The following is a 477,106-nucleotide window of genomic DNA, read 5'->3' as shown; positions in this document are numbered from 1 at the left end:
GCTGTGTGGGTTTCGTAAGGTGAAGAGGAAACCCTGCAGTTTCTGATGGTTCTCTGTAGATGTGAATATGCAGAGGACCTTTGGAAGAGCAGCAGTTGCTAGCATTTGTGTTGGAGAAATACTAGAAGTAAAGGGTACCATTAACCACTGCAAATAGCAAGTTGTGGCCCTGGGAAAGAACAGGAAGATACCATAAATTACCCAAAATAAGGGAATACCAAAGTAAGCTCAAGGGAACAGAACTGTTAACTATTTCCATCTGCAACAAAGGCCAAGGAAGAATGCACTTGGACTATGAGTGAACTATCCTAATTAACACATTAAAAACCCCACCCTCTGGTAGGGAGACCCCCCCTGCTAACAAAAGCCCCCTCCTCACGGAGCATGTGTAGTAAAAAGAGAGGATGGTCTGACTTTAAGTAGAGACAAAACACAGCAAGAACCAACACGAATGAGGATGATTAAGCATAACTGTAGGAGATTTAGGAGATTAAGATTAATCCTAAATCCTAAATTAGATTAAGCATAACTGTAGGAAAGTAATGATAACTGTTGCTTAACTGTTGCTCACAACGTGTAAATGCTTTACCGTGTGCTAACTGGGTTGTGCTAGCTTTGTGGATGAACCACCTAGCACCCATCTCTGTGCAGAAATGAAATAAACAAGCATCTCGCCTCTGTGTGTATATCAGCTTCTTGCACACTGGGTTAAAGGAATCCAGCTCTGGGACAATATTTTGGGGAAGAAACAGGGGACATGGCTGTGGATCCCATTCCCACACGTGCCTGTGCTCCTGCGCTGGACAGGAGAGGGGACACAGGCAAATGATTATTCACAGAGATGCCACAAAAATGGGCAATGACCAAGGGAAAAAGGTCCCAGTCCCCTTACAGGCATTGCAGTGAAACCCTGGGGCAATATGCATGCTCTGGTCCCAATTCCCTCCATGACCAGTGAGACTAACACATCAGGATACCGGAAGACAGATAACCTCGCAGACTGTGTCCTAGCGAAATCATGCTGTTAATCCCATCTCCTAGCCACAGAAACTGAGCTCAGAAACGTAAAAGGTGTCTTCTACAGGACGAGGCTCCTTCAGGAGGCACTGGAGGCAGGATCAGAGGCACCTGTAAGCATCAGCCCTACCACTTACAGACACGGACTTCAAAGGGGAAACACCCAGCGCAAGCAGAAACCCAAGAAGGAATGCGAACACACTACTGCTGCTGCCCAACGCCCGGACGGGTGCATTCCCTGCCCCAAAACCACGTCTTGTTTCTTGGGGGTAGTTCTATCCCTACCCCAAGCGCAGGTAAGGAGAAGACATTCATGGGGAGCAAGCTCACGAGTTAGAAGGGACCAGGCCTCCAAAAATTCATGCTGCAGGACTGATGCCATGATGTAGTTCAAGGGACACAAAATATCACTTCTGTCCGAGGGAAGGGACAGGAAAACACCTTCATTTCAGAGCCTGTTCGGGAGTATCAGCTGTCCACAGCCAGAGCGCCCCTCGGCTGGGCCAGGCGGGAAGGCTGGAATGGTTTAAACCGAAGGAAGACTTGGGCAGAAAAGTTCTCCTTTTGGTCTCTCTCCACACGCACACACCCAAAACCTAAAAGAAGCGCAGCCATTTTGCTCTCGCTTCAGACTCACCATCGTAAGAGTTTTTAACCAAAAGCAAAGAAAACAACGGTTTGCCTTTCCCCAGCTCCGAGAAGGGGCCCACAAAAGGCAGAACACAGTCAGTCTGTAAACACCCACCTACCCTGAGCCTCCCCCCTCCCTCTCAGCGGAGGCCACCTCAGGCCAGAGCATCTCCCAGCAGGATCCTCCAGTCCCAGGAGTGCTGGTTTTCCCGAAACAAGCCCTTTTCGGGCAGGCCGGCGCAGGGCCACACACACCCGGGGGCTAGGAGCTACTGAGAGGCGGCTGCTAACCCGCCTAGAACGGCCGTCGCTTGGCTCTCACTGGCTCCTGAAAGCAGCCCCTCTCTAATCAGCCTAGCAACAAGCCATCGCTTGGCTCTCATTGGCTCTTGAAAGCAGCCCCTCTCTAATCTGCCTAGCAACAAGCTGTCGCTTGGCTCTCACTGGCTCCTGAAAGCAGCCCCTCTCTAATCAGCCTAGCAACAAGCCATCGCTTGGCTCTCATTGGCTTTTGAAAGCAGCTCCTCTTTAATCCGCCTAGCAACAAGCCGTCGCTTGGCTCTCATTGGCTCTTGAAAGCAGCCCCTCTCTAATCTGCCTAGCAACAAGCCGTCGCTTGGCTCTCATTGGCTCTTGAAAGCAGCCCCTCTCTAATCTGCCTAGCAACAAGCCGTCGCTTGGCTCTCACTGGCTCTTGAAAGCAGCCCCTCTCTAATCCGCCTAGCAACAGCCGTCGCTTGGCTCTCACTGGCTCTTGAAAGCAGCCCCTCTTTAATCTGCCTAGCAACAAGCCGTCACTTGGCTCTCATTGGCTCTTGAAAGCAGCCCCTCTCTAATCTGCCTAGCAACAGCCGTGGCTTGGCTCTCATTGTCTCTTGGAAATCTTGGGGGTCTCAGACTCGACAAAGCCTTCAGCGCATGCGCCAGCAGAGAACGCGGTCCCGCCTCTCCCCCTCCGCGAGACGCCGCAAGCGCATGCGTACAGGGGCCGCCCGCGCCTTCCAGTTCCGCCCTGTCGCGCGCAAGAGGCGCGCGCCGGCGCAGCTCCCACTGACCCCGCGGCGAGCTGGGCGCGCGCTTGCGCGGGCCCGCCGTACCCCGGAAGCCGTTGCCCGGGCTGGTTCCGGCCACCTCAGCCTGGCCGGCGGGACCATGTCGGGCGCGGCGGGCTCCGGCGCGGGGGCGGCGGGCTCGGTGGGCTCGGTGGTGCGGCGCTTCCTGGCGGAGTACGGCAGCGGCACGCCGAGCCGCCTCAAGGTGCTGGACGCCTACCTGCTCTACGTGCTGCTCACCGGGGCTCTCCAGTTCGGCTACTGCCTCGGCGTCGGCACCTTCCCCTTCAACTCCTTCCTCAGCGGCTTCATCTCCGCCGTCGGCAGCTTCATCCTGGGCGGTCAGTGCCCCGCCGCGCCCGCCCCGGCCCCCCGCGGGTCTCCCTGGCCTCCCCTTCGCAACCGCCCACTCTCCGTAGGCAAAGCCTGAGCCCCGCTCCCCCACCCCCATCCCCCTCCAGCGACCGTGGGACCGCAGCAGCGCCCGGAGGCCCCACGGGAAAGTTGACCTAGAAATAGCCAGATCTCCTGTAGTAATCGCAGGATTCCCCTTGCAGCCGCAGGCGTTCTCCAGCATCCCGAGGGAGTCACCCACAGCAGCCCTCAAACCTACCCCGGCAGCCAGGGCGTCCCCGCAGCAACCTTCAACACCCCCCGCCTTCCCCCGTAACACCCGCTTCTGCTCCCAGAAACTCCCAGGCTCCTGCCCCACAGCAGGGTGCTCCACAGCAGCTGTGGGCCTGCAGGGGTCCTGGCCCTGTGCAGGACAGAGCTCCTCATCAGCCCCAGGGTGCCCTTGTTTCTCCCTGACAGCAAGGAGCCCTGCTTTTTACCATCTTGTATTGGTGTCTTTCTTTAGCAACCATCCCAAACTCTAGCAACTACTGCTTCAGGGTGTTGCTCTCCTATAATACCCCCCAAACACACCTTGTTCCTGTGCAGCCCTCCCCAACACACCCAGTAGAGGACATAGAAATATTCCCATTTCTGTGCGAGTCCCATCCTGTTATAAGCCTGTTCCCGCCAGGCCTCGCTTGGCCATCCCTGATAGTGTAGTGCAATGGGGGAGCTGATTGTATAAAAGCCCTGTGCAAGTCCCCTGACAGCATCCTGCTTGTCTTACAACAAAGACAGTTACCTTTTCTTGTGGTACCCTGCTGGAACCGTGACCCAGACTGGGGTGGGCGGCCCTGGGTAGTCTGTGCTTCCCACCATGACTTCCTTTTGTGATCCCTGATCTCTCATTCTTTCTGTGCCATGCAGTTTGCCTCCGGATCCAGATCAACCCCCAAAACAAAGGCGAGTTCCAAGGCATTTCACCAGAGCGGGCATTTGCCGATTTCCTCTTTGCCAACACCATCCTCCATCTTGTGGTCATCAATTTTGTTGGCTGAGCTTCTAGAAGAGACTGTGAGGTACTGATCCCTGGAGTCACTAAGGGGAGACCACAGCTCACACGGCTTCAGTACTTTTTAGAGTTGGGAGGGAACTTGGAAGATAGTGAATCCAGGAGTCCTAACTCCCATCTTCGTCTTGGACAAGTACAGTTAAGCTGTTGTCTTCTAGGTTGATACAAGGTTAAGATTTACAGCTGTCTGGTTTTGTGCCTGTGCTTTTGGCTTATATTGTTTAAAAGGCAGTTTAATGAGGAGCGTTACAGAAACCTACCCGCATTTCTCTCTTATGAGAGAAATACCCCATTCTTTGCAAGAGGGGTTTTAGGAGCTGGAACTCCTGGGCTCCGTTTGTGAGGGTTGTCCTATCTGGAGGCCGTGGTGTGGCTGGTGTCCAAGCGTTGAGTTTCTCAGCAGGTGAGAGGAGGGAGTTTGGGACAAGGAGAGTTTGGTGCTGGAAAGTGGAGGACATGCCTTGTTATTATTGTCGCAAGGGGCCACAAGATCAATGGAGCTTGTGAGGTATTTCCTCTTCCTTTGCAGAAACGTCGTTCACGTTGCCTTTTCTCCTTCCAGGTCTTGAACCGCTCTTGAGCTCTGATGCCACAGCCTGGCACTGGGAAGTGCTGTTCCTCATCAGACCCTTACCCACTTCCTTGATGGAGGAAGCAGCGCTCAAGATTCTTCCCCACAGACTGTCCTATGGAGGGGTCTGCTGTCCCACAGAGGCATCTGCTGCCTCATTACAGTTACTGTAATCCTTTCTGACAATAAAACCCTTTCTAATACTGCAGTCTTTTCCCTGTTGGTGGCAAATACAGAGGTTCTTCTGACACCCAAGCTCCCTCTCAGGCACTCTGTCCCTGTTTTTACCCTCCTCCCTCCCTTTCTGCCCAGCAGGCGTTTTTTCTCTGCCCCAGTTTCACAGGGAAGCAGGAAACAAGTGATCATGGAAACGCAATTGTCATCCACCCTTTTCATGTCCTTGTTTCCTGCCCCTTTATCTTATGGAAAGTATATTGTCGACGTGCCCCCAGGCTTCAAAGCTGTGGAAAAATTTGGGTTAGGCTGTGGTTAGTGGTCATGAACGGAAGAAAGCAGAGGGGCTCCTCCAGCACATCCCCAGGTGTACTGATCCCCCCCACAGGCCCTCCCGTATCCCTCAAAGGCACGTGGGGCACAGCTGGATGTCCCAGCTGGACTTACAGGCCCACTAAGGCCTGGTAGTGACACAGCCACCTTAGCACAGTGTTGGCTTTTCTTCAGCCTGACGTGCGGATAAACCCAAGGGTGTTGGAAGGGGCTGCCAAGCTGTGTCAGTGCCTCAGACAGAACTGCGCTTGAGCTTGAGTCCATGGAGAAGGTCACCCCTCAGACTTAACCTCATCGAAAATCTTTCCCCCTCTAAAGTGTAGTGAAATGCTTAAACTCAATGGCTTTGTCCCGTGGCTGTTGCCTCCTCAATCCCAAGGTATCTCCTGCATTGAGGCGAAATGTTTCTTTGTCCTGATGGAAAATTAGAGCCCTGTGGTGATCAGATTGTGGAGACAGGATGAGATGTGAACCCCAGCTAGCCCCTCCACACCTTTGGCTGCAGAATGTACCTGCGTTGCCTTCATGCGTGAGGCTCAGCCCATGTACTGGTCCTGCTTCAGGCTCTGCTTTGCTCTGCAGCTGAAACACTGGGTGGGTAAAACGTGAGTTGAGGCGATGTGACAGAAACACTTGTCTACCGGCACGAAGGAGATAAAACATGGGGTCTGATGGCTTCTGTCTCTCAGCATTGGATTATGGCTCCTGTTTACCATCTTTTTCCTTAACAGCATTTCCAGCTGTGCTGCAGCCATTGAGCCCATAAAAGTGTGAAACCTGGGGCTCCAAAGTCCCTTGCCTCTCTGAAGACTGAGGTATGTGGGAGCGGGGTCTTCACTGCCTCTGGGTTTGTTCACGACGGCACCAACTTTGTACAGCTGAGGAGCCGGCGGGGGACTCCACAGCGGCCGGATCGTGAATGAGGCACCGAGCTCTTCCTCCCCGTAAGAAGGGCCCTCTCAGAGCCATGCCCGTGGCAGACAGGGCCGCCATGTTCACGGGGGCAGGAAGAGCTCAGGGTCTCCCCTTTGCCGCTGCAGCTGCTGCCGTTTGCAAGCTGCGGGTGCCCCCCGGTGGGTCCGTGTCGCTCGGTCTCCCCCCCCGGTTCGGCTTCGGAGAGCGCTCCGGGCTGGGACCCTCCTGTGGCCACTTCCAGGAACTGCACGGGAGCCGGTGGGAAAAAGAAAAGCCGTGGGGTTTCTGCCTTTTGTTGTCTTTTAGTTGTTTGGGGTTTGTTGTGGTTTTTTTTGTTTCTTGATTTTTACCAGCTTGAAATGCCTCTAGTTGCCATAAACTCAGCGTTAGGCTTCAGGTCCTGTTAGAGCTACTCCCGCACCTGAATAAGCTTCAACAAGTCTGTAGGCGTCTCCAAGCTCTGCTCCTTACAAAGACCATGCCTGGGTTCACGATGTGGAAGAGGGCAGGAGGAGAGGCTGTTTCGTGTACAGGGACATGTTTAATGAGAGAGGACAAATGTCGAGCAGGGTATTTTCCCCAACAAAATCCCTAGAAAAGATGCAAGTTCATCTCATACCCATAGGTAGGTATTAGGGGGCAGGAGCTGGCATAAAGGAGAGGGTGCTAGAGATGGACCATGGCAACATCTCCTTCCCTGCCAACGTGAGCACTCTCTGGCCTGCTCCATCTTCCTTCTCTTTTGGGTCAGAAGTGAAAGGATTTTTTTGTGCGGATTCATTGCCCGTATAACAGGGTGCAGAGGCCTATCAGCAAATTCAGAAATTTTACACACTTCTAAGATCTCTCCCTGCCACCCACCACACTTTATAATGTATTTTCTCCCCCCCCCTGCTTTCCCCTGCCTACGCTATACATAGCTCAGTCTTTCCTGCAGTACCCAAAACAACTCCCCCCAGACCCAAGAGCAGGCAGTAGTGGTGAGGGGGCAGGAAGGGAGGGTGCCTTAACCTGATTCAGCTTTGGCCTGTGGTCTAACGTCTGCTGTTCTTTTCCACACGCTTCTCGCCCTCCCTGCCACGTGCCACACCAGCCCGACTCCCCTCACCCCCTGTTTTGCGCTCCACTTTCCAGAGGAAGCGGTTTCTGCGGTAGGGTGTAGAAAAGCATCAAAAGGTGACCTAGATCTTGATTATGACATCATGGAACTGGTGGTGCGTCCTCTTCCTGCCCCACCTGTGTCATGAGACCCCCTTCCACGTCCTGTCCTACCATGTTATTTCCTGCCTTTGCTTTGCACTGCGGTTTTTCTTTCTCAAAATAAACAAGAAAGCACAAAGTGGTGATGAGGGGGGCACATTGTGGTGGTGGGAAATTGAAAGCCTAATATGTGAAAACATCATTGAACCAGACCCACAAAGTCAGTATTTTGCAGATCACATGCTAAGAGTCATCTTAGTAAAAATATTTAACTTACTTACTTACACTCATCCCCTCACTCAGCAAATCTTATCACTGGGGTCGTTTAACCTGGAAGAGAAAAGACTGGGATGGATAAACAATGGCAGCATGCTGTTCCTTCTCCTTGACCATACAGCCAGGAGTGGGTTTGAAATGCAACACAAAAAATTTAAGATGGATATTAATTTCAAAAACTCATGCCAAAGGTAAATGGGTGTGGAAACTTTTCTTCCAAGTCCCTGAAGATCTCTGGAATGAGGTTAATCAGTTGGAAATCTGCAAAATGCAGTGACTTGCTTTGTATTTCAAATATGGTTCAGGCAACTTCATCAAGCTGTTTCCCTGTGAGGTGGCAAACCTCATCATGAGTGAAATGTAAAACCTCAAGAGCTGTCTGGAATCTGGCATTTAAAGAGCCGTGGCCTTTCTACAGCTGGAGAGAAATGAGGGTGACTGTTGTGTCAGGGGAGAGACAAGAGAGTGAGTCCCTGAACATCAGTACTATAAAATAATCAGGCCAATAGACCCAGAAAGTTTGAAGTTTTCCTTGGCAGAAGAGGTCAGTCACCCTGTCACCCTGTCACCCTGTGACAGGCCACTTGGTAAATGGCAGCACCACGGCAGAAGACCAGGGTAACTTTGTCATGTTGCTGCTCAGCACTGTGGAGTCGGGTCCTGTGGCAGGGATACTGACATAGTCTTCACATGGGGACCCTCTCCCACATGAAGCAATAGGGGGTTTTGTCTAAATGCATTTGAAGCATGAGTCTTTCCAAAATTGGAGTTCCTGCCAATGGCTGTGAATCCAGCAGGGTAAGAAATAACCCATGAGGGGGAATCACCCCCACCAGTCCGGCAAGGCTTTTCCTGCCACTCCATTTGGGCACCAGCGTGAGGTACGAGCAAGGTTCAAGCTTTTCAGGGAGGGTGTGCTTCTTTCACTGCACCCTTCTCTTTTCTGCCTTCAGAGGAATCTCTGGTGCTTCAGCAGAAGATGGAGAAATTGATGTTACAAAAGGAGAAAATTTCCTTTCCGGTCTTACCAGTGACAGACTGAACCTGGAGACACAGGCCGGTCAGTTGGTGTCATTAATGCAAAGCAGGTACCTTGTTCTCCAGTGACACTTAGGAGTGGGGGACATTTAGAGGCAGGACATTCAGGTTCCTGTATTCCCCATCACAGTAGACACAGACCTTCAAGAACCTGGGAACTTACTTGTCCTGTCTCTGTAGGCAAGCCATATTTTACCATTGTGTCTTCACGTAGCCCAGAGCCTACTCTTAGAGGAGAAGTGCTCTCAGCCGTTCCCCTCCCTCTGAGCCAGCCACACTGCTCTCACCACAACACAGCGAGGGTTTCCTGGAAAGGGACTTGGCAGCTGGTCCCTGCAGTGGGGGATCCAGCCAGTTATTGCCTGGTGGCCACGTCAGGCTGAAGAGGAGAGTCTGGACACCCCTTCCCTCCTTCACCCCAAAGGCCAGGCTCATTCCTAAAGCTCACCTGAAGGGTAAAACAAGTTCCGCAGACAATGGGTACAAAAGACAAACAAGTTTTTTTGTTTTTTTTTATAAGAGTTCTTTAATAGCGGCCAAAGACCTAAAGAAATGCCCATACATCAGTGTGCTTGCCAGCACAATTCAAGAATTAGCAGCGGGTGAATTTCATGTGGATGCACTGTTTCCAAGGAGTGCACATGTGGACAGGTAAATATTTCAGTGTAGTTTTATGCAATGATTATAAAAAGAAATTGGGAAATCTAAGGTTGCTAGAACTAAACAGAAAGAACAAAAGTAGTTTGTATTTTTACTAAACACAGAGCCAAATCGTAAACTGGTTTAAATTCAGAAAATGTTAAGGCAAGATAGACTTTGAAAAATACTAAAATCCATCCTTTCCTTCTGTAAAAATGAAGTGAGAATTTCACTGAATTCAGGACTTCTTGGAGACTTAGCAGCATATCTTTAAGGGGAAAAAAAAAAGATACCTTGCTCTCATCTAGCAAAAGATAACAGGACATGGTGCAAAGCACCCTGAGTAAGTCTCCCTTTGCTATTCGGGGTGTTTTGTTTGCAACTGAAATGGTGTCTGTGGGGGTGCACTCTAAAACGTGCATACCTGAAAGCCAACAAAATACGAAAAATTCACATTCAAGCGATATTTAGCTTGTGGTTTTCAACAAACAACGCTGCCCAAAGCGGAAATTGCGTGTCGTTTTAACACAAGTAATGGTGAATAATGATTAGTGAATAGTTTGGCAATTTATAGTTATAGCAAACTATGCTTCATGCAGAGAGAGGTATTGTCATGCTAAATGAATCAGGCATCTGGGGGAGCAGAATGCTGAAAATTTTAAGCTCATTTTTGAGTAGCTTTATAACAATGCAAATAAAGCATTTAGATTATAATGGCGGAAGTGATGTACAGAAACAGCAAGTGATATCCCTTGCAGCAGGAATGTCTGTGTTCCCTCTTGCACACAATGCCCTGGTAAAGATTCCTCGGCAGATTTTTTTGGTACTTCAGGACTGCAGCATCTGTCTACTTTCATTCCTGTAACAAAAATAAAGGTATGTTAAATCATTATTTGGGATACAGCCACAGCTACACAATTGCAGACCTGAAGCATCTAGGCAATAGAAAGAGGAGAAAGAGACGCTGGACAAAAACTAATATATTAAGTCTGAGGTTTTAAAGTCAATAAGCATCAACTTTCCCAGCTGGACACCTGTCAGGGGACGGATCTGCTGGATGAATGCTGACAAGGGAATGGATGGATGTAGAAATACAAGGGAGAGATGTCTAGAAAGAAGAAAAAAAAATTAATTTGCATGTGGATAAGGAAAAGTAAATAGACTTGAGGCGTGGGTGAAAACAATGATATGGCCAAAGGAGTGGAGGGATTTTTCTGTTGGTAGACAAAAGGTGTATGGATAGACTGCATAAACAGTTATTACAGAGAGAAGGAACATTCATAGCTAATGAACTTGTGCAGATGTTTTCTGTCAGAGGCCTTACCACCCCCATTGCACACTCACTTTTTTTTCCACATAAGCATTGTCATCAGCACATTAAAAATTATTCCTTTCATTAAAATTATTTTCAGGCCCAGCTGTGATAAAGACAGCATGTTCAGCTTTTCATCTGTAAAAGTAACAGAGAATGAAAGTCACAAGAGCTCTGAGACATCCTCGCTTTCAGACAGGCTTAAAAGCACTTCTTAATGAAGCTGTTCCTCTTTGTGTGAGTGAGTCAGCTAGCAGGAGAGTTAATGAGACAATGAGCAGAACTGTCTCATTGAGATTTTCATTGCTTCCAGTTGCTGTTTCAAGGGCTGGGTTTTCTTTCAATAACCACTTAATTATCCAATATGCAAGTCTGCTAACCATCTATTTTATTTTTAAATACAATGTATTTAAAAGGCTGGAGGTGTCCCTCCTTCCTCTTCCTAAAATTTTTTAAGGTGAGCAGGGGGAAACCAAGTTAAATTTTATTCAAAGAACACAAAGTCTGTTTGGATTTTCCATTAATCTTAAATTGAAAACCATTTTCATTTGAAAAAAACATTGATCTATATTGGGGAAGCAGGGAGCTGTCATCAAAAAGTCATTTTACGTTTATCTTTGAAAACCTCTCTCTGAAATGACTGATCACATCAGCCAAGTTTACTGATGAGTATTTTTCTGAAGTGGTGTTTTGGAATCATTTGGCTGACTGGTTTCTTTTCAGCAAGGCTGCATGTTTACGAAAGTACAGCTCTTCCGCAAACAGGGCCAGTGCAGAGGCAGGCTCAGCTCCTCTGAACTAGCAGGAACAGCAACTGCTTGGGTTCCAGCACTGGCTACTGTACTCCCACTGCCATGAGCTGAAGCAAAGCTTGCTCAGATGCAGCAGGTCTTGAGTGCAGCCCTGCTTGTTGAGCACTCCCTGCAGAAACCACCTGCTTATCTTTTGGTTCATCAGGTGTTTGTGCACCCAAAAATAAAAACAACTCTTTTGAAGTGTGAAATGCAGCCAGACATCCAATAAGGCTGACTCATATCAGTACTGTAAATCATTATGTGATGGGGAGCAGTTGTTTGGCTAGTCCTAGCAAGAGCATGTAGGCACTGGCTACACGGGTCACGTTAAATTACCATCTCAGCTCTGGAAGATTACATTAACGCGATGACTTCCAGCCTTGATGTTTAAAACCTGTGGGACCCTTTTGGAAATTTCCAGTCTGAGCTTTTTGCTCCAACAGGAATTCTGCAAACAGGGAACATTAGCAAAAACTTGGGAAGACATTTCCTCTAATCAGGCTGAACTTTACTCTTAAAATGCTGTGTACGTACCTGTCCTGAAGTGCAGAGACACCCCTGTAACACAGACAGCGCTGTCACCTGCAAATAGTAAAAATAAATTTTATTAATAACAGAAATGTACTTCTTCAGGAGTTCATAAAGATATCTCTACTTAGAAGGGCTGGATTAGAGTTTCCGGCCACTAAACCCTCCCATAAACACTCATTTCTGCTGTTTTCAGGGCAAGCATAAAACAAGACCTAATTAAACTTTAGCACCCCATCGGACAAAGAAATTTCAACTTTATAGCCCCCACAGTGTGATGTTAGGATCTCTCTGCTGTGACTATACCAGCCTACTGACCCTTCCACCAAGGAGGAAGGCAAAAGAAAGCAGCGGCAACAAGGCAATATTCCTCTGGAGCGTGGGAGCTTAATTTAGCATTTCTTGTGGGGTTGGGAGATGTGAACAAGTCCTGCTCATACTAATAGTACAGGGACCAGAGTAGCTCTAGACTTGCACACACATCCAACAATGCCATTACCACTTTCAGGATCCTCTCCTTCCAGGTCTCCAAGGTCCTCATAACTTGCACCGCATTGCATTGCATGTTTCTTGTTCCAGTAGGTTGACAGGTAGCTTGCTTCTTGTTTGTTCTCGGATGTTGCCACCTCCACAATAGCATTTGTCTGCTTATCAGCTGACTTAAGAGTAAGCTTTTCAGGGGAGTAATCTGTGATAAGGCACATTTCCAAATCCTCATCATCTTTAGACGTCAGCCTGTAGACTGAAGGAGATGGAGTAATATCTGAAAATGGAGAAGAGAAGAGCCATTAGATGAGAGGACAAAGTCATAGTTCCTTCAATCTTAACATACAGACACTTAGGTATGGAGGTTTTTACATTATTCTAGTGGGAAGTTGCCTGATCATAGGGATCCTGTGCTAGGACACCTTTAGAGAACCAAGGCATCCAGAGCAGATGATGCAGGAACTACATGAGACTTACGTTGACTTAAGTTGTGTGGGAGACACAGAGAATGGCCAGACAGGATCACTAGAGCATCTCAGATGACACTCATGTGGGTATCCACAGCCTGGATGTCCATATCTAACCTAGTCATTCCTCTCTGTAACAGCTCATTTAACTCAACTCTGCAGCCTGGGCTTCCTTTTGGATCTTGGCCCGGATGTGCTCAGGAACGTGTATAACAGGCAGAGAGAGCACTCTCTTCTTACCTCACTGCTATGATGTTTGTCTGAAGAGAATCCTGCCTTTCCTGCAAATGTATACTCAAATCCACTACTGACATTCAAAATCCCACTTCCTCCACCTGTCCTGAGGGACAGTGGGTAAACTATCAGGTCTTAAGTGTGCCCACCAGTCCAGCTAATTTTGTTCCTATAGGAGAAAGCTAGGAAAGCCACTGCAAAGTAGAAACACATGGCTCCATTTAGGGGAAGAAAGATGAAACAAATGTTTCATTATGTTCCACCACCTGGCAGTGCAGTGCAAGATCTTTTTACTTAATTTTACCCTGCAGAAGAGGAGTTTGGGGGACTAAAGGCTGCAGATATAAGACACCTGGGGTTTATTTCTGTGTTTTGCTTCAAATTCTGCTAGCAAGTCAGTTAGACTAGGATTTTCCACACATGTCAAAACACTACCTGTGGTTAAACTCTTTTTTTGCACATTTAGCTTTGTAAACTTGTACTCTGAGCATACATTTCATCTTGTCCAGCTCTTGAAGTCTGATTCTTTGAGAAGGTGCTTTCCTAAATCCTTGTTCATGCGTAATAGTAAATTTTGTTATGGGCATTGCAGTACTGTAATGATAAGCAGATGAAATGTCATTAAAGACATACTGTAGCCAAGATGCAGGTGTGGGGCTCTCAGCAACCCTCTGGCTTCATTTTCCATTGGACTTCACAATCATGGGGTTGAACTGGAGCGTCAGTTCAGATTTATAAACTGACAAATTGTTGTTGTATAGGGTTGAGAGTTTAGATTAATATTTGCATCATCCCTGTTCACACACTGTACTGGTAAATACTGTAGAAATATTAAAGACAGCTAAGCTCCCTGATGAAGAAGTTTTACTTTCTTCCCATGGGGGAATTTTGGACTAAATCTTGGGTTTTAGAAACTGTCTCAAAATCTTATGCAAGTGGAGACCCTAGTTCTGTCACTGAGACAGGTGCTTTTCATCTGTTCAATTACCAGATGTCAGCACCTTAGAGAAATAGCCATACTTCTTGATTAGTATGATCTCAGAAAAAAACCTAACCCACAATGTCTAGCCCTAGTCATTCTCTAGCCCTGGTTTTGAAAAACCTGATGAGACCGTCTTTCCCCACTACACAGAATATAGTCTAATGTATATTCTGACTCTCCCAACCCCACTTCCCACCTCTCAAGCTCCCAGTTACTGTTTTAGAAATAGCTTTCAGTGATTATTTGTTAGGGAGAGGGAGACAGGAGCACATACAAAGCTTGATGGTAGACCCCTGTATAAAATACAGATGAACCAGGGTCCATCATTGTCATGGAGTATGTGGATACAAATGAGCAGAGGAGGAACTGATCAAGCTCTTCTGCTTCTCTCTCATAATGAGTACTATGCTTTCTGAACATCTACATTTACTTCTCCCCAAATTAGGATGTTTTTCTCCCTTTCAATCTGTGCAATGCTTTTATCTTGAGCAGATAAAAAAATAAGGTCTGTCTTTTGCAGGCAGCTTCAGCAGCACTTGTTTTGCAAAATACTCATTTCTTGTTCTTGCTCAGACTGCTGGCTTTGTTCCGGTACTCGAGCCTTTTTCCGTTAAGTTCCTTTGCATATTTGCAAACTGTTACGAAAGTTTGCAGATAGCTGTCTTGGTAAATATCAGCTATTATAACCACAGCACTGTGACCTATGTTTCCTGTTTTTCTGTCTTAGTGAGTTGGTGTATGTGTTGGAGATGCTGTATTGATATTTATGACCTGTATTTGCAGGAAAGATTGAGAAGTAAATCATGATACTCTGAGCTGTCCACCCTGCCTAATTTAATCTTTACTGAAGGATGTCTTCCAAGTGGAAGGAAAGGAGCTGTTGGAATGCTATTTCTGACCAGTCTACAGAGAAAGCAAACTCCAGAGGCATATTTTGGGAAAGCACAGCCTGTTCCAACATCAGACTGAGATCTACGCCTTTTTTTCCAAACAAGCTCCAGTAGAAACCCTCAACTGGTTTAACACACAGCTTGTGTTATACAGACATTTATCTCATTCTCCATTCCCTACAAAGCAAACTTTCTGAATCTCTGGTCAGATTGGAATTGGTGTGACAGAGGTCTGTGATCCTCTTACTATTCCTCAGCCTGTGACGTGATATTCCACAGCTGGAGTTAACCTGGAGCTATCACCCAACCCACATGAAATATATACTTCCTCACACTCTCATACAGGCTAATCTTGACCCCAGAGGGGCAACTCCAGTGACTTAACAAGCACTTTAGTGATGTTTGTTGACTGTCCTCCAAAGGAAGTTCCAAAAGATCTACCAGAGGTCCTTTGTGAAATCTGCCAGCACTACACGGATGCTAGGATGTCTACAGTAAGACTAGATGTCCACATCTAGTACCTGAACCCTTCTCTAGACTTCCAGTGCTCGTGTCTGGAGGCACTCAGATAAAAGAGGCCAGGTCCTAGTCCAGCCTCAGCCAAGTCATCCAAGGTACGAAGACTCTGTGCAGAGATTCAGTATTTGCAAATGTGAAACTCCTTCACTTACAGGGTTCAGGCATAATTCTGGTCTCCATCCCAAAAAATTGTTTGTCATTGCCTCTGTAATTACACTTGGGGAAGTCAAACTACCAAAACCAGACAAGATCTTTCTCACAAACCTTTAAAGGGGAAGATTAACCTTTAAAGGGGAAGATTTCTAGCTGAACCAAAACTAAAACTGAATTAATAGAGGAAGATACCCGGTATGTGAGGAGAAATCAAGTGTCCGATGGACTAAATAGTCCTCTAGTACCAGGATGTGTTCACATTAAGGAAAAGTTGAGATGAAGTTTTCTTAAATTTCATATTGGGAAGCAACACACTATTTGTGTTCATGTGTAGATTCATGCATCACCTAAACTGTGGGAGAGATTTACTATGATCTCTGCTGCTCCTTTCAACAATGTTAAGGGAACATTTTGGGGGGGTCAGAAGGAGCAATTCTGCTTACCTAATCTGCTCTTTAAAGCCCAGGTGAATGAGATGGCTTAACCCATCTGTAACAATTGTCTGGAAACAAAAAGACTTGAAGTGGCTGTTCATGAACCTCCTGAGAACCTCTGTCATTTTCACAAAATGATTTGCGTACTTTTTTCTTCCAAAATCACAGTAAGTTTTAATTGCCAGAACAAGTTTTCAATTTTATATGCCAGAGATTTAGTTTCTAGAAAAAAATGCATTGAATCATAGAATGGGTTGGGTTGGAAGGGACCTTTAAAAGTCATCTAGTCCAACCCTCAATTCAGATAATTTCAACTCAAAAAAAGAGAAACTTTCTCAATTAGAGATTAACTATTTATGTAGCACCAGCCAAAAAAAATCACATTTGTTCAACGAGTAAGAAAAAAAACTATGCAAAAGAATCAACTTAAAATCCCTCTTTAAAAACAGGTGGAAGATCATTTTTGTGTTGATATCAAAAAGTCAAAAGAACTTTTGATTGTACACTTGTGGAATTGCCTCAGATGTAGATGTCTCTTTCACACCAAAATTATATCCTTTCCTGATCAGTCTATTTAATGGGTATATGTAATTAGATAACTTATTTGGGATCATAGTCTTGTGCCATTTCCAGAAATTACTCTCCTAGCTCCAGTATCCCACGCACGCCAGTTTGAATCATTGCAAATACTATACTCTAAGTCATCTGGGAAATTCCTTCACAATGCACTGTGAAACTAAGACTTAAACATGAACCCAGATGTCTCTCTGATTTTTTTTCCACTCAATCTAAGGCAAAACGTTATCATTGTCCGACAGGACTCAGAAGTTAATGTTAATGATATGCCAACATCATTAACCTAAAACACTGATGATGCCATCTCATTTCCACTATTCTCAGTCTCCCTGCTCCATCTTCAGAAGCACCCTCTTGAGAAATAATCCTGGGTTCATTTTCTTTCAGCCTTCACTCCTCCCTCCCCTCTTCATCTAGGGTTTATGTTCATTCTTCATAAAGGTAGACCTATTCAGAAACCCTAACCAGTGGATATTGCTCCCACCTTCATACCTTCATAGCCTGTCCTTCTCCAAATCTTACTCACCTGGGTTGACTTTAAATCTAGTCCCTCTTCCAAACACAAATTTACTGTGTCTTTCAGTTTTCCGCTCAACGAGAAGCCTTTGCAACAAATTCCTGGCTACCAGCTGCATATTCCAATGTCTCCTCATTCAAAATATGTAGGAAAGCTGTCTACCCGAGGATGACAGACAAGATATTTGAAATTTCATTCCATCTTTTCAGGTTCCTAAAGCATTTTAAAATATAACCAAGGAAAGGAAAGGGAGTTACCACGCCTCACAACAAGTTTGGTTCTGCTTCCAAATACAATTTTTGTAGTTCCTGACTGCTCACATTGTAACATCAGCTTTTACAAATATAGAAGGGGACTTTACTTTCAGATTTTAAAACCAAAAAATCATGACATATTCTCTTAGGCTGAGAGTTAGAATATCCAATCTCTAGGCCATTAGTCAGAGTAACCTACAGCTATTATTTTAAAGATGCAAAAATCAAGTCTGAAAACTTTAATAGCCAGAAACTCTATAAAAGTGCTAAACTTTTTATGTAGCGTTCAGCCTTGTGCGAACTGCTTGCAGCACTCTATGTAACTCTATGCACCATGTTGTGACTATTAAACCTGTGTGAACATTACCAGCTTCTCTAGCTGTTCTTTCCTGCAGTGGGTCACTGCCACACCATAGCCAAGCACTCCTTGGATTCCAAGACAGCATCTCTAGTCCAACTGGTTTTTGTCAAGGGAAGCTGAAAAGCAATTGGAACATGCTTCCATGAAAGTCCCTATTCCATCTACCCAAAGAACAAATGATTTGCCAGTCCTGGTGTTAATATGGAACAGAAAGCTCGAACTTACTTGGGGCAACAAGAAGTTGGGTCCCAGTTCCAAATGTGAGTTTCACATATCCCTGATTGGCACACTGGTGTCAACCTCTACAAAAATGTAGACTGGTTGTCCCAATGCACACTGTCAACCAGGTCAACAGACATTCCAGAGCAGGCAATATCTTAAGGAAGCAATGATGATACACACTGATATATCTCACAATCAAAGGAGCAAAGAAATCTCCTAGAAAATTATCAGGGTCAGAAAGAGGGAGATCAAATAAAAAAATGTTCATTCACTCACTCAGTACAGTTGTGTATTACACCTTTTGGGGCAATACTAGGAACAATCTCTGTTTTTCCATCTGTAACATCACCTAAAATTCCATTTCATTGTGTCATGTAATTAGGGCTGTTGCCTTTCAGTCCAAGTTTTCTCCTGAATTTTTGACCGTTTACTGCCTACCTGGCTTGATCACCAGCAAGATTCCTTTTCCTAATGTCAGCTTGTATCCTTCTCCACCTCCCATAGTTCACACGACCCAGGAAACCATTGCAAGAACCCCTTTAACCTTGGTTATCTCCTTACAGGTTTCAGTGTCACATTGTGACCCTGTCTAGATCTTAGAGCTTCACAGGCAGTTGCAAAGGCAATCTCAGCCTTCTAACTCTGTTACTTTAGGATTCATATACTCTCATTTATTTAGATATGTGGTAGCAGAAGTAAGTGTTAAGTATGACCTTGGTGGGATTCTGTTACAAGCAAAGACCAGCTAAAATGATGATAATCACCATAAGTGGGTATTTTCTAAATCATAGAATCATAGCATGGTTTGGGTTGGAACGGACCTTTAAATGTCATCTAGACCAACCACCCCTGTAAAGACCAGAAACGTCTTCAACTAGATCAGGTTGCTCAGAGCCACATCTAACCTGACCTTGAATGTGTCCAGGGATGGGGCATCTAACACCTCTCTGTGAAACCTGTTCCAGTGTTTCACCACCCTCATAGTAAAAACTTTTTTCCCGTGTTTCTAGTCTGAATCTACCCTCTTTTAGAATCATAAGAGAATTTTAGAATCTCCTCATAAGACTTGTGCTCTAGACCCCTCACCAGCTTTGTTGCCCTTCTCTGGACATGCACCAGCACCTTAATGTCTATCTTGTAGTGAGGGGCCCAAAACTGAACACAGTATTCGAGGTGAGGCCTCACCAGTGCCGAGTACAGCAGCACAATCAATTCCCTAGTCCTACTGGGCACACTATCCCCATTTTAGTTTAAAACAATTACCCCTTTTCCTATTGCTACAGGCCCTACTAAAAAATTTGTCTCCAACTTTCGTATTACTCCCCATTAAGTATTGAAAGGCTGCAATAAGGTCTCCCCAGAGCCTTCTCCAGGCTGAACAATGCCAACTCTCTTTGCCTTTCCTCACAGGAGATGTGTTCCATGCTTCTGATGATTTTTGTATCCCTCCTTTGGACCTGCTCTAACAGGTCCATGTCTTTCTTATACTAAGGACTCAAGAGCTGGATGCACTACAGGAGGTGGCGTCTCTCCAGAGCAGAGTAGAGGGACATGATCACCACCCTCGACCTGCTGGCCATGTTTCTTTTGATGCAGCCCAGGATATACTTGGCTTTCTGGGCTGTGAGTGCATGTTGCTGGCTCGTGTCCAGCAATATAAATAGGATAACAATTCTTGTGTTTCAATGCGCTTTCATCAGATTTATATCATCCATGACTTTGCTTGAGGCCAATGGAAGTGGCATGGATTAACCCTCAGAAGAAAACAAATTCACGACTTAGCTTAACAAGAGCAAAAACAGTCTTTGTTGTAGCTTATCACAGGAACGCAACTGATGGAAGAGCACTGAAAGCACATGCCTGCCTGCAGCTGCCTCAAGGCAGACTGCTTGGACAGCTGCTGTGGAATAAATTTGGCTGGTTAAAGTGAGACCTCAGGCTATTATGCCTTTGACAGCTGCCACTTCCCAGATCTTGGTGTTTATCCACAACAAACTTGTAAATCAGCCAAAACATCAGGATAAACGTACCTGGCAAAACCAGAAGTCTTGTCCCAGATCCAAATGTGAGTTTGTAACTACTTCCATAGTCACACAATAGCACAGGCCCCTACAATATCCAGACTGATATTGAATGGAATCTTCAATGGTGAAACACTCCACCAAAAGAAATTGTATTTATCTCTGCAATTAGACAGTTCCATCTATCTAGGACTATTATTTTCTGATTTTCTTTCCATGTGTTGTTTTGCATCTTTCAAACTCCCAGACACTTGTTCCTTAATATTCCCCTCCATCATATTTATCCCATTCTGTCCAGAAGGCTACCTGCATCACAAGTTCTATTCTTCATCTCATTCCGCATTTATTTAGTCTGTCAGTCAGATTCCTCTCTCAAAAATTAGTTTATTTACTGTTACTTCACAGCTTATCTAGTGTTTGATGATGAAGTACAAACTCCATCATACCATTCTCTTGGATTCACCATCTGAATTAGTTAAGAGTGATTCCAGAGCAAATTGGCCATTTAGCTTGTAAGTAGAAAGCACACTTCTTGGTATGAAATTTTTTTTGTGGCAGGGACACCATTGCTTATTCTGTCATTAACCACTGAGGTTTCAATATGCATTCAGGAAGCTCTTAGGTTCTACACTGTGACCAGAGCGAGATCTGAAGCAGTTGCATATAGATATGACTATAATGGTAAATTAGGGCACGTGTAAATGAACTCAGGCAGAGCCTTGATTTATAGCTCATTTAGCTTGTTGATAGCTCCATATAAACTTGAGTTTCTTAATTTTCTCAGATGTTTCTGAACAGCGTCAGGAGGGTCATTTGAAATATGAGGAATTTCCCCAGAGGTTTTCAGAATTAATAGTTTCTTTATATTGCTGTGTTTTTTAACTTTCAGAATAAATTATTTTGAAAGTGTCCTTCCGTTTTAAGAAATGGAAACATTATTTTGCTAGAGTAAATCCAAAGCATTTAGATATTAAATGCTCCTAAAAGTATTATTTTCTTAAGAAATTTGGAAAAAAATTATATATTTACAGAAAAATATTGGTGTTTCAGGATCTGCCTTACTTTCTTTCCCTTTTCAAAAGAGTTTCAGACAAGAGAAGAAGTGTGGGGGCTTGGGGGAATTTTTTTCAGACACTTGTGGCAGCAACTGCCAAAGCACAATGTTTTTCCTGCTTTTTTCTTCAGAGAAAAATATTTTGTGGTCAGGGTCACCTTTCCATCTTTCCACAAAAGTCATTCAGTAATGAACTTTGCTTCTTGACCACTTTCCCCTCTGTCTGGATATCTATTGCACCCTAGCTTTTAAGACTTCTCACACTGTTCTCCAGCAGTTTCAGAACTTCACTTCTAATGTTCTCCAAGCTTCATGTGGATGTTGAAGGTCAAGGTAATTTCACAGTACTCAACTAGTTGGCTGTGAATACAAATTTGGTATCATTCTCAGGAACAAGCTTGCTTCCTAAGCTTCCAGTATTTATATAATGCTTCACAATATTACAGAACCTATCCAGAACAGAATCCACCTATCATTACAGCTTTATTGAGGATCTCCAAAGCAAAGACCCAATATGTGCTTATATTTTGCATCTGCGTAACAAAACTAGGAGTTTTGTTATCTTAAAGTATGAGCATCCACATGCTAGAACAGTCTTTTTTACCTGCTACAGCTTTATGAGACTAGTCTCACCACTCTACATTTTGCTGGCCCATGCTGGCTTTATTTCCCTTTTCTTCTCCTCTACATGAGGATCTTTGATTTAGGATCCCACTTCCTGTTGACTTTCCAAGAAAAATCCTCTTGCACATATGAAACTTCCGCTATGGATAGTTCATCATCAGGAATAGGGAGGGGAAAATATATATGTAGCCATGGAAATCACTTGCTCTTATACGAGCTGAAAATTTATAGTCCTATTCCTAATATATTGTGGAATGATGAAATAGGCAAAATAACTTAAAAAATGAAATTACTTCCAAGATGAACGACGTGAGAATTCAGACGTACCTAGAGAAACTGCCAGTTTGGTTCCAGCTCCGAATGTAAGTTTGCCATAGCTCACAGTGACACTGTGACACTGTGCTTTGCAAAATGGTGCACTGCTCTGCATATACGCTGGATTAAGACTTGAGAACATGGCAATGCAAAATGCTTATTGGAATAATCTAACCAAGGTTATTGGCCTCAGCATGTATGTTGAAATAAACACTTCCTCCAGCCACATTCCTCTGCCTACTTAATCATTCCTGACACTCACTAGTCTAGCTATTGTCCACCACCTAATTAGTCACCTGTTCATTCTTTCCTCTGTCTCCACACAATAGCAGCATCTGTCAATCAGTGTGTGCTTATACAACTTTCCAGACAGTGTTTAGAAGCTTTCTGACTGCTGCCACCAGTCTCACCAGTCTATGTTACCTTTCTGCTCTGTTCTCTTGCCATGATCACCTTCCTTTGCAGGCTGCACTTCGTATTGTATTAATTAATACTTGCTGGGTTTCAGTGTGAGGGGGGGGTTCCACGACCAAACGTGGGCTTGATTCATGCCCTGAAGACTGCACAGTACTTCAGCACACAACAGAAATCTCCCCTCGATCTTCTCCAGAACTAGGTCTTCCATGGCAATTTGGGTTCAGCAGTGATGATCCTACAGCTACACACGCACAAGCAAGCACTCTATAAGCGCAATAGTCAATTTTCCATTATCCAGGGCCACAGAGAACCTGAGTTGCCCTAGATAGCAGAAGGAACTGAATGGCATACTTATTTTGAGAAGGGCTGAAAAGAATAATACAGAAAAATCAAATATCAAAACCCGAATTCAGGCCATGCATTCACAGAAGCTTGGAGCTGGGATAGCAAATAGAAAAACAAGAACAACAACAAAAACTTCACCAAAAAACCACTACAACCAAATCCCAAAAAGAAATCAGTTGGAGCCAAACTGGGGTAATTTAGACAAGAGTGTCCAAATGCACGCTCCCAATTTGCACAACTACCTAGTTTTGCATGATAAAAGCTGATGGAAGCTCTGTAAACCAAGTCATACCTAACCGGAAAAATGCATTCACACACAAAATGAGATCGGGGCACAGTGCATCAAAACCTCACTCACACATTACTGTCAAGCCCAGCGTCCTTCCTTAAAGTCCACCCGTAAAAGAACCCTGTCCCTGAAGAGCTTGTAAAATCTAGGGAGTATAAGATCATAGCTAATTCATTGCTTAATGAGTAAACAAAATCCAAGCACCAGTGACACCTCTCTCCCATTCTTCCTGCAAAACCTAGAGCACAATTCAGTCTGCTCTCCATGCCGAAGAGAAAACGGGATTTAATTTCTGAGAAAGCTGAGAGAACACCTAAGCCACGGGTGAAGCATTTATAATTCCTTTCACTCTCTTCCAATGGGGAAAAAATATTGGTTTGGCAGTCTTCTACGAGAGCTTGACTTTTCTTACCTATTTTTCCTTCTGTGAAAGTCAAAAATATCCTGAAGAATCTACAACTCTGGCTGAACTTGAGATTAATTACTGAACTAGTGAAAAATTTTACTTGAGGTTTCTGATTCCAATGCTCGGGAAAGCTTCTTAGGTGTGAGTATAAACTCACAGTTTTCAAAGGAGGAAAGAACTAATTATTTTTTTTCTTTCCTTCGGGATTGTTGCATTGTATATCTCCAAACCCAAGCAGCTAGCAGGAATTCCCCCCTTGTTTATAGTTAGCGACCAATTTTCTTACCCATAATTTTATTCCAGATGAAGGGAAGAAATAAACTACAGAGTTTTCTGTGACTAGTTTTCAAACCTGAGCGTACCTGAGCTACAGTTAGTCATTTACCTAACTTGCAATGTTCCCGTGCCTGGAGAAAGAAGGTGGTTAGTTCCTACTCCAAACCTGAGGTCATTACACTACTGGAAGGAAAGGTTTTTACATCTTATGTCACAGGAGAGCTCCACAGCTTGTGCAATTTACTTCATTCCTCTGAGGACCATCTTTCCTCTTTTGCAATATCCAGCAGATACTACGGTAACCAAGAGGTCACTGTTATGACTTTTTGGCAACAGCCAGCTTCTGAACCGCATTTTGCGCCTCTCTTAGCAAACATTAACCTTGCGCTTGGGTGGGTTGAATTTTTCCACTGAACAACTCAGTGTCCCAAATCTCAGAAATCTTACTTGCTTTTACCACGAGCCTGGTTCCGTGTCCAAACGTAAATTGGTAGGTATTCATAGACACTGTGTTGTCTGCCAGAGCAAAAACCTCTGCACACTCCTATCCACCACAGACCACCTGGACGACTTTCCTCAAGGAAATCCTTCCATTTCTCCACACAAACGCTTGCAATGCATTACGTCTTACCTACGTGTCCACTGCTTGTTCTTCTTCCTCCCCACAATACAGTCCCATTAATACCACAAGGAAGCCTCACGGGGCTCTTCCCTCCCTTTCCACCTCCATCCTTGACAAATCCAAACTCTCACCACTCACTAAAGACTGTTAGATTCTTTTCCACTTCTCTCTTCTTGGATTTCACTTCCTTCTTTTCACTTTTCACTTGCTCCCTTTCCCCAGGATGGACGCTTTCCTGGTGCACATTGGTTAAATAGGAAGTCTGCCACTTCTTTCCAGGGAATACTAAAACCATCCCAAATTGCTCCACAGAGCCACTACCCTCTTGTTTTTGAAGACAGAGCACAGTGTCATCAGTGTTGCATCTGCCTTGACTCAAAGAAGAGACAGCTCACCTGGGGCAACGAGAAGTCGGGTCCCACTTCCCCATGTGAGTTTTCCCCATCCTCCAGCATTAGCACAGTGTCACAAGTCTTTACAAAATGGGCCTCTTCATTCAGCCGCCTCAGTGCCTCTTGGAGGGCTTGGATACATCCAATCATGGATCTGCCTCTGAGAGAAGCTATAAATACCCACACAGTCCTGCACGACCTCCTCCAGCCTCTCTTTGCCAAAGACCTTCTTCACTGTTCACATGCATGGGAATAACTAGATTTGATTACAGTCACCTCAGGTATGAGAGATGGGAAGAACCTACTCCTGAGTTGGCAGGAAACACTTCCTGATCACTGTTCCAAAGACAGTGATCAGGAATGGCAAAAGGGATGTGAATAACATGAACCCAGTCTAGGGTCAGAGGAATTGATGAAGTCCACCTTCCTATCCAGATTTCCATCTACAGGTGGCTTTTTTACAATGCAAGAACCATTTCAGTATTTAAATCAGTACTATGCATTTCAACGAGACAATCCCTTTTCTTGCCCAGTCACAGCACAGCCTTTGGACATCATTGTCAGAGATGAGATTCCAACACACAGGCATTAACCCACTCACTTGGCCAGACGGTGACTTTAGTCCCTGAGCCAAAGGTGAATTTGAGGCTGCTGTCACAACAGCAGAGCACTTCACAGAAACCCTGAAGTGCTGGCTCCCAACTGGCAACACCTCCACCAGTCCAGCCGTACTGGCAGCCTCTTCCCTTACATCCTGGGAGAGCGGGATGCTCAGTCTGAAGTGAAAACCTGCTGCATTGCTGCAGAGTAGATCAGTGGTGGGCAATTTCACTTGCTTGGCTTTCTTGACGGTCCTTCCACTTCTGCCTGTCACCGCAGCCACCTCACGTTCCTCCTTTCACTGTCCACACCCTAATCAGGCTGAAAGCAAGTGTCATAATGATCTGGTTATGCTCAGAAAGACAATCTACCTACCTAGAGCTATTTCACATGACTCTCAGGAAACCTTTGCACCAAGCAACATCAGAGCCTTGCCCAAGTACCCTGAAAGTCCTAAGGGAAGGAACAGAACTCAACCCCCTTTACGATCCCGCACGGCCTTACAAAGCCATACACAGGTACTGAGCACGAGTTGGTCAAGCTGTCCATCTGTCCTAAACCACCACACTTCTGTTCCTGTTGGCTGGCGGACTATCACCATCCTGGATCACCAAGTCCGTAGCATCTTTCTCTAAATAGCAAAAGTTCAACATCTGGAAATGTTTCTGGGCACAGGACTAAATTGAAATAGCACCTATATTCTACTTCCATTCTATAATGTGACGCAGACACAACAAGTATATCTACAGGGAGGTCCAGTGGACATTCAAGGACTTTCGATAGAAGACACACAGGAAAGCTGCACACTCACTGGGTTGGATGGACAGTCTGGTCCCTGAGCCAAAGGTCAGCTTGCCATAGCCAGTGCCATAATCACACAGCATTTCCTCCCATAACAAAAAGCCCAACAAACCATTTCAGATGCAACACCCCTCCCTAAGCCTTTGGGCAGCCATGCCAAGGTGAGGAGAGGCAGCAGAAGGGTGACAGTTCTTCCCACTTGTAACAGAAACCCCACCACGATGCAGTGGCATAGGACAGCCTCCCCAAGGGACATTTTGGGAGAAGGTGTGTGGTCACTTTGTCCATCCCAGCCAAACTGAGATTAAGAAGGGTTGTTGTGGACCAAGCTGGCACATTCCCTTAAAGTGAAGTCCATCAACATGATATGTTCACACTTAAATGATAAAACAACCAGCCATGTTAGTCTCTGGTTCTCTCAACCACATCAAGAAAGGCCTTGCAGAAAACAGAAAGCATAGGAGCAGTCTTGGACTTACATGGCCTAACAGTGAGTCTTGTTCCAGAGCCGAAGACTGTTTTATATGCACCAGCTCCTGTGGTCACACAGCATTTCCTCTCTCAACAAAAACCTTCCCAAATACTTGGCAACGCTGAGCATCCACAGACCGACTAGGCAGTGCTGAATGTCACTGAAAGTCACCTACAACCTGAAGTGAAGACACCTCCATCTCTCTATGGGATTAAGAGCACCATTGGAACTACAAGTACAAACCATATGCACTGCTGCTTCTGGCAAGTGCCACATGAGTAGGAATCGAATCACAGAATCACAGAATCATAGGGCTGGCAGGGACCTCTGGAGATCATCCTGTCCAACCCCCCTGCCAGAGCAGGCTCACCCAGAGCAGGTGGCACAGGAGCGCATCCAGGTGGGTTTTGAATGTCTCCAGAGACGGAGACTCCACCACCTCTCTGGGCAGCCTATGCCAGGGCTCTGCTACCCTCAAAGGAAAGAAGTTCCTTCTCATGTTTAGGTAGAATTTCCTATGCTCAAGTTTGTGCCCATTACCTCTGGTCCTGTTGCCAGGCACGACTGAAAAGAGCCTGGCCCCATCCTCCTGACACCCACCCTTTAAGTATTGATAAGCGTTGATAAGATTCCCCCTCAGTCACCTTTTTCCCAGACTAAAAAGACCCAAGTCCCTCAGCCTTTCTTCACAAGAGAGGTGTTCCAGTCCCCTAATCATCTCGGTAGCCCTTTGCTGTACCCTCTCCAGCAGTTCCCTGGCCTTCTTGAGCCGGGGAGCCCAGAACTGGACACAGTACTCCAGGTGTGGCATCACCAGGGCAGAGTAGAGGGGGAGGATGACCTCCCTCGACCTGCTGGCCACACTCTTCTTGATGCACCCCAGGATGCCATTGGCTTTCTTGGCCACAAGGGCACATTGCTGGCTCATGGTCATCCTCTTGTCCACCAGGACTCCCAGGTCTCTTTCCATCGAGCTGCTCTCCAGCAGGTCAGCCCCCAACCTGTCCTGGTGCATGGGGTTATTCCTTCCCAGGTGCAGCACCCTACACTTGCCCTTATTGAATTTCATAAGTTTTCTCTCCATCCAACTCTCTGGCCTGTCTAGGTCTCTCTGTATGGCAGCGCAGCCTTCTGCTGTGTCAGCCACCCCTCCCAGCTTTGTGTCATCAGCAAACTTGCTGAGGGTGCTCTCTATCCCTTCAACCAGGTTATTGATGAATATATTGAACAGGACTGGACCCAGTACTGACACCTTTCATGCAAGTTTACCATCTCAGGGACTCCTCTTCATCTTCATTTCTTAAATGAAAGAGCACCTATGTTCTCCTTCCCCTATGAAAGGTGACCTGGGTACAACAAACACATCTACAAGGCACTGCAGTGGACACTCAAGAAATTTTGACAAAGGACACACAGGAAAGCTGTACACTTACTGGGTGTGATGGACAGTCTGGTACCTGAGCCAAAGGTCAGCTTGCCATAGGTGGACTCATAATCACACAGCATTTCCTTCCATAACAAAAAGTCTAAAAAGCCTTTTCAGAAGTGGCATCTCTCTCCAGGCTTTTGTCCAGCAATGTCTAGACTAGGAGGAGCAGCAGAAGGGTGACACGAGGCAGAAGGATCCTAAGGCATGAACGGAGGTTGACAGTCTGCCTGTGAGGGATGAATCCAGGGCTGGGGACAGAAGTAAGGGGCACTCCCCAAACCTCCTCTTCCGCCTATTCCCAGAGTGCCTCCATGCTGTCCCCTATGTTGCTGTTAGAGTGGGAAAACTCTGCCAAAGTGAGAGAAAACCAGTCTGATGGTGGATGTTCCCTGGACCTCAGAGAACTTGAAGAGCACCAGGCACTTCTTCCTTGGTCAGCAAGCACTTACTGGGCATCTCAGAGCCTTGTTTCGCTCCCTTAGGTACCTTTGTGCTAAGCACCGTTGCTTGCACACTGCTTCTCACTGCAACGCAAACCCCGCTGGGACGCAGTGACGTAGGAGAGCCAAAGGACTGTTGGAACAACTTCAGTGGGGATGGGACCAGGACTCCAGAGTTTCCTGAACTGTCAGTTATCTATCACACACATCCATCTACACGCAGAGTGACAAGAGCAATGAGAACAGGCATGTAAAGAAGTTTTGGTGCCATAATAAACCACACAGGAGCTTAAGGCAACAGCACATGCGGGAAAATCAAGTCCAAGGGACACCTGCAGAATTGCAGATGTCCCAAAATTGCAGTTCCCAAAAATGATTCCCCTCAAAACTAGTAAGAGCAAGGCAAAAATGAAGCAATTCCAGTTTCCAGTACAAGTTGCTGCTTACCTGGCATCACTGAAAGCACTGTTCCCTTTCCGAGTGTGACTTTGGCTGAAAAATTCACACTCTGACATATCTCATTACAAAAATGTCTCCATCATCCCTGCACATGATCTCAAACACAAAGCACCTGCCTTCAGGCCACAGGCAAGCTCCCTAACACAACAGGCTTGAGACCAGCGGCGTTACCTTGAACAAGGGAAAATCTATTCTGCAGCTCACTTACAATTTTCAGAGAAACCTTTCCCTTTGCCTTTCCTAATTTTTAAGACCCACGAGTGACAACTCCCACCTATGGTAATTCTTGCCCAGAATCAGGGAGACTCTGCATCTGTAAAGCCTCCTTATCAGCAAGGAACCCCTGGAAATTCATCAGGTTTGAGTGTCTGTGGATTTCAAAGGCTTCTGTGAGATGATCCATCAGTGACCATCAAACGGTGGATGCTTCTTCCACACCAAGACTAGATCCACTTGTTAAGGAAAAGGAGAGTAGGCTGGGAAAGAAGGGACCAAGTCAGGAGAGCCCCTTCACATCCAGGGGAAGCCAGCTTGGATCAGATAAAGGTAAGTGCTCAAGGAGGTGGAAAGGGAGGATTTGGGTACAGAGCACAAGAAACATGGGCAGCAGTTGTACTCACTGGGCTTCACAACAAGGCGCGTCCCCATCCCCAGCACCACTTTGTAGGTCCCTGTGTTCACACAGTCCTTCACACCCTTGCAAAAACCATAACTCTCATGTCAGTTACTCTACAACTCATCTCTCTTTGAAGCCAGGAATAACTGTAGCCTTGATAAGAAATCTCTTGGGAATCTCGTTGACAGGAGGGATGACAAATGGAACTCTGGTGCCAACAAGAGCATCATTAATTTGGCCTTTCCTCAGCAGAGCAAAGGACAGACACCCAGGGCTGTGCTAGACGGAGCCATCAGCAACCCACCCCAACTGTCACAGGTATGGATGGCTATGGCACAAAATATCTGTCCCTGAGCAAGAGGGTTCGGGACACCACCCTGCTTATGTGAAAGGCAGAGAGCAGGAGCTGGCAAGAGTAAGCAGAAGGAGTAAATTCACAGCCTTATTGAATCAAGATCTCTGCTGCTACCAGAGAAAGCAGAGCAAAAAGCCCCACAGATTGAACAAGTCTCCCTCCAAAAGAGCTATGCTTGTTTGTGACCACAGATTTCTGATCATGACTCTCCTTCCAGCCCTTGATAAGCCTTAAAAGCAAAATACTTCTCCTGGGCTTTCCTGCACACAATGCATGCTTTTAAAATGTCTTTCTCAGTTCTGTCTGCTGTATCTCCCCCCTACAGACATACACATAAGCTCCATCCCTGTGCAAACCAGTTTCCAACACGGCCCAGTAGGATTTATCATAGTAAGTGATGTGACTTTCCTGTCCTTGCTCCTTCAGACCAGCTTTATACCTGCTAGGATGCACGACCAGTTGTGTCCCAATTCCAAAGTCAACTTTCCAGGTGGATGCCAAAGTCACACAGTGACAACAGTTAGAAATACCACAGAACTCTACCATGCACGCCTCTGTTCCTGCTCACTGGCGGACCATCGTCAACCAGGAGCATAGGATTCACTAAATAGAAGTCCTCTAGCTAGAAAGTTTTCTAAGCACCACATCATCTTTCAGCAGTGATCACTCATTTGTGTGGAGATTTCATGCAAGTTCACTATCTCAGAGACTCCTCTGGTGGCTTACACTGTTTGCATTAAATGAAACTATGCAAATGGACCCTTAGTATTGAAGCTGCTTAAGATCCTCATTAGAAGAAAAAGGAATCTATTGATTTTACAGTTAGACCTAGCATCACAGGTCCTGCAAAGGTGTTTGCAGACCTGATCCCAAAGCCTTGTTGTGCTGGAATGGCAAAAAGGGATGGGAACAACAGTATGAACATGGTCTAGGGTCAGAGTAGCTGATGAAGTCCAACTTCCAGTTGGTCCAGATTTCCATCTACAGGTGGTTTTTTTCCCATCTTCCAGAATACACCAGATGGGTAGACAATCCAAGAACTATTTCAGTAATTTAAATCAATGCTATACATTTCAGCTAGGCCATTCCTTTTATTACCAAGTCATGGTGCTAAAAAGCCTCTCTGGTCTATATCCACAATAAATGAGGTAAATACATATAAACATGTTTCTTACTTGGTTTCACAAGAAGCTTTGTCCCTTTTCCAAAGAAGACTTTATACGCAGTGTTCACACAGTGAGAAACAAGCCAACAAAAACCATCCTTGAAGTCATCACTCGCACATCCAAAAACACAGGCTGTCTGATCCTATCACTGAAAATTTAACAAAAAATTTTATCACTTTCTTCATGGAAAGATGGGGCTATGGGAATTTAAATGCCTAATCCAACTACTAGTCCTCCATGAGATGCTCTGCAGGCTGGGATTTTCAAAAGAAGATAAAAGCACGGCAGTGTTTCAAGCCTATCTAGAAGTCATTGCACCACAGCGCTGGTCTCATGTAATAATGACCTGAAGTCATTGAAGGATTTAAAAAAAAAAAAAAAAGTAAAAAAAGAGGGTAAATTAGCTAGCTTTTAAAGCAAGGAAACTATATTCAGTTTCCCCTAGGTTTGCCCAATCATTTGCATACATTTAAAGCATAAAGTTTCCTGAAAGTTTTCCAACACACACATACACTACTCTTGAGATTTCATCCCTTTCTAAATGTGTTAGCTAACATTATTTTTTAATTGAATCTCCAAGTCTAAACTTCTGGTCCTTGATTCTGTCAATTTACTACTGCATATCATGTAAAAAATTATTTTATGCCATTTTTTTTCAATAGAGTTAAGACATTTTATCAAATTTTCTCTTGGTTTTATGAAGATATACGGACTTCCCTCCTTATTACTCTCTCTTATCCTTCCCCACCGCATGTTTGAATAATTTATCTGTTCTGCATCTGTAGATTTATGCTGAACACCCACAAAATTCAGCAATAATTTGGCAACTTTCTTTGGACTTGCTTTTAATCAGACATTTTGATTTTTCCCATTTGAATGGGTTACACAGCAATGTTGGTGTGATTCAGAATAAAATAAATCTGAAGCTATTTAAGTCATTGCCAAAGTATAGCCTTTCCTGGTCATTCCAGACTTATATAGGGTCAAATTAAAGGTTTGTTTCTACTTACTAGATAACTTGCAGTTTAGCTCCACTTCCAAAGAACACCTTGTCACCAGAACCTCATACATGATGCAGTAACTGGCCACGTTACCAAACTGCCCCACTTGAATAATCTGGGAGATGTCACTTACAGAAAATATGGGCAAAATAAAATATTTAAGGACAAGGTGATTGCTGGCTTTTACAAGTATAAACTAGATTAGGATGGTGAAAAGCCATACTAGTCTTTTAAATCTGGGGGGTTTTTTCTACCTTCCCCTACACAAAAGACAACAGACCCTTGAACTTTCTCCATGTTGATCAGTAGCAGACCTCTTGAAAACAGAAACTAAAAGTACATTGATAAGAAAGCAAGAAAAAGATGTTGATCTAATTTTTACAGAACCATTGGGTTTACCAGAACATGTTTGGATATATGAAGAGTATAGGCTAAAGATGGAACTCAGTGTCATACATTTTACATATCATGACAAAGAGCCTTCTATATACCAAGCAAAAACTATCTGCATCCCTACCCTTGAATTCGGTAGCACATTTTGTCCTTCAGTCTCATTCATGACCCTCTTTCCCAAAAGACAGCATTGTGCACTTACGGGGTAGCACTGACAACCTCGTTCCAGTCCCAAAGAGAGCCTTTCCTCCAGCACCATACACACAGTGCAACAAACCCTGTCAAAATCTCACTGAGCCCAGATGCAGTCATCCCCTCCACAGCTCCTGAAATTCATCCACAGAGAGGGAGGAAAGACTCTCCTCAATCCCTGACCATTGGTTAAATGTATTTTGCCCCTGAGATGCTCCTACTTGCACCCTGAGACCTAAGCATGCTGTATCATCTGCCGTCAGTTCTCGACTACACCAATACCAAGACTGTACCTCAGAAAAAGTGTACTCACACAGCCAAACAGCCAAATCATGTGGAGACTCGGGATATCTACAGACTGAAGGGCTTGGCTACCAGCTTTGTTTAAGTGCCTTATAGGCTCCTGGAGTGTTGTGGTCAAGTTGGAGCCCGTGGACATTTCCAAACCCTTTGGCATTCTCAGACATATTCGTCCATAGAGCTGAATGCCCAGCTCAGTACTACAGATGTTGACTACCAATCACACTTATCCTAAATATACCATGCCACTCAACAGGTCTCACAGTTAAAATGGTCCCCCTGCCAAACATAACCTTCCCCACACCAGCATTCATACAGGGATCTAGGACACAGCAAAGCTAGCAGCCCTTCCTGCTTTCCCAGTAACTCACTGGGCTCTGGGACAGCAGTCACCATGTTTGTCAACATGATATCCAGTCTAAACCTCCCCTGGTGTAACTTGAGGCTGTTTCCTCTTGTCAGTCTCTGTTTATCCAGAGAGATGGGCAGCAGTGGCTGCAGCAACCTGCAGAAGTAGAATCAAGGATACAAAGGAAATGGGAAATTTCCTTAGCTTCATGGAAAATGGGAAATTTCACAAACTTCCTTGGGAAATGAAGTTTAAAATATTTAGGCATCTAAAACACCAGATGTATTAAGAGAAGGAAAAAAAACTGTAGATCACAACCATTCAATCTAAATGCAGGAAGCTTATTTACTACTTTACAGAAGGCAGATATTGAAGCATCTTTGAGATGCTGCAGAAGTAGGCACCTAGCTCTCCCAGATCTGTTTTGAGAATGCCACCCTATAGCATCACTGCAGCTTCCAGAGCTGTTTAAGCAGAGACACAAGCAGGCTTGTAAATTGATCTGGAGTGTCATCGCCTGCAGCACACCCCTCCATCTAATGACAGAGGAGGAAGAATCCATCATTTACATTAACCCGGACACTGTAAAATACCTGAAAGGAAGCCAAAGCAATGGAACACACCTAGGACAAGACCTTGGGGCTTTTGGAGAATTTCATTGTTCAGTTCCCAAGATTTTCATCACTAAACAGTGAGGAAGAAGAGAAAAATGAGGCAATTCCAGTTTCTAGTGCAATCGGCTGCCTATGGCCTACAACTGAAAGTGCAGTTCCCTTTCCAAAAGTTAATTTCTCTGCACTATAAAAACTCTGACACATTTAATTACAAAAATGTATCTGTCTGCCCTGTGAATGGTCATGTGCAAAAAGCTGTTGCAAAGCTCTCGGATGCTACAGGCTCAAAGGCAGTGCTCAAAGGTCGTGCCCAGGACATGGGAAAATCTGTTCCTGAAACCGTGTTTCAGGTGCAGTCACTCATCCAAGGCCGGGGGGGGGTTGTGCATGTCCACCATCTCAGAAACTCCCCTGATGGTTTACGTCATCTGCTTTAAATGAAGGAGCTTCTATGTCCTTCCCATATGACAAAGATACAACAATTAAATCTACAGGGCACTACACTGGACACTCAAGGACTTTTAACAAAAGCACACACAGGAAAGCTGCACACTCACTGGGTTGGATGGACAGTCTGGTCCCTGAGCTAAAGGTCAGCTTGCCGTAGGTGGAGCCATAATCACACAGCATTTCCTTCCATAACAAAAAGCCCAGCAACCCACTTCAGATGCAGTACCTCTCCCCAAGCCTTTGCCCAGCCATGCAAGGCTGGGGAAACAAATCCTCTCTGTCTTTCTCTTGTACCTCTGACCTCTCTTTATGATTTTAAGCTGCCTAAAAGTGTGAATGCAGCAAGAGGAGACAGCATAAAGTGGAGAAGCAGGAAAAGAAAACATACTTAGAATCATAGAATCATAGAATTGCCTAGGTTGGAAGGGACCTTTCAGATCATCTAGTCCAACCATCAACCTAACTCTGACAAAAACCACCACTAATCTAAACTATATCTCTAAGCACTATGTCTACCTGCCTTTTAAATACCTCCAGGGATGGTGCCTCAACAGCTTCCCTGGGCAGCCTGTTCCAAACGCGTAATAACCCTTTCAGTGAAGAAATTTTTCCTAATATCCAGTCTAAACTTCCCCTGGTGCAACTTGAGGCTGTTTCCTCTTGTCCTATCATCTGTTACTTGGGAAAAGCAACGATCCCCACCTCTCTAAAACCTCCTGAAAACTCGGGGATGACATTCTCAGGCTGCTTGGGGAATACTAGTCATTAACTGGCACTTAGACTTTCCAGGAGAGAATGACAAAATGGTTGGCCTTGCTTTGTTGTGCAAAAGAAGAAAAGCACAAAAATCAGATATCAGAACCCGAATTCAGGCCATGCATTCACAGAAGCTTGGAGCTGGGATAGCAAATAGAAAAACAAGAACAACAACAAAAACTTCACCAAAAAACCACTACAACCAAATCCCAAAAAGAAATCAGTTGGAGCCAAACTGGGGTAATTTAGACAAGAGTGTCCAAATGCACGCTCCCAATTTGCACAACTACCTAGTTTTGCATGATAAAAGCTGATGGAAGCTCTGTAAACCAAGTCATACCTAACCGGAAAAATGCATTCACACACAAAATGAGATCGGGGCACAGTGCATCAAAACCTCACTCACTCATTACTGTCAAGCCCAGCGTCCTTCCTTAAAGTCCACCCGTAAAAGAACCCTGTCCCTGAAGAGCTTGTAAAATCTAGGGAGTATAAGATCATAGCTAATTCATTGCTTAATGAGTAAACAAAATCCAAGCACCAGTGACACCTCTCTCCCATTCTTCCTGCAAAACCTAGAGCACAATTCAGTCTGCTCTCCATGCCGAAGAGAAAACGGGATTTAATTTCTGAGAAAGCTGAGAGAACACCTAAGCCACGGGTGAAGCATTTATAATTCCTTTCACTCTCTTCCAATGGGGAAAAAATATTGGTTTGGCAGTCTTCTACGAGAGCTTGACTTTTCTTACCTATTTTTCCTTCTGTGAAAGTCAAAAATATCCTGAAGAATCTACAACTCTGGCTGAACTTGAGATTAATTACTGAACTAGTGAAAAATTTTACTTGAGGTTTCTGATTCCAATGCTCGGGAAAGCTTCTTAGGTGTGAGTATAAACTCACAGTTTTCAAAGGAGGAAAGAACTAATTATTTTTTTTCTTTCCTTCGGGATTGTTGCATTGTATATCTCCAAACCCAAGCAGCTAGCAGGAATTCCCCCCTTGTTTATAGTTAGCGACCAATTTTCTTACCCATAATTTTATTCCAGATGAAGGGAAGAAATAAACTACAGAGTTTTCTGTGACTAGTTTTCAAACCTGAGCGTACCTGAGCTACAGTTAGTCATTTACCTAACTTGCAATGTTCCCGTGCCTGGAGAAAGAAGGTGGTTAGTTCCTACTCCAAACCTGAGGTCATTACACTACTGGAAGGAAAGGTTTTTACATCTTATGTCACAGGAGAGCTCCACAGCTTGTGCAATTTACTTCATTCCTCTGAGGACCATCTTTCCTCTTTTGCAATATCCAGCAGATACTACGGTAACCAAGAGGTCACTGTTATGACTTTTTGGCAACAGCCAGCTTCTGAACCGCATTTTGCGCCTCTCTTAGCAAACATTAACCTTGCGCTTGGGTGGGTTGAATTTTTCCACTGAACAACTCAGTGTCCCAAATCTCAGAAATCTTACTTGCTTTTACCACGAGCCTGGTTCCGTGTCCAAACGTAAATTGGTAGGTATTCATAGACACTGTGTTGTCTGCCAGAGCAAAAACCTCTGCACACTCCTATCCACCACAGACCACCTGGACGACTTTCCTCAAGGAAATCCTTCCATTTCTCCACACAAACGCTTGCAATGCATTACGTCTTACCTACGTGTCCACTGCTTGTTCTTCTTCCTCCCCACAATACAGTCCCATTAATACCACAAGGAAGCCTCACGGGGCTCTTCCCTCCCTTTCCACCTCCATCCTTGACAAATCCAAACTCTCACCACTCACTAAAGACTGTTAGATTCTTTTCCACTTCTCTCTTCTTGGATTTCACTTCCTTCTTTTCACTTTTCACTTGCTCCCTTTCCCCAGGATGGACGCTTTCCTGGTGCACATTGGTTAAATAGGAAGTCTGCCACTTCTTTCCAGGGAATACTAAAACCATCCCAAATTGCTCCACAGAGCCACTACCCTCTTGTTTTTGAAGACAGAGCACAGTGTCATCAGTGTTGCATCTGCCTTGACTCAAAGAAGAGACAGCTCACCTGGGGCAACGAGAAGTCGGGTCCCACTTCCCCATGTGAGTTTTCCCCATCCTCCAGCATTAGCACAGTGTCACAAGTCTTTACAAAATGGGCCTCTTCATTCAGCCGCCTCAGTGCCTCTTGGAGGGCTTGGATACATCCAATCATGGATCTGCCTCTGAGAGAAGCTATAAATACCCACACAGTCCTGCACGACCTCCTCCAGCCTCTCTTTGCCAAAGACCTTCTTCACTGTTCACATGCATGGGAATAACTAGATTTGATTACAGTCACCTCAGGTATGAGAGATGGGAAGAACCTACTCCTGAGTTGGCAGGAAACACTTCCTGATCACTGTTCCAAAGACAGTGATCAGGAATGGCAAAAGGGATGTGAATAACATGAACCCAGTCTAGGGTCAGAGGAATTGATGAAGTCCACCTTCCTATCCAGATTTCCATCTACAGGTGGCTTTTTTACAATGCAAGAACCATTTCAGTATTTAAATCAGTACTATGCATTTCAACGAGACAATCCCTTTTCTTGCCCAGTCACAGCACAGCCTTTGGACATCATTGTCAGAGATGAGATTCCAACACACAGGCATTAACCCACTCACTTGGCCAGACGGTGACTTTAGTCCCTGAGCCAAAGGTGAATTTGAGGCTGCTGTCACAACAGCAGAGCACTTCACAGAAACCCTGAAGTGCTGGCTCCCAACTGGCAACATCTCCACCAGTCCAGCCGTACTGGCAGCCTCTTCCCTTACATCCTGGGAGAGCGGGATGCTCACTCTGAAGTGAAAACCTGCTGCATTGCTGCAGAGTAGATCAGTGGTGGGCAATTTCACTTGCTTGGCTTTCTTGACGGTCCTTCCACTTCTGCCTGTCACCGCAGCCACCTCACGTTCCTCCTTTCACTGTCCACACCCTAATCAGGCTGAAAGCAAGTGTCATAATGATCTGGTTATGCTCAGAAAGACAATCTACCTACCTAGAGCTATTTCACATGACTCTCAGGAAACCTTTGCACCAAGCAACATCAGAGCCTTGCCCAAGTACCCTGAAAATCCTAAGGGAAGGAATAGAACTCAACCCCCTTTACGATCCCGCACGGCCTTACAAAGCCATACACAGGTACTGAGCACGAGTTGGTCAAGCTGTCCATATGTCCTAAACCACCACACTTCTGTTCCTGTTGGCTGGCGGACTATCACCATCCTGGATCACCATGTCCGTAGCATCTTTCTCTAAATAGCAAAAGTTCAACATCTGGAAATGTTTCTGGGCACAGGACTAAATTGAAATAGCACCTATATTCTACTTCCATTCTATAATGTGACGCAGACACAACAAGTATATCTACAGGGAGGTCCAGTGGACATTCAAGGACTTTCGATAGAAGACACACAGGAAAGCTGCACACTCACTGGGTTGGATGGACAGTCTGGTCCCTGAGCCAAAGGTCAGCTTGCCATAGCCAGTGCCATAATCACACAGCATTTCCTCCCATAACAAAAAGCCCAGCAACCTTCTCCAGAAGCAGCACCTCTCCCCTGTCTTTTGCCCGTCCATGTCTAGACTTGGACGACTAGTGGAAGTGTGACATAAGGCAGGAGGATCCCAGGGCAAGAGTGGAATATGACAACCTGGCTGTGTGGGATGAAGCCATGGATGGGGCCAGAACTAACACACATGACTTCTTCCTCTCCCTTCTGTCCCCACAGTGTCTCCAGGCTCAAGGCCTTGCAGAAAACAGAAAGCATAGGAGCAATCTTGGACTTACATGTCCTAACAGTGAGTCTTGTTCCAGAGCCGAAGACTGTTTTATATGCACCAGCTCCTGTGGTCACACAGCATTTTCTCTCTCAACAAAAACCTTCCCAAATACTTGGCAAAGCTGAGCATCCACAGACTGACTAGACAGTGCTGAATGTCACTGAGAGTCAGCTGCATCCTGAAGTGAAGACCCACCACCATCTGTCTGTGTGATCAAGAGCACCCCTGGACCTATGGATCCAAACCCTGTCTGGGAGGACTGTTCCTTCTGCCCTGAGCCAAAACTTTTCCTGGAGGAAGGCAGGTGGCATGTAACCCCACAGCTGAAGAGCTAGAAGGTCAGGAAGAGAGATGCTGGAAAGCTTGCTGGGCAGTGGGTATCTTTGCCCCACATGGAAGGAGACTACTAGAAAGTGGCAGCACTTACTAGGCAAAATGTGGAGTTGTGTCCCTTTGCCAAGTGTGAGCTTGTTGTAGTTCACACAGTGTTTTTCCCCTCAACAAGAACAGAAGCTCATTTACCTCCTTAGTGAGAAAGGCAATCCCTGCTCTTGCGGAGCCTGAGGTGCTGGCTTTGTTCCCCGTAAAGAGAAAACTTTCAGCAGACATCCAGAAACGCTGTACACTGCAGTAAACCACTATCCACTGGTGCACACTTCTGCCGCAATAGGTCTGGTTCTCTCATTAAGTAAAAGACGGGCCCTGATCCTCCTGCTAAGGGAAAGAAGGGCCCAGTAAAGCACTGCTCAGGAAAGGCTCAGGACTTCCTGGACTCTGTCAGAGCCAGGAATGAGCCTGCTCAGATCAGAAAAAGGTAAGTGCTCAGGGAGTTGGAAAGGGTGGACTGGGATAAAAAAGCACAAGAAATACTCCATCTGGGCAGCATTTGTACTTAATCGGTTTCCCTGTCCCCAGCGTCATTTTGTAGTTCCCTGCATTCACACAGTTCTTTACACCCCAGCAAACACCATCAGCTGTCATGCCAGTTACTGTAGAAAGTAGTGCCAATGTTCTTCTTCCCCTCCCATATGTGTCCCAGATACAACCAGCAAGTCTACAAGCTGCTCCGGTGGACACTCAAGGACCTTTTAAAGGGGAGACATGGGAAAGCTGCACACACACTGGGCTGGATGGAAAGACTAGTCCCTAAGCCAAAGGTCAGTTTGTTGTAGCCAGTGCCATAATCACACAGCATTTCCATCTGAAACAAAAAGCCCAGCAACCCACTTCAGAGGCGGCACCTCTCCCCAAGCCTTTGCCCAAGTCTATGCTTGGGGGATCAGTAGAGGGGTGACATGAGGCAGGAGGATCCCAGGGCAGGAGCAGAGATAGGCAGTCTCTCTTGTGCCAGAATTAAGGGCACAGTTTCAGATAAAGTTGCACTTCAAATTGGGACTTTTTATGCATGTCCACTCTCTCAGAAACTCCCGTGATGGCTTACATACTCTGCATTAAATGAAAAATTGCCTATGATTTCCTTCCCATCTGTAAAGTGACACAGATACAACAGCTAAGACTACAGAGCACTACAGTAGACACTCAAGGGCTTTTAACAAAAAGACACACAAGAAAGCTGCACACTCACTGGGCTGGACGGACAGTCTGGTCCCTGAGCCAAAAGTCAGTTTGCCATAGTTGAAACCAAAATCACACAGCATTTCCTTCCATAACAAAAAGCCCAGCAACCCTCTCCAGAAGCCGTACCTCTCCCCAAGCTGTTGCCCAGCCATGCCTAGGCTAGGAGGGGCAGCAGAAGCGTGACAGTGCTTTCCACTGCAACAGAAACTCCATTGGAATCCAGTGGAGTCGGACAGCCTCACCATGGGGCAGCTGGGACATTCTGGAATAGGCATGTGGTCACTTTGTTCATCCCAGTCAAACTGAGAGTAAGAAGGGTTGTTGTGGACCAAGCTGGCATGTTCCCTTAAAACAAAGTTCATCACTAGATATCATCACACATAAATGGTCAAACCCCCAGCCACACTGCTGCTGTCAACCGCACAAAGAAAAGCCTCAGACAAAACAGAAAGTGGAGGAACACTGTTGGACTTACATGGCCTAACAGTGAGTCTTGTTCCAGAGCCAAAGACAGGTTTATACAGACCAGCTCCTGTGGTCACACAGCATTTCCTCTCTCAACAAAAACCTTCCCTACCCCTTGTCAAAGCTGGGCCCCCTCACCTCGACTAGACAGTGCTGTCATTCACAGTCAGCTGCATGCTGAAGTGATCAAGATCTCTCTGTGGGATCAAGAGCACTGTTGGATCTAAGGGTATGAACCCCATTTTCAGGGACTGCTCTCTCTGCCCCAAGCAATATGAGTGGGGATTTCATGCAATTCACCATCTATGAGACTCCTCTTCACCACCTGCCTTAAATGAAACAGTGCCTAAATTCTCCTTCCGCTATGAAGGGTGACACGGACACAAGAATACCTACAGGGTGCTCTGGTGGACACTGAAAGAGTTTTGTCAAAGACATACAGGAAAGCTGCACACTCACTGGGCTGGACAGAAAGTCTGGTCCCTGAGCCAAAGGTCAGCTTGCTGGAGTCATAATCACACAGCATTTCATTCCATAACAAAAAGCTCAGAAAGCCATTTCAGAAGCAGCATCTCTCCACAAAGTGTTGCCAGCCCTGCCAAACCTGGGAGTGGCAGCAGAAGGGTGACATGAGGCAGGGGGATTGCAGGGCAGGAGCAGAGAGAGGCAGTCTGCCTGTGCCAGAACTAATGGGCATCCCCAAACCTCTGTCACCAGGATGTCTCCAGGCTGTCCCCTGGGTAAGTGCTCATGGAGGTGGAAAGGGGGGATTTGAGTACAGAGCACAAGAAACATGGGCAGCAGTTGTACTCACTGGGCTTCACAATAAGGCGCGTCCCTGTCCCCAGCACCACTTTGTAGGTCCCTGTGTTCACACAGTCCTTCACACCCTTGCAAAAACCATAACTCTGATGTCAGTTACTCTACAACTAATGTCCAGGAGATCAGCTCCTTCCAATCAACGCCAGGCGTTTGAAGCCAGAAATAACTGTAGCCTTGATAAGAAATCTCTTGGGAATCTCGTTGACAGGAGGGATGACAAATGGAACTCTGGTGCCAACAAGAGCATCATTAATTTGGCCTTTCCTCAGCAGAGCAAAGGACAGACACCCAGGGCTGTGCTAGACGGAGCCATCAGCAACCCACCCCAACTGTCACAGGTATGGATGGCTATGGCACAAAATATCTGTCCCTGAGCAAGAGGGTTCGGGACACCACCCTGCTTATGTGAAAGGCAGAGAGCAGGAGCTGGCAAGAGTAAGCAGAAGGAGTAAATTCACAGTCTTGTTGAATCAAGATCTCTGCTGCTACCAGAGAAAGCAGAGCAAAAAGCCCCACAGATTGAACCAGTCTCCCTCCAGTTACACCACCTCACGACCACAAAACAGTTCCACCAAGTGGACCAGGAAAAGGCTTTAAAACTTACTGGGTTTTATCCTTAGCTGAGTTCCACCTCCAAAGACAATTTGGTTGCCATAATTAGTCCCACAGTGTTTGCCTTCACAACAAAAACCCTCTAAGCCACATCTTCCCCGCACTAGCTTATTCCTTCCAAAGCTGTGAGTCACTGGCAGGGCACTTCTTGTAAAACAGCTGCAGCTAGTCATCCCTTTCAGCTCTGACAGAGATAATATCCTTGTCCCAAGTAAAGAAAATGTGCAGGATTATGATCACAATTCCTCACTCAGCCCTAGAAAGTCAGCCCTAAAAGCAAAGATCTTCCCCTGGACTCTCCTCCGCACACTGCACACTTTCAAAAAGTCTTTCTTGGTTCTGGCTGCTGTATCCGTCACACGGACACACACACAAGTTCCATCCCTCTGCAGACCAGTTTCTAAAACAGCTTAGCTGGGGTTATTTTCCAAGTAAGGGATGCGACTTCCCTATCCTTACTCCTTCAGGCTGGGTTTCTACCTACCAGGCTTCACCATCAATTGTGTTCCACTCCCAAAAGCAACTTTCCAGGTGGATGCTGAAGTCACACAATGACACTTCCACTAACAAAAACCACACATGACTTTTACTCCAGAAAACAGTACAAGATTTCCCATAGAGATGAAAGGGGAAAACAGATGTCACCCTTGTCACACGCCTCTGACTCCAAATAGGGATGCCTTTCTAATCACATTCCTCTGACCTATCCAGGTAGAAAAGATCGTGGAATGAATGCAGTGGAAAGTCCAACCACGTGCCCAGGTGGACAGATGAGGAAAGAGTCACCCTCATGGATGGGGATTTTCAGAGCACTTTGTGCCTGTCCTAAAGGTGAGGTTTGCGTTACTTTGCCCATAGTTCACCCAGCAGCCTACAGCTTGAGGGCTTTACAACAACCAAAACCACCAGTGGGGAGCCAGGAAGAGACAGCATGACCTCAGGAATGGTGGCACTGGTGGCTTCCCAGTGACCGCCTGGGAACACACAAAATGCTCCTTTGGGGCATTCACTTGTCTTTCTTCAACATCCCCAGTCCCACGTGAGCGCTGAAGTTAACGGATGTTCCTCTTGCAGCTTGATATTCTCTGTCAGGTAACTCTGAGTGGCAGTGAAGACCCAGCTGCCAGCAAGCCTTTGTATGGGGAGGCAATGACCTCTCAGCAGAGAGAGTTAAAGGACCCTTGCCCCATGCACTGCCCATTCTCTCTACCCACATGGTGCTGCAACCAGGTCCTCCTTCCTCCCCAAGATATCAGCCAACAAGCCAGTCAACACAGAGCTACTTACTGGGTTTCACAGAAAGTCGGCTTCCATGCCCAAAGGTGAGCTTGCTAAGACCTGCCCCTGCAAATTCCCCCAGCCACAGCCAGCTTTACAACAACCCTGCAGCTAGCAGAAAGGAAACACCATCACCTGCAGAAGAGGCTGACATTGGTCATTCCTGACAGCATAAGAAAAAAATGGTGAAAGACAAGGGGAATCACTAATTCCTGAACTACGACAGCATCCTTCCCCATACACCAAGCTAATGCACAGCTGCTTGTCCTCCAGCAGTGCCCTTGCCCACAGGGGTTGCAGCCCTGACTTTGAGCCCCTTCACGAGTGGGTAGCGCTGCTGAAGACATGCCTGTTGAGACATATACATCTCTCTCAATCTCATGGCACCTACATGCCTTTGTAAAGAGCTTTCTCCCCTTCCAAAGACAAACCATCTGCCCTGCCCGCCTCCTCCCACAGCAACTCGCTGCTTTTGCATGCCCAGAGAGAGGGCACAGGGTTGTGCGTGCTCACAGGAAAGCTTCCCAAAATTTACACCCTGACATTATTGCCTTGGACATTTCTACATTGCCCTGCAGGACTAAAAAGCAGCTTTGACAGTACTCACGAGGCTTCACACTTAGCTTTGTCCCAGCTCCAAAGGTGTACCTGTTCCCATTGACACTTACAGCAGCAAAAGCCATTACACAAACACCCTCATCTCCCCAGAGCAAGGAAGCCATTACTCTGGCTGACAAGGACATTCCCAGAAAGGCAGAGGGGACACTTTTTCAAAAATCAGGCAGACCTCAAGTTGAGATTTACCCTGTCCAACCACAACCTCTTTAAAGGCTGTGATGAAGGTGTTCTTGGAGTCTATGATGGCAGAGAAGGCATTTCAGGTGTGTGAAGGTGAAACAAAAAGATAAATCTAAAAACACCCCTATAGCAAGAGAGGCATCTGAAAAACCAATGGATAGCTGCACACTCACTGGGATGGACAGACAGTCTGGTCCCTGAGCCAAAGGTCAGCTTGTTGTAGCTGGAGCCATAATCACACAGCATTTCCTTCCATAACAAAAAGCCCAGCAACCCACTTCAGAAGCAGCATCTCTCCCCAAGGCTTTGCCCAGCTGTGCCAAGGTTAGGGAGAAAACAAATCAAATCCTCCATGTCTTCCAGCTGCGCCTCTCACTTGCTTTTTGATCTTAAGTTGGGCTAAAAGTGGGAATGCAGCAAGAGGAGACAGCATAAAGTGGAGGAGCAGGGGAAGAAAACATACCTGGCAGAACATGTAGCTTTGTCCCTGGCCCGAACTGGAGTTTTCCTGCATCATTGTTGACACAGTGCTACACACCCTAACAAGAACCCCAGTCTCAGCCTGCTCTCTTACCCACTCTGGTCTCCTTGTGTAGGAGAGGGACGAGCCCCTTGAACAAGAGATAGCATTTGCCTTGGGAACAGCAACACAGAGAGGAGGGAAAGATGAACACTCAGGGATGGCTTTCTCAGGCTGCTTGGAGAACACCAGGCACTTTTCAGGAGAGAATGCCAAAATGGTTGGCCTTGCTTTGTTGTGCAAAAGAAGAAAAGCACAAACAACTTCACATATCAGAACCTGAATTCAGGCCATGCATTCACAGAAGCTTGGAGCTGAACTAGTAAACTGAAAAACAAGAACAACAACAAAAACTTCACCAAAAAACCACTACAACCAAATCCCAAAAAGAAATCAGTTGGAGCCAAACTGGGGTAATTTAGACAAGAGTGTCCAAATGCACGCTCCCAATTTGCACAACTACCTAGTTTTGCATGATAAAAGCTGATGGAAGCTCTGTAAACCAAGTCATACCTAACCGGAAAAATGCATTCACACACAAAATGAGATCGGGGCACAGTGCATCAAAACTTCACTCACTCATTACTGTCAAGCCCAGCGTCCTTCCTTAAAGTCCACCCGTAAAAGAACCCTGTCCCTGAAGAGCTTGTAAATTCTATGGAGTAGAACTAGGGACTCGATGATCCCTGCCCCAAATTCTTTTTATTCTAGAATGACAAAAGGGATGTGAATAACATGAACCCAGTCTAGGGCCAGAGGAATTGATGAAGTCCACCTTCCTATCCAGATTTCCATCTACAGGTGGCTTTTTTACAATGCAAGAACCATTTCAGTATTTAAATCAGTACTATGCATTTCAACGAGACAATCCCTTTTCTTGCCCAGTCACAGCACAGCCTTTGGACATCATTGTCAGAGATGAGATTCCAACACACAGGCATTAACCCACTCACTTGGCCAGACGGTGACTTTAGTCCCTGAGCCAAAGGTGAATTTGAGGCTGCTGTCACAACAGCAGAGCACTTCACAGAAACCCTGAAGTGCTGGCTCCCAACTGGCAACATCTCCACCAGTCCAGCCGTACTGGCAGCCTCTTCCCTTACATCCTGGGAGAGCGGGATGCTCACTCTGAAGTGAAAACCTGCTGCATTGCTGCAGAGTAGATCAGTGGTGGGCAATTTCACTTGCTTGGCTTTCTTGACGGTCCTTCCACTTCTGCCTGTCACCGCAGCCACCTCACGTTCCTCCTTTCACTGTCCACACCCTAATCAGGCTGAAAGCAAGTGTCATAATGATCTGGTTATGCTCAGAAAGACAATCTACCTACCTAGAGCTATTTCACATGACTCTCAGGAAACCTTTGCACCAAGCAACATCAGAGCCTTGCCCAAGTACCCTGAAAATCCTAAGGGAAGGAATAGAACTCAACCCCCTTTACGATCCCGCACGGCCTTACAAAGCCATACACAGGTACTGAGCACGAGTTGGTCAAGCTGTCCATATGTCCTAAACCACCACACTTCTGTTCCTGTTGGCTGGCGGACTATCACCATCCTGGATCACCATGTCCGTAGCATCTTTCTCTAAATAGCAAAAGTTCAACATCTGGAAATGTTTCTGGGCACAGGACTAAATTGAAATAGCACCTATATTCTACTTCCATTCTATAATGTGACGCAGACACAACAAGTATATCTACAGGGAGGTCCAGTGGACATTCAAGGACTTTCGATAGAAGACACACAGGAAAGCTGCACACTCACTGGGTTGGATGGACAGTCTGGTCCCTGAGCCAAAGGTCAGCTTGCCATAGCCAGTGCCATAATCACACAGCATTTCCTCCCATAACAAAAAGCCCAGCAACCTTCTCCAGAAGCAGCACCTCTCCCCTGTCTTTTGCCCGTCCATGTCTAGACTTGGACGACTAGTGGAAGTGTGACATAAGGCAGGAGGATCCCAGGGCAAGAGTGGAATATGACAACCTGGCTGTGTGGGATGAAGCCATGGATGGGGCCAGAACTAACACACATGACTTCTTCCTCTCCCTTCTGTCCCCACAGTGTCTCCAGGCTCAAGGCCTTGCAGAAAACAGAAAGCATAGGAGCAATCTTGGACTTACATGTCCTAACAGTGAGTCTTGTTCCAGAGCCGAAGACTGTTTTATATGCACCAGCTCCTGTGGTCACACAGCATTTTCTCTCTCAACAAAAACCTTCCCAAATACTTGGCAAAGCTGAGCATCCACAGACTGACTAGACAGTGCTGAATGTCACTGAGAGTCAGCTGCATCCTGAAGTGAAGACCCACCACCATCTGTCTGTGTGATCAAGAGCACCCCTGGACCTATGGATCCAAACCCTGTCTGGGAGGACTGTTCCTTCTGCCCTGAGCCAAAACTTTTCCTGGAGGAAGGCAGGTGGCATGTAACCCCACAGCTGAAGAGCTAGAAGGTCAGGAAGAGAGATGCTGGAAAGCTTGCTGGGCAGTGGGTATCTTTGCCCCACATGGAAGGAGACTACTAGAAAGTGGCAGCACTTACTAGGCAAAATGTGGAGTTGTGTCCCTTTGCCAAGTGTGAGCTTGTTGTAGTTCACACAGTGTTTTTCCCCTCAACAAGAACAGAAGCTCATTTACCTCCTTAGTGAGAAAGGCAATCCCTGCTCTTGCGGAGCCTGAGGTGCTGGCTTTGTTCCCCGTAAAGAGAAAACTTTCAGCAGACATCCAGAAACGCTGTACACTGCAGTAAACCACTATCCACTGGTGCACACTTCTGCCGCAATAGGTCTGGTTCTCTCATTAAGTAAAAGACGGGCCCTGATCCTCCTGCTAAGGGAAAGAAGGGCCCAGTAAAGCACTGCTCAGGAAAGGCTCAGGACTTCCTGGACTCTGTCAGAGCCAGGAATGAGCCTGCTCAGATCAGAAAAAGGTAAGTGCTCAGGGAGTTGGAAAGGGTGGACTGGGATAAAAAAGCACAAGAAATACTCCATCTGGGCAGCATTTGTACTTAATCGGTTTCCCTGTCCCCAGCGTCATTTTGTAGTTCCCTGCATTCACACAGTTCTTTACACCCCAGCAAACACCATCAGCTGTCATGCCAGTTACTGTAGAAAGTAGTGCCAATGTTCTTCTTCCCCTCCCATATGTGTCCCAGATACAACCAGCAAGTCTACAAGCTGCTCCGGTGGACACTCAAGGACCTTTTAAAGGGGAGACATGGGAAAGCTGCACACACACTGGGCTGGATGGAAAGACTAGTCCCTAAGCCAAAGGTCAGTTTGTTGTAGCCAGTGCCATAATCACACAGCATTTCCATCTGAAACAAAAAGCCCAGCAACCCACTTCAGAGGCGGCACCTCTCCCCAAGCCTTTGCCCAAGTCTATGCTTGGGGGATCAGTAGAGGGGTGACATGAGGCAGGAGGATCCCAGGGCAGGAGCAGAGATAGGCAGTCTCTCTTGTGCCAGAATTAAGGGCACAGTTTCAGATAAAGTTGCACTTCAAATTGGGACTTTTTATGCATGTCCACTCTCTCAGAAACTCCCGTGATGGCTTACATACTCTGCATTAAATGAAAAATTGCCTATGATTTCCTTCCCATCTGTAAAGTGACACAGATACAACAGCTAAGACTACAGAGCACTACAGTAGACACTCAAGGGCTTTTAACAAAAAGACACACAAGAAAGCTGCACACTCACTGGGCTGGACGGACAGTCTGGTCCCTGAGCCAAAAGTCAGTTTGCCATAGTTGAAACCAAAATCACACAGCATTTCCTTCCATAACAAAAAGCCCAGCAACCCTCTCCAGAAGCCGTACCTCTCCCCAAGCTGTTGCCCAGCCATGCCTAGGCTAGGAGGGGCAGCAGAAGCGTGACAGTGCTTTCCACTGCAACAGAAACTCCATTGGAATCCAGTGGAGTCGGACAGCCTCACCATGGGGCAGCTGGGACATTCTGGAATAGGCATGTGGTCACTTTGTTCATCCCAGTCAAACTGAGAGTAAGAAGGGTTGTTGTGGACCAAGCTGGCATGTTCCCTTAAAACAAAGTTCATCACTAGATATCATCACACATAAATGGTCAAACCCCCAGCCACACTGCTGCTGTCAACCGCACAAAGAAAAGCCTCAGACAAAACAGAAAGTGGAGGAACACTGTTGGACTTACATGGCCTAACAGTGAGTCTTGTTCCAGAGCCAAAGACAGGTTTATACAGACCAGCTCCTGTGGTCACACAGCATTTCCTCTCTCAACAAAAACCTTCCCTACCCCTTGTCAAAGCTGGGCCCCCTCACCTCGACTAGACAGTGCTGTCATTCACAGTCAGCTGCATGCTGAAGTGATCAAGATCTCTCTGTGGGATCAAGAGCACTGTTGGATCTAAGGGTATGAACCCCATTTTCAGGGACTGCTCTCTCTGCCCCAAGCAATATGAGTGGGGATTTCATGCAATTCACCATCTATGAGACTCCTCTTCACCACCTGCCTTAAATGAAACAGTGCCTAAATTCTCCTTCCGCTATGAAGGGTGACACGGACACAAGAATACCTACAGGGTGCTCTGGTGGACACTGAAAGAGTTTTGTCAAAGACATACAGGAAAGCTGCACACTCACTGGGCTGGACAGAAAGTCTGGTCCCTGAGCCAAAGGTCAGCTTGCTGGAGTCATAATCACACAGCATTTCATTCCATAACAAAAAGCTCAGAAAGCCATTTCAGAAGCAGCATCTCTCCACAAAGTGTTGCCAGCCCTGCCAAACCTGGGAGTGGCAGCAGAAGGGTGACATGAGGCAGGGGGATTGCAGGGCAGGAGCAGAGAGAGGCAGTCTGCCTGTGCCAGAACTAATGGGCATCCCCAAACCTCTGTCACCAGGATGTCTCCAGGCTGTCCCCTGGGTAAGTGCTCATGGAGGTGGAAAGGGGGGATTTGAGTACAGAGCACAAGAAACATGGGCAGCAGTTGTACTCACTGGGCTTCACAATAAGGCGCGTCCCTGTCCCCAGCACCACTTTGTAGGTCCCTGTGTTCACACTGTCCTTCACACCCTTGCAAAAACCATAACTCTGATGTCAGTTACTCTACAACTAATGTCCAGGAGATCAGCTCCTTCCAATCAACGCCAGGCGTTTGAAGCCAGAAATAACTGTAGCCTTGATAAGAAATCTCTTGGGAATCTCGTTGACAGGAGGGATGACAAATGGAACTCTGGTGCCAACAAGAGCATCATTAATTTGGCCTTTCCTCAGCAGAGCAAAGGACAGACACCCAGGGCTGTGCTAGACGGAGCCATCAGCAACCCACCCCAACTGTCACAGGTATGGATGGCTATGGCACAAAATATCTGTCCCTGAGCAAGAGGGTTCGGGACACCACCCTGCTTATGTGAAAGGCAGAGAGCAGGAGCTGGCAAGAGTAAGCAGAAGGAGTAAATTCACAGTCTTGTTGAATCAAGATCTCTGCTGCTACCAGAGAAAGCAGAGCAAAAAGCCCCACAGATTGAACCAGTCTCCCTCCAGTTACACCACCTCACGACCACAAAACAGTTCCACCAAGTGGACCAGGAAAAGGCTTTAAAACTTACTGGGTTTTATCCTTAGCTGAGTTCCACCTCCAAAGACAATTTGGTTGCCATAATTAGTCCCACAGTGTTTGCCTTCACAACAAAAACCCTCTAAGCCACATCTTCCCCGCACTAGCTTATTCCTTCCAAAGCTGTGAGTCACTGGCAGGGCACTTCTTGTAAAACAGCTGCAGCTAGTCATCCCTTTCAGCTCTGACAGAGATAATATCCTTGTCCCAAGTAAAGAAAATGTGCAGGATTATGATCACAATTCCTCACTCAGCCCTAGAAAGTCAGCCCTAAAAGCAAAGATCTTCCCCTGGACTCTCCTCCGCACACTGCACACTTTCAAAAAGTCTTTCTTGGTTCTGGCTGCTGTATCCGTCACACGGACACACACACAAGTTCCATCCCTCTGCAGACCAGTTTCTAAAACAGCTTAGCTGGGGTTATTTTCCAAGTAAGGGATGCGACTTCCCTATCCTTACTCCTTCAGGCTGGGTTTCTACCTACCAGGCTTCACCATCAATTGTGTTCCACTCCCAAAAGCAACTTTCCAGGTGGATGCTGAAGTCACACAATGACACTTCCACTAACAAAAACCACACATGACTTTTACTCCAGAAAACAGTACAAGATTTCCCATAGAGATGAAAGGGGAAAACAGATGTCACCCTTGTCACACGCCTCTGACTCCAAATAGGGATGCCTTTCTAATCACATTCCTCTGACCTATCCAGGTAGAAAAGATCGTGGAATGAATGCAGTGGAAAGTCCAACCACGTGCCCAGGTGGACAGATGAGGAAAGAGTCACCCTCATGGATGGGGATTTTCAGAGCACTTTGTGCCTGTCCTAAAGGTGAGGTTTGCGTTACTTTGCCCATAGTTCACCCAGCAGCCTACAGCTTGAGGGCTTTACAACAACCAAAACCACCAGTGGGGAGCCAGGAAGAGACAGCATGACCTCAGGAATGGTGGCACTGGTGGCTTCCCAGTGACCGCCTGGGAACACACAAAATGCTCCTTTGGGGCATTCACTTGTCTTTCTTCAACATCCCCAGTCCCACGTGAGCGCTGAAGTTAACGGATGTTCCTCTTGCAGCTTGATATTCTCTGTCAGGTAACTCTGAGTGGCAGTGAAGACCCAGCTGCCAGCAAGCCTTTGTATGGGGAGGCAATGACCTCTCAGCAGAGAGAGTTAAAGGACCCTTGCCCCATGCACTGCCCATTCTCTCTACCCACATGGTGCTGCAACCAGGTCCTCCTTCCTCCCCAAGATATCAGCCAACAAGCCAGTCAACACAGAGCTACTTACTGGGTTTCACAGAAAGTCGGCTTCCATGCCCAAAGGTGAGCTTGCTAAGACCTGCCCCTGCAAATTCCCCCAGCCACAGCCAGCTTTACAACAACCCTGCAGCTAGCAGAAAGGAAACACCATCACCTGCAGAAGAGGCTGACATTGGTCATTCCTGACAGCATAAGAAAAAAATGGTGAAAGACAAGGGGAATCACTAATTCCTGAACTACGACAGCATCCTTCCCCATACACCAAGCTAATGCACAGCTGCTTGTCCTCCAGCAGTGCCCTTGCCCACAGGGGTTGCAGCCCTGACTTTGAGCCCCTTCACGAGTGGGTAGCGCTGCTGAAGACATGCCTGTTGAGACATATACATCTCTCTCAATCTCATGGCACCTACATGCCTTTGTAAAGAGCTTTCTCCCCTTCCAAAGACAAACCATCTGCCCTGCCCGCCTCCTCCCACAGCAACTCGCTGCTTTTGCATGCCCAGAGAGAGGGCACAGGGTTGTGCGTGCTCACAGGAAAGCTTCCCAAAATTTACACCCTGACATTATTGCCTTGGACATTTCTACATTGCCCTGCAGGACTAAAAAGCAGCTTTGACAGTACTCACGAGGCTTCACACTTAGCTTTGTCCCAGCTCCAAAGGTGTACCTGTTCCCATTGACACTTACAGCAGCAAAAGCCATTACACAAACACCCTCATCTCCCCAGAGCAAGGAAGCCATTACTCTGGCTGACAAGGACATTCCCAGAAAGGCAGAGGGGACACTTTTTCAAAAATCAGGCAGACCTCAAGTTGAGATTTACCCTGTCCAACCACAACCTCTTTAAAGGCTGTGATGAAGGTGTTCTTGGAGTCTATGATGGCAGAGAAGGCATTTCAGGTGTGTGAAGGTGAAACAAAAAGATAAATCTAAAAACACCCCTATAGCAAGAGAGGCATCTGAAAAACCAATGGATAGCTGCACACTCACTGGGATGGACAGACAGTCTGGTCCCTGAGCCAAAGGTCAGCTTGTTGTAGCTGGAGCCATAATCACACAGCATTTCCTTCCATAACAAAAAGCCCAGCAACCCACTTCAGAAGCAGCATCTCTCCCCAAGGCTTTGCCCAGCTGTGCCAAGGTTAGGGAGAAAACAAATCAAATCCTCCATGTCTTCCAGCTGCGCCTCTCACTTGCTTTTTGATCTTAAGTTGGGCTAAAAGTGGGAATGCAGCAAGAGGAGACAGCATAAAGTGGAGGAGCAGGGGAAGAAAACATACCTGGCAGAACATGTAGCTTTGTCCCTGGCCCGAACTGGAGTTTTCCTGCATCATTGTTGACACAGTGCTACACACCCTAACAAGAACCCCAGTCTCAGCCTGCTCTCTTACCCACTCTGGTCTCCTTGTGTAGGAGAGGGACGAGCCCCTTGAACAAGAGATAGCATTTGCCTTGGGAACAGCAACACAGAGAGGAGGGAAAGATGAACACTCAGGGATGGCTTTCTCAGGCTGCTTGGAGAACACCAGGCACTTTTCAGGAGAGAATGCCAAAATGGTTGGCCTTGCTTTGTTGTGCAAAAGAAGAAAAGCACAAACAACTTCACATATCAGAACCTGAATTCAGGCCATGCATTCACAGAAGCTTGGAGCTGAACTAGTAAACTGAAAAACAAGAACAACAACAAAAACTTCACCAAAAAACCACTACAACCAAATCCCAAAAAGAAATCAGTTGGAGCCAAACTGGGGTAATTTAGACAAGAGTGTCCAAATGCACGCTCCCAATTTGCACAACTACCTAGTTTTGCATGATAAAAGCTGATGGAAGCTCTGTAAACCAAGTCATACCTAACCGGAAAAATGCATTCACACACAAAATGAGATCGGGGCACAGTGCATCAAAACTTCACTCACTCATTACTGTCAAGCCCAGCGTCCTTCCTTAAAGTCCACCCGTAAAAGAACCCTGTCCCTGAAGAGCTTGTAAATTCTATGGAGTAGAACTAGGGACTCGATGATCCCTGCCCCAAATTCTTTTTATTCTAGAATGACAAAAGGGATGTGAATAACATGAACCCAGTCTAGGGCCAGAGGAATTGATGAAGTCCACCTTCCTATCCAGATTTCCATCTACAGGTGGCTTTTTTACAATGCAAGAACCATTTCAGTATTTAAATCAGTACTATGCATTTCAACGAGACAATCCCTTTTCTTGCCCAGTCACAGCACAGCCTTTGGACATCATTGTCAGAGATGAGATTGCAACACACAGGCATTAACCCACTCACTTGGCCAGACGGTGACTTTAGTCCCTGAGCCAAAGGTGAATTTGAGGCTGCTGTCACAACAGCAGAGCACTTCACAGAAACCCTGAAGTGCTGGCTCCCAACTGGCAACATCTCCACCAGTCCAGCCGTACTGGCAGCCTCTTCCCTTACATCCTGGGAGAGCGGGATGCTCACTCTGAAGTGAAAACCTGCTGCATTGCTGCAGAGTAGATCAGTGGTGGGCAATTTCACTTGCTTGGCTTTCTTGACGGTCCTTCCACTTCTGCCTGTCACCGCAGCCACCTCACGTTCCTCCTTTCACTGTCCACACCCTAATCAGGCTGAAAGCAAGTGTCATAATGATCTGGTTATGCTCAGAAAGACAATCTACCTACCTAGAGCTATTTCACATGACTCTCAGGAAACCTTTGCACCAAGCAACATCAGAGCCTTGCCCAAGTACCCTGAAAATCCTAAGGGAAGGAATAGAACTCAACCCCCTTTACGATCCCGCACGGCCTTACAAAGCCATACACAGGTACTGAGCACGAGTTGGTCAAGCTGTCCATATGTCCTAAACCACCACACTTCTGTTCCTGTTGGCTGGCGGACTATCACCATCCTGGATCACCATGTCCATAGCATCTTTCTCTAAATAGCAGAACCTTCCACCTGGAAACGTTTCTAAGGAGAAGAGCACCTTGAAATAGTTCCTATTTTCTCCTTCCGCTATGAAAGGTGACGCAGATATAACAATTATATCTACAGGGTGCTCCAGTGGACGCTCAAGGACTTGTGACAAAGGACACACAGGAAAGCTGCACACTCACTGGGTGTGACGGACAGTCTGGTCCCTGAGCCAAAGGTCAGCTTGTCGTAGCCAGTACTATAATCACACAGCATTTCCTTCCATAACAAAAAGCCCAGCAACCTTCTCCAGAAGCAGCACCTCTCCCTAAGCCTTTGCCCAGCAATGCCAAAGATAGGAAAAACAAATCCTCCATATCTTCCAGCTGTACCTCTGACTTTTTTGGTCTTAAGTTGGGCTAAAAGTGGGAATGCAGCAAGAGGAGACAGCATAAAGTGGAGAAGCAAGATAAGAAATCTTACCTGGCAAAACACGTAGCTTTGTCCCTGGCCCAAACTGGAGGTCTTTTGCATTGTTGTTAACACAGTGCTACACACCCTAACAAGATCCCCAGTCTCAGCCTGCTCTCTTACCCACTCTGGTCTCCTTGTGTAGGAGAGGGACGAGCCCCTTGAACAAGAGATAGCATTTGCCTTGGGAACAGCAACACAGAGAGGAGGGAAAGATGAACACTCAGGGATGGCTTTCTTGGGATACTTGGAGAATACCAGTCATTCACTGGTATCAGGACTTTTCAGGACAGATTGCCAAAACTCTGATAAATACATGGTCTTGCTTTGTTGTGCAGAATTAAAAACTCACACACTGATCTTCAGTTTTCTAGTTTACCAACAACATAAGATTTCCCTGAGACCTCAGTACACCTTTCATCTCCTCTGTACTTGTCCTGTGTGATTGCTGTAGCACAGCTTTAAGACAAAATCTTTGGTTGAAATTGCAACACGCGGGCGTTAACCCACCTACTTGACCAGATGGCGACTTTAGTCCCTGAGCCAAATGTGAATTTGAGATTCTTGTAACAACAGTAGACCACTTTACAGAAACCCAGAGGATTAGCTCCCAGCTGGTGACACCTCCACTAGTTGAGCTGTACTGGCAGCCCTGGGCAAGTGGATGCTGACTCTGAAGTGAAATCCTTCTGCATTGCTGCAGAGTAGATCAGTGGAGGGAAATTTCACTTCCTTTGCTTCTTTGAGGCTCCTTCCACCTCTGGTTCTCTCCTCAGACACATTTGTTTCCTTTTTCTGTCTACCCCTTATCCAGGCTGAAAGCTGCCTGGAGCACCATGTCCAGAACACATTTCCCTCAATAGCATAAATTCTCCCCCTGGAAAAACTTCTAGGCATGAAAGTATCTTGAAATACCATCCATGTCCTCCTCCCCATCTATAACATGACCCAAAAATAAGAAGTATGTCTACAGGGAGCTCCAGTGGACACTCAAGTACTTTTAACAAAAAGACACACAGGAAAACCATGCACTCACTGGGTTGGATGTAAAGTCTGGTCCCTGAACCAAAAGTCAGTTTGTCATAGTTGGACCCAAAATCACACAGCATTTCCTTCCATAACAAAAAGTCCAGCAACCCTCTCCAGAAGCCGTACCTCTCCCCAAGCTGTTGCCCAGCCATGCCTAGGCTAGGAGGGGCAGCAGAAGCGTGACAGTGCTTTCCACTGCAACAGAAACTCCATTGGAATCCAGTGGAGTCGGACAGCCTCACCATGGGGCAGCTGGGACATTCTGGAATAGGCATGTGGTCACTTTGCTCATCCCAGTCAAACTGAGAGTAAGAAGGGTTGTTGTGGACCAAGCTGTCACATTCTCTTAAAAGCAAAGTCCATCGCTAGATATCGCCACACATAAATGACCAAATAGCAACGATGCTGCTCTCAACCACGCAAGAAACGCCTCACAGACAACAGAAAGTGTAGCAACACTGCTGAACTTACATGGCCTAACAGTGAGTTTTGCTCCAGAGCCGAAGACAGGTTTATATGCACCAGCTCCTGTGGTCACACAGCATTTCCTCTCTCAACAAAAACCTTCCCAAATACTTGGCAAAGCTGAGCATCCACAGACTGACTAGACAGTGCTGAATGTCACCGAGAGTCAGCTACATTCTGAAGTGAAGACCTCCCGCCATCTGTCTGTGTGATCAAGAGCACCCCTGGACCTATGGATACAAACCCCATTTGGGATGACTGTTCCTTCTGCCCTGAGCTGAAGCCTGTCCTGGAAGAAGGCAGGCAACCCCACAGCTGAAGACCCCAGGAAGGGAGATTCTGAAAAGTTTACTGGGCAGTGGGTAGCTTTGCCCCACACAGAAGATGACTACAAGAAGGTAGCAGCACTTACTGGGCAAAACCTGAAGTCGTGTCCCTTTGCCAAGTGTGAGCCTGTCGTAGTTCACACAGTGGTTTTCACCTCAACAAGAACACAAGCTTGTATCCTTAGAGAGAAATGCAACCAGTGCCTGCATGGCCTTGGCACAAAATGCGTGTCCCTGAGCAAATGGGTTCAGGACTCCACACTGCTTATGTCAAGTAGATTACTGACAGAATTGAAAAATTGATTGAAAAATTGAAAAACTAAATACCTTAGTACACATTTCTTCAACTCATTAATATCTTTCTTTTTTGTTTCAATATTGAACAGAAAATGTTTTAGAACTTATTTGATTTCACCTTTAGTTGCACTCTGCTTCCAAAGGTGAATTTGTTTCCATAGCTATTCACACCATATTTGTCTTTAAAGCCAAAACCCTGTTTTCTCCTCCAGTCTTTTATTACTTCCTTCTCGGCATTTCTTTTAATTTAGTCTACCCAAGTAAATTCCTTGGCAACTTTAACTTAGATTTCTTTTAAAGATTATCCTAGTTGATGGTCTTTTTCAGTTTTGACAGAGATGACCACTGACTGCAAGATTTGTCTTTCCTTCATGCAAGGAAATGCTACAAGGATTAACAGAAACATTCCTCTTTCAGCATTATATCAACATTAAAAGTAGAGATCTCCCCCGGACCTTCCTGCACGTAGTGCAAACCTTCAAAATATCTTTCTTGATTCCCCAAACAAACAACATTTGTTCAGATCCCTTTCCAAGACAGCCTAGCTTTTTTTGTCAAGGAATGAAAACCTGGATGGAAACCTGTCTGTAGCCAGAAGCAAAAGCAGCAGAGCAAAAAGTAAGACAGTTTTCGGAGCCGAGACAAGAATTGCAGCTTCTGAGAATTAATGAGGACAAAGTGCTGGGCAATGACATTAAAAGGACAGTGAGCATCCCTGCAGGTCTGTGAGATTTCTGGGAACAAGAAGAAAAGGAGTATTTGGGGTAGGACTCCTCTGTCCAGGTGTAGAAAGCTATAACTGAGTGATTTGCTTATTCTTTTTGGAGAAAAAGAAACATCCAGCATACAGTCCATTGGGATGGTTGCTCTCTATCCATCCTCTCATGTGGACAATTAATGTCAATAGAAGCTGCCCAGAAAATTATTATTATAGCCGTTGCTCCAGAACCTGCATTAAAGCCATTTATAACACAAATGAAATAAAGCACATAGTGACACATACAGGAGAGTCCATTCCTCCAAACAGGTATTTAGCTTTATAATGACTTTTTTTCCCTAATGCAAGGTCAACCTTGACCTCCGATTTCCCACAGAAGGAAAGAACAATGTAATTTTAACAGCTGTTTCACAGAAAGGGGAATTAGGCTTTCCTATCCTTACTCCTTCAGGGTTTCTACCTACCTGATTTCACAATCAATTGTGTCCCACTTCCAAAGGTGACTTTCCAGTTGGATGCTGAATTCACACAGCGATACATCCACTAACAAAAACCACACACTACCTTTGGACCAGACAAGTAAATGCATTTTTCAAAAGAGATGAAGGGAGAAAACAGATGTTACCCTCGTCACATGCCTTTGACTCCAAATTAGGATGTCTTTCTAGTTGCATGCCTCTGATCTTTCTAGAGAAATTAAGATAGAAATAATTCTGAAATGCCTGAAGTCGAAAATCATGCTCATTATCCTGTTAGCATAACACAGTTGATATTCCTTCAACAGTTTTTAAGTAGAACAATTTTTGCCACAGTTAGGAGGACAGGAGAGTCTCAGCCTTGCATTTATAATGTGAAACAATTATTTGTTTTAGGATGTACCTGATTTCAGTATTAGTTTTGTGCCTCCGCCAAGGGCAAGTTTCCAGGAAGACTCAATTGTCCCACAGTAATAAGCCTCTATTCAAAAATTGTAAGGGAGAGAAGCTTCAACCTTTAAAAGCCATAACGTGCTCTTAGACACATCAAAGTGAGATGAAATTTAGACCATTTTTTTCAACAAGTAACATTATTATTTTTAAAATTTCTCATCATCTAAAGAAGGAGTTTAGACAGATCAACCAGCTAGTCAACCTCAGAAGCTAAGCAAGGGACCAGACCCATAACAGAAAGAATCCAAGAAAAAATAAACATAAGAAACGCCAGAGAAAACCAATTTAAGGTCCTAATTTTTCTTGTTTATTCAGTTGGCAATTAATCCAGTAAGGGATCCAAACCTAAATCCCAGAAGCCATTTTCACCTAATCTTATGAGCAAGTAAAGGTTATTCATGAACACTAATCTCAAATATATTCCCCTGCAGGGTTCATCCTGATTAACATGGTGCTTGCACAACACAAAGGTCATTCACTGATTTTATCAGAACAGCAATTCCTGATCTGTTCCACTCACATCAACATGACAGAGACGTTACAAGCAAATTGTTCAGTATGTGCTCTTCCCCCCATACCCTCTTTTGTTCCTATTTTAAAGAAGATTTTCCTTGTGCATTTTAAAGAAGATCTGACAATAGACCTAAAGTACTCAGTCTTTCCTAACCATATTGGTGTAGAAATACCTACTGGGCTTTATGAGTAGCCTTGTTCCTCTTCCGAAGATGAGTCTGGCTGCATTTCCTGAATACACACTGTCGAAAGCTCCCTTACAAAATACCTCATGCTCCTCTCATATTTCAGGTTCCATGGCAGGGGACTCTAGTCATCAAAATAAAACTATACGTGCAAAATTCCTGTTAGATATCTCCACAAAATGAAGGCTGGGTTGTCTCTTCTCTATCTCCAAGCAGGTTTCCTGTCAATACTTGACATGAAATACAAGAAAGATGAAGTGCCCTGAACATGGGATGCTTTGGCATAGCCAAGAATAAACTAAGATCCTCTCTACAGAAATCATACAGTTAACATTTATTTCCAAAATTGTGCCTTGGTTACCAGAAGCACTTCACTCCCTGGTGCTGAACATTTTTTTAGGGGAAGATGTAACTGAGCAGTCAGAATGTCTGGCTAGGACACCTGGTCCTGCATTTAACAGGATGAGAAATTCTGCAAGGTCTTCTACCTCTGTTAATGCGTATTAAATCACTTTATATACAGGGCAGAACCTTCTATCTAAAGAGCCATCTTTTCTCTCTGTTTCTTGCTCACGTAACTCCACACATGGGTAGCCCTTGGGGTACTGTTTAAAAGGGAAAAATGTGAAAAGCACAAGGAAAATCCATTTTTTTTACTGTCTGCAATGATTCTTTCTACAAATACCATGAAGATCAAGCAGCTTGAGAAATGAGACAGCTCTGTAGTTTGGGGAAAGGTTTATGACAGCTCTCTGGCACTCCATGCTGATTTACACTGTTTTAATTTTGCCGGCAATCTAGTCCTTGCTTCCCTTGTGTGTAAGAAGAACTCCTCTCATAACAGCTACTCTCCATAAGCAATTACTGTCAGACTTTACCAAAAACCCCAGACATTTTCTTGCTGCTATCTTTACACTAAATGCTCCAGCCATGCTATCATTTCAGCCCTAGAAGCAGTAGATATGGAAGGAGATTCCCTTCCCAGGATCATTATGTACTACAATTTCAAACATCACGTTCTCCAATACTTCTTAAGATACTTTTGTTTAGATCATGCACTTACTTGGTTTAACACTGAGCCTTGTTCCTTCGCCAAATTGCAACTTGTTATAACCAGTTCCTGAATTCACACATCATTTAATTCCTTTGCAAAAACCTTTCCTGCTCTGCAATTGTACACAAAACAGGGAAATACTTGATCTATGATGATTTCTGGACAGGAATGAACCAAGATGATCCCATCCCAGACTTACTCAACCTGTCAAAAAGAAATCTAGGCATATATTTGAAGTCTCATTAAAACGTTTGCATTCTGTAAACTACCTGGGCAGAAAAATGCTTGCACCCTAACTATAAGCCTTTGTTCTTTGTTCCTTACTAAGAATTCAGATCTTATATGTAGACTAAAATATAAGGGAGAGAGAGAAAGAGAACACGTCCTTGTAGTCAAATAGTTAACCATACTCCTAATGAATTTCTGTGATGGATATGCACATTTCAGCTATTCATTGCCTATACTGTGTGGTCCCAGGTATATTTAAGTGGATGACTTGTTTATGTAAGATTTTTAGAAATGCAATAAAGATGTCATGAATGCAAGCCCACATAGTCCTCCTTTTTATACCTCACCAGGGCATAAATTACTCACCGCGTTTTGAATAGGAACTGGATCCAGTCAAGTCTGTAGATGAATTAACCTACACATTGTGGTGCTCACTTACTAAGAAAACCTTGGGTTTCCTCCTATCATTTTGTACATATCACTTTTCATTACCAGCATCCTCCTGCACGAGTATTTTCTGCCCTTTGGAAAAGCAAAATGCTTGTCACAGAATTCGTCAGAACCACAATTTCTCACCTATGAATCTAAGGCAAAATCTGACAGGAATACCATTCTGATGACAAATCAAGAATCAGAACTTATTAAGATTATTTAGTCTGATCCCTACAAAACACAGTCAGGAAAACTGAATGTAACATTCCTTCAGTATTTGAGATTGTCACAACAGAAGAAGAGTGACACTCTACAGATTGGTATTATTGACCAATAACTGGAGCTGGGTACATTTCCAAAACAGCTTTGGAAAACTTCAAATATTTTTTTTGTTTTAATTCAGAACAAGTTTAACTGGCCCTTCAAACTGTATTTTCATTTCCTTCAGTAAATTTGATCACCTTACCCTATGGACTCTAGGCCTCACAGCCTTTGACCAGCTTCCAGAAGAATACCTTAGGAATTTTTATTTCTTATGTGAAGACATACACCCATTAGAATTAGCTGCTTAATACCACTGAGTATTTGTCTTATGATTTACATTCAGCTTTCAGTTTCTCTTCCCACATTTCCTTTGTCTTCAAAAACAGATAGATCTCCACATCCTGAGGAGCATAAAGAAAACAGGTAAAAAAAGCTGAGTGTCATTAACTAGACTACACTGTTGTCACAACTAACTATGTCCCCTGTCCAAATATCTGCTTTCTTCCTCCTACAGTTGCACTGCCTGAGAGTCTTCTACAAAAATCAACTCTGAAATTTGAACTTAAGAATTTCTTGGCTAAAAGCATTCTGGTGAGTCCCAGGACCTGACTGTAAAGAAAATTTGTGCCTTTCATAGTACAAAATGGAAAAAAAACCCCAATCATATATAGACAAATATTTTGGGGAAATGCTGTCTGGACTGTTTTTCTTCCTTATATCCTCAGATATTTTCTTTAAACTAAAACTGCAAACCGGAAATTTCTTTCCTGTTAATCAAATATTCTTCTGATTTCTTTCTAAGTGAAAAGAAAGTTCATTTTACTTTACTGCTTTCTGTTTCTCAGGTATATCTGCCTCTCAGCAGCAGCACAAATGCCCATTTTATCACAGGTATTCAATAGACAATGAAGTCAAGTAACCTAGTAGAACAAGATAACATTTTAAGTAGCTCGAATATCTAAGCCTAAAAAGGAGGGCCATTAAACTTCCAATTACTTGTGAATTGCTTAGCTTGCACGGACAATCCAGCAGTTTTGACCTAGCATTCCTAAAGTCTCAAAATAGGTAGGAAATTAATAGCTACGTGTCTCACAGCCCCTGAAAAAGTCTAGGCACTTTATCAGAAATTAGCTTGGAAATGAAAACCTGGCGCTGAAGGGCTTGAATACAAACTCCTTTATAGAAGTACATCATTGAAATTGCAAGGGCAGAACAGAATTTAAGAGAAACTTGAAGTTAGCCTGTCCGATTTGTACTGCTGCATGCTTCTAGGAAGAATCTGAATTCATCACTCAATCTGAATCTCTGGGAGAAGATATCTATAACCAAAACACAGGAAAGTTTCTGCATCCAGCTCTGCTGAGGACACAGGAGTGGACTCTCATTAGATCTGGAATGTGCTGAAAGACTATTATCTGAGATCACTATTTTTGCTGGAAACTTACTTGGAAGCACAAACAGATGAGTTCCTCCACCAAAAGTGAACTTTCCATAACCATCAATCACACTGTGACAAGGCACTTTACATAAACGATTATGGGAAGAACTGAACATATTCCTTATCACCACTGAATGACAGAGTTAAATATTGTTTTTCCAAATTCTTTAGAAGCCAGTATGAAGTAAAATGTCTTGCTGTACTGATGACTGTATCCACAGAAATTTACTTTTGTTCGTTAAAATTTTGATAAACCAAATCTTATCACAAATGGCATCAATTAATACTTTACTGACCACATCAGTATATATTTTGTGTCTGTAAAAGCAAACATGTTTTACATTTCACTGTTTTTTCTATCTAAAAGATTTCACATGAAGCATGGATACAAAAAGAGCACAGTTTTGTCATTACAACATTCTCTGCAACCATTATTGTGCCAACATATTAACTTTAAAAGAATAAAAAAATTTTCTGAATCATTCCACACCACTACCCTTGTACACAGTACATTCAGGAAGGCTATGGGGTTGGCATAAGAAAAATCACTGTTGAAATATTTTTCAGTCTTGTGGATACTCACCGGAACAGATGCAAGATTTCCCAAACCATCAAACAAATTAAATGCTTATAAAAAAAGGACTTGGAAGTGTAATTAGTAAAATTGGATTGATATAAGAAGCTGAATCTTGGAAAAGGAAGTTAGGTTGTTAGTGTTCATACATGAAATTCTTCACTTCTCACTTACTTGGTATTACAACAATTCTTGTTCCTTGTCCAAATGTTAATTTCCCAAAGTTTCCTGTACTCACACAGACAGGAAGTGCTTTACAAAAACGATTCAGAGAAAAATATTTGCCTTATTAACTCTTCCTTTCCTGGAAGAAAAGTGAACTAAATGCAATTGGGACTATTCAATGATGATATCTATAGTTTATTACTGAATTAAACTCATGGCTTAAGTAAAGACATTACCCTCAACCTGTTATGTATAATTGTATGTGTCTCTTTTCTTTCCACTTTAAACTGGGAACTGATTTCTTTCACCAAGGAGTAATTATCACTCTATAAATCTCTATAAATCTACTTTCAACCATAAAAACATTTACAAGGCAATTCTTCACTAGGAAAAAAATACCTGATTTTACCACCAGTTTATTTCCATTCCTGAAGGTGAATTACCACTTGGGGAAGAACAATAGTATATGCAGTAACAAAAGCTTTAATGCTCTACTGGTACCTCATTTGCTGGCTAACATATGTCAGCTCTGGCTTAAAGTCCAGAGGTAGCTGCTCCCTGTGAACATTACCAAAACATGCTGCAGCATATTGCCTCTACGTCTGTTTAAGGATCATGTCATATCCAATCACACAGGCAGGAATAGACTTATCTAGAGTACTGAGCTACTGTCGGTGAGAAGAAACCTGCTTTTTGTCTGACTTTTGGAAGTCATCTGGAAATAAATGAAAGTAGGTAATTCTAGAAAACACTTAGGTCTTATCTGCCCCTATCAAAGATCTGATTGTCTGCCTTGGGACAAAAATCCATGCATACTGATAGTTTCTGAACATTAAAGATGCTGGTTGCCAAAACACTAAAAGAAATCATTGTTGGAAACTAAAGACACTCAAAAAAATATTTTTCATCACTAGATTTCAGTGACCAGGGGCCCCAGGCAAGGACTTTGATAAATTCTTAACAACCTTTGATATTCCAGTACTTTTAAAACCTAAGTTATATGTAAATTAAAGGGCAAATTTCTTGGACTATTGAAATGTAAATACTCACATGTCATTGCCCATTCCCATTCTGGAAAGCTAGAATAAACCAGTGACCCAAATCTTCAGTTAAACTCCGTAGGGAACTAGTATTGGACATCTGTGCCCCACCTCTGTAGGCATGCAATCCTCAGAAACACAGACACTTTCCTTCTAAGGAAAGCCTTTAGGCTTACATGGTTTTCCACATTTAAACTCTTGATTGCCACCTCCAAAGTTACACTAAAGCAGAGCTTTACAAAATCCTAGCCATAGAAAGTTTTGATCCATGACAAACTTTCTCCCTGCTTATTAAATGGTCTTTCTAACTGCAAAACTAGTAAAACGCTTCAATTGAAAAGTCTTTTTTCTTTTTTTAGCCTTCACGTGGTGCAAAGAAACTGACACTCTGGACTCTGGTTCAAGGAAATTAGATGTCTTGAGACAGACCAGAAACATATCCTACACATGTGAGTTATCTAAACATAGTACAGATATCCTAGGGTCCCTCTATAATCAGTAGAAAAACACAGGCATTTTTCAAGCACAGTTCTCATCTTGAAGACATTAATTCTAAAAATACACCTCAAAAGCCAGTGATGAAGATAGAAGGAAAATCACCTTGGGCTAGCAGATTTGACCTTGAATGCTTTGTATTAAAGGGAGTAAAACTGGACTTACAAGCCTGACAATTCTGAGATGAATATTTGCTTATTCTTTATCTGAAATGTGACACATCCACTAACTGTGGAAACAGAGATAGTTGGAAAGTTTCTGATTAAGGGAAGAAACTATCTTTAAAACCCTAAATGACAAAGCTCATCACAGCATCATCAAATTCAATTTTTGAGATGTTTATTTCTGGCACTTACTTGGATGAACAGACAGCCTGGTCCCCTTTCCAAAACTCAGCTTTACGTAGGCACCTATGGAGTTTCACTGTGACAAAGAGCTTTATCAAAAATGCTATCAGTAGCTTTTGACTCAAAGGAGTTTTTTAACTTTGATGTGTATACATAGACCTCCCAGGGTGTTTCTTCTCAAGCTTCCTAGATCAAAACCCCAGTAAAAATTCTCATGACAATTCGCTTCTGTGAATCTCACTGCTGTGGGATTTAAATTATAGACTGACGCACTAAAGAGCAATTCAGTCTCACTTTCTGCCTCTATTTTCATACCAATAGATGCACAGAGATTCCTAGAAACTGGCACTGCAGCCCCCAAATTCAGTATTATCTCTTTCTTATCTACACATGACTAGCTATGCATCAGTAAACCTGAAAACTTACATGCAAACATAATAGTGGAATACACTCAGATAATTCTTTATTCCAATGAGTGCTTTCTTCTTCTTCCATTATACTCACTTGGATTTACCTTCAGAAGAGTCCTTGTGCCAAAGCTAAGTGCACTGCTAATTCCAGCATTCCCATTGCTGTGGAAATTATTACCAGACCACTTCAAAATGCCATTCAGAACTCAGATTTAAAAGCCTGTGGAGGCCACCCAATTCCAGGCAACCTTGTACAGCTCAGTAGTTACTCTGGAATGATCAGGTTCTTCAGTGTTCTTCAGACTTACTTGAATTTATTGTTAAGCTGTTGACCAAAGATGTCTTTCTCAAAACTGATATATCGCAACTGTAAGAAATATTACAAAAACCTAAGAAGCTTTACAAAAATCTGAAATTTAAGCTTTCTGAGTTCTCACAATTTAAGCAAGGAGAATTAGTTGTTTCAACCCAGTGCAAACCATGCCCTGTTCTTTAAGGCAAATTCAGAATAATTCAGCCTGGAGAAGAGAAGGCTCCAGGGAGACATTATAGCAGCCTTCCAGTACCTGAAGGGGGCCTACAGGAAAGCTGGAGATGGGCTGTTTTCAAGACCATGTAATGATAGGACAAGGGGCAATGGTTTTAAAGTAAAGCAGGGTAGGTTTAGATTAGACATTAGGAAGAAGTTCTTTACAATGAGGGTGGTGAGAGAGGTGGTGGAGGCCCCATCCCTGGAGACATTCAAGGCCAGGCTGGATGAGGCTCTGAGCAGCCTGATCTAGTTGAAGATGTCCCTGCTGACTGCAGGGGGGTTGGACTAGATGACCTTTAAATGTCCCTTCCAACCCAACACATTCTATGGTTCTATGATTCTGTGATTCTATTAGTTCAAGATGTCAATCTAGAAAAGTTGTTTGAGACAACTACATGCTTCTGCCTCCACCACTTTCTTTCTCAGAATACTCTATTAGACTTCCACTGTAAAACTACAAAAGTACAGAATTTTCTACTATGATGGGCACCCTACAGAGCTGTATGGTCTGCTGTAGTGATGTTAAGAGTTAAAATACTGGAAGTATGTTAAAAGCAGTCTTAGGTGTTCACTTTGAATTAAGAGGATACTGTATCACAGCTGCTGAATTACTGAGAACAAGTACTGATTTGATCCCGTTTGTCTAGTTTAGCTGTAAACCAACAGATTTCATGGGGATGTTTTCCCCCATTTGGACTTACTGCAAAGCACATGCAAATATATCTGCTTCCAGATATGTGTCTTTATATTAACTATTCAATGTTAGGCCACCATGAAAATATTTACAAAACAGCCACCTTGCACGCGATACACTATTTTGACTATTCAGTACTAAGGAAGGTTCCAGGAAATGGTCTAAAATTCTCCTTTGTCAGTTGTGGGACACTATAAATCTATTCTCAAACCTCATCAATTTTTCTAAAGGATCTTCAGATCGATCAGAGGTTCACTGCAATCCTACAGTAAGTGTTTCAGCTTAATATCTTGAAAGCATTACACTTTGACCAAAGTTCGGTGTACACTTTTTTTTTTCTTTCCTATGCAGCTGTGTCTTAATAATAATAGGATTAGGTTCCAAACTGGTTGACATCCATGCCAGATTCTGCACATGACCTGACCACCCTAGCAATGCTTTCAAGCAGCTAGTGTAGTAAATAGCAGGTGAAGGCCATTTCCTAGTACTCAATGATCTTTCTTATTCATTGTGGGTTTTTACTGAAAAATATAGGGAATAACCTCTTTGTGTTGCTAAATAAAAGCTAACATAAACACTCTAGAGATTTCCCCTGCGAGCTCCTTTTATTTGCTCACAAAACTCAGTCACTTCTCTTACAACACCAGTGTAGCATTTACTTTATTTGGGCTCAAGTACTTACAGTCTCATTTCTTTCTAAATAAGGTTTGCATGATTAACTTCCCAGATATTTTACAAACAGTGCTGTCAAAGTCAGTGGCCTAAAATTTATGACTCAGCAACAAATAAAAATCATGTTTTTAAGTAATAGCTTTCAGGGATTTTGCAGGAACTAATTTTATAAGATAACCAAGAAGTAAATAAAAATGTGAGATATAATAAATAAGGATAAAAAAGCCTGAACTAGATAAGAACTCTCTTAGTGTTTCTGGACTACAATATATGGGTATCTGTATAGTTATCTTCAAGTTGCTGTTTGAGTATGCCAGAAAAGATGGATTTGTATTGAGCCTATAGAGTTATGTGTATTTTTCATATTTAAGAAGAAATTACCTATCTTTCAGGCAAAAAAATAAAAACAGGAAAAAAAAGCTCAGAAATTCTTACACTGAGTGGGATTTAGTGTCAAAAATTGACAAAAATTAAGTAGGTATTTACTACTACTGTTTTCACTACTATAGAAAGCTCTACAAAAAGTCATTTGAGTTAAAAAAAATCCAACAACAACAAAATAAAGAAACAAAACCCAGAGCAGACTGAAACATCTAATTATTTTTTTCATTTCATGCACTAATTCCAGTGTTTTCAAGTTGTTGACATACAGAAAAGTGTTATAGGTTTTTATTCACAATTTTTCCTTTCTCAAATACCGCTTCAAATCCTTCCCTGGTGGACAAACCATCCTACACTGTGTTTTTGTCTATAAACAGGCAGTAGCTTTCAGACCCTTTCTAACATAAGACTGGACTGGCAATCACACAGTTTTTCCAGTCAGAAATTGGAAAATTATTTAGTAGCAAAGATCTCAGTTGATACTGGCATTGAAAAATTATACACAGAGAGGGCTAATTTAATTTCATTTTAATTTAAGTTCATTTAAATGCACAGGGAATAATATGATCTGGTTTGCTCATATTCATTTATTTGCAGTGGTTTTTTCCAATCTTTTTTACCTGGCTGCACTTTCTGTTCTGAATGTCACCTCTGGGAAGCTGCTTCATCGCCATATTAAACAGTAGCTTTGAAAGAACCTACTGTTACCTTCCTTTTACTTCACAAAACTGGCTGCTAAAGTTGGCAGGGAAGTGCTTTGTGCTCCTGTCAATGTTTTCATCTCTGGGAATTTTAAATGGGAGCAAGGTCCTTGGAAATACCACCCTCATATTTCTCTAGATGAAAATGAGCAACATACCTGAATGGACTGTTAGATGAATTCCACGCACGAACGTGAACTTCTCCGTGGTTACGCCCACAGCAGCTCAGCCCTTTACAAAAACTTGATTTCCATACTCTCCTGAAATTTAACATGTTTTCGTTGCATTTTATGAATTTGAACAATTCCTTATCACATAGAAGTATTGATAATTTTTATTTTAAAGTGACTTGACAGTTATACACAGGGATTAAATATGCAAAGCAATGAAAAATCTATTAAAATGAACAGCATCTAAAAAACCAGCCACACCTCTTTGGTGAGAAAAGGTAACTGACATAATTGTGATGAAATAAATAATTCTGCAGTAACTCTTCTAAAGTGACTGAATATGTGCAAATTTTCTTTAGTGCAAAAAAGGACATTTATTCTAAAACTTTTACTTTTCTCATGAATGCAATCTTTCCTTCTGTGTCACACATCATAGAGAAGAAAATAATTTTGAATGGATTTTCAGGATCAGCTGAAGAAAAATTCTGAGCATCTTTTCCAGAATAGCTTAGCCAATCAGTTCCACTCCAGTCAAGCAGTCTCAAGCATATTTACATGCAGCAAATGAAAGAATAAAAAAAAATAGAATCAATAGCTGATCAGATTTTTTCTTGGGTAAGAAACACAGCAGGGATTATGTTTTTACTCAGAGTTATAGTGGCTGAATTGAAGAGTATATGTGGTTCCTGTGCAGCAGTAAATTCCCTTCCAACTCCTGGCATCACAGTGTAACACCACTTCACGAAAAAAAAATCCCTTTTTACCACGTCCAGATCAATTTTTATCTGTAAGTCAGCCATAGCACAATTTTTGTTTGTGATTTTTCTTTGAGTGCCATTCCCAGGTTCCAAAAGTACTGCACAAGATGGTGAGGAAGGAGGAAAAGAAGGAGGGAAGGAAGTAAAGGAGGGAGGGAGGAAGGAAGGGAAAGAGGAAGGCATTACTATTGTTCAAATTATAAATTTGGTAGTGGGAAACCTTTGTGTCTGCCCATGCAAAAAAGATTTATATACAAAATTGTTAGCTTTCCAAGATGGTCTGTATGTGTAATCCCTACTAAAGTCAAAGATTTTCAACTAAAAGCTGGCTGAGATGTGGGGAGGAAAAACTTCCCAGTTCGTTATAGGATGGAAAGCAGCAGATCAAATCACTCAACAGGTTTAAACATCTCACCCAGAGTTCCAAATACACAAACTTGTTCAAGAAATGGAAACTCTCCCACTGAGGCTACTAAAAAATATATAAATTAAACAGAATTAAAAGCAAGAACAGACCAGTTCTGTCTTTCTGTTTAGGTCATTCCTTCCTCCTTCAAGTCCCTGTAGCATTTGGGTGTGTAAGAAATTTTAGGGAATTTAATTTCTCTCTCCTATTTCATACACAGTGGACACTAAAGGATAAGTCATTTTACCAGAGTCCTGAAGCAAGTGACCATCTCTAAGGCCAGTCCTTTAACATCTGCCCTCCCCTTGATTGACTGTACCACTAGATCCAATTAGTCTATTCAGGATCACACCCTTCTGTATAGTCTTTATTGCGACTGCAGTATACCTGATGAAGAGAAGGATTCCCATGAATGGCACCCTGAATTCCCAGCGCGATGAAATTAAACAAGTATTACATACACATGTTTGCTGCATGCAAAATTCCTGGCCAACAGCAGACTTACCTGTTTACAGAAACAGCCAGGTCCATAGGCAGAAACTGATGGAACTGACGTGGCTTGGTCCTTCCACAGCGAGAAACCCCTCTGCAGAAAACCTCACAGTTCAGAAGAGCAGAGAGCCTCACCAGAAGAACACAGCTCCTGACTGCATCTCGTCCAGTAGCCCTCTTACATGCAACAGCCTGCCCTACAATTCCTTTATCACAGGGCCTCAGGCACTTTGGCAGTTGTATTCATACATCTTGTTATCAGCCCCTTCATTGCCCAAAGCCAGAAAGTTTGTACTGCATTCCTTGCTGTGTCAGACTTCCTCCTTGTTTAGCAAGACATTCACACCTTTGGAAGAACCTAGCTTGCTTTAGGCATAACAGGCACCAACACACCCCTTAATCCCAGCAAGACATCTTTCCTCCAGCCTAGGACATTCTGATCAACGAGTTTCTTGAATAACTTACAATGTAAAGTTCTCTTAGAAATACTAATGAATTTCAAAACCTACATTTCCTGTAGTCTATTCCATTTCTTCTGTTACAAATCACTTACAACTGTATAACTGTTTTAGCTTGTATCTTTGAATAAAGCTTCTCTGAATCTGAGTTCAGCTATTCGTCTCTTTTCACCTGTGTGTTTCCGGCACTGGACTTTCTAAAGCCTCTATATTACATAGCAAGGGTTTTCATCTGCACCTGCCAGCAAGGCAAGAATGCAAAGGAAGAGCAAAGAGGTTTAATTTGTGGTATGTGCAGAGATAACACTTCTTATGGGGTTTGGGTGCTTGGTTTTTTTGGTTGGGTTTTTTTTCATTTGACCTATTTACTGGATTTCATCAAATCGAAATGTTGTGAGAACAATAAACACTTTGACCAGCAGGTAGCAGGAGAGATCAAGGAAAGAAATTCAGTTTACATCATTATATCTGATTTTATCAGCAACTTTTCAGTATTTTGGAGAAACAGATCAGACAGGACAGATTATGCCCAGCACAGTGCAGGAATACCCTTATTATATTGTACTTTTAATGTTTTATAAGACAGCAAAAGGATTCAGCTGTACAAGAGGCTATTTAATATTCACCATTCTCATACAATTTGGTATTGTTTGAAATAATAACAAGAAAATGATCAGTTTATCTTAAAAAAAAAAATCTATAAAAGGATATATGACCAGAAAGTGAAATAAAGCCTCGTTTACCATCTCAACTATAAAGTTTAAATTGAAAAGAATATACTGATGGAATTTGATAAAAAAAGGGGAGGGGTATTTTTTCACCTCGTTTCATGTATTTTCATTACTTTTACCAATTTTGGGGTTGCTTTGAGTAGCTTTTTTAGTATGTGTGTGCTCTTCATTCCAAATGCAACCCTTGCACAAGAGGACACGTGCACGTGCAGCAATAATCACAGACACAGCTCTTACACCGAGCTGGGTTTTACAGTAGTAAGAAATAAACATCATTAGTCACTTTACATCCAGACCCATTTTAAGAGCAACATACAGCAAACTTCCTTACTGTCCTTTGGCAAGAAAGTACTAAATAAACCCCAAGTCAGGCTGATGTGCTGTGCACATAAGCAGATTAAAGACTTGAGGTTGAGAAGTATTCTAGCCATAGAAGACAGCGGGGCGTTGCCTGAGAAGAAGTTAGAAACAAGGCTTTCTGCAAGTGTAAGACTGAGTCTTTGGCATGTGCATGTTCATGGGGCTGATTTGGAAAGGGGTTCTGATAGCTGTACTGGGATTTTTTTTATTTATGGTTGGAGTAAATATTCATTTGTGTTCTAACACATCCTGGAGGATACTAAGTCCTGTGTATCATTTGAGGCTGCTCTAAGCACTTTTCTCCGTCAGCCTACACACAGAGATGTTGGTACTGTTCCTGAACTTCTCCCTTCCTGTAACATTCTTATAGGCTCTGAGAAAGCCAAGATACTAAAGGAACGAGACTGGGAGTCCTGCCTTGTGCTGCCAGAGCCTTTCAGGATATGAAGCTTTGCCATCTTTTGTGCCTGGTGGGAGGCTGGGCACTGAAATCTTAGAGTTATTTAATCTTGCTTGTAGCATTCCCGTACATTTCTGCAGAAGCAGGAAATGCATAGGCTGAAAGCATGAAGGCTCCTCTCCCCATATATAAATAAATATATGAGAGGAAATGCAAAACATTCTCCCTGCTTTTCAGTTTTCCTTACAGTGTTCCATTTAACATTTTGGAAAGATGTTTATTCACTTAGGGTGCTTTAATGTTCTCTGCCACAAGAGAGAGCTATCACCATTTTGACGATCACCATTTTGTGGCACAGGTGTCAGATAGCATGCTCTGAAAGGCCCACCATGGCCTCACATTAAAAGGAGAAAGGGTGTGAATCAGAAACTTAAATAAGCAAACAAACAAAAAATCCCACAACACAACAGCAATTGCAAAGAAGAGGTGAGGAGATGCTCACAATGAACAACTTCAAGGCATTCAGACCCCTGGTCTGACACATGCATGACCTTCACCTACAAAGGCGAATATTTCTTAGCCCCCTGAGGCAGGTACTTTTGTTGTGTGGCTTAGCCTGACCTAGACCTGCTTGATAGCTCCTTAGGCCCAGAGGTGAGAATGGAGAGGAATCCATCATTGCTAAGAGCCACGAACATGGACAGAAGACAGAAGTCCACAGACTCTGCAGCTTGGATATATGCACTTTCATATGGAGGGAGATGTTCACATGAGCTGTTTACAGGCTCTGACACTGGGTGGGGAGAGAATACTGTTTGGAGGGACTTGAAAGCAAGCTTCTGCTCTGGGTGAATGGATCTCTGGAGGTTGTTCTTATTCTGAAAACCCCAACAGTGTTGGGAGCGGTTTCTTAACCCTAGGCCAGACAAGTTTGAAGAATACTCCCTTAGACAAAAACGGTGTAGTCAGATGGACAAGAGGGAAAGGTCAAACCATAGTCATTACTAGTGATTTTAGAATCATAAAAATGCTCATTTATACCTTTAAACAACTACTGGCCCTAAACTGGACAGATCTTATTTTCCCATATACACATCCATGAGACAATGAAGAGGTTGCTATCGCTGCTATCAAACATCTAACACTTAGCTGCCCACCCAAGCCATCACAGCATTTGTTTGCTGTAGCTTCTCAGTGATTGCTAAAGTACCTTTTCTGCACAGTTCTGCCCTCAGGCTCCTTCCTCCCTCTCCCTCTTTACAGAGATACTGAACACTGTCCTTTTCTGACAAGGCTCCCTGTATGATCTCATCCTGTTGTTCACTTATCTGACCTCAGCTTGGCCTCCTGACAAAAGCAAAAGTAGCTACAAGAGCAATGAAGTTCAGTAGCTCGATAAAGTATTTTTTAAAAAAACACATATTTCAGATCAGAAAATTATTCCCTCTCTTCTTTTTTTTTACTTTTTTATTTTTAAATAAACACTCTGGTGAACTCTGTTTAACTTGAATAGCAGGCCTACCAAACCACTTAAAATCTTCTGCAAGAAGGACAAAAGCAGCAGATACCAAGCTCAGAAAAGGTCCAAGAAAGCAGTATTCAAAAAGAAAGTCTTCTTCAGGCTTAAGGAAGAAAAACCAGACCATGCAAAAAACCAAGCACTCATACTAAGAGCGACTGATGTTGCTGCAGTCTGAAAGCAAATGAGCAGGCAGCTGGGCCATTCCCTGTAGGTGTCACAACAGGGCAAAAGAATTTGCAGTGGAAGGTTTGGGGAGCAGCTGTCACTGAAAGAGACAAATATATTTTAAATGCTTTGTCATTTGTCACAGGATGGATAACAGGTGATATGGTGTAATACAGTGCCCTTGATGTAGTAGTAGCAGTGTTGGTTTTTTGTAATCATGTCAAGATACATTGAAGGCTGAATATTTTTATATGCTTCAAAGGTAGCCCAGCTATTTGTCTATCTAATCATATACTGGTCACCTGACATTGCCTTCAAGAGATTTCAGCTTGTGTTCAGGCTCTGGAAGCTTGAATTGCCATATTAGCTGGATTTCTGCTGTCTGGCTGTAACATTTCCCCTGGGCCTGCTCAGAATGGACTTCATTCAAGAGCTGTGGGATTCCGCTCCCTACAGCCTGCCTCTCACCTGCAACACTGAAACTATTGGCGCTTCAGTTCTCCTCCACTTCTCATTGTGAGGGATGGCAAAGAAAAGTATTCAAGCCTTTGTGCTGTTACTGCCATCACTGTCTTCCCATGTCCCATACTATATTTTTGTCTTTTGTTAAGTATTTCATGACTCATCTTGTGCTTCATTTGACTATGTTAGTGCTCCTGACCACTCTATCTGCAACTAAAGGGCAAGACAAGCTAATTTTTTTTTTCCCTTACTGAATTGCACTGTTAATATGCAATTTATTTCACCTATCCAAATAATTATAATCCTAACCTGGGCTTTCTTCTTTGAAAGGTCTAGGCAAATGTTCTGTGTATGACAAAGATATCACAGAAATACAGAATGATTGAGGTTGGAAGGGACCTCTGGAGGTCATCTGGCCTCCCCTGCTCAAGCAGGACTATCTAGATCTGGTTGTCGAGAACCAGGTCCAGCTGGCTTTTGAATACGTCCAGGGATAGTGACTCCACACCTGGAGATATTCAAAGGCCAACTGAACACAATCAAATAGGGACACAATTAAATCTGTAGCAGAACATTGATAATACTATTAAAATCTTTTGTACTAAAGAGTTCTGCTTATCATCATTGTCAATTATTCTGATATCATCAGATCTCTTACAGGACATTGTGGGTTTTTCCTCTTTAGGGATAATTCTAAATCCCAAGGTGCTGATTTTAACAGAGTATCCTTCCAGTACCTAAAGGGGGCCTTCAGAAAAGCTGGGGAAGGACTCTTTATCAGGGAGTGTAGTGATAGGACGAGGGGTAACAGTTTTAAACTGAAAGAAGGAAGATTTAGATTAAATAATAGGAAGAAATTTTTCACTATGAGGGTGGTGAGACACTGGGCCCCATCCTTGGAAGCTTTCAAGACCAGGCTGAATGGGGCTTTGAGCAACCTGGTCTGGTGGGAGGTGTCCCTGCCCGGGGCAGGGGGGCTGGAACTAGACAATCTTTAAGGTCCCTTCCATTCTATAATTCTATGATACTTTACTGTGGAGCACAATTTCTCTAGAAAAACTGTTCCTTAGCTCATATCAGCTGGGAGAGCTGCAGACTCTTCCCTCTTCCGTGAAATTAGCCACACCAACATAATCTTACTATTGGGATGTACAAAAGCTCCCTGATATGGATTTTCTTCTGCAAACAATGATATTCTCCTGTTTTCTTAAGCTATATGTTCTGCATTGGCTCAAAATTATAGATTTGCAACTGTAAAGTGAAAAGCCACTGCTAGTGGGAGGAAATCAGGAAGTCACAATGACAGAAAATATAACAGAGGGTCTACAGGCTCTTTCCTAACTGAAACTAAAATAATTAGACCTACACAGCTCCTGTCAGGGGAAATGGTTCAGATTAAAAATCCAGCATAATCTGTGTAGAAGTTTAAGAGCTGGAAAGTGGTTGTGTGTCTGCACATGTATCTGCTTCTTCCAGCTGGATCTTGTGGTCTAATATGGTATTGCCTTTCCAATTAATCTCCCTTCTCTTGACAGCGGCTGCCTAGATGTCAAAATTCCTTACTGGGTACAGATACCTCTCTTCTCCCCAAGGGTGTATTTATGCACTTTGTTCCCTCTTCCTCTCTTATCCCCAGTCTAAGCCAGCATAGGTCGCTTCTTGCCTTTCCCTCAAGAAGGCGGCCAGACACAGCCAACCAAATAGTTTTCTCCAAATAAAGTGAGAAAAACAGACTGCACCCTCTTTGGCCACAGTATGAGGATGCCTGGGCTGCCTTCAGTATCCATCCTTGGCATCATGTCTCAGAAATATTATTTTGGCCATCTGTGACAGCCCTCTTATTTCACATAGTCTGACCTGAAATAAAGTCTTAAGGGAGCCACAGGCCTGGCCACCAGGCTAGCCCACTCCAATGGGGATTAATTCTGCTCACTGAGGGTGAGTGAAGACTCAGGTAAGAGAGTGATGGATGGGTATTCCCTCCTCGTGATCCTCAGAGCTGAAGACATTGAAACATTTTCTCAAAGACACCAGTTTCTCTTTTTTTTGACTGAGACCTAGATAACAGTCTTGGGTGACTGGCATTTTAAGGCGTTAGTGAGGGCATAGGTGTTCCCACACTGACTGCTCTCAGTGGTGCACAGGGAGGTCTGAAAACTCTGACCATGGAGGTATCACTCAGGTCATGAATCTCTTTGTGATGGAAATGAGGGCTCTGGTGTCTTAGGCCAATGTCAATAGGTGTTTAAATAGAGACTGATGTCTTCATCTGGCTGATAAATTTCTGAGTATGAGTCAATGCTATCCCTCACTAGTCACACATTTGTAGATATTTCTTTTTGCTTGTGCAGTGTTGCAGGATTTTAATTCTGCCAAAGCTCTCAGGCATGACCAAGGACTACTCAGGAAAATGTCATTCCTTGATTTGCACAGAGACACAGAAATGGTACTCCCCATCTGAGTCTTGCCCGAGAGACTTGGAAAAACTGTAGAATGCAAGATGAAAAGGTTCAGGCTGTCATCAGGATAAAAATACTAGTGGACGGCTCCCCCTGGTTTACATTATGGTGGTAGAATGCAGTAAATAAGCATTTTACTGTTTTCGCATTTGCCATGCAAATTTCACTTATCTTCTGCATAGGGTGAGGGTCTTCCTCTAGGTTTCTGCAGGGTCTGAAGGACTAAGCTGATGAAGCTTAATTAAACAAACTTTACTATGCACTCTGTAGAGGTTGTCTTGAAGCCAGCAGTAACTCAGTCAGTATGTGAAAAACCTTATTTCCTCTTCAGGATGTGGTTAACTTGTTTTTCAAAACACTGGGGAGGTAATCTTGCATGGTGTAACTTAGTCATAAATGTTGACCACAGCATCCTGCCTGTTGCTTGAGAGAGAAAGATGAGTTGGGGAATATATTTGTTGGGGTCTTTTTGACTATTAACCAAGCTGCTATGGAAACTATCACTCCATCAAAGCAGCATACTTTATTTCCTGTTGGCCTCTTCCTGGTATCAATGAGTGGAAAAAACAGCATGTTTTCTTCTCTCCTGATATGTGTATTTTCCTTCCTCATGCTCATATCAAACTGCCTCTAACTGATTTCTCCTTAGACGTGTGTCTTTTATTGCTATGATGCAAATCATCTTTCTGGGGTCTCTTAAAAGTGACCTGAAAGACCAGACCTTATTTGAATCCCCTAAGCCTAAAATTCATGGCTCTACTGAAGCTTTTTAATGTACCGAATAACATCTCCACTTCCCTGCACAGTCTAGAAAAGACAAATTCAGCCAACAGGAAATCTAGGTGTATTTCTAATCTCAGTGGTCATTAGGACAGTTGGATTTCAGCTATCTCCATCCTAAATTCAGAAGAAAAAGCACAGAATAAACCACAGCATTTTGGCTTAGAAAAAAACTTTATTTTCTTCACTACTACAGCAACCTAAAATTCATGTGCCATACACTTTGCAGAGGAAATAGAGGTTTAATAAAGAAATGCTCAACAACATTACCTGATTGAACTGAATTACTTCAGACTCAACACAGGTCTTCTCATCTACACTAGAAAATTATTGTTATTAAAGCTATTTAAGAAACATTAAAGCTATAAATAGCATCTACTATGCCTGAATTCTCTCAGCAGTAATACATCAGTTCTACAGACAGTAATGTAACATGCCTGTAAAACGTGTTTTAAAAGGGTCAAATATCTACAATGAGGATTGAATTTTTCAAAACTATTGAAGCAGGTTGGATGCTTCTATGCAAAGGCTAGAGGAGTGGGGAGATCAATTTCTACTTAGCAGGGGGGTAAGGAAAAATACACTCTCCTCAGGTCACAGAGAAAAAGAAATAGCAAAAGCAGTTACAACTGTTAAAACTAAATAAACAAGCCAGGCAGGATTCAACAGTATAAAATCTCTTAAGGAGAAGGTGCTGGTTGTGTTCTGGATGGTTATTGTCAGCAGAATTGACACCGGCTGTTCAATCCATTGTGCTGCTGGTACACACTCCCTCCTGCTGTTCTTCAGATTTCTGATGCTTTGCTTCTGCACTGTCTGGAAGACCAAAGTGCGTTTTAAACTACATTTAATGCAATTGGGCCTATGTGCCACTGTTGGATAGCTGTCAGATCAAGACAGGTAGACATACAAAACTTAGGCTGGATTATCTTTTGTGCCTCTTTGGATACCTTAATTTAAAAGTCCTCCCCCCTCCTCTTTTTCCTCCCACTACTTCACATGTTTGTGTTTTGGGATTCTTCCTTTTGACTCCTTATTTGTCTTGATTTTTCTCCAGGCTTTGTGCTCTGCCACTTGCAACAGTCAATGAGGTATCTCTTAGTCATTTATGGTAATAACTGAGTTGCTCTGTCAGAGCAAGTTTGCTCCAAAGAAAATTTGGGGTCCAGTCACCAAGATCTGAGCTTTGAATACAGAAGGGGGCCGTTTTATTTGTGGTTTGGGAGAAAGGGGGTTAGTTGTTTTTTGGGGTTGTTTTTTTTTGGTGCAGGTTGTCGTCATTGTTGGGTTTTCCCCCAGAAACCTACGAGAGTTATTTAAAGCAAACAGGAGCAGATGAACAGGTATCATTGCTTGTGGGGTTAGAGATATACTCAACGGCAGACAGTCATTCCTGGCATGTGCTTCCAGGATTTCTACGGATCAAGCTACGTGCTTCCTTACCTCAGAAAAGAAACAACTTGATACTCATCAGTGTATTGAAGGCGATACTTTTTGCCAGCAGGACTCTTAAACCCAACACAGCCATAGACAGCATGTTCGCTTTCTCCACTTTGGTATCTGTTTAATGATAGAGAAAAGACAGGAGAGATCAGTCTAGTTTTGGATATTGTGATATTGGCAGAAAGTGGAAAAAAAAACACAAGAAATAGTTTCAGGGAAAGAAAGAGAAGCAAAGGAAAAGATGATAGAGAAACATGGCAACAACAGGGGAGGAGGAGGTCTGTCTAGATTGGATTTTTCTTCCTGTTACTTGTCTGTTATGAAACTACCTACCCTGACAAAGCAGGTTGTGTTTGATGAATATGTTGTATTCTGATTCCTCTACCCCTGAGAAAATACATTTCCATGCATTTATCCCCAACACAGTAATGTAACTTCACAATCTATTTAGTTAACTAACCTTGTGCAGAGGTGTCTGTGGTGTTGCAAACCTTCTCTGTTACTGGTTCTTCAGCCTCCTTTTCTGTAGCATGGTAAAGAAAAGGCATTATAGACTATATCCAAATTTTAAAAAGGAATAAACAAAATGTTCGTATGACCCTTCCCATAGGGACACTTGGGCAGGACAGTCTGAGGGTCAAATGATTGGTCACTAATTCTAACATTAATTTGAGGAGATGATCACAAAAACAATCCCCCAAAGTATAAAAAGTTGTTTAGAGAAAAAAAACAAACAACCAAACAAAAAACAAAAACACACCACCACTTTAACTTTTTGTTGTTTTTAGAAAGGCTATGTGCTCTAGGAGGTTTGCTGCTATCTGGTTAAGTATTTAGTAATAAGCGAATGTACATTTTAAAAAAAAGGTGGTGTCTTTTGTTTCTTCCCAAAAAAGTAAGTCCAAGTTGTTAAACAGTTAGGATCATTTATTTTAGATGCTTTTAAATATCTGTCATCTCTACCTGCTTAAGTACCAGATGTCTTTCCCATTTTTGCTTGTTATACAGGGCAACGCTTACTTGCAGGAGAAACAGCAAGCACTAGAAGACACTGCCTCCAGAAATAAGTGGCAGCTGTACCACAAAATTGTACCTGACAATGGTGTGTTTTCTGTAATCATGCTGTTGTCGAATTTGGCCGTGCAGGTCACCTCTTTGCCTTTTGTCACATTGACCACCTTAATAGTATCGTACAAACCCTCTGACGTCAAAATGGATGTACTCTGTTCATATACGACCCTATCAGAAGACATCTCCAAGCTGATGTTCTTTGTAGAGAAATTCCTTGCCAAACAAGCTGCTTTCCCAACGCTGCCATCTTTCTGTTTCTTTGATGTCATCACAATGACTTCTGGGTCAGAACTTTTTGTATTGTCTGTAAAAAAAGCATTGTTTGGGCATGATTTGATTTTATTACAAGCATGCCTGACTGCTAAGTCGCCTGAAGTTCATATATACTCCAGCTGTGACTAATTCCTAGCATTATCAATGACTAACTGCGTTTTTTGCCATTATTTCTTGCTGCTGCTTCCAAAAGATCATATCAAAGACAGAAAGGGTGTATGAGAGTAGTTTTTTTTATAGGAGCTTTAATTCCACAGGATTCTAAGCTTCCTTTCCCAAAGATCGTGCCTATACGTGAATTCTTTATTTTATAAGGGACGTCCAAATGAGAAGAGAACTTTTATGCATGCCACTCCGAGAGTTAAATTATTTTCTCAAAAACTTAATTCCTAAAAACAACACTTCTATCAAGGACTGTCTTGCATATTCATGAGACATGAGGGAATAACTGTTTTTCCTTTGCTCTCCCTCCCCTCCCCCAAATCTTCTTCTGATGTGGCTAAGAGTTCTAACCATAGCAAGAGCAGTAGGGCAAAGAGAAGTCAGCTTGCTGCTTCACTGTTGTGCAAGGTTACTGCAATAAATGACATTACTTGCAGAAATTAAGTACTGCTGCTGCAGTGGGGGACAAGGTTGATCTTTTCAATAATGAATGCTCAGATGCAAGAAGGATTTTTGTCTCTGAGATGGGAAAATAGGAGAGAAGCAATCAGGATGTGAATTGCATATCTCCACTTCTCCAGGTGTTTCTCATAAGGTCAAGAACTTTCAATTGTGGGGGAGGTTTTCCCCACTAGACATTGCACATGTTGTAAGACGTTCCAACCCAGTCTGGAGACAATGAAAAGAGAATAGTATTTGTACTCAGTTCAGCAAAAATTCTTGTGCTTGTTCCAAAAAAAAATGTGACGTTTCACATCCATGTGCTGTGCCATATTGTTAGTCCCGCAGTTCAAGGGGCAGTTAATATAGTGCAGTATATTAAACTGATTTGAAGGGAAGAACACCCCAGGGCCTATGAACTTGATGTCCACGGACAAATCTTCTTACAATCTTCCTTAGATTAGTGTAATAACATTCAGTGGTAGTTCTTTAGGGTCAAGATACCAACAAACATTAAGGCATGAAAAACGCGCCCCAGAACGGGAGTTTTGAAAGAACCTGAAAGATGTTGACAAGTTTCCACAGGATTTGGTATCCTTGCTCTCTCATACATCTTTCAGAAGAGTCACTCTGAAACCTTCAGATGTATTTTTTCTGTTTTGAAATAATTTTAGAGTTGAATTCCCAATTCCAGGCAACATATATGAATGAAAAAGGCTTGACAACTGCAAAAGCCTGAATTTCAACTTCTGAGAATTTCTTACAAGACATACAAGTAATGAAGTAAAATTGCTTAAACTTGAAGGGGATGTCTTTAATCAGTTAATAATTTTTCAAAATAATTTTCTCAAAATAATTTAGTAGCCAAGAAATCACTATGATATCATGTTTTTTTTTTAAAAAATATGATATCTTTGCCCTCAGGTGGAGAAACTAGTGTGATTCCACATACCAATGTCAGAATAAGATTAGCAACATGAATTATAATAAAAACACGAAACTGAAGGGAATCCTCTAGTATGCTTCCTTACCAAAAAGGGTTCAGTTTAGGAAAGGCTATGAGACATATCAAAAACATTTACATGTCCAGTTTGACAGGAGCATCCTGATGGGTGTCTTTGCTAAAGAGGTGCATTAGACCTTGAATTTTGCATAGGTTGGTGCTACTAATAAACTTCATGGGTTGACTCTATTAATAAAAGAGACTCAACTCCATGCTTGTCAACACCTGTTTGTCAATACCAAACAGGAATCAAACATCCATTGATTTCATTTGACCTATTCAGTTTAACTCAAAGTCTGAACAATTTAGTAAGATTAAACTAGAACAGAAATATTGCATAAGATCACATTTAATACTTTTGTATATTATCCTTCTCTCCCCTCAGTGCTGTCTTTCGAACTCTGACAGGATAGAAATTCTTAGGAACTTAAATATCAATATCCACAGGAACTTTAGTTCCCTTCAGACTCTCCGAGCACGGCTTTGAAATCTAACAATTACTATTGTTAGTAAGCTTATTAGGATGCCTCAGTAAGTGGATAGGTGTTAGATCCCAAAGAAATTCAGCATGATAGCAGCCAGGACGTGCCTTTGTGGAGCCCAAATTATCTAATCACATACCAAAAGGTTACGCATAGAAAGCCTAAAGTCTAACTAGTAACTTTAAAGCATGGAGGGGTGGCTGCCAGAATTTTAGGAGGAAGAAAGGAAAAAAAGTGAAAATCCAAGCAATAACAACTCTGAAAATGTTAATACATAAATACCTACTTGGCTCCACGGTCAGTTGAGTCCCCTTCCCAAAGACAAGAGCAGCAGTAACACACAGTTAAAAAGTGTAAATCAAAAAAGGCTCATTTTCCTATTCCTTCTACATACATTTCCTTTCCAGGTGCTGTAACATGCTTTTGATGGAGCCCATTAGTCCTGTGCATTCTTTGTTATCTAAGATCTTCGGAGGCTTTTCATGTTTTCTGATCTCCAGCATTTCCAAACAGACAGTATATTATCAAGCTGCATCTCTGACATAACTAATTGGGTAAGATCCTCAACAAGAACACATGTACACTGTGCAATTCTAGTTCATAAAGAAGAATTATTTCTTTATCAAACTCCAGAAGCCCCAACTGAGCCCTACTGTTTTGCATTACCTGAAAATACATCCATGAATTCTTACCACTGCTTGCTTTTGGGAGGGATTTTTAAGTTACACTCTGGCAATAACATTTTATTAGCACAAAAAGTTGTATTTCTTTTTCCCTTTAATCTTACAAAGTCATGGGAAGAGCTATATATTCCATAATGCTATGGGCTTTAGTTTTCTTAATGAAAGTTTTATCTAAAACAAACAAAACCAAACCAACACAAAAAGCTTGTCTGTCCTTAACTGAGCCCTCAAGAGGAGCATATGTGTTGAATATCCTATAGTGACTACTAATGCATGTTTTCTGCATCATTTTGTGTTTGGGGATTCTCAAAAGATTCAGGCAATAAAGTATGTCTCTTATTAACATCTTAAAATGCATATTAGTATCTCCCAAAGAAATACAAATTTTTCAACAAGAGGGTCAGGTTGTGCAAATTCTGGAAATTTTGGCTTCAACTTATTATTTCAACAGACACAGAGTGACTTAGGTGCTTAAGGCCTAAGGCCTATTATGTTTTACCGTCAAACATAATCCTAAAGTCTTTGTGCATCTCTGAAAATGTCATCCTATCCTTAGCTAGAAAAAGAGAAATCATTGAACAGCATGGAAACTTCACTCAACTGAAGTTTCATGTAATATTGCATCAGGATGTCAGAGAGACTAGATAGGCAGGAAAAACAGAGAAAGAATGATTTAAAGCATTTCAGGGTAGAGGAGCGGACGAGGCTAATACCTTTCTCTCGTCAAATGAATTGTTCTCTAACCCAAATTGTGGGAAACTCAGGGAAGTTGTTTTAGAAATTTGAGTAATATACTGTAAAATTTTTCTTAAACTAAGAATATCTTGTTGTGGTCAATGAGCCACATGCTACCTTCAGATGATTAGAAAGAAATCTTTCTTGTCAGCAGAAGAACCAGCATGCTAAACTTTTTTAAAAAAGCATCAGAACCTTTATGTGAAAAACAAGAGTATCATATCAGCATTTCTGTAAATGTCTGAAATGGCAATATCGTTGCTCAGTCTTACACCTGCCAGCTCTTAGACTTTGTTTTGTTCGTTGTTTTTTCTTGCCAAATACTACTATTCTCTATGGGATATTTGACCTCTTTTTTTTTTTTTTTTTTTGACAAATGTCCTCTTCAAATCAACGTAGGCTGATGTTAAAATAATGAAATCTGGCATTTTCTTCTGGTCCTACATTTGCAAGTGAGGATTCACTGGTTGGAAAGAACAGATCTTTCTTCAGAAAAATAACTTTGTATTCCTTTGTCCCTTTGGAATTGGAAGTGGACTTAAATTGTTCCAAAATAGGCATTTATTCCCTCCCATGCAAGATATCCTACAGACCTGGACAGCACCTAAGGGAGCCCCATGACCTTCTGGACTGCGGACAGCATGGTTTAGATATAAAATTGCATTATATAAAATGACAGTTTTGTAGCACTTCAAAGACATGCAGACCTGTTAAAGTATCATAACAAGGTGTAAAGTAGGCACCTGGATGTTTAGGATAACAAAGATCAACCTAACAAACTCGCCTGCTGCCCCAACATTCACACTCCCACAGAAAAGCCTGGGTGACATCCACCTTTTTTGTACATCATGAAATTCCAAATAAAGATAGGAAGAACTAAGGTGTATTATAATCCCTAGTCACCGCACCTGTGTTTTCAAAGCCTGGGCAACTTGGTGGCCAATTTTTGTTCATTCTAAGTGGTCTTGGATATTGAGGCACTTGTGCAACTTTAAGCCCAAGGATATTTAATGTCATTCCTCCTCTGTCTTCATGAGAGTGGAATTATTTATCTGGTGACACTACAGGTGGGGTGCCAGTGTCAAAAATTAACTTCTCATATCAGAGAACTAAAGATCTGTCTCAAAACTTTTCTCCACTGTCAGCTCTTCACTGAGCTGTGCATTCCTGCTGAAGATGAGGCAGTGAAAATCTGCTGGAGGATAGGACACTTCAGTGTAAATTTAGGCCAGAGTGTTATCCAGACTGGGAATAAATTATAATGTGTTAAGTAGTGCACACCAGGTGTTTGGGGATCATGGAGTAATGGTGATATACAGAGGTAGCCCAGCTGTTCCTGGGAAGCCTTCCTAAGCAGATACAAGCTGAGGATTTAGCTTGAAACCCTGGCTGGAGAGAGTGCACTCTAGGGAATATTGTGGCAGAAAATTCTTACAGTGAACCCAAACCATTAGATTCCCTTTCCTCCCTCACCTTAATTTTAACATAATTTTTAGAAATAAAATAGTGGTACTTACGTGGTTCAACTGTGAGAGTGGTCCCACTTCCAAATACAAGCTTATCTGTCCTCACACTGATAATACTTATTCCAATAAATAACTCTTTCCTCATGGTATTCAAAAGTGTTGTAAAAACAGGAGATGAAAACGTAGATATTTGTCCTAATTATCCATGTGTGCAACCCCATGAGGGTATCCAGAGCCACATTGTCTTCCAAAACTGGAAATGGAAAAACAATAATTGAATAGTTCAGTGATTTCAAATAGCTTGATTGAGTAGAGGATTTCCAAGTTCTCCCTTTCTTCTGTCTTTTAGAAAACTTGTGAGGTCTATATTTCCAGGATAACTAGAAGTAAGAAAAGAATGTTCTATTTGTCTCCTTAATCATTTCAGTCACCCATCTCCTTTATTACCCAGAATATATTGCCTTTTTCCCTTCTTTAGGTTTTTGTACAGGAACCTATGTTGTTTATATCATTGTGGTACTCCAGTCCCCAAACACAGTGGTGTATTTCATTACAAAAACTGTCTCTTCCTTCTTTTTCAGTACACAGTGTTCTGGATTATGCAGGCAGTCACATGACTTTTGAAGTGGTTTCTGACCCAAGATACCACATGAAGAAATATGACATGACTTTCAAGGAGAGCATAAAATAATGCCAAAAAGTTTGAATTACAAGTGAAAACTTGGGAATTACATGACACCTCTGAAAACTTCCATGGAGTCAAGCTGGATAAAAAGCAGGAAAAAAAATCAGTACTTTTAGGCCTATCTCAAAGATGGGAAATGGAGGTTCCCATGATGACAAAGGCTGGGAGCTCATGACTTCTGGCACCAAAAGGAAGGGTCTTGCTTCACCTGAAGATTTGCAACTACAGAATAGATTCAGTGCTGTCATAGCAAATGAGGAGCTAGGAGATGTGTCAAACAAAGAGTCTGAGCCCATTGGCCATGAGCCACCAGAAAAAGTGGTGTGTGTTAGTAATGAAAGACTGTTATGGCAAGGAACAGAAGCCCCCTCTGACAGCTGGACCTGTCATCTAGGGAGATTTACTCCTTGCCATGGACTTGGATTAGAGTCATTGTTAAAAGACTTGTAAAACTCATTACACCTTCTGACTATTACCCCCTGCTGCTCTTCCATGTGGTTATTAATGATAATTCCAGGAGAGCCCTATGAAGTAGCAAGCAGGCTCTGGGGGTTATGGTCAAAGGTATGAAGGCCCAAGTGGTTTCTCTTTGATTCTGCTGGTGAGGGAGAGGGTGGTGAGAAGGAGTGGATGGATCCTGCTGGTCAACTGTTGTTTGTACAGTTGGCATTGGCAAAAGGGACTTTGTTTCTATGACCGTGGGACCCTCTCTGAGGATTGAGAATGGTTTGGAAGAGATGGGATACACCTGACTAAATGAGGCAAAAACATCTTTGCCAACAGGCTGGCCAACCTGGTAAGAAGACCTTTAAATTAGAAACAAAAGGGGAGGAAGAGGATGATCAATAATCTAGTGAGAAAGTGATGGGAAGGGTTGATACAGAATGTATGAGAAGTGATATGAACAGGATGGTCTTTATAATAAGAAAAAAAAAAAGTACTGAAAGGGGTGCACTTCAAGTGTGTCTACATAGATAAGGAAGTATCTATGGAGAAAAAGAAGGGAAATTTCTGGGAAATTAGCATGGCTGGGTGCCTCTTTAAACTGCCTGTGCACAAACTCAGGCAGTATGAGGAACAAGCTAGAGAAATTAGAGCTCTGCTAGTAGTTGCAGGGCTATGATCTCATTGCCGACATAGAGAAGTGGTGGGATAGCTCATGTGACCCAAGAGCTTAAATGCACGGTGAAGTGCAGGTTAGTGCATATTGCCTGGGTTCCTTTCCAGTTTTAACTCCATCTCTTGGTTGCAGAGCTATGCGATAATGGAGGTGTGGTGGGGTAGCTTCCAGAAGTACTGTAGTGGATGAAGCCAGGCTGGATTAAGAGCAGTCCTGAGGAGAAGGACTTGGGGATGTTGGTGGATGAGAAGCTCAACATGAGCTGGCAATGTGCACTCACACCCCAGGTGGCTAACTGTATCCCAGGCTGCATCAAGTGTGGCCAGCAGGTCAAGGGAGGTGATTCTGCCTCTCTACTTTGCTCTTGTGAGACCCCATCTGGAGTACTATGTCCAGCTCTGGAACCCCCAACATAAGAAGGACACAGACGTGTTGGAGCAGGTCCAGAGGAGGCCATGAAGATGATCAGAGGGCTGGAGCACCTCTCCTGTGAAGGCAGGCTGAGAGAGTTGGGGTTGTTCAGCCTGGAGAAGGGTCCGGGGAGACCTTATAGCATCCTTCCAGTACCTAAAGGGGGCCTACAGGAAAAATGGGGACTCTTTATTAGGAAGTGTAGCGGTAGGACAAGGTTTTAAACTGAAAGAGGGGGGATTTAGATCAGATATTAGGAAGAAATTCTTATACGCTAAGGGTGGTGACACACTGGAACAGGCTGCCCAGAGAAGCTGTAGCTGCCCCATCCCTGGAGGTGTTCAAGGCCAGGTTGGACAGGGCTTTGAGCAACCTGGTCTGGTGCAAACTGTCCCTGTCCACGGCAGGGGGATTGAAACTAGATGATCTTTAAGATCCCTCCAATTCTAACCATTCTGTGATTCTATGATTCTGTGATTCGTGTGTGAAGGCAAGGAGGAGGAATTGCCCTTTCTGTGAGGGAGTAGCTGGAATACATACTTTGGGATGTGTGATGAGCCAGCTGATAGCATATGGGTCAGGGTTAGACAGCAGATCAGCATGTGTGACACTGTGGTGGGTGACTACTACAGATAACCTGGTCAGGAAGAAGTTGTCTTCAGACAATTGGAAGAAGCTTCGTGTTCACTGGCCTCATGGGAGACTTGGACCATGTCAAATGTCTGTTGGCAGGACAGTGAAGCAGGGCAGAACCAATCAAGAAGTTTTCTGGAGTGTACTGGCGAAAGCTTCCTGACACAAGTGACTGATGAGCTGGCCCTCCTATTTGCAAATGAGGAAGAATTGGTGGTAGGTGTGGAGGTCAGGGGCATCTTTGGCTGCAGTGATGATGTAGTGTTTAAACTCAGGAATCAGAGAGGAGAGAGCAATGCAAAAAGCAGGACAATGCTAAGCTTAAGTGGGAATATCTGAATACAGTAGGTGAATCCCAACTTGCTCAACTTGATCAGAAGTCTAAAATGACGTGCTTGCAAGATCCAAGATCTGATGTTGAATGTTGGGGAAAATGGTCTTGCATGGAAAGGTCTTTCAGCTGTCTGAGTCTTTCTGGGAATCAAATTTGTCTGTGTACATGCAGTTGTCTGAGGAAAAAGAGACTGTGTAGGGCCCCATGTTTGCATCTTTAGGAGAAGTCAGTGAGTGAGACAATTTGTGTGTAGCAGTTCAGTTGTTTTCAATCACTGTGGTACGTAATCCACACAGTGGTAGACAGTTCTACAAAAACATTTGCTTTTTTCAGTGCCAGGTGATGTCTCTTCTTTCATGTCCTTTGAAGAGCTGGATTTTATTTTCCTGTTCCTCTAGACTGTTCTACTTTTGAACAATCTAATACTGTTCCAGAGATGTTGCTATACACTAAAAACAAAATTGTCAGCATTGCTTTTTTTGGCAAATAGAGTAGTATTAATTTATCACTAAAATATTGTCCATAGTTGTCAAAAAGGAATATTGTTACCTTTGAGTTGTTAGAGCTGTTCTCACTTAAAGGACCCAATTACTGTTTGTCTTTAACAAACATCAAGAGAGATAGGGTGAAATATTTTAAAGAATATCTGGGGACCAGTTGCCTCTGGTTTTTCAATTTGGTTTCATCCTACATTTCCTAACTCTCTCTGGACCTTCAAGTATTTATGTTCTCAAAGCCTATTTTCATGCCAAATAACAAATCGGTCTATGTTTACGAATTGTTCAAAAGTTGTTTTGGTTTAGCTGATGGTGGTTTAATGGACTCTGTTTGCCCTGATGTGCTAAAGTTGTTTATTTACTCAGATATTTGATTTTCAATATTTCTTGTTTGAATGCCATTTTTATGAGTCTTGGGAGTTTTTTTCCTGATTATATGCACCACTTTTTCTCAGTTTCTCTTGTGAACTAGATTATTTGACTACTAAGTTGGCTTTTGACTTTTGATTTTTGATTTATTTACATCTGCCTTTGGCTGAGTTTGAGGGTTGGGAAACATCTAGTTATGGTTGACTGAAGTTGGCTTTTGATTTTTTACCTTACTTTAGTGATTTTGATTAATAGTTACCTGGAATTGTGGATCAGTTTCTGAATCCTCAAATCCTCTTCTAAGACACAAAAGAAAATAGCATTATTTCATTCTGTTCACAAATCTGCCTGGTTCCATGCTGTATTACTCAATATGTTTATTTGCGTTATTCTTGTTACCAAGTACAAAGGTGTATTTCTCATTTTTAATCACTGTTTTTAATACCAGTGCTGCTATTTCTTCTGTTTTTAACATGGGCTGTTCAACTACTGTTCCCTTTATTGTGTCAAATTGTTTTCTCCTCATTATTGCCTCGCTCCTACAGGAAAGTTGTCAAGTTGATGTGATACTTTCCGTCTCTTGAACTGATTGTAGGAAAAGGAGGCTGAGGGGAGTCCTTATCGCTCTCTACAACTACTTGAAAGGCTGTTGGAGAGAGGTGGGGGTAAGTCTCTTCTCCCAGGTGACAAACCATAGCACAAGAGTAAATGGCCTCAAGTTGCACCAGAGGAGGTTTAGTTTGGATATTAGGAAAAAACTTCTTCACCAAAAGGGTTATCAAACATTGGAACAGGGAAGCGGTGGAATAGCCATCCCTGGAGGTATTTAAAAGACGGGTAGACGTGGTGCTGAGTGACATGGTTTAGTGGTGGTTTTGGCAGTGTTAGGCTGATGGTTGAACTCGATGGTATTAAAGGTCCCTTTCAACCTAGATGATTCTATGATTCTTTGACAAAGCTCTAAATACCTCCTGCCACAGGCCAGGGTGCATACAGGTGCCTCTCCCACATCCTTCACTTGCTGTAAAATCTTCCCAGAGCAGTGACATCATACCCTGCTTGTCACTGAGATCTCAGATGCAGTTGAACAGCCCTTTTTCATTTGGGTGGCCACAGAAACACACCTGTCTTCACAGCCTCCCATAAACCACATGCTTGCATTTGTTCCATTTAAAAGTTTTCTGCCGCTGTATTTTTTTTCTCTGTCCTTGGTGCATCGCCTCCAAAAAATTGCAGGAGGCGCTCCAGTACTGCCAGTGATGTGTTAGCATGTTTAGGCAGTCTGTGTTCCACGAAGTCATACTGAAGATCACTCCTTGGGTTCTGTTTCAGAGGAAATGAGAAGAGAGGGAGTCCCTCCTTCCTCTAGAAAAGTGTCTTAGGCAGATGAAGATACATTTTAGAAGGGAACTAGCAGGTGGTTTGTGCATGCATGGTTGTTTGGATCCCTTCAGCCCTTGCTGAAAGGTCTACACTGCTTTCCAGAAGAAACTACCCTGGCCCTTCCAGCGCAATTATTCTTAGCCCTCCAAAAATCTCCATTTGTACTTTAACAAAATTTCCTTTATTGGGAATTCTGAGCCTAGCTCCCACCTAACCCGTCTACGTGATTTCATCACACTTTTATAAAAGGTTTTATTGCCTCTTTATTATTTGTTTATTTATTTATTATTTATTATTTATTGCCATGGCTTTATTGTCAAGGAGAGCTGCTTCTAGGATACATCTGTCAAGAAGGTGACTTTTCTTTTAAAGGGTGCAGTGGACATCATGTTCTTCTGTGTACAGAACCATCCTATTCAACCCTTCTATCAAAACAGAAATGTTATTGGTCATGGATTCCCTGGAGACACTATAGTTGTCTTAGGAAAACAGATATTTAAGACTAAACAGTAAGTCACAATTTTCAATATGGAGAGTACAACTAAAAGTACTGATTTAAAAGGAGATCTAGAATATCTGCTTGGGGAAGTCCCTGAGCTTCTGAAACCTACACAAAAGGAGATTAGTGTCCTGGTTTCAGCTAGAACAGAGTTAATTTTCTTTCTAGTAGCTGCTGTGTTTGGGATTTGGTATGAGAAGAATGTTGAGGAATGTTGATACACACATTGTTTTGATTGTTGCTAGCTAATGTTTATATTAGCCAAGGACTTTTTCAGCTTCCATAGAAGCTCAGAGGGAGCAAAGACAGGACAAGCTGACTGGGGGATGTTCCGTACCGTAGACATCATGCTCAGTATACAAATGGGGGTTGGACGGGGGGATGGGAGTTGGGGGGACCCGTGATCCACGATCACTGCTTGAGAAGGGCTGGGCAACTGATCTTCAGGTGGTAAGAACAACTTGTATGATTTTATTTTGTATATTCTTTTACCATTATTATTGTTGTTATTTTCCTCTTCCGTTACTGTTCTATTAAATAGTCTTTATCTCAACCCACGAGGTTTTTTTCCTTTCCCCTCCTTTTCTCCCTCTTCTCCCTACCCTACTAGGGGGGAAGTGAGCGAGCAGCTGCATGGTCCTAGTTGCCAGCTGGGGCTAAACCACGACAGCTAGTAACAGAAGAAATAAAGTAGCATTTGTTTTGTATTTATAGCCTTTGCAAGACATCTGACATTGGCCTTACAGGCAGTCTACTGTGTTGAATGGCTTTTAGATTAATCCACTGCAGCGATTCTTCCATAGGACCAAATGTATTAATCAGGGTAAAGTTTGGGGATAACTGACCTAGTATCTCCAGCTCTTATATAGGAAACTCAGGGTAATGTATGCATGCACACAAGCATACGGATTCATTTGCATATGGAGAACATATATGTAAATGCACTTCCATGAAAATCTACACTTCCAAATACAGAAATGTATGCTTAGTCCTCAGGATAAGAACATGTGTGTTTATTCACATGGCACCAAACCTAGGAGTGCAGAGAAGAAATTTTTCATCATGTCCTAGGAAAAATCTTAGCAATGCAGATCCTGGTGCAGTGCCACTGCAGTGCCACTGTTGTTATGTGCTGCTGCAACATTGCTCTGAAACTCCCTGAACAATATGGGGCATGCAAATGCAATTGAGTTCTGTCTTTCCATGTTAAAATTTTGATTCCTTCAATGTTTGTTGTGCTTCTTCAAAAAAAACCCCAAACCAAACCTCTTTCCCTGTCACTTTCTGCCTGTGGGAAAGATTGAGACAAATGGAAGAAAGTTAGAGTGTGTTCATGGTTTTGTGTGTGTTTGTGAGAGATTCTGCTGCTGTTGCCACAGCACCTCTTTGCCCCTTTCCAGGAAAGTCAGCCCAGGCTAGCCTTGAGAAGCCTGGGAAGAGCCTTGCCTTGCAGCAACCACAACAGACCTGGCTGCATTTAATTTCCCACCTTCCAGTTCTTCCTGGCCCTGCCTGTCTTTCAAGCACTGTGCCCTTTTCCAGCTCTCTGGTACTGAAGAAACAGGTGGCTGTGTCTCAGCTGATGGCGAGAGCACTTCTAGCGACAGCTGGTTCCTGGAGGGGTCTGCAGAGCTGGTGACTTCCTCAAACAATCTTACTTCTGTTATAGTCTCAGATCTGGAAGAGAAGCAGACAAAAAGCACAAAACTTGAACATGGGAGAAAAGAAGGCAGACTGGCTGGAAGGTAGCTTTGCTTTCCAATGCAGAGTCCTACACCTCAGGAGGAATAATTCCACACACCAATACAGGCTGGAGGACTGCTGGCTGGGAAGCAACAGTTCAGGAAACAGCCTGGGGGTTCTGGTGGACACCGAGTTAGCCAGTATGTGCCCTTGTGGAACAGATGACTAATGGTTTCCTGGTTTTCCTCCATTAGGATGAGTGTTGTCAGCTGGTCAAAGGAATAATCCTCTCCCTCTACTCAGCACTGGTGAGGCCACAACTGGAGTACTGGCTCCAGTTCTAGGCTGCCCAGTACAAATGAGACATGGACATGCTGGGGATAATCTGGCATAGGGACACAAAGATGATGAAAGAGACTGGAGCACCTCTCATATGAAAGAAAGCTGAGCGAGCTGGAACTGTTTACCCTCAAGAAAAGAAGGCTCAGGGCGGATCTCATCAATGTATAGAAATATCTGATGGAATGGCGCAAAGACAATGGGACAAGGCTCTTTTCAGTGGTGCCCAGGGACAGACGAAGAGGCAATAGGCACAAACTGAAACACAGGAGGATCTGTCTGAAAATCAGGAAACAGGTTTTCACTCTGACAGTGACTGAGCACTGGCACAGATTGCCCAGAGGTTGTGGAGTCTCCCTCTTTGGGAATATTCAAAAGCCATCTGGACACGGGCCTGGGCCACCAGCTCTAGGTAGCCCTGCTTGAGCAGGTAGGTTGGACCATCCCAATGAATTCCATAAACAGTTTTTTCCAAGAGTGTTGAGGAAAACTCACTTTCCTCTTTTGTGTTCAAGTTTCAATGCTGGAACTCAATAGAGAAGTATACGAGTGATACAAAAGTCATATGGGTGGGTAAAAAAGAAGCACACAAAGGACTCAGGAAAGCTATTCAGCATGGTGGTTTGCTGTATTTATGGTGTGTGGTCCACTGTTAGATCTTATGGCGTGTTCTTTGTTTGTAGTTAAGACACAAGTACATTCTTATGCAATGAGATTGCAAACCACTTACACAAACACAGAGCTTGGCTTTGTAAGGATGGGGAAGTCATTCCCATTTGACTTGTTGACTTCCTGGAGCCTGAGAGGTGTAGTGCTGGCCACAGCTGGTTGCTGGAGGCAGGACTCCTGGAGACAGTGTAGTGGAGGGGAAAAAAATCAATCAGGAAATGATTGTCAGAGGCTCTCATTTTCCCACTCACAGCCACTAAAAGGCCACTGCTGGAGTATGCAGAGTGGCAGTATGTTGGCAGCACATGAAGTCAGGAAGAAGGACTAGAGGTCCTCTAGAGTCAGAAACCCAAGGACACAAGAGTACTCTCAAAGTATTTCCAGACCCCAAAGCTGTCTCTTAAAAGCTCTGTCTGGCCATGAGGCCTGATGTTGTCCTTTCTGTCTCCCCAGAAAGGGTGTTAGAAAGGGGAAGCAGAAGAGGTGCAAGTTTTGCTCACAGGACAGTAGAAGAGTTGAGGCTTAAGGACCTCTGGAAAAGGTCTAGTTTAACCCTCCTGCTTGAAGCAAGGTCAACTAGAGTAGGTGTACTGGGTCGGGCGGGGATGGAGTTAACTTTCTTCATATCTGTCATGTCCCACTCAGAAAAGAAGGAGGGTAAGTGACTCAAATTTGAAAATCCCCATCTGCTCATCTGCTCAGACTAAGGTGAGCCAACTCTCAAGGTCCGCATGCAAACATTTATTAAATTCACACAGTCATTAATACATGTCTTAACTGGGTCCATGATAATTGGTTAGGTATATAACAAATTATGGCAAGCAGTAAAGTACACCTTGCATTACTTAGCAACCTATATACAACAAATTATGGCAAGCGGTACTTAACAACAGCTATACAATGAATTATAGTGAGTGGTAGGGTACACCTTGCATTACTTACTTAACAACTTCAAAATAAAAGGGAAAAGAGAAAAGAAAAAGAAACAGAACCAGAGGGATAGAGGAGGGAGAGAGAAAGAGATCACCGGTCCTTGTTCCAGCATTGGTTCTGCCAACAGGGGTAAGAGCGCTCTTCTGTGTATAATCTCCTCAGGGAAAAAATCTCCTCTCTACAGGCACTTATTTTCCCCTTTTATGTTCGCCGTATCAGTATGACCCACCCAACTAGTTCCAGGCAGTTTCGTCTCAGGGTTCCCAACCCCCCAGGTGACATGTAGCATAATTTGGGTGGAGTGCTATAGTCATATGTTTAGCATGATCTCTATAATCTTTATTAGAATATACAGGGGTGTCAACTTTAATATGCATTTCGTGGATAATGAGGCAGAGCATTATCATCAGGCACAGCAGCCTTTTGAAGAAACAGAGAACTACACAGATTCCTGTTATCTTGTCCTTGCCGGAAAAAAAGCAGGGCTGTCCTGTTTCTGTAAGACTGTGTTCCAGGCACCTCCCACGAATCACACAAGAGATAAGCAGGTGTTAGCTTTATCAGTTCTTTGAGCAGGCTTGGTACTTGCGAAATTTTGAGAGACTCCTCAGGAAGGCTCAGAGGGCCTCCTCCCCCTCCTTCATCTCTCACAATTAGTTTCATGCTTCCCTCAGGCTGCTTCTCTTGTCTGTGTTTAGGGGACATTGCAAGTCGCCTCTTAAAATAGCTGCCTGTATGGGCAGCTGTGATGTTTTGTGACCAAAAATGTGTTGATAACACACCAATGTTTTAGCTATTGAACATTGCTTACACACCATCACGGCCTTCTCTGTTTCTTACATTGCCCCACCAGCCACACAGTCAACAACTGGCCAAAGTGAAATGCCATACGGCAGGATGTCAGCAAATCGGTCACACAGCCGCTCAGTGGGATGGCGGGGAGAACGGGAAGGATAAAAGTGAGAAAACTTGTGGGTTGAGATAAAGACAGTTTAATAGGTAAAGCAAAAGTTGCGCATGTAAGGAAAGCAAAATAAGGAATTCATTAGCTATTTCTCATCGGTAGGCAGGCACTCAGCCACCTTCAGGAAAGCAGGGCTCTATCACTCGTAACAGTTACTTGTGAAGACAAAAAGCCATAACTCCAAACATTTCCCAATTCCTTCCTCTTCCCCCAGCTTTTTATTGCTGAACATGATGTCATATGGTATGGAATATCCATTTGGTCAGTTGGGGTCAGCTGTTCCAGCTGTGACCCCTGCCAACTTCTTGGGCACCCCCAGCCTACTCACTAGTGGGGCGATGTGAGGAGCAGAAAAGGCCTTGACGCAGTGTAAGCACTGCTCAGCCATAACAAAAACATCGATATATTATCAACAATGTTTTCAGCACAAATCCAAAACATAGCCCCATACTAGCTACTATGAAGAAAATTAACTTTATCTCAGCCAAAATCAGCACAAAAGCAATAAAAGCTTAGGGAAAGAAGGAGGAAAGGGGGATATTAGGAGTTGTGGCATTTGCCTTCCTAAGTAACCACATGTGGTGAAGCCTTCCTTTCTTGGAAATAGCTAAACATCTTCCTGCTAGTGAGAAATGGGAACTATTTCCCTTGATTTGAGCATGCAGCTTTTGCCGTAGTTATTATACTGCCTTTATCTAACTTACAAGTTTTCTTGCTTCTACCCTTCCAATTGTCTCTATTACCCCACTGCAGGTGAGTGAGCGGCTTCGTGGGGCTTAGATGCCAGCTGGGGTGGAGCCACCACACGAGGCTGTCCAGAACCTTGCCCAGTTCAACTTTGAGTATCTCCAAGAATGGAGACTACACAGCCTCTCTGCACAACCTGTTCCAGTCTTAAATCACCCCAACAGAAAAAAAATACCAGAGGCCTTAATGGATAAACAAGGCTAGGGAAAATTCAAGCCCACTGGTGAATGGTGAGAGGATCTGGTGACATAGGACATGGAAAACGGCTGATATACTGAATGCCTTATTCACCTCAGTCTTTAAGCAAAGCTGTCCTTCAGGAATCCCAGGTCCAAGAGTCAAGGGAGAAGAACCCCACGCACACGGACCTCTCACAGGCAAGTGGGGCTTGGATCCTATGCTGACATCCTCAACATGCTCTTTGCAAGGACAAAGCATTAGGCCCAAGGATGGGGGTGTACCAGGTAGATTCCCTGCCTGTTCCCACACTGCGGAGCAGCCACACTGGATGGAGGTGCCTAAATCACAGCTAGAAGAGGAGGAACTCATCTCCCACTGTGCTCTGCAGGGATCGGTGGGGAGGTAGAGGCGGGGTGCAGGTCAGGCTGCAAGTGGTTAGCACAGCTCTGTGGCGAGCAGAGCACAGGAGCATGCTCAGTTCCTGGGAGGCATCACCCCTTCCTCTTCCTTTTGCTTACCTATGACCGGAAAGAACCCCACACACAGGGCAGTCCACACGGCCAGGCCCCACTCTGCCTCAAATCTCTGTAGCTTGTCTCCGCTGGCAGAACAGCTCTGCCCACATCTGCCCTGTCTGTGCCTCTGTCACTGCAGTCAGTCCTAGTCCCTCCTGGTCCCTCCCTCGGTCTATGACAACAGCGAAGGCGAGAGGTGGGGGCTGGAGGAGCAGAAGAACCTGAAGCTGTTGGTGAACTCTCGGGTGTCTCTCATCCTGCAAGCTGCAATACCAGAGAGCTCGCTTGGCAGGAAAACCTCTAGTGGGCAAAAGGTGGCATGTTGCTGTAGAGCCACCCTCGACCTTCCTCTGAGGAAGGACTGCAGTGTTTCTGCTGGGATTTTGGAGCTGGCCCGGCGGGCGGCAAGTTGTCCTCCCAGGGCACCCTGGCTCCTTGCTGCTTGTGAGCTGCTGCTCCTGGATGGGAGCCACTGACCCCTCTACTCTTGTGGACAGGGCGCTCCATGGCAGACGTGCTCCTCCCCCTGCTCTTGCTCAGCACCCTACTCCTCCACTCGCTCCCTCGTGCTGACATTTCTCCAGCAGCCTCTTCCCACCAAAGCCTTCCCAGATGCCCCCAAGCAGCAAAGGCAGCAAAGGGCAGGGGAGATCCAGGATTTGCTGTGCACTGAAGCTCTGGGGTACATGTGCAGGTTCAAGGCCCCCAGCTCATCCCCCAAAACTCATGTGCACAGGACTGAGCAGGGACCAGGCTGTTGGGGCTCCTCAGCAGAGCAGGGACACTCCCTTCTCCATTCTTACCCTACTCAGCAGGAACACAGAGCTCCCCCTAGGACCTTTGTAGCCACAGGAGAGGACACCTGCTGAGCCCTACAGTGTCACCATTTTGACTGGTACTACCATTTTGGGATGCCCAAATTCCATGCTGCCCCTCTGCAGACTCTCTGAGTCTTTCCCCTCCTCTTCCTCTTCATGTGTGCTCCAATCTGGCCCCTTAGGGAAGCGATCCAAGACGGTGGAACGGCGAGTTGCAAGATGGTAGAGGAACCCATTGAACCTGGAGGTGGCCTAAGGTGCCCTGAGACACTTGGAGCTGCCACAGCATGGTACGGATACCGCAGGTTCCCCACAGCCCTCAGATCATATCTTCCTTGTTGGGAGTCCTTCCACAAAATTCTATGCTGGACCTCATGAATATACATGAATATATATGCTGTACCTCATGTACACACATGAATATATATACACAGAGTGCCAACACTTCATGCACAAGGGAAAAGGTGCCCTGCAGCTCAGCTCCTGCTGTTTGCGTGTTCTGGGGCTCCCTGATCAACATGAGCTTTAAAAGCTCAATTCAGCTGTGGTTTGCCATAATCAAATCTTAGTTCTTCAATGCTTGTTGTGCTGCTTCTTAAACAAACTGCTTTCTCTGTTGCTTTCTTCTGGGAAAGACTGAGAAGAATGGAAGAAGGTGATCAACTTGTTCATGGTTTTGTGTGTGCTTGTGAGATACTCTGCTGCTGCTGCTGCTGCCACAGCACCTCTGTGCCCCTTTCCAGGAAAGCCAGCCCAGGCTACTCCTCAAAAGCCTTTTTGCAGCCAACCAGGAAAGACCTGGCTGAATTTAACACCCCTCCTTATTTTCTGCCCCGGCTTTGCCTGTCGTTCAAGCACTGTGCCCTTTTTCCAGCTCTCTGGTGCTGCAGAAATATATGGCCGTGTCTGCAGCTGATGGCGAGAGCACTTCCAGCAACAGCTGGTTCCTGGAGGGGTCTGCAGAGCTGGTGACTCGTGTCTGGAAGAACGAAGCAATGTGCTGAAGTCCCGTGAAAGGATACAGCAACGCTATGTGCTGCAGGTCTCTGCCAGGAGTCTGACGGATCCAGTCCCAAGCGTAGCTGCTATCAGTGACGGGTACACCAGAGATGCGGCAGGCGAGCGTGAGTGACTCTGAGACCTTCCCTACCACGGGGCCAGAGGCCTCTATCTCCACCTGAGAAAGGGCACCTGCAACCCCAGGAGACAAGGATAAACAGGCAGGAACAGTTCAAGCAATATCTTCATCTATTCCACCACTTCCCTGGGCTTCTGCCTGTGATCTCTGGGATCCAGCAGCTCCAAACACACATGTTCACAAGCTCTTGTTCCTGTTAGAATCTCAGATCTGGGAGACCTCCCCATTCTCCCAGTGGGCTCCCAAATGACCCTCTGTACTTTCTGTATTTCCTCTCCTAGCTACTTAGTGAGTGAATAGTGACAACCGGACTGAGCGGACCTGAGCCGTGCCCAAAACCTGAGCACAGCTATTACCACACCTCAACAGTCAGCCGTGACAGGGTACACACGATGGAAACAGCAAAACTTGTTTCCAAAGGTGAAGCAGTTTCAGAGTGTGACAGGAGTGAGGACTGGCATGAGACATGGGAAGAAGGCAAGCAGAAGGGGTAATGCTTTGCAGACAGACTCAGATAAAACAGATAAAACGTCCCCATTAGGACCAAGCACCAATGTAGTTACATCATATGATGTAACTACACAACTCTCCGAGAGCAGCCCTGAAGCACTGTGGGATTCAACTCCATTCCAGCTTCAGACCCAGAGCTGGGACCCTGGCAGGACGTTTGTGTTAAAGCTCAGCTGGTTTTCCTGTCTCTGTGCAAACGGCACAGAAGTAGCGGGCAGAGTCCCTGGGCTGCAGGGCACTCAGGGACAGATATGCCTCAGAACGGGAATTGTCCTGGGACGCCATGGCTCAACCGTGCATCGCTGCTCCATAATATGGTTTACTTCAGGCCCAGCAGATGGACACCAAGTCGAATGTGCCACCTGGTGCCTGACAGTACCACCAAACATCATGAAGCTCAAAGCTGTTTAGCAGGCACTGAAATGAGACTGAGAGGCCTGTAATTACCAGGCTTTACCTTCTTTCCCTTCTGGAAAACCGGGATAACATTTGCCAGATTCCAGTTGTCTGGGGCCTCTCCAGACTCCCTAGGCCATGGAAAAAAAACAGAGAGAGGTCCTGTGATAACATTGGCCAGCTCTTTCATATCCGGGCATGAATGCCAGAGGGACCCATAGATTTAGGTGCCGAAACAATGCAGAAGAAATACTACAAACTGACCCCAAGCCCCATTTCCAATTGGCCCCTGTGCATCCTGGGGAGAGGAAGGGAATGCAAGAGTGAAGCTGAGCCTGGGAAGAAGGATGGCAGAGAGGGAGGACAGTTTTTTTAGGGATGGGGTAATTTTCTATACTCTCCATTGCACTGTATTTTAATTGGCAATCAAATTTCTGCAGTGTGCAGGACAGGCCACAAACACCTGCCATGCGCAGTGATAAGCCCTCACTGCTGGAAACAGCCACAGGTGACCTCACACACATCGCAACACTCCCCTGGCCCATTGCTCTTGCACCTGGGCTGGGCCCCAGCAGGTTTCTGTTAAAGCTCAGCTGGATTTCCTCTCTCTGGGTGAACAGCACAGAAGTAGCGGGCAGAGTCCTGGGGCTGCAGGGCACTCAGGGACAGAGAGGACTCGGACTGGGAATTGTCACGGGACACCGTGGCTCGACCCTGCACAGACTGCCCGAACTGAGTAACTGAGGAATCAGAGCTGATGACAGACACCCACTCGAGACCACCACCGGGGGCCTCACGGTACCAATATACGTAGTAATACTTGAAGTCAAAGCCGGATCCGCGGCAGGAGAGGCGCACGGAGTCCCCGGGAGCTCTCAGCCCTCCGCCGGCCTCCACCAGCCTCAGCTGCGCCCACACCCCTGCGGACGGAGAGCGCAGGCAGCCGGGCAGCGCGCCACCACGGCCCCACGACGTTCCCCCGCCGCCCCGGCGCCCCCCGCCCCGCCCCGGCACAGCCACAGCCGCCACCCGCCTCTCTCCCGGCAAAGCCCCGCGCCCGGGGCAATGCCCCGCCTGCCCCCCTCGGGGCTCAGCCGCGCCCGCTCCCACACTGCGGCCCGACCCGCCGCCCCAAAGCCTCCCCCGGCCCCGGCCCCGGCCTCTCCCTCGCCCGCCCACCCCACCCCGCCCGCTCCCCGCCCAAGGCGAGCGCCAGCCGACAGCGCGCCCGGCGCGGGAGCAGCCGCAGCCCCGGGGCCCCGGCACGGGCAGCGCCGCCCGCGAGCAGCCGAAGCCCCGGGCCCGGCCTCGCCGCCCTCCCCGCCCGGTTCTCACCTGCCGGCCCCGAGGCCAAGGCCAAGGCCAGGAGCCACGGCCCCAACCCGGCCGCCATCGTGCCCTGCCGCGCCGGGGACGGACGGGGACCGAGGGCCCGGCGGGAGCCGCACAGGAGCCGAGCGGAGCCGCGCTCGGGACCGCTCCTGCCCGCCCGCTGGCGAGGGGGTAGAGCCAATGCCACTGCCCGCCCCCAGCACCGCCGCCCCGGCCCGGCCCCCCGCTGCCGCGTCCGCTTTGGGGCAGGAGAAGGGCGGGCGCGGGCAGGGCCACGGGCAGAGGAGGAGCGCGGCGCCCCGGCACACCGAGGCTCCTGGCCCGGGGCTGCCAGCGCGGCTCCGCTGCTCTCCCGCCTCGTCGCCCTGCCGAGCCCTGTGCAAAGGCGTCGGCACCTCGACCGCCCGCAGCCGGGGCCGGCCCCGGCCCCAGCCCCAGCGGCAGGGTCGGGCCGTCGGCCCGCAGCGTCCCCTCGCAGGACCCTCCCCGTGCCCCGCACCCCCAGCCCGCCCTGGCCTCACTCCCAGCCCCTGCCCGCGGAGACCAGACACACAGAGGGCTGTGCTGCCATCCACAGGGACCTCGACAGGCTGGAGAAGTGGGCTGACAAGACCTCTCTCCCCATCTTGCTATAAGCCACCTTTCTATATGGAAAGGCTGCAATAAGCTGTCCCCAGAGTTTCCTCTTCTCCAGGCTGAGCAACCTCAACTTTCTCAGCCTGTCCTCAAAGGAGAGGTGTTCCACCCCTCTGATCATTTTTGTGACCCTCCTCTGGAGCTGCTCCAGCCACGTCCATGTCTTTCCTGTGCTGAGGACTCCAGAGCTGGATGCAGTACCCACAAGTCCTTCTCTCCAGCACTGCTCGCAATCCCTTCATCCCCCAGCCTCGATGGATACCAGGGGTTGCCCCAACCCAGGTGCAGGACCTTACACTTGGCCTTGTTGAACCTCATGAGGTACACATGGGACCACTTCTTGAGCTTGTCCAGGTCCTTCTGGATGGCATCCCATCCCTCAGGCATGTCAACCACACCACTGAGCTTGGTGTCATCTGCAGATACCCTGAGGCTGCACTCAATCCCACTATGTCATTGATGGAGACATTAAGCAGTACCGGACCCAATATGGACCCCTGAGGGACACCACTCGTCACTGGACCCCATCTGGACTTTGAGGCATGTTGTGGTTTAGCCTCAGAGGGCAACAGAGAACCATGTGGCTGCTCTCTCAAACTCCCCTCCCCACAATGGGGAAGAATCAGAAGAAAAAGGAAAAACATGTGGGATAAGACAAAGGCAGTTTAACAGAACAGCAAAGGGAACAAGAAAACAACTGTAACACAGATAGAGGAATGTAGAAACATGATTACAGTAGCACCGCTCACTGAATGGACCCAGGACACCCCAGCCCGCTCCCAGTGGCGACTTCCTGCTCCCTTCCCAGCCAGCTACAGACTAAGCATGGCTCACATGGGATGGAACACCTGTGTCCCTACTACTTTCCCCTGTCTTATGTGTGTATATATATACACATACATATATTTTCATGCAGATATAATGCCCTTAGTCCGTGGGCCATCCCTCTAAAATGTCCGTTGAGTTGATTTTATCTATGACTTTGGGCTCCATCTGTTAGAACAGTCTCTCAGGGCAGGGGGGATGGTGTGTGGTGCTGCACTGTTGCATGCTGTATTTTCGGAGTTTGTGGCTGGTGCACCCGCTTTTCAAGTTGCCACACAAGAAGTCATTTCTGGAGGTCAAAGGGAGAGAAATAAATTCCGAGGTAGTGAATTTCTCGTGAAAAAGGAACCAGGAAGGACAAAATGGGCCTTCCAATCTGCATGAGATGTTTTGACTTTTAGAGTCCTCACAGACATTGAGGGAGGATTGAAGAGGCGTCTTACAAAAGGTCTGAGATTTCAGTATTTTCCCCTTGGTCTCGTCTGGCTCACACATGTCTGAACGCTTTCTCTTGTTCTGGGTTGTTTGGTTTTGCGCGGCTGGAGCTGAACTTAGCAAGGGATGCTAAGAATAACAAGAAGGGCTTCTACAGGTACGTCAAACAGAAAAGGTCAAAAGGTCAAAGAAAGTGTACCCTCCCTGATGACCAAGAATGGCAAACTGGTAACAACAGACGAGGAGAAGGCTGAGGTTCTGAACAATATTTTTGCCTCAGTCTTCACTGACAGCCTCTCTCCTCATGCCTCCCAGGTTGAAGGACCGCAAGACGGGGACCTGTGAGTCACAGGACCTCCCACTGTAAGTGAAGACAAGGTTTGTGACCACCTGAGGAACCTGAACATATACAAGTCTATGGGACCTGATGAGATGCATCCCAGAGTCCTGAGGGGACTGGCTGATGTAGTTGCCAAGCCATTCTCCATGATATTTGAAAAGTCTTGACAGTCAGGTGAAGTCCCTGGTGACTGGAAAAAGGGAAATATTGCACACATTGTTAAAAAGGGTAGAAAGGAGCACCCTGGGAACTACCGCCCTGTCAGTCTCACCTCTGTGCCTGGGAAGATCATGGAACAGATCCTCCTAGAAGCTATGCTAAGGCATATGGAGGACAGGGAGGTGATTCGAGACAGCCAGAACAGCTTCACCAGGGGCAAGTCCTGTCTGACCAACCTGGTGGCTTTCTACAATGGAGGGACTGCATCAGTGGACAAGGGAAGAGCTACAGATACCATCTCTCTGGACTTCTGCAAGGCCTTTGACATGGTCCCCCACAACATTCTTCTCTCTGAGTTGGAGAGATATGGATTAGATGGGTGGACTCTTTGGTGGATAGGGAACTGGCTGGATGGTCGCATCCAGAGGGTGGTGGTCAATGGCTCGATGTCCAGATGGAGAGGGGTGACAAGTGGTGTCCCTCAGGGATCCGTATTGGGACCAGTGCTGTTGGATATCTTCATCAATGATTTAGACAGTGGGATCAAGTGCACCCTCAGCAAATTTGCCATTGACACCAAGCTGAGTGGTGCAGTCGAGAGGCCAGAGGGACGGGATGGCATCCAGAGGGACCTGGATGAGCTAGAGAGGTGGGCCCAAGCAAATCTTATGAAGTTCAACAAGGCCAAGTGCAAGTTCTTGCACTTGGGTAGGGACAATTCTGGTTATCAATACAGGCTGGGGGATGATGTGATAGAGAGCAGCCCTGCAGAAAAGGACTTGGGGGTACTGGTGGATGAAAAGCTGGACATGAGCCAACAATGTGTGCTTGCAGCCCAGAAGGCCAATCACATCCTGGGCTGCATCAAAAGAAGCATGGCCAGCAGATCAAGAGAGGTGATTCTCCCCCTCTACTCTGCTGTCCTGAGACCCCACCTGGAGTACTGCGTCCAGCTCTGGCGTCCTCAGCACAAGAAGGACATGGCCCTGCTGGATCAGATCCAGAGGATGGCCACGAAGATGGTCAAAGGGCTGGAGCCCCTCTCCTATGAAGACAGGCTGAGAGAGCTGGCGTTGTTCAGCCTGGAGAAGAGAAGGCTCCAGGGAAACCTTATAGCAGCTCTCCAGTACCTGAAGGGTGCCTACAGGAAAGCTGGGGAGGGGTTGTTTGCGGAGGCATGTAGTGATAGGACGAGGAGCAATGGTTTAAATTAGAGCAGGGTGGGTTTAGATTAGACATTAGGAAGAAGTTCTTTACAATGAGGGTGGTGAGACACTGGAACAGGTTGCCCAGAAAGGTGGTGGAAGACCCATCCCTGGGGACATTCAAGGCCAGACTTCATGAGGCTCTGAGCAACCTGATCTAGGTAAAGATGTCCCTGCTTAGTGCAGGGGGGTTGGACTAGGTGACCTTTAAATGTCCCTTCCAACCCAACACATTCCATGATTATATGATTATGAACCCATAGGTTTTTTCACCTTTGTCCTTCCAATTCTCATTCCCATCCTGCTGAAGAACTAGCGATTGATCTGCTTGTGGGGCTTAGCTGCCTGACAGGGTTAACCCACAGCAAGGAAGAACTCAGCCGGCTAATCATAATGGAAGAGCCTGGAGTCAACCACCACCTGGCAGCAACAATGATGTCATTGGGAGAGCTTTGCCTTTCTTTTCAAGTGAAGCAGCATGCTTTCCCCCTACAACGCTTCTACGAGATTTATGCATAGTCTCTGAAGGCTACAATAGTGGCAAACATCACGAGGGTGGGGGATCGGTGCAATGTGCCATGCAATGTGCCATGAATTGTGGCTCACCTGGTGCGGCATCAGGATGAGGTTCCCAGCATCAGAAGAGATGTAAGATTTTACAACTTCCTTCCACCTTTCTTGGGATGTTCATGAAACAGCTCTCTCTCCTCTACCACCCTGAGCCTTGGGAAAGTGATGGAGCAACTGGGCCTGGAAACCATTTCCGGGAACTTGAAGGACAAGACTGTCACCAGGGTTCACAAGGGGCTAGTCATGCTTGAGCAAGATGATAACTCCCTGCCATGTGGCATCATGATCGACAAGAAAAGCTGGGGCAAAGAGGAAAGCACAGGGGAGACACTGGGATTTATGCCGTTGTCCTCCCGGGTGAGCATTATGTGTGAGGAAGCCCTGCTTTCTTGGAAAGGCCTAAACACCTGCCAGCCCACAGGAAGTAGGAAATGAATTCCTGATTTTTCTTCCCTTGCGCATGCAGCTTCACTTTACCTATTAAAATGTCTTTATATGTAGTCAGAAAGGTGTACTGCTTGTATCATCACCATATCCACAAGGAAGAAAAGGAGGGTTATAGTCACTTGCGCCTCTCTCCTGAGGGAATAGAGGGTCCAGTATGCCGGGCAGACCCTCCACACAGGGATGTCTGTGGTCTTCCTGGAGCCCAGGTTAAGGACATAACTAGGAAAGTCCCTAGTTTGATACAGTCCTCGGACTACTACCCGTTACTGATTTTCCATGTAGGTGGAGATGAAGCTGCGACTCGTAGACCAAGAGCAATCAAGGGGGACTTCAGGGCCTTGGGAAGGTTGGTAAGGGAGTCTGGGGCACAGGTGCTTTTCTCCTCACTCCTTCCAGTTGCAGGCAGTGACACTGGAAGGAACAGGTGCATCCAGTCCATTAACACATGGCTCCGTGGCTGGTGTTGCCGCCACAATTTTGGGTTTTTTGATAATGGGATGGCCTACATGGCACTGGGCTTATTGGCGTCAGATGGGAAACACCTTTCTCAATCTTTCTGCCCAAGAGATTGTGGGGCTGATCGACAGGGCTTTAAACTAGATGTGAAGGGGGAGGGGGATGATAATATTAGGCTTGTCTGTGACAAGCTGTGGGATAACACGTCAGGGTTAGAGGGACGGGGCGCATAGTAAGGACCTGTTTCCCCGAGGCATGCTGGGGACGCTACATCACAGCCCAAGTCTTACGGAGACGAGCCAGGGGCTCCTGAGGTAGTTCGAGTCAACAGGGAAACATGCGTGAAACACCCCAAGGGGTGCTCCTCTAAGAAGGCGTCAGAGCCAACAGCCCGGCTGAAGTGCCTCTACACGAATGCTGGCAGCATGGGCAAGAAACAGGAGGAGTTGGAAGCTACCGTGCTGCTGGAAAGCTATGACAGAGTCGCCATTACTGAAACCTGGTGGGACGAATCCTGTGACTATCGATGGCTACAGGCTGTTCAGAAGGGGCAGGCGAGGAAGGAGGGGCAGAGGTGTTGCCCTCTATGTTAATGAAGGGATAGAGTGTGAAGAGATGTCCCTAAAGAATAGCCAAGGGGAAGTTGAAAGCTTATGGGTAGGAATTAGAGACCAAGGTAACAAGGGGAACCTTTTGGTTGGTGTCTACTACAGGCCTCCTGATCAAGGGGAACCTACTGATGAAGCCTTCTTCTTCCAGCTGCAGGAGGCATTGCGCTCGAAGGCTCTCATCCTGCTGGGGGATTTCAACAACCCCAACATCTGCTGGAAAAGTAACACAGTGAGCTGTAGATGATCCAGGAGGCTCCTGGAGTGCCTTGATGATAACTTCCTAAGACAGGAAACAGCCCTACCCAAGGGGATGCCATACCGGACCTCATAGTTGCCAATGCCAGTGAGCTCATTGGGGATGTCAAGATTGGAGGCAGACTGGGCTGCAGTGACCACACACCGGTGGGAGTTCACGGTCCTGAGGGGTACGTGCCAGATGAGGAGCGTAGTCAGGACCCTGAATTTTAGGAAAGCAAACCTCCAGCTCTTCAAGGAGTTAGTCAAGAGGACCCCCTGGGAAACGGTCCTCAGGGACAAGGGGACAGAACAGAGCTGGCGGATCTTCAAGGATGCTTTCCATAGAGCACAAGAGCTCTCGATCCCCAGGTATAGGAAATCAAGCAAGAAAGGGAAGAGACCAGCATGGCTGAGCTGGGACCTGCTGGTCAAACTAAAGGCAAGAAGGAACTGCACAGGCAGTTCTAGCAGGATCAGATGTGCTGCGAAGAGTATAGGGATGCTGCCTGGTTATAGAATCATAGAATCTGTTGGGTTGGAAGGGACCTTTAAAGGTCACCTAGTCCAACCCCCCTGCAGTAAGCAGGGACATCTTCAACTAGATCAGGTTGCTTAGAGCCTCATCAAGCCTGGCCTTGAATGTCTCCAGGGATGGGGCCTCCACCACCTCTCTGGGCAACCTGGGCCAGTGTCTCACCAACCTCATTGTAAAGAACTTCATCCTAATGAAGGAAGACCCAGGGAACTACAGACTGGTCGGTCTCACCTCTGTGCCTGGCAAGATCATGGAGCAGATCCTCCTGGAAGCTCTGCTAAGGCACACGGATAATAAGGAGGTGATTGGTGACAGCCAACATGGTTTCACCAAAGGCAAATCGTGCCTGACAAATTTGGTAGCCTTCTATGATGTTGCTACAGCATTGGTAGATATGGGGAGAGCAATTGACGTCATCTACCTGGACTTACGCAAAGTGTTCGACACTGTCCACACGAAATCCTGATCTCTAAATTGGCAAAGCATGGATTTGATGGATGGACCACTTGGTGGATAAGGAACAGGCTTGATGGCGGCACTCAAAGGGTTGCAGTCAATGGCTCAATATCCACATGGAATCCGGTGATGAGTGGCATTCCTCAGGGGTCAGTACTGGGACTGGTGCTGTTCAACATCTTTCTTGGCAACACGGACAGTGAGATCGAGTGCACCATCAGCAAGTTTGCCGACGACACCAAGCTGTGTGGCACCGTCGACACACTGGAGGGAAGGGATGCCATCCAGAGGGACCCGGACAGGCTTGAGAGGTTGGCCTGTACGAACCTCATGAAGGTCAACCAGACCAAGTGCAAGGTCCTGCACCTGGGTCATGGCAATCCCAGGCACAAATACAGGTTGGGCGGAGAATGGCTTGAAGGCAGCCTGGAGGAGGACTTAGGGTGCTGGTGGATGAGAAGCTCAACATGAGCAGGCAATGTGCACTTGCACCTGAGAAAGCCAACCACATCCTGGGCTGCATCAAAAGGAGCATGGCCAGCGGGCCGAGGGAGGTGATTCTGCCCCTCTACTCTGCTCTCGTGAGACCACACCTGGATTACTGCATCCAGCTCTGGAGTCCTCACCACAGAAGGACATGGATCTGTTCGAATGGGTCCAGTGGAGGGCCACGAAGATGATCAGAGGGCTGGAGCACCTATGCTATGAGGACAGGCTGAGAGAGTTGGGGTTGTTCAGCCTGGAGAAGGCTCCAAGGAGACCTTATAGTGTCCTTCCAGTACGTAAAGGAGGCGTACAGGAAGGATGGGGAGGGACTCTATATCAGGGAGTGTAATGATAGGACACAGGGTAACGGCCTCAGATTGAAAGAGGGCAGATTTAGCGTGGATATGAGGAAAAAAATTCTTTACTGTAAGGGTAGTGAGGCACTGGAACAGGCTGCTCGGAGAAGCTGTGGGTGCCCCATCCCTGGTGGTGTTCAGGGCCAGGCTGAATGGGGCTTTCAGCAACCTGGTCTGGTGGGAGGTGTCCCTGCCCAGGGCAGTGGGGCTGGAACTAGATGATCTTGAAGGTCCCTTCCAACTCTAACCATTCTGTGATTCTATGTTTCTAACTTCCACGATAGTCTTCTCCATATTTTTACATGGCATAGCCTCTCCAAGAGAGGAAGCAAGTGAAAGAGTGAAGTTGAGCCTGGTAAAAAGGAGGACAGAGAGGGAGGACAGTATCGTTAGGGTTGGATTTTGTTTTTTTATTTTTCGTTCCCTCCATTACACTGTATTTTAATTGCCAATAAATTAAATTCCTGCAGTGTGCAGGACAGGCCACGAACACCTGCCGTGTACAGTGATAAGCCCTCAATGCTGGAAACAGCCCTGAGCACCACCACACACATCGCAACACTCCCCTGGGCCATTGCGCTTGCACCTTGGGCTGAGCCCCAGTAGGATTCTGTGAAAGTTCAGCAGGATTTCCTGTCTCTGGGTGAACGGCACAGAAATAGCGGGCAGAGTCCCAGGGCTGCAGGGCACTCAGGGATAGATATGCCTCAGAATGGGAATTGTCCCAAGATGCCGTGGCTCAACCCTGCACCTCTGCCCCATACTTCTTTGTAGTACCCGAGGGTCCACACATGAAGGAGACCCACTCGAGACCACCACTGGGGGGCCTCACGGTACCACCGAACGTAGTAATCCTTGAAGGTGAAGCCGGATCCGCAGAAGGAGAGGAGCATGGAGTCCCTGGGCGCTCGTAGCCCTCCACCGGCCTCCACCAGCTTCAGCTGCACCCACACCCCTGCAGACGGAGAGCGCAGGCAACGTGCCATGAGTGGTGGCTCATCTGATGCGGCATCAGCATGTGGCATCAGAAGAGATGTAAGATTTTACAACTTCCTTCCACCTTTCTTGGGATGTTCATGAAACAGCTCTCTCTCCTCTACCACCCTGACCACTGGGAAAGTGATGGAGCAAGTAGGCCTGGAAACCATTTCCAGGAACTTGAGGGACAAGAATGTCACCAGGGTTCACAAGGGGCTAGTCATGCCCCTTGTGATAATCTTCTGTGAGGCAATGACTGGTTGTGGAGATGAGGGGAGAGCAGCAGACATTGGTTGCTGTTGATTCAGGAACGCTTTCAACACTGTTTCAGCTAAGGTCCTCCTAGAGAAGCTGACAAAGTACGGGCTGGAGGAGCAGGCAGTGAGGTGGGTCACAGAATCACAGAATGGTAGGGTTGGAAGGGACCTCTGGAGAGCATCTAGTCCAACTCCCCTGCCAGAGCAGGCTCACCCAGAGCAGATGGCACAGGAATGCGTCCAGGCGGGTTTTGAATGTCTCCAGAGACGGAGACTCCACCACCTCTCTGGGCAGCCTGTGCCAGGGCTCTGCCACCCTCACAATAAAGAAGTTTCTCCTTAAGTTTACGTGGAACTTCCTATGCTCAAGTTTGTGCCCATTACCTCTGGTCCTGTTGCTGGGCACCACTGAAAAGAGCCTGGCCCCATCCTTCTGACACCCACCCTTTAAGTATTGATAAGCGTTGATAAGATCCCAGCTCAGTCACCTTTTTTCCAGACTGAAGAGACCCAAATTCTTCAGCCTTTCATTGCAAGAGAGGTGTTCCAATCCCCTAATCATCTTGGTAGCCCTTTGCTGTACCCTCTCCAGCAGTTCCCTGGCCTCCATGAACCTGGGAGCCCAGAACTGGACACAGTACTCCAGGTGTGGCATCACCAGGGCAGAGTAGAGGGGGAGGATGACCTCCTTCGCCCTGCTGGCCACACTCTTCTTGAGGCACCCCAGGATGCCATTGGCCTTCTTGGCCACGAGGCCACATTGCTGGCTCATGGTCATCCTGTTGTCCACCAGGACTCCCAGGTCTCTTTCCATCGAGCTGCTCTCCAGCAGGTCAGCCCCCAGCCTGTACTGGTACTGACACCCAGAACGAGCTGTTCCATCATCTTTCCAGGGATGGAGGTGAGGCTGACCAGCCTGTGTTTCCCCAGGTCCTCCTTCTTGCCATTTTTAAAGACTGGAGCGACATTGGCTTTCCTCCAATCCTCAAGCACCTCGCGTGTTCTCCAGGACCTTTCAAAGATGATGGAGAGCAGCCCAGCAATGACTTACGCCAGTGACTATCTTCTCATGATCACTACAGCCAAGGGTGCCCTCAAACTTAATGTCCTCCACCAGTCCCTCTGACAGTCAAAAACTGTCTGAATGCCTGGCACCAGATGCTGGTGATCAGTGGCACAAAGTCTAGTTGGAGGCCAGCAACTAGCGGTGTATCACAGCGGTCAATACTGGCTCAAATCCAGTTGGACATCTTCATTAATAATCTGGATACTGCACAGAGTGTGCCCTCAGCAATTGTGCAGATGACACCAACCTGGGAGGAGTGGCTGATGCAGCAGGGGGTTGTGCTGCCATCCAGAGGGACCTTGGCAGGCTGGAGAGATGGGCTGACAGGAATCTGAGGCAGTTCAACAAGCAGGAAGGCAAATTGCTGCACCTGGAGAGGAACAACCCTGAGCACCAGGACAGGCTCTGGCCACCCAGCTGGAAAGCAGCTTTGCAGAAAAAGGCCTTGGGGTTGTGGCAGACACCAAGTTGGCCATGAGCCAGCAATGGGCCCTGGCAGCAAAGGTGGCCAAAGGTATCCTGGGTGGCATTAGACAAAGTGTTGCCAGCATGTCATGGGAAGCGATCCTTCCCCTCCCCCATGTGGTGTCAGCCCTGATGCAGGTTCTTATCTTTATTCAGCTCCAGGTGCTGGGTAACTGTTGTGTTGCTGCATTAGCCACCTAATCAAACTGTTGTTACTCCTTCACCTCTCACTCAGCCCAGCAGGATAGCCTGAACCTGGATGTGGAGGAAGGATGAGACACTTCTGGGAGAGATACCTGACTGATGACATAGAGTAGGAACAGGTTTTTCCAGACCCTGCTTAGATTTGGATAAAATTGGGCATGTGGGGCAGTCCACGTAGTCTCCAGAATCAGAGCGCTCGCATCCCATCTGCAGTGCCTGATCCTGCTATGGCTACCGGGAAGTCCCTGAGAAGGAACTGAATATCATCTGTCTTGTGAGTGCAGTGTACGTGCCCTTAATCCCTCCTACACTCCAAACAGTTAAGAACGACAGCTAGCAGTTCCTTCAGAGCACGCAAAACATTGCAAGGAGTGCCCGGAGGGCTACGATTGGGAGGGGGAATTTAACTCTCCCTCTGCACAGTCAAATTCGGAAAGCCCACTCACAACTGTTTAGTGTGCTGGTGGCACAGCACATCCACACATTGGCACCCTCGTCTGTCAGACTGAAGCAGCTGCCTTAGCAGCATTGTCAGTCTGTAGAGCACGGGATGCTGGGAAGGGACAGGATGACACAGCCTCCCTATGCCATGGTATGCAACTGGCTGTTATAAACCAGAAACAGCACACTTTTGAAATGACTGGCCCAACGGTGACAAAAGACTGCTGGGCTGCTAGCTGGCTTCTCTGCTTAGGAGATCGCTCAGGAGCTGTGGGCCATGGGGCCACAGAGACGGCCCCCATGATCTTTGGGGTTTGGCAGCTGCAAACACACATGCTCAGAAGGTCTTGACCCATTATATTCGCAGGCCTGGGAGAGAAGCTCCCAATCAAAACCAAACAACCCAGAACAAGAGAAAGCGTTCAGACATGTGTGAGCCAGACGAGACCAAGGGGGAAATACTGGAAGCTCAGACCTTTTGTAAGATGCCTCTTCAATCCTCCCTCAATGTCTGTGAGGACTCTAAAAGTCAAAACATCTCATGCAGATTGGAAGGCCCATTTTTGGCCTTCCTGGTTAATTTTTCATGACAAATTCACTACCTTGGAGTTTCCTTCTTTCCCTTTGACCTCCAGAAATGACTTCTTGTGTGGGCACCTTGATAAATTCTTGCTTTTCTCTCTGGACTATAAGCTGGAGTTCGAAGGGTAAATCTGCATGGGAACCCAATGTTTATGGGTGCTGAAAAGGCAGCCCCCAGCAGACTGAGCAGTGCTGCTCAGCCAGGTCCATGTGAGGGACTCAGGTGTGCTGCTCTTTGGATAAAAGAGAGAAGACAGAGATGAAGAGATGAGAAGACGATGAGGAGGAGAGATAGCAGAGAAGAGGCAAGGCGTGGCAAGGATGCTGGAGGGAAGGGATGCCATCCACAAGGACTTGGACAGGCTTGATAAGGGGATCCGTGTGAACCTTATGAAGTTCAACAATGCCAAGTGCAAGTCCTCTGTGTGAGATGGGGCAATCCCAAGAACAGTACTGGCTGGGCAGAGAACTGGTGGAGAGCAGCCCTGAGGAGAGGCACTTGGGGGTGTTGGTCAATAAGAAGCTCAACACAACCCAACCATGAGCACTTGCCTTTCTAGCCAACTGCATCCTGGGTTGCATCCCCACAGCATGGCCAGGAGGGCAAGGGAGGGGATTCTACCCCTCTACTCTGCTCTCATGAGACCCACCTGGAGTACTGCATCCAGCTCAGGACCTGGACCTCCTGGAGCGAGTCCAGCAGAGGGCCATGAAGATAATCAGAGGGCTGGAGCACCTGTCTCCTATGAAGACAGGCTGAGAGACATGGGGTTGTTCAGCCTGGAGAAGAGGAGCCTCTTGCGAGACCTTGTAACTGCCTTCCAGTGCCTAAAAGAGGCCTACAGGAAAGATGGGGAGGGACTCTTCATCAGGGAGTGAAGCGATAGGATGAGGGTAATGGTTTCAAACTGAAAGAGAGGAGATTTAGATTAGCTATTAGGAAGAAATTCTTGACTGAGGGGGTAGTGAGACACTGGAACAGGCTGCCCAGAGAAGCTGTGGATGCTCCATCCCTGGAGGTGTTCAACGACAGCTTAGATGGGGCTTCAAGCAACCTGGTCTGGTGGGAGGTGTCCCTGCCCAGGGCAGGGGAGCTGGAACTAGATGATCTTGAAGGTCCCTTCCAACTCTAACCATTCTACTGCTCTGTGATTCTACCTCCCACAATAACCTTCTCCATATTTTTAGCAGGCATTGAAGGGAGACTGAGAAGCCTGTAATTACCAGGCTTTACCTTCTTTCCCTTCTGGAAAACGGGGATAACATTTGCCAGCTTCCAGTTGTCTGGGCCTCTCCAGACTCCCAAGGCCATTGAAAAAGAACAGAGAGAGGTCCTGTCATAACATTGGCCAGCTCTTTCATATCCTGGCATAAATGCCAGAGGGACCCATAGATTTAGGTGCCGAAACAATGCAGAAGAAATACTACAAACTGACCCCAAGCCCCATTTCCAATTGGCCCCTGTGCCTCCTGGGGAGAGGAAGGGAATGCAAGAGTGAAGCTGAGCCTGGGAAGAAGGATGTCAGAGAGGGAGGACGTTTTTTTTAGGGATGGGGTAATTTTCTATACTCTCCATTGCACTGTATTTTAATTGGCAATCAAATTCCTGCAGTGTGCAGGACAGGCCACAAACACCTGCCATGCGCAGTGATAAGCCCTCACTGCTGGAAACAGCCACAGGTGACCTCACACACATCACAGCACTCCCCTGGCCCATTGCTCTTGCACCTGGGCTGGGCCCCAGCAGGTTTCTGTTAAAGCTCAGCTGGATTTCCTCTCTCTGGGTGAACAGCACAGAAGTAGCGGGCAGAGTCCTGGGGCTGCAGGGCACTCAGGGACAGAGAGGACTCGGACTGGGAATCGTCCCGGGACACTGTGGCTCGTCCTTCCACTGTTGGCCCGTACTTCTTTGTAGTACCCGAGAATGCACTGATGTAGGACACCCACTCGAGACCACCACCGGGGGCCTGACGGTACCAATAAACGTAGTAATTCCCGAAGGTGAAGCCGGATCCGCGGCAGGAGAGGCGCACGGAGTCCCCGGGCACTCGCAGCCCTCCGCCGGCCTCCACCAGCCTCAGCTGCGCCCACACCCCTGCGGACGGAGAGCGCAGGCAGCCGGGCAGCGCGCCACCACGGCCCCACGACGTTCCCCCGCCGCCCCGGCGCCCCCCGCCCCGGCACAGCCACAGCCGCCACCCGCCTCTCTCCCGGCAAAGCCCCGCGCCCGGGGCAATGCCCCGCCTGCCCCCCTCGGGGCTCAGCCGCGCCCGCTCCCACACTGCGGCCCGACCCGCCGCCCCAAAGCCTCCCCCGGCCCGGCCTCAGCTTCGGCCTCTTCTTCCCCCGGCCAAGGCGAGCGCCACCAGACACCGCACCCGGCGCGGGAGCAGCCGCAGCCCCGGGGCCCCGGTACGAGCAACGCCGCCGGCTGGCAGCCCCAGCCCCAGGCCCGGCCTCGGTTCTCACCTGCCGGCCCCAAGGCCAATGCCATGCACAGGAGCCACGGCCCCAGTCCGGCCGCCATCGTGCCCAGCCGCGCGGGGGACGGACGGGGCCCGGCGGGAGCCGCACAGGAGCTGAGCAGGAGCCGCGCTCGGGCCCGCTTCTACCCGCCCCGCCGGCTCGGCCCCTCGCCGGGGCAGCGCCCATGCTCTGCCCGCCCCCAGCACGCCCGCCCCGGCCCTGCCCGTCCCGGCCCCGCGCTGCCGCAGCCCCTTCCGTCAGGAGAAGGGCGGGCGCGGGGAGGGCCGCGGGCAGGGCCGTCGGCAGAGGAGGAGTGCGGCGCCCCGGCACACCGAGGCTCCTGAACCGGGGCTGCCAGCGCGGCTCCGCCGCTCTCCCGCCTCGTCGCCCTGCCGAGCCCTGCGCAAGGTCGTGGGCGCCTCGACCGCCCGCAGCCGGGGCCGGCCCCAGCCCCAGCGGCAGGGACGGGCCGTCGGCTCGCAGCGTCCCCTCGCAGGACCCTCCCCGTGCCCCGCACCCCCAGCCCGCCCTGGCCTCACTCCCAGCCCCTGCCCGCGGAGACCAGACACACAGAGGGCTGTGCTGCCATCCACAGGGACTTCGACAGGCTGGAGAAGTGGGCTGACAGGAACCCCCTGCAGCTCAACACGGGCAAGAGCCAAGTCCTGCACCTGGGCAGGAACAACTCCCTGCACCAGGCCAGGCTGGGGGCTGCCCACCAGGGAAGGACGTGCTCAGAGAAGGACCCCAATGGTTCTGGTGGACAACGTGACCATGAGCCAGAAATGGGCCCTTGTGGCAAAGAGGGATAATGGTGTCGAGGGCTGCAGCAGGAGGAGTGTTTGCAGCAGCTCAGGGAGGTGATCCTTCCCCTGTACTCAGCACTGCTGGGGTCACTCCTGGAGTACTAGCTTCTCTTCCTGGAAGCGGAGTACAATAAAGAGCTGGATATACTGGGGAGAGGCCCGTGAAGGGTGACGGAGATGATTATGGGTCTGGAGCACCTCTTAGATGAGGAAAGGCTGAGGGAGCTGGGACCGTTGACCCTGGAGAAGAGAAGGCTTGGAGTGGGGGGAGATTCATCCCATCAATGTATAGAAACATAGAACTTGAGAATCATAGCATCACTTGGGTTGGAAGGGAAGTTTAAAGGTCACCATGTCCAAACTCCCCTCCAATGTGCAGGGGCATCTTCATCTAGATCAGGTTGCTCAGAGCCCTGTCCAGTCCCTGGAAATATTTCCAGGGATGGGACATCTACAGCGTCTCAGGGAAACCCATTCCTGTGTGTCCTTATCCTCATCATAAAACATTTCTTCCTTCTATCTATTCATTTAGTTTAAAGCTATTACCCCTAGTCCTATCACTACAGGCCCTACTAAAACATCTCTCCCCACCTTCCTACAAGCTCCCTTTATATATGAAAAGGCTGCAATAAGGTGTCCCCAGAGTTTTCTCTTCTCCAGGCTAAACAACCCAACTCTCTCAGCCTGTCCTCACAGGAGAGGTGTTCCACCCCTTTGATCATTTTTGTGGCCCTCCTCTGGAGCTGCTCCAGCCACGTCCATGTCTTTCCTGTGCTGAGGACTCCAGAGCTGGATGCAGGACTCCAGGTGGGATCTCAGCAGAGCAGAGAAGAGGGGCACAATCACTTCCCTTGACCTGCTGCCCACGCTTCTTTTGATGCCACCCAGGATACAATTGGATTTCTGGGCTGCGAGCACACCAGTACCCACAAGTCCTTCTCTGCAGCGCTGATCTCAATCCCTTCATCCCACAGCCTCGATGGATACCAGGTGTTGCCCCAATCCGGTGCAGGGCCTTACACTTGGCCTTGTTGAACCTCATGAGGTACACATGGGACCACTTCTTGAGCTTGTCCAGGTCCCTCCGGATGGCATCCTGTCCCTCACGCATGTCAACCACACCACTGAGCTTGGTGTCATCTGCAGAGGCTGCACTCAATCCCACTGTCTATGTCATTGATGAAGACATTAAGTGGTACTGGACCCCATACGGACCCCTGAGGTATACCACTCGTCATTGGACTCCATCTGGACTTTGTTCTGCTGGACAACTTGACCATGAGCCAGAAATGGGCCCTGTGGCAAAGAGGGATAATGGTGTCCTGGGCTGCACCAGGAGGAGAGTTTGCGGCAGCTCAGGGAGGTGGTCCTTCCCCTCTACTCAGCACTGCTGGTGTCACACCTGCAGTATGGGCTCCACTGCTTGGCTCCCCAGGACAAGAGAGAGTTGGGCATACAGGAGAGAGGCCAGTTTAAAGCCAAGAAGGTGATAATGGGACGCGAGTACCCCTTCCATGAAAAAGTCTGAGAGATCGGGGATGCCTTACTCTGGAGAGGAGGAGGTTCAGGGGGATCTCACTGATGTATAGAAACAGAGGAAGGGAGGGGGCAGGGAGGGCAGGGCCAAGCGCTTTTCTCTGGTCCTCAGTGACAGGTCACAAGGCAATGTGCAGCCTTATGTGACACTTTTTCACTGTCAGGGTGACTGTGCACTGGCACAGGTTGCCCAGAAAGGCTGTTGGTTCTCCCTGCTTGGAGATATTCAAAAGCTGTCCGGAGATGGTCCCGGGCAACCGGCTCTAGGAGGCCCTGCTTGAGCAGAGGGTCTGGATGACCTCCTGAGGTGCCCCCCAACTTCAGGATTTCTATGAGTCTGTGAAAGGCTCACGGGCACATTCACGACTTTGTGATATGTGCCAGGGCAGAGGGGAAAAATGAAACTTGGACTTTACTACTCCCCTGATGACTTCCAGGAACAGCTTTTTACAGGACTGTTGAGGAAAACGCACTTTCCTCTTTTGGCTACAAGATTCAAAGCTGGAACTCAGGAGAGTTATACAGGACTCACTCAGGAGTGATACAAAAATGTCATATGGGTGGGTAAAAGAGGAGCACGCAGAGGACTCGGGAGAGGTATTCGGCATGGTTATGTTTGCTGTATTTGTGGTGTTCAGTCTTCTGATAGATCTTATGGTTCTTCTGTAGAGTTGCAGACACAGGTACATGCACATGTGAACAGGTTGTACAACCCCCTGCACAAACCCAGAGCCTGGCTTTGGAAGGATGAGGAATAACATGCATCCCCATTTGACCACTTGACTGGCTGCTTCCTGGAGCCCGAGAAGCGTACTGCTGGCCACAGCTTGTTGCTGGAGGCAGGGCTCCTGGACTGAGCAGAGGGCAGGGAATTCAATGGGGAAATGACTGTTAGAGCCCCTCCATTTCTCCATCAAAACCACCTAACAGTCACTGCTGGAGGGCTGCAGGGCATACATGGCAGCATGCTGGCAGTGCATGAGGTCATGAGGAGAGACTCGAGGTCTTCCCCCCAACCAGGACGCAAGAGTATTCCCAAAGCATTTCCAGACCCACAAACTGTCTCTTAAAAGCTCTGGCTGGCCGTCAGGCCTGATGCTGTCCTTTCATACTCCCCAGGAAGGGCATTAGAAAGTGCAGCAGAAGAGGAGACAGTTTTGCTCCTAAGATGGCAGAAAAGTTGAGGCTGTAAGGGACCTCTGAAAAGGTCTGGTTTAACTCTCCTGCTTGAAGCAGGGTCAGCAAGAGTAGGTGTACTCGATTTGTTTGTGATGGAGTTAATTTTCTTCAGAGAGGCCTGTATGGGCAGCTGCAATTTTTTATGGCAAATACCGTGTTGATAACACATCAAAGTTTTAGCTGTTGCTGAACGGTCTTTACACAGTGTCCCTGCCTTCTTTGTTTCTCGTGTTGCCCATCAGCTGTAGAGCTGACCACTCAGGAGAAGAGCCTGAGGAGTAAAAAGCGGGAGAGAGGAGGTGGTACGAACTGGCCGCAACCCCCATTCCCCATCCCCTATATGCCCCTTGGAGGGAAGAGGTAGAGAAGTTGGGAGTGAAGTTGAACCCGGGAAGAAGCGTGGGATGGCAGAAAGGTGTTTTTAGATTTGTTCTTATTTCTCGCTGTCCGACTCTGATTGGATTGATAATAGATAAAATTTATTTCCTCAAGTCGAGTCTCTTTGGCCTCTGAAGGTAATTGCTGGGTCATCTCCTTGTCCGTTTTTTGACCCATGTGCCTTTCATTGTGTTTTTTCACCCTGTTCAGTAGAGGAGGGGGACTGACATAAGGACATAAGGACATAACTAGGAAAGTCCCTAGTTTGATACAGTCCTCGGGCTACTACCCGTTACTGATTTTCCATGTAGGTGGAGATGAAGCTGCGACTCGTAGACCAAGAGTAATCAAGGGGGACTTCAGGGCCTTGGGAAGTTTGGTAAGGGAGTCTGGGGCACAGGTGCTTTTCTCCTCACTCCTTCCAGTTGCAGGCAGTGACACTGGAAGGAACAGGCGCATCCAGTCCATTAACACATGGCTCCGTGGCTGGTGTTGCCGCCACAATTTTGGGTTTTTTGATAATGGGATGGCCTACATGGCACTGGGCTTATTGGTGTCAGATGGGAAACACCTTTCTCAATCTTTCTGCCCAAGAGATTGTGGGGCTGATCGACAGGGCTTTAAACTAGATGTGAAGGGGGAGGGGGATGATAATATTAGGTTTGTCTGTGACAAGCTGTGGGATAATACATCAGGGTTAGAGGCACGGGGCGCATAGTAAGGACCTTTGACCTGTTTCCCCGAGGCATGCTGGGGACGCTACATCACAGCCAAAGTCTTACAGAGACGAGCCAGGGGCTCCTGAGGTAGTCCGAGTCAACAGGGAAACATGCGTGAAACACCCCAAGGGGTGCTCCTCTAAGAAGGCGTCAGAGCCAACAGCCCGGCTGAAGTGCCTCTACACGAATGCTGGCAGCATGGGCAAGAAACAGGAGGAGTTGGAAGCTACCGTGCTGCTGGAAAGCTATGACAGAATCACCATTACTGAAACCTGGTGGGACGAATCCTGTGACTATCGATGGCTACAGGCTGTTCAGAAGGGGCAGGCGAGGAAGGAGGGGCAGAGGTGTTGCCCTCTATGTTAATGAAGGGATAGAGTGTGAAGAGATGTCCCTAAAGAATAGCCAAAGGGAAGTTGAAAGCTTATGGGTAGGAATTAGAGACCGAGGCAACAAGGGGAACCTTTTGGTTGGTGTCTACTACAGGCCTCCTGATCAAGGGGAACCTACTGATGAAGCCTTCTTCTTCCAGCTGCAGGAGGCATTGCGCTCGAAGGCTCTCATCCTGCTGGGGGATTTCAACAACCCCAACATCTGCTGGAAAAGTAACACAGTGAGCTGTAGATGATCCAGGAGGCTCCTGGAGTGCCTTGACAATAACTTCCTAAGACAGGAAACAGACAGCCCTACCCGAGGGGATGCCATACCGGACCTCATAGTCACCAATGCCAGTGAGCTCATTGGGGATGTCAGAATTGGAGGCAGCCTGGGCTGCAGTGACCACGCACCGGTGGGAGTTCACGGTCCTGAGGGGTACGTGCCAGACGAGGAGCGTAGTCAGGACCCTGAATTTTAGGAAAGCAAACCTCCAGCTCTTCAAGGAGTTAGTCAAGAGGACCCCCTGGGAAACGGTCCTCAGGGACAAGGGGGCAGAACAGAGCTGGCGGATCTTCAAGGATGCTTTCCATAGAGCACAAGAGCTCTCGATCCCCAGGTATAGGAAATCAAGCAAGAAAGGGAAGAGACCAGCATGGCTGAGCTGGGACCTGCTGGTCAAACTAAAGGCAAGAAGGAACTGCACAGGCAGTTCTAGCAGGATCAGATGTGCTGCGAAGAGTATAGGGATGCTGCCTGGTTATAGAATCATAGAATCTGTTGGGTTGGAAGGGACCTTTAAAGGTCACCTAGTCCAACCCCCCTGCACTAAGCAGGGACATCTTCAACTAGATCAGGTTGCTCAGAGCCTCATCAAGCCTGGCCTTGAATGTCTCCAGGGATGGGGCCTCCACCACCTCTCTGGGCAACCTGGGCCAGTGTCTCACCACCCTCATTGTAAAGAACTTCATCCTAATGAAGGAAGACCCAGGGAACTACAGACTGGTCGGTCTCACCTCTGTGCCTGGCAAGATCATGGAACAGATCCTCCTGGAAGCTCTGCTAAGGCACATGGATAATAAGGAGGTGATTGGTGACAGCCAACATGGTTTCACCAAAGGCAAATCGTGCCTGACAAATTTGGTGGCCTTCTATGATGTTGCTACAGCATTGGTAGATATGGGGAGAGCAATTGACGTCATCTACCTGGACTTACGCAAAGCGTTTGACACTTTCCCACACGAAATCCTGGTCTCTAAATTGGCAAAGCATGGATTTGATGGATGGACCACTTGGTGGTTAAGGAACTGGCTTAATGGCGGCACTCAAAGGGTTGCAGTCAATGGCTCTATGTCCACATGGAATCCGGTGATGAGTGGCATTCCTCAGGGGTCAGTACTGGGACTGGTGCTGTTCAACATCATTCTTGGGAACACGGACAGTGAGATCGAGGGCACCCTCGGCAAGTTTGCCGACAACACCAAGCCGTGTGGCACCGTCGACACACTGGAGGGAAGGGATGCCATCCAGAGGGACCTGGACAGGCTTGAGAGGTGGGCCTGTACGAACCTCATGAAGGTCAACCAGACCAAGTGCAAGGTCCTGCACCTGGGTCATGGCAATCCCAGGCACAAATACAGGTTGGGCGGAGAATGGCTTGAAGGCAGCCTGGAGGAGGACTTGGGGTGCTGGTGGACGAGAAGCTCAACATGAGCAGGCAATGTGCACTTGCACCTGAGAAAGCCAACCACATCCTGGGCTGCATCAAAAGGAGCATGGCCAGCGGGCCGAGGGAGGTGATTCTGCCCCTCTACTCTGCTCTCGTGAGACCACACCTGGAGTACTGCATCCAGCTCTGGAGTCCTCACCACAGAAGGACATGGATCTGTTTGAACAGGTCCAGTGGAGGGCCACGAAGATGATCAGAGGGCTGGAGCGCCTATGCTATGAGGACAGGCTGAGAGAGTTGGGGCTGTTCAGCCTGGAGAAGAGAAGGCTCCAAGGAGACCTTATAGTGTCCTTCTAGTCCCTAAAGGGGGCCTACCCCAAGGATGGGGAGGGACTCTATATCAGGGAGTGTAATGATAGGACACAGGGTAACGGCCTCAGATTGAAAGAGGGCAGACTTAGCTTGGATACCAGGAAAAAAATTCTTTACTGTAAGGGTAGTGAGGCACTGGAACAGGTTGCCCAGGGAAGATGTCAATGCCCCATCCCGGGAAGTGTTCAAGGCCAGGCTGGATGAGGCTTTGAGCAGGCTGGTCTAGTGGGAAGTGACCCTGCCCTGGCTGGGGGGTTGGAACTAGATAATCTTTAAGGTCCCTTCCAACGCAAACCATTCTGTGATTCTGTAATGTGTAATCTAAACCTGCCCTGCTCTAGTTTAAAACCATTGCCCCTTGTCCTATCACTACATGCCCTGCAAACAGCCCCTCCCCAGCTTTCTTATAGGCCCCCTTTAGGTACTGGAAGGATACTATAAGGTCTCACTGTAGCCTTCTCTTCTCCAGGCTGAACAACCCCAACTCTCTCAGCCTGTCTTCATAGGAGAGGGGCTTCACCCTTTGACCATCTTTGTGGCCATCCTCTGGACCTGCTCCAACAGGTCCATATCCTTCTTGTGCGCAGTACTCCAGGTGGGGTCTCAGGACAGCAGAGTAGAGGGGGAAAATCACCTCTCTTGGTCTGCTGGCCATGCTTCTTTTGATGCAGCCCAGCATGCGATTGGCCTTGTGGGCTGCAAGCACACATTGTTGGCTCATGTCCGGCTTTTCATCCACCAGTACCCCCAAGTCCTTTTCCACAGGGCTATTTCTCTATTGCATCATCCCCCAGCCTGTATTGATAATGAGGATTGTCCCAACTCAAGTCTAGGACCTTGCACCTGGCCTTGTTGACCTTCATAAGATTTGCTTGGGCCCACCTCTCTAGCTCATCCAGGTCCCTCTGGATGCCATCCCGTCCCTCTGGCCTCTCGACTGCACCACTCAGCTTGGTGTCAATGGCAAGCTTGCTGAGGGTGCACTTGATCCCACTGTCTAAATCATTGATGAAGATATCCAACAGCACTGGTCCCAATACGGATCCCTGAGGGACACCACTTGACACCCCTCTCCATCTGGACATCAAGCCGTTGACCACCACCCTCTGGATGCGACCATCCAGCCAGTTCCCTATCCACCAAAGAGTCCACCCATCTAATCCATATCTCTCCAACTCAGAGAGAAGAATGTTGTGGGGGACCATGTCAAAGGCCTTGCAGAAGTCCAGAGAGATGGTATCTGTAGCTCTTCCCTTGTCCACTGATGCAGTCCCTCCATTGTAGAAAGCCACCAGGTTGGTCAGACAGCACTTGCCCCTGGTGAAGCTGTTCTGGCTGTCTCGAATCACCTCCCTGTCCTCCATGTGCCTTAGCATAGCTTCTAGGAGGATCTGTTCCATGATCTTCCCAGGCACAGAGGTGAGACTGACAGGGCGGTAGTTCCCAGGGTGCTCCTTTCTACCCTTTTTAACAATGTGTGCAATGTTTCCCTTTTTCCAGTCACCAGGGACTTCACCTGACCGCCACGACTTTTCAAATATCATGGAGAATGGCTTGGCAACTACATCAGCCAATCCCCTCAGGACTCTGGGATGCATCTCATCAGGTCCCATAGACTTGTATATGTTCAGGTTCCTCAGGTGGTCACAAACCTTGTCTTCACTTACAGTGGGAGGGACTTTGTCTGGCAGGTCCCTGTCTTGCGGTCCTTCAACCTGGGAGGCATGAGGAGAGAGGCTGTCAGTGAAGACTGAGGCAAAAATATTGTTCAGAACCTCAGCCTTCTCCTCATCTGTTGTTACCAGTTTGCCATTCTTGGTCATCAGGGAGGGTACACTTTCTTTGACCTTTTGACCCTGTTTGACGTACCTGTAGAAGCCCTTCTTGTTATTCTTAGCATCGTTCAGCTCCAGCCACGCAAAACCAAACAACCCAGAACAAGAGAAAGCGTTCAGACATGTGTGAGCCAGACGAGACCAAGGGGAAAATACTGAAATCTCAGACCTTTTGTAAGATGCCTCTTCACAGAATCACGGAATCACAGAATCTTCAGAGTTGGAAGGGATCTCTAGATATCATCTAGTCCAACTCCCTTGCTAAAGCAGGATTGCCTAGAGCACATTACTCAGAACTGCATCCAGGCGGGTCTTGAAAATCTCCAGAGAAGTGGACTCCACAACCTCACTGGGCAGCCTATTCCAGTGCTCTGTCACCCTCACCGTAAAGAAGTTTTTCTGTGTATTTGAACGGAACTTCCTATGTTCTAGCTTGTGCCCATTGCCCCTTGTCCTGTCACTGGGAACCATTGAAAAGAGCCTGGCTCCGTCCTCCTTAAACCCACCCTTTAGATACTTGTAAACATTAATCAGGTCCCCCCTCAAACTCCTCTTCTCCAGGCTAAAGAGTCCCAGCTCTCTCAGCCTTTCCTCATAAGGGAGATGCTCCAGTCCCATAATCATCTTGGTTGCCCTTTCTAGCCAACTGCATCCTGGGCTGCATCCCCACAGCGTGGCCAGGAGGGCGAGGGAGGGGATTCTACCCCTCTACTCTGCTCTCATGAGACCCACCTGGAATACTGCATCCAGCTCAGGACTTGATGGAGTAAGTCCAGTGGAGGGCCATGAAGATAATCAGAGGGCTGGAGCACCTGTCTCCTATGAAGACAGGCTGAGAGACATGGGCTTGTTCTGCCTGGAGAAGCCTCTTGGGAGACCTTACAACAGACTTCCACTAGATAAAGGGGGCCTAGGGGAGAGATGGGGATGGACTCTTCATCAGGGAGTGACGCGACAGCACGAGGGGAACGGTTTTAAACTGAAAGAGGGGAGATTTAGATTAGATATTAGGAAGAAATTCTTGACTGTGGGGGTGGTGAGACACTGGAACAGGCTGCCCAGAGAAGCTGTGGATGCCCCATCCCTGGTGGTGTTCAAGGCCAGGCTGAATGGGGCTTTCAGCAACCTGGTCTGGTGGGAGGTGTCCCTGCCCAGGGCAGTGGGGCTGGATCTAGATGATCTTGAAGGTCCCTTCCAACTCTAACCATTCTGTGATTCTATGTTTCTAACTTCCACGATAGTCTTCTCCATATTTTTACATGGCACAGCCTCTCCAAGAGAGCAAGAAGTGAAAGAGTGAAGTTGAGCCTGGGAAAAAGGAGGACAGAGAGGGAGGACGGTATCGTTAGGGTTGGATTTTGTTTTTTTATTTTTCGTTCCCTCCATTACACTGTATTTTAATTGCCAATAAATTAAATTCCTGCAGTGTGCAGGACAGGCCACAAACACCTGCCGTGCACAGTGATAAGCCCTCAATGCCGGAAACAGCCCTGAGCACCACCACACACATCGCAACACTCCCCTGGCCCATTGCGCTTGCACCTTGGGCTGAGCCCCAGTAGGATTCTGTTAAAGTTCAGCTGGATTTCCTGTCTCTGGGTGAACGGCACAGAAATAGCGGGCAGAGTCCCAGGGCTGCAGGGCACTCAGGGATAGATATGCCTCAGAATGGGAATTGTCCCAGGATGCCGTGGCTCAACCCTGCACCTCTGCCCCATACTTCTTTGTAGTACCCGAGGGTCCACTCATGAAGGAGACCCACTCGAGACCGCCACTGGGGTCCTCACGGTACCACCGAACATAGTAATCCTTGAAGGTGAAGCCGGATCTGCAGAAGGAGAGGAGCATGGAGTCCCCGGGTGCTCGCAGCCCTCCACCGGCCTCCACCAGCTTCAGCTGCACCCACACCCCTGTGGACGGAAGCGCAGGCAACGTGCCATGAGTGGTGGCTCACCTGATGCGGCATCAGCATGTGGCATCAGAAGAGATGTAAGATTTTACAACTTCCTTCCACCTTTCTTGGGATGTTCATGAAACAGCTCTCTCTCCTCTACCACCCTGAGCCCTGGGAAAGTGATGGAGCAAGTAGGCCTGGAAACCATTTCCAGGAACTTGAGGGACAAGAACGTCACCAGGGTTCACAAGGGGCTACTCATGCCCCTTGTGATAATCTTCTGTGAGGCAATGACTGGTTGTGGAGATGAGGGGAGAGCAGCAGACATTGGTTGCTGTTGATTCAGGAACGCTTTCAATACTGTTTCAGCTAAGGTCCTCCTAGAGAAGCTGACAAAGTCTGGGCTGGAGGAGCAGGCAGTGAGGTGGGTCACAGAATCACAGAATGGTAGGGTTGGAAGGGACCTCTGGAGAGCATCTAGTCCAACCCCTCTGCCAGAGCAGGCTCACCCAGAGCAGGTGGCACAGGAATGCGTCCAGGCGGGTTTTGAATGTCTCCAGAGACGGAGACTCCACCACCTCTCTGGGCAGCCTGTGCCAGGGCTCTGCCACCCTCACAGTAAAGAAGCTCCTCCTTAAGTTTACGTGGACCTTCCTACGCTCAAGTTGGTGCCCATTACCTCTGGTCCTGTTGCTGGGCACCACTGAAAAGAGCCTGGCCCCATCCTTCTGACACCCACCCTTTAAGTATTGATAAGCGTTGATAAGATCTCCCCTCAGTCACCTTTTTTCCAGACTGAAGAGACACAAATTCTTCAGCCTTTCATTGCAAGAGAGGTGTTCCAATCCCCTAATCATCTTGGTAGCCCTTTGCTGTACCCTCTCCAGCAGTTCCCTAGCCTTCTTGAACCGGGGAACCCAGAACTGGACACAGTACTCCAGGTGTGGCATCACCAGGGCAGAGTAGAGGGGGAGGATGACCTCCTTCGCCCTGCTGACCACACTCTTCTTGATGCACCCCAGGATGCCATTGGCCTTCTTGGCCACGAGGCCACATTGCTGGCTCATGGTCATCCTGTTGTCCACCAGGACTCCCAGGTCTCTTTCCATAGAGCAGCTCTCCAGCAGGTCAGCCCTCAGCCTGTACTGGTACTGACGCCCAGAACGAGCTGTTCCATCATCTTTCCAGGGATGGAGGTGAGGCTGACCGGCCTGTAGTTCCCCAGGTCCTCCTTCTTGCCCTTTTTGAAGGCTGGAGCAACATTGGTTTTCCTCCAGTCCTCAGGCACCTCGCCTGTTCTCCAGGACCTTTCAAAGATCACAGAGAGCAGCCCAGCAATGACTTCCACCAGTGACTTTCTTCTCATGATCACTACAGCCAAGGGTGCCCCCAAACTTAATGTCCTCCAACAGTCCCTCTGACAGTCAAAAACTGTCTGAATGCCTGGTGCCAGATGGTGGTTATCAGTGGCACAAAGTCTAGTTGGAGGCCAGCAACTAGCGGTGTACCACAGGGGTCAATACTGGCTGCAATCCTGTTGCACATCTTCATTATCGATCTGGAGGACTGCACAGAGTGTGCCCTCTGCAATTAGTGCAGATGACTCCAACCTGGGAGGAGTGGCTGATACAGCAGGGGGTTGTGCTGCCATCCAGAGGGACCTTGGTATACCCCTGAGGTATACCACTCGTCATTGGACTCCATCTGGACTTTGTTCTGCTGGACAACTTGACCATGAACCAGAAATGGGCCCTGTGGCAAAGAGGGATAATGGTGTCCTGGGCTGCACCAGGAGGAGAGTTTGCGTCAGCTCAGGGAGGTGGTCCTTCCCCTCTACTCAGCACTGCTGGTGTCACACCTGCAGTATGGGCTCCACTGCTTGGCTCCCCAGGACAAGAGAGAGTTGGGCATACAGGAGAGAGGCCAGTGAAGGCCAAGAAGGTGATAATGGGACTCGAGCACCCCTTCCATGAAAAAGGCTGAGAGATCGGGGGTGCCTTACCCTGGAGAAGAGAAGGTTCAGGGGGATCTCACTGATGTATAGAAACAGAGGAAGGGAGGGGGCAGGGAGGGCTGGGCTAAGCGCTTTTCCCTGGTCCTCAGTGACAGGTCACGAGGTAATGTGCAGCCTTATGTGACACTTTTTCACTGTCAGGGTGACTGTGCACTGGCACAGGTTGCCCAGAAAGGCTGTTGGTTCTGCCTGCTTGGAGATATTCAAAAGCTGTCCGGAGATGGTCCCAGGCAACCAGCTCTAGGAGGCCCTGCTTGAGCAGAGGGTCTGGATGACCTCCTGAGGTGCCCCCCAACTTCAGGATTTCTGTGAGTCTGTGAAAGGCTCACGGGCCCATTCACGACTTTGTGATATGTGCCAGGGCAGAGGGGAAAAATGAAACTTGGACTTTACTACTCCCCTGATGAACAACTTTTTACAGGACTGTTGAGGAAAACGCACTTTCCTCTTTTGGCTACAAGATTCAAAGCTGGAACTCAGGAGAGTTATACAGGACTCACTCAGGAGTGATACAAAAATGTCATATGGGTGGGTAAAAGAGGAGCACGCGGAGGACTCGGGAGAGGTATTCGGCATGGTTATGTTTGCTGTATTTGTGGTGTTCAGTCTTCTGATAGATCTTATGGTTCTTCTGTAGAGTTGCAGACACAGGTACATGCACATGTGAACAGGTTGTACAACCCCCTGCACAAACCCAGAGCCTGGCTTTGGAAGGATGAGGAATAACATGCATCCCCATTTGACCACTTGACTGGCTGCTTCCTGGAGCCCGAGAAGCGTACTGCTGGCCACAGCTTGTTGCTGGAGGCAGGGCTCCTGGACTGAGCAGAGGGCAGGGAATTCAATGGGGAAATGACTGTTAGAGCCCCTCCATTTCTCCATCAAAACCACCTAACAGTCACTGCTGGAGGGCTGCAGGGCATACATGGCAGCATGCTGGCAGCGCATGAGGTCATGAGGAGAGACTCGAGGTCTTCCCCCCAACCAGGACGCAAGAGTATTCCCAAAGCATTTCCAGACCCACAAACTGTCTCTTAAAAGCTCTGGCTGGCCGTCAGGCCTGATGCTGTCCTTTCATACTCCCCAGGAAGGGCATTAGAAAGTGCAGCAGAAGAGGAGCCAGTTTTGCTCCTAAGATGGCAGAAAAGTTGAGGCTGTAATGGACCTCTGAAAAGGTCTGGTTTAACTCTCCTGCTTGAAGCAGGGTCAGCAAGAGTAGGTGTACTTGATTTGTTTGTGATGGAGTTAATTTTCTTCAGAGGCACCTGTGTGGGCAGCTGCAATTTTTTATGGCAAATACCGTGTTGATAACACATCAAAGTTTAAGCTGTTGCTGAACGGTCTTTACACAGTGTCACTGCCTTCTTTGTTTCTCGTGTTGCCCATCAGCTGTAGAGCTGACCACTCAGGAGAAGAGCCTGAGGAGTAAAAAGTGGCAGAGAGGAGGTGGTATGAACTGGCCGCAACCCCCATTCCCCATCCCCTATATGCCTCTTGGAGGGAAGAGGTAGAGAAGTTGGGAGTGAAGTTAAACCCGGGAAGAAGCGTGGGATGGCAGAAAGGTGTTTTTAGATTTGTTCTTATTTCTCACTGTCCTACTCTGATTGGATTGATAATAGATAAAATTTATTTCCTCAAGTCGAGTCTCTTTGGCCTGTAAAGGTAATTGCTGGGTCATCTCCTTGTCCATTTCTTGACCCATGTGCCTTTCATTGTGTTTTTTTCACCCTGTTCAGTAGAGGAGGGGGACTGACAGAGTCACTTGTTGGGCACCTGGAGGCCAGCCAAGGTCAACCCATCACACCTTGTCTACTTCTTCTTCCCGATCAGGTGATCTGTAGTAGCCACCCACTACAATGTCACCCCTCCATCTACTATGGTACAGGAGTAAGCTACCACACCACCTCTCCATGATCCCACATCTACAAGCAAGCCACAGAGGTAAAACTGGGCCAGGCTGGACAGCAGCCCATATAATGTGTAATAACCAGCACGTCACTAGACAGTCTCTGAAGTTCCCGCAATACATCCTCCTGCATCATAAATACTTATCTTCACTGCTTTTGACTGCAAGCACACCAAAGTTTTGTTTCCTGCACCTGCCAATACGTGACATAAACATCTGGTTAGTGGCTGTTAGAAAGAAATGCTGAGAAGTCTCTACTCCCTATCAGTTGGGTTTTGGCTCCACGCTGCTGCAGAGCTGCTCCAGGCTGAGCCTGGCACCAAGGTAATACACTGCTTCATCCCCTTGCTTTGCTGCCTGGATCTGCAGGGTGAATCTGTTCTGGGAGCTCTCCACTGATCCCTTAACGCGACCCTGGATATCTTCTCCAGAGGCACCACCTTCCCAGTAAATCCATTCCAGAGAGCCACGTGGCCCCAGCTGGTACCAGGACATGTAGTACTTGCTCATACTGTCCCCACTCATGCTGCACTGGAAGGTGACTCCATCTCCCTCTCGCATGGCCAGATCCCCGATGTGTTGCTCCAAGGCCACCTGGCCAGTGACTGCTGCAGTGAGGAAGAACAAGCCATGATCGCTCCAAGATTCAGAAAAGGTCACGGCATTGCTGGTGGGGACACTGTCATAGCACTGGACTAAATTTGTTCTCTTTCAACCCAACTGACAAAGATGAGTAGAGGAACTGAGCTGGTACAAGGAATCAGTGCTTATGAGGAGAGAGACACCACCTTTCCCTCCCTCCTTTTCCCTGTCAGAGAAGAAGGTGTTTTGGATTTTCTGATTTGGTGCAGGAAGGATTTGCACGATGGAGGACAAATCCCTTTGGCTTTGCCAGGCTGTGATGGTGAGGAATTTACTCTCCTGTCCCTGATACTGCTCGGAATGCGCACAAGGACCTCTCACAGGCAAGTGGGGCTTGGATCCTATGCTGACATCCTCAACCTGCTATTTGCAAGGACAAAGCATTAGGCCCAAGGATGGGGGTGTACCAGGTAGATTCCCTGCCTGTTCCCACACTGCGGAGCAGCCAGGCTGGATGGAGGTGCCTAAATCGCAGCTAGAAGAGGAGGAACTCATCTCCCGCTGTGCTCTGCAGGGATTGGTGGGGAGGTAGAGGCGGGGTGCAGGTCAGGCTGCAAGTGGTTAGCACAGCTCTGTGGCGAGCAGAGCACAGGAGCATGCTCAGTTCCTGGGTGGCGTCACCCCTTCCTCTTCCTTTTGCTTACCTATGATGGGTAAGAACCCCACGCACAGGGCAGTCCACACGGCCAGGCCCCACTCTGCCTCGACTCTCTGTAGCTTGTCTCCGCTGGCAGAACAGCTCTGCCCACATCTGCCCTGTCTGTGCCTCTGTCACTGCAGTCAGTCCTAGTCCCTCCTGGTCCCTCCCTTGGTCTATGACAACAGCGAAGGCGAGAGGTGGGGGCTGGAGGAGCAGAAGAACCTGAAGCTGTTGGTGAACTCTCGGGTGTCTCTCATCCTGCAAGCTGCAATACCAGAGAGCTCGCTTGGCAGGAAAACCTCTAGTGGGCAAAAGGTGTCGTGTTGCTGTACAGCTACACTCAACCTTCCTCTGAGGAAGGACTGCAGTGTTTCTGCTGGGATTTTGGAGCTGGCCTGGGGGGCAGCAAGTTGTCCTCCCAGGGCACCCTGGCTCCTTGCTGCTTGTGAGCTGCTGCTCCTGGATGGGAGCCACTGACCCCTCTACTCTTGTGGACAGGGCGCTCCATGGCAGACGTGCTCCTCACCCGCCTCTTGCTCAGCACCCTACTCCTCCACTCGCTCCCTCGTGCTGACATTTCTCCAGCAGCCTCTTCCCACCAAAGCCTTCCCAGATGCCCCCAAGCAGCAAAGGCAGCAAAGGGCAGGGGAGATCCAGGATTCGCTGTGCACTGAAGCTCTGGGGTAGATGTGCAGGTTCAAGGCCCCCAGCTCATCCCCCAAAACTCATGTGCACAGGACTGAGCAGGGACCAGGCTGTTGGGGCTCCTCAGCAGAGCAGGGACACTCCCTTCTCATTCTTACCCTACTGAGCAGGAACACAGAGCTCCCCCTAGGATCTTTGTAGCCACAGGAGAGGACACCTGCTGAGCCCTACAGTGTCACCGTTTTGACTGGTACTACCATTTTGGGATGCCCAAATTCCATGCTGCCCCTCTGCAGACTCTCTGAGTCCTTCCCCTCCTCTTCCTCTTCATGTGTGCTCCAATCTGGCCCCTTAGGGAAGGGATCCAAGACAGGGGTGGTAAGGTGAGTTGCAAGATGGTAGAGGAACCCATTGAACCTGGAGGTGGCCTAAGGTGCCCTGAGACACTTGGAGCTGCCCCAGCATGGTAGGATACCCCAGGTTCCCCACAGCCCTCAGATCATATCTTCCTTGTTGGGAGTCCTTACACAAAATTCTATGCTGGACCTCATGAATATACATGAATATATATGCTGGACCTCACGTACACACATGAATATATATGCACAGAGTGCCAACACTTCATGCACAAGGGAAAAGGTGCCCTGCAGCTCAGCTCCTGCTGTTTGCCTGTTCTGGGGCTCCCTGATCAACATGAGCTTTAAAAGCTCAATTCAGCTGTGGTTTGCCATAATCAAATCTTAGTTCTTCAATGCTTGTTGTGCTGCTTCTTAAACAAACTGCTTTCTCTTTTGCTTTCTTCTTCTGGGAGAGACTGAGAAGAATGGAAGAAGGTGATCAACTTGTTCATGGTTTTGTGTGTGCTTGTGAGATACTCTGCTGCTGCTGCTGCTGCCACAGCACCTCTGTGCCCCTTTCCAGGAAAGCCAGCCCAGGCTACTCCTCAAAAGACTTTTTGCAGCCAACCAGGAAAGACCTGGCTGAATTTAACACCCCTCCTTCCTTTTCTGCCCCAGCTTTGCCTGTCGTTCAAGCACTGTGCCCTTTTCCAGCTCTCTGGTGCTGCAGAAATACGTGGCCGTGTCTGCAGCTGATGGCGAGAGCACTTCCAGCAACAGCTGGTTCCTGGAGGGGTCTGCAGAGCTGGTGACTCGTGTCTGGAAGAACGAAGCAATGTGCTGAAGTCCCGTGAAAGGATACAGCAACGCTATGTGCTGCAGGTCTCTGCCAGGAGTCTGACGGATCCAGTCCCAAGCGTAGCTGCTATCGGTGACGGGTACACCAGAGATGCGGCAGGTAAGCGTGAGTGACTCTGAGACCTTCCCTACCACAGGGCCAGTGGCATCTATCTCCACCTGAGAAAGGGCACCTGCAACCCCAGGAGACAAGGATAAACAGGCAGGAACAGCTCAAGCAATATCTTCATGTACTCCACCACTTCCCTGGGCTTCTGCCTGTGATCTCTGGGATCCAGCAGCTCCAAACACACATGTTCACAAGCTCTTGTTCCTGTTAGAATCTCAGATCTGGGAGACCTCCCCATTCTCCCAGTGGGCTCCCAAATGACCCTCTGTACTTTCTGTATTTCCTCTCCTAGCTACTTAGTGAGTGAATAGTGACAACTGGACTGAGCGGACCTGAGCCGTGCCCAAAACCTGAGCACGGCTATTACCACACCTCAACAGTCAGCCGTGACAGGGTACACACGATGGAAACAGCAAAACTTGTTTCCAAAGGTGAAGCAGTTTCAGAGTGTGACAGGAGTGAGGATTGGCATGAGACATGGGAAGAAGGCAAGCAGAAGGGGTAATGCTTTGCAGACAGACTCAGATAAAACAGATAAAACGTTTCCATCATGACCAAGCACCAATGTAGTTACATCATATGATGTAACTACACAACTCTCCGAGAGCAGCCCTGAACCACTGTGGGATTCAACTCCATTCCAGCTTCAGACCCAGAGCTGGGACCCTGGCAGGACGTTTGTGTTAAAGCTCAGCTGGTTTTCCTGTCTCTGTGCAAACGGCACAGAAGTAGCGGGCAGAGTCCCTGGGCTGCAGGGCACTCAGGGACAGATATGCCTCAGAACGGGAATTGTCCTGGGATGCCGTGGCTCAACCCTGCATCACTGCTCCATAATATGGTTTACTTCAGGCCCAGCAGATGGACACCAAGTCGAATGTGCCACCTGGTGCCTGACAGTACCACCAAACATCATGAAGCTCAAAGCTGTTTAGCAGGCACTGAAATGAGACTGAGAGGCCTGTAATTACCAGGCTTTACCTTCTTTCCCTTCTGGAAAATGGGGATAACATTTGCCAGCTTCCAGTTGTCTGGGGCCTCTCCAGACTCCCAAGGCCATGGAAAAAGAACAGAGAGAGGTTCTGTGATAACATTGGCCAGCTCTTTCATATCCGGGCATGAATGCCAGAGGGACCCATAGATTTAGGTGCCGAAACAATGCAGATGAAATACTACAAACTGACCCCAAGCCCCATTTCCAATTGGCCCCTGTGCCTCCTGGGGAGAGGAAGGGAATGCAAGAGTGAAGCTGAGCCTGGGAAGAAGGATGGCAGAGAGGGAGGATGGTTTCTTTAGGGATGGGGTAATTTTCTATACTCTCCATTGCACTGTATTTTAATTGGCAATCAAATAAATTCCTGCAGTGTGCAGGACAGGCCACAAACACCTGCTGTGCAAAGTGATAACCCTTCACTGCTGGAAACAACCATGGGTGACCCCATGCACATCACAGCACTCCCTTGCCCTATTGCTCTTGCACCTGGGCTGGGCCCCAGCAGGTTTCTGTTAAAGCTCAGCTGGATTTCCTGTCTCTGTGTCAATGGCACAGAAGTAGCGGGCAGAGTCCTGGGGCTGCAGGGCACTCAGGGACAGAGAGGACTCGGACCGGGAATTGTCACGGGACACCGTGGCTCGACCCTGCACAGACTGCCCGAACTGAGTAACTGAGGAATCATAGCTGATGACAGACACCCACTCGAGACCACCACCGGGGGCCTGACGGTACCAATAAACGGGGTAATTCCCGAAGGTGAAGCCGGATCCGCGGCAGGAGAGGCGAACGGAGTCCCCGGGCACTCGCAGCCCTCCGCCGGCCTCCACCAGCCTCAGCTGCGCCCACACCCCTGCGGACGGAGAGCGCAGGCAGCCGGGCAGCGCGCCACCACGGCCCCACGACGTTCCCCCGCCGCCCCGGCGCCCCCCGCCCCGGCACAGCCACAGCCGCCACCCGCCTCTCTCCCGGCAAAGCCCCGCGCCCGGGGCAATGCCCCGCCTGCCCCTCTCGGGGCTCACCCGCGCCCGCTCCCACACTGCGGCCCGACCCGCCGGCCCGGAGCCGGCCCCGGCCTCTCCCTCGCCCGCCCACCCCACCCCACCCCACCTGCTCGCCGCCGAAGGAGAGCGCCAGCCGACAGCGCGCCCGGCGCGGGAGCAGCCGCAGCCCCGGGGCCCCGGCACGGGCAGCGCAGCCCGCGAGCAGCCGAAGCCCCGGGCCCGGCCTCGCCGCCCTCCCCGCCCGGTTCTCACCTGCCGGCCCCGAGGCCAAGGCCAAGGCCAGGAGCCACGGCCCCAGACCGGCCGCCATCGTGCCCTGCCGCGCCGGGGACGGACGGGGACCGAGGGCCCGGCGGGAGCCGCACAGGAGCCGAGCGGAGCCGCGCTCGAACCCGCTCCTGCCCGCCCGCTGGCGAGGGGGCAGAGCCCATGCCTCTGCCCGCCCCCAGCACCCCCGCCCTGGCCCCCCGCTGCCGCGTCCGCTTTGGGGCAGGAGAAGGGCGGGTGCGGGCAGGGCCGCGGGCAGAGGAGGAGCGCGGCGCCCCGGCACACCGAGGCTCCTGGCCCGGGGCTGCCAGCGCGGCTCCGCCGTTCTCCCGTCTCGTCGCCCTGCCGAGCCCTGCGCAAGGGCGTCGGCGCCTCGACCGCCCGCAGCCGGCCCTGGCCGCGGCCCTGGCCCCAGCCCCAGCCCCAGCGGCAGGGACGGGCCGTCGGCCCGCAGCATCCCCTCGCAGGACCCTCCCCGTGCCCCGCACCCCCAGCCCGCCCTGGCCTCACTCCCAGCCCCTGCCCGCGGAGACCAGACACACAGAGGGCTGTGCTGCCATCCACAGGGACCTCCACAGGCTGGAGATCCGGGCTGACAAGACCTCTCTCCCCATCTTGCTATAAGCCACCTTTTTATATGGAAAGGCTGCAATAAGCTGTCCCCAGAGTTTCCTCTTCTCTAGGCTGAGCAACCTCAACTTTCTCAGCCTGTCCTCAAAGGAGAGGTGTTCCACCCCTCTGATCATTTTTGTGACCCTCCTCTGGAGCTGCTCCAGCCACGTCCATGTCTTTCCTGTGCTGAGGACTCCAGAGCTGGATGCAGTATGCACAAGTCCTTCTCTCCAGCACTGCTCTCAATCCCTTCATCCCCCAGCCTCAATTGATACCAGGGGTTGCCCCAACCCAGGTGCAGGACCTTACACTTGGCCTTGTTGAACCTCATGAGGTACACATGGGACCACTTCTTGAGCTTGTCCAGGTCCTTCTGGATGGCATCCCATCCCTCAGGCATGTCAACCACACCACTGAGCTTGGTGTCATCCGCAGATACCCTGAGGCTGCACTCAATCCCACTGTCTATGTCATTGATGGAGACATTAAGCAGTACCGGACCCAATATGGACCCCTGAGGGACACCACTCGTCACTGGACCCCATCTGGACTTTGAGGCATGTTGTGGTTTAGCCTCAGAGGGCAACAGAGAACCATGTGGCTGCTCTCTCAAACTCCCCTCCCCACAATGGGGAAGAATCAGAAGAAAAAGGAAAAACATGTGGGATAAGACCAAGGCAGTTTAACAGAACAGCAAAGGGAACAAGAAAACAACTGTAACACACATAGAGGAATGTAGAAACATGATTACAGTAGCACCGCTCACTGAATGGACCCAGGACGCCCCAGCCCGCTCCCAGTGGCGACTTCCTGCTCCCTTCCCCAGCCAGCTACAGACTAAGCATGGCTCACATGGGATGGAACACCTGTGTCCCTACTACTTTCCCCTGTCTTATGTGCATATATATACACATACATATATTTTCATACAGATATAATGCCCTTAGTCTGTGGGCCATCCGTCTAAAATGTCCGTTGAGTTCATTTAATCTATGACTTTCGGCTCCATCTGTTAGAACAGTCTCTCAGGGCAGGGGGGATGGTGTGTGGTGCTGCACTGTTGCATGCTGTATTTTCGGAGCTTGTGGCTGGTGCACCTGCTTTTCAAGTTGCCACACAAGAAGTCATTTCTGGAGGTCAAAGGGAGAGAAATAAACTCCGAGGTAGTGAATTTCTCGTGAAAAAGGAACCAGGAAGGACAAAGTGGGCCTTCCAATCTGCATGAGATGTTTTGACTTTTAGAGTCCTCAGAGACATTGAGGGAGGATTGAAGAGGCGTCTTACAAAAGGTCTGAGATTTCAGTATTTTCCCCTTGGTCTCGTCTGGCTCACACATGTCTGAACGCTTTCTCTTGTTCTGGGTTGTTTGGTTTTGCGCGGCTGGAGCTGAACTTAGCAAGGGATGCTAAGAATAACAAGAAGGGCTTCTACAGGTACGTCAAACAGAAAAGGAAGGTCAAAGAAAGTGTACCCTCCCTGATGACCAAGAATGGCAAACTGGTAACAACAGACGAGGAGAAGGCTGAGGTTCTGAACAATATTTTTGCCTCAGTCTTCACTGACAGCCTCTCTCCTCATGCCTCCCAGGTTGAAGGACCGCAAGATGGGGACCTGTGAGACAAAGTCCCTCCCACTGTAAGTGAAGACAAGGTTTGTGACCACCTGAGGAACCTGAACATATACAAGTCTATGGGACCTGATGAGATGCATCCCAGAGTCCTGAGGGGACTGGCTGATGTAGTTGCCAAGCCTTTCTCCATGATATTTGAAAAGTCATGACAGTCAGGTGAAGTCCCTGGTGTCTGGAAAAAGGGAAACATTGCACACATTGTTAAAAAGGGTAGAAAGGAGCACCCTGGGAACTACCGCCCTGTCAGTCTCACCTCTGTGCCTGGGAAGATCATGGAACAGATCCTCCTAGAAGCTATGCTAAGGCATATGGAGGGCAGGGAGGTGATTCGAGACAGCCAGAACGGCTTCACCAGGGGCAAGTGCTGTCTGACCAACCTGGTGGCTTTCTACAATGGAGGGACTGCATCAGTGGACAAGGGAAGAGCTACAGATACCATCTCTCTGGACTTCTGCAAGGCCTTTGACATGGTCCCCCACAACATTCTTCTCTCTGAGTTGGAGAGATATGGATTTGATGGGTGGACTGTTTGGTGGATAAGGAACTGGCTGGATGGTCGCATCCAGAGGGTGGTGGTCCATGGCTTGATGTCCAGATGGAGAGGGGTGACAAGTGGTGTCCCTCAGGGATCAGTATTGGGACCAGTGCTGTTGGATATCTTCATCAATGATTTAGACAATGGGATCAAGTGCACCCTCAGCAAATTTGCCATTGACACTAAGCTGAGTGTTGCGGTTGACAGGACAGAGGGATGGGATGTCATCCAGAGGGACCTGGATGAGCTAGAGAGGTGGGCCTGAGCAAACCTTATGAAGTTCAACAAGGCCAAGTGCAAGTTCTTGCACTTGGGTAGGGACAATTCTGGTTATCAATACAGGCTGGGGGATGACGTGATAGAGAGCAGCCCTGCAGAAAAGGACTTGGGGGTACTGGTGGATGAAAAGCCGGACATGAACCAACAATGTGTGCTTGCAGCCCAGAAGGCCAATCACATCCTGGGCTGCATCAAAAGAAGCATGGCCAGCAGATCAAGAGAGGTGATTCTCCCCCTCTACTCTGCTGTCCTGAGACCCCACCTGGAGTACTGCGTCCAGCTCTGGCGTCCTCAGCACAAGAAGGACATGGCCCTGCTGGAGCAGGTCCAGAGGAGGGCCACGAAGATGGTCAAAGGGCTGGAGCCCCTCTCCTATGAAGACAGGCTGAGAGAGCTGGCGTTGTTCAGCCTGGAGAAGAGAAGGCTCCAGGGAGACCTTATAGCAGCCCTCCAGTACCTGAAGGGGGCCTACAGGAAAGCTGGGGAGGGGCTGTTTGCGGAGGCATGTAGTGATAGGACGAGGAGCAATGGTTTAAATTAGAGCAGGGCGGGTTTAGATTAGACATTAGGAAGAAGTTCTTTACAATGAGGGTGGTGAGACACTGGAACAGGTTGCCCAGAAAGGTGGTGGAAGACCCATCCCTGGAGACATTCAAGGCCAGGCTTGATGAGGCTCTGAGCAACCTGATCTAGTTAAAGATGTCCCTGCTTAGTGCAGGGGGGTTGGACTAGGTGACCTTTAAATGTCCCTTCCAACCCAACACATTCCATGATTATATGATTATGAACCCATAGGTTTTTTCACCTTTGTCCTTCCAATTCTCATTCCCATCCTGCTGAAGAACTAGTGATTGATCTGCTTGTGGGGCTTAGCTGCCTGACAGGGTTAACCCACAGCAAGGAAGAACTCAGCCGGCTAATCATAATGGAAGAGCCTGGAGTCAACCACCACCTGGCAGCAACAATGATGTCATTGGGAAAGGCTTTGCCTTTCTTTTCAAGTGAAGCAGCATGCTTTCCCCCTACAACACTTCTACAAGATTTATGCATAGTCTCTGAAGGCTACAATAGTGGCAAACATCACGAGGGTGGGGGATCGGTGCAATGTGCCATGCAATGTGCCATGAGTTGTGGCTCACCTGATGCGGCATCAGCATGAGGTTCCCAGCATCAGAAGAGATGTAAGATTTTACAACTTCCTTCCACCTTTCTTGGGATGTTCATGAAACAGCTCTCTCTCCTCTACCACCCTGAGCCCTGGGAAAGTGATGGAGCAACTGGGCCTGGAAACCGTTTCCGGGAACTTGAAGGACAAGAATGTCACCAGGGTTCACAAGGGGCTAGTCATGCTTGAGCAAGATGATAATTCCCTGCCATGTGGCATCATGATCGACAAGAAAAGCTGGGGCAAAGAGGAAAGCACAGGGGAGACACTGGGATTTATGCCATTGTCCTCCGGGGTGAGCATTATGTGTGAGGAAGCCCTGCTTTCTTGGAAAGGCCTAAACACCTGCCAGCCCACAGGAAGTAGGAAATGAATTCCTGATTTTTCTTCCCTTGCGCATGCAGCTTCACTTTACCTTTTAAATGTCTTTATATGTAGTCAGCAAGGTGTACCGCTTGTATCATCACCACATCCACAAGGAAGAAAAGGAGGGTTATAGTCACTTGCGCCTCTCTCCTGAGGGAATAGAGGGTCCAGTATGCCGGGCAGACCCTCCTCACAGGGATGTCTGCTGTCTTCCTGGAGCCCAGGTTAAGGACATAACTAGGAAAGTCCCTAGTTTGATACAGTCCTCGGACTACTACCCGTTACTGATTTTCCATGTAGGTGGAGATGAAGCTGCGACTCGTAGACCAAGAGCAATCAAGGGGGACTTCAGGGCCTTGGGAAGGTTGGTAAGGGAGTCTGGGGCACAGGTGCTTTTCTCCTCACTCCTTCCAGTTGCAGGCAGTGACACTGGAAGGAACAGGCGCATCCAGTCCATTAACACATGGCTCCGTGGCTGGTGTTGCCGCCACAATTTGGGGTTTTTTGATAATGGGATGGCCTACATGGCACTGGGCTTATTGGCGTCAGATGGGAAACACCTTTCTCAATCTTTCTGCCCAAGAGATTGTGGGGCTGATCGACAGGGCTTTAAACTAGATGTGAAGGGGGAGGGGGATGATAATATTAGGCTTGTCTGTGACAAGCTGTGGGATAACACGTCAGGGTTAGAGGGACGGGGCACATAGTAAGGACCTGTTTCCCCGAGGCATGCTGGGGACGCTACATCACAGCCAAAGTCTTATGGAGACGAGCCAGGGGCTCCTGAGGTAATCCAAGTCAACAGGAAAACACGCGTGAAACACCCCAAGGGGTGTTCCTCTGAGAAGGTGTCAGAGCCAACAGCCCGGCTGAAGTGCCTCTACACGAATGCTGGCAGCATGGGCAAGAAACAGGAGGAGTTGGAAGCTACCGTGCTACTGGAAAGCTATGACAGAGTCGCCATTACTGAAACTTGGTGGGACGAATCCTGTGACTATCGATGGCTACAGGCTGTTCAGAAGGGGCAGGCGAGGAAGGAGGGGCGGAGGTGTTGCCCTCTATGTTAATGAAGGGATAGAGTGTGAAGAGATATCCCTAAAGAATAGCCAAAGGGAAGTTGAAAGTTTATGGGTAGGAATTAGAGACCGAGGCACAAGGGGAACCTTTTGGTTGGTGTCTACTACAGGCCTCCTGATCAAGGGGAACCTACTGATGAAGCCTTCTTCTTCCAGCTGCAGGAGGCATTGCGCTCGAAGGCTCTCATCCTGCTGGGGGATTTCAACAACCCCAACATCTGCTGGAAAAGTAACACGGCGAGCTGTAGATGATCCAGGAGGCTCCTGGAGTGCCTTGACGATAACTTCCTAAGACAGGAAACAGACAGCCCTACCCGAGGGGATGCCATACTGGACCTTATAGTCACCAATGCCAGTGAGCTCATTGGGGATGTCAAGATTGGAGGCAGCCTGGGCTGCAGTGACCACGCACCGGTGGGAGTTCACGGTCCTGAGGGGTACGTGCCAGATGAGGAGCGTAGTCAGGACCCTGAATTTTAGGAAAGCAAACCTCCAGCTCTTCAAGGAGTTAGTCAAGAGGACCCCCTGGGGAACGGTCCTCAGGGACAAGGGGGCAGAACAGAGCTGGCAGATCTTCAAGGATGTTTTCCATAAAGCACTGGAGCTCTCAATCCCCAGGTATGGGAAATCAAGCAAGAAAGGGAAGAGACCAGCATGGCTGAGCTGGGACCTGCTGGTCAAACTAAAGGCAAGAAGGAACTGCACAGGCAGTTCTAGCAGGATCAGATGTGCTGGGAAGAGTATAGGGATGCTGCCTGGTTATAGAATCATAGAATCTGTTGGGTTGGAAGGGACCTTTCAAGGTCACCTAGTCCAACCCCCCTGCACTAAGCAGGGACATCTTCAACTAGATCAGGTTGCTCAGAGCCTCATCAAGCCTGGCCTTGAATGTCTCCAGGGATGGGGCCTCCACCACCTCTCTGGGCAACCTGGGCCAGTGTCTCACCACCCTCATTGTAAAGAACTTCCTCCTAATGAAGGAAGACCCAGGGAACTACAGACTGGTCGGTCTCACCTCTGTGCCTGGCAAGATCATGGAACAGATCCTCCTGGAAGCTCTGCTAAGGCACATGGATAATAAGGAGGTGATTGGTGACAGCCAACATGGTTTCACCAAAGGCAAATCGTGCCTGACAAATTTGGTGGCCTTCTATGATGTTGCTACAGCATTGGTAGATATGGGGAGAGCAAGTGACGTCATCTACCTGGACTTATGCAAAGTGTTTGACACTGTCCCACACGACATCCTGGTCTCTAAATTGGCAAAGCATGGATTTGATGGATGGACCACTTGGTGGATTAGGAACTGGCTTGATGGCGGCACTCAAAGTGTTGCAGTCAATGGCTCAATGTCCACATGGAATCCGGTGATGAGTGGCATTCCTCAGGGGTCAGTACTGGGACCGCTGCTGTTTAACATCTTTCTTGGCAACACGGACAGTGAGATCGAGTGCACCCTCGGCAAGTTTGCCGATGACACCAAGCTGTGTGGCACCGTCGACACACTGGAGGGAAGGGATGCCATCCAGAGGGACCCGGACAGGCTTGAGAGGTTGGCCTGTACGAACCTCATGAAGTTCAACCAGGCCAAGTGCAAGGTCCTGCACCTGGGTCATGGCAATCCTAGGCACAAATACAGGTTGGGCGGAGAATGGCTTGAAAGCAGCCCTGAGGAGGACTTGGGGTTCTGGTGGACGAGAAGCTCAACATGAGCAGGCAATGTGCACTTGCACCCGAGAAGGCCAACCACATCCTGAGAAGAGAAGGCTCCAAGGAGACCTTATAGTGTCCTTCTACTACCTAAAGGGGGCGTACAGGAAGGATGGGGAGGGACTCTATATCAGGGAGTGTAATGATAGGACACAGGGTAACGGCCTCAGATTGAAAGAGGGCAGATTTAGCTTGGATATCAGGAAAAAAATTCTTTATTGTAAGGGTAGTGAGGCACTGGAACAGGTTGCCCAGGGAAGATGTCAATGCCCCATCCCGGGAAGTGTTCAAGGCCAGGCTGGATGAGGCTTTGAGCAGGCTGGTCTAGTGGAAGGTGACCCTGCCCATGGCTGGGGGCTTGGAACTAGATGATCTTTAAGGTCCCTTCCAACGCAAACCATTCTGTGATTCTGTGATGTGAAATCTAAACCTGCCCTGCTCTAGTTTAAAGCCATTGCCCCTTGTCCTATCACTACAGGCCCTGCAAACAGCCCCTCCCCAGCTTTCTTTTAGGCCCCCTTCAGGTACTGGAAGGATACTACAAGGTCTCCCTGGAGCCTTCTCTTCTCCAGGCTGAACAACCCCAACTCTCTCAGCCTATCTTCATAGGAGAGGCGCTCCAGCGCTTTGACCATCTTCGTGGCCATCCTCTGGACCTGCTCCAACAGGTCCACATCCTTCTTGTGCTGAGGGTTCCAAAGCTGGACGCAGTAGTCCAGGTGGGGTCTCAGGACAGCAGAGTAGAGGGGGAGAATCACCTCTCTTGATCTGCTGGCCATGCTTCTTTTGATGCAGCCCAGGATGTGATTGGCCTTCTGGACTGCAAGCACACATTGTTGGCTCATGTCCAGCTTTTCATCCACCAGTACCCCCAAGTCCATTTCCACAGGGCTATTTCTCTATCGCATCATCCCCCAGCCTGTATTGATAATGAGGATTGCCCTCGAACTCACTGTCCGTGTTGCCAAGAAAGATGTTGAACAGCAGCGGTCCCAGTACTGACCCCTGAGGAATGCCACTCATCACCGGATTCCATGTGGACACTGAGCCATTGACTGCAGCACTTTGATTGCTGCCATCAAGCCAGTTCCTTATCCACCGAGTGGTCCATCCATCAAATCCATGCTTTGCGAATTTAGAGACCAGGATGTCGTGTGGGACAGTGTTGAATGCTCTGCGTAAGTCCAGGTAGATGACGTCACTTGCTCTCCCCATATCTACCAATGCTGTAGCAACATCATAGAAGGCCACCAAATTTGTCAGGCACGATTTGCCTTTGGTGAAACCATGTTGGCTGTCACCAATCACCTCCTTATTATCCATGTGCCTTAGCAGAGCTTCCAGGAGGATCTGTTCCATGATCTTGTAAGGCACAGAGGTGAGACCGACCAGTCTGTAGTTCCCTGGGTCTTCCTTCATTAGGATGAAGTTCTTTACAATGAGGGTGGTGAGACACTGGCCCAGGTTGCCCAGAGAGGTGGTGGAGGCCCCATCCCTGGAGACATTCAAGGCCAGGCTTGATGAGGCTCTGAGCAACCTGATCTAGTTGAAGATGTCCCTGCTTAGTGCAGGGGGGTTGGACTAGGTGACCTTGAAAGGTCCCTTCCAACCCAACAGATTCTATGATTCTATAACCAGGCAGCATCCCTATACTCTTCCCAGCACATCTGATCCTGCTAGAACTGCCTGTGCAGTTCCTTCTTGCCTTTAGTTTGACCAGCAGGTCCCAGCTCAGCCATGCTGGTCTGACCCCTGAGAAATGCCACTCATCACCGGATTCCATGTGGACACTGAGCCATTGACTGCAAGACTTTGAGTGCGGCCATTAAGCCAGTTCCTTATCCACCGAGTGGTCCATCCATCAAATCCATGCTTTGCCAATTTAGAGACCAGGATTTCGTGTGGGACAGCGAAAGTGCAGGGGGGTTGGACTAGGTGACCTTTAAAGGTCCCTTCTCCCCTTTCTTGCTTGATTTCCTATACCTGGGGATCGAGAGCTCTTGTGCTCTATGGAAAGCATCCTTGAAGATCCGCCAGCTCTGTTCTGCCCCCTTGTCCCTGAGGACCGTTTCCCTGGGGGTCCTCTTGACTAACTCCTTGAAGAGCTGGAGGTTTGCTTTCCTAAAATTCAGGGTCCTGACTACGCTCCTCATCTGGCACGTACCCCTCAGGACCGTGAACTCCCACCGGTGCGTGGTCACTGCAGCCCAGGCTGCCTCCAATCTTGACATCCCCAATGAGCTCACTGGCATTGGTGACTATGAGGTCCAGTATGGCATCCTCTCGGGTAGGGCTGTCTGTTTCCTGTCTTAGGAAGTTATTGTCAAGGCACTCCAGGAGCCTCCTGGATCATCTACAGCTCGCCGTGTTACTTTTCCAGCAGATGTTGGGGTTCTTGAAATCCCCCAGCAGGATGAGCGCCTTCGAGCGCAATGCCTCCTGCAGCTGGAAGAAGAAGGCTTCATCAGTAGATTCCCCTTGATCAGGTACTAGACACCAACTAAAAGGTTCCCCTTGTTGCCTCGGTCTCTAATTCCTACCCATAAGCTTTCAACTTCCCCTTGGCTATTCTTTAGGGACATCTCTTCACACTCTATCCCTTCATTAACATAGAGGGCAACACCTCCGCCCCTCCTTCCTCGCCTGCCCCTTCTGAACAGCCTGTAGCCATCGATAGTCACAGGATTCGTCCCACCAGGTTTCAGTAATGGCGACTCTGTCATAGCTTTCCAGCAGCACGGTAGCTTCCAACTCCTCCTGTTTCTGGCCCATGCTGCCAGCATTCGTGTAGAGGCACTTCAGCCGGGCTGTTGGCTCTGACGCCTTCTTAGAGGAGCACCCCTTGGGGTGTTTCACGCATGTTTCCCTGTTGACTCGGACTACATCAGGAGCCCCTGCCTCGTCTCCGTAAGATTTTGGCTGTGATGTAGCGTCCCCAGCATGCCTCGGGGAAACAGGTCCTTACTATGCGCCCCGTCCCTCTAACCCTGACGTGTTATCCCACAGCTTGTCACAGACAAACCTAATATCATCCCCCTCCCCCTTCACATCTAGTTTAAAGCCCTGTCGATCAGCCCCACAATCTCTTGGCAGAAAGATTGAGAAAGGTGTTTCCCATCTGACGCCAATAACCTCGGTGCCATGTAGGCCATCCCATTATCAAAAAACCCAAAATTGTGGCGGCAACACCAGCCACGGAGCCATGTGTTAATGGACTGGATGCGCCTGTTCCTTCCAGTGTCACTGCCTGCAACTGGAAGGAGTGAGGAGAAAAGCACCTGTGCCCCAGACTCCCTTACCAACCTTCCCAAGGCCCTGAAGTCCCCCTTGATTGCTCTTGGTCTACGAGTCGCAGCTTCATCTCCACCTACATGGAAAATCTGTAACGGGTAGTAGTCCGAGGACTGTATCAAACTAGGGACTTTCCTAGTTATGTCCTTAACCCGGGCTCCAGGAAGACAGCAGACATCCCTGTGAGGAGGGTCTGCCCGGCATACTGGACCCTCTATTCCCTCAGGAGAGAGGCGCAAGTGACTATAACCCTCCTTTTCTTCCTTGTGGATGTGGTGATGATACAAGCGGTACACCTTGCTGACTACATATAAAGACATTTTAATAGGTAAAGTGAAGCTGCATGCACAAGGGAAGAAAAATCAGGAATTCATTTCCTACTTCCTGTGGGCTGGCAGGTGTTTAGGCCTTTCCAAGAAAGCAGGGCTTCCTCACACATAATGCTCACCCGGGAGGACAACGGCATAAATCCCAGCGTCTCCCCTGTGCTTTCCTCTTTGCCCCAGCTTTTCTTGTCGATCATGATGCCACATGGCAGGGAGTTATCATCTTGCTCAAGCATGACTAGCCCCTTGTGAACCCTGGTGACATTCTTGTCCTTCAAGTTCCCGGAAACGGTTTCCAGGCCCAGTTGCTCCATCACTTTCCCAGGGCTCAGGGTGGTAGAGGAGAGAGAGCTGTTTCATGAACATCCCAAGAAAGGTGGAAGGAAGTTGTAAAATCTTACATCTCTTCTGATGCTGGGAACCTCATGCTGATGCCGCATCAGGTGAGCCACAACTCATGGCACATTGCACCGATCCCCCACCCTCGTGATGTTTGCCACTATTGTAGCCTTCAGAGACTATGCATAAATCTCGTAGAAGTGTTGTAGGGGGAAAGCATGCTGCTTCACTTGAAAAGAAAGGCAAAGCCTTTCCCAATGACATCATTGTTGCTGCCAGGTGGTGGTTGACTCCAGGCTCTTCCATTATGATTAGCCGGCTGAGTTCTTCCTTGCTGTGGGTTAACCCTGTCAGGCAGCTAAGCCCCACAAGCAGATCAATCACTAGTTCTTCAGCAGGATGGGAATGAGAATTGGAAGGACAAAGGTGAAAAAACCTATGGGTTCATAATCATATAATCATGGAATGTGTTGGGTTGGAAGGGACATCTAAAGGTCACCTAGTCCAACCCCCCTGCACTAAGCAGGGACATCTTTAGATCAGGTTGCTCAGAGCCTCATGAAGCCTGGCCTTGAATGTCTCCAGGGATGGGTCTTCCACCACCTTTCTGGGCAACCTGTTCCAGTGTCTCACCACCCTCATTGTAAAGAACTTCTTCCTAATGTCCAATCTAAACCCACCCTGCTCTAGTTTAAAACCATTTCCCCTCGTCCTATCGCTACATGCCTTCGCAAACAACCCCTCCCCAGCTTTCCTGTAGGCCCTCTTCAGGTACTGGAGGGCTGCTATAAGGTCTCCCTGGAGCCTTCTCTTCTCCAGGCTGAACAACCCCAACTCTCTCAGCCTGTCTTCATAGGAGAGGGGCTCCAGCCCTTTGACCATCTTCGTGGCCCTCCTCTGGACCTGCTCCAACAGGGCCATGTCCTTCTTGTGCTGAGGACGCCAGAGCTGGATGCAGTACTCCAGGTGGGGTCTCAAGATAGCACAGTAGAGGGGGAGAATCACCTCTCTTGATCTGCTAGCCATGCTTCTTTTGATGCAGCCCAGGATGCGATTGGCCTTCTGGGCTGCAAGCACACATTGTTGGCTCATGTCCGGCTTTTCATCCACCAGTACCCCCAAGTCCTTTTCTGCAGGGCTATTTCTCTATCACGTCATCCCCCAGCCTGTATTGATGACCAGAATTGTCCCTACCCAAGTGCAAGACCTTGCACTTGGCCTTGTTGAACTTCATAAGATTTGCTTGGGCCCACCTCTCTAGCTCATCCAGGTCCCTCTGGATGCCATCCCGTCCCTCTGGCCTCTCGACTGCACCACTCAGCTTAGTGTCGTCGGCAAGCTTGCTGAGGGTGCACTTGATCCCATTGTCTAAATCATTGATGAAGATATCCAACAGCACTGGAACCAATACGGATCCCTGAGGGACACCACTTGTCACCCCTCTCCATCTGGACATCGAGCCATTGACCACCACCCTCTGGATGCGACCATCCAGCCAGTTCCTTATCCACCACACAGTCCACCCATCAAATCCATATCTCTCCAACTCAGAGAGAAGAATGTTGTGGGGGACCATGTCAAAGGCCTTGCAGAAGTCCAGAGAGATGGTATCTGTAGCTCTTCCCTTGTCCACTGATGCAGTCCCTCCATTGTAGAAAGCCACCAGGTTGGTCAGACAGGACTTGCCCCTGGTGAAGCCGTTCTGGCTGTCTCGAATCACCTCCCTGTCCTCCATATGCCTTAGCATAGCTTCTCGGAGGATCTGTTCCATGATCTTCCCAGGCACAGAGGTGAGACTGACAGGGCGGTAGTTCCCAGGGTGCTCCTTTCTACCCTTTTTAACAATGTGTGCAATGTTTCCCTTTTTCCAGTCACCAGGGACTTCACCTGACCGCCACGACCTTTCAAATATCATGGAGAATGGCTTGGCAACTACATCAGCCAATCCCCTCAGGACTCTGGGATGCATCTCATCAGGTCCCATAGACTTGTATATGTTCAGGTTCCTCAGGTGGTCACAAACCTTGTCTTCACTTACAGTGGGAGGGACTTTGTCTCGCAGGTCCCCGTCTTACGGTCCTTCAACCTGGGAGGCATGAGGAGAGAGGCTGTCAGTGAAGACTGAGGCAAAAATATTGTTCAGAACCTCAGCCTTCTCCTCGTCTGTTGTTACCAGTTTGCCATTCTTGGTCATCAGGGAGGGTACACTTTCTTTGACCTTTTGACCTTTTCTGTTTGACGTACCTGTAGAAGCCCTTCTTGTTATTCTTAGCATCCCTTGCTAAGTTCAGCTCCAGCCGCGCAAAACCAAACAACCCAGAACAAGAGAAAGCGTTCAGACATGTGTGAGCCAGACGAGACCAAGGGGAAAATACTGAAATCTCAGACCTTTTGTAAGATGCCTCTTCAATCCTCCCTTAATGTCTGTGAGGACTCTAAAAGTCAAAACATCTCATGCAGATTGGAAGGACCATTTTTGTCCTTCCTGGTTCATTTTTCATGACAAATTCACTACCTTGGAGTTTCCTTCTTTCCCTTTGACCTCCAGAAATGACTTCTTGTGTGGGCACCTTGATAAATTCTTGCTTTTCTCCAGCTGTCGTGCTGGAGTTTGAAGGGTAAGTCTGCATGGGAACCCAATGTTTATGGGTGCTGAAAAGGCAGCACGCAGCAGACTGAGCAATGCTGCTCAGCCGGGTCCGTATGAGGGACTCAGGTGTGCTGCTCTTTGGGTTAAACAGAGAAGACAGAGATGAAGAGATGAGAAGACGATGAGGAGGAGAGATAGCAGAGAAGAGGCGAGGCGTGGTGAGGATGCTGGAGGGAAGGGATGCCTTCCACAAGGACTTGGACAGGCTTGAGAATGGGATCCGTGTGAACCTCATGAAGTTCAACAAGGACAAGTGCAAGTCCTCCACATGGGCTGGGGCAATCCCAAGAAAAATACTCTGTGGGCGGAGAACTGGTGGAGAGCAGCCCTGAGGAGAAGCACTTGGGGGTGTTGGTCAATAAGGAGCTCAACACAACCTGGCAACGAGCACTTGACTTTCTAGCCAACTGCATCCTGGGCTGCATCCCCACAGCGTGGCCAGGAGGGCAAGGGAGGGGATTCTACCCCTTTACTCTGCTCTCATGAGACCCACCTGGAGTACTGCATCCAGCTCAGGACCTGGACCTCCTGGAGCGAGTCCAGCAGAGGGCCATGAAGATAATCAGAGGGCTGGAGCACCTGTCTCCTATGAAGACAGGCTAAGAGACATGGGGTTGTTCTGCCTGGAGAAGAGGAGCCTCTTGGGAGACCTTGTAACTGCCTTCCAGTACCTAAAAGAGGCCTACAGGAAAGATGGGGAGGGACTCTACATCAGGGAGTGAAGCGATAGGATGAGGGTAATGGTTTCAAACTGAAAGAGAGGAGATTTAGATTAGCTATTAGGACAAAATTCTTGACTGAGGGGGTTGTGAGACACTGGAATAGGCTGCCCAGAGAAGCTGTGGATGCCCCATCCCTGGAGGTGTTCAATGACAGCTTAGATGGGGCTTTGAGCAACCTGGTCTGGTGGGAGGTGTCCCTGCCCAGGGCAGGGGGGCTGGAACTAGATGATCTTGAAGGTCCCTTCCAACTCTAACCATTCTACTGTTCTGTGATTCTACCTCCCACAATAACCTTCTCCATATTTATACCCGGCACCGAAGTGAGACTGAGAAGCCTGTAATATTTTTTTTTTCTTAGAAGGCTTACCACCTCTGCCTTCTGGAAAACGGGGATAACATTTGCCAGCTTCCAGTTGTCTGGGGCCTCTCCAGACTCCCAAGGCCATTGAAAAAGAACAGAGAGAGGTCCTGTCATAACAATGACCAGCACTTTCATACCCTGGCATAAATGCCAGAGAGGCCCATAGATTTAGGTGCCGAAACAATGCAGAAGAAATACTACGAACTGACCCCAAGCCCCATTTCCAGTTGGCCCCTGTGCCTCCTGGGGAGAGGAAGGGAATGCAAGAGTGAAGCTGAGCCTGGGAAGAAGGATGGCAGAGAGGGAGGACGGTTTCTTTAGGGATGGGGTAATTTTCTATACTCTCCATTGGACCGTATTTTAATTGGCAATCAAATAAATTCCTGCAGTGTGCAGGACAGGCCACAAACACCTGCTGTGCAAAGTGATAACCCTTCACTGCTGGGAACAGCCCTGAGCACCACCACACACATCGCAACACTGCTCTGGACCATTGCTCTTGCACCTGGGCTGGGCCCCAGCAGGTTTCTGTTAAAGCTCAGCTGGATTTCCTGTCTCCGTGTCAATGGCACAGAAGTAGCGGGCAGAGTCCTGGGGCTGCAGGGCACTCAGGGACAGATATGCCTCAGAACGGGAATTGTCCCGGGACACTGTGGCTCGACCCTCCACTGCTGGCCCGTACTTTGTAGTACCCGAGGATGCACTGATGTAAGACACCCACTCGAGACCACCACCGGGGGCCTGACGGTACCACCGAATGTAGTAATCCTCGAAGGTGAAGCCGGATCCGCGGCAGGAGAGGCGCACGGAGTCCCCGGGCACTCGCAGCCCTCCGCCGGCCTCCACCAGCCTCAGCTGCGCCCACACCCCTGCGGACGGAGAGCGCAGGCAGCCGGGCAGCGCGCCACCACGGCCCCACGACGTTCCCCCGCCGCCCCGGCGCCCCCCGCCCCGGCACAGCCACAGCCGCCACCCGCCTCTCTCCCGGCAAAGCCCCGCGCCCGGGGCAATGCCCCGCCTGCCCCCCTCGGGGCTCAGCCGCGCCCGCTCCCACACTGCGGCCCGACCCGCCGCCCCAAAGCCTCCCCCGCCCCCGGCCTCAGCTTCGGGCTCTTCCTCGCCCGGCCAAGGCGAGCGGCAGCCGACAGCCCGCCCGGTGCGGGAGCAGCCGCAGGCCCGGGGCCCCGCTACGAGCAGCGCCGCGCGCTGGCAGCACCAGCCCCGGGCCCGATCCCGGCTCTCACCTGCCGGCCCCAGGGCCAAGGCCAGGAGCCACGGCCCCAGACCGGCCACCATCGTGCCGAGGCGACCGAGGGCCCGACGGGAGCCGAGCGGAGCCGCGCTCGGGCCCGCTCCTGCCCGCCCCGCCGGCTCGGCCCCTCGCCGGGGCAGAGCCCATGCTTCTGCCCGCCCCCAGCACGCCCGCCCCGGCCCGACCCCCCGCTGCCGCGGCCCCTTCGGGGCGGGAGAAGGGCCGGCGCGGGCAGCGGCGCGGGCAGGGCCGCGGGGCAGGGCCGTGGGCAGAGGAGGAGCGCGGCGCCCCGGCACAGCAAGGATCATGAACCGGGGCTGCCAGCGCGCCTCCGCTGCTCTCCCGCCTCGTCGCCCTGCCGAGCCCTGTGCAAGGGCGTCGGCACCTCGACCGCCCGCAGCCGGGCCCGGCCCCAGCCCCAGCGGCAGGGACGGGCCGTCGGCCCGCAGCGTCCCCTCGCAGGACCCTCCCCGTGCCCCGCACCCCCAGCCCGCCCTGGCCTCACTCCCAGCCCCTGCCCGCGGGGACCAGACACACAGAGGGCTGTGCTGCCATCCACAGGGACCTCGACAGGCTGGAGATGCGGGCTGACAAGACCTCTCTCCCCATCTTGCTATAAGCCACCTTTCTATATGGAAAGGCTGCAATAAGGTGTCCCCAGAGTTTTCTCTTCTCCAGGCTGAGCAACCCCAACTCCCTCAGCCTGTCCTCATAGGGGAGGTGTTCCACCCCTCTGATCATTTTTGTGACCCTCCTCTGGAGCTGCTCCAGCCACGTCCATGTCTTTCCTGTGCTGAGGACTCCAGAGATGGATGCAGAACTCCAGGTGGGATCTCAGCAGAGCAGAGAAGAGGGGCACAATCACTTCCCTTGACCTGCTGCCCACGCTCCGTTTGATGCCACCCAGGATACAGTTGGCTTTCTGGGCTGCGAGCACACCAGTACCCACAAGTCCTTCTCTCCAGCACTGCTCTCAATCCCTTCATCCCCCAGCCTCGACTGATACCAGGGGTTGCCCCAAACCAGGTGCAGGACCTTACACTTGGCCTTGTTGAACCTCATGAGGTACACATGGGACCACTTCTTGAGCTTGTCCAGGTCCTTCTGGATGGCATCCCATCCCTCAGGCATGTCAACCACACCACGGAGTTTGGTGTCATCCACAGATACCCTGAGACTGCACTCAATCCCACTGTCTATGTCATTGATGGACATATTAAGCAGTACCGGACCCAATATGGACCCCTGAGGGACAGCACTCGTCACTGGACCCCATCTGCACTTCGAGGCCATGTTGTTGTTTAGCCTCAGAGGGCAACAAAGAACCAACCATATGGCTGCTCTCTCAAACTCCCCGCCTAACACAGGGAAGAATCAGAAGAAAAAGGCAAAACTTGTGGGTTGAGACCAAGGCAGTTTAACAGAACAGCAAAGGGAACAAGAAAACAACAACAATAACATGGACAGATGAATGTAGAAACACGATTACAGTAGCACCGCTCACTGAATGGACCCAGGACGCCCCAGCCCGCTCCCAGTGGCGACTTCCTGCTCCCTTCCCCAGCCAGATACAGACTAAGCATGGCTCATATGGGATGGAACACCTGTGTCCCTACTACTTTCCCCTGTCTTATGTGTATATATATACACATACATAGATATTCATACAGATATAATGCCCTTAGTCCATGGGCCATCCCTCTAAAATGTCTGTTGAGTTCATTTAATCTATTACTTTGGGCTCCATCTGTTAGAACAGTCTCTCAGGGCAGGGGGGATGGTGTGTGGTGCTGCACTGTTGCATGCTGTATTTTCGGAGCTTGTAGCTGGTGCACCCGCTTTTCAAGTTGCCACACAAGAAGTCGTTTCTGGAGGACAAAGGGAGAGAAATAAACTCCGAGGTAGTGAATTTCTCATGAAAAAGGAACCAGGAAGGATAAAATGGGCCTTCCAATCTGCATGAGATGTTTTGACTTTTAGAGTCCTCAGAGACATTGAGGGAGGATTGAAGAGGCATCTTACAAAAGGTCTGAGATTTCAGTATTTTCCCCTTGGTCTCGTCTGGCTCACACATGTCTGAACGCTTTCTCTTGTTCTGGGTTGTTTGGTTTTGCGCGGCTGGAGCTGAACTGGCAAGGGATGCTAAGAATAAAAGAAGGGCTTCTACAGGTACGTCAAACAGAAAAGGTCAAAAGGTCAAAGAAAGTGTACCCTCCCTGATGACCAAGAATGGAAAACTGGCAACAACAGATGAGGAGAAGGCTGAGGTTCTGAACAATATTTTTGCCTCAGTCTTCACTGACAGCCTCTCTCCTCATGCCTCCCAGGTTGAAGGACCGCAAGACGGGGACCTGCGAGACAAAGTCCCTCCCACTGTAAGTGAAGACAAGGTTTGTGACCACCTGAGGAACCTGAACATATACAAGGCTATGGGACCTGATGAGATGCATCCCAGAGTCCTGAGGGGACTGGCTGATGTAGTTGCCAAGCCATTCTCCATGATATTTGAAAAGTCGTGGCAGTCAGGTGAAGTCCCTGGTGACTGGAAAAAGGGAAACATTGCACACATTGTTAAAAAGGGTAGAAAGGAGCACCCTGGGAACTACCGCCCTGTCAGTCTCACCTCTGTGCCTGGGAAGATCATGGAACAGATCCTCCGAGAAGCTAAGCTAAGGCATATGGAGGACAGGGAGGTGATTCGAGACAGCGAGAACGGCTTCACCAGGGGCAAGTGCTGTCTGAACAACCTGGTGGCTTTCTACAATGGAGGGACTGCATCAGTGGACAAGGGAAGAGCTACAGATACCATCTCTCTGGACTTCTGCAAGGCCTTTGACATGGTCCCCCACAACATTCTTCTCTCTGAGTTGGAGAGATATGGATTTGATGGGTGGACTGTTTGGTGGATAAGGAACTGGCTGGATGGTCGCATCCAGAGGGTGGTGGTCAATGGCTCGATGTCCAGATGGAGAGGGGTGACAAGTGGTGTCCCTCAGGGATCCACACTGGGACCAGTGCTGTTGGATATCTTCAGAAATGATTTAGATAGTGGGATCAAGTGCACCCTCAGCAAATTTGCCATTGACACCAAGCTGAGTGTTGCGGTTGACAGGCCAGAGGGACGGGATGTCATCCAGAGGGACCTGGATGAGCTAGAGAGGTGGGCCTGAGCAAACCTTATGAAGTTCAACAAGGCCAAGTGCAAGTTCTTGCACTTGGGTAGGGACAATTCTGGTTATCAATACAGGCTGGGGGATGACGTGATAGAGAAATAGCCCTGCAGAAAAGGACTTGGGGGTACTGGTGGATGAAAAGCCAGACATGAGCCAACAATGTGTGCTTGCAGCCCAGAAGGCCAATCGCATCCTGGGCTGCATCAAAAGAAGCATGGCCAGCAGATCAAGAGAGGTGATTCTCCCCCTCTACTCTGCTACCTTGAGACCCCACCTGGACTACTGCGTCCAGCTCTGGCGTCCTCAGCACAAGAAGGACATGGCCCTGCTGGATCAGGTCCAGAGGAGGGCCACGAAGATGGTCAAAGGGCTGGAGCCCCTCTCCTATGAAGACAGGCTGAGAGAGCTGGCGTTGTTCAGCCTGGAGAAGAGAAGGCTCCAGGGAGACCTTATAGCAGCTCTCCAGTACCTGAGGAGGGCCTACAGGAAAGCTGAGGAGGGGCTGTTTGCGAAGGCATGTAGTGATAGGACAAGGGGCAATGGTTTTAAACTAGAGCAGGGTGGGTTTAGATTAGACATTAGGAAGAAGTTCTTTACAATGAGGGTGGTGAGACACTGGAACAGGTTGCCCAGAAAGGTGGTGGATGAGCCATCCCTTGAGACATTCAAGGCCAGACTTCATGAGGCTCTGAGCAACCTGATCTAAAGATGTCCCTGCTTAGTGCAGGGGGGTTGGACTAGGTGACCTTTAAATGTGCCTTCCAACCCAAACATTCCATGATTATATGATTATGAACCCATAGGTTTTTTCACCTTTGTCCTTCCAATTCTCATTCCCATCCTGCTGAAGAACTAGTGATTGATCTGCTTGTGGGGCTTAGCTGCCTGACAGGGTTAACCCACAGGAAGGAAGAACTCAGCCGGCTAATCATAATGGAAGAGCCTGGAGTCAACCACCACCTGGCAGCAACAATGATGTCATTGGGAGAGCTTTGCCTTTCTTTTCAAGTGAAGCAGCATGCTTTCCCCCTACAACACTTCTACGAGATTTATGCACAGTCTCTGAAGGCTACAATAGTGGCAAACATCACGAGGGTGGGGGATCGGTGCAATGTGCCATGCAATGTGCCATGAGTTGTGGCTCACCTGATGCGGCATCAGCATGGGGTTCCCAGCATCAGAAGAGATGTAAGATTTTACAACTTCCTTCCACCTTTCTTGGGATGTTCATGAAACAGCTCTCTCTCCCTGAGCCCTGGGAAAGTGATGGAGCAACTGGCCCTGGAAACCGTTTCCAGGAACTTGAAGGACAAGACTGTCACCAGGGTTCACAAGGGGCTAGTCATGCTTGAGCAAGATGATAACTCCCTGCCATGTGGCATCATGATCGACAAGAAAAGCTGGGGCAAAGAGGAAAGCAGAGGGGAGACACTGGGATTTATGCCGTTGTCCTCCCGGGTGACCATTATATGTGAGGAAGCCCTGCTTTCTTGGAAAGGCCTAAACACCTGCCAGCCCACAGGAAGTAGGAAATGAATTCCTGATTTTTCTTCCCTTGCGCATGCAGCTTCGCTTTACCTATTAAAATGTCTTTATATGTAGTCAGCAAGGTGTACCGCTTGTATCATCACCACATCCACAAGGAAGAAAAGGAGGGTTATAGTCACTTGCGCCTCTCTCCTGAGGGAATAGAGGGTCCAGTATGCCGGTCAGACCCACCTCACAGGGATGTCTGCTGTCTTCCTGGAGCCCGGGTTAAGGACATAACTAGGAAAGTCCCTAGTTTGATACAGTCCTCGGACTACTACCCGTTACTGATTTTCCATGTAGGTGGAGATGAAGCTGCGACTCGTAGACCAAGAGCAATCAAGGGGCACTTCAGGGCCTTGGGAAGGTTGGTAAGGGAGTCTGGGGCACAGGTGCTTTTCTCCTCACTCCTTCCAGTTGCAGGCAGTGACACTGGAAGGAACAGGCGCATCCAGTCCATTAACACATGGCTCCGTGGCTGGTGTTGCCGCCACAATTTTGGATTTTTTGATAATGGGATGGCCTACATGGCACGGGGCTTATTGGCGTCAGATGGGAAACACCTTTCTCAATCTTTCTGCCCAAGAGATTGTGGGGCTGATCGACAGGGCTTTAAACTAGATGTGAAGGGGGAGGGGGATGATAATATTAGGTTTGTCTGTGACAAGCTGTGGGATAACACGTCAGGGTTAGAGGGATGGGGCGCATAGTAAGGACCTTTGACCTGTTTCCCCAAGGCATGCTGGGGATGCTACATCACAGCCAAAGTCTTACAGAGACGAGCCAGGGGCTCCTGAGGTAGTCCGAGTCAACAGGGAAACACTGGGCAACCTGGGCCAGTGTCTCACCACCCTCATTGTAAAGAACTTCATCCTAATGAAGGAAGACCCAGGGAACTACAGACTGGTCGGTCTCACCTCTGTGCCTGGCAAGATCATGGAGCAGATCCTTCTGGAAGCTCTGCTAAGGCACATGGATAATAAGGAGGTGATTGGTGACAGCCAACATGGTTTCACCAAAGGCAAATCGTGCCTGACAAATTTGGTGGCCTTCTATGATGTTGCTACAGCATTGGTAGATATGGGGAGAGCAATTGACGTCATCTACCTGGACTTATGCAAAGTGTTTGACACTGTCTCACACGACATCCTGATCTCTAAATTGGCAAAGCATGGATTTGATGGATGGATATGTGGCATATCAACCACACCACTCAGCTTGGTGTCATCCTCAGATACGGTGCACTCAATCCCTCTGTCTATGTCTTCTATTAAGACATTAAGCAGTACGGAACTCAATATGGACCCCCGCGGGACACCACTCGTCACTGGACTCCATCTGGATATTGAGCCATTGGCCCACTACTCTCTAGATGTGACCATCTGTGGGAAAGCAACGGAAGACTGGCGAGGCAGACTGTAAAGACGCTCAAGTGACTCGCACCTGGGGTATTGGAAAATACATATATCACACTATTTGTTATTCAGTCTCGGGCTCTTACAAGAAAAACACTTGCATTTAGATAACAGAGGTCTGTGATGGACTCAGGGCCACCTTATCTACCCGCTTGAGAATTCTCGCCTGTTGTTGAAGATGTCTGTGCTCTTCCCAGGATACCTGTCCCTGCTTCCACTGCCTTTGCATTTCCTTCTTGCCCTTCAGTTTCACCAACAGGTCTTCACTCAGCTATGCTGGCCTCTTGCCTTCCTATACTGATTTCTTACAAATGGAGATGGAGAGCTCTTGAGCTCTACGGAAAGTGTCCTTAAAGATCTGCCATCTCTGTTCTGCTCCCTTGTCCCTGAGGGCTTCTTCCCTGGGGGTGCCCTTGACTAACTCCTAGAACAGCTGGAGTTTGCTTTCCTAAAATTCAGGGTCCTGACTTGCTCTTCACCTGTCCCATATTGCCCATGCCTGCAAACTCCACCAATGTATGATCACTGCAGCCCAGGCTGCCTCCAATCTTGATGCCTGAAGGAGGCTTCAAAGAAGATGGGGCCAGGCTCTTTCCAGTGGTGCTCAGTCACAGGTCAAGAGGCGACGTGCACAAATTCATATACAGGTGGATCCTCCTGAACATCAGGAAACACTTTTTCACTGTGAGGGTGACTGAGCACAGACACAGGTTGCCCAGAGCGGTTGTTGGGTCTCCATGTATGGAGGTATTCCCAAGCTGTCTGGAGATGGTCCTGGGCAACTGGCTCTAGGTGGCCCTGCTTGAGCAGGGGGCTTGGACAAGATGACCTTCTGAGGTGCCTGTCAAATTCAGCCTTCCTGTCATTCTGTGAAACGCTCACAGGCACATTCACATCTTTGCAGGTGAAATGTGCCAGGGCAAAGGGGAGAACGAAAACTCAGACTTTGCTATGTGAAGTCAGTTCTTTGCCACCCAAGGAGGCAGGCAGGATGCTTAACATAGAATTATCAAGGAAATTCTTTTCTGTTTGAGCTATGCGCATAGCTGTGCACTCCCTGATACAGAGAAAAGCAGAGTCTACATGTGTGGCTGACCAGTGACTGCTGCTCACATGATTGGTATGTACTTGTCCTACGCTGGATCAGTACATGCTTCTCCCGTGCAGGTAGTACAGACCTATGGTCAGTGAGGTAGGAAACATCATTCTGCTAAACCCATGTCCCGTGCAGGTGGGGGGCTTTATCCTGGATTCTGGTCGATTGCACTGCTGGCCATATTTGTATGCCTGTTTTCATGGAAGGGGAAATCTTCTTTTCTTGTCAGCATGGGGTGTTCTGAGCCGGGAAGTGCTGGCTTAGGTTGGGTCTTCAGGTCACATCGACCCTGAGGTAAAAGCTCAGAGTCTCAGGTAGTGTTCATTCTTCTAAGCAAGCGGTATTGCAGCGAGCATCCTGCCTTTCACAGCTTCTCTCCTGATGACTTCCAGAAACAGCTTTTTACAGGAGTATTGAGGAAAACTTGCTTCGCTCTTTTGGCTACAACTTTTAAAGCTGGAACACAAGACAGAAATATGCAAGTGATACAAATGTAATATGGGCAGGTAAAAAAGCAGCACACTGAGAAGTCGGGAGAGCTATTCAGCATGGTTATGCTGTCTGTATTAGTGGTGTCTGCTGTATTTATGGTGTTAGATCTTCTCGTGTCATGTTCTGTAAAGTTGCAGATACAGGTACATACACATGTGAAGAGGTTGTACAAGCACGAACGCAAACCCAGAACCTGGCTTTGGAAGGATGAGGAACAACATGCATCCCCATTTGACAGGTCGACCAGCTGCTTCCTGCAGCCTGAGAAGCCTCCTCCGGGCTTCTCCCTGTCCTTATCTTGAACCATAAGCCTTTCATTGCATTTTTTCCCCTTGTCCATTTTGGCCATGGTGGAAGAACCAACAGGTTAGCTGTAGGTGGGCCCTTGGTAGCCACACGAGGTCAGCCTACCACACCTTGTCTACTTCTTTTTTCCTGAGCAAATGATCCTTAGTAGCCACCTACCACAATGTCACCCACGCTGAGCTGCCCTCTCTGTCTTACTGAAACAACCTGGCCCCATAAACTATGGTACTCCTGTAAGCTACCACACTGCATCTCCATGATCCCACAGCTCTACAACCAAGACACAGAGGAAAAACGGGGCCATGCTGGACAGCAGCACAGGCAATATGCAATGACCAGCACTTCGCTATAAAGTCTCTAGAGTTCCCACAATAGATCCTCCTGCATCATAAATGGTCTCAGCCCTTCAACCACTCTTCCCTTCACCGCTTTTGACTGCAAGCATGCCCAAGGTTTTATTCCTGCACTTGCCAATGCGTGACACCAATATCTGGTTAGCAGCTGCTAGAAAGAAATGCTGAGAAGTCTGTACTCCCTATCAGTTGGGTTTTGGCTCCACGCTGCTGCAGAGCTGCTCCAGGTTGAGCCTGGCACCACAGTAATACACTGCTTCATCCCCTTGCTTTGCTGCCTGGATCTGCAGGGTGAATCTGTTCTGGGAGCTCTCCACTGATCCCTTAACGCGACCCTGGATATCTTCTCCAGAGGCACCACCTTCCCGGTAAATCCATTCCAGAGAGCCACATGGCCCCTGCCGGTACCAGAACATGTAGCAGCTGCTCATACTGCCTCCGCTCATGCTGCACTGGAAGGTGATTCCATCTCCCTCTCGCACGGCCAGTTCCCCAATGTGTTGCTCCAAGGCCACCTGGCCAGTGACTGTTGCAGTGAGGAAGAACAAGCCATGATCGCTCCAAGATTCAGAAAAGGTCACAGCATTGCTGGTGGGGACATTGGGATAGCACTGGACTAAATTTGTTCTCGTTCAACCCAACTGACAAAGATGGGTAGAGGAATCAAGCCGGTACAAGGAATCAGTGCTTATGAGGAGAGAGACACCACCTTTCCCTCCCTCCCTGTCAGACAAGGAGCTTTTTCTGATTTTTCCCATGCAAAGCAGAAAGGTTTTGCACCATGGAAGACAAATCCCTTTGTCTTTGTAGAGCTGTGATGGGGAGGATCCCCCTCTCCTGCCCCAGATACTGCTCAGAATGCGCACAGGAGGGAAAATGACATCTCACAGGCAAGTGGGGCTTGGATCCTATGCTGCCATCTTCAACCTGGTCTTTGCAAGATGGGTTGCAGTGCCCCATGAGCAGAGCCCCAGTGCAAGGGCAAAGCATTGGGCCCAAGGATGGGCGTGTACCAGGTAGATTCCCTGCCTGTTCCCACACTGCAGAGCAGCCAGGCCTGACAAAGGTGCCTAACTCACAGCTAGAAGAGGAGAAGGGCTGTTCCCATTGCGCTCTACAGGGATGGATGAGAAGTTCAAGTTGGGTCACTGGTCAGGCTGCAAGTGGCCTGCACAGCTCCACAGAAGGAGAAAAGGGCAGACTGGAGGGGCAGAAGAAGCTGAAGCTGTTGGTGCACACCTGGGTGTCTCTCACCCTGCAGGGTGCAATACCAGAGCACCTGTTTGGCAGTAAAATCTCTGTTGTGCAAAACGTGATGTGTTGATTTCGGGCCATACCCAACCTTCCTCTGAGGAAGGACAGCAGGGTCTTGCCAGGATTTTTGAGCTGACTGTGGGCATGGCAGGTTGTCTTCCCCATGGCCCCCTGTCCCTTCGTGCTGCTGAGCTTCTCCTCTCAGATGGGAGCCCCTGAGCCCAGCTCCACTTTGTGGACAGGTCACTCCTAGGCAGATGTGCAGCCCCTCCGCTCCCTTGGCTCTGGCCCAGCACACTACTCCTCCCTCATTCCCTCGTGCTGGCACTTCTCTAGCTGCCTCTTCCCTGGCAATGGCTGCTTTGATCCCCTAAAGAGGAAACACCTATAACACAACAAAGATTCTATTCATTATGTCCACAGAAAAAGATGCTCTGCTGCTCCGCTCCTTGCGATGCACTACTCTGGGGCTCCCTGAACAATATCACGTTCCAAAACTTAATTTAATTCTCGCTTTTCATGTTCAAGGTTTACTTCTTCAGTGCTCGCTTTTTCTGAAAACAATCCTTTCTGCCTTGGGGAGAGAGAAAGAGAAGGGAGAAAGGGAGAAAGGGCGGAGGGAAGGAAGTTTAACAACATCACGTTCATGGTTTTTATGTGCGCTCGTGGGAGACTCTGCTGCTGCTGATGCAGCCTGTTTCTGGGAAAAGCCAGCTCAGACTAGTCTTGAGAAGCCTTCTTGCAGCTTTCTTGTTCTTCATCAAGCACAACAGATGTGGCTAGATTTAAAACCCCTCCTTCCAGTTCTGGACTACCACTGACGGTGTTTCAAGCACTGGGCCCTTTTTCAGCTCTCGTGATGCAGAAATACGTGGCCGTGTCTGCAGCTGATGGTGACAGCACTTCCAGTGACAGCACTTCCAGCGACAGCTGTTTCCTGGAGGGGTCTGCAGAGCTGGTGACTCCTCTTTGGAAGGATGAAGCAACATGCTGATGTCCCGTGAAAGGATACAGCAACGCTATGTGCTGCAGGTCTCTGCCAGGAGTCTGACGGATCCAGTCCCAAGCGTAACTGCTGTCGGTGATGGGTACACCAGAGATGTGGCAGGTGAGCGTGGGTGACTCTGAGACCTTCCCTACCACGGGGCCAGAGGCCTCTGTCTCCACCTGAGAAAGGGCACCTGCAACCCCAGGAGACAAGGATGAAGAAGTAAAAAGGCTGTGAGAGGTGGAACAGCTTGCCCTGCAGAAATGAAGTCTTGTAGAGGTGCTCATAAATGTACAGAAATATCTGAACAGGTGGTACAAAGAAGGCTGTGCCAGACTTTTCTCAGTGGTTCACACAGACAGGACAAGGGCCAATGAGCACAAACAAAAAAACAGGTGGGTACCTCTGAACATCAGAAAACACTTTTTCCAATTGAGAATGAGTCAGTGCAGGCACAGGTTACCCAGGCACCTTATGGAGTCTCCATGCTTGGAGATATTCAAAAGCTGTCTGGACATAGGCCTTAGGAACTGGCTCCAGGTGCCCCTGCTTTGACTTCTGAAGGGCTCTTCCAACCTCAACCCTTCTGTGAAAATCAGGCTTTTAAAAGCACGCCAAGTTCTTTGTGGAACATCATATTCCTCCACCCCCCTTATCCATTTAGCTAGGAAAGGCAATGACCTCACGCACATGTAATACCACAAAGGCAGAGCAGCTCCCGCTCACCTCTCCCCAAATCCTCTCCGCCCACTCATCTGCTCTTCAAAGATTTCCCACATCTCTGGACCACTGACAGCACCCAGCCACCATGAGACACCCACCTCTCTGACCCCAGGCACCACCCACTCACTGACTCAACCCTGAGATGCGCTGTGACCCCCGTGAACATGCAGGAGGAGAGAGCAGGAGGGGAGGAAGCTGATGATGTTCAGGCACACCCCAAGTGTCTCTCACTGTGGTCCCTGCAGGGTGCAGTAATAGAGTGCACTGTCCCCCGGCTCCAGCCCCGTGATCATCAGGGTCCCAGAGCTCTTGTCAGCCTGGCAGGAAAACCTCTGGCGGGCAAAAGGGGCTGTGTGGCTGTAGGAGCCTCCTCGGCCCTTGCTCTGCAGCAAGTACTGCAGGGGTCCACCGGGACGCTGCCGATACCAGGCCACGTAAAGATAGGAGGCGTTGGAGCTGTAAGTGCATTGCAAGGTCCCAGTATTCCCTGCTCGCCACCACACTGCAGGCCTCGTTGCTCGGATCTCATCACCCGCAAATGCACCTGAAACAAAAACAGAGCTGTTCCCCCACTGCTCTGCTCTCACTGGCACAAGGAAATGGCTCTTGAGACATTGCTGTTGCTGAAGCCCAAGGGAATGTCCTGGATGCCCCATGGAAGAAGGGGACCAAGGGAAGGCAGAGAGGGGCTACAAGCTGGCAGAGTGGCCAGGCTGGTTGGGTCACAAACACAGTGAAACACCTCCAGAGAATAAAACATTCCATTTGGAACTCAGGAGATGGAAACTGGCAGTGCTGCGAAAGGAGCTCTTGTAAAAGGACAGGTCTACCTACAGTGCACAGTGCTGGCCCCTCTCTCATTGGAAGAGTCCGGAGCTGACCCCGCACTCACCTGCTCTACAGAATGTGTGCCCTGGGCTAGGCATCAGTAGGTTTCTGCTAAAGCTCAGACGGATTTCCTGTCTCCGTGTCAACGGCACAGAAGTAGCGGGCAGAGTCCTGGGGCTGCAGGACACTCAGGGACAGAGAGGACTCGGACCAGAAACTGTCCCGGGACACCGTGGCTCGTCCCTCCACCGCTACACCATACTTCTTTCTACCCCAGTAGCTGACGAAAGACACCCACTCGGGTCTTCCCCTGACTGCCTGACGGTACCACCGAACTGCAGAACTCCCGAAGGTGAAGCCGGATCCGCGGCAGGAGAGGCGCACGGAGTCCCCGGGCACTCGCAGCCCTCCGCCGGCCTCCACCAGCCTCAGCTGCGCCCACACCCCTGCGGACGGAGAGCGCAGGCAGCCGGGCAGCGCGCCACCACGGCCCCACGACGTTCCCCCGCCGCCCCGGCGCCCCCCGCCCCGGCACAGCCACAGCCGCCACCCGCCTCTCTCCCGGCAAAGCCCCGCGCCCGGGGCAATGCCCCGCCTGCCCCCCTCGGGGCTCAGCCGCGCCCGCTCCCACACTGCGGCCCGACCCGCCGCCCCAAAGCCTCCCCCGCCCCCAGCCTCGGCCTCTCCCTCGCCTGCCCACCCCACCCCACCCGCTCCACGCTTCCCGCTTCCCCGCCCAAGCCGACAGCGCGCCCGGCGGGGGAGCAGCCGCAGCCCCGGGACCGGGACCGGCCTCGCCGATCTCCACGCCCAGCTCTCACCTGCGGGCCCCAAGGCCAAGGCCAGGAGCCACGGCCCCAGTCCGGCCGCCATCGATGCCTTGCTGCGCCGGGGACGGACGGCGACCGAGGGCCCGGCGGGAGCCGCACAGGAGCTGAGCAGGAGCCGCGCTCGAACCCGCTTCTGCCCGCCCCTCCGGCTAGGCCCCTCGCCGGGGCAGCGCCCATGCTTCCGCCCGCCCCCAGCACGCCCGCCCCGGCCCAGCCCCCGCTGCCGCGGCCCCTTTGGGGCAGGAGAAGGGCCGGCGCGGGCAGGGCCGCGAGGGCAGGGCCAGGAGGAGCGCGGGGCCCCGGCACACCGAGGCTCCTGGCCCGGGGCTGCCAGCGCGGCTCCGCCGCTCTCCCGCCTCGTCGCCCTGCCGAGCTCTGCGCAAGGGCGTCGGCGCCTTGGCCGCCCGCAGCCGGGCCCGGCCCCAGCCCCAGCGGCAGGCACGGGCCGTCGGCCCGCAGCGTCCCCTCGCAGGACCCTCCCCGTGCCCCGCACCCCCAGCCCGCCCTGGCCTCACTCCCAGCCCCTGCCCGCGGAGACCAGACACACAGAGGGCTGTGCTGCCATCCACAGGGACCTCCACAGGCTGGAGAAGTGGGCTGACAGGAACCCCCTGCAGCTCAACACGGGCAAGAGCCAAGTCCTGCACCTGGGCAGGAACAACTCCCTGCACCAGGCCAGGCTGGGGGCTGCCCACCAGGGAAGGACGTGCTCAGAGAAGGACCCCAATGGTTCTGGTGGACAATGTGACCATGAGCCAGAAATGGGCCCTTGTTTCAAAGAGGGATAATGGTGTCCAGGGCTGCAGCAGGAGGAGTGTTTGCAGCAGCTCAGGGAGGTGATCATTCCCCTGTACTCAGCACTGCTGGGGTCACTCCTGGAGTACTAGCTTCTCTTCCTGGAAGCGGAGTACAATAAAGAGCTGGATATACTGGGGAGAGGCCCGTGAAGGGTGATGGAGATGATTATGGGTCTGGAGCACCTCTTAGATGAGGAAAGGCTGAGAGAGCTGGGACCGTTGACCCTGGAGAAAAGAAGGCTTGGAGTGGGGGGAGATTCATCCCATCAATGTATAGAAACATAGAACTTGAGAATCATAGCATGACTTGGGTTGGAAGGGAAGTTTAAAGGTCACCATGTCCAAACTCCCCTCCAATGTGCAGGGGCATCTTCATCTAGATCAGGTTGCTCAGAGCCCTGTCCAGTCCATGGAAATAATTCCAGGGATGGGATATCTACAGCCTCTCAGGGAAACCCATTCCTGTGTGTCCTTATCCTCATCATAAAACATTTCTTCCTTCTATCTGTTCTTTTAGTCTAAATCCATTACCCCTCATCCTATCACTACAGGCCCTACTAAACCCTCTCTCCCCATCTTCCTATAAGCTCCCTTTCTATATGGAAAGGCTGCAATAAGGTGTCCCCAGAGTTTTCTGTTCTCCAGGCTGAGCAACCCCAACTCTCTCAGCCTGTCCTCACAGGAGAGGTGTTCTACCCCTTTGATCATTTTTGTGACCCTCCTCTGGTGCTGCTCCAGCCACGTCCATGTCTTTCCTGTGCTGAGGACTCCAGAGATGGATGCAGAACTCCAGGTGGGATCTCAGCAGAGCAGAGAAGAGGGGCACAATCACTTCCCTTGACCTGCTGCCCACGCTTCTTTTGATGCCACCCAGGATACAGTTGGCTTTCTGGGCTGCAAGCACACCAGTACCCACAAGTCCTTCTCTGCAGCGCTGATCTCAATCCCTTCATCCCCCAGCCTCGACTGATACCAGGGGTTGCCCCAATCCGGTGCAGGGCCTTACACTTGGCCTTGTTGAACCTCATGAGGTACACATGGGACCACTTCTTGAGCTTGTCCAGGTCCCTCCGGATGGCATCCTGTCCCTCAGGCATGTCAATCACACCACTGAGCTTGGTGTCATCTGCAGATATGCTGAGGCTGCACTCAATCCCACTGTCTATGTCATTGATGAAGACATTAAGTAGTACTGGACCCCATAAGGACGCCTGAGGTATACCACTCGTCATTGGACTCCATCTGGTCTTTGTTCTGCTGGACAACTTGACCATGAGCCAGAAATGGGCCCTGTGGCAAAGTGGGATAAAGGTGTCCTGGGCTGCACCAGGAGGAGAGTTTGCGTCAGCTCAGGGAGGTGGTCCTTCCCCTCTACTCAGCACTGCTGGTGTCACACCTGCAGTATGGGCTCCACTGCTTGGCTCCCCAGGACAAGAGAGAGTTGGGCATACAGGAGAGAGGCCAGTGAAGGCCAAGAAGGTGATAATGGGACTCGAGTACCCCTTCCATGAAAAAGGCTGAGAGATCGGGGATGCCTTACTCTGGAGAGAAGGTTCAGGGGGATCTCACTGATGTATAGAAACAGAGGAAGGGAGGGGGCAGGGAGGGCAGGGCCAAGCACTTTTCTCTGGTGCTCAGTGACAGGTCACGAGGCAATGTGCAGCCTTATGTGACACTTTTTCACTGTCAGGGTGACTGTGCACTGGCACAGGTTGCCCAGAAAGGCTGTTGGTTCTCCCTGCTTGGAGATATTCAAAAGCTGTCCGGAGATGGTCCCCGGCAACTGGCTCTAGGAGGCCCTGCTTGAGCAGAGGGTCTGGATAACCTCCTGAGGTGCCCCCCAACTTCAGGATTTCTATGAGTCTGTGAAAGGCTCACGGGCCCATTCACGACTTTGTGATATGTGCCAGGGCAGAGGGGAAAAATGAAACTTGGACTTTACTACTCCCCTGATGACTTCCAGGAACAGCTTTTTACAGGACTGTTGAGGAAAACGCACTTTCCTCTTTTGGCTACAAGATTTAAAGCTGGAACTCAGGAGAGTTATACAGGACTCACTCAGGAGTGATACAAAAATGTCATATGGGTGGGTAAAAGAGGAGCACGCGGAGGACTCGGGAGAGGTATTCCGCATGGTTATGTTTGCTGTATTTGTGGTGTTCAGTCTTCTGATAGATCTTATGGTTCTTCTGTAGAGTTGCAGACACAGGTACATGCACATGTGAACAGGTTGTACAACCCCCTGCACAAACCCAGAGCCTGGCTTTGGAAGGATGAGGAATAACATGCATCCGCATTTGACCACTTGACTGGCTGCTTCCTGGAGCCCGAGAAGCGTACTGCTGGCCACAGCTTGTTGCTGGAGGCAGGGCTCCTGGACTGAGCAGAGGGCAGGGAATTCAATGGGGAAATGACTGTTAGAGCCCCTCCATTTCTCCATCACAACCACCTAACAGTCACTGCTGGAGGGCTGCAGGGCATACATGGCAGCATGCTGGCAGCGCATGAGGTCATGAGGAGAGACTCGAGGTCTTCCCCCCAACCAGGACGCAAGAGTATTCCCAAAGCATTTCCAGACCCACAAACTGTCTCTTAAAAGCTCGGGCTGGCCGTCAGGCCTGATGCTGTCCTTTCATACTCCCCAGGAAGGGCATTAGAAAGTGCAGCAGAAGAGGAGCCAGTTTTGCTCCTAAGATGGCAGAAAAGTTGAGGCCGTAAGGGACCTCTGAAAAGGTCTGGTTTAACTCTCCTGCTTGAAGCAGGGTCAGCAAGAGTAGGTGTACTCGATTTGTTTGTGATGGAGTTAATTTTCTTCAGAGGCACCTGTCTGGGCAGCTGCAATTTTTTATGGCAAATACCGTGTTGATAACACACCAAAGTTTTAGCTGTTGCTGAACGGTCTTTACACAGTGTCACTGCCTTCTTTGTTTCTCGTGTTGCCCATCAGCTGTAGAGCTGACCACTCAGGAGAAGAGCCTGAGGAGTAAAAAGTGGCAGAGAGGAGGTGGTACGAACTGGCCGCAACCCCCATTCCCCATCCCCTATATGCCTCTTGGAGGGAAGAGGTAGAGAAGTTGGGAGTGAAGTTGAACCCGGGAAGAAGCGTGGGATGGCAGAAAGGTGTTTTTAGATTTGTTCTTATTTCTCACTGTCCTACTCTGATTGGATTGATAACAGATAAAATTTATTTCCTCAAGTTGAGTCTCTTTGGCCTGTGAAGGTAACTGCTGGGTCATCTCCTTGTGTGTTTCTTGACCCATGTGCCTTTCATTGTGTTTTTTTCACCCTGTTCAGTAGAGGAGGGGGACTGACAGAGTCACTTGTTGGGCACCTGGAGGCCAGCCAAGGTCAACCCATCACACCTTGTCTACTTCTTCTTCCCGATCAGGTGATCTGTAGTAGCCACCCACTACAATGTCACCCCTCCATCTACTATGGTACAGGAGTAAGCTACCACACCGCCTCTCCATGATCCAACATCTACAACCAAGCCACAGAGGTAAAACTGGGCCAGGCTGGACAGCAGCCCAGACAATGTGTAATAACCAGCACGTCACTAGACAGTCTCTGAAGTTCCCGCAATACATCCTCCTGCATCATAAATACTTATCTTCACCGCTTTTGACTGCAAGCACGCCAAAGTTTTCTTTCCTGCACCTGCCAATGCGTGACATAAACATCTGGTTAGTGGCTGTTAGAAAGAAATGCTGAGAAGTCTGTACTCCCTATCAGTTGGGTTTTGGCTCCACGCTGCTGCAGAGCTGCTCCAGGCTGAGCCTGGCACCACAGTAATACACTGCTTCATCCCCTTGCTTTGCTGCCTGGATCTGCAGGGTGAATCTGTTCTGGGAGCTCTCCACTGATCCCTTAACGCAACCCTGGATATCTTCTCCAGAGGCATCACCTTCCCGGTAAATCCATTCCAGAGAGCCACGTGGCCCCAGCCGGTACCAGGACATGTAGTACTTGCTCATACTGTCCCCACTCATGCTGCACTGGAAGGTGACTCCATCTCCCTCTCACACGGCCAGTTCCCCAATGTGCTGCTCCAAGGCCACCTGGCCAGTGACTGCTGCAGTGAGGAAGAACAAGCCATGATCGCTCCAAGATTCAGAAAAGGTCACGGCATTGCTGGTGGGGACATTGGGATAGCACTGGACTAAATTTGTTCTCTTTCAACCCAACTGACAAAGATGAGTAGAGGAACTGAGCTGGTACCAGGAATCAGGGCTCATGAGGAGAGAGACACCACCTTTCCCTCCCTCCTTTTCCCTGTCAGACAAGAAGTTGTTTTTGATTTTCCGATTTGGTGCAGGAAGGTTTTGCATGATGGAGGACAAATCCCTTTGTCTTTCCCAGGCTGTGATGGTGAGGAATTTACTCTTCTGTCCCTGATACTGCTCGGAATGTGCACAAGGACCTCTCACAGGCAAGTGGGGCTTGGATCCTATGCTGACATCCTCAACCTGCTCTTTGCAAGGACAAAGCATTAGGCCCAAGGATGGGGGTGTACCAGGTAGTTTCCCTGCCTGTTCCCACACTGCGGAGCAGCCACACTGGATGGAGGTGCCTAAATCGCAGCTAGAAGAGGAGGAACTCATCTCCCGCTGTGCTCTGCAGGGATCAGTGGGGAGGTAGAGGCGGGGTGCAGGTCAGGCTGCAAGTGGTTAGCACAGCTCTGTGGCGAGCAGAGCACAGGAGCATGCTCAGTTCCTGGGAGGCGTCACCCCTTCCTCTTCCTTTTGCTTACCTATGATGGGCAAGAACCCCACGCACAGGGCAGTCCACACGGCCAGGCCCCACTCTGCCTCGACTCTCTGTAGCTTGTCTCCGCTGGCAGAACAGCTCTGCCCACATCTGCCCTGTCTGTGCCTCTGTCACTGCAGTCAGTCCTAGTCCCTCCTGGTCCCTCCCTCGGTCTATGACAACAGCGAAGGCGAGAGGTGGGGGCTGGAGGAGCAGAAGAACCTGAAGCTGTTGGTGAACTCTCGGGTGTCTCTCATCCTGCAAGCTGCAATACCAGAGAGCTCGCTTGGCAGGAAAACCTCTAGTGGGCAAAAGGTGGCATGTTGCTGTAGAGCCACCCTCGACCTTCCTCTGAGGAAGGACTGCAGTGTTTCTGCTGGGATTTTGGAGCTGGCCCGGCGGGCGGCAAGTTGTCCTCCCAGGGCACCCTGGCTCCTTGCTGCTTGTGAGCTGCTGCTCCTGGATGGGAGCCACTGACCCCTCTACTCTTGTGGACAGGGCGCTCCATGGCAGACGTGCTCCTCACCCTGCTCTTGCTCAGCACCCTACTCCTCCACTCGCTCCCTCGTGCTGACATTTCTCCAGCAGCCTCTTCCCACCAAAGCCTTCCCAGATGCCCCCAAGCAGCAAAGGCAGCAAAGGGCAGGGGAGATCCAGGATTTGCTGTGCACTGAAGCTCTGGGGTACATGTGCAGGTTCAAGGCCCCCAGCTCATCCCCCAAAACTCATGTGCACAGGACTGAGCAGGGACCAGGCTGTTGGGGCTCCTCAGCAGAGCAGGGACACTCCCTTCTCCATTCTTACCCTACTCAGCAGGAACCCAGAGCTCCCCCTAGGACCTTTGTAGCCACAGGAGAGGACACCTGCTGAGCCCTACAGTGTCACTGTTTTGACTGGTACTACCATTTTGGGATGCCCAAATTCCATGCTGCCCCTCTGCAGACTCTCTGAGTCTTTCCCCTCCTCTTCCTCTTCATGTGTGCTCCAATCTGGCCCCTTAGGGAAGGGATCCAAGACGGTGGGAAGGCGAGTTGCAAGATGGTAGAGGAACCCATTGAACCTGGAGGTGGTCTAAGGTGCCCTGAGACACTTGGAGCTGCCCCAGCATGGTAGGATACCCCAGGTTCCCCACAGCCCCCAGATCATATCTTCCTTGTTGGGAGTCCTTCCACAAAATTCTATGCTGGACCTCAGTGTACACGCTTGAATATATATGCTGGACCTCACGTACACACATGAATATATATGCACAGAGTGCCAACACTTCATGCACAAGGGAAAAGGTGCCCTGCAGCTCAGCTCCTGCTGTTTGCCTGTTCTGGGGCTCCCTGATCAACATGAGCTTTAAAAGCTCAATTCAGCTGTGGTTTGCCATAATCAAATCTTAGTTCTTCAATGCTTGTTGTGCTGCTTCTTAAACAAACTGCTTTCTCTGTTGCTTTCTTCTGGGAAAGACTGAGAAGAATGGAAGAAGGATATTAACTTGTTCATGGTTTTGTGTGTGCTTGTGAGATACTCTGCTGCTGCTGCCACAGCACCTCTGTGCCCCTTTCCAGGAAAGCCAGCCCAGGCTACTCCTCAAAAGCCTTTTTGCAGCCAACCATGAAAGACCTGGCTGAATTTAACACCCCTCCTTATTTTCTGCCCCGGCTTTGCCTGTCTTTCAAGCACTGTGCCCTTTTTCCAGCTCTCTGGTGCTGCAGAAATACGTGGCCATGTCTGCAGCTGATGGCGAGAGCACTTCCAGCAACAGCTGGTTCCTGGAGGGGTCTGCAGAGCTGGTGACTCGTGTCTGGAAGAACGAAGCAATGTGCTGAAGTCCCGTGAAAGGATACAGCAACGCTATGTGCTGCAGGTCTCTGCCAGGAGTCTGACGGATCCAGTCCCAAGCGTAGCTGCTATCGGTGACGGGTACACCAGAGATGCGGCAGGCGAGCGTGAGTGACTCTGAGACCTTCCCTACCACGGGGCCAGAGGCCTCTATCTCCACCTGAGAAAGGGCACCTGCAACCCCAGGAGACAAGGATAAACAGGCAGGAACAGTTCAAGCAATATCTTCATGTACTCCACCACTTCCCTGGGCTTCTGCCTGTGATCTCTGGGATCCAGAAGCTCCAAACACACATGCTCACAAGCTCTTGTTCCTGTTAGAATCTCAGATCTGGGAGACCTCCCCATTCTCCCAGTGGGCTCCCAAATGACCCTCTGTACTTTCTGTATTTCCTCTCCTAGCTACTTAGTGAGTGAATAGTGACAACTGGACTGAGCGGACCTGAGCCGTGCCCAAAACCTGAGCACGGCTATTACCACACCTCAACAGTCAGCCATGACAGGGTACACACAATGGAAACAGCAAACCTTGTTTCCAAAGATGAAGCAGTTTCAGAGTGTGACAGGAGTGAGGATTGGCATGAGACATGGGAAGAAGGCAAGCAGAAGGGGTAATGCTTTGCAGACAGACCCAGATAAAAGAGATAAAACGTTTCCATCATGACCAAGCACCAATGTAGTTACATCATATGATGTAACTACAGAACTCTCCGACAGCAGCCCTGAACCACTGTGAGATTCGACTCCATACCAGGGGTCAATACTGGCTCCAATCCTGTTGCACATCTTCATTATCGATCTGGAGGACTGCACAGAGTGTGCCCTCAGCAATTGTGCAGATGACACCAACCTGGGAGGAGTGGCTGATACAACAGGGGGTTGTGCTGCCATCCAGAGGGACCTTGGCAGGCTGGAGAGATGGGCTGACAGGAATCTGAGGCAGTTCAACAAGCAGGAAGGCAAATTGCTGCACCTGAAGAGGAACAACCCTGAGCACCAGGACAGGCTCTGGTCACCCAGCTGGAAAGCAGCTTTGCAGAAAAAGGCCTTGGGGTTGTGGCAGACACCAAGTTGGCCATGAGCCAGCAATGGACCCTGGCAGCAAAGGTGGCCAAAGGTATCCTGGGCGGCATCAGACAAAGTGTTGCCAGCATGTCATGGGAAGCGATCCTTCCCCTCCCCCATGTGGTGTCAGCCCTGATGCAGGTTCTTATCTTTATTCAGCTCCAGGTGCTGGGTAACTGTTGTGTTGCTGCATTAACCACCTAATCAAACTGTTGTTACTCCTTCACCTCTCACTCAGCCCAGCAGGATGGCCTGAACCTGGATGTGGAGGAAGGATGAGACACTTCTGGGAGAGATACCTGACTGATGACATAGAGTAGGAACAGGTTTTTCCAGACCCTGCTTAGATTTGGATAATATTGGGCATGTGGGGCAGTCCACGTAGTCTCCAGAATCAGAGCGCTCGCATCCCATCTGCAGTGCCTGATCCTGCTACGGCTACCGGGAAGTCCCTGAGAAGGAACTGAATATCATCTGTCTTGTGAGTGCAGTGTACGTGCCCTTAATCCCTCCTACACTCCAAACAGTTGAGAACGACAGCTAGCAGTTTCTTCAGAGCACGCAAAACATTGCAAGGAGTGCCCGGAGGACTACAATTGGGAGGGGGAATTTGACTCTCCCTCTGCACAGTCAAATTCGGAAAGCCCACTCACAACTGGTCAGTCTGCTGGTGGCACAGCACATCCACACATTGGCATCCTCGTCTGTCAGACTGAAGCAGCTGCCTTAGCAGCATTGTCAGTCTGTAGAGCACGGGATGCTGGGAAGGGACAGGATGACATAGTCTCTCTATGCCATGGTATGCAACTGGCTGTTATAAACCAGAAACAGCACACTTTTGAAATGACTGGCCCAACGGTGACAAAAGACTGCTGGGCTGCTAGCTGGCTTCTCTGCTTAGGAGATCGCTCAGGAGCTGTGGGCCATGGGGCCACAGAGACGGCCCCCATGATCTTTGGGGTTTGGCAGCTGCAAACACACATGCTCAGAAAGTCTTGCCCCATTATATTCGCAGGCCTGGGAGAGAAGCTCCCAGTCAAAACCAAACAACCCAGAACAAGAGAAAGCGTTCAGACAATGTGTGAGCCAGACGAGACCAAGGGGGAAATACTGGAAGCTCAGACCTTTTGTAAGATGCCTCTTCAATCCTCCCTCAATGTCTGTGAGGACTCTAAAAGTCAAAACATCTCATGCAGATTGGAAGGCCCATTTTTGTCCTTCCTGGTTCATTTTTCATGACAAATTCACTACCTTGGAGTTTCCTTCTTTCCCTTTGACCTCCAGAAATGACTTCTTGTGTGGGCACCTTGATAAATTCTTGCTTTTCTCTCTGGACTATGAGCTGGAGTTTGAAAGGTAAATCTGCATGGGAACCCAATGTTTATGGGTGCTGAAAAGGCAGCCCCCAGCAGACTGAGCAGTGCTGCTCAGCCAGGTCCATGTGAGGGACTCAGGTGTGCTGTTCTTTGGGTTAAACAGAGAAGACAGAGATGAAGAGATGAGAAGACGATGAGGAGGAGAGATAGTAGAGAAGAGGCGAGGCGAGGCGAAGCACGGAGAGGATGCTGGAGGGAAGGGAGGCCATCCACAAGGACTTGGACAGGCTTGAGAAGTGGGGTCGTGTGAACCTTATGAAGTTCAAGAAGGCCAAGTGCAAGTCCTCTGTGTGAGATGGGGCAATCCCAAGAACAGTACTGGCTGGGCAGAGAACTGGTGGAGAGCAGCCCTGAGGAGAGGCACTTGGGTGTGTTGGTCAATAAGAAGCTCAACACAACCCAGCAATGAGCACTTGCCTTTCTAGCCAACTGCATCCCGGGCTGCATCCCCACAGCATGGCCAGGAGGGCAAGGGAGGGGATTCTACCCCTCTACTCTGCTCTCATGAGACCCACCTGGAGTACTGCATCCAGCTCAGTGGATGCAGTACTCACCTGGACCTCCTGGAGCGAGTCCAGCAGAGGGCCATGAAGATAATCAGAGGGCTGGAGCACCTGTCTCCTATGAAGACAGGCTGAGAGACATGGGGTTGTTCAGCCTGGAGAAGAGGAGCCTCTTGCGAGACCTTGTAACTGCCTTCCAGTGCCTAAAAGAGGCCTACAGGAAAGATGGGGAGGGACACTTCATCAGGGAGTGAAGCGATAGGATGAGGGTAATGGTTTCAAACTGAAAGAGAGGAGATTTAGATTAGATATTAGGAAGAAATTCTTGACTGAGGTGGCAGTGAGACAGTGGAACAGGCTGCCCAGAGAAGCTGTGGATGCCCCATCCCTGGAGGTGTTCAATGACAGCTCAGATGGGGCTTTGAGCAACCTGGTCTGGTGGAAGGTCTCCCTGCCCAGGGCAGGGGGGCTGGAACTAGATGATCTTGAAGGTGCCTTCCAACTCTAACCATTCTACTGTTCTGTCATTCTACCTCCCACAATAACCTTCTCCATATTTTTAGCAGGCACTGAAGGGAGACTGAGAAGCCTGTAATTACCAGGCTTTACCTTCTTTCCCTTCTGGAAAACGGGGATAACATTTGCCAGCTTCCAGTTGTCTGGGGCCTCTCCAGACTCCCAAGGCCATTGAAAAAGAACAGAGAGAGGTTCTGTGATAACATTGGCCAGCTCTTTCATACCCGGGCATGAATGCCAGAGGGACCCATAGATTTAGGTGCCGAAACAATGCAGATGAAATACTACAAACTGACCCCAAGCCCCATTTCCAATTGGCCCCTGTGCATCCTGGGGAGAGGAAGGGAATGCAAGAGTGAAGCTGAGCCTGGGAAGAAGGATGTCAGAGAGGGAGGACGGTTTTTTTAGGGTTGCGGTAATTTTCTATACTCTCCATTGCACTGTATTGTAATTGGCAATCAAATAAATTCCTGCAGTGTGCAGGACAGGCCACAAACACCTGCCATGCACAGTGATAAGCCCTCACTGCTGGAAACAGCTATGGGTGACCTCACACACATCACAGCACTCCCCTGGCCCATTGCTCTTGCACCTGGGCTGGGCCCCAGCAGGTTTCTATTAAAGCTCAGCTGGATTTCCTGTCTCTGGGTGAACAGCACAGAAGTAGCGGGCAGAGTCCTGGGGCTGCAGGGCATTCAGGGACAGAGAGGACTCGGACCGGGAATTGTCATGGGACACCGTGGCTCGACCTTCCACTGTTGGCCCGTACTTCTTCATAGTACCCGAGGGTCCAGTGATGTAGGACACCCACTCGAGACCACCACCGGGGGCCTCACGGTACCAATAAACGAGGTAATACTTGAAGTCAAAGCCGGATCTGCGGCAGGTGAGGTGCACGGAGTCCCCGGGAGCTCTCAGCCCTCCGCCGGCCTCCACCAGCCTCAGCTGCGCCCACACCCCTGCGGACGGAGAGCGCAGGCAGCCGGGCAGCGCGCCACCACGGCCCCACGACGTTCCCCCGGCGCCCCCCGCCCCGGCACAGCCACAGCCGCCACCCGCCTCTCTCCCGGCAAAGCCCCGCGCCCGGGGCAATGCCCCGCCTGCCCCCCTCGGGGCTCAGCCGCGCCGGCTCCCACACTGCGGCCCGACCCGCCGCCCCAAAGCCTCCCCCTGCCCGGCCTCAGCTTCGGCCTCTTCTTCCCCCGGGCAAGGCGAGCGCCACCAGACACCGCGCCCGGAGCGGGAGCAGCCGCAGCCCAGGGGCCCCGGTACGAGCAGCGCCGCGGGCTGGCAGCCCCAGCCCCGGGCCCGGCCCCGGCTCTCACCTGCCGGCCCCAAGGCCAATGCCATGGACAGGAGCCACGGCCCCAGCCCTGCCGCCATCGTGCCCTGCCGCGTCGGGGCCGGACGGGGCCCGGCGGGAGCCGCACAGGAGCCGAGCGGAGCCGCGCTCGGGCCCGCTCCTGCCCGCCCCGACGGCTCGGCCCCTCGCCGGGGCAACGCCCATGCCTCTGCCCGCCCCCAGCACGCCCGTCCCGGCCCCCCGCTGCCGCGGCCCCTTCCGTCAGGAGAACGGCGGGCGCGGGGCAGGGCCGTGGGCAGAGGAGGAGCGCGGCTCCCCGGCACACCGACGCTCCTGAACCGGGGCTGCCAGCGCGGCTCCGCCGCTCTCCCGCCTCGTCGCCCTGCCGAGCTCTGCGCACGGGCGTCGGCGCCTCGACCGCCCGCAGCCGGGCCCGGCCCCAGCCCCAGCGGCAGGGACGGGCCGTCGGCCCGCAGCGTCCCCTCGCAGGACCCTCCCCGTGCCCCGCACCCCCAGCCCGCCCTGGCCTCACTCCCAGCCCCTGCCCGCGGAGACCAGACACACAGAGGGCTGTGCTGCCATCCACAGGGACCTCGACAGGCTGGAGAAGTGGGCTGACAGGAACCCCCTGCAGCTCAACACGGGCAAGAGCCAAGTCCTGCACCTGGGCAGGAACAACTCCCTGCACCAGGCCAGGCTGGGGGCTGCCCACCAGGGAAGGACGTGCTCAGAGAAGGACCCCAATGGTTCTGGTGGACAATGTGACCATGAGCCAGAAATGGGCCCTTGTGGCAAAGAGGGATAATGGTGTCCAGGGCTGCACCAGGAGGAGTGTTTGCAGCAGCTCAGGGAGGTGGTCCTTCCCCTCTACTCAGCACTGCTGGGGTCACTCCTGGAGTACTAGCTTCTCTTCCTGGAAGCAGAGTACAATAAAGAGCTGGATATACTGGGGAGAGGCCCGTGAAGGGTGACGAAGATGATTATGGGTCTGGAGCACCTCTTAGATGAGGAAAGGCTGAGAGAGCTGGGACCGTTGACCCTGGAGAAGAGAAGGCTTGGAGTGGGGGGAGATTCATCCCATCAATGTATAGAAACATAGAACTTGAGAATCATAGCATCACTTGGGTTGGAAGGGAAGTTTAAAGGTCACCATGTCCAAACTCCCCTCCAATGTGCAGGGGCATCTTCATCTAGATCAGGTTGCTCAGAGCCCTGTCCAGTCCATGGAAATAATTCCAGGGATGGGATATCTACAGCCTCTCAGTGAAATCCATTCCTGTGTGTCCTTATCCTCATCATAAAACATTTCTTCTTTCTATCTATTCATTTAGTTTAAAGCCATTACCCCTAGTCCTATCACTACAGGCCCTACTAAAACATCTCTCCCCATCTTCCTATAAGTTCCCTTTCTATATGGAAAGGCTGCAATAAGGTGTCCCCAGAGTTTTCTGTTCTCCAGGCTAAACAACCCAACTCTCTCAGCCTGTCCTCACAGGAGAGGTGTTCCACCCCTTTGATCATTTTTGTGACCCTCCTCTGGAGCTGCTCCAGCCACGTCCATGTCTTTCATGTGCTGAGGACTCCAGAGACGGATGCAGTACTCCAGGTGGGATCTCAGCAGAGCAGAGAAGAGGGGCACAATCACTTCCCTTGGCCTGCTGCCCACGCTTCGTTTGATGCCACCCAGGATACAGTCGGATTTCTGGGCTGCAAGCACACCAGTACCCACAAGTCCTTCTCTGCAGCACTGATGTCAATCCCTTCATCCCCCAGCCTCGATGGATACCAGGGGTTGCCCCAACCCAGTGCAGGGCATTACACTTGGCCTTGTTGAACCTCATGAGGTACACATGGGACCACTTCTTCAGCTTGTCCAGGTCCCTCTGGATGGCATCCTGTCCCTCACGCACGTCAACCACACCACTGAGCTTGGTGTCATCTGCTGAGGCTGCACTCAATCCCACTGTCTATGTCATTGATGAAGACATTAAGTAGTACTGGACCCCATACGGACCCCTGAGGTATACCACTCGTCATTGGACTCCATCTGGACTTTGTTCTGCTGGACAACTTGACCATGAACCAGAAATGGGCCCTGTGGCAAAGAGGGATAATGGTGTCCTGGGCTGCAGCAGGAGGAGAGTTTGCATCAGCTCAGGGAGGTGGTCCTTCCCCTCTACTCAGCACTGCTGGTGTCACACCTGCAGTATGGGCTCCACTGCTTGGCTCCCCAGGACAAGAGAGAGTTGGGCATACAGGAGAGAGGCCAGTGAAGGCCAAGAAGGTCATAATGGGACTCGAGCACCCCTTCCATGTAAAAGGCTGAGAGATCGGGGGTGCCTTACCCTGGAGAAGAGAAGGTTCAGGGGGATCTCACTGATGTATAGAAACAGAGGAAGGGAGGGGGCAAGGAGGGCTGGGCTAAGCGCTTTTCTCTGGTCCTCAGTGACAGGTCGCAAGGCAATGTGCAGCCTTATGTGACACTTTTTCACTGTCAGGGTGACTGTGCACTGGCACAGGTTGCCCAGAAAGGCTGTTGGTTCTCCCTGCTTGGAGATATTCAAAAGCTGTCCGGAGATGGTCCCGGGCAACCGGCTCTAGGAGGCCCTGCTTGAGCAGAGGGTCTGGATGACCTCCTGAGGTGCCCCCAACTTCAGGATTTCTGTGAGTCTGTGAAAGGCTCACGGGCCCATTCACGACTTTGTGATATGTGCCAGGGCAGAGGGGAAAAATGAAACTTGGACTTTACTACTCCCCTGATGACTTCCAGAAACAGCTTTTTACAGGACTGTTGAGGAAAACGCACTTTCCTCTTTTGGCTACAAGATTCAAAGCTGGAACTCAGGAGAGTTATACAGGACTCACTCAGGAGTGATACAAAAATGTCATATGGGTGGGTAAAAGAGGAGCACGCGGAGGACTCGGGAGAGGTATTCCGCATGGTTATGTTTGCTGTATTTGTGGTGTTCAGTCTTCTGATAGATCTTATGGTTCTTCTGTAGAGTTGCAGACACAGGTACATGCACATGTGAACAGGTTGTACAACCCCCTGCACAAACCCAGAGCCTGGCTTTGGAAGGATGAGGAATAACATGCATCCCCATTTGACCACTTGACTGGCTGCTTCCTGGAGCCCGAGAAGCGTACTGCTGGCCACAGCTTGTTGCTGGAGGCAGGGCTCCTGGACTGAGCAGAGGGCAGGGAATTCAATGGGGAAATGACTGTTAGAGCCCCTCCATTTCTCCATCAAAACCACCTAACAGTCACTGCTGGAGGGCTGCAGGGCATACATGGCAGCATGCTGGCAGCGCGTGAGGTCATGAGGAGAGACTCGAGGTCTTCCCCCAACCAGGACGCAAGAGTATTCCCAAAGCATTTCCAGACCCACAAACTGTCTCTTAAAAGCTCTGGCTGGCCGTCAGGCCTGATGCTGTCCTTTCATACTCCCCAGGAAGGGCATTAGAAAGTGCAGCAGAAGTGGAGCCAGTTTTGCTCCTAAGATGGCAGAAAAGTTGAGGCTGTAATGGACCTCTGAAAAGGTCTGGTTTAACTCTCCTGCTTGAAGCAGGGTCAGCAAGAGTAGGTGTACTTGATTTGTTTGTGATGGAGTTAATTTTCTTCAGAGGCGCCTGTATGGGCAGCTGCAATTTTTTATGGCAAATACCGTGTTGATAACACACCAAAGTTTTAGCTGTTGCTGAACGGTCTTTACACAGTGTCACTGCCTTCTTTGTTTCTCGTGTTGCCCATCAGCTGTAGAGCTGACCACTCAGGAGAAGAGCCTGAGGAGTAAAAAGCGGCAGAGAGGAGGTGGTATGAACTGGCCGCAACCCCCATTCCCCATCCCCTATATGCCCCTTGGAGGGAAGAGGTAGAGAAGTTGGGAGTGAAGTTGAACCCGGGAAGAAGCGTGGGATGGCAGAAAGGTGTTTTTAGATTTGTTCTTATTTCTCACTCTCCTACTCTGATTGGATTGATAACAGATAAAATTTATTTCCTCAAGTTGAGTCTCTTTGGCCTGTGAAGGTAACTGCTGGGTCATCTCCTTGTGTGTTTCTTGACCCATGTGCCTTTCATTGTGTTTTTTTCACCCTGTTCAGTAGAGGAGGGGGACTGACAGAGTCACTTGTTGGGCACCTGGAGGCCAGCCAAGGTCAACCCATCACACCTTGTCTACTTCTTCTTCCCGATCAGGTGATCTGTAGTAGCCACCCACTACAATGTCACCCCTCCATCTACTATGGTACAGGAGTAAGCTACCACACCGCCTCTCCATGATCCCACATCTACAACCAAGCCACAGAGGTAAAACTGGGCCAGGCTGGACAGCAGCCCAGACAATGTGTAATAACCAGCACGTCACTAGACAGTCTCTGAAGTTCCCGCAATACATCCTCCTGCATCATAAATACTTATCTTCACCGCTTTTGACTGCAAGCACGCCAAAGTTTTGTTTCCTGCACCTGCCAATGCGTGACATAAACATCTGGTTAGTGGCTGTTAGAAAGAAATGCTGAGAAGTCTGTACTCCCTATCAGTTGGGTTTTGGCTCCACGCTGCTGCAGAGCTGCTCCAGGCTGAGCCTGGCACCACAGTAATACACTGCTTCATCCCCTTGCTTTGCTGCCTGGATCTGCAGGGTGAATCTGTTCTGGGAGCTCTCCACTGATCCCTTAACGCAACCCTGGATATCTTCTCCAGAGGCATCACCTTCCCGGTAAATCCATTCCAGAGAGCCACGTGGCCCCAGCCGGTACCAGGACATGTAGTACTTGCTCATACTGTCCCCACTCATGCTGCACTGGAAGGTGACTCCATCTCCCTCTCACACGGCCAGTTCCCCAATGTGCTGCTCCAAGGCCACCTGGCCAGTGACTGCTGCAGTGAGGAAGAACAAGCCATGATCGCTCCAAGATTCAGAAAAGGTCACGGCATTGCTGGTGGGGACATTGGGATAGCACTGGACTAAATTTGTTCTCTTTCAACCCAACTGACAAAGATGAGTAGAGGAACTGAGCTGGTACCAGGAATCAGGGCTCATGAGGAGAGAGACACCACCTTTCCCTCCCTCCTTTTCCCTGTCAGACAAGAAGGTTTTTTTGATTTAACGATTTGGTGCAGGAAGGTTTTGCATGATGGAGGACAAATCCCTTTGGCTTTGCCAGGCTGTGATGGTGAGGAATTTACTCTCCTGTCCCTGATACTGCTCGGAATGTGCACAAGGACCTCTCACAGGCAAGTGGGGCTTGGATCCTATGCTGACATCCTCAACCTGCTCTTTGCAAGGACAAAGCATTAGGCCCAAGGATGGGGGCGTACCAGGTAGATTCCCTGCCTGTTCCCACACTGCGGAGCAGCCAGGCTGGATGGAGGTGCCTAAATCGCAGCTAGAAGAGGAGGAACTCATCTCCCGCTGTGCTCTGCAGGGATCGGTGGGGAGGTAGAGGCGGGGTGCAGGTCAGGCTGCAAGTGGTTAGCACAGCTCTGTGGCGAGCAGAGCACAGGAGCATGCTCAGTTCCTGGGAGGCATCACCCCTTCCTCTTCCTTTTGCTTACCTATGATGGGCAAGAACCCCACGCACAGGGCAGTCCACACGGCCAGGCCCCACTCTGCCTCGACTCTCTGTAGCTTGTCTCCGCTGGCAGAACAGCTCTGCCCACATCTGCCCTGTCTGTGCCTCTGTCACTGCAGTCAGGCCTAGTCCCTCCTGGTCCCTCCCTCGGTCTATGACAACAGCGAAGGCGAGAGGTGGGGGCTGGAGGAGCAGAAGAACCTGAAGCTGTTGGTGAACTCTCGGGTGTCTCTCATCCTGCAAGCTGCAATACCAGAGAGCTCGCTTGGCAGGAAAACCTCTAGTGGGCAAAAGGTGGCATGTTGCTGTAGAGCCACCCTCGACCTTCCTCTGAGGAAGGACTGCAGTGTTTCTGCTGGGATTTTGGAGCTGGCCCGGCGGGCGGCAAGTTGTCCTCCCAGGGCACCCTGGCTCCCTGCTGCTTGTGAGCTGCTGCTCCTGGATGGGAGCCACTGACCCCTCTACTCTTGTGGACAGGGCGCTCCATGGCAGACGTGCTCCTCACCCTGCTCTTGCTCAGCACCCTACTCCTCCACTCGCTCCCTCGTGCTGACATTTCTCCAGCAGCCTCTTCCAACCAAAGCCTTCCCAGATGCCCCCAAGCAGCAAAGGCAGCAAAGGGCAGGGGAGATCCAGGATTTGCTGTGCACTGAAGCTCTGGGGTACATGTGCAGGTTCAAGGCCCCCAGCTCATCCCCCAAAACTCATGTGCACAGGACTGAGCAGGGACCAGGCTGTTGGGGCTCCTCAGCAGAGCAGGGACACTCCCTTCTCCATTCATACCCTACTCAGCAGGAACCCAGAGCTCCCCCTAGGACCTTTGTAGCCACAGGAGAGGACACCTGCTGAGCCCTACGGTGTCACCGTTTTGACTGGTACTACCATTTTGGGATGCCCAAATTCCATGCTGCCCCTCTGCAGACTCTCTGAGTCCTTCCCCTCCTCTTCCTCTTCATGTGTGCTCCAATCTGGCCCCTTATGGAACGGATCGAAGACGGTGGGAAGGTGAGTTGCAAGATGGTAGAGGAACCCATTGAACCTGGAGGTGGCCTAAGGTGCCCTGAGACACTTGGAGCTGCCCCAGCATGGTAGGGATACCCCAGGTTCTCCACAGCCGCCAAATCATATCTTCCTTGTTGGGAGTCCTTACACAAAATTCTATGCTGGACCTCAGTGTACACTCTTGAATATATATGCTGGACCTCATGTACACACATGAATATATATGCACAGAGTGCCAACACTTCATGCACAAGGGAAAAGGTGCCCTGCAGCTCAGCTCCTGCTGTTTGCCTGTTCTGGGGCTCCCTGATCAACATGAGCTTTAAAAGCTCAATTCAGCTGTGGTTTGCCATAATCAAATCTTAGTTCTTCAATGCTTGTTGTGCTGCTTCTTAAACAAACTGCTTTCTCTGTTGCTTTCTTCTTCTGGGAAAGACTGAGAAGAACGGAAGAAGGATATTAACTTGTTCATGGTTTTGTGTGTGCTTGTGAGATACTCTGCTGCTGCTGCTGCTGCCACAGCACCTCTGTGCCCCTTTCCAGGAAAGCCAGCCCAGGCTACTCCTCAAAAGCCTTTTTGCAGCCAACCAGGAAAGACCTGGCTGAATTTAACACCCCTCCTTATTTTCTGCCCCGGCTTTGCCTGTCTTTCAAGCACTGTGCCCTTTTTCCAGCTCTCTAGTGCTGCAGAAATACGTGGCCATGTCTGCAGCTGATGGTGACAGCACTTCCAGCAACAGCTGGTTCCTGGAGGGGTCTGCAGAGCTGGTGACTCGTGTCTGGAAGAACGAAGTGATGTGCTGAAGTCCCGTGAAAGGATACAGCAACGCTATGTGCTGCAGGTCTCTGCCAGGAGTCTGACGGATCCAGTCCCAAGCGTAGCTGCTATCGGTGACAGGTACACCAGAGATGCGGCAGGTAAGCGTGAGTGACTCTGAGACCTTCACTACCATGGGGCCAGAGGCCTCTATCTCCACCTGAGAAAGGGCACCTGCAACCCCAGGAGACAAGGATAAACAGGCAGGAACAGTTCAAGCAATATCTTCATCTACTCCACCACTTCCCTGGGCTTCTGCCTGTGATCTCTGGGATCCAGCAGCTCCAAACACACATGTTCACAAGCTCTTGTTCCTGTTAGAATCTCAGAACGGGAATTGTCCTGGGACGCCATGGCTCAACCCTGCATCGCTGCTCCATAATATGGTTTACTTCAGGCCCAGCAGATGGGCACCAAGTCGAATGTGCCACCTGGTGCCTGACAGTACCACCAAACATCATGAAGCTCAAAGCTGTTTAGCAGGCACTGAAATGAGACTGAGAGGCCTGTAATTACCAGGCTTTACCTTCTTTCCCTTCTGGAAAATGGGGATAACATTTGCCAGCTTCCAGTTGTCTGGGGCCTCTCCAGACTCCCTAGACCATGGAAAAAAAACAGAGAGAGGTCCTGTCATAACATTGGCCAGCTCTTTCATACCCGGGCATGAATGCCAGAGGGACCCATAGATTTAGGTGCCGAAACAATGCAGATGAAATACTACAAACTGACCCCAAGCCCCATTTCCAATTGTCCCCAGTGCATCCTGGGGAGAGGAAGGGAATGCAAGAGTGAAGCTGAGCCTGGGAAGAAGGATGGCAGAGAGGGAGGATGGTTTCTTTAGGGATGGGGTAATTTTCTATACTCTCCATTGCACTGTATTTTAATTGGCAATCAAATAAATTCCTGCAGTGTGCAGGACAGGCCACAAACACCTGCTGTGCAAAGTGATAACCCTTCACTGCTGGAAACAACCATGGGTGACCCCATGCACATCACAGCACTCCCTTGCCCTATTGCTCTTGCACCTGGGCTGGGCCCCAGCAGGTTTCTGTTAAAGCTCAGCTGGATTTCCTGTCTCCGTGTCAACGGCACAGAAGTGGCGGGCAGAGTCCTGGGGCTGCAGGACACTCAGGGACAGAGAGGACTCGGACCGGGCATTGTCCCGGGACACCGTCGCTCGACCCTGCACAGACTGCCCGAACTGAGTAAATGAGGAATCAGGGCTGATGACAGACACCCACTCGAGACCACCACCGGGGGCCTGACGGTACCAATAAACGGGGTAATTCCCGAAGGTGAAGCCGGATCCGCGGCAGGTGAGGTGCACGGAGTCCCCGGGAGCTCGCAGCCCTCCGCCGGCCTCCACCAGCCTCAGCTGCGCCCACACCCCTGCGGACGGAGAGCGCAGGCAGCCGGGCAGCGCGCCACCACGGCCCCACGACGTTCCCCCGCCGCCCCGGCGCCCCCCGCCCCGGCACAGCCACAGCCGCCACCCGCCTCTCTCCCGGCAAAGCCCCGCGCCCGGGGCAATGCCCCGCCTGCCCCCCTCGGGGCTCAGCCGCGCCGGCTCCCACACTGCGGCCCGACCCGCCGCCCCAAAGACTCCCCCGCCCCCGGTCCCGGCCTCTCCCTCGCCCGGCCACCCCACCCCACCCGCTCCCCGCCCACGGCGAGCGCCAGCCGACAGCGCGCCCGGAGCGGGAGCAGCCGCAGCCCCGGCGCCCCGACACGGGCAGCGCCGCCCGCGAGCAGCCGAAGCCCCGGGTCGGGCCTCGCCGCCCTCCCCGCCCGGTTCTCACCTGCCGGCCCCGAGGCTAAGGCCAAGGCCAGGAGCCACGGCCCCAGCCCGGCCGCCATCGTGCCCTGCCGCGCCGGGGACGGACGGGGACCGAGGGCCCGGCGGGAGCCGCACAGGAGCCGAGCGGAGCCGCGCTCGGGACTGCTCCTGCCCGCCCGCTGGCGAGGGGGCAGAGCCCATGCCTCTGCCCGCCCCCAGCACCCCCGTCCCGGCCCGGCCCCCCGCTGCAGCGGCCCCTTTGGGCAGGAGAAGGGCGGGTGCGGGCAGGGCCGCGGGCGGAGGAGGAGCGCGGCTCCCCGGCACACCGAGGCTCCTGGCCCGGGGCTGCCAGCGCGGCTCCGCTGCTCTCCCGCCTCGTCGCCCTGCCGAGCCCTGCGCAAGGGCGTCGGCGCCTCGACCGCAGCAGCCGGTGCCTGGGCCGGGGCCGGCACCAGCCCCAGCGGCAGGCACGGGCCGTCGGCCCGCAGCGTCCCCTCGCAGGACCCTCCCCGTGCCCCGCACCCCCAGCCCGCCCTGGCCTCACTCCCAGCCCCTGCCCGCGGGGACCAGACACACAGAGGGCTGTGCTGCCATCCACAGGGACCTCCACAGGCTGAGATGCAGGCTGACAAGACCTCTCTCCCCATCTTGCTATAAGCCACCTTTCTATATGGAAAGGCTGCAATAACGTGTCCCCAGAGTTTCCTCTTCTCCAGGCTGAGCAACCTCAACTCTCTCAGCCTGTCCTCACAGGAGAGGTGTTCCACCCCTGTGATGATTTTTGTGACCCTCCTCTGGAGCTGCTCCAGCCACGTCCATGTCTTTCCTGCGCTGAGGACTCCAGAGCTGGATGCAGTACCCACAAGTCCCACAAATACCCACACCAGTACCCACAAGTCCTTCTCTCCAGCACTGCTCTCAATCCCTTCATCCCCCAGCCTCGACTGATACCAGGGGTTGCCCCAACCCAGGTGCAGGACCTTACACTTGGCCTTGTTGAACCTCATGAGGTACACATGGGACCACTTCTTGAGCTTGTCCAGGTCCTTCTGGATGGCATCCCATCCCTCAGGCATGTCAGCCACACCACTGAGCTTGGTGTCATCTGCAGATACCCTGAGGCTGCACTCAATCCCACTGTTTATGTCAGTGATGGAGACATTAAGCAGTACCAGACCCAATATGGACCCCTGAGGGACACCACTTGTCACTGGACCCCATCTGGACTTTGAGCCATATTGTTTAACAGAACAGCAAAGGGAACAAGAAAACAACAACAGTAACACAGATAGAGGAATGCAGAAACATGATTACAGTAGCACCGCTCACTGAATGGACCCAGGACACCCCAGCCCGCTCCCAGTGGCGACTTCCTGCTCCCTTCCCCAGCCAGCTACAGACTAAGCATGGCTCACATGGGATGGAACACCTGTGTCCCTACTACTTTCCCCTGTCTTATGTGTATATATATACACATACATAGATATTCATACAGATATAATGCCCTTAGTCCATGGACCGTCCCTCTAAAATGTCCGTTGAGTTCATTTAATCTATGACTTTCGGCTCCATCTGTTAGAACAGTCTCTCAGGGCAGGGGGGATGGTGTGTGGTGCTGGACTGTTGCATGCTGTATTTTCGGAGCCTGTGGCTGGTGCACCCGCTTTTCAAGTTGCCACACAAGAAGTCATTTCTGGAAGTCAAAGGGAGAGAAATAAACTCCGAGGTAGTGAATTTCTCGTGAAAAAGGAACCAGGAAGGATAAAATGGGCCTTCCAATCTGCATGAGATGTTTTGACTTTTAGAGTCCTCAGAGACATTGAGGGAGGATTGAAGAGGCATCTTACAAAAGGTCTGAGCTTCCAGTATTTCCCCCTTGGTCTCGTCTGGCTCACACATGTCTGAACGCTTTCTCTTGTTCTGGGTTGTTTGGTTTTGCGCGGCTGGAGCTGAACTTAGCAAGGGATGCTAAGAATAAAAGAAGGGCTTCTACAGGTACATCAAACAGAAAAGGTCAAAAGGTCAAAGAAAGTGTACCCTCCCTGATGACCAAGAATGGCAAACTGGTAACAACAGATGAGGAGAAGGCTGAGGTTCTGAACAATATTTTTGCCTCAGTCTTCACTGACAGCCTCTCTCCTCATGCCTCCCAGGTTGAAGGATCGCAAGACGGGGACCTGCGAGACAAAGTCCCTCCCGCTGTAAGTGAAGACAAGGTTTGTGACCACCTGAGGAACCTGAACATATACAAGGCTATGGGACCTGATGAGATGCATCCCAGAGTCCTGAGGGGACTGGCTGATGTAGTTGCCAAGCCTTTCTCCATGACATTTGAAAAGTCGTGGCGGTCAGGTGAAGTCCCTGGTGACTGGAAAAAGGGAAACATTGCACACATTGTTAAAAAGGGTAGAAAGCAGCACCCTGGGAACTACCACCCTGTCAGTCTCACCTCTGTGCCTGGGAAGATCATGGAACAGAACCTCCTAGAAGCTATGCTAAGGCATATGGAGGGCAGGGAGGTGATTCGAGACAGCCAGAACGGCTTCACCAGGGGCAAGTGCTGTCTGACCAACCTGGTGGCTTTCTACAATGGAGGGACTGCATCAGTGGGCAAGGGAAGAGCTACAGATACCATCTCTCTGGACTTCTGCAAGGCCTTTGACATGGTCCCCCACAACATTCTTCTCTCTGAGTTGGAGAGATATGGATTTGACGGGTGGACTGTTTGGTGGATAAGGAACTGGCTGGATGGTCGCATCCAGAGGGTGGTGGTCAATGGCTCGATGTCCAGATGGAGAGGGGTGACAAATGGTGTCCCTCAGGGATCCGTATTGGGACCAGTGCTGTTGGATATCTTCTTCAATGATTTAGACAGTGGGATCAAGTGCACCCTCAGCAAATTTGCCATTGACACCAAGCTGAGTGGTGCAGTCGAGAGGCCAGAGGGACGGGATGGCATCCAGAGGGACCTGGATGAGCTAGAGAGGTGGGCCCGAGCAAATCTTATGAAGTTCAACAAGGCCAAGTGCAAGGTCTTGCACTTGGGTAGGGATAATTCTGGTCATCAATACAGGCTGGGGGATGACGTGATAGAGAAATAGCCCTGCAGAAAAGGACTTGGGGGTACTGGTGGATGAAAAGCCGGACATGAGCCAACAATGTGTGCTTGCAGCCCAGAAGGCCAATCGCATCCTGGGCTGCATCAAAAGAAGCATGGCTAGCAGATCAAGAGAGGTGATTCTCCCCCTCTACTGTGCTATCTTGAGACCCCACCTGGAGTACTGCATCCAGCTCTGGCGTCCTCAGCACAAGAAGGACATGGCCCTGTTGGAGCAGGTCCAGAGGAGGGCCACAAAGATGGTCAAAGGGCTGGAGCCCCTCTCCTATGAAGACAGGCTGAGAGAGTTGGGGTTGTTCAGCCTGGAGAAGAGAAGGCTCCAGGGAGACCTTATAGCAGCCCTCCAGTACCTGAAGAGGGCCTACAGGAAAGCTGGGGAGGGGTTGTTTGCGAAGGCATGTAGCGATAGGACGAGGGGAAATGGTTTTAAACTAGAGCAGGGTGGGTTTAGATTGGACATTAGGAAGAAGTTCTTTACAATGAGGGTGGTGAGACACTGGAACAGGTTGCCCAGAAAGGTGGTGGAAGACCCATCCCTGGAGACATTCAAGGCCAGGCGTGATGAGGTTCTGAGCAACCTGATCTAAAGATGTCCCTGCTTAGTGCAGGGGGGTTGGACTAGGTGACCTTTAGATGTCCCTTCCAACCCAACACATTCCATGATTATATGATTATGAACCCATAGGTTTTTTCACCTTTGTCCTTCCAATTCTCATTCCCATCCTGCTGAAGAACTAGTGATTGATCTGCTAGTGGGGCTTAGCTGCCTGACAGGGTTAACCCACAGCAAGGAAGAACTCAGCCGGCTAATCATAATGGAAGAGCCTGGAGTCAACCACCACCTGGCAGCAACAATGATGTCATTGGGAGAGCTTTGCCTTTCTTTTCAAGTGAAGCAGCATGCTTTCCCCCTACAACACTTCTACAAGATTTATGCATAGTCTCTGAGGGCTACAATAGTGGCAAACATCACGAGGGTGGGGGATCGGTGCAATGTGCCATGCAATGTGCCATGAATTGTGGCTCACCTGATGCGGCATCAGCATGGGGTTCCCAGCATCAGAAGAGATGTAAGATTTTACAACTTCCTTCCACCTTTCTTGGGATGTTCATGAAACAGCTCTCTCTCCTCTACCACCCTGAGCCCTGGGAAAGTGATGGAGCAACTGGGCCTGGAAACCGTTTCCAGGAACTTGAAGGACAAGACTGTCATCAGGGTTCACAAGGGGCTAGTCATGCTTGAGCAAGATGATAACTCCCTGCCATGTGGCATCATGATCGACAAGAAAAGCTGGGGCAAAGAGGAAAGCACAGGGGAGACACTGGGATTTATGCCATTGTCCTCCCGGGTGACCATTATGTGTGAGGAAGCCCTGCTTTCTTGGAAAGGCCTAAACACCTGCCAGCCCACAGGAAGTAGGAAATGAATTCCTGATTTTTCTTCCCTTGCGCATGCAGCTTCACTTTACCTATTAAAATGTCTTTATATGTAGTCAGCAAGGTGTACCGCTTGTATCATCACCACATCCACAAGGAAGAAAAGGAGGGTTATAGTCACTTGCGCCTCTCTCCTGAGGGAATAGAGGGTCCAGTATGCCGGGCAGACCCTCCTCACAGGGATGTCTGCTGTCTTCCTGGAGCCCAGGTTAAGGACATAACTAGGAAAGTCCCTAGTTTGATACAGTCCTCGGACTACTACCCGTTACTGATTTTCCATGTAGGTGGAGATGAAGCTGCGACTCGTAGACCAAGAGCAATCAAGGGGGACTTCAGGGCCTTGGGAAGGTTGGTAAGGGAGTCTGGGGCACAGGTGCTTTTCTCCTCACTCCTTCCAGTTGCAGGCAGTGACACTGGAAGGAACAGGCGCATCCAGTCCATTAACACATGGCTCCGTGGCTGGTGTTGCCGCCACAATTTTGGATTTTTTGATAATGGGATGGCCTACATGGCACCGGGCTTATTGGCGTCAGATGGGAAACACCTTTCTCAATCTTTCTGCCCAAGAGATTGTGGGGCTGATCGACAGGGCTTTAAACTAGATGTGAAGGGGGAGGGGGATGATAATATTAGGTTTGTCTGTGCCAAGCTGTGGGATAATACGTCAGGGTTAGAGAAACGGGGCGCATAGTAAGGACCTTTGACCTGTTTCCCCGAGGCATGCTGGGGACGCTACATCACAGCCAAAGTCTTACAGAGACGAGCCAGGGGCTCCTGAGGTAGTCCGAGTCAACAGGGAAACACGCGTGAAACACCCCAAGGGGTGCTCCTCTAAGAAGGCGTCAGAGCCAACAGCCCGGCTGAAGTGCCTCTACACGAATGCTGGCAGCATGGGCAAGAAACAGGAGGAGCTGGAGGCTACCGTGCTGCTGGAAAGCTATGACAGAATCACCATTACTGAAACCTGGTGGGACGAATCCTGTGACTATCGATGGCTACAGGCTGTTCAGAAGGGGCAGGCGAGGAAGGAGGGGCGGAGGTGTTGCCCTCTATGTTAATGAAGGGATAGAGTGTGAAGAGATGTCCCTAAAGAATAGCCAAGGGGAAGTTGAAAGCTTATGGGTAGGAATTAGAGACCGAGGCAACAAGGGGAACCTTTTGGTTGGTGTCTACTACAGGCCTCCTGATCAAGGGGAACCTACTGATGAAGCCTTCTTCTTCCAGCTACAGAAGGCATTGTGTTCGAAGGCTCTCATCCTGCTGGGGGATTTCAACAACCCCAACATCTGCTGGAAAAGTAACACAGCGAGCTGTAGATGATCCAGGAGGCTCCTGGAGTGCCTTGACGATAACTTCCTAAGACAGGAAACAGACAGCCCTACCCGAGGGGATGCCATACCGGACCTCATAGTCACCAATGCCAGTGAGCTCATTGGGGATGTCAGAATTGGAGGCAGCCTGGGCTGCAGTGACCACGCACCGGTGGGAGTTCACGGTCCTGAGGGGTACGTGCCAGACGAGGAGCGTAGTCAGGACCCTGAATTTTAGGAAAGCAAACCTCCAGCTCTTCAAGGAGTTAGTCAAGAGGACCCCCTGGGAAACGGTCCTCAGGGACAAGGGGACAGAACAGAGCTGGCGGATCTTCAAGGATGCTTTCCATAGAGCACAAGAGCTCTCGATCCCCAGGTATAGGAAATCAAGCAAGAAAGGGAAGAGACCAGCATGGCTGAGCTGGGACCTGCTGGTCAAACTAAAGGCAAGAAGGAACTGCACAGGCAGTTCTAGCAGGATCAGATATGCTGCGAAGAGTATAGGGATGCTGCCTGGTTATAGAATCATAGAATTTGTTGGGTTGGAAGGGACCTTTAAAGGTCACCTAGTCCAACCCCCCTGCACTAAGCAGGGACATCTTCAACTAGATCAGGTTGCTTAGAGCCTCATCAAGCCTGGCCTTGAATGTCTCCAGGGATGGGGCCTCCACCACCTCTCTGGGCAACCCGGGCCAGTGTCTCACCACCCTCATTGTAAAGAACTTCATCCTAATGAAGGAAGACCCAGGGAACTACAGACTGGTCGGTCTCACCTCTGTGCCTGGCAAGATCATGGAACAGATCCTCCTGGAAGCTCTGCTAAGGCACATGGATAATAAGGAGGTGATTGGTGACAGCCAACATGGTTTCACCAAAGGCAAATCGTGCCTGACAAATTTGGTGGCCTTCTATGATGTTGCTACAGCATTGGTAGATATGGGGAGAGCAATTGACGTCATCTACCTGGACTTATGCAAAGTGTTTGACACTGTCCCACACGACATCCTGGTCTCTAAATTGGCAAAGCATGGATTTGATGGATGGACCACTCGGTGGATAAGGAACTGGCTTAATGGCGGCACTCAAAGTGTTGCAGTCAATGTCCACATGGAATCCGGTGATGAGTGGCATTCCTCAGGGGTCAGTACTGGGACCGGTGCTGTTCAACATCTTTCTTGGCAACACGGACAGTGAGATCGAGGGCACCCTCGGCAAGTTTGCCGACAACACCAAGCTGTGTGGCACCGTCGACACACTGGAGGGAAGGGATGCCATCCAGAGGGACCTGGACAGGCTTGATAGGTGTGCCGGTACGAACCTCATGAAGGTCAACCAGACCAAGTGCAAGGTCCTGCACCTGGGTCATGGCAATCCCAGGCACAAATACAGGTTGGGCGGAGAATGCCTTGAAGGCAGCCCTGAGGAGGACTTGGGGTGCTGGTGGACGAGAAGCTCAACATGAGCAGGCAATGTGCACTTGCACCTGAGAAAGCCAACCACATCCTGGGCTGCATCAAAAGGAGCATGGCCAGCGGGCCGAGGGAGGTGATTCTGCCCCTCTACTCTGCTCTCGTGAGACCACACCTGGAGTACTGCATCCAGCTCTGGAGTCCTCACCACAGAAGGACATGGATCTGTTTGAACAGGTCCAGTGGAGGGCCACGAAGATGATCAGAGGGCTGGAGCACCTATGCTATGAGGACAGGCTGAGAGAGTTGGGGTTTTTCAGCCTGGAGAAGAGAAGGCTCCAAGGAGACCTTATAGTGTCCTTCTACTACCTAAAGGGGGCCTACCCCAAGGATGAGGAGGGACTCTATATCAGGGAGTGTAATGATAGGACACAGGGTAACGGCCTCAGATTGAAAGAGGGCAGATTTAGCTTGGATATCAGGAAAAAAATTCTTTACTGTAAGGGTAGTGAGGCACTGGAACAGGTTGCCCAGGGAAGATGTCAATGCCCCATCCCGGGAAGTGTTCAAGGCCAGGCTGGATGAGGCTTTGAGCAGGCTGGTCTAGTGGGAGGTGACCCTGCCCTGGCTGGGGGGTTGGAACTAGATAATCTTTAAGGTCCCTTCCAACGCAAACCATTCTGTGATTCTGTGATGTGTAATCTAAACCTGCCCTGCTCTAGTTTAAAACCATTGCCCCTTGTCCTATCACTACATGCCCTGCAAACAGCCCCTCCCCAGCTTTCTTATAGGTCCCCTTTAGGTACTGGAAGGATACTATAAGGTCTCACTGTAGCCTTCTCTTCTCCAGGCTGAACAACCCCAACTCTCTCAGCCTGTCTTCATAGGAGAGGGGCTTCACCCTTTGACCATCTTTGTGGCCATCCTCTGGACCTGCTCCAACAGGTCCATATCCTTGTTTTGCGCAGTACTCCAGGTGGGGTCTCAGGACAGCAGAGTAGAGGGGGAAAATCACCTCTCTTGGTCTGCTGGCCATGCTTCTTTTGATGCAGCCCAGGATGCGATTGGCCTTCTGGGCTGCAAGCACACATTGTTGGCTCATGTCCGGCTTTTCATCCACCAGTACCCCCAAGTCCTTTTCCACAGGGCTATTTCTCTATCGCATCATCCCCCAGCCTGTATTGATAATGAGGATTGTCTCAACTCAAGTGTAGGACCTTGCACCTGGCCTTGTTGAACTTCATAAGGTTTGCTCAGGCCCACCTCTCTAGCTCATCCAGGTCCCTCTGGATGACATCCCGTCCTTCTGGCCTCTCAACTGCACCATCCAGCTTGGTGTCTATGGCAAATTTGCTGAGGGTGCACTTGATCCCACTGTCTAAATCATTGATGAAGATATCCAACAGCACTGGTCCCAATACGGATCCCTGAGGGACACCACTTGTCACCCCTCTCCATCTGGACATCAAGCCATTGACCACCACCCTCTGGATGCGACCATCCAGCCAGTTCCTTATCCACCAAACAGTCCACCCATCTAATCCATATCTCTCCAACTCAGAGAGAAGAATGTTGTGGGGGACCATGTCAAAGGCCTTGCAGAAGTCCAGAGAGATGGTATCTGTAGCTCTTCCCTTGCCCACTGATGCAGTCCCTCCATTGTAGAAAGCCACCAGGTTGGTCAGACAGCACTTGCCCCTGGTGAAGCTGTTTTGGCTGTCTCGAATCACCTCCCTGTCCTCCATATGCCTTAGCATAGCTTCTAGGAGGTTCTGTTCCATGATCTTCCCAGGCACAGAGGTGAGACTGACAGGGCGGTAGTTCCCAGGGTGCTCCTTTCTACCCTTTTTAACAATGTGTGCAATGTTTCCCTTTTTCCAGTCACCAGGGACTTCACCTGACCGCCACGACTTTTCAAATATCATGGAGAATGGCTTGGCAACTACATCAGCCAGTCCCCTCAGGACTCTGGGATGCATCTCATCAGGTCCCATAGACTTGTATATGTTCAGGTTCCTCAGGTGGTCACAAACCTTGTCTTCACTTACAGTGGGAGGGACTTTGTCTCGCAGGTCCCTGTCTTGCGATCCTTCAACCTGGGAGGCATGAGGAGAGAGGCTGTCAGTGAAGACTGAGGCAAAAATATTGTTCAGAACCTCAGCCTTCTCCTCATCTGTTGTTACCAGTTTGCCATTCTTGGTCATCAGGGAGGGTACACTTTCTTTGACCCTCCTTTTCTGTTTGACGTACCTGTAGAAGCCCTTCTTGTTATTCTTAGCATCCCTTGCTAAGTTCAGCTCCAGCCGCGCAAAACCAAACAACCCAGAACAAGAGAAAGCGTTCAGACATGTGTGAGCCAGACGAGACCAAAGGGAAAATACTGAAATCTCAGACCTTTTGTAAGATACCTCTTCACGGAATCACGGAATCTTCAGAGTTGGAAGGGACCTCTAGAGATCACCTAGTCCAGCTCCCCTGCTAGAGCAGGATTGCCTAAAGCACATCCCTCAGGGCTGCATCCAAGCGGGTCTTGAAAATCTCCAGAGAAGGGGACTCCACAACCTCCCTGGGCAGCCTGTTCCAGTGCTCTGTCACCCTCACCGTAAAGAAGTTTTTCCGTGTATTTGAACGGAACTTCCTATGTTCTAGCTTGTGCCCATTGCCCCTTGTCCTGTCACTGGGAACCATTGAAAAGAGCCTGGCTCCGTCCTCCTTAAACCCACCCTTTAGATACTTGTAAACATTAATCAGGTCCCCCCTCAACCTTCTCTTCTCCAGGCTAAAGAGTCCCAGCTCTCTCAGCCTTTCCTCATAAGGGAGGTGCTCCAGTCCCATAATCATCTTGGTTGCCCTTCGCTGGACTCGCTCCAGTAGTTCCCTGTCCCTCTTGAACTGGGGAGCCCAAAACTGGACACAGTACTCCAGTTGTGGCCTCACCAGTGCAGAGCAGAGGGGAGAATGACCTCCCTCGACCTACTGGCCACAGTCTTCCCTATGCAGCCCAGGATGCCATTGGCCTTCTTGGCGACAAGGGCACAGTGCTGGCTCATGGATAATTTGCTGTCTACTAGGACCCCCAGGTCCTTCTCCTCAGAGCTGCTTCCCAGCATGTCCGCCCCTAACCTTTACTGGTGCTTAGCATTCTTCCTTCCCAGGTGCAGGACCTTACACTTGCTTTTGTTGAACCTCATGAGGTTCTTCTCTGCCCAGCTCTCCAGCCTGTCCAGGTCACGCTGGATGGCAGCACGGCCCTCTGGAGTGTTGGCCACCCCTCCCAGCTTGGTATCATCAGCGAACTTTCTGAGGATACACTCTGTCCCCTCATCTAGGTCATTAATGAATATATTGAACAAAATTGGACCAAGTATTGACCCCTGAGGGACACCACTGGTTACAGGCCTCCAACTGGACTCTGTGCTGCTGATCACAACCCCCTGAGTTCTGTCACTCGGCCAGCTCTTGATCCACCTCACTGTCACCTCATTTAGCCCATACTTCCTCAGCTTCCTAATGAGGATGTTATGGGAGACAGTGTCAAAAGCCTTCCTAAGGTCAAGGTAGATGACATCTCTTCAATCCTCCCTCAATGTCTGTGAGGACTCTAAAAGTCAAAACATCTCACGCAGATTGGAAGGCCCATTTTGTCCTTCCTGGTTCCTTTTTCAAGACAAATTCACTACCTCGGAGGTTACTTCTCTCCCTTTGACCTCCAGAAATGACTTCTTGTGTGGGCACCTTGAAAAATTCTTGCTTTTCTCTCTGGACTATCAGCTGTTGTGCTGGAGTTTGAAGGGTGAATCTGCATGGGAACCCAATGTTTATGGGTGCTGAAAAGACGGCAAGCAGCAGACTGAGCAGGGCTGCTCAGCACGGTCTCTATGAGGGACTCGGGTGTGCTGTTCTTTGGGTAAAACAGAGAAGACAGAGATGAAGAGACGAGGAGAGGAGAGGAAGAGGGAGAGGGAGAGGGATCCATCCAGAATGACTTGGACAGGCTTGAAAAGTGGGGCCGTGTGAACCTTATGAAGTTCAACAAGGCCAAGTGCAAGTCCTCTGTGTGAGATGGGGCAATCCCAAGAACAGTACTGGCTGAGCAGAGAACGCATGGAGAGCAGCCCTGAGGAGAAGCACTTGGGGGTGTTGGTCAATTAGAAGCTCATCGCAAACCAACAATGAGTACGTGGCTTTCTAGCCAACTGCATCCTGGGCTGCATCCCCACAGCATGGCCAGGAGGGCAAGGGAGGGGATTCTACCCCTCTACTCTGATGAGACCCACCTGGAGTACTGCATCCAGCTCAGGACCTGGACCTCCTGGAGCGAGTCCAGCAGAGGGCCATGAAGATAATCAGAGGGCTGGAGCACCTGTCTCCTATGAAGACAGGCTGAGAGACATGGGGTTGTTCAGCCTGGAGAAGAGGAGCCTCTTGCGAGACCTTGTAACTGCCTTCCAGTGCCTAAAAGAGGCCTACAGGAAAGATGGGGAGGGACTCTTCATCAGGGAGTGAAGCGATAGGAGGAGGGTAGTGGTTTCAAACTGAAAGAGGGGAGATTTAGATTAGCTATTAGGAAGAAATTCTTGACTGAGGGGGTAGTGAGACACTGGAACAGGCTGCCCAGAGAAGCTGTGGATGCTCCATCCCTGGAGGTGTTCAATGACAGCTTAGATGGGGCTTCAAGCAACCTGGTCTGGTGGGAGGTGTCCCTGCCCAGGGCAGGGGAGCTGGAACTAGATGATCTTGAAGGTCCCTTCCAACTCTAACCATTCTACTGTTCTGTGATTCTACCTCCCACAATAACCTTCTCCATATTTTTAGCAGGCACTGAAGGGAGACTGAGAAGCCTGTAATTACCAGGCTTTACCTTCTTTGCCTTCTGGGAAATGGGGATAACATTTGCCAGCTTCCAGTTGTCTGGGCCTCTCCAGACTTCCAAGGCCATTGAAAAAGAACAGAGAGAGGTCCTGTGATAACATTGGCCAGCTCTTTCATACCCGGGCATGAATGCCAGAGGGACCCATAGATTTAGGTGCCGAAACAATGCAGAAGAAATACTACAAACTGACCCCAAGCCCCATTTCCAATTGGCCCCTGTGCCTCCTGGGGAGAGGAAGGGAATGCAAGAGTGAAGCTGAGCCTGGGAAGAAGGATGGCAGAGAGGGAGGACGGTTTTTTTAGGGTTGCGGTAATTTTCTATGATCTCCATTGCACTGTATTTTAATTGGCAATCAAATTCCTGCAGTGTGCTGGACAGGCCACAAACACCTGCCATGCACAGTGATAAGCCCTCACTGCTGGAAACAGCCACAGGTGACCTCACACACATCACAGCACTCCCCTGGCCCATTGCTCTTGCACCTGGGCTGGGCCCCAGCAGGTTTCTGTTAAAGCTCAGCTGGATTTCCTGTCTCTGTGTCAATGGCACAGAAGTAGCGGGCAGAGTCCTGGGGCTGCAGGGCACTCAGGGACAGAGAGGACTCCGACCGGGAATTGTCACGGGACACTGTGGCTCGACCTTCCACTGTTGGCCCGTACTTCTTCATAGTACCCGAGAGTGCACTGATGTAGGACACCCACTCGAGACCACCACCGGGGGCCTCACGGTACCAATAAACGTAGTAATCCTTGAAGTCAAAGCCGGATCCGCGGCAGGAGAGGCGCACGGAGTCCCCGGGAGCTCGCAGCCCTCCGCCGGCCTCCACCAGCCTCAGCTGCGCCCACACCCCTGCGGACGGAGAGCGCAGGCAGCCGGGCAGCGCGCCACCACGGCCCCACGACGTTCCCCCGCCGCCCCGGCGCCCCCCGCCCCGGCACAGCCACAGCCGCCACCCGCCTCTCTCCCGGCAAAGCCCCGCGCCCGGGGCAATGCCCCGCCTGCCCCCCTCGGGGCTCAGCCGCGCCCGCTCCCACACTGCGGCCCGACCCGCCGCCCCAAAGCCTCCCCCTGCCCGGCCTCGGCTTCGGCCTCTTCCTCGCCCGGCCAAGGCGAGCGCCAGCCGACAGCGCGCCCGGAGCGGGAGCAGCCGCAGCCCCGCGGCCCCGGTACGAGCAGCGCCGCCCGCTGGCAGCAAGAGCCCCGGGCCCGGCTCTCACCTGCCGGCCCCAAGGCCAATGCCATGGACAGGAGCCACGGCCCGAGCCCGGCAGCCATCGATGCCCTGCCGCGCCGGGGCCGGACGGGGCCCGGCGGGAGCCACACAGGAGCCGAGAAGGAGCCGCGCTCGGGCCCGCTCCTGCCCGTCCCGCCGGCTCGGCCCCTCGCCGGGGCAGCGCCCATGCCTCTGCCCGCCCCCAGCACGCCCGCCCCGGCCCTGCCCGTCCCGGCCCCCCGCTGCCGCGGCCCCATCCGTCAGGAGAAGGGCGGGCGCGGGGAGGGCCGCGGGGCAGGGCCGTGGGCAGAGGAGGAGCGCGGCTCCCCGGCACACCGACGCTCCTGAACCGGGGCTGCCAGCGCGGCTCCGCCGCTCTCCCGCCTCGTCGCCCTGCCGAGCTCTGCGCAAGGGCATCTGCGCCTTGGCCGCCCGCAGCCGAGGCCGGCCCCAGCGGCAGGGACGGGCCGTCGGCCCGCAGCGTCCCCTCGCAGGACCCTCCCCGTGCCCCGCACCCCCAGCCCGCCCTGGCCTCACTCCCAGCCCCTGCCCGCGGGGACCAGACACACAGAGGGCTGTGCTGCCACCCACAGGGACCTCCACAGGCTGGAGATGCAGGCTGACAGGAATCCACTGCAGCTCAACACGGGCAAGAGCCAAGTCCTGCACCTGGGCAGGAACAACTCCTTGCACCAGGCCAGGCTGGGGGCTGCCCACCAGGGAAGGACGTGCTCAGAGAAGGACCCCAATGGTTCTGGTGGACAATGTGACCATGAGCCAGAAATGGGCCCTTGTTTCAAAGAGGGATAATGGTGTCCAGGGCTGCACCAGGAGGAGTGTTTGCAGCAGCTCAGGGAGGTGATCCTTCCCCTGTACTCAGCACTGCTGGGGTCACTCCTGGAGTACTAGCTTCTCTTCCTAGAAGCGGAGTACAATAAAGAGCTGGATATACTGGGGAGAGGCCCGTGAAGGGTGACGGAGATGATTATGGGTCTGGAGCACCTCTTAGATGAGGAAAGGCTGAGAGAGCTGGGACTGTTGACCCTGGAGAAGAGAAGGCTTGGAGTGGGGGGAGATTCATCCCATCATTGGGGGGAGCTTCCTCACTAGAGACCCTACTAAACCCTCTCTTCCCACCTTCCTATAAGCTCCCTTTCTATATGGAAAGGCTGCAATAAGGTGTCCCCAGAGTTTTCTCTTCTCCAGTCTGAGCAACCTCAACTCTCTCAGCCTGTCCTCACAGGAGAGGTGTTCCACCCCTTTGATCATTTTTCTGACCCTCCTCTGGAGCTGCTCCAGCCACGTCCATGTCTTTCCTGTGCTGAGGACTCCAGAGCTGGATGCAGAACTCCAGGTGGGATCTCAGCAGAGCAGAGAAGAGGGGCACAATCACTTCCTTTGACCTGCTGCCCACGCTTCTTTTGATGCCACCCAGTATACAGTTGGATTTCTGGGCTGCGAGCACACCAGTACCCACAAGTCCTTCTCTCCAGCACTGCTCTCAATCCCTTCATCCCCCAGCCTCGACTGATACCAGGCGTTGCCCCAACCCGGTGCAGGGCCTTACACTTGGCCTTGTTGAACCTCATGAGGTACACATGGGACCACTTCTTGAGCTTGTCCAGGTCCCTCTGGATGGCATCCTGTCCCTCACGCATGTCAACCACACCACTGAGCTTGGTGTCATCTGTAGAGGCTGCACTCAATCCCACTGTCTATGTCATTGATGAAGACATTAAGTAGTACTGGACCCCATACGGACCCCTGAGGTATACCACTCGTCATTGGACTCCATCTGGACCAAAAAGTCTGAGAGATCGGGGGTGCCTTACCCTGGAGAAGAGAAGGTTCAGGGGGATCTCACTGATGTATAGAAACAGAGGAAGGGAGGGGGCAGGGAGGGCAGGGCCAAGCGCTTTTCTCTGGTCCTCAGTGACAGGTCACAAGGCAATGTGCAGCCTTATGTGACACTTTTTCACTGTCAGGGTGACTGTGCACTGGCACAGGTTGCCCAGAAAGGCTGTTGGTTCTCCCTGCTTGGAGATATTCAAAAGCTGTCCGGAGATGGTCCCAGGCAACCAGCTCTAGGAGGCCCTGCTTGAGCAGAGGGTCCGGATGACCTCCTGAGGTGCCCCCCAACTTCAGGATTTCTGTGAGTCTGTGAAAGGCTCACGGGCATGTTCACGACTTTGTGATATGTGCCAGGGCAGAGGGGAAAAATGAAACTTGGACTTTACTACTCCCCTGATGACTTCCAGGAACAGCTTTTTACAGGACTGTTGAGGAAAACGCACTTTCCTCTTTTGGCTACAAGATTCAAAGCTGGAACTCAGGAGAGTTATACAGGACTCACTCAGGAGTGATACAAAAATGTCATATGGGTGGGTAAAAGAGGAGCACGCGGAGGACTCGGGAGAGGTATTCCGCATGGTTATGTTTGCTGTATTTGTGGTGTTCAGTCTTCTGATAGATCTTATGGTTCTTCTGTAGAGTTGCAGACACAGGTACATGCACATGTGAACAGGTTGTACAACCCCCTGCACAAACCCAGAGCCTGGCTTTGGAAGGATGAGGAATAACATGCATCCCCATTTGACCACTTGACTGGCTGCTTCCTGGAGCCCGAGAAGCGTACTGCTGGCCACAGCTTGTTGCTGGAGGCAGGGCTCCTGGACTGAGCAGAGGGCAGGGAATTCAATGGGGAAATGACTGTTAGAGCCCCTCCATTTCTCCATCAAAACCACCTAACAGTCACTGCTGGAGGGCTGCAGGGCATACCTGGCAGCATGCTGGCAGCGCGTGAGGTCATGAGGAGAGACTCGAGGTCTTCCCCCAACCAGGACGCAAGAGTATTCCCAAAGCATTTCCAGACCCACAAACTGTCTCTTAAAAGCTCTGGCTGGCCGTCAGGCCTGATGCTGTCCTTTCATACTCCCCAGGAAGGGCATTAGAAAGTGCAGCAGAAGTGGAGCCAGTTTTGCTCCTAAGATGGCAGAAAAGTTGAGGCTGTAATGGACCTCTGAAAAGGTCTGGTTTAACTCTCCTGCTTGAAGCAGGGTCAGCAAGAGTAGGTGTACTTGATTTGTTTGTGATGGAGTTAATTTTCTTCAGAGAGGCCTGTATGGGCAGCTGCAATATTTTATGGCAAATACCGTGTTGAGAACACACCAAAGTTTTAGCTGTTGCTGAACGGTCTTTACACAGTGTCCCTGCCTTCTTTGTTTCTCGTGTTGCCCATCAGCTGTAGAGCTGACCACTCAGGAGAAGAGCCTGAGGAGTAAAAAGTGGCAGAGAGGAGGTGGTATGAACTGGCCACAACCCCCATTCCCCTTCCCCTATATGCCTCTTGGAGGGAAGAGGTAGAGAAGTTGGGAGTGAAGTTGAACCCGGGAAGAAGCGTGGGATGGCAGAAAGGTGGTTTTAGATTTGTTCTTATTTCTCGCTGTCCTGCTCTGATTGGATTGATAATAGATAAAATTTATTTCCTCAAGTCGAGTCTCTTTGGCCTGTAAAGGTAACTGCTGGGTCATCTCCTTGTGTGTTTCTTGACCCATGTGCCTTTCATTGTGTTTTTTTCACCCTGTTCAGTAGAGGAGGGGGACTGACAGAGTCGCTTGTTGGGCACCTGGAGGCCAGCCAAGGTCAACCCATCACACCTTGTCTACTTCTTCCCGATCAGGTGATCTGTAGTAGTCACCCACTACAATGTCACCCCTCCATCTACTATGGTACAGGAGTAAGCTACCACACCGCCTCTCCATGATCCCACATCTACAACCAAGCCACAGAGGTAAAACTGGGCCAGGCTGGACAGCAGCCCAGACAATGTGTAATAACCAGCACGTCACTAGACAGTCTCTGAAGTTCCCGCAATACATCCTCCTGCATCATAAATACTTATCTTCACCGCTTTTGACTGCAAGCACGCCAAAGTTTTGTTTCCTGCACCTGCCAATACGTGACAAACATCTGGTTAGTGGCTGTTAGAAAGAAATGCTGAGAGTTGAGAAACTCCCTATCAGTTGGGTTTTGGGTCCACGCTGCTGCAGAGCTGCTCCAGGTTGAGCCTGGCACCACAGTAATACACTGCTTCATCCCCTTGCTTTGCTGCCTGGATCTGCAGGGTGAATCTGTTCTGGGAGCTCTCCACTGATCCCTTAACGCAACCCTGGATATCTTCTCCAGAGGCATCACCTTCCTGGTAAATCCATTCCAGAGAGCCACGTGGCCCCAGCCGGTACCAGGACATGTAGTACTTGCTCATACTGTCCCCACTCATGCTGCACTGGAAGGTGACTCCATCTCCCTCTCGCATGGCCAGTTCCCCAATGTGCTGCTCCAAGGCCACCTGGCCAGTGACTGCTGCAGTGAGGAAGAATAAGCCATGATCGCTCCAAGATTCAGAAAAGGTCACGGCATTGCTGGTGGGGACACTGGGATAGCACTGGACTAAATTTGTTCTCTTTCAACCCAACTGACAAAGATGAGTAGAGGAACTGAGCTGGTACCAGGAATCAGGGCTCATGAGGAGAGAGACACCACCTTTCCCTCCCTCCTTTTCCCTGTCAGACAAGAAGGTTTTTTTGATTTAACGATTTGGTGCAGGAAGGATTTGCATGATGGAGGACAAATCCCTTTGGCTTTGCCAGGCTGTGATGGTGAGGAATTTACTCTCCTGTCCCTGATACTGCTTGGAATGTGCACAAGGACCTCTCACAGGCAAGTGGGGCTTGGATCCTATGCTGACCTCAACCTGCTCTTTGCAAGGACAAAGCATTAGGCCCAAGGATGGGGGTGTACCAGGTAGATTCCCTGCCTGTTCCCACACTGCGGAGCAGCCAGGCTGGATGGAGGTGCCTAAATCGCAGCTAGAAGAGGAGGAACTCATCTCCCGCTGTGCTCTGCAGGGATCGGTGGGGAGGTAGAGGCGGGGTGCAGGTCAGGCTGCAAGTGGTTAGCACAGCTCTGTGGCGAGCAGAGCACAGGAGCATGCTCAGTTCCTGGGAGGCATCACCCCTTCCTCTTCCTTTTGCTTACCTATGATGGGAAAGAACCCCACGCACAGGGCAGTCCACACGGCCAGGCCCCACTCTGCCTCGACTCTCTGTAGCTTGTCTCCGCTGGCAGAACAGCTCTGCCCACATCTGCCCTGTCTGTGCCTCTGTCACTGCAGTCAGTCCTAGTCCCTCCTGGTCCCTCCCTCGGTCTATGACAACAGCGAAGGCGAGAGGTGGGGGCTGGAGGAGCAGAAGAACCTGAAGCTGTTGGTGAACTCTCGGGTGTCTCTCATCCTGCAAGCTGCAATACCAGAGAGCTCGCTTGGCAGGAAAACCTCTAGTGGGCAAAAGGTGGCATGTTGCTGTAGAGCCACCCTCGACCTTCCTCTGAGGAAGGACTGCAGTGTTTCTGCTGGGATTTTGGAGCTGGCCCGGCGGGCGGCAAGTTGTCCTCCCAGGGCACCCTGGCTCCTTGCTGCTTGTGAGCTGCTGCTCCTGGATGGGAGCCACTGACCCCTCTACTCTTGTGGACAGGGCGCTCCATGGCAGACGTGCTCCTCACCCTGCTCTTGCTCAGCACCCTACTCCTCCACTCGCTCCCTCGTGCTGACATTTCTCCAGCAGCCTCTTCCCACCAAAGCCTTCCCAGATGCCCCCAAGCAGCAAAGGCAGCAAAGGGCAGGGGAGACCCAGGATTTGCTGTGCACTGAAGCTCTGGGGTACATGTGCAGGTTCAAGGCCCCCAGCTCATCCCCCAAAACTCATGTGCACAGGACTGAGCAGGGACCAGGCTGTTGGGGCTCCTCAGCAGAGCAGGGACACTCCCTTCTCCATTCTTACCCTACTCAGCAGGAACCCAGAGCTCCCCCTAGGACCTTTGTAGCCACAGGAGAGGACACCTGCTGAGCCCTACAGTGTCACTGTTTTGACTGGTACTACCATTTTGGGATGCCCAAATTCCATGCTGCCCCTCTGCAGACTCTCTGAGTCTTTCCCCTCCTCTTCCTCTTCATGTGTGCTCCAATCTGGCCCCTTAGGGAAGGGATCCAAGACGGTGGGAAGGCGAGTTGCAAGATGGTAGAGGAACCCATTGAACCTGGAGGTGGTCTAAGGTGCCCTGAGACACTTGGAGCTGCCCCAGCATGGTAGGATACCCCAGGTTCCCCACAGCCCCCAGATCATATCTTCCTTGTTGGGAGTCCTTCCACAAAATTCTATGCTGGACCTCAGTGTACACGCTTGAATATATATGCTGGACCTCATGTACACACATGAATATATATGCACAGAGTGCCAACACTTCATGCACAAGGGAAAAGGTGCCCTGCAGCTCAGCTCCTGCTGTTTGCCTGTTCTGGGGCTCCCTGATCAACATGAGCTTTAAAAGCTCAATTCAGCTGTGGTTTGCCATAATCAAATCTTAGTTCTTCAATGCTTGTTGTGCTGCTTCTTAAACAAACTGCTTTCTCTGTTGCTTTCTTCTGGGAAAGACTGAGAAGAACGGAAGAAGGATATTAACTTGTTCATGGTTTTGTGTGTGCTTGTGAGATACTCTGCTGCTGCTGCTGCTGCCACAGCACCTCTGTGCCCCTTTCCAGGAAAGCCAGCCCAGGCTACTCCTCAAAAGCCTTTTTGCAGCCAACCAGGAAAGACCTGGCTGAATTTAACACCCCTCCTTATTTTCTGCCCCGGCTTTGCCTGTCTTTCAAGCACTGTGCCCTTTTCCAGCTCTCTGGTGCTGCAGAAATACGTGGCTGTGTCTGCAGCTGATGGCGAGAGCACTTCCAGCAACAGCTGGTTCCTGGAGGAGTCTGCAGAGCTGGTGACTCGTGTCTGGAAGAACGAAGCAATGTGCTGAAGTCCCGTGAAAGGATACAGCAACGCTATGTGCTGCAGGTCTCTGCCAGGAGTCTGACGGATCCAGTCCCAAGCGTAGCTGCTATCGGTGACAGGTACACCAGAGATGCGGCAGGTGAGCGTGAGTGACTCTGAGACCTTCCCTACCACGGGGCCAGAGGCCTCTATCTCCACCTGAGAAAGGGCGCCTGCAACCCCAGGAGACAAGGATAAACAGGCAGGAACAGTTCAAGCAATATCTTCATCTAATCCACTGCTTCCCTGGGCTTCTGCCTGTGATCTCTGGGATCCAGCAGCTCCAAACACACATGTTCACAAGCTCTTGTTCCTGTTAGAATCTCAGATCTGGGAGACCTCCCCATTCTCCCAGTGGGCTCCCAAATGACCCTCTGTACTTTCTGTATTTCCTCTCCTAGCTACTTAGTGAGTGAATTGTGACAACTGGACTGAGCGGACCTGAGCCGTGCCCAAAACCTGAGCACGGCTATTACCACACCTCAACAGTCAGCCGTGACAGGGTACACACGATGGAAACAGCAAAACTTGTTTCCAAAGGTGAAGCAGTTTCAGAGTGTGACAGGAGTGAGGATTGGCATGAGACATGGGAAGAAGGCAAGCAGAAGGGGTAATGCTTTGCAGAAAGACTCAGATAAAAGAGATAAAACGTCCCCATCAGGACCAAGCACCAATGTAGTTACATCATATGATGTAACTACACAACTCTCCGAGAGCAGCCCTGAACCACTGTGAGATTCAATTCCATACCAGGGGTCAATACTGGCTCCAATCCTGTTGCACATCTTCATTATCGATCTGGAGGACTGCACAGAGTGTGCCCTCAGCAATTGTGCAGATGACACCAACCTGGGAGGAGTGGCTGATACAGCAGGGGGTTGTGCTGCCATCCAGAGGGACCTTGGCAGGCTGGAGAGAAGGGCTGACAGGAACCTGAGGCAGTTCAACAAGCAGGAAGGCAAATTGCTGCACCTGGAGAGGAACAACCCTGAGCACCAGGACAGGCTCTGGTCACCCAGCTGGAAAGCAGCTTTGCAGAAAAAGGCCTTGGGGTTGTGGCAGACACCAAGTTGGCCATGAGCCAGCAATGGGCCCTGGCAGCAAAGGTGGCCAAAGGTATCCTGGGCGGCATTAGACAAAGTGTTGCCAGCATGTCATGGGAAGCGATCCTTCCCCTCCCCCATGTGGTGTCAGCCCTGATGCAGGTTCTTATCTTTATTCAGCTCCAGGTGCTGGGTAACTGTTGTGTTGCTGCATTAGCCACCTAATCAAACTGTTGTTACTCCTTCACCTCTCACTCAGCCCAGCAGGATAGCCTGAACCTGGATGTGGAGGAAGGATGAGACACTTCTGGGAGAGATACCTGACTGATGACATAGAGTAAGAACAGGTTTTTCCAGACCCTGCTTAAATTTGGATACAATTGGGAATGTGGGGCAGTCCACGTAGTCTCCAGAATCAGAGCGCTCGCATCCCATCTGCAGTGCCTGATCCTGCTATGGCTACCGGGAAGTCCCTGAGAAGGAAGTGAATATCATCTGTCGTGTGAGTGCAGTGTACGTGCCCTTAATCCCTCCTACACTCCAAACAGTTAAGAACGACAGCTAGCAGTTCCTTCAGAGCACGCAAAACATTGCAAGGAGTGCCCGGAGGGCTACGATTGGGAGGGGGAATTTGACTCTCCCTCTGCACAGTCAAATTCGGAAAGCCCACTCACAACTGGTCAGTCTGCTGGTGGCACAGCACATCCACACATTGGCACCCTCGTCTGTCAGACTGAAGCAGCTGCCTTAGCAGCATTGTCAGTCTGTAGAGCACGGGATGCTGGGAAGGGACAGGATGACACAGCCTCCCTATGCCATGGTATGCAACTGGCTGTTATAAACCAGAAACAGCACACTTTTGAAATGACTGGCCCAACGGTGACAAAAGGCCGCAGGGCTGCTAGCTGGCTTCTCTGCTTAGGAGATCGCTCAGGAGCTGTGGGCCATGGGGCCACAGAGACGCCCCCATGATCTTTGGGGTCTGGCAGCTGCAAACACACATGCTCAGAAGGTCTTGCCCCATTATATTCGCAGGCCTGGGAGAGAAGCTCCAAATCAAAACCAAACAACCCAGAACAAGAGAAAGCGTTCAGACATGTGTGAGCCAGACGAGACCATGGGGGAAATACTGGAAGCTCAGACCTTCTGTAAGATGCCTCTTCAATCCTCCCTCAATGTCTGTGAGGACTCTAAAAGTCAAAACATCTCATGCAGATTGGAAGGCCCATTTTTGTCCTTCCTGGTTCATTTTTCATGACAAATTCACTACCTTGGAGTTTCCTTCTTTCCCTTTGACCTCCAGAAATGACTTCTTGTGTGGGCACCTTGATAAATTCTTGCTTTTCTCTCTGGACTATGAGCTGGAGTTCGAAGGGTAAATCTGCATGGGAACCCAATGTTTATGGGTGCTGAAAAGGCAGCCCCCAGCAGACTGAGCAGGGCTGCTCAGCCAGGTCCATGTGAGGGACTCAGGTGTGCTGTTCTTTGGGTTAAACAGAGAAGACAGAGATGAAGAGATGAGAAGACGATGAGGAGGAGAGATAGTAGAGAAGAGGCGAGGCGAGGCGAAGCACGGAGAGGATGCTGGAGGGAAGGGAGGCCATCGACAAGGACTTGGACAGTCTTGAGAAGTGGGGCCGTGTGAACCTTATGAAGTTCAACAAGGCCAAGTGCAAGTCCTCTGTGTGAGATGGGGCAATCCCAAGAACAGTACTGGCTGGGCAGAGAACGCATGGAGAGCAGCCCTGAGGAGAAGCACTTGGGGGTGTTGGTCAATAAGAAGCTCAACGCAACCCAACCATGAGCACTTGCCTTTCTAGCCAACTGCATCCTGGGCTGCATCCCCACAGCGTGGCCAGGAGGGCAAGGGAGGGGATTCTACCCCTCTACTCTGCTCTCATGAGACCCACCTGGAATACTGCATCCAGCTCAGGACCTGGACCTCCTGGAGCGAGTCCAGCAGAGGGCCATGAAGATAATCAGAGGGCTGGAGCACCTGTCTGCTATGAAGACAGGCTGAGAGACATGGGGTTGTTCTGCCTGGAGAAGAGAAGCCTCTTGGGAGACCTTGTAACTGCCTTCCAGTGCCTAAAAGAGGCCTACAGGAAAGATGGGGAGGGACTCTTCATCAGGGAGTGAAGCGATAGGATGAGGGTAATGGTTTCAAACTGAAAGAGGGGAGATTTAGATTAGCTATTAGGAAGAAATTCTTGACTGAGGGGGTAGTGAGACAGTGGAACAGGCTGCCCAGAGAAGCTGTGGATGCTCCATCCCTGGAGGTGTTCAATGACAGCTTAGATGGGGCTTCAAGCAACCTGGTCTGGTGGGAGGTGTCCCTGCCCAGGGCAGGGGAGCTGGAACTAGATGATCTTGAAGGTCCCTTCCAACTCTAACCATTCTACTGTTCTGTCATTCTACCTCCCACAATAACCTTCTCCATATTTTTAGCAGGCACTGAAGGGAGACTGAGAAGCCTGTAATTACCAGGCTTTACCTTCTTTCCCTTCTGGAAAACCGGGATAACATTTGCCAGCTTCCAGTTGTCTGGGCCTCTCCAGACTCCCAAGGCCATTGAAAAAGAACAGAGAGAGGTTCTGTGATAACATTGGCCAGCTCTTTCATACCCTGGCATGAATGCCAGAGGGACCCATAGATTTAGGTGCCGAAACAATGCAGATGAAATACTACAAACTGACCCCAAGCCCCATTTCCAATTGGCCCCTGTGCCTCCTGGGGAGAGGAAGGGAATGCAAGAGTGAAGCTGAGCCTGGGAAGAAGGATGGCAGAGAGGGAGGACGGTTTTTTTAGGGTTGCGGTAATTTTCTATACTCTCCATTGCACTGTATTTTAATTGGCAATCAAATTCCTGCAGTGTGCAGGACAGGCCACAAACACCTGCCATGTGCACTGATGAGCCCTCACTGCTGGAAACAGCCATGGGTGACCTCACACACATCACAGCACTCCCCTGGCCCATTGCTCTTGCACCTGGGATGGGCCCCAGCAGGTTTCTGTTAAAGCTCAGCTGGATTTCCTGTCTCTGGGTGAACAGCACAGAAGTAGCAGGCAGAGTCCTGGGGCTGCAGGGCACTCAGGGACAGAGAGGACTCAGACCGGGAATCGTCCCGGGACACCGTGGCTCGTCCTTCCACTATTGGCCCGTACTTCTTTGTAGTACCCGAGAATGCACTGATGTAGGACACCCACTCGAGACCACCACCGGGGGCCTGACGGTACCAATAAACGTGGTAATCCTCGAAGGTGAAGCCAGATCTGCGGCAGGTGAGTTGCACAGAGTCCCCGGGCACTCGCAGCCCTCCGCCGGCCTCCACCAGCCTCAGCTGCGCCCACACCCCTGCGGACGGAGAGCGCAGGCAGCCGGGCAGCGCGCCACCACGGCCCCACGACGTTCCCCCGCCGCCCCGGCGCCCCCCGCCCCGGCACAGCCACAGCCGCCACCCGCCTCTCTCCCGGCAAAGCCCCGCGCCCGGGGCAATGCCCCGCCTGCCCCCCTCGGGGCTCAGCCGCGCCCGCTCCCACACTGCGGCCCGACCCGCCGCCCCAAAGCCTCCCCCGCCCCCGGCCTCAGCTTCGGGCTCTTCCTCGCCCGGCCAAGGCGAGCGCCACCACACACCGCGCCCGGCGCGGGAGCAGCCGCGGCCCCGGTACGAGCAGCGCCGCACACTGGCAGCCCCAGCCCCGGGCCCGGGCCCTGCTCTCACCTGCCGGCCCCAAGGCCAATGCCATGGACAAGAGCCACGGCCCCAGCCCAGCCGCCATCGTGCCCTGCCGCGCCGGGGCCGGACGGGGCCCGGCGGGAGCCGCACAGGAGCCGAGCGGAGCCGCGCTCGGGCCCGCTCCTGCCCGCCCCGCCGGCTTGGCCCCTCGCCGGGGCAACGCCCATGCATCTGCCCGCCCCCAGCACGCCCGTCCCGGCCCCCCGCTGCCGCGGCCCCTTCCGTCAGGAGAAAGGCGGGCGCGGGGAGGGCCGCGGGGCAGGGCCATGGGCAGAGGAGGAGCGCGGCGCCCCGGCACACCGAGGCTCGTGAACCGGGGCTGCCAGCGCGGCTCCGCCGCTCTCCCGCCTCGTCGCCCTGCCGAGCTCTGCGCAAGGGCGTCGGCGCCTCGACCGCCCGCAGCCGGGGCCGGGGCCGGCACCAGCCCCAGCGGCAGGGACGGGCCGTCGGCCCGCAGTGTCCCCTCGCAGGACCCTCCCCGTGCCCCGCACCCCCAGCCCGCCCTGGCCTCACTCCCAGCCCCTGCCCGCGGGGACCAGACACACAGAGGGCTGTGCTGCCATCCACAGGGACCTCGACAGGCTGGAGAAGTGGGCTGACAGGAACCCCCTGCAGCTCAACACGGGCAAGAGCCAAGTCCTGCACCTGGGCAGGAACAACTCCCTGCACCAGGCCAGGCTGGGGGCTGCCCACCAGGGAAGGACGTGCTCAGAGAAGGACCCCAATGGTTCTGGTGGACAATGTGACCATGAGCCAGAAATGGGCCCTTGTTTCAAAGAGGGATAATGGTGTCCAGGGCTGCACCAGGAGGAGTGTTTGCAGCAGCTCAGGGAGGTGATCCTTCCCCTGTACTCAGCACTTCTGGGATCACTCCTGGAGTACTAGCTTCTCTTCCTGGAAGCGGAGTACAATAAAGAGCTGGATATACTGGGGAGAGGCCCGTGAAGGGTGGCGAAGATGATTATGGGTCTGGAGCACCTCTTAGATGAGGAAAGGCTGAGAGAGCTGGGACCGTTGACCCTGGAGAAGAGAAGGCTTGGAGCGGGGGGAGATTCATCCCATCAATGTATAGAAACATAGAACTTGAGAATCATAGCATCACTTGGGTTGGAAGGGAAGTTTAAAGGTCACCATGTCCAAACTCCCCTCCAATGTGCAGGGGCATCTTCATCTAGATCAGGTTGCTCAGAGCCCTGTCCGGTCCCTGGAAATAATTCCAGGGATGGGACATCTACAGCCTCTCAGGGAAACCAATTCCTGTGTATCCTTATCCTCATCACAAAACATTTCTTCCTTCTATCCATTCATTTAGTTTAAAGCCATTACCCCTAGTCCTATCACTACAGGCCCTACTAGACCCTCTCTCCCCACCTTCCTGTAAGCTCCCTTTCTATATGGAAAGGCTGCAATAAGGTGTCCCCAGAGTTTTCTCTTCTCCAGGCTGAGCAACCCCAACTCTCTCAGCCTGTCCTCACAGGAGAGGTGTTCCACCCCTTTGATCATTTTTGTGACCCTCCTCTGGAGCTGCTCCAGTCACGTCCATGTCTTTCCTGTGCTGAGGACTCCAGAGCTGGATGCAGAACTCCAGGTGGGATCTCAGCAGAGCAGAGAAGAGGGGCACAATCACTTCCCTTGACCTGCTGCCCACGCTTCTTTTGATGCCACCCAGGATACAGTTGGCTTTCTGGGCTGCAAGCACATCAGTACCCACAAGTCCTTCTCTGCAGCACTGATGTCAATCCCTTCATCCCCCAGCCTCGATGGATACCAGGGGTTGCCCCAATCCGGTGCAGGGCCTTACACTTGGCCTTGTTGAACCTCATGAGGTACACATGGGACCACTTCTTCAGCTTGTCCAGGTCCCTCTGGATGGCATCCTGTCCCTCACGCATGTCAACCACACCACTGAGCTTGGTGTCATCTGCAGAGGCTGCACTCAATCCCACTGTCTATGTCATTGATGAAGACATTAAGTAGTACTGGACCCCATACGGACCCCTGAGGTATACCACTCGTCATTGGACTCCATCTGGACTTTGTTCTGCTGGGCAACTTGACCATGAACCAGGAATGGGCCCTGTGGCAAAGAGGGATAATGGTGTCCTGGGCTGCACCAGGAGGAGAGTTTGCGGCAGCTCAGGGAGGTGGTCCTTCCCCTCTACTCAGCACTGCTGGTGTCACACCTGCAGTATGGGCTCCACTGCTTGGCTCCCCAGGACAAGAGAGAGTTGGGCATACAGGAGAGAGGACAGTGAAGGCCAAGAAGGTAATAATGGGACTCGAGTACCCCTTCCATGTAAAAGGCTGAGAGATCGGGGATGCCTTACCCTGGAGAGGAGAAGGTTCAGGGGGATCTCACTGATGTATAGAAACAGAGGAAGGGAGGGGGCAGGGAGGGCAGGGCCAAGCACTTTTCTCTGGTGCTCAGTGACAGGTCACAAGGCAATGTGCAACCTTATGTGACACTTTTTCACTGTCAGGGTGACTGTGCACTGGCACAGGTTGCCCAGAAAGGCTGTTGGTTCTCCCTGCTTGGAGATATTCAAAAGCTGTCCGGAGATGGTCCCAGGCAACCAGCTCTAGGAGGCCCTGCTTGAGCAGAGGGTCTGGATGACCTCCTGAGGTGCCCCCCAACTTCAGGATTTCTGTGAGTCTGTGAAAGGCTCACGGGCCCATTCACGACTTTGTGATATGTGCCAGGGCAGAGGGGAAAAATGAAACTTGGACTTTACTACTCCACTGATGACTTCCAGGAACAGCTTTTTACAGGACTGTTGAGGAAAACGCACTTTCCTCTTTTGGCTACAAGATTCAAAGCTGGAACTCAGGAGAGTTATACAGGACTCACTCAGGAGTGATACAAAAATGTCATATGGGTGGGTAAAAGAGGAGCACGCGGAGGACTCAGGAGAGGTATTCCGCATGGTTATGTTTGCTGTATTTGTGGTGTTCAGTCTTCTGATAGATCTTATGGTTCTTCTGTAGAGTTGCAGACACAGGTACATGCACATGTGAACAGGTTGTACAACCCCCTGCACAAACCCAGAGCCTGGCTTTGGAAGGATGAGGAATAACATGCATCCCCATTTGACCACTTGACTGGCTGCTTCCTGGAGCCCGAGAAGCGTACTGCTGGCCACAGCTTGTTGCTGGAGGCAGGGCTCCTGGACTGAGCAGAGGGCAGGGAATTCAATGGGGAAATGACTGTTAGAGCCTCTCCATTTCTCCATCAAAACCACCTAACAGTCACTGCTGGAGGGCTGCAGGGCATACATGGCAGCATGCTGGCAGCGCGTGAGGTCATGAGGAGAGACTCGAGGTCTTCCCCCAACCAGGACGCAAGAGTATTCCCAAAGCATTTCCAGACCCACAAACTGTCTCTTAAAAGCTCTGGCTGGCCGTCAGGCCTGATGCTGTCCTTTCATACTCCCCAGGAAGGGCATTAGAAAGTGCAGCAGAAGTGGAGCCAGTTTTGCTCCTAAGATGGCAGAAAAGTTGAGGCTGTAATGGACCTCTGAAAAGGTCTGGTTTAACTCTCCTGCTTGAAGCAGGGTCAGCAAGAGTAGGTGTACTCGATTTGTTTGTGATGGAGTTAATTTTCTTCAGAGGCGCCTGTATGGGCAGCTGCAATTTTTTATGGCAAATACCGTGTTGAGAACACACCAAAGTTTTAGCTGTTGAACGGCCTTTACACAGTGTCCCTGCCTTCTTTGTTTCTCGTGTTGCCCATCAGCTGTAGAGCTGACCGCTCAGGAGAAGAGCCTGAGGAGTAAAAAGCGGCAGAGAGGAGGTGGTATGAACTGGCCGCAACCCCCATTCCCCATCCCCTATATGCCCCTTGGAGGGAAGAGGTAGAGAAGTTGGGAGTGAAGTTGAACCCGGGAAGAAGCGTGGGATGGCAGAAAGGTGTTTTTAGATTTGTTCTTATTTCTCGCTGTCCTACTCTGATTGGATTGATAATAGATAAAATTTATTTCCTCAAGTTGAGTCTATTTGGCCTGTAAAGGTAACTGCTGGGTCATCTCCTTGTGTGTTTCTTGACCCATGTGCCTTTCATTGTGTTTTTTTCACCCTGTTCAGTAGAGGAGGGGGACTGACATAAGGACATAAGGACATAACTAGGAAAGTCCCTAGTTTGATACAGTCCTCGGACTACTACCCGTTACTGATTTTCCATGTAGGTGGAGATGAAGCTGCGACTCGTAGACCAAGAGCAATCAAGGGGCACTTCAGGGCCTTGGGAAGGTTGGTAAGGGAGTCTGGGGCACAGGTGCTTTTCTCCTCACTCCTTCCAGTTGCAGGCAGTGACACTGGAAGGAACAGGCGCATCCAGTCCATTAACACATGGCTCCGTGGCTGGTGTTGCCGCCACAATTTTGGGTTTTTTGATAATGGGATGGCCTACATGGCACTGGGCGTATTGGCATCAGATGGGAAACACCTTTCTCAATCTTTCTGCCCAAGAGATTGTGGGGCTGATCGACAGGGCTTTAAACTAGATGTGAAGGGGGAGGGGGATGATAATATTAGGTTTGTCTGTGACAAGCTGTGGGATAACACGTCAGGGTTAGAGGGATGGGGCGCATAGTAAGGACCTTCGACCTGTTTCCCCGAGGCATGCTGGGGACGCTACATCACAGCCAAAGTCTTATGGAGACGAGCCAGGGGCTCCTGAGGTAGTCCAAGTCAACAGGGAAACACGCGTGAAACACCCCAAGGGGTGCTCCTCTAAGAAGGCGTCAGAGCCAACAGCCCGGCTGAAGTGCCTCTACACGAATGCTGGCAGCATGGGCAAGAAACAGGAGGAGCTGGAAGCTACCGTGCTGCTGGAAAGCTATGACAGAATCACCATTACTGAAACCTGGTGGGACGAATCCTGTGACTATCGATGGCTACAGGCTGTTCAGAAGGGGCAGGCGAGGAAGGAGGGGCGGAGGTGTTGCCCTCTATGTTAATGAAGGGATAGAGTGTGAAGAGATGTCCCTAAAGAATAGCCAAGGGGAAGTTGAAAGCTTATGGGTAGGAATTAGAGACCGAGGCAATAAGGGGAACCTTTTAGTTGGTGTCTAGTACCTGATCAAGGGGAACCTACTGATAAAGCCTTCTTCTTCCAGCTACAGGAGGCATTGTGTTCGAAGGCTCTCATCCTGCTGGGGGATTTCAACAACCCCAACATCTGCTGGAAAAGTAACACAGCGAGCTGTAGATGATCCAGGAGGCTCCTGGAGTGCCTTGACGATAACTTCCTAAGACAGGAAACAGACAGCCCTACCCGAGGGGATGCCATACTGGACCTCATAGTCACCAATGCCAGTGAGCTCATTGGGGATGTCAAGATTGGAGGCAGCCTGGGCTGCAGTGACCACGCACCGGTGGGAGTTCACGGTCCTGAGGGGTACGTGCCAGACGAGGAGCGTAGTCAGGACCCTGAATTTTAGGAAAGCAAACCTCCAGCTCTTCAAGGAGTTAGTCAAGAGGACCCCCTGGGAAACGGTCCTCAGGGACAAGGGGGCAGAACAGAGCTGGCGGATCTTCAAGGATGCTTTCCATAGAGCACAAGAGCTCTCGATCCCCAGGTATAGGAAATCAAGCAAGAAAGGGAAGAGACCAGCATGGCTGAGCTGGGACCTGCTGGTCAAACTAAAGGCAAGAAGGAACTGCACAGGCAGTTCTAGCAGGATCAGATGTGCTGGGAAGAGTATAGGGATGCTGCCTGGTTATAGAATCATAGAATCTGTTGGGTTGGAAGGGACCTTTAAAGGTCACCTAGTCCAACCCCCCTGTAGTAAGCAGGGACATCTTCAACTAGATCAGGTTGCTCAGAGCCTCATCAAGCCTGGCCTTGAATGTCTCCAGGGATGGGGCCTCCACCACCTCTCTGGGCAACCTGGGCCAGTGTCTCACCACCCTCATTGTAAAGAACTTCATCCTAATGAAGGAAGACCCAGGGAACTACAGACTGGTCGGTCTCACCTCTGTGCCTGGCAAGATCAGGGAGCAGATCCTTCTGGAAGCTCTGCTAAGGCACATGGATAATAAGGAGGTGATTGGTGACAGCCAACATGGTTTCACCAAAGGCAAATCGTGCCTGACAAATTTGGTAGCCTTCTATGATGTTGCCACAGCATTGGTAGATATGGGGAGAGCAATTGACGTCATCTACCTGGACTTATGCAAAGTGTTTGACACTGTCCCACACGAAATCCTGGTCTCTAAATTGGCAAAGCATGGATTTGATGGATGGACCACTCGGTGGATAAGGAACTGGCTTAATGGCGGCACTCAAAGTGTTGCAGTCAATGGCTCTATGTCCACATGGAATCCAGTGATGAGTGGCGTTCCTCAGGGGTCAGTACTGGGACCGGTGCTGTTCAACATCTTTCTTGGCAACACGGACAGTGAGATCAAGGGCACCCTCGGCAAGTTTGCCGATGATACCAAGCTGTGTGACATGGTCAACACACTGGAGGGAAGGGATGCCATCCAGAGGGACCTGGACAGGCTTGAGGGCCTGTACGAACCTCATGAAGTTCAACCAGGCCAAGTGCAAGGTCCTGCACCTGGGTCATGGCAATCCTAGGCACAAATACAGGTTGGGCGGAGAATGGCTTGAAGGCAGCCCTGAGGAGGACTTGGGGTGCTGGTGGACGAGAAGCTCAACATGAGCAGGCAATGTGCACTTGCACCTGAGAAAGCCAACCACATCCTGGGCTGCATCAAAAGGAGCATGGCCAGCGGGCCGAGGGAGGTGATTCTGCCCCTCTACTCTGCTCTCGTGAGACCACACCTGGAGTACTGCATCCAGCTCTGGAGTCCTCACCACAGAAGGACATGGATCTGTTTGAATGGGTCCAGTGGAGGGCCACGAAGATCATCAGAGGGCTGGAGCACCTATGCTATGAGGACAGGCTGAGAGAGTTGGGGCTGTTCAGCCTGGAGAAGGCTCCAAGGAGACCTTACAGTGTCCTTCTAGTACCTAAAGAGGGCCTACAGGAAGGATGGGGAGGGACTCTATATCAGGGAGTGTAATGATAGGACACAGGGTAACGGCCTCAAATTGAAAGAGGGCAGATTTAGCTTGGATACCAGGAAAAAAATTCTTTACTGTAAGGGTAGTGAGGCACTGGAACAGGTTGCCCAGGGAAGATGTCAATGCCCCATCCCGGGAAGTGTTCAAGGCCAGGCTGGATGAGGCTTTGAGCAGGCTGGTCTAGTGGGAGGTGACCCTGCCCATGGCTGGGGGCTTGGAACTAGATGATCTTTAAGGTCCCTTCCAACGCAAACCATTCTGTGATTCTGTGATGTGAAATCTAAACCTGCCCTGCTCTAGTTTAAAGCCATTGCCCCTTGTCCTATCACTACATGCCCTGCAAACAGCCCCTCGCCAGCTTTCTTTTAGGCCCCCTTTAGGTACTGGAAGGATACTATAAGGTCTCCCTGGAGCCTTCTCTTCTCCAGGCTGAACAACCCCAACTCTCTCAGCCTATCTTCATAGGAGAGGCGCTCCAGCGCTTTGACCATCTTCGTGGCCATCCTCTGGACCTGCTCCAACAGGTCCACATCCTTCTTGTGCTGAGGGTTCCAAAGCTGGACGCAGTAGTCCAGGTGGGGTCTCAGGACAGCAGAGTAGAGGGGGAGAATCACCTCTCTTGATCTGCTGGCCATGCTTCTTTTGATGCAGCCCAGGATGTGATTTGCCTTCTGGGCTGCAAGCACTCATTGTTGGCTCATGTCCAGCTTTTCATCCACCAGTACCCCCAAGTCCTTTTCCACAGGGCTATTTCTCTATCGCATCATCCCCCAGCCTGTATTGATAATGAGGACTGTCCCAACTCAAGTGTAGGACCTTGCACCTGGCCTTGTTGAACTTCATAAGATTTGCTTGGGCCCACCTCTCTAGCTCGTCCAGGTCCCTCTGGATGACATCCTGTCCCTCTGGCCTCTCGACTGCACCACTCAGCTTAGTGTCGTCGGCAAGCTTGCTGAGGGTGCACTTGATCCCATTGTCTAAATCATTGATGAAGATATCCAACAGCACTGGAACGAATACGGATCCCTGAGGGACACCACTTGTCACCCCTCTCCATCTGGACATCGAGCCATTGACCACCACCCTCTGGATGCGACCATCCAGCCAGTTCCTTATCCACCAAACAGTCCACCCATCAAATCCATATCTCTCCAACTCAGAGAGAAGAATGTTGTGGGGGACCATGTCAAAGGCCTTGCAGAAGTCCAGAGAGATGGTATCTGTAGCTCTTCCCTTGTCCACTGATGCAGTCCCTCCATTGTAGAAAGCCACCAGGTTGGTCAGACAGGACTTGCCCCTGGTGAAGCCGTTCCGGCTGTCTCGAATCACCTCCCTGTCCTCCATATGCCTTAGCTTAGCTTCTAGGAGGATCTGTTCCATGATCTTCCCAGGCACAGAGGTGAGACTGACAGGGAGGTAGTTCCCAGGGTGCTCCTTTCTACCCTTTTTAACAATGTGTGCAATGTTTCCCTTTTTCCAGTCACCAGGGATTTCACCTGCCCGCCACGACTTTTCAAATGTCATGGAGAATGGCTTGGCAACTACATCAGCCAGTCCCCTCAGGACTCTGGGATGCATCTCATCAGGTCCCATAGACTTGTATATGTTCAGGTTCCTCAGGTGGTCACAAACCTTGTCTTCACTTACAGTGGGAGGTCCTGTGTCTCACAGGTCCCCGTCTTGCGGTCCTTCAACCTGGGAGGCATGAGGAGAGAGGCTGTCAGTGAAGACTGAGGCAAAAATATTGTTCAGAACCTCAGCCTTCTCCTCATCTGTTGTTACCAGTTTGCCATTCTTGGTCATCAGGGAGGGTACACTTTCTTTGACCTTTTGACCTTTTCTGTTTGACGTACCTGTAGAAGCCCTTCTTGTTATTCTTAGCATCCCTTGCTAAGTTCAGCTCCAGCCGCGCAAAACCAAACAACCCAGAACAAGAGAAAGCGTTCAGACATGTGTGAGCCAGACGAGACCAAGGGGAAAATACTGAAATCTCAGACCTTTTGTAAGATGCCTCTTCACGGAATCACGGAATCACAGAATCTTCAGAGTTGGAAGGGATCTCTAGATATCATCTAGTCCAACTCCCTTGCTAAAGCAGGATTGCCTAAAGCACATTACTCAGAAGTGCATCCAGGCGGGTCTTGAAAATCTCCAGAGAAGGGGACTCCACAACCTCCCTGGGCAGCCTGTTCCAGTGCTCTGTCACCCTCACCGTAAAGAAGTTTTTCTGTGTATTTGAACGGAACTTCCTATGTTCTAGCTTGTGCCCATTGCCCCTTGTCCTGTCACTGGGAACCATTGAAAAGAGCCTGGCTCCATCCTCCTTAAACCCACCCTTTAGACACTTGTAAACATTAATCAGGTCCGCCCTCAACCTTCTCTTCTCCAGGCCAAAGAGTCCCAGCTCTCTCAGCCTTTCCTCATAAGGGAGATGCTCCAGTCCCATAATCATCTTGGTTGCCCTTTCTAGCCAACTGCATCCTGGGCTGCATCCCCACAGTGTGGCCAGGAGGGCGAGGGAGAGGATTCTACCCCTCTACTCTTGTCTCATGAGACTCACCTGGAGTACTGAATCCAGCTCAGGACTTGATGGAGTAAGTCCAGTGGAGGGCCATGAAGATAATCAGAGGGCTGGAGCAGCTGTCTCCTATGAAGACAGGCTGAGAGACATGGGCTTGTTCTGCCTGGAGAAGCCTCTTGGGAGACCTTACGACAGACTTCCAGTAGCTAAAGGGGGCCTACAGGAGAGACGGGGATGGACTCTTCATCAGGGAGTGACGCGACAGCACGAGGGGAACGGTTTTAAACTGAAAGAGGGGAGATTTAGATTAGCTATTAGGAAGAAATTCTTGACTGTGGGGGTGGTGAGACACTGGAACAGGCTGCCCGGAGAAGCTGTGGGTGCCCCATCCCTGGTGGTGTTCAAGGCCAGGCTGAATGGGGCTTTCAGCAACCTGGTCTGGTGGGAGGTGTCCCTGCCCAGGGCAGTGGGGCTGGAACTAGATCATCTTGAAGGTCCCTTCCAACTCTAACCATTCTGTGATTCTATGATTCTAACTTCCACGATAGTCTTCTCCATATTTTTACATGGCACAGACTCTGCAAGAGAGGAACAAGTGAATGAGTGAAGTTGAGCCTGGGAAAAAGGAGGACAGAGAGGGAGGACGGCATCGTTAGGGTTGGATTTTGTTTTTTTATTTTTCGTTCCCTCCATTACACTGTATCTTAACTGCCAATAAATTAAATTCCTGCAGTGTGCAGGACAGGCCACAAACACCTGCCGTGCACAGTGATAAGCCCTCAATGCCGGAAACAGCCCTGAGCACCACCACACACATCGCAACACTCCCCCGGCCCATTGCGCTTGCACCTTGGGCTGAGCCCCAGTAGGATTCTGTTACAGTTCAGCTGGATTTCCTGTCTCTGGGTGAACGACGCAGAAATAGCGGGCAGAGTCCCAGGGCTGCAGGGCACTCAGGGACAGGTATGCCTCAGAATGTGAATTGTCCCAGGATGCCGTGGCTCAACCCTGCACCTCTGCCCCATACTTCTTTGTAGTACCCGAGGGTCCACACATTAAGGAGACCCACTCGAGACCACCACTGGGGGGCCTCACGGTACCACCGAACGCAGTAATCCTTGAAGGTGAAGCCGGATCCGCAGAAGGAGAGGAGCATGGAGTCCCTGGCTGCTCGTAGCCCTCCACCAGCCTCCACCAGCTTCAGCTGCACCCACACCCCTGTGGACGGAAGCGCAGGCAACGTGCCATGAGTGGTGGCTCACCTGATGCAGCATCAGCATGTGGCATCAGAAGAGATGTATGATTTTACAACTTCCTTCCACCTTTCTTGGGATGTTCATGAAACAGCTCTCTCTCCTCTACCACCCTGAGCCCTGGGAAAGTGATGGAGCAAGTAGGCCAAGAAACCATTTCCAGGAACATGAGGGACAAGAACGTCACCAGGGTTCACAAGGGGCTAGTCATGCCCCTTGTGATAATCCTCTGTGAGGCAATGACTGGTTGTGGAGATGAGGGGAGAGCAGCAGACATTGGTTTCTGTTGAGTCAGGAACACTTTCAACACTGTTTCAGCCAAGATCCTCCTAGAGAAGCTGACAAAGTCTGGGCTGGAGGAGCAGGCAGTGAGGTGGGTCACAGAATCACAGAATGGTAGGTTTGGAAGGGACCTCTGGAGAGCATCTAGTCCAACCCCCCTGCCAGAGCAGGCTCACCCAGAGCAGGTGGCACAGGAATGCATCCAGGCGGGTTTCGAATGTCTCCAGAGACGGAGACTCCACCACCTCTCTGGGCAGCCTGTGCCAGGGCTCTGCCACCCTCACAGGAAAGAAGTTTCTCCTTAAGTTTACGTGGAACTTCCTACGCTCAAGTTGGTGCCCATTACCTCTGGTCCTGTTGCTGGGCACCACTGAAAAGAGCCTGGCCCCATCCTTCTGACACCCACCCTTTAAGTATTGATAAGCATTGATAAGATCCCCGCTCAGTCACCTTTTTTCCAGACTGTGGAGACCAAATTCTTCAGCCTTTCATTGCAAGAGAGGTTTATCAATCCCCTAATCATCTTGGTAGCCCTTTGCTGTACCCTCTCCAGCAGTTCCCTGGCCTTCTTGAACCGGGGAGCCCAGAACTGGACACAGTACTCCAGGTGTGGCATCACCAGGGCAGAGTAGAGGGGGAGGATGACCTCCTTCGCCCTGCTGGCCACACTCTTCTTGATGCACCCCAGGATGCCATTGGCCTTCTTGGCCACGAGGCCACATTGCTGGCTCATGGTCATCCTGTTGTCCACCAGGACTCCCAGGTCTCTTTCCATCGAGCTGCTCTCCAGCAGGTCAGCCCCCAGCCTGTACTGGTACTGACACCCAGAACGAGCTGTTCCATCATCTTTCCAGGGATGGAGGTGAGGCTGACCGGCCTGTAGTTCCCCAGGTCCTCCTTCTTGCCCTTTTTGAAGGCTGGAGCAACATTGGTTTTCCTCCAGTCCTCAAGCACCTCGCCTGTTCTCCAGGACCTTTCAAAGATCACAGAGAGCAGCCCAGCAATGACTTCTGCCAGTACTATCTTCTCATGATCACTACAGCCAAGGGTGCCCCCAAACTTAATGTCCTCCACCAGTCCCTCTGACAGTCAAAAACTGTCTGAATGCCTGGTACCAGATGGTGGTTATCAGTGGCACAAAGTCTAGTTGGAGGCCAGAAACTAGCGGTGTATCACAGGGGTCAATACTGGCTCCAATCCTGTTGCACATCTTCATTAACGATCTGGAGGACTGCACAGAGTGTGCCCTCAGCAATTGTGCAGATGACACCAAGCTGGGAGGAGTGGCTGATACAGCAGGGGGTTGTGCAGCCATCCAGAGGGACCTTGGCAGGCTGGAGAGATGGGCTGACAGGAATCTGAGGCAGTTCAACAAGCAGGAAGGCAAATTGCTGCACCTGAAGAGGAACAACCCTGAGCACCAGGACAGGCTCTGGTCACCCAGCTGGAAAGCAGCTTTGCAGAAAAAGGCCTTGGGGTTGCGGTAGACACCAAGTTGGCCATGAGCCAGCAATGGGCCCTGGCAGCAAAGGTGGCCAAAGGTACCCTGGGCGGCATTAGACAAAGTGTTGCCAGCATGTCATGGGAAGCGATCCTTCCCCTCCCCCATGTGGTGTCAGCCCTGATGCAGGTTCTTATCTTTATTCAGCTCCAGGTGCTGGGTAACTGTTGTGTTGCTGCATTAGCCACCTAATCAAACTGTTGTTACTCCTTCACCTCTCACTCAGCCCAGCAGGATAGCCTGAACCTGGATGTGGAGGAAGGATGAGACACTTCTGGGAGAGATACCTGACTGATGACATAGAGTAGGAACAGGTTTTTCCAGACCCTGCTTAGATTTGGATAAAATTGGGCATGTGGGGCAGTCCACGTAGTCTCCAGAATCAGAGCGCTCGCATCCCATCTGCAGTGCCTGATCCTGCTACGGCTACCGGGAAGTCCCTGAGAAGGAAGTGAATATCATCTGTCGTGTGAGTGCAGTGTACGTGCCCTTAATCCCTCCTACACTCCAAACAGTTAAGAACGACAGCTAGCAGTTCCTTCAGAGCACGCAAAACATTGCAAGGAGTGCCCGGAGGGCTACGATTGGGAGGGGGAATTTGACTCTCCCTCTGCACAGTCAAATTCGGAAAGCCCACTCACAACTGGTCAGTCTGCTGGTGGCACAGCACATCCACACATTGGCACCCTCGTCTGTCAGACTGAAGCAGCTGCCTTAGCAGCATTGTCAGTCTGTAGAGCACGGGATGCTGCGAAGGGACAGGATGACACAGCCTCCCTATGCCATGGTATGCAACTGGCTGTTATAAACCAGAAACAGCACACTTTTGAAATGACTGGCCCAACGGTGACAAAAGGCCGCAGGGCTGCTAGCTGGCTTCTCTGCTTAGCAGAGCGCTCAGGGGCTGTAGGCCATGGGGCCACAAGAGACGCCCCCATGATCTTTGGGGTCTGGCAGCTGCAAACACACATGCTCAGAAAGTCTTGCCCCATTATATTCGCAGGCCTGGGAGAGAAGCTCCAAATCAAAACCAAACAACCCAGAACAAGAGAAAGCGTTCAGACATGTGTGAGCCAGACGAGACCAAGGGGGAAATACTGGAAGCTCAGACCTTTTGTAAGATGCCTCTTCAATCCTCCCGCAATGTCTGTGAGGACTCTAAAAGTCAAAACATCTCATGCAGATTGGAAGGCCCATTTTTGTCCTTCCTGGGTCATTTTTCATGACAAATTCACTACCTTGGAGTTTAATTCTCTTCCTTTGTCCTCCAGAAACAACTTCTTGTGTGGGCACCTTGATAAATTCTTGCTTTTCTCTCTGGACTATAAGCTGGAGTTTGAAGGGTAAATCTGCACGGGAACCCAATGTTTATGGGTGCTGAAAAGGCAGCCTGCAGCAGACTGAGCAGTGCTGCTCAGCCAGGTCCATGTGAGGGACTCAGGTGTGCTGTTCTTTGGGTTAAATAAAGACAGAGATGAAGAGATGAGAAGACGATGAGGAGGAGAGATAGTAGAGAAGAGGCAAGGTGAGGCAAAGCGTGGCAAGAATGCCAGAGGGAAGGGAGGCCATCCACAAGGACTTGGACAGTCTTGAGAAGTGGGGCCGTGTGAACCTTATGAAGTTCAACAAGGCCAAGTGCAAGTCCTCTGTGTGAGATGGGGCAATCCCAAGAACAGTACTGGCTGGGCAGAGAACGGATGGAGAGCAGCCCTGAGGAGAAGCACTTGGGGGTGTTGGTCAATAAGAAGCTCAACGCAACCCAACAATGAGCACGTGGCTTTCTAGCCAACTGCATCCTGGGCTGCATCCCCACAGCGTGGCCAGGAGGGCAAGGGAGGGGATTCTACCCCTTTACTCTGCTCTCATGAGACGCACCTGGAATACTGCATCCAGCTCAGGACCTGGACCTCCTGGAGCGAGTCCAGCAGAGGGCCATGAAGATAATCAGAGGGCTGGAGCACCTGTCTGCTATGAAGACAGGCTGACAGACATGGGGTTGTCCTGGAGAAGAGGAGCCTCTTGGGAGACCTTGTAACTGCCTTCCAGTACCTAAAAGAGGCCTACAGGAAAGATGGGGAGGGACTCTTCATCAGGGAGTGAAGCGATAGGATGAGGGTAATGGTTTCAAACTGAAAGAGGGGAGATTTAGATTAGCTATTAGGAAGAAATTCTTGACTGAGGGGGTAGTAAGACACTGGAACAGGCTGCCCAGAGAAGCTGTGGATGCTCCATCCCTGGAGGTGTTCAATGACAGCTTAGATGGGGCTTCAAGCAACCTGGTATGGTGGGAGGTGTCCCTGCCCAGGGCAGGGGAGCTGGAACTAGATGATCTTGAAGGTCCCTTCCAACTCTAACCATTCTACTGTTCTGTCATTCTACCTCCCACAATAACCTTCTCCATATTTTTAGCAGGCACTGAAGGGAGACTGAGAAGCCTGTAATTACCAGGCTTTACCTTCTTTCCCTTCTGGAAAACGGGGATAGCATTTGCCAGCTTCCAGTTGTCTGGGGCCCCTCCAGACTCCCAAGGCCATTGAAAAAGAACAGAGAGAGGTCCTGTGATAACATTGGCCAGCTCTTTCATACCCTGGCATGAATGCCAGAGGGACCCATAGATTTAGGTGCCAAAACAATGCAGAAGAAATACTACAAACTGACCCCAAGCCCCATTTCCAATTGGCCCCTGTGCCTCCTGGGGAGAGGAAGGGAATGCAAGAGTGAAGCTGAGCCTGGGAAGAAGGATGGCAGAGAGGGAGGACGTTTTCTTTAGGGTTGCGGTAATTTTCTATACTCTCCATTGCACTGTATTTTAATTGGCAATCAAATTCCTGCAGTGTGCAGGACAGGCCACAAACACCTGCCATGTGCACTGATGAGCCCTCACTGCTGGAAACAGCCATGGGTGACCTCACACACATCACAGCACTCCCCTGGCCCATTGCTCTTGCACCTGGGATGGGCCCCAGCAGGTTTCTGTTAAAGCTCAGCTGGATTTCCTGTCTCTGGGTGAACAGCACAGAAGTAGCGGGCAGAGTCCTGGGGCTGCAGGGCACTCAGGGACAGAGAGGACTCAGACCGGGAATCGTCCCGGGACACCGTGGCTCGTCCTTCCACTATTGGCCCGTACTTCTTTGTAGTACCCGAGAATGCACTGATGTAGGACACCCACTCGAGACCACCACCGGGGGCCTGACGGTACCAATAAACGTGGTAATCCTCGAAGGTGAAGCCAGATCCGCGGCAGGTGAGGTGCACAGAGTCCCCGGGAGCTCGCAGCCCTCCGCCGGCCTCCACCAGCCTCAGCTGCGCCCACACCCCTGCGGACGGAGAGCGCAGGCAGCCGGGCAGCGCGCCACCACGGCCCCACGACGTTCCCCCGCCGCCCCGGCGCCCCCCGCCCCGGCACAGCCACAGCCGCCACCCGCCTCTCTCCCGGCAAAGCCCCGCGCCCGGGGCAATGCCCCGCCTGCCCCCCTCGGGGCTCACCCGCGCCCGCTCCCACACTGCGGCCCGACCCGCCGCCCCAAAGACTCCCCCGCCCCCGGCCTCAGCTTCGGGCTCTTCCTCGCCCGGCCAAGGCGAGCGCCACCAGACACCGCGCCCGGCGCGGGAGAAGCCGCAGCCCCGCGGCCCCGGTACGAGCAGCGCCGCCCACTGGCAGCCCCAGGCCCGGGCCCGGCTCTCACCTGCCGGCCCCAAGGCCAATGCCATGGACAGGAGCCACGGCCCCAGTCCGGCCGCCATCGTGCCCTGCCGCGCCGGGGACGGACGGGGACCGGCGGGAGCCGCAGAGGAGCCGAGCGGAGCCGCGCTCGGGCCCGCTTCTGCCCGCCCCGCCGGCTTGGCCCCTCGCCGAGGCAGGTCCCATGCCTCTGCCCGCCCCCAGCACGCCCGTCCCGGCCCCCCGCTGCCGCGGCCCCTTCCGTCAGGAGAAGGGTGGGCGCGGGGCAGGGCCGTGGGCAGAGGAGGAGTCCGGCGCCCGGCACACCGAGGCTCGTGAACCGGGGCTGCCAGCGCGGCTCCGCCGCTCTCCCGCCTCGTCGCCCTGCCGAGCCCTGCGCACGGGCGTCGGCGCCTTGGCCGCCCGCAGCCGGGGTCGGCCCGAGCCCCAGCCCCAGCGGCAGGGACGGGCCGTCGGCCCGCAGCGTCCCCTCGCAGGACCCTCCCCGTGCCCCGCACCCCCAGCCCGCCCTGGCCTCACTCCCAGCCCCTGCCCGCGGAGACCAGACACACAGAGGGCTGTGCTGCCATCCACAGGGACCTCGACAGGCTGGAGAAGTGGGCTGACAGGAACCCCCTGCAGCGCAACACGGGCAAGAGCCAAGTCCTGCACCTGGGCAGGAACAACTCCCTGCACCAGGCCAGGCTGGGGGCTGCCCACCAGGGAAGGACGTGCTCAGAGAAGGACCCCAATGGTTCTGGTGGACAACGTGACCATGAGCCAGAAATGGGCCCTTGTGGCAAAGAGGGATAATGGTGTCCAGGGCTGCAGCAGGAGGAGTGTTTGCAGCAGCTCAGGGAGGTGATCCTTCCCCTGTACTCAGCACTGCTGAGGTCACTCCTGGAGTACTAGCTTCTCTTCCTGGAAGCAGAGTACAATAAAGAGCTGGATATACTGGGGAGAGGCCTGTGAAGGGTGACGGAGATGATTATGGGTCTGGAGCACCTCTTAGATGAGGAAAGGCTGAGGGAGCTGGGACCGTTGACCCTGGAGAAGAGAAGGCTTGGAGTGGGGGGAGATTCATCCCATCAATGTATAGAAACATAGAACTTGAGAATCATAGCATCACTTGGGTTGGAAGGGAAGTTTAAAGGTCACCATGTCCAAACTCCCCTCCAATGTGCAGGGGCATCTTCATCTAGATCAGGTTGCTCAGAGCCCTGTCCAGTCCCTGGAAATAATTCCAGGGATGGGATATCTACAGCCTCTCAGGGAAACCCATTCCTGTGTGTCCTTATCCTCATCATAAAACATTTCTTCCTTCTATCTGTTCTTTTAGTCTAAATCCATTACCCCTCATCCTATCACTACAGGCCCTACTAAACCCTCTCTCCCCATCTTCCTATAAGCTCCCTTTATATATGGAAAGGCTGCAATAAGCTGTCCCCAGAGTTTTCTCTTCTCCAGGCTGAGCAACCCCAACTCTCTCAGCCTGTCCTCACAGGAGAGGTGTTCCACCCCTTTGATCATTTTTGTGACCCACCTCTGGAGCTGCTCCAGCCACGTCCATGTCTTTCCTGTGCTGAGGACTCCAGAGCTGGATGCAGTACTCCAGGTGGGATCTCAGCAGAGCAGAGAAGAGGGGCACCATCACTTCCCTTGACCTGCTGCCCACGCTTCTTTTGATGCCACCCAGGATACAGTTGGCTTTCTGGGCTGCGAGCACACCAGTACCCACAAGTCCTTCTCTGCAGCACTGCTCTCAATCCCTTCATCCCCCAGCCTCGACTGATACCAGGGGTTGCCCCAATCCGGTGCAGGGCCTTACACTTGGCCTTGTTGAACCTCATGAGGTACACATGGGACCACTTCTTGAGCTTGTCCAGGTCCCTCTGGATGGCATCCTGTCCCTCACGCATGTCAATCACACCACTGAGCTTGGTGTCATCTGCAGATATGCTGAGGCTGCACTCAATCCCACTGTCTATGTCATTGATGAAGACATTAAGTAGTACTGGACCCCATACGGACCCCTGAGGTATACCACTTGTCATTGGACTCCATCTGGTCTTTGTTCTGCTGGACATCTGGACCATGAGCCAGAAATGGGCCCTGTGGCAAAGTGGGATAATGGTGTCCTGGGCTGCACCAGGAGGAGAGTTTGCAGCAGCTCAGGGAGGTGGTCCTTCCCCTCTACTCAGCACTGCTGGTGTCACACCTGCAGTATGGGCTCCACTGCTTGGCTCCCCAGGACAAGAGAGAGTTGGGCATACAGGAGAGAGGCCAGTGAAGGCCAAGAAGGTGATAATGGGACTTGAGTACCCCTTCCATGAAAAAGGCTGAGAGATCAGGGATGCCTTACTCTGGAGAGGAGAAGGTTCAGGGGGATCTCACTGATGTATAGAAACAGAGGAAGGGAGGGGGCAGGGAGGGCAGGGCCAAGCACTTTTCTCTGGTGCTCAGTGACAGGTCACAAGGCAATGTGCAACCTTATGTGACACTTTTTCACTGTCAGGGTGACTGTGCACTGGCACAGGTTGCCCAGAAAGGCTGTTGGTTCTCCCTGCTTGGAGATATTCAAAAGCTGTCTGGAGATGGTCCCAGGCAACCGGCTCTAGGAGGCCCTGCTTGAGCAGAGGGTCTGGATGACCTCCTGAGGTGCCCCCCAACTTCAGGATTTCTGTGAGTCTGTGAAAGGCTCACGGGCATGTTCACGACTTTGTGATATGTGCCAGGGCAGAGGGGAAAAATGAAACTTGGACTTTACTACTCCCCTGATGACTTCCAGGAACAGCTTTTTACAGGACTGTTGAGGAAAACGCACTTTCCTCTTTTGGCTACAAGATTCAAAGCTGGAACTCAGGAGAGTTATACAGGACTCACTCAGGAGTGATACAAAAATGTCATATGGGTGGGTAAAAGAGGAGCACGCGGAGGACTCGGGAGAGGTATTCGGCATGGTTATGTTTGCTGTATTTGTGGTGTTCAGTCTTCTGATAGATCTTATGGTTCTTCTGTAGAGTTGCAGACACAGGTACATGCACATGTGAACAGGTTGTACAACCCCCTGCACAAACCCAGAGCCTGGCTTTGGAAGGATGAGGAATAACATGCATCCCCATTTGACCACTTGACTGGCTGCTTCCTGGAGCCCGAGAAGCGTACTGCTGGCCACAGCTTGTTGCTGGAGGCAGGGCTCCTGGACTGAGCAGAGGGCAGGGAATTCAATGGGGAAATGACTGTTAGAGCCTCTCCATTTCTCCATCAAAACCACCTAACAGTCACTGCTGGAGGGCTGCAGGCCATACATGGCAGCATGCTGGCAGCGCATGAGGTCATGAGGAGAGACTCGAGGTCTTCCCCCCAACCAGGACGCAAGAGTATTCCCAAAGCATTTCCAGACCCACAAACTGTCTCTTAAAAGCTCTGGCTGGCCGTCAGGCCTGATGCTGTCCTTTCATACTCCCCAGGAAGGGCATTAGAAAGTGCAGCAGAAGTGGAGCCAGTTTTGCTCCTAAGATGGCAGAAAAGTTGAGGCTGTAATGGACCTCTGAAAAGGTCTGGTTTAACTCTCCTGCTTGAAGCAGGGTCAGCAAGAGTAGGTGTACTTGATTTGTTTGTGATGGAGTTAATTTTCTTCAGAGGCGCCTGTGTGGGCAGCTGCAATTTTTTATGGCAAATACCGTGTTGAGAACACACCAAAGTTTTAGCTGTTGCTGAACGGTCTTTACACAGTGTCCCTGCCTTCTTTGTTTCTCGTGTTGCCCATCAGCTGTAGAGCTGACCACTCAGGAGAAGAGCCTGAGGAGTAAAAAGTGGCAGAGAGGAGGTGGTATGAACTGGCCACAACCCCCATTCCCCTTCCCCTATATGCCCCTTGGAGGGAAGAGGTAGAGAAGTTGGGAGTGAAGTTGAACCCGGGAAGAAGCGTGGGATGGCAGAAAGGTGTTTTTAGATTTGTTCTTATTTCTCGCTGTCCTACTCTGATTGGATTGATAATAGATAAAATTTATTTCCTCAAGTTGAGTCTCTTTGGCCTGTGAAGGTAACTGCTGGGTCATCTCCTTGTCCGTTTCTTGACCCATGTGCCTTTCATTGTGTTTTTTTCACCCTGTTCAGTAGAGGAGGGGGACTGACAGAGTCGCTTGTTGGGCACCTGGAGGCCAGCCAAGGTCAACCCATCACACCTTGTCTACTTCTTCCCGATCAGGTGATCTGTAGTAGTCACCCACGACAATGTCACCCCTCCATCTACTATGGTACAGGAGTAAGCTACCACACCGCCTCTCCATGATCCCACATCTACAAGCAAGCCACAGAGGTAAAACTGGGCCAGGCTGGACAGCAGCCCAGACAATGTGTAATCATCAGCACGTCACTAGACAGTCTCTGAAGTTCCCGCAATACATCCTCCTGCATCATAAATACTTATCTTCACCGCTTTTGACTGCAAGCACGCCAAAGTTTTCTTTCCTGCACCTGCCAATACGTGACATAAACGTCTGGTTAGTGGCTGTTAGAAAGAAATGCTGAGAAGTCTGTACTCCCTATTAGCTGGGTTTTTGCTCCACGCTGCTGCAGAGCTGCTCCAGGCTGAGCCTGGCACCACAGTAATACACTGCTTCATCCCCTTGCTTTGCTGCCTGGATCTGCAGGGTGAATCTGTTCTGGGAGCTCTCCACTGATCCCTTAACGCGACCCTGGATATCTTCTCCAGAGGCACCACCTTCCCGGTAAATCCATTCCAGAGAGCCACATGGCCCCAGCCGGTACCAGGACATGTAGTACTTGCTCATACTATCCCCACTCATGCTGCACTGGAAGGTGACTCCATCTCCCTCTCGCATGGCCAGCTCCCCGATGTGTTGCTCCAAGGCCACCTGGCCAGTGACTGCTGCAGTGAGGAAGAACAAGCCATGATCCCTCCAAGATTCAGAAAAGGTCACGGCATTGCTGGTGGGGACACTGGGATAGCACTGGACTAAATTTGTTCTCTTTCAACCCAAATGACACAGATGAGTAGAGGAACTGAGCTGGTACCAGGAATCAGGGCTCATGAGGAGAGTGACACCACCTTTCCCTCCCTCCTTTTCCCTGTCAGACAAGAAGTTTTTTTTGATTTTCCGATTTGGTGCAGGAAGGTTTTGCATGATGGAGGACAAATCCCTTTGGCTTTGCCAGGCTGTGATGGTGAGGAATTTACTCTCCTGTCCCTGATACTGCTCGGAATGTGCACAAGGACCTCTCACAGGCAAGTGGGGCTTGGATCCTATGCTGACATCCTCAACCTGCTCTTTGCAAGGACAAAGCATTAGGCCCAAGGATGGGGGTGTACCAGGTAGATTCCCTGCCTGTTCCCACACTGCGGAGCAGCCAGGCTGGATGGAGGTGCCTAAATCGCAGCTAGAAGAGGAGGAACTCATCTCCCGCTGTGCTCTGCAGGGATCGGTGGGGAGGTAGAGGCGGGGTGCAGGTCAGGCTGCAAGTGGTTAGCACAGCTCTGTGGCGAGCAGAGCACAGGAGCATGCTCAGCTCCTGGGAGGCATCACCCCTTCCTCTTCCTTTTGCTTGCCTATGATGGGCAAGAACCCCACGCACAGGGCAGTCCACACGGCCAGGCCCCACTCTGCCTCGACTCTCTGTAGCTTGTCTCCGCTGGCAGAACAGCTCTGCCCACATCTGCCCTGTCTGTGCCTCTGTCACTGCAGTCAGTCCTAGTCCCTCCTGGTCCCTCCCTCGGTCTATGACAACAGCGAAGGCGAGAGGTGGGGGCTGGAGGAGCAGAAGAACCTGAAGCTGTTGGTGAACTCTCGGGTGTCTCTCATCCTGCAAGCTGCAATACCAGAGAGCTCGCTTGGCAGGAAAACCTCTAGTGGGCAAAAGGTGGCATGTTGCTGTAGAGCCACCCTCGACCTTCCTCTGAGGAAGGACTGCAGTGTTTCTGCTGGGATTTTGGAGCTGGCCCGGCGGGCGGCAAGTTGTCCTCCCAGGGCACCCTGGCTCCTTGCTGCTTGTGAGCTGCTGCTCCTGGATGGGAGCCACTGACCCCTCTACTCTTGTGGACAGGGCGCTCCATGGCAGACGTGCTCCTCACCCTGCTCTTGCTCAGCACCCTACTCCTCCACTCGCTCCCTCGTGCTGACATTTCTCCAGCGGCCTCTTCCCACCAAAGCCTTCCCAGATGCCCCCAAGCAGCAAAGGTAGCAAAGGGCAGGGGAGATCCAGGATTCGCTGTGCACTGAAGCTCTGGGGTAGATGTGCAGGTTCAAGGCCCCCAGCTCATCCCCCCAAACTCATGTGCACAGGACTGAGCAGGGACCAGGCTGTTGGGGCTCCTCAGCAGAGCAGGGACACTCCCTTCTCCATTCTTACCCTACTCAGCAGGAACACAGAGCTCCCCCTAGGACTTTTGTAGCCACAGCATGGGACACCTCTGGAGTCCTGACACAGTGTCACCGTCTTAATGGGTACCGCCGTGTCAGGGAGCACTGCCCTCTCCACAGTGGCCTCCACACCACCGCTCCGCAGACTGTCCGAATCCTTCCCCTCCCCTCTCTTTTCATGGGTGCTCCAACAGGGCCCCTTGGGGATGGGATCCAGGACAGTCATGGGAAAGGGAGTGCAGAGGGTAGAGGAACCCATAGAAACTGGAGGCTTGAGGCTGGGCAAAGAAGAAGGGGGATGCAGGGCCCGGGGGACCTAAGGTGCACTGGGACACTTGGAGCTGCCCCAGCCTGGTAGGACACGCCAGGTCCCCTACAGCCCCAAGCCCATGGAAGGCTGGAGTATTGCTCTGGCACAGGGCGCCCTCCATATCCTCCTTGCTGGAGTCCTCCTACAAAATTCCATGCTGGCCCTCACTGTACACACATGAGCACGTATGCACATGGAGCCAACCCTAAGAACACGACAAAGAGACTATTCATCTCCAGGGGAAAAGACACTCCGCAGATCAGCTCCTTACGATGCACTGCTTTGGGGCTCCCTGAACCACAGGAGGTTTCAAAACTCAAGTCAGTTCTGACTTTCCATGCTCAAATTTTACTTCTTTATTTCTGTTTTTTTTTCCTAAAAAAAAACCCACCCACCCCTCTTTGTCACTTTCTGCCTGTAAGAGCCTGAGAAAGAAGTTCAACAACATGCTCATGGTTTTGTCTGTGTCCGTGAGAGACACTTCTGCTGCTGGTGCACCTCAGTGCTTGTTTCTGGGAAAAGACAGCCCGGATTAATCTTGAGAATTCTGGGAAGAGCCTTGCCTTGCAGCAACCACAACAGACCTGGCTGCATTCAGCCCCCCTCCTTCCGCTTCTGCCCTGGCCCTGCCTGTCTTTCAAGAACTGTGCCCTTTTCCAGCTCTCTGGTGCTGCAGAAATAGGTGGCTGAGTCTGCGGCTGATGGCGAGAGCCCAGTGTGCTCCCACATGACCCTCTGTATTTGCTGTGTCTGCTCTCCACACTCCTCAGGGAGCAAAACTTGTGGGCTGGACCAAGTGGACCTGAGCCACGCCCAAAAGCAGACCAGGGCTATTCACACACCTCACCCCATGGGTCATGACTGGGTATGTGTCCTACTGGGAAACGACAGAAACAGCAAAGGCAAAGCAGAATATTTAGAGCTCATCTGGTGAGACAACTGGGTAAAACATCCTTGGGAAATTCAAATATTTGAAAACTTTCTGTTGCAAAAACACAAGCCTGAGAGCAGCCCCGGAGATCTCTGGGACACACCTGCCTTCCAGCTCTGGTGGCCAGAGCTGGGACCCTGGCAGGAGGTTTCTGTTAAAGCTCAGCTGGATTTCCTGTCTCCGTGCGAGCGGCACAGAAGTAGCGGGCAGAGTCCCGGGGCTGCAGGGCACTCAGGGACAGAGAGGACTCAGAACGGGAATTATCACGGGACAGTGTGGCTCGTCCCTCCACTGCTGGCCCGTACTTTGAAGTACCAGAGAGAATGCTGATGACAGACACCCACTCGAGACCACCAGCGGGGGCCTGACGGTACCACCAAACTGCAGAAGTCCTGAAGTCGAAGCCGGATGCACGGCAGGAGAGGCGAACGGAGTCCCCGGGCACTCGCAGCCCTCCGCCGGCCTCCACCAGCCTCAGCTGCGCCCACACCCCTGCGGACGGAGAGCGCAGGCAGCCGGGCAGCGCGCCACCACGGCCCCACGACGTTCCCCCGCCGCCCCGGCGCCCCCCGCCCCGGCACAGCCACAGCCGCCACCCGCCTCTCTCCCGGCAAAGCCCCGCGCCCGGGGCAATGCCCCGCCTGCCCCCCTCGGGGCTCACCCGCGCCGGCTCCCACACTGCGGCCCGACCCGCCGCCCCAAAGCCTCCCCCGCCCCCAGCCTCGGCCTCTCCCTCGCCCGCCCACCCCACCCGCTCCCCGCTTCCCCCCCACCCGCTCCCCGCTTCCCCCCCAAGGCGAGAGCCAGCCGACAGCGTGCTCGGCACGGGAGCAGCCGCAGCCCGGGGCGCCGGCACGGGCAGCGCGCCCGCGAGCAGCCCCGGGCCCGGCCTCGCCGCCCTCCCCTCCCGGTTCTCACCTGCCGGCCCCAAGGCCAAGGCCAGGAGCCACGGCCCCAGCCCGGCCACCATCGTGCCCTGCCGCGCCGGGGACGGACGGCGCCCGAGGGCCCGGCGGGAGCCGCACAGGCGCCGAGCAGGAGCCGCGCTCGGGCCCGCTCCTGCCCGCCCCGCCGGCTCGGCCCATCGCCGGGGCAGAGCCCATGCCTCTGCCCGCCCCCAGCACACCCTCCCCGGCCCAGCCCGGCGCCCGCTGCAGCGGCCCCTTCGGGGCAGGAGAAGGGCCGGCGCGGGCAGGGCCGCGAGGGCAGGGCCAGGAGGAGCGCGGCGCCCCGGCACACCGAGGCTCCTGGCCCGGGGCTGCCAGCGCGGCTCCGCCGCTCTCCCGCCTCGTCGCCCTGCCGAGCCCTGCGCAAGGGCGTCGGCACCTCGACCGCCCGCGGCCGGGGCCGGCCCCAGCGGCAGGGACGGGCCGTCGGCCCGCAGCGTCCCCTCGCAGGACCCTCCCCGTGCCCCGCACCCCCAGCCCGCCCTGGCCTCACTCCCAGCCCCTGCCCGCGGGGACCAGACACACAGAGGGCTGTGCTGCCACCCACAGGGACCTCGACAGGCTGGAGAAGTGGGCTGACAGGAACCCCCTGCAGCTCAACACGGGCAAGAGCCAAGTCCTGCACCTGGGCAGGAACAACTCCTTGCACCAGGCCAGGCTGGGGGCTGCCCACCAGGGAAGGACGTGCTCAGAGAAGGACCCCAATGGTTCTGGTGGACAACGTGACCATGAGCCAGAAATGGGCCCTTGTTTCAAAGAGGGATATGGGCTGTCCTGGCATATGGGATGTCCTGGGCTGCACCAGAAGGAGTGTTTGCAGCAGCTCAGGGAGGTGATCCTTCCCCTGTACTCAGCACTGCTGAGGTCACTCCTGGAGTACTAGCTTCTCTTCCTGGAAGCGGAGTACAATAAAGAGCTGGATATACTGGGGAGAGGCCTGTGAACGGTGGCGAATATGATTATGGGTCTGGAGCACCTCTTAGATGAGGAAAGGCTGAGGGAGCTGGGACCGTTGACCCTGGAGAAGAGAAGGCTTGGAGTTGGGGGAGACAGGACCTCTTTCCCCATCTTCCTATAAGTTCCCTTTCTATATGGAAAGGCTGCAATAAGGTGTCCCCAGAGTTTTCTCTTCTCCAGGCTGAGCAACCCCAACTCTCTCAGCCTGTCCTCACAGGAGAGGTGTTCCACCCCTTTGATCATTTTTGTGACCCTCCTCTGGAGCTGCTCCAGCCACGTCCATGTCTTTCCTGTGCTGAGGACTCCAGAGCTGGATGCAGTACTCCAGGTGGGATCTCAGCAGAGCAGAGAAGAGGGGCACCATCACTTCCCTTGACCTGCTGCCCACGCTTCTTTTGATGCCACCCAGGATACAGTTGGCTTTCTGGGCTGCGAGCACACCAGTACCCACAAGTCCTTCTCTCCAGCACTGCTCTCAATCCCTTCATCCCCCAGCCTCGACTGATACCAGGCGTTGCCCCAACCCGGTGCAGGGCCTTACACTTGGCCTTGTTGAACCTCATGAGGTACACATGGGACCACTTCTTCAGCTTGTCCGGGTCCTTCTGGATGGCATCGCATCCCTCAGGCATGTCAACCACACCACTGAGCTTGGTGTCATCTGCAGATACCCTGAGGCTGCACTCAATCCCACTGTCTATGTCAGTGATGGAGACATTAAGCAGTACCGGACCCAATATGGACCCCTGAGGGACAATGCTCGTCACTGGACTCCTTCTGGACTTTGAGGCATGTTGTGGTTTCGCCTCAGAGGGCAACAGAGAACCATGTGGCTGCTCTCTTAAACTCCCCCCACAATGGGGAAGAATCAGAAGAAAAAGGCAAAACTCGTGGGTTAAGACCAAGGCACTTTAAGAGAACAGCAAAGGGAACAAGAGAACAACAACCGTAACACAGATAGAGGAATGTAGAAACATGATTACAGTACCACCGCTCACTGAATGGACCCAGGACGCCCCGTCCCGCTCCCAGTGGTGACTTCCTACCCCCTTCCCCAGCCAGCTACAGACTAAGCATGGCTCACATGGGATGAACACCTGTGTCCCTACTACTTTCCCCTGTCTTATGTGTATATATATACACATACATATATTTTTACACAGATATAATGCCCTTAGTCCATGGGCCGTCCCTCTAAAATGTCCGTTGAGTTCATTTCATCCATGGCTTTGGGCTCCATCTGTTAGAACAGTCTCTCAGGGCAGGTGGGATAGTGTGTGGTGCTGGACTGTTGCATGCTGTATTTTTGGAGCTTGTGGCTGGTGTACCCGCTGCGGCTCATGCCCACGGTCCATGGGTTGAAGATCTCAAAGAAGTTGCTGGGCTCCAGCTGCTGAGGTCAGTTCTGATCCCATCACTGCTGCACTTTATTTGGTTTTTCATCAAATCTATCTGTCATTAATTTGGGTGATTCTTACTGTAGTACAACTGATAGCAGTTATAGTAAAGAGGACATACAGTGGGTACTTCTTAGTTAGGCCTCTTCTAACTGATGCAGTGAAATGCCAAAGTTAAGACTCAATAGCCTTGGTGACTATTAAGCTGGTATTCTTCATTGCAGCGCCGGGCGCACAGGGGATTGCTCCACCTAATATGTGCGCCGACTGACTTAGGTGTACAGTTTAAATACATATTATGTATGCATATTCACTAGTTTTCCAAGAAGTGATTACCTGTTCATTAACTCATTATTACAGGTTACTGCCCACTCCCACATGCACACTAGAGTCTCTCGGTGGTCTTCAGAGACATCTGGTGGTCATTTACTTCCTCCACTCCTCTTCATCATTGTGACTTCTGGGTGAACTGCTGGCCTCTACTCCTTTATTCCTGCTGGCGCATCAAGAGTGTTAGCTTTGACTAGTCTCTGCATTCCTCAGTAATCCTGAGCCCCTTGTTTTAAGACATAAGCTTCTACTACAAGGTTATATTGTCCTAAGCATTCTTTCTTAAAAAAATAGGAGATAAATTCTGACATATAGTACTGCAACTGTTGCATCTGCTCTTCGTACAGCCTTAAGGTAACCAGTCTCCTAAATTAAGCTCCTACTCTACAGTCCTAATATATTAAGCACCTACTTCAATTAGTTTACAGCTTTAATATCTCAAACCTTACTTCATAACTCTCTGAAATTAACAGCATGTTGTGCTGAAAATGGTTCCTTCTCAGAGTAATAAGGCCAATGTTTACAATTTGTGCCAAGGAATGGTACGCAGAGAAGCTCTTGCTTATACTTATTGCTCTAACAACCAAGGACAGCTAATTTTGTTATTTGCCCCATTGGAGCGTCGGAAACGGAAAAGCATAGAGGGGTCCCACCTGCAGGGAGGAGCGGACAGGGCAGGTGACCCAAAACTGACCAACAGGGGTATTCCATCCCATCTGCCCCATGCTCAGTAGAAAAGCTGAGGGATCAAAGGGTCAGTCTCTTTTTCATCAATGGCTGATGTCCGAGGAGGACCCTGTCTGCTCATCTGCCTTTGATCCCGATCCGTGTGTTCCTGACTTCAGCTCTGGAATCCAGTTCCCACCCGTCCCCAAGTCCAGTCTGGGACTTCCCCAGTGCCCGCTGGTGACGTCATCTTGGGAGCTTAAGAGGGTTTTGTATATACTGTATCTATTTTATTATTTCCTTTATATTTTATTATTAATATTTCATTAAAGTCATTTAGTTTCTTCTAAACTCACAAATCTCTTTATCTCTACTCCTCCTCTCCATGTGCGAGAGGTGGGGGGAGAGCATCTGTTGCCAGCTATTGGCCAATTTTGCCAAAACCACAACAGTAGCTTTTGCTATACGTGTATCCCAATGTTTGAGTCCTACCACCCATTGCTCTCAGTGTAGTTTTTTAACAGTCCATTGTATCATTCTATCTTCACGGAGGCTGGTGCGTGATAGGGGATGTGATACACCCACTCAATGCCATGCTCTTTGACCCAGGTGTCTACAATGCTGTTTCAGAAAAGAGTCCCATTGTCCCCCTCAGTTCTCTCTGTGGTGCCATGTAGCTACAGGACTTGTTTTTCAAGGCCCAGAACAGTGTTCTGGGTGGTGGCATGGGGCACAGGGTATGTTTCCAGCCATCCAGTGGTTGCTTCCACCATTGTGAGCGCATGGCGCTTGCCTTGACGGGTTTGTGGCAATGTGATATAAGCAATCTGCCAGGCGTCCCCATATTTATATTTCAGCCATCGTCCTCCATACCAAAGAGGCTTTAACCACTTGGCTTGACTGACTGCAGCACATGTCTCACATTCACGGATGACCTGTGCAATAGTGTCCATGGTCAAGTCCACCCCTCAGTCACAAGCCTATCTATATGTAGCATCTCTTCCTTGATGGCCTGAGGTGTCAGGGGCCCATCGAGCTATGAAGACTTCACCCTTATGTTGCCAGTCCAGATCCACCTGAGCCACTTCAATCCTAGCAGCCTGATCCACCTGCTGGTTGTTCTGATGTTCCTCAGTGGCTCGACTCTTGGGTACATGGGCATCTACGTGACATACTTTCACAACAAGATTCTATTACTGGGCACCAATATCTCGCCACAGTTGTGTGGGGCCTCTTCTGTGTGTGTCACCTCCTCCTCTACTGAAATTCCAAAATCCTTGCCTTCTGGCCAGTCCATGATCACTTCCAGAATTCCTGGAGGACTGGAGTTTCCTATTTGAGTTCGCTGTGTGATCAGTGCAATCCACTTACTCCATGTAGCATCAGTTGCATGATGTGTGGTGGGGACCCTTTCTTTGAACATACAACCCAGCACCAGCAGTCGAGGTGCTAAGAGGAGCTGTGCTTCCGCACCAACCACTTCCGAAGCAGCTCAAACCCCTTCATATGCTGCCAATATCTCTTTTTCTGTTGGAGTGTAGCGGGCTTCGGATCCTCTGTATCCCCGACTCCAAAACCCCAGGGGTTGACCTCGAGTCTCCCATGGTGCCTTCTGCCAGAGGCTCCAGGTAGGGTCATTCTCCCCGGCTGCGGTGTAGAGCACGTTTTTAACATCTTCTCCTGCCCAGACTGTCCCCAGACCCACTGCATGGGATATTTCCTGTCTGATTTGTTCAAAAGCTCCATCGTTGCTCAGGACCCCATTTAAAGTCATTCTTCTTCCAGGTTACTTGATACAGAGGGCTTACAGTTAGACTGTAATGTGGGATATGCATCCTCCAAAAACCCACAATGCCTAAGAAAGCTTGTGTTTCCTTTTTACTAATTGGTGGAGACATAGCTGCCCTGTTGTTGATCAATTCATTGGGATTTGACAGCATCCATCTTGCTGTTTTCTTCCTTAAAACTGGATCTCCTGCACAGTTCCCTTGACCTTACCTCGTTTTATGGCAAAACCAGCTTTCAGAAGGATTCGAACTATTTTATTCCCATTCTCAAAAAGTTCTTCTGCTGCACTGCCCCATACGATGATGTCATCAATGTATTGCAGATGTTGCAGAGCTTCACCCTGTTCCAGTGCAGTCTGGATCATCCCAGGGCAAATGGTGGGGCTGTGTTTCCACCCCTGGGGCAGTTGATTCCAGGTGTACTGGACGCCCCTCCAAGTGAAAGCAAACTGTGGCCTGCACTCTGCTGCCAAAGGGACTGAGAAGAATGCATTTGCTATATCAGTTGTGGCATACCACTTGGCTGCCTTGGACTCCAGTTCATTGGAAGTTCTAGCATGTCCAGCACGGCAGCACTCAGCGGTGGCGTGACTTCAATCAGGCCACTATAGTCTACAGTTAGCCTCCACTCTCCATTAGATTCTCTCTCCAGCCATGTGGGACTGTTAAAGGGTGAGTGAGTCTTGCTGATCATGCCTTGAACCTCTAGTTGACGAATCAGCTTATGAATGGGAATCAGAGAGTCTCGGTTAGTGCAATATTGCTGCTGATGCATTGTTGTGTCAACAATCGGCACCTGTTGTTCTTCGACCCTCAACAACCCCACAACAGAGGGGTCCTCTGAGAGACCAGGCAAGGTAGACAACTGTTTAACTTCCTCCGTCTGCAAGGCAGCTATGCCAAAGGCCCAACGGTACCCTTTTGGGTCCTTAAAATACCCTCTCCTGAGGTAATCTATACCGAGGATGCATGGAGCCTCTGGGCCAGTCACAATGGGATGCTTTTGCCACTCATTCCCAGTTAGGCTCACTTCCGCCTCCAGTACAGTCAACTCTTGCAATCCCCAGCAATACAAATGGGTTCTGCCCCTCTATAGCTTGTTGGTATTAAAGTACACTGTGCACCCGTGTCCACTAGGGCCTTATACTCCTGTGGGTCTGATGTGCCAGGCCATCGAATCCACACTGTCCAATAAACCTGCTTGTCCCTTTCCTCTACCTGGCCAGAGGCAGGAACCCTCTAATACTGGTCATAGTATCCAATACTCACTTCTTGCAGAAATGACTTGGAAGTTCCTTCAAGAGGATCAGAAGAAAAATCAGGCCTTCTGCTCTGCCTGGGGTACTGCCTACTGGAAACTGGGGCACACTTTTCCTGGAGGGATCCCCTTTTGTGGTTGTTCTTCCTTGCAACTCCTGTACCCATATCCTCAGGATCAAAGTAGGTTGTCCATCCCACTTCCTTATGTCCTCTCCGTGGTCACGCAGGTAGAACCACAGGGTGCCTTGTGGTGTGTACCCTCTGTAGTCTCTCTCTTGAGTGGGGAAACACCTGATCCTAATAGCTGATATACTGTCCCGTACAGGTGGGGAGCAAGACATATTCTCTCCAAGTTGCTGGACCTTCCAGGACAGTTTCTCCTCAGCTGAGACGAGGGGCGAAGAGAGACTTTCTTCATATCGTCGGAGCCAGCCAGTCATCTCATCCACTGTTGGTCCTTCTTTGCCCTTCTATTTCATTACTGCCCATGAGTTGGCATACGACGACGGTGCCCCTCACACCTACCCTCTCCCTGCTTCGCTGATGAAGATGAGCACCAGCCACAGTGTGCGTGGTATGGAAGCAGCTGCAGCCCCAAGGCCTTGGCATGGGCAGGGCTGCCCGCAGGCAGCCCTAGCTCAGGCCAGCCCAGGCCTTGCTGCCCTACCTGCCTTGAACTCACCTGCTCGCCCCATGGCCAGGACAGCCTCGATGCCTCTGCTCGCCTCCAACAGACCAGACCTGGCCCTTCTCAGTGTTGCCAGGTGACAGAGAAGGTTGTGGTCGCATCTCATGAATATACAGAAATACCTGAAGAGAGGGTGCAGAAAAGACAGGGCCAGGCTTATCTCAGTGATGCCCAGTCATGGAGCAAGAGGCAACGCACACAAGGTGAAGGACAGGAGGCCCCATCTGAACATCAGGAAAACCTTCTTCTCTGTGGGACCTCCCAAGAACTGATTCGGGTTGCGCAGGGAGGCTGCAGATTTACCATGCTTGGAGATATTCAAAAGCTGTCTGGACATGGGCCATGGCAACTGCCTCCAGGTGTCCCTGCTTGAGAAGAAGGGCTAGGCCAAATGACCTCTGGAGGTCCCTTCCAACCTCAGTTGTTCTGTCAAGCTGTGAGCAGAGGGGAAGGATCATTGCCTCAATTTATGCAATGCATTCAAGTCATGAAAGGCTGTGCCAAGTTTCTGTGAGGAAACCTCCAACTCCTCCTCTGACCCTGCCTCATGACCAAGGATGGGCAATCACACCATGCCCCTGGTGTTACACATGGGCAGAGCAGCTGCTGCTCACCTCTCCCCAGATCCTCTCTGCCCACACATCTGCTCATGTTTCCCATCTCTCTGGACCACTGACAGCATCCAGCCACCATGAGCCACCCACCTCTCTGACTCCAGGCACCACCCACTCACTGACTCAACCCTGAGATGCGCTGTGACCCCCGTGAACATGCAGGAGGAGAGAGCAGGACGGGAGGAAGCTGACGATGTTCAGGCACACCCCAAGTGTCTCTCACTGTGGTCCCCTGTGGCACAGGGGAGACACTGGGATTTATGCCGTTGTCCTCCTGGGTAGCCATTATGTGTGAGGAAGCCCTGCTTTCTTGGAAAGGCCTAAACACGTGCCAGCCCACAGGACATAGGAAATGAATTCCTGATTTTTCTTCCCTTGCGCATGCAGCTTCACTTTACCTATTAAAATGTCTTTATATGTAGTCAGCAAGGTGTACCGCTTGTATCATCACCACATCCACAAGGAAGAAACGGAGGGTTATAGTCACTTGCGCCTCTCTCCTGAGGGAATAGAGGGTCCAGTATGCCGGGCAGACCCTCCTCACAGGGATGTCTGCTGTCTTCCTGGAGCCCGGGTTAAGGACATAACTAGGAAAGTCCCTAGTTTGATACAGTCCTCGGACTACTACCCGTTACTGATTTTCCATGTAGGTGGAGATGAAGCTGCGACTCGTAGACCAAGAGCAATCAAGGGGCACTTCAGGGCCTTGGGAAGGTTGGTAAGGGAGTCTGGGGCACAGGTGCTTTTCTCCTCACTCCTTCCAGTTGCAGGCAGTGACACTGGAAGGAACAGGCGCATCCAGTCCATTAACACATGGCTCCGTGGCTGGTGTTGCCGCCACAATTTTGGGTTTTTTGATAATGGGATGGCCTACATGGCACTGGGCTTATTGGCGTCAGATGGGAAACACCTTTCTCAATCTTTCTGCCCAAGAGATTGTGAGGCTGATCAACAGGGCTTTAAACTAGATGTGAAGGGGGAGGGGGATGATAATATTAGGTTTGTCTGTGACAAGCTGTGGGATAACACGTCAGGGTTAGAGGGATGGGGCGCATAGTAAGGACCTGTTTCCCCGAGGCATGCTGGGGACGCTACATCACAGCCAAAGTCTTATGGAGACGAGCCAGGGGCTCCTGAGGTAGTCCAAGTCAACAGGGAAACACGCGTGAAACACCCCAAGGGGTGCTCCTCTAAGAAGGCGTCAGAGCCAACAGCCCGGCTGAAGTGCCTCTACATGAATGCTGGCAGCATGGGCAAGAAACAGGAGGAGCTGGAAGTTACTGTGCTGCTGGAAAGCTATGACAGAGTCGCCATTACTGAAACCTGGTGGGACGAATCCTGTGACTATCAATGGCTACAGCCTGTTCAGAAGGGGCAGGCGAGGAAGGAGGGGCGGAGGTGTTGCCCTCTATGTTAATGAAGGGATAGAGTGTGAAGAGATGTCCCTAAAGAATAGCCAAGGGGAAGTTGAAAGCTTATGGGTAGGAATTAGAGACCGAGGCAATAAGGGGAACCTTTTAGTTGGTGTCTAGTACCTGATCAAGGGGAACCTACTGATAAAGCCTTCTTCTTCCAGCTACAGGAGGCATTGTGTTCGAAGGCTCTCATCCTGCTGGGGGATTTCAACAACCCCAACATCTGCTGGAAAAGTAACACAGCGAGCTGTAGATGATCCAGGAGGCTCCTGGAGTGCCTTGACGATAACTTCCTAAGACAGGAAACAGCCCTACCCAAGGGGATGCCATACTGGACCTCATAGTCACCAATGCCTGTGAGCTCATTGGGGATGTCAAGATTGGAGGCAGCCTGGGCTGCAGTGACCACACACCGGTGGGAGTTCACGGTCCTGAGGGGTACGTGCCAGACGAGGAGCGTAGTCAGGACCCTGAATTTTAGGAAAGCAAACCTCCAGCTCTTCAAGGAGTTAGTCAAGAGGACCCCCTGGGAAACGGTCCTCAGGGACAAGGGGGCAGAACAGAGCTGGCGGATCTTCAAGGATGCTTTCCATAGAGCACAAGAGCTCTCGATCCCCAGGTATAGGAAATCAAGCAAGAAAGGGAAGAGACCAGCATGGCTGAGCTGGGACCTGCTGGTCAAACTAAAGGCAAGAAGGAACTGCACAGGCAGTTCTAGCAGGATCAGATGTGCTGGGAAGAGTATAGGGATGCTGCCTGGTTATAGAATCATAGAATCTGTTGGGTTGGAAGGGACCTTTAAAGGTCACCTAGTCCAACCCCCCTGCACTAAGCAGGGACATCTTCAACTAGATCAGGTTGCTCAGAGCCTCATCAAGCCTGGCCTTGAATGTCTCCAGGGATGGGGCCTCCACCACCTCTCTGGGCAACCTGGGCCAGTGTCTCACCACCCTCATTGTAAAGAACTTCATCCTAATGAAGGAAGACCCAGGGAACTACAGACTGGTCGGTCTCACCTCTGTGCCTGGCAAGATCATGGAGCAGATCCTTCTGGAAGCTCTGCTAAGGCACATGGATAATAAGGAGGTGATTGGTGACAGCCAACATGGTTTCACCAAAGGCAAATCGTGCCTGAAAAATTTGGTGGCCTTCTATGATGTTGCTACAGCATTGGTAGATATGGGGAGAGCAATTGACGTCATCTACCTGAACTTATGCAAAGCGTTCGACACTGTCCCACACGACATCCTGGTCTCTAAATTGGCAAAGCATGGATTTGATAGATGGACCACTTGGTGGATAAGGAACTGGCTTAATGGCGGCACTCAAAGGGTTGCAGTCAATGGCTCAATGTCCACATGGAATCCAGTGATGAGTGGCGTTCCTCAGGGGTCAGTACTGGGACCGGTGCTGTTCAACATCTTTCTTGGCAACATGGACAGTGAGATCAAGGGCACCCTCGGCAAGTTTGCCGACGACACCAAGCTGTGTGACACGGTCAACACACTGGAGGGAAGGGATGCCATCCAGAGGGACCTGGACAGGCTTGAGTGGTGGGCCTGTACGAACCTCATGAACCAGGCCAAGTGCAAGGTCCTGCAACTGGGTCATGGCAACCCTAGGCACAAATACAGGTTGGGCGGAGAATGGCTTGAAAGCAGCCCTGATGAGAAGGACTTGGGGTGCTGGTGGATGAGAAGCTCAACATGAGCAGGCAATGTGCACTTGCACCTGAGAAAGCCAACCACATCCTGGGCTGCATCAAAAGGAGCATGGCCAGCGGGCCGAGGGAGGTGATTCTGCCCCTCTACTCTGCTCTCGTGAGACCACACCTGGAGTACTGCATCCAGCTCTGGAGTCCTCACCACAGAAGGACATGGATCTGTTCGAATGGGTCCAGTGGAGGGCCACGAAGATCATCAGAGGGCTGGAGCACCTATGCTATGAGGACAGGCTGAGAGAGTTGGGGTTGTTCAGCCTGGAGAAGAGAAGGCTCCAAGGAGACCTTATAGTGTCCTTCTAGTACCTAAAGGGGGCCTACAGGAAGGATGGGGAGGGACTCTATATCAGGGAGTGTAATGATAGGACACAGGGTAACGGCCTCAAATTGAAAGAGGGCAGATTTAGCTTGGATATCAGGAAAAAAATTCTTTTCTGTAAGGGTAGTGAGGCACTGGAACAGGTTGCCCAGGGAAGATGTCAATGCCCCATCCCGGGAAGTGTTCAAGGCCAGGCTGGATGAGGCTTTGAGCAGGCTGGTCTAGTGGGAGGTGACCCTGCCCATGGCTGGGGGCTTGGAACTAGATGATCTTTAAGGTCCCTTCCAACGCAAACCATTCTGTGATTCTGTGATGTGTAATCTAAACCTGCCCTGCTCTAGTTTAAAGCCATTGCCCCTTGTCCTATCACTACAAGCCCTGTAAACAGCCCCTCCCCAGCTTTCTTATAGGCCCCCTTCAGGTACTGGAAGGATACTATAAGGTCTCACTGTAGCCTTCTCTTCTCCAGGCTGAGCAACCCAACTCTCTCAGCCTATCTTCATAGGAGAGGGGCTCCACCCTTTGATCATCTTCATGGCCCTCCTCTGGACCTGCTCCAACAGGTCCATGTCTGTGTGAGGACCCGGGTATGCTGTTCTTTAGGTAAAACAGAGAAGACAGAGATGAAGAGACAAGGAGAGGAGAGGGAGAGGGAGAGGGAGAGTGAGAGGAGAGGGAGAGGGATCCATCCAGAATGACTTGGACAGGCTTGAGAAGTGGGGCCGTGTGAACCTTATGAAGTTCAACAAGGCCAAGTGCAAGTCCTCCACGCGGGTTGGGGCAATCCCAAGAAAAGTACTGGCTGGGCAGAGAACGGATGGAGAGCAGCCCTGAGGAGAGGCACTTGGGGGCGTTGGTCGTTAAGAAGCTCAACACAACCCAGCAATGAGCACGTGGCTTTCTAGCCAACTGCATCCTGGGCTGCATCCCCACAGCGTGGCCAGGAGGGCAAGGGAGGGGATTCTACCCCTTTACTCTGCTCTCATGAGACCCACCTGGAGTACTGCATCCAGCTCAGGACTTGATGGAGGAAGTCCAGTGGAGGGCCATGAAGATAATCAGAGGGCTGGAGCACCTCTCTTATGAAGACAGGTTGAAAGACATGGGTTTGTTCAGCCTGGAGAAGAGAAGCCTCTTGGGAGACCTTACAACAGACTTCCAGGAGCTAAAGGGGGCCTACAGGAGAGATGGGGATGGACTCTTCATCAGGGAGTGAAGCGACAGCACGAGGGTAATGGTTTCAAACTGAAAGAGGGGAGATTTAGATTATATATTAGAAAGAAATTCTTCACTGTGGGGGTGGTGAGACACTGGATTAGGCTGCCCATAGAAGCTGTGGATGCTCCATCCCTGGAGGTGTTCAACGACAGCTCAGAGGGGGCTTCGAGCAACCTGGTCTGGCGGGAGGTGTCCCTGCCCAGGGCAGGGGCCTCAAACTACATGGTCTTGAAGGTCCCTTCCAACTCTAACCATTCTACTGTTCTGTGATTCTACCTCCCACAATAACCTTCTCCATATTTTTAGCAGGCACTGAAGGGAGACTGAGAGGCCTGTAATTACCAGGTTTTACCTTCTTTCTCTTCAGGAAAACAGGGATAACTTTGTCAGCTTCCAGTTGTCTGGGGCCCCTCCAGACTCCCAAGGCCATTGAAAAAAAACAGAGAGAGGTCCTGTGATAACATTGGCCAGCTCTTTCATACACTGTCATGAATGCCAGAGGGACCCATAGATTTAGGTGCCGAAACAATGCAGAAGAAATACTACGAACTGACCCCAAGCCCCATTTCCAATTGGCCCCTGTGCCTCCTGGGAAGAGGAAGGGAAAGAGTGAAGCTAAGCCTGAGAAAAAGGAGGACAGAGAGCTAGGATGGTATCTTTAGTGTTGTTTGGTTTTTTTTTTTTTATACTCTCCATTGCACTGTATTTTAATTGGCAATCAAAGAAATTCCTGCAGTGTGCAGGACAGGACACAAACACCTGCCGTGCACAGTGATAACCCTTCACTGCTGGAAACAGCCCTGAGCACCACCACACACATCGCAACACTGCTCTGGCCCATTGCTCTTGCACCTGGGCTGAGCCCCAGTAGGTTTCTGTTAAAGCTCAGCTGAATTTCCTGTCTCTGGGTGAACAGCACAGAAATAGCGGGCAGAGTCCCAGGGCTGCAGGGCACTCAGGGACAGAGATGCCTCAGAACGGGAATTGTCCCGGGACACCGTGGCTTGTCCCTCCACCGCTGGCCCGTACTTTGTAGTACCCGAGGATGCACTGATGTAGGACACCCACTCGAGACCACCACCACCGGGGAGCTGACGGTACCACCGAATTCCACGAAGATTAAAGCCGAAGCCGGATCCGCGGCAGGAGAGGCGCACGGAGTCCCCGGGCACTCGCAGCCCTCCGCCGGCCTCCACCAGCCTCAGCTGCGCCCACACCCCTGCGGACGGAGAGCGCAGGCAGCCGGGCAGCGCGCCACCACGGCCCCACGACGTTCCCCCGCCGCCCCGGCGCCCCCCGCCCCGGCACAGCCACAGCCGCCACCCGCCTCTCTCCCGGCAAAGCCCCGCGCCCGGGGCAATGCCCCGCCTGCCCCCCTCGGGGCTCAGCCGCGCCGGCTCCCACACTGCGGCCCGACCCGCCGCCCCAAAGCCTCCCCCGGCCCCGGCCCCGGCTTCTCCCTCGCCCGCCCATCCCACCCGCTCTCCGCTTCCCCGCCCACGGCGAGCGCCAGCCGACAGCGCGCCCGGCGCGGGAGCAGCCGCAGCCCCGGGGCGCCGGCACGGGAAGCGCGCCCGCGAGCAGCCGAAGCCCCTGGCCCGGCCTCGCCGCCCTCCCCGCCCGGTTCTCACCTGCCGGCCCCGAGGCCAAGGCCAAGGCCAGGAACCACGGCCCCAGACCGGCCGCCATCGTGCCCCGCCGCGCCGGGGCTGGACGGCGCCCGGCGGGAGCTGCACAGGAGCCGAGCGGAGCCGCGCTCGGGCCCGCTCCTGTCCGCCCTGCCGGCTCGGCCCCTCGCCGGGGCAGCGCCCATGCCTCTGCCCGCCCCCAACACCCCCGGCCCGGCCCAGCCCCCCACTGCCGCGGCCGCTTTGGGGCAGGAGAAGGGCGGCCGCGGGCAGGGCCGTGGGCAGAGGAGGAGCGCGGCGCCCCGGCACACCGAGGCTCGTGAACCGGGGCTGCCAGCGCGGCTCCGCCGCTCTCCCGCCTCGTCGCCCTGCCGAGCCCTGTGCAAGGGCGTTGGTGCTTCGGCCGCCCGGGGCCGGCCCCAGCCCCAGCCCCAGCGGCAGGGACGGGCCGTCGGCCCGCAGCGTCCCCTCGCAGGACCCTCCCCGTGCCCCGCACCCCCAGCCCGCCCTGGCCTCACTCCCAGCCCCTGCCCGCGGGGACCAGACACGCAGTGCGGAAGCGAGCTCCCTCATTTCCATCGCGTTCCACTGCAGACCTCATTTCCACATGGCAGAGCTTTCCCTTCCCCACCACCACTACAGCCCTGTAGGTCCCAGGTAGTACCTCCCGTGTCTTGCAACTTACTCTTGCCCCTGTTTCAGGCTGGTCTGTATGCCTGTTCTGTGGGTGACCAGTGACATTGGGCTATATCCCCTGCGCCTTCCACTTTGAGGAAACAGGAGATATGGGCAGTGTGAGATGCTGCTAGGGAGGCGCAGGGACCTGCCCAGTCCCTCTGGAACCCATTCTCCTTGTCATCCTTTCTGGGGTGGGAAATAATACCCAGTGACACATGGTCAGAACTGCTTTGTCTTAGCTAGTCCTGCTTTTCCCCACATTTGTCCTTCCTGTACCCTTGTCACCCCTGCCTTCCGCACCATCACCCAACTCTATGCTCCAGTCACAGCTCTTTACTCCCTTGGCACTGTGCCTACACCGAACCCAATAGTTGAGCTGTTGTAAAGAGAAAGTAGTTCAAATTGCTAGGGCACCGTTGGGTGTCTTTTCCTGTTTTTCCTGCCAGGAGACAAGAAGGTGTCCTTCGGATGCAGTGTGGTGATGCCCAGTGTCCTGCAGTTATGGTTGTCCTGGTGGGAAAAACCTCTTCTGGGAGACGGGACCTATGTGGCTGCAGGGGGCTCCCTGGCCTGTTCTGTGGGGAGAACAGGCCATGTTGAGTCCCGCCTGGCCTCCAGGCTGCCTAAACCAAATTGCCTTTGTGCTACCAAACAGTGAGCACAACCCCAGGGGAACTCTGCTCTCATCATCATCTTCATCTCCATCTTCATCATCATCTTCATGTTCATCGTCTTCACCTTCATCTTCTTCTTCATCATCTTATTCATCTTCATCTTTACCAATCAACATTATCTGATGATCTCAGGGTAGTGCTAGGGGTACTTTTTATTAATCTCTAGAGCCTCTTGCCTCATGGGCTGCAATGCCATTGGTCACTTAGGTATTTCTTAGTTTTACTACGCTTTCTTTAACTTTTTTCTTTATTAGTATTTTCCAAAGAATTTGACTTTACACTGACTGGGGTGTGGCAGGATCTCATCATTTAACCATATGCAGCACAGAGAAGGATACCCTTTCCCATGCTGAGTCTGCTTTCCTCCTCCTTGGCTGTTCTGCAAAGAGGAGCAAGATGAGGGTCTGTGGTCTAATGGGTAGCTGTGTAGAGGGCTAGGGCTGGCCAGGAGCAACGCAGAGATATGGATCCCTTGGCTCTGTCTACAGGTCAGTCAATACCTTGGCCAGGATGCTATCACCCCAGCAGCACTGGGTTCTGCAGTGTCAGCTGCAGGAGGAACCAAGACCAAGTAAGGATTGGTGCTGCACATGGAGGTTATGTCCAAGGGTGTTAATCATTTAGTTGAGCAGTGTTGGTTTCTGTGTGAGGAAGTGAGGAAAGCTAAGAGTGTCTCAAGTCATCTGCAGACAGTCCCATGGTCCTGCATTTCTAAGTCCCTGGCGTGAATATCTCTGCACAGATGGTGTCTTTGAGAAAAGAAGGAAGGACCTGGGATCGGAGATGTTGGAAAGGTTGATACAAGAAGGAGAGTATCATTTCAGGGATGAAAGCACTGCCAATGTTGGAAGATGCAGAGCCTCACCTCTCCTGTGCAGTTCTTGGCAATGCAGATTTTGCACAAGCGGAAATGGGGCTTGGCTTAATGTGGTGTTTCAGAGCACAGTAATAAGTTGCAGTGTCCTCAAAAGAGACGGTTGCTATTTCTAAGGGGGCTGTTCTATTTTCATAGACCACCACAGAGAATTGGTGTCTGCGGAACTTGTCATTCCCTGAAATTCTAAATGCTTCCATGAGAAATTTCAATGTTTTCCCTGGGAGCTGACGATACCAGAAGAAATTCAAAGTGCTGTCACTGTCCTCAGTGGTGGACTGGCAGGGCAGAACTACTCGCTGCCCAACTGTGGCTGACATCTCAGTAAAGAATTGCTTCTTGGGGTCACCTCCAACAAGACCTGCAACACATGCAGAAATGTGTCTGTGGAGCAGCTAGCCTCCTTCTCTCACTTGCTCTGCATTTAAGGCTGTGTTTTCCCCAAACCTTTCTGTCTTTCCAAAGAAAAGGAAAGCTCAGATATCTACTTCCACCACCCCTCTGCATTTCTTCCTAATCTCATCATCTTGTCAGCACAGATCTCTGCGTAGACTACTGAAAACTGTGGGAGACAATAAAAAGTGCATGAATACACCCACCTGACTGGATTAGCAGAAGACATGCTGTCACAGCCATGATGAAGATAATTTTTCCCAGCTCCAGAATCCCTGTCCCTCGGGAGACTCTCAGCACACTATGGCACAAGGCACTCTTGGCCGCAACATGAAATGGCTGCATCCTGCAGAATGTGACTGAGCCTGTGTGACGTAGTCATAGCTCTGGAGTGAGGAGGGCAAGAATGAGGCCCATTCACCTTTTGCCTTTGCTCATCTTCTCTGCAAAGAGTGGACAGTCTCAGTGTCTTCCTGCACTTTTCTCTGTGTTTCCCTCTCCCTTCATAAGATTTACTCCGTGAGGGAACATCTCTCCCTTGCTGTAGTGTTCATCTGCTTTTGTGTGCTCTTTGTTGGGAGGGCTTTTGAGAGCACAACGGCTTCTTATAACGTTCAGGGCTCTGGGAAATGCAGGTGTAGTGCTCTTTTCAAAAGGTTTCAGGTTTCTCTTAGTTTAGCCTCTGTTATTTTGGAAGCAGCTGTTCAGTATTTCTCCACGCATGAGGACTCGGAGACAAGGGGAGGAAGCTGATAAGAGGGAAAGAAAGGTATTTTAATGGGTGAACGTATAAATTCCTAGAATATGGGGATGGAGTCCTGATTCTGATGGGTTGGGTCAGTGCTGGCTGGGGCAGGGCAGGCTGGTGGGGTGGTGGAGTGGGAGGAACTGCAGCCCCATCCCCTGTGCAGCTCTACATTTGCGCAAAGCATAAGGGCACAATTTGGGGCTCACCAGCCGCTGCTGGCCCATTGGAAAGGGATCAAGACTGGGGCAGGGACAGGGGTGGGGGGCAAAATCCTGCTGTTTGGAGCCGATGAGTGGAGAAGTGCCAAGGAGCAGCCTTGGCACAGGGAACAACTGCTCCTGGGCAGCACCTTTCTTTCTCTCCAGCCTCCTAGAAAATCTGAAGCCTTTGCTGTGTTTCTCATTTTGGTGGGTACTTCACATACATACAGTTGAGAGGAGTCTTCACAGCTCTGCATCTAAGTTTGCAGTAATGCACTCCTCTGTCAGTCAAGGCTGCAAGGTGAGGTTGTCCCTGTAAATCACAGACCCTCAGCTGAAATCTGCTTAGGTGGTGAACATCCCCTGGACAAAGCAGTCACTGTTCCCAGAGGAACTGTCAGTCGCCAGAAGGTACCTGGGCTCACTGCTCCTGGATAACCAGTAAAAGACCCAGAACAGCACTTCTTGTAGCAATTTTCATAAATGTATTCTGTAAATAAAATTTATGATCCAACTGCAAGACTTTGTATTTGCTCAGCCCACCCCACCCTACTCTAACATGTTTTTTAAATGGACAGAACAGACAGAAAAGTCTGTAGATGTTGTGAACACAAAACCCCCCATGGCAGGGGTGGTTGGACTGGATGATCTTATAAAGGTCCTTTTCCCTTTTCCTTCCTCCACCCTCACCTCTGATATGGAAATGACAGAAAGCTCTGATGGGAAAAGACCAGTTATTAGCCTAAAAGCCTCTGGGGTAGAAGCATTTAGATTGACAACCGGGTACCTATATGGTGCCTTCATAGCATCTTCACATGCTTCTAAAAGGAACCAGACCTGGCCAGGATACATCTGTCTGGCTTGGGACAATCTGGAGATTAGAGTCGGGGCTTTAAAATAGCACACTATTGTTTGTGTTGAGAGTGATGGCGCAGCTCTTTTTACCCTAGCAAAAAACACTCTGGACAGTGTCTAGGATGCTAAGATGCCTGTGATAACATACTTAGTAAAAGCTTTCTCAGTTTCATCTCTTTCAATTGTGGCGTAGTGTGCTGAGAGTCTCCCGAGGGACAGGGATTCTGGAGCTGGGAAAAATTGTCTTCATCATGGCTGTGACAGCATGTCTCCTGCTAATCCAGTCAGGTGGGTGTACTACAAAGAAGTGGCTGGGGATCATAATGAGTGCCTCCCTGCTGTAGGGGACAGAGCACCGATGTGCCAACTTGGCCTATCATCTAGAGAGGTTTGCTGACTGCTGGGCACGAGGATCCGGGATATTGTGGAGGAACTGGAGAAGCTCGTTCAGCCCTCTGACTGCTACCTCCTTGTGGGCACAAATGATACTGCTACGGGAAAGCTGAACAGAATCAAAACGGATTACAGAGCTCTGCAGGCAGTGGTCAAGGTCATGGGGGCCCTGGTGGTGTTCTCCTCAACCCCGACGGTGAAGGGAAAGGGTATGAGGAAGAGGGTGCTGGTGATGTAGGTCAATAATTGTCTGTGGAACTGGAGCTGGTGACAGGATTTTGTGTCCTATGACCACGGAACACTGTTTGCAGAGTAGCATGTGCTCAGGAGAGTTGGTATCCACTTCACCAAGTGGGGCAAAGTTACCTTTGCCAGCAGGATGGCTGACCTGATAAGGTCTTTAAACTAGGAATGACAGGGGAGGGAGAGAGTAACCAGCAGCCTTGTGAAGGAGTGATGGATACAGTTGATGAGCAAAGGACCTGGAGTGATGTGCCAGGAAGGGATCACAAGATCAAGAAAACAGGGCTTAAGCAGGCTCACTTCTAGGAGCTGCATGTAAGCAAGGAAGTGTCTACAAGCCAGCATAGTGGTGAAATCCCCAAAACACTTTCTAGGGTGTCAACATGCTGGGTTGCCTCTGTCAAGTGCCTGTATGCTAGTGCATGCAGTATGGGGAATAAACACAAGGAGAGAGAGATCTGTGTGCAGTTGCAGGGCTGTGAGGTTGCTGGGATCACGGAGACAGGGTACGATGGCTCCTGTGACTAGAGTGTTGCAATGGAGGATTACAGGCTTTTTTGGAAGGATGGACTCTGAAGATGAGAAGGAGAAGCCCTTTCTGTGAGAGTGCAATTGGAATGCATGGAGCTTTCCCTGGGGATGCATGGTGTGCGAACTGAGAGGTTGTGGTTAAGGATTAAAGAGAAGACAGGTAAGGGTGACTTTTTAATGGGTGTTGGCTATAGGTTGCCTGATCAGGAAGAACGTGTGGATGAGGCCCCCTACAAAGAGGAGCAGCCTCACATTCACAGGCACTGGTCCTTATGTCAGACTTCTGCCACCTCAATATCTGCTGGAGAGAAAACATAGCAGGACATAAGGAAGCCAGGAGGTTCCTGTACTGTGTTGACAACAGCTTAATCACTCAAGCCATAGGTGAGCCAACAAGGAGAGGTGCTCTGCTGGAACGCATACACATCCTGGGAAAGTGATAGAGCAGCTAATCCTGGAAACAATTTCCAGGCACATGAAGGACAAGAGGTGATTGGGTGTAGTCAGCATGGATTCACCAAAGGGAAGTCATGCTTCACCATGCTGATATCCAGCTACAATGAAATGAGTATCTTGGTAAACAAGAAAAGAGTGGTGGATATAGTCTGCCTTGATTTCAGTATGGCTTTCTACACTGTCTTCTATATGATCCTTTAGAGAAGCTGTTGATGCACAGACTGGATGAGCAGACAGTGTGGTGGATTGAAAACTGGCTGAACAGTTTTCAGCCAGTGGGCGATGATCAGTGGAACAAGTCACTACTGGTCCTTCAGGGGTCAATACTTGTTCCAATCCGTTTCAACATCTTAATTACTGATCTAGATGACAGGGAAAAGTGTACCCTCAGCAAGTTCACAGCTGACACTAAAATGGGAAGAGTGGCTGGTACACCAGAGGATCATGCTGCTATCCAGAGGGACCGTGACAAGCTGCAGAAATGGGCCGAAAGGAACTTAATGCAGTTCAGCAAGGGGAAGAGCAAAGTTCTGCACCTGGGGAGGAACAACTCCAGGCATCATTATGTGCTGGGGTCTGCCCAGCTGTAAAGAAGCTTTGAGAAAAAAGACCTGGGTTGTCCTGCTGGACACCAAGTTGACAATGAGCTGGCAATGTGCCCATGCCTCAAAGAAAGCCAACAGTGTTCTAGGCTGTTAGGAGGAGTGTTGCCAGAAGGTCAAGGAAGGTGACCATTCCCCTCTATTCAGCACTGGAGTACTGGGTCCAGTTCTAGACTCCCCAGTATAAGGGAGATATGGAGGTGTTGGATAGAATCCATTGAAAGTACACAAAGAGGATGGGTGAACTGGAGTATCTCATCTACGAGGAAAGGCTGAGAGAGCTGTGACTTTTCAGGGAAGAGAGTGCTCAGGGTGGATCTTATCAGTGTATCTAAATACCTGAAGGGAGGGTGCAAAGAAGACAAAGCCAGGCTCTTCTCAGAGGCGCAAAGTGACAGGACCACAGGCAATGGGCACAGGCTGAAACACAGCAGGTTCTCTGTGAAAATCAGGAAATACCTCTTTACTGGTGAGGGTGACAGAGCGCTGGTATGGGTTTCCCAGGGAGGCTGTGGATTCTGCCTCCTTGGAGATATTCAAAACCCATCTGGACATGGGGCTGGGGAACCTGAAATAGATGGCTGTGCTTCAGAAGGGTGGTTAGACAAAGTGATCTTCAGAGGTCCCTTCCAACTTCAACCAGTCTGTGACTCTCCAAAAGACTTTTTACAAAATAACTTTTCCCAGTTTCTAAACTTCTTCCAGGATAGCAGAAAGGGGATGTTTTCAGCACACACTCATGATCAAAAGCCAAAGAGGAGGCTTTTAAATTTTTAGCCAGTACTCTTTTGCCATAGACCACCTTCTGCATCTTCTAAAGGAGCCTTGGTTTCTATTACCCACTTTTGCTTGTTCCTTGTGATAGAGCACTGCTATATCACAATCTTCTTAGGGTCATCACTGTCTGGATTTACACCATAAGCCAACACAAGATACCTCAGTGCTTCAAAATTTAATTTTCCTCTGTGTGTTGTGTTTAGACTGATGCCCTTAACCTTTGACAACATTTTCCTTCAGACTGCAAGTAGGTGTAGGATTTGGGGCCTGATGACACAAACTCCACAATATGGTCATCTGGCAGACATTTGCTTGTCAACTTGCCTAAGTACTCGCCAAGCAGGGAGGTCCCAGTCCCACAGACGACTCACAGATATCATAGAATCTGTGTTGAGACAGAGGCAACAGTCTTGCAGGGCACCTAAGCGACTGTGAAGATCTAGGTGTGCATATGCTGTTGTGAAACAAGTTATAGAAATGTTAGTATTGTACTACAAGGTCATGCACCCTTTGGCATGCTTTTATGTGATAGTCACCACACCCTCACCAATAAAGTCACAAGAGGACACATCGTAAGCTGGAGAAAAGAGGTAACCATACAACTCATCTGGTTATCTTACAATGTTTATGTTGGGTAGGCTGGATCTATGTCCAAATTTTCCCTACAGAGGATTTTAAAAGTTTTGCAATTTGACGTTTCACAGCATTTTCTTATTATGTTCAGGCTGCAAAGTGACATCTTATTTCTGCCTGTCATCTTCAATATACTCAGCTTTTTTGTCATCATCAGTGTAACAAGCTGGGTAGCCTGAAGCTTCATGCTTGTGACAGAGGTAGAATTTTACATAGTCTGAGTTCATGGTGGGGTGATGGGCAGGGAGGAAGACATACTCAGCTCCTCCACAGCCAGTGTATATCAGGCCCTGTATTCCAGCATCTCTGCTCACATACAATCCCCTGGCGTTAGAGCACATCCTCTAGATGGAGAGGCTGACCACTGCTATCCCTTAGAGAGGAGTCCTGTGCTGCTGGAGGCTCTGAGAGGTCAGCAGCTCACAAGCCTGTGCGGAAGGGAATTCCTCCTGCTCTGGATAGCCCTGCGCTGGGAAAAGAAACTTGGTTAGGAGATGGTCCCAAAGGATACAGGAGTGACGATGGTGTGAGGAAAAGCCTTCAAAACAACCCCCAAGTGTGAGGAAAAGCCTTCAGAATAACCCCTGACATTCTCATCCTCATTCTCCCACTTGTCCCCTGAATGAGGGAGCGTGGCCTGAACCCAAGGGCAAAGGTAGTAAGGGCAGGCCACCTATACACCCTGCTCCTCTCAAAATGTTCCCTGCACAGCCCAGCAGTTACACAGATGTGCAGGGCTAAGGGGACTCACAGGTCGATGTTGAAATCAGCCTGGCTAGGCCACACGCCAGGGCCCTCATGCCTCTTACACACATCCAGCTCCGACCTGACATACCTGGCCTTTCTCCAGGCCTGAGGCAGCTTTCCCCAAGGCCAGCTCTTCTCCTGGCAGGGCCTGTTGCCCACTTCTGCCTGGTGGTCTGCTCTCCCACTGAGATCTTGGATAGAGCTGTACAGCCTGGTCACACTGCAGAAGAAATGAGGCAGGGCTGAGGGAAGCCCACAAAGTAGAGCAGGAGAATGACTCCAAGGACAGGAAGAGTGTACTGGGGAGAGCATGTCCTCCAGATCTCAGCACACAGCCAGATACCAACTGAAGGGTCCACAAGGTGGTTCTGAGTATTATCCAAAACAGTTAGAATCAAGTAATCCAAGAAGGAGCATTGTGACATGGCATGTTATTTGTGTTTTCCATCTTACTTTGACCTCTGAGGGACACAGCCCAGAGTAGATACTCTAAGAGACAGATCTGCAGGAAACCCTGAAGAAGTAGCATGCAGTAGGGAAATCCAGAGATCAAAGAGTAGCAGCAAGGAACAATTGTACAAGTGATCCCTAGCTTCTGCATTGTCTTTCAGCTCACCAGAGATGTTGGGCATAATAACCACATAACACATGGTGAAAACAAGGCAACCTGATACTCTTTCACAACCTTCTTCTTCCTCTCAAGCCACTGACACTGGCTCCTCCTGGAAGAGGATCTTGGACTGCAGATCTCAGGTGTACAGGGGAAGCAGCACTGCCAGGGCACACCTGACAGCCCCTTCCCCCACCCTCAGCCTTGCACAGACACATCCCCTCCTTCCCCTGGGTTCTTGCACAGCCAAGGAAGCTCCCTGCACCACGGTGTCATGCACTGCACAGAGGTACAAGGCACTGTCAGAGAGCCCGACTTCCTCCAGCTGCAGGAGGCTGTATTTCTCGGTGGTGTTCAGCATGGTGGTGAGACGGCCACTCTGTTCTGCATAACGTGTTACTGGATGTGAGATACGCTGTGGGGCTTGGCCTTTCCTCTGTTGGTACCAGAACAAGTCTCCAAAGGCAGAGGTCCAGTAGGTGCAGGTAGTTTGGAACGCTCCTTTCTGCTTCACTGTGACTTGTCCTTCTTGTTGTGTCACAGTGGTCTTCCCCATAGTGCCTGGAAGAAAGTGAACGTCAGCAGTTCTGCAGGGAAAGGCTATGGGAAGCAAAATCGAAGCAGGTGTGAAACCCTAGTGGAGAAGGCTCCCTGAGATCTGCAGACAGTCAGCTAGAGAGTCATTTTGGGCAAGAGCTCAGAGAGCTCAGCCCAGCATGTAGCCTGAGCAGAGCTGTGCAGTGTCCATGCTCCACCTCCCTGCTCTTCTTCCTATGGACCAGAGAACCAGGGAAGAGCCTGTCATGCCTAATATTTGTGTGCTAGAACCAGCACCCCTCCTGCAGGTTGAGGGGCCTGGGGACCTACAGCAAAAAGATTCATCCTGCTTCGCTATCCCTCTCATCTCTGAGGGCTCCTATCTCCCTGAGTATATGCAAAGCTGAGCATGGAAAGAGGGAGCCCTGGCTGAGTTGTCAACCAGGAGAAAGCTGGAGGCCATGGCAGACATGTGCCAGCCAGAAGGGCAGAGCCTGGGGCACCCTATTAACGTTAGAGGGATGAGAGCTTTAAAGTCCCTGTAACAGCTTTAAAAGAATCTGCTAATTTTTGATGCAAAGAGAGAAACATGAGACTGCAGAGAGAGCTGAGATCTCCTATGGTGACAGCAGGAGAATGAGAAGAGAAAGGCAGAGAGAAGTCGGCCACAGGGGAGAGAAAAGATGGAGAAGTTTGAAGTATCTTTTCTCTCTCTTCTCATTTCCTTTCCAAAAGTAAGGGCTCCTTGAGACAACTGGTACAACTGACATTTCCCAGCATTTTCCCACTGTTCAAGAGTATTTCTCTGCATGGAGCTGGTAACACTGTCAAGGGTTTCCCTGGGAGAATAAGGATGAGTTTATAGAATGCCAAGACTTACCAAGCAGCTGCCCCAGGAAGGCCATGAGGATGAAATATCCAAGGTGCATGTCAAGATGCATGTCGAGATGTCGAGAACCCACCTCTTTGTCGAGTGAGAGAGAGTCAGAAAAGTCCCTCCCAGCCCCGAGATAACAGAGATGCTGGAAACAATGCTGTTGGGGGAGCAAAGGAAGAAGCAGGTAAGAGCAGTGATCTGTTCTTCCTGTACCTCAAATGCTTTTAGCATCAAATGACTTTAGCCTCCTGGGCATCTGCTGGGAATACAACACAGCAGAGAGGGAACAATCCAGGAGGTTCCTGGAATGTGTGGAGGATAACTTCCTCACACAGCTGGTAAGTGAGCTGACCAGGGAAGGTGCCCTCCTGGACCTGCTTCTTGTGAACAGGGAAGAACTTGTGGGGGAAGTAAGGGTTGGTGGCCGTCTAGGGCACAGTGATCGTGAGATGACTGAGTTTTTGATCCTTGGAGAAACAAGGAGAGGGGTTAGTAAAACTGCCACCTTAGACTTCCAGAGGGCAAACTTTGACCTGTTCAGAAGACTGCTTGACAAAATGCCTTGGGAGGCTGCCCTGAAGGATATAGGAGCCCAGGAAGGCTGGACCTACTTCAAGAGAGAAGCCTTAAAGGCACAGGAGCAGGCTGTCCCTGTGTGCCGAAAAACAAGTAGGCAGGCAAGGAGACCAGCCTGGCTAAATAGGGACCTTTGGCTGGACCTCAAGAACAAAAGGAGAGTCTATGACCTTTGGAAGAGGGGGCAGGTCTCTCATGAAGACTATAAAGATGTAGTGAAGCTCTGCAGGGAGAAAATTAGGAGAGCCAAAGCGCAGCTAGAGCTCAACCTACCTACAGCTGTTAAGGATAACAAAAAATGTTTCTATAAATTCATTAACAACAAAGGGAGGATTAGGGGAAATTTCCCTCCCTTATTGGATGCAGAGGGAAACATAGTCACAAAGGGTGAGGAAAAGGCTGAGGTGCTCAATGCCTCCTTTGCCTCTGTCTTTAGCAGTGGAACGAGCTGTTCCCTGGGCACCCAGCCTCAAGAGCTGGGAGACAGGGAGGGGAAGCTGCACGAGGTCATGACAATTAAAGAGGAAGTGATCAGTGACCTGCTACACCACTTGGATGCACACAAGCCTTGGGACCGGATGGGTTACATCCAAGAGTGCTGAAAGAGTTGGCAGACGTGCTCGCCAAGTCGCTTTCCACTATTTGCCTGAAGTCATGGCTAACTGGGGAGGTCCCAATGGACTGGAGGGGAGCAAATGTAGCACCCATCTACAAGAAAGGCAGAAAGGAGGATCGGGAAACTATAGACCTGTCAGTCTGACCTCGGTACCAGGGAAGGTCATGGAGCAGATCATCTTGAGTGCCTTTACAAGTCATATAATGGACAACCAGGGGATCAGGCACAGTCAGCCTGGGTTTATGAAAGGTAGGTCCTGCCTGACGAACCTGATCTCCTTCTATGACAAGATGACCCGATTATTGGATGAGGGAAAGGCTGTGGATATTGTCTACCTAGACTTTCAAAAAGCATTTGATACTGTTCCGCATAGAATTCTCATGGAAAAACTGGCTGCTCATGGCCTGGAAGAGCATACGATCTGCTGGATCAAGCACTGGCTGGATGGACGGTCACAAAGAGTGGTGGTCAATGGACTTAAATCCAGCTGGCGGCCGGTCACAAGTGGTGTTCCTCAGGGCACAGTGTTGGGACCATTTCTGTTTAACATCTTTATTGATGGTCTTGATAAGGACATAGAGTGTATCATCAGTAAGTTCGTAGATGACACCGAGTTAAGCAGGAGTGTTGATCTACATGAGGATAGGGAGGCTCTACAGAGAGACTTGGATAGATTGGATCGATGGGCCAATACTAACAGTATGAGCTTCAACAAGGCCAACTGCCAGGTCCTGTACTTGGGCCAGAACAACCCCATGCATCACTACAGGCTTGGGGAAGTGTGGCTGGAGAGCTGCCTGGCAGAAAAGGACCTGGGGGTTCTAATTGACAAGCAGCTGAACATGAGCCAGCAGTGTGCCCAGGTGGCCAAGAAAGCCAATGCCATCCTGGCTTGTATTAGAAATAGTGTGACCAGCAGAAGTAGGGAGGTGATTGTCCCCCTGTACTCAGCACTGGTGAGGCCACACCTTGAGTACTGTGTCCAGTTCTGGGCACCTCAATATGAGAGAGATATCGAGCTGCTGGAGCGAGTGCAGAGGAGGGCAATGAAGCTGGTGAAGGGCCTGGAGAATAAATCTGATGAGGAGCAATTGAAGGAGCTGGGACTGTTTAGTTTGAGGAAGAGGAGGCTGAGGGGAGATCTCATCGCTCTCTACAACTACTTGAAAGGACATTGTTGAGAGTTTGGTGCTGGTCTCTTCTCACAGGTAATTAGCGATAGAACACGAGGGAATGGCTTCAAGCTGCAGCAGGGTAGGTTTAGACTGGACATTAGGAAGAAATTCTTCAGAGAAAGAGTGGTCAGACACTGGAATAGGCTGCCCAGGGAGGTGGTGGGATCACCATCCCCAAATGTGTTTAGGAGTTGTTTAGATGTGGTGTTAGGGCATATGGTGTAGGGGAGAACTTTGTAGAGTGGTGTTGATGGTTGGACTCGATGATCCCAAGGGTCTTTTCCAAGCTAAGTGATTCTATAATGCTGGGCAAGGGATCAACATTTAGGATGTGTTTGCAGTGTAGCTGAATGGCTTTGCTTTTCTTTCCCTTTTCCTTTTTTGCTTTGATTCCCCTTTGCAGCAAGGTCCCACTAATGCCAGCATGGTGGGAACCATCTTTCTCCTTTCTTTCTACAGGGCAAGCAGACAGACATCATGCAAGAGCTTCTCCACGGTCAAGGACCACAGAGTCTCCATGGTCCCCACCTGGAGTGACTTTGTCTCCCTCTTTGGACTCATTAAAGTTCTGCTGCATTCAAGCCTGGCCTCCATGTAGTCCTTCCCTCTGTGGACACTCCCCAGGCTGCCAAAGGAGACAGGTGTTGCTCTGGGGTGGAAGGGGGTGAGGGCACAAGGAGACCCGTCTCCATTCTCAGAGGAGTGGGAGGTTGGGACAGCCTGCAGTGGCTCCTCTCTTGAGCACCATCCCTTAGAGCTGAGGAACATATCCTGAGCTGCTGTGCTGCCAGTGACCATCAGGTGTTGCCTTGCTGTTATCTCTGCCCACAAATGCCCAGGAAGGCAGGAGACCCTGAGGTCTCCTATGTGTGTCTGTGTGTGCACTCATGCCTGAGATAATGTATGTGTGAGTGTGCACAAATGGTGTGTGTGTTTGGTCACACCTGTTCATGAGTGTGTATATATTTTAGTGCATGTACCTGCTTTCATGAAGGTGTGCATGGATGGGTGTGACATTGGTCTGCATATATGAGTGTGTGGGCATAGGTGTGTGTGCGAGCATATGTGCATTCATCTCAGTACATCTCTGTACATCAGTGTGCACGTAAATCATGCGTGCTAGGAGTATGCATGTGTGTAAGCACCTGTGCTTGTATGTCTTTGTGTATTTGTTGGTATTGGGGGTGTAGCTGCGCCTGCACATGGTCTCCTTTGGAAATGTGTGCACACACCTCCTTATAAGTGCACACATTTGAATTACTCTTTGGGTATGTGCAAGCTCAGGTGTGTGGTTGTGCCCAGGTGTGTGAGACTTTGTGTGCACACATATCAGGGTGTGTGCATGCCTGTGAGTGTGCATACCTTGGTGTGCCTATAGGGGCGCATGTGTGGGCACCCGTGAGGGTATGTCAAAGATCTTGATGAAGTCAAGGCACACCCCAGGCAGTGCCCCTCCCCTTCCCACAGTGCCTGTCACCTCCTCATGGAAAGCAATGAGGTTGGTGAGCAACCATTTGTCCACACTAAACCCATGTCAGCTGCTCCCAAGTGCCAGTTCATGACAGCAGGTGAGCAGGAGGAATCAAGAAGCTCCCACCAAAATGTTTAATGTCCCCAGCGAGAACAGAGGAATGAAGGCCCATGGATGCCCCATGCCGAGATCTGCCTACGTAAAGAAAAGGTACAGCATCTCTTTACATCAACTGCCATGGCCAATGTTCAAGAGGGAAATAACACAATGGAACCAGTTTTAAGGCGTCTCCATCTCGAGACAAGACAAATTCAGTTGTTGTCGGGGAGGATGGATGTGCCTGTGGTTATTAAGAGTGGTGAAGACAAATCGCTAATATGTACATGCAATGGCTCATGTGTGTGCTGCTTGTGTTTTATCAGACTTCCAATGCATTGGCTATAGGAAGACTGTGCCTTCATTTAGTGTAGTATGAGAATATTTAAGTTCATGGTTGCATAAATCAATGTGTGGAATGGACAGAAAACATTCCATCACAGGATCTTGTCCTGCAGATCCCTGGGTGTACAGGGGGAGCTGCGCTGCCAGGGGACACCTGAGGGCCCCTTCCCTCACCCTCAGCCTTGCACAGACACATCCCCTCCCTCCCCTGGGTTCTTGCACAGCCAAGGAAGCTCCCTGCACCACGGTGTCTTGCACAGCACAGAGGTACAAGGCACTGTCAGAGAGCTCGACTTCCTCCAGCTGCAGGAGGCTGTATTTCTCCATGGTGTTCAGCACGGTGGTGAGACGGCCACTGGGCTTGCGGCCAGCAGTTGTGTGATAGGAGACCAGCTGGGGACCTTGGCCTTTCCTCTGCTGGTACCAAAGCAAAGCATAAAAGTTGGAAGTCTGGTACGTGCAGGTTGTTTGGAAGGTGTCTCTCTGCTGCACTGTGACTTGTCCTTCTTGCTGGGTGACAGTGACCTGGCCCATGGTGCCTGGAAGAAAGTGAAGGTCAGCAGCGCTGAAGGAATGGCCCTAGGAAAGAAACTAGGAGAGGATTCAAAACCCAGGCAGAGAAGTCTGCCTCTCCCTTGCCCTGCAGGAAAATTCTGAGTTCTGGGGACAGCCAGGTGGAGAGGAGTTTTGGGCAGCAGCTCATGGTTCTGAGCCCAGTGTGAAACTTGAGCTGTGCTGTGTCCCTGCTTCTCCTGCCTGCTCCTGTTCCTACTGCCCAGAGATCCAGGGAACAGCCTGTCATGCCTGGCCTTTGTGTGCTGGGACCAGTACAACTCCAGCATGTTGAGGCATCTATGGAGCTATGGCAAAAAGATGCATCCTGTTTCACTATGCCTGTCATCTCCAAGGGCTTGTAGCTCCCCTGAGGACCTGCAATGCTGAGCTGAATTGCAGAAAGTGGGATGCCTGGCTGTGTCAATGACCAGAAGAAAACTGGAAGGCATGGCAGACATAAGCCAGCCAGGAGGCAGAATGGGACATCCAGTTAATGCCGGTGGTATGAGAGCATGAGGGTCCTTGAGGCAGCTTTGACGAGTTCTGCCAATTTGCACTGGAAAGGGAGAAATATGAGAATGCAGAGAGAGCTGGCATCTCCTGTGGTGAGAGCAGGTAGATCAGAAGGGAGGGGCAGAGAGAAAGACATTGAAAGTGAGAGAAGAGCAGCAGAAGAGGTCTGAGGTATCTCTCTCTATTCATTTCCAAAAGTAGAGGATCTTGAGAGAAGTGCTGCAAAACCACAAACGTGAGCTGGTATTTCACAGTGTTTTAGAAGTAGCTCTCTGGTCAGGCTGGCAAGGGTTTCCTTGGCAGAAGAAGGATGCATTTACAGAAAACCAGGACTTACCCAGCAGTTGCCCCAGGAAGGCCGTGAGGACGAGAGATCCGAGGTGCATGTCGACATCAAACCACCTCTTTGTGGAGTGAGAGAGAGTCAGGAAACCCCCTCCCAGCCCCGAGGTAACAGAGCTGCCGGAAACAACGCTGTTGGGGGAGCAAAGGAGGAAGCGGGGAAGAGCAGTGATCTGTTCTTCCTGTGCCTCAGATGCTGCTTCTGGGTTTCTCCCTCCTCCAGCAGCAACACTGTGGCTCCCTCAGCCAGTGGCATTCTCAGCATTTCCCCATGAAGAGGCCCTATGGGCTCTTGGGGCCCCTGTGGTGGGAAGGGGCTGTTCCCAGTGAGCTCAAGGTGGAGTCCTCACCTCCCCAGCGAGAATCCTCTGCTCTTCTGAACACCCACTGCTTGCCCACTTATAAGGTCAGGGCTTTCTTCCACAGTGAGGTTTCAGAACTTTCCATGGGGGCCTCAGCTCTCTTGGGACACTGCTATTTCCTTTGGGAACAGAAGTCTTTTCCGTTTCTCTCAATTCTCCCCTTTATTTCCTCAGCTTCCTGGGAACAACAACTCTCCCCCATATCCCCCCAAATACGAGATGAACCCTGCTGTGCAGCAGCCCAGGGCTTCTGCCTTGGTCCTGTTCTGGTGAGATAACCCAGAGTGAGAAAGGAACGTGGCTCCAGAACTGCTGTGTAGATGCCACAAACCCAGAGATGATAAGAACAATTTACTCTAACAAAAAGGGTATAAGTTCAGCAAGGAAGAGAATGAGGGATGAGTGGGCCACCCCCACTCCCAGGGAGAACATGGGACACCCATTGGGGTGCTGCACTGCGAGGGCTGGGGATAGGGCAGCCCTGTGCCCACAGCTGAAAGGGCATGTGAAGGGGTGGGGGTACTGCAGGTGGGGACCCCTACTCCCACCCTCTTGCCACAGGAACTCCAGAGTGATCCCATGCACCACTCATGGCAGAGAGAACCAACCGCTCATTGTCGTTAAGTTAACCTGACCCGAGTAGGCCCAGACTTGTGCTGTGCTGAGCTGTATATATCACTGGGAAAACTTGGCAACGCTGTCACAAACACGTCCTTGTCTTGATCTAGGAGTGCAGCACTGTGCTTTCATATAAATGCCCTTTTGCTCAACAGTAGACTTGGGAGTGATTTATGTACAAGCATATCCCATGAAAACTCCAGAGATGACAATGCCTAAGATGAATCTTAGCATGGGCAGGATTCACACTATGTGCTAAACCTCAACTCGACCTCCACCTTGTGCTTCATACCTCAGGGTTCCCAGCATCTGGATGGGCATAATATCACCCATGCTGTCACCTTTTACCTTCTTGTCTTTTCTCCAATTAATGGTATTTTAATCAAGACTCTGTGGAGGCGGAGTCCCATTCTTAATGGGATCTATCTCCAACCATACTGCAAAAACGCCCCACAATTACAAATTTCCAGTAGGAATTTCCCCTATTTCAAGCCATGGCCATTGCCTTTCTTTCTGTCACTGTTCTCAAGAAGTGTTTGGCTCCATCTGGCTCTTCATGCTCCAATCAAGTATTAGGAAAAAACCCTCATCTTTAGCTTCTTTCTTGAAGGCTGAGGAAGGCCAGTCCTTTCAGACTCTCCTCATGTCTCATGTTACAGAAACACAGAATTGGTAAGTTTGGAAGGGATGTCTGGAGGTCAGCGGGACCACACACCACCTCAGGAAGCGTGACCTAGACCTGGGTGCAAAGGACCATAGTCAGATGGATTTTGTATTCCTCCAGGGATGGAGACACCACAACCTCTCTGGCCACCCTGTGCTAGGGCTCCCTCACCCTCCCAGTGAAAAAGGGTTTCCTGGGGTTCAGACGGAGCCTCTGTTGTTTCAGTGTGTGCTAAATGCCTCTTGTCCTGTCACTGGACACCATGGAGAAGAGCCCGGCTCCAGTTTCTTCACAGCTCCCTTTCGGCTATTTGTATGCCTTGATGAGATCTCCCCTGAGCCTTCTCTTCTTGGGGCTGAACGGGCCCAGTTCTCTCAGCCTACCAGAGATGCTCCGGTCTCTTCATCATTAAAGTGTCCCTTTGTTTGACTGACTCCATTACGGCTGTGACGTGCACTTCCCTAGTTCTAACACACACCCCCTCACCCTCGGGAGTCACAAGCACACCCACATTTGTGCGTGTCTCAAATACCAACACAGGCCCTCAGCCCATCCAATAGCCCTGCCTGCAGCCTGGGCCCTCTTACCCAGCACTGGGGTCTCTGGCTAGACTAGGCTGTTTTTCTCCAACAGACAGATACATGCAATCACCCGCTCCTCTCACAACCACCCTCACAATTGCAGATCCCTCAGATATTGCCACCACATGAGGCTCTCTAATAGCCATGCACTAGCCTTGAGCTCACTTACCCATCTCTGTCTCAGAGTTTAGATACAGCTTTTTCTCCCACTCCCTGGCTGGGCCAGCTTGAAATATGCTGGTAGAGTCCACATAATCACCCATGCATGTCGGGTTCAATTCACCCAGGAGAAAACACACTGAAGTCCCTGCAGTCATTGGTCCTTTGACCTCTCACACACACATGTGCAGTATGGTGCCTCCAGTTGCTGACAGCAAGAGATATGAGCCCTGGGACACGTTCTTCCTTCTCCAGTTGCTGGCACCCAGACCTTGCTTACACCCCAGTCCCTCCAGCACCTGGCACAGAGATCGACAGGGTCTCTGACCAGAGGCCTCTTCTCCAGTTGCTGACACCGAGACCTTGCACCACATGCCACAGTCCATCCAGTTACTGGCAACCCAGGCCTACAATCCCCATGGCCATTGGTTGTTTGCCCAGTTACTGGCACCCAGATCTCTCTTGCACATCAGTTGCTCCATTTACTGGCCCTCAGACCTTGCAGCATTCACACATGGGAAAGGGAGTGAAGATACACAGAAAGAAGATTAAGAAAGGATTTATGCAGAAGGCAGGGGGACTGTGGAGATCAGGGGCAGGGCTCATCCCAACAAGTGCACTGATCATCCCCAGCTTACCTGCAGGTACCTCCCTTTATCCTGCCTCCTCTGTATTCCTCCACTTGTTCATCCCCAGTCCCCTTTTACCCCCTCACCTTTGACCCTTCCCCTAAGCATTCCTTAATAAGTGTTGCCTAGTCCTACAGCACCCCCCACTTCATAGCTACACCTGCAGTTTCCTAATGGCCCATCAATTAGAGGCTGAAGAGCTATGGGCTCCCTTCTTGTCTCCCTTGTCTGAGAGATTGGTGTCATTGTGTGTTTTGTTTATCACTTTCCCTTTTACTTCTTCCTTTTGAAAGTAAAAGTGACTTGATCTCACAAGGTAACACAGCTGCTCTCACCTTCCTCAAGCCCTTACAGTGGCCTTTGCTGACCTTGCTCAGGTGTGTGAGTTCCTGAGGACACTGAAACTCTCTTGACCTCAGAGATAACTGTGTGGGCTCTGGGGGTAAACTTGATGGTAAGCTCAGTCTTTGAAGTGTCTCCCTGAAACACCCGTAGCAACGCTAAGCCGTGGCACTGACTTTTCAGGACCAGAGAGAAGTTACAAATATGAAGGAGAGAAACAGAGTTTGTGCCCCCATATTTCAACTTATTTATTGCTTAACCTCCCAGCTGTCCTGCATTTCCTGAAAGATCCTGAATCTTCTCTCACAGGTCTTTGTGCAAAGCCCAGCATAAGGACAGACCTGAATTCCAAACCATCGATTTCTTAGCCATCCAGGTTGGAAGGGGGCTTCTCGTCCACATTCTGGTACCTCAGAGAGACACGTGTCCCCAGGTGCCTTGCTCTCTTTGCCTTCCTCTCTTTGCCTCTCTTTCCATCTCTCCTTCGGACATATTCCACACCCCCTCTCTTCCACAAAGCCAGTGAGACTGCTGGGGCTGGATGTTCAAAGAAAGGGTCCCCAGCAGGCATCATGCAACTGATGCTACATGGAGTAAGTGGATTGCACTGATCACACAGCGACCTCGAATGGGAAACCCCAGTCGCCCAGGAATTCTGGAAGTGATCATGGACTGGCCAGAAGGCAAGGATTTCGGAATGTCACCAGAGGAGGAGGTGACGCGTGCAGAAGAGGCCCCACCATATAATAAACTGCCAGAAAATGAGAAGAAATATGCCCTGTTCAATGATGGGTCCTGCTGGACTGTGGGAAAGCATCGAAAGTGGAAGGCTGCTGTATGGAGTCCTACACAACAAGTTGCAGAAGCCAGTGAAGGACAAGGTGAATCGAGCCAGTTTGCAGAGGTGAAAGCCATTCAGCTGGCTTTGGACATTGCTGAGCGAGAAAAATGGCCAGTACTTTATCTCTACTATTCATAGCTCGATGGGCCCATGACTCCTCAGGCCATCAAGGAAGAGACGCGACATATAGATGGGCTCGTGACCAAGGGGTGGACTTGACCATGGACACTATTGCACAGGTCATCCATGAATGTGAGACATGCGCTGCAATCAAGCAAGCCAAGCGTCTGAAGCCTCTTTGGTATGGAGGACAAGGCTGAAATACAAATATGGGGAGGCCTGGCAGATTGATTGTATCACACTGCCACAAACCCGTCAAGGCAAGCGCCATGTGCTCACAATGGTGGAAGCAACCACTGGATGGCTGGAAACATACCCTGTGCCCCATGCCACCACCTGGAACACTATCCTGGGCCTTGAAAAGCAAGTCCTGTGGCGACATGGTACCCCAGAGAGAATAGAGTCGGACAATGGGACTCATTTCTAAGACAGCCTCATAGACACCTGGGCCAAAGAGCATGGTATCGAGTGGGTACATCACATCCCCTATCACGCACCAGCCTCTGGGAAGACAGAGCGATACAATGGGTTGTTAAAAACTACACTGAGAGCAATGGGTGGTGGGACTTTAAAACACTGGGATACACATCTAGCAAAAGCTACCTGGCTAGTTAACACCAGGGGATCTACCAATCGGGCTGGCCCTGCCCAATGAAAACTTCCACGTACTGTAGAAGGGGATAAAGTCCCCTTAGTGCACATGAAGAATATGCTAGGGAAGACAGTCTGGGTTAGTCCTGCCTCAGGCAAAGGCAAACCCATCCGTGGGATTGCTTTTGCCCAAGGACCTAGGTGCACTTGGTGGGTGATGCAGAAGGATGGGGAAGTCTGATGTGTACCTCATGGGGATCTGATTTTGGGTGAGAATAGACAATGAATCAAATTGTGTGCTGTTAATTGCTAAGTAACACTGTCACTGTATGTCCTCATTGCTATAACTGCTATCAGTTGTACTACGAGTAAGGCACGGGGGTGATGGCATAAGAACTGACCTCAGCAGCTGGCGCCCAGCAACTTCCTCAAGATCTACATCTTCAGCCCACGGACTGTGTGCATGAGCCACACCGAGTGCACCAGTCACAAGCTCCGACAAATACAGCATGCAACAGACAGCACCACCCAGCATCTCACCTGCCCTGAGAGACTGTTCTAACAGATGGAGCCCAAAGCCACGGATTAAAAGAACTCAACGGACACTTTGGAGGGATGGCCCATAAACTAAGGGCATTATACCCGCATGAATATATATGTATAGATATATATGACAGGGGAAAGTGGTGGCAATTCATTGGAACCTGTAAGACCTTGGCATGGCATAGATGGTATGGAATAAGGGGTGGATAATGTCCTGGTTCTGGCGGGGATAGGGTTAATTTTCCCTGGTATTCCATGCCATGCGAGCCATGCCCACCCTGAGCTGCCGGGGGAGGGGGCAGGAAGTCGAGCTTGGAGCGGGCTGGGGCGTCCTGGGGTCTGGTCGGGGAGCGGCGGGGAGCGGCGGTTCCCTAATCGTGTTTGTATATTCCTCTATCCGTGTTATTGTCATTGTTTGCTTGTTCCCTTTGCTGTTCTGTTAAACTGCCTTTGTCTCAACCCAAGAGTCTTGCCTTTTTCTTCTGATTCTTCCTGTATTAGGAAGGCCCGAGCAAGCGGCACATGGTTCTTTGTTGCCGTCTGAGGCTAAACCATGACAAATACATACACACTCATGGACACAACTGCCCAAACACACACACACACAGAGAACATTTGTGCACACTCATATTTGCATGTGTGTTACACATGTGTGTGCGAATGCAGACATGAGCACAGTCAGAGGAACACATACTTGAGCACAGTCATGCACACACTCCACGGAGAACCATGACCCCTGACAACAGCTCTCAGCCCCTCTAGAGGACTCCAGGCAAGTCCTTCAGACCCTACAGGTAAGGAACGAATGAGTCACTGGCCAGCCCCATCACCTTTAGCGAGCTCAAGGGTTTGGCAGGGGTTCAGTCAGCTTCTTTCTCACTGTAAGACACAGAGAAGCCACAGCAGAGTCCAAGCTGTCATGGCTTTTCCAGCCATTGAGCCTCTCCACATCTCAGGTCTGCGTGTGAAGGAAAAGATAAAAACTAGAGAACATCCCCATTCCTGCAGCCCAACAAAGAATTCCCACATTACAATAAAAAAAAAAATAATCCTGCAGTGTTGGAAGCTCCTGCCTGGCCTTGTTGATCTGCTCAAGGGTCTGGGCCCAGCCTCTGCCCTTGCAAAGGGAGCAGTGCCACAGTAACACACTCATGTGGCAGCAGAAGGGTATGTCTCTGGGACAAGGCAGATTCCCCTCAGGCTACAGACACTGAGGCTGGGACATCAGAAGTGATGGAGTAGTGAACCTGTCTCCAGACTCACTTGAAGGGAAATACCCTCTCTTCAAAAGGCAGAGAAAGGCAGAAGCAACATCCATTTGCAGAGCAGATAAGAACGTGGTTTGGCTACCCTGGGAATGTTCATGCATTCTTTTGATATTTTCCCCAGTTTTAATGACTGTGCTGGCCTTTTTTCCTCTTGTGTTTTGCATGCAGGTGCAGGGGGTGTCATTGCCTGTAGCGAGAGGGTGCTGCCTGCAGAACATAAGGGTTCATTCCCACTCATGCCAATCCCTGGCCCCATTCCTGTCCCCATGCTGAAGAGGGGATGCCCCTTCCCTGGGCTTGTTTGCAGGGAAGGGGGGATGCCACCATGTTCACCCCCACCCCATCCCTGCACCATTTGCTGCCCACACCCCTTTGTGCTGCTACACCTGCATCTCACACAGGGCCGCTGCTTCAGCTCCAAACATTCCCACGTCCACTTCAAGCACGGTACAAACAACCAAGCACAGCACCAATTTCCCTTTTCTTTGCTCTACCCCATGTTTCTCTAAACACGTTACTGTTGGAGTGGGAGACGGACCCGGAGTAACGATGGAGTCTCAATATGAGTACGATCGTTCTCCCTTTATTCACAGTTTTCACAAAGTTTTCACAGAGTATATATAGACAGGCAATAAGAGCACGCGCTAGCGGCAGCTATATGATTGGCTTACAGTCTCTTTTCACGCGCTGTCCATGCAGTTCATTCACAGATCAGATTGGTTACAAGAATTCACATAGTAAATTACTTAGTCATTAGCACAACATGTTTTCTACCTTCTCAGTTCCCGTTTTTCCCATGTACTAATTCCATCTTCTACCACCTGTTTTGCCCTTAGTCTAATCTCTCATAGTAGGGAGGCTGGCTCACGTGACCATTTTCTCTCAGACACATTCCTACACGTTACTACTTCAGGTGGGCTGGGACATTCAGCAAATTCCTCGTCAATTTTCCAATTCACCAGGAAAACCACCTGGGCCAAGTGTCTTGTGATGGCCCCCCATGACTGTGTGTGGGGCCAGCCAGGCATTCGGTCTGTCTCTTCTTCACTATCCTTTCTCTGCAGAGGCATTTCCCACTGGGACCTGCTGACTACACCAAATATTTTGCTGCTCATTTGTTCTGATTCGCAGAATAAAATCAATCAGACTCTGAAAAGTATACCTTAAAATGCCAGTTCTCAAACTAAGACTATGAAGAAAGAGAAGGCAGTATAGAGGATCCTATGTCCTTCGGATGCTAGGAGCCCTATGTGCTGCCAAATCGGCACCCCTAATCAGGGCACAGCATGCCATGCAGGTCCTGCCCATGAAAGGGTTACCCCATTCCAGTCCATCAAGTTTTAGAGGATTTTCATAAAAGGAAACAGCTCTATTCATCATTTCTGCTTTCAAACAGAAACAATGTTCACATGAGAACCTCATACCGTATATTTAGGTAGAGGCAAGGACATGCAGGTAGTGCAATCACTGGCACCGAGCAGGAGCTGCCTACAGGCTCATCGGTTACAGTCAAGTGGCTGAGTTTGTCCTCTGGCCAAGGGATTTGTGCAGCACAACACAGCTGTGAAGGCCAAGCTCTGCATGTAGCACAGCACAGCAGAGGCCAGGGTCTCCTCAGGTTACATGCTGTTGCAGGCGGAGTAAGAGAGTAGTGAAATGTTTATTAACATAAACCCATGATTTAACAAAGTTAGTAGTGAATGCGACAGTGTTTTAGGAGATTCAATGCCAGGGTACACTTGTTTATTTACTGCATAGAGGACAGGGTCAGACAAGCTGTCAGGGAGACCCTCCCTTTGAGTCACGAGGTTCAGAAAGGACCCCCTTGCTTTCTAAACTCCTTCTCAGAGAGGAGTCTAGGTGCAGCTGGATACAATCCTAGTCCGAGACTTGGTCAACAGTTTGTGTCTAAAGGATGATATATGCACAATCAATCCTTATATCATTTAGCTAAGATTTCAAAGTTTAGCATGCTATTAGTCACCTACCGAGAATCTGTTGCAGCCAGGAAACTCTCAACCTCAAGAAGAACCTTAAGCGAGTGTCCCCAGTCAAGGGAAGATCCTGGCATGCAGCCCACTGCCATGCAGGAGAGCTCAAAGGGCTCTTGGGCTGTCCACTATTTATGGAGTAAGATAATTGACCTATAGTCATATTCCCATGGTAACAAGATATCTAGGTTCCCACTCCAGACAGTGTTTTTGTTACGTTGCCAGCCATCTCCCACAGTTCAAGTGCAACTCATCACAACTCCCACTGATGGCCATGGCTTGAGCAGGAGCCAGCAGGGGAAAAAGGGGAAAAGGGGAGAGCACACCGCCACACGTGGATCACTAACTCCTTGATGTACAGTGATCTTTGGGTTAGGGTGACAGTATGGGCCAGTTGTTTACTTCATGTGAAGATATACCAACTCTTGAACCTGCTCAGAGCAGCTTTCCCATCCTTCTTCCTTAGGGTGTAAACCAAGAGGTTGAGCAGGGGAGTAAGAAGGATGTAAAGAAGAGCCACTGCTCTGCCTAGTGACCCTTTGAAGGGATCTCCCATGTAGGTGGAGACACACGGGCCATAGAAACAGACCACAGCAGTGAAATGGGAAGCACGGGTTGAGAGAGCTCAGTGCCTGCCTTCTGCAAAGCAGAACCCCAGCGTGATTAAAATCACTGTGAAAAAAGAGCAACCTCTGTCAACAATGCCCTTAGTTTGAAGTGTAAAGCCCGCATGGATCCTGTGCCCTTTTCCTACCTTTACAAGATCTCCTCACTTGCCCAGCCAAACTAGAGTTCACGCCAAGAGCCAGTAGCAGGGCTCTGGCAGTGCTTTGGCCAAAGGGCTTCCTCATCTCTCAGAAGAAACACCATCCCTCCCTTTTCTGCACAGACAATTGCAGATGGTATCATCATTGTGAAGAACCTGAGGTACCTTCTGCTTATTACAAGGCTTAGTGTAGTAGAGTTAGGAAGTCCAACTGTCCTGCTGTTGAGGATGTTATTAATAGCATGACTAGGGGAAAAAAGATTTCAGGGGTGCAAGTGAAATGCCCTTATAAAGCTGTAGGCCTCCAGTCATTCTGAGATATGCTTCATGAGTCCCAATTTCCTCTTGAAGGAGGATGTGGGTGTGGGGATTTCCATTCTTACACTTCACTTTCTCCAGCATGCTCTGTATCACAGCAATTCGATCTCCCTCAGAAATACACCCTTTCACTGTCCCCATTTCTGTGCTGACTGCCCTCAGCTCCCACATGCTTAGCTCCAATTTCCAGCCTAATACATTCAGCAGCATGGGTGACATTTCCCAACTACTCCTGCCAATGCCTACCGTCCATGGCCCCTGGATTAGGCTGTGGAGGGGAGAGGAAGGTGGAGTAGCAGCTATGGGCCACCCAAGGGCTGTTCCCTGCTTTATCACTCCTGCCATTTGCAGAGCAACTCATCTTCTCGAGGCCCACACTGACTGCCTGACAGCCCAGCACATTTCCAGCCACAGCAAGAGGAACACCCTTCTCCAAGAGCTCATGGGGTTGCTGACACCTCAGGGCCTCCTGCCTTCCTGGGGCATTTGTGAGCAGAGATATCAGACTGATGGTCACTGGCAGCAGAGCAGCTCAGGCTATCTTCCTCTGCTTCAAGGTTTGGTGCCCAAAAGTAGGAGCCACTGCAGGCTGTCCCAATCTCCCACTCCTCTGCAAATGGTGACAGGTCTCCTTGTGCCCTCATCCCTTTCCACCCCAGAGCAACACCCTTCTCCTTTGGTAGCTTGGAGAATGTCCACAGAGAGAAGGACACCATGGAGGCCAGGCTTGAATGCAGCAGAACTTTAATGAGTCCAAAGAGGGAAACAAAGTCACTCCAGGTGGGGGCCGCAAGTTCATGGAGCCCTGGCAGCCACGGAAACTCTGCGGTCCTTAACCACAGAGAAGTTCTTGCACGATGTCTGTCTGCCTGCCCCATAGAGGAAGAGGAGACAGAAGGTACCCACCAGGCTGGCATTAGTGGGACCATGCTGCAAAGGGGAACCAAAGCAAATAAAGAAAATGGAGAGAAAAGCAAAGCTCTTCAGCTACACTGAAAACACATCCTAAATCTCAATCCCTTGCCCAGCATCATGTTCTGCGTTGCTCGAGGTGTCTCCCTGGGGCTTTCCCAGCATCTTTATCAGAGGAGGCACCTTCTGCCACAGTAGCGTCTGGAAATGCCAGAGAGGTCACAGCACCCAGAGGTGATGGGCACTCCATCACAGCTGAGGATGCTGCCAACAGCAGCGGAGGTGGAGGATCCCACAACGGTGTTCTGTGGGAAGGAGCTGAGGATGGGGCCAGGCAGGGTCACCACCACAGCAGGAGGCTCAATGACGACGGTGGAGTTCTGGCACTGCCTGACACAGGGCTCATTGCAGCTGTTGGCCAGTGGGGTCGGGCCACAGGGCCGGCAGGGCAGGCACTGGTTGTAGCAGGACATGTCTCGAGTGTGGATATGCACCTGGGAGAGGATCAGGGAGGAAGAGAGCACAAGGGTGGGTGAGGAGCAGCCTGTTAGGAAAAGAGCCACGACCACTGCTGGGTGGGGAGCTGGCAGCTCAGCCAGGAGACATACAGTTTTCATCACCCTATACTGAGCAGCCTGGCCTGGAGTGACTCTCTCCTAGTCTGTAGACCAAAAGCCCCTCTGCCACATCCCAGCCTCTCTCTACCCTTCTCCACACTTCCCTCTAGCATGACAAGAACATGCAAACCACAGGACAGGAGAGAGCCAAGATCAGCTGAGAGGTCCATTGAGGAGATGTCACTTTGGAAGAGAAGGAGAAGGAGCTGCAGACTCACCTGGTTCCCAAGGAGTAGGAGGCCAGAGAAGCGGATGAGAAAGCAGGGACTTGGGCTGGCTTTTATACCTGCCCTTCGTTGCCGCAGCACCAGAGGCACCCTTTGCAGAGGTAACAATTTTTGCACAAGCTCATCTTGAATGCAAACCATCACAGCTAATGATATGGGCTGTGCTTTGGTTTCCAACACTGCTGCCTTTTCATTTCCAGGTTTGTTCCATGCCCATTCCCCAGTGAAGGTTTCCTGTGATCACTGGGACGAAAGGCCCCAGGATTTCCAGGGCAGGAATGCAGCAGTGTGGACAGAAGAGTCAGCTCAAGTGCTGTATGGTTCCAGGGCAGGAAAGACATGTCAGCTTGGGTCACCTGTTGGGGCTGTTTGAATTGTTGTTCTCAGGACAGATCTTCAGCCAGCCTCAGCTGGCAGCCCATGGGCTCCTGTGCAGGAGAACCTGCCATGTCCTTCTCTTTCCCTCGCTCCTCAGCTCACCCTCGTCATCACTTGATGTTGCTTCCCGAGATGTTGTGCTGATAGTTTTTGGTCCCGGCCTGCCTAACACTGCCCCGTTCCCAGGGGTCCTCAGCAAAGTCCATGGTTCACGGTGTTCCTATGTGTGTTCTTATCTTTTGTGTACTTGTAAGTAGCCAGGTTTTTGTGCCTATACACGGGAGCACAAATTTGTGCCCAAGCCTCTGTGTGTGTGTCCCTGTGTATCATCAAGAGGGCATGTGCTGGTTATGGCAGGGATACTGTCCACTGCTCTCTCCATGAGCACCACAGAGAGCTGCAGGTTCCCAGGGTCAGAAGGATCCCGAGTGCAGCGGAGTGGTGATGGCACCAGCCTGCTGCAGATGTGTGGTGGGAAACTGGTACGCGTGCGGAGCCCCTGACCGCTCTGAGCCCCTGAGCGCTCTGAGCCCGGGCGAGCCCCCGAGCGGCGCCGGCGAAGGGCTGAGCCCCGGGGCGGAGCTGGCGGCGGCGCACAGGAGAGGAGAGGAGGCGGCGGAGAGGAGGCGGCGCGGCCGGAGCAGAGAGCCGGGGCTGGCGGGGGGCAGCGAGGCGCGAGCGGCGGAGCGGCGGGATGGGGCGGTGCCGGGGCGCAGGGCTGGCAGGGCTGGCCGCGCTGCTGCTGGGTGCGTGGGGCTGGTGACGGTGGATGGGGCCAGGGCTGCGCCTGGGATGTTCCTTGGGAAGCCCAGCACCAACTCTTCCCTCTCCTTCTTCAGCCTCTCTTTCCCCCTCCTGCGTTTGCCATCTTTTGTGCCCCTTCCCAACCCCCCGAGTCCCCTCTTTCTGTTCTTCCTCTTTCTTCCCCACCTCTGTCGGTACGAGACTCCTTGCATGTACACCTGATTTTTCATGCACCCTCTCCTTCCCCTGTGCATTCTGCAGTTCTTATTGCCCTCAATATAGACCTCTCTCCTTCACTGTAACAAGCCCTCTCCCTGTCTGCTCTTTATCCACTCACGCACTCATATTCTGACTCATCTCTCCATGCATCTACCATCTCCAAAGCCTCTTCCTACTCCTCGAGACCCCTCTCTCATCTTTCCCTCTGCTTCCTTCATATCCATAACCACAAATTGTCTTTTCTGCACCGTGCCATTATTCCATATATCCTCTCATCCCCCTGTGCTTTCTGCATTTATTCTTCTTCTCAGTTCAGCCCTTCATCCTTCACTGTAGCACATCCAACTCTCCTGTCTCCTCCTCTTCTCGCCACCCATGCATCCATCCCTCCACCTGGCTTTCATTCTAGCTCTGTATGCATCCATTACAAAGTCCCTTGCAGACTTGTCCCCTTGCTCCACAAACCCACATGAGGATCACTCTCGATGCCCACTTGGTCCCCATTTGTTCCAGTGCAGCGCTATCCACATGCCACTCTTTCTGACGATTTTTCTGGCAAAAGAGCCATCAGACCTGAGTGATCTTTGGTGATCTTTGGCCTTTTCTTACACTTTCTCAGCAGTGGCTGTGGGCAGAGCCCAGGTGCTGCAGGAGCCGCCAGCAGAGACCACCGAGGGCATCGGCATCAGCATCAACTGCTCGCACCCCAACATAAAGCCTTACGACTCCATCCACTGGTACCGTCAGCTCCCGGGACGAGGCCCCGCGTTGCTCCTGAGCACTCTCAAAGACTCCAAAGAGCTGCGGGACCCGCCGGGGCGGCTGTGGGTGTCGGCAGAGCGCCGCTCCAGCGCCCTGTGGCTCGCCCGGCCCCGGCGCGGGGACGCGGCGGTGTATTACTGCGCCCTGGGAGACACGGGGAGAGGAGCCGGGGCTGCGGCCGGGCAGGAACCGGCGCGGGCGGGGCCGGGCGTGTGTGTCGGGGCCGGGGGGACAGTCCGGGACGGGCCCGCCAGGGGGCGCTGCCGCTCCGCCCGCCGGGGCCGCCTCGCCCCAAACGGCCCCCGAACGGCCCCGCGCCCCGGGCCGCTTCCCCCCGCCCGACCGGCCCCGGCCCCGGCAACCCCGCACTCCCAGCGGGACGCACACAGAAATCCCCCGCCACACTGCCGCCGCCGCTGGGGCAGGAATGGCGCCCGGAGCGCTGGCCGTGGCCGGCGGGACCCGGCAAGGAGCGATGGCAGCCGCCGGCCCCGCTGGCGCCCGGCCGGGAGCAGCGCCTTTCTGCTCTGCACAGGGCGGCGGGCGGCAGAGATCCTCCTGCCCACGGGCAGCCGCCCAGCCCTCGCTCCTGCCGCACGGACCGCCCACTGCTGACATGGAACATACAGGGCCTCTTCTCGGCCTCTTGACTTTCCCCACGAGGATGCCGAGGGAACCCTGAGCAGCTGCTTTCCTCTGCTCTGCAACCACGGGGACTCCAGGGCGCAGTTGCCAATGCCAAACCTTCCTCAGAAAAGACAACCTGAAGGGTTTTCTCATTTTGATACTCTCTGAAAGCTCAGATATACAATTGAAAACTGAATTCTCCAGCTCCAGAATTTCACACACCTGTCCAAATATTTCCTGCTAGCTTTACCTCATTGCATAGGTTCAGGAGTTGAAGCTCCCCAGCAGCAGGAGAAGGGCATGTCGAGGTCAGAGGCACCTTCAAACGCTCCCCAGAGGGGCTCAGTGGTGAGACCATGAGCTTGTTTGACAGGATTCAGCACCTTTGGAGTTGAGGCACAGGATATAGGGCAAACGCTTGGCCTGCACACAGTGAGTGCAGCCTCAAGGCATGCCAGGTTCCTCCTTGAGGAGTGAGTCAGAATGGGATTTGCTGAGTTGCCCTAAGGGGCTGGAGGTCTGATGGGAGTGAGAGCTAGCAGGAGGCCTCTGTGGACTCGAGCCGGTCCCCAGGGAACGCTGTGTGGCTCAAGTAGCTGACAGAGCTGGTCAAACCCATGGGCTGGGCCTTCCAAGGCATAGATTGAAAGATCAGCCTAGCTCCCTGTTCCAGATGGACTTGATGACTTTATTTCCAGGGATCTCCTGGCAGGTGACAAACTCACCTCTCTTCTCACCCTTCTGGAGGATGTCATACCCAGACAAATGGGCTGAATGTGATACCTGAAGGGATGGGGAGTAGGTGTCTGTGAAGCAGAGGGCTGTGCTGAATGTCCTCCATTGAGAGAGAGGTTATGTGTCTGACTCTGGGTGGGATGTTTACAGCAAGTGCTGTTCCCAGAGACATTTCCCTTGAAGGGCCTCATCTGTGGCCTGGGGAGAAGGGAGAGAAAACCCCTGAAGGGGCAGCGAGATAGAAACCTGTTTCCTGCTGCATTTTGTCAATTGCTGGTTCTACTTCCTTTCAGATACTACCAAGGTATCTCATCGTGGGCTGCAAAGTGGCCTGCCTCCAACCCCATGAGAGGGGGCTGCAGGCCCACGTCTCTGGCTGGGCACTGCATGGGAGGAGAAATTCACCGTGGACACTGCTCCCATACTGGGGCTGGTTGCGCTGGTTGTGATCTCCAGGAGGAGCAAAAAGCAGGAAAACAGCCTCCAGCCTCCTAGTGCCTGACGACAGACTGCTTGCTCTCTTCCTTCAGGCTCCCACGGGAATTTTCCGGTGCCCCAGGCCCCTTTGGCAGTGTGACTTGGAGCTGAGAGGCAGCGCTTCTACACCAGGCTATTTCTGCCTGAGGGGATGCTCAAGCACCTTCTGACATGGAGCGCTGTGAGAAGCCTGGCCATGGCCTTACTGCCCAAAGAATCACTCAGTGCTGAAAAAACTACCTTTAGCCCTTGCAAATTAAGTGCCCAGTTTGGTGTCTTTCCTTTTCTTTCTCCCCTTACAGAGTGTCCTCATGGCAGAGGAGTGGGATCCCAAGGAAGCCTGACTGAACAGAGTCTCTTCTTCATTCCCTCCCATCAGGTATTTGCACACAATTCCAAATCCTCCAAAGCCTTCTCTTCCCCAGGCTGAACACTGCCAGCCCTCTCAGCCCATCCTCAGAGGAAACATGCTCCTGTCCATCCACTATTCTGCTGTGCTCACCCCAATATCTGTCTTGTACTGGGGAGCCCAGAACTGTACCCAGCACTCCACAAGCGGCCTTGCCAGCACTGAGTGGAGAGAATGGATCAGGTCCCTTGTCCTGCTGTTGATTCTCTTCCTGCTGCAGCCCAGGATGCTGTTGGCCTGCCTTGTCACGAGGGTGCATTACCACAGCAGGCTCAGGGCCACCTTTGAGCTGCTGAAACTGAGCAGGACCCAACAGTGAGTGTTCAGGAGAAGTATCCCAGCTGCTTGTCCAGCTCTTACTCTTTCCTCATCGTCCACTAATGACACTGTTGGAGAAGGGGGCTCTTGGTAGGAGACATGACTGCTCTGGTGGCTTTACCTCCTAGGTACAGAAGCCCATGGATGGAAAATGTCTTCCTGGCCCTGCATCTGGGGATCTGGGAAAGCCTAGACATGTGAACAAAACCCATCAGCCAGGCACTGGATAAGATTCCCTGTTCAACCACTTGAGCTTTCTGCAGGATTTTCATGTCTCCCCTCCAGCCCTGGGGATTCACCAGTGGCTAGGGTGATGCCTGTGTCCCTGCGTCCCTCTGGGTTCTCTGCCCAACAGAAAACCACTGGTGGCTGCATTTCCAGGATGTGCATTTCTGGGCTCTAGTTTGTCCCTCTGTGCACAAGGCTCTTGCCATGCTAAGTCTATTCTGGAAAACAAAGAGCTGACCCTGGAGAGGGGAAGCTGACAAAAGCAGCCATGGTGGCAGGCCACCATGGTCTAATTACTGGAGTGATGTCAGCTCAGAAGGCCATGACAGCAGGTGTTTGCAGTGAGACTGCAGCCCTGCTAAGAGGAGCTGTGCTTCTGTACCAACCACTTCCGAAGCAGCTCAAACCCCTTCATATGCTGCCAATATCTCTTTTTCTGTTGGAGTGTAGCGGGCTTCGGATCCTCTGTATCCCCGACTCCAAAACCCCAGGGGTCGACCTCGAGTCTCCCATGATGCCTTCTGCCAGAGGCTCCAGGTAGGGCCGTTCTCCCCGGCTGCACTGTAGAGCACATGTTTAACATCTTGTCCTGCCTGGACTGGCCCCAGGGCCACTGCATGGACTATTTCGTGTCTGATTTGTTCAAAAGCTTGTTGTTGCTCAGGACCTCATTTCAAATCGTTCTTCTTCCGGGTTACTTGATACAGAGGGCTTACAATTAGACTGTAATGTGGGATATGCATCCTCCAAAACCCCACAATGCCTAAGAAAGCTTGTGTTTCCTTTTTACTAGTTGGTGGAGACATAGCTGCTATTTTGTTGATCACATCCATTGAAATCTGACGGCATCCATCTTGCCATTTTATTCCTAAAAACTGGATCTCCTGTGCAGGTCCCTTGACCTTACTTTGTTTTATGGCAAAACCAGCTTTCAGAAGGATTCAAACTATTTTACCCCCTTTCTCAAAAACTTCTTCTGCTGCATTGCCCCATACGATGATGTCATCAATGTATTGCAGATGTTGCAGAGCTTCACCCTGTTCCAGTGCAGTCTGAACCAGTCCATGGCAAATGGTGGGGCTGTGTTTCCACCCCTGGGGCAGTTGATTCCAGGTGTACTGGACGCCCCTCCAAGTGAAAGCAAACTGTGGCCTGCACTCTGCTGCCAAAGGGACTGAGAAGAATGCATTAGCTATATCAGTTGTGGCATACCACTTGGCTGCCTTGGACTCCAGTTCGTACTGGAGTTCTAGCATGTCCAGCACGGCAGCGCTCAGCGGTGGCGTGACTTCATTCAGACCATGATAGTCTACAGTTAGCCTCCACTCTCCATTAGATTCTCTCTCCAGCCATGTGGGACTGTTAAAAGGGGAGCGAGTCTTGCTGATCACTCCTTGAGCCTCTAGTTGACGAATCAGCTTATGGATGGGAATCAGAGAGTCTCGGTTAGTGCGATATTGCCGCCGATGCACCATTGTGGTAGCAATCGGCACCTGTTGTTCTTCGACCCTCAACAACCCCACAACAGAAGAATCCTCCGAGAGACCAGGCAAGGTAGACAACTGTTCAACTTCCTCCGTCTGCAAGGCAGCTATGCCAAAGGCCCAGCGGTACCCTTTTGGGTCCTTAAAATACCCTCTCCTGAGGTAATCTATACCAAGGATGCATGGAGCCTCTGGGCCAGTCACAATGGGATGCTTTTGCCACTCATTCCCAGTTAGGCTCACTTCCGCCTCCAGTACAGTCAACTCTTGGGACCCCCGTGTCACCCCAGAAATACAAATGGGTTCTGCCCCTCTATAGCTTGATGGTATTAAAGTACACTGCGCACCCGTGTCCACTAGAGCCTTATACTCCTGTGGGTCTGATGTGCCAGGCCATCGAATCCACACTGTCCAATAAACCTGCTTGTCCCTTTCCTCCACCTGGCCAGAGGCAGGGCCCCTCTAATACTGGTCATAGTATCCAATACTCACTTCTTGCAGAAATGACTTGGAAGTTCCTTCAAGAGGATCAGAAGCAAGATCAGGCCTTCTGCTCTGTCTGGGGAACGGCCCACTGGAAACTGGGGCGGCACTTTTCCTGGAGGGATCCCCTTTTATGGTTGTCCTTCCTTGCAACTCCTGTACCCATATCCGCAGGATCAAAGTAGGTTGTCCATCCCACTTCCTTATGTCCTCTCCATGGTCACGGAGGTAGAACCACAGGGTGCCTTGTGGTGTGTACCCTCTGTAGTCTCTCTCTTGAGTGGGGAAATGCCTGCTTCTAATAGCTGAGACGCTGGCCCGTGCAGGTGGGGAGTAGGAGATATTCTCTTCAAGTTGCTGGACCTTCCGCGACAGTTTCTCCACAGCTGAGACAAGGGGGGAAGAGAGACTTTCTTCATATCGCTGGAGCTGGCCAGCTACCTCATCCACCGTTGGTCCCTCTTCACCTTTCCATTCCATTACTGCCAGGGAGTTGGCATATGACGATGGTGCGCTCCGTACAAACTTCCGCCACATGGGCCTTGTACATTGCACCTCATCAGGGTCTGTGGGTAAGTCTGCATTGTTCAAGTCATAATAAATCACCTCCCGCCACAGTTAATTCTCTCAGGTACTGGATACCTCTTTCCATGGTAGTCCACTTACTTGGTTGACATACAACATCCTCGCTGAAGGGGTACCTCTCCCTCACGCCTGACAGGAGTTGTTTCCAGAGGCTGAGGGCTTGGGTCTTCTTCCCAATTGCCTTGTCAATGCCGCCTTCCCTAGACAGGGATCCCAGCTGCCTGGCCTCCCTACCCTCTAATTCCAGGCTACTGGCCCCGTTATCCCAGCACCGGAGCAGCCAGGTGACAATGTGCTCGCCTGAAAGTCGGCTGAAATCTTTTCGCATATCCCACAACTCACTCAAGGATAGGGATCGAGTAATTATCTCTGGTTCTGCCTCTTCCTCCTGCTCTCGTGATGACCCTGGTTCATCATCATCTCTTACTAAGCGAACTGATTTCTTCGTGTACTTCTTCTTCTGAATGGGGGCAACTGATACCGGCACGGGTTGGTTCCCTGGTTCAGTGGCAGTGGCTGCCACAGGGGTTGGAGTAGCCACAGTGTCTGTCGCAGGGGTTGCAGTAGCCACAGTGGCTGCCACAGGGGTTGCAGTAGCCACAGTGTCTGTCGCAGGGGTTGCAGTAGCCACAGTGGCTGCCGCAGGGGTTGCAGTAGCCGCAACGGCTGCTGGTTTGGTTTCCATCTCTTCCCCCTGAGGGTGCTGCATAATACTGAGCAGTGCCTGGTAAATACTGGCCAGGGCCCAGCACAGTGCAGTGAGTTGTGCCTCTCTAGAATAGCCACAGCATTTTCCCTTCAAATATTCTACCGCTTTATCAGGGTCCTGTAATTGTTCAGGGGTGAAGTCCCAGACCATTGGAGGTGAGAAGTTCTCTAGGTACCTGCCCATGTTCTCCCACATGCCGTGCCACCCCTGACTATCCAGCCTCGGAACAGACCTCCGGGTGGTAGTCTTGAATAGCTGTTTAACCTTAAACAGGACCTGGAACACATTCAGCAGACATAACAATAGGATCAGGCTGGTTTGAGTATCCCAAGGATATTCAAAATTCTCAAAAGCTGTTATACCTGACCCAAAGGAGAAAAGGGAGGCAAAAGAGCTGGGGAAAGTGTCCCCCCCTGTTTCCCCCACAGACTGGGTGTAAGTATTAATAAATTCTGAGAGACGGTGCCCAAGGTACGGACAGGACAGCAACACCACATAAAAGCCCCAAAGTAACTGTCTAACAAGTGATGTTATCATCTCATAAACCGATATTGCACAGGACAGCAAAATGATAATCCTCATCCCTCTCCCAGAAGTAACAAAAATCATCGCAGGGAGTACATAAGCCATATAGGAATTCACATAACACAGCCATGAGAACAAACCAAGCAACATGATGACCAGCGACTACTTGCCTAATAAGATAAATGCATACAACAAATTTGTTTTTCCAAGCTCTAGTTGGATTCTGTCATTATCTCAACCCTTCGAGCCCCATGTTGGGCGCCAAAAAGGACTGTTGTGGTTTAGCCTCAGATGGCAACAGAGAACCACGAGCCGCTCGTTCGGGCCTTCCCAATACAGGAAGAACCAGAAGAAAAAGGCAAGACTCTTGGGTTGAGACAAAGGCAGTTTAACAGAACAGCAAAGGGAACAAGCAAGAAACGACAATAACACTGAGAGAGGAATATACAAACCCGATGAGGGAACCGCAGCTCCCCCGCCGCTCCCTGAGGGGACCAGGATGCCCCAGCCCTCCTGCCCCCTCCTCCGGCAGCTCAGGGTGGGCATGGCTCACATGGCATGGAATACCAGGAAAAATTAACCCTATCCCCGCCGGAACCAGGACAGAGGGAAAGAAAGACAAGGCACGTCCTTGGGAGACCAACCAAGGATTGCAGGGTTGGGAGTAGTTTGGCCCCTTCCTGTCAATGCAGCCACAGACCACTCTCCAGTGTGTCCCAGGACAACATCACTTGCCTGCACTGCACCCATCCAGCACTTGAGCTGAGGCTTCTGCTATCACTGACACGTTCTGCTATCACTGACACATTCCCCCCCATGGGATCTCACAATCCCAGCACTCAGAAGAAGCCTCTGTGAGGGATGGTGGACAGCATAAGCCAGGAAATGAGAAGGCGGCATTGGGAAAACAACCACACAGCCCATGTCATTAGCTGGGATGTTTCCTGTTCATCATGAGCAGCTTCGACAATTGCCACTTCTGTAGAACCTACCTCTGGGCCCAGGGCAGGTCAGGGCCACCATAAAAGCCAGCCCAACTCCTTGTTCTCCCATCCACTTCTTTCTCCTCCTTCTCCTTGGGAACCAGGTCAGTCTGAAGCCCTTTCCCTGTGTTGTTTTCTGCTCATGCAGATGTGTACTCCTCCCTCCTATAGTGGGCTGTGGTGCTGCTCACCATGAGAAGGGGAAGAAGGTCTGAGTAGAGAGTGTCTGGGACTTGGTTGAGGGAGCTGTTCTCTTAAGAGATAGGCAGCAGCCTTCTTGGACCTGGAGACACTTTGCATTATCTTGAAAGAGGACTTGGCACTTGACTGAGGTTGCCCTTCACTGCAAAGACTGGCAGCAGCCTGGTTGGGCCTGGGTGATCCTCACAGTACTGTGTCTGGTAACCCTTTTGCCTCACTGCACAGTTTCTAGCTCCTGGCTCAGCAGGTGCCTCCGACACGCTTGTGGTGGAGTGACAGACTCCTGGCAGACTGTTCCTCACATGTGTGTGTGCTCTACTGCCTCTCTGCCCTCTCTCCCAGGTGCTCCTGCAGCCCAGAGACATGTCCTGCTATGACCAGTGCCAGCCCTGCCGGCCCTGTGGCCCGACCCCACTGGCCAACAGCTGCAATGAGCCCTGTGTCAGGCAGTGCCAGAACTCCACCGTCGTCATTGAGCCTCCTGCTGTGGTGGTGACCCTGCCTGGCCCCATCCTCAGCTCCTTCCCACAGAACACCGTTGTGGGATCCTCCACCTCTGCTGCTGTTGGCAGCATCCTCAGCTGTGATGGAGTGCCCATCACCTCTGGGTGCTGTGACCTCTCTGGCATTTCCAGCTGCTACTATGGCAGAAGGTGTCCCCCCTGCTAAATGCGCTGGTGACAGCCCTGACAAGGACCCCCAGGTACCTGATGCTGGATTCAGGACAAAGCTCCTGGCCATTGATTTTAGGGAGGCTGAGCATCCATTGCTGCCCTTCCAAAGGAGAGCTGCTGGGGCGCTCTGAAAATGTGGCCAAAGTCTAACTTCCCTGCCTTATCTTCTCTCCCATCTCCTTCTTGTCTTCTGTTTTTTGGGGTTGTAAGACCTGCAAAGCCACCATGGGGCATCTGCTGGCCCCTCTCCCTCTGTGGAACAGGCCTGTGGGATCTCAACTGTGGGCAATGGCAGCAGAGTTTTGGCAGCTGCTGATCCTCTCCCTGCTCTGGCCGCCTCCTCTACAAGTGAACTTCTTTCCACCTCAAAGTCATTAAAGTTTTCTGCATGCTGACCTCTGCTTCCATCTCATCCTTTTCATGGTGGACCTTACCTTGTATGCTAAGGAAGAAAGGCATTGTCTTGGGTGGTGGGGGATAAGGTGAGGGCACAAGCAGAAGAGGAAGGGGAGTGTGGGCTACAGGGCAATGGGTCCCTTCCAATCACTGTCCCTTGGAGCTGAGGAAGATATACTCATCTCCTCCACAGCCAATGGGTATCAGGCCCTGTATTCCAGCATCTCTGCTCACTTACAATCTCTTGGCGTCATAACACGTCCTGCAACAAGGAGACTGACCATTGCTTTCCCTTAGAGAGTGCTCCCCAGTGCTGCTGGAGGCTCTGAGAGGTCAGCAGCTCACAAGCCTATGCAGAAGGGAATTCCTTCTGCTCTGGATAGCCCTGTGGTGGGAAAAGAAGCTCAGTCAGAAGATGACCCCCAAGGATGCAGGAGCGAAGATGGTTTGAGAAAAAGTCATCAGAACGACCCCTGACCTTCTCATCCCAATCTTCCCACTTGTCCCCTGAAAGCGGGAGCACGGCCTGAACCCAAGGGCAAGGATAGTAAGGGCAGGCCACCCATACACCTTCTGCCCCCAAAGAGTCCCCTGCACAGCCCAGCAGTTGCACAGATGTGCAGGGCTAAGGGGACTCACAGGTTGATGTTGGAATCACAAAGTATCTTTCCCCTAGGCCAGCTCTTCTCCTGGCAGGGCATGTTGTCCACCTCTCCTTGGTGGTCTCCTCCCCTACGGAGGTCGTGGATAGAGCTGTACAGCCTGGTCACACTGCAGAAGAAATTGGGCAGGGCTGCGGGAAGCCTATGAGGTACTGCATGAGAAGGCCTCCAAGGATGGGGGGAGTGCAATGGGGAGAGCAGGTCCTCCAGACCTCAGCACACGGCCATGCAGCAACTGGAGGGTCCACAAGGTGGTTCTGAGTATTTTTGAAAATTATTGTAATCTTGTAATTCCAGGACGGGCCATTGCCAGAAGGCAGGTTTTCCATCTTTCTTTGAACTCCAGCCGCTAAGGGACACATCTCAGAGGAGAGACTCAAAGAGACAGGCCCACAGGAAACCCTACAGAAGCAGTGTGCAGCAGGGAGATCCAGAAAGCAAAGAGCAGCAGTGAGGAACCATTGCACAAACCCCCACAACCTCCTGCATTGCCCACCATCTCAGCAGAGCCATTGAGCAAAACAACCTCATAACCCCTGGTGAAAACAAGGGAACCTGAGAGTCTTTCACCACTTCCTCTTTCTTCTGAGGTCACTGACACTGTCCTCTCCTGGAAGAGAATCTTGTCCTGCAGATCGCTGGGTAAACAGGGGAAGCAGCACTACCAGGGGACACCTGACAGCCCCTTCCCTCACCCTCAGCCTTGACAGACACGTCCCCTCCCTCCCCTGGGTTCTTGCACAGCCAAGGAAGCTCCCTGCACTGGGGTGTCACGCACTGCACAGAGGTACAAGGCACTGTCAGAGAGCTCGACTTCCTCCAGCTGCAGGAGGCTGTAATTCTCGGTGGTGTTCAGCACGGTGGTGATACGACCGCTGCGCTTGCGGCCAGCAGTTCCCTGATAGGAGACCAGCTGGGGACCTTGGCCTTTCCTCTGCTGGTACCAGAGCAAGACTGGAGAGTAGGAGGTCTGGTATGTGCATGTTGTCTGGAAGGTGTCTCCCTGCTTCACTGTGACTTGTCCTTCTTGCTGGGTGACAGTGATCTGTCCCATAGTGCCTGGAAGGAAGTGAAGGTCAGCAGCTCGTCAGGGAATGGCTTTGGGAAGCAAACCAGGAGTGGATAAAAAACCCTTGTACAGAATGCTCCCTGTCCATTGCCCTGCAGGAAAATCCTAAAGGCAGGGGGAAAGCCAGGTGGAGAGTACTTTTGGGCAGCAGCTCCGGGCTCTAAGCCCAACGTGAACCCTGAGGAGAGCTGTGCTGTGTCCCTTCTCCTCCTGCCTGCTCCTGTTCCTGCTGCTCAGTGGAGCAGGGAACAGCCTGTCATGCCTGACCTTCATGTGCTGGGACCAGCAACCCTCCAGCAGGTAAAGGGGCCCATGCAGCTACGGCAAAAAGATTCACCCTGCTTCCCCATTCATCCCATCTCCGAGGGCTCCCAGCTCCCTGAGTATATACAATGGTGAACTTGAAAAGAGGGATCCCTGGCTGTGTCAACATCCAGGAGAAAAGTGGAAGCCACGGCAGACATGTGCCAGCCAGGAGGCAGAATGGGACACCCAGTTAAAGTCAGCGGGATGAGAGCTTTAAAGTCCCTGTAAGAGCTTTGACAGGATCTACTGATTTGCACTGGAAAGGGAGACATGTGAGAGTGAGAGAGAGCACTGAGATCTCCTGTGGTGAGAGCAGGTGGATCAGAAGAGAGAGGCAGAGAGAAAGGCATTGAAGGTGAGAGAAGAGCAGCAGAAGAGGTCTGAGGTGTCTCTCCTCTCTCCTTTCAAACAGTAAGAGCATCTTGAGAAAAGAGGTGCAAAACCACAAATGTGAGCTGGTATTTCACAGTGTTTTCCTGTAATTCAAGGGTAGTTCTCTGCATGATCCTGATCAGGCTGGCAAGGGCTTCCTTGGGGGAAGAAGGATGCATTTATAGTAAGCCAGGACTTACCCAGCAGTTGCCCCAGGAAGGCCGTGAGGATGAGAGATCCGAGGTGCATGTCGACACCAACCCGCCTCTTTGTGGAGTGAGACAGAGTCAGAAAACCCCCTCCCAGCCCCAAGATAACAGAGCTGCCGGAAGCAACGCTGTTGGGGGAGCAAAGGAGGAAGCGGGGAAGAGCAGAGGTCTGTTCGTCCTGTGCCTCAGATGCTGTTTCTGGGTTTCTCCCTCCTCCAGCAGCAACACCTGTGGCTCCCTCAGCCAGTGGCATTCTCAGCCTGTCCATGTTTTGTGTCCCTGGGGGCTCTGCGTGTCCCAGTGGTGGGAAGAGGCTGTTCCCAGTGAGCTCACAGTACAGTCCCCACCTCCCCAGTTACAATCCCCTGCTCTTCTGCACACGCACTGCTGGGCCATTTGTGACGTTAGGGCTTTATTCCTCAATGAGGTTTCATATTTTCTCTCTGTGCTCCTCAGTTGTGTAGGATGTTGTTGTTTCTTTTGGGAACAGAATTCTCTTCTGTTTCTCTCACTTCTCCCCTTTCTTTCCTCATCTGCTTGGGAACAATGGCTCTCCCCCAAATTCCCCCAGTTAGGAAAGGAACCCTCCTGTGCAGCAGCCCCGGGCTTCTGGCCGTGTCCTGTTCTGGTGGGATCCAGAAGTGCTCTTAGATGTCACAAACCCAGAGATGACTTCTACTCTAGGGAAAGGGTGAGGGGTCAGCAGGGAGCAGGATGAAGATGGGTGGGTCACCCCCACTCCGAGGGAGAACATGGGACACCCATTGGGGTGCTGCACTGCGAGGGCTGTGGATAGGGCAGCCCTGCACCCACAGCTGAAAGGGCACGTGAAGGGGTGGGGGTACTGCAGGTGGGGACCCCTTCTCCCACCACCTTTCCACATGAAGTCCAGAGTGATCCCATGCACCACTCACGGCAGAGAGAACCAACTGCTCATTGTCGTTAAGTTAACCTGACCTGAGTAGGCCCCGACCTGTGCTATGCTGAGCTGTATATATCACTTGGCAAACTTGGCAACACTGCCACAAACATGGGGACTTCAACTTCCCAGATGTCTGCTGGAAATATAACACAGCAGAGAGGGAACAGTCACGGAGGTTCCTGGAGTGCGTGGAAGACAACTTCCTAACGCAGCTGCTGAGGGAGCTGACGAGGGAAAGTGCCCCACTGGACCTGCTGCTTGTTAACAGAGAAGGTCTCATAGGGGATGTAAAGATTGGAGGTCATCCTGGGCAGAGTGATCATGAAATGATAGAATTTTCAGTTCTCGGTGAAGCAAGGCGGGGAGCCAGCAGAACTGCCACCTTAGATTTCTGAAGGGCGGACTTTGGCCTGCTTAGGAGCATGGCTGAGAGTGTGCCTTGGGGGACAGTCCTGAAGGGCAAAAGTGCCCGGGAAGGCTGGTCTTACTTCAAAGAGGAACTCTTAAAAGCACAGGAGAAGGCCATCCCCAAGCCCCAAAAAACGACCAGACAGGGAAGTAGACCAGGCTGGCTAAATAGAGAGCTTTGGCTGGACCTCAGGATGTCCTGGTTCTGGCAGGGATAGGGTTAATTTTTCCTAGTATTCCATGCCATGTGAGCCATGCCCACCCTGAGCTGCTGGGGGAGGGGGCAGGAATTTGCTGCTTGGATCGGGCTGGTGTGTCCAGGGTCTGGTTGGTGAGCGGCTGGGAGCAAGGGTTCCGTCATCGTGTTTGTATATTCCTCTATCCGTGTTATTGTTGTTGTTTGCTTGTTCCCTTTGCTGTTCTGTTAAACTGCCTTTGTCTCAACCCAAGAGTCTTGCCTTTTTCTTCTGATTCTTCCTGTGTTGGGAAGACCCGAGTGAGTGGCGCGTGGTTCTTTGTTGCCGTCTGAGGCCAAACCACGACACAAGAAAAAAAGGAAAGTTTATGATCTTTGGACAAGGGGGTTGTCTACTTAAGAAAAATGCCGAGATGTAGATAAGCCACGCCGGGCGAAAATTAGAAGGGCCAAAGCTCAAGCAGAACTCGTCTTGGCCACCGCAGTTAAAGATAACAGGAAGAGGTTCTTTCAGTATATCAATAGTAAAAGGAAGACTAGGGAAAATGTAGGCCCACTAACGAATGAGGTGGGCGCCCTAGTGGTGGAAGACACAGAGAAGGCAGAGCTACTGAATGCCGCCTTTGCTTGAGTCTTCACTGCTAAAGCTGTCCCTCATGAATCCCAGGCCCTGGAGGCAAGGGGGAAGGTCTGGAGAGAGGAGGAGTTTTCCCCAGTAGGGGAAAATCAGGTTAGAGACCACTTGGCCAAACTGGACATCCATAAGTCCGTGGGCCCTGACGAGATGCACCCGCGAGTGCTGAGAGAGCTGGCACATGTCATTGCTTGGCCACTCTCCATCATCTTTGAAAGGTCATGGAGAACAGGAGAGGTGCCTGAGGACCAGAGGAAGGCCAATATCACTCCAGTCTTCAAAAAGGGCAAGAAGGACGACTCAGGGAACTACAGACCCTGGCTGGATGGCCGTGCCCAGAGAGTAATGGTAAATGGAGTTAAATCCAGTTAGTGTCTGGTCACAAGTGGTGTCCCCCAGGGCTCGGTGCTGGGGCTGGTTCTCTTTAATATCTTTATCAATGATCTGGATGAAGGGATCGAATGCACCCTCAGTAAGTTCGCAGATGGCACTAAACTGGGTGGGCGTGTTGATCTGCTTGAGGGTAGGTTGGCTCTGCAGAGGGATCTGGACAGGCTGGACCGATGGGCTGAGGCCAGTGGTATGAGGTTCAACAAGGCCAAGTGCCGGGTCCTGCACTTGGGTCACAACAACCCCATGCAGCGCTACAGGATTGGGGCAGAGTGGCACGAAAGCAGCCCAGCAGAAAAGGACCTGGGGGTGCTGGTTGACAGCTGGCTGAATATGAGCCATCAGTGTGCCCAGGTGGCCAAGAAGGCCAACAGCATCCTGGTCTGTATCAGGAATAGTGTGGTGAGCCAGGCTAGGGAAGTGATCATCCCCCTATACTCGGCACTGGTGAGGCCCCACCTTAAGTACTGCGTTCCTTTTTGGGCCCCTCGCTACAAGAGGGACATTGAAGTGTTGGAGCGTGTCCAGAGAAGGGCTAAAAGCTGGTGAGGGGTCTGGAGGACAAACCTTATGAAGAACGACTGAGGGAGCTGGGGTTGTTTAGCCTGGAGAAGAGGAGGCTGAGGGGAGACCTTATTACTCTCTACAACTCCCTGAAAGGAGGTTGTAGAGAGATGGGGGCTGACCTCTTCTCCCTGGTGACAAGTGATAGGATGAGAGAGAACGGGTTCAAGTTACATCAGGGGAGGTTTAGATTGGATATTAGGAAACATTTTTTCACTGAAAGGGCTATTAAACATTGGAATAGGCTGCCCAGGGAGGTGGTGGATTCACCATCCCCGAGGTGTTTAAAAAAAGAGTAGATGGGGCACTTAGGGACATGGTTTAGAAGTGGCTTTTGTCAGGGTAGGCTAAAGGTTGGACTCGATGATCTTAAAGGTCCCTTCCAACCTCACCAATTCTATGATTCTATGATTCTATGATTCTATGATTCTATGATTCTATGACAGTGAGGTGGATTGAGAGCTGCCTGTGTAACAGGACCCAGAGGGTTGCGATTAATGGAGCAGGGTTGAGTTGGAGGCCCACAACCAGTGGTGTCCCCCAGGGGTCAATACTTGGACCAGTATTTTTTAACATATTCATCAACGACCTGGAGGAGGGGACAGAGTGTATCCTCAGCAAGTTCACTGATGATACCAAACTTGTTGGGGTGACTGACACCCCAGATAGATAGCCGTGCTGCCATCCAGTGTGACCTAGACAGGCTGGAGAGCTGGGCAGAGAAGAACGTAATGAGGTTCAACAAGGACAAGTGTAGGGGCCTGCACCTGGGGAGGAAGAATGTCAGGCACCAATATAGGTTAGGGGTGGACCTGCCGGAAAGCAGTTCTGGAGAAAAGGATCTGGGGGTCTTGGTAGACAGCAAATTATCCATGAGCAAGCAATGTGCCCTTGCTGCCAAGAAGGCCAACAGAATTCTGGGCTCCACAGGGAAGAGCGCGGCCAGCAGGGCCAGGGAGGTCATTCTGCCCCTCTCCTCTGCACTGGTGAGGCCAGAACTGGGATAATGCGTCCAGTTCTGGGCTCCCCAGTTCAAGAGAGACAGGGAACTACTGGGGAGAGTCCAGCCTAGGGCAACAAAGATGAGTGAGGGATTGGAGCGTCTCCCTTCTGAGGAAAGGCTGAGAGAGCTGGGACTCTTTAGCCTGGAGAAGAGAAGGCTGAGGGGAGACCTTATTATGGCATACATATCTAAAGGGTGGGTTGAAGGAGGATGGTGCCAGGCTCTTTTCAGGGGTTCCCAATAACAGGACGAGGGGTAATGGGCACAAGCTGGAACGTAGGAAGTTCTGATCAAATATGAGAAAAAACTTCTTTACGGTGAGGGTGACAGAGCACTGGAACAGGCTGCCCACGGAGGTTGTGGAGTCCCCTGCTCTGGAGACTTCCAAGACCCGCCTGGATGCAGTTCTGAGTAATGTGCTCTAGGCAATCCTGCTTTAGCAGGGGAGTTGGATTAGATGATATCTAGAGGTCCCTTCCAACTCTGAAATTCTGTGATTCTGTGAAACACATCCTCGCCTAGATCTAGAAGTGAAATGCTGTGCTTTCTTTTGCTGAACAGCAGAAAGTGGGAGTGGTTTATTTCTAAGGGAATGCCATGAAAATTCCAGAGATGACAATGCCTAAAATGAATCTCAGCATGGGCAGAATTTGCACTGTGTGCCTAGGCCCACCTTGATCTCCGCCTCATGCTCCATAACTCAGGATTCACAGCATCTGGAGGGACATAACCTCACCCGTCCCACCCCCTTTACCTTCTTGTCTTATCAAACAGTCTGCTGTCGGGCAACAGGAGGCTGCAGGCTGTTTTCCTGCTTTTTGCTCCTTCTGGAGATCACAACCAGACAAACTGCCCCAAACACGGGAGGAGTGTCCGTGGTGAACTTCTCCTGCCTTCCAGTGACCAGCTGGAGACAGGGGCCTGCACCCACCTCTCCTGGGGTTGGAGACAGGCCCTTTTGTAGCCCGCAATGCGCTCATTTTCCCTTGGCACTAGCTGAAAGGAGGTAGAACCAGGAGCAGCCAAAACGCAACAGGAAACGGGTGCCTGTCTCCCTGTCCCCATAGGCATATTATTGGCCTTCTTCCCAGGCCACGGATGAGGCCCTTCAAGGGAAATAAACATCCCTGGAAACAGCATCTCCTACAAATATCCCACCCAGAGTCAGGCACACCACCTGAGACATCAGGTGTGCTGAAGACATCTGGCACAATCATCTTCATCACAGACATCTATTCCCCATCCCTTCAGGTATTCTGGTTACTTCTTTGCCTGGGGATGACTCCCTCCAGAAGGGTGAGAAAAGAGGATCATCTTCTAAACTCAGGGGTTTTTTTGCCTACAAGGCAATAAAATGCCTTGTGGATGAATTCTGGATTGTGCATGACATGGGATGCTTAAGCGAAGCAGCAGAGACAGTGAAAGGGAAGGATCAAGGCAATTTGGCCAGGAGCAAGCATGGGAAGACAGGTGGAAAAAGAGGTGAGAGGGGCCAATCCCATGTGACCATGATGCGTGTATTGACCTGGCCATGCCTGTTGCTCTACCTTGTTTGTCACCTGCCAAGAGTTGCCTGGAAACATGGTTATCAAGTCCAGATAGGACAAGAAGCTAGGCTGATCCTTCACTCTTCCTCGGAAGCGTCTGCCAATGGGCTTGACCATCTCTGTCAGCTATTCGAGTCACACAGGGTTCCCCGGGGACTGGCTGGAGCCCACAGTCTCTTGCCAGAGGCTCCTGCCAGCTCTCACTCCCCTCAGACCTCCAGCCCCTGAGAGCAACTCAGCAAATCCCATTCTGACTCACTCCTCAAGGAGGAACCTGGCATGCCTTGAGGCTGTGCTCAGTGTGTCCAGGCTAAGCATTTTACCATGTCTCCTGGGCCTCAGTTCCAAAGGTGCTGAATCCTGTCAAACAAGCTCATGGTCTCACCACTGAGGACCTGTGGGGAGTGCTTGAAGGTGCCTCTGACCTTGACATGCCCTTCTCCTGCTGCTGGGGAGCTTCAACTCCTGACCCCTGCAATGACTTTGTAAGGCTAGCAGGAACACTATGAAAGATCTGCGAAAATCTGGAACTGGAGGACTCAGTTTTCAATTGTATATCTGAGCTTTCAGAGAGTAACAAAATAAGAAACCCTTTCTGGCTGTCCTTTTCTAAGGACCATTTGGCATTGGCAACTGCACCCTGGAGTCCCCGTGGTTGCAGAGCAGACAAAAGCAGCTGCTCAGGGTTCCCTCGGCATCCTCGTGGGGAAAGTCAAGAGGCCGAGAAGAGGCCCTGTATGTTCCATGTCAGCAGTGGGCGGTCCGTGCGGCAGGAGCGAGGGCTGGGCGGCTGCCCGTGGGCAGGAGGATCTCTGCCGCCCGCCGCCCTGTGCGGAGCAGAAAGGCGCTGCTCCTGGCCGGGCGCCAGCGGGGCCGGCGGCTGCCATCGGCCCTTGCCGGGCCCCGCCGGACACGGCCAGCGCTCCGGGCACCATTCCTGCCCCGGCGGCGGCGGCAGTGTGGCGGGGGATTTCTGTGTGCGTCCCGCTGGGAGTGCGGGGTTGCCGCTGCCGGGGCCGGGGCCGGTCGGGCGGGGGGAAGCGGCGCGGGGCGAGGGGCCGGTTGGGGGCCGGTTGGGGCGAGGCGGCCCCGGCGGGCGGAGCGGCAGCGCCCCCTGGCGGTCCCGTCCGGGGCTGTCCCCCGGCCCCGACACACACGCCCGGCCCCGCCCGCGCCGGTTCCTGCCCGGCCGCAGCCCCGGCTCCTCTCCCCGTGTCTCCCAGGGCGCAGTAATACACCGCCGCGTCCCCGCGCCGGGGCCGGGCGAGCCACAGGGCGCTGGAGCGGCGCTCTGCCGACACCCACAGCCGCCCCGGCGGGTCCCGCAGCTCTTTCGAGTCTTTGAGAGTGCTCAGGAGCAACGCGGGGCCTCGTCCCGGGAGCTGACGGTACCAGTGGATGGAGTCGTAAGGCTTTATGTTGGGGTGCGAGCAGTTGATGCTGATGCCGATGCCCTCGGTGGTCTCTGCTGACGGCTCCTGCAGCACCTGGGCTCTGCCCACAGCCACTGCTGAGAAAGTATAAGAAAAGGCCAAAGATCACCAAAGATCACTCAGGTCTGAAGGCTCTTTTGCCAGAAATATCATCAGAAAGAGTGGCATGTGGATAGCGCTGCACTGGAACAAATGGGGACCAAGTGGGCATCGAGAGTGATCCTCATGTGGGTTTGTGGAGCAAGGGGACAAGTCTGCAAGGGACTTTGTAATGGATGCATACAGAGCTAGAATGAAAGCCAGGTGGAGGGATGGATGCATGGGTGGATGGACGCATGGGTTGAGGGAAGAGGAGGAGACAGGAGAGTTGGATGTGCTACAGTGAAGGATGAAGGGCTGAACTGAGAAGAAGAATAAATGCAGAAAGCACAGAGGGATGAGAGGATATATGGAATAATGGCACGGTGCAGAAAAGACAATTTGTGGTTATGGATATGAAGGAAGCAGAGGGAAAGATGAGAGAGGGGTCTCGAGGAGTAGGAAGAGGCTTTGGAGATGGTAGATGCATGGAGAGATGAGTCAGAATATGAGTGCGTGAGTGGATAAAGAGCAGACAGGGAGAGGGCTTGTTACAGTGAAGGAGAGAGGTCTATATTGAGGGCAATAAGAACTGCAGAATGCACAGGGGAAGGAGAGGGTGCATGAAAAATCAGGTGTACATGCAAGGAGTCTCGTACCGACAGAGGTGGGGAAGAAAGAGGAAGAACAGAAAGAGGGGACTCGGGGGGTTGGGAAGGGGCACAAAAGATGGCAAACGCAGGAGGGGGAAAGAGAGGCTGAAGAAGGAGAGGGAAGAGTTGGTGCTGGGCTTCCCGAAGAACATCCCAGGCGCAGCCCTGGCCCCATCCACCGCCGCCAGCCCCACGCACCCAGCAGCAGCGCGGCCAGCCCTGCCAGCCCTGCGCCCCGGCACCGCCGCATCCCGCCGCTCCGCCGCTCGCGCCTCGCTGCCCCCCGCCAGCCCCGGCTCTCTGCTCCGGCCGCGCCGCCTCCTCTCCGCCGCCTCCTCTCCTCTCCTGCGCCGCCGCCAGCTCCGCCCCGGGGCTCAGCCCTGCGCCGGCGCCGCTCGGGGGCTCGCCCGGGCTCAGAGCGGTCAGGGGCTCAGAGCGGTCAGGGGCTCCGCACGCGTACCAGTTTCCCACCACACATCTCCAGCAGGCTGGTGCCATCACCACTCCGCTGCACTCGGGATCCTTCTGACCCTGGGAACCTGCTGCTCTGTGGTGCTCATGGAGAGAGCAGTGGACAGTATCCCTGCCATAACCAGCACATGCCCTCTTGATGATACACAGGGACACACACACAGAGGCTTGGGCACAAATTTGTGCTCCCGTGTATAGGCACAAAAAACCTGGCTACTTACAAGTACACAAAAGATAAGAACACACATAGGAACACCGTGAACCATGGACTCTGATGAGGACCCCTGGGAACGGGGCAGTGTTAGGCAGGCTGAGAACAAAAACTACCAGCACAACATCTCGGGAAGCAACATCAAGTGACGACCAGGCTGAGCTGAGGAGCGAGGGAAAGAGAAGGACATGGCAGGTTCTCCTGCACAGGAGCCCATGGGCTGCCAGCTGAGGCTGGCTGAAGATTCTTCCTGAGAACAACAATTCAAACAGCCCCAACAGGTGACCCAAGCTGACATGTCTTTCCTGCCCTGGAACCATACAGCACTTGAGCTGACTCTTCTGCCTTGCACTGCTGCATTCCTGCCCTGGAAATCCTGGGGCCTTTCATCCCAGTGATCACAGGAAATCTTCACTGGGGAATGGGCATGGAACAAACCTGGAAATGAAAAGGCAGCAGTGCAGGAAACCAAAGCACAGCCCATATCATTAGCTGCGATGGTTTGCATTCAAGATGAGCTTGTGCAAAAATTGTTACCTCTGCAAAGGGTGCCTCTGGTGCTGCGGCAACGAAGGGCAGGTATAAAAGCCAGCCCAAGTCCCTGCTTTCTCATCCGCTTCTCTGGCCTCCTTCTCCTTGGAAACCAGGTGAGTCTGCAGCTCCTTCTCCTTCACTTCCAAAGTGACATCTCCTTAACGGACCTCTCAGCTGATCTTGGCTTTCTCCTGTCTTGTGGTTTGCATGTTCTTGTCATGCTAGAGGGAAGTGTGGAGAAGGGTAGAGAGAGGCTGGGATGTGGCAGAGGGGCTTTTGGTCTACAGACTAGGAGAGAGTCACTCCAGGCCAGGCTGCTCAGTATAGGGTGATGAAATCTGTGTGTCTTCTGGCTGAGCTGCCAGCTCCCCACCCAGAAGTGGTCGTGGCTCTTTTCCTAACAGGCTGCTCCTCACCCACCCTTGTGCTCTCTTCCTCCCTGATCCTCTCCCAGGTGCATATCCACACTTGAGACATGTCCTGCTACAACCAGTGCCTGCCCTGCCGGCCCTGTGGCCCGACCCCACTGGCCAACAGCTGCAACGAGCCCTGTGTCAGGCAGTGCCAGAACTCCACCGTCGTCATTGAGCCTCCTGCTGTGGTGGTGACCCTGCCTGGCCCCATCCTCAGCTCCTTCCCACAGAACACCGTTGTGGGATCCTCCACCTCTGCTGCTGTTGGCAGCATCCTCAGCTGTGATGGAGTGCCCATCACCTCTGGGTGCTGTGACCTCTCTGGCATTTCCAGACGCTACAGTGGCAGAAGGTGCCTCCTCTGATAAAGATGCTGGGAAAGCCCCAGGGAGACACCTCGAGCAACGCAGAACATGATGCTGGGCAAGGGATTGAGATTTAGGATGTGTTTTCGGTGTAGCTGAAGGGCTTTGCTTTTCTCTCCCTTTTCTTTATTTGCTTTGGTTCCCCTTTGCAGCATGGTCCCACTAATGCCAGCCTGGTGGGTACCTTCTGTCTCCTCTTCCTCTATGGGGCAGGCAGACAGACATCGTGCAAGAACTTCTCTGTGGTTAAGGACCGCAGAGTTTCCGTGGCTGCCAGGGCTCCATGAACTTGCGGCCCCCACCTGGAGTGACTTTGTTTCCCTCTTTGGACTCATTAAAGTTCTGCTGCATTCAAGCCTGGCCTCCATGGTGTCCTTCTCTCTGTGGACATTCTCCAAGCTACCAAAGGAGAAGGGTGTTGCTCTGGGGTGGAAAGGGGTGAGGGCACAAGGAGACCTGTCACCATTTGCAGAGGAGTGGGAGATTGGGACAGCCTGCAGTGGCTCCTCTTTTGGGCACCAAACCTTGAAGCAGAGGAAGATAGCCTGAGCTGCTCTGCTGCCAGTGACCATCAGTCTGATATCTCTGCTCACAAATGCCCCAGGAAGGCAGGAGGCCTGGAGGTGTCAGCAACCCCAAGAGCTCTTGGAGAAGGGTGTTCCTCTTGCTATGGCTGGAAATTTGCTGGGCTGTCAGGCAGTCAGTGTGGGCCTCGAGAAGATGAGTTGCTCTGGAAATGGCAGGAGTGATAAAGCAGGGAACAGCCCTTGGGATGGCCCATAGCTGCTACTCCACCTTCCTCTCCCCTCCACGGCCCAGTCCAGGAGCCATGTACGGTAGGCATTGGCAGGAGTAGTTGGGAAATGTCACACGTGCTGCTGAATGCATTGAGGCTGGATTAATTGGAGCTAAGTAATTCTTCACAATGATGATACCGTCTGCACTTGTCCTTATAAAAGAGGGAGAGATGGTGTTTCTTCTGAGAGATGAGGAAGCCCTTTGGCCAAAGCACTGCCAGAGCCCTGCTACTGGCTCTTGGCGTGAACTCTAATTTGGCTGGGCAAGTGAGGAGATCTTGTAAAGTGAGGAAAAGGGCACAGGATCCATGCGGGTTTTACACTTCAAACTAAGGGCATTGTTGACAGAGGTTGTTCTTTTTTCACAGTGATTTTAATCACGCTGGGGTTCTGCTTTGCAGAAGGCAGGCACTGAGCTCTCTCAACCCGTGCTTCCCATTTCACTGCCATGGTCTATGGCCCGTGTGTCTCCACCTACATGGGAGGTCCCTTCAAAGGGTCACTAGGCAGAGCAGTGGCTCTTCTTTACATAGTTCTTACTCCCTTGCTCAACTCCCTTGGTTTACACCCTAAGGAAGAAGGATGGGAAAGCTGCTCTGAGCAGGTTCAAGAGTTGGTATATCTTCACATGAAGTAAACAACTGGCCCATACTGTCACCCTAACCCAAAGATCACTGTACATCAAGGAGTTAGTGACCCATGTAACCTGAAGAGGCCCTGGCCTCTGCTGTGCTGTGCTACAGGCAGAGCTTGGCCTTCACAGCCGTGTTGTGCTGCACAAATCCCTTGGCCAGAGGATAAACTCAGCCACTCGATTGTAACCGATGAGCCTGTAGGCAGCTCCTGCTCGGTGCCAGTGATTGCACTACCTGCATGTCCTTGCCTCTATCTAAGTATACGGTATGAGGTTCTCGTGTGAACATTGTTTCTGTTTGAAAGCAGAAATGATGAATAGAGCTGTTTTCTTTTATGAAAATCCTCTAAAACTTGATGGATTAGAATGGGGTAACCCTTTCATGGGCAGGACCTGCATGGCATGCTGTGCCCTGATTAGAGGTGCCGATTTGACAGCACATAGGGCTCCAGCATCCGAAGGACATAGGATCCTCTATACTGCCTTCTCTTTCTTCATAGTCTTAGTTTGAGAACTGGCATTTTAAGGGATACTTTTCAGAGTCTGATTGACTTTATTCTGCAAATCAAAACAAATGAGCAGCAAAATATTTGGTGTAGTCAGCAGGTCCCAGTGGGAAATGCCTCTGCAGAGAAAGGACAGTGAAGAAGAGATAGACTGAATGCCTGGCTGGCCCCACACACAGTCATGGGGGGCCATCACAAGACACTTGGCCTAGGTGGTTTTCCCGGTGAATTGGAAAATTGACGAGGAATTTGCTGAATGTCCCAGCCCACCTGAAGTAGTAACGTGTTTCAAGAAACATGGGGTAGAGCAAAGAAAAGGGAAATTGGTGCTGTGCTTGGTTGTTTGTACCATGCTTGAAGTGGACGTGGGAATGTTTGGAGCTGAAGCAGCGGCCCTGTGTGAGATGCAGGTGCAGCAGCACAAAGGGGTGTGGGCAGCAAGTGGTGCAGGGATGGGGTGGGGGTGAACATGGTGGCATCCCCCCTTCCCTGCAAACAAGCCCAGGGAAGGGGCATCCCCTCTTCAGCATGGGGACAGGAATGGGGCCAGGGATTGGCATGAGTGGGAATGAACCCTTATGTTCTGCAGGCAGCACCCTCTCGCTACAGGCAATGACACCCCCTGCACCTGCATGCAAAACACAAGAGGAAAAAAGGCCAGCACAGCCATTAAAACTGGGGAAAATATCAAAAGAATGCATGAACATTCCCAGGGTAGCCAAACCATGTTCTCATCTGCTCTGTAAATGGATGTTGCTTCTGCCTTTCTCTGCCTTTTGAAGAGAGGGTATTTCCCTTCAAGTGAGTCTGGAGACAGGTTCACTACTCCATCACTTCTGATGTCCCAGCCTCAGTGTCTGTAGCCTGAGGGGAATCTGCCTTGTCCCAGAGACATACCCTTCTGCTGCCACATGAGTGTGTTACTGTGGCACTGCTCCCTTTGCAAGGGCAGAGGCTGGGCCCAGACCCTTGAGCAGATCAACAAGGCCAGGCAGGAGCTTCCAACACTGCAGGATTTTATTTTTTTTTTTATTGTAATGTGGGAATTCTTTGTTGGGCTGCAGGAATGGGGATGTTCTCTAGTTTTTATCTTTTCCTTCACACGCAGACCTGAGATGTGGAGAGGCTCAATGGCTGGAAAGGCCATGACAGTTTGGACTCTGCTGTGGCTTCTCTGTGTCTTACAGTGAGAAAGAAGCTGACTGAACCCCTGCCACACCCTTGAGCTCGCTAAAGGTGATGGGGCTGGCCAGTGACTCATTCGTTCCTTACCTGTAGGGTCTGAAGGACTTGCCTGGAGTCCTCTCGAGGGGCTGAGAGCTGTTGTCAGGGGTTCTGCTTCTCCGTGGAGTGTGTGCATGATTGTGCTCAAGTATATGTTCCTCTGGCTGTGCTCATGTCTGCATTCGCACACACACGTGTAATACACATGCAAATATGAGTGTGCACAAATGTTCTCTGTGTGTGTGTGTGTGTGTGTGTGTGTTTGGGCAGTTGTGTCCATGAGTGTGTATGTGTTATAGCACACACACGTGCCTTCATGCAGGAGAGCATGAATGTGTGTGACTACTCTGCATATACGTAATTGTGTGCGCGTAGGTGTGTGCAGATGTGTGCTTAGGTGTGTGTGCATCTGTGTAGAGGAGAATGAATGTCATCTGTATGCAAATGCATGCGTGCAGGAGCATGCATATGTATAAACATGTGTGTGTCTGAATATCTGTGTGTACCTGTTGGTGGGGGGAGTGGCCATGCATGTTGCTATGGACATGGGCTCCTTTGGAAATGTGTGTGCACACACCTCCTTATAACTGCACAGGAATGAGTTGCTCTTTGGGTGTGTGTCAGCTGACGTGTGTGGTTGTGCTCATGTGTGTGAGTTTGTGTGTGCACTGAAGGGGAAATTCAACTTGTAACTGCTCAGCAGTGGTAATTTGTGACCAAGGATTGATCTGCCACAGAGGGCATGAAGGCCCAAATGCAGCAGGGGTTAAAGTGGCTGGCAGCAGGAATGCAGAGACAGAAGGACTCTCTGGAAGGGAGAGCAGTTTCCCTTGGTGATGAGAAACAGCTGCAGCATTGTCTTGTAGCAACCCTGGAATGGGAATGGTGAGTGGCCACCTTTGGGCAGCAGAGCTGGTGCTGAGGGATAGACCCAATGCCAGGCTGAGGTGTCCCATGCACCATTCACAGGATTGGTGCTGCTGCCAGTGTATGTAACAAATCATCTCCTGATTCATCTTTGCAGACTCCTTGTAGAACTGCTTATGGTGGTAGGACTCTGGCCAATACATTGACCATTTGGTGTTTGTTTGTTTGTTTGTTTGTTTTTTAAATCTAAGCATAAGCATGTGTTTCATTTGCCTCAAACGGTACAATAAAATTTCCCCAACCACACACATATCAGGGTGTATGCATGCCTGTGAGTGTGCATGCCTTGCTGTGTGTATGGGTGTGCATGTGTGTGCACCCATGAGGGTAAGTCAAAGACCTTGATGAAGTCAAGGTACACCCCAGGCAGTGCCCCTCCCCTTCCCACAGTGCCTGTCACCTCCTCATGGAAAGCAAGGAGGTTGGTGAGGCATCATTTGTCCTCGGTAAGACCATGTCAGCTGCTTCCAATCCCCTTCTTGCCTTTCATGGGTTTAGAAAGGGCTCCTGAGAGTATTGTCTCCATCTTCCTTCCAGGGACTGAGTAGAGGCTGTCTGGTCCACTCCTTGAACACCCTTGGATGCATCCCAAGTGATCCCATGAACTTGTGTTTGTCCATATGGTAGTAAAAGATCCTTAATTCCTTATTCTTCTACTGTGGGTGCTGCTTCATTCCCATAGAGTCTGTGGGGATGTGCAGGGATCTGGTTGGCCTGAGGAGAAGCCATACCAGTAAAAGCCGAGGAGAAATAGACACCCAGTATGTCAATCTTTTCCCTGTCATTTGTCACCAGGTTGCCATCCTCACCGAGCAATAAGCCCACATATACTTAGCTTTCCAAGCACCCCCATCCCATGGTGAAACCCCATGTCCAAGGTACTCGAGGACAGATGGATAGCAGACAGAAAGCTTCTGTGCGGGTGGAAGGACTGAAGCTGGGCACATTACTCTCACTCAGCTGCATCTCCCCTTCCCACCAAGTGCAGATCAGTCTCCCCTCAACCACACTGATGCCTTGGACACAGGACTTGCAGAAGATGCAAGTCCAACACCTGTGTTGCGATCCTGGACAGTGTAGACAGCTTCTCTTTGGGTGAGAGTCTTCTCAACTAACTCTAGATGCATAAAGACCTATATAAGTGTGTGTATGTGTGTGTCTTGTCTAGTCTACCAGCTGTCTAGACCACCTTGTCAACAGAAGAAAAACAGGTGTTTGGAAGGCATGGATTGCCTTTTGTGTATGAGACAGGGTGAACTGAGGCTTGGCAGTGCCTGTTTCTCTCTGCTGATAATCTACGAAGCAAAGATGAGTAGCTCACCTGGAGACACCCAATCTGGAGGCAGGGGAGATTAAATTCCTCGGTCTCACTTCTTATCTGACTTTGAGCTTTGATCTTTACTTAGATCTTCACTTCAATGGAGACTGAAGACTTAGGCCTTAACTGAGGTTAGAGCTCTGAAATGAGGTAGGCGAATCCCTTACCTTACTCGCTCTGTATTCAAATGTCCAGAGTTGCCTTTAGTTATCTCCCACCCTGGAGGTTTCAACACCACGTCAATAGCCAGCAGCAAATACTTGATGGGACGTGGCTATGTCAGACCTGTCCTGTGTGTCAGCAACTGGCCACACTTTAGGGAACTGTGTTGCTGTTCTTTAACTGGCCTGTGTGAGGGGACACCGTTGTCTGTCTCCATCAATCCCCCCCGAGATCAAACTCCCCGTGGCACAGAGAAGGGAATCAGAAAACCATCTCCTTGGTGCTGCCACTTTGAACTTCAATGTGTGAATGAGGTGGGCGTGAGGATCTACCGATGCTAACAAAGCTGGTTACTCTCTGATGTATGCAGCTGTCTCGCTGCTGGCCTTTCTGACCCACGGCCTTCCAACCACAGTTTCCTAAATGGAATTCTCATTTCATGTCAGCAATTGCATTCAACATTTTCTAAGGGAGATGCCTGCGCTTGACCCAATAAATAATTCTCCAGGTTCATTTGGTGGTGTAGGCGTGACCTTCAGGGTCAGATCTAGTTGTCCAAACGTGTTTCTGCAGCGAAGGATTTCCCTGACAATTTTAGCTCAGGGTAGATGCTTTTTTCCCATGTTCTGCACCAACTCCTTTCTCAGGGATGATGGTTTTCCTTCACTGCTGGTAGCATCTGAAAGACCAGCACAGGCATGCAGACTCCAGTTGTTCTTTCTTCTCTCCCTAGGCTCCACTCAGTGTTTTCTCCTGTCTGTCATGGCCTATGACCACTACTTAGCCATACACTACCCCTTGAGATACAGCTCCCTCATGAGCAGTGTCCTCTCTGCTCAGAGGGCACTCGGCTCCTCACTGGGAGGCTTTCTGTCTGTCTCACTGCTGGCCTTTCTGACATCCAGGCTGATGTTCTGTGGGCCACATGTCATCAATCATTTCCTCTGTGATATAGATTTCTACCTGGCCCTCTCCTGCAGTGACATGTGGCCCACTGAGCTAGCGACCTTCCTTGTCTGCGTAACTGGCCTGCTGGCCTCCCGTGTCTGTCACCCTCTTCTCCTACGTGTACATCACCTCTTCCATGCTCAGAAACATGTCAGCCCATGGTCAAAAAAAGGTGTTTTCCACTTCCTCCACCCACTTCAGTGTCGTCACAATCTGGTATGGCTCCACCATGCTCCTGTATGTCAAGCCATCGGCCCAGAACTCCCTGGATTTGAACAAACTCATGAACACCTTTCACACAGCTGTAACTCCTTTGTTAAGTGCCTTCATTTACACACTCAGGAACAAAGATGTGAAGCAAGCTCTGTGGTGGGCCTTCCAGAGCAAGTGAAGTGACTTTTCAAAGGGTCTCAGTGGGAGCAAAGAGGTTCGTCCCCTCCCTCCCATGGCTTCCACCCTGCAGAAGGTCCTCACCAAAGTGTAACTGCACCTGGGCATCACAGGTAGTGAGAAGCCACCAGTTCCCCACTGAGCCCATTTCATCCACCTCACAGCCACCTTAGGCTGGGCTGCACCTGAATTTGAATCCTCCCACCTCCCTCTGTTCCCTCCTGGGTAAACTCAGAATGCCTCCCAGTGCTCTAAAGACCACCACTTGGAAAGGCTCACAAACCCCATCCAGAAGCAGCTCTCCAACAGAACACTGGAAGAGTTGTCCTCCCACAGGTTTGAATTCCAGCTTGCCAAGTGCTTCATTTTGTCAGGGATTCACCTGTGTCCCCTAAATTATTCCCAGCAGCTGGCTCACTGCTTTAGGAAAGGGGCATGTATTTCTCTGTTTAGTTTGACATTTTCTGGAAGGATTTATGTCCCAATCCCGTGGCTGTTTCAGAGAATCATGCTCTGGTTCAACAGAAAATTTGATCTCTACCTATAGCCATTATTCCTAACAGAAGTCAGTCAACAAAATTTACACTCCCTCTCCTTCCCTCAATCCCGGATCTTAAGGTATTTTTAAATATTTAATTAAAAATATGCAAATCACTATGCTTCATGCTAGATGTGTCAGGACATTTCCACATCTGAAACTCCACATCAGCTTTTAACAGTCCATCGTGCCACCCGTTTTGGGCTTTGTTGTGGAAACACTTCAATGAGATTGGCAAAGTCCCCAAACTGCAGAACTGTGAAAGGCTGGCTGGGCAGCAACTCTCTCCTCACACTCATTGGGAGGATGTCAGCACTTCCAAAGGGCACTTGCTTTTCCCCCTTCCAATTTTCATTTGAGGCATCATGTTCTCAAAGCTCTTCTTTCTGCACAAGGACACTGAAGGGAGTCCATGTCACCATTTCAGAAGGAGGAGGCATCAAGATGGCAGACACACCTTTAAGATCAGTGTGGGACTGACTTCACCTGAGTGTAGAGCTCTCCATTGAGATGATTGAATCCATACTGAACATCTGCGCCTCCCTTGTGGAAGCAGTGGTGCTTCTGGAGGTGATTTTGCTGTGTCCACCTGTGCTGGGTACTTGGCTCCTAGACTTGCAGCCAGACCCAGGCACCAGTGCCAAGGACAGGCTGATGCCTGCCCTTGTCAGCTGTGCTCTCTTTCTCAGGGGCACTTGGGAAAATCCCTGCGACAGCCCACTGAGGCTGGAGAAAGAACCTGAGGCTGGATGTGTCCTCAAGTAGCCATCACTGTTTGTCATTCCTTGCTTTTCATAGAATCATAGAATCATAGGGTTGGAAGGGACCTCTGGAGATCATCTAGTGCAACCCCCCTGCCAGAGCAGGGTCACCTAGAGCAGGTTACACAGGAACACGTCCAGGTGGGTTTTGAATGTCTCCAGAGTTGGAGACTCTACCACCTCTCTGGGCAGCCTGTTCCAGTGCTCTGCCACCCTCAGGGTAAAGAAGTTCCTCCTCATGTTTAGGTGGAACTTCCTATGTTCAAGTTTGTGCCCATTGCCTCTTGTCCTGTCCCCGGGCACCACTGAAAAGAGCCTCGCCCCATCCTCCTGACACCCACCCTTTAAGTATTTATAAGTGTTGATAAGGTCACCCCTCAGACGTCTTTTTTTCCAGACTGAAGAGACCCAAATCCCTCAGCCTTTCCTCATAAGAGGGGTGTTCCAGTCCCCTAATCATCTTTGTAGCTCTCTGCTGCACCCTTTCCAGCAGTTCCCTGTCCCTCTTGAACCGGGGAGCCCAGAACTGGACACAGTACTCCAGATGTGGCCTCACCAGGGCAGAGTAGAGGGGGAGGATGACCTCCCTTGACCTGCTGGCCACGCTCTTCTTGATGCACCCCAGGATGCCATTGGCCTTCTTGGCCACAAGGGCACATTGCTGCCTCATGGTCATCCTGTTGTCCACCAGGACTCCCAGGTCTCTTTCCACAGAGCTGCTCTCCAGCAGGTCAGCACCCCACCTGTACTGGTGCATGGGGTTGTTCCTCCCCAGGTGCAGCACCCTACACTTGCCCTTGTTGAACTTCATAAGGTTTCTCTCTGCCCAGATCTCCAACCTGTCCAGGTCTCTCTGTATGGCAGCACAGCCTTCCGGTGTGTCAGCCACCCCACCCAGCTTGGTGTCATCAGCAAACTTGCTGAGGGTGCACTCTATCCCCTCATCCAGGTCATTGATGAATATATTGAACAGGACTGGACCCAGTACTGACCCCTGGGGAACACCACTCGTCACTAGTCTCCAACTAGACTCTGTGCCCCTAATCACAACCCTCTGAGCTCTATCTTTCAACCAGTTTTCTATCCACCCCACTGTCCATTCATCTAACCCACACTTCCTAAGCTTCCCTATGAGGATGCTGTGGGAGACCGTGTCAAACGCCTTGCTTAAGTCAAGGTAGACCACATCTACCGCCCTCCCCTCATCTATCCATCTAGTCATGCCATCATAGAAGGCTATCAGATTAGTCAGACATGATTTCCCCTTGGTGAATCCATGCTGAGTACTTCTGATAGCTTTCCTTTCCTCCACGTGCCTTGAGATGACACCCAGAACGAGCTGTTCCATCATCTTTCCAGGGATGGAGGTGAGGCTGACCGGCCTGTAGTTCCCCGGCTCTTCCTTCTTGCCTTTCTTGAAGACTGGAGTGACATTGGCTTTCCTCCAGTCCCCAGGCACCTCGCCTGTTCTCCAGGACTTTTCAATGATGATGGAGAGCGGCCCAGCAATGACTTCTGCCAGCTCCCTCAGCACTCTTGGGTGCATCCCATCAGGGCCCATGGACTTGTGAATATCTAGATGATCTAATTGGTCCCTCACTCGCTCCTCCTCAACCCAAGGGAAGTCTTCTTCTTTCCCTGTTACTTTATTCAATGCCTGGGACTCCTGAGGGCTGGGCCGAGCAGAAAAGACCGAAGCAAAGAAGGCATTCAGTAACTCTGCCTTCTCCACATCCTCCGTCACCATGACTCCTGCCTCATTCAGCAGTGGGCCTACAACTTCTCTGGTCTTCCTTTTGCTTCCAATATACTTGTAGAAGCTCTTTTTGTTGTGCTTGATGTCCCTAGCCGGGTCTAATTCCAAGGCGGCCTTGGCTTTCCTTGTTTCATCCATTTCCCATCCTGTTCTTTTGGGGGAGAACTGTCTCTGTGGAGTGTTGAAGCACTCTGCAGCCCTGGAGAGCAATCAAAAGCAGGACCTGAAGTGTCCAAGGGACCTGAGACACAAAGGAGTGCGGACCCCGAAGGCTGCTGTCAACTCCCCATCAACACTGCCTAAAGCCCTCTGAGATAAGCAGGGGCATTCAAAGCCTGCAACAGGGCTGGCAGAGCAGACCCACATCACTTGGGAGAGGCAGGCCATCCTGCAGCAGCACTAGGACAACTGCAATCTAGCCTAGGCTTTCTCAGGTGCAGTGGATGATGCTTCATGAGCAACCACTGTGTTCCCTATGGAAGCAAATGAGATCACTGGGATGTGGTTACCAGTTGTTGGACAGAGAAACCAGCACGGACTCAGGGACATAGGGGTTCCTCCCAGTTGAGCACTGGTGCTTTTCCTGATAAGGAAAAGAGACATGAAAAAGAGTGGGACCACTCTCTGGCAGTGGCTGAGTGCAGGAAGGGTTTAACCAGAGAATCTTGTTCAGCGTCTGGCTGATGGGTCTTTTACACTTGATGATGACTACATATGGGGCAAGGAAGGGCTCTTCCCTTCTGGGGCTACTATGGCCATGTGGCAAAACAATAAGTGCGTCCTACCACAAGCTTTGTTCTCCAGCTGTGGCCATCAGTGGAGCCACAGGGAAAGGGAAGAAGCACACAAGCTGATAGGTTACTTGCCCTGAGGACTCATGCCACTGTACCAGCTATTTTAAGCAGAGGGCATTTACAAGCCTGGTTTGGCTTCTTTATGGTTTAGCCTCCAATGGGACTGCCCAAGTCAGGTTTCTTGGGTTCTATTCATCACCAAAGACCCTGGATCTAGACACAGCTGTAAAAGTCACATTGGCATGTGCTTCACAGCAGCACAGGCTGGGGAGGCAGAGGCCCACCCTCACCACAGCCCCAGGTGCCACTGCTGGGCAGGCTGAGCTCAGAGCTCCATGCAAGCAGTGGCAGGGAGGGAACTGCTCCTCAGAGCACCCCCACGTTTCTGTGCACTGCTGCCAGATGTGGGCACCAGTGTGGGCTCAGTGCACAGAAATAGGCAGCGCTGTCCTGGAGCTCGGTGTCCCGTACATGCAGAAGCACCTGGGAGTCCTTTGCAGACAGTGTGGAGGAGAACCTCCCTGATGCCTCGTGAGCTCTGTACTTGCTTACTCGTAGCAGCATCTGAAGGGACTGGGTCTGGTGCTGCTGGTACCAGAAGATGCAGGGATTGGAATCACTGGTGGAGAAATTGCAGTGCAGCGTTGCCTTCTGTCCCACCTGGATGGTCATTTCTGCTGGGAACTGGAGCACAGAGTCCTTTTGGGCATGACCTGTAAAGCCAGAAAAGGCTTTCAGCTTTGCTTGCCAATGGACCTGTCCATCTACCACTTCATCAGCTTGCTCACTGTCCCCACTGTCCATCTCACTTTTCTAGCCCCAGAAACGATGAGCTGTTTGTCCCTGTTTGTTCTGCAGCTTCTCGTTTATAGCCATCCCTACAGAGATTGGTAGCATTGTATCCAATACAAACAGCAGAGAAGCTGCTCTATGCCACGTTGGTCCATTCCCCAGCACCTTTCCCTCTTTTCAGGCTTAATATGTATTAGCAGCACATTCAGGAATGCTGAGCAGCTGCAAAGTTCAGGTGAGGTCTTGTTCCTCCTTTGACGCCCATTACTCCTGACATCTCCCAGATTATTTGCTGTACCCATACGCAGACCCTGATCTCCTTACGGATACATTCCCAGGTATCCCAGGCAGTCAGCACTCACATCTCCTCCCTTCCACCACCAGATGCACAAACTCTTGCCTCAATCTCCCCAGCCTGAAAGTCACATCTCACCAAAGTCAGCCAGTCCCACCAGGGCTGACAGGAAAATCAGGGCCATGTCACGCTCTCTCTTCAGGGGTTGCCCAGGGACCTGCGAGCATGAGGGACCCGAGGCTTGCACCTTCACCTCTTCTTCTACCTCTGCCCGATCAAAGAGGCCTCCAAACCACAGCCCAGAGGGTGGGGCAAAACTCTCTCCCTGCTGCTCCAGCCAGGCCTCTTTGGGCCTGTCCCCCGACCTCTACCACAAGGCAGCCCTCTAGAGACATAAAAGAATCATGGTTTAAGTAGTGGCCATCTAAAGAACAAAGATCCCTTGAGAACTTCTCCTGACACCCACCACCTAGCCAGCTGCACAGGCCTGCACCCAGCTCTGCAGGAGAGGGAGAAGGCACCCCTGCACCCACCCATGTCCACCCTGTCCCTGGGACTGTCTGGATGGAGAGAGGACCAGGCACACTCTGAAGTGCCTGGACCCAGGTGTCACACACTCTTTCCCTTCTCCTCTGCCCATAGAAGAGGAACCTGAAGAGAAACATCTCTGTGAAGAGCATCTGCTCCAGAAACCAGCTGCACAGGGACAGACACACTGCCTCACTCTGGCAGGGGGAGGACATGGCAACCCAGCTCTCTGTTGTGCAGGCAGTCCTTCTGTGTCCCTTCACGTACCCACATTACCCACAGCCTCCAGACGCTTCTCCCACCCTGAGCCCCAGAACCTCAATACCCAGGCAAGCAAAAGGCCTACTTGATTTTCATGTCTTCTGGTGTCTGCTGCCTGGAGCAGGGCTCTTCAGCCCCCATTCACAACCACACTTCCACAAGGCCTGTACTGTCCTGTTGTTCAGTCGAGGCCATGGCAGAAGGATGGTGGGCTGCCCTCTGTTCTCCAATGACTGCAAACCTGCCAGGAGTTCCCTTGGAATACAACTATGGCTGCCACTACAGGCCCCAGCTGAGGCAGGGAAGAGACCTGAGCCTTTCCTTTCTGCCCCTGAAGCCTCTGAACATGGACTGTCCCAGCTCTCTCAGCTCCTACAGCCACACAGGCCTCACTGGGGACTGGCTGGGCCCAGGACCCCATTTCCAGAGGCTCCTTTCCAGGTCTCCCCACAGACCTTCAGCCCCATAGGGCAACTTAGCACATCTCTTTGGGGCTCCCTCCTTAGTCTGACCTCGAGTCTCAGATGTGTCTTTCAGCCAGTGCCCAGCCCTGGTGTCTCTCCTGTCTCCTGGACTTCCCTTCAACACTAAAGTCTCTCAGTCTGAGGTTAAGGGGAATCCTGTGCCCTAAGCTCTATGTTCTGATCACCAGGCACTGCAGGAGACACTTGAAGGTGTCTGTGACAATCAGTATCTCCTTCTCAAGTCGGTGCCGAGGTAGAACTGCTGGCTCCACAGGATGCCTGTGCAACACCAGCAGGAGCACCCCAGAAGCAGAGTGTGGAGCTGGAGGATTCAAGTTGTAAGTGTGTAGCTGAGCAGATTGACAAAGTTACCACTTGTGGTTGTGCTGTCAAAGCAAGGGCTTGTGTTGGCACTGCAGGAGTTGGGTCTTTCTGTTCTAAGAGAGCCTGGCGACATGAGTGGGGTGGAAGAGATCCCCAGCCCCTGCCCGTGGAGCAGCAGCAGTGGGCGGTCCGTGCGGCAGGAGCGAGGGCTGGGCGGCTGCCCGTGGGCAGGAGGATCTCTGCCGCCCGCCGCCCTGTGCGGAGCAGAAAGGCGCTGCTCCCGGCCGGGCGCCAGCGGGGCCGGCGGCTGCCATCGCTCCTTGCCGGGCCCCGCCGGACACGGCCAGCGCTCCGGGCACCATTCCTGCCCCGGCGGCGGCGGCAGTGTGGCGGGGGATTTCTGTGTGCGTCCCGCTGGGAGCGCGGGGTTGCCGGGGCCGGGGCCGGTCGGGCGGGGGAAGCGGCCCGGGGCGCGGGGCCGGTTGGGGGCCGTTTGGGGCGAGGCGGCCCCGGCGGGCGGAGCGGCAGCGCCCCCTGGCGGGCCCGCGCGGGGCTGTCCCCCCGGCCCCGACACACACGCCCGGCCCCGCCCGCGCCGGTTCCTGCCCGGCCGCAGCCCCGGCTCCTCTCCCCGTGTCTCCCAGGGCGCAGTAATACACCGCCGCGTCCCCGCGCCGGGGCCGGGCGAGCCACAGGGCGCTGGAGCGGCGGTCTGCCGACACCCACAGCCGCCCCGGCGGGTCCCGCAGCTCTTTGGAGTCTTTGAGAGTGCTCAGGAGCAGCGCGGGGCCTCGTCCCGGGAGCTGACGGTACCAGTGGATGTAGTCATAAAAATTTATATTGGGGTGCGAGCAAGTGATGTTGATGCCGATGCCCTCGGGGGTCTCTGCCATCTGCTGCTGCTGTACCTGGGCTCCTCCTGCAGCTGCTGCTGGGAAAGGAGAACGAAAGGACAACTCTTAAATATGGTCCAGCTCTGATGGCGCTTGAAGCAGAGAATTTGTCAGGAACTGTAGCAGTGACACAGGACAGGAACAGATGGGGACATGGGCCTACCAACACAGATCAAGAGTGATCCTGGTGTGGGTGTCCAGAGGGATTAGAGGAGGAAGGGAGGTAAGCTGAAATTTATGCATGCGGAGATTAAATAAAAGTCAGATCAGTGGATGGATGGATGGATGGAGAGAGAAGACCAAGAGGGGAAGTGGGTGTTACAGCAAAGGACAGAGGACTATATTGAGGGCAATAAGAACTGTAGAATGAACAGGGGAAGGAGAGGGTGCATGCAAAGGTAGACATGAATGCAGAGCAGGTCTACCGACAGAAATGATGAAGACATTGGGAAAATAGCAAGGGGAGACTCGGAGACACAAAAGATGGCAGAGAGGCAGGAGGGGGAAGAGTTGGCGCCGGGCTCCCCGGGGAACACGCCGGGCACAGCCCCAGCCCCATCCACCGCCGCCAGCCCCACGCACCCAGCAGCAGCGCGGCCAGCCCCGCCAGCCCTGCGCCCCGGCACCGCCCCATCCCGCCGCCCGCGCCTCGCTGCCCCCCGCCAGCCCCGGCTCTCTGCTAAGGACGCACCGCCTCCTCCCTGTTTCCTCCTCTCCTCATCTGCGCAGCCGCCAGCTCCGCCCCGGGGCTCAGTCCTGCGCCGGCACAGCTCGGGGGCTCTCCCCGGCACGGGTACCGCTTTTCCCAGCTGGGAAACGGACTCTCCAGCAAGAAGAAGCCTGCACAGCGCCAGCGGCAGCCTGGCACTTCAGAGAGGCCTTGTCCCAGCACATGGACGAGCTTCCCAGAGCTCTCTCCGAGCCCAGGGGATGGAACCAGCAGCCACTCATTTCCCGTGGCTGGGGGTGAGGAGGCTGAGAACCTCCCTTCAGCTGCTGCTCTGCAGCCCCAGCACAATGCCTAGGAGTTGTGTTGGGGCAGAGGGAGTGTGAGAACAAATATACCCATGCGTGGGGAAGGGTCAGGGAGGGCAGGGGTGGTGGTGAATCCCAGTGTCAGAATATAGGTGAGAAGGGACCTCCAGAGGTCATTTGCATCAGCCTCTGCTCAGAACAAATCAGGTTGCTCAAGGTCACATTCAGTCCAGCCTTGAACACCTCCCAGGATGGAGATTGCACAGCCTCCCTGGGAAACCCCTTCCTTGACTCACTATTTCTTTTAGCCTACTGCTTCAGGAGAATTCCCCATGTTCCAGCTGATGTCCATTGCCTCTACTGCTGTCATTGGGCACTTCCAGAGGCAAAGCCCATCTACTCCTTCTCCTCTGAACAAGTGGTTCCTGGACCTGTTCAGAATGCTTTACCTATACACAGCTCAGTGTAGCGCCTGTTCCCCCCTTGTCAGTGTTTGCCAAAGCCTCGGTGGGCGTGCCCTCCTTCCCACCTCTCATGTTGCTCATGAAATCAAGAAACAGTGTTGGTCCTACTGCTGATCCCTGAGAGACCCCACTAGAACCATAGAATCATTTAGGTTGGAAAAGACCCTTGGGATCATCGAGTCCAACCATCAACTCCACTCTACAAAATTCTCCCCTACACCATATGCCCTAACACCACATCTAAAGGACTCTTAAACACATTCAGGGATGGTGATTCCACCACCTCCCTGGGCAGCCTATTCCAGTGTCTGACCACTCTTTCTCTGAAGAATTTCTTCCTAATGTCCAGTCTAAACCTACCCTGTTGCAGCTTGAAGCCATTCCCTCTTGTTCTATCGCTAATTACCTGTGAGAAGAGACCAGCAGCAACCTCTCGACAATGTCCTTTCAAGTAGTTGTAGAGAGCGATGAGGTCTCCCCTCAGCCTCCTCTTCCTCAAACTAAACAGTCCCAGCTCCTTCAGTTGCTCCTCATCAGATTTATTCTCCAGGCCCTTCAACAGCTTCGTTGCCCTCCTCTGCACTCGCTCCAACAGCTCGATACCTCTCTCATATTGAGGTGCCAAAACTGGACACAGTACTCAAGGTGCGGCCTCACTAGCATTGAGTACAGGGGGGCAATCGCCTCCCTACTTCTGCTGGTCACACTATTTCTAATACAAGCCAGGATGGCATTGGCTTTCTTGGCCACCTGGGCACACTGCTGGCTCATGTTCAGCTGCTTGTCAATTAGAACCCCCGGGTCCTTTTCTGCCAGGCAGCTTTCCAGCCACACTTCCCCAAGCCTGTAGTGATGCATGGGGTTGTTCTGGCCCAAGTACAGGACCTGGCAGTTGGCCTTGTTAGAAGCTCATACCGTTAGCGTTGGCCCATCGATCCAATCTATCCAAGTCTCTCTGTAGAGCCTCCCTATCCTCATGCAGATCAACACTCCTGCTTAACTCGGTGTCATCTACGAACTTACTGATGATACACTCTATGTCCTTATGAAGGCCATCAATAAAGATGTTAAACAGAAATGGTCCCAACACTGTGCCCTGAGGAACACCACTTGTGACCGGCCGCCAGCTGGATTTAAGTCCATTGACCACCACTCTTCGGGACCACCCATCCAGCCAGTGCTTGACCCAGCAGATCGTATGCTCTTTCAGGCCATGAGCAGCCAGTTTTTCCATGAGAATTCTATGCGGAACAGTATCAAATGCTTTTTGAAAGTCTAGGTAGACAATATCCACAGCCTTTCCCTCATCCAATAATTGGGTCATCTTATCATAGAAGGAGATCAGGTTTGTCAGGCAGGACCTACCTTTCAGAAACCCAGGCCGACTGTGCCTGATCCCCTGGTTGTCCATTATATGACTTGTAAAGGCACTCAAGATGATCTGCTCCATGACCTTCCCTGGTACCGAGGTCAGACTGACAGGTCTATAGTTTCCCGATCCTCCTTTCTGCCTTTCTTGTAGATGGGCGCTACATTTGCTCCCCTCCAGTCCATTGGGACCTCTCCAGTTAGCCATGACTTCAGGCAAATAGTGGAAAGCAACTTGGCGAGCACGTCTGCCAATTTTTTCAGGACTCTTGGATGTAACCCATCCGGTCCCAAGGCTTGTGTGCATCCAAGTGGTGTAGCAGGTCACTGATCACTTCCTCTTTAATTGTCATGACCTCGTGCAGCTTCCCCTCCCTGTCTCCCAGCTCTTGAGGCTGGGTGCCCAGGGAACAGCTCGTTCCACTGCTAAAGACAGAGGCAAAGGAGGCATTGAGCACCTCAGCCTTTTCCTCATCCTTTGTGACTATGTTTCCCTCTGCATCCAATAAGGGAGGGAGATTTCCCCTAATCCTCCCTTTGTTGTTAATGAATTTATAGAAACATTTTTTGTTATCCTTAACAGCTGTAGGTAGGTTGAGCTCTAGCTGCGCTTTGGCTCTCCTAATTTTCTCCCTGCATAGCTTCACTACATCTTTATAGTCTTCATGGGAGACCTGCCCCCTCTTCCAAAGGTCATAGACTCTCCTTTTGTTCTTGAGGTCCAGCCAAAGGTCCCTATTTAGCCAGGCTGGTCTCCTTGCCTGCCTACTTGTTTTTCGGCACACAGGGACAGCCTGCTCCTGTGCCTTTAAGGCTTCTCTCTTGAAGTAGGTCCAGCCTTCCTGGGCTCCTATATCCTTCAGGGCAGCCTCCCAAGGCATTTTGTCAAGCAGTCTTCTGAACAGGTCAAAGTTTGCCCTCTGGAAGTCTAAGGTGGCAGTTTTACTAACCCCTCTCCTTGTTTCTCCAAGGATCAAAAACTCAGTCATCTCACGATCACTGTGCCCTAGACGGCCACCAACCCTTACTTCCCCCACAAGTTCTTCCCTGTTCACAAGAAGCAGGTCCAGGAGGGCACCTTCCCTGGTCAGCTCACTTACCAGCTGTGTGAGGAAGTTATCCTCCACACATTCCAGGAACCTCCTGGATTGTTCCCTCTCTGCTGTGTTGTATTCCCAGCAGATACCCAGGAGGCTGAAGTCCCCCACGAGAACAACGGCAAGTGACTGCAAGTTTTCTCCCAGCTGCTTACAGAAAGCTTCATCCACCTCTCTGCTTTGGTTGGGAGGTCTATAGCAGACTCCCACAGCGATATCAGCTTTTTTGGCCCTTAACCTAATCCAAACACTCTCCACCCCGTCATCACTATACTTGATTTCCGAGCTCTCATAGCATTCTCTAACATACAGGGCCACTCCACTGCCTCTTCTTTCCTCTCTATCCCTCCTGAACAGCTTGTAGCCATCGATTGTGGCACTCCAGTCGTGCGAGGCATCCCACCACGTTTCTGTGATAGCCACTATGTCATAGTTTTCCTGGTGCATCATGGCTTCAAGCTCCCCCTGTTTGTTGCTCATACTGCATGCATTGGTATAGATGCACTTCAGATGAGCTAATGATTCCAACACCTTTTTCTGAGTGTGGGCCCCATTTCCTACCAGACCCTTCTCAGGTGCTTCCATGATTTCTAAACATCTCTCCCTTCTCTCAGATGAAATGGCAGCATGACAGTCCTCACTAGTCCACCATCCTTCAAGCCCTGGCATGCTTCCCTCAGGTTTACTCCTGACAGGCCCAGTTATCTCCCCTTCCCCCCTCATATCTAGTTTAAAGCCCTGTCAATGAGCCCTGCTAACTCCTGCCCCAGAATTCCTTCCCCCTTCTGGGACAGGTGCATCCCACCTGCCACCAGCAGGCCAGGTGTCTTGTATTAGTAGCCTATGATCAAAAAGCCCAGAGCCCTGCCAATAACACCAGTCCCAGAGCCACGAGCTGACCTGTTGCCTCTTCCTGTTAATTTCCTCATTCATGATTGCCACTGAAGGGATAGAGGAGAATACAACTTGTGTTCCTGATCCCTTAAGCAGCCGTCCCAAGGCTCTAAAATCTCTTCTAATCGATTTTGGGCTCCTTCTACCCACTTCATCACTACCCACCTGAAATACTAAGAGGGGGTAGTAGTCAGAGGAGTTTACTAGGGCCGGAAGTTTGTCCAACACATCCCTGACCCGTGCCCCAGGGAGGCAGCAGACTTCCCTGTGAAGTGGGTCAGGAGGGCATATCGGCCCCTCTGCCCCCCTCAGGAGAGAGTCACCCACAACAATGACCCATCTGCTTTTCTTTTTGGAGACAGTTGTGATGCTGGGTCCATGGCAACTTGGTCTTTCTGACATTTCTGGCCTGGGTGTATCGTCCTCCTCTCCAACAGCCAGTTCCTCCTGCAGGACTCCATACCTGTTCTGCAAGGGTAACTGGGAAGCTGGGAGGGGCTGGGAGGGGATTCACCTGCTTCCCCAAGCAGGGACCTGTTTCCATTCCCCCTCGTCTCTGTGATCCCCTCCTACTGCCTGGTGATGAGAGGGGAAGGGGTCCTCTGATTTGTGTGGGGCCTCAACCTGTTCCCTTTCTCTCAGGGAGTGGGTCCACCAGTCAATCTCCCTCTCACATTCCCTGATATTCCTCAGCCTCTCCACTTCCTCCTTCAGCTCAGCCACCTCACTGAACAGATCATTTACCTGTTCACATCTGACACAGGTGTTGTCTCTGCTGCCCTCCATTGCAAGTGCCAGGCTCTGGCACTCTCTGCAGGAGGAGGCCTGGACACCCACGTGTTTGCATGGGACCTCTGTCTGGGTGCCCGCAGCTTTTCTAACAATAGCCTTCGACTGGGTAGCAACCATGGCTGGATCTCTACAAGCAAGTGACACCTTGTGACACGAGGGTCAGTTGGGGTGAGCGCCCTCGTCCTCTGACCACCTAGAGGGATTGAATTTACCTCCTGCACTGGCAGAGGCTCGGCACCGTGACCTACAAGCTGCAGCTATCCAGGGCACACACAAGCACTGGTTGCTTGCTCTGTACTCTGTCGGCAGGGACTAGTCCCTGCCCTCCCTGAGGCTTCTTATAAGCTGGTGGCTTGATCAACCGGGGGTGGTGCTGTCTCGACCCAGGCTCACTCAGCAGCCTGCCCACCAACTGACTGCCCCCAGCACAAGCCGATGGCTTTTCCTGGCTTTGAAAACCACCAAAAAGAGCTTTTTGTGGGCCCCTTTTGCTGCAGATCCCTTCCCCAGTGCAGTCTTACCTGCCCTGAAACTGGTCTCTGTAGCAATAAAGCTGGTCTCCAGAAACGAGTATGTGTCTGCCAGCTGGGCTTTGCACCACTGCTCATAACTCTTTCTGCCTTACACTCCAGCCAATTTTCCTCTCACCTTATCATGCTCCAACCCATTTATCCCCAATTTGGCTCTGAAGAAAGTAGGAGAGAGGGTGTCAAAGGTCTTGCTAAACTCTACGGACACTCATGCCTTCCCTTCTCCACAGTGCCTGTTACCTCCTGAGAAAGCAATGAGCTTGGCCATCAGCTTCTCAGCTCGGAAGCACCTTCATGGAGAGGGAAACCAGCCCTGGATGAGCTCTCCCGGAAGAGCTCCCTGGCACTCATCTCTACGGGGTCACTACAGGGAAGTGGAGGAGCCCTCAGCTGCCTTATCTCCAAGCTGGATGTGAGTCCAGGCAGACAAACCTTCAGGCAGGGATATGGGCTCAGGAACTTTCTGTACTGTGCATAGCCCTTGTTTGAATGAGGGTATCTCTGGACAGCCCTGCGGGACAGCAGTGGGCTTTGGGGGAGTGTCGCCTTGGATCCAATGTCCTTCCCTCCCAGGGACAGTTGCTGGGTGCTCAGACTGAGACTCCAATATAGGACATGCACATTCTGGGCATGAACATCAAAGCTGTCATCAGTTCTTTGGCTCCTCCTGTGAAATCCGCAGGGACTGTTCTTCTGCTCACAGCGTAGTGATATCAGACTCTGTGTTCCTTTCATTCAGGACCTGTTTGGGAAAAGGTCTCAGCCCCTGCCTGGCACAGCACCAGGCCTGTGAAGAGCACAAGTACTTTTGGCATTGGCTTGGGCATGAGGGTGGGCTGTGTCCCATCCCAGACACAGTACACAGTGCTTTGGAAGCAGATCCACTCAGGGATGGCCAGCACATGGTGGGCAGGATATCTCGGTGTTCACCTTGCCGAGAAAGCTATTCACAACCTTTGAACTCTCTAGCACTGGGGAAAGCAGCTGTGTCCTGGCCTGGAGAGGCAGGGAGCGGGGACCGCCAGCCATGCTGAGGCATTCCCAATATTGTCACAATGAATTCAACTAAGGATTAAGGTTGGAGTGGAACCATCTTTGTTGTGGCCTGCAATCAGCAATGGCAGAGCATCAACTGTGCAGAGACAGAAGAAGGAGGTCTCAGAAGGCAGGGTCTACATTTCAGTGCCTCTTCCCTGGACACATCTCCAGCAGGCTGGTGCCATCACCACTCCACTGCACTCGGGATCCTTCTGACCCTGGGAACCTGCTGCTCTGTGGTGCTCATGGAGAGAGCAGTGGACAGTATCCCTGCCATAACCAGCACATGCCCTCTTGATGATACACAGGGACACACACACAGAGGCTTGGGCACAAATTTGTGCTCCCGTGTATAGCCACTAAAGCCTGGCTACTTACAAGTACACAAAAGATAAGAACACACACAGGAACACCGTGAACCATGGACTCTGCTGAGGACCGGGCAGTGTTAAGCAGGCTGGGACCAAAATCTGGCAGTGCAGCATCTCAGGAAGCAACATCAAGTGACGACGAGGGTGAGCTGAGGAGCGAGGGAAAGAGAAGGACATGGCAGGTCCTCCTGCACAGGGGCCCATGGGCTGCCAGCTGAGGATGGCTGAAGATTTGTCCTGAGAACAACATTTCAAACAGCCCCAACAGGTGACCCAAGCTGACATGTCTTTCCTGCCCTGGAACCATACAGCAATTGAGTTTACCCTTCCACCCGCACTGCTGCATTCCTGCCCTGGAAATCCTGGGGCCTTTCATCCCAGTGATCACAGGAAATCTTCACTGGGGAATGGGCATGGAACAAACCTGGAAATGAAAAGGCAGCAGTGTTGGAAACCAAAGCACAGCCCGTATCATTAGCTGTGATGGTTTGCATTCAAGATGAGCTTGTGCGAAAATTGTTACCTCTGCAAAGGGTGCCTCTGGTGCTGCGGCAATGAAGGGCAGGTATAAAAGCCAGCCCAAGTCCCTGCTCTCTCATCCACTTCTCTGGCCTCCTTGTCCTTGGGAACCAGGTGAGTCTGCAGCTCCTTCTCCTCTTCCAAAGTGACATCTCCTCAATGGACATCTCAGCTCTCTCCTGTCCTGTGGTTTGCATGTTCTTGTCATGCTAGAGGGAAGTGTGGAGAAGGGTAGAGAGAGGCTGGGATGTGGCAGAGGGGCTTTTGGTCTACAGACTAGGAGAGAGTCACTCCAGGCCAGGCTGCTCAGTATAGGGTGATGAAAACTGTGTGTCTCCTGGCTGAGCTGCCAGCTCCCCACCCAGAAGTGGTCGTGGCTCTTTTCCTAACAGGCTGCTCCTCACCCACCCTTATGCTCTCTTCCTCTCTGATCCTCTCCCAGGTGCATATCCACACTCGAGACATGTCCTGCTACAACCAGTGCCTGCCCTGCCGGCCCTGTGGCCCGACCCCACTGGCCAACAGCTGCAATGAGCCCTGTGTCAGGCAGTGCCAGAACTCCACCGTCGTCATTGAGCCTCCTGCTGTGGTGGTGACCCTGCCTGGCCCCATCCTCAGCTCCTTCCCACAGAACACCATTGTGGGATCCTCCACCTCCGCTGCTGTTGGCAGCATCCTCAGCTGTGATGGAGTGCCCATCACCTCTGGGTGCTGTGACCTCTCTGGCATTTCCAGACGCTACAGTGGCAGAAGGTGCCTCCTCTGATAAAGATGCTGGGAAAGCCCCAGGGAAACACCTCGAGCAACGCAGAACATGATGCTGGGCAAGGGATTGAGATTTAGGATGTGTTTTCGGTGTAGCTGAAGGGCTTTGCTTTTCTCTCCATTTTCTTTATTTGCTTTGGTTCCCCTTTGCAGCATGGTCCCACTAATGCCAGCCTGGTGGGTACCTTCTGTCTCCTCTTCCTCTATGGGGCAGGCAGACAGACATCGTGCAAGAACTTCTCTGTGGTTAAGGACCGCAGAGTTTCCGTGGCTGTCAGGGCTCCATGAACTTGCGGCCCCCACCTGGAGTGACTTTGTTTCCCTCTTTGGGCTCATTAAAGTTCTGCTGCATTCAAGCCTGGCCTCCATGGTGTTCTTCCCTCTGTGGACATTGTCTAAGCTACCGAAGGAGAAGGGTGTTGCTCTGGGGTGGAAAGGGGTGAGGGAACAAGGAGACCTGTCACCATTTGCAGAGGAGTGGGAGGCTGGGATGGCTCGCAGGGCCTCCTCTCTTGAGCACCATTCGTTAGAGCTGAGGAAGATATCCTGAGGAAGATATCCACTGCTCTGCTGCCAGTGACCATCAGGCCTTGCCTTGCTGTTATCTTTGCCCCTTCCCAGGAAGGCAGAAGACCCTGAGGTGTCAGCAGCCCCATGAGCTCTTGGAGAAGGGCATTCCTCTTGCTATGGCCAGAGCTGCTCTGGTGTGGCAGGGGGTGAATGTGGGTCTGCAGAAGATGATTTGTTCTGCAGAATGGCAGGAGTGGTTAAGCAGGAAACAGCCCTTGGGATGGCCCATAGCTGCCACTCCACGTTCCTCTCCCCTCCACCAACCAATCCAGGGGCCATGGCCAACACGTGTGTGCAGGAGTAGCTGAGAAATGCACCCGTGCTGCTGAATGCGTTGAGGCTGGAAACTGGAGCTAAGCCTGTGGGAGCTGAGGGCAGTCAGCACAGAAACGGGGACAGTGAAACGGTATATTTCTGAGGGAGATCATATTGCTCTGATACAGAGCATGCAGGGCTGATTCCTTCCTTACCTGTAGGGTCTGAAGAACTGGCCTAGATTCCTCTAGAGGGGCTGAGAGCTGGTGTCAGGAGTCCTGGTTCTCAGTGGTGTGTGTGCATGATCGTGGTTGTGTACACGTTCCTCTCACTGTGCTGATGTGTGCACTTGTAGTAAAATTGATATTAACTTGAAAAGTGAAATATAGCATGTATCTGAAGCAACCAAGGGAACCTGCCACTGCTGCTAGAAGTCATCTATACAGCCCCAACCATGTTTCAGTAATTATAGAGAAATAGTAACTAGACATGATTAATCTAAGATTAGAGGAGAAGTAGTTAAAAGGTAATTTCGGCAGGGGGAGATCACAACCACTGACTCATTGATACCACCTACTTATAAGAGAACCGTGGATGAAGAGGACAGAGTCTGCATACTAACACACAAAGGAAGCAAAGAAACCTTGACCAATCATTAAAGAGAATAGAAACGCATATGTATCAATTATTAGAATATGTAATAATCAGTGTATAAAAAGGGAAATTTTAAAACCTAAGGGGCGCTCCCTTGGAACGAGCACTCAATTTCTGTGCAGTAATGGAATAAACTTGGAAATACCTCTGCTCTGTGTGTTATTGGCCTGCACACTGGGTAAAGAACCCAGATTTGGGACAACATATTCACACATACATTCATGTGCCTGTCGTAGAAGGGTACACTTGTTTATTTACTGCATAGAGGACAGGGTCAGACAAGCTGTCAGGGAGACCCTCCCGTTGAGTCACAAGGTTCAGAAAGGACCCCCTTGCTTTCTAAAGTCCTTCTCAGAGAGGAGGCTGGCTGCAGCTGGATCCAAGCCTAGTCCCAGACTTGGTCAATGGGATATGTCTAAAGGACTACATATGCACAATTAATCCTTTATATCACTTAGCTAAGATTTCAAAGTTTAGCATGTTATTAGTCACTTACCGAGAATCTGTTGCGGCAAGGAATCTCTCAACCTTGAGGAGCAGAACCCACTCAAGGGAAGATCCTGGCATGCAGCCCTCTGCCATGCAGGAGAGGTCCAAGGGCTCTTGGGCTATCCACTATTTATAGAGTAAGAGAATTGACCTATAGACATATTCACATGTGAACAAAATATCTAGGTCCCCACTCCAGACAGTGTTTTGACTGTGTTGCCAGCCATCCCCCAAAGTCCAGGTGCAACTCATCACAACTCCCACTGATGGTTATGGCTTGAGCAGCAGCCGAGGAGGGGAAAGGGGGAGAGCACACTGCCAGACACGTACACTGATGGAGGAGAGCACGAATGTGTGTGACTGGTCTGTATATTTGTAATTGTGTGGGCGTAGGTGTGTGTATATGTGTGCTTTAGTGTGTGTGCTTCTGTGTAGAGGAGCATGCATGTAATCTGTATGCAAATGCATGCATGCAGGAGTGTAAGCACGTGTGTGTGAATATCTGTGCGTACACATTTGTGTGTGGGGTGGCTGTGCGTGTTGGTATGGAGATGGGCTCCTTTGGAAATGTGTGTGCACACACCTCGTTATAAGTGCACAGGAATGAGTTGCTCTTTGGGTGTGTGTCAGCTGACGTGTGTGGTTGTGCTCATGTGTGTGAGTTTGTGTGTGCACTGAAGGGGAAATTCAACTTGTAACTGCTCAGCAGTGGTAATTTGTGACCAAGGAATGATCTGCCACAGAGGGCATGAAGGCCCAAATGCAGCAGGGGTTAAAGTGGCTGGCAGCAGGAGTGCGGAGACAGAAGGACTCTCTGGAAGGGAGAGCAGTTTCCCTTGGTGATGAGAAACAGCTGCAGCATTGTCTTGTAGCAACCCTGGAATGGGAATGGTGAGTGGCCACCTTTGGGCAGCAGAGCTGGTGCTGAGGGATAGACCCAATGCCAGGCTGAGGTGTCCCATGCACCATTCACAGGACTGGTGCTGCTGCCAGTGTATGTAACAAATCATCTCCTGATTCATCTTTGCAGACTCCTTGTAGAACTGCTTATGGTGGTAGGACTCTGGCCAATACGTTGACCATTTGGTGGTCGGTTGGTTGTTTTTTTTTTTGTAAATCTAAGCATAAGCATGTGTTTCATTTGCCTCAAATGGTACAATAAAATTCCGCAACAGCAGACATATTTATGCGTGTGCATGCCTATGAGTGTGCATAGCTAGGTGTGCATGTGTGTGCACCCATGAGGGCATTTCAAAGGTCTTGATGAAGTCAAGGTACACCCCAGGCAGTACCCCTCCCCTTCCCACAGTGCCTGTCACCTCCACATAGAAAGCAATGAGGTTGGTGAGGCATCATTTGTTCTAGTTTCACTCCTAGTGGCATCTGAAGGACCAGCACAGGCATGGAGACTCTCCCAGAAACTTTCCTGTCTTTGCAGATGAACCTCAATCCTGGGGGACACATAGCAAATGGGACAACTGTGGAAGAATTCATCCATCTTGGCTTCCCAGGCACGTGGCATTTCTGGGTTTCCCTTGTGGTGGTATTTGCACTGACGTGCTCCTTGACAGTAACATGCAATGCATCCATCATAGCTCTCATGTGGACGAACAGCAACGTCTGTACCCCAATGTACTTTCTCCTCTGTAATCTCCCCTTTCTGGAGATCTGGCACACCACTCGTGTTGTTCCCAAAGCCATAGGAGTCATGCTGGGGAGTAGCCAGACCATCTCCTTCAGTGTGTGCATCCTCCAGTTGTTCTTTCTTCTCTCCCTAGGCTCCATCAGTGTTTTCTCCTGTCTGTCACGGCGTATGACCGCTACTTAGACATACACTACCCCTTGAGATACAGCTCCCTCATCAGCAGTGTCCTTTCTGCTTGGCTGGCGCTCAGCTCCTGGCTGGGAGGCTGTCTGTCTGTCTCGCTGCTGGCCTTTCTGACATCCAGGCTGACGTTCTGTGGGCCACATGTCATCAATCATTTCCTCTGTGATATAGATTCCTGCCTTGCCCTCTCCTGCAGTGACATGTGGCCCATGGAGCTAGCAACGTTCCTTACCTCCTAAACTGTTCTGGTGGCCCCCTGTGTGGTTACCCAGCTCTCCTACGTGTACATCACCTCTTCCATGCCCAGAATCATGTCAACCCATGGTCAAAAAAAGGTGTTTTCCACTTCCTCCGCCCACCTCAGTGTTGTCACAATCTGGTATGGTTCCACCATGTTCCTGTATGTCAAGCCATCGGCCCAGAACTCCCTGGATATGAACAAACTCGTGAACACCTTTCACACACTTGTAACTCCTTTGTTGCACCCCTTCAGTTACACACTCAGAAACAAAGATGAGTTGTTCTCATGGTGGGCCTTCCAGAGCAAGTGAAGTGACTTTTCAAAGGGCCTCAGTGGGAGCAAACAGGTACATCCCCTCCCTCCCACGACTTCTACCCTGCCACCAGTTTCCCACTGAGCCCATTTCACTCCACTCACAGCTCACAAATACCATTGAGAAACAGCTCTCCAACAGAACACTGGAAGAGTAGTCCTCCCACAGGTTTGAATTCCAGCTTGCCAAGGGCTTCATTTTGTCAGGGATTCACCTGTGTCCCCTAAATTATTCCCAGCAGCTGGCTCACTGCTTTAGGAAAGGGGCATGTATTTCTCTGTTTAGTTTGACATTTTCTGGAAGGATTTATGTCCCAATCCCGTGGCTGTTTCAGAGAATCATGCTCTGGTTCAACAGAAAATTTGGCAATGTCTGGTATCTCTACCTATAGCCATTATTCCTAACAGAAGTCAGTCAACAAAATTTACACTCCCTCTCCTTCCCTCAATCCTGTATCTTAAGGTATTTTAAAATATTTAATTAAAAATATGCAAATCACTATGCTTCATGCTAGATGTGTCAGGACATTTCCACATCTGAAACTCCACATCAGCTTTTAACAGTCCATCGTGCCACCCGTTTTGGGCTTTGTTGTGGAAACACTTCAATGAGATTGGCAAAGTCCCCAAACTGCAGAACTGTGAAAGGCTGCCTGGGCAGCAACTCTCTTCTCACACTCATTGGGAGGACGTCAGCACTTCCAAAGGGCACTTGCTTGTCCCCCTTCCAATTTTCATTTGAGGCATCATGTTCTCAAAGCTCTTCTTTCTGCACAAGGACACTGAAGGGAGTCCATGTGACCACTTCAGAAGGAGGAGGCATCAAGATGGCAGACACACCTTTAAGATCAGTGTGGGACTGACTTCACCTGAGTGTAGAGCTCTCCATTGAGATGATTGAATCCATACTGAACATCTGCGCCTCCCTTGTGGAAGCAGTGGTGCTTCTGGAGGTAATTTTCCTGTGTCCACCTGTGCTGGGTACTTGGCTCCTAGACTTGCAGCCAGACCCAGGCACCAGTGCCAAGGACAGGCTGATGCCTGCCCTTGTCAGCTGTGCTCTCTTTCTCAGGGGCACTTGGGAAAATCCCTGCGACAGACCACTGAGGCTGGAGAAAAGAACCTGAGCCTGGGTGTGTCCCCAGGTAGCCATCACTGTTTGTCATTCCTTGCTTTTGGGGGAGAACTGTGTCTGTGGAGTGTTGAAGCACTCTGCAGCCCTGGAGAGCAATCAAAAGCAGGACCTGAAGTGTCCAAGGGACCTGAAACACAAAGGAGTGTGGAACACTGAAGGCTCCTGTCAGTTCCCCATCAATGCTTCCTAAAGCCCTCTGAGATAAACAGGGGCATTCAAAGCCTGCAACAGGGCTGGCAGAGCAGACCCACATCACTTGGGAGAGGCAGGCCATCCTGCAGCAGCACTAGGACAACTGCAATCTAGCCTAGGCTTTCTCAGGTGAAGTGGATGATGCTTCATGAGCAACAGACTCCAGTTCATAGGGTGGGGTCCACCTGGAAAGTCAGCACCCTCCACCTGAGCTTCCACATGCATTGCTGGGATGGGATCACCTGAGAATGGATCCCCAGAATGATTCCTGTTGCCTATGGCAGGAAAGAAGATCACTGGGATGTGATTACCAGTTGTTGGACAGAGAAACCAGCATGGGCTCGGGGACATAGGGGTTCCTCCCAGTTGAGCACTGCTGGTTTTCCTGAGAAGGAAAAGAGACATGAAAAAGAGTGGGACCACTCTCTGGCAGTGGATGAGTGCAGGAAGGGTTTAACCAGAGAATCTTGTTCAGCATCTGGCTGATGGGTCTTTTACACTTGATGATGCCTACATATGGGGCAAGGAAGGGCTCTTCCCTTCTGGGGCTACTATGGCCATGTGGCAAAACCATAAGAGCAGTTGTGCCTCCTACCACAAGCTTTGTTCTCCAGCTGTGGCCATCAGTGGAGCCACAGGGAAAGGGAAGAAGCACACAAGCTGATAGGTTACTTGCCCTGAGGACTCACGCCACTGTACCAGCTATTTTAAGCAGAGGGCATTTACAAGCCTGGTTTGGCTTCTTTATGGTTTAGCCTCCAATGGTCCTGCCCAAGTCAGGTTTCTTGGGTTCTATTCATCACCAAAGACCCTGGATCTAGACACAGCTGTAAAAGTCACATTGGCATGTGCTTCACAGCAGCACAGGCTGGGGAGGCAGAGGCCCACCCTCACCACAGCCCCAGGTGCCACTGCTGGGCAGGCTGAGCTCAGAGCTCCATGCAAGCAGTGGCAGGGAGGGAACTGCTCCTCAGAGCACCCCCACGTTTCTGTGCACTGCTGCCAGCTGTGGGCACCAGTGTGGGCTCAGTGCACAGAAATAGGCAGCGCTGTCCTGGAGCTCGGTGTCTCGCACATGCAGAAGCACCTGGGAGTCCTTTGCAGACAGTGTGGAGGAGAACCTCCCTGATGCCTCATGAGCTCTCTACTTGCTTAGTCGTAGCAGCATCTGAAGGGACTGGGTCTGGTGCTGCTGGTACCAGAAGATGTAGGGATTGGAATCCCTGGTGGAGAAATTGCAGTGCAGCGTTGCCTTGCATCCCGCCTGGATGGTCATTTCTGCTGGGAACTGGAGCACAGAGTCCTTTTGGGCATGACCTGTAAAGCCAGAAAAGGCTTTCAGCTTTGCTTGCCAATGGACCTGTCCATCTACCACTTCATCAGCTTGCTCACTGTCCCCACTGTCCATCTCACTTTTCTAGCCTCAGAAATGATGAGCTGTTTGTCCCTGTTTGTTCTGCAGCTTCTCGTTTATAGCCATCCCTACAGAGATTGGTAGCATTGTATCCAATACAAACAGCAGAGAAGCTGCTCTATGCCACGTTGGTCCATTCCCCAGCACCTTTCCCTCTTTTCAGGCTTAATATGTATTAGCAGCACATTCAGGAATGCTGAGCAGCTGCAAAGTTCAGGTGAGGTCTTGTTCCTCCTTTGACGCCCATTACTCCTGACATCTCCCAGATTATTTGCTGTACCCTTATGCAGCCCCTGATCTCCCTACGGATACATTCCCAGGTATCCCAGGCAGTCAGCACTCACATCTCCTCCCTTCCACCACCAGATGCACAAACTCTTGCCTCAGTCTCCCCAGCCTGAAAGTCACATCTCACCAAAGTCAGCCAGTCCCACCAGGGCTGACAGGAAAATCAGGGCCATGTCACGCTCTCTCTTCAGGGGTTGCCCAGGGACGTGCGAGCATGAGGGACCCGAGGCTTGCACCTTCACCTCTTCTTCTACCTCTGACTGATCAAAGAGGCCTCCAAACCACAGCCCAGAGGGTGGGGCAAAACTCTCTCCCTGCTGCTCCAGCCAGGCCTCTTTGGGCCTGTCCCCCGACCTCTACCACAAGGCAGCCCTCTAGAGACATAAAAGAATCACGGTTTAAGTAGTGGCCATCTAAAGAACAAAGATCCCTTGAGAACTTCTCCTGACACCCACCACCTAGCCAGCTGCACAGGCCTGCACCCAGCTCTGCAGGAGAGGGAGAAGGCACCCCTGCACCCACCCATGTCCACCCTGTCCCTGGGACTGTCTGGATGGAGAGAGGACCAGGCACACTCTGAAGTGCCTGGACCCAGGTTTCACACACTCTTTCCCTTCCCCTCTGGCCATAGAGGAGGAACCTGAAGAGAAACATCTCTGTGAAGAGCATCTGCTCCAGAAACCAGCTGCACAGGGACAGACACACTGCCTCACTCTGGCAGGGGGAGGACATGGCAACCCAGCTCTCTGTTGTGCAGGCAGTCCTTCTGTGTCCCTTCACGTACCCACATTACCCACAGCCTCCAGACGCTTCTCCCACCCTGAGCCCCAGAACGTCAATACCCAGGCAAGCAAAAGGCCTACTTGATTTTCATGTCTTCTGGTGTCTGCTGCCTGGAGCAGGGCTCCTCAGCCCCCATTCACAACCACACTTCCACAAGGCCTGTACTGTCCTGTTGTTCAGTCGAGGCCATGGCAGAAGGATGGTGGGCTGCCCTCTGCTCCCCAATGACGCCAGTGAGTGGGGTGGAAGAGATCCCCGGCCCCTGCCCGTGGAGCAGCAGCAGCAGTGGGCGGTCCGTGCGGCAGGAGCGAGGGCTGGGCGGCTGCCCGTGGGCAGGAGGATCTCTGCCGCCCGCCGCCCTGTGCGGAGCAGAAAGGCGCTGCTCCCGGCCGGGCGCCAGCGGGGCCGGCGGCTGCCATCGCTCCTTGCCGGGCCCCGCCGGACACGGCCAGCGCTCCCGGCGCCATTCCTGCCCCGGCGGCGGCGGCAGTGTGGCGGGGGATTTCTGTGTGCGTCCCGCTGGGAGCGCGGGGTTGCCGGGGCCGGGACCGGTCGGGCGGGGGAAGCGGCCCGGGGCGAGGGGCTGGTTGGGGCGAGGCGGCCCCGGCGGGCGGAGCGGCAGCGCCCCCTGGCGGGCCCGTCCGGGACGGTCCCCTCGGCCCCGACACACACGCCCGGCCCCGCCCGCGCCGGTTCCTGCCCGGCCGCAGCCCCGGCTCCTCTCCCCGTGTCTCCCAGGGCGCAGTAATACACCGCCGCGTCCCCGCGCCGGGGCCGGGCGAGCCACAGGGCGCTGGAGCGGCGCTCTGCCGACACCCACAGGCGCCCCGGCGGGTCCCGCAGCTCTTTGGAGTCTTTGAGAGTGCTCAGGAGCAGTGCGGGGCCTCGTCCCAGGAGCTGACGGTACCAGTGGATGTAGTCATGAAAATTTATATTGGGGTGCGAGCAAGTGATGTTGATGCTGATGCCCTCGGGGGTCTCTGCCACCTGCTGCTGCTGTACCTGAGCTCCTCCTGCAGATGCTGCTGGGAAAGGAGAACGAAAGGACAAAAACTCTTAAAGATGGTCCAGCTCTGATGGTGCTTGAAGCAGAGAATTTGTCAGGAACTGTAGCAGTGACACAGGACAGGAACAGATGGGGACACGGGCCTACCAACACAGATCAAGAGTGATCCTGGTGTGGGTGTCCAGAGGGATTAGAGGTGGAAGGGAGGTAAGCTGAAATTTATGCATGCGGAGATTAAATAAAAGTCAGATCAGTGGATGGATGGATGGATGGAGAGAGAAGACCAAGAGGGGAAGTGGGTGTTACAGCAAAGGACAGAGTACTATATTGAGGGCAATAAGAACTGTAGAATGAACAGGGGAAGGAGAGGGTGCATGCAAAGGTAGACATGAATGCAGAGCAGGTCTACCGACAGAAATGATGAAGACATTGGGAAAATAGCAAGGGGAGACTCGGAGACACAAAGGATGGCAGAGAGGCAGGAGGGGGAAAGACACGTTGAAGAAGGAGAGGGAAGAGTTGGAGCTAGGCTCCCCGGGGAACCCACCGGATACAGCCCTGGCCCCATGCACTGCCGCCAGCCCCATGCATCCTGCAGCAGTGCTGCCAGCCCTGCCAGACCTGCGCCTCAGCACCTCAGCATTCCGCCGCTCCGCTGCCCGTCGCCAGCATTGGCTCTCTGCTCCAGCCGCGCCGCCTCCTCTCCACCTCCTCCTCTCCTCTCTGCTCCTGCCATCCGCCGTCAGCTCCACCCCGGGGCTCAGCCCTCTGCCGTTGCTGCTCGGGTGCTCGCCCAGACTCAGAGCGCTCAGGACTCTGGAGGGGCACTACTTTGCCCAGCTGGGAAATGGACTCTTCCCGTCCTCCAGCAAGAAGCAGCCTGCACAGCACCAGCTGCAGCCTGGCACGGCAGTGGGGCCTTGGCCCAGCACATGGACCAGCTTCCCAGAGCTCTCTCCGAGCCCAGAGGCTGGAACCAGCAGCCACTCATTTCCTTCTGCTGGGAGTGAGGAACAACACTCCAAGTGGGGGAAGCCTTGGCTGCACTGTCTCCTGGTTGGACCTGAGTCCAGGAAGACAAACATTCAGGAGGGGAGATGGGCTCAGGAACTCCATACAGCCTTGACACCCCGTGTCGGAAAGAGGACCGACACCCCTCTGGGACAGCACTAGGCTTTGGTGGATGTGGCCTCAAATCTAATGTCTGTACCCTCCTGCGGCAGTTGCTGGGCACTCAGACCGAGATTCCAGTGTGGGACATGAAGGTCCTTGTAGGCTGAAAGACCAAAGCAGTTATCAGCTCTTTGGCTTTCCCGATGCAAGCCACAGGGTCTGTCCTTCCACTCACCAGCAACCTCAGGCTTCATGTTCCTTTCATTCAGGACCTGTTTGATTCAAGGTCTTAGCCCCTGCCTGACATGGCATCAGGTCAATGGGCTGTACAAGTCCATTTGGCATTGACATGGACATAAGAGAAGACTGCGTCCCACCCCAGACACCACCAACACCGCATTGGAAACTTGCACCCAGGGATGGCCAGCACATGGTGGACAAGATTCCTCATCCTTTCTCCCTGCCCAGAAAGCAATCCCCATCCTTTTGAACTCCCTAATACTGGGGAAAGGAGCTGTGTCCTGGCCTGGAGAGGCAGGGAGCGGGGACTGCCAACCCTGCTGAGGAGCTCCCATGCTGTCAAGTCACCCATGCTCCCAAGTCACTCATTCTGCTGAATGAGTTGAGGCTGGAAACTGGAGTTAAACCTGTGGGAAGTGAGGGCAGTCAGCACAGAAATGGGGACAGTGAAACGGTGTATTTCTGAGGGAGATCAAATTGTTCCCATAAAGAGCATGCAGGGGAATGAGAAGATCAGCAAGGATGAGGGGACTGGGTGCACTTTCCAAGAGAGGTGTAGGTAAGTGCAGAGCCCGTGACTGCTTTGTTGGCCCCCACAGAAAATCTGTGCTCAGGGACTGGGTGCCATTCGGGGAGGAGAGGTTTCTTCTACATGTAAATCTCTTCCCTTCTGATCAGTAGAAATGTTTCTTGGCAGCCACTACATATCTTATTTCCTGCATGCAAATCCAGATGTCTTGACAAAAGTGTACAAGTGGAAGGATGGAAATCCCCACAGCCATGTCCTCCACCAAGAGGGAAATACAGCTGACAATGTCCAGCTCAGCACAACAGAAGGCAAAAAGCTTCTTCTCCGGTGTCTTCCTTCCAAAGGTGCTGGAGGGCTTCCTCATGCCAGGGAACAAACCCATCTCCTTGCAGTGCTGCATGGCCCAGCTGTACTTCTCCCATGTCCTGTGGCCACTGCTTGGCTCTCTGCACCCCAATGTGCTACCGGGCCATCACGCATCAGCTGTGTGCGTCTGGCTGGTGGCAGTGACAGGACTGGCCAGTTCCCTGTGTGCTCTGCCTACAATAATCATGTCCCATTTGGTTTACTGTGCACCCAGGCACATGCACCAGTTCAGTCATCTGCCACCCCTCCTCCTGGACATGGCTTGTGCTGGCACTTCTGCCAACAAGGATGTCATCATGTTTGGTATTGGTGAGGTGACCCTCTGCTGCTTCCACTTCATCCTCACTTCTCTACAGGTGCAGAGCAAGAATCGTCCTGTGGCTCTGCTGTGCAGAAGGCAGGCACTGAGCTGACTCAACCCGTGCTTCCCATTTCACTGCTGTGGCCTGTTTCTATGGCACGTGTGTCTCCACCTACACAGGAACCCCCTCCAAAGGGTCACTAGGCAGAGCAGTGGCTCTTCTTTGCATCCTTCTCACTCCCATGATCAACCCCCTTGATTTACACCCTAAGAAAGAAGGATGGGAAAGCTGCTCGTAGTTGTTCATATGCAATAAACAACTGGCAGAGTCGTGGTGTTTGAGAGTTAAAATGATGAATGGAATTGTTTCCTTTGAAGAAAAGGCTCTAAAACTCAACAGACCAAAATGGGGCAACTCTTCTGTGAATGGGACCTGCTCAGTGTTCCCAGCGTCTCGAGGGATGTAAGGTTACCTATATTATCATCTCTTTCTTTCTAGTCTTAGCACTAATAAATGACATTTTTAAGGAATGCTTTGAAGAGGAGGAGTGCCTTTCTTACTGGGTTATTATAATTTCAGGCGCCCCAGCCTCATTGTTTGCAGCCTGTGTGGAGTCTGGCTTGTCCCAGGTGTGCCACACTCTGCTGCCCTGTGAATACTCATCACTGAGGCACCAGTGACTTTACAGATCTGGGACTGGTCCCACACCCCCACAGCACCCTTAGGGAGATCACTTATGACAGTTGACACCTGTGCTTCTGCCAGTGTATATAAGGAATTGGCTTCTGACTCATCTTTGCAAACTCCTTGTAGAACTGCATATTGTGGTAAGACTCTGTCCAATACATTCATCATTTGGTCATTGTTTGTTGGTTGGTTTTTGTTTTGTGGGGTTTTTTTTTGAATCTAAGCATAAGCATGTGTTTCATTTGCCTCAAAAGATACAATAAAAATCCCCCATCAGCACACGTGTCGGGGTGTGTGCATGCCTGTGAGTGTGCATACCTTGGTGTGTGTATGGGTGTGCACCCATGAGGCTATGTCAAAGACCTTGATGGAGTCAAGGCACACCCCAGGCAGTGCCCCTCCCCTTCCCACAGTGCCTGTCACCTCCTCATGGAAAGCAATGAGGTTGGTGAGGCATCATTTGTCCTCAGTAAGACCATGTCAGCTGCTCCCAATCCCCTTCTTGCCTTTCATGCATGTCGAGAAGGCTCCTAAGAGTATTTGCTCGGGGTAGATACTGTCCAGTCAGCTCCTTGGATGCCCTTGGATGCATCTCAAGTGATCCCATGAACTTGTGTTTGTCCATATGGTAGTAAAAGATCCTTAATTCCTTATTCTTCTACTGTGGGAGCTGCTTCATTCCCATAGAGTTTGTGGGGACATGCAGGCATGTGGTAGGCCTGAGGAGAAAGAGGCATCAGGTCCATGACACATGTCACCAGATCCACTTTTTAACCAAGCAATAAGCCCACATCTACTTATTCATCCTTTTGGTGCCAATAGGCTCAGAGACAATTTTCTTGATTCCCTTTACATCTCTTGCAGTTTTCCACTCCAGCTGCGTTCTTTTGTCCACATTGCAGAGGACCATCCTCGTGCTCTGAGGAGGCTCTCCGTGAAGGTTAGCCAGCTCTCCTGGGACCGCTGTGCTCCAGGGAAGTTTCCCAGGGCATCTTGCCAAGCAGGTCAATCCCTGGCCACTTCAAGATGTGCTCTCCTGAAGTCCATTGCAGTAGTTGTCCTGTTTGTCTTGGTCAGTTCTCTGAGGATCTTAAATTCCACAGTCTCCTGGTCACCGCAGGCAAGGCTGGCCTTGAACTTTACATCATCCAACAGTTCTTCCTCATTTGTGGTTAGCAGGTGACAGAGAGCCTCTGTCCTAGTCTGTTCATGGATTTCCTGCATCAAAGATTTGTCTTCCATACAGCACAGACATGTCCCGGTTTGCTTGTGGCAGCCATTTTCCTCCTGCAGGAGACACCGAGGTGATAAAAGTTATCCATGAGCATCTGCATCCTTCTAGTGTGGACGCTGCCTGACCCGGGCTGGGGTCAACTCCATTCCTACCTCCTGCTCTTGCTTTCCTGGTCTAGCGTACCCAATTGCACGTGAACATTAAAACCTCATGGACTCCTGCTGTGGGCTCAGGTCAGAGACATTTTGCAGCAGCTGCTGTTCATGGAGATGTTTTGCTTGAGGAGCCACCTCTGTGCCCAGGGACAAAAAGGAGAAAATATCACTCTAGGGTAAGAGAGAAGTGCTCCGGCACAGTTTGATCATTTGTGACTGAGCAGATCCAGGACACTTGCTACCAAAAGTGCCAGTTCATCACAGCAGATGAGCAGGAGGAACCAACCAGCTCTCACTAGAATGTTTAATGTCCCCAACGAGAACAGAGGAATGAAGGCCCATGGATGCCCCATGCCGAGATCTGCCTAAGTGAAGAAATGGTACAGTATCTCTTTACATCAACTGCCATGGCCAATGTTCAAGAGGGAAATACCACAGTGGAACCAGCTTTAAGGTGTCCCCATCTTGAGACAAGGCAAACCCAGTGGGTGTTGGGGAGGATGGGTCTGCCTGCGGTTATTAATAGTGGTGAAGACAAATAAATAGTAATATATAAATGCAATGGTTCAAGTGTGTGCTGTTTAATCAGACAGCAGAACTTCCAATGCATTGGCAATACGAAGACTGTGCCTTCATTTAGTGTGGTATGCAAATATTTAAGTCCATGGTTGCATAAATTGACGTCTGGAATGGACGGAAAACATTCCATCACAGGATCTTGTCCTGCAGACCCCTGGGTGTACAGGGGGAGCTGCGCTGCCAGGGGACACCTGAGGGCCCCTTCCCTCACCCTCAGCCTTGCACAGACACATCTCCTCCCTCCCCTGGGTTCTTGCACAGCCAAGGAAGCTCCCTGCACCGGGGTGTCACGCACTGCACAGAGGTACAAGGCACTGTCAGAGAGCTCGACTTCCTCCAGCTGCAGGAGGCTGTATTTCTCGGTGGTGTTCAGCACGGTGGTGAGACGGCCACTGGGCTTGCGGCCAGCAGTTGCCTGATAGGAGACCAGCTGGGGACCTTGGCCTTTCCTCTGCTGGTACCAAAGCAAAGCATAAAAGTTGGAAGTCTGGTATGTGCAGGTTGTTTGGAAGGTGTCTCTCTGCTTCACTGTGACTTGTCCTTCTTGCTGGGTGACAGTGATCTGTCCCATGGTGCCTGGAAGAAAGTGAAGGTCAGCAGCTCAGCAGGGGAAAGCAAACCACGAGCACATATGAAAAGCAAGCATAGAAGGCTCCCTATCATCTGCCTTAGAGGAAAATCCTGAGTTCTGGACACAGCAAGCAGAGAGGAATTTTGGGCAGCAGCGTGGAGCTCTGAGCTCAGTGGGGAACTTGAGAGGAGCTGTGCTGTGTCCCTGCTCCTCCTCCCTGCTCCTGCTCCTACTACCCATTGAAACAAGGAACAGCCTTTCATGCCTAGTGTTTGCCATGGCAGACATGAGCCAGCCAGGAGGCAGGATGGGAGACCCAGTTACTGTCAGTGGGATGAGAGCATAAGGGTCCTTGGGGCAGCTTTGACAAGTTTTGCTGATTTGCATTGGCAAGGAAAAATATGAGAGTGCAGAGAGAGCTGAGATCTTCTTTGGTGAGAGCAGGTGGATCAGAAGAGAGAGGCAGAGAGAAAGGCATTGAAGGTGAGAGAAGAGCAGCAGAAGAGGTCTGAGGTATCTCTTCTGTCTCCTTTCAAACAGGAAGAGCATCTTGAGAAAAATGGTGCAAAACTGTCCTCTCAGGAGGCTCTGAGGTCAAGGAAAAGAGGGCAATGGAAGCCCAGGCACTGAGGACTTGCAGGAGGAATGGATAGTCCAGGCAAGCTGCATGACATGTGCCAGCCAGGAGAGAGACTGGGACACCCTAAGAACGTGAGTGGCATGAGAGAGCTTTCATGTCCCTGCATCAGCTTTCAAAAAACATTTGTGTTTTGGGTACAAGGTCAGAAAAGGTGTACTTCAAGATGGAAAAGAGTTTCTGCAATGATATGTCTGCGAAACACTGGGCCCAGAGAGGTCAGAAGAGACAGGCAGAGAGAGGTGGATGGGTGGCAAGAGAAAAGGAAGGCAAGAGGTCTGTGATGGTCAGGAGAGGAGCTCTTTCTTCTCGGTCTCATCTTTTCTTTTCCATCAGTAGCAGCAGTATCTTGAGAAAGCAGGTGCAAAACCACACTTGCGATCTGGTGTTTCCCAACATTTGCCCATAATTCAAGAGCAACTCCCTGCAGAGACCTGTTGAGGGGGTGAGGGTCTCCTGGGAAGAAGGGGAATCATGCCTCCAGTCAAAGCCAATGCTTACCCAGTGGTTGCCTCAGGAAGGCAGCAAGGACAAGATACCCGAGGTGCATGCTGAGACCGATCCTCCTGCGTGTGTGGGAGAGACTCAGAAAAATCACACATCCCCACCAAGAGTCCCGAGAGAGCAGAGCTGCCGGAAATGACTCTGCAAGGGGAACAAAGAATGAAATGGGGAGGAGAAAATGCTTGTTCTTAGCACATCTCAAATGCCTGTGCTGTGGTTTTCTCTTCCCCAGTACTGGCACATGTTGCTCCTGCAGTCAACAGCTTCTGCCTTTGCAAGGTGAGGGGTTAAAGGGGGATAGGCCTGCACCTGGTGACCCGCTTCTCTGACACATCCCCCTGTGCAACATGTATCTCCTTCCCTGATGCCGGTGGTGTCCTCTCTCTCTCCATCCTCAAGCCCTTGGCTGGGTGCCTCTCCGGGCTCCTGCACGGTGTCTAGTCCCAAGCTCCTGTCAGCACACCCAAGGCTGCAGGTCTCAGAAACACAATGGTCAACACACCCAAACTCTGCAGACACCAGCTGCCCTATTCAGCCCCCCACAAGGCCACACTGCCGCCTCACCTCCAGCCGCTGGCCACCAGGCATCCCCTGCCTTCCCAGCCCTCTGACCTATAACCTCTGTCTACAGCACAGTCTAAGGTTCATCAAGAAGCCAAATGGTGCCTGTCCCCACAGGACCTGTTTCTGTTGACTCAGGCCTTTGGAGAACAATCCTGTTTTGTTGTGTCCCACCTGGATGCTCAATTCTGGTGGGAACTGCAGAACAAACTCCTTCTGCCAGAAAGTTATTTCAGCTTTGCCCGACTCTAAATGCATCTACCTATCACTTCAGCAGCAGTGCCCCTGGCATAGAATGGTTTGCGCTGGAAGGGACTTTGAAAGTACATTTCATCCAACCCCCCTGCCATGGGCAGGGACATCTGTCACTAGAACAGGTTGCTCAAAGCCCCATCCAGCCTGACCTTGAACACTTCCAATGATGGAGCATCCACCACTTCTCTGGGCAACTTGTTCCAGTGTCTCACCACCCTTCTGCAAATTTCCAAATCATACAAAATGTCCAACCTAATTCTACCCTCTTTCTGTTTAAAACAATTAGCCCTTGTCCTGTCCATACTGGGACCAATAGTGTTTGATACCTTCATTGATAACATAGACAGTGGGATTGAGTGCACCCTCGGCAATTTTGCAGATGACACCAAGCTGAGTGGTGCAGTTGGTACTCTTGAGGGAAGGGATGCCATCCAGAGGGACCCTGACAGTCTGGCGGAATGGGTGCATAGGAACCTCCTGAAGTCCCACAAGACCAAGTGCAAGGTTCTGCAGCTGGCCTGGGCCAATTCCCAAGCCCTGTGGAGAAAGACTTGGGGATACCAGTGGTTGAAAAATTGGACACGAGCTGACAATGTGTGCTTGCAGCCCAGAACGCCAATTATGTCCCGAGCTGCATCAAAAGAAGCTTCTCCAGCAGGTCAAGGGAGGTGATTCTTGCCTTCTGCTCCACTCCGGTGAGAGCCCACGTCGAGTACTGTGTCCAGTTGTTCTGGGGTTCCCAATAAAGAAAAAAAAAGCTGAGAGAGTTGGAGTTCTTCAGCCAGAGACACTAAAGAGAAGGCTCCAGTGAGACCTCATTGCTGCACGTCAATATATTAAGGGGGCTTACAAGAAAGATAAAGGCTTTTTACAAGGGCCTGTAGTGACAGGACAAGGCATAATGGTCCACCAGAGCAACACCTCCTGAGCTCACCAGCCAATGATGGAAAATCCTGACACAGGCGTGCTTTTTACACATATCGTACACGTCTATTATGGCTGCCCTGTGGCTAACAACGGAAGCAGATTATTTAGCCTACACAAATACTGCCTCCCAGGATGCAGATTGCACAACCTCCCTGGGAAACCCTTTCCTTGATTCCCTGTTTCTTTTAGCCTACTGCTTCGTGAGAATTCCCCATGTTCCAGCTGATGTCCATTGCCTCTACTCCTGTCATTGGGCACTTCCAGAGGCAAAGCCCGTCTACTCCTTCTCCTCTGAACAAGTGGTTCCTGGACCTGTTCAGAATGCTTTACCTATACACAGCTCAGTGTAGCGCCTGTTCCCCCCTTGTCAGTGTTTGCCAAAGCCTTGCTGGGAGTGCCCTCCTTCCCACCTCTCATGTTGCTCATGAAATCAAGAAACAGTGTTGGTCCTACTGCTGATCCCTGAGAGACCCCACTAGAACCATAGAATCATTTAGGTTGGAAAAGACCCTTGGGATCATCGAGTCCAACCATCAACTCCACTCTACAAAGTTCACCCCTACACCATATGCCCTAACACCACATCTAGAGGACTCTTAAACACATTCAGGGATGGTGATTCCACCACCTCCCTGGGCAGCCTATTCCAGTGTCTGACCACTCTTTCTCTGAAGAATTTTTTCCTAATGTCCAGTCTAAACCTATCCTGTTGCAGCTTGAAGCCATTCCCTCGTGTTCTATCGCTAATTACCTGTGAGAAGAGACCAGCACCAAACTCTCGACAATGTCCTTTCAAGTAGTTGTAGAGAGCGATGAGGTCTCCCCTCAGCCTCCTCTTCCTCAAACTAACAGTCCTGGTTCCTTCAATCCCTCCTATCCTCTCTTTCTAGTCTTAGCACTAGTAAATAGTGTTTTAAGGAATATTTTGAAGATGCTGAGTGACCTTCTTAGTGGGATCAGTCCGTGTCATTTCTGGTGCTCCAGCCTCAGTTTTTGCAGCCTGTGGGGCGTCTGGCTTGTCCCAGGCTCACCACTGAGGCACTGCACCCTTTACAGTGCTGGGGCAAGTCCCACACCCCAACATCGCCCTTAAAGAGATCACTTAGGACGTCTGGGATGATCTGAGGGCTGGAGGAGTTTTTTCCGTCGTAATGTGGAGATTCTTTGTAGTTGCAGCAGTATGGATGTTCTCTAGACTTTATGTTATGCCTGACCCGCAGAGCTGGGGCATGGAGAAGCTCAATATCTGGAAAGGTCATGGTAGCTTCAACTCCACTGTGCTTTCTCTCTCTTTTCTGGTGAGAAAAGAATTGACTGAACCACCGTCAAGGTCTTGAGCTCATTAAAGCTGATGGTGCCTGATTCATTGTCTTGACTGTGGTGCCTGAAGGACTGAAGGACTGAAGCCATTGAGCTTTGTCCTTTCACTACAGGCCCTGGTAAAACGTCTTTCTCTTTCTTTCTTATAAGCCACCTTTAAAAATTGCAAAACCACAAGAAGGTCTCCCCAGAGCCTCCTCCTCTCCAGGCTAAACAACCCCACCTCTCTCAGCCTTTCTTCACAGGAGAGGTGTTCCAACCCTTGGATCATTTTTGGAGCCTTTCTTTGGACCCACTCCAACAGACTCTACAGACTCTGCCTACAGTCAGTGGAGAGACATCAGCTCACACAGGGGACTTGTCCCATCCTAAGCAGATGTCCACAGTAAATGGAATGAATCATCTTCCTGGAGACACCGATCCTGCAATTGACCAATGGTTGCCTCTGATCTCCGAACTAAGCTCACAGCAGGGCCTGCCTACCTGGTCACCTGCACATGGCTTGCTTCATCATACGGTCAGAAGTGAACCCACAGGCTCTTCCACCAGAGCCTACAAACACCTCTATCCCATGGCTAAACCCCATGTCCATGTCCCTGGTACTCAGGCACAGATGGATAACAGGGAAAGGGCTTTTGTGTGGGTGAATGGCATCAAGCTGGGTATGTCACTCTCCTCAGCTGCATCTCTGGCTCTCCCTGAGTGCACATCAGTCTTCCCTCAGCCACAATGAACTCTTTCAAACAGGATTTGCAGAAGATGACTCTGTCAAGTGCGTGTCCTGTGCCCTGGACAGTGTAGGCAGCCTCTCATTGGGTGTCTTGAGTCTCCTCATTTCACTCTAGATGCCTGGAGGTCTAGATTAGTGTGTGAGTATGTGTGGGTGTTGTCGAAGCCAGCTGTTTAGTGTGTCTTGAGTGACCCTTCCTGGACTCTTCCAGCATGTGAGATGAGTCGTCTGACCACGCCAACATGTATTGCACCAGAAATGCTTGGGCCCCTCATCCTGTCATGCAAAAGATGCCTCCACTGGGGAATGTGCCTGGCATAAAGCCGTAAATGGAAAGACAGTAATTCAGGAAGCCGAAACACAGCCTGTAACATTGGTTGGGATGTTTTGCATTCAAGGAGCTTATCAGCAAAGAATCACCTCTACAAGGGATGCCTCTGGCAGTGTGGGGCAGTTAAGGTGCATGATAAAAGCCAGCCCAGCTCCTCACTCTCTCATCCACTTCTCTTGCCTCCTTCTCCTTGGGAGTCAGGTTAGTTTGAAGCCCCTTCTCCTTCTCTGCTTTCTCTAAAAGGAGGTCTCACTTCAGCTGACCTCTCAGCTGAGACTGGCTTTGTTCCCTGCCAGCTCATGGGGCTGCTTGTCATGGGAGGGGGAAGCAGGGAGAAGGTTAGACATGGAGGGAGGCTGGGACTGTGCTGAGGTGGCTTCTGGACTCAGGGGCCAGGCAGTAGCTGCATAGGAGCTGGTGGCTCTTTTTGGGCCCTGTCAGAACGAGGCCAAGAAGTCCTCACATTCTTGGCACAGCCTCCGTCTCCCAGCTCTGCATGTTCTTTGTCTCTCTCATGGTGATGTGATGGGCTGCTCCTCACACATCCCCTTGTTTTGCTTCCTCCCTGCCTTCTCTCCCAGGTGCACCTCCGAAGCCAAGACATGTCCTGCTATGACCAGTGCCAGCCCTGCCAACCCTGCCGGCCCTGTGGCCCGACCCCACTGGCCAACAGCTGCAATGAGCCCCGTGTCAGGCAGTGCCAGAACTCCACCGTCATAATTGAGCCTCCTGGTGTGATGGTGACCCTGCCTGGACCCATCCTCAGCTCCTTCCCACAGAACACCGTTGTGGGATCCTCCACCTCTGCTGCCGTTGGCAGCATCCTCAGCTGTGATGGAGTGCCCATCACCTCTGGGTGCTGTGACCTTTCCTGCATTTCCAGCCGCTACTGTGGCAGCAGATGTCCCCCCTGCTAAACATGCTGACAACAGCTCCCCATAAGGACCCCTCAGAACTCAGAACATGGTGCTGGACAGAGGATCAGACTTCATGCCATTTTTTTTAAGACAGCTGAACATCTCTGACTCTCCCTGCAAGGACAGACATGAATACGCTGACCTGGGCTCTCTGAAAACACAGTCAATATTTACCTTTCCTGTCCTCCGTTCACCCTTTTTCTCTCTTTTCTTTGATGTCCGGTGCTTCCCTTAAAGCCTTGTTGTGAAGACCCCAGAAACCAGCCTGGAGGGACCTGCTAGCCTGCCTTTCTCTGCTGGGCAGGTCAACAGATGCCCTGTGGGAACTCTGCCACAGGAAATGGAACACATTCTTGTCTGCTCCTTCTGCTCCCCACGCTGGGGGCCTCCACTTGGAATGACCTCATTTCCCTCTTTAGACTCATTAAACAATTGATGCAACCCCGCCTGTGCCCTTTACGTGATCTTTCCATCTGCACACTGACTGTGGAGGGAGAAAGCCATTGTTTTGTGGTAGGAATCAGGTGGGGGCACAGGGGAACCCTTCATCACTCCCAGAGGCATTGGAGGGTGGGACACACTGCAGGGAATCCCCTTTCAGGCACTGCCTCTTAAAGCTGAAGAAGACAGCCCTGGTTACTCCACAGCCCACGGCCATCAGTCCTTGCCTTGCTGCAGCTCTGCTCAGAAATAGCCCCTTGGCCATGGACCATGTCATGTGAAAGGGAATCCTGACAACTGCTGTCCTCCAGAGGGGAACTGTGGGCATGTGGGAGGCCTGGGAGGTCTGCAGTCCCACAAGCTCTTGGGGAAGAGTGCTCCTCTTGCTTTGGGTGGAGCTGTGCTGGGCAAGGAGGCTCAGAAGACCATGTTCCCAAAGGATGGCAGGAACTGGGAATGGGTGAATAGCCTTGGGGATGGCCCACATTGCCTACTCCACCTGCCCCTTCCCTCCATCACCTGATCTAGGGAACATGGTCAGTATGCCATGGCACGAGCAGCAGGGACAGCTTCCCCATGCAATTCTATCACCCTCCAGCATCTGTCATGGCCCATCTGTTGCCCAGATATGTAGGGCTGAGGTGTTCACAAGTTCCTATTGGTATCAGCTACAGCAGGCCACTCACTGGAGTCCCCTGTCCCTGTGAACCCAACACCCCGTGGGTGAAGGCAGGCCTAGGACAATGACCTGGTGCCCAAAGGTGCAGCACTGCTCTGTGCTGCCTTGTCTTCCTCAAGGAGAGCTTTCCTGAGGCACAGGAACTCTGCAGCCCCACAAGTGCCACAACCCCAGTCTAGTCCAGAAAGGTGCTGTGTGAGAGGAGATATTCCAGCTCCGCGGAGACATGGCAGCGACAGTGGGATTTCATTCAACCCTCAGCAAGATCCATGAGCTGTCTCTGAATGGCACAGGACACACAGCAGCCCAGCCACAGGTTACACGCTGGGGTGCCTTTCCCCAGGCACCAACCTCCTTCAGCATTCCCAGAACCCTGGGGCTGAAGTGACCCTTGTGCTCCATGCAGCACTGCTGCTCCCCACACACAGGCCAAGGGCATCCCACAACTGCAGACTCTGTGTCCATGTGCTGTGGGAGTTTGACCTCACACAAATGCCACACACCGACAGCAGCACAGGACCAGGGCAGAGGACAGAGTGATTCCTGCATGGGGTTAGGACTGGGGACACCTCTCCCCACCTCTCCCTCTTCTGTAGGAATCAGTGCTGAGTCCAGCGGTAACACAGGGATGAGATCGCAGTCTGAGATGGACCAGCTCTCTTGTTTTTTCTTAGCAGAGCCCTACACCAGGGAAACATTTCTGGGTGCTTAGCCGAGGAACTGGCTCCCTAGGGCCCATGTTCCCGCAAGACCAGTGAGCGTGGTGGTGACTACACACCCTCATAACCAGCCCAGAGAGCACTGGCTAGCAATTTTCTTGGCACATCAGAACCACACAGAGGTTTTTTGATTCATGTGGTTACCCCCCACTCAAACAGTGCTCTCTTTCCTGAAAGCATCGTGGCCTTTGAAAATCACAATGCTACAGAAAGTGCTTTCCAGGGGAAGCAACTGCAGCATCTCCCCCTCATGGCCTGTGGATACCGCTGCGTCTTTTTCTACATCACCATAACAAGGGATTACCTTCCAAACAGTTTTCAAATTTGTATTCTCACAATCCAGTAGAAAATGATCAGATACTGATGCATTCTGTAAAATATGAAGACGGAGCTCTCCTCATGGCCACACCTACTCAAAATAATTTTCAGAAGACCCAGACCAGCATTTCTTGCAGTAATTTTCATAACTATGTTCCATAAATAAAACTTACAATCCAACTGCACATCTGGGTGTGTGCTTTTTAATCTCAACCAAACCCAACTGCACGTCTTGGTGTGTGCTTTTTAATCTCAACCCAACCCAACACAACATGGTTTTTGAATGGACACTACAGACAGCAAAGTTTCAAGATTGTATGAATATAAAACCTCCGTGGCAGGGGGAGTTGGACTAGGTGGCCTTTTAAAGGTTTTTTCCTAGTAAAGCCATGCTGTCATTTCATGATTCCACAAATATTTTTATTTCAACAGTAAAGTTTACAGCGTGCGCTACTGATTTTTAGGTATCGTCCTCATATTACATGATGTCTGGGATGTTTCTTGGCCATCTTCAGTCACTTCTAGTTTTCCAGAGACCGTGGTTGTTGTATGACCCGTGATACAAGATGGGACATTCACCGCAGCCATGGCTTTCCTAAAAACATTCCAGCTTTTAGGTCTTCTCAGATGGGCCACAAGTCTGAAGGACACCTCGGACTAAATCAAGAGGTGGGACCCCCTTAATGACATCTCTTTTGTACACAAAAGTTCCCTGGTTTTCCCAAGAAGAGATATGCTTGTGCTGCCCTAGTTCACCTAGGAGCACTTGCGCATTCTTCCAATACCGTGGACACATATTCTGAACAACAGGACTGTAATCCTCAGGAGACTCCAGGGGCTTTTGCACTTCTGTCTAGTTTTCCTCTGGAAAAGCAGGAGTTATTGTCCCCCTTTTCTGATTGCTCTCCTTCTTGTGGGAGTACTTTTGCAGAGCGTTTGTATACACCTAAGCTTTCTCATAGGCCAGCAAACCTGGTGTCTGGAGAATGTCCCTCATTTCATAGAATCATAGAATCATAGAATCATAGGGTTGGAAGGGACCTCTGGAGAGCATCTAGTCCAACCCCCCTGCCAGAGCAGGGTCACCTAGAGCAGGTTACACAGGAACACGTCCAGGTGGGTTTTGAATGTCTCCAGAGATGGAGACTCCACCACCTCTCTGGGCAGCCTGTTCCAGTGCTCTGCCACCCTCAGGGTAAAGAAGTTCCTCCTCATGTTTAGGTGGAACTTCCTATGTTCCAGTTTGTGCCCATTGCCTCTTGTCCTGTCCCCGGGCACCACTGAAAAGAGCCTGGCCCCATCCTCCTGACACCCACCCTTTAAGTATTTATAAGCGTTGATAAGGTCACCCCTCAGTCGTCTTTTTTCCAGACTGAAGAGACCCAAATCCCTCAGCCTTTCCTCATAAGAGAGGTGTTCCAGTCCCCTAATCATCCTCGTAGCCCTCCGCTGCACCCTTTCCAGCTTTTCAGCATCCAAAGAGAGGACTGTGTCAGTCCTCATGTCTTCCCCAGGTAATTACAGCCCCCATAGTTGCTCGTGCTAATTTGCATGGACTAGGTGCTTCTTTTTCCCCCAAATAGTCCATCCCTGCTTTACCTAAAGCTTTGTAAATGAGCAGAAGAGCAAACCTTACGTCCTCCACAAATTTGGTAAAAGGATCTTTCCAGAGCACTTCCTTAAGCAGCAGTTGGCAGCAACTGTAAGACCACAGAATATTCTCAGGCATAACAAACAGCAAGCGGTGGGCATTCGTCAGTCGTCAAGCACTTGCAAGTTAAAAAAGTTAAAGCATGTTATTAAGGACATTGTCCAAAAATGCCTCTTAACTACTGACAGGCATCAACCACCTCTCTAGGAAGCCTGTTCCCATGTGTGACCACTCTCTTGGTGAAGAACTGTTTCTTAATGTCAAGTTTGAACCTCTCCTGACGCAGCTTTGAACCATTGCTGTGTGTCGTGACACTGGATCCCAGGGAGAAGAGATCAGCAGCTCCCTCTCCACTTCCCCTCCTCAGGAAGCTGTAGAGAGCCATGAGGTCACCTCTCAGACTCCTTTTCTCCAAACTAGACAAGCCCAAAGTCCTTAGCCACTCCTCATAGGACATTCCTTCCAGCCTTTTCACAGGCTTTGTTGTACTCCTCTGGATGCATTCAAGTACCTGCACTTCCTTCTTAAATTGTGGGGCCCAGAACTACACACGGTACTCAAGGGGAGGCTGCCCCACGGCTAAATACAGCGGGATAATCCCCTCTCTTGACTGGCTGGTTGGACTGTGTTAATGCACCCCAGGCTGTGGTTTGCCCTCTGGCCTCCAGGGCACACTGCTGACTCCTGTTGAGCCTGCTGACAACCAGCACCCCCAGATCCCTTTCTGCAGGGCAGCTCCAGCCACTCCTCTCCAAATTTATACCTGTGTCTGGTGTTACTCCATCCCAGATGCAGAATCTGTCATTTGGACTTGTTAAATTTCATGCCATTAATGATTGCCCAATGCTCCAATTTACCTAGATCCCTCTGCAGGGCCTTCTGTCCCTCCAGAGACTCATCAACACCTCCCAGTTTGATATCATCAGCAAAATTGCTCATGGCACATTCAACTCTTGCATCCAGATCACTGATCAAAATATTGAACAGAACCATCCCTAGAATTGAGCCCTGAGGAGCACCAGTGCTGACTGGTCATCAGGCAGATGTAGCCCCATTCACTACAACCCTTTGAGCCCTGCCTTTTACTCAACTTTTCACCCAGCACAGCATATACCTGCTCATCCCACAGTTGACTCCAGAACTTCTCACTTGAATTCCCAACTTTTCCAGAAGGATAGAGACACTATTAAAAACCTTACTGAAATCCAGAAAAACTCCATCCACCACCTTCCCTTCATCCGCTAGGTGGGTGAACTTATCATCGAAGGATATGTAATTAGTTCAACAGGACTTTAGTCAAGTGACCATCTTCAACAGGTATTTGTTCAGAGTTTTCTTTAGACCTCCTCTTGCTATCTACGTACTTAAAAATCCTTTCTTGTCACAAGACGGGCCAACTCTCAACTCTCATTGAGCCTTGGCCTTTCCTGCCTTCTCCCTGCATATGTGAACCACAGCTTTATAACCTTCCTGTGAAGCCTGGCCTTCCTTCCAGACATTGTACAATTTCTTTTGCCTCTTGAGTTCCATGAGGTCTTCTGCCCCTCTTGCTTAACTTGAGACACAACGGAATTGCCTGTTCCTGTGTTTTTAAAAGATGGTTCTTAAAAACTGAATACCGCCTGCAGACTCCTAAAAGCAGACTCTCAAGGCACAATCCCAGGATGGATGATGGTGACTTTTGGCACCAAGTGGAAGGCTTCTGCCTCACCTAAGGGTTTACAACTACAAAACAGGTTCTTTGCCTTCAAAGAGAATAAACATGAGGAGTTCGAGTTGAGTGGGCAGTTGCAGGGCTACAATCATGTTGGGATCATGGAGACAGGGTGGGATGGCTCCCATGACTGGCATGTTTCAGTGGAAGGATACAGGCTCTTTCAGAAGACAGACTGAAAAGGCAAGGAGGGGGACTTTCTCTTTCTGTGAGAGAGCAGCTGGAGTGCATGGAGCCCTGCCTGAGGATGGGTGATGTGCCAACCGAGAGCTTGTGGGTAAGCATTAAAGAGAAGACAGACAAAGACACACTGTAGTGGGTGTCCCCTATAGGACACCTGATCAGGAAGAACCAGCAGAGGAGACCCTCTACAGGCAGGCAGGAGCAGTCTGATATTCACTGGCTTTGGCCTTCATGGGGAAATTCATCCACCCCAATATCTGCTGGAACAACAGCACTGCAGGACATAAGCACGTTTCCTCAAGTGCATGGATGACAACTTCATCACCCAAGTGATAGAGGATCCCATGAGGACAGGTGTTCTGCTGGACCTCATAGGTATCAAGAAGGAAGAGCTTGTTGTGGATGTGAAGATCAAAGGCAGCCTGGGTTGCAGTGACCGTGAAATGGTGGAGTTCATGATCCCAAGGGTACTGAGGGGGTAAATAGCAAGCTCATAACCTGGGCCTTTAGGACAGCAGGCTTTGGTGTCTTTAAAGACCTGCTTGGAAAATTCCTGTGGGGTATAGCCCTGGAGGCAACAGAGGCTTAAGACATCTGGACCACTTCCTCCAAGCTCAAGAGCGGGCCATCCCAATGAGCAGAAAGTCAGGAAAGCATGCCAGGAGGCCTGCATGGATGAACAAGGAGCTCCTGGCCAAACTAAAACACAAGAAGGAAGTGAGCACAGGTAACTGGGAAGGACTCCAGGGACACTGTCCAAGCATGCAGGGATGAGGTTAGAAAAGGCAAAGGGCAGGTGGAACTGACTCTGGCAACAGATGTCAAAGGCAACAAGAAGGGATTCTCTAAGGACACAGGTGACAAAAGGAAGGCTAGAGGAACTGTAGTCCCCCTGCTGAATAAGTGGGCCTTCTCTGATGCTGCGCAGCCTGGCAACACAGGACATGAAAAGGCTGAGGTGCAGAATGCCTTCTTTGCCTCAGTCTTTGCAAGCAAGACCAGTCTTGAGGAATCCTATGTCCTTGAGACCAGGAACTCTGGCATAGAGTCCAGTTGGAGGCCTGTAACTAGCAGGTGTTCCTCAGGGGTCAGTGCCGGGCCCAGTCTTGTTCAATGCATCCATCAACGACCTGGATGAGGGGACAGAGTATACCCTCAGCAAGTTTGGTGATGATACAAAACTGGGAGGAGCAGCTGACAGACCAGAAGCCTGTGGTGCCATACAGCGAGACATGGACCGGCTGGAGACTTGGGTGGAGAGGAACCTAATAAACTTCAACAAGGGCAAGTGTAGGGTCCTACACCAAGGGAGGAACAGCAGGTTAGGGTTTGACCTGCTGGAAAGCAGCTGTGTAGAGAGACCTGGGAGTCCTGGTGGACAGCAAGTTGACTGTGAGGCCGCAATGTGTCCTTGTGGCCAAGAGGGCCAGTGGTCTCCTGGGTGCATTAAAAAGGGTGTGGTCAGCAGGTCGAGGGAGGTCATCACAGAATCACAGAATGGTAGGTGTTGGAAGGGACCTCTGGAAATCATCTAGTCCAACGCCCCTATCAGAGCAGATTCACCTAGAGCAGGTTGCACAGGAACGCATCCAGATGGGTTTTGACTGTCTCCAGAGACAGAGACTCCACCACCTCTCTGGGCAGCCTGTTCCAGTGCTCTGCCACCCTCAAAGTAATGAAGTTCTTCCTCCAGACGAGGCCTCGCCAAGGCAGAGTAATATCCCGGTGGTGGTAGAGGGCCCACATAACTTTGATTTTCAGCAGCATTGAAATAATGTTGCAAATAACTTTTGCAGCCCCCAATACCCATAGACTGGGGAAGGCTGCTTATTTTCCTCGGTGAAAGATTTAAAGAGTCTATGAAACCCAGCCCACCTGCACCCTACAAATGACCACTGGAATGAGTTGGGAGGGAAAGAAAGACAAGGCACGTCCTTGGGAGACCAACCAAGGATTAAAGGGTTGGGAGTAGTTTGGCCCCTTCCTGTCAATGCAGCCACAGACCATTCTCCAGTGTGTCCCAGGCCAACATCACTTGCCTGCACTGCACCCATCCAGCACTTGAGCTGAGGCTTCTGCTATCACTGACACATTCCTGCCCCAGAAATCATGGCGTCTCACAATCCCAGCACTCAGAAGAAGCCTCTGTGAGGGATGGTGGACAGAATAAGCCAGGAAATGAGAAGGTGGCGTTGGAAAAACAGCTACCCAGCCCATGTCATTAGCTGGGATGTTTTCTGTTCACCATGAGCAGCTTAGACAATTGCCACTGCCATAGAACCTACCTCTGGGCCCAGGGCAGGTCAGGGCCACCATAAAAGCCAGCCCAACTCCTTGTTCTCCCATCCACTTCTCTCTCCTCCTCCTCCTTGGGAACCAGGTCAGTCTGAAGCCCTTTCCCTGCATTGTTTTCTGCCAATGCAGATGTGTACTCCTCCCTCCTATAGTGGGCTGCGGTGCTGCTCACCATGAGAAGGGGAAGAAGGTCTGAGTAGAGAGTGTCTGGGACTTGGTTGAGGGAGCTGTTCTCTTAAGAGATAGGCAGCAGCCTCCTTGGGCCTGGAGACACTTTGCATTGTCTTGAAAGAGGACTTGGCACTTGGCTGAGGTTGCCCTTCACTGCAAAGATTGGCTGCAGCCTGGTTGGGCCGGGGTGATCCTCACACTACTGTGTCTGGTAACCCTTTTGCCTCACTGCACAGTTTCTAGCTCCTGGCTCAGCAGGTGCCTTCGACACGCTTGTGGTGGAGTGACAGACTCCTGGCAGACTGTTCCTCACATGTGCATGTGCTCTACTGCCTCTCTGCCCTCTCTCCCAGGTGCTCCTGCAGCCCAGAGTCAAGTCCTGCTATGACCAGTGCCAGCCCTGCCGGCCCTGTGGCCCGACCCCACTGGCCAACAGCTGCAATGAGCCCTGTGTCAGGCAGTGCCAGAACTCCACCGTCGTCATCGAGCCTCCTGCTGTGGTGGTGACCCTGCCTGGCCCCATCCTCAGCTCCTTCCCACAGAACACCGTTGTGGGATCCTCCACCTCCGCTGCCGTTGGCAGCATCCTCAGCTGTGATGGAGTGCCCATCACCTCTGGGTGCTGTGACCTCTCTGGCATTTCCAGCCACTACTATGGCAGAAGGTGCCCCCCCTGCTAAATGCGCTGGTGACAGCCCTGACAAGGACCCCCAGGTACCTGATGCTGGATTCAGGACAAAGCTCCTGGCCATTGATTTTAGGGAGGCTGAGCATCCATTGCTGCCCTTCCAAAGGGGAGCTGCTGGGGCGCTCTGAAAATGTGGCCAAAGTCTAACTTCCCTGCCTTATCTTCTCTCCCATCTCCTTCTCGTCTTCTGTTTTTTGGGGTTGTAAGACCTGCAAAGCCACCGTGGGCCATCTGCTGGCCCCTCTCCCTCTGTGGAACAGGCCTGTGGGATCTCAACTGTGGGCAATGGCAGCAGAGTTTTGGCAGCTGCTGATCCTCTCCCTGCTCTGGCCGCCTCCTCTACAAGTGAACTTCTTTCCACCTCAAAGTCATTAAAGTTTTCTGCATGCTGACCTCTGCTTCCATCTCATCCTTTTCATGGTGGACCTTGTCTTGTATGCTAAGGAAGAAAGGCATTGTCTTGGGTGGTGGGGGATAAGGTGAGGGCACAAGCAGAAGAGGAAGGTGAGTGTGGGCTACAGGGCAATGGGTCTCTTCCAATCACTGTCCCTTGGAGCTGAGGAAGATATACTCATCTCCTCCACAGCCAGTGGGTGTCAGGCCCTGTTTTCCAGCATCTCTGCTCACTTACAATCTCTTGGCGTCATAACACGTCCTGCAACAAGGAGACTGACCATTGCTTTCCCTTAGAGAGTGCTCCCCAGTGCTGCTGGAGGCTCTGAGAGGTCAGCAGCTCACAAGCCTGTGCAGAAGGGAAATACCTCTGCTCTGGATAGCCCTGTGGTGGGAAAAGAAGCTCAGTCAGAAGGCGGCCCCCAAAGATGCAGGAGCAAAGATCGTGTGAGAAAAAGCCTTCAGAACGACCCCTGACCTTCTCATCCTAATCTTCCCACTTGTCCCCTGAAAGAGGGAGCACGGCCTGAACCCAAGGGCAAGGATAGTAAGGGCAGGCCACCCATACACCTTCTGCCTCCAAAGAGTCCCCAGCACAGCCCAGCAGTTCAACAGATGTGCAGGGCTAAGGGGACTCCCAGGTTGATGTTGGAATCACAAAGTATCTTTCCCCTAGGCCAGCTCTTCTCCTGGCAGGGCATGTTGTCCACCTCTGCTTGGTGGTCTGCTCCCCTACCAAGATCATGGATAGAGCTGTACAGCCTGGTCACACTGGGGCAGGGCTACGGGAAGCCTATGAGGTACTGCATGAGAAGGCCTCCAAGGATGGGGGGAGTGCAATGGGGAGAGCAGGTCCTCCAGACCTCAGCACATGGCCATGCAGCAACTGGAGAGTCCACAAGGTGGTTCTGAGTATTTTTGAAAATGATTGTAATCATGTAATTCCAGGAAGGACCATTGCCAGAGGGCAGGTTTTCCATCTTTCTTTGAACTCCAGCCTCTAAGGGACACATCTCAGAGCAGAGACTCAAAGAGACAGGCCCACAGGAAACCCTACAGAAGCAGTGTGCAGCAGGGAGATCCAGAAAGCAAAGAGCAGCAGTGAGGAACCATTGCACAAACCCCCACAACCTCCTGCATTGCCCACCAGCTCACCAGAGCCATTGGGCAGAATAACCACATAACCCCCGGTGAAAACAAGGGAACCTGAGCGTCTTTCACCACTTTCTTCTCAGGTCACTGACACTGTCCTCTCCTGGAAGAGAATCTTGTCCTGCAGATCCCTGGGTGAACAGGGGAAGCAGCACAGCCAGGGGACACCTGACAGACCCTTCCCTCACCCTCAGCCTTGCACAGACACATCTCCTCCCTCCCCTGGGTTCTTTCACAGCCAAGGAACCTCCCTGAACCAGGGTGTCACGCACTGCACAGAGGTACAAGGCACTGTCAGAGAGCTCGACTTCCTCCAGCTGCAGGAGGCTGTATTTCTCGGTGGTGTTCAGCACGGTGGTGAGACGGCCGCTGCGCTTGTGGCCAGCTGCTGCCTGATAGGAGATACGCTGTGGGGCTTGTCCTTTTCTCTGTTTGTACCAGAGCAAGGCATCAAAGCTGGGTGTTCTGTAGGTGCAGGTGGTTTCAAAGATGTCTCCCTGCTTCACTGTGACTTGTGCTTCTTGCTGGGTGACAGTGGTCTGTCCCATGGCGCCTGGAAGAAAGAGAGCGTCAGTGACTGTGCAGGGAAAGACTCAGAGACTCAAAACAAGAGGAGATGTAATATGTCAGAGGAGGAGGCTCCCTTTTCCTTTCTCTGCAGCACTAGCCCCATGGATGGGTACAGCAAGGCGGTATCTTTGGGCAGGCAGCCTCACACCTCAGCTCAGCATGGATCCCACAACACAGTAATGCCAACTACCTCCCACAGGGATACCCCCAGAGGAGAGCTGTGCTTTCACCCACATTTTTGATTTCCAATCTCCTGCTGCCCGGAGAGTCCAGGGAAGAACCTGTGGTGCCTGACCTTCCTGCACGGGCTCCAGGACACCTCCAGCATGGTGAGAGATCATGGGAACACCTGTGAGCACTTTCATGCTGCTCCCCCTTCCCTGTCCTCTCAGGAGTCTCCGAAGTCAAGGTAGGGAGGGAAAAGAAAGCCCAGGCACTGAGGACTTGCAGGAGGAATGGATAGTCCAGGCAAGCTGCATGACATGTGCCAGCCAGGAGAGAGACTGGGACACCCTAAGAACGTGAGTGGCATGAGAGAGCTTTCATGTCCCTGCATCAACTTTGAAAAACCCTGTGTGTCAAAACACAAGCCAAGGTCAGAAAAGGTGTACTACCAAGATAGAAAAGAGCTTCTGCAGTGATATGTCTGCGAAACACTGGGCCCAGAGAGATCAGAAGAGACAGGCAGAGAGAGGTGGATGGGTGGCAAGAGAAAAGGAAGGCAAGAGGTCTGTGATGGTCAGGAGAGGAGCTCTTTCTTCTCGGTCTCATCTTTTCTTTTCCATCAGTAGCAGCAGTATCTTGAGAAAGCAGGTGCAAAACCACACTTGTGATCTGGTGTTTCCCAACATTTGCCCATAATTCAAGAGCAACTCCCTGCAGAGACCTGTTGAGGGGGTGAGGGTCTCCTGGGAAGAAGGGGAATCATGCCTCCAGTCAAAGCCAATGCTTACCCAGTGGTTGCCTCAGGAAGGCAGCAAGGACAAGATACCCGAGGTGCATGCTGAGACCGATCCTCCTGCGTGTGTGGGAGAGACTCAGAAAAATCACACATCCCCACCAAGAGCCCCGAGAGAGCAGAGCTGCCGGAAATGACTCTGCAAGGGGAACAAAGAATGAAATGGGGAGGAGAAAATGCTTGTTCTTAGCACATCTCAAATGCCTGTGCTGTGGTTTTCTCTCCTTCAGTAATGTCACATCTTACTTGATGCTGATTGCGATGCTGATGCTTGATGCTTGATGCTGGTGCCAGCGCTGATGCTGATGACAACGCCTGGCGGCAGGGGAACAGTTGCCCCAGCGCCCGTGTCTGGGTATGGCTGGACGGGGAAAGGTGTTTCCGTCAAGCAGCGCAGCAGTGCCCCTGGTGGGCGTGGCTGGGGTTGTCATAGATTCATAGAATGGTTTGTGTTGGAAAGAACTTTGAAAGACCGACTAATCCAACACTCCGGCCACGGGCAGGGACATCTGTCACTAGATCAGATTGCTCAAAGTCCAATCCAGCCTGACCTTGAACACTTCCAATGACGGGGCATCCACCACTTCTCTGGGCAACTTGCTCCAGTGTCTCACCACCCTTCTGCAAATTTCCAAATTATACAAAATGTCCAACCTAATTCTACCCTCTTTCTGTTTAAAACAATTAGCCCTTGTCCTGTCCATACTGGGACCAATAGTGTTTGATACCTTCATTAATAACATAGACAGTGGGATTGAGTGCACCCTCGGCAATTTTGCAGATGACACCAAGCTGAGTGGTGCAGTTGGTACTCTTGAGGGAAGGGATGCCATCCAGAGGGACCCTGACAGTCTGGCGGAATGGGTGCATAGGAACCTCCTGAAGTCCCACAAGACCAAGTGCAAGGTTCTGCAGCTGGGCTGGGGCAATCTCCATTATCAGTACAGACTGGGAGTCAAGTTGATTGAGAGCAGCTCTGTGGAGAAAGACTTGGGGATACCAGTGGTTGCAAAACTGGACACGAGCTGACAATGTGTGCTTATAGCCCAGAAAGCCAGTTGTATCCTGAGCTGCATCAAAAGAAGCTTTTACAGCAGGTCAAGGGAGGTGATTCTCCCCTTCTGCTCCACTCTGGTGAGAGCCCACCTCGAGTACTGTGTCCAGTTGTTCTGGGGTTCCCAATAAAGAAAGACAGGGACCACGGGATGGCTGTAAAAAATGACCCGAGGACTGGAACACCTGTCTTAGGAAGAAAAGCTGAGAGAGTTGGAGTTCTTCAGCCAGAGACACTAAAGAGAAGGCTCCAGTGAGACCTCATTGCTGCATGTCAATATATTAAGTGGGGTTATAGGATGGAGAAGGGCTTTTTATGAGGGCCTGTAGTGACAGGACAAGGCATAATGGTCCACCAGAGCAGCCACTGCCACGCTCAACATCCAACAACGGAAAATCCTGACATAGGTGTGCTTTTTACACACATTGTACATATCTATTATGGCTGCCCTGTGGCTAACGACAGAAGCAGATGATTTAGCCTAAGCAATGCTGCAGCCGCTTTCTGAGAAGATTTCTAACAAACTCGTCTGGCTGGCACCTTGCTTCCTGATGCTGCCCTTGCAGAGCACAGCTGGGAGAGGGACTCCTTCCATGGGAGGCAGGTCCCAGTTGGGGGGAACTGAATGGGAGCCTTCCAGGCCAGGTGAGGACCCTCAGAAAATGCCAGCCTTTCTGGGAGGCTCTCCGGGCACAAGGCTTGTCCTCCCGGTGCCTGTGCAGTGCTGGGCACAGCCTTCTGCCACCACTCCTCTGGCTCTCCCGGCTGCTCCAGTGCTAAAAGCAGAAGAGGAGATGGTCACCTCAGCAGAGCAGCTCCCTGAGCTCAAATGAGCCACGTTCACTGACAGATGTCAGGGCTTGGCTCAGACAGCTTGAAATCTCCTCCTGATGCCACCTGCTAATTAATATTAGTTTGTCTTTTGAAGAGATGGTATTTATCTTAAGGCAACTTCATCAGGCCAGCTTCCTCTCTGGTGTCCCAGCCCCAGCATTTGCAGCTGCAGGCTGCCCACACACACAACATTTGCTGCCATGTGAGCATGTCAGGGCAGCACCTCTCCCAGCGCTGCAGCTGGAACTGGTCCCAGACCTCCACAACTGCCCTACAGCAATCAACCAGGGATGGGCCAGAGCTTGCAAAACTTCAGGATCATTTTGACTTGTAAAGTGGAGAATGTCTGGAGCTGCAGCAATAGGGATGGTCTTGAGCTTTGACTTTGTCTCTCACACACGGACTTGCCTGAAGTTGTCAGGGTCACAGGGGCAGAGAACTGCCCGTGGAGTCCTGCTTCTCAGAGTGTGGGGGGAGGCTGGGCTTCCTCATGTGCATATGCATCTGTCTGCACCTGGGGGCATATTTGTGCCTCTGTGTTTGCATTTGTGCGGGTATTTGCAAATGCACACGTGAGAGTGAGTGTCTGCCAGCGTGTGTGTGAAGAAGGGCATTTCTCCATGTGTCTGCGTGTGCTTGTGTCCACGCATGTTTTTTCAGGTGAGCAAGTGCGTGTGTGTGTTGTCAGTGTGTGTGTGTGTGTGTCTGTGGGCATACGTTCATGGAGACAAGCACATACATCTGTGTGTTTGTACAGGAGCTTGCATATATACGTACATGCAAGTGCGAGTATGTAAGGGAATGCTTATGTGATGACAATCTGGGGGGCTGAATGTGTGTACATGTGCAGGGGGTCCTGTGTAACTGGGTGTGCATGCACGTGCGTTTATATGTGTGCTGACATGTGAATGAAGGGAGGATGGAGCTCCTGGTCATTCCCTTTTGGAGAGATTGAACATCTCCCATTCTCCTTGCAAAGGAAGGCTGAAAGCATGGCTCATGTCTACCTTTGCTTCCTGCTGCTCTCCCCTTTCCCTCTCCTCTCATGTTGGCTTCTGGTCCTCTTTAGTCTGCCCAGGCCAGCCTAGGGGGGAACGTGCTGCACCTCTCCCTCCTCAGGGCAAGCTGAGGGATGCCCTGCAGGAACTCTGCTACAGGCAAAGGGCACTAAAGCTCCGCTGTTCCTGGTGTTCTCTCCAGGGTGACCCTCTGCTTGAAGGAACGTTGTTTTCATCCTTTGGGGTATGAAAGTTCTGCTGCATCCCCGCCTCTTTCTCTGTGTTGTCCTTCCCTGTGTGGACACTCTGGCAAGCGCGCAGTGAGCAAGGTGTTAGTCTCGGGTGAGCAGAGTGGAGGGAAAAGGGGATTCTTCACTGTCCTCAGAGGAAGGGGAGTGTGGGACACAGTGCGTGGCCCCCTTTAAGGCACTGCTCCTGGGAAGGGAGGAAGGCTCCTCCAGAGCCAGTGGCCTGCCTGGCTTTGTCTCTCCCTAGAAATGCCCTCTTGAGTATGTCGTGTGGTTGGGGAGCCTGATCAGCAGCGTCCAGCCTGGGCACTGCAGCAAGCAGGTGGGAGGCTCACAGACTCCTCTTGGGGTTGGGTGTTCCATAGTCTGCCGGGAGTTTTGCTGGGAGCCAGAACGGGAGAAGATGACCTTGCAGTCTCACACAATTCCTGTGCAGAGGGAAGAGGGAAGCAGGAGAGAGGCATGGCAGGAAGAGAGGCTGGGGCTGCTGCCTAAGTGTCCCAAGGGTGGCCAGAGGCTTTCCAAATTCCTGCTTTTACCCACAGAGGGGTTGGAGAGCACTTTCCCACTGTGGAAGGGGACCTACTGAAGTGTTGCAGGAAAGTGCTGGGCCTGCTGAAACGCCTCTGCCCAAGGCGTTGCTCAAGGGTTGATCTGGCAGCAGAGACGCAACCCCCTTTCTGATCCTGCACATCTTCCAACTCCTCACAAGCAAAGCCCAAGAGGGGAGGGAGGAAAAGCTGCTGAGAGAGGAGGCAACCAGTTCCACACAGACATGTGAACTGAAGTGCTGATACGCTGATACAAAATCTCCTTTTCCTCTCAGATGTTATTTAAAGTGGGTTTTTTTGGCCTTTGGAGAGAATGCATTTCCCTACAGCTACATCTGGGAGAATCTTCATTAACTGAACCTCTTTTCTGTGTGCAGAACTCAGCATTTGCAGCCTGCGGGAAGCTGGGCTGTCAGGAGACACACAGTCCTTTGCTGCAGCCTTGCGTCTTGCATAGGAGCTGAGGAGGCTGGTCCCAGACAGCAAGGTGTCCCTGCAGGAGATGACAAACACCCCATGGAGAGTGTCATGCGTTCTTTGTTTCTACCAGGGGAGTAGAGGAGACACCTGCTAATATGAGGCTGAGGCTGGGGCTGTCTTCCCAAAGAGCACAGGGCAATGAGGGCCCAAGGATACCCCATGCTGGCATTTGCCTGGGTTGAGCTTTACTTTGTCTGCATTTGTTTTGTTCTATCGTTAGTCATGCAGACAGGAGAAGGAAAAGGTACAGCATCGCTTTACATCAACTGCCATGGCTGAAGTTCAGAGGGAAATAAAACAATGGAACCAATTTTAAGGTGCCTCCATATTGAGAGAAGACAAACTCAGTTGCTGTGAGGGAGGATGTATGTGCTGTGGTTATTAATAGTGGTCAAGATGAAAAAAATGCTAATATGTAAATGCAAAGGCCCTTGGATGTTGGACTGCAGAGTTGTGGGTGCACCGGGGAAGCAGCACTGCCAGAGGACACATGAAGGCCCCTTCCCTCGCCCTCAGCCTTGCACAGACACATCTCCTCCCTCCCCTGGGTTCTTGCACAGCCAAGGAAGCTCCCTGCACCACTGTGTCTTGCACAGCACAGAGGTACAAGGCACTGTCAGAGAGCTCGACTTCCTCCAGCTGCAGGAGGCTGTATTTCTCCATGGTGTTCAGCACGGTGGTGAGACGGCCACTGGGCTTGCGGCCAGCAGTTGCCTGATAGGAGACCAGCTGGGGACCTTGGCCTTTCCTCTGCTGGTACCAGAGCAAGCCTTGAAAGTTGGAAGTCTGGTATGTGCATGTTGTCTGGAAGGTGTCTCCCTGCTTCACTGTGATGTGTCCTTCTTGCTGGGTGACAGTGATCTGTCCCATAGTGCCTGGAAGGAAGTGAAGGTCGGCAGCTCGTCAGGGAATGGCTTTGGGAAGCAAACCAGGAGTGGATAAAAAACCCTTGTAGAGAATGCTCCCTGTCCATTGCCCTGCAGGAAAATCCTAAAGGCAGGGGGAAAGCCAGGTGGAGAGTACTTTTGGGCAGCAGCTCCGGGCTCTAAGCCCAACGTGGACCCTGAGGAGAGCTGTGCTGTGTCCCTTCTCCTCCTGCCTGCTCCTGTTCCTGCTGCTCAGTGGAGCAGGGAACAGCCTGTCATGCCTGACCTTCATGTGCTGGGACCAGCAACCCTCCAGCAGGTAAAGGGGCCCATGCAGCTACGGCAAAAAGATTCACCCTGCTTCCCCATCCATCCCATCTCCGAGGGCTCCCAGCTCCCTGAGTATATACAATGGTGAGCTTGAAAAGAGGGATCCCTGGCTGTGTCAACATCCAGGAGAAAAGTGGAAGCCACGGCAGACATGTGCCAGCCAGGAGGCAGAATGGGACACCCAGTTAATGTCAGTGGGATGAGAGCTTTAAAGTCCCTGTAAGAGCTTTGACAGGATCTACTGATTTGCACTGGAAAGGGAGACATGTGAGAGTGAGAGAGAGCGCTGAGATCTCCTGTGGTGAGAGCAGGTGGATCAGAAGAGAGAGGCAGAGAGAAAGGCATTGAAGGTGAGAGAAGAGCAGCAGAAGAGGTCTGAGGTATCTCTTCTCTCTCCTTTCAAACAGTAAGAGCGTCTTGAGAAAAGAGATGCAAAACCACAAATGTGAGCTGGTATTTCACAGTGTTTTCCTGTAATTCAAGAGTAGTTCTCTGCATGATCCTGATCAGGCTGGCAAGGGTTTCCTTGGGGGAAGAAGGATGCATTTATAGAAAACCAGGACTTACCCAGCAGTTGCCCCAGGAAGGCCGTGAGGATGAGAGATCCGAGGTGCATGTCGACATCAACCCGCCTCTTTGTGGAGTGAGACAGAGTCAGAAAACCCCCTCCCAGCCCCAAGATAACAGAGCTGCCGGAAACAACGCTGTTGGGGGAGCAAAGGAAGAAGCGGGGAAGAGCAGAGGTCTGTTCTTCCTGTGCCTCAGATGCTGCTTCTGGGTTTCTCCCTCCTCCAGCAGCAACACCTGTGGCTCCCTCAGCCAGTGGCATTCTCAGCCTGTCCATGTTTTGTGTCCCTGGGGGCTCTGCGTGTCCCAGTGGTGGGAAGAGGCTGTTCCCAGTGAGCTCACAGTACAGTCCCCACCTCCCCAGCGAGAATCCCCTGCTCTTCTGCACACGCACTGCTGGGCCATTTGTGACGTTAGGGCTTTACTCCTCAATGAGGTTTCATATTTTCTCTCTGTGCTCCTCAGTTGTGTAGGATGTTGCTGTTTCTTTTGGGAACAGAATTCTCTTCTGTTTCTCTCACTTCTCCCCTTTCTTTCCTCATCTGCTTGGGAACAATGCCTCTCCCCCAAATTCCCCCAGTTAGGAAAGGAACCCTCCTGTGCAGCAGCCCCAGGCTTCTGGCCGTGTCCTGTTCTGGTGGGATCCAGAACTGCTCTTAGATGTCACAAACCCAGAGATGACAAGGACAACCTACTTCTACTCTAGGGAAAGGGTGAGGGGTCAGCAGGGAGCAGGATGAAGATGGGTGGGTCACCCCCACTCCGAGGGAGAACATGGGGCACCCATTGGAGTGCTGCACTGCGAGGGCTGTGGATAGGGCAGCCCTGCACCCACAGCTGAAAGGGCACGTGAAGGGGTGGGGGTACTGCAGGTGGGGACTCCTTCTCCCACCACCTTTCCACGTGAAGTCCAGAGTGATCCCATGCACCACTCACGGCAGAGAGAACCAACTGCTCATTGTCGTTAAGTTAACCTGACCTGAGTAGGCCCCGACCTGTGCTATGCTGAGCTGTATATATCACTTGGCAAACTTGGCAACACTGCCACAAACATGGGGACTTCAACTTCCCAGATGTCTGCTGGAAATATAACACAGCAGAGAGGGAACAGGCCCGGAGGTTCCTGGAGTGCGTGGAAGACAACTTCCTAACGCAGCTGCTGAGGGAGCTGACTAGGGAAAGTGCCCCACTGGACCTGCTGCTTGTTAACAGAGAAGGTCTCATAGGGGATGTAAAGATTGGAGGTCATCCTGGGCAGAGTGATCATGAAATGATAGAATTTTCAGTTCTCGGTGAAGCAAGGCGGGGAGCCAGCAGAACTGCCACCTTAGATTTCCGAAGGGCGGACTTAGGCCTGCTTAGGAGCATGGCTGAGAGTGTGCCTTGGGGGACAGTCCTGAAGGGCAAAAGTGCCGGGGAAGGCTGGTCTTACTTCAAAGAGGAACTCTTAAAAGCACAGGAGAAGGCCATCCCCAAGCCCCAAAAACGACCAGACAGGGAAGTAGACCAGGCTGGCTAAATAGAGAGCTTTGGCTGGACCTCAGGTGTCCTGGTTCCGGCAGGGATAGGGTTAATTTTTCCTAGTATTCCATGCCATGTGAGCCATGCCCACCCTGAGCTGCCTGGGGAGCGGGTAGGAATTTGCTGCTTGGAGCGGGCTGGTGTGTCCAGGGTCTGGTTGGTGAGCGGCTGGGAGCAGGGGTTCCGTCATTGTGTTTGTATATTCCTCTATCCGTGTTATTGTTGGTGTTTGCTTGTTCCCTTTGCTGTTCTGTTAAACTGCCTTTGTCTCAACCCAAGAGTCTTGCCTTTTTCTTCTGATTCTTCCTGTATTGGGAAGACTCGAGCGAGAGGTACGCGGTTCTTTGTTGCCATCTGAGGCCAAACCACGACACAAGAAAAAAAGGAAAGTTTATGATCTTTGGACAAGGGGGTTGTCTACTTAAGAAAAATGCCGAGATGTAGATAAGCCATGCAGGGCAAAAATTAGAAGGGCCAAAGCTCAAGCAGAACTCGTCTTGGCCACCGCAGTTAAAGATAACAGGAAGAGGTTCTTTCAGTATATCAATAGAAAAAGGAAGACTAGGGAAAATGTAGGCCCACTAACGAATGAGGTGGGCGCCCTAGGGGTGGAAGACACAGAGAAGGCAGAGCTACTGAATGCCGCCTTTGCTTGAGTCTTCACTGCTAAAGCTGTCCCTCATGAATCCCAGGCCCTGGAGGCAAGGGGGAAGGTCTGGAGAGAGGAGGAGTTTTCCCCAGTAGGGGAAAATCAGGTTAGAGATCACTTGGCCAAACTGGACATCCATGTCGGTGGGCCCTGACGAGATGCATCCGCGAGTGCTGAGAGAGCTGGCACATGTCATTGCTTGGCCACTCTCCATCATCTTTGAAAGGTCATGGAGAACAGGAGAGGTGCCTGAGGACCAGAGGAAGGCCAATATCACTCCAGTCTTCAAAAAGGGCAAGAAGGATGACTCAGGGAACTACAGACCGGTTAGTCTCACCTCCGTCCCTGGGAAGGTAATGGAGCGACTCGTTCTGGATGTCATATCCAAGCACGTTCAGGAGCAGGAAGTTATTGGAAGTGGCCAACATGGATTTACCAAGGGTAAATCGTGCTTGACCAATCTCATAGCCATCTATGATGTTATAACTGGTTGGCTGCATGAGGGGAGAGCAGCAGGTGTCATCTACCTTGACTTCAGCAAGGCTTTTGACACTGTCTCTCGTAACACCCTCCTTAGGAAACCGAGGAAGTGTAGACTAGATGAGGGGACAGTGAGGTGGACTGAGAGCTGGCTGTGTAACAGGACCCAGAGGGTTGCGATTAATGGAGCAGGGTTGAGTTGGAGGCCCATAACCAGTGGTGTCCCCCGGGGTCAATACTTGGACCAGTATTGTTTAACATATTCATCAACGACCTGGAGGAGGGGACAGAGTGTATCCTCAGCAAGTTCACTGATGATACCAAACTTGTTGGGGTGACTGACACCCCAGATAGATAGCCGTGCTGCCATCCAGTGTGACCTAGACAGGCTGGAGAGCTGGGCAGAGAAGAACGTAATGAGGTTCAACAAGGACAAGTGTAGGGTCCTGCACCTGGGGAGGAAGAATGTCAGGCACCAATATAGGTTAGGGGTGGACCTGCCGGAAAGCAGTTCTGGAGAAAAGGATCTGGGGGTCTTGGTAGACAGTAAATTATCCATGAGCAAGCAATGTGCCCTTGCTGCCAAGAAGGCCAACAGAGTTCTGGGCTCCTCTGGGCTCCACAGGGAAGAGCGCGGCCAGCAGGGCAAGGGAGGTCATTCTGCCCCTCTCCTCTGCACTGGTGAGGCCAGAACTGGGATAATGCGTCCAGTTCTGGGCTCCCCAGTACAAGAGAGACAGGGAACTACTGGAGAGAGTCCAGCGTAGGGCAACAAAGATGAGTGAGGGATTGGAGCACCTCCCTTCTGAGGAAAGGCTGAGAGAGCTGGGACTCTTTAGCCTGGAGAAGAGAAGGCTGAGGGGAGACCTTATGAATGTTTACAAGTGTCTAAAGGGTGGGTTGAAGGAGGATGGTGCCAGACTCTTTTCAGGGGTTCCCAATAACAGGACGAGGGGTAATGGGCACAAGCTGGAACATAGGAAGTTCTGATCAAATATGAGAAAAAACTTCTTTACGGTGAGGGTGACAGAGCACTGGAATAGGCTGCCCACGGAGGTTGTGGAGTCCCCTCCTCTGGAGACTTCCAAGACCCGCCTGGATGCAGTTCTGAGTAATGTGCTCTAGGCAATCCTGCTTTAGCAGGGGAGTTGGACTAGATGATATCTAGAGGTCCCTTCCAACTCTGAAATTCTGTGATTCTGTGAAACACATCCTCGCCTAGATCTAGAAGTGAAATGCTGTGCTTTCTTTTGCTGAACAGCAGAAAGTGGGAGTGGTTTATTTCTAAGGGAATGCCATGAAAACTCCAGAGATGACAATGCCTAAAATGAATCTCAGCATGGGCAAAATTTGCACTGTGTGCCTAGGCCCACCTTGATCTCCGCCTCATGCTCCATAACTCAGGATTCACAGCATCTGGAGGGACATAACCTCACCCGTCCTACCCCCTTTACCTTCTTGTCTTATCAAACAGTCTCCTGTCGGGCAACAGGAGGCTGCAGGCTGTTTTCCTGCTTTTTGCTCCTTCTGGAGATCACAACCAGACAAACTGCCCCAAACACGGGAGGAGTGTCCGTGGTGAACTTCTCCTGCCTTCCAGTGACCAGCTGGAGACAGGGGCCTGCACCCACCTCTCCTGGGGTTGGAGACAGGCCCTTTTGTAGCCCGCAATGCGCTCATTTTCCCTTGGCATTAGCTGAAAGGAGGTAGAACCAGGAGCAGCCAAAACGCAACAGGAAACGGGTGCCTGTCTCCCTGTCCCCATAGGCATATTATTGGCCTTCTTCCCAGGCCACGGATGAGGCCCTTCAAGGGAAATAAACATCCCTGGAAACAGCATCTCCTACAAATATCCCACCCAGAGTCAGGCACACCACCTGAGACATCAGGTGTGCTGAAGACATCTGGCACAATCATCTTCATCACAGACATCATTCCCCATCCCTTCAGGTATTCTGGTTACTTCTTTGCCTGGGGATGACTCCCTCCAGAAGGGTGAGAAAAGAGGATCATCTTCTAAACTCAGGGGTGTTTTTGCCTACAAGGCAATAAAATGCCTTGTGGATGAATTCTGGATTGTGCATGACACGGGATGCTTAAGAGAAGCAGCAGAGACAGTGAAAGGGAAGGATCAAGGCAATTTGGCCAGGAGCAAGCATGGGAAGACAGATGGAGAAAGAGGTGAGAGGGGCCAATCCCATGTGACAATGATGCGTGTACTGACCTGGCCATGCCTCTTGCTCTACCTTGTTTGTCACCTGCCAGGAGTTCCCTGGAAACACATTTCTCAAGTCCAGCTGGAACAGGGAGCAGGGCTGATCCTTCCCTCTGTGCCTTGGAAGCCTCTGCCCATGGGTTTGACCACCTCTGTCAGCTGCTCGAGCCACACAGGGTTCCCCAGGGACTGGCTGGAGCCCACAGTCTCTTGCCAGAGGCCTCCTGCCAGCTCTCACTCCCCTCAGACCTCCAGCTCCTGAGGGCAACTCAGCAAATCCCTTTCTGACTCACTCCTCAAGGAGGAACCCGGCATGCCTTGAGGCTGCGCTCAGTGTGTCCAGGCTAAGCAGTTTACCCTGTCTCCTGGACCTCAATTCAAAGGTGCTGAATCCTGTCAAACAAGCTCGTGGTCTCACCACTGAGCCCCTGTGGGAAGCGCTTGAAGGTGCCTCTGACCTCGACATGCCCTTCTCCTGCTGCTGGGGAGCTTCAACTCCTGAACACATGCAACGACTTTGTAAGGCTAGCAGGAACATTTTGAAAGCTCTGGGAAATTCTGTAGCTGGCGGACTCAGTTTTCCATTGTATATCTGAGCTTTTACAGAGTAACAAAATGAGAAACCCTTTCTGGCTGTCCTTTTCTAAGGACCATTTGGCATTGGCAACTGCGCCCTGGAGTCCCCGTGGTTGCAGAGCAGAGGAAAGCAGCTGCTCAGGGTTCCCTCGGCATCCTCGTGGGGAAAGTCAAGAGGCCGAGAAGAGGCCCTGTATGTTCCATGTCAGCAGTGGGCGGTCCGTGCGGCAGGAGCGAGGGCTGGGCGGCTGCCCGTGGGCAGGAGGATCTCTGCCGCCCGCCGCCCTGTGCGGAGCAGAAAGGCGCTGCTCCTGGCCGGGAGCCAGCGGGGCCGGCGGCTGCCATCGCTCCTTGCCGGGCCCCGCCGGACACGGCCAGCGCTCCGGGCGCCATTCCTGCCCCGGCGGCGGCGGCAGTGTGGCGGGGGATTTCTGTGTGCGTCCCGCTGGGAGTGCGGGGTTGCCGCTGCCGTGGCCGGTGGGGCGGGGGAGGCGGTCCGGGGCGGGGGGCCAGTTGCGGCCGGTTGGGTGAGGCGGCCCCGGCGGGCGGAGCGGCAGCGCCCCCTGGCGGGCCCGTCCGGGCCGGTCCCCCCGGCCCCGACACACACGCCCGGCCCCGCCCGCGCCGGTTCCTGCCCGGCCGCAGCCCCGGCTCCTCTCCCCGTGTCTCCCACGGCACAGTAATACACCGCCGCGTCCCCGCGCCGGGGCCGGGCGAGCCACAGGGCGCTGGAGCGGCGCTCTGCCGACACCCACAGCCGCCCCGGCGGGTCCCGCAGCTCTTTCGAGTCTTTGAGAGTGCTCAGGAGCAATGCAGGGCCTCGTTCCGGGAGCTGACGGTACCAGTAGATGAACTCCGTTGGCTGTATATTGGGGTGCGAGCAAGTGATGTTGATGCCGGTGCCCTCGGTGGTCTCTGCCGACGGCTCCTGCAGCACCTGGGCTCTTCCCAAAGCCACTGCCGAGAAAGAGAAGGAAAGGCCAAAAATCAAGAATGGTCGCCCAGCTCTGATGGCTCTTTTCCCCAAGAAATCACTACAAAGAGTGTCAGTGTGACAGAGACAGACTGGCTCAACTGGGGACAGGGAGCTTATCAAGAGGGATGGAGTGTGATCCAGGCATGTGTGGAACAAGGGGAGCAGTCTGGGAGGGAAATTGCAAATGATGCATGGAGAGACAGAAGGAAAGTCAGGTGCATGGATGGATGGATGAATGATGAGAGGCAGAAGGACAGGAAAGGTGAGTGTGTTACAGTGAAGGATGGAGGGAAGAATTCAGAAGTATAAAAGGTGAATGCACAGGGGGATGAGTGGATGTATAGCACGATGCAGAAAGCAAACTTGTGCCTACATATATGAGGGAAGCAGAGGTTAAGAAGAGAAAGGGACCTCAGGGAGCAGGAAGAGGGGTTAGGGATGGTAGTTGCATGGAGAGATGGGTCAGAAAATCAGTGAGGGAAGAGAGGAAGAGTAGACAGGGAGAGTGCTTGTTACACTGAAGGAGAGGGGGCTATATTGAGGCCAATTAGGACTGCAGAATGCACAGGGGAAGGAAAGGGTGCATGAAAATAGGAGAGGGGCAAAAAAGGGGCACAAAAGATGGCAGAGACAGGAGCGGGAAAGACAGGCTGAAGAAGGAGAGGGAAGAGTTGGCGCTGGGCTCCCTGGGGAACCCACCGGGCACAGCCCTGGCCCCATCCACCGCCGCCAGCCCCACGCACCCAGCAGCAGCGCGGCCAGCCCCGCCAGCCCTGCGCCCCGGCACCGCCGCATCCCGCCGCTCCGCCGCTCGCGCCTCGCTGCCCCCCGCCAGCCCCGGCTCTCTGCTCCGGCCGCGCCGCCTCCTCTCCGCCGCCTCCTCTCCTCTCCTGCGCCGCCGCCAGCTCCGCCCCGGGGCTCAGCCCTTCGCCGGCGCCGCTCGGGGGCTCGCCCGGGCTCAGAGCGCTCAGCGCACGCGTACCAGTTTCCCACCACACATCTCCAGCAGGCTGGTGCCATCACCACTCCGCTGCACTCGGGCTCCGTCTGACCCTGCGAACCTGCAGCTCTCTGTTGCTCATGGACAGGGCAGTGGACAGTATCCCTGCCATAACCAGCACATGCCCTCTTGATGTGTGACACACAAAAAGAGACACAGAGAGGCTCAGGCACACTGGCATAGAATCATGCACAAGTTTGTGCTCCCGTATATAGTCACAAAAACCTGGTTATTTACAGTTACACACAACACAAGAACACACATAGGCACACCGTGAACCATGGACTTTGCTGAGGACCCCTGGGAAAGGGGCAGTGGTAGGCAGGAAGGGATCATAATCTGGCAGTGCAACATCTCAGGAAGCAACATCAAGTGACCACCAGGGTGAGCTGAGGAGCGAGGGAAAGAGAAGGACATGGCAGGTCCTCCTGCACAGGAGCCCATGGGCTGCCAGCTGAGGCTGTCTGAAGATTCTTCCTGAGAACAACAATTCAAACAGCCCCAACAGGTGACCCAAGCTGACATGTCTTTCCTGCCCTGGAACCATACAGCACTTGAGCTGACTCTTCTGCCTTGCACTGCTGCATTCCTGCCCTGGAAATCCTGGGGCCTTCCATCCCAGTGATCACAGGAAGCCTTCACTGGGGAATGGGCATGGAACAAACCTGGAAATGAAAAGGCAGCAGTGTTGGAAACCAAAGCACAGCCCATATCATTAGCTGCGATGGTTTGCATTCAAGATGAGCTTGTGCAAAAATTGTTACCTCTGCAAAGGGTGCCTCTGGTGCTGCGGCAATGAAGGGCAGGTATAAAAGCCAGCCCAAGTCCCTGCTCTCTCATCCACTTCTCTGGCCTCCTTGTCCTTGGGAACCAGGTGAGTCTACAGTTCCTTCTCCTTCTCTTCCAAATTGAGATCTCTCCTCAATGGACCTCTCAGCTGATCTCAGCTCTCTCTTTTCTTGTGGTTTGCATGTTCTTGTCATGCTAGAGGGAAGTGTGGAGAAGGGTAGAGAGAGGCTGGGATGTGGCAGAGGGGCTTTTGGTCTACAGACTAGGAGAGAGTCACTCCAGGCCAGGCTGCTCAATATAGGGTGATGAAAACTGTGTGTCTCCTGGCCAAGATTCCAGCTCCCCACCCAGAAGTGGTCGTGGCTCTTTTCCTAACAGGCTGCTCCTCCCCCACCCTTGTGCTCTCTTCCTCCCTGATCCTCTCCCAGGTGCATATCCACACTCGAGACATGTCCTGCTACAACCAGTGCCTGCCCTGCCGGCCCTGTGGCCCGACCCCACTGGCCAACAGCTGCAATGAGCCCTGTGTCAGGCAGTGCCAGAACTCCACCGTCGTCATCGAGCCTCCTGCTGTGGTGGTGACCCTGCCTGGCCCCATCCTCAGCTCCTTCCCACAGAACACCATTGTGGGATCCTCCACCTCCGCTGCTGTTGGCAGCATCCTCAGCTGTGATGGAGTGCCCATCACCTCTGGGTGCTGTGACCTCTCTGGCATTTCCAGACGCTACAGTGGCAGAAGGTGCCTCCTCTGATAAAGATGCTGGGAAAGCCCCAGGGAGACACCTCGAGCAACGCAGAACATGATGCTGGGCAAGGGATCAAGATTTAGGATGTGTTTTCGGTGTAGCTGAAGAGCTTTACTTTTCTCTCCATTTTCTGTATTTGCTTTGGTTCCCCTTTGCAGCATGGTCCCACTAATGCCAGCCTGGTGGGTACCTTCTGTCTCCTCTTCCTCTATGGGGCAGGCAGACAGACATCGTGCAAGAACTTCTCTGTGGTTAAGGACCGCAGAGTTTCCGTGGCTGTCAGGGCTCCATGAACTTGCGGCCCCCACCTGGAGTGACTTTGTTTCCCTCTTTGGACTCATTAAAGTTCTGCTGCATTCAAGCCTGGCCTCCATGGTGTCCTTCCCTCTGTGGACATTCTCCAAGCTACCAAAGGAGAAGGGTGTTGCTCTGGGGTGGAAAGGGGTGAGGGCACAAGGAGACCTGTCACCATTTGCAGAGGAGTGGGAGATTGGGACAGCCTGCAGTGGCTCCTATTTTTGGGCACCAAACCTTGAAGCAGAGGAAGATAGCCTGAGCTGCTCTGCTGACAGTGACCATCAGTCTGATATCTCTGCCCGCAAATGCCCCAGGAAGGCAGGAGGCCCTGAGGTGTCAGCAACCCCAAGAGCTCTTGGGGAAGGGTGTTCCTCTTGCTATGGCTGGAAATTTGCTGGGCTGTCAGGCAGTCAGTGTGGGCCTCGAGAAGATGAGTTGCTCTGCAAATGGCAGGAGTGATAAAGCAGGGAACAGCCCTTGGGATGGCCCATAGCTGCTACTCCACCTTCCTCTCCCCTCCACGGCCCAATGTTCTCTGTGTGTGTGTGTGTGTGTGTGTGTTTGGGCAATTGTGTCCATGAGTGTGCATGTGTTATAGCAGACACACGTGCCTTCATGCAGGAGAGCATGAATGTGTGTGACTGCTCTGCATATACGTAATTGTGTGGGCGTAGGTGTGTGCAGATGTGTGCTTAGGTGTGTGTGCATCTGTGTAGAGGAGCATGCTTGTAATCTGTATGCAAATGCATGCGTGCAGGAGCATGCATATGTATAAACATGTGTGTGTGTGAATATCTGTGTGTACCTGTTGGTGGGGGGAGTGGCCATGCATGTTGCTATGGACATGGGCTCCTTTGGAAATGTGTGTGCACACACCTCCTTATAACTGCACAGGAATGAGTTGCTCTTTGGGTGTGTGTAAGCTGACGTGTGTGGTTGTGCTCATGTGTGTGAGTTTGTGTGTGCACTGAAGGGGAAATTCAACTTGTAACTGCTCAGCAGTGGTAATTTGTGACCAAGGAATGACCTGCCACAGAGGGCACAAAGGCCCAAATGCAGCAGGGGATAAAGTGGCTGGCAGCAGGAATGCAGAGACAGAAGGACTCTCTGGAAGGGAGAGCAGTTTCCCTTGGTGATGAGAAACAGCTGCAGCATTGTCTTGTAGCAACCCTGGACTGGGAATGCTGAATGGCCACCTTTGGGCAGCAGAGCTGGTGCTGGGGGTGTAGAATAATTACTAAATTGCCTAAAAATACAAAAGTACAGCATTGTTCACACATTAAGGAAAAGTATAAAATTAAGAGGCTTCTGGGGTAGAAAACAGCTGCAGCTGGCATGAAGAATACAACATCTGTGGTCCCCTGATAAGGATGCTTGTGAAGTTACATGAGGCATGGGGCGGGATGCAATTATTCCGCGGCTTTACTTTATGATGTATAGCAGATATGGGAATGGGATGATAGCATGAAACAGATAAGCTGCCAATTAGCTGCCCGCTCAATACTCGGAGCCAACATTTTGTCAAATTTTAATGAAATCCTGTCCTTTGTGCGAACTTTGCTCATTATAATGTCATTATAATACCAAAACACACCTCCATCCCGAAGGCTACCTACCTCCAAGGTGCGACCACTCCTCCTTGAGTCTGCGCCCTGAATTTCTCGTAAACTATACCTTTAACTGTGAGGTGAGAGAATTTTACACCAATCATAATAAAAGTATGTACGACTAAAGTCACTCAAACTCCACCTTGAAGATAACAAATAGTATAAAAATAGACCAAGAGAGGGGGGATACCCAGGGAAGACACCATCGAGAAGAATTCCATCACTGACTTCCGGGATCAGTTGACGGGCTGAGCCTCTCTTCCCCTCCATAGGGACACCTTTGGGTAAGACTTAGATTATACCGAGTGCTTTCTTGGGAAATTTAGCAATTTCTCTAGAGACTGTCTTTCCTACATTTATAGCCAGGCTGTATCGTTTATAACTTTGTCACGCGATATGTATATGTAACAACACTTTCATTTGCACGTGCTTTGCAGACAGTGTATTTATCACTGGCAATCCTAAAAACATATATATCTGTTGTTTAAATAAACTGCACTTTTTAAATAGATAGTTGTTTCGGTTTCTCACAGAACATGACCAAAGACTTGAGAGTAGCCATGCTAGTTCATGAGCACGACTAGACTGAAGGTGCAGTCCACTATTAGTGTATCCATAACAAGTTTAACAAATATTAAACGCGATTGGACTAATAGTGCTGCATTAGGCATCACTCAGAATTTAAACTTAGCCGCACATAGCCTCCCACCTCGGTGAGGAGTGTTGGAATGCAAGGGGGTTTATCTTCTGCCAAAACCGCTTTGCCCCTTTCGCAGAACAGGGGGACAGACCCATCACCAGGCTGAGGTGTGCCTTGCACCATTCATAGGATTGGTGCTGCTGCCAGTGTATGTAAGGAATCGGCTTCTGACATATATTTGCAGACTCCTTGTAGAACTGCTTATGGTTGTAGGACTCTGGCCAATAGATTGATCATTTGGTGGTTGGTTGGTTGTTCTGGTTTTTTTTTGTTTTTTTTTTTTAAAAAAAATCTAAGCATAAGCATGTGTTTAATTTGCCTCAAACGGTACAATACGATTTCCCCAACAGTACACATATCAAGGTGTGTGCATGCCTGTGAGTGTGCATGCCTTGCTGTGTGTATGCGTGTGCATGTGTGTGCACCTGTGAGGCTATGTCAGAGGTCCTGATGAAATCAAGGTACACCCTAGGTAGTGCCCCTCCCCTTCCCACAGTGCCTGTCACCTCCTCATGGAAAGCAAGGAGGTTGGTGAGGCATCATTTGTCCTCGGTAAGACCATGTCAGCTGCTCCCAATCCCCTTCTTGCCTTTCATGGGTTTAGAAAGGGCTCCTGAGAGTATTGTCTCCATCTTCCTTCCAGGGACTGAGTAGAGGCTGTCTGGTCCACTCCTTGAATGCCCTTGGATGCATCCCAAGTGATCCCATGAACTTGTGTTTGTCCATATGGTAGTAAAAGATCCTTAATTCCTTATTCTTCTACTGTGAGTGCTGCTTCATTCCCATAGAGTCTGTGGGGATGTGCAGGGATCTGGTCGGCCTGAGGAGAAGCCATACCAGTAAAAGCTGAGGAGAAAGAGACACCCAGTATGTCAACCTTTTCCCTGTCATTTGTCACCAGGTTGCCATCCTCACCGAGCAATAAGCCCACATATACTTAGCTTTCCAAGCACCCCCATCCCATGGTGAAACCCCATGTCCAAGGTACTCGAGGACAGATGGATAGCAGACAGAAAGCTTCTGTGTGGGTGGAAGGACCGAAGCTGGGCACATTACTCTCACTCAGCTGCATCTCCCCTTCCCACCAAGTGCAGATCAGTCTCCCCTCAACCACACTGATGCCTTGGACACAGGACTTGCAGAAGATGCAAGTCCAACACCTGTGTTGTGATCCTGGACAGTGTAGACAGCTTCTCTTTGGGCGAGAGTCTTCTCAACTAACTCTGGATGCATAAAGACCTGTATAAGTGTGTGTACGTGTGTGTCTTGTCTAGTCTACCAGCTGTCTAGTCCACCTTGTCAACAGAAGAAAAACAGGTGTTTGGAAGGCATGGATTGCCTGCTGTGTATGAGACAGGGTGAACTGGGGCTTGGCAGTGCCTGTTTCTCTCTGCTGATAATCTACGAAGCAAAGATGAGTAGCTCACCTGGAGACACCCAATCTGGAGGCAGGGGAGATTAAATTCCTCGGTCTCACTTCTTGTCTGACTTTGAGCTTTGATCTTTACTTAGATCTTCACTTCAATGGAGACTGAAGACTTAGGCCTTAACTGAGGTTAGAGCTCTGAAATGAGGTAGGCGAATCCCTTACCTTACTCGCTCTGTATTCAAATGTCCAGAGTTGCCTTTAGTTATCTCCCACCCTGGAGGTTTCAACACCACGTCAATAGCCAGCAGCAAATACTTGATGGGACGTGGCTATGTCAGACCTGTCCTGTGTGTCAGCAACTGGCCACACTTTAGGGAACTGTGTTGCTGTTCTTTAACTGGCCTGTGTGAGGGGACACCGTTGTCTGTCTCCATCAATACCCCCCGAGATCAAACTCCCCGTGGCACAGAGAAGGGAATCAGAAAACCATCTCCTTGGTGCTGCCACTTTGAACTTCAGTGTGTGAATGAGGTGGGCGTGAGGATCTACTGATGCTAACAAAGCTGGTTACTCTCTGATGTATGCAGCTGTCTCGCTGCTGGCCTTTCTGACCCACGGCCTTCCAACCACAGTTTCCTAAATGGAATTCTCATTTCATGTCAGCAATTGCATTCAACATTTTCTAAGGGAGATGCCTGCGCTCGACCCAATAAATAATTCTCCAGGTTCATTTGGTGGTGTAGGCATGACCTTCAGGGTCAGATCTAGTTGTCCAAACGTGTTTCTGCAGTGAAGGATTTCCCTGACAATTTTAGCTCAGGGTAGATGCTTTTTTCCCATGTTCTGCACCAACTCCTTTCTCAGGGATGATTGTTTTCCTTCACTGCTGGTAGCATCTGAAAGACCAGCACAGGCATGCAGACTCCAGTTGTTCTTTCTTCTCTCCCTAGGCTCCACTCAGTGTTTTCTCCTGCTGTCATGGCCTATGACCGCAACTTAGCCATACGCTACCCCTTGAGATACAGCTCCCTCATGAGCAGTGTCCTCTCTGCTCGGAGGGTACTTGGCTCCTCACTTGGAGGCTTTCTGTCCGTCTCACTGCTGGCCTTTCTGACATCCAGGCTAATGTTCTGTGGGCCACATGTCATCAATCATTTCCTCTGTGATATAGATTTCTACCTGGCCCTCTCCTGCAGTGACATGTGGCCCATGGAGCTAGCGACCTTCCTTGTCTGCGTAACTGGCCTGCTGGCCTCCCGTGTGTGTCACCCTCTTCTCCTACGTGTACATCACCTCTTCCATGCTCAGAATCATGTCAGCCCATGGTCAAAAAAAGGTGTTTTCCACTTTCTCCCCCCACCTTAGTGTTGTCACAACGTAGTATGGCTCCACCATGCTCCTGTGCGTCAAGCCATCGGCCCAGAACTCCCTGGATCTGAACAAACTCATGAACACCTTTCACACAGCTGTAACTCCTTTGTTGAGCCCCTTCATTTACACACTCAGGAACAAAGATGTGAAGCAAGCTCTGTGGTGGGCCTTCCAGAGCAAGTGAAGTGGCTTTTCAAAGGGTCTCAGTGGGACCAAAGAGGTTCGTCCCCTCCCTCCCATGGTTTCCACCCTGCAGAAGGTCCTCACCAAAGTGTAACGGCACCTGGGCATCACAGGTAGTGAGAAGCCACCAGTTCCCCACTGAGCCCATCTCACTCACCTCACAGCCATCTTAGGCTGGGCTGAGCCTTGATTCTAATGCTCCCACCTCCCTCTGCTCCCTCCTGGGTAAACTCAGAATGCCTCCCAGTGCTCTAAAGACCACCACTTGGAAAGGCTCACAAATCCCATCCAGAAGCAGCTCTCCAACAGAACACTGGAAGAGTTGTCCTCCCACAGGTTTGAATTCCAGCTTGCCAAGGGCTTCATTTTGTCAGGGATTCACCTGTGCCCCCTAAATTATTCCCAGCAGCTTTTTCAATGCTTTAGGAAATGGGCATGTATTTCTCTGTTTAGTTTGACATTTTCTGGAAGGATTTATGTCCCACTCCTGGGGCTGTTTCAGAGAATCATGCTCTGGTTCAACAGAAAATTTGGCAATGTCTGGTATCTCTGCCTATAGCCATTATTCCTAACAGAAGTCAGTCAACAAAATTTACACTCCCTCTCCTTCCCTCAATCCTGTATCTTAAGGTATTTTTAAATATTTAATTAAAAATATGCAAATCACTATGCTTCATGCTAGATGTGTCAGGACATTTCCACATCTGAAACTCCACATCAGTTTTTAACAGTCCATCGTGCCACCCGTTTTGGGCTTTGTTGTGGAAACACTTCAATGAGACTGGCAAAGTCCCCAGACTTCAGAACTGTGAAAGGCTGGCTGGGCAGCAACTCTCTCCTCACACTCATTGGGAGGACGTCAGCACTTCCAAAGGGCACTTGCTTTTCCCCCTTCCAACTTTCATTTGAGGCATCATGTTCTCAAAGCTCTTCTTTCTGCACAAGGACACTGAAGGGAGTCCATGTCACCATTTCAGAAGGAGGAGGCATCAAGATGGCAGACACACCTTTAAGATCAGCGTGGGACTGATTTCACCTGAGTGTAGAGCTCTTCATTGAGATGATTGAATCCATACTGAACATCTGCGCCTCCCTTGTGGAAGCAGTGGTGCTTCTGGAGGTGATCTTCCTGTGTCCACCTGTCCTGGGCACTTGGCTCCTAGACTTGCAGCCAGTCCCAGGCACCAGTGCCAAGGACAGACTGATGCCTGCCCTTGTCAGCTGTGCTCTCTTTCCCAGGGGCACTTGGGAAAATCCCTGCGACAGCCCACTGAGGCTGGAGAAAGAGCCTGAGGCTGGATGCGTCCTCAGGTAGCCATCACTGTTTGTCATTCCTTGCTTTTGGGGGAGAACTGTGTCTGTGGAGTGTTGAAGCACTCTGCAGCCCTGGAGAGCAATCAAAAGCAGGACCTGAAATGTCCGAGGGACCTGAAACACAAAGGAGTGCGGACCCCGAAGGCTGCTGTCAACTCCCCATCAACACTGCCTAAAGCCCTCTGAGATAAACAGGGGCATTCAAAGCCTGCAACAGGGCTGGCAGAGCAGACCCACATCACTTGGGAGAGGCAGGCCATCCTGCAGCAGCACTAGGACAACTGCAATCTAGCCTAGGCTTTCTCAGGTGCAGTGGATGATGCTTCATGAGCAACCACTGTGTTCCCTATGGAAGCAAATGAGATCACTGTGATGTGATTACCATTTGTTGGACAGAGAAACCAGCACGGACTCAGGGACATAGGGGTTCCTCCCAGTTGAGCACTGGTGCTTTTACTGAGAAGGAAAAGAGACATGAAAAAGAGTGGGACCACTCTCTGGCAGTGGCTGAGTGCAGGAAGGGTTTAACCAGAGAATCTTGTTCAGCATCTGGCTGATGGGTCTTTTACACTTGATGATGCCTACATATGGGGCAAGGAAGGGCTCTTCCCTTCTGGGGCTACTATGGCCATGTGGCAAAACCATAAGAGCAGTTGTGCCTCCTACCACAAGCTTTGTTCTCCAGCTGTGGCCATCAGTGGAGCCACAGGGAAAGGGAAGAAGCACACAAGCTGATAGGTTACTTGCCCTGAGGACTCATGCCAGTGTACCAGCTATTCTAAGCAGAGGGCATTTACAAGCCTGGTTTGGCTTCTTTATGGTTTAGCCTCCAATGGTCCTGCCCAAGTCAGGTTTCTTGGGTTCTATTCATCACCAATGACCCTGGATCTAGACACAGCTGTAAAAGTCACATTGGCATGTGCTTCACAGCAGCACAGGCTGGGGAGGCAGAGGCCCATCCTCACCACAGCCCCAGGTGCCACTGCTGGGCAGGCTGAGCTCAGAGCTCCATGCAAGCAGTGGCAGGGAGGGAACTGCTCCTCAGAGCACCCCCACGTTTCTGTGCACTGCTGCCAGCTGTGGGCACCAGTGTGGGCTCAGTGCACAGAAATAGGCAGCGCTGTCCTGGAGCTCGGTGTCCCGTACATGCAGAAGCACCTGGGAGTCCTTTGCAGACAGTGTGGAGGAGAACCTCCCTGATGCCTCATGAGCTCTGTACTTGCTTACTCGTAGCAGCATCCGAAGGGACTGGGTCTGGTGCTGCTGGTACCAGAAGATGTAGGGATTGGAATCCCTGGTGGAGAAATTGCAGTGCAGAGTTGCCTTGCGTCCCGCCTGGATGGTCATTTCTGCTGGGAACTGGAGCACAGAGTCCTTTTGGGCATGACCTGTAAAGCCAGAAAAGGCTTTCAGCTTTGCTTGCCAATGGACCTGTCCATCTACCACTTCATCAGCTTGCTCACTGTCCCCGCTGTCCACCTCACTTTTCCTTGCCTCAGAAATGACTAGCTGTTTGTCTCCTTTTGTTCTGCAGCTTCTCGTTTATAGCCATCCCTACAGAGATTGGTAGCATTGTATCCAATACAAACAGCAGAGAAGCTGCTCTATGCCACGTTGGTCCATTCCCCAGCACCTTTCCCTCTTTTCAGGCTTAATATGTATTAGCAGCACATTCAGGAATGCTGAGCAGCTGCAAAGTTCAGGTGAGGTCTTATTCCTCCTTTGATGCCCATTACTCCTGACATCTCCCAGATTATTTGCTGTACCCATATGCAGCCCCTGATCTCCTTACGGATACATTCCCAGGTATCCCAGGCAGTCAGCACTCACATCCCCTCCCTTCCACCACCAGATGCACAAACTCTTGCCTCAATCTCCCCAGCCTGAAAGTCACATCTCACCAAAGTCAGCCAGTCCCACCAGGGCTGACAGGAAAATCAGGACCATGTCACGCTCTCCCTTCATGGGGTGCCCAGGGACCTGCGAGCATGAGGGACCCGAGGCTTGCACCTTCACCTCTTCTTCTACCTCTGCCCGATCAAAGAGGCCTCCAAACCACAGCCCAGAGGGTGGAGCAAAACTCTCTCCCTGCTGCTCCAGCCAGGCCTCTTTGGGCCTTTCCCCCGACCTCTACCACAAGGCAGCCCTCTAGAGACATAAAAGAATCATGGTTTAAGTAGTGGCCATCTAAAGAACAAAGATCCCTTGAGAACTTCTCCTGACACCCACCACCTAGCCAGCTGCACAGGCCTGCACCCAACTCTCCAGGAGAGGGAGAAAGCACCCCTGCACCCACCCATGTCCACCCTGTCCCTGGGACTGTCTGGATGGAGAGAGGACCAGGCACACACTGAAGTGCCTTGGACCCAGGTGTCACACACTCTTTCCCTTCTCCTCTGGCCATAGAGGAGGAACCTGAAGAGAAACATCTCTGTGAAGAGCATCTGCTCCAGAAACCAGCTGCACAGGGACAGACACACTGCCTCACTCTGGCAGGGGGAGGACATGGCAACCCAGCTCTCTGTTGTGCAGGCAGTCCTTCTGTGTCCCTTCACGTACCCACATTACCCACAGCCTCCACAGGCTTCTCCCACCCTGAGCCCCAGAGCCTCAATACCCAGGCAAGCAAAAGGCCTACTTGATTTTCATGTCTTCTGGTGTCTGCTGCCTGGAGCAGGGCTCCTCTGCCTCTTCTCACCCAGGGCCTTTCTCGCACAGTTGGCAGGGACTGCAAGAAGCACGTTCTTGGCACACCAGCCCCCATTCACAACCACGCTCCCACAAGGCCTTTATTGTCCTGTTGTTCAGTTGAGGTCATGGGAGAAGGACAGTGGGCTGCCGTCTGCTCTCCAATGACTGCAAACCTGCCAGGAGTTCCCTTGGAATACAACTATGGCTACCACTACAGGCCCCAGCTGAGGCAGGGAAGAGGCCTGACCCTTTCCTCTCTGCCCGTGAAGCCTCTGAACATGGACTGTCCCAGCTCTCTCAGCTCCTACAGCCACACAGGCCTCACTGGGGAACGGCTGGGCCCAGGACCCCATGTCCAGAGGCCCCTTTCCAGGTCTCCCCATAGACCTTCAGCCCCATAGGGCAACTTAGCACATCTCTTTTGGGGCTCCATCCTGAGTCTGACCTCGAGTCTCAGATGTGTCTTTCAGCCAGTGCCCTGCTCAGGCTTCTCTCCTGTCTCCTGGACTTCCCTTCAACACTAAAGTCTCTCAGTCTGAGGTTAAGGGGAATCCTGTGCCCCAAGCTCTATGTTCTGATCACCAGGCACTGCAGGAGACACTTGAAGGTGTCTGTGACAATCAGTATCTCCTTCTCAAGTCGGTGCCGAGGTAGAACCACTGGCTCCACAGGATGCTTGTGCAACACCAGGAGGAGCACCCCAGAAGCAGAGTGTGGAGCTGGAGGATTCAAGTTGTAAGTGTGTAGCTGAGCAGATTGACAAAGTTACCACTTGTGGTTGTGGTGTCAAAGCAAGGGCTTGTGTTGGCACTGTACCAATTGGGTCTTCTTGTTTTAAGAGAGCCTGGCGACATGAGTGGGGTGGAAGAGATCCCCAGCCCCTGCCCGTGGAGCAGCAGCAGTGGGCGGTCCGTGCGGCAGGAGCGAGGGCTGGGCGGCTGCCCGTGGGCAGGAGGATCTCTGCCGCCCACCGCCCTGTGCGGAGCAGAAAGGCGCTGCTCCCGGCCGGGCGCCAGCGGGGCCGGCGGCTGCCATCGCTCCTTGCCGGGCCCCGCCGGACACGGCCAGCGCTCCGGGCACCATTCCTGCCCCGGCGGCGGCGGCAGTGTGGCGGGGGATTTCTGTGTGCGTCCCGCTGGGAGTGCGGGGTTGCCGCTGCCGTGGCCGGTGGGGCGGGGGAAGCGGTCCGGGGCGGGGGGCCAGTTGTGGCCCGTTGGGGCGAGGCGGCCCCGGCGGGCGGAGCGGCAGCGCCCCCTGGCGGGCCCGCCCGGGGCTGTCCCCCCGGCCCCGACACACACGCCCGGCCCCGCCCGCGCCGGTTCCTGCCCGGCCGCAGCCCCGGCTCCTCTCCCCGTGTCTCCCAGGGCGCAGTAATACACCGCCGCGTCCCCGCGCCGGGGCCGGGCGAGCCACAGGGCGCTGGAGCGGCGGTCTGCCGACACCCACAGCCGCCCCGGCGGGTCCCGCAGCTCTTTGGAGTCTTTGAGAGTGCTCAGGAGCAGTGCGGGGCCTCGTCCCGGGAGCTGACGGTACCAGTAGATGAACTCCATGGTCTGTATATTGGGGTGCGAGCAAGTGATGTTGATTTCGGTGCCCTCGGTGGTCTCTGCCGACGGCTCCTGCAGCACCTGGGCTCTGCCCACAGCCACTGCCGAGAAAGAGAAGGAAAGGCCAAAAATCAAGAATGGTCGCCCAGCTCTGATGGCTCTTTTCCCCAAGAAATCACTACAAAGAGTGGCAGTGTGACAGAGACAGACTGGCACAACTGGGGACAGGGAGCTCATCAACAAGGATGGAGAGTGATCCTGGTGTGTGTGGAACAAGGGGAGCAGTCTGGGAGGGAAATTGCAAATGATGCATGGAGAGACAGAAGGAAAGTCAGGTGCATGGATGGATGGATGAATGATGAGAGGCGGAAGGACAGGAAAGGTGAGTGTGTTACAGTGAAGGATGGAGGGATGAATTCAGAAGTATAAAAGGTGAATGCACAGGGGGATGAGTGGATGTATGGCACGATGCAGAAAGCAACCTTGTGCCTACATATATGAGGGAAGCAGAGGGTAAGAAGAGAAAGGGACCTCAGGGAGCAGGAAGAGGGGTTAGGGATGGTAGTTGCATGGAGAGATGGGTCAGAAAATCAGTGAGGGAAGAGAGGAAGAGTAGAGAGGTAGAGGCGTTCTTAGAGTGAAGGAGAGAGGGCTATATTGAGGGCAATAAGTACTGTTGAATGCACAGGGGAGGGAGAGGGTGCATGAAAAATCAGGCGTGCATGCAAGGAGGCTTGTACCAATAGAGGTGTTGAAGAAAGAGGGAGAAGAAGAATAGGAAGACTCGGAGGGTTTTTAAAGGGGCAAAAAAGATGGCAGACGCAGGAGGGGGAGGGAGAGGCTGAAGAAGGAGAAGGAAGAGTTGGTGCTGGGCTCTCCAGAGAACCTGCCGGTCACAGCCCTGGCCCCATCCACCGTCACCAGCCCCACGCACCCAGCAGCAGCGCGGCCAGCCCTGCCAGCCCTGCGCCCCGGCACCGCCGCATCCCGCCGCTCCCGCCTCGCTGCCCCCCGCCAGCCCCGGCTCTCTGCTCCGGCCGCGCCGCCTCCTCTCCACCGCCTCCTCTCCTCTCCCCTGCGCCGCCGCCAGCTCCGCCCCGGATCTCGGCCCTGCGCCGGCGCTGCTCGGGGGCTCGCCCGAGCTCAGAGCGCTCTGGGACTCCGCACGGGTACCACTTTGCCCAGCTGGGAAATGGACTCTCCCCGTCCTCCAGCAAGAAGAAGCCTGCACAGCGCCAGCTGCAGCCTGGCACAGTAGCGGGGCCTTGGCACAGCAGATGGTCCAGCTTCCCATATGAAATCCTACAGATTTCTCCCTATGCTAGGTGATGTCCATTGATGCTACTCAGTCACTTAGCACTTCCAGTGTCTTCGTCCTTTGTCTCTTTTCTCTCTGATCAAGCAGTTGTAGAAAGCAAGGAGGTCTCCCCTGAGCCTTCGCTTTTCCGAGATGGTCAGGCCCAGTTCTCTCAGGCTCTCCTCGCACGTCATGTTTGCCCGCCCCCTATCTACTTTTGTGGTCTTTGTTGGACTTGCTTCAGTAGGTCAATATCCTTCTTGGAAGAGGGCACCTCAGCCTGGAGGCAGTGCTCCAGATGTGGTCTCACATGGGCCAGAGGGGCAGGGTCACCTTCCTGGACCTGTGGGCTAAGCTTTGACTAATCCAGCTCAGGATGCACTTGACCTTTGCTGCAAGGGCACACTGTGGTCTTACGTTCAGCTTGCTGTCCTTATACCCCACATCCTTTTCTGTGGATCTGCTTCCTAGGCAGCCAGCTCCCAGCTTACGTGAGTGCATGGGCTGGTTCCTCCATCAGATACAAAACATTGCCCTTGCACTTTTTGGCCTTCATGAGGCTCCAGTCAGCCCATTTCTCCATAGGCACAACTCTTTGAGCCTGGTAGTCCAGCCAATTTTCCACCCATTTTATCATCCTCTTAATGAACCCATTCATCTCCAATTTGGTCATAAAGAAGAATGGGAGAGGGTATCAAAGTTCCTTCTGAACTCCAGGTACCCATATCCCCTGCCCTTGCCCTCTCCACAGTGCCTGTTACCTCCTGAGAAAGCAATGCACTTGGCCCTTGGCTTCATGTTCTTTTCATTCAGTACCTGTTTGGGACACACTCTCAGGCCTTGCCTGACACAGCACCAGGCCAATGAGCTGAACAACTCCGTTGGGCCTTAGCTTGGGCATGAGAGGGGCCCTGTGTCCTAACCCAGATATCCCTGACACGGTATTGGAAGCAGATCCACTCAGGGATGGCCAGCACATGGTGGGCAGGATTTCTCAGCCTTCACCTTGCCCAGAAAGCAATCCCCATCCTTTGAACTCTCTAGCACTGGGGAGAGCAGCTGTGTCCTGGCCTGGAGAGGCAGGGAGCGGGGACTGCCGGCCATGCTGAGGTGCTCCTGATATTGTCACACTCAGTTGAACTAAGGATCCCAAGTGGAGTGGAACCATCCTTGTTGTGGTGTGAAATAGGCAGCAGCAGAGCGTCAGCTGTGAAGAGGCAGAAGAAGGAGATCTCAGAAGGCAGGGGCTGCATTTCAGTGCCTCTTCCCTGGACGCATCTCCAGCAGGCTGGTGCCATCACCGCTCAGCTGCACTCGGGCTCCTTCTAATCCTGGGAACCTGCTGCTCTGTGGTGCTCATGGAGAGAGCAGGGGAGATTGTCCTCACTATGACCTGCACATTCCCTCCTGAGGAGGGACAACAAGGACATACACACACACTCACAGAAGAAATGGTGCAGGGCTGCGGGAAGCCTATGAGGTATTGCATGAGAAGGGCTCCAAGGATGGGCAGAGTGCACTGGGGAGAGCAGGTCCTCCAGATCCCAGCACATGACCATGCAACATTTGGAGGGTCCACAACGTGGTTCTGAGTATTTTCAAAAATTCTTGTAATCATGTAATTCCAGGAAGGAGCAAGAGGGAAATAACACAATGGAACCAGTTTTAAGGTGTCTCTATCTCAAGAGAAGACAAACCAAATTGGTGTCGGGGATGATGAACGTGCCTGCAGTTATTAATAGTGGTCAAAATTAATAAATCACTAACATGTATGTGCAATGGCTCATGTGCGTGCTGCTTGTGTTTTATCAGACTTCCAATGCATTGGCTACAGGAAGACAGTGCCTTCATTTAGTGTGGTATGGGAATGCTTGAGGCCATGGTTGCATAAATTGATGTGTGGAATGGACAGAAAACATTCCATCACAGGATCATGTCCTGCAGACCCCTGGGTGTACAGGGGAAGCAGCACTGCCAGGGCACAGCTGAGGGCCCCTTCCCCCACCCTCAGCCTTGCACAGACACATCCCCTCCTTCCCCTGGGTTCTTGCACAGCCAAGGAAGCTCCCTGCACCGGGGTGTCACGCACTGCACAGAGGTACAAGGCACTGTCAGAGAGCCCGACTTCCTCCAGCTGCAGGAGGCTGTATTTCTCAGTGGTGTTCAGCACGGTGGTGAGACGGCCACTGGGCTTGCGGCCAGCAGTTGCCTGATAGGAGACCAGCTGGGGACCTTGGCCTTTCCTCTGCTGGTACCAGACCAAGCCATTAAAGTTGGAAGTCTGGTATGTGCAGGTTGTCTGGAAGGTGTCTCCCTGCTTCACTGTGATGTGTCCTTCTTGCTGGGTGACAGTTATTTGTCCCATAGTGCCTGGAAGAAAGTGAAGGTCAGCAGCTTGGCAGGGAAAGGCTCTGGGAAGCAAACCAGGAGTGAATAAAAAACCCTGGTTGTGAAGCTTCCCTCCCTTTCCCTTACCGTGCGGGAATATTCTGAGGCCTGGGGACAGCATGATAGGGAGGAGATTTGGGCAGCACCTCGGAGCTCTCAGCCCAGCATGGACCCTGTGAGAGTTGTACTGTGTCCCTGCTCCTCCTCCCTGCTCCTGTTCCTACTACATAGAGGAGCAGAGAAAAGCCTGTCAGGCCTGATCTTCATGTGCTGGGACCAGCAACCCTCCAGCAGGTAAAGGGGCCCATGCAGCTACGGCAAAAAGATTCACCCTGCTTCCCCATCCATCCCATCTCCGAGGGCTCCCAGCTCCCTGATTATATACAATGGTGAGCTTGAAAAGAGGGATCCCTGGCTGTGTCAACATCCAGGAGAAAAGTGGAAGCCACGGCAGACATGTGCCAGCCAGGAGGCAGAATGGGACACCCAGTTAATGTCAGTGGGATGAGAGCTTTAAAGTCCCTGTAAGAGCTTTGACAGGATCTACTGATTTGCACTGGAAAGGGAGACATGTGAGAGTGAGAGAGAGCGCCGAGATCTCCTGTGGTGAGAGCAGGTGGATCAGAAGAGAGAGGCAGAGAGAAAGGCATTGAAGGTGAGAGAAGAGCAGCAGAAGAGGTCTGAGGTGTCTCTTCTCTCTCCTTTCAAACAGTAAGAGCGTCTTGAGAAAAATGGTGCAAAACCACAAATGTGAGCTGGTATTTCACAGTGTTTTCCTGTAATTCAAGAGTAGTTCTCTGCATGATCCTGATCAGGCTGGCAAGGGTTTCCTTGGGGGAAGAAGGATGCATTTATAGAAAACCAGGACTTACCCAGCAGTTGCCCCAGGAAGGCCGTGAGGATGAGAGATCCGAGGTGCATGTCGACATCAACCCGCCTCTTTGTGGAGTGAGAGAGAGTCAGAAAACCCCCTCCCAGCCCCGAGATAACAGAGCTGCCGGAAGCAACGCTGTTGGGGGAGCAAAGGAAGAAGCGGGGAAGAGCAGAGGTCTGTTCTTCCTGTGCCTCAGATGCTGCTTCTGGGTTTCTCCCTCCTCCAGCAGCAACACCTGTGGCTCCCTCAGCCAGTGGCATTCTCAGCATTTCCCCATGAAGAGCCCCTGTGGGCTCTGGGGGCCCCAGTTGTGGGAAGGGGCTGTTCCCAGTGAGCTCACAGTGGAGTCACCTCCCAGCTAGAATTCCCTGCTCTTCTGCACTCCCACTGCTTGGCAACTTATAAGGTCAGGGATTTCTTCCCCAATGAGGCTTAATATCTTCTGCTGTGCTCCCCAGCTCTCTTGGGACACTGCTATTTCCTTTGGGAACAGAATTCTCTTCTGTTTCTCTCACTTCTCCCCTTTCTTTTTCATCTTCCTGGGAACAATGCCTCTCCCCCAGCTCCCCACAGTTAGGAGAGGAACCCTCCTGTGCGGTAGACCAGGGCTTCTTGCCATGTCCTCTTCTGATGGGATAACCAACAGTGAGAGAGAAGAATATGGCTCCAGAACCGTTCTTAGATGCCCCAAACCCAGAGATGAGACAGACAACCTATTCCTACTCTATGGGAAAGGGTGAAAGGTCAGCAGGCAACAGAATGAGGGATGAGTGGGTCACCCCCACTCTCAGAAAACACATAGGGCACCCATTGGAGTGCTGCACTGCGAGGGCTGGGGATAGGGCAGTCCTGCACCCACAGCTGAAAGGGCTCGTGAAAGGGTGGGGGTACTGCAGGTGGGGACTCCTACTCCCACGCCTTTGCCACAGGAACTCCAGACTGATCCCATGCACCAGTTGACAGAGAGAACACCCATCCCATGGCACCCATCCCATGGCACCCAATCCATGGCAGACAGAACAAACTCTTCATTGTCGTTAAGTTAACCTGACCTGAGTAGGCCCCGACCTGTGCTGTGCTGAGCTGTATATATCACTTGCCAAACTTGGCAACACTCCAACAAACACGTCCTTGTCTTGATCTAGGAGTGAGGCACTGTGCTTTCATATAATTGTCCTTTTGCTTAACATGAAAAAATTAGTGGTTTATTTCTAAGGAAATGCCATGAAAACTCCAGAGATGACAATGCCAGTGAGTCTCGGCATGGGCAGGATTTGCACTTTTTGTGAAACCCCAACTTGAGCTCTGCCTGATGGTCTATAAATCAAGGTTCTGAGCATCCAAAAGGGCATAACATCACCTGTACCATACCACTTTACCTTCTGTGTTATCTCCAATTAACGGTATTTTTAGTCAGCACTCTGTGGAGGAAGAGCCACATTGTACCTGTAATCTATCTACAACCATGCTCCACCTTCATCATCGCTGCAGTCACTGGTTCTTTGACCTCTAACACATATACATGCAATGAGGTCCCTCCAGTTGCTCACAGCAAGATGTATGAGCCCTGGGACACGTTCTTCCTTCTGCAGTTGCTGGCACCCAGGCCTTGCTTACACCCCAGTCCCTCCAGCGCCTGGCACAGAGATCGACAGGGTCTGTGACCAGAGGCCGCTTCTCCAGTTGCTGGCACTGAGACCTTGCAGCACACCCTGGTCCATACATTTACTGGCACCCAGGCCTACAGTCTCCATGGCCATTAGTTGTTTGCCCAGTTACTGGCACCCAGAGCTCTCTTTCACACCAGTCGCTCCATTTACTGGCACTCAGACCTTACAGCACACACACATGGGAAAGGAAGGGAAGGTATGCAGAAGGATGATTAAGAAAGGATTTATGAAGAAGGCAGGGGGGGCTGTAGTGATCAGGCACAGGGCTCATCCCAACAAGTGCACTCACCAGCCCCTGCTTACTTGCAAGTACCTCCCTTTATCCTTCCTCCTCTCTATTGCCTCCTCTTGCTACATCCCAGTCCTCTCTTTTCCCCACTTTTGACCCTTCCCCAAAGCATTCTTTAATAAGTGTTGTCTAGTCCCACAGGACCCCCTCAAACACCCATAATCCTCATGCTCCTCTTGTCACTTCTTGTCACTTCCAAAGCTCAGCCTGACCCACTTCAGAGCTACACCTGCAGTTTCCAAATGGCCCATCAATTAGCAGCTGAATGGCTCTGGGCTCCCTCCTTGTCTCCCTTGTCAATTGCTGAGAGATTGGTGTCATTGTGTGCTTTTTTTTTAACACTTTCCCTTTTGCTGCTGCTTCCCTTTGAAAGGAAAAGGGACTTGATCTGATAGCCATACTGAACCAGCCACTCTCACCTTCCACACGCCTTTGCAGTGGCATCTGCTGACCTTGCTCATGTGTGTGAGTTCCTGAAGAGAGAATGTGGGCACAGAATCCAGAGGGACTCAGGGACACAGGAATTCCCTCAGGCCATACAGTCCAGCCAGAGCTGCAGGAGAGCTGTGAAAAGCAGAGGGTCAGCTCAAGGGGATGAACAGGGAATCTTGTCCAGTGCTTGGCAGATGGGTCTTGCTCGCATGTCTAGGCTTTCACTGATCTCCAGATGCAGGGCCAGGAAGACATTTTCTCACCTTGTGCTTCTGTACCTTGGAAATAAAGCCACAGAAGCAGTCATGTCTCCTACCAAGAGCCCCCTTCTCCAACAGTGGCCATTGGTGGCCATTGGTGGGAAAAGTAAGAGCTGGACAAGCAGCTGGGATACTTCTCCTGAGCACTCACTGCTGTGTCCTGCTCAGTTTCAGTGGCTCAAAGGTGGCCCTGAGTCTGCTGTGGCAATGCACCCTCATGGCAAGGAAGGCCAACAGCATCCTGGGCTGCAGTAGCAAGAGCATCACCAGCAGGATGAGGGACCTGACCCTCAAACTCCACTCAGTGCTAGTGAGGCCCTTTGTGGAGTACTGGGTCCAGTTCTGGACTCCCCAGTACAAGAAAGGTACTGGAGTGAGCACAGCAAAATAGTGGATGGACTGGAGCATGTTTCCTCTGAGGATGGGCTGAGAGGGCTGGCAGTGTTCAGCCTGGGGAAGAGAAGGCTTCTGGGAGATCTTGGCAATGTGTGTAAATAGCTGATGGGAAGGAATGAAGAAGAGACTCTTCTCAGCCAGGCCTCCTTGGGACTCCACAGCTCTTTGGTGAAGATGATCATTAGGGTGAGAAACTAAGGGAAAGACACCAAACTGACCCTTACACTGTTCCAGCTTCACAAGGGCTAAAGGGAGTTTTTTCAGCACTTGGTGGTTCTTTGGGCAGTCAGGCCACGGCCAGGCTTCTCACAGCCCTCCATGTCACAAAATGCTTGAGCACCCTCTCAGGTAGACATAGCCTGGTGTATAATTGCTGCCTCTCAGCTCCAGGTCACACTGCCGAAGGGGCCTGGGGCACCGGAAAATCCCTGTAGGAGCCTGAAGGAGGAAACCAAGCAGCCTGCTGTCAGGCAGTAGGAGGCAGGAGGCTGTTTTCCTCATGGGATGAAGTGTAAAGGTTTCTTCTGGATTGTGCAACGCATGGGATGTTTAGGAGAAGCAGGAGAGATGGGGAACAGGGAGACAGGGAAAAGGAAAGACCAAAGCTGTTTGGCCTGGAGCAAGCATGGGAAGACAGATAGAGACAGGGATGAGAGGGGCCAATCCCATGCAAACATGTGTCTGATGTGTTTGTTGACCTGGCCATGCCTGTTGCTCTGCCTTGTTTGTCACCTGCCAGGATTTCCCTGGAAACACAGTCATCAAGTCCAAATAAAATAAGGAGTCCAAATAAAATAAGGATCCTTCACTCAGAAGGAGTGCCTTGGAACGTCTGACCCATGTCAGAAGGTGCTTGAGCATCATTTCAGGCATAGTCTAGTGTAGAAGCGCTGCCTCTCAGCTCCGGGTGTTTCTACATCCTCTTATGGGATCAAACCCCTTATGGGATGAAGTGGAAAAGTTTTTTTTCTGGATTGCACATGACATGGCATGCTTAAAATAAGCAGCAAACACAGGAAAATGGAAGGATCAAAGCAGTTTGGGCTAAAACAAGTGTGGGAAGACAGATGGAGAAAAGAATGAAAGGGACTAAAAGTGTGTGAACATGTGTCTGATGCATGTGCTGGCCTGGCCATACCTGTTACTCTGCCTTCTTTGTCACCTGCCAAGAGTTGCCTGGAAACACATTTCTCAAGTCCAGCTGGAACAGGGAGCAGGGCTGATCCTTCCCTCTGTGCCTCAGAAGCCTCTGCCCATGGGGTTTGACCACCTCTGTCAGCTGCTCGAGCCACACAGGGTTCCCCAGCCTCCTGCCAGCTCTCACTCCCCTCAGACCTCCAGCCCCTGAGGGCAACTCAGCAAATCCCTTTCTGACTCACTCCTCAAGGAGGAACCTGGCATGCCTTGAGGCTGCGCTCAGTGTGTCCAGGCCAAGCATTTTGCCCTGTCTCCTGGGCCTCAACTCCAGAGGTGCTGAATGCTGTCAGACAAGCTCGTGGTCTCAGCACTGAGCCCCTCTGGGGAGCGTTTCAAGGTGCCTCTGACCTCGACATGCCCTTCTCCTGCCGCTGGGGAGCTTCAACTCCTGACCCCATGCAACGACTTTGTAATGCTAGCAGGAACATTTGGGCAGGTGTGTGGAATTCTGTAGCTGGTGGACTCAGTTTTCCATTGTATATCTGAGCTTTTAAAGAGTAATGAAATGAGAAACCCTTTCTCGCTGTCCTTTTCTGAGGACCATTTGGCATTGGCAACTGCGGCCCGGAGTCCCTGTGGTTGCAGAGCAGATGAAAGCACCTGCTCAGGGTTCCCTCGGCATCCTCGTGGGGAAAGTCAAGAGGCCGAGAAGAGGCCCTGTATGTTCCATGTCAGCAGTGGGCGGTCCGTGCGGCAGGAGCGAGGGCTGGGCGGCTGCCCGTGGGCAGGAGGATCTCTGCCGCCCGCCGCCCTGTGCGGAGCAGAAAGGCGCTGCTCCCGGCCGGGCGCCAGCGGGGCCGGCGGCTGCCATCGCTCCTTGCCGGGCCCCGCCGGACACGGCCAGCGCTCCGGGCTCCATTCCTGCCCCGGCGGCGGCGGCAGTGTGGCGGGGGATTTCTGTGTGCGTCCCGCTGGGAGCGCGGGGTTGCCGGGGCCGGGGCCGGTCGGGCGGGGGAAGCGGCGCGGGGCGAGGGGCCGGTTGGGGCGAGGCGGCCCCGGCGGGCGGAGCGGCAGCGCCCCCTGGCGGTCCCGTCCGGGCCGGTCCCCCCGGCCCCGACACACACGCCCGGCCCCGCCCGCGCCGGTTCCTGCCCGGCCGCAGCCCCGGCTCCTCTCCCCGTGTCTCCCAGGGCGCAGTAATACACCGCCGCGTCCCCGCGCCGGGGCCGGGCGAGCCACAGGGCGCTGGAGCGGCGGTCTGCCGACACCCACAGCCGCCCCGGCGGGTCCCGCAGCTCTTTGGAGTCTTTGAGAGTGCTCAGGAGCAGTGCGGGGCCTCGTCCCGGGAGCTGACGGTACCAGTGGATGGAGTCGTAAGAATTTATATTGGGGTGCGAGCAAGTGATGTTGATGCCGATGCCCTCGGTGGTCTCTGCCATCTGCTGCTGCTGTACCTGGGCTCCTCCTGCAGATGCTGCTGGGAAAGGAGAACGAAAGGACAACAACTCTTAAAGATGGTCCAGCTCTGATGGTGCTTGAAGCAGAGAATTTGTCAGGAACTGTAGCAGTGACACAAGACAGGAACAGATGGGGACATGGGCCTACCAACACAGATCAAGAGTGATCCTGGTGTGGGTGTCCAGAGGGATTAGAGGAGGAAGGGAGGTAAGCTGAAATTTATGCATGCGGAGATTAAATAAAAGTCAGATCAGTGGATGGATGGATGGATGGAGAGAGAATACCAAGAGGGGAAGTGGGTGTTACAGCAAAGGACAGAGGACTATATTGAGGGCAATAAGAACTGTAGAATGAACAGGGGAAGGAGAGGGTGCATGCAAAGGTAGACATGAATGCAGAGCAGGTCTAGCGACAGAAATGATGAAGACATTGTGAAAATAGCAAGGGGAGACTCGGAGACACAAAAGATGGCAGAGAGGCAGGAGGGGGAAAGACACGTTGAAGAAGGAGAGGGAAGAGTTGGAGCTAGGCTCCCCGGGGAACCCACCGGATACAGCCCTGGCCCCATGCACTGCCGCCAGCCCCACGCACCCAGCAGCAGTGCTGCCAGCCCTGCCAGACCTGCGCCTCAGCACCTCAGCATCCCGCCGCTCCGCTGCCCGCCGCCAGCCTTGGCTCTCTGCTCCAGCCGCGCCGCCTCCTCTCCACCTCCTCCTCTCCTCTCTGCTCCTGCCATCCGCCGTCAGCTCCACCCCGGGGCTCAGCCCTCTGCCGTTGCTGCTCGGGTGCTCGCCCAGACTCAGAGCGCTCAGGACTCTGGAGGGGCACTACTTTGCCCAGCTGGGAAATGGACTCTTCCCGTCCTCCAGCAAGAAGCAGCCTGCACAGCGCCAGCTGCAGCCTGGCACAGCAGCAGGGCCTTGGCCCAGCACATGGACCAGCTTCCCAGAGCTCTCTCCGAGCCCAGGGGCTGGAACCAGCAGCCACTCATTTCCTTCTGCTGGGAGTGAGTAACAACACTCGAAGTGGGGGAAGGCTTGGCTGCACTGTCTCCTGGTTGGGCCTGAGCCCAGGAAGACAAACATTCGGGAGGGGAGATGGGCTCAGGAACTCCATACACCCTTGACACCCAATGTCGGAAAGAGGACCGACACCCCTCTGGGACAGCACTAGGCTTTGGTGGATGTGGCCTCAAATCTAATGTCTGTACCCTCCTGCGGCAGTTGCTGGGCACTCAGACCGAGATTCCAGTGTGGGACATGAAGGTCCTTGTAGGCTGAAAGACCAAAGCAGTTGTCAGCTCTTTGGCTTTCCCGATGCAAGCCACAGGGTCTGTCCTTCCACTCACCAGCAACCTCAGGCTTCATGTTCCTTTCATTCAGGACCTGTTTGATTCAAGGTCTTAGCCCCTGCCTGACATGGCATCAGGTCAATGGGCTGTACAAGTCCATTTGGCATTGACATGGACATAAGAGAAGACTGCGTCCCACCCCAGACACCACCAACACCGCATTGGAAACTTGCACCCAGGGATGGCCAGCACATGGTGGACAAGATTCCTCATCCTTTCTCCCTGCCCAGAAAGCAATCCCCATCCTTTTGAACTCCCTAATACTGGGGAAAGGAGCTGTGTCCTGGCCTGGAGAGGCAGGGAGCGGGGACTGCCAACCCTGCTGAGGAGCTCCCATGCTGTCAAGTCACCCATGCTCCCAAGTCACTCATTCTGCTGAATGAGTTGAGGCTGGAAACTGGAGCTAAACCTGTGGGAACTGAGGGCAGCCAGCACAGAAATGGGGACAGTGAAACGGTGTATTTCTGAGGGAGATCAAATTGTTCTCATAAAGAGCATGCAGGGGAATGAGAAGATCAGCAAGGATGAGGGGACTGGGTGCACTTTCCAAGAGAGGTGTAGGTAAGTGCAGAGCCCGTGACTGCTTTGTTGGCCCCCACAGAAAATCTGTGCTCAGGGACTGGGTGCCATTCGGGGAGGAGAGGTTTCTTCTACATGTAAATCTCTTCCCTTCTGATCAGTAGAAATGTCTCTTGGCAGCCACTACATATCTTATTTCCTGCATGTAAATCCAGATGTCTTGACAAAAGTGTACAAGTGGAAGGATGGAAATCCCCACAGCCATGTCCTCCACCAAGAGGGAAATACAGCTGACAATGTCCAGCTCAGCACAACTGAAGACAAAAAGCTTCTTCTCCGGTGTCTTCCTTCCAAAGGTGCTGGAGGGCTACCTCATGCCAGGGAACAAACCCATCTCCTTGCAGTGCTGCATGGCCCAGCTGTACTTCTCCCATGTCCTGTGGCCACTGCTTGGCTCTCTACAGCCCAATGTGCTACCGGGCCATCACGCATCAGCTGTGTGCGTCTGGCTGGTGGCAGTGACAGGACTGGCCAGTTCCCTGTGTGCTCTGCCTACAATAATCATGTCCCATTTGGTTTACTGTGCACCCAGGCACATGCACCAGTTCAGTCATCTGCCACCCCTCCTCCTGGACATGGCTTGTGCTGGTACTTCTGCCAACAAGGATGTCATCATGTTTGGTATTGATGAGGTGACCCTCTGCTGCTTCCACTTCATCCTCACTTCTCTACAGGTGCAGAGCAAGAATCGTCCTGTAGCTCTGCTGTGCAGAAGGCAGGCACTGAGCTGACTCAACCCGTGCTTCCCATTTCACTGCTGTGGCCTGTTTCTATGGCACGTGTGTCTCCACCTACACAGGAACCCCCTCCAAAGGGTCACTAGGCAGAGCAGTGGCTCTTCTTTGCATCCTTCTTACTCCCCTGCTCAGCCCCCTTGATTTACACCCTAAGAAACAAGGATGGGAAAGCTGCTCGTAGTTGTTCACATGCAATAAACAACTGGCAGAGTCGTGGTGTTTGAGAGTTAAAATGATGAATTGAATTGTTTCCTTTGAAGAAAAGGCTCTAAAACTCAACAGACCAAAATGGGGCAACTCTTCTGTGAATGGGACCTGCTCAGTGTTCCCAGCGTCTCAAGGGATGTAAGGTTACCTATATTATCATCTCTTTCTTTCTAGTCTTAGCACTAATAAATGACATTTTTAAGGAATGCTTTGAAGAGGCAGAGTGCCTTTCTTACTGGGTTATTATAATTTCAGGTGCCCCAGCCTCATTGTTTGCAGCCTGTGGGGAGTCTGGCTTGTCCCAGGTGTGCCACACTCTGCTGCCCTGTGAATACTCATCACTGAGGCACCAGTGACTTTACAGAGCTGGGGCTGGTCCCACACCCCTATGTCACCCTTAGGGAGATCACTTATGACGGTTGGCACCTGTGCTGCTGCCAGTGTATATCAGGAATTGGCTCCTGACTCATCTTTGCAAACTCCTTGTAGAACTGCATATTGTGGTAAGACTCTGTCCAATACATTCATCATTTGGTCATTGTTTGTTGGTTGGTTTTTGTTTTGTGTTTTTTTTTTTTTTTGAATCTAAGCATAAACATGTGTTTAATTTGCCTCAAAGGATACAATAAAAATCCCCCAACAGCACACGTGTCGGGGTGTGTGCATGCCTGTGAGTGTGCATACCTCGGTGTGTGTATGGGTGTGCACCCATGAGGCTATGTCAAAGACCTTGATGAAGTCAAGGCACACTCCAGGCAGTGCCCCTCCCCTTCCCACAGTGCCTGTCACCTCCTCATGGAAAGCAAGGAGGTTGGTGAGGCATCATTTGTCCTCAGTAAGACCATGTCAGCTGCTCCCAATCCCCTTCTTGCCTTTCATGCATGTCGAGAAGGCTCCTAAGAGTATTTGCTCAGGGTAGATACTGTCCAGTCAGCTCCTTGGATGCCCTTGGATGCATCTCAAGTGATCCCATGAACTTGTGTATGTCCAAATGGTAGTACGAGCTCCGTAATTCCTTATTCTTCTACTGTGGGAGCTGCATCATTCCCATAGAGTTTGTGGGGACATGCAGGCATGTGGTAGGCCTGAGGAGAAAGAGGCATCAGGTCCATGACACATGTCACCAGATCCACTTTTTAACCAAGCAATAAGCCCACATCTACTTATTCATCCTTTTGGTGCCAATAGGCTCAGAGACAATTTTCTTGATTCCCTTTACATCTCTTGCAGTTTTCCACTCCAGCTGCGTTCTTTTGTCCACATTGCAGAGGACCATCCTTGTGCTCTGAGGAGGCTCTCCTTGAAGGTTAGCCAGCTCTCCTGGGACCGCTGTGCTCCAGGGAAGTTTCCCAGGGCATCTTGCCAAGCAGGTCAATCCCTGGCCACTTCAAGATGTGCTCTCCTGAAGTCCATTGCAGTAGTTGTCCTGTTTGTCTTGGTCAGTTCTCTGAGGATCTTAAATTCCACAGTCTCCTGGTCACCGCAGGCAAGGCTGGCCTTGAACTTTACATCATCCAACAGTTCTTCCTCACTTGTGGTTAGCAGGTGACAGAGAGCCTCTGTCCTAGTCTGTTCATGGATTTCCTGCATCAAAGATTTGTCTTCCATACAGCACAGACATGTCCCGGTTTGCTTGTGGCAGCCATTTTCCTCCTGCAGGAGACACCGAGGTGATAAAAGTTATCCATGAGCATCTGCATCCTTCTAGTGTGGACACTGCCTGACCTGGGCTGGGGTCAACTCCATTCCTACCTCCTGCTCTTGCTTTCCTGGTCTAGCCTACCCAATTGCACGTGAACATTAAAACCTCAAGGACTCCTGCTGTGGGCTCAGGTCAGAGACATTCTGCAGCAGCTGCTGTTCATGGAGATGTTTTGCTTGAGGAGCCACCTCTGTGCCCAGGGACAAAAAGGAGAAAATATCACTCTAGGGTAAGAGAGAAGTGCTCAGGCACAGTTTGATCATTTGTGACTGAGCAGATCCAGGACACTTGCTACCAAAAGTGCCAGTTCATCACAGCAGATGAGCAGGAGGAACCAACCAGCTCTCACTAGAATGTTTAATGTCCCCAACGAGAACAGAGGAATGAAGGCCCATGGATGCCCCATGCCGAGATCTGCCTAAGTGAAGAAATGGTACAGTATCTCTTTACATCAACTGCCATGGCCAATGTTCAAGAGGGAAATACCACAATGGAACCAGCTTTAAGGTGTCCCCATCTTGAGACAAGGCAAACCCAGTGGGTGTTGGGGAGGATGGATCTGCCTGCGGTTATTAATAGTGGTGAAGACAAATAAATAGTAATATATAAATGCAATGGTTCAAGTGTGTGCTGTTTAATCAGACAGCAGAACTTCCAATGCATTGGCAATACGAAGACTGTGCCTTCATTTAGTGTGGTATGCAAATATTTAAGTCCATGGTTGCATAAATTGACGTCTGGAATGGACAGAAAACATTCCATCACAGGATCTTGTCCTGCAGACCCCTGGGTGTACAGGGGGAGCTGCGCTGCCAGGGGACACCTGAGGGCCCCTTCCCTCACCCTCAGCCTTGCACAGACACATCCCCTCCCTGCCCTGGGTTCTTGCACAGCCAAGGAAGCTCCCTGCACCACTGTGTCTTGCACAGCACAGAGGTACAAGGCACTGTCAGAGAGCTCGACTTCCTCCAGCTGCAGGAGGCTGTATTTCTCCATGGTGTTCAGCACGGTGGTGAGACGGCCACTGGGCTTGCGGCCAGCAGTTGCCTGATAGGAGACCAGCTGGGGACCTTGGCCTTTCCTCTGCTGGTACCAAAGCAAAGCATAAAAGTTGGAAGTCTGGTATGTGCATGTTGTCTGGAAGGTGTCTCCCTGCTTCACTGTGACTTGTCCTTCTTGCTGGGTGACAGTGATCTGTCCCATGGTGCCTGGAAGAAAGTGAAGGGCAGCAGCTCAGCAGGGGAAAGCAAACCACGAGCACATATGAAAAGCAAGCATAGAAGGCTCCCTATCATCTGCCTTAGAGGAAAATCCTGAGTTCTGGACACAGCAAGCAGAGAGGAATTTTGGGCAGCAGCGTGGAGCTCTGAGCTCAGTGGGGAACTTGAGAGGAGCTGTGCTGTGTCCCTGCTCCTCCTCCCTGCTCCTGCTCCTGCTACCCATTGAAACAGGGAACAGCCTTTCATGCCTAGTGTTTGCCATGGCAGACATGAGCCAGCCAGGAGGCAGGATGGGAGACCCAGTTACTGTCAGTGGGATGAGAGCATAAGGGTCCTTGGGGCAGCTTTGACAAGTTTTGCTGATTTGCATTGGCAAGGAAAAATATGAGAGTGCAGAGAGAGCTGAGATCTTCTATGGTGAGAGCAGGTGGATCAGAAGAGAGAGGCAGAGAGAAAGGCATTGAAGGTGAGAGAAGAGCAGCAGAAGAGGTCTGAGGTATCTCTTCTCTCTCCTTTCAAACAGGAAGAGCATCTTGAGAAAAATGGTGCAAAACTGTCCTCTCAGGAGGCTCTGAGGTCAAGGAAAAGAGGGCAATGGAAGCCCAGGCACTGAGGACTTGCAGGAGGAATGGATAGTCCAGGCAAGCTGCATGACATGTGCCAGCCAGGAGAGAGACTGGGACACCCTAAGAACGTGAGTGGCATGAGAGAGCTTTCATGTCCCTGCATCAGCTTTCAAAAAACATTTGTGTTTTGGATACAAGGTCAGAAAAGGTGTACTTCAAGATGGAAAAGAGTTTCTGCAATGATATGTCTGCGAAACACCGGGCCCAGAGAGCTCAGAAGAGAGAGGCAAAGAGAGGTGGATGGGTGGCAAGAGAAAAGGAAAGCAAGAGGTCTGTGATGGTCAGGAGAGGAGCTCTTTCTTCTCGGTCTCATCTTTTCTTTTCCATCAATAGCAGCAGTATCTTGAGAAAGCAGGTACAAAACCACACTTGCGATCTGGTGTTTCCCAACATTTGCCCATAATTCAAGAGCAACTCCCTGCAGAGACCTGTTGAGGGGGTGAGGGTCTCCTGGGAAGAAGGGGAATCATGCCTCCAGTCAAAGCCAATGCTTACCCAGTGGTTGCCTCAGGAAGGCAGCAAGGACAAGATACCCGAGGTGCATGCTGAGACCGATCCTCCTGCGTGTGTGGGAGAGACTCAGAAAAATCACACATCCCCACCAAGAGCCCCGAGAGAGCAGAGCTGCCGGAAATGACTCTGCAAGGGGAACAAAGAATGAAATGGGGAGGAGAAAATGCTTGTTCTTAGCACATCTCAAATGCCTGTGCTGTGGTTTTCTCTCCTTCAGTAATGTCACATCTTACTTGATGCTGATTGCGATGCTGATGCTTGATGCTTGATGCTGGTGCCAGCGCTGATGCTGATGACAACGCCTGGCGGCAGGGGAACAGTTGCCCCAGCGCCCGTGTCTGGGTATGGCTGGACGGGGAAAGGTGTTTCCGTCAAGCAGCGCAGCAGTGCCCCTGGTGGGCGTGGCTGGGGTTGTCATAGATTCATAGAATGGTTTGTGTTGGAAAGAACTTTGAAAGACCGACTAATCCAACACTCCGGCCACGGGCAGGGACATCTGTCACTAGATCAGATTGCTCAAAGTCCAATCCAGCCTGACCTTGAACACTTCCAATGACGGGGCATCCACCACTTCTCTGGGCAACTTGCTCCAGTGTCTCACCACCCTTCTGCAAATTTCCAAATTATACAAAATGTCCAACCTAATTCTACCCTCTTTCTGTTTAAAACAATTAGCCCTTGTCCTGTCCATACTGGGACCAATAGTGTTTGATACCTTCATTGATAACATAGACAGTGGGATTGAGTGCACCCTCGGCAATTTTGCAGATGACACCAAGCTGAGTGGTGCAGTTGGTACTCTTGAGGGAAGGGATGCCATCCAGAGGGACCTTGACAGTCTGGTGGAATGGGTGCATAGGAACCTCCTGAAGTCCCACAAGACCAAGTGCAAGGTTCTGCAGCTGGGCTGGGGCAATCTCCATTATCAGTACAGACTGGGAGTCAAGTTGATTGAGAGCAGCTCTGTGGAGAAAGACTTGGGGATACCAGTGGTTGCAAAACTGGACACGAGCTGACAATGTGTGCTTATAGCCCAGAAAGCCAGTTGTATCCTGAGCTGCATCAAAAGAATCTTTTACAGCAGGTCAAGGGAGGTGATTCTCCCCTTCTGCTCCACTCTGGTGAGAGCCCACCTCGAGTACTGTGTCCAGTTGTTCTGGGGTTCCCAATAAAGAAAGACAGGGACCACGGGATGGCTGTAAAAAATGACCCGAGGACTGGAACACCTGTCTTAGGAAGAAAAGCTGAGAGAGTTGGAGTTCTTCAGCCAGAGACACTAAAGAGAAGGCTCCAGTGAGACCTCATTGCTGCATGTCAATATATTAAGTGGGGTTATAGGATGGAGAAGGGCTTTTTATGAGGGCCTGTAGTGACAGGACAAGGCATAATGGTCCACCAGAGCAGCCACTGCCACGCTCAACATCCAACAACGGAAAATCCTGACATAGGTGTGCTTTTTACACACATTGTACATATCTATTATGGCTGCCCTGTGGCTAACGACAGAAGCAGATGATTTAGCCTAAGCAATGCTGCAGCCGCTTTCTGAGAAGATTTCTAACAAACTCGTCTGGCTGGCACCTTGCTTCCTGATGCTGCCCTTGCAGACCACAGCTGGGAGAGGGACTCCTTCCACGGGAGGCAGGTCCCAGTTGGGGGGAACTGAATGCCAGCCTTTCTGAGAGCCTCTCCGGGCACAAGGCTTGTCCTCCCGGTGCCTGTGCAGTGCTGGGCACAGCCTTCTGCCACCACTCCTCTGGCTCTCCCGGCTGCTCCAGTGCTAAAAGCAGAAGAGGAGATGGTCACCTCAGCAGAGCAGCTCCCTGAGCTCCAATGAGCCACGTTCACTGACAGATGTCAGGGCTTGGCTCAGACAGCTTGAAATCTCCTCCTGATGCCACCTGCTAATTAATATTAGTTTGTCTTTTGAAGAGATGGTATTTATCTTAAGGCAACTTCATCAGGCCAGCTTCCTCTCTGGTGTCCCAGCCCCAGCATTTGCAGCTGCAGGCTGCCCCCACACACAACATTTGCTGCCATGTGAGCATGTCAGGGCAGCACCTCTCCCAGCGCTGCAGCTGGAACTGGTCCCAGACCTCCACAACTGCCCTACAGCAATCAACCAGGGATGGGCCAGAGCTTGCAAAACTTCAGGATCATTTTGACTTGTAAAGTGGAGAATGTCTGGAGCTGCAGCAATAGGGATGGTCTTGAGCTTTGACTTTGTCTCTCACACACGGACTTGCCTGAAGTTGTCAGGGTCACAGGGGCAGAGAACTGCCCGTGGAGTCCTGCTTCTCAGAGTGTGGGGGGAGGCTGGGCTTCCTCATGTGCATATGCATCTGTCTGTGCCTGGGGGCATATTTGTGCCTCTGTGTTTGCATTTGTGCGGGTATTTGCAAATGCACGTGTGTGAGAGTGTGTGTCTGCCGATGTGTGTGAACAAGGGCATTTCTCCATGTGTCTGTGCGTGTGTTTGTGTCCACGCATGTTTTTGCAGGTGAGCAAGTGCGTGTGTGTGTTGTCAGTGTGTGTGTGTGTGTGTCTGTGGGCATACGTTCATGGAGACAAGCACATACATCTGTGTGTTTGTACAGGAGCTTGCATATATACGTACATGCAAGTGCGAGTATGTAAGGGAACGCTTATGTGCTGACAATCTGGGGGGGTGAATGTGTGTGCATGTGCAGGGGGTCCTGTGTAACTGGGTGTGCATGCACGTGCGTTTATATGTGTGCTGACATGTGAATGAAGGGAGGATGGAGCTCCTGGTCATTCCCTTTTGGAGAGATTGAACATCTCCCATTCTCCTTGCAAAGGAAGGCTGAAAGCATGGCTCATGTCTACCTTTGCTTCCTGCTGCTCTCCCCTTTCCCTCTCCTCTCATGTTGGCTTCTGGTCCTCTTTAGTCTGCCCAGGCCAGCCTAGGGGGGAACGTGCTGCACCTCTCCCTCCTCAGGGCAAGCTGAGGGATGCCCTGCAGGAACTCTGCTACAGGCAAAGGGCACTAAAGCTCCACTGTTCCTGGTGTTCTCTCCAGGGTGACCCTCTGCTTGAAGGAACGTTGTTTTCATCCTTTGGGGTATGAAAGTTCTGCTGCATCCCCGCCTCTTTCTCTGTGTTGTCCTTCCCTGTGTGGACACTCTGGCAAGCGCGCAGTGAGCAAGGTGTTAGTCTCGGGTGAGCAGAGTGGAGGGAAAAGGGGATTCTTCACTGTCCTCAGAGGAAGGGGAGTGTGGGACACAGTGCGTGGCCCCCTTTAAGGCACTGCTCCTGGGAAGGGAGGAAGGCTCCTCCAGAGCCAGTGGCCTGCCTGGCTTTGTCTCTCCCTAGAAATGCCCTCTTGAGTATGTCGTGTGGTTGGGGAGCCTGATCAGCAGCGTCCAGCCTGGGCACTGCAGCAAGCAGGTGGGAGGCTCACAGACTCCTCTTGGGGTTGGGTGTTCCATAGTCTGCCGGGAGTTTTGCTGGGAGCCAGAACGGGAGAAGATGACCTTGCAGTCTCACACAATTCCTGTGCAGAGGGAAGAGGGAAGCAGGAGAGAGGCATGGCAGGAAGAGAGGCTGGGGCTGCTGCCTAAGTGTCCCAAGGGTGGCCAGAGGCTTTCCAAATTCCTGCTTTTACCCACAGAGGGGTTGGAGAGCACTTTCCCACTGTGGAAGGGGACCTACTGAAGTGTTGCAGGAAAGTGCTGGGCCTGCTGAAACGCCTCTGCCCAAGGCGTTGCTCAAGGGTTGATCTGGCAGCAGAGACGCAACCCTCTTTCTGATCCTGCACATCTTCCAACTCCTCACAAGCAAAGCCCAAGAGGGGAGGGAGGAAAAGCTGCTGAGAGAGGAGGCAACCAGTTCCACACAGACATGTGAACTGAAGTGCTGATACGCTGATACAAAATCTCCTTTTCCTCTCAGATGTTATTTAAAGTGGGTTTTTTTGGCCTTTGGAGAGAATGCATTTCCCTACAACTACACCTGGGAGAATCTTCATTAACTGAACCTCTTTTCTGTGTGCAGAACTCAGCATTTGCAGCCTGCGGGAAGCTGGGCTGTCAGGAGACACACAGTCCTTTGCTGCAGCCTTGCGTCTTGCATAGGAGCTGAGGAGGCTGGTCCCAGACAGCAAGGTGTCCCTGCAGGAGATGACAAACACCCCATGGAGAGTGTCATGTGTTCTTTGTTTCTACCAGGGGAGTAGAGGAGACACCTGCTAATATGAGGCTGAGGCTGGGGCTGTCTTCCCAAAGAGCACAGGGCAATGAGGGCCCAAGGATACCCCATGCTGGCGTTTGCCTGGGTTGAGCTTTACTTTGTCTGCATTTGTTTTGTTCTATCGTTAGTCATGCAGACAGGAGAAGGAAAAGGTACAGCATCGCTTTACATCAACTGCCATGGCTGAAGTTCAAGAGGGAAATAAAACAATGGAACCAATTTTAAGGTGCCTCCATATTGAGAGAAGACAAACTCAGTTGCTGTGAGGGAGGATGTATGTGCTGTGGTTATTAATAGTGGTCAAGATGAAAAAAATGCTAATATGTAAATGCAAAGGCCCTTGGATGTTGGACTGCAGAGTTGTGGTTGCACCGGGGAAGCAGCACTGCCAGAGGACACATGAAGGCCCCTTCCCTCACCCTCAGCCTTGCACAGACACATCTCCTCCCTCCCCTGGGTTCTTGCACAGCCAAGGAAGCTCCCTGCACCACTGTGTCTTGCACAGCACAGAGGTACAAGGCACTGTCAGAGAGCTCGACTTCCTCCAGCTGCAGGAGGCTGTATTTCTCCATGGTGTTCAGCACGGTGGTGAGACGGCCACTGGGCTTGCGGCCAGCAGTTGCCTGATGGGAGACCAGCTGGGGACCTTGGCCTTTCCTCTGCTGGTACCAGAGCAAGCCTTGAAAGTAGGAGGTCTGGTATGTGCATGTTGTCTGGAAGGTGTCTCCCTGCTTCACTGTGACTTGTGCTTCTTGCTGGGTGACAGTGGTCTGTCCCATGGTGCCTGGAAGGAAGTGAAGGTCGGCAGCTCGTCAGGGAATGGCTTTGGGAAGCAAACCAGGAGTGGATAAAAAACCCTTGTAGAGAATGCTCCTTGTCCATTGCCCTGCAGGAAAATCCTAAAGGCAGGGGGAAAGCCAGGTGGAGAGTACTTTTGGGCAGCAGTTCCGGGCTCTTAAGCCCAACGTGGACCCTGAGGAGAGCTGAGCTGTGTCCCTTCTCCTCCTGCCTGCTCCTGTTCCTGCTGCTCAGTGGAGCAGGGAACAGTCTGTCATGCCTGACCTTCATGTGCTGGGACCAGCAACCCTCCAGCAGGTAAAGGGGCCCATGCAGCTACGGCAAAAAGATTCACCCTGCTTCCCCATCCATCCCATCTCCGAGGGCTCCCAGCTCCCTGAGTATATACAATGGTGAGCTTGAAAAGAGGGATCCCTGGCTGTGTCAACATCCAGGAGAAAAGTGGAAGCCACGGCAGACATGTGCCAGCCAGGAGGCAGAATGGGACACCCAGTTAAAGTCAGTGGGATGAGAGCTTTAAAGTCCCTGTAAGAGCTTTGACAGGATCTACTAATTTGCACTGGAAAGGGAGACATGTGAGAGTGAGAGAGAGCGCCGAGATCTCCTGTGGTGAGAGCAGGTGGATCAGAAGAGAGAGGCAGAGAGAAAGGCATTGAAGGTGAGAGAAGAGCAGCAGAAGAGGTCTGAGGTGTCTCTCCTCTCTCCTTTCAAACAGTAAGAGCATCTTGAGAAAAGAGATGCAAAACCACAAATGTGAGCTGGTATTTCACAGTGTTTTCCTGTAATTCAAGAGTAGTTCTCTGCATGATCCTGATCAGGCTGGCAAGGGTTTCCTTGGGGGAAGAAGGATGCATTTATAGAAAACCAGGACTTACCCAGCAGTTGCCCCAGGAAGGCCGTGAGGATGAGAGATCCGAGGTGCATGTCGACATCAACCCGCCTCTTTGTGGAGTGAGAGAGAGTCAGAAAATCCCCTCCCAGCCCCGAGATAACAGAGCTGCCGGAAACAACGCTGTTGGGGGAGCAAAGGAAGAAGCGGGGAAGAGCAGAGGTCTGTTCTTCCTGTGCCTCAGATGCTGCTTCTGGGTTTCTCCCTCCTCCAGCAGCAACACCTGTGGCTCCCTCAGCCAGTGGCATTCTCAGCCTGTCCATGTTTTGTGTCCCTGGGGGCTCTGCGTGTCCCAGTGGTGGGAAGAGGCTGTTCCCAGTGAGCTCACAGTACAGTCCCCACCTCCCCAGTTACAATCCCCTGCTCTTCTGCACACGCACTGCTGGGCCATTTGTGACGTTAGGGCTTTACTCCTCAATGAGGTTTCATATTTTCTCTCTGTGCTCCTCAGTTGTGTAGGATGTTGTTGTTTCTTTTGGGAACAGAATTCTCTTCTGTTTCTCTCACTTCTCCCCTTTCTTTCCTCATCTGCTTGGGAACAATGCCTCTCCCCCAAATTCCCCCAGTTAGGAAAGGAACCCTCCTGTGCAGCAGCCCCAGGCTTCTGGCCGTGTCCTGTTCTGGTGGGATCCAGAACTGCTCTTAGATGTCACAAACCCAGAGATGACAAGGACAACCTACTTCTACTCTAGGGAAAGGGTGAGGGGTCAGCAGGGAGCAGGATGAAGATGGGTGGGTCACCCCCACTCCGAGGGAGAACATGGGGCACCCATTGGAGTGCTGCACTGCGAGGGCTGTGGATAGGGCAGCCCTGCACCCACAGCTGAAAGGGCACGTGAAGGGGTGGGGGTACTGCAGGTGGGGACTCCTTCTCCCACCACCTTTCCACGTGAAGTCCAGAGTGATCCCATGCACCACTCACGGCAGAGAGAACCAACTGCTCATTGTCGTTAAGTTAACCTGACCTGAGTAGGCCCCGACCTGTGCTATGCTGAGCTGTATATATCACTTGGCAAACTTGGCAACACTGCCACAAACATGGGGACTTCAACTTCCCAGATGTCTGCTGGAAATATAACACAGCAGAGAGGGAACAGGCCCGGAGGTTCCTGGAGTGCGTGGAAGACAACTTCCTAACGCAGCTGCTGAGGGAGCTGACTAGGGAAAGTGCCCCACTGGACCTGCTGCTTGTTAACAGAGAAGGTCTCATAGGGGATGTAAAGATTGGAGGTCATCCTGGGCAGAGTGATCATGAAATGATAGAATTTTCAGTTCTCGGTGAAGCAAGGCGGGGAGCCAGCAGAACTGCCACCTTAGATTTCCGAAGGGCGGACTTAGGCCTGCTTAGGAGCATGGCTGAGAGTGTGCCTTGGGGGACAGTCCTGAAGGGCAAAAGTGCCGGGGAAGGCTGGTCTTACTTCAAAGAGGAACTCTTAAAAGCACAGGAGAAGGCCATCCCCAAGCCCCAAAAAATGACCAGACAGGGAAGTAGACCAGGCTGGCTAAATAGAGAGCTTTGGCTGGACCTCAGGATGTCCTGGTTCCGGCAGGGATAGGGTTAATTTTTCCTGGTATTCCATGCCATGTGAGCCATGCCCACCCTGAGCTGCTGAGGGAGGGGGCAGGAATTTGCTGCTTGGATCGGGCTGGTGTGTCCAGGGTCTGGTTGGTGAGCGGCTGGGAGCAGGGGTTCCGTCATCGTGTTTGTATATTCCTCTATCCGTGTTATTGTTGGTGTTTGCTTGTTCCCTTTGCTGTTCTGTTAAACTGCCTTTGTCTCAACCCAAGAGTCTTGCCTTTTTCTTCTGATTCTTCCTGTATTGGGAAGACTCGAGCGAGTGGCGCGTGGTTCTTTGTTGCCGTCTGAGGCCAAACCACGACACAAGAAACAAAGGAAAGTTTATGATCTTTGGACAAGGGGGTTGTCTACTTAAGAAAAATGCCGAGATGTAGATAAGCCACGCAGGGCGAAAATTAGAAGGGCCAAAGCTCAAGCAGAACTCGTCTTGGCCACCGAAGTTAAAGATAACAGGAAGAGGTTCTTTCAGTATATCAATAGAAAAAGGAATGCTAGGGAAAATGTAGGCCCACTAACGAATGAGGTGGGCGCCCTAGGGGTGGAAGACACAGAGAAGGCAGAGCTACTGAATGCCGCCTTTGCTTGAGTCTTCACTGCTGAAGCTGTCCCTCATGAATCCCAGGCCCTGGAGGCAAGGGGGAAGGTCTGGAGAGAGGAGGAGTTTTCCCCAGTAGGGGAAAATCAGGTTAGAGACCACTTGGCCAAACTGGACATCCATAAGTCTGTGGGCCCTGACGAAATGCACCCGCGAGTGCTGAGAGAGCTGGCACATGTCATTGCTTGGCCACTCTCCATCATCTTTGAAAGGTCATGGAGAACAGGAGAGGTGCCTGAGGACCAGAGGAAGGCCAATATCACTCCAGTCTTCAAAAAGGGCAAGAAGGACGACTCAGGGAACTACAGACCGGTTAGTCTCACCTCCGTCCCTGGGAAGGTAATGGAGCGACTCATTCTGGATGTCATATCCAAGCACGTTCAGGAGCAGGAAGTTATTGGAAGTGGCCGACATGGATTTACCAAGGGTAAATCACGCTTGACCAATCTCATAGCCATCTATGATGTTATAACTGGTTGGCTGGATGAGGGGAGAGCAGCAGGTGTCATCTACCTTGACTTCAGCAAGGCTTTTGACACTGTCTCTCGTAACATCCTCCTTAGGAAACCGAGGAAGTGTAGACTAGATGAGGGGACAGTGAGGTGGATTGAGAGCTGGCTGTGTAACAGGACCCAGAGGGTTGCGATTAATGGAGCAGGGTTGAGTTGGAGGCCCATAACCAGTGGTGTCCCCCAGGGGTCAATACTTGGACCAGTATTGTTTAACGTGCTCATCAACGACCTGGAGGAGGGGACAGAGTGTATCCTCAGCAAGTTCACTGATGATACCAAACTTGTTGGGGTGACTGACACCCCAGATAGATAGCCGTGCTGCCATCCAGTGTGACCTAGACAGGCTGGAGAGCTGGGCAGAGAAGAACGTAATGAGGTTCAACAAGGACAAGTGTAGGGGCCTGCACCTGGGGAGGAAGAATGTCAGGCACCAATATAGGTTAGAGGTGGACCTGCCGGAAAGCAGTTCTGGAGAAAAGGATCTGGGGGTCTTGGTAGACAGTAAATTATCCATGAGCAAGCAATGTGCCCTTGCTGCCAAGAAGGCCAGCAGAATTCTGGGCTCCTCTGGGCTCCACAGGGAAGAGCGCGGCCAGCAGGTCAAGGGAGGTCATTCTCCCCCTCTCCTCTGCACTGGTGAGGCCAGAACTGGGATAATGCGTCCAGTTCTGGGCTCCCCAGTTCAAGAGAGACATGGAACTACTGGAGAGAGTCCAGCATAGGGCAACAAAGATGAGTGAGGGATTGGAGCATCTCCCTTCTAAGGAAAGGCTGAGAGAGCTGGGACTCTTTAGCCTGGAGAAGAGAAGGCTGCGGGGAGACCTTATTATGGCATACATATCTAAAGGGTGGGTTGAAGGAGGATGGTGCCAGGCTCTTTTCAGGGGTTCCCAATAACAGGATGAGGGGTAACGGGCACAAGCTGGAACATAGGAAGTTCTGATCAAATATGAGAAAAAACTTCTTTACGGTGAGGGTGACAGAGCACTGGAATAGGCTGCCCACGGAGGTTGTGGAGTCCCCTCCTCTGGAGACTTCCAAGCCTGGATGCAGTTCTGAGTAATGTGCTCTAGGCAATCCTGCTTTAGCAGGGGAGTTGGACTAGATGATATCTAGAGGTCCCTTCCAACTCTGAAATTCTGTGATTCTGTGAAACACATCCTCGCCTAGATCTAGAAGTGAAATGCTGTGCTTTCTTTTGCTGAACAGCAGAAAGTGGGAGTGGTTTATTTGTAAGGGAATGCCATGAAAACTCCAGAGATGACAATGCCTAAAATGAATCTCAGCATGGGCAAAATTTGCACTGTGTGCCTAGGCCCACCTTGATCTCCGCCTCATGCTCCATAACTCAGGATTCACAGCATCTGGAGGGACATAACCTCACCCGTCCTACCCCCTTTACCTTCTTGTCTTATCAAACAGTCTCCTGTCGGGCAACAGGAGGCTGCAGGCTGTTTTCCTGCTTTTTGCTCCTTCTGGAGATCACAACCAGACAAACGGCCCCAAACACGGGAGGAGTGTCCGTGGTGAACTTCTCCTGCCTTCCAGTGACCAGCTGGAGACAGGGGCCTGCACCCACCTCTCCTGGGGTTGGAGACAGGCCCTTTTGTAGCCCGCAATGCGCTCATTTTCCCTTGGCACTAGCTGAAAGGAGGTAGAACCAGGAGCAGCCAAAACGCAACAGGAAACGGGTGCCTGTCTCCCTGTCCCCATAGGCATATTATTGGCCTTCTTCCCCGGCCACGGATGAGGCCCTTCAAGGGAAATAAACGTCCCTGGAAAGAGCATCTCCTACAAATATCCCACCCAGAGTCAGGCACACCACCTGAGACATCAGGTGTGCTGAAGACATCTGGCACAATCATCTTCATCACAGACATCTATTCCCCATCCCTTCAGGTATTCTGGTTACTTCTTTGCCTGGGGATGACTCCCTCCAGAAGGGTGAGAAAAGAGGATCATCTTCTAAACTCAGGGGTGTTTTTGCATACAAGGCAATAAAATGCCTTGTGGATGAATTCTGGATTGTGCATGACACGGGATGCTTAAGAGAAGCAGCAGAGACAGTGAAAGGGAAGGATCAAGGCAATTTGGCCAGGAGCAAGCATGGGAAGACAGATGGAGAAAGAGGTGAGAGGGGCCAATCCCATGTGACCATGATGCGTGTACTGACCTGGCCATGCCTGTTGCTCTACCTTGTTTGTCACCTGCCGAGTTGCCTGGAAACACATTTCTCAAGTCCAGCTGGAACAGGGAGCAGGGCTGATCCTTCCCTCTGTGCCTTGGAAGCCTCTGCCTATGGGTTTGACCACCTCTGTCAGCTGCTCGAGCCACACAGGGTTCCCCAGGGACTGGCTGGAGCCCACAGTCTCTTGCCAGAGGCTCCTGCCAGCTCTCACTCCCCTCAGACCTCCAGCCCCTGAGGGCAACTCAGCAAATCCCTTTCTGACTCACTCCTCCAGGAGGAACCTGGCATGCCTTGAGGCTGCGCTCAGTGTGTCCAGGCTAAGCAGTTTACCCTGTCTCCTGGGCCTCAAATCCAAAGGTGCTGAATCCTGTCAAACAAGCTCATGGTCTCACCACTGAACCTCTGTGGGAAGCGCTTGAAGGTGCCTCTGACCTCGACACGCCTTTCTCCTGCTGCTGGGGAGCTTCAACTCCTGAACACATGCAACGACTTTGTAAGGCTAGCAGGAATATTTTGAAAGCTCTGGGAAATTCTGTAGCTGGCGGACTCAGTTTTCCATTGTATATCTGAGCTTTTACAGGGGAACGAACTGTGAAACCCCTTCTGGTTGTCCTTTCCTAAGGACCATTTGGCATTGGTAAACTCTGCCCTGGAGTCCCCGTGGTTGCAGAGCAGATGAAAGCAGCTGCTCAGGGCTCCCTCGGCATCCTCGTGGGGAAAGTCAAAAGGCCGAGAAGAGGCCCTGTATGTTCCATGTCAGCACTGGGCGGTCCGTGCGGCAGGAGCGAGGGCTGGGCGGCTGCCCGTGGGCAGGAGGATCTCTGCCGCCCGCCGCCCTGTGCGGAGCAGAAAGGCGCTGCTCCCGGCCGGGCGCCAGCGGGGCCGGCGGCTGCCATCGCTCCTTGCCGGGCCCCGCCGGACACGGCCAGCGCTCCGGGCGCCATTCCTGCCCCGGCGGCGGCGGCAGTGTGGCGGGGGATTTCTGTGTGCGTCCCGCTGGGAGTGCGGGGTTGGCGCTTCCGTGGCCGGTGGGGCGAGGGAGGCGGTCCGGGGCGGGGGGCCAGTTGTGGCCCGTTGGGGCGAGGCGGCCCCGGCGGGCGGAGCGGCATCCCCCCCTGGCGGGCCCGCCCGGGGCTGTCCCCCCGGCCCCGACACACACGCCCGGCCCCGCCCGCGCCGGTTCCTGCCCGGCCGCAGCCCCGGCTCCTCTCCCCGTGTCTCCCAGGGCGCAGTAATACACCGCCGCGTCCCCGCGCCGGGGCCGGGCGAGCCACAGGGCGCTGGAGCGGCGCTCTGCCGACACCCACAGCCGCCCCGGCGGGTCCCGCACTGGTTTATCTCCAGTGACACCCGTTACAATATGATGCGGTGCCTGGTCTGGAAGGTGACGGTACCATTGAACGTTCACGTCCCCCTGAATGCTGGGGTGCGAGCAGTTGATGTTGATGCCGGTGCCCTCGGGGGTCTGTGCCGACGGCTCCTGCAGCACCTGGGCTCTTCCCACAGCCACTGCCAAGAAAGAGAAGGAAAGGCCAAAAATCAAGAATGGTCGCCCAGCTCTGATGGCTCTTTTCCCCAAGAAATCACTACAAAGAGTGGCAGTGTGACAGAGACAGACTGGCACAACTGGGGACAGGGAGCTCATCAAAAGGGATGGAGAGTGATCCTGGTGTGTGTGGAACAAGGGGAGCAGTCTGGGAGGGAAATTGCAAACGATGCCTGGAGAGACAGAAGGAAAGTCAGGTGCATGGATGGATGGATGAATGATGAGAGGCAGAAGGACAGGAAAGGTGAGTGTGTTACAGTGAAGGATGGAGGGATGAATTCAGAAGTATAAAAGGTGAATGCACAGGGGGATGAGTGGATGTATGGCACGATGCAGAAAGCAACCTTGTGCCTTCATGTATGAAGGAAGCAGAGGGTAAGAAGAGAAAGGGACCTCAGGGAGCAGGAAGAGGGGTTAGGGATGGTAGTTGCATGGAGAGATGGGTCAGAAAATCAGTGAGGGAAGAGAGGAAGAGTAGACAGGGAGAGGGCTTGTTACACTGAAGGAGAGAGGGCTATATTGAGGCCAATTAGGACTGCGGAATGCACAGGGGAAGGAAAGGGTGCATGAAAATAGGAGAGGGGCAAAAAAGGGGCACAAAAGATGGCAGAGACAGGAGCGGGAAAGACAGGCTGAAGAAGGAGAGGGAAGAGTTGGCGCTGGGCTCCCCGGGGAACCCACCGGGCACAGCCCTGGCCCCATCCACCGCCGCCAGCCCCACGCACCCAGCAGCAGCGCGGCCAGCCCTGCCAGCCCTGCGCCCCGGCACCGCCGCATCCCGCCGCATCCCGCCGCTCGCGCCTCGCTGCCCCCCGCCAGCCCCGGCTCTCTGCTCCGGCCGCGCCGCCTCCTCTCCGCCGCCTCCTCTCCTCTCCTGCGCCGCCGCCAGCTCCGCCCCGGGGCTCAGCCCTTCGCCGGTGTCGCTCGGGGGCTCGCCCGGGCTCAGAGCGCTCAGGGGCTCCGCACGGGTACCAGTTTCCCACCACACATCTGCAGCAGGCTGGTGCCATCACCACTCCGCTGCACTCGGGATCCTTCTGACCCTGCGAACCTGCAGCTCTCTGTTGCTCATGGACAGGGCAGTGGACAGTATCCCTGCCATAACCAGCACATGCCCTGTTGATGTGTGACACACAAAAAGAGACACAGAGAGGCTCAGGCACACTGGCATAGAATCATGCACAAGTTTGTGCTCCTGTATATAGTCACAAAAACCTGGTTATTTACAGTTACACAAAACACAAGAACACACATAGGCACACTGTGAACCATGCTGAGGACCCCTGGGAAAGGAGCAGTGGTAGGCAGGAAGGGATCATAATCTGGCAGTGCAACATCTGGGGAAGCAACATCAAGTGACCACCAGGGTGAGCTGAGGAGCGAGGGAAAGAGAAGGACATGGCAGGTCCTCCTGCACAGGGGCCCATGGGCTGCCAGCTGAGGCTGGCTGAAGATCTGTCCTGAGAACAACAATTCAAACAGCCCCAACAGGTGACCCAAGCTGACGTGTCTTTCCTGCCCTGGAACCATACAGCACTTGAGCTGACTCTTCCACATGCGCTGCTGCATTCCTGCCCTGGAAATCCTGGGGCCTTCCATCCCAGTGATCACAGGAAGCCTTCACAGGTGAATGGGCATGGAACAAACCTGGAAATGAAAAGGCAGCAGTGTTGAAACCAAAGCACAGCCCATATCATTAGCTGCGATGGTTTGCATTCAAGATGAGCTTGTGCAAAAATTGTTACCTCTGCAAAGGGTGCCTCTGGTGCTGCGGCAATGAAGGGCAGGTATAAAAGCCAGCCCAAGTCCCTGCTCTCTCATCCACTTCTCTGGCCTCCTACTCCTTGGGAACCAGGTGAGTCTGCAGTTCCTTCTCCTTCTCTTCCAAATTGAGATCTCTCCTCAATGGACCTCTCATCTGATCTTGGCTTTCTCCTGTCTTGTGGTTTACATGTTCTTGTCATGCTAGAGGGAAGTGTGGAGAAGGGTAGAGAGAGGCTGGGATGTGGCAGAGGGGCTTTTGGTCTACAGACTAGGAGAGAGTCACTCCAGGCCAGGCTGCTCAATATAGGGTGATGAAAACTGTGTGTCTCCTGGCCAAGATTCCAGCTCCCCACCCAGAAGTGGTCGTGGCTCTTTTTCTAACAGGCTGCTCCTCACCCACCCTTATGCTCTCTTCCTCCCTGATCCTCTCCCAGGTGCATATCCACACTCGAGACATGTCCTGCTACAACCAGTGCCTGCCCTGCCGGCCCTGTGGCCCAACACCTCTGGCCAACAGCTGCAATGAGCCCTGTGTCAGGCAGTGCCAGAACTCCACCGTCGTCATTGAGCCTCCTGCTGTGGTGGTGACCCTGCCTGGCCCCATCCTCAGCTCCTTCCCACAGAACACCGTTGTGGGATCCTCCACCTCCGCTGCTGTTGGCAGCATCCTCAGCTGTGATGGAGTGCCCATCACCTCTGGGTGCTGTGACCTCTCTGGCATTTCCAGACGCTACTATGGCAGAAGGTGCCTCCTCTGATAAAGATGCTGGGAAAGCCCCAGGGAGACACCTCGAGCAACGCAGAACATGATGCTGGGCAAGGGATCAAGATTTAGGATGTGTTTTTGGTGTAGCTGAAGAGCTTTGCTTTTCTCTCCATTTTCTGTATTTGCTTTGGTTCCCCTTTGCAGCATGGTCCCACTAATGCCAGCCTGGTGGGTACCTTCTGTCTCCTCTTCCTCTATGGGGCAGGCAGACAGACATCGTGCAAGAACTTCTCTGTGGTTAAGGACCGCAGAGTTTCCGTGGCTGCCAGGGCTCCATGAACTTGCGGCCCCCACCTGGAGTGACTTTGTTTCCCTCTTTGGACTCATTAAAGTTCTGCTGCATTCAAGCCTGGCCTCCATGGTGTCCTTCCCTCTGTGGACATTCTCCAAGCTACCAAAGGAGAAGGTTGTTGCTCTGGGGTGGAAAGGGGTGAGGGCACAAGGAGACCTGTCACCATTTGCAGAGGAGTGGGAGATTGGGACAGCCTTCAGTGGCTCCTATTTTTGGGCAGCAAACCTTGAAGCAGAGGAAGATAGCCTGAGCTGCTCTGCTGACAGTGACCATCAGTCTGATATCTCTGCCCACAAATGCCCCAGGAAGGCAGGAGGCCTGGAGGTGTCAGCAACCCCATGAGCTCTTGGAGAAGGGCGTTCCTCTTGCTATGGCTGGAAATTTGCTGGGCTGTCAGGCAGTCAGTGTGGGCCTCGAGAAGATGAGTTGCTCTGCAAATGGCAGGAGTGATAAAGCAGGGAACAGCCTTGGGATGGCCCATAGCTGCTACTCCACCTTCCTCTCCCCTCCACGGCCCAATCCAGGAGCCATGGAGGGTAGGCATTGGCAGGAGTAGCTGGGAAATGTCACACGTGCTGCTGAATGCATTGAGGCTGGATTAACTGGAGCTAAGTAATTCTTCACAATGATGATACCGTCTGCAATTGTCCTTATAAAAGAGGGAGAGATGGTGTTTCTTCTGAGAGATGAGGAAGCCCTTTGGCCAAAGCACTGCCAGAGCCCTGCTACTGGCTCTTGTCGTGAACTCTAGTTTGGCTGGGCAAGTGAGGAGATATTGTAATGGTGGGAAAAGGGCACAGGATCCATGTGGGTTTTACACGTCAAACTAAGGGCATTGTTGACAGAGGTTGCTCTTTTTTCACAGTGATTTTAATCATGCTAGGGTTCTGCTTTGCAGAAGGCAGGTACTGAGCTATCGCAATCTGTGCTTCCCATTTAACTGCTGTGGTCTGTTTCTATGGCCCGTGTGTCTCCACCTACATGGGAGGTCCCTTCAAAGGGTCACTAGGCAGAGCAGTGGCTCTTCTTTACATCCTTCTTACTCCCCTGCTCAACCTCTTGGTTTACCCCCTAAGGAAGAAGGATGGGAAAGCTGCTCTGAGCAGGTTCAAGAGTTGGTATATCTTCACATGAAGTAAACAACTGGCAGGGTCCTGTCACCCTAACCCAAAGATCACTGTACATCAAGGAGTTAGTGACCCATGTAACCTGAGAAAGCCCTGGCCTCTGCTGTGCTGTGCTACAGGCAGAGCTTGGCCTTCACAGCCGTCTTGTGCTGCACAAATCCCTTGGCCAGAGGATAAACTCAGCCACTCGATTGTAACCGATGAGCCTGTAGGCAGCTCCTGCTCGGTGCCAGTGATTGCACTACCTGCATGTCCTTGCCTCTATCTAAGTATGAGGTTCTCATGTGAACATTGTTTCTGTTTCAAAGCAGAAATGATGAATAGAGCTGTTTTCTTTTACGAAAATCCTCTAAAACTTAATGGACTGGAATGGGGTAACCCTTTCATGGGCAGGACCTGCACGGCATGCTGTGCCCTGATTAGAGGTGCCGATTTGACAGCACATAGGGCTCCAGCATCCGAAGGACATAGGATCCTCTATACTGCCTTCTCTTTCTTCATAGTCTTAGTTTGAGAACTGGCATTTTAAAGGATACTTTTCAGAGTCTGATTGATTTTATTCTGCAAATCAAAACAAATGAGCAGCAAAATATTTGGTGTAGTCAGCAGGTCCCAGTGGGAAATGCCTCTGCAGAGAAAGGATAGTGAAGAAGAGACAGACCGAATGCCTGGCTGGCCCCACACACAGTCATGGGGGGCCATCACAAGACACTTGGCCTAGGTGGTTTTCCTGGTGAATTGGAAAATTGATGAGGAATTTCCTGAATGTCCCAGCCCACCTGAAGTAGTAACGTGTTTCAAGAAACATGGGGTAGAGCAAAGAAAAGGGAAATTGGTGCTGTGCTTGGCTGATTGTACCATGCTTGAAGTGGACGTGGGAATGTTTGGAGCTGAAGCAGCGGCCCTGTGTGAGATGCAGGTGCAGCAGCACAAAGGGGTGTGGGCAGCAAATGGTGCGGGGGTGGGGTGCGGGTTAACATGGTGGCATCCCCCCTTCCCTGCAAACAAGCCCGGGGAAGGGGCACCCCCTCTTCAGCATGGGACAGGAATGGGGCCAGGGATTGGCATGAGTGGGAATGAACCCTTATGTTCCGCAGGCAGCACCCTCTCGCTACAGGCAATGACACCCCCTGCACCTGCATGCAAAACACAAGAGGAAAAAAGGCCAGCACAGCCATTAAAACTGGGGAAAATATCAAAAGAATGCATGAACATTCCCAGGGTAGCCAAACCACGTTCTCATCTGCTCTGCAAATGGATGTTGCTTCTGCCTTTCTCTGCCTTTTGAAGAGAGGGTATTTCCCTTCAAGTGAGTCTGGAGACAGGTTCACTACTCCATCACTTCTGATGTCCCAGCCTCAGTGTCTGTAGCCTGAGGGGAGTCTGGCTTGTCCCAGAGACATACCCTTCTGCTGCCACATGAGTGTGTTACTGTGGCACTGCTCCCTTTGCAAGGGCAGAGGCTGGGCCCAGACCCTTGAGCAGATCAACAAGGCCAGGCAGGAGCTTCCAACACTGCAGGATTTTTTTTTTTTTTTGATTGTAATGTGGGAATTCTTTGTTGGGCTGCAGCAATGGGGATGTTCTCTAGTTTTTATCTTATCCTTCACGTGCAGACCTGAGACGTGGAGAGGCTTAATCGTTGGAATGACATGACAGCTTCGACTCTGCTGTGGCTTCTCTTACAGTGAGAAAGAAGCTGACTGAACCCCTGCCAAACCCTTGAGCTCACTAAAGGTGATGGGGCTGGCCAGTGACTCATTCGTTCCTTACCTGTAGGGTCTGAAGGACTTGCCTGGAGTCCTCTCGAGGGGCTGAGAGCTGTTGTCAGGGGTCCTGCTTCTCCGTGGAGTGTGTGCATGATTGTGCTCAAGTATATGTTCCTCTGGCTGTGCTCATGTCTGCATTCGCACACAGATGTGTAATATACATGCAAATATGAGTGTGCACAAATGTTCTGTGTGTTTGTGTTTGTTTGGGCAGTTGTGTCCATGAGTGTGTATGCGTTATAGCAGACACACGTGCCTTCATGCAGGAGAGCATGAATGTGTGTGACTGCTCTGCATATACGTAATTGTGTGCGCGTAGGTGTGTGCAGATGTGTGCTTTGGTGTGTGTGCATCTGTGTAGAGGAGCATGCGTGTAATCTGTATGCAAATGCATGCGTGCAGGAGCATGCATACCTATAAGCATGTGTGTGTGTGAATATCTGTGTGTACCTGTTGGTGGGGGGAGTGGCCATGCATGTTGCTATGGACATGGGCTCCTTTGGAAACGTGTGTGCACACACCTCCTTATAACTGCACAGGAACGAGTTGCTCTTTGGGTGTGTGTCAGCTGACGTGTGTGGTTGTGCTCATGTGTGTGAGTTTGTGTGTGCACTGAAGGGGAAATTCAACTTGTAACTGCTCAGCAGTGGTAATTTGTGACCAAGGAATGACCTGCCACAGAGGGCACAAAGGCCCAAATGCAGCAGGGGATAAAGTGGCTGGCAGCAGGAATGCAGAGACAGAAGGACTCTCTGGAAGGGAGAGCAGTTTCCCTTGGTGATGAGATGAGAAACAGCTGCAGCATTGTCTTGTAGCAACCCTGGACTGGGAATGCTGAATGGCCACCTTTGGGCAGCAGAGCTGGTGCTGGGGGTGTAGAATAATTACTAAATTGCCTAAAAATACAAAAGTACAGCATTGTTCACACATTAAGGAAAAGTATAAAATTAAGAGGCTTCTGGGGTAGAAAACAGCTGCAGCTGGCATGAAGAATACAACATCTGTGGTCCCCTGATAAGGATGCTTGTGAAGTTACATGAGGCATGGGGCGGGATGCAATTATTCCGCGGCTTTACTTTATGATGTATAGCAGATATGGGAATGGGATGATAGCATGAAACAGATAAGCTGCCAATTAGCTGCCCGCTCAATACTCGGAGCCAACATTTTGTCAAATTTTAATGAAATCCTGTCCTTTGTGCGAACTTTGCTCATTATAATGTCATTATAATACCAAAACACACCTCCATCCTGAAGGCTACCTACCTCCAAGGTGCGACCACTCCCCCTTGAGTCTGCGCCCTGAATTTCTCGTAAACTATACCTTTAACTGTGAGGTGAGAGAATTTTACACCAATCATAATAAAAGTATGTACGACTAAAGTCACTCAAACTCCACCTTGAAGATAACAAATAGTATAAAAACAGTCCAAGAGAGGGGGGATACCCAGGGAAGACACCATCGAGAAGAATTCCATCACTGACTTCCGGGATCAGTTGACGGGCTGAGCCTCTCTTCCCCTCCATAGGGACACCTTTGGGTAAGACTTAGATTATACCGAGTGCTTTCTTGGGAAATTTAGCAATTTCTCTAGAGACTGTCTTTCCTACATTTATAGCCAGGCTGTATCGTTTATAACTTTGTCACGCGATATGTATATGTAACAACACTTTTCATTTGCATGTGCTTTGCAGACAGTGTATTTATCACTGGCAATCCTAAAAACATATATATCTGTTGTTTAAATAAACTGCACTTTTTAAATAGATAGTTGTTTCTGTTTCTCACAGAACATGACCAAAGACTTGAGAGTAGCCATGCTAGTTCATAAGCACGACTAGACTGAAGGTGCAGTCCACTATTAGTGTATCCATAACAAGTTTAACACATATTAAACGCGATTGGACTAATAGTGCTGCATTAGGCATCACTCAGAATTTAAACTTAGCCGCACATAGCCTCCCACCTCGGTGAGGAGTGTTGGAATGCAAGGGGGTTTATCTTCTGCCAAAACCGCTTTGCCCCTTTCGCAGAACAGGGGGACAGACCCATCGCCAGGCTGAGGTGTGCCTTGCACCATTCACAGGATTGGTGCTGCTGCCAGTGTATGTAAGGAATCGGCTTCTGACATATATTTGCAGATTCCTTGTATAGAACTGCTTATGGTTGTAGGACTCTGGCCAATAGATTGATCATTTGGTGGTTGGTTGGTTGTTCTGGGTTTTTTTTGGTTTTTTTTTAAAATCTAAGCATAAGCATGTGTTTAATTTGCCTCAAATGGTACAATAAAATTTCCCCAACAGTACACATATCAAGGTGTGTGCATGCCTGTGAGTGTGCATGCCTTGCTGTGTGTATGCGTGTGCATGTGTGTGCACCCATGAGGGTAAGTCAAAGGTCTTGATGAAATCAAGGTACACCCTAGGTAGTGCCCCTCCCCTTCCCACAGTGCCTGTCAACTCCTCATGGAAAGCAAGGAGGTTGGTGAGGCATCATTTGCCCTCAGTAAGGCCATGTCAGCTGCTCCCAATCCCCTTCTTGCCTTTCATGGGTTTAGAAAGGGCTCCTGAGAGTATTGTCTCCATCTTCCTTCCAGGGACTGAGTAGAGGCTGTCTGGTCCACTCCTTGAATGCCCTTGGATGCATCCCAAGTGATCCCATGAACTTGTGTTTGTCCATATGGTAGTAAAAGATCCTTAATTCCTTATTCTTCTACTGTGGGTGCTGCTTCATTCCCATAGAGTCTGTGGGGATGTGCAGGGATCTGGTCGGCCTGAGGAGAAGCCATACCAGTAAAAGCTGAGGAGAAATAGACATCCAGTATGTCAACCTTTTCCCTGTCATTTGTCACCAGGTTGCCATCCTCACCGAGCAATAAGCCCACATATACTTAGCTTTCCAAGCACCCCCATCCCATGGTGAAACCCCATGTCCAAGGTACTCGAGGACAGATGGATAGCAGACAGAAAGCTTCTGTGTGGGTGGAAGGACTGAAGCTGGGCACATTACTCTCACTCAGCTGCATCTCCCCTTCCCACCAAGTGCAGATCAGTCTCCCCTCAACCACACTGATGCCTTGGACACAGGACTTGCAGAAGATGCAAGTCCAACACCTGTGTTGTGATCCTGGACAGTGTAGAGAGCTTCTCTTTGGGCGAGAGTCTTCTCAACTAACTCTGGATGCATAAAGACCTGTATAAGTGTGTGTATGTGTGTGTGTTGTCTAGTCTACCAGCTGTCTTGTCCACCTTGTCAACAGAAGAAAAACAGGTGTTTGGAAGGCATGGATTGCCTGCTGTGTATGAAACAGGATGAACTGAGGCTTGGCAGTGCCTGTTTCTCTCTGCCCATTGAGCTAGCGACCTTCCTTGTCTGCGTAACTGGCCTGCTGGCCTCCCGTGTGTGTTACCCTCTTCTCCTATGTGTACACCACCTTTCCATGCTCAGAAACATGTCAGCCCATGGTCAAAAAAAGGTGTTCTCCACTTCCTCCACCCACCTCAGTGTTGTCACAATCTGGTGTGGCTCCACCATGTTCCTGTGCGTCAAGCCATCAGCCTAGAACTCCCTGGATTTGAACAAACTCATGAACACCTTTCACACAGCTGTAACTCCTTTGTTGAGCCCCTTCATTTACACACTCAGGAACAAAGATGTGAAGCAAGCTCTGTGGTGGGCCTTCCAGAGCAAGTGAAGAGACTTTTCAAAGGGCCTCAGTGGGAGCAAAGAGGTTCATCCCCTCCCTCCCATGGTTTCCACCCTGCAGAAGGTCCTCACCAAAGCGTAACTGCACCTGGGCATCACAGGTAGTGAGAAGCCACCAGTTCCTCACTGAGGCCATTTCATTCACCTCACAGCCACCTTAGGTTGGGCTGCACCTGAATTTGAATCCTCCCACCTCCCTCTGTTCCCTCCTGGGTAAACTCAGAATGCCTCCCAGTGCTCTAAAGACCACCACTTGGAAAGGCTAACAAATCCCATCCAGAAGCAGCTCTCCAACAGAACACTGGAAGAGTTGTCCTCCCACAGGTTTGAATTCCAGCTTGCCAAGGGCTTCATTTTGTCAGGGATTCACCTGTGCCCCCTAAATTATTCCCAGCAGCTGGCTCACTGCTTTAGGAAATGGGCATGTATTTCTCAGTTTAGTTTGACATTTTCTGGAAGGATTTATGTCCCAATCCCTTGGCTGTTTCAGAGAATCATGCTCTGGTTCAACAGAAAATTTGGCAATGTCTGGTATCTCTACCTATAGCCATTATTCCTAACAGAAGTCAGTCAACAAAATTTACACTCCCTCTCCATCCCTCAATCCTGTATCTTAAGGTATTTTTAAATATTTAATTAAAAATATGCAAATCACTATGCTTCATGCTAGATGTGTCAGGACATTTCCACATCTGAAACTCCACATCAGTTTTTAACAGTCCATCGTGCCACCCGTTTTGGGCTTTGTTGTGGAAACACTTCAATGAGACTGGCAAAGTCCCCAAACTGCAGAACTGTGAAAGGCTGGCTGGGCAGCAACTCTCTCCTCACACTCATTGGGAGGATGTCAGCACTTCCAAAGGGCACTTGCTTTTCCCCCTTCCAACTTTCATTTGAGGCATCATGTTCTCAAAGCTCTTCTTTCTGCACAAGGACACTGAAGGGAGTCCATGTCACCACTTCAGAAGGAGGAGGCATCAAGATGGCAGACACACCTTTAAGATCAGCGTGGGACTGATTTCACCTGAGTGTAGAGCTCTCCATTGAGATGACTGAATCCATACTGAACATCTGCGCCTCCCTTGTGGAAGCAGTGGTGCTTCTGGAGGTGATCTTCCTGTGTCCACCTGTCCTGGGCACTTGGCTCCTAGACTTGCAGCCAGACCCAGGCACCAGTGCCAAGGACAGGCTGATGCCCGCCCTTGTCAGCTGTGCTCTCTTTCTCAGGGGCACTTGGGAAAATCCCTGCGACAGACCACTGAGGCTGGAGAAAGAACCTGAGCATGGGTGTGTCCTCAAGTAGCCATCACTGTTTGTCATTCCTTGCTTTTGGGGGAGAACTGTGTCTGTGGAGTGTTGAAGCACTCTGCAGCCCTGGAGAGCAATCAAAAGCAGGACCTGAAGTGTCCAAGGGACCTGAGACACAAAGGAGTGCGAACCCCAAAGGCTGCTGTCAATTCCCCATCAACACTGCCTAAAGCCCTCTGAGATAAACAGGGGCATTCAAAGCCTGCAACAGGGCTGTCAGAGCAGACCCACATCACTTGGGAGAGGCAGGCCATCCTGCAACAGTACTAGGACAACTACAATCTAGCCTAGGCTTTCTCAGGTGAAGTGGATGATGCTTCATGAGCAACCATTGCATTCCCTATGGGAGCAAATGAGATCACTGGGATGTGGTTACCAGTTGTTGGAGAGAAAAACCAGCATGGGCTCGGGGACATAGGGGTTCCTCCCAGTTGGGCACTGGTGGTTTTCCTGAGAAGGAAAAGAGACATGAAAAAGAGTGGGACCACTCTCTGGCAGTGGCTGAGTGCAGGAAGGGTTTAACCAGAGAATCTTGTTCAGCATCTGGCTGATGGGTCTTTTACACTTGATGATGCCTACATATGGGGCAAGGAAGGGCTCTTCCCTTCTGGGGCTACTATGGCCATGTGGCAAAACCAGAAAAGCAGTTGTGCCTCCTACCACAAGCTTCATTCTCCAGCTGTGGCCATCAGTGGAGCCACAGGGAAAGGGAAGAAGCACACAAGCTGATAGGTTACTTGCCCTGAGGACTCACGCCACTGTACCAGCTATTCTAAGCAGAGGGCATTTACAAACCTGGTTTGGCTTCTTTATGGTTTAGCCTCCAATGGTCCTGCCCAAGTCAGGTTTCTTGGGTTCTATTCATCACCAAAGACCCTGGATCTAGACACAGCTGTAAAAGTCACATTGGCATGTGCTTCACAGCAGCACAGGCTGGGGAGGCAGAGGCCCACCCTCACCACAGCCCCAGGTGCCACTGCTGGGCAGGCTGAGCTCAGAGCTCCATGCAAGCAGTGGCAGGGAGGGAACTGCTCCTCAGAGCACCCCCACGTTTCTGTGCACTGCTGCCAGCTGTGGGCACCAGTGTGGGCTCAGTGCACAGAAATAGGCAGCGCTGTCCTGGAGCTCGGTGTCTCGCACATGCAGAAGCACCTGGGAGTCCTTTGCAGACAGTGTGGAGGAGAACCTCCCTGATGCCTCGTGAGCTCTGTACTTGCTTACTCGTAGCAGCATCTGAAGGGACTGGGTCTGGTGCTGCTGGTACCAGAAGATGTAGGGATTGGAATCCCTGGTGGAGAAATTGCAGTGCAGCGTTGCCTTGCATCCCGCCTGGATGGTCATTTCTGCTGGGAATTGGAGCACAGAGTCCTTTTGGGCATGACCTGTAAAGCCAGAAAGAGCTTTCAGATTTGGTGCCAATGGACCTGTCCATCTACAACTTCATCAGCTTGCTCACTGTCCCCACTGTCCATCTCACTTTTCTAGCCTCAGAAATGATGAGCTGTTTGTCCCTGTTTGTTCTGCAGCTTCTTGTTTATGACCATCCCTACAGAGATTGGTAGCATTGTATCCAATACAAACAGCAGAGAAGCTGCTCTATGCCACGTTGGTCCATTCCCCAGCACCTTTCCCTCTTTTCAGGCTTAATATGTATTAACAGCACATTCAGGAATGCTGAGCAGCTGCAAAGTTCAGGTGAGGTCTTGTTCCTCCTTTGACGCCCATTACTCCTGACATCTCCCAGATTATTTGCTGTACCCATATGCAGACCCTGATCTCCCTACGGAGACATTCCCAGGCATCCCAGGCAGTCAGCACTCACATCTCCTCCCTTCCACCACCAGATGCACAAACTCTTGCCTCAATCTCCCCAGCCTGAAAGTCACATCTCACCAAAGTCAGCTAGTCCCACCAGGGCTGACAGGAAAATCAGGACCATGTCACGCTCTGTCTTCATGGGGGTACCCAGGGACCTGCGAGCATGAGGGACCCGAGGCTTGCACCTTCACCTCTTCTTCTACCTCTGCCTGATCAAAGAGGCCTCCAAACCACAGCCCAGAGGGTGGAGCAAAACTCTCTGCCTGCTGCTCCAGCCAGGCCTCTTTGGGCCTGTCCCCCGACCTCTACCACAAGGCAGCCCTCTAGAGACATAAAAGAATCATGGTTTAAGTAGTGGCCATCTAAAGAACAAAGATCCCTTGAGAACTTCTCCTGACACCCACCACCTAGCCAGCTGCACAGGCCTGCACCCAGCTCTGCAGGAGAGGGAGAAGGCACCCCTGCCCCCACCCATGTCCACCCTGTCCCTGGGACTGTCTGGATGGAGAGAGGACCAGGCACACACTGAAGTGCCTTGGACCCAGGTTTCACACACTCTTTCCCTTCCCCTCTGGCCATAGAGGAGGAACCTGAAGAGAAACATCTCTGTGAAGAGCATCTGCTCCAGAAACCAGCTGCACAGGGACAGACACACTGCCTCACTCTGGCAGGGGGAGGACATGGCAACCCAGCTCTCTGTTGTGCAGGCAGTCCTTCTATGTCCCTTCTCCTACCCACATTACCCACAGCCTCCAGACGCTTCTCCCACCCTGGGCCCCAGAACCTCAATACCCAGGCAAGCAAAAGGCCTACTTGATTTTCATGTCTTCTGGTGTCTGCTGCCTGGAGCAGGGCTCCTCTGCCTCTTCTCACCCAGGGCCTTTCTCGCACAGTTGGCAGGGACTGTAGGAAGCACGTTCTTGACACAGCAGCCCCCATTCACAACCACACTCCCACAAGGCCTTTACTGTCCTGTTGTTCAGTCAAGGCCATGGCAGAAGGACAGTGGGCTGCCGTCTGCTCTCCAATGACTGCAAACCTGCCAGGAGTTCCCTTGGAATACAACCATGGCTGCCACTACAGGCCCCAGCTGAGGCAGGGAAGAGGCCTGACCCTTTCCTCTCTGCCCCTGAAGCCTCTGAACATGGACTGTCCCAGCTCTTTCAGCTCCTACAGCCACACAGGCCTCACTGGGGACTGGCTGGGCCCAGGACCCCATGTCCAGAAGCCCCTTTCCAGGTCTCCCCATACAGCTTCAGCCCCAATGGGCAACTTAGCACATCTCTTTTGGGGCTCCATCCTGAGTCTGACCTTGAGTCTCAGATGTGTCTTTCAGCCAGTGCCCTGCTCAGGCTTCTCTCCTGTCTCCTGGACTTCCCTTCAACACCAAAGTCTCTCAGTCTGAGGTTAAGGGGAATCCTGTGCCCCAAGCTCTATGTTCTGATCACCAGGCACTGCAGGAGACACTTGAAGGTGTCTGTGACAATCAGTATCTCCTTCTCAAGTCGGTGCCGAGGTAGAACTGCTGGCTCCACAGGATGCTTGTGCAACACCAGCAGGAGCACCCCAGAAGCAGAGTGTGGAGCTGGAGGATTCAAGTTGTAAGTGTGTAGCTAAGCGGATTGACAAAGTTGCCACTTGTGGTTGTGCTGTCAAAGCAAGGGCTTGTGTTGGCACTGTATCAGTTGTGTCTTTCTGTTCTAAGAGAGCCTGGCGACATGAGTGGGGTGGAAGAGATCCCCAGCCCCTGCCCGTGGAGCAGCAGCAGTGGGCGGTCCGTGCGGCAGGAGCGAGGGCTGGGCGGCTGCCCGTGGGCAGGAGGATCTCTGCCGCCCGCCGCCCTGTGCGGAGCAGAAAGGCGCTGCTCCCGGCCGGGCGCCAGCGGGGCCGGCGGCTGCCATCGCCCCTTGCCGGGCCCCGCCGGACACGGCCAGCGCTCCGGGCGCCATTCCTGCCCCGGCGGCGGCGGCAGTGTGGCGGGGGATTTCTGCGTGCGTCCCGCTGGGAGTGCGGGGTTGCCGCTGCCGTGGCCGGTCGGGCGGGGGGAAGCGGCCCGGGGCGGGGGGCCAGTTGTGGCCCGTTGGGGCGAGGCGGCCCCGGCGGGCGGAGCGGCAGCGCCCCCTGGCGGGCCCGCGCGGGGCTGTCCCCCCGGCCCCGACACACACGCCCGGCCCCGCCCGCGCCGGTTCCTGCCCGGCCGCAGCCCCGGCTCCTCTCCCCGTGTCTCCCAGGGCGCAGTAATACACCGCCGCGTCCCCGCGCCGGGGCCGGGCGAGCCACAGGGCGCTGGAGCGGCGGTCTGCCGACACCCACAGCCGCCCCGGCGGGTCCCGCAGCTCTTTGGAGTCTTTGTGAGTGCTCAGGAGCAGTGCGGGGCCTCGTCCCGGGAGCTGACGGTACCAGTAGATGAACTCCGTGGTTCGGATACTGGGGTGCGAGCAAGTGAGGTTGATTTCGGTGCCCTCGGTGGTCTCTGCTGACGGCTCCTGCAGCACCTGGGCTCTGCCCACAGCCACTGCCGAGAACGAGAAGGAAAGGCCAAAAATCAAGAATGGTCGCCCAGCTCTGATGGCTCTTTTCCCCAAGAAATCACTACAAAGAGTGGCAGTGTGACAGAGACAGACTGGCACAGCTGGGGACAGGGAGCTCATCAACAGGGATGGAGAGTGATCCTGGCATGTGTGGAACAAGGGGAGCAGTCTGGGAGGGAAATTGCAAATGATGCATGGAGAGACAGAAGGAAAGTCAGGTGCATGGATGGATGGATGAATGATGAGAGGCAGAAGGACAGGAAAGGTGAGTGTGTTACAGTGAAGGATGGAGGGATGAATTCAGAAGTATAAAAGGTGAATGCACAGGGGGATGAGTGGATGTATGGCACGATGCAGAAAGCAACCTTGTGCCTACATATATGAGGGAAGCAGAGGGTAAGAAGAGAAAGGGACCTCAGGGAGCAGGAAGAGGGGTTAGGGATGGTAGTTGCATGGAGAGATGGGTCAGAAAATCAGTGAGGGAAGAGAGGAAGAGTAGAGAGGTAGAGGGGTTCTTAGAGTGAAGGAGAGAGGGCTATATTGAGGGCAATAAGTACTGTTGAATGCACAGGGGAGGGAGAGGGTGCATGAACAATGAGGCGTGCATGCAAGGAGGCTTGTACCAATAGAGGTGTTGAAGAAAGAGGGAGAAGAAGAATAGGAAGACTCGGAGGGTTTTTAAAGGGGCAAAAAAGATGGCAGACGCAGGAGGGGGAGGGAGAGGCTGAAGAAGGAGAAGGAAGAGTTGGTGCTGGGCTCTCCAGAGAACCTGCCGGTCACAGCCCTGGCCCCATCCACCGTCACCAGCCCCACGCACCCAGCAGCAGCGCGGCCAGCCCTGCCAGCCCTGCGCCCCGGCACCGCCGCATCCCGCCGCTCCGCCGCTCCCGCCTCGCTGCCCCCCGCCAGCCCCGGCTCTCTGCTCCGGCCGCACCGCCTCCTCTCCGCCGCCTCCTCTCCTCTCCTGCGCCGCCGCCAGCTCCGCCCCGGATCTCGGCCCTGCGCCGGCGCTGCTCGGGGGCTCGCCCGAGCTCAGAGCGCTCTGGGACTCCGCACGGGTACCACTTTGCCCAGCTGGGAAATGGACTCTCCCCGTCCTCCAGCAAGAAGAAGCCTGCACAGCGCCAGCTGCAGCCTGGCACAGTAGCGGGGCCTTGGCACAGCAGATGGTCCAGCTTCCCATATGAAATCCTACAGATTTCTCCCTATGCTAGGTGATGTCCATTGATGCTACTCAGTCACTTAGCACTTCCAGTGTCTTCGTCCTTTGTCTCTTTTCTCTCTGATCAAGCAGTTGTAGAAAGCAAGGAGGTCTCCCCTGAGCCTTCGCTTTTCCGAGATGGTCAGGCCCAGTTCTCTCAGGCTCTCCTCGCACGTCATGTTTGCCCGCCCCCTATCTACTTTTGTGGTCTTTGTTGGACTTGCTTCAGTAGGTCAATATCCTTCTTGGAAGAGGGCACCTCAGCCTGGAGGCAGTGCTCCAGATGTGGTCTCACATGGGCCAGAGGGGCAGGGTCACCTTCCTGGACCTGTGGGCTAAGCTTTGACTAATCCAGCTCAGGATGCACTTGACCTTTGCTGCAAGGGCACACTGTGGTCTTACGTTCAGCTTGCTGTCCTTATACCCCACATCCTTTTCTGTGGATCTGCTTCCTAGGCAGCCAGCTCCCAGCTTACGTGAGTGCATGGGCTGGTTCCTCCATCAGATACAAAACATTGCCCTTGCACTTTTTGGCCTTCATGAGGCTCCAGTCAGCCCATTTCTCCATAGGCACAACTCTTTGAGCCTGGTAGTCCAGCCAATTTTCCACCCATTTTATCATCCTCTTAATGAACCCATTCATCTCCAATTTGGTCATAAAGAAGAATGGGAGAGGGTATCAAAGTTCCTTCTGAACTCCAGGTACCCATATCCCCTGCCCTTGCCCTCTCCACAGTGCCTGTTACCTCCTGAGAAAGCAATGCACTTGGCCCTTGGCTTCATGTTCTTTTCATTCAGTACCTGTTTGGGACACACTCTCAGGCCTTGCCTGACACAGCACCAGGCCAATGAGCTGAACAACTCCGTTGGGCCTTAGCTTGGGCATGAGAGGGGCCCTGTGTCCTAACCCAGATATCCCTGACACGGTATTGGAAGCAGATCCACTCAGGGATGGCCAGCACATGGTGGGCAGGATTTCTCAGCCTTCACCTTGCCCAGAAAGCAATCCCCATCCTTTGAACTCTCTAGCACTGGGGAGAGCAGCTGTGTCCTGGCCTGGAGAGGCAGGGAGCGGGGACTGCCGGCCATGCTGAGGTACTCCTGATATTGTCACACTCAGTTGAACTAAGGATCCCAAGTGGAGTGGAACCATCCTTGTTGTGGTGTGAAATAGGCAGCAGCAGAGTGTCAGCTGTGAAGAGGCAGAAGAAGGAGATCTCAGAAGGCAGGGGCTGCATTTCAGTGCCTCTTCCCTGGACACATCTCCAGCAGGCTGGTGCCATCACCGCTCAGCTGCACTCGGGCTCCTTCTAATCCTGGGAACCTGCTGCTCTGTGGTGCTCATGGAGAGAGCAGGGGAGATTGTCCTCACTATGACCTGCACATTCCCTCCTGAGGAGGGACAACAAGGACATACACACACACTCACACAGGCTTATGCACACTGGTGTGGAATCATAAACAAATTTGTGCTCTCGTATCCATTCACAAAAAGCTGGCTGCACTCAAAAGCACACAAGATGGAAACACATAAAAATGCACTGTGGGCTCTGCTGAGGACATCTGGGGACAACCACAGCAAGGCTAGGGCATTCTGGGATAGTACAAGGCCCCTGGCATGCCCATGGTGTCTTTGATGTACTCACAGACTGCAAGGAGACAGTCAAAACTGGCCAGTTTCCTGAGGGCAGTGTGAGGCAGGATGTTGTCATAAACTAGCAGCGCAACGCACACAGCCGCGAAGGCAACATCAAGTGACCGTTGGGGTGAGCTGAGGAGGGAGGGCAAGAGAAGGATGTGGCACTTCCTCATGCACAGGAGCCCATGGGTGTCTACGTGAGGACGGCTGGAGCTTCTTTCTCAGAACGACACTTCAAACAGCCCCAACAGAGTGGCCTATGTTGAGGCGTCTTTCCTGCCCTGGAACCATACAGCACTTGAGCTGACTCTTCTGTCCACACTGCTGCATTCCTGCCCTGGAAATCCTGGGGCCTTTCATCCCACTGATCACAGGAAGCCTTCACTGGGGAATGGGGAATGGGCATGGAACAAACCTGGAAATGAAAAGGCAGCAGTGTTGGAAACCAAAGCACAGCCCATATCATTAGCTGTGATGGTTTGCATTCAAGATGAGCTTGTGCAAAAATTGTTACCTCTGCAAAGGGTGCCTCTGGTGCTGCGGCAATGAAGGGCAGGTATAAAAGCCAGTCCAAGTCCCTGCTCTCTCATCCACTTCTCTGGCCTCCTTGTCCTTGGGAACCAGGTGAGTCTGCAGCTCCTTCTTCTTTTCCTAAGTGAGGTCTCTCCTTGTTGATGGACATATCAGCTGATATTGTCTGTGGCCTGTGCTGGGGCTTGGATGTTCTTGTCAGAGGGGCGAGCGTCTGCTTAGTGAGAGGCTGGGACGTGGCAGAGGGAACTTTTGGTTTATGCACTAGGGAAGATCCTCCATGGTCCAGGCTGCTTTCTGTAGGGCGATAAGGACCATGGGGCTCTGGGCTGAGCTTTTTGCTCCCCACTCAGTAGTGGCCTTAGATTCTTTGTGACGGGGAAACAAGGCTGCTTCTCATTCACCCTTGTGCTCTTCACTGTCTGTATCCTTTCTCCCAGGTGCACCTCCAAACCCTTATAGAATGTCCTGCTACAACCAGGGCCTGCCCTGCCGGCCCTGTGGCCCGACCCCACTGGCCAACAGCTGCAATGAGCCCTGTGTCAGGCAGTGCCAGAATTCCTGCGTTGTCATTGAGCCTCCTGCTGTGGTGGTGACCCTGCCAGGCCCCATCCTCAGCTCCTTCCCACAGAACACCGTTGTGGGATCCTCCACCTCCGCTGCTGTTGGCAGCATCCTCAGCTGTGATGGAGTGCCCATCACCTCTGGGTGCTGTGACCTCTCTGGCATTTCCAGCCGCTACTGTGGCAGAAGGTCCCTCCTCTGATAAAGATGCTGGGAAAGACCCAGGGAGATTCCCTGAGGAACTCAGAACATCATGCTGGGCAAAGGATCAGGATTTGGGATGTGTTTGCAGTGTAGCTGAACGGCTTTGTCCTTCTTTCATTTTCCTTGCTTCGTTCAATTCCCCTTGGCAGCAAGGTCCCACCAAGATGTGCCTGGTGGGGATCATCTTTCTCCTCTCTTTCTATGGGGCAGGCAGACAGACATCATGCGAAGACTTCTACATGGTCAAGCACAGCAGACTCTTGACTGCCTCCAGGGCCCCCTACACTCCTGTCCTTCATTTGGAATGACTTCCTTTCCATCTTTGGACTCATTAAAGCTCCATTGCATTCAAGCCTGGCCTCCATGTAGTCCTTTCCCTTTCCTCTGTGGACACTCCCCAGGCTGCCAAAGGAGAAAGGTGTTGCTCTGGGGTGGAAGGGGGTGAGGGCACAAGGAGACCCGTCTCCATTCTCAGAGGAGTGGGAGGTTGGGACAGCCTGCAGTGGCTCCTCTCTTGAGCACCATTCCTTGGAGCTAAGGAAGATATTCTGAGTTGCTCTACTTCCAGTGAGCATCAGACCTTGCTTTGATCTGTGTCTCCCCACAAATGCCATGGAAGGCAGGAGACCCTGAGGTGTCAGCATCCCCATGAGCTCTTGAGGAAGGGTGTCCCTCTTGCTATGGCCAGAACTGCTCTGGGGTTGTGCGGTGATGGGTGTGATGCTCCGGAACATGATTTGTTTTGCAGAATGTCTAGAGTGCTAATACAGGGAACAGCCCTTAGGATGGCCAGCCCTACAAAAATGATCCTGGAAAGGCAGGAAAAGGGCACAGGATCCATGTGGGTTTTACAGCTCCAATTAAGGGCACTGTAGCCAAAAGTTCTTTTCTTTCTTTTCTTTTTAATGGTGATTTAAACCATCTACTGACAGAACAGCGTCTGTTCTTTACACCTTTCTTACTCCCTTGCTGAACTCCTTGATTTACACTCCAAGAAATAAGGACGTGAAAGCTGCTGATACTTGTTCGTGTACAATACACTTCTGGCAGGGTCGTAGTTGTTGACAGTAGAAACGATGACAAGATCTGTTTCCTTTGATGAAAATGATCTGAAATCATGACTGACCAAAGCTGTGTAACCCTTCTGTGGATGAGATGTGCACAGTGTCCTGTGCCCTGTCAAGGGGACAACACATTGTCCTGTGCTGTGGGAGTGACAGAGCACTGGCCTGGCAGGCCCGGGGAGGTTGCCAAGGCTCTTTCCTTAGAGATATTCAAAAGCCACCTAGACACCGTCCTGGGCAACTGGCTCTAGGTGCCCTTGCTTGAGCGGGGACGTTGGACCAGATGACCTGCAGGGCTCCCTTCCAACCTCAGCCATTCTGTGATTCTCTCATTCTGTGACAGCAATTGATGTAGCGCAGTTCTGGGTTCCATCATCTGAAGGGCTGTCAGGTTATCTATACTGGTCCTTTCTTTCTTTCTAGTCTTAATGCTAACAAATAGCATTTTAAGGAATGCTGTGAAGAGGCTGAGTGCCTTTCTTACTGCGATCAGTCAGTGTCATTTCTGGTGGCCCAGCCTCAGTGTCTGCAACCTGTGGGGAGTCTGGCTTGTCCCAGGTGTGCCACACTCCGATGATCCCATGAACTTGTGTATGTCCAAATTGTATTAAGAGCTCCTTAGTTCCATATTCTTCTACTGTGGGTGCTGCTACATTCCCAGAGAGTCTGTGGGGCTGTGATGAGTGTCCTCCCCAACACAGTGGAGTGAGGGGCAACGCCTGTCCCTGTGTGGGGAGCCTCTGTAGCAGCAGCTGCTGTTCATGGGGATGTTTCCCTTGAGATGTTTCCTTTGTTTCCCCCACCACAGTACCCAGGGATTAAAGGACAGAAGGACCCTCTAGGGGAAGAGAGCAGTGCTCAGACACAATTTGATCATTTGTGACTGAGCAGATTCAGGACACTTGCTACCAAAAGTGCCAGTTCGTCACAGCAGATGAGCAGGAGGAACTGAGCAGCTCCCACTAGAATGTTTAATGTCCCCAGCGAGAACAGGGGAATGAGGATGCATGGAGGCCCCATGCTGAGATCTGCCTACGTGAAGAAAAGGTACAGCATCTCTTTACATCAACTGCCATGGCCAATGTTCAAGAGGGAAATAACACAATGGAACCAGTTTTAAGGTGTCACCATCTTGAGACAAGACAAACTCAGTTGTTGTCGGGGAGGATGGATGTGCCTGTGGTTATTAAGAGTGGTGAAGATGAATAAATCGCTAATATGTACATGCAATGGCTCATGTGCGTGCTGCTTGTGTTTTGCCAGACTTCCAATGCATTGGCTATAGGAAGACTGTGCCTTCATTTAGTGTGGTATGGGACTATTTAAGACCATGGTTGCATAAATCAATGTGTGGAATGGACAGAAAACATTCCATCACAGGATCTTGTCCTGCAGATCCCTGGGTGTACAGGGGAAGCAGCGCTGCCAGGGCACACCTGACAGCCCCTTCCCCCACCCTCAGCCTTGCACAGACACATCCCCTCCTTCCCCTGGGTTCTTGCACAGCCAAGGAAGCTCCCTGCACCGGGGTGTCACGCACTGCACAGAGGTACAAGGCACTGTCAGAGAGCTCGACTTCCTCCAGCTGCAGGAGGCTGTATTTCTCGGTGGTGTTCAGCACGGTGGTGAGACGGCCACTGGGCTTGCGGCCAGCTGCTACCTGATAGGAGACCAGCTGGGGACCTTGGCCTTTCCTCTGCTGGTACCAGTCCAAGCCATAAAAGCTGGAAGTCTGGTATGTGCATGTTGTGTGGAAGGTGTCTCCCTGCTTCACTGTGACTTCTCCTTGCTGGGTGACAGTGATCTGTCCCATGGTGCCTGGAAGAAAGCAAAGGTCAGCAGCTCAACAGGGGAAGAAAACCACGAGCATGTGTGAAAAGCAAGCATAGAAGGCTCCCTGTCATCTGCCTTAGAGGAAAATCCTGAGGCCTGGGGACAGTCAGGTGGAGAGGAGTTTGAGTAGCAATGTGGAGCTCTGAGCTCAGTGTGGACCTTGAGAAGAGCTGTGCTGAGTCCCTGCTCCTCCTTGCTCCTCCTGCTCCTCCTCCCTGCTCCTGCTCCTACTACCCAGTAGTAGCCTAGTGTTTGCATGCTGGGACCAGCATCCTTCCATCATGTTGAGGCACCCATAGAGCTCTGTCAAAAAGATTCATTCTACTTCCCCATCCCTCTCATTTCTGAGGGCTCCTAGCTCGCTGAGTACATACAATGGTGAGCTGAGTGGCAGAAAGAGGGATCCCCGACTGAGTCAACAACCAGGGGAAAACTGGAAGCCATGGCAGACATGTGCCATCCAGGAGGCAGAATGGGACACCCAGTTAATGTCAGTGGGATGAGAGCATACAAGTTCTGCTGATTTGCATTGGAAAGAAAAAATGTGAGAGTGCAGAGAGAGCGCTGAGATCTCCTGTGGTGAGAGCAGGTGGATCAGAAGAGAGAGGCAGAGAGAAAGGCATTGAAGGTGAGAGAAGAGCAGCAGAAGAGGTCTGAGGTGTCTCTCCTCTCTCCTTTCAAACAGTAAGAGCGTCTTCAGAACAGAGATGCAAAACCACAAATGTGAGATGGTATTTCACAGTGTTTTCCTGTAATTCAAGAGTAGTTCTCTGCATGTTCCTGATCAGGCTGGCAAGGGTTTCCTTGGGGGAAGAAGGATGCATTTATAGAAAACCAGGACTTACCCAGCAGTTGCCCCAGGAAGGCCGTGAGGATGAGAGATCCGAGGTGCATGTCGACATCAACCCGCCTCTTTGTGGAGTGAGAGAGAGTCAGAAAACCCCCTCCCAGCCCCGAGATAACAGAGCTGCCGGAAACAACGTTGTTGGGGGAGCAAAGGAGGAAGCGGGGAAGAGCAGAGATCTGTTCTTCCTGTGCCTCAGATGCTGCTTCTGAGTTTCTCCCTCCTCCAGCAGCAACACCTGTGGCTCCCTCAGCCAGTGGCATTCTCAGCATTTCCCCATGAAGAGCCCTTGGGGGCTCTGCGTGTCCCAGTGGTGGGGAGAGGCTGTTCCCAGTGAGCTCACAGTGGAGTCCCCTCCTCCCCAGCGAGAATCCCCTGCTCTTCTGAACACCAGTGCTGGCTTATATTGGACGTCAGGGGTTTCTTCCACAGAGAAGTTTCAGAACTTTGCCTGGGGGCCTGAGCTCTTTGGGGACACTGCTATTTCCTTTGGGAACAGAAGTCTTTTCCATTTCTCTCACTTCTCCCCATTATTTCCTCAGCTACCTGGGAAAAACAACTCTCCCCCAGATTCCCCCAAACACAAGATGAAAACTGCTGTGCAGCAGCCCAGGGCTTCTGTCTCTGTCCTATTCTGGTGGGATAACCCAGAGTGTGAGAGAAGAACCTGGCTCCAGAACTGCTGTGTAGATGCCACAAACCCAGAGATGATAAGGACGATTTACCCTAGGAAAATGGTATAAGTTCACTGGAAAGCAAGATGAGGGATGAGTGGTGACACCCACTCCCAGGGAGAACATGGGGCACCCATTGGAGTGCTGCACTGTGAGGGCTATGGATAGGGCAGCCCCGCACCCACAGCTGAAAGGGCATGTGAAGGGGTGGGGGTACTGCAGGTGGGGACCCCTACTCCCACCCCCTTGCCATGTGAACTCCAGAGTGATCCCACGCACCACTCATGGCAGAGGGACAAACTGTTCATTGTCGTTAAGTTAACCTGACCTGAGTAGGCCCAGACCTGTGCTGTGCTGAGCTGTATATATCGCTTGGCAAACTTGGCAACGCTGTCACAAACACGTCCTTGTCTTGATCTGGGAGTGAAGCACTGTGCTTTCATATAAATGCCCTTTTGCTGAACAGTAGAAATTGGGAGCGGTTTATTTCTAAGGAAATGCCATGAAAACTCCAGAGATGACAATGCCTAAGATGAATCTCAGCATGGGCAGGATTTGCACTATGTGTTCAGACCCGACTCGAGCTCTACTTCATGCCCCAGAGCTGGGGCTCCCAGCACCTGAAGGGACATAACATCACCTGTGCTATGCCCCTTTACCTTCTTATCTCCAATTGGTGGTAGTTTAGTCAAGACTCTGTGGAGGCAGAGTCCCATTCTTAATGGGATCAACATGCATGGATTAAAAAAAAAAAAAAAACGAACAAAAAAACAAAACAAAAAAAAGAACTCCAAATTTCTAGTAGGAATTTCCCCTGTTCCAGACCATGGCCATTGCCTTTCTCTGTTTCACTGTGCTCAAGAAGGAGTTTGGCTCCATCTGGCTCTTCATGCTCCAATCAAGTGTTAGAAAAAGCTCTCAACTTTAGTTTCTCTTTTGAAGGCTGAAGAAGGCCAGTCCTCTCAGACCCTCCTCATGTCTTGTGTTACAGAAACACGGAATTGGTAAGTTTGGAAGGGATGTCTGGAGGTCAGTGGGTCCACACACCACCTCAGGAAGCGTGACCTAGACCTGGGTGCAAAGGACCATGTCCAGATGGATTTTGTATTCCTCCAAGGATGGAGACACCACAACCTCTCTGGCCACCCTGTGCCAGGGCTCCCTCACAGTGAAAAAGGGTTTCCTGGGGTTCAGACGGAGCCTCCGTTGTTTCAGTTTGTGCCAAATGCCTGTCACTGGATATCAGGGAGAAGAGCGTGGCTCCAGTTTCTTCACAGCTCCCTTTCAGCTATTTGTATGCCTTGATGAGATCTCCCCTGAGCCTTCTCTTCTTGGGGCTGGGGCCCAGTTCTCTCAGCCTACCAGAGATGCTCCGGTCTCTTCATCATTAAAGTGTCCCTTTGTTTGACTGACTCCATTACGGCTGTGACATGCACTTCCCTAGTTCTAACACACACCCCCTCACCCTCGGGAGTCACAAGCACACCCACATTTGTGCGTGTCTCAAATACCAACACAGGCCCTCAGCCCATCCAATAGCCCTGCCTGCAGCCTGGGCCCTCTTACCCAGCACTGGGGTCTCTGGCTAGACTAGGCTGTTTTTCTCTGACAGATACATGCAATCACCCGCTCCTCTCACAACCACCCTCACAATTGCAGATCCCTCAGATATTGCCACCACATGAGGCTCTCTAATAGCCATGCACTAGCCTTGAGCTCACTTACCCATCTCTGTCTCAGACTTTAGATACAGCTTTTTCTCCCACTCTCTGGCTGGGCCAGCTTGAAATATGCTGGTAGAGTCCACATAATCACCCATGCATGTCGGGTTCAATTCACCCAGGAGAAAACACACTGAAGTCCCTGCAGTCGTTGGTCCTTTGACCTCTCACACACACATGTGCAGTGTGGTGCCTCCAGTTGCTGACAGCAAGAGATATGAGCCCTGGGACACGTTCTTCCTTCTCCAGTTGCTGGCACCCAGGCCTTGCTTACACCCCAGTCCCTCCAGCCCCGGCACAGAGATCGACAGGGTCTGTGACCAGAGGCCTCTTCTCCAGTTGCTGGCACTGAGACCTTGCAGCACACCCTGGTCCATCCAGTTACTGGCACCCAGGCCTACAGTCCCCATGGCCATTGGTTGTTTGCCCAGTTACTGGCACCCAGATCTCTCTTGCACATCAGTCGCTCCATTTACTGGCCCTCAGACCTTGCAGCACTCGCATATGGGAAAGGGAGTGAAGGTAGACAGAAGGAAGATTAAGAAAGGATTTATGAAGAAGGTAGAGGGGACTGTGGTGATCGGGCACAGGGCTCATCCCAACAAGCGCACTGACCAGCCGCTGCCTACTTGCAAGTACCTCCCTTTTTCCTTCCTCCTCTCTATTGGCTCCCCTTGCTCATCCCCAGTCCCCTCTTTCCCCCTCACCTGTGACCCTTCCCCTAAGCATTGAAAACTGGTTGAAAGATAGAGCTCAGAGGGTCGTGATTAGAGGCACAGAGTTTAGTTGGAGGTCAGTAACAAGTGGTGTTCCCCAGGGGTCAGTACTGGGCCCAGTCCTAGTGAATATATTCATCAATGACCTGGATGAAGGGATAGAGTGCGCCCTCAGCAAGTTTGCTGATGATACAAAACTGGGAGGAGTGGCTGACACACCAGAAGCCTGTGCTGACATACAGTGAGACCTGGAAAGGCGTGAGAGCTAGGTGGAGAGAAACCTTATGAAATTCAATAAGGGCAAGCGTAGGGTGCTGCACCTGGGGAGGAATAACCCCATGCACCAGTACAGGTTGCGGGCTGACCTGCTGGAGAGCGGCTCAGCGGAAAAAGACCTGGGAATCCTGGTGGACAACCTGGCCTCAGACATGAGCCAGCAATGCGCCCCGGTGGACAAAAAGGCTGATGGCATCCTGGGGTGCATCAAGAAGAGCGTGACCAGCAGATCGAGTGGAGGTCATCCTTCCTCTCTACTCTGCCCTGGTGAGGCTGCATCTGGAGTGCTGTGTCCATTTCTGGGCTCCCCGGTTCAAGAAGGACAGGGAACTGCTGGAGAGGGTACAGCAAAGGGCTACCAAGATGATTAGGGGACTGGAACACCTCTCTCATAAAGAAAGGCTGAGGGACTTAGTATGGCAAGAGCCTTGTGCACAGAGGGACAAATTAGAGCCCAGAAATGCACATCCTGGAAATGCAGCCACCAGTGGTTTTCTGTTGGGCAGAGAACCCAGAGGGACTCAGGGACACAGGCATCGCCCCAGCCAAGTACTAGTGAGTGCTCAGGGCTGGAGGGGAGACATGAAAAGCAGGCGGACAGCTCAAGTGGTTGAACAGGGAATCTTGTCCAATGCCTGGTTGATGGGTCCTGCTCACATGTCTAAGCTTTGCCTGATCCCCAGACGTAGGGCCAGGAAGTCATTTTCCCACTTTGGGCTTCTGTACCTGGGAAGTAAAGCCACAGGAGCAGTCACGTCTCCTACCAAGAGCCCCCTTCTCACACAGTGGTCATTGAGGGACGCTCAGGAAAAGTTATAGCTGAAGAAGCCTCTGGGATGCTTCTCCTGAACACTCACTGCTGTGTCCCACTCAGTCTCAGTGGCTCAGGGGTGTCCCTGAGCCTGCTGTGGCAATGCACCCTCGTGGCAAGGCAGGCCAACAGCATCCTGGGCTGCAGCAGGAAGAGAATCACCAGCAGGACAAGGTACCTGACCCTTCCTCTCCACTCAGTGCTGGTGAGGCCACTTGTGGAGTGCTGGGTCCAGTTCTGGGCTCCCCAGTACAAGAAAGATACTGGAGTGAGCACAGCAAAATAGTGGATGGACTGGAGCATGTTTCCTCTGAGGATGGGCTGAGAGGGCTGGCAGTGTTCAGCCTGGGGAAGAGAAGGCTTGTGGGAGATCTTGGCAATGTGTGTAAATAGCTGATGGGAGGGAATGAAGAAGAGACTCTTCTCAGTAATGCCCACTGACGGGAGAAGAGTGAGTGCCCACCAGCAGAAAAACCAAAATGAACGTAGTCCTGGGAAACCTGCTCTGGCTGGCCCGGCTTTAACAGGGACTGCATGATCTCAAAAGATGCTTTTCAACCTAACCAATTCTCAGATCCTCTCCCTGCTGCACAGACTGTGCAGACAGAGACCCAGCCTCACCACAGCACCCGGGTGTGGTTCCTGGGCAAGATGAGCTTAGAGCTCCATGCAAGCAGTGGTGGGGAGGGAATCACTCCCCAGGGTACACCCTCCCCTTCTTGTGCAGTGCTGCACACTGAGGGCACAGATGTGGGCTCAGTGCGCAGAGGTAGAGAGCGTTGTCCTGGAGCTCGGCGTCCCGCACATGCAGAAGCACCTGGGAGTCCTCTGCAGACAGCATGGAGGAGAACCTCCCTGAATCCACATGAGCTTTGTATTTGCTCACCCACAACAGCATCTGAGGGGACTGCTTTGGGAGCTGCTGGTACCAGTAGGTGAAGGCACCAGAATAGCTGGTGGAGAAATTGCAGTGCAGTGTTGAGTTGTATCCTGCCTGGATGGTCCTTTCTGGAGGGAATTGGAGCACAGAGTCCTTCTGTGCATGACGTGTAAAGGAATTCCAACATTCCTTGCATTGACCCAGCCTTCCCCTAGAATTTCAACCATCCCTACACAGGCTGGCAGCATTTGGTCAAATACACCTGGGAGAGAAGTTTCCATTTCCAGTGTAGGACTCTACCCAAGCAGCTCTCTCTTTCTCTAAACACCCGTGCAAAAATAACCCATAGAAAGGTTCTTGCGAGCACTGAAAGGCATGTGCAGAGTCTTCGTCCTCCTTCCATACCCATTACAGCTGACATCTCCCAGATGATTTTCCATTCCCACCTGTACTCCCTGCTCTCCCTGTGGAATGAATCCCAGTTTCCTGCAGAGTCAAACTCAAATTTCTTCTCCCACCACTGGCACAACAACCTCTTGCCCTGCTCCTCCCCAGCCTGAACCTTGTGTCTCACCAAAATATGCCAGTCCCACCAGAGCTGCCAGGAAAATCAGGACCATGTCACACTCTCCCATGCACCCCGTGTCAAAGCATGTCTCAGGAAGCGGGAGTTGAAGCTTGAGAGTTCACCACTTCTCCTCCCTCTGCCAGCCCAAAGCACCCACCAACCCTCAGCACAGGGGGTGGAGCAAAACTCTTTCTCTGCTGCTGCAGACAGGAGTTTGGGACTGTCTGGCTTGGGACTCCACATCTCTGCCACGAGGAGGCTCTGCAGAGAGACTAATTGAAGTTGTTAAAGTGCTCAGCCCAAGGAACGAAATCAAACTGTGACCCTAATTTTGCAAGGGCCAAGGGGAGGTTGTTCAGCACGGGAAGGCTCGTCTTTGGGAAGTCAGGCCACAGCCGGGCTTCTCACAGTGTTCCATGTCAGAAGGTGCTTGAGCATCCCCTCAGGCAGACATAGCTTGGTGTAGAAGCGCTGCCTCTCAGCTCCAGGTCACACTGCCAAAGGGACCTGAGGACCTGAAAACTCCTGTGGAAGCCTGAAGGAAGAGAGCAAGCAGTCTGTTGTCAGGCACTAGGAGGCTGCAGGCTGTTTTCCTGCTTTTTGCTCCTCCTGGAGATCACAACCAGCACAACCAGCCCCCAGCATGGGAGCAGTGAACTTCTCCTGGCATCCACTGCCCAGCCAGGGAAAAGGGCCTGCACTCACCTGTCATGGGGTTTGAGAGAGGAACTTTTGCACCCGTGATGTGGTCCTTGTGCCTCGGTAGTGTCTGAAAGGCGGCAGAACGAGGAATGGCCAATAGCACCTAGATCCAGGTGTCTGACTTCCTGTCCCTACAGGGTTTTCTCTCCTTTCTCCCAAGGCCATGGATGAGACCTTTCAAGAGAAATGTCTCTAGGAAGAGCACCTGCTGTAAACATCCCACCCACAGTAAGATACACCACCTCTCTTGGCTGGAGGACATCCAGCACAGCCCTCTGCTTCACAGACATCAAATCCTTCTTCATTCAGGTATCACAATCAGCCACTTTCTCTAGGGATGGCACCCTCCAGAAGTGTGAGAAGAGAGGATCATCACATAAACTCAGGGATGTTTCTGCCTACAAGGGGATCAAACGCCTTATGGGATAGAGTGAAAAAGTATTTGGGGATTGTGTGTGACATGGGATGTTTAGGAGAAGCAGCAGATGGGGAAAGAGAGGGATCAAGGCCATTTGGACAGGAGCAAGCATGGGAAGACAGATGGAGAAAGGTATGAGAGGGGATAAAGTGTGTGAGCATGTGTCTAATGTGTGTGCTGGCCTGGCAATACCTGTTGCTCTGCCTTGTTTGTCACCTGCCAGGAGTTCCCTGGAAATAAAGTCATCGAGTTGAAAGAAAATAAGGAGCAGTGTAGGAATGTGTCTGAGAGAAAATGATCACGTGAGCCAGCCTCCCTACTATGAGAGATTAGATTAAGGGCAAAACAGGTGGTAGAAGATGGAATTAGTACATGGGAAAAACGGGGACTGAGAAGGTAGAAAACATGTTGTGCTAATGACTAAGCAATTTACTATGTGAATTCTTGTAACCAATCTGATCTGTGAATGAACTGCATGGACAGTGCGTGAACAGAGACTGTAAGCCAATCATATAGCTGCCACTAGCGCGTGCTCTTATTGCCTGTCTATATATACTCTGTGAAAACTTGAATGGAGGGAGAACGATCATACTCATATTGAGATTCCATCGTTACTCCGGGTCCATCTCCCACTCCGACGTCCTCCGACATCTGGTAGCAGAGGATGGTTCAGCGCGACTGAGTTCTCCGAGACTGCGGTAAGCAGCTAGAGGAGGGGAGTGGGAAACTTCGGCTGGGAGACGTGCTGCTTGGGCGCATCAGCGGGAGCAGACAACGGCGTGAGGTCGCTCCTCACCTCCCAGGCGCAGCTATGGAAACAGAAGCTGCGGCCACGCTACTCGCTGGGATCCTCTCTAAGAGAGGGATTGAAACACCAGCGAAACTGTTGCTCAAATTGATTAAGCTGGGGCAGGAGATGGGGCAACAAGTAACAAAAGAAGAAGGGGCTATATTAAGACTTCTCCTGCATATCCTCTCTAAGAGAGGGGTGAAATACGATGAGCGTATGCTCCGAAGGTTGTTAACCTGGTGCAGAGAGAATGGATTCGCACCAGAGCCCCAGACAGCTTTCAAACCAGAAATACGGGAGGCTGTTGGGAATAAACTGTGGGAAGTGATAAGTAAAGGAGACAAAGAGGCATCACCGTTAGCGACGACATGGTGGTTGGTGTTATCGACCTTACAAGATATGAACGCGGAGCGAGCCACAGCAGCCGGGGCTTTTGCAGCATTACAACCCACGGGAGGGGGATTGAACAGGCCAGGTCCGAAGGTCTGGGACGATCCCCTGCTGATCCCCTCTGCTCCACCTGAGGCCGATGGAGGAGGCAGAATGTCAGCAGAGAAGGACAGAGCCGGAGCTGTTTGCTCCTGACATTGCCCACCTCACCCCCTCCCCTCCCCAGTCGTCCCCCTGAGATAAAAGTGCTGTTTTTGTATGTCTGCTGTGTGTGTGTGTGTGGGCGCCGGCTTATACCTGCTGATCAGCGTGTGTGCTACTGTTTGCTTTTTGTTGTGTGCAGTGTCGTTAGGTGACTCCACTTGAGCAGGTGTTCTGCCAGTGTGGTACTGTTCTCGTATGCATCTAGGGCTGACACTCCGTCAAGTGAAGAAGTTTGTATATACACAGTGTTTAGACGTAAGGCGAGCGCGCCCCAGGTAGATACACCAGGATGGGCTGTAGAACCGATGGAAGTCCTGAAATATTGGGGGAGTTTTCATGAGCCGACACGTTTACACTCTCGGGAACGGCTCGCCCGTGCAGGGCATATCGCTGGTTGTTTGTTGTTTGTCTATAAGGTCATGGTTGATTGGGAAAAGGAGTTGAGCCAAAATCTATAGGATGCTCTGTATGAAAATGAGAAACTTAAGGAAAAATGAGAAACTGAGCTCTTGGTGCAAAGGCAGACTTGTATGTCAGTCGTAAGTGATGGGTGAAAAAAAAAAAAAAAAAAAAAAAAAAGAGAAAAAAGAGAAAAAAAGAAAAAAAAAAGAAAAAAGAAAAAAAAAGAAAAAAAAAAGAAAAAAGAGAAAAAAAAAAAAAAAAAAAAAAAGAAACCAAACAGGAACAATTAGATGGGAAATGTGCCATGTTAGCACAAAAGTATGCCATAAGCATTATGAGAAAGCATCAGAAAAAGAGAAATAGGACACCTGATTCAAAGCAGTACCATAGAGATATGGTTTTGGTTTTTTTCTATATGTGTATATGTTATTGCATGCCTTAGTAGATTGCTCTGTGTTATACCCTGCGAGACTAAAATGAACCCCAGCAGAAGCGGTCTCCTGAGCAAGGGGGTGGAATATGGGAAAGCAACGGAAGATCGGCGAGGAGGATTGTAAATACACGCAAGGGACTCGCACCTGGGTGCTGGAAAACACAAATATCACACCAATTGTTATTCAGTCTTGGGTGCTGGCAAGAAAAACATTTGGATGACATAAGCCTGTAATGGACTCAAAGACACCTTATCTAGCTGCTTGGGAATCTTGGCCTGTTGTGGAAGAAGATCAAAGCACAGCACCAGCAAGAACAGGGAGTCCGCATGCGCTCTTGCTAACAAGGACTCTTTTGCTGCCAAGGATTCGTGATAACAAGGACTCTCTTGCTGCCAAGGATAAGTTTAACAATGCTACTAGTACCGCTATTTCTGAGTTATTGCTAGATGTAGATAGTATTCGATATGCGATGTTGCAAAACAGAACTGCTACTGATTTTTTGCTTTCAGCTCACAGACATGGTTGTCAAGATTTTAAAGGACTGTATTGTGTGAATCTAAGTGACCACTCCAAATCCATCCATGCCCAGTTGCAGGAACTGCACCGACCGAACCAGCAACTTGTGGAGGCCACTGGGTGGAATCTCTTTGCTGGATGGACTTGGGGGTGGGGTTGGTTGAAGCAAATTATACTCATTGCCTGTGTGGAAGGAATTTGTCTGTTATGTTTAGTATGCTGTTTGCTGTGTTTAATAAGTATTATACGGTTAGTTGTAAATGCTGCTTTGCATCGTACCCTTGAACAAGTTGTAGAATATGTTGCTCTAAAAACTATGTGTGTATCCATGAGAACCCGACCTTCACAGAAGAAGATAACAAGAAGGGATTACAACAATGTAGTCACGTATCAGACAGCTGCTGTTAGCAAAGCTGGATCATGAGTTTGGTGAGACTCGCTGCATACACTGGCCACGTGTGCAGCGACTCTAGCCTGTACTTTTCTACTCGATCCAGTGCAGGAGAGTCTGGTGGGACTCGCTGCGTGCACTGGCCATGCATGCAGCGACTCTAGCCTGTACTTCTCCACTCAATCCAGTGCAGGATATAAGGAGGCTGTGTCAGGTCAGAGAGGGGGAGAGAGACATGAGCACACTTTGAAGGTACAGGGGATGCCCTGAAGCACTGTGTCTGCCCCCGCCCCCCCCCCCCCCCAAGTTCTATGTTCATTAACCCCAACAGCTCTGAAGGCATTACAGTATGTTGCAAGATAAGATATAGTCTACTACTGCTGCAAGACGCACTGAACACCTTCCTACAAGAATTTCAACTTTATGCCCTGATAGGACAGTGGGATGATGCACTCGCAAAGAGCCTGACTGCGTTAGAGTGGGTATTTTTGCCACATACCTTTTCAAAACCAGTAACTATGATGATCGAAATGTTACCACGATTGTTTTTCCAGGGTCGCTCGTGCTGTCAGCAACCGCAATGTATTTGAAATATTACAAAAGGATTTCTCGTGGGTAAATCCAAAGAAATTGGCTTTCTGGGCTAAATTTAGGAATCTGGGTATTTATTGCCTTAACAGGGTTCTTTTTGATTCTGTTTTTAATTGTGTTTAGTATATAACTTGCTAAGAGTGTCACAACAAGGATAACATGTCCAAATTAAAAGTGGTCAAAAATGGTTTCGATGATTGGTCAAACTCATGGGGTATAACAGGATGGTTATCAGACTTACTAAAGCAAGGCCTCATGCTACTGTTGATTATATTATTATTGATTATGGTAGCCTCGTGTGTTCTCCGCAAAGTGACTGACATGATAGAAAATGCCATGCATAAGGTCTGGCTGGCTCAAGAAGAAAAAGGGGGGATTGTAGGAATGTGTCTGAGAGAAAATGATCACGTGAGCCAGCCTCCCTACTATGAGAGATTAGATTAAGGGCAAAACAGGTGGTAGAAGATGGAATTAGTACATGGGAAAAACGGGGACTGAGAAGGTAGAAAACATGTTGTGCTAATGACTAAGCAATTTACTATGTGAATTCTTGTAACCAATCTGATCTGTGAATGAACTGCATGGACAGTGCGTGAACAGAGACTGTAAGCCAATCATATAGCTGCCACTAGCGCGTGCTCTTATTGCCTGTCTATATATACTCTGTGAAAACTTGAATGGAGGGAGAACGATCATACTCATATTGAGATTCCATCGTTACTCCGGGTCCATCTCCCACTCCGACGTCCTACGACAGAGCAGGGTTGATCCTTCACTCTGTGCCTTGGAAGCCTCTGCCCATGGGGTTTGACCACCTCTGTCAGCTATTTGAGTCACACAGGGTTCCCCGGGGACTGGCTGGAGCCCACAGTCTCTTGCCAGAGGCTCCTGCCAGCTCTCACTCCCCTCAGACCTCCAGCCCCTGAGGGCAACTCAGCAAATCCCTTTCTGACTCACTCCTCCAGGAGGAACCTGGCATGCCTTGAGGCTGTGCTCAGTGTGTCCAGGCCAAGCATTTTGCCCTGTCTCCTGGGCCTCAACTCCAGAGGTGCTGAATCCTGTCAAACAAGCTCCTGATCTCACCACTGAGCCCCTGTGGGGAGCGTTTGAAGTGCCTCTGACCTCGACATGCCCTTCTCCTGCTGCTGGGGAGCTTCAACTCCTGAACACATGCAACGACTTTGTAATGCCAGCAGGAACATTTTGAAAGCTCTGCGAAAATGTGGGGCTGGAGGACTCAGTTTTCCATTGTATATCTGAGCTTTCAGAGAGTAATGAAATGAGAAACCCTTTCTGGTTGTCCTTTTCTAAGGACCATTTGGCATTGGCAACTGCGCCCTGCAGTCCCCGTGGTTGCAGAGCAGACGAAAGCAGCTGCTCAGGGTTCCCTCGGCATCCTCGTGGGGAAAGTCAAAAGGCCGAGAAGAGGCCCTGTATGTTCCATGCCAGCAGTGGGCGGTCCGTGCGGCAGGAGCGAGGGCTGGGCGGCTGCCCGTGGGCAGGAGGATCTCTGCCGCCCGCCGCCCTGTGCGGAGCAGAAAGGCGCTGCTCCTGGCCGGGCGCCAGCGGGGCCGGCGGCTGCCATCGCTCCTTGCCGGGCCCCGCCGGACACGGCCAGCGCTCCGGGCACCATTCCTGCCCCGGCGGCGGCGGCAGTGTGGCGGGGGATTTCTGTGTGCGTCCCGCTGGGAGCGCGGGGTTGCCGGGGCCGGGGCCGGTCGGGCGGGGGGAAGCGGCCCGGGGCGAGAGGCCGGTTGGGGCGAGGCGGCCCCGGCGGGCGGAGCGGCAGCGCCCCCTGGCGGGCCCGCGCGGGGCTGTCCCCCCGGCCCCGACACACACGCCCGGCCCCGCCCGCGCCGGTTCCCGCCCGGCCGCAGCCCCGGCTCCTCTCCCCGTGTCTCCCAGGGCGCAGTAATACACCGCCGCGTCCCCGCGCCGGGGCCGGGCGAGCCACAGGGCGCTGGAGCGGCGCTCTGCCGACACCCACAGCCGCCCCGGCGGGTCCCGCAGCTCTTTGGAGTCTTTGAGAGTGCTCAGGAGCAGTGCGGGGCCTCGTCCCGGGAGCTGACGGTACCAGTGGATGGAGTCGTAAGGCTTTATGTTGGGGTGTGAGCAAGTGATGTTGATGCCGATGCCCTCGGTGGTCTCTGCTGACGGCTCCTGCAGCACCTGGGCTCTTCCCACAGCCACTGCTGAGAAAGTATAAGAAAAGGCCAAAAATCACTCAGGTCTGATGGCTCTTTTGCCAGAAAAATCGTCAGAAAGAGTGGCTTGTAGATAGAGCTGGACTGCAGCAAATGAGGACCAAGTGGGCATCGAGAGTGATCCTCGTGTGGGTTTGTGGAGCAAGGGGACAAGTCTGCAAGGGATTTTTTAATGGATGAATACAGAGCTAGAATGAAAGCCAGGTGGAGGGATGGATGCATGGGTGGATGGATGCATTGGTGGAGAGAAGAAGAGGAGACAGGAAAGTTGGAAGTGTTACAGTGAAGGATGAAGGGCTGAACTGAGAAGAAGAATAAATGCAGAAAGCACAGGGGGATGAGAGGATATATGGAATAATGGCACGGTGCAGAAAAGACAATTTGTGGTTATGGATATGAAGGAAGCAGAGGGAAAGATGAGAGAGGAGTCTCGAGGAGTAGGAAGAGGCTTTGGAGATGGTAGATGCATGGAGAGATGAGTCAGAATATGAGTGTGTGAGTGGATAAAGAGCAGACAGGGAGAGGGCTTGTTACAGTGAAGGAGAGAGGTCTATATTGAGGGCAATAAGAACTGCAGAATGCACAGGGGAAGGAGAGCGTGCGTGAAAAATCTGGTGTACGTGCAAGGAGTCTTGTACCAACAGAGGTGGGGAAGAAAGAGGGAGAACAGGAAGAGGGGACTCGGGGTGTTGGGAAGGGGCACAAAAGATCACAGAATCATAGAAACATACGGTTGGAAGGGACCTCTGGACATCATCTAGTCAAACCCCCCTGCCAGAGCAGGGTCACCTAGAGCAGGTTACACAGGAATGTGTCCAGACAGGTTTTGAATGTCTCCAGAGTTGGAGACTCCACCACCTCTCTGGGCAGCCTGTTCCAGTGCTCTGCCACCCTGAAAGTAAAGAACTTCCTCCTCATGTTTAGGTGGAACTTCCTATGCTCAAGTTTGTGCCCATTACCTCTTGTCCTGTCCCCGGGCACAACTGAAAAGAGCCTGGCCCCATCCTCCTGACACCCACCCTTTAAGTATTTAAAAGTGTTGATAAGATCCCCCCTCAGACATCTTTTTTCCAGACGGGAGAGACCCAAATCCCTCAGCCTTTCTTTATGAGAGAGGTGTTCCAGTCCCCTAATCATCTTGGTAGCTCTCTGCTGCACCCTCTCCAGCAGTTCCCTGTCCTTCTTGAACCAGGGAGCCCAGAACTGGACACAGTACTCCAGATGCGGCCTCACCAGGGCAGAGTGGAGGGGGAGGATGACCTCCCTTGACCTGCTGGCCACACTCCTCTTGATGCACCCCAGGATACCGTCAGCCTTTTTGTCCACAAGGGCACGTTGCTGGCTCATGGTCAAGATGTCAGAGAGGCAGGAGGGGGAAAGAGAGGCTGAAGAAGGAGAGGGAGGAGTTGTCGCTGGGCTACCCGTGGAACCCGCCGGGCACAACCCTGGCCCCATCCACCGCCGCCAGTCCCACGCACCCAGCAGCAGCGCGGCCAGCCCTGCCAGCCCTGTGCCTCGGCACCACCGCATCTCGCCGCTCCGCCGTCTGCCCCTCGCTGCTCCCCGCCAGCCCCGGCTCTCTGCTCCGGCCGCGCCGCCTCCTCTCCGCCGCCTCCTCTACTCTCCTCTCCGCCTCCGCCAGTTCCGCCCCGGGGCTCAGCCCTGCGCCCTGAGCAGGAAGGCGGCGCCGCGGCAGAGACCGGCCGGAGCGGAGCTGCCCGCAGCTACACCGGCGGTGAGGGAGGGCGGGCGCGGGCTGTCCCCGGCACGGGCACCTCGGCCACGGGGACGCCGGTGTTCTGGAAGGAGCCAAGGGGAGGGCAAACGGCACAGCAGCAGGGCATGGCAGGAAGGTTTGGAGGTCAAGTGCTTGCTATTTTAACAGTACTCTTATTTTCTCGAATATGTCTCATTGGAAACTTGGACATTTAAAACCAGATGTGGAAGGGAAGGGCACGGGGTTCTGCTGGAAGCTCTCAGGTAGCAATAGAAAAGGAACAGTCAGCTATCATGGCTGCACTAGAGCCTCAGCTCAGAAACAGCAGCTCCACAGAGAGGGGAACCTGCCCTGGCTGAGCTCTCCCAGCAGAGCTCCCTGGCTCTGATCTCACTGAGGTCTCTCAAAGGCAAGGGGGAAAGCCCTTGGCTGTACTGTCTCCAAGCTGGATGTGAGCTCAGGCTGATCGATATTCAGGAGGGGAGATGGCCTTAGAAAATTTCCCCACTGGGCACACCCCTTAGAATCATAGAATCATAGAATTGTTGAGGTTGGAAGGGACCTTTAAGATCATCAATTCCAACCTTTAGCCTACCCTGACAAGAGCCACTTCTAAACCATGTCCCTAAGTGCCCCATCTACTCTTTTTTTAAACACCTCCAGGGATGGTGAATCCACCACCTCCCTGGGCAGCCTATTCCAATGTTTAATAACCCTTTCAGTGAAAAAATGTCTCCTAATATCTAATCTAAACCTCCCCTGACGTAACTTGAACCCGTTTCCCCTCGTCCTATCACTTGTCACCAGGGAGAAGAGGTCAGCCCCCATCTCTCTACAACCTCCTTTCAGGTAGTTGTAGAGGGTAATAAGGTCTCCCCTCAGCCTCCTCTTCTCCAGGCTAAACAACCCCAGCTCCCTCAGTCGTTCTTCATAAGGTTTGTCCTCCAGACCCCTCACCAGCTTTGTAGCCCTTCTCTGGACACGCTCCAACACCTCAGTGTCCCTCTTGTAGCGAGGGGCCCAAAACTGAACGCAGTACTCGAGGTGGGGCCTCACCAGTGCCGAGTACAGGGGGATGATCACTTCCCTAGTCCGGCTCACCACACTATTCCTGATACAGGCTAGGATGCTGTTGGCCGCCTTGGCCACCTGGGCACACTGCTGGCTCATATTCAGCCGGCTGTCCACCAACACTCCCAAGTCCTTTTCTGTCGAGCTGCTTTCAAGCCACTCTGCCCCAATCCTGTAGCGCTGCATGGGGTTGTTGTGTCCCAAGTGCAGGACCCGGCATTTGGCCTTGTTGAACCTCATACCATTGGCCTCAGCCCATCGGTCCAGCCTGTCCAGATCCCTCTGCAGAGCCAACCTACCCTCAAGCAGATCAACACGCCCGCCAAGTTTAGTGTCATCTGCGAACTTACTGAGGGTGCATTCGATCCCTTCATCCAGATCATTGATAAAGATATTAAAGAGAACCGGCCCCAGCACCGAGCCCTGGGGTGCTGGGGTCCCTGGGGACCGGACACCAACTGGATTTAACTCCATTTACCACCACTCTCTGGGCACGGCCATCCAGCCAGTTTTTTACCCAGCGAAGAGTACACCTGTCCAGGCCATGAGCAGCCAGTTTCTCCAGGAGAATGCTGTGGGAAACAGTGTCAAAAGCTTTGCAAAAATCCAAGTAGATAACATCCACAGCTTTTCCCTCATCCACTAAGTGGGTCACCTTATCATAGAAGGATATTAGGTTTGATAGGCATGACCTGCCCTTCACAAACCCATGCTGACTGGGCCTGATCACCCTGTTCTCCTGCATGTGCCGTGTAATGGCACTGAGGAGGATCTGTTCCATGACCTTCCCAGGCACCGAGGTCAGACTGACTGGCCTGTAGTTCCCCGGATCCTCCTTCCGGCCCTTCTTGTGGATGGGTGTCACATTTGCTAACCTCCAGTCAGCTGGGACCTCCCCGGTTGTCCAGGACTGCTCATAAATGATACCAAGTGGCCTGGCGAGCACCTCCGCCAGCTCTTTCAATACCCTTGGGTGGATCCCATCCGGCCCCATAGATTTGTGCACCTCCAGGTGCTGAAGCAGGTCCCTCACCATTTCCCTTTGGATTACAGGGGCTTCATTCTGCTCCCCATCCCTGTCTTCTAGCTCAGGGGTCTGGGTGCTCAGGGAACAACTGGTCCTACTGCTGAAGACTGAGGCAAAGACTTCATTAAGTACCTCAGCCTTTTCCTCATCCTTGGTCACTATGTTGCCGGCCCCATCTACTAGAGGACAGAGATAATCCTTAGTCCTCTTCCTATTACTAATATAGTTATAGAAGCTTTTTTTGTTGTCCTTGACAACAGAAGCCAGGTTTAGCTCCAGCTGGGCTTTGGCCCTCCTGATTTTTTCCCTACATAGCTTAACTACCTCTTTGTAGTCGTCTTGAGTGGCCTGCCCTTCCTTCCAGAGGCCATAGATCCTCTTTTTTTCCCTACGTTGCAACACTAGCTCCCTGTTTAGCCAGGCCGGCCTTTTTCCCCGACAGCTTGTCTTCTGGCACATGGGGACAGCCTGCTCCTGCGCCTTTAAGACTTCCTTCTTGAAAATCATCCAGGCTTCCTGGGCTCCTTTGCTCTGGAGGAGTGCCTCCCAGGGGACTTTGTCAACCAGGCTCCTGAAAAGCCCAAAGTCCGCCCTCCGGAAGTCCAGGGTAGCAGTTCTGCTGACCCCTCTCCTTGCTTCTCGCAGAATCGAAAACTCTATCATTTCATGGTCACTGTTCCCAAGGCAGCCTCCAACCTTCACATCCCCCACAAGACCTTCCCTGTTTACAAACAACAGATCCAGCAGGGCACCTTCCCTAGTTGGCTCTCTCACTAGCTGTGTCAGGAAGTTATCCCCAGCACATTCCAGGAACCTTCTAGACTGTTCCCTCCCTGCTGTATTGTATTCCCAGCAGATGTCCGGCAAATTGAAGTCCCCCACGAGGACAAGAGCTCGCGATCTTGAGACTTCTCCCAGCCATTTACAGAATATTTCATCTGCCTCCTCATCCTGATTGGGCGGCCTATAACAGACTCCTACTACGATATCTGCCTTGTTAGCCCTGCCCCTGATTCTTACCCATAAACACTCAGTCTCATTATCACCATCATTAAGTTCAAAGCATTCATAGCACTCCTTAACATACAGGGCCACACCCCCGCCTCTCCTTGCTTGCCTATCCTTCCTGAAGAGCCTATAGGCATCCATGGCAGCACTACAGCTATGTGAGTCATCCCACCACGTTTCTGTGATGGCGACTACATCATAATTATCCTGCTGCACAATGGCTTCCAGCTCCTCCTGTTTGTTACCCATGCTACGTGCATTAGTGTATAAGCACTTCAGCTGGGCTACAGGTCCTTTCTCCTTTTTACTGGCGGGAGCCGAAATTCTGCCACCCCCAGACTTATTCCTAAGGAGCCTGGTTGTGCCCCCTGTCTTTTCCAAGTCTACTGCCAGCATGCCACCTTCAGGCTTTTTGCTAGCAAGCATGGATCTATCCCCATCCCCCTTCAAATCTAGTCTAAAGCCCTGTCAAGGAGCCCCGCCAACTCTTGCCCTAAAACCCTTTTCCCCCTCTGAGACAGGCTTTTGCCGTCTGTTGCCAGCAGGCCTGGCGTCCTGAAAAGCAGCCCATAACCAAAGAACCCCAAGTCCTGCCGATGACACCAGTCTCTGAGCCAGGCATTGAACAGCTGGCATTTCCTATTAATCTTCTCATCTATCCTTGCAACTGTTGGGATAGAAGCAAACACTATTTGTGCTCCTGATCCCCTAACCATCCGTCCCAGGGCCCTGAAGTCTTTCTTCATTGCCCTCAGGCTTCTTCCTGAAATTTCATCATTGCCTAACTGAAAAATCAATAAAGGGTAGTAGTCAGCAGGCTTAACTAGGATAGGGAGTTTCTTCCGGACATCCTTAACTTTGGCCCCAGGGAGACAGCAGACCTCCCTACAGATTGGGTCTGGTCTACATATGGGACCTTCTACTCCCTTCAGAATCGAGTCCCCTACTAAAAGGACCCGTCTTTCTTTCCTAACCGAAGATGTTGTTATACGAGGCTTAATCCGTCTCGGCCTCAGTGACAACTCCAAGTTCAGTAAGCTGTTGTCCTCCTCATCCTCCGGTTCCCTTTGCAGAACATCATATCCGTTCTGCAAGGGCACCTCAGATGGTGTGGGGGTCACCTGGGTGGCACGCCTGCCACGCCGGACAGGGATTTGTTGCCACTGGCCCCTGTCCTCTGAATCTTCACATTCAGCTGTGCTGCTAGAGGGTGGGGAGTGCTCTGTATGTGGAGCTCTGTCTGCCTGAGGTGCTTCTTTCAGGGAAGGCAGGATGCGACTCCAGTTATCTATCTCCTGTTCACAATCCCTTATACTTCTCAGACGACTTACCTCCTCACGGAGCTCCATCACTAGGTGAAGGAGTTCCTCTACCTGGGCACACCTCCCACAGGTCTGCTCACCACTGCCATTCAACACAGGTGCTACAGCAGGGCACACCCTGCAACCTGACACCTGGGTGGCAGCATGTTCCCACGCAAGCTCCGTCTGAGTGGCCACATCGGAGCTGCTCGGTGCAGAGCTCAGGGATAGCATGGCCTTCTGCCGAGTTCTTACCATGACCCTTCCCTCTTTAGACTCATTAAACAATTGATGCAACCCTGCCTGTGCCCTTTACATGATCTTTCCATCTGCACACTGACTGTGGAAGGAGAAAGCCATTGCTTTGTGGTAGGAATCAGATGAGGGCACAGGGGAACCCTTCATCACTCCTAGAGGCATTGGAGGGTGGGACACACTGCAGGGAATCCCCTTTCAGGCACTGCCTCTTAAAGCTGAAGAAGACATCCCTGGTTACTCCACAGCCAACGGCCATGAGTCCTTGCCTTGCTGCAGCTCTGCTCAGAAATAGCCCCTTGGCCATGGACCATGTCATGTGAAAGGGAATCCTGACAACTGCTGTCCTCCAGAGGGGAACTGTGGGCATGTGGGAGGCCTGGGAGGTCTGCAGTCCCACAAGCTCTTGGGGAAGAGTGCTCCTCTTGCTTTGGGTGGAGCTGTGCTGGGCAAGGAGGCTCAGAAGACCATGTTCCCAAAGGATGGCAGGAACTGGGAATGGGTGAATAGCCTTGGGGATGGCCCACATTGCCTACTCCACCTGCCCCTTCCCTCCATCACCTGATCTAGGGGACATGGTCAGTATGCCATGGCACGAGCAGCAGGGACAGCTTCCCCATGCAATTCTATCACCCTCCAGCATCTGTCATGGCCCATCTGTTGCCCAGATATGTAGGGCTGAGGTGTTCACAAGTTCCTATTGGTATCAGCTACAGCAGGCCACTCACTGGAGTCCCCTGTCCCAGTGAACCCAACACCCCTTGGGTGAAGGCAGGCCTAGGACTATGACCTGGTGCCCAAAGATGCAACACTGCTCTGTGCTGACCCAGGTGAATAGGGTCGCAGTTTGGGAGACAGATAGTTGTAAGCAACTGTTAGAAACAGGAGGACAGAGAGCACTGCACATTGGTTGGGTAAAGGGCCCTGATTGTTCGACCTCGATCAAGGCCTAATTCAACCAACAGGTAGATAGCCTCACGTGGCTGTAGCAAATTGATATTGTAGATGATGGTTGGGAATGGGAACGCTTACTCGAATGGTTACATGTTAAGCGTGGCCACACAGGCTGTGCTGACCTATACAAGCAAGATCTAGCCCGAGGGTTGCCTGTATCAGTTAAGCTGTGCGAATAAGTAGTAACTGCCTGTTCAGAATGTCGCCTACGACTCAGTAAAGATCATTCCAGTAAGGCGCCTCCCTTACACATTCAGGACAAGAAAACATTGTGTCATTCATGGCAGATTGATTATATTGGGTCCTTGAGATCATCAGGTGAGAAAAGATACGTCCTAGTAGGAGTGGAGATTATCTCCGGCATCACTGTGGCCATCAGCTTCAAATCAGCTACTGGGGACAACAGAGTAAAAGGTCTAAAGGGGTGGTTCAGCACACTTCCCCTTTCTGAGGAAATCCAAAGTGATAACGGTTCACACTTTACCTCTACAGTGGTACAAGATTGGGCCAAAGAAGAAGGGATTCGATGGGTATTTCATACTCCCTCTTATCCTCAGGCTAATGGCATTGTTGAATGCACCAATGGATTGGTTAAGCGTTTTGCAAAAACTCATGAACCTGGTTCGCATTTGTGATTGGATGATGCCATCTATCAATTAAATAACAGATGGAGTGGAGATGGCTGTCCTAAAATGAAAACTTTCTGTGTATCTGCCAATATCATCACTCCAAAAGTTCCCAATGAACCGGGAAAATACCTAGGAAGATTTCACCCTGGGCAACCTGTGCTAGTGAAAATGCCTCAAACTGGAATGGTTCCAATGGTGCTAGCTACTCCCAAAAATCCCCATGCATGGGAAGCCAAAGACTGTGCAGGGAAGACACACTGGATCAGCACCCGGTGGATCTCGCCCTCTTTTTAACCCCATCAGTAAAATAAGACCGAGCAGATTTTCTTTTCCTTTGTGTCTTACGGGAATCTTGAATGAACTGTACGTGGACAGACGGATTGGCCTACGCTAACCCTGAGTGTCTCCAGGGAATCCTGACATTGATCCTGGCAATAATGTTATTTTTATTATGTATGGCTATCTGGAGGACCAAATTCTAAAATGATGAATTGGCAGATGGAATTGATGCTATTCAGTTTTACCTTTTTATTTCCTGTTGTTTGTAGTCAAAGACATCCAGAGTGGCCATGGTCTCAAGCTTTTGTTAAACACAATGCGATGGCAGGAACAAGAAAGGGAGAACTGAGTTTGGCCATTGTAGTTCTACATGAAAATGAGGTGTTACATGAGTGGACCTGGAATAGTTGGTACCCAACCCTGAAAGGTAAGGCAGGGTTGGAAATCTAAGTAGGATGTAGAATGATCAACGGTTCAAACCATGAGAAGGCCATGAGAACAGAGATATTTCACCCTCAGAACTCACGCTCAATGACAACAAAGCACTGTGTCACCGACGAGTGGGATTGCTGTTATAATTTTACTCTTGTGGAACCCACTTTTGTAACTTGTTGTTGGCAACAGGATGAAATAGCACTGCTGTTAGAATTCAAGATAGACATAGTTGAACCTGACCCAACTAATGAGCTTTGGGATAATGCATTGTCACAGTACACTGCAAGCACTGGAACAGCAGAAAACAAAAAGGATTTAAATCTCTCCACTCTGGTTATACAAGGCAGTGAAGTATATTCCAGAGATAAATGGAGATGGAAAGACTCACTTCAAATGGCTAAAATCGAAGCCGCCCCTGGAAAGAAAATACACATTGGTTGCTGAGTTATCAATGGGTCTACTTACCACAGGTCAACTGAGATTAAAACCATCTACGTGGACTCTACCAAACCAGAAAAATATAACACTCAATGTTACAAAATTATGGAGCCAAATTCAGATTGCTGGTACAGCTTCACTTTTACCAAACCTATAGTAGTGTATTGTCTTTGGGGCTATAAGGGCACAGAATTGTCATTTGAATTTATGATTGACTCAAATACCCCTGAACCTGCTGAAAATAATGGAAAACCTACACCCTCACAAACTTTCAAAGGTGTACCGACTCAGCCTTCCATTAGTCTAACTCCTTACACCTTCAACACTGGCCCTTATGTTATTAAACACACAGGCCAACAACAGATACTGTTTAATCCAACATATTCCCTCAAATGAATAGAATTGTCAATGCAGATTAATATCTCTGCGATCAAGCCTACCTGCTCACCATTCCTGAGTATATCTTATGCAGGGGGGTCAGCAAGGTTACACAGATGAACTTTTGCCACCTCACAACAACTGAAGAGAGATGTGACTGGTATCTCAGGAACAGGACTTGGAGTCTTCAATAGTATAGATGCTGAGATACTTGCCAACAAACTAGTCACAACCACTAGTGATCTAGACAAATTAAAACATCCTCTACAGTCCTCTCTATCAGCATTGGGAAATCACCAATGGCTTTTATCGAATATATTGCCTCAGTGGGAAGAAACAGGTGAAAAGGACCATCAGCTGATCACAAATTCACTCGGTACAACCCAAAATAATGTTGCTTTCTTTGGCTGTTAGTTGTATCCAAGCACAATTGTGGATGCAATCTATGACAGCCACAATCGTTAGGGAAGGTGAGTAAGGCACCTAGCCCACCAAAATTCTAAAAGTAATATGGGATAATGCAATTGAGTTTGAGAAAAAATTTCAATCCTGATGGTACCTGGTTAATTTCACCTATGATCCCATTGAGAGCAAGGCCACAGCTTTTGTCCTAACAATACGCAATGGTTTAGTATACACCATATACCCAATCATCGCCCTGGGGTTGAATCACCATGGAGCTATACTCTATCCAATAGAGCATAGACTGTGGGCACAACAAAATGAGAATAAATGGCAAACTGTTGATGTTGACGCATGCGTTTCATGGGACCAGCAAGGATTCATTTGTGAGAGTAATACTCTCAAAGCACAAGACATTTATCTTGACACCAACCAGAATGTTTCTCAGTTTAAGATACATCCCAATGAAACCCCAGAAACTGTGCTTGTATATATTGGGAAAGGGTGCGTTTGCATGAGGTCTCCCTGTAGTCTTGTGTTCATAGATGACATAGTAGTTGATATAAGTAATCACTCAAATCTTTGTGTTTGCAACTTTACTAACATTATCGGATGTGACTTCAATTATTCAGCTACTGTTACGTCTTTTCAATTGCTACAATCTAATTACACATTGATTCGAGATCTGTTGCCTACCCCTGTCAGAATGAATCTCATACTGGTGAAGAAGCTGCTACAAAACGATGACTTGAAGTGACTGCTGAAAGAGGCCCAAGAAAATGGGCAAAGAACTTTGATGACTGTCCGTCATGATGTTGAAGAAATACACCAAGTGCTGGAAAGAGTCAAGAGAGACGGAGGACATGAATGGTGGGACACTCTTTTTGGATGGTCACCAACAGCTACAGGACTTTTTAATAAGATGCTTCATCCTGTTGTTGTTTTACTAGTACTCACTGTATTGTGCTTTGCTTTGACAGTTGTTTTGTATGTTAGACTTTGGATTACGATGAAAAGCTTAACTCGCTTGATCACTCCACGATATGTATTTGCACTTGATAACCCCCACCCCAAGAGGACAAGTGATATTCCCTATCAGTACTGAGTATTGTGGAGCTTGAGTGACTGTAGTCACGGGGTGGATTATATGGAATAATTAATAAATTGGCCAAGAATACAAAAGTATAGCATTGTTCACACATTAAGGAAAAGTATAAAATCAAGAGGCTTCTGAGGTAGAAAACAGCTGGAGCTGGCATGTGAAGAATGCAACCTCTGTGGTTGCCTGTACAAGGTTGCTTGCGAAGCTACACAATGGATGGAACGAAATGTTATCATTCCATGACCTTGCCTTGTGACGAACAGCAGATATGGTAACAAGATGGTACTATGGAACCGATAAGCTGCCTACTTGCTACCCTGAGCCAACATTTCGTCAAATTTTGATGAAATGTTGTTCTTTGTGTGAACTTTGCTCATCGTAATGTACTAAAACACACGTCCATCCCAGAGGCCACCTGCCTCCAAGGTGCGACCGCTCCTTCTTGAGTGCACCAGTCATAACAAATGTATTTATGACTAAAGTCACTCAAACTCCACTTTGAAGATAAAAAATAGTATAAAAATAGCTCAAGAGAGGGGAGATATCAGGGAAGACACCATTGCGAACAAGTCGAGGAGAACTCCATCACTGGCTTCCGAGATCAGTTGATGGGCTGGAAGTTTCTTCCCCCCCATAGGGATGCCTTTGTGTAAGACTTAGATTATACCGAGTGTTTCCTCAGGGAACTTAGAAGTCTCTCTAGAGAATCTCTATCCTACATTTATAGCCACGCTGTATTGTTTATAACTTGTCACGCATCTTGTATATTTAACAATACCTTTATTTGCACATGCTTTGAAGACAGTGTATTTATCCCTGGCAATCCTAAGAACCTATATATCTGTTGTTTACTTAAACTGCACTGTTTAAGTAGCTAGTTGTTTCAGTTTCTCACTGAACGTGACCAAAGACTCGAGAGTGGCCGTGCTAGTTCATGAGCACGACTAGACTGAAGGTGCAGTGTACTATTAATGTATCCAAATCATAACGCTTTAATACATATTAAACACGATTGGATTGATAGTGCTGCATTGGGCATCACCCAGAATTTAAACCAAGCCGCGCCTAGCCTCCCACTTCAGTGAGGAGTGTTACAATGCAAGGGGGTTTATCTTCTGCCAAAACTGCTTTGTACCCTTTCACGCCACAGACATTGTCCAAAAATGCCTCCTAACTACTGACAGGCATCAACCTCCTATCTAGGAAGCCTGTTCCTGTGTGTGAAAACTCTCTCAGTAAAGAAATGTTTCTTAATGACAAATTTGAACTTCCCCTGATGCAGCTTTGAACCATTGTCATGTGTCCTGCCGCTGGATCCCAGGGAGAAGACATCAGCACTTCCCTCTACTTCCCCTCCTCAGGAAGCTTAGAGAGCTATGAGGTCACCTCTCAGACTCCTTTTCTCCAAACTAGACAAGCCCAAAGTCCTTAGCCACTCCTCATGGGACATTCCTTCCAGCCTTTTCACAGGCTTTGTTGTCCTCCTCTGGATGCATTCAAGTACCTGCACTTCCTTCTTAAATTGTGGGGCCCAGAACTACACATGGTACTCAAGGGGAGGCTGCCCCACTGCTAAATACAGCAGGATAATCCCCTCTCTTGACCAGCTGGTTGGACTGTGTTAATGCACCCCAGGCTGTGGTTTGCCCTCTGGCCTCCAGGGCACACTGCTGACTCCTGTTGAGCCTGCTGACAACCAGCACCCCCAGATCCCTTTCTGCAGGGCAGCTCCAGCCACTCCTCTCCAAATTTATACCTGTGTCTGGTGTTACTCCATCCCAGATGCAGAATCTGTCATTTGGACTTGTTAAATTTCATGCCATTAATGATTGCCCAATGCTCTGATTTACCTAGATCCCTCTGCAAGGCCTCCTGTCCCTCCAGAGACGCATCAACACCTCCCAGTTTGGTATCATCAGCAAAATTGCTCATGGCACATTCAACTCTTGCATCCAGATCACTGATCAAAATATTGAACAGAACCTGCCTCAGAATTGAGCCCTGAGGAGCACCAGTGCTGACTGGTCATCAGCCAGATGTAGCCCCATTCACTACAACCCTTTGAGCCCTGCCTTTCAGTCAGTTTTTCACCCAGCACACCATATTCCTGCTCATCCCACAGTTGACTCTCCTGAACTCACTTGACTTCCCAACTTTTCCAGAAGGATAGGGACACTATTAAAAGCCTTAGTAAAATTCAGAAAAACTCCATCCACCACCTTCCCTTCATCCACTAGGTGGGTGACCTCATCATAGAAGGATATCTAATTAGTTCGACAGGACTTTAGTCAAGTGACCATCTTCAACATGTATTTGTTCAATGTTTCCTTTAGACCTCCTCTTGCTATCTAAGTACTTAAAAATCCTTTCTTGTTGACTGACACAAGACGGGCCAACTCTCAACTCTCATTGAGCCTTGGCCTTTCCTGCCTTCTCCCTGCATATGTGAATCGGAGCTCTATAACCTTCCTGCGAAGCCTGACCTTCCTTCCAGAGTTTGTACAATTTCTTCTTCCTCTTCAGTTCCATGAGGTCTTCTGCCCCGCCTGCTTAGCTTGAAACACAGTGGAATTGCCTGTTCCTGTGCTTTTAAAAGATGTTTCTTAAAAACTGAATACTGCTTGCAGACTCCTAAAAGCAGATTCTCAAGGCACAATCCCAGGATGAATGCTGGTTTACAAGTACATAATAGGTTCATTGCCTTCAAAGAGAAGAAACGTGAGGAGTTCGAGATGAGTGGGCAGTTGCAGGGCTACAATCATGTTGGGATCATGGAGACAGGGTGGGATGGCTCCCATGACTGGCATGTTTCAGTGGAGGGATACAGGCTCTTTCAGAAGACAGACTGAAAAGATGAGGAGGGGGACTTTCTCTTTCTGTGAGAGAGCAGCTGGAGTGCATGGAGCTCTGCCTGGCGATGGGTGATGTGCCAACCGAGAGCTTGTGGGTAAGCATTAAAGAGAAGACAGATAAAGACACACTGTAGTGGGTGTCCCCTATAGGACATCTGATCAGGAAGAACCAGCAGAGGAGACCCTCTACAGGCAGGGAGGAGCAGTCTGATATTCACTGGCCTTGGCCTTCATGGGGAAATTCATCCACCCCAATATCTGCCGGAGGAGCAGCACAGCAGGACATAAGCACGTTTCCTCAAGTGCATGGATGACAACTTCACCACCCAAGTGATAGAGGATCCCATGAGGACAGGTGTTCTGCTGGACCTCATAGGTATCAAGAAGGAAGAGCTTGTTGTGGATGTGAAGATCAAAGGCAGCCTGGGTTGCAGTGACCGTGAAATGGTGGAGTTCATGATCCCAAGGGGACTGAGGAGGGTAAATAGCAAGCTCATAACCTGGGCCTTTAGGACAGCAGGCTTTGGTGCCTTTAAAGACCTGCTTGGAAAATTCCTGTGGGGTATAGCCCTGGAGGCAACAGAGGCTTAAGACATCTGGACCACTTCCTCCAAGCTCAAGAGCAGGCCATCCCAATGAGCAGAAAGTCAGGAGAGCATGCCAGGAGGCCTGCATGGATGAACAAGGAGCTCCTGGCCAAACTAAAACACAAGAAGGAAGTGAGCAGAGGAAACTGGGGAGGACTCCAGGGACACTGTCCAAGAATGCAGGGATGAGGTTAGGAAAGGCAAAGGCCAAGTGGAACTGACTCTGGCAACAGATGTCAAAGGCAACAAGAAGGCCTTCTCTAAGGACACAGGTGACAAAAGGAAGGCTAGAGGAACTGTAGTCCCCCTGCTGAATGAGTGGGCCTTCTCTGATGCTGCGCAGCCTGGCAACACAGGACATGGAAAGGCTGAGGTGCAGAATGCCTTCTTTGCCTCAGTCTTTGCAAGCAAGATCAGTCTTGAGGAATCCTATGTCCTTGAGACCAGGAACTCTGGCATAGAGTCCAGTTGGAGGCCTGTAACCAGTGGGTGTTCCTCAGGGGTCAGTGCTGGGCCCAGTCTTGTTCAATGCATCCATCAATGACCTGGATGAGGGGACAGAGTATACCCTCAGCAAGTTTGGTGATGATACAAAACTGGGAGGAGCAGCTGACAGACCAGAAGCCTGTGGTGCCATACAGCCAGACACGGACAAGCTGGAGACTTGGGTGGAGAGGAACCTAATAAAGTTCAACAAGGGCAAGTGTAGGGTCCTACACCAAGGGAGTAATAACCCCATACACCGGTACAGGTTAAGGGCTGACCTGCTGGAAAGCAGCTGTGTAGAGAGAGAACTGGGATTCCTGGTGGACAGCAAGTTGACTGTGAGGCCGCAATGTGTCCTTGTGGCCAAGAGGGCCAGTGGTCTCCTGGGTGCATTAAAAAGGGTGTGGTCAGCAGGTCGAGGGAGGTCATCACAGAATCACAGAATGGTAGGTGTTGGAAGGGACCTCTGGAAATCATCTAGTCCAACGCCCCTATCAGAGCAGATTCACCTAGAGCAGGTTGCACAGGAACGCATCCAGATGGGTTTTGAAGGCCTCCAGAGACAGAGACTCCACCACCTCTCTGGGCAGCCTGTTCCAGTGCTCTGCCACCCTCAAAGTAAAGAAGTTCCTCCTCCAGATGCAGCCTCGGCAGGGCAGAATAATATCCCGGTGGTGGTAGAGGGCCCACATAACTTTGATTTTCAGCAGCATTGAAATAATGGGGGAAATAACTTTTACAGCTCTTTAATACCCATAGCTTGGGGAAGGCTGCTTAGTTTCCTGAGTAAAAGATTAAAAGAATCCATGAAACCCAGCCCACCTGCACCCTACAAGTGACCACTGGAATGAGTTGGGAGGGAAAGAAAGACAAGGCACGTCCTTGGGAGACCAACCAAGGATTAAAGGGTTGGGAGTAGTTTGGCCCCTTCCTGTCAATGCAGCCACAGACCACCCCACCAGTGTGCCCCAGGCCAACATCACTTGCCTGCACTGCACCCATCCAGCACTTGAGCTGAGGCTTCTGCTATCAATGACACATTCCTGCCCCAGAAATCATGGGGTCTCACAATCCCAGCACTCAGAAGAAGCCTCCGTGAGGGATGGTGGACAGCATAAGCCAGGAAAAGAGAAGGCGGCGTTGGAAAAACAGCTACCCAGCCCATGTCATTAGCTGGGATGTTTTCTGTTCATCATGAGCAGCTTAGACAATTGCCACTGCCATAGAAGCTACCTCTGGGCCCAGGGCAGGTCAGGGCCACCATAAAAGCCAGCCCAACTCCTTGTTCTCCCATCCACTTCTCTCTCCTCCTTCTCCTTGGGAACCAGGTGAGTCTGAAGCCCTTTCCTTGCATCGTTTTCTGCTCATGCAGATGTGTACTCCTCCCTCCTATAGTGGGCTGTGGTGCTGCTCTCCATGAGAAGGGGAAGAAGGGTGAAGGTGTGAGTAGAGAGTGTCTGGGACTTGGTTGAGGGGAGCTGTTCTCTTAAGAGATAGGCAGCAGCCTCCTTGGGCCTGGAGACACTTTGCATTATTTTGAAAGAGGACTTGGCACTTGGCTGAGGTTGCCCTTCACTGCAAAGATTGGCAGCAGCCTGGTTGGGCCTGGGTGATCCTCACAGTACTGTGTCTGGTAACCCTTTTGCCTCACTGCACAGTTTCTAGCTCCTGGCTCAGCAGGTGCCTTCGACACGCTTGTGGTGGAGTGACAGACTCCTGGCAGACTGTTCCTCACATGTGCATGTGCTCTACTGCCTCTCTGCCCTCTCTCACAGGTGCGTCTGCAGCAGACAAGAGTCATGTCCTGCTATGACCAGTGTCAGCCCTGCCAACCCTGCCGGCCCTGTGGCCCGACCCCACTGGCCAACAGCTGCAATGAGCCCTGTGTCAGGCAGTGCCAGAACTCCACCGTTGTCATCCAGCCCTCTCCCGTGGTGGTGACCCTGCCTGGCCCCATCCTCAGCTCCTTCCCACAGAACACCGTTGTGGGATCCTCCACCTCTGCTGCCGTTGGCAGCATCCTCAGCTGTGATGGAGTGCCCATCATCTCTGGGTTCTGTGACCTCTCTGGCATTTCCAGCCGCTACTATGGCAGAAGGTGTCCCCCCTGCTAAATGCGCTGGTGACAGCCCTAACAATGACCCCAGGAATATTGAAGCTGTTGCCTCTGTGAGGACAGAGCACCTGACCATCGATTTCAGAGAGGCTGAGCATCCAGTGCTGCCCTTCCAAGGGAGGAAGACTGCTGGGTTTCTCTGAAAATGTGGCCAAAGTCTAACTTCTCTGCCTTATTTTCTCTCCCATCTCCTTCTTGTCTTCTGTTTTTTGGGGTTGTAAGACCTGCAAAGCCACCGTGGGCCATCTGCTGGCCCCTCTCCCTCTGTGGGACAGGCCTGTGGGATCTCAACTGCGGGCCATGGGCACAGACTTTCAGCAGCTGCTGATCCTCTCCCTGCTCTGGCCAACTCCTCTACAAGTGAATTTCTTTCCCACTTCAGGGTCATTAAAGTTTTCTTCATGCTAACCTCTGCTTCCATGTCATCCTTTTCATGGTGGACCTTGTCTTGTATTGCCAAGGAAGAAAGGCATTGCCTTGAGTAGCAGAGGATAAGGTGAGGGCACAAACAGAACAGGAAGCAAAGGGTGGCCTACAGAGCAATGGGTTCCTTCCAGTCACTGTCCCTTGGAGCTGAGGAAGATATACTCATCTCCTCCACAGCCAGTGGGCATCAGGCCCTGTACTCCAGCATCTCTGCTCACATACTATCCCCTGGTGTCAGAGCATATCCAGCAATAGGGAGACTGATCACTGCTTTCCCTTGGAGAGTGCTCCCCAGTGCTCCTGGAGGTTCTGAGAGGCCAGCAGCTCACAGTCCTGTGCAGAAGGGGATTCCTCCTGCTCTGGATAGCCCTGTGGCGGGAAATGAAGCTCAGTCAGAAGATGGCCCCAGAGGATGCAGGAGTAAAGATGGTGTGAGAAAAAGCCTTCAGAACGACCCCTGACCTTCTCATCCTCATTCTCCCACTTGTCCCCTGAATGAGGGAGCATGGTCTGCACCCAAGGGCAAAGGTAGTAAGGGCAGGACACCTATACACCCTCTACTCCCTCTGTTCCCTGCACAGTCCAGCAGTTACACAGATGTGCAGGGCTAAGGGGACTCACAGGTTGATGTTGAAATCAGCATGGCCAGGCAACACACCAGGGCATTCATTCCTCTCACACACACCCAGCTCCCATCAGACAGGGCACCCCAAGGGCAGCAACCAGTGCCAAAACCCTCATGGTTGGTCGGGGGTGCCTGGCCTGGGGTGCCTGGCCTTCTTCTAGGCATGAAGTATCTTTCCCCAAGGCCAGTTCTTCTCCTGGTAGGGCCTGTTGCTCACCTCTGCTTGGTGGGTTTTCCACCTCTCCAGCTTTGTAAACCTGGTCCAACTGCAGAAGAAATGGTGCAGGGCTGCGGGAAGCCTATGAGGTATTGCATGAGAAGGGCTCCAAGGATGGGCAGAGTGCACTGGGGAGAGCAGGTCCTCCAGATCCCAGCACATAACCATGCAACAATTGGAGGGTCCACAACGTGGTTCTGAGTATTTTCAAAAATTCTTGTAATCATGTAATTCCAGGAAGGAGCAAGAGGGAAATAACACAATGGAACCAGTTTTAAGGTGTCTCTATCTCAAGAGAAGACAAACCAAATTGGTGTCGGGGATGATGAACGTGCCTGCAGTTATTAATAGTGGTCAAAATTAATAAATCACTAACATGTATGTGCAATGGCTCATGTGCGTGCTGCTTGTGTTTTACCAGACTTCCAATGCATTGGCTACAGGAAGACAGTGCCTTCATTTAGTGTGGTATGGGAATGCTTGAGGCCATGGTTGCATAAATTGATGTGTGGAATGGACAGAAAACATTCCATCACAGGATCTTGTCCTGCAGACCCCTGGGTGTACAGGAGAAGCAGCGCTGCCAGGGGACACCTGAGGGCCCCTTCCCCCACCCTCAGCCTTGCACAGACACATCCCCTCCTTCCCCTGGGTTCTTGCACAGCCAAGGAAGCTCCCTGCACCGGGGTGTCACGCACAGCACAGAGGTACAAGGCACTGTCAGAGAGCTCGACTTCCTCCAGCTGCAGGAGGCTGTATTTCTCGGTGGTGTTCAGCACGGTGGTGAGACGGCCACTGGGCTTGCGGCCAGCAGTTGCCTGATAGGAGACCAGCTGGGGACCTTGGCCTTTCCTCTGCTGGTACCAGACCAAGCCATTAAAGTCGAAAGTCTGGTATGTGCAGGTTGTCTGGAAGGTGTCTCCCTGCTTCACTGTGACTTGTCCTTCTTGCTGGGTGACAGTTATTTGTCCCATGGTGCCTGGAAGAAAGTGAAGGTCAGCAGCTTGGCAGGGAAAGGCTCTGGGAAGCAAGCCAGGAGTGGATAAAAAACCCTGGTTGCGAAGCTTCCCTCCCTTTCCCTTACCCTGCAGGAATATTCTGAGGCCTGGGGACAGCATGATAGGGAGGAGATTTGGGCAGCACCTCGGAGCTCTCAGCCCAGCATGGACCCTGTGAGAGTTGTACTGTGTCCCTGCTCCTCCTCCCTGCTCCTGTTCCTACTACATAGAGGAGCAGAGAAAAGCCTGTCAGGCCTGATCTTCATGTGCTGGGACCAGCAACCCTCCAGCAGGTAAAGGGGCCCATGCAGCTACGGCAAAAAGATTCACCCTGCTTCCCCATCCATCCCATCTCCGAGGGCTCCCAGCTCCCTGAGTATATACAATGGTGAGCTTGAAAGAGGGATCCCTGGCTGTGTCAACATCCAGGAGAAAAGTGGAAGCCACGGCAGACATGTGCCAGCCAGGAGGCAGAATGGGACACCCAGTTAATGTCAGTGGGATGAGAGCTTTAAAGTCCCTGTAAGAGCTTTGACAGGATCTACTGATTTGCACTGGAAAGGGAGACATGTGAGAGTGAGAGAGAGCGCCGAGATCTCCTGTGGTGAGAGCAGGTGGATCAGAAGAGAGAGGCAGAGAGAAAGGCATTGAAGGTGAGAGAAGAGCAGCAGAAGAGGTCTGAGGTATCTCTCCTCTCTCCTTTCAAACAGTAAGAGCATCTTGAGAAAAGAGATGCAAAACCACAAATGTGAGCTGGTATTTCACAGTGTTTTCCTGTAATTCAAGAGTAGTTCTCTGCATGATCCTGATCAGGCTGGCAAGGGTTTCCTTGGGGGAAGAAGGATGCATTTATAGAAAGCCAGGACTTACCCAGCAGTTGCCCCAGGAAGGCCGTGAGGATGAGAGATCCGAGGTGCATGTCAACATCAAACCACCTCTTTGTGGAGTGAGACAGAGTCAGAAAACCCCCTCCCAGCCCCGAGATAACAGAGTTGCCGGAAACAACGCTGTTGGGGGAGCAAAGGAAGCAGCGGGGAAGAGCAGAGGTCTGTTCTTCCTGTGCCTCAGATGCTGCTTCTGGGTTTCTCCCTCCTCCAGCAGCAACACCTGTGGCTCCCTCAGCCAGTGGCATTCTCAGCATTTCCCCATGAAGAGCCCCTGTGGGCTCTGGGGGCCCCAGTTGTGGGAAGGGGCTGTTCCCAGTGAGCTCACAGTGGAGTCACCTCCCAGCTAGAATTCCCTGCTCTTCTGCACTCCCACTGCTTGGCCACTTATAAGGTCAGGGATTTCTTCCCCAGTGAGGCTTAATATCTTCTGCTGTGCTCCCCAGATCTCTTGGGACACTGCTATTTCCTTTGGGAACAGAATTCTCTTCTGTTTCTCTCACTTCTCCCCTTTCTTTTTCATCTTCCTGGGAACAATGCCTCTCCCCCAGCTCCCCACAGTTAGGAGAGGAACCCTCCTGTGCGGTAGACCAGGGCTTCTTGCCATGTCCTCTTCTGATGGGATAACCAACAGTGAGAGAGAAGAATATGGCTCCAGAACTGTTCTTAGATGCCCCAAACCCAGAGATGACACGGACAACCTATTCCTACTTTATGGGAAAGGGTGAAAGGTCAGCAGGCAACAGAATGAGGGATGAGTGGGTCACCCCCACTCTCAGAAAACACATAGGGCACCCATTGGAGTGCTGCACTGTGAGGGCTGGGGATAGGGCAGTCCTGCACCCACAGCTGAAAGGGCATGTGAAAGGGTGGGGGTACTGCAGATGAGGACTCCTACTCCCACACCTTTGCCACAGGAACTCCAGACTGATCCCATGCACCAGTTGACAGAGAGAACACCCATCCCATGGCACCCATCCCATGGCACCCAATCCATGGCAGACAGAACAAACTCTTCATTGTTGTTAAGTTAACCTGACCTGAGTAGGCCCCGACCTGTGCTGTGCTGAGCTGTATATATCACTTGCCAAACGTGGCAACACTCCAACAAACACGTCCTTGTCTTGATCTAGGAGTGAGGCACTGTGCTTTCATATAATTGTCCTTTTGCTTAACATGAAAAAATTAGTGGTTTATTTCTAAGGAAATGCCATGAAAACTCCAGAGATGACAATGGCAGTGAGTCTCGGCATGGGCAGGATTTGCACTTTTTGTGAAACCCCAACTTGAGCTCTGCCTGATGGTCTATAAATCAAGGTTCTGAGCATCCAAAAGGGCATAACATCACCTGTACCATACCACTTTACCTTCTGTGTTATCTCCAATTAACGGTATTTTTAGTCAGCACTCTGTGGAGGAAGAGCCACATTGTACCTGTAATCTATCTACAACCATGCTCCACCTTCATCATCCCTGCAGTCACTGGTTCTTTGACCTCTAACACATATACATGCAATGAGGTCCCTCCAGTTGCTGTATGAGGTATGAGCCCTGGGACACGTTCTTCCTTCTCCAGTTGCTGGCACCCAGGCCTTGCTTACACCCCAGTCCCTCCAGCCCCGGCACAGAGATCGACAGGGTCTGTGACCAGAGGCCGCTTCTCCAGTTGCTGGCACTGAGACCTTGCAGCACACCCTGGTCCATACATTTACTGGCACCCAGGCCTACAGTCTCCATGGCCATTAGTTGTTTGCCCAGTTACCGGCACCCAGAGCTCTCTTTCACACCAGTCGCTCCAGGCACAGTGATCAGGCACAGGGCTCATCCCAACAAGTGCACTCACCAGCCCCTGCTTACTTGCAAGTACCTCCCTTTATCCTTCCTCCTCTCTATTGCCTCCTCTTGCTACATCCCAGTTCTCTCTTTTCCCCACTTTCGACCCTTCCCCAAAGCATTCTTTAATAAGTGTTGTCTAGTCCCACAGGACCCCCTCAAACACCCATAATCCTCATGCTCCTCTTGTCACTTCTTGTCACTTCCAAAGCTCAGCCTGACCCACTTCAGAGCTACACCTGCAGTTTCCAAATGGCCCATCAATTAGCAGCTGAATGGCTCTGGGCTCCCTCCTTGTCTCCCTTGTCACTTGCTGAGAGATTGGTGTCATTGTGTGCTTTTTTTTTAACACTTTCCCTTTTGCTGCTGCTTCCCTTTGAAAGGAAAAGGGACTTGATCTGATAGCCATACTGAACCAGCCACTCTCACCTTCCACACGCCTTTGCAGTGGCATCTGCTGACCTTGCTCATGTGTGTGAGTTCCTAAAGAGAGAATGTGGGCACAGAATCCAGAGGGACTCAGGGACACAGGAATTCCCTCAGGCCATACAGTCCAGCCAGAGCTGCAGGAGAGCTGTGAAAAGCAGAGGGACAGCTCAAGGGGATGAACAGGGAATCTCGTCCAGTGCTTGGCAGATGGGTCTTGCTCGCATGTCTAGGCTTTCACTGATCCCCAGATGCAGGGCCAGGAAGACATTTTCCCACCTTCATTTTCTGTACCTGGGAAGTAAAGCCACAGAAGCAGTCATGTCTCCTACCAAGAGCCCCCTTCTCCAACAGTGGCCATTGGTGGCCATTGGTGGGAAAAGTAAGAGCTGGACAAGCAGCTGGGATACTTCTCCTGAGCACTCACTGCTGTGTCCTGCTCAGTTTCAGTGGCTCAAAGGTGGCCCTGAGTCTGCTGTGGCAATGCACCCTCATGGCAAGGAAGGCCAACAGCATCCTGGGCTGCAGTAGCAAGAGCATCACCAGCAGGATGAGGGACCTGACCCTCAAACTCCACTCAGTGCTAGTGAGGCCCTTTGTGGAGTACTGGGTCCAGTTCTGGACTCCCCAGTACAAGAAAGGTACTGGAGTGAGCACAGCAAAATAGTGGATGGACTGGAGCATGTTTCCTCTGAGGATGGGCTGAGAGGGCTGGCAGTGTTCAGCCTGGGGAAGAGAAGGCTTCTGGGAGATCTTGGCAATGTGTGTAAATAGCTGATGGGAAGGAATGAAGAAGAGACTCTTCTCAGCCAGGCCTCCTTGGGACTCCACAGCTCTTTGGTGAAGATGATCATTAGGGTGAGAAACTAAGGGAAAGACACCAAACTGTGACCCTTACTCTGTTCCAGCTTCACAAGGGCTAAAGGGAGTTTTTTCAGCACTTGGTGGTTCTTTGGGCAGTCAGGCCACAGCCAGGCTTCTCACAGCCCCCCATGTCACAAGGTGCTTGAGCTTCCTCTCAGGCAGACATAGCCTGATGTATAAGTGCTGCCTCTCAGCTCCAGGTCACACTGCCGAAGGGGCCTGGGGCACCGGAAAATCCCTGTAGGAGCCTGAAGGAGGAAACCAAGCAGCCTGCTGTCAGGCAGTAGGAGGCAGGAGGCTGTTTTCCTCATGGGATGAAGTGTAATGGTTTCTTCTGGATTGTGCAACGCATGGGATGTTTAGGAGAAGCAGGAGAGATGGGGAACAGGGAGACAGGGAAAAGGAAAGACCAAAGCTGTTTGGCCTGGAGCAAGCATGGGAAGACAGATAGAGACAGGGATGAGAGGGGCCAATCCCATGCAAACATGTGTCTGATGTGTGTGTTGACCTGGCCATGCCTGTTGCTCTGCCTTGTTTGTCACCTGCCAGGATTTCCCTGGAAACACAGTCATCAAGTCCAAATAAAATAAGGAGTCCAAATAAAATAAGGATCCTTCACTCAGAAGGAGTGCCTTGGAACCTCTGACCCATGTCAGAAGGTGCTTGAGCATCATTTCAGGCATAGTCTAGTGTAGAAGCGCTGCCTCTCAGCTCCGGGTGTTTCTACATCCTCTTATGGGATCAAACCCCTTATGGGATGAAGTGGAAAAGTTTTTTTTCTGGATTGCACATGACATGGCATGCTTAAAATAAGCAGCAAACACAGGAAAATGGAAGGATCAAAGCAGTTTGGGCTAAAACAAGTGTGGGAAGACAGATGGAGAAAAGAATGAGGGGGACTAAAAGTGTGTGAACATGTGTCTGATGCGTGTGCTGGCCTGGCCATACCTGTTACTCTGCCTTCTTTGTCACCTGCCAAGAGTTGCCTGGAAACACATTTCTCGCTGTCCTTTTCTGAGGACCATTTGGCATTGGCAACTGCGCCCTGGAGTCCCTGTGGTTGCAGAGCAGAGGAAAGCAGCTGCTCAGGGTTCCCTCGGCATCCTCGTGGGGAAAGTCAAAAGGCCGAGAAGAGGCCCTGTATGTTCCATGTCAGCAGTGGGCGGTCCGTGCGGCAGGAGCGAGGGCTGGGCGGCTGCCCGTGGGCAGGAGGATCTCTGCCGCCCGCCGCCCTGTACAGAGCAGAAAGGCGCTGCTCCTGGGCGGGCGCCAGCGGGGCCGGCGGCTGCCATCGCTCCTTGCCGGGCCCCGCCGGACACGGCCAGCGCTCCGGGCACCATTCCTGCCCCGGCGGCGGCGGCAGTGTGGCGGGGGATTTCTGTGTGCGTCCCGCTGGGAGCGCGGGGTTGCCGGGGCCGGGGCCGGTCGGGCGGGGGAAGCGGCCCGGGGCGAGGGGCCGGTTGGGGCGAGGCGGCCCCGGCGGGCGGAGCGGCAGCGCCCCCTGGCGGGCCCGCGCGGGGCTGTCCCCCCGGCCCCGACACACACGCCCGGCCCCGCCCGCGCCGGTTCCCGCCCGGCCGCAGCCCCGGCTCCTCTCCCCGTGTCTCCCAGGGCGCAGTAATACACGGCCGCGTCGTGGCGCCGGGGCCGGGCGAGCCACAGGGCGCTGGAGCGGCGCTCTGCCGACACCCACAGCCGCCCCGGCGGGTCCCGCAGCTCTTTGGAGTCTTTGAGAGTGCTCAGGAGCAGCGCGGGGCCTCGTCCCGGGAGCTGACGGTACCAGTGGATGGAGTCGTAAGGCTTTATGTTGGGGTGCGAGCAGTTGATGCTGATGCCGATGCCCTCGGTGGTCTCTGCCATCTGCTGCTGCTGTACCTGGGCTCCTCCTGCAGATGCTGCTTGGAAAGGAGAAGGAAAGGACAACATCTGTTAGAGATGGTCCAGCTCTGATGGCTCTTGTAACAGAGGAATTGTCAGGAACTGTAGTAGTGACACAGGACAGGAACAGATGGGGACGTGGGCCTACCAACACAGATGGAGAGTGATCCTGGTGTGGGTGTCTGGAGGGATTAGAGAAGGAAAGGAGGGAAGCTGAAATTTATGCATGCGGAGATTAGGTAAAAGTCAGGTTAATGGATGGGAGGATGAATGGATGGCAAGAGAGAAGACCAGGAGGGGAAATGGGTGTTACAGCAAAGGATAGAGGGCTATATTGAGGACAATAAGAACTGCAGAATGAACAGGGGTGCATGCAAAGGTAGACATAAATGCAAGCAGGTCTACCAACAGAAATGATGAGGACATCAGGAAAGTAGGAAGAGGAGAGGAACAAAAGATGACAGAGAGGCAGGAGGGGGAAAGAGAGGCTGAAGAAGGAGAGGGAAGAGTTGGTGTTGGTCTCCCCGGGGAATCTGCCAGGCATAGCCTCGGCCCCATCCACCGCCGCCAGCCCCACGCACCCAGCAGCAGCACAGCCAGCCCCGCCAGCCCTGCGCCCCGGCACCGCCCCATCCCACCGCTCCGCCGCCCGCGCCTCGCTGCCCCCCGCCAGCCCCGACTCTCTGGTAAGAACGCACCGCCTACTGTCCGCCGCCTCCTCTCCTCTCCCCTGCGCAGCCGCCAGCTCCACCCCGGGGCTCAGCCCCTCCTCTGCGCCTCTCCGGGGCTCTCTCCGGCGCGGGCAGCACTTTGCCCAACTGGGAAATGGACTCTCCCCGTCCTCCAGCAAGAAAAAGCCTGCACAGCGCCAGCGGCAGCCTGGCACAGCAGCGGGGCCTTGTCCCAGCACATGGACCAGCTTCCCAGAGCTCTCTCCAAGCCCAGGGGCTGGAACCAGCAGCCACTCATTTCCCGTGGCTGGGAGTGAGGAGGCTGAGAACCTCCCTTCAGCTGCTGCTCTGCAGCCCCAGCACAATGCCTAGGAGTTGTGTTGGGGCAGAGGGAGTGTGAGAACAAATATACCCATGGGTGGGCAGGGGTCAGGGAGGGCAGGGGTGGTGGGGAATCCCAGTGTCAGAATATAGGTGAGAGGGGACCTCCAGAGGTCATCTGCATCAGCCTCTGCTCAGAACAAATCAGGTTGCTCAAGGTCACATTCAGTCCAGCCTTGAACACCTCCCAGGATGGAAATTGCACAGCCTCCCTGGGAACCCCCTTCCTTGATTCACTATTTCTTTTAACCTACTGCTTCATGAGAACTCCCCATGTTCCAGCTGATGTCCATTGCCTCTACTCTTGTCATTGGGCACTTGTAGAGTCTAGGCCCACCTTTTCTTTCTCCTCTGAACAAGTGGTTCCTGGACCTGTTCAGAATGCTTTACCTATACACAGCTCAGTGTAGCGCCTGTTCCCCCCTTGTCAGTGTTTGCCAAAGCCTTGGTGGGCATGCCCTCCTTCCCACCTCTCATGTTGCTCATGAAATCAAGAAACAGTGTTGGTCCTACTGCTGATCCCTGAGAGACCCCACTGGAAGCATAAAATCAATTAGGTTGGAAGAAACGCTTGGGATCATTGAGTCCAACCATCATCCCCACTCTACAAAGTTCTCCCTTACACCATATGCCCTAACACCACATCTAAATGACTCTTAAACACATTCAGGGATGGTGATTCCACCACCTCCCTGGGCAGCCTATTCCAGTGTCTGACCACTCTTCCTGGGAAGAATTTTTTTCCTAACGTCCAGTCTAAACCTACCCTGTTGCAGCTTGACGCCGTTCCCTCTTCTTCTATCGCTAATTACCTGTGAGAAGAGACCAGCACCAACCTCTCGACAATGTCCTTTCAAGCAGTTGTAGAGAGCGATGAGGTCTCCCCTCAGCCTCCTCTTCCTCAAACTAAACGGTCCCAGCTCCTTCAGTCGCTCCTCATCAGATTTATTCTCCAGGCCCTTCACCAGCTTCGTTGCCCTCCTCTGCACTCGCTCCAGGAGCTTGAGATCTCATATTGAGGCGCCCAAAACTGGACACATTACTCAGGGTGTGGCCTCACCAGTGCTGAGTACAGGGGGGCAATCGCCTCCCTACTTCTGCTGGTCACACTATTTCTAATACAAGCCAGGATGGCATTGGCTTTCTTGGCCACCTGGGCACACTGCTGGCTCATGTTCAG

At 51.1% G+C, this 477,106-nt stretch overlaps 5 protein-coding genes, 1 long non-coding RNA gene, 2 pseudogenes and 20 gene segments (V, D, J or C); 7 read left to right on the top strand and 21 right to left on the bottom strand.

Annotated features, from left to right (window-relative positions):
* Window positions 1–2,685: 2,685 nt before the first annotated feature.
* Window positions 2,686–4,886, top strand: DAD1 (defender against cell death 1). Its single transcript, XM_063354425.1, has 3 exons — window positions 2,686–3,040; window positions 3,963–4,114; window positions 4,670–4,886. The coding sequence occupies exons 1-2, from the start codon at window positions 2,800–2,802 to the stop codon at window positions 4,091–4,093; spliced, it is 372 nt and encodes a 123-aa protein (XP_063210495.1). The 5' UTR covers window positions 2,686–2,799; the 3' UTR covers window positions 4,094–4,114; window positions 4,670–4,886.
* A 3,673-nt stretch (window positions 4,887–8,559) lies between these two features.
* On the top strand, window positions 8,560–14,871 carry LOC134524597 (uncharacterized). Its single transcript, XR_010073604.1, has 2 exons — window positions 8,560–8,636; window positions 14,840–14,871. It is a non-coding gene; the product is annotated as an uncharacterized LOC134524597 (long non-coding RNA).
* Window positions 8,630–300,700, bottom strand: LOC134524591 (M1-specific T cell receptor alpha chain-like). Its single transcript, XM_063354754.1, has 8 exons — window positions 300,649–300,700; window positions 299,506–299,793; window positions 188,053–188,062; window positions 52,841–52,890; window positions 12,387–12,650; window positions 11,894–11,941; window positions 10,598–10,703; window positions 8,630–10,112 (listed from the first exon to the last, which is right to left on the bottom strand). The coding sequence occupies exons 1-8, from the start codon at window positions 300,698–300,700 to the stop codon at window positions 10,082–10,084; spliced, it is 849 nt and encodes a 282-aa protein (XP_063210824.1). The 3' UTR covers window positions 8,630–10,081.
* On the bottom strand, window positions 78,432–102,337 carry LOC134524596 (immunoglobulin gamma-1 heavy chain-like). Its single transcript, XM_063354757.1, has 7 exons — window positions 102,187–102,337; window positions 101,451–101,771; window positions 83,431–83,487; window positions 80,806–81,087; window positions 80,173–80,235; window positions 79,713–79,829; window positions 78,432–79,085 (listed from the first exon to the last, which is right to left on the bottom strand). Exons 1-6 carry the CDS (start codon window positions 102,242–102,244, stop codon window positions 79,714–79,716), a joined length of 897 nt encoding a protein of 298 aa, XP_063210827.1. The 5' UTR covers window positions 102,245–102,337; the 3' UTR covers window positions 78,432–79,085; window position 79,713.
* Window positions 135,813–136,682, bottom strand: LOC134524594 (Ig heavy chain V region C3-like). The segment is given in 2 exon segments: window positions 135,813–136,152; window positions 136,556–136,682. Coding segments are annotated over 2 exon segments (396 nt in total).
* LOC134524593 (Ig heavy chain V region 6.96-like) lies at window positions 186,428–187,328 on the bottom strand. The segment is given in 2 exon segments: window positions 186,428–186,786; window positions 187,197–187,328. Coding segments are annotated over 2 exon segments (396 nt in total).
* LOC134524592 (Ig heavy chain V region 6.96-like) lies at window positions 199,728–200,715 on the bottom strand. The segment is given in 2 exon segments: window positions 199,728–200,170; window positions 200,539–200,715. Coding segments are annotated over 2 exon segments (399 nt in total).
* On the top strand, window positions 280,140–285,839 carry LOC134524595 (T cell receptor alpha variable 4-like). The segment is given in 3 exon segments: window positions 280,140–280,191; window positions 281,031–281,311; window positions 285,686–285,839. Coding segments are annotated over 3 exon segments (420 nt in total).
* Window positions 300,701–308,726: 8,026 nt separating the features above from the next.
* LOC134524765 (olfactory receptor 6F1-like) lies at window positions 308,727–309,351 on the top strand. The gene is given in 2 exon segments (XM_063354915.1): window positions 308,727–309,053; window positions 309,055–309,351. Coding segments are annotated over 2 exon segments (576 nt in total). The 5' UTR covers window positions 308,727–308,774.
* Window positions 309,352–328,939: 19,588 nt separating this feature from the next.
* Window positions 328,940–329,916, top strand: LOC134524764 (olfactory receptor 6F1-like; annotated as a pseudogene).
* A 9,062-nt stretch (window positions 329,917–338,978) lies between these two features.
* Window positions 338,979–341,706, bottom strand: LOC134524763 (T cell receptor alpha variable 18-like). The segment is given in 3 exon segments: window positions 338,979–339,260; window positions 340,231–340,517; window positions 341,651–341,706. Coding segments are annotated over 3 exon segments (618 nt in total).
* Window positions 341,707–356,433: 14,727 nt separating this feature from the next.
* Window positions 356,434–364,654, bottom strand: LOC134524762 (T cell receptor alpha variable 1-2-like). The segment is given in 3 exon segments: window positions 356,434–356,472; window positions 357,371–357,651; window positions 364,555–364,654. Coding segments are annotated over 3 exon segments (369 nt in total).
* Window positions 364,655–366,656: 2,002 nt separating this feature from the next.
* On the bottom strand, window positions 366,657–371,797 carry LOC134524761 (T cell receptor alpha variable 4-like). The segment is given in 3 exon segments: window positions 366,657–366,677; window positions 370,672–370,952; window positions 371,715–371,797. Coding segments are annotated over 3 exon segments (354 nt in total).
* Window positions 371,798–378,457: 6,660 nt separating this feature from the next.
* On the top strand, window positions 378,458–379,034 carry LOC134524760 (olfactory receptor 6F1-like; annotated as a pseudogene).
* Window positions 379,035–381,388: 2,354 nt separating this feature from the next.
* On the bottom strand, window positions 381,389–382,294 carry LOC134524759 (T cell receptor alpha variable 38-2/delta variable 8-like). The segment is given in 2 exon segments: window positions 381,389–381,735; window positions 382,249–382,294. Coding segments are annotated over 2 exon segments (393 nt in total).
* A 1,311-nt stretch (window positions 382,295–383,605) lies between these two features.
* LOC134524758 (T cell receptor alpha variable 4-like) lies at window positions 383,606–385,571 on the bottom strand. The segment is given in 3 exon segments: window positions 383,606–383,785; window positions 384,406–384,686; window positions 385,520–385,571. Coding segments are annotated over 3 exon segments (513 nt in total).
* Window positions 385,572–387,959: 2,388 nt separating this feature from the next.
* LOC134524437 (T cell receptor alpha variable 1-1-like) lies at window positions 387,960–389,191 on the bottom strand (the record flags this gene model as incomplete). The annotated part of the segment is given in 2 exon segments: window positions 387,960–388,252; window positions 389,143–389,191. Coding segments are annotated over 2 exon segments (342 nt in total), but the record flags the coding sequence as incomplete, so codon positions are not given.
* A 1,499-nt stretch (window positions 389,192–390,690) lies between these two features.
* LOC134524757 (T cell receptor alpha variable 4-like) lies at window positions 390,691–396,153 on the bottom strand. The segment is given in 5 exon segments: window positions 390,691–390,780; window positions 391,523–391,576; window positions 394,522–394,802; window positions 395,378–395,407; window positions 396,135–396,153. Coding segments are annotated over 5 exon segments (474 nt in total).
* Window positions 396,154–399,031: 2,878 nt separating this feature from the next.
* On the bottom strand, window positions 399,032–401,752 carry LOC134524756 (T-cell receptor alpha chain V region CTL-F3-like). The segment is given in 3 exon segments: window positions 399,032–399,313; window positions 400,275–400,570; window positions 401,704–401,752. Coding segments are annotated over 3 exon segments (627 nt in total).
* Window positions 401,753–403,243: 1,491 nt separating this feature from the next.
* On the bottom strand, window positions 403,244–407,660 carry LOC134524755 (T cell receptor alpha variable 36/delta variable 7-like). The segment is given in 3 exon segments: window positions 403,244–403,501; window positions 406,419–406,714; window positions 407,604–407,660. Coding segments are annotated over 3 exon segments (603 nt in total).
* A 2,047-nt stretch (window positions 407,661–409,707) lies between these two features.
* LOC134524754 (T cell receptor alpha variable 26-2-like) lies at window positions 409,708–414,814 on the bottom strand. The segment is given in 3 exon segments: window positions 409,708–409,728; window positions 413,720–414,000; window positions 414,763–414,814. Coding segments are annotated over 3 exon segments (354 nt in total).
* A 10,990-nt stretch (window positions 414,815–425,804) lies between these two features.
* Window positions 425,805–426,766, bottom strand: LOC134524753 (T cell receptor alpha variable 38-2/delta variable 8-like). The segment is given in 2 exon segments: window positions 425,805–426,151; window positions 426,663–426,766. Coding segments are annotated over 2 exon segments (411 nt in total).
* Window positions 426,767–428,020: 1,254 nt separating this feature from the next.
* LOC134524752 (T cell receptor alpha variable 4-like) lies at window positions 428,021–429,987 on the bottom strand. The segment is given in 3 exon segments: window positions 428,021–428,200; window positions 428,822–429,102; window positions 429,936–429,987. Coding segments are annotated over 3 exon segments (513 nt in total).
* A 5,871-nt stretch (window positions 429,988–435,858) lies between these two features.
* On the bottom strand, window positions 435,859–437,048 carry LOC134524480 (T cell receptor alpha variable 1-1-like; the record flags this gene model as incomplete). The annotated part of the segment is given in 2 exon segments: window positions 435,859–436,139; window positions 437,000–437,048. Coding segments are annotated over 2 exon segments (330 nt in total), but the record flags the coding sequence as incomplete, so codon positions are not given.
* A 4,839-nt stretch (window positions 437,049–441,887) lies between these two features.
* Window positions 441,888–442,696, bottom strand: LOC134524751 (T cell receptor alpha variable 12-1-like). The segment is given in 2 exon segments: window positions 441,888–442,243; window positions 442,651–442,696. Coding segments are annotated over 2 exon segments (402 nt in total).
* Window positions 442,697–443,651: 955 nt separating this feature from the next.
* On the bottom strand, window positions 443,652–451,216 carry LOC134524750 (T cell receptor alpha variable 4-like). The segment is given in 4 exon segments: window positions 443,652–443,744; window positions 445,895–445,949; window positions 449,389–449,671; window positions 451,165–451,216. Coding segments are annotated over 4 exon segments (483 nt in total).
* Window positions 451,217–463,840: 12,624 nt separating this feature from the next.
* On the top strand, window positions 463,841–466,721 carry LOC134524749 (uncharacterized). Its single transcript, XM_063354911.1, has 3 exons — window positions 463,841–464,014; window positions 465,834–465,935; window positions 466,383–466,721. The coding sequence occupies exons 1-3, from the start codon at window positions 463,841–463,843 to the stop codon at window positions 466,719–466,721; spliced, it is 615 nt and encodes a 204-aa protein (XP_063210981.1).
* Window positions 466,722–467,413: 692 nt separating this feature from the next.
* On the bottom strand, window positions 467,414–469,909 carry LOC134524748 (T cell receptor alpha variable 1-1-like). The segment is given in 4 exon segments: window positions 467,414–467,518; window positions 467,612–467,659; window positions 468,675–468,970; window positions 469,860–469,909. Coding segments are annotated over 4 exon segments (498 nt in total).
* Between the last annotated feature and the right edge of the window lie 7,197 nt (window positions 469,910–477,106).

Source organism: Chroicocephalus ridibundus, chromosome 17 (assembly GCF_963924245.1).
Source record: "Chroicocephalus ridibundus chromosome 17, bChrRid1.1, whole genome shotgun sequence".
NCBI classification, from domain to species: domain Eukaryota; kingdom Metazoa; phylum Chordata; class Aves; order Charadriiformes; family Laridae; genus Chroicocephalus; species Chroicocephalus ridibundus.
Note: the sequence above shows the minus strand (reverse complement) of the source record. Positions and strands in the feature narration are given on the sequence as shown.

Bases quoted from the DNA above. Each gene is read 5' to 3' on its own strand.
- LOC134524591 (XM_063354754.1), bottom strand. From the start codon at position 300,700: ATGCGGCGGTGCCGGGGCGCAGGGCTGGCAGGGCTGGCCGCGCTGCTG. The intron at 10,704-11,893 runs GTACGTACACAG...TTACTTTTACAG, and splicing joins GTCTCTGCACTTCAGGACAG to ATGAAAAGCTGAACATGCTG. The intron at 10,113-10,597 runs GTGAGTGTGCAA...TTTTTGTTACAG, and splicing joins ATGCTTATGTGGAAAAAAAA to GAATGAAAGTAGACAGATGC.
- LOC134524749 (XM_063354911.1), top strand. From the start codon at position 463,841: ATGGATGACAACTTCACCACCCAAGTGATAGAGGATCCCATGAGGACA. The intron at 464,015-465,833 runs GTAAATAGCAAG...CCACTGCCATAG, and splicing joins TCCCAAGGGGACTGAGGAGG to AAGCTACCTCTGGGCCCAGG. The intron at 465,936-466,382 runs GTGAGTCTGAAG...CCTCTCTCACAG, and splicing joins TCCTTCTCCTTGGGAACCAG to GTGCGTCTGCAGCAGACAAG.
- DAD1 (XM_063354425.1), top strand. From the start codon at position 2,800: ATGTCGGGCGCGGCGGGCTCCGGCGCGGGGGCGGCGGGCTCGGTGGGC. The intron at 3,041-3,962 runs GTCAGTGCCCCG...TGTGCCATGCAG, and splicing joins CGGCAGCTTCATCCTGGGCG to TTTGCCTCCGGATCCAGATC.
- LOC134524596 (XM_063354757.1), bottom strand. From the start codon at position 102,244: ATGGCGGCCGGGTTGGGGCCGTGGCTCCTGGCCTTGGCCTTGGCCTCG. The intron at 80,236-80,805 runs GTACAATTTTGT...ACCATGCTACAG, and splicing joins AGAAAACACACCATTGTCAG to AAAAGGAGGCTGAAGAACCA. The intron at 79,830-80,172 runs GTTAGTTAACTA...ATCATTAAACAG, and splicing joins CACAGACACCTCTGCACAAG to ATACCAAAGTGGAGAAAGCG.